The 481665-nt window shown below is 43.1% G+C and overlaps 11 protein-coding genes, 2 long non-coding RNA genes, 2 other non-coding genes and 1 pseudogene across 45 annotated transcripts; 9 read left to right on the top strand and 7 right to left on the bottom strand.

Moving 5' to 3' along the window:
- Positions 1–30844: 30844 nt before the first annotated feature.
- Positions 30845–36040, top strand: STING1 (stimulator of interferon response cGAMP interactor 1). 2 transcript variants are annotated; one of them, XM_060637841.2, is made up of 7 exons: positions 30845–31042; positions 31334–31434; positions 32296–32476; positions 32728–32836; positions 34011–34249; positions 34964–35150; positions 35728–36040. In XM_060637841.2, exons 1-7 carry the CDS (start codon positions 31025–31027, stop codon positions 35916–35918), a joined length of 1026 nt encoding a protein of 341 aa, XP_060493824.1. In that variant the 5' UTR covers positions 30845–31024; the 3' UTR covers positions 35919–36040. The 2 variants fall into 2 exon arrangements, with proteins under 2 accessions (XP_060493824.1, XP_060493823.1); XM_060637840.2 differs by lacking the exon at positions 30845–31042 and adding an exon at positions 31943–32169 and having other exon boundaries at positions 31321–31434.
- A 950-nt stretch (positions 36041–36990) lies between these two features.
- SMIM33 (small integral membrane protein 33) lies at positions 36991–41436 on the bottom strand. Its single transcript, XM_060637858.3, has 2 exons — positions 41126–41436; positions 36991–39729 (listed from the first exon to the last, which is right to left on the bottom strand). Exons 1-2 carry the CDS (start codon positions 41132–41134, stop codon positions 39340–39342), a joined length of 399 nt encoding a protein of 132 aa, XP_060493841.1. The 5' UTR covers positions 41135–41436; the 3' UTR covers positions 36991–39339.
- Positions 41437–43202: 1766 nt separating this feature from the next.
- LOC132682444 (uncharacterized) lies at positions 43203–197412 on the bottom strand. 4 transcript variants are annotated; one of them, XR_013557084.2, is made up of 5 exons: positions 197284–197412; positions 194153–194234; positions 193286–193361; positions 191866–192341; positions 184137–186469 (listed from the first exon to the last, which is right to left on the bottom strand). It is a non-coding gene; the product is annotated as an uncharacterized LOC132682444 (long non-coding RNA). The 4 variants fall into 4 exon arrangements; XR_009611663.2 differs by lacking the exons at positions 184137–186469; positions 191866–192341 and adding an exon at positions 43203–43220; XR_009611662.3 differs by lacking the exon at positions 184137–186469 and having other exon boundaries at positions 191852–192341.
- ECSCR (endothelial cell surface expressed chemotaxis and apoptosis regulator) lies at positions 44965–54017 on the top strand. 4 transcript variants are annotated; one of them, XM_060637848.2, is made up of 10 exons: positions 44966–45107; positions 48492–48536; positions 48843–48893; positions 49055–49114; positions 49840–49974; positions 51389–51502; positions 51901–51999; positions 52219–52255; positions 53405–53501; positions 53670–54017. In XM_060637848.2, the coding sequence occupies exons 1-10, from the start codon at positions 45047–45049 to the stop codon at positions 53676–53678; spliced, it is 708 nt and encodes a 235-aa protein (XP_060493831.1). In that variant the 5' UTR covers positions 44966–45046; the 3' UTR covers positions 53679–54017. The 4 variants fall into 4 exon arrangements, with proteins under 4 accessions (XP_060493832.1, XP_060493834.1, XP_060493831.1 ...); XM_060637849.1 differs by lacking the exon at positions 48492–48536 and having other exon boundaries at positions 44965–45107; XM_060637850.2 differs by lacking the exon at positions 49055–49114.
- Positions 56169–81430, top strand: DNAJC18 (DnaJ heat shock protein family (Hsp40) member C18). Of its 5 annotated transcripts, none has more exons than XM_060637843.2 (9): positions 56169–56330; positions 59134–59220; positions 61273–61459; positions 68371–68516; positions 71434–71619; positions 72780–72895; positions 73896–74005; positions 76251–76423; positions 81215–81430. In XM_060637843.2, exons 2-9 carry the CDS (start codon positions 59181–59183, stop codon positions 81337–81339), a joined length of 1083 nt encoding a protein of 360 aa, XP_060493826.1. In that variant the 5' UTR covers positions 56169–56330; positions 59134–59180; the 3' UTR covers positions 81340–81430. The 5 variants fall into 5 exon arrangements, with proteins under 5 accessions (XP_060493826.1, XP_060493830.1, XP_060493828.1 ...); XM_060637842.2 differs by having other exon boundaries at positions 56182–56242; XM_060637846.2 differs by lacking the exon at positions 56169–56330 and adding an exon at positions 59670–59838.
- Positions 88670–90628, top strand: LOC144617074 (uncharacterized). The gene is made up of 3 exons (XR_013557092.1): positions 88670–88757; positions 90204–90310; positions 90518–90628. It is a non-coding gene; the product is annotated as an uncharacterized LOC144617074 (long non-coding RNA).
- Positions 90821–96024, top strand: SPATA24 (spermatogenesis associated 24). Of its 2 annotated transcripts, none has more exons than XM_060637852.2 (6): positions 90821–90982; positions 92159–92224; positions 92452–92582; positions 92675–92745; positions 95659–95761; positions 95854–96024. In XM_060637852.2, the coding sequence occupies exons 1-6, from the start codon at positions 90866–90868 to the stop codon at positions 95996–95998; spliced, it is 633 nt and encodes a 210-aa protein (XP_060493835.1). In that variant the 5' UTR covers positions 90821–90865; the 3' UTR covers positions 95999–96024. The 2 variants fall into 2 exon arrangements, with proteins under 2 accessions (XP_060493835.1, XP_060493836.1); XM_060637853.2 differs by having other exon boundaries at positions 90823–90982; positions 95869–96024.
- On the top strand, positions 97892–102565 carry PROB1 (proline rich basic protein 1). Its single transcript, XM_060637812.2, has one exon. The coding sequence runs from the start codon at positions 97990–97992 to the stop codon at positions 101053–101055; it is 3066 nt and encodes a 1021-aa protein (XP_060493795.1). The 5' UTR covers positions 97892–97989; the 3' UTR covers positions 101056–102565.
- On the top strand, positions 102813–105661 carry MZB1 (marginal zone B and B1 cell specific protein). Its single transcript, XM_060637854.3, has 4 exons — positions 102813–103428; positions 104555–104679; positions 105049–105159; positions 105257–105661. Exons 1-4 carry the CDS (start codon positions 103225–103227, stop codon positions 105411–105413), a joined length of 597 nt encoding a protein of 198 aa, XP_060493837.1. The 5' UTR covers positions 102813–103224; the 3' UTR covers positions 105414–105661.
- Positions 106963–122411, top strand: SLC23A1 (solute carrier family 23 member 1). Of its 5 annotated transcripts, XM_060637823.3 has the most exons (16): positions 106974–107325; positions 108414–108475; positions 109116–109250; positions 109712–109869; positions 110610–110698; positions 110859–110926; positions 111113–111294; positions 111406–111526; positions 111817–111973; positions 112276–112423; positions 113208–113313; positions 113556–113685; positions 113785–113928; positions 114436–114531; positions 117021–117284; positions 122304–122404. In XM_060637823.3, exons 1-15 carry the CDS (start codon positions 107244–107246, stop codon positions 117263–117265), a joined length of 1923 nt encoding a protein of 640 aa, XP_060493806.2. In that variant the 5' UTR covers positions 106974–107243; the 3' UTR covers positions 117266–117284; positions 122304–122404. The 5 variants fall into 5 exon arrangements, with proteins under 5 accessions (XP_060493808.2, XP_060493810.2, XP_060493806.2 ...); XM_060637825.2 differs by lacking the exon at positions 114436–114531 and having other exon boundaries at positions 106963–107325; XM_060637826.2 differs by lacking the exon at positions 117021–117284 and having other exon boundaries at positions 106978–107325; positions 122304–122411.
- Positions 120759–141051, bottom strand: PAIP2 (poly(A) binding protein interacting protein 2). 3 transcript variants are annotated; one of them, XM_060637860.3, is made up of 4 exons: positions 140805–141051; positions 125678–125841; positions 124098–124277; positions 120759–121774 (listed from the first exon to the last, which is right to left on the bottom strand). In XM_060637860.3, exons 2-4 carry the CDS (start codon positions 125813–125815, stop codon positions 121718–121720), a joined length of 375 nt encoding a protein of 124 aa, XP_060493843.1. In that variant the 5' UTR covers positions 125816–125841; positions 140805–141051; the 3' UTR covers positions 120759–121717. The 3 variants fall into 3 exon arrangements, with proteins under 3 accessions (XP_060493843.1, XP_060493842.1, XP_060493844.1); XM_060637859.3 differs by lacking the exon at positions 140805–141051 and adding an exon at positions 140507–140660; XM_060637861.3 differs by lacking the exon at positions 140805–141051 and adding an exon at positions 139435–139980.
- Positions 126753–136533, bottom strand: LOC132682443 (protein BEX5-like; annotated as a pseudogene).
- On the bottom strand, positions 151324–180852 carry MATR3 (matrin 3). 8 transcript variants are annotated; one of them, XM_060637815.3, is made up of 16 exons: positions 180344–180467; positions 174505–174580; positions 168955–170041; positions 164071–164132; positions 163078–163119; positions 162632–162744; positions 162357–162409; positions 161593–161718; positions 160946–161071; positions 160586–160753; positions 158123–158254; positions 157166–157209; positions 156701–157076; positions 154963–155329; positions 154365–154486; positions 151324–152542 (listed from the first exon to the last, which is right to left on the bottom strand). In XM_060637815.3, the coding sequence occupies exons 3-16, from the start codon at positions 169864–169866 to the stop codon at positions 152492–152494; spliced, it is 2694 nt and encodes an 897-aa protein (XP_060493798.1). In that variant the 5' UTR covers positions 169867–170041; positions 174505–174580; positions 180344–180467; the 3' UTR covers positions 151324–152491. The 8 variants fall into 8 exon arrangements, with proteins under 8 accessions (XP_060493798.1, XP_060493796.1, XP_060493800.1 ...); XM_060637813.3 differs by lacking the exon at positions 174505–174580 and having other exon boundaries at positions 180344–180476; XM_060637817.3 differs by lacking the exons at positions 174505–174580; positions 180344–180467 and adding an exon at positions 180113–180304.
- Positions 180850–468592, top strand: SIL1 (SIL1 nucleotide exchange factor). 6 transcript variants are annotated; one of them, XM_060637833.3, is made up of 11 exons: positions 302735–302827; positions 308716–308851; positions 312895–312969; positions 320530–320653; positions 370588–370708; positions 376888–376987; positions 388775–388966; positions 394714–394835; positions 463752–463848; positions 464291–464455; positions 468073–468592. In XM_060637833.3, exons 2-11 carry the CDS (start codon positions 308828–308830, stop codon positions 468427–468429), a joined length of 1377 nt encoding a protein of 458 aa, XP_060493816.2. In that variant the 5' UTR covers positions 302735–302827; positions 308716–308827; the 3' UTR covers positions 468430–468592. The 6 variants fall into 6 exon arrangements, with proteins under 6 accessions (XP_060493819.2, XP_060493818.2, XP_060493817.2 ...); XM_060637836.3 differs by lacking the exons at positions 302735–302827; positions 312895–312969; positions 320530–320653 and adding exons at positions 180850–180937; positions 302016–302130; XM_060637835.3 differs by lacking the exons at positions 302735–302827; positions 312895–312969; positions 320530–320653 and adding exons at positions 249306–249436; positions 302016–302130.
- On the bottom strand, positions 193431–193630 carry LOC132682593 (small nucleolar RNA SNORA74). The gene has a single exon (XR_009611765.1). It is a non-coding gene; the product is annotated as a small nucleolar RNA SNORA74 (small nucleolar RNA).
- Positions 212636–212742, bottom strand: LOC132682492 (U6 spliceosomal RNA). Its single transcript, XR_009611681.1, has one exon. It is a non-coding gene; the product is annotated as a U6 spliceosomal RNA (small nuclear RNA).
- Positions 468593–481665: the final 13073 nt, after the last annotated feature.

The following is a 481665-nucleotide window of genomic DNA, read 5'->3' on the forward strand; positions in this document are numbered from 1 at the left end:
AGAAAGGGATCAAAGAAATTTTCTGGGATAATGGAAATGTTCTATATATTGTTTTAGATGGAGATTACACACACACACATGCACACATATACATATACAATTATCAGAACCTATGGAACTGAACATTAAACATCTGTGCATTTTATTATATGTAAATTGTGTATATCTCTATATATACACGCTATATATATTGTAAAACAAAATTGAATTTTTTTTAGTTTATTTTGAGAGAGAGAGAGAGATTGGGTGGGGCAGAGAGAGAGGGAGAGAGAATCCCAAGCAGGCTTCGCACTATCAGCACAGAGCTGGATGTGGGGTTCGAACCCATAAATCACGAGATCATGACCCAAGCCAAAACCAAGAGTCTGATACTTAACCGACTGAACCACTCAGGCGCCCCTAGATCTTTTTTTTTAAGTTTACTTATTTATTTTGAGAGAGAGAGAGAGAGAAAGAGAGATAAAAGGGGAGGGGCAGAGAGTGAGGGAAAGAGAGAATCCCAAGTAGGCTCCACACTATCAGCACAGAACCTGACCCAGGGTCTCACAAACCAGGAGATCATGGCCTGAGCCAAGATCAAGAGTCAGACACTCAACCGACTGAACCACCCAGGCGTCCCTAGATCTTCTTAATGAATACATTTCTCCTTGGAGTGATTTTTCCTCCCTGTCAACCCACATGGATCTTAGAGCCCTCAGTTTACCTTCCATTATCCTACTGAAATTGTGAGCACACTGCATTTGATCTCCCCTCTTGGCTGTGAACCCAGTAGTGCAAGCATTTTTGTATTTAAAGTTTTCTCTTGGCAGAGAGAAGATGATTGCTGTGCTCTGAGTAAAGAGTACAGCCCAAACAATTTGGGAACTCCTTATTTTTAGATATCAGCCTCTATAGGCAAGTTCATTGTGTCTTATTAGAATGACGAGGAAGGAGTACTCGGTAAACAGGAGTTGATTTTATAGCTGCATCGGTATGATCCCTTTTGGTGATATTTTCTAAGGTGTACTTTTAAAACATAAAAATGTCTCCCACACATTCCAAACTCTGAGAGAGCACCACCATTTGAGGCTATTAGAGATTATCTATTAGATATCAATCTATTTCCTTGGAAAGCTAGTCTTTGTGCATCTGTGTGTGTGTTTTTTTTTTAATGTTTATTTATTTTTGAGACAGAGAGAGACAGAGCATGAATGAGGGAGGGTCAGAGAGAGAGGGAGACACAGAATCTGAAGCAGGCTCCAGTCTCTGAGCTGTCAGCACAGAGCCCGACATGGGGCTCGAACCCACGGACTGTGAGATCATGACCTGAGCCGAAGTCGGTCGGCCGCTTAACCGACTGAGCCACCCAGGCACCCCTAGGCTTTGTGCATTTGAAATGGCTCATTTTTTAAAGGTCAAAAATCAGAATAGTGGTAGCAAAGGAATTGTACCAGATTTTACATTCTTTTTGTACAGCCACTCTCTTTTGTTACATATGTTTTGGGGTGTGCTGCTACCAGCATTTATTCTGTTGTTGAGGTCTGGCCCTATATCCATTGCCTACTTCATGGGAACTGCTAACCAAAGAAATGACACTAGCTTTGCCACCTGCCTCCTATAACACTTTCTTATGTTTGCTGGCAGCCTAGTTTTAGCCTAAAAGTCATCTTTCAGGAAGCCTTCCTGACCAGTCACTCCAGACTAGGTTAGGTGCCCCTAGATTAGAGTCCTACCATCAGAGATTGATCACATTTTATTGTAATTGTTGGACAACTGTCTCATTCAATAGACTGTCAGTTTCTGGAGAGCAGAGATATTGTCTCTTTTGTTCCTCTTTTAATCCCCAGTGCCTGGCATATCAAAGACACTTGTTGAGTGAATTCATGAATGACTGGCTGAATAATGAGCAGCTCAAGAAAACAACATTTATACTCACATGTTGTTGGGCAAGACGGCCGCTTCTTTAACCAGACAAGCAAACAAACAGAAGCATTCCATGGTATTCCAAGACTTTATGTCATAGAACCACAGTCTAAATCACATATAGAGGGGTTCAAAATCTCTAGTAGGAAAGAGAAATACTGTCCCTATTCTGTCCTTGGAGAAGATACCATTATGCAAATGTGGGCTTCCTCCTGGTGAAATAGTCTGAAAAAAGAAGTTGGTTATGCACACTTGTGCTTCTTCCTTTACTGAGGTCAATGGTGCTGAGAGGTAGTGTCGTACAGTGACATGGTGATTTAGAGCCAGGGCTCTGCTGTCAGTGGGTTTGAGACCTAATCTGTTATTTATTCATAGTGTGCAGTTTGCACGCGTTACTTGACCTCTTGAAACTTGGCTTTTCTCATCAGTAAAATAGGGGTCATATTCACACCTTCATGGGACTATGAGATTAAATAATGAAATGTATATATCAAGTTCCTGGCCTGAAGGAAGTGTTCATCAAGTAGCCCATGATGATGATGATGATGATACAATGTTCCTGAGAAGAGCAGCATCATAAAAGACTCATCTCTGCCCACCTTTTTCCTTGAGGGAAGTGTACAAGCTCAGTCCCTGTGAAACTGGGATTGGTGTCCTGCTTTGGGTTCCAAGAGCCCTCAACCACTGCTCTTTCCTGTGGACCAACAACAAAGGGATGAGCGTGCATCCATAGAGTGGATGCTAACTGCAGGCTCAGCCCACACTCTAATCAGGGGCATTCTTGGAGGCTTTCAGCCTGGAAAACAGTCTGGCCATTCAATCTAAAGACAGTCTCCCAAACTCCCTCTGTGTCCTGGAGAGGAGGTGGGAAGATAAGGAACACGTGAATGGAAGGCTGTGCATATACAAGTTGTCCACCGAATCTCTTAGTATTCATTGGTGGATAACTTGTATATTCTACTAGTATTATTGGCATTATTCAAAGGGAAAGATGAAACAACTTTAAAATGTGACTCTGTTAGTTTTTAAGCCTACTTTGTAAATAAAGAATATATGTATCTGTAAAAGTGGCTTACATAGCAAAGGATGTGGATAAGTCATATATTTATCATGTATGTGTGTTGGGGGGTGAGGGAGAGATTTGTAAAGATAAGAACAGAAATGGACTCAGAGTTCCAGAGAAGTACAGGACCCTTGGGGAGAAAGGTTGTCCTGGAGGAGGAATGGGAAGGTCTAAGAACAATGAGGCAGAACAGGTGGCAATTGAAGTCCCGATTTCTGAGAACCTGATTCTCAGAGTCTATAGCTTAAAAGGGCCTGGCATCTTCCCTGCTGGGAAGCAGACAAGGACCCAGAATTCAAAATCCAATGGCTTTAGCCGCAAAAAAAAAAAAAAAGTATAACCCTATTTATGTTTTCAATAGCGTACAGAGATAACACAATATAAATGATATATGTGGTATATGCCGAAAATAACTTCTGTATTCGGTGGTTATCTGAGAGGGGATTATGAAGGACTTTTGCTTTCTTTTTTTAAAATTCTTTTAAATATTTATTTTTGAGAGAGAGAGAGAGAAACAGAGCACAAGCAGGGGAGGGGCACAGAGAGGGAGACACAGAATTCAAAGCAGGCTTCAGGCTCTGAGCTGTCAGCACAGAGCCCGATGTGGGGCTTGAACTCATGAACCAGAAGATCATGACCTGAGCCAAAGTCAGACGTTTAACCAACTGGACCACCCAGGTGCCCTAAGGACTTTTGCTTTCTAAGCCATACATTTTTGAAATATCCAGTGTTTTATACTGAGCATGTATTATTCTTACATGAAGTAAAAAAGTTAGAGTTTTAAAATCTAATAACATATAAAAGCAAAAACTTGGATAGAACCTAACTAGTCATCAATTGGGAGAGGCTAATTAGAGCACTGATTACAGATTCATACTATGGAATACTATGCCACCATGAAAAGCATGAGTTAGATCCATATGTCCCACTATGGAATAAATGTCACAATATTGTTGAGTTAAAAAAAAAACAAACTGCAGTGAAATGTGCAATGACGTATACATATATAAAAGTTATGGAGCTGTACATTTGAGATTTGCACAATTTTTTTACAAGTTCATTTATTTATTCTGAGACAGAGAGAGAGAGAGAGAGCACGACCTGGGGAGGGCCAGAGAGAGAGGGAGAGAGAGGATCCCAAGCAGGTTCTTCACTGTCAGCACAGAGCCTGCCCAACGTGGGACCTGAACCCATGAACCGTGAGATCAAGACCTGAGCCGGAATCAAGAGTTAGAACCTCAATCAACTGAGCCTCCCAGGTGCCCCAAGATTTGCACAGTTTGTTATACCTCAATTAAAGTTTTTTTTTTTTTTTTAATCTTCATGAAATTCTGATTGTGTGTGTCTGTGTGTACATGTGTTGGAATATGCATAGAAAAAGACCTAGACAGTAGTGTCTTTTATAGTTCAAAGAGCGTGTGACTCTTGACCTAGGGGTCCTGAGTTACAGCCCCACGTTGGGTGTAGAGATTACTTAAGTAAATAAATAAACTTAAAAAAGAAAAAGATCTAGACAGATGAAAATGGAAATTTTAACAATGATTACTTAGTTATTCCTGGGGAATTGCATGGGGAGAGTGAGGGAAAGTTCTTTTACTTTTTGCTTTACATTTTTTACATTTAAAATAATAAGCATGATTTGTTTTGTTATTGAAAGCAACAACAAAAAAAGGTGGGGCCCCTGGGTGGTTCAATTGGCTAAGCATCTTACTTTGGCTCAGGTCATAGTCTCATGGTTCATGAGTTTGAGTTCCATGTCAAGTAATAACAACAAAGGAAACAGAAAAAAAATTATTTGTCCTCTGTGGGATTTCCTAAATAACCCCATTGATTTCAGGGGCATTCTGTGGCCTTCCCTTCCTCTCCTCTGGTAAAGAACATGAAATGAGAACATGCAAAAGGTTTCAGGCCAATTGGGCTCACTCTAGATGATGGTGGTGCTGATTTCCCTCCAGTTTACATTAAGGAAATTGAACTTTGGTTGAAATCCATCTTGTTTAAACAAGAAAGCAGACAAAACTTTAATGCTATAGTCTTGCGACCTTGTAACATTAGCACTCCTCGGGGGGGCGGGGGGGGGGGGAAATTGGCATTTGGCGGTGAAGCTCCGCGTGAACGTTACCGCTTTTTAAACGTCTATTTTACCGATGCCCTAGAAGAATTCCTTTGGAAAGATTCTTGTTTCAATAAAAGTAAGCCATTGGCCACCAAGCACGGGGGGACCTGACAGGCGAGAAAGGTTTTGAGAAGCGTCAGTCGCAAGAGAAAGCACCCGCTAGAGCCAAGCTCCTCCCTGCAGCCTTTGGCTTTGTGCGTCCCCGGGGTTGCGGCGGCGTGGGCAGCCTCAGCCCTCCGGAGGGGTGGGGCGGGGAACAAAACCAAACAGCGTCCTTTCCCTACAGTCAGCCCAATGTGCAATCCAAGAGCCACACGGATTTAGAGGGATGGTTGGGCCCAAAGGAAGCTGGAAAGCCAAAGGGATGAACACAAAACAGGGCAGGGAAAGGGACCTCATCCTGCCAAGTTTTATCTTTCAGAATAATGGTGGTGACTGTTGGATAATCCACGTCCATTATTAGGGTGCCAAAGAGGGGGTGCCTCACTAGCTTTTCCTTTTTTTCCCCTCCAAATGAAAATATATCTTATATTTTTATTATAAAAGTAACATATGTTTGCTGTAAATGAGTCAAACAATACAGAAACCTATGAACTGAAAATTAAACCCTCTTCCCCAATTCTACCTTCCCAGGAATACCCACTGCGACAAATGCTGTGTGTCTGTCCCAACTTTTTAATGTAGTATTGTATGGCTAAGCGTACACAAGGCAGGACGTAGTGCTTAAGAATACAGGCTGACTTTGACAATCAACTCTTACCTGGGCATCAGTTTTCTCAAATATAAGATGAGGGTAATAATAAATAACAACTGCTACTTAAAATGTTTTTACATAAGTGAACTCATACACATAAGATTCTATAAATTTACTGTTTTCAACTTTATTTTTGAAATATTTATAGATTCATAGGAAGTAGCAAAAATAGTATAGAAAGTTCCAACATGCCCTTCATCCAGTTTCCCCCAATGGTTACATCTTACCTAAAGTACCGTATCAAAACCAGGAAATTGGTGTTGCTACAATGTGTAAAGTTTGATGTCATTTTATCCCATGTGCAGATTCCTGTAACCATCAATGCAATCAAGGTTCAGAGCTTTTCCATTATAGCAGAGATTTTCTTCACAGCACCTCTTCATAGTCACAACCACCACCCTTTCACCCCAACGTCTCTAACCCCTGGCAATTACTAACCTATTTCCCAACCCTATAATTTTGCCACTTTAAGAATTTTATATAAATGGAATCACATAATATGTGACCTTTGAGATGAACTTTTCTCACTCAGCATAATGTCCTTGAGATCCATCCAACTTTATGTATCAACATTTGTTCCTTTTTATGTCTGGGTAGTATTCCATTCTGTAATGGACTTAAAATTTTTCTTTTGTTAGAATTTCAACATTTTGAAATCTCTAATGAATTAACTGATTGAGGTATGGAGTGTAAATGGATGCTAACATGTTAGGAAGAGACGACCAGGCAATATGTGCCTTCTGATAGAAGTATACCACAACCAACTATGAAGTAGTCTTTTCTGTAAGATTTTATTTTTTTTTAATTTTATTTTGTTTTACACCCAATGTGGAGCTCAAACCCACAACCCGAGATCAAGAGTTGCATGCTCTACCGATTGAGCCAGCCAGGCACCCCAGTCTTGCCATCAAATCTCTACATTTAACTATAAAGTATCAGGAAATGCAAAGGAAAAGAGGTCAAGACATTTACCCCTTGTAAATGCAACCAGGAAAATCCAGATTGTGAGAAACTGCATGCAAACATCACAATATCTTCAGCAAATAAATTGTAAGTGAACACAATCTCACACACACGCACATACACACATGGAGGAAACTTATAAACCAGGGGATATTTAAGAATCACCACACACACACGTAACAGTCCCCACCAAAAGCTTGTACATCCTCAAAGAGCATAATTAATAACAGTAAAAAAAAAAAAAAAATGGAAACAACCCTAATGTTTATCAGCTAATGAATGGGTAAACAAAATGTGGTATATCCATACAATGGAATATTATTTGGCAAGAAGAAGTTATGAAGTCCTGATGTGTGCTACAACATAGATGAATCTTAAAGACATGCTCAAAGTGGGGGTGCCTGGGTGGCTCAGTCGGTTGAGTGTCCAGCTTCAGCTTGGGTCATGGTCTTGTGGTTTGTGAGTTTGAGCCCCATCTCAGGCATGGAGCCTGCTTTGCATCCTTTGTCCTCCTCTCTCTCTGCCCCTCCCCGCTCACACTCTCTCTCTCAAAAATAAATAAATGTTAAAAAATGTTTTTAATTTAAAAAAGAAAAGAAGACATGCTCAAAGAGAGAATCCAGCCACAATGGACCACATATTGTGATTCTATTTGCATGAAATATCCGAATAGGCAATTCCATAGAGATATAAAGCGGATATGGGGAGATGAGAGAATTGGGGAGTGATGGCCAAAGGGAGGGCATTACTTTCAGGGGGATGAAAGTGTAAAATTGATTGTGCTGATGGATGTACAGTTCTGCAGATATATTATAATCTATTATGTTGTATTCCTTAAACGGGTGAATTGTACGGCATGTGATTACTTGTTAATAAAACTTAAAAATATTTTTAAAAATATTTTTTGAAGTTTATTTATTTTGAGAGAGCGAGAGATATGGAGGGGCAGAAAGAGGGAGAGAGAGAAATCCCAAGCAGGCCCTGGCTGACAGAACCAGATATGGGGCTCAAACCCACGAACCGTGAAATCATGACCTGAGCCAAAACCAAGAGTGGGACACTTAACCGACTGGGAGACCCAGGCACCCCAAAACTTAAAAATATTTAAGAAGTGTTAAGAAGCATATCAATCAATCATAATGTGTGGCACTTATTTATATTTAGATTTAAACAAACTATTAAAAAAGATATCTAAGGGCACCTGGGTGGCTCAGTTGGTTAAGTGTCTGACTCTTGATTTTGGCTCAGGCCCGTAGATTTATTACTATTTTTTGAAGTGTGATAATATTGTGATGTTTGTTTAAAATTTTATTTTTAAGTAATCTCTACACCCAATGTGGGGCTTGAACTCACAACCCCAAGATCAAGAGTCATATGCTCTGCCAACTGAGCCAGCCAAGTGCTCCTGTAGTGATTTTTTAATTAGTCTTTTATTTTTTCAGAGATACATACTGAAATACTTACAGATGAAACCATGTCTGGGATTTGCTTCAAAATAATACAAGAAAGAAGCAAGTGGGGGTACAAATGAAATGAGACTTCATAATAACTGTAGAAGCTGGGGGATGGCTGCATGAGGGCTCCTTATAATCTTTTTTCTACCTTTGCCTATGTTGAAAATTTTCCATAATAATAAAAATGCATATCAATAAACATATTTCCATAAAGACTTACCCAGCTCTCTTTAAGAGCTGCATAGCCTTCCATATTTATTTGATCAATTACCTGATAGAGGACATTTGTGTCATCTCCAAATATTCAGTATACTAAACAATACCACAGGAAATATCCTCATACAAATGTCTCTGCCCAAGTAACTGTCCATTTCCTTAGAATAAATTCCGAGAGGGGCGCCTGGGTGGCGCAGTCGGTTAAGCGTCCGACTTCAGCCAGGTCACGATCTCGCGGTCCGTGAGTTCGAGCCCCGCGTCAGGCTCTGGGCTGATGGCCCGGAGCCTGGAGCCTGTTTCCGATTCTGTGTCTCCCTCTCTCTCTGCCCCTCCCCCGTTCATGCTGTGTCTCTCTCTGTCCCAAAAATAAATAAAAAACGTTGAAAAAAAAAAATTAAAAAAAAAAAAAAAAAAAAAAAGAATAAATTCCGAGAAGTGAAAGTGCTAGGTCAAAAGATGTGCATGTTTTAAAATTTTGTATATATGGAGAGATTGTTCTCTAGAAAAGCCTTGAGGTTACCTATTTCCCAACACTTCCAATAATATGTTGGTCATTAAATGCAATCCTTTTCTTTTCTTTTTTTTTTTTAAAGTTTATTTATTTATTTTTAGAGAGCGCAAGCAGGAGAAGGGCGAAGAGAGAGGGAGAATCCCAAACAGGCTCTGTGCTAACAGATGCAGGGCTCAACTGATGAAACTGTGAGATCATGACCTGATCCAAAATCAAGAGTCAGAGGTTTAACTGACTGAACCACCCAGGCCCCCTCCACTTTTTCTTTTTTAAAGATTTTTTGCAATATAACTTATACACCATCAAATTCATTCATTTCAAGTGTACAAGTCAATGATTTTTAGTATATTTCTAGAATTTTGCAAACATCACCACAAACTAATTTTAGAATATTTCTATCATTCCATTTCCAGTCACTCCTTAATCCCACTCCCAGCCCTAGGTAACCAAGAATCTACTTCCTGTCTCTATAGATTTGTCTTTTCTGGATGTTTCATATGGATAGAATCACAACATGTGTTCTTTTGTGTCTGGTTTCTTTCACTGAGCATAGTATTTTTGAAGTTCATCTATGTTATAGCATGTACAGTATTTTGTTCCTTTTTATTGCTAGATAGTATTCCATTGTGTGCATATACCACATTGTGTTTGTGCATTCATCAGTTGATTAATAAACGACACAAATGCTGTTTCCACTTTTTGGCTATTGTGAATAACATTGCTGTGAACATTCATATGCCAGGACTGTGTGGACTTAGGTTTTCATTTCTCCTGGGTAGATTGCTAGAGGTCGAATTGCTGCATCCTATGAAAATTCAGTTTTGTTTTGTTTTTGTTTTTTTTAAATTTTTAACGTTTATTTATTTTTGAGACAGAGAGACAGTATGAACAGGGGAGGGTCAGAGAGAGGGAGACACAGAATCTGAAACGGGCTCCAGGCTCTGAGCTGTCAGCACAGAGCCCGACGCGGGGCTCGAACTCACGGACCTGAGATCATGACCTGAGCCGAAGTCAGACGCCCAACCGACTGAGCCACCCAGGTGCCCCGAAAATTCAGTTTTTAACATTTTAACAAACTGACCAACTGTTTCCAGAGCAGTTGTACCATTTTACATTCCTACTCGCAGTGTATGAGGATTCTAGTTTCTCCATATTGAAACCAATACTTATTGTTATCTGTTTTTTTTAAATTATTATTATTATTATTATTATTATTATTATTATTATTACTATTACAGGGATGCCTGGCTGGCTCAGTCAGTAGAGCATGTTCCCCTTTTAGTTTTATTTTTATATATTTTTATTTTTATTTTTTATTTTATTTCTTTTTTGAGACATCCAGACAGCTTTTATTGAAAAGATTTACTGCAGCCAATGTTGAAAAAGTTTACTGCAGCTTTTTTTTTTTATAAACGTTTATTTATTTTTGAGACAGAGAGAAACAGACCATGAACAGGGAGGGTCAGAGAGAGAGGGAGACACAGAATCTGAAACAGGCTCCAGGCTCTGAGCTGTCAGTACAGAGCCTGACACGGGGCTTGAACCCACTGATGGTGAGATCATGACCTGAGCCGAAGTCGGATGTTTAAACGGACTGAGCCACCAGGTGCCCCTTACTGCAGCTTTTGACTTCTTTTTTTCCCCCTCTTCTTAAGTTTGCTTATTTATTTATTTTGAGAGAGAGCATGAGCATGTATGTGGGGGAGGGATAAAGAGGGGGGGGGGAGAGAATCCCAAGGAGGCTCTGAGCTGCAGTGCAGAGCCAGACACGGGGCTTGATCCCACCAACCGTGAGATCATGACCTGAGCTGAGATCAAGAATTGGATGCTTAACTGACTGAGCCACCCAAGCACCCTGAGCATGCTACTCTTTTAAAAAACAATTTTTTAATGTTTATTTATTTTACAGAGAGAGAGAGAGACAGCATGAGCTGGGAAGGGGCAGAGAGAGACACACACACACACACAGCAGAACCCAAAGCAGGCTCCAGGCTCTGAGCCGTCAGCACAGAGCCCGACCCGGGGCTTGAACTCACAAACAGTGAGATCATGACCTGAGCCAAAGTTGAACTCTCTACCAGCTGAGACACCCAGGCGCCCCCTGAGCATGCTACTCTTAATCTCAGGGTCGTGAGTTCAAAGCTCTACATTGGGTGTGGAGCCTACTTAAAAAATAATAATAATAATAAATAATATTTATGATGGTTGATAATGTTGAACATCTTTTCATGTGCTTATTGGCTATTTGTATAGCTTCTTTGGAGAAATATCTATTCAAGTTCTTCACTTAGTTTTAAAATCGTATATTTGACCTTAATCTGTTTATTTTTTGCTAGTCTGTAAGATGAAAACTTGTTTTCATTTACATTTACTTAATTAGTAATAAATAAACGGTAATTTATTTTCACATTTTTTTAAGTAGACTTCACGCCCAGCACAGACCCCAAAGCAGGGCTTGAACTGACAACCCTGAGTTCGCAACCTGAGCTGAGATCCACTCAGATGCTTAACCAACTGAACCACCCAAACGCCCCAACTTTTCACATATTTATTGGCCAATTGTAATTTTTTATTTGTGAAGTTTTAGAAGAGCCCCTTCTACACGAAACATATTTTTTTTTTACACATTAAAAATATTTCCCCAAATTTTTCACTTGATCACAGCAACTATGCATGCCATGGTCATACACATAACCCAAATAGCTGAGGGTAATTAGGTTATAGACAGACACTTGATCCTGCCCAAAAGCACACAGTATTTGGTCCTAAAGCTTAGCTGGTCTCCTTCCCCATGACTTTCACCATCCTCTATCCTCTGGCCATGCTGAAGCAACCCATTGTAGCAACTCTCCCTTAATGATGGCATCCAATCCCACTCCTGAATAATCCCCTGAAAAGAGACCCAAAGATAATAAAACTTCTACTCCCAACTCATCCTCCTTCTTTTCTAACAATGAGAACCTGGATAATCTTATTTATTGAACACTCACTCACCAAGTATGCCAGACACTTTGTTTCAGCACCTTATGCAGATCATTATCTCTGTACTGTTATGTTCCTCATGTTACAGATGAGGAAATGACGCTAGGGGAGTTTTAGTAACATGCCCAAGGCCACAGAGCTAGGGATTTGTGTGGCTGGGATCAGACCTGGGTCTATCTGACTCCAGACACTGTGCTTTTGCCCACTGACCTACATTTCTGCGTTTTTGTAGCCAGAGCTTTCTGTTGGCTTCAGGTGTGCTTTATTTTTTTATTTTTTATTTATTTTTTAAGTTTTTGTGTTTTGTGTTTTTTTTTAACGTTTATTTATTTTTGAGACAGAGAGAGACAGAGCATGAACAGGGGAGGAGCAGAGAGAGAGGGAGACACAGAATCTGAAACAGGCTCCAGGCTCCGAGCTGTCAGCACAGAGCCCGACGCGGGGCTCGAACCCACGGACCGTGAGATCATGACTTGAGCCGAAGTCGGACGCTTAACCGACCAAGCCACCCAGGCGCCCCACTTCAGGTGTGCTTTATAAAAAAAAATTTTTTTTAACATTTATTTATTTTTGAGACAGAGAGAGACAGAGCATGAACGGGGGAGGGTCAGAGAGAGAGGGAGACACAGAATCGGAAGCAGGCTCCAGGCTCTGAGCCATCAGCCCAGAGCCTGATGCGGGGCTTGAACTCACGGACCGCGAGATCGTGACCTGAGCCGAAGTCGGCCGCTCAACCGACTGAGCCACCCAGGCACCCCATCAGGTGTGCTTTAGAAGGAAGGCCAAAGTACAAAGGCTGGGAAAATCCACCCACTGAACATTTAACATTAGGAAATAGAGTGGAGATTCTGAATCCTACTACCCCACTGAAATTGAGGGTGATCTTTTCAAGAGTGCCTCAGTTTTCTGTCATCCTTTTAACAAATAGTTCCTGGGCACTTAGCAACCCCTAAACTATGCCTGGCACATATCAGGTGATGGATCAATAAATATTTGTTCCATGGATGAATAAACAATTGAGTAAATGAATGAATGGGTGTCTACTGTGTTCCAAGCCTCCTGCCTGAATCTTGGGATACAATGAATAAGACTGACCTGAAGATGCTCATGGTTAAGTGAGACCATGATACATGGGGAATTATAATCCTGGGACATATACATAAGAAATTTTAATCCTAGGGGTGCCTAGGTGGCTTAGTCGGTTGGGCGTCGGACTTGGGCTCAGCTCATGATCTCACGACTGGTGAATTTGAGCCCCGCTTCAGGCTCTGTGCTGACAGCTCAGAACCTGGAGCCTGTTTCGAATTCTCTCTCTCCCTCCCTCTCTGCCCCCCCCCCCCCACACTCTGTCTCTCTTTCTCTCTCAAAAATAAGTAAACATTAAAAAAAAGAAATTATAATCCTGGGGCGCCGGATGACTCGGTGAAGCGTCTGACTCTTAACTTCAGCTCAGGTCACAATTTCACGGTTTGTGAGATTGAGACATGCATAGGGCTCTGCGTTATCAGCAAATTTGGGGGATTTTCTGTCTCCCTCTCCCTCTGCTCCTCCCTCTCTCTTTCTCTCTCTCTCTCAAAATAAATAAATAAACAAACAAACAAATTATAATCCTGTGGCATAAACTCTATAGCAACAACAAAAATAGCAATCATTTTTGCTGAACCCTGACTCTAAGCTTTGCCTCATTTAAATCCTCTCAGCGATCCTACAAAGTGAATATCATTTTTATTTTACAGTTGAATAATCAGTTTCCAGGTGAAGGAACAAAGGTTTTAGTAGGGATAGGCACAGGGAGCACAGTGGAGGGATCCTAATCCAGCTGGTGGGTTTCAGAGGAGTCTTGGGAAGGAGTTGTCTCATTTGAAACCTAAATTAGAGGTGGTAGGTAACCTGGCCTGGGTGAAGTGAGGCTGCCTTTGCAGGCAGAGCAAAAGCATACACAAAGGCCTGTGAGCCAGGGGGAAACAGGTGTGGCCTCTCCTTCTGCCACACTAGCTTTTGTGGTTCAAAAGTCCCAGGGCCAGCATTTGTTCTGTGCCAGTTCTTCCTGTCTTCCCCCAAAGACATCTTTGTCATCTTGTAGACCACAGCTTGCAAACAAATTGCCCTTTGAGAGTACCAGGCCTGTCCAAATACTGCTAGGCTCCTGGGAATGGGTGGCTGAACTGAGGCCTGTCACACTCACAGGGTGACCAAAGCAAGATCAGTGTGGCCAGCTGCTGACACTAAAGCCAGACAGCAAGTCAAGCATGTGTGTATGTGTGTGGGGTCCCCTTGGTGAGCCACACCCTCCTCCAACAGCATCACTTAACATTGCTGTTGGGAGAGAAGCAAAATCTCTCTTGTAGTCTATCTAATCTCAACCCGTTCTATAGCCAGTTCAGCTCATTCACTTGAGTTCTGTAGCGGGAGAGGTCATTTTTAAGCCCCTCCATAGCTTTTGCTTTTTCTCCCTGATTCCAGGCACAGTCTGTCAAACTGTGTGGGGGAGAGAAGGAGGCATGAGGGGTGGGAGTGCAGGCACCTGCCACTCCTTCTGGGCCCTGCATCTATCTGTGGAGACCCGGCTGCTCTCTGCTGGCATCCTGAGGTGGGGGGTTAGATGGGGTATTCTCACCTGGTCCAGCTTCTGAATGTGGTTTTCTCACCTATTTCCACCCAGATCTTTATACTTCTCTTGCAAAGTCCCCAGGGGGACTATTGACCCCTCCCAGAGAAGGGGCCAGTAGGGTAATTGGCTAAGTTTGGGATTGGGCCTCTAGGGTTTAGTAATCATCATAAAGGTCTTCCTGGCTACTGTACAGGAGCCTCCTAAGGCAATTTCACATTCAGGACCCTCAGGCCTCCTTTGATCCCCCACCCCTGAGGGAATGTCTGGGCTGGGCCTTCTGAAGTGACCAAGCAATGCATAACAATGACTTCTTACCACACACAGTACCAGATCTTCAACACTTGGTAATAAAAATAGCTTAGCATTTATTGAGTGTTTATTAGGCACCAAACTCCTCACAACTGTCTTGGGCAGAAGATACTGTTACAGATAAGGTAAAGAAGGCTTAAGGTCCCCAACTGCTAAGAGTGACAAGGCAACAAAAGGGCTGGGCTAGCATTGAAAGCCCAAGCTGGGACTCTGAAACCAGGGCTCTCTATTTCCAAGCAGGCTGCACTTCCAAACCTGTCCATCTTTCCCCTCCTGCTGATAGTTCAGCTTCCCTTGACCTCCTTGTATCAGCAGATTTTCCCAGGCCCCTCTCTCATCTCTGGTCCACCCACTGGGATTTTCAATACCTCCCATCATCAATCATTGTCTGGCCAATTATTCAAGACCCTCCTAGGGTTACAAAGGGATTAATTCCCCAATCCCTCCCAACCCAGCTATTCCTCCATCCTTTCTAGAGCTAGCCAATCCACCTAAAGGTCAAAGGTCAACAGTGCCAGATGGGGTTCTGTGTAAGTCTCCCTTATCCCAGGGTCAACTCCTGGAGAAGGTTGGGAGGTAGCCTAGGTGGAAGCTTCAAGCCCTCTTTTGCCAAGCTCCTCCTTCCCAGGGTGACCAAGTCCGGATCCATTCCAGGCAGTCCATGGAGCAGGGCTGAGTGTGAGAGAAACGTTGTACCTTCAGAGCTCTTCCTCTACTATCTGCTGGCTCTATGGCCTTAGCCAAATCACTTAGTTCCTTTGTGCCTCAGTGTCCTTATCCATAAATTGGGAATAAAGATAATAATACCTCCTCAGGCTTTGGTGAGAATTAAATCACATAATGGCTGTAAATCATTTAGCACAACGCCTAAAATCAAATGCTGAGAGAAAGCAGAATGGTTTAGGTCATCAGTTTAGCATCGCTGGCCCTAATCCCCCACTCCTCAGGGACCTATCCATCTCCTCCTAAAGACCCCCGGGGAGGCCCTGGTTGGTAGGGAACTGGGACAGCATACAGGGAAGACAGAGTAGAGAAACTAACTGATTCCATGTTATTTTCTAGTTTCACAACCCAGGGCTCCCTAGGAATAGCTGCAAACCCAGGCTGGCTTCCTCTCCTCCTGACCACCCCTCTCCACCTCCTAGCAGTGTTATCTCCTAACTTGACCACTAAAATCTGACACTAAATAGGCCCATCTGTATTTTGGCAATATAGTAAAAAATGGGCTCCCTTTGATCCAGCAAGTCTACACCCAGAAATGTGTCTTGAAATAACTAAGAAGCCTAGCAAGGATTTTGTGATAAGGATGGTCCTCTCAGCGTTATTTATAAGCAGAAACTCAGAGCGCCTGGGTGGCTCAGTCAGTTAAGCGTCCAACTCTAGGTTTCAGCTCAGGTCATGATCCCACATTTTGTGGGTCTGAGCCTCGCATCGGGCTCAGCACTGACAGCACGGAGCCTGTTTAGGATTCTCTCTCTCCCTTTCTCTGTGCTGCTCCCCCATCCACTATCTCTCTCTCTCTCTCAAAAATATTAAAAAAAAAAAAAAAAAAAAAGAGCGAGAGAAGCAGAAACAAGCTCTGAGTCTAATGCTTAGGTGATTGGCGCCACACACACACACACACACACACACACACACACACACACACACACGTCTCTCAAACACAACAGTCCAGCCATTACAAACTGTGCAGCAGAAGAAGGTTTTAGTGATAGGAGCAAATGTCCAGAATATGTTTTGTTAAAGTTTTAATATTTTTAAGGAAAATGATAAAATTTATTTGAAAAATTTCTTTTTGTTACTTATCTATGGTTTCTAATTTATTTGTGAATGAGCATACATTTATCCTGTAATGAGAAGCAAAAGCCCACATTTGGCAAAACTTAGTTAGAGATGGGAGTTGATGGACTGGCTTTATATTTAGCCTCTGGATGAGTTCTTGTCTCCCTGTGGCCCAATGAACTCCAGAATAAAAAACCCTAGCAGATCTAAAAGTTTGGGTCAAAAGAAAAGCAGTAGCAAGAAAGAAGACCCAAGCACTTCTGTGGTCCCTATTTTGATACTCTTTGGTATCAGCGGTTGTGTGTTTGATAAACTTGAGAGTTGGGGACACAACCTGACAGTGCCAAGGAGGGCTGGTAGCCCCTTCTCTTTCTCTGATTTGGATAACTGATGCTTTCTCATTCTCATGCAAACAGACCCCCAAGACAGGTCCTCAAGGAGCCCTTTTCCACCTGCTGGGCCCTTTGGTGTTCTCTGGCATCCTAAAGGTCTGGGCTACTTCCTCGAGAGGTGCATTCCACCATGTCTTTCTCCCATTGTTCACCCTTCCCTTTCCATTGTCCTCTGTTCAGGTGATGCACCCAGGCTACCTGTGAGGGGGAGGGAAGGATGCTTATCTCTACTCTGGGGTACTATGAATGATAATTACATAGATTTTAAATTTTTTTTTTTTAACGTTTATTTATTTTTGAGACAGAGAGAGACAGAGCATGAACGGGGGAGGGGCAGAGAGAGAGGGAGACACAGAATCCGAAGCAGGCTCCAGGCTCCAAGCCATCAGCCCAGAGCCCGATGCGGGGCTCGAACTCACGGACCGCGAGATCGTGACCTGAGCTGAAGTCGGACGCTTAACCGACTGAGCCACCCAGGCGCCCCGATAATTACATAGATTTAATGAGGGTAGCTCATATTTGTTGGGAAGCTTGCAGAAGGCTTAGAGGATAAGCTGGACACTAGACATCTGCATCTTCAACAGCCTCTTGGGTAAAAAAATTTTTTAAGATTTTATTTTTTAAATAATCTCTACACCCAACATGGGGCTCGAACTCACAACCCCAAGATCAAGAGTCATGTCATGTTTAGCACTAAGCACTCTCACAGTAGCATCTGCTGCCCATCTGGGCCTCTAAGCACTGCACCACACTGCCTGTCCCCAGTTCACATAATCCTCCCACAGCACTTGTCACATCTTGTCTTCATGGCTTACTCATCTCTGCCATTAGACTATGAGTCCCAAGAGGGCAAAAATGACACTATTCTATCTGTCCCATCTATTGACCATTACCCAGACCAAGGTCTGGAACACATATTAGTAAGTACTGGCGAAATACTCAGATGATTCAGAAGAGGTTTAACACTCTGTGTCCCTCACCTCTATGAGATTGGCGCCATTCAGAGGAGGCTTTGGGTGACCTGGTTTAGGAGGGGGGAGTGCTGAAGGACATTGGGTGTAAGCATTGGCTTATCAGGTTATTTACAGGGGTCTGCTGGGGTCCAGATTACCCACAGAGATTGCGGGTTCAGACCTCCATCAGTTTGCCTTGTCCCAGATCTGGTTGGTCTCCTCACATGTGCTAGCCTCTGGTTTTCAGGGTACTAGATGCCAATAGGCAGGTGACTCGGGGGCATCCATTCCCACATCTGGAAAAGCCGCTTAAATAGATGTGTAGCAATAGCCTCCAAGAAGCTATAAACCTGTTCTGTCTAGAGACCTGATTTGGTTCCTGGGGAGGTGGCCTCCTCAGGGCCTGGGCACCTGTTGGCCTAAAGGGTGGGGGAAACTTCTTTTCTTTGTTCCTTCTTCCTCCTCTTCGCTTTTAATATTCCAGCTCAATCATTTCCGCAGCTATTTTTGTCCCTATAAGCACAGAGGGCTCAAACATATTTATAATTGTGACATATTGTTCCTTAGTCTTTCCATTTTGTTTCTGATAATGCCAGTTCTGGGCATCTTAAAACTTTGGGACCATTGGGAAGTATTTGACAGGAAGGCTTTTGAGATGGGTTTCAAAAGTGAGGAGAGAAAATGGGAAAAGTGTATTCAGGTCAAGGCACAGAGAATTCTATGATAAAACCAACAAAGGATGTGGGGGAGGAAGAGATGGGAAATGACAGGAAATGAGACTGAAAGGGCCTTGTAGGCCAAGCTAAAAGTTTGGACTGGATCCTGAGGGCAGTCAGAAGCCATTGAAGAGTTTGGGTCAGTGAGTGTATTCCAGCAACACAAAGAAATATTCAAATAGCTGATGTGTATCGACCACTTGATTTATAATGAGAAAGATGATTCTTTAGGGCTCCCAACAATCTTATGAGATGGTATTACTATTTCCATCTAATCTTTTTTTTTTTTTTTTTTTAAATTTTTTTTTCAACGTTTTTTATTTATTTTTGGGACAGAGAGAGACAGAGCATGAACGGGGAAGGGGCAGAGAGAGAGGGAGACACAGAATCGGAAACAGGCTCCAGGCTCCGAGCCATCAGCCCAGAGCCTGACGCGGGGCTCGAACTCACGGACCGCGAGATCGTGACCTGGCTGAAGTCGGACGCTCAACCGACTGCGCCACCCAGGCGCCCCTATTTCCATCTAATCTTAAGGGAATCTGGAGCGAAGGAAGATTGTTTGCTCAAGGTCAGAACTAGGAGTTGATTCTGGAGTCTCTTTACTTATGCTGGCAGATCTGAGAGAGGGCAGAGTTCAGCGAAGGGTTCTGGAGAAGGCAGAAAGGCCAACCACACTCCACAACTGCCTGGATGTGGGTGTGAGGATGGCAGGGATCTCTAGAATGGTGCCCAGGTTTCGGACCTGCGCACCCTGAGAAACGTGCAAAAACCCAATCTCTGGGCAAAAGCCCGGAGGGTGGTCCAGAGCCAGCCAGCCAATGGCCCTGGCTCCGAGGCTGACCGTTCCAGCAGGACAGGGCCAGACCTGTCGCCCAAGCTGTGCCGGAGCGGGAGGCGGAGGCGGAGCGGTAGGCGGAGGCGGAGGCGGAGCCGGGCGGGTCCTCCCGATCCTCCCGGAGAACAGAGCGCGGCAGGCGGGGCCGAGAACTGACGGGAGCAGTGCCACCTAGCGGAGGCCGGGGCCTTGGCACCCGCGCCCCATGAAGTCACCGCCCCCGAGGCATGCCGGGAATGGTAGAAGCCGGAGGAGGAGACCAAATGGATAGAGGAAGGGTATGAACCCAGCTGAAGTCTGGGCCCGTCTGACCTCTGTCCAACTGGGGACTCAGCGCGCACCCGAGTGTGGGGCGCTGGGGGTCCCCGATGTGCCGTACCTTCCCCACCCCTATCCTGTACGTCCTCAGGAAGCAGGCACGCCCACCGTGGCCTGCCCCTCTCAGACCCCTCAGATTCCACATTGGATCCCTTCCTCCCTTCCTCACATTCCTCCAACTTGCCTTACCTAATTTTGGGTTCTCTCACCCATTCCCTTGTCCTCTGGCTGCTTACCTTCCCTTAGCTCACAGCCAAAGCATCATCGGGTCCTGTGGATGCTCCGGTTCCACCTCCTCTCCCAAATCCAGCCTCTTCTCTGTCCCCACTGCCTCTTTCTTGATTCAGGCCAACATCCACTCCAGGCTGGAAGGCCATCTCAGCCAGCAGTCCAGCTCTCTTGCACCCATTTTCCACATTGCAGACGGATCTTTGTAAAGATTCTCTAGTTCCCAGGATGAACGCTCTTCAGTGGCCTTCCTGTTCCTTTAGTATAAAGATGAAACTCGATTTGACCTACCAGCTTTTCACAGCATGGCTATGTGACCTCCAGCCCATCTTTCATAATGCCTTTCTCACATGTTGAGCCACAGTCCCACCTTTATCGAAATCACTAGTGGAGCTTGTTGACCAGGCGGACTCTGGCCCACCAAATCAGACTTCCTGGAAGTGTCACCCATGTTTAACAAGTCTCCGTTGGTTGACCCACTTCTTGCAGCTTCTGAAAAATGCCAGGTCTCTGCCCCCTGGCCTGTACACGGGTTCCCCCTGCCTAGAGAGTATACCTCCCCCATGTCCTTCTGATTGAGTTTAAAGGTCACATCTCTCCTGCCCTCTACAAGCCCTGGGCTTACTCCTAAAACAGCAGGGTTTTTTAAAGTTTATTTATTTATTTTTGAGAGCTGGGGGGTGGGTGGGGGGAGGACGAGTGGGAGAGGGACCGAGAGAGGGAGAGAAAGAATCCTAAGCAGGCTCTGCACTGTCAGTGCAGAGCCCAAAGTGGGGCTCAATCTCATGAAGTCTGAGATCATGACCTGAGCTGAAATCAAGAATCAGACACTTAACCGATTGAGCCACACAAGCGTCCCATAAAAAGTAGCACTTATGAAGTGGACTTTTGTTTGTCTGCTCCTTTGTCTGTTCCTCCAGCCAGAACATAAGCTCCAATAGCAAGGTGCCTGACACAGAGAAGGGACTCAATAAATACTGGTTGAATATTGAATGAATGAATATCTGGGAATACTCCTGTTCAAGACAACCCTAGGACCTGGCATTATGGTGTGAGAAAGAAAAACCCAGAATAAACCAGCCCTGAGGATGCAGAAGAGAGGGTGATTGGGGAGTGGGCCCTTCCATTTCCCCTCACACTACTACCCACAGGGGTCTCATTTAGGGGCACACACACGCCCCAAGGAAGCCAAGGAGAACCTGTGCCTGTATATCAGCTTTCTTCTCTGTGGCCCCATGGACCTATCCTTCCTCATCTGCTGGGGGTTTTGAGTCCCCCCGCTTTACTGTCCAGAACATCTGGGGATGGCATCTTTGTACCCCTGGCAGCACTTTGTCTTTTGTTTTTTGGCCCATCAGTGAAATCCCAAGCCCACTCCATACCAATAATTCACTACAGCCTCAGGAATGAAAGCCAGAGAGGCAGCCTCAGACAGTAGGGTCAGCCCCTGCCCAGCCTGTAGGGAAGGCACTGAGGGAAACCAGCCATCAGGTGCCATCTAGAGCCAACACAGACCACTGCTGGGTCCTGGGTCTTCTCTGGGTACAGAGTCAAGGTACTCTAACTGCTGTCCTCAAAGATGTCTCCATCTAGTTGGGGGTTGTGGGAAGGACTGGAATTGGTTCTTAATTACAACGGCAACGGTAATAGCAGCTATGATTCTTATGGAATGCTTACCACATGCCAAACATTTGACATGCAGTGTCTCTCACACCTTAAACAATCCCTTTGCAGATTAGGAAACTGAGGCTCAGGGAGGTTAAGCCCATCCATACAGTTGAAGGGATGGGTATAAAGCAGAGCAGTTGAGAGGAGGGCTCTGAATGAGTCAGAAGGGGATACACTCTGGTTTGGGGGGGGACAGTGGTGGCAGAGATCCTCCCTTGGAAGGGGAGGCGCGTGTGAGAGTCAGCAACGGCAGATAAGCCCTGCTTGCCAGGCTAAGGAACTTGTACTTGTTCCTCTAGGCTCCACACCAACTGTTCCTTTCTTCTCTGTTTCTATCTTAGGTGGTCAAATGCCATGATTTGACCTAAGGAACTGAAGCTGGGGGTCCTGGCCCTGCTATAGTCCAGTTGCAGGGCCTCAGGCTGGTTCCTGCCCTCTCTGGGCCTCAATGTCCTCTCTCTGAAAGGAGCCTGACTCAGGCACGTCTAACCCAGCCCAGAGGTCTCTATTCATAGCTCTAGAGCAAAATTAAGCTCAGATGCAGGAGCAGCTTTGGGTTAACTTTAGTCTTTTAGCCTTTTCTCCCAAATAGCCTTTTCCCCCACTTCACATGTGCCCCCAGGACACAGGACAGGCACAGAGGAGGGAGGAAGGAGATAGAGCAAAGGCCTTTCTGTCTGTGTATCTCTGAGTGGATCAATTGTCCAGATTTCTGCTGTTTTGGGTGGTCCTCCTGGTTAGGTCTCCAGACCCATACAGGCAATCTCTTCCTCCTCTTTACCATCTATATTCATTCATTCATTCATTCATTCATTCATTCATTCCTCAAACGTGAGGGTCTTGTCTGTACCAAGCATTGTAGAAGACCCTGAGATATAGCCATGAACCAGATGGACATGTAGGTGGTAGGACTGCCTCTCTCCTAGTCCAAATGGCCACCAGGTGTCACCAGTGCCAGCCACACAGCCTTTCATGGGTCTGAGAAAAGACGGGTTGAGATGAGAAAATGTGGATGGGTGAACCAGACCAGCTGTACTCAGTCTCCATCACAAGCAAGTTCTTCGAGTGGAAAAAACAAATTTACCTCCTTGCCCCTTCCCCACCAAAAGACACCCTCATGACTTCCTCAATAGCCCAGCTTGTCTGGGATCGTAGGAACTCACACATTCTGTCCAGTATTCTCTCTGTAGCCTATCCCTCACAGAGAGCCCACCAGGCTTCTTATAAACCCTTTTGGTGATCACAGCTCACCACCTCCTAGGCAGCCTATATTATTAGAAGATTCCTCCTGATTTGGAACCAAAATTAGGGGCACCTGGGTGGCTCAGTCGGTTAAGCGGCTGACTTCAGTTCAGGTCATGATCTCGCAGTTCGTGAGTTCAAGCCCTGCGTTGGGCTCTGTGCTGACAGCTCAGAACCTGGAGCCTGCTTCAGATTCTGTGTCTCCCTCTCTCCTCTGCCCCTCCCCCACTCATGCTCTGTCTCTCTCTGTCTCTCAAAACTGAACAAATGTTAAAAAAAATAAAAAAAGAACCAAAATTTGATACTCACTTGGATTTGTCCTAGTTCTGCCTTCTGTGGTTACAAAGAGGAAGGCTTTTCTGTCTTCTACAGCCCTTCAGACAGTTGAAGAGATTGCTCAGGTGTCCTGAGTTCATTTGTTTGTTCATCATTCATGACTGCATGCAGAGCATTTACCTTACGTCAGGCCTTGGGGCCACAGCAGAGAATAAGCAAGGTTGATGCTGCCCTCCAAGGCTTACAGACTGTACAAGAAACCAGCAACCGAACCAGCAGTAACAATAAAACATGCACAAGGCCAAATAGGAAAGATCTGGACTGACACAGAGCAGAAGGCAAGGTCCTCACCTGGCATGGGGTCTGGGAAGTCTTCCTGGGGAGATCTCTCTGTGGTCAGGCAAAGGAGAACAGCTTCAAGGCTGTTCAGATGTCAAAGTTTTAAAGAAAATTCGGGGGAAACAATTGGGAGGGTTTTGCTCATGTCCTGAGCTTAGTCTGCTTGCCGGGAAATGCAGCATCATGCAGTGTCAGGGGGAAGGCTTGGTGCACAGCGCAGGGGACAGGAAGAGACATCTAGGCAGGGAGGGAGAGCATGGAGTGTCTGGGACACTGACAAGGCCCAGTCTTGTTGGAGTGCACAACTGAGGAAGGTGCTAGGAGACAAGGGCCCCCCAAAAGAAGGATGAGACAACTTCCAGCCCTTCAACAGCTTCTAGAAACCGGTGTCTAATGCCCAGCTCTGATCTGATGTGGGGTCTGGGAGATCCACAAGGTCACCTTCCTTGATGCAGATACTACATTCCCATGAACACAGGCCAGGGAGGCAGCAGCATTTTGATGGCAAGTCGAAGTGCACCTGAGGTCCTTTAAAGCCCTTAGGATGCTTCACTCAAACTGCTAGAAGGCCAGAGTGTGCCCATGTAAGGATCATGCAGCTGAGTTAATGAACTTCAGACTGAGCTGTTTTTCTTCCTTCCTTCCTTCCTTCCTTTCTTTCTTTTTTCTTTCTTTCTTCTTTCTCTTTCTCCCTTTCTTTTTCTTTTTTTCTTTCTTTCTTTCTTAGCTGTTTTTCCATTGTTCTCTGGCTCATTTCTTTCTCAGTTTTGATTACTCAAACAATATGTGTTCATTTCAGTCAACATTTCTAAATACAATAAACAAAATGAAAATCGAAAATTACCTTGTATTATTGTATTTATTGTTGTGTAACAAATTACCTCCAAACTTAGTAGCTTCAAACAACAAACACTGATTATCTCACAGTTTCTCAGATTCAGGAATTTTGGAGTGAGTGGATTAATTGGGTGGTTCTGGCTCAGGATTTCTCATGAGATTGCAATCAGGATATCAGCCAGAGCTGCCATGATCTAAAGGCTTGACCAGGGCTGGGGGTTTCACTGACAAGGTTGCCTATTTGTGCGCCTGACAAGATGTTGCTGGTTGTTGGTAGGAGGCCTTGAAGCTCACAACTCAGACGTCTCCATAGCTGCGTGAGTATCTTATGACATGGTGGCTGACTGTCCCCAGAACAAGTGATCCAAGAAAGAGAATAAAGAAGAAGCCACATTGACTTATGGTCTAGTTAGTCCCATGCTTGGGAGGGGATTAGTCTCCACCTTTTGAAGGGAGGAATATCAAAGATTTGTGGATATCTCTTCAAACCTCCAGGTACCCCAAATCTCCTTCCAAAGTAACCATTATGAACATTATGTTGTATTTACAACCAGAGTTTTTCTCATGCAAATATCCATATCTACTTTAAAAAATAAAAATGGGATCATAATACAAATATTGTGGTTTACTGCTATTTTATTTAATGTCTGAATAGGTAATAATGCACACAATATAAAATTTAAAAGGTACAAAAGCACATAATGATATGCAGCTGCAAGTGAGTCTCCCTCTTTCACTTGTGCCCACTCAGTGGCCCTCCTTGAAGTTTACTACCTTCACCATCTTCTTACAAATGTATATGCACAGCTACCGTGTTGTTTCCACATTCACTGTTCTGCAGTGTGCTCTTTCACCTCACTATAATCTCTCAGATATTTCCATATCAGTTCATAAGGAGAGGCCTCAATTTTTTTTTTTTTTAGTGTTTCTTTATTTTTGAGAGAGAAAGAGAGAGAGAGAGAGAGAGCTGGGGAGGTGCAGAGAGGGAGATACAGAATCCGAAGCAGGCTCCAGGCTGCGAGCTGTCAGCACAGAGCCCGACGCGGGGCTCAAACTCACACACAAACTGTGGGATCATGACCTGAGCTGAAGTCAGATGCTTAACAGACTGAGCCCCTCAGGGAGCTGCTTCAATTTTTAAAGAGCCATAGAGTATTTATTGAGTGGAGGCACCAGAGTTTACTTAATATGAACTATTTGTAACCATTTCTGTGACTTCAAAGTATCCTCTAAGTGTCCCTCAGTGTCAGCAAATGTACATTATTTGTTGCAGCTGCTTACCCTGCCGCTCTATGCATGTACCACTGTTATTTTAACTGATCCCGTGGTGTTGAAAGTTTGGGTTGCTACCTATTTGCTCATTTTTCTCTATTTTGCTTCTAAAGCAAACAGCTTACATGTAGTGAGCCTTTTGGTACTGTCCATCAGAAGCTCGAAAAATACACATAATCTTTGACCCCTCAATCCCACTTCTGAGAATCGCTCCTAATAATCAGAAAAGAAAGCACACAAAGATGCACCTCATTATGTTCATTGCAAAGTTTCTTAGAGAAAAATTTTAAAGAATCTAAGGGCCCAATAACAAGTGGCTGCTTCAATCATGATTCATGATTCTATACTAAAGAATACTGGGCACACACCAAAAATTATGATGTGACTTTATTTTTATTGACCCACAAATATGCCTATGATATGTTCCTTAGTGAAAAAGCAGAATAGAGGGGTGCCTGGGGGGCCCAGCTGGTTAAGTTTTCAATGCTTGATTTCGGCTCAAGTCCTGATCTCATGGTTCAGAGACTGAGGTCTGCATCAGACTCTGCGCTGACAGTCTGGAGCCTGCTTGGGATTCTCTCTCCCCCTCTCTCTCTGCCCCTACTCCAACACTGCATGCTGTCTCTCTAAATAAATAAACACAAACATTAAGAAAAAAAAAAGAGATGGTAATACTCCTCAAATTGACCTATAGATTCAGTGCAATCCTTGTCAAAATTTCAGCTGGCATCCTTGCAGAAGTTGACAAGGTGATCCTAAAATTCGTATGGAAACTTATGGGTCCCAGAATAGCCAAAATAACCTTGAAAAAGAAGATCAAAGTTGGAGGATTCATACTTCCTGATTTCAAAACTTACTACAAAGCTATAGTAATCACGATGGTATGAACTGGCATAAGGATAGACCTTCCAGATCGATGGAAAAGAACTGAGAATTCACAAAAAAAATCTCACATTCCTGGTCGATTGATTTTTGCCAGTGGTGCCAAAACAATTCAATGGAGAAAGATAGTCTTATCAACAGATGGTGCTGGGACAACTGGATATCTACATGCAAAAGAATGACTGTGACCCCCTCACTCAAACCACATCCAAAAAATTCAAAATGGACCAAAGACCTAAATGTAAGAGCCAAAACTATTAAATTCTTAGAAGGAAACATAGGTTCGAATCTTTGTTGTTGTTTTTAAAAATTTTTTCTTAATGTTTATTTATTTTTGACAGAGAGAGAAAGAGAGGCAGGGCAAGGGGCAGAGAGAGAAGGGAACAGAGGATCCAAAGTGGGCTCTGTGCTGACAGCCCAAATCAGGGCTTGAACTCACAAACCATGAGATCATGACCTGAGCTGAAGCCATATGCTTAGCCAACTGAGCTACCCAGGTGCTCATAAGTTTGAACCTTGGTGACCTTGATGAGGCAATGGCTTCTTAGATATAGTACCAAAGGGACAAGTGACAAAAGAAAAGATAGATATTTAGATTTCATCAAAGTTAATAACTTTGTGATATAAGGACACCGCAAAGAAAGTGAAAAGACAACCCATAGAATAGGGGAAAATTTCTGCAAAGCACATATCTGAAAAGGGACTTGCATCTAGAATATATATATAACTCTTATGATAATTACAATAATACATTATTATTATAATAAAAAGACCAACAACCTAATTTTGAAAATGGGCAAAGGATATGAATAGACATTTTTTGCAAAAGATATACGATGGCAATAAACACATAAAAGGATGCTCAACATCATTAGCCATCAGGGAAATGTAAATCAAAACCATAACGAGATACTACTTCACACCTACTAGGATGGCTATAATCAAAAAGATAGATAAGAAACAAGTATAGGCTAGAATGTAGAGAAATTAGAACCCTCATGCATTGCTGGTGGGAATGCAAAATAGCCCAGCCGCTTTGGAAACTCGTCTGCTGGTTCTTAAAAAGTTAAACATAGAGTTACCATATGACCCCATGTCGTCCTTATCCTAGCAGGATTCCGGGACCTTTCCACATGAAAGGGATTGTGTGGGCAACCTCAGAAGCCAGAGGCCTTCCAATCCCACTCACACTCTGTCCCAGGCTCAGGGTCCCCTGAATGAGTGTTTAGGGGTTTATTTCTCTCCCGGGAACACTGATGACAAGGTCCATGGGAACTGTAACGGGGCTAGAAATAGAAACACATAGTGCCGGCCCAGACAAGCACTTGTGGAGTGTCTGGAGGGAAGCAGCAACTACCAGGAAGTGAGGAGGAGGCCCTAAGAGAAGGGCGACTGTGGAGCAGAATGCTATGCTCTGAAACACTGGCCTGAGGGCAGCAAACTGTGAGCCAGGCAGCCAGCAACTTGGGCCTAACTTCCCTGCTTTGACCCTTGGCTTCCGCCTTGGATGCCAGATGGTCAGCCCAGAAGAGCTTCGAGGTCTCTGTCAGAACAGAGGAAGTGGTGAGGAAGATCCCATGCATACAGCTGTTGTGACACGCCATAGGCCCCGAGGCCCCGGTCACAGACCCATTCTCCCATCCCCTTCTTACACCACTGACCCTGTTATGGGTTGAATTGTGTCCTCCAAAAAGATATGTTGAAGTCTTAACCTCCCAGTACCTGGAAGATAGTGTCCTTGCAGATGTAATCAAGTTAGAATGAAGTCATCAGGGTGGGCCCCATCCAACAGGACTGGTGTCCTTATAAGAGGAGATGCAAGGTGAAGACAGAGGCACACGGGTGAAGAACACCCTGTGACAGAGGCAGAGACTGAACGGTTGCAGCTGCAAACCGAGGAATGCCCGGACGGCAGGTGGGTGGGTGGGGCACCAGAAGGGGGCAGAGGCAAGAAAAGATCCTTATCTAGAGACTTCAGAGGAAGCATGGCCCTGCCATTGCACACTTCCAGCTTCTAGAACTGTGAATAAATTTCTGTTTAACAAATTTCTGTTTTTTGGGGGTGCCTGGGTGGCTCAGCTGACTAAACATCCAACTCTTGATTTCAGCTCAGTTCAAGATCTCACGGTTTGGGTGATGGAGCCCTGCATCGGGCTCTGTGCTGACAGTGTAAAGCCTGCTTAGGATTCTCTCTCTCCCTCTCTCTCTCTCTGTCCCTCCCCTGCTCAGACCCTCTCTTTCTCTCTCTCAATAAATAAAAAAATAAATAAATAAAATTTAAAAAACTTTTGTTGTTGTTCTAAGCCACCACATTTATAGTGCTTCGATACAGTAGCCCTAGGAAACTAATTCAGAACCCCAACATGATCTCGTGCTCCAGCTACACCAGCCATCTCTCTGTTCTTCCATGGACCAAAGTCTTGCCCACCCCAGGGCTTTCGCACCAGCTGCTCTATCAGAATGCTTTTCACCGGCACTCCTCTCCACCACTCTTCCCTTGCTCCTTCCAAGCTCAGCTGAAATGGCATTTCTTCCTGGAAGTCTAGATTTGGGTATTCCAGGTTCCCTTCAGAAAAAGAACAGAAGCCCACCCTCCCCCTCTGCAGCTGTAGTTAATCGCTGGTGCAGTTGCATAAGACCCACTGCCTTGCCCTGCTGTGCATGTCACAACAACAGGACCGGGCCTGACATATTCTCCAGCAATCCTATCCCATAGGCCCTGAGGCAATGCTGGGATTTTTTTCCTTTTAAAGCATACTCGAAGCAGGAAACAACCAATACATGTTCCACATTGGGAAAAGAAACCCAAGTAAACATAATGAGCAAACAGGGAAAAATACACTAAAAATCACCTACATTCCTACTGTATAGAGTAATCATTGTTAGCATTTTGAACTATGTGCTTCCACACCTTTTGTCATGCAAAGTAAGTTTCTTAAAATGCGATTAACTGTCCTGTATGCTGCTTTTTTCCAGTAAGAAATATATAATAAGCCTGTTTCAGGGTCAATAAATACAAAATTACATCATTTTTAGAGGCTGCCCAACCTTCTACTGTAAGGTGAATCACAATTTAGTTAACAAGTCCTCAACTGTTGGGCATTTAGATAACTTTCAGTTTTTCTCCATGTAAACAACACTGCTATGAACATATGAAAAAAATGGGCATTTTTGTGCACTTGTCTGATTATTCCTTGACAAAGGGTTCCTGGAAGTGGATTGCTACGTCCACAATCACACGTGTTTTTTAAGGCTTATGATGCATAGTGCCAACCTGGCCTATCAAATGGAGGAACTTCCTCCAGCAGAAGGGGTGGGATGAAGAACAGGTGCGGGGGAAGCGATGACCGGTGTGGAGGCGCAGAGCTGGCGGCGGGTGACCCCTGGGAGGGGTGGGTCTTGGGCAGCCTGGGGGAACAGGTTGCTGGGCACAGCTGACTCTTGGGACAGGTGTGAAGCTGTGCTCTGGGAGGGCTCTGCTCAGGCCTTCTTCTGGGCACCCTTCATTTTCTCTGGTTTTGAAGCAGCTGAGTCCTTGCTCACCTCACGGGGCCCCTTTGTGAGCCACTTACAGGGAAGAGAAGGTTTAAGGAATTCCTCCATTTGTAGGAAGTGATTTTCACAAACAAGAATTTTTAGGAAACCTCCTTGTTCCTGGGAGGCCAGTGTCATGTATGAATGTGGGGTGTCATCTTGTTTCCGGTTGCGATGTGGGGAAGGGTCCAGGCGCAGACTCTCTGACCTGGGCAGGAATACACTGCTGCCCCTCTGTGGGTGCCCCCCAATCCCACTCCTGAGGTCTGCGCCATCCTCAAATCAAATCAGCTTATCAGTTTGCGAGAGAGCAGCCCTGAGACACTCCCTCTCCACCCCAGGGGAAATCTTAAGCATGAAACTTGGTCCTGGTCAATCTTCTATCCCTTCTCATGAAATCAAGGCACAGAGCAAGCAATTCACCACACTGAGCCTCAGATTACCCGTCTGCAAAATGGGGAATAGTATTATACCTACCTGACAGGGTTGCTCAGTGGATTAAGTAAATAATATATGTAACACTTAGCATAATATCTGGTGCATGGTGAATACCTTATGATGATGATGATGATGTCGATGAGATTCCACTTGACTGCTTTTTTGGCTGGAACTGCAGGGTTCTCTCTGAGAAGTCATAGGCGTGGCTGCTTCCTGTGGAGAGCCAAAACTCCACTCCCCTGTGGGCTTTCTGCTGCCATAAAGCCCTTTACTAGAAAGGCTGTCATTACGGGAAATAACTGTTCATTCTCCCCACCTCCTTCCTGATATCACAGTCTTCAGAAAAAGAGGATCTGCATCTGGAAATCAGAATAAAAATAATCAGGCAGGGCAGCATGGTGTAGTGTGTCTGGGAGTGTCAGTCTGGTCGCATGGAGTCCTGCCTGGGTGTTGGTAGAGGGTGTTTGATCATGAGGGCTCGAGGTGGTCAGGGTTGTGGCCACGGGGGACTGTAACGGGTTTGTGCACACCTTCGGTTCGGGGGTAGCAAAGGGCAATGGAACAAGGGCCTTTGCAAGCTTGCCTCCCCATGTCAAGACTGGGGCATGGCTTATTGGGGCCCTTCCTCCTTCCCTGGGGAGCCGGAAATACCCTCCTCCCCTAAGCTGTGGTCTGGCAAGACGCCAGGGCTGGAGCGCTGTGGAAAAAGTTATGATTGGTTTTTAATGTTTCGTTTTCAGGCTGTACCCAGAAAGGCTGGCCTTTATCGCTGGGAGCCATTTCACCAGGCTTTCTTTCCCTGTCATCTTCCAGAAACAGCCCGGGGTTTCGGAGGTAGAAGGTAGGTAGGATCAGGAACAGTGGAGCAAGGGCTCTGAGGCTGAGGCCCCCGAGAGCCAGAGCTGGGTGGAAGTCTTCTGGCTGCCCTGCCTGCACCCCTTGAACTGCGGTGTCACCTTTGCTGACTAAAGTCTCCCCTGGGGTGGATTTTGGAAAGAGGGAAGTCCAGGTCCCCAACAGTCTCTAGGTGGGTGGCACCTCACAGGACACTTTCAGGTCTGGGTCTGGGACGGTTGCTGCTTTCTTTCTTCACTACTCCTGTCGTGTCACAGGGTTGGGTATGGTGTGTGTGTTGCTGGGGGCGGGGGGGCACATGCACTTGTCTCCCTGCTCCGTTTTCAATAAGTCTCTCCTAGACTGGAGCTCTGGGATGCTGTATGTCCGGCCTGTCCTAGAGGCTTCTCAAAGAGCAGCCTCTGGCTCTGGCTGGGCACCAGGGAGAAAGGAAGCTATCCCAAAGTGGTAGGGGAGTGAGAGGGTAACAACAGTGGGTTTCTTGGTGCCCACAGATGCCCCGCACTAGCCTGCACCCATCCATCCCGAGGCCCAGGGGCATGAGGGCCCAGAAGGCGGCTTTGGTCCTGTTGGCAGTCTGCCTGGCAGCCCTTTGGAGGCTGGGGGAGTCCCCGGACCATACTCTCCGATGGCTGGTGCTCCACCTGGCCTCCCTGCAGCTGGGACTGCTGTTCACGGGGGTCTGCCATCTGACTGAGGAGCTGTGTCACCTCCACTCCAGGTGACTCTATTACCCATGGTGACTGGGCACCCAATGTGTCTCACTCCCTTGACCCCCGACCCTGCCCCTCCTTGAATCTCTCTGGCTGAGCTGGGCTGGAGCCTGGGGCTTGACTGTCACCTGCAGGTACCAGGGCAGCTACTGGAGAGCTATGAAGGCTTGCCTGGGCAGCCCCGTTCGCAGTGGGGCCCTGCTGCTGCTGTCCTGTTATTTCTACAGCACCCTCCCCAGCACAGACCTGCCCTTCACTTGGATGCTTGCCCTCCTGGGCCTCTCACAGGCATTGAACATCCTCCTGGACCTCCAGGTAAGACCCAGAGAGAGGTGGAGGGTGTAGCCGAATGGAGGCTGCAGCTAGTATGACTTACTCTGACCTCAGCACTGGGAGTGGGATTAGTTTAGAGGTTGGTCCTTAGAGTAGAGCCTATAATGTCTGCAACAGTGGGTCCGGCAATGGCAGAGAAGGAAGTAAGTTGACAGCAGATTGGGAAATCTTCTTGAGGAGGAGGGCTCCAGTTACCCTTCATGGAGGCCTCCTTGCCCTGTACTGCTGTCTAGGGCCTAGCCCCAGCTGAGGTCTCTGCAGTCTGTGAAAAAAAGAATTTCAACGTGGCCCATGGGCTGGCATGGTCATATTACATTGGGTACCTGCGGCTGATCCTGCCAGGTGAGTCATTCTCTATGCCCCTCTCTCTAGGTCTCTAAGACATACAATTAGACATAAAACCTCTTGTGTTTGTAGAACTTGCTGTATTTTTCAAAGACTTTTTATTCCTAACAAATCATTTGATTCCCAGAGCAATTCTGTAGGTATGAAGGATGTTATTATGTCTGATTTACAGGAAGGAGTATGGCACTTAGAGCCATACTCCTTCTCCCTTGTTAACCATGGGAAAAGTGACTTCTCCCTCATTAACCATGAATTCTTCCAGTGAATATTTACTGCATGCTTTGTGTCCTTCATGTACATTTTGCCTTTTAATTCATACCCTGTGGGCAACGAATAACCAACATCCCTGTTTTATTTTATCTTATTTTTTTAATGTTTATTTATTTTTGAGAGACACAGTGACAGAGTGAGATCAGGGGAGGAGCAGAGAGAGAGGGAGACACAGAATCCGAAGCAGGCTCCAGGCTCCGAGCTGTCAGCATAGAGCCTGATATGGGGCTCAAACCCACAAACTGTGAGATCATGACCTGAGCCGAAGTCGGACACTTAACCGACTGAGCCACCCAGGCGCCTGCAACATTCCTGTTTTAGAGATAAGAAAATTGTGGTTCTGCGAGGTGAAGAGACTTCTCCAAAGTCACATGGCTTAGTGAGAGGAGGAGACAGGATTTGAACCCAGGTCTGTCCAGAGCCTGGACGCTTGACCTCTCCACTGTGAGCCCATGTGTCAGGTCTTATTTCTTCTGACTTGCTGGCCCAGACCATGGTTCTCCCGTATCTCACTGCTATCTGCCCTTGTCACCAGGGCTTCTGCTAGGAAACACGTCTGGAGATAGGGCCAGACTCTGTGCAGCTGGAAATGCTGGCAATGTAACCTCCCAGGGCTCTTCCTGCCTCTCAAAGCCCTAAAAGCTGTGGTGGGAAGGAGTGGGGCAGGCCCAGAAATCTGGACAAAGGACAAGTGAGGCGAGAGAGAGGTGGTGGGGGTGGAGGGAGAGAAGGAAAGGGTTCCTGAATGCTCCGCCCCTCCTGGTTCCTGCACAATGCAAGTGGACTGGACCCTTCGTTCTCTTGAACCCGCACATTGAGGGGACCAATGACCTGGTCTCTATCCCGGGTCAGGTGGCAGACAGGGTTAGTAGGAATGACCTCTCGGGCCTTTCCACCCCAGGGCTCCCGGCCCGGGTACTCACTTGCAATCAGCTGCACAACAACATACTACGGGGCACAGGGAGCCATCGGCTGCACATCCTTTTCCCACTGGACTGTGGAGTGCCTGATGACATGAGTGTGGCTGACCCCAACATTCGCTTCCTGTATGAGCTGCCCCAGCAAAGTGCTGACCGTGCTGGCACCAAGGGCCGGGTTTACACCAACAGCGTCTATGCGCTTCTGGAAAACGGGCAACAGGTGAGTGTGCAGTGAGGTGGGTGCTGCTAAAGAGGAGTCAGGCCCAGAGCACCAGAATTCTGACCGCTGGCCAAGCACTGATAAAAATTCACTGCCTTTCTCTGAGCCTCAATTTCTCCAGTTGGTGCCAAGATTCAGCTCTGAATGATGACAATGATAAGTAACCCTTATTTAGCACTTACTGCATACCAGATGCTATTCATGTGACCGCCTCATTTAACCCTCACTGCCACCTTGTGAGGTAAGGATGGTTATGACCCCTACTTTACAGATAAGGAAACTGAGACTCAGAGAGCCAGCAAGACAGTGGATGATTTCAACCTGAGTATACCATGCACTTGACCATAAAGCTGTCCTAGATGAGGTTCTGAGAATGTCTGAAAGATTTCACATAGATTGAGGGAAACCAAGAACAGGTTGAACCCCAGGGCCCAGCTCCCAAATTCATTTCCAGCTGGAGCAGTTGACAGCAGGTGACTTGATGGGCCTTGCCCTGGGGTCTGAGGGGGAGGATCTGTGAAGGAAAAATTTAGCAAAGTCCTGATCCTGATTTTAGGAGCAAAGACCACCAGACAGCATAGATCCTATCAGGAACCTCCTCCCAGTGCTCCATCTCTACAGGCTGAGGGAGGGGGGCCCCAGTAGTGGCACTAGGGTCCAGAGTCTGTCTGCCTGGGCCCTGGTTGAGTCTTGTATTCCTCTCACCTCCTCCAGGCAGGCATCTGTGTTCTGGAGTACGCCACCCCCTTGCAGACCCTTTTTGCCATGTCACAGGATGGCCGAGCTGGCTTTAGCCGGGAGGATCGGCTTGAGCAGGCCAAACTCTTCTGCCGAATACTTGAAGACATCCTGGCAGACACCCCTGAGTGTCAGAACAACTGCCGCCTCATTGTCTACCAGGGTGAGGGGTTGACAGGCTATAGGGCAGGAAGAGTCAGGTGTCCTGAGGGGTTAGAAATAGATACGACAGCACCAGGTCCTGGGCCTTCCCAAGTGGTCAAGGCATTCAAGCCCTGCATTCTTCCTCCCTGGGAGAGGTCCTACCTCTCCACCTAGGGCACTCAACTGCTTTCTGAGGTGTTCAGCTATTTGTCCTGGGTGGAGTGTAAAGAGATGGGTTCTAGGGGCGCCTCACTTCATCTAGGGATGCCAGAAGAAGCAAAAGAGCCCCAGGTCGGGAGCAAAGACATCGGGGCTGCAGCCTCAGCTCTGCTAATGCATCACTGTGTGACTTTGACAGGTCCCTGCCCCTCTCTGTGCATCATCTTGAAAACCGGGAAGGTGGAATTCTGTTATCTCTAAAACCACTTCTAGCTCTAGAATTCCATGAAACTCTAGCCCCAGAGTCTAGTGAAGGGGAGGGGGTGCCGGGATGTGCGGGAGAAGAAGGTTTGGAGGATCTGCCCAGCAGTCCTCAGGGTATGTTAAAATGAGAACATATGAGGTCTTCATCCACACCTTCTCCATCCCTGTTCCAGAACCCGCAGAGGGAAGCAACTTCTCCCTGTCACAGGAGATTCTCCGGCACCTTCGGCAGGAGGAAAGGGAGGTCACTGTGGGCAGTGTGGGGACCTCAATGGTACGCAATCCCTCTGTGCTGTCCCAAGAGCCCAATCTCCTCATCAGTGACATGGAACAGCCTCTCCCACTCCGTACAGATGTCTTCTGAAGCCCAGGGTTACCTGGTCTGCACTCCCAATGCTCCCCAAGATTCTGGATTCCCAAGACTCTGGATTGAGGAGCTTTCTTCAGCAGCTGAATGGCCAGAAGAATCATTTCTTCCCACAAGGACCCTCTCAGAGATGGTCCCTGAACTTAACATCTCAAGATGAATCCTATGACCTTGGGCAAGTTATTTTGCCTCTCTGAACCTCAGTGTGCTCATCTGTGAAATAGGATTATAATCATTGCCCTACCTACCTCACAGGGTTGTTGTGAGGACTATGTCTGGAACTTTTTTGTAAACTCTAAATGCCAGGTAAACTTAAGGGACACATCAGGTGTCTTCCACTGGACCTTCTAGACTGTCTCTCTATCCCTCTCTGCCTCCTCTTCCCTGGGATGGCATCACCAGGGTCCCTTGCTCTCTGGATTCTGTTCATGCTCAATCCATGAGGAGCCCCACTAGGAGAACAGAGGGAAGGAGGAGGGTGATATAGGGGTAGTTACTCTCCCAGATCCCTCCCTGCAGTATCAAGATCACTATGGGCTCTCTGCATCTTTGACCTAAAGTCACGGCTCTGCCATGCTCTCAGTAGCCCTGTCTATCCCCAGGTTCCATTACCTGCCCCTTCCCCATGCTGCTCAGGCCTACCAGGTCCTGGTAATGTCCACTTGTGGCTTCCTTATACCTGCCCTTTCTAAACAGCTCCCCTTTGGGGCACCTGGGTGGCTTAGTCAGTTGAGCATCCGACTTTGGCTCAGGTCATGATCTCATGGCTCGTAAGTTCGAGCCCCTGTCTGGCTCTGTGCTAACAGCTCAGAGCCTGGAGCCTGCTTCAGATTCTGTATCCCTCTCTCACTCTGCCTGTCCCCTGCTCACGCTCTGTCTCTCTCATGCTCAAGAAAAAATAAACATTAAAAAAAATAAAACTATGTCTAACAGCTACCCTTTTAAACACTCCTCAGATTATCAATTTGAGCATGCCATTTTTCTCTGGCTGGACTCTGATACAAGCGATTGGCATTTACTGTCTGAAATGTCCAAATCCACTTGCACAGGCATACTTCCTTATATCCCTCCTTATTCTAGGACAGGACAGAGTGGTGGTGAGTATCATTTCACCGAGAACAGAGCCCAGCAGTCAGGCTGAGGGTGTAGAAGGTAGCGCACCCCATGGCATCTGCCTGCCCTTTCATGGCCCTTGTCCCTAGTGGGAAGCTTGGGGAATACAGAGCGTCCTGAGCAGGTGTGCAGATGCCATGAGGGGTACACAGCTGGATCCCAGGCAAGGGGCTGCTCAAAGGAGCTGGGGGCACTGAATGAATGTCCCCAGATGATAGAGCCTGCAAAGGGATAAAGGGTGGGGGGAGAAGAGCGTTTGTGTGTGGACTGGGATACACTCTGGGGGACCTTGGACAACACAGCCAAGCACCTGCTGTATCTTATGCCATCACTGTTAAAACTGAGCCATTGTAACAACGCTGTAGTGGCAAAATTGCCCCTATCTGGGAAGACAGGCAGCCCATTTCTACCAGTTCCATCTGTTCTACCCAGGACTTGTTCCCTACCTCTCACTTCTGTTGTTGTTGTTAATTTTTTAAATTAATCTCTACACCCAATGTGGGGCTTGCACTCACAACCCTGAGATCAAGAATCAGATGCTTTACTGACTTAGCCAGCCAGGTGCCCCTCACTTCTGTTTTTATCACAAACACTCGATATGAATTTCTGTGTACGTCGTCTCTGTGGAGAAAGACTCCACACATAGACACACATTTGCCAGAAGGAACCAACTGCCCCCAAGGATGACACAGCCAAGGGAGTAAAGGGGGAGGCAATCTCCTCTTCCTCACAGCTGTCCTAGCCATTCTGTCCCCAAGATGTGAGGATCCTCCAGCATTACATCAGTCACTCCTGTACCTAGAAACCAGGGCAGAATCAAGGGCCTTTCCAAAATGACCTTCCCCCACCCATCCAGCCCCCAACTTGTTGCTTAGGCTGTGGAGTCTGACAGCTCAGGTTCAAACCTGCCTTCACTGGTTAGTACCTGTGTCCCCCTGGGTATCTTGATATCCCCAACTATACAATGGGGATAACAATGGCTCTTCCTCCCAAGGTGAGGAGGGAACAATATAATATCCACAGGTCCACAGATGGGCCGGGTGCTCAGCACAGAGCTGGACTACAAGAAGGAGCAGCTATTAACATTATAGTTGCCTCTCACCAGTCCCAAAGGAGGCAAGCCAGTCCTCTGTATACATTACAATCTCCACCTCTGTTCCTCTTCGTCTTCTGTTATTTCCTACCCTTCCTGACTGTGCTAGGGTTTCACCAAGGGCAGTGCCCAGTGTTGGTGTGTTGTCCTCAAGCGTTCTCCAGGGTAAAGTACCCAGAGGTCTCTCCATAAACGCCTGTCTGCATGTTCTTGACAGCACACGAGTGAGATTCAGAGGTGTCAGGGCAAGGATCCCTTTCCAGAGAGCCACCAGGAGGCTCAGCTCTGTCTTCCTGCATCTTAACAACTCCTATGCCCACCCCACCCCCTATAAATCCTCTCCTCACTCCTTCCTTCCTTTAAACAAACTCCACAAAGCTCCTCTTCCTTTCCTGTTTTCCCACTGACTGGAAGGTTCCAGATTTGGGAAATGTCCAGGGATAAGTTTTAGGCCTGTTCCAATAGGCCTATACACACAGAACAGGGGAGGTAATGGGAACCTCCCAAATCCCCCCATCCCATATTGGGAAGGCGAGACAGGGTCTTGCCCCCCAACACAGTGGAGGGCATTCAAAAGCATTTTGAGGAGCTAGAATTGGTGCTTGGGGCTTTGCAAGGGCCTCGGAAGTTGCTGACAAGGCCTAGACACCAAAAGCCAAAGGGATGTCTTTCAATCAGTGAAAGGCAGCAAATTTTCCTTCTCTTCCTGAGTCCCGGAGAAGGCAGACCCCTGGGTTCTTTGCCTTCCCTCTCCTTGGCTGGCCCTCACAGGACCTGGGGGCTTTGGGGACGGGACCTCCACAGGGAGACTCTGATATCCCTGCACAGGGGTGGAGTGGGTGGTGGAATCTTTCAAGCTGGACTCACATTAACAACAAAAGCAAAGGAGATTAGGGATGAGAGGAGAGAGTGAGGACTTGGTCAGGGATCTGATGGTCCTTGAAAAGGAGAGGGTAGCTTTGTAAAGGTGGCCTTTGGCACTGGGAATGCTCACAGCAGCATGTTTCTGGGCAAAGCCCTCAAGTTTCTTTTATTTCTCCTGTCCACATCAGGGCTTTCTCTATAAATATTCTGCAGGGAGAGCAGCTCCAGCTGAGTCCATGTGTGCCCTTCCAAAGCTCTGATGCCCAAGACCCAATTTTCTTTTGCCCTAATTCTCTGTCCAGTTGCTTGTTCTGAGCCAGGTCAGTCCAGCTTTTCAAAGTCTTCCTCCTATAGATATGTGACTTCTTCAATGCTGAGCATAGGCCCATCTGGCACAGGGTAGGAGCCAGGGACAGGAGGTTCCTGCTGGGCATCTTCATGACTGTCCCAGGGGTCCAACACTCGCCAGTGGATGAGGTAGATGCCACCCTCTGGCTTCGGGGCTGGTGGCTCTGTGGGGAGAGTGGCATGGCCCTGATGTAGTCTTGGCCCAAAGTGGACTGCCACCACAATACAGACTGCCAGCAGGACAAAGGCAGTGACGATGACAGTGAGCAGGGGCAGCCCATCTCCTCGAGGTGGTTCCCAAGCCCCACTCAGCATATCCGGGAGCTGCCTCTGGGGCTCCTGCCCCGCTGACCCGTTCACAGCTGGAGAAGGCCAGGGATGGCGGCCAGCCTGGTAGGGGAGTGGCAGAGGGAGAGGGTGACATGGGCATGTACACACAGAAAAAAAGCAAGTTAGAGAGAGATAGACACCTGGAGGGAACTGAGAGAGACAGACAGAGAGCCTTAGGCAGACAAAGAGGAACAGAGACAAAAAAAGTGAGAGACAGAGTAAAGACATGCAGACAAAGAGAAACATACAGATAAACACACAGGTAGCAAGAGAGAGAATTAAAGAAAAAGACGGGTGGGGGGGCAGGATACAGAGAGAAAGAGAAAAACACAAAGAGAAGAAGAGAAAGAAAGAGAGAGATAAATAAAAGGATAAGAGTGAAATAGATACAAAGAGATAGACACAGAGAAAAAAGAAACAGAGATAGGGAGACAAAGTTGTTCAGAAAGGGATGGAGAGGGTCTTCATTACAGTCTGGCATATAGAGTTCAGCCCACCAAGTCCGTCACCTCCCAATGCTCTCTCTTCCCAGGCCTCCAGTAAAATTCCTAAATAGATAATATGTCCTAGGTCAGGAATCTGAGCACACTAGGGGCTGCTATCCCACATCCCGGCCAGTGGGCAGTGAGCAGCTCTTTCTTCAAGCCCTGGGAAAAGGGAGTCAATATGTCAAGCATCTCAGGTTCCCATCACCCTCAACTCACACAGAAGGCAGAGGGGTGGTACCCTGGGGGAGGGTGAAAGGAAAATGAGTCAGGAACCCCCAAAGCTTGGGATGAAGCAAAGGGGATACCTCAGCCCATAATGTATGATCCTGTTGGGGGTCTCAGGATCTGGACCTACAGGGGAGGGGGTGCCCCGTGTGGATTCCTGACTCTGTCCAGGATGGATTGAGGAGAATCCATGCCAGCCTCTACCTCTTCCAGGATCCCAGCCAGAAGTTGGGGGTCATGTCTGTCTGTCTCCACTCTGCTAACTGTTGAGTAGGGGTGGGATGGATTGCCATGAAGGTAGCAAACCTCCAAACTATAAACACCAGAGCTGCCTGATTAGGTCACCATAGGCTCAAGAAATCTTTTCTCCCTAGCCTCCTATTCCCCAGCTGGACCATCAGGGGCAGACCCTCTGGAGTGGAGCCTCTCCTCTAAACCTGAGTCATCAGCCTGGCCCTCCCCAAGGAAAGGCAATTTCCATCCAGGAAAGGCTATCCAGAACACTCTCCCTTTAGTTTCTCAGTCACACTGTTTACCCCATCCCACCCAAACACTGTCCCTTTGCATGTAGAAAGCTCAATACCCACCCCCAGTTAAAAGTCTAAGGCTCTCTGGGCTCCCTGAGGTTCTGGAGCTCTCAGGGCAGGGGTGGAGAAAAAAGAGAAGCTCAAGTTGGTGAAAGGCTTGGGGCCCCTGCAGGGAGTCAGACAGCCTAGAAGGAGGGGGGTGAGCCAAGAGTCTACCTGGTGCATTGTCCGCCTGGTGCAAGGCTCCCTGGGGACTGGCAGCCAGCAGGGCAAGGAAGAACCTGCCACTCCAGCTTGGTTGGCCCCTACCCGGAGCTGCCACGTCTATGGGGTTTACCAGGCACACACCCTCTGCACACACACCCTCAACGTCTCTCCCGTGCTTTCACTTTCGTGAATATTAGGACTCCCCTGTCCCAACCCTGAACTGTGATAGGACCTTGATCTTGGCACTTCCCTCCATGCTCCCTGCCAGCTTCAGGAGCCTGGGTCTGCCTGCCTACTCCTCCTCCACTAGATCCCAGACACCTTGCCAGCACCCCCACTACGCCCCACCCTCCACCATGACATGCCGACTCCCCACCCCAACTGATTTCCTGAAGTCACTGTTTCTTTGATTTAAGAAAAAAAACTGTATATCAAACACACTGGAAATTGTAGACTATAATGTACTCAATCTCTTTGTTCCAACCACCAGCTCTGTCCAGCTCAAGAGTCTGTCACATTTATTTCAAAAAAGTTGTTTTAAATTTTTTTATTAAAAAAATGTTGTTTTAACGTTTATTTATTCTGGAGAGAGAGAGAGAGAGAGTGCAAGTGGGGGAGGGGTGGAGAGAGAGACAGAATCCAAAGCAGGCTCGAGGTTCTGAGCTGTCAGAGCAGAGCCCAACAAGGGGCTCAAACCCACGAGCTGTGAGATCATGACCTGAGCTGAAGTTGGATGCTTAACCGACTGGACCACCCAGATGCCCCTCAAAGGTTTTTAAAAACTAAAATATTACAAATAACATAGAAGCCCTACTCCTTGACTACACCCCTCCTTCTTACCCCATGGATAACCATCTTGTTGAATGTGATGTTTATCATTCCCATGCAAGGCTGTTTTTTTTTCTCTTTGGATTTTTTCTTCTTTGGTTTTTACAAATATGAATTCTGTATGCCTCTTTGCATTTGCCTGAAATGTAATTTAATTTAAGAATGTGTGTGCTTCAATGTGTTCAAGTCACAAAAAGTGCCCACCAGGGAAAGGGGAGGTTAGCCATCGGCAGGATCAGGAACCGGGCTTTTGGACTCAGGGACTTGGAGCCCCAGTGGTGGTGTCTGTGAGAGCATTGGGACATGTGTCTTGAGGAGGCAGGAAGCAAAGAGCAGTGGTTGAAGCACTGGACTGTGGCAAAATCCACGTTCCCTCTGGCTGAGGTCTTGGATGGCATTGGGAAGTGTCAGTCTCCTAGTTGGATTCAAGGTGAGCCAGCCACTTGTCTCACTCAGTTGGCAGGTAAGGTCCACAGCCCAGTGACCTGGGCTTAAGTGAGCTCGGAGATCTGAGTGGGATCCCTGAATGTCAGAGTGTGGAACAGCTTGGCTGAGAGACAGGGAATCAAGAGGCTACATCTTGCCTCTTGAGATCAAGCCATCGGGTGAGGAGAGTTCCCAGGGGTGATCTGGTCTCCAGACTGGAACGGAAGGTGGTGCATGCACAACAAGGGAAAGAATGATGGATGACTGGTTTTGGCTCAGGTCACAATCTTGCAGGTCATGAGTTCAAGCCCCACTGACAGTGCAGAGCCTGTTTGGCATTCTCTCTCTCTCCCTCTCTCTCTGCCCACCTCCCTGCTCCTGCTCTCTCTCTCTCTCAAAATTAATAAATAAACTTTAAAAATTATTTTTTTTAAATTTTATTTCTAAGTAATCTCTACATCGAACATGGGGCTTCAACTTATAACCCCAAGATCGAGAGTTCACATGCTCTACCAACTGAGCCAGTCAGCTGGACACTCAACTGACTGAGCCACCAAGGCGCCTCTATTTATTATTTTTTAAGTAAGCTCCAGGCCCAACATGGGGCTTGAACTTATGACTCTGACATCAAGCATCACATGCTCTACTGACTGAGCCAAACAGTCTCCCCGAAATAAAATATTTAGGGGTACCTAGGTGGCTCAGTCAGGTGGGCATCCAACTTTGGCTCAGGTCATGATCTCATGGTTGGTGGGTTCAAGACCGGCATCGGGCTCTGTGCTGACAGCTCAGAGCCTGGAGCCCATGTCTCCCTCTCTCTCTGACCCTCCCTTGCTTGCACTCTCTTTCTCTCTCTCAAAAAATAAACAAACATTAAAAAATAAAAAAATAAAATAAAATAAAATATTTATTAAAAAATTGAGGTGCCTGTGCTGCCAACTCAGAGCCTAGAGCCTGTCTCTGTGACTTGCTGTCTCTCTGCCCTTTCCCCACTCACGCGCACATGCACACGCACACACAAACACATGCACACTCTCTCTCAAAAATAAATAAACATTAAAAAAAATTAAAACTAAGGGAGAAAAGGACACCAATCAATGCAATATATGATTGCATATATATGTGCATATTTTCACCACTGGGAATGCATAGAGTGGAAGGAAATCCACAATATGATAAAATTCTATTAAAGAAGTACGATTGTGTGTAACATTTCTCTGCTCTTAAATCTTTTGAGTTTAGTTCAGTAAATATGTTCTGAGGACCTGCTATATCACAGGCATTGTGCCAGGTCCTAGGGACACTGCTGGCCTGCATCTGCACAAGAGAGTGCCACGGGATGGATGCTAAAGACAGGGTCCTGCTGGGACACAGGGAACACCTGACTCCAGGAGAGGGGAGGTGAGGGGAGAGCTGAGGACGGGGGAGGCTTGAAATGTAGTCCCCTTGGGGCGCCGGGGTGGCTCACTTGGTTGAGTGTCTGACTTCAGCACAGGTCATGATTTCGTGGTTTGTGAGTTCAAGCTCCGTGTTGGGCTCTGAGCTGACAGCTCAGAGCCTGGAGCCGCCTTTGGATTGATTGTCTCCTTTTCTCTCTGCCACTCCCCCATTCATGCTCGTGCGCGCTCTCTCTCTCTCAATCTAAGATAAAAAAACATTAAAAAAATATTTTATTTTTAAAAGAAATGTAGTCCCCTTGTTTTTCTATTAAGAATAACAAATGGGGGGGGGGGGGGGCGGTGCCTGCCTGGCTCAGGCTCAGTTGGTTGAGCAGTTGAGCATCTGAATCTTGATTTCAGCTCAGGTCATGATCTCACAGTTTGTGAGGTTGAGCCCTGCGTTGGGCTCTGCACTGACAGTGCAGACTCTGCTTGGGATTTTCTCTCTCTCTCTTTGCCTCTCCCCTGATCTCTTTCTCAAAATAAATAAATAAACTTAAAAAAAAAAAAAAAAGAATAACAATAGGAGCGCCTGCCTGGCTCAGTCGGTGGAGCATGTGACTCTTGATCGCAGGGTTGTATGTTCAAGCCACATGTGGGTTGTAGAGATTATTTAAAAAAATAATAATAATAAAATAATAATAATAATAATAATAATAATAATAATGTTTGTAAGGCCTCCCTGAAAGATGTTGGGAGTCCCATCTGCATTGGGAGCCCTGAGGAGGAAGGAGAGTGTGACATATTCAGAGTCTACAAAGCTTGGGCAGCTGGTGGGCCCAGCTTTAGGGCTCAGTCATGGGAGAGACCAGGAGGACCTGGTCTGAAACAGACTGGGGAGGGATTGGAGTTAGACTCCAGGAAAACATCCAAAAGCCTCTAGGTGATAAGTGGAGGGACCTGATGGACCCCTCAGAGGGAAAGAGAGGGGTCACAGACCCACTTTGTCATCACTGATCTTTGTATAAAGGCCCTAGAGGACACCATAGTGGCTCTAGCTCAGCCCACAGAGCCCCAGGCACAGTGCCTGCCGCTTCAGCCTTACATCCTCCATCTGGGCTGCAGGCTAATCAGGGCCCCTGGAGCCAGTCCCAATCTGTTTCCTTCTATTCTTTGACAGGAAGCTGCTAGAGAGCCAGCCCCCACCCCCCACCCCGCCCCAGCACTCCCTTTCTCTTTTCCACTATGGACAGAGCCACCGTGGAGCGGCTGCCTGCCCGCCACAGACCCAGCTGACATGGGGACCGTTGGAGCAATGCAGCTGTGCTGGGTGATCCTCGGCTTCCTCCTACTCCAAGGTAAGAGGCATTTGCCACTCCGCTTCAGCAGTTCCCCTCCAGCGGTTGGCAGTCCCGGGTGACTGTCCCTCCTTCACAATGTATACCTCACATGCTCTCCATTCAGGTCTGTGCCCAAGGGAAATTCCAGACGCTTCTCATGAAGGGAACGAAGGAGTTGAATTGGGGGGGGGGGAGGGGGTCATTACCAGGCAAAGGTAAAGTAGACATGTGGTTAAATCCTTTTGTGGGAAAATTTCCAGGGTGAACTGGGGCCCCCATAGAGGCTGGCCTCCTGAAATGTGGGAATTGACTGTCTTGATGTGAGACTGAGGCCGGAAAGCTCCTTCCAGAGTGTTCTAGCACAAAACTGTCTGCACCTTGGGCTTTACAGGGAATCCTTTTTCTTCTTTCACATGAGGAGTAACAACCTGGGAATTCCAAATGTTGACTTTAAGCTCAAATCACAGCAAGAGGGATGCAGGATAGATACAAAGAACTATCTGCCAAAGAGGATGTATACAACATCCTCGGCCAGGGGGCTGGATGAGATGACCTCCAGAGGAGATGAATGGAAATACCTCTGAGACTGGATTCTGCTAGCTGACAAATGGTAAAGCAGCTCATAAGGGGTGTTCTAGTTAAGGAGCAGTTGCTGGGAACCATGAGAAATCCAGGAGATTCTGACTCACAGGGCAGCAACTTCCCTTTGGTCATCCCTTCCCCACCCCCACCTCACTCTCCATGAGGCCTCTGTTGAAGACTTAGGAGTCTGCCCTCAGAGTAGCAGAAAAGAGTGCAAAGTGCTTGGATGGGGAGAGAGGATGGCCCTTTCTTGGTGGGGGGTGAGGGGGGACTGAGTTCTGGTACTCTGTCTCCTGGAAAGGTCAGACCTTTCTCTGGAAGCCCATGGGCTGGGGGTAAAACTCTGATTGCCCCCCACCCCACCCTGGGGGTGGGCAGAGTCCCACGCTTGATCTGGGGCAGGGGCACCAGGCTTATTGTAGCAACTGCAGAAATGGCAGAGGAGGAGATTAAAAGGCAAGATTCATGAGGGGGCACTGTCCCAGGCAAATGGCAGGTGGCAGGGCTGAGAATGCCCTGTGTAAACTCTACATAAACCACACTTGCCTCCTGAGTTTCCTTATCTCTCATCCCAAGATCACAGCATACCTACTGCCTCCCTTGAAGAATCCTTTTGAGGATATTCAGGCCCACAAGGTGACCTGACTTGGATCCACAGAGACTTGGAGGGTTGGAAAGAATGGGGCAAAAATTTAAAAAGTCTAGCATTTGAGTTTTCTTGTCCTAACAACCACTTTTGAGGTATGAAATTCATTTGCACGTTAAAGAAGAGAAGACTGAGAACCTGGTCAGACAGTATGTGGTAGAATCAGGACTTGAACTCAAACCTGTCAGACTCAAAAGCTGTGATTTTCAACTATTACATTATGCTGCTGAGGAAAACAGGGGAGGAGGATGGTGGAGGGGGAGGAAGAAGAGGCTAGAAGGTCGTGAAGCAGGTAGGGATTAGGGAGGGGATACGGGAAAATAAGAAATTTATGAGGCCGGGGTTATTCTGCCCAGTGGTCAGAGGCACCATGGCCTGTAGAAACAGATGTGCCTGAAGTTCCTCTTCACACAGAGGAATCTATTGGTGATGGAAAGTTCTGGTAGGGGGTCAGGGCCAGAAGACAGAGAACACAGGCTACTAGAACTTGGAGCTTGTCACTTTGGAACTCCTTCCAAGATGCTAGTTTTGCTTCCAGCTATGCGGGAAGGCACTGCACAGTGCCCACCCACTAAAAGCTAATGTTAAAGGGGCGCCTGGGTGGCGCAGTCGGTTAAGCGTCCGACTTCAGCCAGGTCACGATCTCACGGTCCGTGAGTTCGAGCCCCGCGTCAGGCTCTGGGCTGATGGCTCAGAGCCTGGAGCCTGTTTCCGATTCTGTGTCTCCCTCTCTCTCTGTCCCTCCCCCGTTCATGCTCTGTCTCTCTCTGTCCCAAAAATAAATAAACGTTGAAAAAAAAAAAAAATTTTAAAAGCTAATGTTATAACTTTATAGGACTTAGATGGTACCTTAGATATGCTTGATCAGTAACTGATAGGTGTTTTTAAGATGTGACTTGAAAGGGTTCTTCCAGGGTCATTTTCAGCTGGGAAGAGTTGTCTCTAGCCTCGGACACCTACGAGTTTTAATACCCCTCTGACACCCCACCCAGTGAGCAGGTGGGGCTACCAGAGACTGGTGCCCTGGAAAAATACAGTCAGGGTTTGGGCAAGCTTGGGCTTGGAAATGATTAATTCCACACTGTCCGAGTGATAGCCCCATGGAGGGAGGCAGTGGCTAAGGAAAATAAACAGTTCAGCAAGCCGCCACAGGCTGTACGGGCCCTGGCCCCCAGCTGCATCTGTTCACCCAGGCCCAGGCATGGAGCTTCCCTGTGGATGAGGGGCCTGGGAGCCTGAGGGCCAGGCCAGAGGCTACAGTCCCAGCAGAAGCAGAGGGACGGGAACCCAGCTGGGCGGCTCCACTTCCCCACGTTGTTTTCCTTTCACATTGTTCACAGGTTTCAAGAATGATTTCACTGTGGAAAATGAGCAAACACAACTTGACCTCTCAGGTCCCACACACAAAGGGGATGCACATATGGGCACACAAGCACACATACACATCTACACGGAGGCCCATAGACATACACATGTACATTAAAAAAAAAAAAGCCGATGATGGCTTCCGACAGGGGCCTCCTGGTAACTAGCTTCTTCCTGGGTTTGGCCAACAATGGCCATTTCTGAAGTAGCCTCTGCCTGTGAGGGTAAAATTGGCTGCTTGTTCAGAGCTTCCCTGGCTCCTATCTATACCTCAGAACTTACTTGCTGTGTGGACCCCTACCTCCAGCTGGAGATACCTACCCCAGTCCCTAGCCTCATTTTATTCACCCCATCTTTCCATCCCTTTCCCTTGGGGCAGGACCAGGATGACAGTATGCACGGGGAAAATGTTTGGCTAAATGGTAGCGTAGCAGGAACGTCAGCCTACAGAACTGGAGTTCTAGGTCCTTTTCTAGATGTAGCAGGCCACTGGCCCTCTGTCCTTGGACAAATCACTAGTTTGAAATAACCTTCACCTGACCTCATGTCAGGTTGGTATAAAACCCACACGGGATTAAAGAGATGGAAAGGACTCTGGGACACTGAACCACAAGGTGGTGGTGATGGTGCTATTGAGTCGTGGTTAGAGGAAGCCAGCACTGTGAGCCAGAGCCACATTCTTCAGCCCTCTGCCAAGTGTGTCTGCCTTCCAGCATGGGAGGCTTGGAAAGCCTGGGTTCTTCTGTGGGCTCTGCACTGGGCAAGAGACTCACCAAGCTAGTCAAAGTGTTTTTTGCTTTCTCTTGCAGGCCACCATTCCCAACCCATGACAATACAGACATCTAGCCTTCAGGGTAAGACCAAGCACAAAGGGCCTGCTCTGGCATTTAGGCCTGGCAGCTTAGGAAGGGCGAGAGGAGCACAGATCTCAGGTGATTAGAGCTGGGGCCAGGGCTCTCGGGACATCCAAGGCTGAGTTCATCTCTGGATGTATTTGAGCATGGCCTAGTCACATGTGCCTTGAAAGAGGAGGGAAATGAATGGATGGGGGTCAGGGGTGCGGCAAGGAGAAAGACTAGAAAACTCCAGTTACAGGGAAGAAGAGAGGGAGACAGAGCAATAGGAGGCAGCGACCCTCAGCCTCAGATGATTTGTTTCAGGAGGCTTCAGCAGTCAAAGTCTGACCACAGAGCCACTTTCTTCCAACACAGGTGAGTAAGTGTGGCTGCCGAGGGGCCAGTCCTTCCCCCCTGCCTGACCCCCTGCCCAGCCCTTCAGACCTGCTTGGAACTCAAGGGTTCTTAAATAGGTGAGGGAGTGTGGTGTCACCAAACCTGCCCCCCTCCACCTCCCACTGCCTCTGTCCTTTCAGGAGACAGCCCTTCCTCAGAGCCCAGCAGCCCAAGCCCTCTGGCCAGCACTGAGACCTCAGGTACTCTGCCGCTCAGATCCAGATGCCCTCCAGGGAGGGCCCAGTGAGGGATCAGACTAGTAGAGGAGCAGACAAGTAAACAGGATCTCATGTTGACAACCACAAAGCAGGGTAGGAAGGGCTGTGATGAGCAGAAGGAGAAGGTGCTGCAAGAAAGGCACCTGAATGGCTCAGTCGGTTAAGAGTCAGACTTCAGCTCAGGTCATAGTCTCACAGTTCATGAGTTCCAGCCCTTCATCAGGCTCTGTGCTGACAGCTCAGAGCCCAGAGCCTGCTTCAGATTCTGTGTCTCCCTCTCTCTCTGCCCCTCCCCCACTCACACTCTGTCTCTCTCTCCTTCAAAAATAAATAAAACATTAAAAAAAAAAAAAAAAAGGTGCTGCAAGAGCCCAGACAAATATCAACCTTGGAAGCCTTTCCTTGGGAGCCAGGTTTGGAGCCTTTCCCAACCATTCCTTGGGAGCCAGGAAAGACATGCTACAGTGTCCTCAGAAGCTAACACCCAAGAGAGAGTTAACCAGAGGAAGACTGTGAGGTAGACAGTGCTAAGGTATATTCCAGGCAGTGGGAATTTTACAGGTAAAGGCCAAGGTAGAAGAGAGGATGGCTTCTTCTGGAATTGAAAGCAGTAAAGAAAATGAGAATTTTGGACTAAAGAGGGCCCCCTGTGTACACGCTGGCCAAGGCCCTGAGCAGGTCCACAAATGCTTCCTTATCTACGGCAGCTCTGGAGAAGGCCTCACAGGTCCTCGATGCAGCCAGTAAACCCAGGACACAGAGCACGAGCACCGTGGATGGTCACTCCCAGTCCCTGTTGGGCCTGACTCAGTCCCAGCCACAGAAGTACACATCAGGACTTGGTGAGTACTTGGGGCTGGGGGTGCAAAGCACTGGGTCATGACTGGTTGGGGTCCTTCTCCCCCTCTTCAGGAGGCCCAGGTTCTGTCCCTCGAGGAGGCATCTCTGGGCCAGGGTCCACATCAGTGGCAGCCTGGTTTGGGAATGAGAGAGGTTTGGTGGGAAGTAGAGACAGAGCCTTGGACCTGATCACAATGAAGATAAAAGGAGCCTGGACTCAGGACTGATAAAGCCATGGAGGGGAAAGAGATGGGTAGAACTCAAAATGATGGAAAGGGAGGCAGAAGAGATTGGACAAGGGCTACATGCTTCTGGGTTCACACCGCAGTGTGGAGGAAGAGCTGGGAGAGAGTGGACGCCTCCATCCTGGCCCTGCTGTGTCATGGCACGGACCCAGGTGTCCCAAGCAGTAGCAGTATGTCCTGTCCACGCTCTCAGTGAAGAGCATTCTGACCCTTTCTGTCATCCTAACCCTTGGCTCTGGGATTGTTTTACACTCATAAATTTATTTGGCAGTCAGGGTGTGGATAAGGAAATGGAATAGCTATCAGACCTGCAGTACAATGAGTGGAAGACAGGGGGCACCTGGCTGGCTCCACTGGTGGAGCTTCTGACTCTTGATGTCAGGGTTATGAGTTTAAACCCCACATTAGGTACAGAGATTATTTAAAAATAAAATCTTTCAGAGGCGCCTGGGTGGCTCAGTCAGTTGGGAGTCCGACTTCAGCTCAGGTCATGATCTCATGGTTTATGAGTTTGAGCCCTGCATTGGGCTAACTGCTGTTAGCGCAGAGCCGCCTTTGGATCCTCTGTCCACCTCTCTCTCTCTGCCCCTCCCCCACTCATGTGCATGCACACTCTCTCTCTCTCTCTCTCTCTCTCTCTCTCTCAAAAATAAAACATTAAAAATAAAAATAAAATAAAATCTTTAAAAAAAGGAGTTGACAAGGGGGAAGATATGGGTGATCATACTACCTTTTAAGAGGGCCAGAAACTTGTGCCCTTTGCCCGATTTGTTACATTAGTGCGTAGGGATAAATATCTAGTGTGCTTTTTCCTCCCACTTCAACCTTTGGCAAAACACAGATGGCTCTACCTTGCCCATTTTGGCTTCCTGTCTCTGGAACATAAATGGGTCCTGAGGGTATGGTGGGAAAAGAATAACAGGGGAAGCCTAGAGTCCCCTGGAACTAGTAACATGAGCAACCAGCAGTGCAATTCACCCGAACCCACATCACCCAGTTCTGACCTCCATCCTCCTGAGAACTAGTCTGAGTAGCAAGGAGGAAGTCTTTTTGGGAAGGCATGACCTGTTTCTGCAATTCTTTACCTGGGGAAGTGGGAGGGGAGCTAACTCTCTCTCTGGTAGGCTATGCCAGTCCCTTCGCTGATACACCCATCCCCACTCCATTTTAGACACTTCTCAAGATGTTATTCCCACATCAACCACCATGAGCCTGAGGACAAGAGATGACTCGACCATCTTACCCACCCCCACATCAGAGACGGTGCTCACTGTGGCCGCATTTGGTAAGAGGGAGGAGAAGGTGCGGAGAGTGGCAGTCCATGTACTGACTTGGACTCTGGATCTAGATACACAAATTTAAATCTCACCTATTTGTTCTAGGAGGGTTTGGCTGATGAAGAAGGCCCTGGTGGGAAAGAGCCTCCCCTGGCCCTCCCTCCAGGCAGCTCTTTGGGGCTCTGTTGAGTTCCATGTTCTTATGGGAGACTGAGGCCAGGCTGTGGGGCTCACTCTGGCCAGGATCAGCTGGCTGAGAGCTCATTCGTTAGGCAGAGAAGGGGAATTCACTTTTTTCTCAGAGCCTACCTACACAGCACTTAGCCGGGAAGGGGATTTGTACTCCTATCACCCCCTTCTGACCCCTCCTCTGACTCTCCTTTACCCTGTCCTTTTCCCTGTTCAGGTGTCATCAGCTTCATTGTCATCCTGGTGGTTGTGGTGATCATCCTAGTGAGTGTGGTCAGTCTAAGGTTTAAGTGTCGGAAGAACAAGGAGTCTGAAGGTACATGCCCTGCCACTCAGGGCCCCACTTTCCCCTCAGCTGAGGGACCCAGAGGTACATTTTGGGATGGACACTGAGCCTGTAGTAGAGGAAAAGAATGGCACATAGGCATCCCTAATGAAATGGGAGGGTAATCCACTTGGGTGGGCTTTGAAGGATAGGCTGGTCTTCTGGGTTGCAGCATGTGACTCCCAATCTGTGCCTTCGGATTTTTTACAGATCCCCAGAAACCTGGGAGTTCAGGATTATCTGAAAGGTAAGACTGTCAGAGGTGGAAGGGAGGAATCATTCATTTGACCTCTCAGTCCCCCATTCTGAGAGAGAACTGATACTTCCTGACTTCTTATTACACACACGCATAAGCACGCATGGAATCTTGACAGCTTGCACTGAGGCCAGGGCTAGGGGCGGGCAGGACAGGGGCAACCCTAAAATAAAACAATCAGGTGACAAGAGATGAACTGGAACTCTTCAGCCCCAGGGCTATGTCTCTATAACCCCCTCAGGAAAAGTATAGGAATTCAGATTCTAATAAACCTATTCAAATAAGAAAGCACTTAGGGGGTGCCTGAGTGGCTCAGTCGGTTAAGCATGCAACTTCAGCTCACATCATAATCTCACGATTCATGGGTTTGGGCCCTGAGTTGGGCTCTCTGCTGACAGCTCAGAGCCTGGAGCCTACTTTAGATTATGTGTCTTCCTCTCTCTCTCTCTCTCTTTCTGCCCCTCCCCTGCTTGTGCTTTCTCTCTCTCTCTCAAAAGTAAATAAACATCTAAAAATAAATAAATAAATTAGAAAACACTTTATTTAAGGAGCCACTTACTGAACACCTTATATGGGCCAGGCACTCTGGTAGATATTTTATAATATTATCTCAAATCCTTACAGCGATTCTTCAAAGAGGATATACTGTGTTTTGTATGTTTAAAAATGTTGAGACTTGAAGAATTTGTAACTTGGTCAAGATCATACAAGTTGCAAGTAGTAAAACTAAGATTTTGCTTAAGTTTATTTATTTATTTTGAGAGAGAGAAAGAAAGAGAGAAAGAGAGAGCAGAGCAGGGGAGGGGCAGAGAGAGAGGGAGACAATCCCAGGCAGGCTCCGTGCTGTCAGCGAGGAGCCCGATGTGGGGCTTGAACTCACAAACTGTGAGATCATGACATGAGCTGAAATCAAAAGCCAGATGCTTAACTGACTGAGCCACCCAGGCACCCCCAAAACTAAGATTTATATACAGGTGTTTTGGGCTTCAAAGCACACTCCCATTTCATCATGTTCCACCACCAAAATAGAGGTTTATAGAAACAATGTTCAAAGTTCCAATGCTTGACCCCACAGTTCTTTGACCACCACATTGCCCTCCTGTTCCTCCACTTACAACCCATGTTCTTTCTTACCCCTAGCTGCTCTACAGCCAATGGGGAGAAAGACAGCATCACCCTGATCTCCATGAAGAATATCAACATGAATAACAGCAAAGGATGCCCCACAGCAGAGAAGGTACATTTTTCCTGGTTCTTTCCTCCCTTCTCCTCCTTCTCTTACCCTCAGGCTCTAGTTCCTTAGCCAGAAAGGAGATACTTTCAAAGACCCAGGCTCCTCTCTCCTCTTCCCTAGGCTGCCACTCCCGACAAGGTCCCCCTTTTTCATATTCTATTTATTTTGCAGGTTCTATAGAAGCAACGTTGGGTCCTCATGGGTCCAAAGATGACGCAGCTGCCCTGTGACCGTAAAGAGGAAGGCGATGGGATTGGTAGAGGCAATGAATCACACATAAATTATTTTATTATTTCACACTTCAAGATCTAAAGGATGCTAGCATTCCTCCAGATCTAGGAGCAAGCTACCAATAGGAGAGACTCCCATATGGGCAGCCATTCTAGAAACATAGCCTGCTCCTCCCACCTGCTCGCAGTCACAGGAAGGAGGAGTCTGTATAGCAAGAGCAAGGAAAATGACGAAGTGGAGTGGTCCTTGCTACTTTGCATTAAAGTTATTTTCTGGCCTGCAGTCTAATTTCTTTGAAGGTCTATGCTCTCATGTGTGTTTGTTAACAGGGTTCTAGCAGATTTGGGGCCTCTTTTCCTAGGCAAGGCATGTATCCAAGTTTCTGCCCCTGTAAGAAGCTCTTTGAGAAACCTGGGCGGTGGACAGGACATTTTCTAAGGTCCACCTCCATTTATCTGGATTATTATTATTATTATTACTATTATTTTTATTTTTATTTTTATTTTAAGTAGACCCCACACTCAACGTGGGGCTCAGACTCATGACCCTGAGATTAAGAGTCATGTACTCTATCCACTGAGCCCACCAGCTGTCCCTCACAGTTCACCTGGATTATTAAGTAGGAATGAGGTGACTAACTAATCACTTCAATACAGGGGAGAGAAAGGGAGCTGTAAGCAGTGACCAATCATTACCAGGAAAGAAGTTTTGAACCTGGAGGGCGAGAACATGAGAGGCACAGTGCATTCTGACTCGGAAACTCCAGTAGTGAGAGCTGAATAATATGAGGGCAAATGTCCTCTGCCTGCCCCAGGGTAGACACGCCTTACATCGGTCCTAAGCTGTGGGAATAACATGGGTGAGGTTTGCAACTAGGATAGGTCTGTGACTTCATAAGCCAAAATGCACCCACTTTACCCTATTATCTTTGTGTCCTAGAAATAAAATAAAGGGTAACAAACACTGTAAAGTCTTTTAAAGGGAAGGAGGAAGAGGAAGCAGTTACTTATTTCCTTAGTAACCTCTACCATGTCCTGGTTTGGAAATGTATCTTGGCTAGGGAAATTCAATGGAAGACTCATCTGTGTATGTCTGAACAGAGTGGTTAACTTTCTTTTCAAGTTTATTTATTTATTTTGAGAGAAAGAGAGAGAGCATGTGCATGCACAGGGGAGGCAAAGAGAAAGTGGGAGAAAGAGAAGCCCAAGCAGGCTCTGCTCAGCACAGAGCCCGGTGTGGGGCTCGATTGTGAGATCACAACCTGAGCAGTTATCAAGAGCTGGACACTTACCCTCTTACCTGACTGAGTCACCCAGGTGCCTCTGAGTGGTTAACTTTCTAAATATCTGCTAGCTGGCAATTCACAAAACAAAGAGAAGCAACAATATGCTATTTTCTTCTGGATTTAGACTCTGCAAACTGATATGAGAGAGAAAGCCTAGAAGAAAACGTTTCACTCTGTTTCATTGCAACAATTCAAGTGGACTGAAAAATCTATTGGACTCTAAAATCTTCTAGGGCAAGGCTTGAAATCTACTCACGTCTATAGTTTCTGTTTGGCACACCGGGCCCAACACATTGGAGGTCATAAAAACTGGCTCTTGAGTGCAGGAAATCCAGGCTGGGCTGTGCAAACACACTTGCAACTTGACTTGGCACAATCACTCCCCATTTCCCAGCCTGTTTTCTTACTTTTAAAACAAGGTGGCTGGACTATTTGGCCTTCACTATCTTTTCTGCTCCTCATATTATACAGTCTAGATGTAAGAAAAAATGAACACAATCTTTTGAGTAGAGATCATTCTGGGTGAAAACCAGAGACAAGTCTTAGGGGAGTCTGATCAAGTCTTCTACATTCTCCGAACTTAGATTTTCCTGTGTATTAAGGGAAGAACGATCCCTACCTGGCCCTTGGTAGCTACTTGGTAGGTAAATTGGAAGAGTAAATGTGGAGATACTTGGGAAGTAAAAATACTCGGCAACTGCAGCAGACAATGTGGAATAACACCATCCCAGTCCCATTTCAAGATCAGGGCACTTTTTTTCCAGCTGTTAGGAGTGTTGGCTGCCAGGGGCTCATAGCTGGTTGATGACTGGTTGGTGGGGGTGGCAGGAGGATGTGAACCTCTTCCCTCAATTTTCTCCTTTGCCCAACCCTGCTTCCCTCACTCCTCACAGCTCTTCTTCCCAAGAGCAATCACCAGTAAACCTTCAGCATTCAAATCTCAGAGTCTTAGAGTCTATTTCCAACCTATAACAGCAATACTACAGCATTAAAAATATAGCTCAGATATATTTATTTAAGCCACACTGCAAAAAGCACATGACTTCCTAGTCGGATCCAGTACAAAAAAAACTCCATCATTGAGACAGAACGCTCCTGATGACATAACAATGTCTAGAAGTACTGGATTCTGTTGGAACAGTTATTGTTATTCTGGCTGCCATGGACACTTAATTCAGCTGCTTATCATACTGGACTAATTAGGTCAAGAACATGAGTTTCACTCTAGGTAACTCAGTTGATGTCTCCATTCTAAGGCCACAAACTTCCCCCTGACTCTGGACAATGTCCTGCAAATATGAGCTGTTAGTCATAAGGTATTTATATCTGGGGGAGAGGAGGTGAACTGGTATTAATATGAGATTGCATGGCTTTTATCCTGAAACCGACATTGCCGTAATACATTAGCCATGTTGATTTTCCTGTTGCTAAATAGCTATCTTTTGAGAAGGTGTCAAGGATGAATTCACTTAATGCTGAATCCTGTTCTCTAGCAAACTATATTAGAGGGAGTTCTGCTGGAGGATCCTACTATTTATGCAAATACAAGACCCCACCTCTGACAGGAAATCTGAGCGCAGCCTCCTGCAGCCCCTGCAGCTTCCCTGAGACAGTATCTCTTCCTTGATGTCTAGACAACAGGATGGTGGCCATTTACAAGATAGCTTCCTCCCTATTCTAACATAGGATTAGACGGGCTCAAAGCAGAAACAGGTGGTGGGATGGGTGTCTTTCTTTTGCTTCTTCCCCCATCTTATGGGAGGGCAACTGACAAATCAACTCAGGCACACAGGCCCAGTTGGACAGAGGGATCATTTACTCAGTATCTTTCTTCCAGGGCTAGATGGGGCAGCATCTCAATCATATAGGGCACAAGGCAAACCTCCAAAAATCACCACCAAAAATTCACTACAGTTCAACAAATATTTCTAAAAGTAAGTAGAGAAAATTGATAGATGTCTGAGGCCAGCCCTAAGTAAAATAGTTTAGCAGATAAAGGATCATCGCAGGCCTCTTGGTCTACTTCATGCACACAATTCCCCCAAGCCAGGTTACTGCTACTCAGTTCTACTTGAATCTGTTGGAAATCATTGTGTGGCTCTGCTCAGCAGTCTCCCTCTGGATTTGTGGGTGTCTGTTATCACTTCTTTGAATTTCTTTCTACACTTACGTTGTCCTCCTTGAGAACTGCCTTAGAGATCCCAATTTCTCTTCTCTTATTTCCTTCCCAGTTGCTTCCTCACTCTTCCTGCTGGTTACTTTCCCCAAGCACCACCATCCTGAACCTTCTGAGCCCATAGCTTCCTTTTTTACCAGAGACTGAATTTGATAATGGGAATTATTTTGTTGAGTGGTTGGTGTGCTTCAGCCAAAGTTGGCACAGAAGTATTCTAAATATTGAGGTTTGGAGTTCTAAGTTAGTCCTAGTGCTACAGTCATAGAAAGATTCATCCAGAAGTGTTGAGGTGTAAATGAGATAATGGGTACATCTGCATAGCAATATCTGAGAAGGTTGCCATGCTGAGTCATTTTTTACTGATCTAGGACTAAGTAAGTTGTCTAGAAAAGGAGTGGGGAGTGAGGTTTTAGAGAATAATGAGAAAGGTTGTTGAGGTATCAAACACTTCCAAAAAACTGCAGCTTTCCAAATCTTGTCCAGCATTCTTGATCCTGGACTCTAGACCTAAGTAGGCCCATAATTCTCAATCCAATTACTCCCTACAGTGCTCTAGCACCCCCACTCCCAACCAGATACCTCTAACTTCATAGTACTCTGACATCTCTCAGTACCACCAGACCTTAGCCCTGTGCCCCCGGACTCAGAGGCATACCCTACCTTCCCCTGTCCATATTTTAGAGCAGTTTGTTTAATTTACCAAAACCAAATAAATAACCTTTTTACATTCAACCACCTAATGTATATCCCTGATCAGGTCCCTTGTCTGCAGAACACAAGTGGCTTCTTTAGGACCCACCCTTCTGTGAGCACACTGATCTCAAACACCCCAGGGCCACAGCTGACTGCACGGAATGCAGAGAACTCCATAGGACTGGAGCCTTTTACCTTTTCAGTTTGTGTCTCAAGGCTGTTCATCTCCCTGTCCCGCCCCAACCTCCTAAATAGCTGCTGGTTGAAATCATAGTTGGCACACTGTTTTGGTCTTCCTGGTAAGATCTCAATGAATTCTAAGTAATATTTTGTTTGTGGATGTATATGATCACATTTCATTTTTGAAACCTGATCTTTAGCCATCCCAACTCGGCTGCAGGCATTCAGTCTGTAATAACACTGAGAACTGCTTTTATTCTTTGCTGGTCCCCATGCAGACCTGGGTGGGAAAAGGCAGGAATATTTCACTTGTCTTTTACTAATTTCCAAGGTCTTCTGAAAAGAAAGGAATGGCCAAGGAAATGACTGGGGTGGAACAGAGGAGAAAATCTCAGGGGTGCCCTGGAGTAGGATGGGATGGATGAAGGATAAGGAAGAGCAAAGATAGGGGATTTAACGCCGGCTCCAGTGCCTGCCCTTTTCTTCTTTCTCTGTCCCTGCCCCTAGAGGGACCTAGAGGTCCCTCTAATGATGCTGTGCTAGAGCAGATGGACGAAAAGGGGTGTATCCAGACTGCTCTCTAACTACGTAAATCGACCTCACTTTTCTATTTTCTTGGCTCTTAAATTATCAGGATTGGATTAGCATCCCCAAAACTTGTCTCTCAATCTCCAGGACCTAACACACTTTGCAGAGAACAGGCATTAGCGTATATTTTTAAAAGACATCCCCGAGATGAATAGTCATACTATCAACCCCTAGACTAGTTTGCAGCATCTTTCCCAGGCAGGATCTCAACGCGCCTCCTTGAACGTCCCCAGTGTTAGGCGAGGCCGAAGCCATTATCCCCACTCCACAGAAGCAAGTGTGGTCCGAGTAGCCCATCAGCCAACCAGCAGCAACAAACCACCACAAACCTCACTTCCAAAGACCAAGCCGCTCGTACAGCTACAATTCGGCTGGCCCCTCGCGTGGAGCCTGCCGGGAGTTGTAGTCCAATGTACCGCAGCTCCTATGAGTTGGACTACAATGACCAGAATGCCCCGCGCTTCTTGCCCCGTCCCTTTCAGCCTCGGGCGCCGGGGAGGCTCGGCCGACCTGCTGATTGGGGACGGATATGGCTGCGACTCTGGGCAGCGGGGAGCGGTGGACAGAAGGTACCAGGTCCTTGCCGGAGGGTGGGACAAGGCAAAGTTCAGGACAGGGATGAGGCTCCTTAAGGTGCCTGAGGGCTAAGTTCTTGGGCCTGAGGTAAGGGATGGAGGCCTATGATAAGATGCTGAGCCTGAGTAGTATTCCGAATTAGGTGGGGGACCGCCAGGGCAGGAGCTGAGATCTGGAAATCAGGAGCGCTGACTCAAGCAAAGGCACCGTCCAGGAGCCCAGAGTCACCCGTGATGACATTTTTGCCTCCGGCCCCCAGCCCCACCTCCGCTAGTGCCCAACCTAGGGCCCACGGTGGTCGGGCCCCGTCCGTGCTTAGGTGTCCAGAAGGTTAGCAGAGTGATGAGGACCCCCTCCGCCCGGACTTGCTTTTCAGGCCCTTATCCTCGCCGCCAAACTAGGCCGCCTGACTCTACCTCTCCGTTTGGTCCTGTCCCTGCAGCCCGCATCAGGACCCGTAGGCTGACCTTTTCCATCCTGCAGTCAAGCAAAGAGTGTTGATTCAATACCTATTATGGGCCCAGCATTATGCTGATTGTGCATCAGGGATTTGACATCGATTTGGGCTCCTGAGATCACAGAACTCTGAGTCCACTGAGGGAGTATGATAGGTAAACAGACAATTATAAAACAGAGCCACTAAGTCCTGGGCTATACAGCAAGATCGTAGGTTTGAGAAGCACACTGACAGCTTGGGTGTCAGCGGAGGCCTTATGGAGAAAGTGTTATATATGATGGCACGAAGGATGTGTTGGAGTTAGGCTGACTTAGACGAAGAATGTTGCAGGCAGAGGGAACAGTATGTACAAGGCACAGAGGAAAGAGAAAGCATTGCTGATCTGAAAGGTGTTTGATCTGGCTAGAGCATAGACTGTAAAGGAGCAAGCATGTTGTGAAGGAGGAGGCTGGAAAGGTAGGCTGGGACTATGATATGAAATTTGGGGGAAGGGCAGTCCCTTGGGTAGTCACTAAGGGATTTTTGGCAGGAGAGATGTTTTAAAGCCTTTCCCAGATCTGCCTTCTTTGACTGGATTGCTATGGCCTTTTTTTTACATCCTCTCAGGTGTTAATTGAAACGTTTCCCTTCAAACTATAACCTCTTTGTGGTCAGAAGTAAGTCTTATCTGTACATCTCCTTGATCTACCTAGCCAAGTGTCTTATTCTATAGATGTTAGTTTAAAAGAACTGAGGAGGGCCTGGCTGACTCAGTCGAAGAATGTGTGACTGTATTTTTTTTTTTTTAATGTTTATTTATTTTTTGAGAGGGAGAGAGAGACAAAGCGTGAGCAGGTGAGGGGCAGAGAGAGAGGGAGACACAGAATCCAAAGCAGGCTCCAGGCTCTGAGCTGTCAGCACAGAGCCCCACACAGGGCTCAAACTCATGAACCATGAGATTATGACCTGAGCTGAAGTCAAACACTTAACTGTCTGAGCCACCCAGGTGCCCCTGTGTGTGACTCTTGATCTCAGGTTCTGAGTTCAAGCCCCATGTGGGCTGTAGAGGTTGCTGAAATAAATAAAACTTAAATAATAATAATAATAATAATAATAATAATAATAATAATAAAAGGACTGAACTCACCCTACTTTAAATCTTACTGGTAGGAGGCATTGCAACAACAAAAAACTATTTTATGAGCAGTGTCACTTCTGACCGTGGATCACAGAAAAATAGGCTTCTCCTGCACTGCACTAAAGGCAGAGTATTGGGCAGACACCTCCTGAAAGGCAAGCTATTGAGCACACGCCTCTTATGCTCCTTTTCTGGCTCAGATTCAAAATATTTGCTGAATATTTGCTGTGGACGTTATTATGCTTCATGTTTCTGGCATTGTATGTTTTTCACGGTTGCTTTCATATTTACTACATTGTCTTCTCAAGGAAGATGTTTGTTCAGTTTTATATGGATGCTTAAAAGTCACTATGATTCAGAGGTTTGGCCCTCACACTCATGCCTACAGGCAGCCTCCCTGATAGTTAGGGCAGGTAGCAAAGTTGATTGCAGATCAGAATGAGACCTAATGGAGGGGCTATTGCTTTGCAGCTTACATTGACGCAGTTAGAAGAAACAAATACCCAGAAGATAGACCTCCTGAAAGTCATGACCCCTGTGGTTGCTGTAACTGCATGAAAATGCAAAAGGAAAAGAAGTCTGAGAATGAGTGGAACCAAACCCGGCAGGGTGAGGGGAGTGCCACTTACACTGAGGAGCAGCTGCTTGGGGTACAAAGGTGAGTCTGTGATGGGACAAAATGAGTGATTTTAATGTAGAGTTCCTGACAAAATGTGTTATCTATTTCTTCTCAAGTATGCATGAAGCATTCTCCAGGATAGATCAGATGTTGGGCCACAAAGCAAGTGACAATAAAAGGATTAAAATCATACAGTGTATGTTTCTGAAATCGACAACAGAAGCAAATTTAGGAAATTCACAAATATGTGAAAATTAAGTAGTATGTTCGTAAATAACAAATAGGTCACAGAAGAAATCATAAGAAAAATTAGGAAATAACTTTGAGATGAATGAAAATGAAAATACAACATACCAAAATGTATAGGATACAGCTACAGCAATACTTAGAAGGACATTTATAGCTCTAAATGTTAATATATATATATATATGTATATATGTATATATTTATTTACATTTATATTTACATTTATATTTAAAAATCTCAAATCAATAAGCTAATCTTCTACCTTAACAAACCAGAAAAAGAGTAAAAAGAATAAACTAAATCCAGGCAAGCAGAATGAAGGAAATAAAACAGAGTGGAAATAAATGAAATAGAGGTTAGAACAACAGAAAATCAATAAAACCAAAAGTTTTTTTTCCTAATGTTTATTTATTTATTTTGAGAGAGAGAGAGAGTGAGCTGCAGGAGGGGCAGAGGGAGAGGAGAGAGAAAATACAAGCAGGCTCCCCGCTGAAAGCATAGAGCCCAACTCAGAGCTTGATCCCATGAACCCTGAGATCATGACCTGAGCTGAAATCAGGAGTTGGACGCCCAACTGACTGAACCACCCAGGCACCCCTGAAAGTTGTTTTTTTTAAACATCAACAAAATTGACAAATCTTTAGCTAGGCTAACCAAGAAAAAGAAGACTCAAATAACTAAAATCAGAAATGAAAGAGGGGACATCACTACCAGTCTTACAATAGTAATAAAGATTTTAAAAGAATACTATGAACAAACGTATGTCAACAAATTAGATAACCTGGATGAAACAGACAAATTTGTAGAAAGGGACAAACTACTGAACTTATTCAAGAAGAAAAAGAAGATAGGGTGCCTGGGTGGCTCAGTCCTTAAGCATCAGCCTTCACCTCAGGTCATGATCCATGGTTCATGAATTAAAGTCCTACATTGGGTGAGCTCGAGCCCTGCTTTGGGTGAACACAAGCCCCACTTCAACTGAGCCCCACTTCTCTCTCTTTCTCTCTTTCTACCCCTCGTGGGGTTCTCTGTCTGTCTGCCCCTTGCTCACTTACTACCCCCGCTCAAAAAAAAAGAAGAAGACTGATGTCTGGGTGGCTCAGTTGGTTCTGCATGTGAACACTCTCTCTCTCAAAATAAACAAATATTAAAAAAAAAGAAAAAAGCATATGGACCTACTACAAATACAGAGACTGAATTAACATCAAAAAATTTCCCACAGAGGGGAGCCTGGGTGGCTCAATTGGTTAAGCATCCAACTCTTGGTTTCAGCTCAGGTCATGATCTCATGGTTTTGTGAGTTCCAGCCCCATAGTCGGGCTCTGCACTGGCAGCACAGAACCTGCTTGGGATTCTTTCTCTCTTCCTCTCTCTCTGCCCCTTCCCCACTCATGCTGTCTCTCAAAATAAATAAATAAACTTAAAAAAATTTTTTCCTACAAAGAAAAACCTACGTCCAGAAGCCTTCACTGGTGAATTCAACCAAATGTTTGAAGAAGAATTAATTAATCCTTTATAAACTATTACAAAAAATACAAAGAGAGAGGAATACATCCCAAATCATTCTAGGGGGCCAGTATTACCCTATAACTAAAAACAGACAAAAGACATCATAAGAAAACTAAACTATCAATCAATATCCCTTATGGGTATAGATTCTAGCGACATATAAAAACGTATGAAACGTATGAAGAGGATTATATACCTTGATCAAATGGTATTTATCCCAGGAGGTTAACACATGAAAATCAGTGTGATGCACCATATTAATAGGATAAGGGACAAAAGCCACATGATCATTTTAATAGGCGCAGAAAAAGCATTTGACAAAATTCAACATTTTCTTTCTTTTTTCGAGCACTCTTTCATGATAACAGTGCTTAACACCATAGGAATAGAAGCTTCTCAGCTGATAAAAACCATCTACCAAAAACCCACAGCTAACATCATCATACTTAATGGTAAACAACTGCATGATCTCCAAATCAAGAAAAAGACAAGTATGTTCACTCTAGTCACTTCTATTCAACCTTGTAGTAGAGGTTCGAGCCAGGGCACTTAAGTAAGAAAAAGAAATATAGAAATCATCCATGCAGATTGGAAAGAAATAAAACTGTATTCACAGATGAATGATATAATATAGAAAATCCTAAGGGATACACATGCACACACTCTTAGAACTAATAAATGAGTTCAACAAAGTTGCAAAATACAAGATCAGTATACAAAAATCATTGTTTTTCTATACCCTACAATGAACAATCCAAAAATAGAAAACAATTTCATTTACAACACCATCAAAAAAGTATAAAATGCTTAGGAATAAATTTAATGAAAGAAGTGTAAGATGTACATTGAAAACTACAAAACTTCATTTAAGGAAATTAAAGATCTAAATAAATGGGAAGATAGCCTGTGTTCATGGATTGTAAGAGTTAATATTGGAAATATGGTAATACTACTCAAATTGATCAGTAGATTCAACATATCAAATTCCTCACTGCCTTTTTTTTAATGTGAAATTTATTATCAAATTGGTTTCCATACAACACCCAGTGCTCATCCCAACAGGTGCCCTCCTCAATACCCATCACTTACCCTCCCATCACCTCACTGCCTTTTTTACAGAAATTGACAAGCTCATCCTAAAATTCATATGGTAATGCAAGGGACCCAGAATAGCCAAAACAGTCTTAAAAAAGAACAAAGTTGGAGAAGTCACACGTCCCAATTCAATTCAAAAACTTATTTCAAAGCTATAATAATGAAGATAGCGTAGACTAGCATAGGATAGACATGTAGATCAATTGAATAGACTTGAGAGTCTAGAAGTAAGTCTTTATATGTAGGGTCATTTGATTTTTTGACAAGAGTGCCAAGGCAGGGACGCCTCGCTTGCTCAGTCAGTAGAGCATGTGACTCTTGATCTCGGGGTCCTGAGTTTGAGCCCCACACTGGTTGTAGAAATAACTTTAAAAAAAACAAGGCAAAAAAAAAAACAAAAACAAGGCAAGGCAATTTAACAGAAGAAAGAATTGTCTTTAATAAATGTGTTGAGACGCCTGGGTGGCTCAGATGTCTGGTTAAGTGTCTGACTCCTGATTTCGGCTCAGGTTATGATCTCACAGCTGGCGAGTTCCAGCCTCTCCCAGGGCTGCGTGGGAGTCTCTCTCTGCCCCTCTTGTGCCCCCTTCGGAACAGTCTCTCCCTCTCTCTTTATGCTTCTCCCCCACTCATGCATGCACCCTCTCTAAACAAAAAAAAAAAAAAAGATAAAAATGGGCAAAGGATCTAAATAGGCATTCCTCCAAAGAATATATACAAATGGCTCTAAAAAAAAAAAAAGAAGAAGATATACAAATGGCCAATAAGCATGTGAAAAGTTGCTCAGTATCATTATCATTAGTCATTAGGGAAATACAAACGAAACCCACAATGAGATACCACACCACCTCATACCCACTAGGATGGCAATAATCAAAAAGATGGACAATAGCAAGTGTTGATAGGAATGTGGAGAAATTGGAACCCTTGTATATCGCTTGTAGGAATGTAAAATTGTACATCCAGTTTGGAAAATAGAATGCCAGATCCTCAGAAAGTTTAAACATAGCACATGACCTAGCCACTTCCAGGTGTGTACCAAGAGAAATCAAAACATACTTCCACATAAAACATGAATGTTCAAACAGCATTATCCATAATACCCCCAGATGGAAACAACCTGCAAGCTGATTAATTGATGAATGGATAACAAAATTGGGAATATCCATACAATGAATACTGAATACTTTTTGGTAATAAAAGGAACCAAGTACTGATACATTCTACAACATTAATGAACCTTGAACATCATGCTAGTCAAAGAAGCCAGACACAAAAGTCCACGTATTGTATCATTCCTTTTATATGAAATGTCCAGAATGGCAGATTTATAGAGACAGTGGTTGCTAGAGGTTGGGAAGTAGAAAGAGGCCTGACTAATAATGAGTACGAGGTTTCTTTTGGAGTAATGAAAATTTCTGGAATTAGATAGTGTTGATGGGTGCACAACTCTGTGAATATACTTAAAAATCAATAAATTGTATATTTTAAAAGAATGAATTTTATGATATATGAATTATAGCTCAATAAAGCTGTTTTAAGACAAATAAAAGTTTATACAAAAGAGAGAAAGAGGCAGAGGAGTATCTGCCACGGAAGCAGGGATTGGAAACTGGGCTGGGAACCCAAAGGATCCCTATGGGCAGCTCTTGGAGAAGGACCATGACTGACATTCCAGACTCTGCTTTACAGTCCAGCCTGCGATGCTGACTTACTTTGAACTCTTCAGCAAGGCTCTGCCTAAACGGACTGTGTAGTTGCAAAAGACTGGAGACATCCTAAGTGCCCGTGATTAGGGGATATATATAATCCATAAAATACAATAATATGCAGCTTTTGAAAAGAATGACATAGATATACAATGGCCAATATTTATGTGTTACATGCTACCAAGCATTTTGATGAATACTTCATTTAAATCATAACAGCTCATGATACACAGTTGAAATTACTAGCCCATTTCAGAAGATAACACCAAGGCACAGAGGTTAAGTACACAGCAAGATAAGATCCCAACCAAGGCATCCTGACTCCAGAATTATGCTCTAATACAACATTTCTCTAAGTATGGCTTGGAAACCCCAAAACCATCAGGGGGTCTGCAAGTTTACAACAACTTTAATAATAATATAAACACATTATTTGCCTTTTTCACTCTCATTCTCTCGTGATTGTACTGTGGAATTTTTGAGAGGCTACCTGATATGCAGTTATATCATCACCATGTTTTAAAATTTCTTGTTTTCATTTCTAATTTGATAAATATTGATAGATACAACTCATATAAACAAAAGCTCTTTGGGGAACTTCAATAATTTTTAGGAGTATAAAAACTTCAGAGATTGGGGTACCTGGGTGGTGTGCGACTTGATTTTGGCCCTGACAGTGCAAAGCCTGCTTGGGATTCTCTCTCTCCCTTTCTCTCTACCCCTCCTCAAGTCATGCTTTCTCTCTCTTTCAAAATAAGTAAATAAACTTAAACAAACAAACAAAACTTCAAAGATCAAAAAGTCCAAGACTTTGGGTGCCTGGGTGGCTCGGTTGGTTAAGTGTCCAACTTTGGCACAGGTCACGATCTCTCAGTTCATGAGTTTGAGCCCTGAGTCGGGCTCTGCGGACAGCTCAGAGCCTGGAGCCTGCTTCAGATTCTGTCTCCCCCTCTCTTTGCCCCTTCCCCACTCACGCTCTATCTCTTTCTCTCAAAAATAAATAAACTTAAAAAAAAAAAAGTCCGGGACTGCCACTCTGGTCTACATTATTATCCTGTACTCGTTTCTGTATGTTATGGATCAATCTCTAAGATAAACTGTTGGTTTTTAAAATTTTTTTAATGTTTATTTATTTTTGAGTGAGAGAGTGTGTGAGAAAGGGGCAGAGAGAGAAGAGGAGAGAGAATCGCAAGCAGGCTCCATGCTATCAGTGTGGAGCCAGATGACCCAGGGCTCAATCTCAGGAACCATGAGATCTTGACCCGAGCTGAAATCAAGAGTTGGTAGCTTAACTGACTGAGCCACCCAGGTGCCCCAAACTGTTGGTTTTTTAAAAAACGATGTATAGGGGTGCCTGGGTGGCTCAGTCGGTTGGGTGTCTGACTTCGGCTCAGGTCATGATCTCACGGTCTGTGAGTTCGAGCCCCGTGTCGGGCTCTGTGCTGACAGCTCAGAGCCTGGAGCCTGTTTCAGACTCTGTGTCTCCCTGTCTCTCTGACCTTCCCCCATTCATGCTCTGTCTCTCTCTGTCTCAAAAAATGAATAAACGTTAAAAAAAATAAAAAATTAAAAAAATAAAAAATAAATAAAAAATGATGTATAAAAGTAATTACAATATGCTCCTATTTAGGTTTAGAAAAATGTGGAGACATGTCTATACACATACTCATGCTATACACAGCATTCACAGAAAACTTCTAATAGTGGTTGTCCTTAGGGTGGGAGCTTGAGGGGTAGGGAACGGGGAAGCAGTAAGTTTTTTAAGTTTGTTTGTGTTTGAGAGAGCACGAGCTGGGGAGGGGCAGAGAAAGAGCAAGGAGGAGAGAGAATCCCAAGCAAGCTCCACGCTGTGTGGTGCCCCACGCAGGGCTGGAACCCACAAACCATGAGATCATGACCCTAGCCAAAACCAAGAGTTGGATGCTGCACCGAGTGAGCCACCCAGGTGCCCCTATATATTAACTTTTTAAAACAAAGTTTTAAAAGGTAGCCATAAGGAAAATGAGAGAGAGAGAGAGAGAGAGAGAGAGAGAGGGAAATAACTAGGGTGATTAGATGTTTCTTCTGGCTTTGCTATCCTGTGACTCAACTCTCAGGGGCTTAGCCTGCACCTTGATTTAAGGATGAGCATGTTTATTCTACCCACTTGCAGGGATTTAGGAAGAATAAAATATTAGATGTAAAAATACTTGGAAAGACATTACGCTCTTGGTGGGAGGACGACATTGTTAATCAATTTGAATGTTTCATTAATGTATTCACCAATTTTCTTTTAGGTTTGTTTTGGGTTTGTTTTGGGCTCACATACCGGAGGATCAAGGTACTATTTTACAGTGAATTGCACAAAAGGGGACTGTGTAGACATACATGTTTCTGATGTGTCTTTTTAGGATCAAGAAATGCAGAAATTACTATGAAATTTTAGGCGTGTCTCGAAATGCCAGTGATGAAGAGCTTAAGAAAGCTTACCGAAAACTTGCCCTGAAATTTCACCCTGACAAGAATTGTGCTCCTGGAGCGACAGATGCTTTCAAAGGTCTGATCCTGAATTAATGTTTAATTCTGCCCTTCTTATGATATTTGGTCACAAGTCATTTTCAGCCTCCCCTGTAATTGTTTTATAATGCTACAAACAGGGCCTTTTTTCCTTTCACCTCTTAAATAGTAATAATCAGCATGGCTCCCTCCTGTTTTCATTCACTTATCTTAATTTCTTTCGGAAAAAAATATTTGGTTTCTCTGTAACAGTATGTTTTTATACTTAATACATAAATAAAAATCTTACTTAACAGCTTCACCCCCAGTGAAGCCATTGATTCAGTCAAGGATTATCAATGGTTGTTAAAACTGCTTGTGATGGGTTTTTGTTGAATAGGACCCATGATGTCAGAGTATCATCCTCCAGAATACTTACTGATGACAAAGCAGAAAAATTCCTTTACAATGGAGATATCTAGCTGTCACCACTTTAACCAAGTGATCCAACTTATTGTCACCAATACTGGCCCCACCTAACATTATGTGGTATGGCACCTCTGTGGTATTCTTGCCAAAATATTTGACCTGAATCTAATAATGAAGAAATCACTGGGGCGTGTGGGTGGCTCAGTCAGATAGGCGTCTGACTTCGGCTCAGGTCATGATCTCACGGTTTGTGAATTCAAGCCCCGCATCAGGCTCTGTGTTGACAGCTCGGAGCCTGGAGCCTGCTTTGGATTCTGTGTCTCCCTCTCCCTCTCTGTCTCTCTCTCTCTGTCTCTCTCTCTCTCTGCTCCTCCCTCACTCATGCTCTCTCTCTCGAGAATAAATAAACATTAAAAAAATAATAATAATGAGGAAACAATCAAAATATGGGCCATTCTACAAAGAACACTGACCTGCTCTTCAAAAAAGTGAATATAATGAAAAGTAGAAAAGGTGGAGGGACTAATCTAGATGAAAAGAAATGAAAGGGATATAAAAGCAAATGCAATACACAGACCTTGCATGAATTGCATGAATTGATGTTAATTTTCTTAGCTATGATAACAGTACTGTGATCATATAGAAGATTGTTTTAGGAGATACGTGCTGGAATATTTAGGGATGAAGTGCATAATATCTGCAGCCTACTTTCAAATGGTTCAGCAAAAGAAATGTATACATACTATATGTATTTATGTATGTGTGTATGTGTGTATGGAAAGTTGGGGGAAGCAATGTGGCAAAATGCTAACAATTTATGAATCAAGGGAAAGGGTGTTTTTCACTATTTTTTCAATGTTTCTGTTGATTTGGAATTTTTCTTAAGAAAAACATGATAGCTCTGAGAACACTTTAAAAGTCAACATTTATGTCAAAGGACAATCTCCCTGTATTGATGTGCCATTGTGAATCTTATCCTCCCCACAGTTTCTACATGGAAACAAATAGATAACCCACATTGTCTTTACATCTTCATGTAAAGTATCTCATAGATCAATGCCATATCTATGAGAAATCTGTCAGATTTCAAGGGATGTAATGTTAAAGCAACTCTAGTTAGCCTTTTTTGGTTTTTTTTCTGCTTAGCTTTTTTATTGCTATAAACATTTAATATAATTCCCTCACTAGAAGAATCATAAAGAAATGTTCCTTCTGACTATGTTTCTGATAGTGCTGACTGAATTAAAGGTAGGGATTGGGGATGTCTTAAAGATTTGTTTTTCGGGGAGCCTGGGTGGCTCAGTCGGTTGAGCATCCGACTTCAGCTCAGGTCATGATCTCACAGTTCATGGGTTCAAGCCCCATATCAGGCTCTGTGCTGACAGCTTGCTCAGAGCCTGCAGCCTGCTTCAGATTCCGTGTCTCCTTCTCTCTCTCTGCCCCTCCCCCACTCATGCTCTGTCCCTGTCTCTCAAAAATAAATAAATGTTAAAAAAAAAAAAGATTTGTTTTTCAAGGTTTCTTTGATTAGTGGTATTGATTTTATGTTTAAGTGAAATTAGACAAAATTTGTATGTTTGTGCATAGGGAGATGATGGTCAGCATGTGTAATCTATTCAGTTTTTGACCCATCACTGAGACATTGGAGATATATTTCTTACTTTCTTTTTTTTTTTTAATTTTTTAAATATTTATTTTTGAGAGAGAGAGAGGCAGAGAGACAGTGTAAGCAGGGGAGGGGCAAAGAGAGAGGGAGACACAGAATCCAAAGCAGGCTTCAGGCTCTGAGCTGTCAGCACAGCCTGATGCGGGACTCGAACTCACAAGCTGCGAGATCATGACCTGAGCCGAAGTTGGACGCTTAACTGACCAAGCCACCCAGGTGCCCCTATATTTCTTAATTTCTAAAGACCACTTTCTAAAGTAAGCTGAAACGAGACTGTGATTAGTGAGGACTTTGCTTTTATTTATTTATTTTTAAAGTTTATTTATTTTGAGGAAGGAGGGGCAGAGAGAGAGGGAGAGAAAATACCAAGCAGGCTCCGTGCTGTGAGCGGAGAGCCTGACTCAGGCTCGATCTCATGAAGTCATGAGATCATGACCTGAGCCAAAATCAAGTTGGACACTTAACCAACTGAGTCACCCAGGTGCCCCAAGGACTCTGCTTTTAGCCAAGCTGTAATTGTACTGACTCTTTTATTCAAGAAACTGTTTATGACTTCACGCTAGAATACCACTGCTTATGTATGAACTGTTTCCAACCATAAAGTAATTGCTCTCAAGTGAAATAAGGACACATTTTTGATGAATGAAAGCAGTAGTTTTTAGCTCATTTTGAGTCCAGTATTGCTTCTGGCTTATCAAACTATATTGTGGAAAATGTCAAGGGCAAGAACTCTGGTGAACTCTCTAGGCCCAAGCACCTTTCCCTAGGCCCCTGTGAAGTCATCCAGCACCCAAAAACTCTGGGCTCTTCATTGCTGCTACAGTGATCACCCTCAGCTACAGCAAAGACTGTGTACTCAGGTATTTTTGGGTTTTGGTTGCAGCCATAGGAAATGCCTTTGCAGTTCTGAGTAATCCTGACAAGAGACTCCGCTATGATGAATATGGAGATGAACAGGTGACTTTTACTGCCCCTCGAGGCAGACCTTACAGCTATTACAGGGACTTCGAAGCAGACATCACTCCAGAAGAACTATTCAATGTCTTCTTTGGAGGACATTTTCCTACAGGTTAGTATTTCAAAATTATCACTTAAAATTTTATCTCTCTCTCTCTATCTCTATATCTCAGCAAGTTCCTGTGTAAGGATCTGAATAGAGAGACTATGGTATGGTGGGAAGAGCAAGAAATTGGAATCAGATGAGCTTGGGTTTGAGGCAGGTCTCCAGCCTCCAACTGTGCATGATTTTAACCAAATCACCTGGTCTCTCTGATCCTATTTCCTCACCTGAGAAATGGGGCAGATAACCTCTGCTTCATAGGGCTGCTGTGAGAATTAGATTTTTAAGTGCTTTATAAATAAGTAGCAAGATGCCTATTATCATTATTGTAAAATAGCAGTTATATAAAGATAAAAGTTAGAAAAATACCCCTAGAGAGTTGGAAGTTGGAATAATTAAATGTCCAGGAAGTAAATTGAATTTTATGAGTTGCTATTAAAGATACTAGTGACATAATCTAATATTGGGCAAGGAAGCAGACATGAGCATATCAGACAGGATTCATGGCCCAAATGTTCTTTCTTTACTGGCCTTTTGGGATTCTCTCATTCACTAGTTACAAAAGACTATTTATTTATTTATTATTATTTTATTTGAGAGAGAGAGAGAGAGAGAGAGCACACGTGAGTGAGTGGAGGAAAAGGTCAGAGGGAGAGAGAGAGAATCTTAAGCAGGCTCCACGCCCAGCACAAAGCCTGATGTGGGGTCACAACCGTGAGATCATGACCTGAGCCAAAATCAAGAATGAGAAGCTTAACTGACTGAGCCACCCAGGTGCCCCACAAAGGACTATGTAAATAAAGGCAGGAGAGCTAAGCACATTCCATTTCTAACTGGTTCACTTGGCTTACCTACTATTTTATTTTTCTACTGACTAAAATTGGACAATACTCTACCCTCAAAGAACCTGGGAGGGAACAAACTGGAAACAAGCTTAGAAAAAGCAAGGAAAGAGTGTTTGCCATATCCTATACTATGTCTTTCTTTTTTTTCTTTCTTTTTGAATTTTGCATGTGCAAGCATGATTTTTATTTTATTTTATTATTATTTTTTAAAAATAATCTCTACACTCAACGTGGGGCTCAAACTCATGACCCCTAGATCAAGAGTTGCCTGCTCTACCGACTGAGCCAGCCAGGCGCCCTGCTATGTTTTCCTTTCTTTTCCAGGAAACATTCATATGTTTTCAAATGTGACAGATGACAGTCACTATTATCGCCGGCGGCACCGACATGAGAGGATGCAGACAAGGAAGGAAGAAGAAGAAGAAGAAGAAAAGCCTCAGGTACCGAGGGAGAACAGCAGAACTGCTGCTCATAAACACTTGTACTGAGCTGACTTTTATGGTGCATATGATCAGGATTTAGAAGTTCAATGTGAGTTATGTTGTTAAAATGTGTTTTAGGAGAGCAGAAGCAGTGGTAGGAAGAGGTGGATAATTGGCTCAAATAGGCCCGAATGGTACCTCCTTCCCCACCCATCCTTTGGTGGCTGTTCCAGGAAATCAGTTCTCCTGTGGGGCTGTCTTCATCAAAATTTTCTTCCCTGCAGAAAATAGGAACCCCCTTCAAAATACTCAGAACTAAAGGGAATTTAAAGTAAGGGATCTAGGGGGTCTCATGAAGCTCAAGGGCAGGACGCACAGCTGGGTCTCATGACAGACAGGAACCAGAAACTAAGGTACAGTCAGGCACCTATACTGCCAGACTATTTGTGGCCAGATTGTCTCCACTTCTCCTGCCTCTCTGCATCTGTTTTATTCTCTCTAAGCAGCCTGGCTTGTTCTACTTCCTCTTGCAAACAGCAGCCTCCACTGCCTAAGAGTGTGTGTCCTTCAGGTGACTGCCTAGCAGTGAAAAGTGAATGTCAATTCCAAATTCCTAGGAGGGAAAATGTGATTATCCCTGCTGGGGTTAGATGTCCCCAGTCCATTCAGCTGTGGCCAAGGCATCAAAGCTACATAATACTAACATGGCCCTGTGAGGGTCACAGTCTGGGCAGACTCACCCAGCGTTGTCTGTTTCACTGGTCTTAGAAAACGGGGCTGCATGAGAATTACTGTGTGTCAATATAGGTTTTGGGTGGGTCTCCTTCAGCCTTCTCAGCACAGAGGACAGAGTGTTTGGTACTTCTCAGCAGAAAGTACAGACTTCCTAGAAGCCTTGGGCTTTGTGCAGTACATTGCAGTAATTTATTTGTATTTTCTTTGTGAAAACTATCCTATTTTCTGTAAGCTTTATATTAACGAAGACCACTTATACCAAATATTGTTTCCTCTTTTCCAGAATACGTATTCTGCATTTATTCAGTTACTTCCAGTTCTGGTGATTGTGATTATATCTGTTATTACTCAGCTGCTAGCTGCTAATCCCCCATATAGTCTATTCTATAAATCGTAAGTCATATATTTTTAAATCTTTCTTAACAACAATTTGGAGGGTGAAAGACTTGAACGTTTTGCTGGTACGATGCTAACATTTCATTTCCCCTTTGTAGAAAACACTGATTTTGTGTTTAAAGGAACAGCTGGATAGTAAAGAGCAGAGACTCAAAAATACTATAGGCAGTTTCCTGTGTGCTCAGGACATGGATTGTTTTGTTTTACAGCGACATCATCTGATCAGCCGCAGAACAGCAGCAACTGGTTTCTGAAAGATTAGTAGACTAACTTCAGTTTCAGATTAAATTCTTGTCATACCATGTGAGATTTAGAAAGGACCGAATTGAGCTTGTGATTGAATCGCTGGACCCCTCTGGGTCAGGAAAAGAGTATCTGAGATCTAGTGACTATTTTCTATTTAAGTAATTGCAAGAATAGGACATTTATTCATGATGAGGCTACAAAGTCAAACCATAGTATCACATTTCTTTGCTTTTACTGAAAATATAGAAATTCATTGTAATGTTTGTATTGCATGCAAATTATGAGCTCAGATAGGAATTTTTTGTTTCTTCAATTATTTCAATTAATTCAGCTTTCAAAGTTTGGTCCCCAGACCAGCATCATCAACATCAACTGCCAGCTTGTTAGAAAGGCAAACTCTTAAGCTTCACTCCATATATACTGAATCAGAAACTCTGAGGATGAGAACTAGCAATCTGAGTTTTAATAAGCCCTCCAAATAACTCTGGTCCATATTAACATTAGAGAATCACTGGATTAATTATTTTAAGTTAAATGAGAAATGAGTCATTACTCATTATTATAGTTTAGCAGACAAAAACCTTACAAAATGGGGGCACCTTGTTGAATCAGTAGAGCATTAGATTCTTGATCTCGGGGTTATGAGTTCGAGCCCCAAATTGAGTTTAGAGGTTACTTAAAATATTTTATTATTATTTTTTTAACATTTATCCATTTTTTGAGAGACAGAGACAGAGCATGGGCAGGGAAGGGACAAAGAGAGAAAGGGAGACGCAAAATCCAAAGCAGGCTCCAGGCTTCAGCACAGAGCCCAATGCGGGGCTCGAACCCACGAACCGTGAGCCAAAGTTGGACGCTTAACCGACTGAGCCACCCAGGTGTCCCTTAAAATAAAATCTCTAAAAAAAATTTTTTTAAAAACTTACAAAATGTGGAAGCCATGGGGCATAATGGGGAAAAAAAGTCTTTTCTGGTGATCACTGTAGAATGAAGACTGTATTCTAGATCAGTATCTTCATTTTACATAAAGGAAAGCTGAGAATCAGAGAGAAGTTATTACTATCAGGTCACACTGGCCTGATTCCCTCTATTTTCCGACTTCCCATGTTCCCATTTGCCATTGCTACCTCCTTTCTTGTGCAGCTACTGCGGCAGGGAGGAACTTGCCCTGCTAACACCTTCCTAGACGGAGGTGGGAGAAGTCATGGCCTAAACACTGAGACATTCAGCAAAATCCTTAAGTAGAGAGATGAAAGGAGGAAGCTGGGAAAATGTCAAATATACCTCAGTCGAGATGGAATTTGTCTAGGTTAAGTAAAACTAGCTTGGATTTTGCATATTGCTATCACATTGTTTTAACTTGAATTTGAGATCCCTTCTATACTTCCTTATGGTTAGTATTTAGTTAACCCAGACCTACTGATGTTTCTGAGCACCATATGCCATTGGACAGATCAGACCCACAGAGAGTTAGTGCAAAAGCATTACTAAAATCTTTGTCTGATATTTTTGCAGTTCTCACTTAGCAGCTATGTGTGAAGTACTTTTTACATGTCCTAAAAATTGATACTAGGTTGGTTCTAAGCTGTTTGGTTATGTGTGAATAGTTTACTGTAACAATCAGTTCATTCAACCAACATTTACCAATAGCCCACTCTGTGCCAAGTACCATGCTAGGTCCTGCACAATATACAAAATTTTTTTAAACATTCAGCATTTAACTTTTAGCACAGAAAGCAATATAAGAGAGGTAAATCCTTTAAGAGAATAAAGTAACCATACCAAAGCTGAATTCACAGTATGACATGCTCATATAATGATGACATTACAGTCATTACTTTGCCAGGGAAATTATAAATGTTAGGTGTATTAGACATTGACACTTGTGTCTGCCCTATGAAAATGTGATTATGGTTATGACATCTATGCAGCCAGTGCTAAGAGTGATATTGCCAAATATAAAAAGCTTACCCGAGACTCTCTCTCCTTGTCTCAGGACCTTGGGCTACACCATCTCTAGAGAAACACAGAACCTGCAGGTGCCTTACTTTGTGGATAAAAACTTTGAGAAGGCCTACAGAGGAGCCTCTCTACGGGACCTGGAGAAGACGATAGAGAAGGATTACATTGATTACATCCAGACAAGTTGTTGGAAGGAGAAACAACAAAGTAAGATGTTCTAGAAGGGGCTTTCACTGGTGGTCGTACTTCCAACCCAAGGCATTCCCAGCTTCTGGGTCCATTCTTTCTCCTTGTTTGAGTCATACCTGTTTATGTGGACAGAGGCCCATTCAGGATACTACAAAAAAGTGAAGTTAATTGACAGGATCCATGTGGCCAGGACTTGGAAACCTTAGGAACTTAGTCATTCAGCCCTAGTTGCCTATCTTTGTGCCTCTGAGTGTCCACCTCTCTCTGTTCATCTGCCCGCCTGTCCTCTCTGCCAGCTGCCTGCCTTTGCTTCTTCAAGCTTTCCTTCTTCACAACCTGGCTTTGCCCTGGTTGGCTTTGGTTGCTGCCCTCCTCATCACTCTCCCAGCTTCCACAGCCCCACTAGTTACTGGCCCCTTTCTACATCACAAGCTTCCTCCATAAGTTCTCAGTCCTAGCTCGATTGGTCCACTTTCCTAATTCCACCCTCCCTACAGGGAAATCTGATCGATCCAGACCAAGTTTTTGAGCCAGACCAAAAGCCAGTTCTAGTTGGCTGTGGCCACATATCAAAATTGACCCCTCCTGGGTCTGCCCCTTCAGTAAGGGTGCGTTTGAGCAGGCCTTGAACTCTTTTCCCTCTCTGGAGACAGTGGGGGTAAAAGGGTCTGCCAGGTGGCTTCCAGTTCCAACCGAGTGTTAATGGGGAGTGCTGGTAGCAGGGGTAGTCCTGCCTCTCAGCCAACAGGTTCACTTTTCATCCCGTTTGAATTCCACAGATACACGTACACAATCATGTGCACACCACACACATGCATACCTTAATACCCATATCTTATAAAAACTTGGCTTTGGTTAATTTTTAAAAAGCAAACTAACTCATTTTTGAAAACAGTATTACTGGGTATTATTAAAGGTCTAACAGTGCCTGATGAAAGTAGCTCTTCTGTCACAGTGCTGCTAAGCCCTTGCTGACCCATCATGCATCCCCACCCTACCCCCAAGTTAATCTCTCCTTCCTGTGTGTTCTTAAAACACTTTGTTCATCCTGCTAACACAGTACTGTCTTCAGTGTTAGTTTTCTGTAGGTAAATGTCCATCTCACTGTTGGACTGTGGGTTCTCTGAGGATAAGAGCCATGGCTTACCAATCTCGTGTTCCAGGCCCCTGGCATGGTCCTTGATTCAGAACAGGTGCCCAACCAATAGCTTTTGAAGAGAGGATTCTCAGGACTGGAAAAAACGAAAATGTGGATTTAGAATCACAGATGGGGGTTAATGTCCTTACCCTGGCCTTTAGGGACCTTGTCTCTGCCCTCTATTTCAGTAGGGCAGAGCCCACCTGAACCCTCACGTGCACTAGGAGCTTGATAGGCAATTACCATGGGATGAAAGGGTAAATTAAGCAGGGGGAAGTTGCTTCAAAAATTTATTGAAAAATACTGAAAAACCTGAGGGGTCAGGAATTACCCTACCTCATGTCAAACTAGGTGTTGCAAGTTTCAAAAATCAGGAAAGAATTTTGGAGCAAGAAAAGGCTTTTGACAGAAAGGCATTTAACACATGGATCTAAGTCAGGTGACGGCCACAGTGTGTGTCCTAAAAGTCCCCATTGTACTGTGCCCTGGAGGGTTTTGCATTTGTTGCTTTGCACAAGAACTGGATGAAAACCTGTATTTCACATTCGTCAAACACACGCCCACCCACGTACACTCCCCAGCTGGATCTTATGGTAAGGATTACATCCAAGGTCGTTTTTTGGCTTATCTCCCCATCTCCATGAGGCTAGCTTCAGGCGTTTGGTCCTCTCTGGGTATAAATAAGAATCCAGTGGGTAAGCATGATGCATGTACCCACAAGTTCCGAACAGGGGGTGATCAGCACACACCCTTTAAAAGTCTATTTCTGGCATTTAAGGATGGTGGCTGTCCAGAGTCTCTGCACAACCCAAATGCCATCTGAGAATGAACGGCATCTGTCCTCTGGATCCAGCAGCAAGTGCAGCCAACAAGGTTAAATTTAGCACTTGGAGGTTGTAAAAATAAACCCACTTGAGAACAAAGTTCACTCTTGGCAACATATCGAATGGAAACTGTTTTTAGCAAAGTTAGCCATTGTCTTTTTAAAACTTTTGTTCATCTCTTTTCTCTGTTTTGCCTTAGAATGCTTAATCTGAGTGAATTTCTATGAGTAATCCCTTACGATGAACGCTGATTGCCCTGTTTACTCCTTCACAGCTGCATCTAGATAATAAACCCAATGCCAGGGGAAGTGGCCATGCCACTGGGCTGATGGGACAAAAGTAACAGGCAGGATCTGCCTCCTGGCCTGACAGAGCTGAGCTGAGATCCTGGCCCTGCCTGGCAGAGGAGCATTTCTCTCCATGCCCTGGAGCAGGGTAGCACAGTGGGTAGAAGCTTAGGCTTTGAAATGGGGATAAAATGCACTTCCTCCTAGAGATGCTGTATGGGTCATAGAAGATGGTATGGGTATAATGCTTAGCATGGTATCTGGCACATATTAAATACCCGGTTCCTGATGGAGTCCAGGCCTTGCATAGTCTTGCTAGCCTGGATGTAGAACTGTCTCATGTGGCTGGATCCTGAGGATGGTTGGGATCCATTGTGGTCTTCCTGACCACATGAGAGCAGAGTGTTCTTGGGAGAGGCTCTGGGATGTGCTTCTTAAGCAATTTGCCTGAGTCAGTTTCCCTGGAAGCCTCAATACTCTGTCCTTCTATCACAGGTCAAGGGAAACATTTTGTGAAGAAGAAAAGCTGTTCTCTTGATGCCCCTCCTACAGATTTTTTTTTTTTTACTTAGAAGTTACTGAATTTTGACAAAGTATGTCAAAAGTAACATATTAGTTGAATTGACCTTTTACTCATTGAAGGACAAAAGCATTCACTGACAGTTTGGAGAGAAGTTTCTCTAAGCCTAGTAATGGGCATTTGGGACTGGTTCCTTGAAACACTGACATTGTTGCAAAGTCATTGCTCTGGAGCAGGGGTCTCAACCTCTGGAGCATTGAAACTTGGTTTTAATGAACCTTATGAAAAGCTGTGTGATAGTTTGAGAAAAGCATTCGTATATGTACAGTTCTCCTTTATCAGCCTCTTAGAGTGGGCTTCAGTGTAGAAAATAGTAAGAATCATGAGCCCTTAGTGTTTTGTAGAGTGAGATTCCAGGCAATAAGGCATTTAGGTAAGCTCAGCAAGCAAAAAACGTAAGGAAATCATTGCAAGGAAAAACAAAGCCACAGAAATCTGTTCCGTATACTGGCATAGCTGTGACTCCAGAGGACCAAAGGCATAGACTCATTTTACAGAGTCCTCCTGAACAGGTTTCCCACATGCCAGAGAAGCCAGAGAAATGGAGTTAGTGCAGTGGGCTGGCCTCAGGAGCGGAGGGCTCTCATTTGGGTGTGGCATACGTTCTCCAGGAAGCCTGCGAGCATGACTGTGCCAAGGCAAGCTCCTACTAGCAGGCAGTGCGGGCACCCTCACCAGGGGGTGAGAGCGCATTGTTCTTGGGCCCAGGAGGCACACTGCTTGCCAAGCAACTGCTGGGCTAGGGCCCAGGCTCTGAGCCTCCATTGTAGAGGGAGGGTTCTCATGCGTGGCCACCCCTCACCCTGGAGTCCTGCACTTAATCTGCACTTTGGGCCTTACTTGGTGTAAATAGAATCATTGTGAGCAGAAATGCCAGACAGTGTTTTGTGTTGATAGAAACTTATTCAGAAACCAATGCCCATTGTTCCCCCTGGCTAAGTATTAATTCCTATTTCTAGTCAGTTTGCTGATTAATCAGAGACAGGTGCCTCTCGTCCCACCAAGAAAAACAAAATCTGTTGGCAGGATGATTCAGAATGGATAGACATATTTCAAAATGGTTAAAATAGCATTTTCACAAGTATGGTCCTTTAAACACGGAGTAGCTGCCTGCTGTCGGAGGCTTTCAGAAGCCACACGGCCCATCCAAGCGTTCCATCCTGTTAATACACAACACGTCTCTGGGGGTGCTTTTCAGGCTTTCCTTCCTAAGAACGTCTCTGAAACTTGACAAAGGAATGAAAAATAGAGGCAGCCAAACCACCGTTGAGTCGGGAAAGACAGCGGAGATTATATTCTGGTTAAAAATAGAATGACCTTCTCCACCATGAAGAGAAAATGAAATTCATTTAGTCAAGGAGCCAAAGGTCACTGGATCCAGATGATTTCACTTTTAAAAGAGCCCAGCTGCCTTTGGCCTTTGAGTTAGAGACCCCACATGTGGTGAGGGAATGAAGAAAGCCGCCAGCAACTTGGCCTTCTATAGAAGGCATACCCACTGGAGGGAGGCTCTGTGTCAGTTAGCATGTATGAGTTATGATCCAGCAACGCAGGGGACAGAATGGAGCAGCTGTCTTTGTTTCAGATGACAGGAACGGGCGATTGGCCTCCATTCTCTCCCGACTGCCATCTGAATGCCATTCGTAGGAAGGCCACGAAACGGAGTCTCCTCTTACTGCACACGTGCATGTTTCCTAAGTCTGGTGCCAAATGTTCTATTGATAAGAACTAAGTCCGGCGCTTTTATAATTGAGCACGGATACTGTAGGACTCTGGGACCACAGGTGTCCTTTAATCCTTAGCACCTGGTGTAGTATAGCTGCTGGATTCAGGTTTCTTGAATAAATGAGTAAGCGTTTCCTAAATTTAATTAAAAGAAAAGCATGAAATAAAGTAAAAGGGGCTTTGACTCCAGAAATATTGAAACGAAACAAAGGAGGTTAACTCTCTTGATGAACTGTTACCTCTTTTATCTTTCAGAGTCGGAATTGACAAATTTGGCAGGATTATACAGAGATGAACGATTGAAACAGAAGGCAGAGTCACTGAAACTTGAAAACTGTGAAAAACTTTCCAAACTTATCGGCCTACGCAGAGGTGGCTGAGAGGATGATGGCCCTACACAGGGTCGGGGTTTTGCTACTTGTTACTATTTATGTTCCTAATTCCATTTTATAATACAAAATTAAGAAATGATGAACATTTTACAACTTGCTAACTTTGGTGGGCAGAGTTGAAGGCACTTGAGCATGGAGCCAGACTTGTCATCGCAGAATCTTTCCTGGGGATTGGCTCCAGGAGCCATGAACAGTTCATCTAAGTTGAATTAACGGCAGAGCGTTTGATGTAGTCCCCTTGCTCCGTGCCTACCCTGCCTCTAGGATTGGGATTCAGGCATCCCAGAGCAGATCTACATATTCTTCCTCCTTCCCTTCTTCAGTTAAATCTCAATGCCCAGCCATTCCTAGGCATAGCCAAAGCAGCTTAATATTAGTTGTTTACAGTGTGCACCAAGAATGATCCCTCTCCCCTCATGAAAGTCATCATGTCCCCTAGCATTCCGCCCTTGGAACATGGGCCCACCACGCTTGCATTTTCTAAGGGGAATGTGGAGAGATGTCAGCTATTACGGACAATAGTTTTCCCATTTGCCTATCTCTGTTCAAAGTTACTAGCATTAGCAAACTGCCTGATTTGAGTTTCTTTTACTTCCTTAACCCTTTCTCTTGTCGAGGGTCCAGAAAGTAAAAGCTATTGGGTGAAACAGTTCCATGGACAACTCAGCAGCAGAGAGCAGGGGTACGGAGATAAAGGTAAAAATGCAAGACTGAGTTTCCTCTTGCAGCATGACATTTGACCAGAGTCCCTCCACCCCAGAGAAGTCAGACCTAAGAATAGGCATTGCCAGCCAACCAGGATGGTTGCTCAAGCCTAGATCTAGAAGGGAAAGACCCGGTTTCTGTGGCTTTGGAGGTCTGGTATTGGTCCCAAGCAGTCACTGTGTTTAACCCAATGCTCTACATTTTGTTATATGAGATGCTTTTCCATGTAGTCAACATTTATTGAGTGCCTGGTGTGAAGCAGAGGCTCCCACATATAGTTTCTTACTTTAGCCTCCTCATAATGCTGTGAAGGAGACATGTTACCCTTCCCCCCCCCCCCCTTTTTTTTTTATGAAAGAGAACGTTGGCCCAGAGAGGATGAATGGTTGACCCAGTCATACAATTGGTAGTGGCAGAGCTAGGCTGATTATCAAGAAGGAAGTGTGAGATCATTCCCATTTGTCTGGTGATTCTAGTAGCCAGATTGTTAAGGCATAATCTTAGGATGCCCTGGTCCCCCCTGACACTGTAACCCTGTATCCTTTTTATGGCAGTCCTGCATTCATTCAGGACACTTCTTCCTTGGTCTTTAGAAGCAAGACCCTCTCTAAAATAATTCTGTATACAAAGCAGAATAGCCACTCAAAGGCAGGTAGCCACTCCCACTGATGACAAGGAAGAAGTAAGCTGTTTCCTTGGCCTTGTGGTTCCGGGCCCTCTTGTCCCTCTTGGGCCCTCTGGGCCCTCTTGGCCCTCCAAACCCCACTGGAACATGGGATCCCTTAGCCTGGCCAAGGTGAGCTGCCAGGATTGAACCGCCTAGATCATTATGAACCAGAACCTGGAAAATCAGTAGGTGACTGTACTCTGGACTCCAGGATGAAAGAAAAGTTCCCTTATTAAAACTGATTTCCAAAGTAGAGTTTCTCCTTTCAGATTCATAGCCATAATTTAGGCAGATGTGTCTAGTATGGTTCAACATGGACATTCCACAGGGTCAGGAGATGGGTCTAGAGGTGAAGAGTGGATCTTTGGTGGCTGGTAGGGGGCAACTGCTCAGCTGTGGGAGGGAGCAGTTCTAGAAACGCCAGATTTTTCTGCCCAACTAGATCTATCTTCCTGGTTTGGGGGACTTCCTTGATCCTTTCTGAGTAATTGAGGGGATTTATACTATACAATATGCCTGTGAGCCAAACAGGCCGATGGAAAGTTTTCCTATACACATAAAAATCAAAGCTCTTCTCTCCCCAACTCCAATCTCTGCTAGAAAATGGGCCATAATTAAATTGACTTGACATAGATTTCATGGCAGAGATGAATTATCTGTGATGATACTAAATAGAGGCAAAACTAACTCCATTAAATGTCAGGTCTCTTGTCTGTTTTTAAAGCACTGATGGTAGTGTTGTGTTTATTACCTAATAGACTACAACACTCAAATCTGGCTTTCCTCAGTAGAACGGTATTTGCCTTTGGCTGAAGAATAGTTTAATCTACTTCGTATGGTCCAAAATATGGCTAAACTATGACTTCCTGGGTTCTATTTTAGATGGGTTGTCCACATGGTGGTAAAATAAGCGTCTTCCTCTTGCCTCCATCTTCTGGAAGGTTTCCTGATCACATATAAACTCTTTAGGTAAGGCTTATTCTTGCTGTCTTGGCGTGCAGCTCTACATGTTTTTGTGAGCATTAATGCAGAATGGGGATGTGTGAGGTGGGGAAGTGGGGCAAAGCAGGGCTCGTGGCTTAAGCAGAAGGTGAAGCTCCCATTCATGAGAATGAAAGCGCTCTTCACGCTGCCTGATCAGCAGTGAGGAGGGGAGGGTGAAAACCCTTCTCACACAGAGGACACTGCAACTTCAAGGAATCCATGTCCCCAGATTAGCAACCCTGAGGTTCATCTGCTCATACCAGAAAACTTCTGAATTTCCTTGATCAGCTCCAGGCCTCACAACTTGGGACAAGTGACTGGTAAGAAAATGCCACTGCTATGCTTTGTGTTGGAAACTGTTAGAAATTATACTGAACTCCAAACCCCACTGGAACATGGGATCCCGCAGCCTGGCCAAGCCTTGCATTGTTCTCATTTTCATCCTCATGCTCAGGACTGACTTTGTGAGGAGGCATTGTTGGGATTCCGGAAGCTTTCTGTTACAACTGGCCACACCTGCAAGTTCATTGTCTCTGCATGCCCTGTTCCTCACAGAAGCTAGCTCTTAATTAGTATTTATTTTGGACTTATTTATGGTATAAGCTTAGTGCTCTAATATATTTATTTTGGGGAAGGGCCAAGTTACTCTACATCCTATGTTTGAGCCTGCATTGTTGATACCTCGTGCAGTGACCACCACGTAACTATATACCCATGTGTTCGATATTGACGACGTCACTTGCATCACACTCAGTATTGGGAATTAAAGATGTAAATGTTCTGTGACCAGAGCCAGGTTTGACAGAGGTGGAATCAGCTCCTGGTGGAATACGAATCTTGAGAACTCTGGTCACCTGATCCACTGCATCTAGATTGAGTGTATTTTAACGGAGAAAGAAATTAAACGATTTTATATAAAAAGAATGGCTCTATATTTTTCCTTTGTTCTTTTACCCTTGTGCATGGCATCCTTAGGCACCACAGAATGCTGGACTCCCTTGGAGCTAGTTAGGACTAGAGAAGGCTTAGTGTCTCTCCTCTGCTACAGTCTTCCCTCATCCATCAGTGGAATTATTGATGTTTAGAACAATAGATAACATTGGTGGCATCACCAATTCTGTATTTCTTGTCTATCAGATGCTAGCAGCTGCAGGATATTATAGCCTACATACAGAGCTAAACTACTTAGCCCCCAAATCAGGTGTTATCCCAGTTCCCTAATGGCCTTGTTCCCAACGACCCATATTTAGGAAAGTCTTGGTTTAAAAAATACAGTACAGGGGCTCCTGGGTGGCTCAGTCAGTTAAGCGTCCAACTTCGGCTCAGGTCATGATTTCACGTCTAGTGGGTTCGAGCCCTGCATTGGGCTCCGTGCTGACAGCTCAGAGCCTGGAGCCTGCTTCAGATTCTGTGTCTCCCTCTCTCTCTGCCCCTCCCCTGTTCAGACTCTGTCTCTCTCTCTCTCTCTCTCTCTCTCTCTCAAAAATAAATACTAAAAAAAAAAAATACAGTACATGGGGGTGCCTGTGTGGCTCAGTCAGAAGAGCATGTGACTTTTGATCTCAGGGTCATGCGTTCAAGCCCCACTTTGAGCGTAGAAATTACTAAACAAAAACACAAATTCAAAATATAGAGTACATGGTTCATAACAATATCTTTCATTTGAAGAAAGATAGAGATGAGATTCAATTCAGCAAAGATGGAGAACTTACTGTGTGTCCAGTGGGCTGAGCTTTGGGGATGGGGGTTGGGGAATAAGTGAGACCCAGCACCACAGCTCCAACTCCTGGAGCTCATATCTGAGGGCAAAGCTAACTTCAGACAAGTTAGCTCCCCAGTGGGATGAATGTCAAAGGGGAAATCAAGAAAACCTTCAGGTTCTTTAACAGGAATGTGATCCAGTTTGAGGCTTCAGTGAAATCAACTCTGAGGGAGAGAGACCTGAAATATAATCATCCTTCTTACAGAATGCAGTGATTTTTTTTAATGTTTATTTTTAAGAGAGAGAGAGAGTGGGGGAAGGGCAGAGAGAGAGGGACAGAGAATCCCAAGCACACTCCGCACTGTCAGCACAGAGCCTGATGCGGGGCTCGAACCCACAGATGTGAGATCATGACCTGAGCCTAAGTTGGACGCTTAACCGACTGAGCCACCCAGGCGTCCCTGCAGTGATTTCTTTTTTTAAGAGAAGACAGAAAAATACTCTGAGTGCTCCCATTTCCATGAATAACACCACCATTGATCCAGGTGTGAAAGTCAGAAAGCCAAGAAACCGTGTGGTAGACTTAATTTGAAGTCTCCCAAAGGACCATGCTTAATATTTGTGCCCTTGCATAGTCCCCTTTCTAATCTGGACTGGCCTTTGATCTTTAACCAAAAGAATGTGGCAAAACTAGCAGCTTCCATTTTTGCACTTAGGAGAAGTCAGCTGCCATGTAAGTCCAACCACCCTGAGACCACTAAGCTAACCACATGGAGAAACCAGGCAGAGGAGAGGAGAGGAGAACCAAACAAGTGAGCTGGCAGCAAGGACTAAGAACCCAGACAGAAGATCCAAGCTGCGCTGTTTGGGCCACCTTAGCTGATGGGCAGAACAGAAATAGCCTGTCCCACCAAGCCCTGTTCAAACCACCCAGTCATGAGCAAATGACAATATAGTTACTGTTTTAAGTCGTTACATTTTGGGGTAGTTTGTTTGCAGCAGTAGACAACCAAAACACCTTGGCTTCCTTTTGTCTTGTAACCCCTCCTTCGTTAAATCCTATCAGTTTGACCTCCAGAACATTCTAAATCCAACTACTCTCTTCATCTCCTCTGACACCATCTGACTCCCAAACTACCAGCCGCTTTTTCTGATAAAAACTGCAATAGCTTCTTAAGTAGTCTCTGTGCATCTACTCAGGGCCACTTCCAATCTGTACACCTTGCTGCAACCAGAGAGATCTTCCCAGAGCATAAATTATGTCATCCTCTCGCTTAAAATATTTCAGTAGCTTTCTTTTGCTCCAAGAATAAAAACCATCAAAGTTCTTTGTGGAGTCTAATGCTTAACAAGGTTCTACCAAGTTTCTGGCCACTGACCCTGCTTGCCCTGTACATCTATCTTTTTCTTTTCTGCCAAACTAGCCTTTTTTCTTTTTTTGAGGTTTTTATTTTTTTTTTTAATTTTATTTTTTGAGAGAGAAGAGAATGAGATCATGACCTGAGCTGCAATCAAGAATCAGACGCTAAACTGACTGAGCCACCCGGGTGCCCCCATACTAGCCTCTTAATTACTACACTCTGCCAATCCCTTTTGCCCCAGGGACCTTACATATACTATTCTCTCTTTCTGAAACCCTTTCCCACTCACCTGCCCCTGCCTGCTTTGTTAAGTGCCTCCTGGTTTATCTTAATAGGTTTCAGCTCAAAATCCCGATTCCACACAGAAGCCTTCCCTGACACTCCAGACGGGGCAAAATCTCCCTTTAAAATACTTTCCTTCCAGGGCACCTAGCTGGCTCATTTAAAAGAGCATATGACTTTTTTTTTGTAATGTTTATTTATTTTTGAGAGAAAGAGAGCACAAGCTGGGGAGGGGCAGAGAGAGAGGGAGACAGAGGATCCAAAGCGAGCTCTGTGCTGTCAGCAGAGTCACCCCTAGGTAGAGCATATGATTCTTATTAATAGCAGGTCGTCAGTTCAAGCCCCACGTCAGGCCTGGAGCCTACTTAAAAAAAAAAAAAAAAATACAGGGGCGCCTGGGTGGCTCAGTCAGTTAAGCGTCTGACTTCAGCTCAGGTTATGATCTTGTAGTTTGTGAGTTCAAGCCCCACAACAGGCTCTGCTGACAGCTCAGAGCCTGGAGCCTGCTTCAGATTCTGTCTGTCTCTCTCCCTGTCTTTGCCCCTCTGCAGCTTGTGCTGTCTCTCTCTTTCTCTTAAATATAAGTAAACATTAAAAAAAAATACCCATTCCTCTCAGCACCTGTCATAGCTATAATGTTATTTATTTGGATAATGACTTAATTTAGGATTTAAGTAAGTATTTATTTGATGATTGTCTCCCCCACTAGACTAAGTTTCATTCTGGGTTTATCTGAGCTGAACCTTAAAGAAATGACAAGTCATCTGCACATTGGCTGGAAGTGCAGCCCAAATTCTTTGAAACTACAGTGGGATGTGTCCCCTCTCCTTGAATCTGAACCCTGAGGCCTCCTGACAAATAGAAAATAGCAGAAATTACACTGTACTGTTTTTTAGGCCTAAGCCTTAAGGAAGTGGTCATCTTCCATTTCCTTTTTTTTTGTTGTTAGTTTTTTTTAACATTTATTTATTTTTGAGAGACAGAGAGCAAGCGGGGGAGGGGCAGAGAGAGAAGGAGACACAGAATCTGAAGCAGACTCCAGGCTCTAAGCAAGATGTCAGCACATAGCCCGAAGTGGGGCTCAAACCCACAAACTGTGAGATCATGACCTGAGCCGAAGGCGGACACTCAACCGAGTGAGCCACCCAGGTGCCCCGGCCATCTTCCATTTCCTATCACTTTGGATGCTTTCTCTTAAACCTAATCACCATGCTATGAGAAAGCCTAAATAGCCCATGGAGAGGGACAAGAAACTTGGTCCTCAGGCTCAAATGCGTTCCCTGCTGATAGCACTAAATTTGCCAGTTATATCAATGAGCCACCTTGGAAACAGAATTTCTAGCCTCTCCTTTCCCAGTCCCCCCACCAAAATCCCATCTGATACTACATCATGGAGCAGAGATGAACTTTCACTATTGAACCCCGCCTAAATGTAAGATTCCTGAGCAAAATGATTTTTTTTTTAAGCTGTAAATATTAGGTGGTTAGTTATACAGCAACAGAAAATGGGAACATCAACCAGAAGGATAACCCTGTGCAGAAAGGCAACACTTTCCGGGGCAGGATCACAGAGCTGTTTGTGATGTCCTGCCATCCTGAGTCTTACTGAGCCCTGGCCGGCCAGGAGCCTGGAGTGTTTGTTGACATACAGAGGGGGAGTCTGTGGCAGTCCTCAACCAGAGGACAATCCGTCATGTTCATGCTGGTATGCAGGGTGCAGACCTGGATCCAGGGTTCTCTCTTGCTCACAACCTTCCCTCCCCGGGGAATTGGCTGGTGGAGACTACTACACTCCAGAGTTTTGCCCTGAGGGGCAGCCTATTCCAGCTTCTGGAGGTGAATGTGAATGGCAAGGGTTATCAAATTAGCATTTCAGGGGTGCCTGGGTGGCTCTGTTGGTTAAGAGTCTGACTCTTGATTTCGGCTCAGGTCATGATCTCATGGTTTCGTGGGTTCAAGCCCTGCAGCAGGCTCTGCGCTGGGGATTCAGTCTTTTTCCCCCAACCACCGCCCCTCCCCTGCTCATGCTCTCTCTCTCCCCCAAAATAAATAAATAAACTTAAAAAAAAGAAGTAGCATCTCATTAAAGACTTGAAAGAGAAGAGACAGTTCAAGGGGGGAATCCAGGTATTCCTGCCCCAGAGGAATGTGCAGCTTTGTCCAGGGTGATTCAGATGAACACTCACATTCAATAGACAAAACTCCAAGAAGGTGCTGTGCTGAGGCACACAACCTACAAGACACCTTCTAGGCCCTTGCTGTCCAACACAGTAGCCACAAGCCACTATGGCTATTTAAATTAAAATGTTAACTAATCAAAACTTTTAATAATTTAAAACAATTCCTCAAGTCTCATGAGCCACATTTCAAGTGCTAAACAGCCAAATGTGGCTAGTGGCTGCAGTATTGGACAGTGCAGATATAGACTATATCCATAACCTACATTTTATTGGATGGTACTGCTCTAGGCCCTTTAAGATTGGTCAACAGAAAAGGCCTTGCTCTCAAGGATGTGAGAACAAAAACAAGAAACAAGGAAAGATAAAACAAGGGCTACCACTGGGAGACTCACAGGAATGGTCACATTTATCAGGCCACAAATTCCAACCCCAAAATATGTCCCTAAGGAGCTTTGGGGAGCAGCCTGAGTGGCCCACCTGAATTTTCAGCTTCCCTTCCTGGTCACTGATAACACTTTTTCCAAACTCCTTAATATAGTCATTTCCTGCCTGGGGGGTATCAAATTTCATAACTTTAGTATCCAATATGTTCAACAAAAATGTAACGCAGCATCATGGTTAAGAACATGGACTCTGAAATCAAACTTTCCGTGTTAAAACCCTGTTCCAGGGTTTCCTAGCTTGAGTGAACTTGGCAAGTTACTCATTCTCACAGAACCTGGTTAAGGGTGTTATAACCTACTTCCCAAGGTTATTGTGAAGATCACATGAAAAAGCTTAATGGTGCCACAGAATAGTGAATACTCAGTGAATATTCGCTCCGATTTTTCCTAAGCTTACTTAATCTTATTTGGGTTTTGAAGAAAGCCTTCAATGGGGATGTGATGATCCCCCTATATCCTCAATGGGTATGTGTGATCACTTTATCCTTGTCTACCTCCATTCTCCGTGTCTTTCATGCCCCTCTTCAGTTCTCCTGATCTCTCAGGGCCGTCCCCGGCACTTTGACATGGTGGCACCTGGCTCCAATGTGGCTACCAACAACCAGGTACCAGAGTATGAGGACTCTTCATCTTGGGTGAGGCCACTCTCCTTTTCTGGTCTGTGCTTCCCTTCATTGCTTGGGTTCAGATTACCTAAATACTAAATGTATTCGTACTTGTAAAAGAAATCACAGGAGCCTGGAGTCTCATACTCTGGGTGAAATCCAGAGATTAGGGTGGGAGAAAGAGAGCTGTTAACGTTAAAAATGCAGGAGTTGCCTTAGCTGGCTCTTGCTTCACAGGTCTTGCAGTTTAACAGGCCCTGGGATAAGGCTGAGGGCCTTGTCTGAGTGAGGGCTGTTCACCAAACCGTGCCCCGTCTGCTCCTCAGGTCTGCGTGACGAACACAAGATAAAACAGGTGTGCAAATAAAGTATAAACTTAAATCCCTAAAGGTTGTTAGAAGTTCCTCCACGGGGAGGCTGTGCTTTTAAGAGTGTGGCTCCTTTAAGAGGCGGGCTCCATCCCTACTAACAAAGAAAGTCCCCGCCCCCGGTTGCCAAGGTGCTCTATGGCGTCCCATTCTCATTGGTGAACGTCGGTGGGTGAGGCGCCCAGAGACATTTCCAACGAGCTGGCGGGGGGGAAAGATGGCGACGCCCCTCGGGTGGTCGCAGGGGGGGTCAGGATCAGTGTGTCTCGCTTTCGATCAACTGCGGGACGTGATCGAGTCTCAGGAGGAACTGATTCACCAGCTGAGGAATGTGGTATGCAGCCCGAAGAGCTGGGGGAGGGCCGGACCGGACACCTAAATGGCGGGGGCGGGGCCAGACCCTGTCCCGATGCCGATGGAGAGCTTAGAGCACATTGCCAATGGCGTCATCAGTAGGAGGCGGGGCCCGAGTATGTTCTGGCTGGTAGGGGTGGAGCCAAAAAGGGTCAAGGTCTTCATGATAATTTTCCAGGGAATTTAAACAAAATTAAGTTGCTTTCTACTCTCTGTCTGGTTGTGTAAGGCCTACTAGATATCTCCCCGTGTATTCACTGAGCCTCACTTTCCCCACTTCTAATTGGAGATGACTTCATTGGCTTCCCCGGGGTTCTCAGATGCAGGTATTGAAACTATAACGCGTTTTCCATTATGGACATCTCCTCCCCAGTGTCTAATGCAGCGCCATTTTGAGTGCAGTAAGCACAGGTTTGTCTCTTGCACATGTTAACTTAAGGGCCTGCGACCCTTTAATGCCCCTTTGCTTTTACCTTCTGAGTCAAATCCTAGTTCATGAGTTCAAAGCATTGGAGACACAGATTACCTGGACACCATGGTAAAGTCTTGGGCAGCTGAAGTTCATGGTTTTTCTGTTTTTATTTTCTATCTTGATAAGACAGCTGGGAGATATCTCCATCTCAGAAACAAAACTGACTTAACATTTATTTCTCACCCTGAGGGGTGCGTGCAGCTCTAGGCATTCAATTACCTGCAATTCCCTGAGGGTACCCAGCTCTTCTTTGCAGCTGGCCTTTGCATGTATGTTCTCACCATCTAGAACACTTTTCTGTTCCACCCCCTCTTCTTGCCCACCCCTGTTTACCAGTCAGAGCTCATGTCTGATGACCCCTTCTCCAGAAGCAGGTCTGACCCTTCCCCAGACCAGGGGCCTCCTCTGGGCACCACAGCCTTTTGTGCTTCTCCATCATAGTGCACACTGTGTTAGAAGTACTGGCCATGGGCTATCTCCTATATCAAACTGGTTGCTCCTTGAGGGCAGGACCTAGAGCTGAGCCTCTGTGAATCTTATGGAACCAAATTCTCCCTGTTCAGAGCCCAAGTCTCATCCTAGGTGCCCTGGGTATCATCCCATTGTCTAACCTTGGTCCTGGTCCCTAGAGAGTACCCCTTCAACACCAGCCCCAGGCCCTCCCTGAGCCAGGCTCTGTTGCAGATGGTTCTCCAGGATGAAAATTTTGTCAGTAAAGAAGAGTTCCAGGCAGTGGAAAAGAAGCTGGTGGTAAGTAAGGGCCTCTGTGGGCTCCTGATCTTCCCCCATTTCCTGGGATCCCTGTGGATGGGCACAGTTATTATTGGCCTCTGACAGCTTCCTGCCCTAGTAGTGAGGACAGAATCTTCCTGTACCCTGGCTTCTATATGCCTGTCTGAGAAATGGAGCTGTTAATGGAACCTAGGAGACCTAGGGTAGCTCAGGGGTAATGAGGTCACTGCTTTCTGTTCCTGCAGGAAGAGAAAGCTGCCCATGCCAAGACCAAGGTCCTCCTGGCCAAGGAAGAGGAGAAGTTGCAGTTTGCCCTCGGAGAGGTAGAGGTGCTATCTAAACAGCTGGAGAAAGAGAAGCTGGCTTTTGAAAAAGCGTGAGTGGGCCTTTCAAAGGGTTGTGAAGGGTTGGGGGTCCAGGCTGCCTGTCAGCCTTCCCACCCTCTCTTGTCTTATCTTCTCCACCCAGGCTCTCCAGTGTCAAGAGCAGAGCCCTGCAGGAATCCAGTAAGAAGGACCAGCTCATCACCAAGTGCAATGGTAGGCGGGAGGCCCGTGCTCCCCCCCACGCTTACATACATGGGCTCTTCCCTAACAGCGCAGTGCCTGTGTCAAGGGCAGGGTTTCACCCCAACTTCTGCCCCCGGCTGAGGATACCAGGAGGCCCAGGCGGGCCACACCATCGCAAAGGCCTTCAGGGACCAGGCAGGCCACGGAAATGAGGGAAGCAGTTGGTGTACAATATTCTTCATGGCCATAAAGGAATGGGCTCGCTCCCATTTTTCTTGAAACATACGACCTTTTAGTCCAACTTTTGTTTTCCCACTTTTGATGGGTATTAGAAATAGTGTACTTCACTCATACCTTTTACAAGAGGAACAGCAGGGCAAGCACAGTCCTATCTGGGAGCTGACTGCTTGGGACCCAGTAGGGAGGGGTAGGGACTGTGGTGACAGGAAGAGCGGTGCCCTCTCTCAAGGGCTTAGTGCCTCTGCTCTGGGGAGGAGGGGGGCAGTATTGTCAGATCCTTAAAAAAGAAACTGGAAGCCAGTTTTTCATGGAAACTTTTCTGACTTTTTAGTGTTGGCAACTGATTTAGAAATTTTAAAACTATTGTATAGGCTAAGTATAATATGCCCATAGGCCATTAGTTTTCATCTCTGCTCTGTGCAGATGTATGTGGCTCCTTGTTGGCTCACTTGGTGCCATGAGCTGTGGGGCACTTTCTGTCAGCCACCCAGTGTCTCTAGATCCCAGGAATGCCTTTCAGTTTCCCAGAACACTAAATTCCCCTTACCTGGTTTAAGGAACAGATCTGAATTCCACATGCAACATCTGCTTCATACATTGCAGCAGATTTTGAGTAGGCCAGAGACCAGAGCCCAATTCCAAAAGAGATTCAGAGTCCCTTCTGATGGATTGTCACCTGAAGTCTTGGGCACCCGTACCCACCAATCCAGCCCTCTCTCTCCCTTGGTGAGTACTCTTACTAATAAGATGCCAACAGGCCAATATCTTGATCTGACTAGGTAGGCTGACAGGCCTTGTGGCTGTTTGACCAAGGGCTCTCAGTAGGGCCTCCTGGGGCCCAGCAGGCAGTCACTGCCTCTGTACCCAAGGCCACCAGACCCCACTCCTTCCTGTCTCTCTGCCTGTCCCCATACTTCCCTAAAAGAAACCTAGAGTTCTTTTCTGGTGGTACTCGAGCATTTCCTAGAGATCAGCCAAAGCCACGGGGTTCTATATCTGCTTGTGGAAGGGGTGTGTGTGTGTGTGTGTGTGTGTGTGTGTGTGTGTGTGTGTGTGTATGCTATGGGGATGGAACTTGGCTACCCTCCCCCAGAATGTCCCAGACCCCTCCAGTGGGACACAAGCCCTCACCTGAGCAAATCTCATGACCCGAGCCTCCCCCTGGCCTGTTGGCCAGGTTGGGGAACCTCCCTTTTTGTGGTTTTAGTTTGTTTTTTATACTTACATAGTTTCTTATTTTTCTCAAAGGGATTTTCTAACCATTCTCTCTGTGGGTGCTATTTATTTTAAATTCATCTCTAATTTATTTTAAAAGATTCACATAAATTTCTGATGCCTTTTCCCAAAAGAACTTCACAATCAATCAATCTGCGTGACCTGGGGAAGAAGGTTCAATAGGCATGGTCCTATGACCGAGTGAGCTCATTTTCATTCTCTTCCTTCTCCTGTGTCTTTGTCTCCTCTTTTCTATGCTGTGCATTAACTTTTTACCAAATCTTCTCTTCTGAAACCTTAAATACTTCAGCATTTCTACATTTTTTAGACCTTGTGTTCTAGTTAATATTTGTCTAATCTTTAAACGTGGTGGGATTTTCTTCCTAGGAGGATCAGAATTTTCCAGGGCTCCCTAAGGGTCAGTTTATGTAAATGAAGCACCGCCTCCCCCCCCATCCCTACAACCTCTTTTGATTTTGATGCAAGACACAAAAATCATCCTTGCATCTAATGAGCACTTAATTTGGGGTAAGCTTTGTCACCACTGTCTCCTCTCACCTCACGCCCCTGTGCTGTCCCTGTCCCCATATTACAGATGAGAAAATGGGTCTAGAAGAGGAGGCAACTTGCCCAAAGTAGCAATACTGTCTCATCAATATTAACACTGCTAAAACATCACCCTCTGTTCTCTGATCAGTTCCTGAGTTTTAACTCTCTTTCAGGAGCTGCCTCCTTGAGGGTAGGGGCCCTGTCTTCTCTCCTTAAGCCCTAGCACAAGTCTGGGCATCCAGCTGGCCCTCAGTACGTCTGGTTGGATTGAGATGACTGAACTAAGTGATGTTTCTAAGTCCTAACTCCCCAGAGGATATCCTGGTCATTCATTCCACAAATAAATTTATTGTGCACCTTCTATGTGCCTGGTACGATTTTAGGCCTTAGGGTTAAAGCAGTAAATTTAAATAATATTTATCATTATGGATTTCATGGATGTAAATCCTAGCAGAGAAGAAAAGTGAGTAGAATATGTGGTATATTAGGTATAAGTGTTAAGAAGAAAAAGAAAGCAGGAAAAAGGGATAGGAACTATTGGGAGAGGTTGTACTTTAAACTAGGAAGTGTCTTGCCAAGGAGGTGATAGCTGTGAAGATCAGCAGGAGTTAGTGACAGGAGCCATTCATCCTCCTGCCTTTGGGCAGCACTGTCCACCACTCTGCAGAGGCCTTTTCCTGCCCTCATGTGAGTCACCTGGTCCAGAATAGAGTTGTAAAGTCACTGACACATTCAGCAGACATTGTGCCGCTCAGTCACCATCCTATCAAAACGCCATAATAAACTCATTCTTACCAAGATGTTAACAGCTACTTGTGGAGAACCCCTGGGTCAGGAGAGCCAAGTTCTAAAAAGACCCATAAGGGAATGAATGCCTTATCTCAGGAAGGAGCCCTTCGGATGGGAACCACGCCTTCTCCCTGCCTCTCTCCCCCACAGAAATTGAGTCTCACATTATAAAGCAAGAAGATATACTTAATGGCAAAGAGAATGAGATTAAGGAGTTGCAGCAAGTTATCAGCCAGCAGAAACAGATCTTCAGGTGAGGTGTCTGGGCTAGGCTGGGGGTTGTTGATGGAAGTAGGGAGCCAGCTCTCTGGTCCCTACCCTAGACTGTCCCCAGCCCATGCCCAGCCAGCTCCATTGCAGGAATCACATGTCTGACTACCGGATCCAGAAGCAACAGGAGAACTACATGGCCCAAGTGCTGGACCAGAAGCATAAGAAAGCCTCGGGGACGCGTCAGGCCCGGAGCCACCAGCATCCCAGGGAAAAATAAAATTGTCTTCACCTTCCTGTTCTGTAGCTGTAATGCTGGACCTCTGCCTTCTCTGCTGTGGGGGTCCCCATCCCTGTGGGTTTCTGCTTCTGCCACGTCAGGCCTCACGGGTGCCCTGACTCCCAGGGAAGAGGCAGAAGGCACTCTTTTTTTTTCTCCCTGCCTGCCTCCGGGGCCTTCATGACAGAAGGGAGAATCAAGTTACCAGGGACTGGGTGGGGGACAGGCCTTGGACCACTACTTTCCAGGCCACTCCTTGGCTCAGAAAAGGATGCTGCTCAAGTCTCCAGCCCCTGCCACTTCCCTCCCTCCCTTGGATAGTAGGGGGAGTGAAAGTGTGGGGGTATAGCGTAGGGGAGGACTACTTTGTTGTCTAATAGGCACTGTCCTTCCTACTCTTGGTATTTAATCCCTCCCTATGTAAACAGCTCTGGTTACCCCTGGTTACCTGTAAACACCCCACCCCACTCCCAGTGCCTTGGTAAATTTAACTCTCCCAACTTGGCTATAGAACAGGAAGGGCTCTGTGTGTGTGTGTGTGTGTGTGTGTGTGTGTGTGTGTGTGTGAAGTCCTGACCAGAGACATCAAAGATCATGGGTTCCAGGACCACGATGAATTTGGGAAATCAGTTTCCATCATATAATGTTATGTTATAACTGTGAATCACACTTGGACCTTCTTACACTTCCCCCAAACAGAAGCTCGAGTCTTCCCAAAGGGAAGGAAGGGAAAAGGACCATGCTATGTCTATTTTTAAGGTGGGGGAAGTCTGCGAAGGGTCTAGGACTCGCTAAAGTTGCATATGCAGGGCTAGATGATAGGCAGGCTTGATCCTTTCACAAGCCATCTCTGATGGCTAGGTGATCATGGAGACATACCCAGGCAGGAGACCCACTCGGAGGCTGAGTCAGATTTGTCAAGTCTAGCCTAACCTGGGTCAGTGTGAGGATGAGTACATTGGGGATCGGGGTGCTGATGTGTTTGCTCCAAGGCCACCCGGAGCCTGAATCATAGTAGGAACTCGAAGCCAGAAGTTTAAGGGTAAAGGGTGCCCATTGTCATTGTCCCAGGGCTATGACAGGTGGTGACTTCTGCCCAATCTGTTCCTGTCCCCAGGGTGAGTCCTGAGGTGGTGGGGGCTGGAGTGAGGGCCTTGCAAGTGCCTGGGAGAGCACAGAGCTCTTTCTGCCTCAGAGTCTTTATACAGGGGGCTACAGCTACCCCCAGAGGTTCCTAGGAGACCCCACATAGGCATCCAGGGCTTGTTCTAGGTGCCAAGGCAGAATGGGAATGCTAGAGCTATGCACTCCAGCCCCATCCAGGATGTTCCCACCAAAGGCAATGGGTCCAGCCAGGGACAGCACCTACCTGAGGCCCTGGCACAACTTTCTGGGTCGAGGGAGCTTACCAAGCAATGCTTTCTATCGGATCGTGGGCTGATGGGTCAAGGAAGGTGGTGGGTACACCCTTATGAACTCTAGCTAGTACAAGTGATAAGGCTGGGGAGAAGGGGTGCACTGAGGTGATGGGAAGACACTGGGGGCTAAGGAGAAGATGAAATTGCTCACAAGATCTGAGTTGCCTGGTCTCAAAGTGTGGTCCTGGCCCCCTGGCTCACATTCTAATCCATACCACCATGGTCCTTGTTAGGCAGACCCCTGCTCATCCTGTTTCCTAGCCTGTGGAGGAGTGGAGATGGGCCTAGCCCCTGGCTTCAAGTTGCACACCTGCCTTTCCCTCACCTTCATGTCAGCCAAAGCCTGGCGATGCACCCTAGGCTTCTGGCCCGCGCCAGGGGAGAAAGCTGGAAAAGTAGAGCCTAGGGCCCAAGTCTCTCCTGCTAGCGACGCCACCGCTTCGCGAGCGGACGCGACCGCTTTAAGGCGCGGTGACCCCACGACACCCGCGGGCGGGGCGGGGACAGTGCGGGCGCCCGCGGCACCGGCGGAGGCTAACGTGAGGGAGGTAGTGCGCGGCGTCCAGCCCCACCATGCTGACCGCGCTCGCACCGCCAGCCCTGCCTGGGCTCCCAGGGCGCCTGCCTGAGGTCCCCGTCCGGCGCCAGGACTCCTCCGGTTCGTCAGGTTCCTACCACACGGCTCCGGGTTCTCCAGAGCCCCCGGACGTTGGGCCGGACGCGGAGTGCCGAGCGAATTGGCCCGGGGTGGCCCCTGCGCTGGGGGCGGGCGCGCAGCCTCGCCTGTCCGTCAGCGCCCAGAATAGCCGCCAGCAGCTCGGGACCAGCTCGGGTTTCCCGCGAGGCCCGGGCTCCGGCCCGCGGCCACCCCAGCCCCAGCTGCGCATGCTGCCGTCGGGGGAGATGGAAGTCATCTTCGGCGCCGGGGCCCTGTTCAGCCGCTCCGACGCGGCGGATAGCGAGGTGCAACAGCTCACCGCTCGAGCTTTCCGCAGCCTCTCTCCGCCCGGGCCCGCGACTCCTGCTCCAGCAACACCGACGCCTCAGGCCCCGAACGGTGGCTCCCGCTGGGCCACTTACCTGGAGCTGCGGCCCCGCGGGCCAAGTCCTGGGACCCCGGCGCAGTTCGAGTGTGTGGAGGTGGCGCTGGAGGAACGTGCCGAGCCCGCCAGACCCCGGACTGTGCCCAAGCGTCAAATTGAGCTGCGCCCCCGACCCCGGAGCCCCCCGCGGGAGGCGGGCGCGCCGCGCCCCCGACTGCTTCTGCGCACTGGCTCCCTGGATGAGTCGCTGGGCCGCCTGCAGGAAGCCGCGGGTCTAGTGCAGACAGCACTGGCCAGAAAACTAAGCCCTGCGGCCCCTGCCCGGAGCAGCGCCACCTTCGGGCCCACGGGGCGGCTGGAGTGTGCGACCCGGGAAACTGCCCGCAGTACCCGAAAGGTCCTGGAGGAGGCCAGGTCTCGGCCACCCCGCGTGCATCATAGTTCAGCCCCCGCCAGGGCACCACGGCCGTGGCCTAGCCTCCGAGAGCGCGCGATTCGGCGTGACAAGCCCGCGCCGGGGACCGAGCCGCTGGGTCCGGTTAGTTCCAGCATCTTCCTGCAGTCAGGGGAGAAGATTCAGGAGGCGCACAGTCAGGAACTCAAGACTCGGTTCCCGCGAGAGACTCTGGATCGAACCATCCTGAGAGAACCGTCTCCGCCTTTTGAGTCTAGGGACCCCCGGGAGGTTCCGAGTAAGGCTGGAAAACCTAGGAGCTCGTCCCCACTGTGGCAGGCTCCAAATGGGACCGTACGGGGTCCTCACTGCCCGTCCCCCCAGAATCTGCCTCCGTGGAATCGAGCTATTCAGAGAGTAAGTAGCCCGTCGTTTCCCGAGGCATCCTCTGCCTGGGGAAATCAGGATCCTGCTATCGAGGAAACTGTCAGCAGAAGAAGCCCTTCCCCACCGATCCGTTCTCAGTGGAATCAGGGTGTTGCCAGAACAAGAAGCCCATCCCCCGAAGCCCCTTCCCTGTGGGAGGTTCCGAAACCTGCAGTTGGGAATACCGCAGGAGGCAATAGGAGCCCGTCCCCGCCGGCCTTGTCCTCACTGGAGCCTCCAGATCGTACTAATGGGACGTGGAACCCATCTCCCCAAGAGACGTGGGATCCCACACTGCAGGGCTCATCGATAGTACCTACATCGGAAGCTCTAAATGGGATAGGGCAGGAGGAGCTGGCGCTGCCTAGACCGTCCGCCCCCAGGACCCCCGAGCTCACAGACGCGCAGAGTCGGTCCACGCGGGAGATGCGGAATCTTGCCTTCCGAGGCAGTCAGCCGTCGCCAGAAGTGGCTGCACCCGAGCTGCCCCTCAGTCGCCTCGTGGGCACCTTGGATGCCGATGTGCACCGGGAAGTCTCGGGCCCTGGAGAAGCAGCCTCGGGACGACCGCGCGTGGCCATTCCACGGCCCCGCGACGTGCGCAAGATGGTGAAGACCACGTACGCGCCAAGCTTTCCTCCGGGAACACCAGGTTCGGGGCTGCCTGCGCCTCCCGCGGAACCCCGCGGAGAGGAGGGCGGCTCATCCAAGACACAAGAGTTCCAGGCGTTGGAGTCCCCAGCCCCAGCTCACTACACTTCTGTTTATCTGAAGGACTTTCTGCCAGTCGTGACGCACCCCTACGAGCCCCCAGAGCCGTCCCCCGACACAGTCCCCCGGGATGCTTCACAGCCCAACGGGGTCCTGAGGCGGAGAGCAGAGAACAGCACCGCAAAACCCTTCGCGCGCACTGAGATCCGCCTGCCTGGTGCACTGGCCTTGGGCCGCCGGCGGGAGGGACCTGGGGGAATCCTGGTGCGCGGTTCTGGCGTAGAGAACCGGGATGCGGAGGTCCAGCGCCTGGTCCCTGACGGCCAGGGGCGGACCAGCCCTCTAGGAGGCGCTCGCACCTCACCCCAGCAGTCGCCCATAGGGCCAGCTGGGCCCCAACCATCCAGACCACCCTGTCCCAGCTCCCCTCAGGCGAACCCTAGCTTGAGCCCTGGGATAGCACCCAAATTGGAGACGCCTCGTGTGGCTCCAGAGACCGCGACTTCTGTCCAGTCGTCTCTCCCGCGGGAGCCCCAGGCGTCGGCAGGCAGAACGGCCCCGCCCCAGCCCCGCGCCGCGTCAGCGCCACCGATGGACCGGTCCCCAGAAGGCCCTTTCCAGGGGGCGCGGAAGCCACCTGGGACCGCGTATCCGGGGAAGGTCCTGGTGGACCCCGAGAGCGGCCGATACTACTTTGTGGAGGCGCCGCGACAGCCTCGGCTACGGCTGCTCTTCGACCCAGAGAGCGGGCAATATGTAGAGGTGCTGCTGCCGCCATCGCCCCCAGGGCCACCCCGCCGCGTCTACACCCCGCTGGCCCTGGGCTCCAGCCTCTACCCGCCCACCTATGGGCCTATCCCCAGCCTGTCGATGCCGCCATCCCCGGGCCCGCCGGCCTTCAGCGGCCCCCCACTACCTTGGGCCTCTGAGGCGGGGCACCTGGACGGGATGTATTATCTGCCAGTGAGTGGAACCCCCAGCCCCGCACCCCCTCTGCTCCTCTGTGCTCCACCCAACAGCTCAGGTTCAGCCCAGCCCGGCAAAGGGTCCTTGTTCCCAGTGTGAGGTCTGATCCCCCATGGTGTTGGGGCCTGTTGGTAGCCCTGGAGGTTCTGGCATCCAGTCCCCTGCCCTTCTTTCCTTCTATCACCTCTTTCTTTTACTCATCGCATCCAATCTTCAGACCGGAAGTTACCTTCAGAGAATGTATCTGAAACTTTGGGACTGATGGAGCTGGAATTCAGAAAGTGGCTGCCTACTTCCTCCCCCAACAAAATTGTATACTCCTTTCCCAAGCATTCCCAGAGTGTAGTGTGTTTGTGTGTGTGTAAAAGTGAGGGGTCTCAAGAGTTGTCCCCAGGAGCCAATTTGAGGGGCTGTTGGGGTTTGCTAGGGGCAACAAGAAATAGGAGCAGCAGAGGTCTGGGCTGCTCCCAGAGGTAGTGAGCTGTCTGTCCCTCCCTGAATGGTGGACCCAGCTGAGATGGAGCAGGCTAGTGAGCACTGGTGGGATGGAAGGAGAAGGACTCTGGCTAGCAACTTTGTTATTCTTTGGAAGAGGGTGTGAGCCTTGGCCTGGGAGGCTGTGTGGGAAAGTGGCCAGTGCAGCCCCTAGGCCAGGCAGGGTCTGAGAAGGAGAGCTGTTGAGACAGCAGGTGGAGGCAGAGCAGGGAAGTAATATGGAAGTGGTTATGGTTATGGACAGTCAGCCTGGGGATGGGGTTGGGTGGGGAGGCAGCTGTAGTCTGCAACTGGGAGCCCCAACTCTCATCCTCCCCTTAACCTCAGCATCTGACTTGGCTTCTCTAAGCCCTCAGAGCTGAGCTGGCTCATCCTAGGGCCAGGAGTGGGGGGCTTAAGCCATCCCCACCCAGAGTGGAAAGCAGATGAAGTGAATCATCAGGAAGGACTTACAAGCAGAACCTCTTGACCATTCTGGGTTCTGGGTGTAATGGAGGATGAGTTAAGGCTGGCAGTAAAAGGGATGCCCCTGGGGTCGGGATGAGGGCGGGGACAGAGACATGGAGCCTCAACTGGTTCAACTGCCTCAGTAACAGTTGTGGCAACCATGCCCAGAGAGGGGGTGGCTCTGCAGGCTGGGCACAGCAAGGAAGGGCCTGTGTTCTAATTGCCCTGAGATTATAGGAGCCTCTGAGGAGGCCTGAGAGAGATGAATGGGGTAGGAGATGCTCTACATGGGGGTCTGTGTGGAGTTCTGAGCTTGAATTGGCAGAAGCTTGTTGAACTGATAAGTGATGATGTGATGAGTTTGTGGAAGAAGAGTTCCCATTAGAAGCAGTTGTTGGGGACAGAGATGGATGCCTTACTTAGGTTCCAGGCCTCTGGGGGGTCTGGGTCCCTTGAAGTCTATCTGTCTGCCTCTCTGCCTTGGACTGGAAGCTGACCAGGAGAACTATGAGTCAGAATAACCTGAACATCTTCTTATGGCCACAGATGCTGGTTCTGATGACATGAAGGGCCCTGGGCTGCTCCTGGTCCCCTCACCTCAACCTGGTGTGCAATAAATCACTTTTGATTACCCAATGAGCTATGATGGTCGGAATGACTGGTGTAACTTGTCTGATTTCTGATTTCTGATTTCCTATCACAACCCCTAACACCCCCCATAATGCTCTTCCATGCCTTGGTATGGCCCTCAGGCTCAGGGAAGGAGCCCATGTGTGTCTTTCATGTGCCGTGGCATCCTTGCCTCAGCAAACTTGCCTCCCAGGGAGGGAGCCCTAGGCTGGCAGCCATGCCTGTGACCTAATTCCTCCTGGTGGCTGAGTGGCCAGTGGCTTTGGGGTCAATCAGGTTTGGATTCCAGTTTCAGTATGGCCCTTGTAGCTGTATGGTCTTGGATTTGTCACTTCTCTCTGAGCCTTCATGTGCTCATAAAAATGACACTAACCAAGTACCTCTTCCCCCAAGGTACTCAGGACAGTGCCCACTGAGTTGCCAGATCCCAGGACATGGGAGGTATCAGCTCCCATGTGTTCTTGCCCATGCTCAGCCCCCCTCCTTACATCATTGTTCCCTATCTGTGAAATGGAGTTGAGTTGGCTGAAGCAAGGATCCCACTAGAGGAGGTGCACACGTGGCATCTTCAGGGCCCTGGGGGAAGGGAGAGAGTGGGAGGGGTGAGGTGTTGGTTCCCCATTGGTTGGGTCAGGAGTTCCGGGGCGGCCCCCACTGCACACATACACATGCACACCTGCACCCCAACCACAGCCCATGCTCACTGAGCCAGCTCCACAGACCATGAGGCTGTCACTGACACTGACACTGCTGCTGCTGGGAGCCTGGGGCATCCCAGGGGGCCTTGGAGACAGGGCTCCACTCACAGCCACTGCCCCGCAGCTGGACGATGAGGAGAAGTACTCAGCTCATATGCCTGCTCACCTGCGCTGTGATGCCTGCAGGGCGGTGGCCTACCAGGTGAGTACCTCCCCCCAGCAGTTCCCCTGACCCTATCCAGGCCCCTCTTGAAGACAGTCCCCTCCTTCTACCTCAGATTCTACTATTGGCTTTTGATTTCTTTTTCTTTTTTTTTTTTAAATATTTATTTATATATGTGAGATCATGACCTGAGCCGAAATAAAAAGTGGGACGCTTAACTGACTGAACCACCCAGGCGCCCCTGGCCTTTGATTTCTAAACTCTCAATCCCAGGGTATCGAGTTAGATTCAGCCTTCCATGATATTTCCACCTTCACCTCACCTAAACCTCCATGCCTCAGTTTACCCATCTCTCTGCCCAACAGCAAGCAGATTATCTGGGACACCCATTCCACAATATCTTGAGACCCTAGGTAGTCACGAGCTTGTCCTCTTGGACTCTTTCTTTTCCAGGCTTATCCTCGGGTTGGGGCTCCTTCCCAAAATATGACCAGGGAGCACTGGTGTATATGTGCATGTGTGCATGTGGGTTGAGTACATGAATATATGAGTATGTGTGTATCTCGCGTTCATGCACAAGCCTGTCAAGCATGCCTGAATATCTCTATGGGGGGAGGGGAGCCTATGAGCACACGTGTCATTGAAGACTGGGCTCTGTTTTTTTTTGTTTTTTTTTTTTCTTTCTTCTTTCCTTCTTGTGGTTTAAGAAGAAGAATGGCTCTGTCAGCTAAGCATCGACTTTTGGTTTCAGTTCAGGTCATGATCTTGCATTTTCTGGGCTTGAGCCCCATGTCGGGCTCTGCACTGACAGTGCAGGAGTCTGCTTGGGATTCTTTCTCTCTCTTAAAAATAAATAAACTTAAAAAAATAAAATAAAATATCATGTGCTGATGGGCAGGTGTGCCCTGGGGAAGGAGGCCCAGTGCTCAGGCCTAACTTTCCACTTCAGAGTTTCCCACCCACCCCATTCCAGGGAAGTGGATCCTATCTCAGCAGACCCAGTCTCAGCTTTCCGAGCCTGTGGGAGGGCCATGAAGCCTGTTCACAGGAGTTTCCTGCTCAAAAGGCTTACCTCACTTTCTCCCGGAGACCCAGGCTCCTGTCTGCCCCTCTCTCACCATTGAGCAGTCCAAAAGTCCTGGCTCTCAGCCCCTCCTTGTTCTAGATGTGGCAACATTTGGCAAAGGCAGAGGCCAAGCTTCACACCCGGGACTCAGGAGGGCAGCAGGAGCTGAGTGAATCAGTATACACAGACATCCTGGACCAGAGCTGCTCCCAGACCTGGCAGGGGTGAGTCAAAAGTCTGGTCCCTACCACCCTCCCCCAGGGGAAGGGATGATGGGTAGAGGTTCTCATTCTCCCACTCACGCCAGACACACAATCCACTAGGGCTCTGGTCTAAGGTAGGGGGCTGGCTGTGAGGCAGTCTGAGCTCTGGAGCTAGGAGCAAGTAGAATGGTAGGTGGCCAGGATATATGGTTGCTGTGTGACCTTGGGCCAGGGGCTTTCCCTCTCTGGTCCTCAGTTTTCCATCAGGGAAGATCAGAATCTGGGCTCTGGCTTCAGCAAATGCCCAGTGTGCTCAGCTTCATGTGGGGATGGATCCCTTGCTGGCAGGGCTCCCACTAATGCTGTATCTCTCCTCCCCACTGCTTCCAGCTACGGGGTCCGAGAAGTGAACCAGGTGAAACGTCTCACGGGCCCAGGACTCAGCAAGGGGCCAGAGCCAAACATCAGCGTGATGATCACAGGGGGCCCCTGGCCCACCAGGTGATGGCAGGAATGGGGGGTGGAATGGAGACTTTGGAGCCTTGATCAGCCCCCTGTGGGGCAGGCAAAGTCTGAGGCTCTTGCTGGGCTCCCGTAGGCTCTCCATGACATGTTTGCACTACCTGGGGGAGTTTGGAGAAGACCAGATCTACGAAGCCCACCAACAAGGCCGAGAGGCTCTGGAGGCGTTGCTGTGTGGAGGCCCCCAGGGGGCCTGCTCAGAGGAGGCACCTGTCACGAAGACAGAGCTCTAGTCCAACTGCTCCTTCCCCTTCCTGGTCAGCCCCTGAAGGGAGCTGGGCTTCCTCTGGATCTGTCCTACTCCTTTGTGCAGGCTGCCTGGAGGGCAGGGAGGCCATGCTTTTCTGTGCTGCCATGGCCACCACCCCCCTCCTCAGGCTTTAGAACACTGGGGCGTGGTGTGTGTGAGGCGAGGCCTTCCCTTCTGGACTCAAATAAAACCCAGTGACCTCCATTTCTTGATTTCTTCCCTCTGCAAAAGGTGCTCATGGGGCTGGAAAGTCAGACTTTGGTATTTCTGCTGAGGTTGTACCTAGAGAGGGCCAAATACACTTCCATACAGTTTTCCAGAGGTAGGTGAAACCTGTCATGGCTAGAAATGTGAGCAAGCTATCAAAGGCATATGGAATCAGTTATATGAATGATAAAACCCAGATCCATCATGAGAGAAAAGGAAAACTCCATGAGCAGACTACCTGTGGACACGCCTACTTAGCACTCTGCTATCTGTGCCCCTCCCTGAACACTGGTCTAACTGGGTCTATGCCCAGCAGCTGTTCAGTTTCCGGACTCTACCTCTGACCCTAGCTGGCATGATTGAGCCCTAGGTGTCTGCCTGGGACTGGGGAGGGAAGGGTTCCTGGAACGTGCTGGATTCAGTATCTTGATTCTAAGTCCTGCTCTCCCCAGAAATTCTTCTGGCCTGAGACCTTTCCTTAGCAATGGAGGAAATGGTTCCACCTGGGCCCCACCTAAGTCTGGGAACCTGTGGACAGGCAGTGCTATACCTTGTAGTTTCTTTTGTGGGTGTCTCTCTGATCTGCTGAAGCCCTGGGAGGTGGACAGAACAGACACTCTAATCCCCAGTTGACAGACACCGAAACCAAGGCTTAGAAAATAAAGGAGGCTCAAACCAAGTCCGAGTTTGAGTAGTGACAGGGCTGGGAGGGGATTCAGATTTGGGGAATTCGGGGGGAAGTCATTGCTGGAGGAATAGGGGTGCCCCAGGCAGGACCTGACCCCTCCAGATTTTATGAGCTATACTGCAGCCTGGTCCCCTACATTCCATTACCTGGTCCCTATCTGCCTGAGGCCCCTCCTCCCTGGCCTTCACCCCAGGAGAGAACCCCTAGTCACCAGGAAGAGAGCCAGGGCCCAAGGAACCAGCTGAGCTGCCAGTGTATTGGGTGTGGAGATGGGATCCTATGACATGGATCTGTGTGGCCCTGTGATAACATGGAGTGATTTATTTATTTTTTTAAGTTTTTTTTTTTTCTACTGTTTATTTATTCTTGAGACAGAGACAGAGTGCAAACAGGGGAGGGGCAGAGAGAGAGGGAGACACAGAATCTGAAACAGGCTCCAGGCTCTGAGCTGTCAGCACAGAGCCCGACGAGGGGCTAGAAACCACTGACTGTGAGATCATGACCTGAGCCGACGCTCAACTGACTGAGCCACCCAGGCGCCCCTACATGGAGTGATTTAGATACACTGCAGCACAGTCTGAGTGCAGTGGATCCATTTGTTTGTGTATCTGAAACCATGTACAACATATCTGCCTTGTTTCTGTGTGTGTGGCATGTGGCTGGGTTGAACTGAATGTCTGTGGGACTTGTGCACCTAAGTGTAAGGGGTGGAGCTCTGTCTCCATAGCCCCCTGGGGAGTACTGGGGTGGAGAGAGGCAGGTGGGGAGGAAAATGCTAAGAAGTTTGGAAGCTTCGAACTGGTCAGACAACTTTGGGAAACCTGGGAGCAAGAGCCAAGAAGGGAGAGGAGAAGATAGGCAGACAGAGGAACAGCTGGGGACTGGAGAAGCTGACGACGACGGATTCACGGCTGTGGGATGAAGCTGCTGCCCAGGTGGAGAGCACTGCTGCCTGTGGGTCCTTGGAACAGGGCCTGGCCGTGGGCACAGCAACCCAGAAGTAGGTGGGCCCTGGGGGGGCTGGGGCTGGGGCAGCCCAGAGGGAAGCAGAACCAGGAACTTTAGGTCCATCCCCACCAGCTGAAGAGCCTTAGCTCCTCAGACCCTCCCAACCACCTTTAGCCCCCAGGTCCCATGATCAGGCTGGTAGGCCTGCCAGGAGGAGAAGACAGGCTGAGTCGAGGGCAGGTTTCAGTGACATGCACTCACACAGAGCCCAGTGCTTAGAAAGGCCTTGTATTTGGTTTAATATTCTACTACTGCTGTGTTAAAATTCATAATGCTTTTGGAACGGGGGTCCCAAATTTTCATTTTGCACAGCGTCCTGTGAATTATGTAGCCAGTCCTGCCCGGGAGGGGAAGGGAATCATTGTCTTGACATAGGGAACAGGCAAGGCTGGCCCATCTGTTTTGGGCCTCTGAGAAACTGAGGGATTAGTGGCTGTATGGGGAGGGCAGGCCTTTATCAAATTTAATGGCTGATTTATAGCATGAGCTCCGGAGTTCAGGCCAACCTGAGTTTTTGGAATGTTTTTCTAAAATCATGCACCTATGTGGCTTTGGTCAGATCACATCTCCTAGATCTGTTTCTTCAGCTGTAAAAGAGGTTAATACCGCCTAGTGCCTGGGGTTAAACACGGCAGTACATAGCAATTGCTTGGCATACAGTCATTCCTCATTAAAGACAGTGATCATGGTAATGATAATTATTAACTTGTTATTAATAAGTGGGGAGGAAGAGTCTTGTTCAGAGTGTGACCTAGTAAATGCCCCCCGCTACTACCACCTCACCCTGGGGTTGGTAAACTTCCCAGACTGCCCACCCCTCACCAGCACTCTGACCCTCTCTTGGAAACAAGAACAGGTCCCATGCCCAGGCTCAGGTGCAGTCAGGGAAGGGCGTGCTCAGACGGCAGAGGCTTGGGTGGCCTTTACCACCATGGCCAGAGTTAATACGTTATCTCCGCCCAGGTCCTCCTTTCGCAATCAGAGCTGGGGATCTGGTTACAGATTTACTTCAAACAATGTCTGATGTGTGGACTAAAGTCCTTCTTGGCCTTTGTAAAGCCAATCCCCTCTTTTCCTCAGGAACCGCTCACACCTGTGCCCCAAAGATGAGGGCCCAGGAGGACCCCGAGGGCCAGACACAGGTGCTGGGGAACGGGTGGGACCTGGGTGGGGGGCAGGGTTGGGTGGGAGCTAGAGAGCCTTCTTAGGCCTTCTCCCCGGGAAGCAAGAGACAAAAGTTCTGATGAACTTGATTAAGAGTGACTATCCCAAGCTGAACGTAGCAATTGGGGGATGGTGTGTGGGTGGCAGTGGGTGCAGGGGTCATCAGCTTTAGGACTGGCGGACTCCAGCTTGAGGGCCAGCAGGGACCCAACCTCTCCCACTGCCAGGGAAACCCCGAGGACCTCCAAGGGGGCAAGAGTGAAACCACAGTGTGCCCAAGAGGGCCTGTCCACAGACTTCAGCCTTCTTGGTCCCCTCCTCTGTTGCTCCCCAAGGCATTCTGACTTAGGGGCCCATCCCCTTGGTTGGAATGCCCTGGTCCCAAGCCCTCCAGGAGCCAGCAGAGTGGACTCATCCCTGCACAAAGGAATGTGAGGAGCGAGCAGGGAGTAGCCAGGCCAAGTGGCAGTTGGGTGGCTGAACCGAGAGGGAGGGTGTGGTTTGGACCTCTTTCTGAGGATCTGACAGCCACTTGGGCTATCTGATTGATTCTGGAGCAGAATGGACTTAGCTGGTCCTCATCACTCCACCCTGAGTTCCTTCTCTCTGCTGCCCCAGCATGAGTCCCTGGGCTCAGCAGGGACCTCCACGAGGGATCCCACGATGTCCCTGCCTACAGAACCCAAGTTTGACATGTTGTACAAGATTGAGGATGTGCCACCCTGGTACCTGTGCATTCTGCTGGGCTTCCAGGTGGGCTTCTCGGGAGGGCTTCCCCGCCCCCACTCTGCATGCTCCCCAGAATCCCCACCCCTTTCTGGGCCAACAAGTTTATCTTGGGTAATAGGAAGAGAAACCTAAGGTCAGCAACAGTGACGGTCGCCAAGCAGGGGTGGGGAGGAGGTCTGATGGAGCCTGAGAGATTATCCCCAGGAACATGTCACCTGCCAGGCAGAGTGGCAGTCACAGGGAAGAGGACTCACTCCACTGAAGCCACAGGAATAACTTGGAGGCAGATTACTAACCCAGAGAGAGGTGAGGAGTAGGTCTCTGGGAATCCCTTGCAGGAGTATCAGCCCTGGGTGAGCTGCCAGGGGCAGCATGGGTTCAGGCCCATGGAGGCAGGCATAAGGATGGTTAGGACGCCCCTGTTTCCCTTTGAGCCCTATGGGCTCCACCTCATACACTCTCCCCCCACCCCCACCATCCCCCAGCATTACTTGACATGCTTCAGTGGCACCATTGCTGTGCCCTTCCTCCTGGCTGAGGCACTGTGTGTGGGCCGCGACCAGTACATGGTCAGCCAACTCATCGGTACTATCTTCACCTGCGTGGGCATCACCACCCTCATCCAGACCACACTGGGCATCCGGTGAGCTGTCCTGCCTCTGCCTCCCCACCCTCAACACACACAGTGATCCACACAGTGGGAGCAGGTGTTTTCTCTGAGGGCTGTTTCTTTGGGGGGAAAAGCTGCTATCTGTCACCACCTGCTACTCCTACTCCCAAGCCAGCCTTAGAGCCCGGAAGCTGGGATCCCACATTAGGCCCCTGACGTTCCTCAAAGGCAAGAAGTCTGCGGGTTTAAGGAATATACCCTAGCTGGGCTCTCCTCCTGTTAAGCCCTACTCTGGGTAATCAGGACCACCCACTCCTCCCTTTTAGGGCCTGTGTGGTCTTCTTCAGTGGCCTGTTGTCCAGGGGCCCCTGCCCCTGTGTGCACAGCTCTAGGCTTGGGTGGCCACAAGATGGTTGTTTTTGTGATGGGGGGATGGAGGAAGGTTGTGAGTGGGGCTTGGATGCAATAGCTGAGCTGTTTGCTTCCCTGTACATGGCCCCTCACAGTGCAGGAAGTGGGGTTGGGAAGGAAAGGGAGCATGTTGTAGGCCAGAGACTGCATTTGTTTTCTCCCTTGGGCCCCCAAAACGTTAGAGGCCTGCCTGGGGCCACAGCGACTTCTCTCAGCTTTGCCCTGCCCTTGTCCCTGTGTCTCTGTCCCTGGATGTGATTCTCTCTGTCCTTCTCTCTGTGCCCCTCTCTCCCCATCTCTGCTGTCTCTGTGTCCCTGCCCTCCCCTGGCCCTGCCCTGTTGCTCTTTGCCTCTCCTTCCAGGCTGCCGCTGTTCCAGGCCAGCGCCTTTGCATTTCTGGTCCCAGCAAAAGCCATCCTGAGCCTGGAGAGATGGAAATGCCCCCCAGAAGGTGGGCACACTTCTGGGGTCTGTGCTGGAGAGGGGAGGCCCGGGAGCCTGGAAGTCTGGGCCACTGTCCTGAGTCCAGACACCAGACTGCATTCATGGCAGCACCTTCTCTTCTTCTCTGTGTTCCCTGGCTATGTGTGTGTCCCTGTTTCTGATCCCAGAGGAGATCTACGGTAACTGGAGTCTTCCCCTGAACACTTCTCATATCTGGCACCCACGGATACGTGAGGTGGGTTTGTATCTGGGTAGAAGAGACCTGGACCTGAGTAGGGGGCTAGTTGGGAGTGAGGGCCGATAATGAGTTGGAGGATTCAAGGAGGTGGTCCAGGACCTTTTTTCTTTCTTTTTTTTTTTTTTAATGTAGAGGTCATAGCCTCTAAATAGTGACTTATAGTACCATTATTTGCTTTTCCAGGTCCAGGGTGCAATCATGGTATCCAGCATGGTGGAGGTGGTGATCGGGCTGATGGGGCTACCTGGGGCCCTGCTCAGCTACATAGGGCCTCTCACGGTCACCCCCACGGTCTCCCTCATTGGCCTCTCTGTCTTCCAAGCTGCTGGCGACCGAGCTGGCTCCCACTGGGGCATCTCAGCTTGGTGAGCAGGCATTAAGCCTGATCCTTTCCCAGCCCCACCCCTTTCACCCCTTTCGTGTCCTGGCCCCAGTCCAGCCTACCAGCCATCTTTCCTTTGTGCCTCTGCCCCCAGTTCCATTCTCCTGATCGTCCTCTTCTCCCAGTACCTGCGTAACCTCACCTTCCTGCTGCCTGTCTACCGTTGGGGCAAAGGCCTCACTCTCTTCCGCATCCAGATCTTCAAGATGTTTCCTGTGAGGAGCTGACAGACACCTGGGGCTGGGACTAGGGCAGGGGCTGGACCTGGGGCCAGGGCAAAGGTCGGGGGGCGGTCAGGTCCAGGACAGCAGAGGAGCTAGAGCCAGAGCACAGGTGAGGTCCTAGTCAGCGGCTAGAGTAGGTATTGGGGTCCAGGTCTGAGCTGGTGTGGGGGTGAAGGCTAGGGCTGGGGCTGGAGCTGGAGCTAGGGCTGAGGTAGGGGCTGCTTAGCCTGGACCAAGACTTCCAGGGCCCTCAGTGCTCCCCTCACCCCACCCCACTTCAGATTGTGCTGGCCATCATGACCGTGTGGCTGCTCTGCTATATCCTGACCCTGACAAATGTGCTGCCCTCAGACTCCACAGCTTATGGATTCCAGGCACGAACGGACGCCCGAGGGGACATCATGGCTATTGCGCCCTGGATCCGCATCCCCTACCCCTGTGAGACACCCCACCTGGGCCCTTCTGCTTCTAGCTAAGACCATCCATGATGGTCCCTGATGATCCCAACGCAGCCAGTGATACACTTGGCATTAGCTGTACATTTATAGTGTGGCAGGCAGAGTGGTATTTTCCTCAAAGCCTCACTCCAGCTTCATGACTCTGAGTGATCCCAAATAAGCTCTGACAACTGTATAGCTCCCACCCCAGGGTGAGACATCTTAACCCCCACATACTGCCTTGTCCACTCCCTGCATCCCAGAGGTTACTGCACCCATCCTCCCTTCTCCCTCCCTATCCAGGTCAGTGGGGCCTGCCCACAGTGACTGCGGCTGCTGTCCTGGGAATGTTCAGTGCCACACTGGCCGGCATCATTGAGTCCATCGGAGATTACTATGCTTGTGCCCGCCTGGCTGGTGCACCACCCCCTCCAGTACATGCTATCAACAGGTATGGCCACCTGCCCTCTCCAATATCTGATCCCTCAGGGGCCATTCAGGAAGCAAATGTAGGGACAAGGTTGAGTCTCAAAGGTGTGGACTTGGTCAAGTCACTAATACTTTCCAGACCTCATTCTCCTTACTTATGAAATGGAATACTCATTGGGGCGCCTGGGTGGCTCAGTCGGTTGAGCGTCCGACTTCGCGGGTCATGATCTCACGGTCCGTGAGTTCAAGCCCCACGTCAGGCTCTGGGCTGATGGCTCAGAGCCTGGAGCCTGCTTCCGATTCTGTGTCTCCTTCTCTCTCTGCCCCTCCCCCCTTCATGCTCTGTCTCTCTCTGTCTCAAAAATAAATAAATGTTAAAAAAAAAAAAAAAGAAATGGAATACTCACATCACTCACTCTGAGTGTCACCAGTAGTTGAGATAAAGACGCCTAAGGGAAACTGCGGTCATTGACAATCTTTCGTGTGCATAGCCCTCCATGTGTATTCTCTTATACAATCTACTAACGACTCTGTGAGACAAGGTACCCTTATTATGCCCATTTTACAGATGAGGAAATTGAAGCCCAGAGTCGCCTAAGGGAGTAAGTTCCAGGGCCCTGGGACTAGCGCTCGGACCTGGGCTCTTGGCTCCCAGACCCACCTCTGGCCTGGAGTGGGGAGTACTACAGACAGATAGTTGCAGCTTGCCCAGTCCCCAAGAAGGCGAGCAGCCCGCCCAGGGTGATGGAAGGACATAAGCCAGGGCAGAGGCTGGACTGAGGCCCAAACTCACCCTTTCCTTATAGGGGCATCTTCACGGAAGGCATCTGCTGCATTATCGCAGGTCTGCTGGGCACAGGCAACGGGTCCACCTCGTCTAGCCCCAACATTGGCGTTCTAGGGATTACCAAGGTGCCAAGACAAGCCGGAGCGGCACAAAGCCCCACCCCCACTCCCTGTGCCACAGACTTGCCCCAAGCTTCCCCCCACTTTGGCCTAGCCGCGTCCTGGCTTCGAGAGGTCCCGCCCCGCATCAAGCCCCGGCCCTTTTGTGCTCACTTTTATAACAGGCCCCGCCCACCTTCCTGTCCTCTCGACTCATCCCGTCAGGCTTCGCGCCTGGAGTCTAACCCTGCCCCCCGACTCCCTTGCAGGTGGGCAGCCGGCGCGTGGTGCAATATGGTGCGGGCATCATGCTAGTCCTGGGCACTGTTGGCAAATTCACCGCCCTTTTTGCCTCGCTCCCTGACCCCATCCTGGGGGGCATGTTCTGCACCCTTTTCGGTGAGTGCCGCGTGTGCGCCGTGGGTCTCTGCACGGTCGCGGAGTGGTGGAGCCCATCGGGCCTGCGGGACGCCTTCAGCCGTTCTCCTGCGCCCTCAGGCATGATTACGGCTGTGGGGCTGTCCAACTTGCAGTTCGTGGACATGAACTCCTCTCGCAACCTGTTCGTGCTCGGATTTTCCATGTTCTTCGGGCTCACGCTGCCCAATTACCTGGAGTCCAACCCCGGCGTCATCAACACAGGTGCCTCCGCTAGTCTGAGTATCTCGGTCGATAGGCGAGGTATGGTGGGCTCGACTCTGGGCACAGCTCCCTCGGTCAAAGGCACCATACGAGAGAACCACAAATCCTGCCCAACTCTAGATGTGAACCAGAAGCTGAGAAGTGATTAGCAACTGTCCTTTACTAAGACACTTTCTATGGACAGCTATGGAGCTTTACATGTGCTCATTTAATATTCACAACAGCTCCAGGAGACAGATAGTATTATCATTTCCACCTTACAGAAGAGGAAAGTGAGGCTCAGAGAAGTTAAATGATTTGTCCCAAGATAAGTAGCAATTGGCAAAACTGGGATTTGAATCCAAGGGTGGGACAGGGTACAGATAGGTTAGAAAGTTGGGGTTTGTACCACTTCATCTCCCTGCCCACTCAAGGAAGTCAGTAAACTCCACAAGTGGGGAGAAAGCCCCTGAGCTCTGGTCTTCAGGTGAGGCCAAGATGTCCACTGGCCCTTGACCTATTCCACAGGCATTCCTGAAGTGGACCAGATTCTGACTGTGCTGCTGACCACAGAGATGTTTGTGGGTGGGTGCCTCGCTTTCATACTGGACAACACAGTGCCAGGTATGGGTCACCTCTGGGAGGGAAACAGAACTAGGCTGGCCTCACATGCACTCTAACAAATGGCCCCTCGATCAGAAGTGTGGCCAGGACCCATGCAATGCAGGACGTGCAAGGAGAAACAGGAAGTTTGGGCTAGTGGAGTGCCCACTGGCTGGAGTGAGAGACTAGTGGCTAGACAGTGGTACAGTCATGCCTCATAGGTCTTGAAGAGGATGGGTCTAGAGAAGTCATTCGGGGCCCTGTGAGTTGTTTCCTTCCAATTCGTGATAGCCAGGTTGAGGGGTGCCTTTGGTAGCCTTTGCTTTCTTAGATTAGGGCAGATACAAATGAAGCATCAGTTTGTTGGCAACACCCACTACCAAATAATACTAGCTACTAGAAGAGCCCCTAACATTTATTTCTCTTTGATGTTAGGGCTTTTTGCAGGGATTGTGGAAGATAACTTAGTGAGTCCCTGAGAACCCTCCTGGCTCATGTTTATGTTCCCTGTAAGATATAAAAACTGTCACCAGTTACTTAATGAGTAACAAGCACAGTTAACGTTTACCAAACGTCTACTATGGGTCAGGCATGAAACTATGTGTCTCATTTCATTCTCAAAGACTATCCTGGTAGATGCTATCAACACCATTTCACAAGGAAACAGAATCAGAGAGGTTAAGTGACTTACCGAAGTTCACAGCATTTGAAGATTTAACAGGTTGCAAATCTGGGATTTTTACCAAGTCTATTTGATGCAGTCTAGGACTTGTGTCCCAACAATTGCACCATACTGCCTCTGTAGAGGGTTTCGGGGGATCTGGTGAATCAGGGAAAGCCCCATGGAGGCAGAGGTTAAAGGCTGCATCATTCCAGGAAGATGAGGGATGGGAGTAGAAGGATGATGGCCCTCCATCGCCCACCACTTCCCAGCCTGAACACAGCTGCAGGGTTGGAGGGCAGGCAAGGCCTAAGTGCCATGGCACTTTTAGAAATTCCAGACAGCATCAGATGATGAGAGAACTCTTGGTAGCAGTTACCCCATGGACTAACAGGTGGTACCCGCTCCTCCCCATTTAGAAGGCTGGCTGTGGACATGAGAAAGAGAAGTGGCAGCCTCTATGCTCATGGAATCTGAGGAGGTAGAGGGCATCAGCTGGACTGTATACTGACGGACTTTGTGGTTTGGGTAGCTGGATTAAGCTACCTCAGATTTTAATAGCCTCAGACTGCCTTGCTGAGATTCTCACATTCCCATCCTTCAACCCAACTCCCTATCAGCAACCATCACTACCAGGGATCATTATACATGTTATGCCCCATAATCCTTTTTTGTTTTAATGTTTGTTTTGAGAGAGAGAATGCAAGCACACAAGCAGGAGAGGGGCAGAGAAGGAGAGAGAATCCCAAGCAGGTTCTGCGCTGTCAGCACAGAGCCTGACAAGGGGCTCAGCTGCACAACCGTGAGATTGTGACTTGAGTCAAAACCAAAGAGTTAGACACAACCGACTGAGCCACCCAGGAGCTCCATAATCGTCAATAGTCCTTCAGTGTGCATTGTTGAGGAATCTGAAGCTGAGTGGTCAAATCATTTACCTAATTCAAGTTGCCTAATTGCCAACCTGAATTCAAACCCAGGTCTGGTTAAACCAGAAGCCGGTCCTTAATCATGGAATTACCTGTATACAACTTTCTTCTGTGTGATGCACATTTTGCTGATGGGCTGCCTTGCATTTTCTTTCTTTCCCCATCCACAGCAGAAACTTAAGAGGGGTAATTTAGTTCAAGAAATGCTAGTGGGGCTAGTGGAAATCTTTCTACTCACACTGTATCAGTCTTCTCTAACCTCAGCCCTCTTGTAAAAACCTCAGAGATCTCACGCACTGCTTTCCTGCCTCTTGACGAAATACTCCCCTAGATGTAAATAATCTTTCATGTATCCATACTACCAACAAAGATTTTACTTAGTAGCTTGACTTTCTGAGGTTTGTATTATAAAAGCAAGTGTATTTTCTAAATATGGAATCATAATATTGAATATTAATAATGATTATAGCCTTTGTGAATATCCCTGCTTGGCCCCAAAGCGGGTCTGGGCACTATCTGGTCCCCATCAGCTTAGCACACACTAGCTCCACACTAGAGATGTAAACTGACCATTACTTAACCTTTCTGCCTGTTTCTTCATCATATAAATTTGTATAATAGTACCTGTATACTTCCCACAGGAATGTTTTGGAGAAATGAGATAAAGAAATGAAAGCACTTAGCACAGAGCCTGGTACACTATAGATACACAATAAATACAAAGTATAACCAGTACCTTTTAGGGTTTCCTCGAGCTCTTGCCAACTTAGGAGCTGAGAATTGTGGATTCAGTAACTTTTCAGTCCCAGAAAATAATTGAGAATGAAGACCATGGATTCCAGAAGTCTGCCTTAGGACTAGGTTATGGGAAGGGGAGGTAGTGGAGGGTTGCTGGCCCTGGTAATTTCTCTGTCCTCTTCCAGGGAGCCCACAGGAACGAGGTCTAATACAGTGGAAAGCTGGGGCCCATGCCAACAGTGAGATGTCTACCAGCCTCAAGAGCTATGACTTCCCCATTGGGATGAGCATGGTAAAGAGGATTGCCTTTCTGAAATACATTCCTATCTGCCCAGTCTTCAGAGGATTTTCAAGGTCAAAAGCCCAGCATCCAGTTCCAGAAGACACTCCAGATAATATACATACTGGGTCTGCATGCACCAAAGTCTGAAAAATTATTCCTAGGAAAGGTAGGATGTGTTAGATGGTCTTTTGTGGGAGGGTTGAAAAATCATATTCTTATGCTTTAACCAAAGAAAAACAAAACTACTCAATTTCCACTTTTGTGACCTATTTCACAGTCTTTAAGGGGAAAGTAGATGGGTACAAAGTGAAAATATGGATTCTGAATGGAATTCCTTAGTTATTTCATAATGAGAGTAGAACTTCCCAACTGATGTGGGTCACTAAGAAGTTACAAATATGCTGACATACTGACCCCTTCAGCAGTCTGAGTATCTAGGCAGGAAATGGGTCAACTGCAGCCCATGAACCATAAACTCTAGCCACAGATAGCCCCATCCTTGCACTCCAGTATGCTAAAAAAAAAATAATACTTTATGACATGGAATAGGTTGAGAAATACTGACAATGTACAAGAACACGAAAAATCCTCTCAGGGGCACCGGGATGGTTCAGTGGTTAAGCGTCTGACTCTTGATCTCAGCTCAGGTCATGATCCCAGGGTTGCAAGTTCAAGCCCTGCATTGGGCTCCTCTCATATATGCTGCCTTGTTTCAATAATGATCATAAAATAAGAACCCCAAAATCAAAACAGGATGACTTCAATTACCTTGAAACTATGACACACAGGCCCTAATGGGGTGATCTGTCCAAAGGGCTTCAAAATGGAATAGCTGATGCTCTGAAACTTTCCATCTCTACCTGTAATGCAGATGTCTGATTCCAGTTAAACAGCTAAGTAGTTGTTTTTTTTTTTAATTTTTTTTTTCAACGTTTTTTATTTATTTTTGGGACAGAGAGAGACAGAGCATGAACGGGGGAGGGGCAGAGAGAGAGGGAGACAGAATCGGAAACAGGCTCCAGGCTCCGAGCCATCAGCCCAGAGCTTGACACGGGGCTCGACCTCACGGACCGCGAGATCGTGACCTGGCTGAAGTCGGACGCTTAACCGACTGCGCCACCCAGGCGCCCCATCAGCTAAGTAGTTTTAATGTGCAGTTTCCCTGACAAGAAAAGTTCCAAAAGGAGCTAGAGTGTATTATGCTAAGTAAGTCAGAGAAAGACAAATACCATACGATTTCACTTATATGTGGGAGAAACAAAACATAAACATATGGGAGGAGGAGAGAAAGACAGAGGGAAACAAACCATAAGAGACTCTTAACAATAGAGAATAAACTGAGGATTGATAGAGGGAGGTGGGTAATGTGTGTTAAGGAGGGTACTTATTAGGATGGGCACTGGGTGTTGTATATTAGTGATGAATCACTGAATTCTACTCCTGAAACCAATATTGCACTGTATGTTAACTAGCATTTAATTAAAATTTGAAAAAAAAAAATTTCCAACAAAATTAGAATACTCTAGGGATGCCTGGGTGGCTATTTGGTTAAGTATCTGACTTTGGCTCAGGTCATGATCTCAAGGCTGGTGGGGTCGAGCCCCACCTCAGGCTCTGTGCTGATAGCTCAGAGCCTGGAGCCTGCTTTGGATTCCGTGTCTCCCTCTCTCTGTCTCTCAAAAATAAACATTTTAAAAAATTAGAATACTCTTTTAATAGTAATAATAATAACAATCACTTAAACAGAACTTTCTATGTGCTGAGGACTATCTTAAGGGCTTGATGTGTATTAACGAATCACACAATCCTAAGATAGATACTGTTATTACTACCGTTTTATTTAAGAAATTTTTTTGTACTCCTTTACACCCCTTGTGGGGCTCAAACTCACAACCCTGAGATCAAGAGTCACATGCTTTTCTGACTGAGCCAGCCATATGCCCCATTATTTCTACCATTTTAAAGATGTGGAAACTAAGGCATAGAAAAGTGACTTGTCCATGATCAATGGATTCACATCTAGGAAGTCTGGCTAGTCTTTGCTTTTTTTTTTTTTTTTTTTTTTTTTTTTTTTTTAGTAATTTTAGTAACTGTGGGGTGCCTGGGTGGCTCAGTCAGTTAAGCATCCGACTTCGGCTCAGGTCATGATCTCACAGTTCATGGGTTCGAGCCCCACGTCGGGCTCTGTGTACTGACAGCTCAGAGCCTGGAGCCTGCTTCAGATTCTGTGTCTCCTTCTCTCTCTGTTTCTCTCTCTTCTCTCTCGCTCACGCTCTGTCTCTCTCTCAAAAATAAAGATTAAAAAAATTTTTTTTTTTAATTTTAATAACTGAACTTCTATTTTTTTTTAAGGTTATTTATTTTTGAGAAAGAGAGAGAAAGAGAAGAGCGTGAGCAGGGGAAGAAGGGTGCCCCATAGTCTTTACTCTTAATCATCAGCTTACATCATTACTGGAGTTTATAATCTCCAGTTATACTGCACTATGATAATTTGGCATTATGTAGAAATGAACTCATCTGACCGTCTAAGCTTAGAGAAAAAAGGATCTGTAAGCTTCATACATTTGGCAGCCAGCTGTGCCACTTGTGGTACTTAGCTATTAAGAGACATAGGGGACTGGCTGTATCAAAGCTCCAAAAAGAAAGAGAGCCAAGTAGAATCATTTCTGCTTCAGAGTTTCTTAAAAATCCACTTGTTTTGGGGTGCCTTGCTGGCTCAGTCAGTAGAGCATCCGACTCTTGGGGGTCATGAGTTCAAGCCCCATGTTGGGTGTAGAGATTATTTTTTGTTTTTAAAGTAAGTTCTGCACCCAATGTGGAGCCTGAACTCATAACCCTGAGATCAAGAGTTGTATGCTCTACCAACTGAGCCAGCCAGGTGCTTGAGATTACAAAAAAACCACAAACCACAAAAAAACAACAACCTACTTGTTTATTGTCTTTTAAGGTAGCTATTAAAAAACACTGGGGCATTTGGGCACACCAAAGGATCCCCCACAAAGAATGTGAACCAGACTGACTATATGGCCTTCTCAATTCTGAGCCCAACAAACTCAAGAAAAGCATAACTGAGTAGGGCCATAAGGTAGAATTGTATGTAGAACCAGGGAATTGCTAGTTGGCTGACAGCCTGTCCCAAGATAACGATTATCCCAAAATAAAGTACTTCACCCCAGGAACAAACTCCTTTAATACTTCACCTCAGGAACAAACATATAAATAAGCTTGTGAGGGGAAAACAGGGATGGTCCAGGTGAACCAAAATAGCAAACCAGTCCAATCAGACCAGCAACGGCTTGTGAAGGGCAGAAGCCAATGGAGATTATACTAGAGTAAGGTTACCATTACACTGGTTAGCCAAAAACCTTCTTAAGGTGGACATCCATAACTGCCCTGACACTGACTGCAGCCTGAGGTAATCACAGTGGCTTACAGAAGGGGAGATCAGGTTTGTTTTACTGCTACATTTTGGACAGATACATGCGTAATGACACACTTGACACTATGGAATTTAATAAAGCCTGCTCTCTTAGCAATTCTTGCCAGTAGGGTTGTCCTGAAGTACTGAAACCACAATACAGTGAGTATCAATCACCACAGGAGAGTCTGCACTCAAGCACCAATAAACACAACCATCAGCTCGGTTCTACTATTATTTATTTTTTTAAATATTTTTGAAAAAATATAATTTTTTTACAATATTTTCAACTTAAACACTATTCACACTGAACACGTATGGCAGCTTAACCTACCCAAGTATGAAGTTTAAGAAGCCAAAACTGTTCTAGCTTTGTTAAAAGAAAAGTTGTGCTGCAGACCATTGTAGTGATGGTTAACAAAGCAAGGAAAAGCACCACTCAAATCATGTTACAATTTCTTTGTTCAATTGGATTATGGTGGGTCAAATGTTGCACTTCACATAGGCATGGCTATGATGCAGTGACACCTGAGAAGATGCAATACTTCCTCAGATCTAACACTAGGAGGATTCACATTTCTTATGTGATAACATACCATAAAAGTCAGGGCTAGTTCTCATCATGAGCATTACCTTATAACCTCAGTAACCAAAGACTTACTTGTCTATAATGAATTGTTTCAAATTAATTAACAAGGCCTTCTTCAGAAAACGGAAATTCTTCTTGATAGTGACAAATGCAAATTTAGTAAGTCTGAACTGAGAAATTTGCCTAACAACTTGAACTTAAATTTACTCGTTAAAAAAAAAAAAAAGTTTGGACATTAACAACGGTTAGCTAACGCTAAGGGACCAGTTTAGCCTCAAAAAAGGCAATTCACGAAGATTTAGAGGTCATTTTAATTTGGCGCTTTGTTACATCTTGACTGGTGCTTCTTTCCTTGCTGTCTTCACATCAAGCCATGGGGCCAATTCTATTTTCAGTAAATGTTTGACAGCTTATTACTTAATAACAGTCTCAGCACTTTTATTAAGCATGCAAGACTAACAAAACTTTGGCAATGCATAAGTGTAACACAGTGACAAGAGAGAGCTTTTACAATTAAGTCTTCTAATACTGCCTTCACAGTGTGGAAATTGTGCTACATCCACCAAAAGAGGGCCCCGTCTACTCAAATATTTTAGTACTTCACCCCAGGAACAAACTCCTTTGCATTTGGATTCAGATTGCTCTTGACCTGGAAAATAAGTACATAAAAAATCAAGTTCATTAACAGATGGCTTCAGATACTCAAAAGCATTCAACCCAGATCCACATGCAAAAATATCTTCCAAAAAACGTAAGACAAAAGAAATCAGATTGTACGGTTAAACTTAACCCAAAAAATCTTATCTATAAGAAGGGAAAGAAGGAACCAGAAGTAAACTATATATATTATGTATGTGTATATACATATACACATACATAATATATGAAAACTTATAGCCTTCTAAAGAGAAAGAAAAAATTGAAATTAAATTTGCTTAAGTGTAATCAGAAACCCACTATCTACACACAAACTAAAAAGGTGTCACTGAATAAGGAATTCTGTTCATTTAACTATAATATTTGATTTTAACAGTTTCATACTGTGCAAAAATATTAAACAAGTATTGAAATGATGATTAAAGTGGATTGGGGAATTGTTTATGGATTAATTTTGCTTATGATCCTCATTGAAAATATACAGTTGTCTTTCTAAAACTGCTGTATTCTAATTACTACAGGAAGCAAAGTTTGTAAAAGGAAAAGAAAACTACATGGGGAATGAGAAGACCCTAAGATGGAATTCCAGCTCTGCTCTAAACTAACTTCCTATGAAAGCCTGGATAAGTCACTCTCTTTGGAACCCTATTTCTGCATCAGTTAGAGGAAGAATGGGCCAAAGTCTCTAAGAGCCAGTATTCTAGATCTCTAAATCTTGACTTTCCTAAGCAGACATGTCAGACATTCCACAATGTGGAAATCTGCCTCCACCATAGTTGATAAAGATGAAAAGAAATCGGGATGTATTACAGGGCCTGAAATGTCAGAATACTGGTAGGCTTTTAGACTGAATATGATCCCCCTATGCCACTTACTTCATGACCAAAGTATATTAAATAACATCTTGAAGCAACAATTTAATTTTAATTTTATAATTTATACACAGCCATTTCCTTGGACAGGACATACTCTCACTTCTCTCAAAGGAAATCTATCTAAACTTTAAAAGTGTGAAGTTTAAATTAAAAAAAGCATTGTTCTTGAATGTGCAATCTTTTGGCAGCTACAAAAGAATGATAAGGAATTAACATAATCTCAAATAGACCAAAAGAACAAGCCAGTTTCTAGACAATGAAATTGTATTGGGTCCAGATTAAAGTTATACATTATGACCAGCAAAGGACTTCACTCATCAGAGCAACCAGGATTATTTGTGGAATGACTAATGTAGTCATAAGCAAGCATATCACAACAGACTATTGAGATCACACATCTGCTCAACTGGGTTGTCATTTACTACAACAAATCTGTACTACAATGTAAATTTCAGTGTTCTCCATACAGCCCTTTAGAAGAATGGTTCCCAAATGCCTGATGGGGCAGGCTGGCAGTATGCCCTAGGAGTGCTTTTTATGCCTAGACAACTGGTTTGCAAGTCTGGGATCTAGCTAAGGGACTTATTTTTGGTTTTAATCCTTCACAGGTAATTATGATATATCGCCAGGTTAAGAAATCAATGCACAGTGAACAAAAAATAACTGCAAAAAATATTTGTGAGTCTAGGAGTAAATCCCAGAGAACTATATTGTAAAAGCAAGTAGAGACTGTCAATATGGACAGAAAGGTCACCATTATGACTTTAGATCATTTTATCTTAATTTTAGCAAACGATTCATCACGTTCTATTCTAGCACTGATGCCTATTTATCTTAATTCCTGAAAAAATTTACTGCAAATGTACCTACCATCCCCAGCAATGAGACATAGAGAGTAGGTAAAAATGCAAATAGGTTTTTGTTCCTCTTCTGCCAAGAGCTTGTAAAAGTCCATATTAAATCCCAGTTCCAAATGGAGTTAGGGTAACTCAATGAAAATCTTGGGGCAGGAAAAAAAAAAATCTCCAAATTTTCACCTTTCAGATAAAAATGTGCAAATTTTGCCAAATGTTTAAGAAAAAAATTAATGAGCAAAACTTCTTCATCAAGCTACTTTTGTATAGGCAAGTTACATGGACATACAATATACTTCTTTTGGATTAAAGCTTTAAGATATTTACATATCCTAGGGTAATATAGTTATCAAAACTAAAAGCAGTGGCAAGAAGTCTGTTAGCAGCCTCAGACTAGCTCCAGAGTGTTGCCAGAAGTCACTCTAAGTCATAAGTGAGACTGAGAGGCCCCTGCTTCCATAGAAAGAAGCAGTACAATTTCTGAAGGGGAAGAAATGTAGAACTCTTGTTAAACAGATACTGCTGGCTTTTCCACTTATGGGAAAGATGAGCTAGTTTTTTAAAAAGATGAAAAATAACTTTTTACCACAAGATCTTCCAGAGAAGAGCCATCACTGATAACAAGGTCATTAAATTGGTCTTGGATTTGGTCCATAGTTTGTGGGAGATCTCGAGCTGGAATAAACCACTCATGTTCCTCTTCTTCTTCCAGCATTTCTTGGAAACAGCGTTCAATAAATTCTTCTTCCCATAACTCCTCTTCTATCTGGATTTATAATAAATAAAGGATCACTGATAGCACACTTGGTAATGTGTCACTAGGAATGTGTCACTAGGAATGATTTAAAATATCCTGAATTAAGGCATTTAAGGTGTGCCTGGGTGGCTCAGTTGGCTGAGCATCCAACTCTTGATTTCGGCTCAGGTCATGATCCCAGGGTTGTAGGATCGAGCTCTGCACTGGGCTCCGTGCTGGACGTGGAGCCTGCTTAGGTTAGGATTCTCTCTCTTCCTCTGCCCCTCACCAGCTCATGTGCATGCTCCCTCTCTCAAAAAAACAAACAAACAAACAAAAACAAAAAACAAAACAAAAAAACAGAAACAAAAAAACAAAAAAAGCAATTTAAAGCATTTAAAAACACACTATTTTAACCTTCTCTGCTTCTGTGCCAAGAAAAAAAACGTTTACTGTAAGACTAGGGAGGATCTGTTTAAGGTTTTGCTGTCTTTATGTGTCCTAGCAGAAAGTGGGGAAGTATTAAATAAAGGAGTGCTTTCATTGAGGAATGCCTATTGGAATTACCTGTGATACTTTACAACTACGAAAACCCTAAACCCAACCAAAAATGACTAAAATTCTGTACAGGGTAGGGTCAAGGCATGGGTAATTAAAAACAAATCCAAACCAACAAAAACAGCCCAAATGATTCTCACTGAATTTACACTGTTTTACTCTAGAATATCCATTACTGGATATGGTGAAATCCAGATGACTACTGATTACCAAAGCCATGATCAGGGAGGAACTAGACAAAAGATGGGAACAGACGCCAGAAATATGGAAATAAAAGACAACATTCATCAATGTCTGAGCATTCTCTAAAGAGAACAGTAGTGGCAGATTTTCAGGCTCATCAGATTGAGAACCTCAGGTGAAACACAACACAATTCTGTACCCTAGTACCTAGGACTATCTGCTCCTGCTTTCTACTCTTTTAACAGCAATCTGATTGGTGCATGGCAATGGATTCCAAACCTAACTGTACACTGGAACCAACTTTATTTTTTTAAGTTTTATTTTCAAGTAATCTCTACACCCAATATGGGGCTCGAACTCACAACCCTGAGATCAAGAGTCACATGATACACCAAATAAACCATCTAGTTGCACCCTATCTTGGAGCTTTTAAAAAACAAGTTTCCTAGGCTCTACCCTAGTCCTCCTGAATAAGAATATCTGGGGTGGAATGCTGAAAAAAACCTCCCTATATTATTTCAGTGAGCAGATAAACCTGGTAGTAATCAGCATCCAAATAAAAGAGGAGTACTGGCACATTAATCCATATATTTCATATATAAGGGACGAAATAAAACACGCTTCAGGGTCAAGTACTGAGAGCTGTTATGGGCTACAAAAGAGAGAGTATGTTTGTACATAAAACTAACTTGTCTGTTGAATTCCTCTTCATTTTCCATCCACATGTACTCTGCAAATGGATTGTCATCTTCATGAGAATGACCATTAATAATCACATCTTCATTGATGATGCTTGGGCTAGTACTGCTGCGACTTGGATCTTTCATGGTTGGCGTTAGTTGTCGTTTTTAACCTTAAAAGAAAAACAATAGTTAATTGTGTTAGTCATTCTTTCGGTTCTTAGTGAGCAGCTATTATCTCCAGGAATCGTGGTTAGGTATTACATGCACATGATGTATTAAGGCACATGATAAACCAAGCAAGTGGAAAGTTTCATTTTTTTTTTTTTTTTTTCTCAAATGATCTCAATATTCAAGAAATTGCTGAGAATAGCCTAGATTCATCTAGTGCTTTCTGGTAACAGCAAATGACGGTAATCGACAGCTTGAACGTAATTCCCAAATCAACCAATTTTTTAAATACTGGATATCTCTTGCTTTATAAAACAAGGTCTGGAAGATCTAAATCAAGTGACTTTATGAAAAGCAAATTCTACTTTTAACAGGTGATATTAAAAAGCTCAGAGAGGGGCGCCTGGGTGGCGCAGTCGGTTAAGCGTCCGACTTCAGCCAGGTCACGATCTCGCGGTCCGTGAGTTCGAGCCCCGCGTCAGGCTCTGGGCTGATGGCTCGGAGCCTGGAGCCTGTTTCCGGTTCTGTGTCTCCCTCTCTCTCTGCCCCTCCCCCGTTCATGCTCTGTCTCTCTCTGTCCCAAAAATAAATAAAAAAAAAAAAAAAAAAAAAAAAAAAAAAAGCTCAGAGATTGCAAATGAAAACAGACTTTTAATAACCTCTTAGTTCCTCAGTCCCAAGGTAAAGAATGCTGTGGATCTCTAGACTTCATAGCACACTCTCTATTTGCTTTGTATCTCTGGGTCCATGTCGAATTTCTCCATGTCTGGATCTGTCCACTGTACAATGATTTGCAAGCCAAGTAATCTCATATATATATGTGTGTGTGTGTGTGTAGTGTATATATATATACATATATATATATATACACACACATATATATATATATATATAAATATGCGTGCTATTCTTTTTTTTTTTTTTTTTTTTTTAAGAAAGAGAGCACAAGCTGGGGAGAGGGGCAGAGAGAGAGGAAGAGAGAGAATCTTAAGCAAGGGGCTCAATCCCATGACCTGGGACCATGACCTGAGCTGAAACCAAGAGATGAACTCAACTGAGAGAGCCACCCAGGTGCATCTATTTTTAAAGTTTGTTGAGAGAGAGAGAGAGAGAGGAAATGAATGAATCCCAAGCAGGTTCCACACCCCGTGCTGAGCCCAACTTTGGGTTCAATCTCACAACTGTCAACAGTTGGATGGTTAAGTGACTGAGCCACCCAGGTGCCCCAATATGCATGCTTTTAAATGAGAGAGTTTATCTACAGACTGCTTTTTAAACTGCTTTACTACCTTCACAGTATGTAATAAACTTTTCCATGCAAGTTTCTGAAACTCCCCTGACAGAAAAACTTCCAGACTAACTCAAAATGAAATATCCAAACAGAAAAATGACAGCCCACTTCGGATCCTCTGTTCCCCCTCTCTCTGCCCTCCCGTTTTCTCTTTCCAAAACAAAACAAAAACAAAAAACTTTATTAAAAAAAAAGAGAAAGAAAGAAATATGACAGAACACCAGATTCACAGCAAAGGGTACATCAAGAAAACGTTACTTTGGGAAGCAGGATGTTTTATTATTAATATTAACCTCAGCATTCAAGGCATAAGATAAAACTCATCACGATAGGATGAGGGGGATGTCCTATAAGAATGTGCAAACTGCACCTCAAATGAAGCTCCCTAATTTTCCTCCTTATCTCTCTCATCTCCTCCATGAACCGTTCCATATCATCAGCAACTCCATCTATCATACCAAGGTTACTGACAAGCCTATTGGGCATATCCTGTCTAACATCATGGGCAGGTGAGGCCCAACCTGTTCTAATACTTCCTCCAGGCTCCTGGCCTTCACCACCTCCCAAAGAATGGGCTTCTTCTGCATTCTGCACTGCAGCCTGCTTTTCTCCTATGCTTTCCTGGGAGACCTTTTCCATGTTGAGATTTCTTTTCCTGCTTCCTCTTCCTACAGGGATCAGAAGCAGTCTTCCTCTCTTAGCTTTGAAATTTGCTGCACCAATGGACCTAAAGACCTGTTATGGATAAGTCAGCTTCTATGACTTCTTCCTTCCCGGGGCTACAGACTCACCCACCTTCAAAGCAACAGCAAGCAGGTGCACAGCCACAAAGGACTACCAGACTCCAACTAGTTCAAGCATCTAATCTCTTTCTATGTGAGTAAAAACACAACAATATCTAATACAGTAGACTGGGTTTCTTATATACTATTCATTAAATGATAACATGATCTAAACCAGTTGATACACTGCTGGCTAAAAGTGTGAAACTTAAGGGTCAGATTCTACAATATTCTACCAATTCATTAAGTATGAAATTGCTAAAAATGAGTTTACATGAGTCACTTGTACATAAATTCAAACAGCAGTGTGACCTGTGCCAAACGAAGAAATCAGCATACCTAATATGAGAAGAGTGTTTAAAAAACTTCAGGTGTTCTTACTCCCGTTATAATCAAGAAAAACACTAAAAACTAAAATGTCCCACCACAAATAGTTTTTTCCTTCGGTAAGGTTCAGGGAGCACTTGCTCTATATGTATTGCCAGTCCTAATTCATTATTTTTTTAAAACTTTTTTATCAAAGATATTCATTCTCTGTTTTCTGTCCTGTCTGCTTTTATAGTGCCTTCTATTATTTTCATTGTACCCACACCTTAGCACATAAATCTCAGTCTGTCTCTGCTTCTCTTTCACATGTATACATACAATAATAAATAACTAGGGCAGCAGTTCTTAGTAACTTATATTTGAGGACCTCTTAACAAATACAGATGTCACTACCATGATGCTACTGTCAGTAGTATTCAGTATTTCAGAAAATACCTGTGTGTTTCAGGATATAAACATCCCAGCCCTAGCCTAAGAGACTAAATTCACATTATATGAATAGTATGAGTTTTCATTATACATACGTACTCTTAAGGTTAAGTCCATAAAAGGAATCTAAGAAAGGGGCACCTGGCTAGTTTAGTCAGTAAAGCATGTGACTCTAGATCTCGGGGTTGTGAGTTTAAGCCCCACACTGGGCTGTCTGTTGTCAGCGCAGAGCCTGCTTTGGATCTTCTGTCACCCCCTCTATTGACCTCTCCTCGACTTGCATGCATGTGCTCTCAAAAAAATAGCAAAACAGGGGCACCTGGGTGGCACAGTCGGTTAAGCGTCCAACTTCGGCTCAGGTCATGATCTCACAATCTTGTGAGATCAAGCCCCGCACTGGGCTCTGTGCTGACAGCTCAGAGCCTCAAGCCTGCTTCTGATTCTAGGTCTTCCTCTCTTTCTGCCCCTCTCCTGCTTGTGCTCTCTCTCTCTCTCTCAAAAATAAACATTAAAAAAATAAAATAAAATGTCTTAAAAAAAATTTAAATATGCCTCTGTAATCAAATTATATCTACATGTAAAGGCAATCTATTTTTTTTTTTTAAGTCCATTCAATTTATGAGCACAAGCTTATGTAAACCATGAAAAATGTGCCTCAGGAAATTCTATAGTCTGAGAATCCCAAAGGACTCCCCTCTCTCTTTGATGCCTACCAGTAAACAAAGAAAATATCAACAGTGCTTAGCAAAAAAGGGCCCAATCCCTGTATTTGACAAGGCTCTAGGTCAGCTTTTTTGCTCATTATCACTTCATCAAACAAGCTGTGGCTTTGGCATAAATCCTAGAGAAAGAGTCCATAAAGGACTAAATAAAATTATTTTATTAGGCAATATTTGGGAAAAAAATCATAACTGAAACCAAAAAGAACAAACTGGAGCCCAAACACTAATCTTGTATCTTAGACAGCTGAGGGAAGGAACAATTGCTGACCAAATTTCTGGCTACAGCCAGCCAGGTGAAAGCCAGAGGGGTAAGGATCATTTCTTTCAGAATGTTGACGACTTACAATTATTGAACATAAGGTATTCTAATATAACGTGATGTATCAAATTTTAAATTTTTTTCTATGACTTGTTCTTGACCCTTCTTGGACCACATTCTTTATACTGGATCCTCTGCATGTTCTGCTGTTTTTAAAAACTGGGTATAGGATGGGGTGCTTGGGTGGCTGAGTCAGTTGAGTGTCCAACTCCAGCTCAGGTCATGATCTCATGATTCGTGGGTTCGAGCCCCATGTTGGGTTCTGTGCTTACAACTTGGAGCCTGGAGTCTGTTTCAGATTCTGTGTCTCCCTCTCTCTCTCTGCCCCTCCCCAACTCACACTCTGTCTCTCAAAAAGTAAACATTTAAAAAAAAAACTGCGTATAGGATCACCTAGTTGGCTCAGTTCATATAGCATGTGACTCTTAATCTTGGGGTCCTGAGTTCAAGCCCCATGCTAGGTATAGAGCTTATTAAAAAAAATTGGGGGGGGGGGCGCGCCTGGGTGGCACAGTCAGTTATACGTCTGACTTTGGCTCAGGTCATGATCCATAGTTTGTGAGTTCAAGCTCTGCATTGGGCTCTGTGCTGACAGCTCAGAGCCTGGAGTCTACTTCTGATTGTGTCTCCCTCTCTCTCTCTGGCCCTCCCCTGCTCATGCTCTCTCTTTCTCTCAAAAATAAATATTTTTTTTAAAATTGGGTATATAAGGGGCGCCTGGGTGGCTCAGTCGGTTAAGCGGCAGACTTCGGCTCAGGTCATGATCTCACGGTCCGTGAGTTCGAGCCCCGCGTCGGGCTCTGTGCTGACAGCTCAGAGCCTGGAGCTTGTTTCAGATTCTGTGTCTCCCTCTCTCTGACCCTCCCCCATTCATGCTCTGTTTCTCTCTGTCTCAAAAATAAATAAACGTTAAAAAAAAAATTAAAAAAAAATTGGGTATATAGTTCAAATACCATAAAATTTATGGTTTTATTTTTTTTAATATGAAATTTATTGTCAAACTGGTTTCCATACAACACCCAGTGCTCATCCCAACAAGTGCCCTCCTCAATACCCATCACCCACCCGTCATCAACCCTCGGTTTGTTCTCAGTCTTTAAGAGTCTCTTAAGGTTTGCCTCCCTCCCTAACTTTTTTTTCTCCTGTTCCCTCCCCCATGGTCTTCTGTTAAGTTTCTCAGGATCCACATAAGAGTGAAAACAAATGGTATCTGTCTTTCTCTGTATGACTTATTTCACTTAGCATAACACTCTCCAGTTCCATCCATGTTACTACAAAAGGCCATATTTCATTCTTTCTCATTGCCACGTATTCCATTGTGTATATAAATTTATGATTCTAAAGTGTCGGATTGGCATTTGTTAAAAACAGTTAAAGGCAAATATAGCAGCCAAAGCCACCTAGGGCAAGGAAGAAGAGATGTGGCAAACAAAACACCAAGAAAAAAGCATGGGAAGAAAGATGGGTGAAGTAAATACTTTGGGCATAAGGGCTTTGAAAAGCTCCTGCATATTCTAGGGAACCAAGGCCCTGGGCAAGTCCAGTGCTGGGAGCATGCTCAGAAAAGACCTGAGGGGTGCCTGGATGGCTCAGTCAGTTAAGCGTCTGACTCTTGATTTCAGCTCAGGTCATGATCTCATGGTTCATGACATAGAGCCCTATGTCAGGCTCTGTAGTGACAGCATAGAGTCTGCTCGGAATTATCTCTCTCCTCCTCTCTCTCTGCCCCTCCCGAAAGTACTCTCTCTCTCAAAATAAATAAATAAACATTAAAAAAAAAAACAAAAGACCTGTGAAGGCCCTATACTCTGGCTGACCTTCAGTATATGCACATAAAGTGAGGGCTAAGAAAGCTGTAAACTGCTTGAGTGTTGAAGGTATGCCTCAACATAAACAAGAATCTACCTACAAAGACTGAGAGAATTTTTTTGTTCATAGGTATTTAAGAAACATATGTATTTAAAAAAAATTTTTTTAACGTTTATTTATTTTTGAGAGAGAGAGGGAGGGAATGGGAGAGGGGCAGAGAGAAAGAGGGAGACACAGAATCCAAAGCAGGGTCCAGGCTCCGAGCTGTCAGCAAAGAGCCCGACGCAGGGCTCGAACTCACAAACCACAAGATCATGACCTGAGCCACAGTCAGACACTTAACCGACTGTGCCACCCGGGCACCCAAAGAAAAATCTTTTAAAGATTTTTATTTTATTCTATTTTAAGCAATCTCTACACCCAACGTGGGGCTTGAATTCACAACTCCAAGATGAAGAGTTGCATGCTGTACAGACAGAACCAGCCAGGGACCTCAGAAAATCTCTTTTTAAATAACTATCTGACCACTAAGCTAAAAGGCTTCAACGGCCATACACATACAAAAAGAACTCAAACTTTTATAAAATTAGTTCAGAAAAATCACTAAACAGATCAATAACAAGCAGAACAAAAACCCTGCAGAAAGGAGGATCTGATTTTTAATGGCACTACATTATAATATTAATGTCCAGTTTTCAACAAAAATGAGGAGTCATGAAAAGAAGTAAGAAATATGGCCTATACACAGGAAAAAACAAACTTCCTTGAGGAAGCCTAGACATTGGACTTACAAGACTTTACATCAAGTACAAAATAATTAAAGGAAACCATAATAATGAGGTCTCATCAAATAGAGAGTATCAGGAGTGATGGGATGGCTCAGTCAGTTAAGTGTCTGTTGGTTTTGGCTCAGGTCATGATCTCATAGTTTGTGGGTTCAAGCCCTATATCCGGCTCTGTGAAGACAGTGCAGCATCTGCTTGGGATTCTCCCTGTCTCTCTGCCAGTCCCCTGCTAGTGCTGTCTCTCTCAAAATAAATAAACAAACATTAAATAAAAGTGGGGGGTCACCTGGGTGGCTCAGTTGGTTAAATGTCTGACTCTTGATTTCAGCTTGAGTCGTGATCCTGCGGCCGTGGTATCAAGCCCTGCACTGGGCTCTGCGCTGAGCAAAGAGCCTGCTTGGGAGTCTCTCTCTCTGTCCCTCTCTGCCCCTCCCCTGCTCATGTGCTCTCTCTCAAAATAAATAAACATGAAAAAAATAGAGAATATCAATATGGAAAAACTAAAAAGAAACCAAACGGAATTTCTGGAGTTGAAAAGTACAATAACTGAAATGAAAAATTTACCAAAGGATTACAACAGATTTGATCAAGGAGAAAAAAAAATCAGCAAATTTAAAGATAAATCAATTGAGATTAAAGAGCTTTGGGAGGGAAGTAAAACAATGAAGAATAATGAACAGAACCTTAAGACCAGTGGGCAACTATCATACAAATAATGGGAATCTCAGAAGAAGACAAGGGGCCAGAAAAAATATTTTAAGAAAATAACGGCCTCTTGGGATGCCTGTCTGGCTCAGTCAGTGAAGCCTGGGACTCTTGGTCTCAGGGTTGTGGGTTTGAGCCTGCATTAAGTGTAGAGATTGATTAAAAATATATACATATATATTTTTTAAAGAGAGAATAAGTAAGCAGGGGAAGAAGGATAGAGGGAGAGAGAAAGAATCCCAAGCAGGCTCCATGCTCAGCACAGAGCCCGACGTGGGGCTTGATCCCATGACCCTGGGACCACAACCTGAGCTGAAATCAAGAGACAGACGACTGACTGAGCCACCCAGGTGCCCCTAAAAATAAAACCTTTAAAAAAAGAAAATAGTGACCCCAAACTCCTCACACTTGATAACAAATCTGTATGTATTACTCTACATATCCAAAAGCTCAACAAATTCCATGCAGTATAAACTCAAAATGATCCACAATTAAGACACATTATAATCAAATTACTGAAAGACAAAGAGAAGAGATTATCTGCAATACAAGTGTCTCTTTACATACAAGGAATCCTCAAAACAAGATTAACAGTTGATTTCACATTAGAAACTACAGAGGCCAGGGGTGCCTGGGTGGCTCAGTCAGTTAAGCATCTGACTCTTGATTTTGGCTCCGGTCAAGATCTCATGGTTCGTGAGTTTGAGCCTGTGTCAGGCTCCGCATTGGCAGTGAGGAGCCTGCCTGGGATTCTCTCTCTCAAAAATAAAATTAAAAAAAAAAAGAAAAAAAAAAAAAAAAAAGAAAAGATAAGTATTTACAAACCAAGATACAAGAGTCAAAGTGCAGAATATCAAAGGGAATTTTTAAAAGACAAAAAACATTATTTTCAAAAAAGTGACAAGAAAAATCATATTCTCAGTAATAAAAAGCAAAAAACTAAACTGAAAGAAAACTGCTAGAATGCCAGACCCTGGCAGAAAACAGCTTACAAACATAAATGAACTAGAATATTTCCATTGTTATTATTCAGGAATAGTTTGAATAATAAGAATGATGGGATCCTGACATACGAATCTAAAGTTACATGGGCTCAGTGCTCTTAAAATATCTTTAACAACCTTTAATTTTGTTTTTCTTGTTATGATTAGTATATTCAGGTTTTTTACCTCTTTGGTTAATTACAGTAATTTATATTTCATTAAAATTTCATTTTCTCCGCAATTTTAATTTTGTTATAAAATTGCAAAGAATGTAACTATTCTAACTTGTTTCATTACATATAATTTGATTATATGTTCCTTTTCCTCATTTAGAGATTTATCTTAGAAAAAAAACTCCAGGTTTGCAATGTGCATACCCGTGAGTCTAATAAACTCTTCCTATATATGTATTAAGAGGAAGATCTGTGCATTTCAAATGCACAGAATCTCTGAGAACATATAAAACAGAGAAGCAAATCATATCTGATAAGGAACTTGTATTTAGAATATATAAAGAACTATTACAACTCAATAAAAATGACACAATTTAAAAATGGGCAAACAACAGTTTTCCAAAGAACATACAAATATCAATAAATACATGAAAAAATACTCAAAATCATTAATCGTGGGGGAAATGCAAATCAAAATCACAATGGGATGCCACTTTACACTAGAATGGCTGTAATAAAAAAGATAATAAGTATTGGTGAAAACGTGGAGAAATTGGAACCTTCGTTTACTGCTGATGGGCATGTTAAAATGATGCAGCTGATTTGAAAAAGTCTAGCAGTTCCTCAAAAGATTAAACATGGAACCCGATATTTATACTAAGTATACATCTAAGAGAAATGAAAATATATGCCCTACACAAAACTTGTACACAAATTTCCGTATCAGTATTATTCATAATAGCCAAAAAGTGAATAAAACCCAGTGGTCCACCAATTGATAAATACTATGTGGTATCTCCATACAACAGAATATTATTTGACAATAAAAAGAAATGAAATACTTGATACGTGCTGTTTCATGGATGAACACTGAAAACATTATGCTAAGTGAAAGAAGCCAGTCACAAAGCATTACATACTGTATGACAGCTAAGGAGTATGGGGTTTCTTTCTGGGGTAACAAAAATGTTCTAAAATTGTGGTAATGGATGCACAACTCTCTGAATATCCTAAAAACAACTCTACCGTATACTTTAAATGAGTTACAGGCAGTGAATTATAGCTCAGTAAGAACTGTTAAGGGGTGCCTGGGTGGCTCAGTTGGTTAAGCATCCGACTTCAGCTCAGGTCCATGAGTTCCAGCCCCATGTCAGGCTCTGTACTGACAACTCAGAGCCTGGAGCCTGTTTCAGATTCTGTCTCCCTCTTTCTGCCCCTCCCCCATTTGCACTCTGTCTCTGTCTCTCAAAAATAAACAAACATTAAAGAAGAAAAAAAAAGAACTGTCAAAAAACAACACTCAATGCCTACAGAGATAACTGGGTGGGGAGAGACACTGTTACATTCATCCATTGAATTTTGAATGGATACCTATTAAAAATTCAATTTTAATAAACAAAGCCCCTACTTTAATTCATTTTTTCTACATATTTTTATCAATTTGTTTTTTCACTTTATTTTCCCTTCACTAAATTTCTACCAATTTGTTACCCTGATTTTTAAGTCGACAAACATTTTCAACCTTCCATTTAATAAATGATTTGTATCTATAAATTTTCCATGTATTTTGAATTTAGTTCTCATCAAGTTTAGGTATCTACAAATTATTTAATTTATAATGAGCCAGAGATTATTTCGAAGAATATTTTTACATTTCCAAATGGTTCTTTTGTTTACCCTTTGATGCCCTGATTTCTAGTTTGACTTCATTATGTTATAAAATGTACCCAGTGAAGCACCTAGGTGGTTCAGTCAGTTAAGTCTGACTTAGCTCATGAGATCATGGTTAGTGGGTTCAAACCACAAATCAGGCTCTGTGCTGACAGTTCAGTCTGGAGCCTGCTTCAGATTCTGTGCCTCCGTCTCTCTGCTCCTCCCCTGCTTGTGTTCTCTCTCAAAAATAAACATTTTAAAATGCAGCTAGAAAAACCTTCACTTTTGGGGCTTATTATTGTTTTGTTTAAAGACAACTATGGTTTTTGCAAACCCCTTGGGTCTAAAGAGAGAAATGTGTGACTTCTATTTCTAAGGTACAAAAAAATATATATTTACATATCTACGTTTATATCTAAATCTAAATATAGATACATAAATGGTCTTTTTTTTTTTTTTACTTGATCTGTTAAATTCTGAAAGTGGTCTATTCAAGTCCTATACTCTAAGAGTTAGACTATTTGAACCAGTCTCAGAGATTTATCATTTTTGATAACTGATGGTTGGTTTTATGTCTTCCATCATAATTTTTAAATTTTTCTTATAGTTTCTCATATTGTATTCCTGTAGTGTTTATTTTCCTATTTTTAGGAACTCTGCATACCGGTGAGTGTAATAAACTCATATTTTAAAAAATATCAGATTTATTTTCTGTGACTTACAAACTACTAAGGAATCTCAGTTGGTTTTCTCTCCCGTGTCTGAAATATAATTGAGATCAGTACTGTAAGTTTAAGGTGTAGAGCATGATAATGTGACTTACATCTACTGTGAAATTAAAATAGATTTACACAGATTCCTATTCATTAAAAACGTGCTCTATACATCTCCAAACAATTCAAGACATTTAGAATGCTTTTCCTTGTTCAGGGTCTCCAACCCATCCCTGCTCCCAGACAACGAAAGAACCTTTAGAATGATTTTACTTATCCCATTTCCTTCCTCCCACTCCATCTCCTTTGTTTTGTGGAAATAATTTAAGCAGTGTTAGTTCCATACTGTTTGGTTTTCCTTTAGGTATAGATCTTTTAGAATTTTTTAACCAAACACAATTAACATTATTGTCTATATTTTTACTAGATTGTTATCATTGTTTCTTTTATTCACAATCTTCCCCTAACTTGACATCTTTAATATTTCTTCACAAGGTCATGCAAAAGTATTAATTTCTCAGCTGTTGCATGTCTCAAATTGTCTTTTGCTTTTCTATTTAAATAATATTAAGTGGGACAGACTTAGACTTGTGTCTTTTCTATTATCTGCAAATATTCCAGCTTTCATTGTGTTAGTTTTTCTTTCGTAAAGATCCTGCTCATGGAGAGTGTGCTGGCTTAGTTGGTTAAGCATCTGACTCTTGATTTCAGCTGAGCTCATGATTTCAGGGTTGTAGGACCAAGCCCTGCATCCAGCTCTGTGCTGAGGGTGGAGCCTGCTTGGGATTCTCTCCCTTTCTCTCTCCGCTCCTCCCCTGCTGTCACCCTCTCTCTCTAAAGAAATAAAAATTAAAGTAAACAAATAAATATGGTTTCCAGCAATGTCCATTCTTTTATATTCTTTATGAAATTTTAAATTATAGAAATCTTTTAAGCTTTAGAAACTTCTCCCTAGTTTCATCTCTAAAGTATTCACATTAAAATTCAAATACAGTTCTCTCTTCTTTCCTTAATCTGACTCCACAGACACCTTTTCTTATTCCATTGGACTCTATTTTGAACAATTGTGACTCCTTAACCTTACTTGCATACACACATTACTATAATTAGTTGTCTCTCCAGCAGTGAAAGAGGATAAAGAAACCTCTGTTTCTGCTTGTTTTCCACTCAAGTTTGTAAGCAGCTTTGAATTTTTTGTTTTAATGTTTGGCAGTATACATTAATGATTAAAAGCAATGGCTCTGGAACCCAAGGGCAAGTTATTTAACCTTTCTGCGTCTCAGATTTCCCATCTATTAAATGGTAATAATAATAGTATCTATGCATAGAGCCTAGCACATAACAGTATTATCTATTTTGGGGCTTATTAAACATTTATAGCAATTAAAGGTTGTTAGAGCAAGGTATAAGGTAAAAAAATCACATGTCCAAAAACCTGTAGGAGTGAAACAATGTGACAGAAGGAAGACTATAATCGTAATCTTAACAAGGTATAACAAAGGTGATCTGGTGAGAGTAAGGATGGGTCAGCACTGCCTATCATCACTACTGGATAAAAGCTCAAAGAACATCAGAAACACCAGCCTTACTTATAAAAACTGACACAAAAAATAAGCAGAAGGAATTCAAACCTCTATATCCACACTATCCAATGTGGTGGGGCCAACAGCTATGCATGGCTAAATAAAAATAAATTAATTCAAACTCAATAAAATAAAAAATTTAGTTCTTTCGCTGCACTTGCCACATTTCAAATGCTCAACAGACATGTGCTATTAGTACTTATTGGACAGCACTGCTCTAAACAGTAAGGAAATCTAGAACAACAAAAAAGACTGTTACTGGAACTGAAACTTAGGCTGTATCACATGCAAATTACTAATGTACCTATGCAAGAGGGTGGTCCAGATCACAAGGGGTATAGCCTGGGCAACTTTAATCTTGCACTGGGTCCGAAACTAAGATACGCCACTAACAACCTACCAGATCCTGAGTATGTCACTAAACAGTAAAATGGTTAAGAGCACATAATTCCTGGACTACGTGGGTTTGAATTCCAGCTCTTACTAGCTGTGTACACTGGACAAGTTAATTCACATCTCTCACTTGTTAGCTTTATTTTACAGTTGTACTTACCACCTAGGGAGGGTGAAGATTAAATACTTGTAAAAACACTTAGAACAATGCTTGGCATTACTAAGTGCTGTGGAAATATATGCCTAATAAAATAATTTCTCAAACTTCTATTTCCTCAATTTCAAAATGGGCAAGATAAAACTTGCTCTGCCTTTTTCACAGGTTATAATAAAGTCTGTAAATCACAAAAATGTAAAATCACAAAAGAAAGGGGGCTGAAGCCTTATTTTCTACCTTCTTTCACCTCCCACATTATCAATGAAATTGCTATGCTAACATTTTATAAATGTTTACATTTTCTATTAAAAGTGGAGCATCACTCTCTACAGTCAGAAAGGGGGAAACCTGAATAAGGTGTACAGTGCCTACTGAAGGAAAAGCCTACGATAAACTTACTCTGTTCCAAAGAGGGTAGAGATCATCTACCCTAAGCAGTAATATACATTATAATAAAACCCTCTAAGCTCCCAGGACTTTAAACATTACTTCCATTGCTTAACAACCATCCTTTAAAGAAAGAGATAAATAGGCAGTAATTTTTGTAGAGTTACCTATCTTTATTTATCGTAGACACTTATTTGTGAGAAAGAATTAAGTTTTGTACAAGTTCACAATTAACAAGCAGCATAAACAAGCTAATTTGCCCCAAATATCCTTTCACAAATTGGAATCAGAAGCACAAACCAGCAAACACTGGGAATCAAATTTAAATCCTTACAGAAACCTTTTTCTTATTTATAAACGTAAATTGAAAATGCAAACCAACACCTGCTCAACTGCAATTTGTGAAAAACCATGCCACGAGACTACAAGATTAGCCAGCGCACGAAAATGGGAATTTGTCTTCTGTTGTAACGTCAAAAGCTGTCAGCTGTTAGACTTTTTCCCACGGCAAACTGAAAGCCAAATTCTTTCTAGAGTTTGTGGTTTCCATGAGGTGATGGGGCTGCAAAATCAGGGAGTGCAAGACAACAAAAGGAAGCAGAAAAGGCCTCTTTTTGAGTCACCAGAAAATACCACTGCCGGCTGCTTCAACAAATGTTTTGAAAAAACAAACTTCACCGCAAGCCATATAATTTTAGTGGCAGTGGGGAGTAAGCATATAGTGGAAGAGAAATTAAAAAGGAGGATCGGAATGTGATTAGATGGGCCGTTAAAGTTCATCTGGTTTCCAATACTCCCGGAGCACGGATTCCAGCCCTTCTATCAGGAGCATGGGAAACAATATAACTAACAATAAGGAGTAAGGAAAGGTGAAGAAACGGGAGAAAGCGGATCCGAAAGGTACTGGCCAGTGGACGGTTGTAGAAAGCTCCCCTCGGACGCTCGCCAGCCCGCCAGTCCCTCCGCCCCTCTCTTCCCCAACCCCGGCGACGGGAGGAGCGCGCACGCGCAGCAAGTATGGGCTGCGCGTGGCGACGCGCAGGCGTAAACTGGGGAGAAACAATGAGCTTTGTTGCCGAAGCGGCAGTGGGGGGCAGGGGAAAAGGGTACCCGAGGGGAGGTGAAAAAAGTGGAGGGAGGAAGGGGGGCCACGAGAAAGTGCTATCCCGGCAACCCTCGCGCGCTACCGAGGACCCGGATAGAGTGCTGCGAGATCCAAATCATAAATAATAATGACAATGAGAAAAAAAGCGACGGCCATTTCTCAAAGAAGAAAGAGTCTGAGTCGGTCCCAGCTCATCCCTCAGATCCGACTGAAAGACGCAAGGAGTAAAGAAGCCATACAAGGCTTGGTGGCCAACAACCCAGGGGACCCTCAACCATCGCCAAGGTGCTGTCCCTCGACCGCCGGGGACGCCGCACCCTTCTGGCCGCTCCGCCCGAGGGAACCCCTCACCCAGTGCACGGCAGCGGGGACGGCAGCCAACGAATCCGGTCGGCCTCCGCGGATCTCCACAGGCAGCGCCGCTCCCCCGCTCGACGCGCGCTTCGCCCGCCGCCTCCCTTCTCCAGTCCAAACAAACACCCCAGCCCGGAAGTGACTTCACTTCCGCCGCCGTCGGCTCCGCCCCCTCGTTCTGTCAACGCTGCTCTCTGAAGCCACTAGAGAGCGCGCGAGAGAACGAGCGACCCCAACGTTCCCTTCGTATCCCAGGCTGCACACTTGTGCATGCGCAACGACCTCTTCTGCATACCTGGCACACGGGTATACTGGAAGTCGGGAAATCGTGTCGCATTCTTTCTGGGAGACTGGAGCTGGGCCGAGCCTGTGCCGGACACCCGTCTTTCAAGAATGTTGGCATGCAGTGAGTGGGGGAGCTGAGGACTGAAGAATACACCTTACAGACTACGTTACCTCCAATCCATTGACACGAAACAGGAATATCTAATCTAGATAACAACAGCCTATTTGTTGGGTGTATGTATGTGATACACAGTGTCACACTAACAGTGACACCCACCCAATGACATCCAGAGATCCTGAAACAGAAACAACAGGGGCGCCTGGGTGGCTCAGTTGGTAGGGCTCCTCACTGACTGAGAAGAACCTGCTTGGGATTCTGTCCCCCTTCCTCTGTGCCCCTACCCCACTTTCTCTCGAAATAAATAAGCTTAAAAAATATATATATGAAACAATAAGCTAAGACAAACTAACAGAAGGATACCAACTCATCTACAAGCACCTGCATTTAGACAGGTTCAGGCACACACATACACACACTCTGAAGCTAGATCTTTGCGCACAGTTGCAAATTATGTATATATGATCCCCAGGCAATATATGAAATCTTCTTTGTAGCTAAGGAAGGAAATAATTCTGTCCAGAGATAATATAGAAGAGTGGGACCTCAAGGTCCAAGAGTTTCCTCTTCCATTATCCTGGTTGCACTGCCTTCCATACATTAATCCTTGCAATCATCATTGGCAAGCCTCAACATACATATTTTTACTGATACTAATCAATGTATAGTGTATAGTATGTGTGAAAAAAATTGGATGTTTGAATAGGTATACACTGTATTAGAAAGGCACAAAAAGTGATTTCTTACCTTTGGGGAAGGGAGATAAGGGACTGAGATTTACTTTTTTACTTTTGTAAAATTTGAATATTAAAAGCACAGACCGGGGGCACCTGCGTGGCTCAGTGGGTTAAGTGTCCACCTTCACTCAGGTCATGATCTCATGGTTCGTGGGTTTGTGGGTTTGAGCCCCGCGTTGGGCTCTGTGCGGAACGCTTGCTCCGAGCCTGGAGCTTGCTTCAGATTCTGTCTCCTCTCTCCGTCCCTCCCTGCTCATGCTCTGTCTCACTCTGTCTCTCAAAAATAAATAAATGTAAAGAAAAAAAATTTTTAAAGCACAGACGGGCGCCTGGGCTAGCTTAGTTGGTAGAGCTTTCGACTCTTGATCCTGGGGGTCTGGGGTCATAAGTTTGGCCCCATGTTGGCATAGAGCTTACTTAACAAAACAAAACAAACAAAAAAACCTCAACATGCTTTTAGTATCTACTAAAAGTAAGAAAAAAAGCTCCCTCCACGGGAAGGAATCTAGAAGAGGGCTACTCACGTTTAGGGCCATTTCACTCATTGAAGATCTGCTTAAGAAAAAAAAGGTGGGGGGCACCTGGGTGGCTCAGTTGGTTGAGCGACTGATTTTGGCTCAGGTCATGATCTCAGGGTTCGTGAGTTTGAGCCCCATGTCGGGCTCACTCCCATCAGTGTGGAGCCTGCTTTGGATCATCTGTCCCCCTTTCTCTGCCCCTCCCCTGCTCATATTCTCTCAAACATAAATAAACCTTAAAAAAAATTCTGTTTTTGGTCAATCCAAAACCCCAAAGAAGTGAACACAGTTGTTCTGCCACAGCCTCTGGGTGAACGTCTTTGGCTCTACATTTTCAGAGCTATAGTCTAAACTGGGAGGAAAGGTTTGGCTTTGTTGCTTGCTGGGCAAACATCTCTGGGAAGAAGGAGATGGTGTGGTTTTACAGGTCTGTGGAATATGATTCATCCGAGGAACCTGAAAGATAAACTATCAACCTGAGACTGGAAGAGGCATGAACAGGTGAAGAGAACAAAACCAAAATAGATGTTTATATAATCTGTAGTTGAACCAGACACTTAGAAGCCAATCACAAAATATTATAATTTGTGACTTTGTATAAACTACTTGATTATACTGGCAACATTGAAAAGTATCTTTGAGGGGCGCCTGGGTGGCTCAGTCGGTTAAGCGGCCGACTTCGGCTCAGGTCATGATCTTGCGGTCTGTGAGTTCGAGCCCCGCGTCGGGCTCTATGCTGACAGCTCAGAGCCTGGAGCCTGTTTCAGATTCTGTGTCTCCCTCTCTCTCTGACCCTCCCCCGTTCATGCTCTGTCTCTCCCTGTCTCAAAAATAAATAATCGTTAAAAAAAAAACTTAAAAAAAAAAGTATCTTTGATAAATTCCCATTTATTTTAAAAGTTTGAGAGAGACAGCATGACAGTGGTGGAGGGGCAGAAAGAGAGAGAGAGAGAGAGAGAGAGAGAGAATCCCAAGCAGGCTCCATACTGTTAGTGCAGAGCCCGATGTGGGGCTCAAACCCACAAAACATGAAATCTTGGCGTGAGCCAAAATCAAGAGTTGGATGCTTAACCGACTGAGCCACCCAGGGACTCCAGTAAATCCTGGTTTATTTTAATCTGAACCATTTAAAGGCTTGCACTGTCTTTCTCACACAAAGGGGTTAAGATTTCAATTCCTGGGGCACTTGGCTGCCTCAGTAGATAAAAGCATGTGACTCTTGACTGTGATTTGGGAGTTTGAGCCCCATTTTGGGGATAGAGCTTACTTAAAGACAAAAAAATTGGGAATATAGTTCAAATACTATTCCCAGCTCACAGTGAGCGTTCACCATTGTGGCTGAGGAAGCTTGACGGGCCCAGAGTACTTCCTTGGTATATTCTGGATATCCTTCAAAGGACCCTCTGCTCATTTGCAAAAATGCTCATGCTATGTCTGGATAGTGGTGGTGATGGTCTGTCTATGAATGCAAAGTGCTGTTAGTAGAGCAGACACTATCAACATTTTGCCAATTATAAGGACAGACACTTCAATGAGACTATTTAGAGGTCCAGTTCAAATACAGTGCAGAAACCTATTTGGTTTAGTTAGTAAAATGAATACTAACTTGAGATGGAGATCTAAGTAGGAATCAGAAGAGAGTATAGTAATGAAGTCCCAGGATGGCTGTAAATAAGCTCCCACTCTAAACTTCAAATGAATTATGGTGTAACAATAAAACATTAGTTATTAAAAAGATGCACATATCCCTTGGTAGGGTTTGATACTTGATTTTAAAAAAAGGCTGCAAAATAGCACACATAAGCTTCTAAAATTATATATTTAAGAATAAGCATATGTGGGTATAAATGCAAATATCTGATGGCATAGCAGTATCTGTAATAGTCTCTCTAGATTTCAAAACCTTAGAATAAAAAGTACCTTAGATTTCCAAAGATTTACTGTCTTCTGAATTAAAAAAAAATTTTTTTTTAACATTTATTTATTTTTGAGACAGAGCATGAACGGGGGAGGGTCAGAGAGAGGGAGACACAGAATCCGAAACAGGCTCCAGGCTCTGAGCTGTCAGCACAGAGCCAGACGTGGGGCTCGAACTCACACACCGCGAGATCATGACCTGAGCCAAAGTCAGACGCTTAACCGACTGAGCCACCCAGGCGCCCCATGTCTTCTGAATATTTTTAAAGATTTTTTATTTTAATCTCTATACCCAACGTGGGGCTCAAACTCACAACATGAGATCAAGTTGCAAGCTCTACTGACTGAGCCAGCCACGTGTCCTTATTTTTTATAGTCTGAATTATTTTTTTCTATTTAAAAAAATTTTTTTTAACCTTTATTTTTGAGACAGAGAGAGATAGAGCATGAACGGGGGAGGGTCAGAGAGAGGGAGACAGAGAATCTGAAACAGGCTCCAGGCTCTGAGCTGTCAGCACAGAGCCCAACGCGGGGCTCGAACTCACGGACTGCGAGATCACTACCTGAGCTGAAGTCGGACGCTTAACCGACTGAGCCACCCAGGCGCCCCTTTTTTCTATTTTTAAATGTTTTTATGTATTTTTGAGACAGAGAGAGGGAACGAGTGGGGGAGGGGCAGAGAGAGACAGAGAGAGGAGACACACAGAATCCAAACCAGGCTCTAGGCTCTGAGCTGTTAGCACAGAGCCTGACACGAGGCTCGAACTTACAAACTGAGAGATCATGACCTGAGCCAAAGTCGGGCGCTTAACCCACTGAGCTACCCAGGTGCCCCATATAGTCTGAATTCTCAATTGCATTTATAAACAGAAAAAAAAAATCACACCTTAAATAAAATCTATCTTATGTTCCTTTAGCAGTTTGGTAATGGTCTTGTCCCTATGCTCATTTGTATCGTGTGGAAGCTGGGAAAAGTATGTACCCCAGCATCACCGAGTCTTTAGAAAGGACCTAGCACTGTACTGTGGTGGTTAGCAATGGCCCCTGCTCTAAATATTTATAATTCAGATGAGGACACAAGAGCATCAGGCAACAAATTATGAATACCTACCATGTGCCAGAAGCGTCCTAGACATAGACATCACATGGCAGTAACTGGCATGATCTTTTCCTAGAAAAGTTGTTGATACCACCTCACACCCATTAGGACAGCTACTATCAAATAGGCAAAACGTAGTAAGGCAAGAATGTAGAGAAACTGGAGCCCTTGTGCAGTTGGTGGAAATGTAATATGGTACAGCTGCTGCGGAAGACAGTATGGAGGTTCCTCAAAAATTTAAAAATAACATTACCATATGATCCAGCAATACCACTCCAGAGTATATATCCAAAACAATTGAAAGCCAGCTCTCAGAGACATATTTGTACACCTATGTTCATAGCATTACTAACAGTTAAAATGTGGAAAGAACCCATGCCTATTAACAGATTAGTGGATAAGCAAAATATGGCATATAAATACAATGAAGTATTAGTCTCTGAGGAGGGAATTCTGCAATATGCTACATCATGGATGAAACTTATGTACATTAAGTGAAATAAGTCACAATAAGACAGATACTGTAGGATACCACTTAAACAAGATAGTCAAAATCCTAAAAACAAGGTAACAATGGTTGTGAGGGGCCCGGAGAAGGGGTGGAGAGTTATTGCTTAATAGATAGCTTCAGTTTTACAAGATGGAAGAGTTATGGGGATGGAGGACGATTGCAGAACAAAGTGAATGTAACACCACTGAACTGTATACTTAAAAATGGCTAAGATGATAAATTGTTATATAGATTTTACCCCTCCCCCCCAAAAAAAAACCTATCCTTAGTTAAAAGGAGGATCAAATTTGTATAGGTTGAATAGGCAGGATGAACGGGAGTTAGAAAGTAAGGTGAAGATGCAGAGTAGGTAAATGTTTTTGCAGAAGGTGGATGTGTGTCTACATAACTACAGAATACTGGAAGTTGGAAGGGCAGAGGCAATTTCCCTAAGACTGGCCAAACCCATTGTGCTTGCTTTACACAGCTCAAAGCTGCTGCTTAAAATGACAGGTCGTGGGGTGCCTGCATGGCTCATTTAAACAACTGACTCTTGGTTGTGGCTCAGGTCATGATCTCATGGTTTGTAAGTTTGAGCCCCGTGTCAGGCTCCATGCTGGCAGTGTGGAACCTACTTGGGATTTTCTCTCCCTCTTTCTCAATGCCCCTCCCCCCTGGTTGTGCGCTTTCTCAAAAAAAAAAAAAAAAAAAAAAAAAAAAAAGCCAGGCCAGAGATACACCTGCTGCTTGTGAGAAGTAGCCACAATTAGAAAAATGAATTAAGAGGTATCACTACAGCTTCACCATCCATCACACTAATGAACTGCCATACCTTCCCACCCACAGGCTCTCATGACACTGCAAAATAAACTACAGAAAGCACATAAAGAAAGGATAAACTGGGGATTATCCTGATACAACTGGAGCAATAAAAATAGAAAACGAAAGTCCATATAGATTTGTAGTTGCCAAGAAAGTAGCTGTAATCCAATTGCTAAAGCCTTTTGATGTTTATAGCCAACTTAAAATATTTATTGTTTTATTTTTGTGAGAGAGAAACAGAGCACAAGTGGGGGGAGAGGGGGCAGAGAGAGAGGGAGACAGAATCAGAAAACAGACTCTAGGCTCTGAGCTTTCAGCACAAAGCCCTAAGTGGGGCTTGAACTCGTGAACTGCGAAATCATGACCTGAGCCGAAGTCCAATGCTTAACCAACTGAGTCATCCAGGTGCCCCAAGAGATTTTATTTTTAAATGATCTCTACACCCTTGGGGCACCTGGTGGCTCAGTCGTTTAAGCGTCCAACTTCAGCTCAGGTCCTGAACTCACGGTTCACGAGCTCCAGTCCCACATTGGGCTTTGTGCTGACAGCTCAGAGCCTGACTCTGCTTCAGATTCTGTCTCCGTCACTGCCCCTCCCCTGCTCGTGCTCTCTCTCAAAAACTAGATTAAAAAAATTTTTAAATGATCTCTACACCCAACGTGAGGCTCAACTTTAACAACCCTGAGGCTAAGCCTTGTATACTCTACCGACTGAGCCAGACAGGCACTGCTATAGCCAACTTTTAGAAATGGAACAAAAGTCATTTAAATCTGGAGTCAAATAGCCAATGAGAAACTACTGCTTTTTAAAAATATTTTTTAATGTTTATTTTTATCTATTTAGTATTTATTTTTGAAAGAGAGTTTGAGGCAGGGGTGGAGCAGGGAGAGGGAGACAGAGGAAGCGGGCTCTGTGCTGACAGCAGAGACCGTTGTGGGACTGGAACTCACAAACTGTGAGATCACGAGCTGGGCTGAAGTTGGACGCTTAACCAAATAAGCCACCCAAGGCACCCCGAGAAACCGCTACTTCTGATTGAAAGCTAGCAAAGTTGAGCAAATAGGAATTGGTCCTGCTTTAACACTGAATATACAAGTGCAAAGACTGCAACCTGAGTACTCTCCTGTATCAAAGGTAGGACATTCCTGGTGCTCTCAGCACATCGCACTTTGCATCAGGTCTTTGGGACCTATACTTCATTATCAATGCTACCACGTATGGAGCAAAAGGACATCATGGCTCAGAGGTCTTCAAAGCTGTACTTAATGCCATCCCACTCCAAGTTTACATACGCTACTGGGGTGGGCATTAATGTCCATTTTTTTGTCTACCACATCCAATATAGACTGCCTTTCCTTTTCATTAATTTTCACATTCCTTATTGTACATTTGGCTTTACGGAGTTCTTAAATTATGTTGAAATTATAAACTAAGGCTAGAATTTTATGTTCATAGAAAGGCCAGTGCTAAAAATCAAGATAAATCCTGTACTACATTAACATAATCTTAAAAATTAGTATTACATTCCAACAGTCCTCACCCATAATTTTTTCATTTTAATCTGTAATCTGATACCTGTTTTTACCTTCAGACTTTTACCTAATAATGAGCACTTTGAGCCTCACCCAGTATCAAAGACAGTTAATCAATCAGCAAGTTATACATACTTGAGGGACTGAGGTAGCTATGTTCATTTTGCTATTCACTTGAAACTTCAACAAACTAGTTGTTATTAAGCTTTTTCACTAGTTACTATGTTGTAATTCACAGTGGAAAAAGAGAAAAAAGGAAAAGAAACATCCAGTTAGGCAAAATAGTGAATTCCCAAGACTTTATGTTTCTGCCGTACTAGCTTTCCTTGAAATGTGATTGTACCAAGTCCTCAGAAAATTACGACTCGAATGTTCTGAGCAAAAGATAAAAGACACACTTGGGAAAGCAGTATCTAGGGTTCTGAAATGGAGTATCTCCCATTAGTTTTTATAAAAATGCTTTGCACAGGCTTCCAAATGGTGATTATTTCCCACCATTTCCTGTAGTTGTTTGCAACAGTAGCAAAAGCAGCACTTCCAAAGGAGTTCCTAAAGCAGGCTCGATTACAACTGCTTAACCAAAAAACTTCTGTTCAGCTACAGGTAAGACAATCATTCTCAAAGTGTGGCCTCTTTATGTGACATCACCATCACCTGGTAACTTGTTAAAAATGCAAATTATCAAGACTACCCCTAAGCTAGCAAATTAGAAATTTAACCCAGCTAGTGCCTAGTGACCCAGCCACATTTTATTTTCAGACAGAGTACACGACAGCACTTGAGTGGGGAAAGGGTAGAGTGAGAATCCCAAGCAGGCTCCAAGCTGTGAGCACAGAGCCTGATCTCATGAATCCTGAGATGACCTGAGACAAAATCAAGATTCAGATGCTTAACCAACTGAGCCATCCAGGTGCTCCACAGCCATGTCTTAACAAAATTTCGAGGTAATTCTGATGCATGCTAACATTTGAGAACCAAACTAAAGGAAAATAATTCACACTATCATTTTGTTACTAGTATTGACTCTAAGCATCTTTTTTAAAAATTTGAGAGAGAATCCCAAGGAAGCTCTGCACTGCTAGCGTGGAACCTGACACGGGGCTTGTTCTGATGAACTGAGACCATGACCTGAGCTGAAATCAAGTCGGATGCTCAACTGACTGAGCCACTGAAGTGCCCCTACTCTTAAAAAATCTTGACCTCACGCCTAACAGTCACAGGACTTGCATCAAAGTGAAGGGCATTCTGCTTTTAAAAAGGTTTTAAGTAACGTCTATACCCAATGTGGAGCTCGAACTTAAAATCCCAAGATCAAGAGTCACATGCTCAGGGGCACCTGGGTGGCTCAGTCAGTTGAGCTTCCACCTTTGGCTCAGGTCACATCTCATAATCCGTGAGCTCAAGCCCCACATCAGGCTCTGTGTTGGCAGCTGAGTGTGGAGCCCGCATCGGATTGTCTCCTTCTCTCTTGCAAATAAACATGGGGAGCGGGGGGGAGGGGAGTCACAAGATCCACCCACTGAGCCAGCCAGGTGTCCCTGGAAAGGCATTTTAACCCCAGCTAACAAACAGCTCAGGGTTGCCAGAGAATACAATCCCAAACTCATTAACATTCAATACTTGAGCTTTCAGCTATACTAAGCTATATTCTATAATGGAGACCAATAGAAGAGACCACACAGAGCTGCTCCCAGCCCAAGTACAAGCGATCTTAAATAACCCACACTGACTGGACCTAACATTTCATGATTCAAAATTTTTAATGTTTATTATTTTTGAGAGACAGAGCATGAGTAGAAGGGCAGAGAGAAAGGGAGACAGAATCAGAAGCAGGCTCCAGGCTGTCAGCACAGAGCCCAACGCGATCACTTGAACTCACCGAGAGATCGTGACCTGAGTTGAAGTTGGATGCGCCCCCACCCCTTTTTAAGATTTTAAAGGAATCTCTCCACCCAAAGTGGGATCTGAACTCACAACCCCAAGATCAAGAGTCGCATGCTCCACTGAGTCAACTGAGGCACCCCGCGGTTTTTAAATAATGTTCTGCAGTGTTCCAGCAGGTTTCCACTACACATCATTCTCTTTACTCTCAGTAATGTTACATTCTACTGTTCAAACCCACTGAAAATCCATCATGAACAAAGCGAGGCAAAAAATAAAGTCTATTCCTCTTTGATAACTCTAATACCTGCCATTAACACTTAACAGGCTGTATTTTGTGTTCCCCATCACCCTAAAAGAGGGGCATGAGGAAACCTCTAAGAAGGAATTCAGGGAATAGGGTACCTTAAATTTTTCCTTAGAACCTTATTTAGACTATAGGAGATGGTGTAGGTGGTGGCCAGAAATTCACTCTGCTCATTAATAAAATTTCAAGTGAAACTTTTAGGGTACCCTAATCAGTTTTACAGCTAGTCAATGAAAGCCTTATCAGAGTCACTCTGAGATCCCACATTTATGAGCTATAGAGGCTTAAAAATACTACTACTACAAATTCAAGGGTTTCTAAAATTTTCCTTCACAGAGGATTTACCTGAAGGCTTAAAATGGTGTCAGGCAAAATGTTCTTAAACTTGACAGCAGGTTTACGTGGAAACATTCCCATGAAAAAAGGTTTGCCATAATCTGGTAAATAGCTGTTACAGATTTATCTATCACTGGTAATTTATGTAGGAGAATTTCTACTTCCTAAATGTTATCAAATGAAGACATTAAACTTTTTTTTTTTTTGTACAGCCTGGTACAGCCAACAAAGTAGGACCTACGGAAAAAAGCTATCACTGACAGGAAACAATTAGGGATTCTAATGCACATAAAATACTTTGGGTTGCTTGCTGTTAGTTAAGTTGGAATTAAAAGCTGGTAATTAGTAAAGGCCAAAATTAAACTATAGAAGTAAACTGGCAAGGATTTTTTGTGCATGTCACATTAGAAAAACATTAACTGCCTCTGAGAAGTATACCATAAAATTTTCATTCATCTTTTAATACACCTGGATCTAAGAGTTTCAAAGAATTCCTAGAAGTTCTTGTATTTTTTAAAATTAAAAATTTATTTTTTAACAATAGGTAATAAATCCCTTATACCAAGAATCCCAACAGATTTTGAAAAGCTAGTAGAACTAATTCTTGATATTCCATGTTATTCCCAACTTTACTGTTTTATACTTAGGCCTAAACACAAGCTTTTACCATTTCTTCACCCTTAGCATTTTAATGTCCAAAGGTTTTTAAAAGCCCCATTCCACACACCATTTTTTGTCATGTAACAGGAACAAGAAATCCACCAGCACCAAAAACTTTAAAACTCAGTTCTTTAGTAGCAGTCTTTAGAACACTCTAGATTAAAAATGTAATAATTTGTTAAAGCATGCAAAAGAGTGTAACAGTGAATAAAAACCACAACTGACAAAAATATTGGTTAACATTCCAAATATGTATAACCAATGAACTTGGCCTAGGTTTTTTTTTTTTTATTGGTATTCACTTCAGAAACTTGAATCCACAGATATAAGCAGTATATTACCAGAAAGTTACAAGTAAACACAGATTATACATGCAAATTTCTGTTCACAAAGGTCACATGTGCAGGTATATGAATTAGAAGCGTGCGTCTAGTTTATGGCCAAACTTTTTAAAATGCAGAAATGTAAAATTACATCTTGAAATATGAAGAGATGGTCTACACACTTCAAAAATCAAATGTTGCTTATACCAGATGTATGACAGCTACAGGATTCAAGTGACAAGCAATAAGATCTCAAGAAATTAATACTGCTCAAAGGGAACGGGAATATTTTTACATTTCACTGAAAATACATTGACTACTAGAATACGAAATCTAGCAGGAACTTAGGGGAAAAAAATTACAAAAATCTAAAGCCAATTACTTAGTATTTCTTATTACCTAAACAACAGCATGACATTAAAAGAAAACTGCACCTGCATTATAATTGCCAATCTCGTATTAATGAAGATATCCAAATAAAAAGCAACCAAAAACCTTCAAACTCCAAATGATGAGAAGTCTGCAAAAGGCTCAGATTAAAATGCGGAATGTTTCAGATGAAAGTAATAAAAATACCATTGGTTTTGTTCTTTATTGAATGGAATCAAAAGTTTTGACATTTCTTTGAAGCGTGGAACTAAATTTCATTTCTCTGAATGATTCTAGGTATCTTTTTTCTTAGTGGTGCAAGTTGTCTTAAGTAACTTACAAGTCAGTCTCTACAAAGTACTTCTGTCTGTTACCATTTTGATAAAACAAAAACAATTCTTCATTAACTTAACCGTATATGTATTTTTGCTGTAACACTTAACACATGAACAGACATCTAATATTTTTCCACTAAAACAAAAGAGTACAATAGTTTTCTTCTAACTACCAGTATTGTATTTAAAAAAGGTTAACATTAAAAACAAAGAACCATTATTTTCTTTGAAATTGTTAAGCTTCTTGCACATCTTAAGCTTCCTTCTTCTGCCTGCGTTCTTCTGCCAATTTATTCAGAAATTTCTGAAAAGGAAAAAAAAAATTACAGGGATTAAATCACATAAGAAACACCTAAGTGAATTCCAAAATGAAATATTCTATCCAAGTTTATTCAGAATTTGAGTGTAATTTAACTACAACCTTACCAATATTTTACAAATTCAATTATTCTTGTTAAGTCAGTGTACAAAACTAAACTAGTTCACAGTACACAAGATATGGGGGAGAATGATAAAATGTGAAAAAAAGATTATTTCAACTTGCAATTAGTATTAACTCACACAGTTAAGAAAACAAAGACCATACTTGTATAGAAGAACTGCCACTGCTCCAAAAACAGATTAGTTAAAATAACATGCATTTATTCAGTGTGCCTTCCATTAAACATTTTCTTAAAGGGCCAGCCAGCAGTATTTATTTTAAGTCTGTGGGCTGTTCTTTATTTCATCTACTCAATTCCGCTGTTACAGCAATAAAACCAGCCATAAACAGTACTTAACTGAATGACTTTGACTGTGTTCCCCCAGAACACCTCATTTACAAAAGCAGTGGCCCCTGTATTACACACCTGTAACTTCTAGGGTTCTTGGACATACTAAAACATTAATAAGTAAACTTCCCTCAACAAATCTAAAAGATCAAAAGTTTTTTTGACTTTTGGGTAGAATTTCTCAACTCTATCACAGTTTCTCCAAATTGCTGAGAGGGTTAAAAGCCACTATATCCTTAAGGGAAAAAAAACTCAGCAAAGTATCAAGTCATTATCATAATTAGCAAAAATGTAGTGCATGGTAAATTTTAATGAAGTTGACAAAGTTCCTTTAGAATAAAGAGAGCCACCTCTCTTTAGAACACCTCCAATAGAACAAATGTCTAGAAAATTATAATAGCTAGAAAATATTTACAAGTCTATCATTTATAAAGTATCAAATACCAGGATACAACTTGTGTCTTAATACTCTTCTATGTAACAGTTTCTGCCTCCATACAGCTAAATACCAAAACAAGTATTTTTGTTTGCTGCTACTAATGGGATTAACCACCATTCTTTTTTCATTGGCATAATGGGAAGATACATACAGGTAGCAAAGAACATTTACATTTAAAACTAGTGACACAGCCAAGAACTGGATTTCCTAAATTCAAGCCTATCTTTATCCATCTAAATCAACATACAGAGCACATTTGATGACTGAGTATACAATGAGCTCTGTATTAGAAAGCAGTGTAAAAAACCAGGTTATCTGTAATTCAGTTCTTTAACTTCTTTCAAGTTTTATACCATTATCTGTTTCAATGGTCCTTAAAAAAAGTCACTAAGAGCAACACCGAATTTCAAAATCTAGTTAAGAGAAATTTGTTATGCTTATTATTTATTCATTTATCCTTTTACCTTTATCTCTCATTGGTCATATAACTCACAAAATATCATTATTAATAAACAACTTAAAGGTGATATAAACATCATTAAGTATAAAGAGACATGGCACTTTATAGAAGTTGAAAAAGCTTTTCATTATTCCACTTGGGATTTCAGGCCTCCAGGATCTTCCCAATTAGCGAAATTACACTCTCACAACACTTAGTCAAGAATATTTAGGTAACTTTAATTACATGAGAATTTTGGAACATGGCTAGAAAATTATTCAATTGAATGTACCACAGAAAAAGGCTCAAGAGATGTTTCTAGAATCCATTAAACTGTTTAAGGCCCATCAATAAAGAAGTAAATGTATCGTCTCTAGGATGGGTCTACAGAAAGTACCACACACATTTTACTTTACACAAATTTACATTATTTGTTAGTTTTCATAAAAGAACTCTTCTCCTTTAGGTTCAGCCTTACCTTTAATTTCTGATAATGAGGAAGGCTGCTGCAATGAGTATTCTTTGCAACTTCTTCATTTGTATAAAAGAGTGAACACAGCTTACAGTAAAACCCTGTTTTAGGTATCACATAGTCTATACCTAGAACACAAACATACATTCTTACAAATTTAGTAAACTGAAGATTTAATTAGTGTTGTCAAATCTCTTTTTCCGGTCAATGTAATTTGAACGAGATAATATTGGTGAGAAGTCCAATATAACCTAAGCTAAAACAAAACAAAAGCCATGATATCAGTAGTTAATTGTACTCAATTGACAGTTAAGGTCCCACCTAACTGCATTCTTAAAAAGGCAGAAATACAAAAGATAAAGAAAAAGCAATGTGAAGTTCTCAGAAACCTTTACGCGGAGAAAGAATATATTATGAAATGGTAACAAAAGAGAATACAAAATGAGAGTTGGTTAAGTGGAAAAGAATGTATTAAGATTTACAAAATGTTCTGCAGAGAAATAGATTTAAAATGGTATCAGAGTTATGTAAGACCAATTTAAAAATCTTATTTAATAAGAACTTGGGGAGGGTGAGAGGGGAAGAACAAAGCCTTAAATCTCACCAACAGGAACATTGGGCTGGTATGGTCCAATTCTATACTCATCTGGGATTGTATAGTCCTCCTTGTTTTCATCACTTTGGCCATCCGCATTTTCACTTGTATCTTTGTTGGGATCATCAGCATTCTCAGCAGATTCCGCACCTGGTTCTGTATTTTCCTCATTTTTAATTCCATTTTCCAACGCTGCTTCGTTTTCTTGATCAAGTTCCTCGATCTTGTCCACCTTAATTTCAACCAAACCATCATCATTTTTGTCACCAGATTTAAATGTCATGCCCGATTTACGAAGTTTCTGACGTTCCGAATCTTCCTCATCACCAACCTCATCTAGAGTGACAAAACCTTCCATACTCCCTGGGAAACGACGCTGTTAAGAAAGACAAATTTACTCTGCAACAATTATCCTGCAGCATCCCTTCCATTTGCTTTACTTGAAGGGAAAGGGATAGCGTCTTTGTCTTTATTTATTCTCTCAAAATACTGTCTTTCTCCCCCAAAATCACTGATTTTTTAAACAAAAAAACTTAGTTTTAAAACTAAATAAAGGCTTGCCTCACAAAAAGAGCAGAAAATAAATGAAATAAGGACATTATATTCTACACTTGCTGTAACTATTATGCTACAAGGGATTATGTATCAAAAATGTGATTTGATAAAAGTAGTTCAATGGTATCCTTTGGAAGACAGTATCTTAGGATACAACTGTTGTTTAGAGAATATGCAGTCTAAAAGAGTGTAGTGGTTAAAAAAAAAAAAAAAAAAAGCAAGCTCTAGAGCATGACCTATGTTTAAAGTTTAGATTCTGCCACTTACAAGCAGGATGACTGTAGACAATTTATTAAACTTCTCTATGCCGAATTTATTCATTCATGAAATGGAGTCAACAAAGGTATCTACTACTTACAGTTACTTTGAGGACTAAATTAATTAGCATATAAAAAGAGCTTACAAAATTTATAGCATATAATAAATGCTCAATAATTATCAGCTCTTAAGACTGCAAATGGATTCTGCAACAATCCACTTCAAGGAAAATAACTTTATCTGACCTAGCCATCAACATCTGGAGATAAAAATTCGTTTTCTAATAGCTGGAACGTTGCTTACAAAAACCAATGGACCAAGATTACTGAGATCTCATTGTAACAGCCATTTAATGCAAGGGCATTTTAATACTCTAATCCTCATCATAGGTAATTCAGTACACCAGTCTCTTGTTTTACTCCTCTTTATGCTATGCATATGTTTGTCTATTTGAGTTCACTTTAAATGCTTTTATGTGTTCTCAAAAAAGGTCTTCAAATATTGAGTATCTTCAGATATTGAATTATCTGATCAAGCTTTTCGTTCTCAAATAGGAAAATTCTTCAAGTCTAACACTTTTTAAATGAGTGGCTGAATGTTTTAAGTATCTTGGGTCAGTTAACTTAAACTCATATCCCATCTTTTTAAAAGTTCGACTACCAGGCTGCCTACCAGTACTACACACTACCACCACAGTACACAAATAAAAGTCAATTTCCTTCCTTGCTAAAAATTTCCCTGTGAGTTGACACTTTTTTATATCTATTTTAAAAGTTACTTAACCTACTTATTGCAGAGTTTACTTTTAAAAATTTACCTGATTTTTTCGAATATGTGACTAATTCTCTTTAATCTGATCCTGCTAATGTAAATACGAAACATTTATCTGATCTAGTTTTCTGTTCAAACGGGTCAATATACAATCTCCCTTTACCTTTTTAAGCTTTTTCTTTGCAGCTGCTGAAGCACTGGCATTTCCATCTTTTTTCACAGCTTTGTCTGAAGGTTCCTTTTTCCCATCAGAAGCCACATCACCTAAATTAGCAAGATCTGTCTCATCTCCCACTGAACTGCCACTTTCTAGCAGTGCTGCTGCTTCTTCCTCATCGACAAGAAGCTCATCTTCAGATTCAAGAAGCATGTTAGGTTCTTGCTCTGCTTGGTCATCCTTTGTATCTTTTTCACCATCTTCACCTGACTTCTCCTCTTGTTCTTTACCTTCAGTTGTACTTTCAGTCTTCTGGGAACCATCAATTTTGGATTTCTTATCACTTGGAGATTCTTTGCCATCTGGAGAATAAGATCTTTTCCTAAAATCAAAAGGATACCCCTCAATTAATTCTGAGTTGGAAAACAAAAGTTTAAAATACTAGCGTATATACACACAAAACAGAATTACCGAGATTTATCTTTTTTCAGTAAGTCAATGCCTCTGTTGGGAATCTACAAGACAAAATTTTGTAGAAGTTAAATAAATGTATTAGAATATGTTCATTTGCAGATTATATGATTATCCAATTAACTAATAGTTGGTAACCATCCTTTATATCATCAACTAAGCTTATTCAAGCTCTGTAACCGTACCTTAGAATTTAAGCTGCTTAGGGTCAGCAGTTCATTATAATCAACATTTCAACAAACCAGCAGAGCAGTGGATAATAAATATTTTGGTAGCAGAGCTCTGTTCAAATAAAATCTTTAAATAGAATAAAGCAATAAAGGCATTTCTTACACAATACCATTAAAAAAACAAAACAACACTTCTGAAGAACACCAGGGGGGAAAAAGGTTGTTGGTATCTTTAAAAAACCAAATCCTGGGGCGCCTGGGTGGCTCAGTCAGGTTAAGCGGCCGACTTCAGCTCAGGTCATGATCTCACGGTCTGTGAGTTCGAGCCCTGCGTCCAGCTCTGTGCTGAAGCTCAGAGCCTGGAGCCTGTTTCGGATTCTGTGTCTCCCTCTCTCTGACCCTCCCCCGTTCATGCTCTGTCTCTCTCTGTCTCAAAAATAAATAAACGTTAAAAAAAAATTTTTTTTTAAAAAACCAAATCCTTTATTCTTAGCAAACAAAAATGTTTATAAGAATGTCATGGCGTGGGGCGCCCAGCTCAGTTGATTAGGCATCTGACCCTTGATTTTGGCTTAGGTCATGATCTCACAGTTTATGGAATCGAACCCTGAGTCAGGTTCTTCCCCGACAGCATGGCGCCTGCTTGGGATTCTCTCTCCCCCTTTCTCTCAACCCCTCGCCCTCAGCTTGGTGTTGTTCTGTATCTTAAAAAAAAAAAAAAAAAAATGCTGTGGCTTAAAATATGTGAGATAGATTTTATAATGATGACAAATCCAGTACTACATACCCTCAGTACCAATTTTTTATATTTTTCTGACAAGTCAACTTTAACACATCTCCCCTGAAACCAAAGGGCCTTTTTCAAACAGTGGTCAACCATTGCCATTGCATCTTCTCTGGTCTCCATCTCAATAAAAGCCTTAAAAAAAAAAAAAAAGAAAGAAAGAAAGAAAGAAAGAAAAGAACATTAGTTTTCAAAGAACTGCATATCACTCTGGTGCTTATTATTTTTTTTTAATCCATCTGTTAGGAAAATTTAGTTTTTTTTTTTTTTTTTTTAGTTTTTTTTTTAACGTTTATTTTTTATTTTTGGGACAGAGAGAGACAGAGCATGAACGGGGGAGGGGCAGAGAGAGAGGGAGACACAGAATCGGAAACAGGCTCCAGGCTCTGAGCCATCAGCCCAGAGCCCAACGCGGGGCTCGAACTCACGGACTGCGAGATCGTGACCTGAGCTGAAGTCAGACGTTTAACTGACTGAGCCACCCAGGCGCCCCGAAAATTTAGTCTTTTAATAGAGACCCCAGTAAAAGTTAAAAATCACCCAATTACAAAGTAGCACTAAATATTAAAACATCTAAATGTTTTCTGTATGCTTTCTGTAATATAAATAAAAACATAAAGTAATTAGCTTAGAAGCTATTACTCAAAATACTGTAAGAAAAATTAATTAAAAAAGTATGGGGGCACCTGGGTAGCTTAGTAGGTTCGGTGTCCGACTCTTGATTTCAGCTCAGGTCGTGATCCCAGGGTCATGGAATCAAGCCCCGCCTCAGGCTCTGTGCTGACAGTGTGGAACCTACTTGGGATTCTCTCTCCCTTTCTCTGACCCTTCTGTCACACTCTCAAAATAAAAAGTCTGGAAAGGGGCACCTGGGTAGCTCTGTCAGTTAATCACCCAACTCTTGCTTTCTGCCCCTCCCCTGCTTGTGCTCTCTCAAAAATAAACAAACATTAAAACAATAAAAAAAATAGTCTGGAAAGATACAAACTCAGAATGCCCTTAAAAAAGACTTAACAACAGGGGAACCTGAGTTGCTCAGTGGGTTGGGTGTCAGACTTTGGCTCAGGTCATGATCTCATGGTTGGGGAATTCAAGCACCATGTCTGGCTCTGTGCTGACAGTTCAGAGCCTGGAGCTTGCTTCAGATTCTGTGTCTCCCACTACTCTCCGGCTCGTGCGTACTCCCTCGCTCAGAAACAATACACATTAAGGGGAGGTGTGGGTGGCTGGCTTGGTTGAGCGTCCTACTTTGGCTCAGGTCATGATCTCATGGTTCGTGGGTTCAAGCCCCATGTCAGGCTCTGTGCTGACGGCCTGGAGCCTGGAACCTGCTTCAGATTCTCTGTCTCCCTCTCTCTGCCCCTCTCCTGCTCCCACTCTGTCTCTCCCACCCTCTCTCTCAAAAATAAACATTAAAAATAAATGTTTAAAAAATAAACATTAAAAAATATTAAAAAAAAAAAAAAAGAGTTAACAAAATAAACATTCTCCTTACTCTGGATTTTTAAAATGAAAAATAAAAGTTAACAACTTAATTCACCCATTCAATTCACTTACTTTGAAGTCTAAAACATCTACAGAGTTAATCAAAGCACTCTTGGATAATGCTGGTGTGATTATAAATTGGTACTATTTTTTTAAGACCAATTTGGCAATATCAAAGTAAAAAAGACATCAGGCTCCAAAAGTCTAATTCTGAAATTTTATCCTTCAATTATATGATCTGAATATGCAAAAATTCACATGCTGCCAAGTCCAAAGCAACACCAATGGTACAGTCCAAAAAACTAGCAACTCTAAATATCCACCAACTCAAGAAGTTAAATTTGTTATAGTTTTTACTCAATGTAATCACACACAAGGAATGATATAATACCACTTGACGGAAGAAAAAACAGCATGACTATATACAAACTAATATTTTTGAAAGCAAACTTTAAAAACAAATAGCGTTACTAGTCTAGGCAAGAGAAGGAAATCTTTACTTCCCACTTTATAATTTTCAGTATTTATCTTTATACATTAAGAAAATCTAGTAGGACTTAAAGAAATCACCATTTATCAGTTAGGCTAAGAATATTTATCTAGGAAGGGAGACTGGGTGGCTCAGTCAGTTGAGCTTCCAATTTCAGCTCAGGTCATGAACTCATGGTTCCTGAGTTTGAGCCCTGTGTCAGGCTCTGTGCTGACAGCTCAGAGCCTGGAACCTGCTTCGTATTCTATCTCTCCCTCTTTCTCAAAAATAAACAAACATTAAAAAAAAAAAATTTTTTTTTGAATTTTTAAAAAGAAAATTTATCTATGAGAAGATGAATTTAATTACCTCCCCCTTCACTAAAAATATATACCAAAAAAAAAACCCGAAAACAAAACAAAAAAACCAAACAAGAAACAACCAAACAAAAAACCCCTAAAAGTGAGATTTACTGAAAAGTAATCTTAAAAACCTTTTATCTGTGGTATTACCTGACTTTTCATCCTCATCAGTATATAATTTTTAATTTTTCCGTAAGGTTCAGCAAGCTTGAGAACTGCACTATCCGAATAGCCAGAATGAGGTAAATTGCTGAGATGTATCACACGCCCAAGTTCTTGCTTCTGATCAAATTTCTGGTCTGGTTTCCCTTCAGGTTTCTAAATAATAAACAGAAAATAACAATAGGTAAACAAACAAAAGGCAAGTCAAATGTTGGTAGGTATGCCATACTTACTTACTGATAGTTAAGATAATCCTATTTATTAGTAGCAACTTAAAATAGCTAGTTAATAAACATTAAAATCATGTACAAATGTTGGTGGTACAAATGGGAAAAAAATTGTTATTACCTTTATTCTTTTATACTTCTGGGATAAGTGAACTCTCACTGGCTTGCCAAATACTAATGCTGGTGTGGTTGTGTAATAATCCACTGCAGCCTGAGCATCCTCTGTGGTTGCCATTTCAATAAATGCCTAAAATTGCACAAAATTAGTATTTCTAAAACAAAACAGAAACACCGCCCAAGTCTTTCTAGATATATTTAATCATTAGGAAGCATTTTTAAGAGTCTGAAAGCAGAACAAAAATCCCAAAATTGCTATTTGCTCTTTTATTAAAGGTCATCTCAGATTTTATTACCTTCATGCTATTCAACTGTGATTTATTATGTCTACTGGATTTGAAATAATAACTTGGCACTATTTTGATAAAAGTGTGGAATGACATCCCAAAGAATTACCATCCTTTTATAGCTGGTATAGTAATGTAATGACAATTTAACTGCTTAAGGATCACAATTAATAAAGTTACTCAATAATCCATTAGGACTAGAATTTAATATTATTGACATACATCAACTATTTGCTTTTTTCTCTATCACATTCCATGTTAATGATTTAAGAATACATGGAGCTCTTTTTCAAATAAAAAAATCATAAAAAAAACCTTCAAGAAGTATATTAGTAATGAATACGGCACTGATTTCAACTCATACCTCATTAATTTTATTTAGAATCAGATGATTTGAAATGACTCCAAATGGTTCTACCAACTGTAATAGTTGATATCTCAAGTTTTTCCCTCGCTGAAAATCCATGATATGAACAACGCGGCTGGTTTCCTATCCATTAGGAAAAAAAATCAAGTCAAGAGGTCTCTTTAGAACCAAGACAAAAGGACTTTCATAGTCTAACCAGAATAGATTTAAAACAACTCATAACATTCTAGAGAATTTTGTAACTACACAGGAAATCAGATTCACTGGAGTATATCTTGAAGATTCAGAAAACAGACTCTGGACTGGTTTTAAAAAAGAATACTATGTGCTTAACTGGATAGCAAAATTTGTTACACTCAAGGTGTAATCTCTATAGTATGGGTATATGAAAATGAAAACGTTTATCAAAGTCATATAAAAGGCTGATTATTTTCAAATTATAGCAGTCTCCCTATAATAAAGGATTACAACACAGATTCAATTCACAAGGATTTGAAAATTAAGTAAAAAAAAAAAGGGGGGGGGGGGAGGAGTGCCTGGTGGCTGGGTTGTCCAATTCTTGATTTTCGGCTCAGATCATGATCTCACAGTTGTGAGATGGAGCCTCTGCACTGATTGTGGAGCCTGCTTAAGGATTCTCTCTCCCTCTGCCCCTCCCCCATGTGTACACTCAGGCTCTCTCTCTCTCAAGGGGGGGAAAAAAGTTAAATCACATTTCCCCAAACAGCAAATAAAGTAAAATCAAAAGCTGTATTACTGACCACTCTGCCTTTCTGCATGTGTCTTGGTCCTTGCAGGTTTCCATTCCCAGCACCTTTATGGAGAAAAAGTTACTTTTTTTAGTCTTATAATAAATATGAAAACTGGCCATCTTTCAACACAAACCAGAGTTTATCAAAAATACCAGGAGAACCATGTCTTTTAATGTGATGCTATTTTCTAGTAACAATTCAATGAGCCTTCTTTTGCCTCTAATCACTACATTTAATTTTTATGGTCAAAGTTCTTAGGGAAAGGTAACAAATTTTATAATCACCCAGATTTCCTCTTGGTCCAACTGCTGGTCCCCCAAGATGAAATGAGGGGGGTGGAGGTCCCAGAATTCCTGGTGCTGGGTTTGTTGATTGCTGCAACATGAATGGATCACCCCTAGTAATGTGAGACATAAAATATAAAAAATGACAAAGAGGTCCATCAGAAGTAATTAAGATTTATTGTTAAAACACCCCTTTTATGATTGTAATTCCAATCTTTGTAGGCATTTTTATGTGAAGTAACTGGGGAAAAAGCTACAAAAATAACAATAAAAATTACTAGCATAATATAGTTTCTAAAGAATCTTTTACCCAGTGACTTTTACCGAACTCTCATATTCGATAGAGATATTCATGAAATATTTTTTGTTTATAAATTTTGAAAGTTTAACCTGAATTCCTTATAATGATCTCCTTTACAAACAACAGCTTAAAAATTTTAACTTACATTGTGTGTCCTGTATCATTGTCAGGATTCCATTCGGGGTAGCTTTAAAGAGACCAGAAAATTAACTTTAAAATAAAACTGTTCTTTTCACAAATAGCCTTGTTTGGCCTTTAAAACAAGAGATTATTTATTAGTAGAGTTAATGAGAGTCTAAGTGTTAGAAATATCACAGTTTACAACATCATAGATATTTCCAAAAATATCAAATTAATCCAAATGAACAAGAATAAACTTGTTCAGTATTGCAAAAGTAGGTAATATATGTTGAAGTTTAATTTTTTAATCTATTTGGTAAGTCGTAAGTAGGGAAAACGCTGCATGGAGAATTGGAAATGTGCATTTACAGGGAAATGAGAACCGACCACAGATTTTCCTTCTCCAATATTAAATACCAGTATCCACTATAGAGGTGAGCTGTGGCACTACAAAAGAAAAGAAAACCCAACAGAGCTAACATGTGAAAACTGGCACTCTAGTGAAGAATGGCTATGTGTGCTGTTTAGGCAGGGAGATTCTTTAGGAATCCAATTCCATTCCAGCAGCTTAAATCATAACCAAAGGTAAGTCAAAGCAAAAAATACATCTTGAAGGATTTTGTTTGACAACTAACTTGTGATTTCTAATGACTTTTCCCCTTTTATACTCTGTATTTTTAGAGCATGTATCATGGTTATTGAAAATGTTTAAGTCTATTGTACAAATCCAAGCCCATCTTTAAGTCTATTTTAAATTCTTTCAATTTGTAGAAAAGAACCAATGTTTATTTGCCCTACAAGTAGTATTAAATAATAAAATACCACTATCACTGCACCTAATATTTCAAATGAGATTCCAGATCTAAACATTTTGTTTTTAATTAGTAATGCCTGGTCAGTATCAACTATGCAGTGATAACAATGTGGATATTACAAGCAAATGATGAATTCCCAAAACCAATCAATGGCTGTTTCTGATTCACGGTACGGATGCTTTAAAGGTATTTCAAACTCCTACATTTCAAGAAGAAGCTGGCATCGACGACTGTGACTTGCTCCATTGATATGTTGACTCCACTCCTGCAGTAAAGTAAATTAGTAGAATTAACAAAAATAAAGCTAAAATATTTTCATTTGAACCATTCAAATTCTAGAAAGTTAATCTATTTGCAGTATCATAGGCTGTAGAAACATGTGACCATTCATTAGTCACAGTTAATTAATTTAAAACCATTTCTCTTAATCCTTGCAGCTTGATCCTGCCCTCAAATACGCCATGCACATTCTTGGAAAAACTGGATAACTTAGTTAACATACTAACAGACCTGACAGGGAAAAGACAGAGTTAATAAAGATCAAGAATAACTGACCTTGACATCAGCTAGACAGTCTAATCTTTGCTGTGGATCAAACTGGATTATATATATAACTGCCTTTATAAAACTCTAAATATGATAAAATATCCATGCTTCTACTTTTCTAGAAATGGTATGTGAACAATTAGTTAAAAATAGAATATTTCATTTAATCCAGACTTGAGGCATTTTCCAAGTGTATTATAGCCATAAAAAGGTAAGATTCAACAGGAATGGCTTTTCCAAAAAAACAAAACAAAAAAACCCCGTTTATAAAAAAAACTAAGCTGCTATTTTATTTCCCAAAAGTAAAGAAGCAAATTTCAGGAATGTCTGTTTCCAAATTTTAGAGAGGGAGACATTATGTTCTTTAGTATTTGTACGCCTCTGTGGTAATTTTGAATTTAAGGGATTAACTTTTTTCCTATTTTAAGCAAATAAACTTTCTTTAGTTATAAATCCACATATAAATGATCAACATTTTAGACAAGGAGAGTTAAGAGAAGTAGACTCTGACGCCAGACTGCCTAGGGTCCATTATCAAGGTGTCACTTAGTAGATCTGAATCCTTGGTACATGTTATTGAAATTTGCTAGGATTCAATATTCTTTTAGAATTTTGTGAAAAATGAGTAAATTAATAAAAGTAAACTGCTTATCAGAACATTGCCAGGCACATAAGAAGTGCTCAAAAAAGAAAAAAGTGTACTAAAACCTATCTTATTTTAGAATTCCTGCTTTATAAGTATTGTTTCATAAATTCCCACAAAGTGAGGCAATTTTTGTAATATCCACACTACCTAACACATTACATTTGGAACATAAAAACACAGGCAATGTTTTTAAAAGGGGGTATCACTTAGAGCTGAACTAAAACAAGAAACAAAATTACAAGACCTACGATCTTGGAAAGCTTCAGAATGGTATTTCTTAAAAAAAAAAAAAAAGTCTATTACAACTGTCTACATACTTCCTCTTCCCTAATAGCATTAACTAAAATCCCATGAAACAAGTATGGACACTATCTCTACAAGCTAGATTGTTTCTTAAAAATCATGTCTAATAGCTAAGGAACTTGAAGAAATCTCTCCAGCTGGCTCCACCACCAGTTATTTGGGATATAAAAAATTTGTACTTGCAAAACAACAGACTACTGACTTATTGGAGGACACTTTAAAAATGGCTGGAAGCAAGAGACACCGTAAGTAAAGTTCACCCAATTCAGAAGAGGGATTAAACAAATAACTTAGAATTTTCTGGACTAAAAATATTCAGATTTTATTTAAAATGTCCTTGAGAAATAGTGTACTGGGAGAGGAGTAATAGTTACCATATTAGGCACACTTCTAATTCTCAGGAGATGGAAAGGGTATGCAGTTGAACAGAAAACTATTTATATCGAATCGTCTATGCTCTTTAAAGGTTCAAATTTATGGTAAATTGTGGTTGGTCTTTCAAAGTACTAGAAGGCAGGCCAAGATCAAAGAAGCCTTAGGTACCTCCCAAACCCACCCATTCCTAACCTGCACTATGCCACCCCATCTTTGGTTTAAGGTGAGGGTTAAGAGGCGAAATTGTTTTTAAAAAAACCTGTATCCTTGGATTCTACATTGAGGTAATTTTCACATCAGATTAATAAAGAAAAAGGATTCCCTTTTTGAATGCAGAAGTTCTGTAGGAAAACTATACTTGCCTTGATGTCTTTGAGATAACTAAATTATACAAAGAAAGGATAATTTGGAGAAGCACTTCTGGAATGGCAGAATAAAGAATAATTTAAGGGCTTCTAGAATAATACTAAAAGGAAAAATGTGAACTCAAGTGACAAGACAGTGAAAAGGCTGTAATGGGTACTTTTCTTTAAGTGAAAGGAATATGAGGGAACTTTGAGGTTGTGTAGAAAAGCTACTTGACATTCTAAACTGACCTAGAAAGAAATAAAAGCAACACCATCACTGAAAGTCATTTAAAATATCAAATGATGACAAATTAGATCAAGTTTTAAACCTAAAAGTTTATTTCACACAGTAAGATGAAGTTTTGATCATGTAAGCTATTTACTATTACCACTAAGTGAAAAGAACAGATTTTCCAAGTTATGCAGCAATACCAGAGAGCAGGATGAAATGTTAAAAAATTTTCATTATCTACTTTCACCACAGGAATTTTCTCTCAAGTCATCGAAATGAGAAAGGACCACAACTAAAGGCAAGTAATTTTTTCAATAATGCAGATACCCAGAAAACATCAGCTATGTTAAGGAAACTAGAATACATTAAGAGAACCCAAATGCTTAAAATTCTTAAAATTGGTTCAATTTACAAATACAAATTTTGTAAATCAATCAATCAATCAAAGAGCCTCAAGTAATTCTTAAATGTTCCCAATATTGTGACAGAATACCAAAACTAGCTAGGGCCTAAGCATTTTTACAAATTAAAAATACCTCTTGCACTAGTTAGGGTATCTTACTCTTGAATCCAAAGTTTCATCAGATATTTTCAAGATGTTCTTTTGTTAATTTAGATCCATTTAACTATAGTTATTTGTTAATAATATTGTTCAGTAACTAAAAAGCAGCAAAATTTGGAGAAAAGAATAATCACATATAGTAACAGAAACTTTTCTCTCATTAAAGCCCTCTTGTAGTTTCTTGTAGTGCATTTGTGTCGCTTTACTGTTTTTTCTATGTGCAAGCAACAAAGGCAAATTACTGCTCAAAGTCAGAATAAGGAGATCTCCAGAAACAGCTCTTGATGTATGATGACTCCATTAGCTAAGATTTTAAGTCCTTTATAATCACTGTCATTTGAGACACTGTAACTAGCTATTTTCCTTGGAATTTAGAGATCCTATCTGAGAACAATGATCATATTGCTATTTCTGCAAAAGGCAACAAGTAACAGAAAAAACGGAGTCACCAAAGTTTTGTGGACCATTTCATTAAATCAACTCCCACCAGGGTGAAAACTTTATTCAACGTATTTGAAACAAGACAACACTAAAGACACCTATCAAATAAATTTCCTAACTTTTTTTGAAGGGGTTCTAGGTCTTCAATGAAAATTAATCTATGAATTTAAATTTAGCATTCGATGTTAATTTATTTGCAGACTAAAATGTTCTTTGTGTTGTACTTTATACATTAATAGGAAAGACTTCTGTATTATAGAAATACATACATTTACCTAAGAATTAACTTCTTAAAGATATTTTTTAAAGTACTCTGTAAATTCAAATATAGTAAGTCTCTTAATTATCTGAGGCAAAAATACTGAGATCCAAATACAGAAAAGGGAATGACTGGTAACACTTTTAAATAGAATATTAAAAACAAAATCACTCATGATCTGTGATTTAGTTTACTCAAAAATCAAGTCACTAAAAAATGCATTTTAAAGGGATACATATGAGAAGGAAATGACCCTTCCAGATGTTACTGTAAAGAAAAAACCCTGTCATCGTAATCATCAAATCAATTTCATGGTAGCAACATGTGAAGCAGAGTAACTATACAGCACATCAGGAAATATGGACGGTCAGAGATCATAGATCAAGCTAGTGGAGTGCTAAATTGTTGACTTTTAAGTCAACTGCACTGTATATCGAAAAAAAAAAACCTCGGTGAGAATGAGGAATATTGAAAACATTCAAAGAGAAAGGACAACATATTTAAAAGGGCATTTTGAAAAAGCTCCCATTTTGCTGGATGTGATAATTAAAGCAAAGGAGAATTAGATATATATATATATATATACATATATATATTTTTTTATTGCTCAAATGACTAAACCAGAAGTCTAAGCCTAGTCAGAAAAAGAATATGCTTATGAGGAACATAGAGCAGGATACTGCAGTAGTTGATTTTTCCAAGTCTCTAAAGGGACAGATGCAACATGGGATAATAAAAAGTGAGTTTTGAAGCATGTTTAAGAAAGTTGTGGAAAAGGAGAAAAAAAATGATGAAAAATTTCAGTCATAGTATGAGAGTTTGGGTTAAAGGGAAATTAAAAAAGAAGAATGAACTAATCTAAAATATGAAACATACTGAAACAAACACCAGGGCTCTACATTAACTCTTTCCCTGTAGCCACAGATAAGGAAAAAAAGAGAATTGTTCAAGAATACATCTTTACTACATACAAATCAGCAATCAAGACAGATGGAGAGCTGAAATCTAGCATCCTGAATGGCAGAGCACATTGACTGCAAAAAAAATAAAAATACTTAAAACAATTCAACAAAGCAGACAAAAAACCTGCTTAAATATATGATTAAGAAGAACATATTGATGCCAAAAACCAACAAGATAATTCCAGTGGATGACAGCTTTGTGGCCAGAAGTTATCTAGGCAGATTGTATTAATGTAAAGCCCTGGTTTAATGCTCAAAAACAATTACTTTCCAAATAAAGTGTTCTCAAAAGTATAAAAATTCTCGATCAACTCAGTGTCACCAGACTACAGAATTAGAGTAAAAGATATAGGTAAATACAGAATAGGCACTACAATGTAAAAGAAATTAGAAGTATCTGTTGCATTAACTCACCTTATTAGAATGAACTGGCAAATCACATATAGAGCACAGATGGGGATAACCCTTCGGTAAGAGTCCATGGAAGTCTTCAATATTGCTACTTGGAGGAGCGCCCCTCTTTTTCTCAAAGAGAGATCTCTCTTGTAAGGGGCCAGGACCACGTCCCATTCTCTCATACTCACTGTCAAATTTATGATAGTTATGCGAGGTCTCACCAAAAAAAGAATCATCCCTACACCTTTCTCCATCTCTTAATCTGTCATCTTCATAATCCATTCTGTCATAATAACCAGATTCTTGAGAACGACTTCCATGGTCATAATCAAGCACTGGGTTGAGACTAGGACCACGATCATCAAAACTATCTCTTCTAAAGTGCCTTTTTTCTTCCCAATCATCCCTAGGTACTCTGTACGGTGGTTCCCGTGTAGCAGATCTGCCATCTCTACCATAACTCAATGTAGGGCCTTCTTCAGTTCTCCTCCTTTTAAGCTGTAGAAGGATTTGGGGCAAATTCTCAGGAGTAATCTTGTCCTCTGGATAACGACTCAGTTCATCTAAGTCTCTAGCAGACAGACCAAAGCTGGCCAAAATGTTACTGGCCTGGTCTGCATCTCCACGGTGTTGAGAAGACAAAGGGAGTGGACCTCTACTTCCAATGTTAAATATAGACTGCAAATTATGGGAAGAAGTACTAGCAGAAGACAGTGCACTATGAGCTCCTTGTTGATTCAATGAAGAACTCATTCCAAGATTCATTAAACTAGCAAGGCGTGCAGTACCCTGGTTCATCCTTCCAAGAGATGCTGGCATACTTAAAGACTGGGTAGCAGCAGCAAGAAGGCCTATTCCTGCTGCAGACAGGTCACGCCCATGACCCTGTGAGTCCCTACCGAGAGATGACTGCTGGAATGACTTGGACATTGTAGAACTATCTCTTGTCTAGTTTATAGACTTAAAAATTTTTTTTTAAAGATGGCCAAAAAGAAAGCTCAAACTAGCAAACTAGGTTAACTTTGCTTCAAAAAATGGTAACGCCAAGAAAAAGGATCAATAAGGACTGTAGAATCTTCTTCAAGCTGAGAACCAGCAGACAACTCTGTAGAAAAATAAGCAGTTTTAGTCATAAATCCCTTTAAGTAGATGCTGTTTTTTTTAGAAAAAAAACTTATGCATCATGTTGATTAAAAAAAAAACATTTAAGATCTCAAACTTACAAGGAATTTATTACATATCTTAAACAGATTCCAGATGTATGCAGAGCCTGCATATAGATATTTAAAAAGTAGTCTTTCATGCTAAAGTTTATTAAAGGGAATTTCATACTGAATTTAAAAACATTTCAATTGAAGGATTAGATGTCTGAGCACATCAAAATTTCAAATAAAAATATAGATGGGTCTCTTCTTTTGGAAGAATAAAAATACACCCTATAGTATGATGTTTTAAGTTTCAGGAAAAGACTAAAAAACAAAAAACCAAGGTCCGCAAGTCAAAGATGAATCAGTTGTATTCTGCTTTAGAAAATGAGACCTATTTATTACTATCAGAAAGAACCAAGTAAAATCACAAGTAAATGAAGCTTAGGTGTCAAGTACCTAGTATAAGATCTAAGACCAAACATAATAGTTGAGACTTTTATGCAGCAAAATCAATCTGAGGTAAAGACAGATGTGAAGGAAAATAAGTGACTTCCTACTTTAAGGATTTCTGCACAAATTTAAGCCATATAACTAACTGCCTTCCTTAATGTCCATCCTATATCAGGCAGTGCATATTTCATTTCTAATCTTAAAAAAGTAAGGAGAACTAAGTATGGTCAATGTAGAAATAGGAGAACTCCCAAGAAAAAACCCAGGTACAGGAAGTACAGGTGATTTAAAGAAGTGAAATTCCCCCCTAAGTTAGCATCCATCAAAGCTCATTTAATATTCAGGGCTACAGAACCTCCAGAGCTCAAAACAGATAAAAACGAAAATGATATTGTGCTTATATAGATTTGTTAACTTTTCACAAGAACAGCTCAATCACCTGGAAATTTTAAATTCTGAATACAATCCCCCAAGACATGTTTCTGGATGAAATTACTTTCATTATCTTCCTTAAATCATTATTTTATCTCAGAAATTGTTGCAGAGGAATTTGCAAAGCATTTACAAATGATTCTCATTAAATATCAAACAATGTACGTAACAATTGTTCTTGATGAAACAATTATCTCTAATCACAACTATATACAGAGATTAACTCTTAAGTTGTTTGCCACATAATTCTATTAAGAAGCATTGCTCTGTTAAGTTTCACACATTTGATCACCCATACACCTAAGCAATGGTGGTTTAATATTATTAAACTTTATTACATTAAAAACTGGGCAATATTCAATAGTTACAAGTCTATTATGGGACCAATTCCACCAATGACCCAATAAAGCAAGGAAACACTGGACATAACAGTGGTAGAGGAAGTATAAAAAAAAAGTTGCAGGCAAGACTTAGATTTTACAAAAAGATGTAACAAAGTTAAAAAGACACAAATGCTATCAGAGGTGACTGGAATTACAGAAGATGTTTTTGCACACCAAGAAAGATGAAATTGAGAAAAGATACTAAAGAAACTAGTTCTTGATGAGATCTACAATGTAAACTACTTCTGCTTTAAGAATAATAAAATAAAGACAAGAGTAAGTAGACTTTTTTGGATGAGTTTCTTTGGTATGTCTGATAAACGCCACACAGGATGGCAGTTGAAATACCGTGTAAACATTTAGGACCCTCTAAATTTTCACGTATACTTTCTCTTAAAAGGTCAAAACCATTAGAGGGTTTTTCAAAATCAGTATTTCAAAGCATCAACATTACTATTAATTTGCTGTACACGTTACAGCCAAAGCTGCATAATAAAGAAAAACCAGTTGTTTTTTTTGTTTGTTTGTTTTAAAGAACTATTCCTTTCCCTTAGGGAAATTATACAATAGTATTAGTGAATGTGTAAAAATTTAATTGATCACACTTTAAAGAAATGGTTGTTAGATTACAAATATCTCAATTACTTTTCTTTGTAGCATGTATGAAAGGGGTAGATCTGCAAAAAGGAAACAAGAGAAGGTAAAAGATAACCTTAAGACAAAACAGAAAATGATGTCAGAAAAACTCAGAAAGAGCAAGACAAACAATGTAAATCCCATGACAACTTGTAATCTCATAAGAATAACCTTAATATTTTTGAGATTCAGAGTATGAACTTAAATGTAGCCCCACACAAGGACATGAGACATTATAAGTGAAAAGTGACTTAAGTCAGACTTTTGAGTGAAATTCTTATTTTTTTAAAATTAGAACAAAGAAACTGAGAGAAATCAGACATGACAGCACTGTTCAAAGAGCACTTATGAAAAAAGTTCCTTTACTATCTTTGTGGTCAGTGGTAATAAAAAGACAATTCATTTTAAAAGGCTAATTTAAATTTAAGCAAGACCTACTGCCTACTAAAGTCAGCACAACACTGAGATGTTTACTAAATTAAGTTTTTTTTAAAAGGTTAGCTTATTGTACTGTTATGTCTTTTCCCCATAATTACAAAATGACCTTTTCATAGTATGCTACAGTAAAGGTTAATAAAGTTCAAAGTAGTTTGAGATAACTAATCTAGAATGTGATGTCAAAATCCAGTATGTCCATTTAAAATCTCAATGCCCATCAATGCAAAAAACCTTTCACTCCCAAAAAAGGGCAGTACCTCTACCCTAAAATCAGGAAACCTGATTTAAATAAAATAATCAATAGTTTAAATAATTAAGCTAGAATGTTTAAACCTAGTTCATGATCTAAGTGTAAATGTTACTAAAAATGTTAACTTCATGTTCAACATCTGAACAAAGAGCTGTATGTATGGTTAAGAAGTTTCAGTTAGTAACATTCAACTGTCCCCCTTCAATGAATAACCATCTTCATTAGATTTACTTTAGTTCAGGGTGAAGGGAAGCAAATGGTTGTTCCACATCTAGATTTCCTAAGTAAAATAACAATTTCTTATTAGTCCTATTATTCATTCAGAGGGTTATTTTGCAGGGTTACTAAAATGAGCATAAGGGGTCTTCAGTTCTTTAAAACATAGAAAAAAGCCTTCAGCTTCTAAATTCAAAAATTTTAAATGCTCTTTTAAAGATATCTAACTACTACCATATGGAAGTTTAGCTATATTCTCAATTCTGTGCAATAATCACTTCTTAAAAACAACTAATTTTAACACATGTATAATCCTAAAAGTTTGTAGAAATACTCAGGAAAAGAAAACCTTTATATTGGCATTATTTTAAACCTTTAATCCTATAAAAACTTATAAGCAACAGCTAGAAAACTGTACCTTCTTGTAGTATTTTTCCCCTTCTGAATTAAAAACACGAAAGGGATGTAAGAAATTTTCTTCTATGGAAGGAAACACCCTTGTGATTTGTTAAATTATTCATGTGAAATACACCAAATAACGTTTAAGCTAGCAACCAACACCACCAACACAGCAAAAATATCCTAATCATGTCACCAATAGATAGATGGCAGGGATAGTTCACTATTAGTAATTTCAAAGAAGCATTATTTGGAAAGACAGCTGCTTAATTTTTGTCATCAATCACACAGAAGCATGGATTCCTGTGGTCAGAATTTTTAAACCAAGCACCTGACTCATTTCCAATTATAGTATAGAGTTAGGTTAATGATTCCATATTTAGAAGTTTCTCACGTTATTAATTTTATAATGGCCTTATAATTCACTAACAGTTTCCATTTCAAAGTTAGTAAATTTTCATTTTAATGTTAGTTCACATCTCTATATACTTTCTTAATAAATTTTCTAACTTGTATTTCATTTAAGGGTTTGATTTTTAAAAAATGGGGGCACCTGGGTGGCTCAGTCAGTTAAGTGTCTGATTTTGGCTCAGGTCATGATCTCATGGTTCATGAGTTCCAGCCTCATATCAAGCTCCAAGCTGACAGCGGGGAGCCTGTTTGAGATTCTCTTCCTGTCCTTGTCTCTGCCCCTACCTGACTCATGTTTTTCCCCCCTCTCTCAAAATAAACAAACCATAAAAATAAATAAATGGATTTTAGGGGCACCCGGCCGCCCCAGTCAGTAGTGCATGGAATTCTTGATGGCACAGTCATGAGTTCAAACCTGACACTGGGTGTAGAACATACTTAAAATTAATATATATATAGTAATATATTTTAGTATCTGAGGAACCATTCAATCTTTTATATAGAGAGCTTAAAACCACTTAAAACCTTATACTTTAATCTGTGGCTCTTCAGTGCCACAATCTCACTTTAGTATGGCTTACCTTTGAGTAACTTTTTACAGGTTTTTAAAAAATAAAATGAATAGTAAAATTCTTAGGAAATAAAGTAATAGCTCTATTCATTTCATTCTGGGTAAAGCAGCATGTGCCTCATGCAACAGGGGAAAAACAAAACATTATAAAATGTAGTGCTGAGAAGGTTGGAAAACCAGTATTAACCTTTTAAAGATCCTTTATGATTATCATTCTTAATCCATTTTACAGACCTGGATTCAACTTCTAGCCCACTTCTTGATCCTTAGGCTAATGATAAAAGTGTTTGTTGCAAAGTGCCTTCAGCTGCTAAAATAGAAAACATGTTAATCAGGAGGGATTCCTAATCAGGGTTAGAATATTTTTCTTCTTCCTAGACTTAAAATTTTTTCTTAGCAACTTTCAATCACACACTAAACATTTTCAGATTAAAGCAATACAGGATAGAAAGTTATTCCATTTACCTACCATTTTGGATTCAATTTGATTTTGACACTAGCTGAGATTACTTCTCTACTTAAATGCAAAATGAGGGGCCCCTGGGTGGTTCAGTTGGTTAAGCATCAACTCTTGATTTCAGCACAGGTCATATCTTACAGTTCCCGAGACCGACCTACCACGTAAGGCTCAGTACTGACATCGAAGGGCCTGCTTGGGACTCTCTCTCTGTGCCCCTTCCTGGCTTGTACTCTCAAAATAAACAAACTTAAAGAAAAAGAGAAAGCAAAATGAGTGGTTTTTTTCAAGCTGCCATTGCGCACTCTTAAGATTTTTCCTTCCACTCTTTATGTTCTATTTTCTTGGTTTCCACCAACATTTGTTCAACTCTTTGATTTGGTATATACTGAGATTTTTGGAGCCCAAATACCTTGATTTGAATGCAAGTCCTACTACAAAATAGTTGACTTTGAACAAGTCACTTAACATTTGTTTTGCTTTCATTCGTAATATGGGAATGAAAACAATACCCATTTCACAAGGCTGTAAACATTTAATAAATTAGTCCACATAAAACACTTAGAATGGTTTCTGACACATGGTTAGCACCATAATAATCATCTACTTTGATGTAACATCATCTGATCCTAACAACCAATGAGAAAAACTTCAGATGCAAAAGGACTGACCCAAAGACAATAAAGAGCTTATAAACCTTTCACATACACTGCACTCCCCATTTCATACATCAACTTTAGTGTCTCATTCATTCCTACTCAAAGCTGGATTTGAATTAATGTTTGAATTTTGCTACCGAATCAGATGTTAACTTTAAATGACACCAGATTTAAAGACTGGTAGTCACCTAAACAACACTGAAGAAAAGAACCAGATGCTAGAGGAAGTGAACAAATTAAACCTCCTCTTCCTCCTTCATTCTCCAATGCCAATCTACCTTTAAATTATCCTGTCATCCTTCAAAACGAAGGCCTTACACCTCTCCTGCCATAACCTTACTGAAAAGCCTCAGTCCTCCTCTTTAAATTAAAACAATTTTAATTTTTTTTAATGTTTACTTTTGAGGGGCATAGAGAGAGAGGGAGACAGGATCTAAAGCGGGCTGCCACGTTGACAGCAGAGAGCCCGATGTTGCACTCGAACCCACGTACTAGGAGATCATGACCTGAGAAGTTGGACGCTTAAGGGACACTCAGGTGCCCCTAAAACAAAAAATTTAATTAAATTAAAAAAAATTAAACTTAAGATTTCATTGCTACTTCATATAAATTTTAATTTCCAAGTCTTGAGCCTTATATATGCACAGAACATCAAAGATAGACAGCTGCAAATAAGGAAGCTGCATCACATCAAAGGCACTCCATCTACTCAGATCTGCCACAGTAATTATATTTAAGCCAGGAAAGATAACATAGCAGTTTATCATACAACTCCTATTGTACTATAAGTTTATATTTATGCTTATAATAGATACATGCTACAGTGAGTCAAAAACTAGAGAACTTTAAAAACCACTTATAAATATCTTTTAAAGGCCACATCCCTACAATTCTCTCAAACCATTGGCTTTTCTCTCTGTTCTAGTTTTAATGATCCACTAAGATTTTCTACGTGTAAACTTTTATTTTTAAATCACAAATTTCAGAACTCTTAATTTTAATGATCCAACAAGAAGGCCCGATATATAGGTAAGAATTATAAATTACAGAGCTTTGTTTCTTTGCAGTGTTATCCGTGGAATAACCATGTGTGTATGTGTGTGTGTATATATATATGTATGAAGAAACTTGCAAACCTGTACTGTCTACAACCCTTCCACTCCACCCTCAACAAACTCAGTACTGTCCATCCCAAAGTCAAGTCCACTCAGAACCTGTTGCCCCAAGTGCAGGACAGTTTTAATGCAACTCTAAAAAAAAGTATGCATTTAAAAAAAAGTATATACGTATTTTTAAAAAGTATCTTTAACTGAAAGATGTACTAAGAGTAATATCTAAGAAACCATTACCCAATTCTTTGGTTTTGATCATTCTTAAAATAGTTTAATGGCTGCACTTCACATTGTAACCTAATTACCATTAGTTTCTATAGAGGGAAATTCAATATTCTTACATAAGGATGCCTTAAGATTCCTCCATTTGTCTACACATAATAACCAGAGTATGTTACAGAATAAACACTACTTTTTGTCACTTTTGAATACTCTGCACTTCAGACTTCAAGAAGCTGGCTCACTTTTATCTTAATTCCCCTCAAAAATACACGAGGTCCTAAAAAAACAAAACACAAAGTACTGGTCTTTTAAGCAGTCTACCATGTACAAAAAAAAAGTTTCACCACCCTCCCCATATAAAAATATGTGTAATTTCTTGTGGAAATTTCAGAAAAACAAATTGAAGGAAATATAAATCACCCATAAAGCTAACACCAACATCCAGAACTCACACATTTTGGTACGTCTCTATTTTTATGTTTATTCCTAAATTCCTTTAAGAAACAACCAAAAAAAAGTATTTTTGGGACCACCAAAAATTTTATTTTCTTTCCAAGTAATATTATATTCATTTTCCCATGATTACTCTTGCTAAAACATTCTTTTAAAAAACTATATAGATTTCCATCTGATGGCCACATTGTAATTAGCAGATCTCGAAGTGTTGAATCTTTCAGAGTTTTAGTAAGCTTAATAGCGTAGATTAACATTTATGTGCACAAATCTTTAAAAAATTTTTTTGTTTATTTTTGAGAAAGAGAGTGAGCAAGGGGAGGAGGGTCAGATAAGAGAGGGAGACACAGAATCTCAAGCAGGTCAGCATAGAGCCCAATACGGGGCTCGAACTCACGAACCACAAGACCACGACCTGAGCCGAAGTAAAACGCTTAACCGACAGTCACTGAGGCGATCTTTATGTGCACAAATCTTTTACATACTATTCTCTTAGAATAAATTCCTGTAAGTATAGCCCTTCCACTTTTTTAAGTTTATTTTTAATTATTTTTAGTTTTTCTTAATTTTTTAAATTTACATCCAAGTTAGCATGTAGTGCAACAATGATTTCAGGAGTAGATTCTTTAATGCCCCTTACCAATTTAGCCCCCCTCCTATCCCCTCCAGTAACCCTCTGTTTGTTCTCCATATTTAGGAGTCTTTATGTTTTTGTCCCCTTCCCTGTTTTTATATTATTTTTGCTTCCCTTCCCTTATGTTCATCTGTTTTGTATCTTACCTGTTTTGTATCTTAAAGTCCTCATACGAGTGAAGTCATGTATTTGTCTAATTTCGCTTAGCCTAATACCCTCTAGTTTCATTCACATAGATGCGAATGGCAAGATTTCATTCTTTTTGATTGCTAAGTAATACTCCATTGTGTATATGTGTGTGTGTGTGTGTATTTTTATACACACACACACACACATATACACATCTTTATCCATTCATCCATCAATGGACATTTGTAGCCCTTCCATTTTCAAGCCTATTTATTATAAGGTGAGTCTGAATCACGTATCCAATCAAGATGCAAGTGTTCTAGAATAAACCTACAGCACTGCCCATTTGACTATTATTATTACCACCACCTCCTTGAGCTTTAATCTTCTCTCATAAAATTAAAGATTTGAATTACATTTTATTTCTGAAGTCATGTAAGACGATTTACTTACATTCCTCAGTTGTTAAAATTTGTTTGCCTATCATTAGCAGACTTGTATTATTACTTAGCCTTTATGCTTCCCTAAAAGTGTTAATAAAATGAGTATGTTTAAAGACTCCTTTAACGTACATAGTCATCAGGTCAAGAGTGGTTAAATCCCTTCCAATTAGTTGAAAAGGCTATGTAAAGGCAACTTCACTTACATATAGCTGAGAAGGGAGTTATGTGAAGATAAAGGGAAAATTTCCTCTCTGGGTAAAACACACGTTAATGTTATAACCACATAAATGTTTTCAAGGGCAGAAATGTAAATTTAAAGCACTTCACCACAAACAGCATCTGGCTAAAGAGCTCTTCCTAATCTTACATAACCAAGCACAACAATCATTTAGTACTTCAATTGTGTTCAATTTCAACTTTGCAAAAAGATTCAGGTTAAGTGCAGAAGGAATACAGAGTTTATGTAACAACAACAACAACAAAATCTAGCTCTACTTTCATTTCTGACAGTATTACCGTTGAAAAATTATGACGACAGACCGCGCATATGACTGAGCCATTGACTTTTCCAAAGGATATTTTCAACCTTTATTTAAATAGTCTAAAATAGAAATTTTCCCGCCGAGTACAACTGTTTCAATTTAACTGGAAGAAAACTGTCTTTTATCGACTTCTTAAAAATTTTAAACCAAGCTCTAGTCACCACACAGAACGCATCATCAAGACAAAATCTCATGACTAAGACCTGGGAATCAACGATTCTCACATTATTCCAGCGCGCTTGAAGACTAGAAATTTCGGAATCGCCATAAACGTTCTAGAAATATCTGGCTAGAAAACTGTAACTGATCCAATAGGAATATTCCACAGAATAGGGCCACAGAGCAGGAAAAACATTTAGAATTATTCCATGGCACATGGGAAAAGTCCCTGTAAAACACCGAACAAGGCACAAAGCTAGCAATGAAAAGAACAACGATGCGCCTACACCACGGTACTCCAAACCCTTTGTCTGGAAACCGGAAGGTCCCACAACATACGATCCTCTCTAGAAGAACGCAGACTGATAATATTTTAATAAAGAGGAAAGAAATATTAGGTGACTCTCTAAACAAGAACAAGTATCTTGGCTCGCAGCCTACTGCAGGAGGCTTTCTCCACGACGCAATAGGAAAAACAAGCGTTAACGTTTCATTTTTCGGCCATTTTTACGCGATGGGGGTGGGGAGGAATTGTTTCTGAGGTCCAGCTAAAATCCCGCGCGCATGTGTGTGGGCGGGGGACAGGGGAGTCTTAGAGGGCGCTATGAAGCGATGGGCGAAGAGCACAGGGAAGGCCGTGAACCAAGAGAATAAAGAAACGCTCCTCAAACGACTAAGCTGTTCAGAGTCTGCGAAATCCTCCATTTTGCGGCACATTTTTAAGGGCAAACAGGAAAAACAAAACAAAACAAACACCTATCTGGGGCTGGCCCTATTCCAAGACTTCTCTGCTTTAACTATTCTCCCCAAACGGCAGGCCCCCAGTGGACAGTCAGTCCCTCAGGCCTCGAGCGCTCCTCCCTTCGCCTTAGCGCTGCAGTCCGCGTGTAACGGGCTCGTCGTCCCGCCCCCGCCCACAGCAAGCCTAGGACGCGGGAAGCTCGGTCGATCTGCTGCCCTTCGCGCCCCCCGACTCTCCTGCCGCACCCCGGGCCCTTGGCTGGCCGCGTGTCTCCCCCCGAGACCGCTCACCTCCGCCGCCCGAGGAGGCTGGTTGCGCCGCCACTGCGCTCCTAACATGGCGGCCGCCGATCAGGCGGCTCACATACGCAGCGAGGAGGGAGGCAGAGCGGGCGAGCGGGAGCGAGCAAGAAAGGCGCGCCGCCGGCTCCCCACGGCCCCTGTCGCCGTCGCTGCCTCCTCCCGGCGGACGCGGAGAGCCCCCGGCCACCCCACCCCGATTCTTACCCGCTTCACGCCTACCTTAAGGAAAGGGAGAGGGAAAAGGAGAGATACCTCTCTCCTAGCGAGCGGGACGCGGAGGCTCCCACAATCCCCCGCAGCAACGGCGAGGGTAAGAGGTGGCAGGAGCGGCTGCAAGAACAAACCCGCTCTCGCGAGAGAGTTCTCCCCCACCCCACCCCCTCTCAGGTCCCGTTTCTGCGCGCGCCAGGCCCCTCCTCCTACTCAGTGAGCGTATACTGCTCGCGCCGATGGCGGTCGTTGTTCTCTAATCCTGTAGCCCGCCTGTGGCGGGAAATGGATAGAGAACCTGTTTACAGGTTCGAGTCCCATTTCCCAAAAAGGCTTTCCCCCAACCCTTGAACTGCATGATGCAAAATTTAAATAAGGGTATGCGTTAGAAGCGAGTCACAGGAGTCACTAGTTAGACCTGATTACTATTCTGATTATTTTCCTCCGTATTTGCCGACAAGTGGCAGCAAGCGCCAGGCGAGGGTACCCATACCATTTTCGTTGTTTTTAATCTCAGTAATTCCGTGGAGAGTCATCGAGGCGGAAGATAGCGAACCCAGCCCATCGAAAATACCGCCGCCGCCACTTCGAATTTGACTGAAGGTAAAACAATCCTGAGGCTGATGGAGGTTCCCGAATTGCATATGTGAAAATCCTGAGCTAAGACTGAGAAATTGCAGGTAAAGCTGGAGTTAAGGGCCATTTCCCTGGATTTTCAAAATTAAATGCAGAGGAACAGGCAGTCACCAGATGGCTGAGTTAAATGAGTGAACATAAATACTAATTAACAGCACTCGAATTTTTAAAATCTTCAGTATGCTGAATCAGATTCGCATCTTTGAAAAATCATTCAGGGTACTCTGTGAAGATAGTGGAGAGGGCAAAGATGAAGACCAGAGACCAGTAGAAATTTGAAGAGTAGTTTAGGCCAGAACTCAACTCTTGTCAATTTGACTGAATATGGAAGTTGAGGGACGTGGATGAATGACAACTGTATGGTTAGCAGTGCAATTAACTGGCTCTGGAAGAGTACCAGGAGGGGAGGCTTAAGATGTTTGGCATCAATTTTAAAGGAGTGGCATTGGGTCTTGAGCTCATGGAGGAAAAAGTGTGGGTTACTGGCACACTTGAGTAAATGGTATAAATGAAGCAATGATATTTGAAAGATAAGCTGGAGATAGCCTAGTGAAAAAAGAGGCCTTAGGACCTTGAGAAACTAACCAGGTAGAGCTGCATGGCAAAGGAGACCCAAGTGAACGCAGAGGTGGGGGGGGGAAAGCAGAAAGGTTTGGGAAGAGTAGGAAGGCACACAAATTTTACTGCCTTAACAGCCAAAATACTTAAAGGACCAAGTCATCAACAGGGTGAAATGCTATCAATAGGGAAGACTAGGACTAAAAGCATCCAACAAAAAATTTAGCAACATGAACATCATTCTTAACTTTATGGACTTGCTTCCAGTGAGAGGAAGTCAGACTGTAGGTACTTAATGTGTTGAAACAGGAAGCTGGAAATTACCCAGTGCAGAAAAGGTTTGGCTATGAAGAGAGTGGAGAAAGCAGGGTTGAATTTTTTGTTTTCCTATGAGAGTTTTGAGCACAATTAAAATGATTGCAGAACAGAGCCGCCTGCGTGGCTGAATCAATTAAGTGTCCGACTCCTGATTTCCACTCAGATCATGATCTAACAGTTTGTGAAATCAGGCTCCGCCCCCTCCCACTCACACTTGCTTTCTCAAAATAAACAAAGTTAACCATTTAAGAAATGTTGACAGAAAGGGTTGTTAGGAAAGGTTTGGTTGAAAAAAGAGGTTAGACAAGGGACAGTTCATAATGGACACTCCTAAAAGAAAAGGATCCAGGTAAAAGGAGGTATGTCTTTAACAAGAGGCAGAGAAGATGGTGTGGAGTTTTCATTAGATTTGGTTGAAGACTTGGGAATTATAGTTAGGTGACTTCAATTTTGTGACTAAGTTATGTCTGAGGGCTAGAGTCAAACAAGAGAAACTTTTAAATAGCCATGAACAGTGGAACTATAATCCCACATCTCCATGTATGTTGTATAAATAAACAACTGAGTAAGTAATGTTTAAGCCTACTAGTTAGCTCTGGAATGAAATTTTGGGGGATCCAAATTCTTCAGTGAATATTGTATCTTCCTTCCATTCAAAACCACATCTGCTTTCTAATTGGTGAGCCTTTGATTCCAACAAAGGCTAAGACTCCCCTTTGTTGTTTCCAGCTCTTAGATGGAACAAGAGGCTCTGCTCCTCATGGAGAAACATGAATGCATGTTAGCACTAAGATACACACTTACCCATGCTTTTGTATAAGGCTGTAATGCCATCTGGTGATCATACAAAGAAAAATCAAACTTTTTCATTGAGTAATTATTTATTGAGGGTCTGCTTAATGGCTCACCAGCAAAAACACATTGGAAACCAAAGTTAATACAAGGTTTCAGCTTATCATATGCCTGTTTCATGAAGGACATAGTACAAGGATGTGGATTCAATGACAAATTGCCTACCTTTTGAGGATCGTAGTCTGATGGAGATTGGACAAGGAATCTGGCCTCAAGGTAGGCCTGGCTGTGAGTAGAGATGGACCAAGAGCTCTATATTGGTTTGGATAACTTGGGAGTGGGTGAGGTGTGCACCAGGTGTGGTAAATAATGAGGCAAAAGCAAGAATTTCTGCTAAGACCTTGAAAGGTCTAAATGACAAGCTTGGTACAACTATGTTACATGACTTTAATACCAGGAAAGAGCCTGGATTTGAGCTGATAATGAAGACCTTTCAGTTTTGACTAGGAGACATACTGAGGACATACATTTTGATGCCACATAATCACTAAGCAGCTTATTAATACCTTATAATTACCATAATTTTGAGAGTAAGGGACCATTATTCTTGTTTTACTAAGATTAAAAAACTTGCACATGATGCAGCTAAATAGCAACAAAAAGCAGGATTTGAACCCAGTTCTATATAAGTCCAAACCCAGAGCTTCTGAGCATTATATGGTACTGCCTTCAGCAGAGCTGTAGTCTACTTGGAGGGGCAGCAAGAGGGGGTTTAAGAAGGAATTTTTGAATAGGTATACATGTAATAAGTTTCAGAGAACAGTTTTCCCCAACTTGTTCCCCTAACATAAAGGCAATCCACCTATCAACCATTTCTTGTGTATTCTAAGGATTTTCTATTAAGAAACATTTTTTATGTGTATGCACATACTCATATATATACACATATGTGAATATGAATGTGTGTACATTCATATATACACACACGCATATATATATAAATGTGTGTGTGTGTATATATATGCTTGCTATCAAAGATGGCCACAAATTCTTTGCCACTCTTCTTATAATAATGAAATCAATTTCACCTCTATCTGAATTTGGAAGGGCACTGTAAATAGAAACAGCTTTGACCAATAGAATACAGAAGTGACTTTTTAAAAAAATTTTAATGCTTGTTTATATTTGAGGAAGAGAGACAGAGACAGTGTATGAGTGGGGGAGGGACAGAGAGATCAAGACAGAGACCAAATCTGAAGCAGGCTCCACCTCAAAAACAGTGAGATCATAACCTGAGCCAAAAGTCAATTAACTGGACTGAGCCATCCAGGTGCCCCTTTACTTTTTATAAAAGCAATCTCTTTGCCAACCCGGCACTTGAACTCATGACCCTGAGATCAAGAGTCACCTGCTCTACTAAATAAGTCAGCAAATTGCCCGTATATATAGAATTTTATTTTATTTAAAAAAAAATTTTTTTTTAACGTTTATTTATTTTTGAGACAGAGAGAGACAGAGAGAGACAGAGCATGAACGGGGGAGGGGCAGAGAGAGAGGGAGACACAGAATCGGAAGCAGGCTCCAGGCTCTGAGCCATCAGCCCAGAGCCCGACGTGGGGCTCGAACTCATGGACCGCGAGATCATGACCTGAGCTGAAGTCGGACGCTTAACCTACTAAGCCACCCAGGTGCCCCTAGAATTTTAAAAATAGTCACATCGTTCCTTTTAAGTACTCCTCATGGTTTTTAATTTAGAAGGCAAAGTCACTACACTTTTCAATTATATAAAGGAAAAATTGTGCTTTCTTATTGTACTTTCTAAATTTAATTTGTTTCAGAGTCTATTTCTGGACTTCCTTTTATCTGGTTCTATTCATTGAGTAATCCAAGTGCCAGTATCACTGTTTTACTCTTTTTGTAACATTTTAACATCTGATAGGGCTAGTTAAACTTTATTACTAAGTTTTAACAATAGTTATGGTTATTCTTACTTTTCCATCCTGTTACAGTGGAATTTTTATAAACTTAGTTTTCTTTAGGAGATTTATCTTTATGTTGAACTTTCTTGAACACAGGATTTACATTTAAAGTCTTGTCAGTATTACGTGTAACTGACTGAGCCACCCATGCGCCCCTCATATACAAGTGATTTTTTTTTATTTTACTTCTTTCCCCATTCATAATTTTTTTCTCATGCTAGTTACTTCTGATAGTAATTTTGAACAAAGCTGGTTTCTTTTTTTAATAAGATCACTTCTAGAGTTCCTCATTAAGCATCGCACAGCCATTTAGAGTAAGATACTTTTAACAGGTTAGGAATGTTGACCCTCAGCAATTTTAGCAAATGGGGTTTTAGCATGTAGGGAGATTCTTCTTTTTTTTTTTTTTTAATTTTTTAAAAACGTTTATTCATTATTGAGAGACAGAGAGACACAGAGCATGAGCAGGGGAGGGTTAGAGAGAGGGAAGACACAGAATCTGAAGCAGGCTCCAGGCTCCGAGCTGTCAGCACAGAGCCCGACGTGGGGCTTGAACCCACGAACTGTGAGATCATGACCTGAGCCGAAGTCAGTGGCCCAACAGACAGAGCCACCCAGGTGCCCCGGGAGATTATTCTTGAAATAATCTAGGAATGACTTTCCTGCATGTAATAATTTGTTTATATTTATCTATAAAGTCTTTATGCAAGTATTTAGCAAGTATACTACTATATATGCATAACTAAAATGAGAACCCAACTTCAATCCCATCCTTTAAAAAAGTCAATCTTTAGGGTGCCTGCGTGGCTGAGTCCATTAAGTGTCCAACTTGGGTTTGGCTTAGGTCATGATCTCACGGTTCAGGAGTTCCAGCTCCACAGCGGGCTCTGCACTGACAGTGCGGAGTCTGCCTGGGATTCTTTCTCTCACTTTAAATAAATAAACTTAAATAAAAAAGTAAACCTTTGAGGAATTTTTAAAGGTCTTGACATTCTTATTTTGACCCTCACTGAACCTACAGTTTAGTAGTGCTAGCACTGAATAATTTTAATAAAAATGTAAGAAATTCTATCAAAGGGCAAACCTGTGTGTGGGAATGTGTGACCTATTAAGGCCTTCCAAAGGAACGTTTTAAGTTTATTTATTTTGAGAGAGAGAGAGAGTAGGGCAGGGGCAGAGAGAGACTCCTAGGCAGGCTCTGCACTGTCAGCGCAGAGCTCAATGAAGGGCTCAAACCCAGCAACCATGAGATCATGACCTGGGCCAAAGTTGGATGCTTAACCGACTGAGCCATCCAGCCACCCAGAGAGGGACATTTTAAAAAATCTAGGAGACTCACAGGTGATATGACAGAATGAAATAGATGGGGGCTGAAAACAGGCTAACGGGTTTGGCTGTATTTGTTCTTTAAGTGTCAGGAGCAAAAGGAAGCTCAAGCTTCAGTAACAGTGGCCAAGATGCTGATAGCCTGAAAGAAGGTATTTGGCACTTGAAATAGTTTTAAGAAACCAGATGGAAACAGCCATTTCAGTAGTCCCTGCAAGACATTATTCGTTAGTCTGAGTGAGGTTGATGACTGAAGAAAGCAAGCAATTATTAGAATTAGTTGGGAAGACCTGGGGGCACCATACTTGAAAGTTCCAAATCAAACACGAGTTTCTGAGCCAGATTAATTGAACACAGTAGTTCCTGGACCCACTGTGTGACCTTGGGCAAGTAACAGCACTACCTTGTAGGGCTGTTGAGAGGATTCAGCTATGTAGAACGGGTTTAGCAATTCTGGCACATGATCAACACACAATGTTGTCGTTGTAGAGCACCACATGTGCCGCAGTATATTTACATGAATATCCTAAAATGACAAAACCATAGATTCAAAGGTTATTTATTTTTATAAAACCCCAGAGTACACTTGTTAAAATTATCCATTTAAGTCTGGTCATAACATAAGTTTTAAGCTGGCACCTACTTGTTAGTGTAAGGATTGCTAGTAAGAGAAGTTCTTCTAGTTATAATTTACACACAAAGCTGTTTCACACACTTTAATTATGAAGACATTTATAGATTACCAAAAAAAGTAACAAAAGGCGACACATATATTTCAGTTAACGCATGTTTCAAATTGGAACAAATCCTCTGCAAATCCATTATTTTCATTCAATACTTTTTGAAATTTAATTTAGTTAAAAATTTTTTTTAATATTTTATTTTTGAGACAGAGCATGAACGGGGGAGGGTCAGAGAGAGGGAGACAAAATCTGAAGCAGGCTCCAGGCTCCGAGCTGTCAGCACAGAGCCTGACGCGGGGCTCAAACTCACAGACCGTGAGATCATGACCTGAGCCGAGGTAGGATGCTCAACCGACTGAGCCACCCAGGTGCCCCTGAAATTTAATTTAGTTTTAAATAGTTGTGCAGTAGGTTACATCTTCAGAGTCCACTAGAAAATGCTTTGGAAATTGGACATCTTTGTTTTCATGGTATTTTTGTTTCAAACTATTAAAGAATAAAACCAATGCTGTCCATACTCTCAATTACTGGCAAATTATTGAAAAGCAGGATAGATAGGCCTATAGCATTACTATATTTTAGATACATTTTGACGCAAAGGTAGTATTTATCAGCTAGCTGAAGGTCCTTAGTTGTCAGTACAATTGAGGCTGCTTGGCTCTATGGGAATTATGTAAACCCACAGAAGCTGGTGTGAATAATACCTTTCCAAGGACACATGGCATCTGACTGTCTAGCTCTGTGGTAGGCCAGGTGCAATGACACATGTAATGGTTACTCAGATACCCAGGGAAGGTGGCTTCTCTACTGACGTGATATGAGCTGAGATCTCAAAGGAGACAAAGTGGAAAAAAAGATGGAACCAGAAGGGGAAATACCAAGCGCAGAGACCTAGTAGCAAAAGGCTTATCAAGGACTGAAAGAAATCAGTGTGGCCTGAAGGGAATCTGAGGGTGGTAAAGATGAAGATAAGAGGGGTAAGGGCTAGACTGTGTATGGCCTGATAGGCCATGTTAAGGTAAGCAGGGACTATGTCTTGTTCATCGGTTATCCCCAGTGTCTAGGAGTTCAGTTAATAAAGGCTCTAAACTCATAAAAAGGGTGGGTTAAATAGTCTTCTGACAAGATGTGTGATTAGCATATGTCATTCTCTTCCTCTAACTCAGCCCTGGAGATTACAGAAGAAAGAAGTTAGGGATCTGAGAAACTAAATATAAAGATTCCTTGGAGGAATAGATCATGATTAGGTCCTATTATACAGAGGCAAGAAATGGAACCCTAGTGTAGAAAAGGACACAGTGCCAGGAGTGTAGAGGTAATAGAAGGTAGGACTTAAGTTTTCCAGATTATAACTCAGAGGTTTTATGCCTTGAGGGCATCTCCACACTCCAACCCATTATGATTCTAGGGCCTGTCTGGGCTTGGCTACTCCCTAGTACAGGCAGCTGATAAAAATTCCCATCCTTTGCTGTGAGCTCATAGGGTAATCAAATCATCTGAGAACTAGAGCATTCCCTTCCCTGCTCATGCTCTCTCTCAAAAATAAACATTAAAATATTAAAAATAAAAATAAAATGAGCCTAAGGAGATATAAGAACTAAATGTAATATCCTCAATGGGATTCTAGAACAGACAAAAGACATTTAAGTAAAACCTAAGGAAATCTGCAAGTATGGACTTTAGTTAATAACATATTCATATTAGCCCATTAATTGTAACAAATGTCTATACTAATGTAAAATGTTCTTATGAAAGGAAACTGGGTTGTGGAGTACATGGGAATTCTTTGTACTATGTTTACAACTTTCCTGTAAATCTACAACTATTCTATAATCTATTTTAAGGTCCATTTTATCAGCCTTTTTTGAGGTAGTAGTAAAGTCACCCTTAACAAGGAGTACAGAATGTTCTCATATTCTAAAGGCCCTTTATTGGAGTACAGGAGGGCCAAAGTAACAGGCCTTCTAAATAGCAGTAAAGAGAATTGCTAAGCAGACATTCTAAGTATTACCGTTGATTTGTTAATTCAGTGAAATTGTTTTCCAAGAGAATATTGACAGGTCCATTAACTGGAGCTGTTCATAAAACCCTAATTAAGCAACAAGATTCAAGAAGTCATTGTCATTCTTTTAAGTACTTAATTAGTTGCTCTTCCCCAATTGTTTTCTTTTGTGTGAATTCCTAGGCACTGATCCACATTTTTATGTTCCTTTGGGGCCTGCAGAATTTATTTCTCCAGGGTTTTATTTTCCTGATTAAAATTTTGAGAGGTGATCCAAAATTTTAATTCAAAAGTCTGTTGACAGCAATTTCAACCCTGAAGGAAAGGAAGTAAATTATTGATAGGCACCAGGAATGGCACTCAATACTTTCAGCCCCCTACCCATCCTGCTTTAGTTTTTCCTCTTGATATGGTACAGGTCTGAGGCTTGAAACTGAAGCAGAGCAATGAAGAGGGACACTGTGTCTACTAACTGCTTCCTATGACAAGAGGTGGCAGCTCAGGGTTAAAAAGGTCCTTTGAAATGTTTTACTTCATCTTTTCTTTCCTTACCAGGAAATTAAAAAAAAAAAATCAACTCAACAGGGAGTAGTAGGTGACTAATTAACTTCACTCATCAACTAGGAAATCCCATTATATTACTTTAATGGGCATGATTAAGCCACTGAAACCTCCTGGGGTATTGAATACAGTCACTGACTTCAATGATTTATCCTTCAAGTAGCAACAAAGGGGCCCCCTCTCTGCACCTGGGTAGACTTACAGTGGTCAGGAAGGCAATCTGTATGCTCACAGGAGCTTGTGATCCCAGATTTTTAAAATTAATTAACCTATTTATCTATTTACTTAATGTTCTATATTTTAATTTTTTTGTATTTAAAAATTTTTTTTTAAATCTTTATTTTATTTTTTAGAGAGACAGAGCTTGAGCAAGAGAGGAGTGGAGAGAGGAGACACAGAATCCAAAGAGGCTCCAGGCTGTCAGCACAGAGTGAGATGCAGGGCTAGAACCATGAAGCATGAGATCATGACCTGAGCCAAAGTCAGATGCTTAACCGACTGAGCCACCCAGGTGCCCTGATTTTTTTTTTTTTGTATTTTTGAGGGGGGGGGGGGGAATTTTTTTTAAAGTTTATTTGAGAGGGAGATAATCCCAAGCAGGGCTTGATCCCATGAACTGTGAGATCATGACCTGAGCCCAAATCAAGAGTCAGACACTTAACTGAGACACCCAGGTGCCCCAAAAAAGAGAAAATCTTAAGCAGGATCCACACTCAGTGTGGATCCCAACACCGGGCTTGATCTCACAATCCTGGGATCATAACCTGAGCCTAAATCAAGAGTCAGAAGTTCAATCGACTGAGCTACCTAAGAACCCAGTGATCCCAGATTTTAAACTCTGACTTCATGACATAAAGTTTTCCTCTTTTCTTCGGGACCATTTGTTTCACTACCGAGGGCTGAAACTGTGATCAGGCTCTGCTGCAAACTGAAGACTGGTGTTCTTTCTTAGGACCTTTCCTTTAGGTGTACATTAAAAATGAAGAGAACTGCTATGACAAAAGTAAGCCATGTAAAAAGTATACACAACGAATTCCAAATACAAAAAATGAGAACCATTCTATTTGGATAATTTACTAAAGTCATTTTACTCCTCTAAAGTGCCTGATTGCTGATTTTGGCTCAGGTCATGATCTCATTGTTCATGGGATGGAGCCTCTGGTCAGGCTGCATGCTGACAAGGAGGAGTCTGCTTGGGATTCTCTCTCCCTCTCTCTGCCCCTCCTCCACTCATGCTTGTGCTCTTGCTGTCTTTCTCAAAATAAACATTTAAAAATAATAAAAGGTATTTAATACCATATGATAAAGGCTTGCTATAAGGCAAAGGTATTGGTAACAGGGAATTTCTCAGAGACATGTTGGTACTAGCTTCAGCCTGTTACTAATGAGCTATCAATTCCCAAGGCCTGAATTTCATTTTCTAGACCAGGGGTTGGCAAACTCCAGTTCACAGGCCAGTTTTGGCCTGCCAATCTGTTTTCGAAAGGCTCTCAAGCTTAGAATGATTGGTGGAAAATTTTTTGTTGTAACACCGAAAATTTTACAAAATTCCAATTTCATTGTCTATTAATAAAGTTTTATTGGGGGCACCTGGGTGGCTCAGTTAAGCATCCAACTCTTGATTTCAGCTCAGGGTCATGATCTCATGGCTCCTGAGATTGAGCCCCACTTAAAGCTCTGGGGCTGACAGCGCAGAGCTTGCTTGGAATTCTCTCTCCCCATCTCTCTGCCCTTCCCCTGCTTGTTTGCTCTCAAAATAAATAAAATCTAAAAAATATAAAGTTTTACTGGGGCACAGTAATGCTCATTTGTTGACACTTTCTATGACTATGGCTGCTTTCATACTGCAACTGCAGAATTGAGAGTAGTTATAAGAGAGACTACATGGTACACAAGTCTAAAATATTATTTGGCCTTTTACAAGTTTACCAACCCCTGCCCTAGAACAGCAGTGTATAATAAAACTTTCCACACAGGTAGAAATGTTCTCTGAGCTGTCCGATACGGCATTCACTAAATACTGAGATGGAAAAACAGATTCAATTTTTGTCAGTTGAAATAGCCTCATGTATTGTACTGCAGAGCTCTAGAAAATAAGAGCTTAGTTTAAGCCTTGGACTTTTGATTTAGTATTCTTCTCTAATGTTCTCATATTTCCTGTAATTTTTTAGAACTTGTAAATTTTTCCACCTGTAAAGAAAACCTCACTTTTTAGAAGATTTTTCTCTGTGTAAATTAAGCTCTATACCCAACATGGGGCTTAAACTCATGACCCTGAGATCAAGAGTTACATGCCCTACCTAGTGACCCAGCCAGGTGCCCCAAGAAAACCTCACTTTGTATTTTTCCTTTACTCTCACACTACTACCACTCTCTCAACATTTTTGACACCAGATGTGTGTGGATTTTCTCCCACACCAAGCAAATTTGTGTCACCAGCTGGGTGTCGTACATTTTAGCCCAATTCTGACTCTCCATATACCTCGAGTATCATCAGATCCCTCAGGTTAAGAGCCCAGTCCAACAAGACTGTTCCTCCCTCACTTCAGATGCCAACCGTAAGTCCAGGTTGTTACCTGTACTTCTGACCAATATAAATCACAGATTCCCCAAATCCCTCCTCAGGTTTGATAAATTTGCAAAAGCTCTCAGAACTCAGGAAAACCGTTTCCTTACAATTTACCAATTTATTTTAAAAGGATATGGTAGGGGCGCTGGAGTGGCTCAGTCGGTTAAGCGTCTGACTTCAGCTCAGGTCATGATCTCGCAGTTCATGAGTTCAAGCCCCGCGCTGAGCTCTCTGCTGTCCGTGCAGAGCCCACTTTGGATCATCTGTCCTTCCCCTGCTTGCACTCTTGTTATGCCCGAAGTTCTGAAACCTCCCACAAAAGACCACCAGAGTCGTAAGTCAAAGCCAAGCGGCAAGGGTCGTTTATTGCAGGTTCGAACCTGGACCTCCGCGCACTCGTTGCCCGTGTCGCTAAGAGGCCCCGATCAGGGTTGGTACAGCGTTTTTATAGACAGAGACAAATAGTACGGGGGAGGTTTCAAATTATGAGGGGCCTGATTAGTTGGTTTTAAAGTAAGGACATTTGTTGTTCTCTGATTGGGCGTCCTTTGTCTGTCCTTTGGCGGGAAGGCTTTGTCCGTTACTTGTGGCGGGAGGAAAAGGGGGAAGGGGGAAGGGGGGTAGGGGAGGAATGTGTTAAGCAAGCAGGTTTACAGAAGCGAGAAATGCCGGTTAGTTTATGTACAATCACTTATTCTATTACATATCAGACTACATTTAGGAAGTTTCACAACTTATTCTATTACCTAGCGGGTTACATTCAGGAAAGGTTTCACAATGCTCGTAGCGAACAGCAAGCAAAACAGACTTCTCAGCAATTGTATTTTTTATCAAAGATCCATAATAAGCAGATAAGAGAACTTAGCTTTAAACTAAGGCAGGGCTGTCATTTGGATTTAAAGCTGTTCTTTTCACTCTCTTTCTCTAAAATAAATAAATATTTAAAAATATATTAAAAAAAATTTTTTTAAAGGATATGGGAAAGGATATAAACATCCAGATGGGACATGTATAGGGCAAGGCTATGTGGAAAGGGTTGCTGAGCTTCCATAACCTCTCTGGATGTGCTACTCTCCCAGCACCTCCCCTCCATGTGTTCACCAACATGAAAGTTCTCTAAACCCAATACTACTGGGATTTTTATGGAGGCTTCATCATGTGGGAATAATCAATTATTTCCATTTCCAGCCCCTTTCCCCTTTCTGAAGAATGGAAGTGGGGTTGAAAATTCCAAGTTTCTAATCAGTGCTTGGTCTTTCTAGTTACCACCTCATTAGAACAAGACATTTAGATCACCCAGGAAATTCTTAGATTTAAGAGCTCAGTCAGGGATCAACATGAAAAACCAAATATTAGAACAAAAGATGCTCCTAGTGTTCTTACCACTTAGGGAATTTCACAAGTTTTAGCAGCTCTGTGCCAAGAATGGGAGCAGAGGCCAATATATATATTTTCTATTATTTCACACCACCCATCTGAGGCTGAAAGTTAATTAGAACCTACATGACAAAGGACTGTATATATTACCTATCCTGGTGTCACACAGGGCTGTCAGACATCTGAGATTCTGATGGAGGCAGATTTCTCATTCAGATAAAGGCATCTAGGATTCAAAGAGGAAAGGAATGATAAAGTATCCTTAAGACAGGGTCCTTTCCTCAAAGAAAAAAAAATTGTTTGCACCCAGACTAGGACCAACTCCACAGGAGGAGTTACTCCACTCTCAGAGGTGCAAAACACTGCCCAAGAGTATCAGCCACAACACCAAAACAGTGCTTGAAGCCAGACCTCAAGAAGGTCAGCGTTTGCTCTTCCAACAGTGTAACACCATCCAAGGCATCATGCTGGCCTGGATAGCTGACAACCGCTGGATGATTCCTGAAACAGCTTTCTTTGTTTCAGATACCCAGGCACCCCAAGTAGAAGTTATGGATACAGGTATCCCAATGAATTCAATGTTGACTGCAAAACAGAAGCCTGGAAGCACTGATAGCAGACCTTGTTGCCAAGCCCTTTAGACAAATAGGAAACAGGAACCCCTTTCCCATGCTTTTAGTCATTTTGTCCAACATTCAAGGAGTTCCTGCTATGTGCCAGGTGCCATGATTGGGATCTAGCTGCGAACAGGCAAGATACACCATCCTTCCTATCCTGGGCTTTATAATCTGCTTGTACATTCCTCAGATGGAATGATACAGATCATCTCAAAGATCCTATACACCTTCAGACTAGAACCACCAAAATCCCACTTAGCCTTTCACTGCTAAGAGGCCGAATTTGTCAGGGGCAAATACAGGTGATTTTGCCTCCCAGTTGTTTCCTAATGGATACCAACTAGCAAATAGGCCTGCCACATAGGCAGTAGTCAGTGTTGGAATTAATAGGGACATTTACCTGAGAACGCCATACAGACCGTCCACGTGCCGTGAATTTACTCTCTTCTGGAAGGCCAAGGATGCCCTACTTTCAAGTCATCCTAAAAAGAAAAAGATTTCACTGTTCAACACTAAACATGTTGACTAAAACAGCAGCTCCTAAAACCTCTTTTCTGTAGAAATGGAAGCATTGCTGCCTGCCATTTACGATTTACCCTATTTTCAATACTTCCAGAATTATTTTATTTCCTATTGTCTTTTTCTTGCCTATAATTACCATTAAAGCTAACCATTCCCCCAAACCCTCTAGGTATCACTAGTATTCTTAAAACCCCATATGTAAAAGGCTGTTCACAATGAACATCTGAGGTATTCACACAAGGAACTCAACATTTAACTAAGAGAACTCTTTTTAGGGAAAGCCAATTGTTGGAACAAAACTAGTTTTTATAAATAACTCCCCCACCTCCCAACATCCTCAGGAGTTCTTCCTATGGAAACTAGGATGTCACTTTTCACAGAAGTAGCAACTAAGTCAGCCCTATTGGACAGTCTCCAGCACCACCATGAGTGCTATGTGTTTGCCTAGAACTGAGAAGCATCTCTTCTCAGAGAATTAGCAATCCAAAACAAAATCACTACAAAAGGGACTCGTTATTTTACTGCCCCGAAGGGGCAACAACTCTGTGGGAAACCAACACAAATATACTGTCACCCTAAAGCAGAAATTAGTACGGTTATAGCTAGGCCTACTATGTAGAGCCTCTCAATCAATTGGTATTTTTATATTTTATTAAAGAGCTAGAGAAGAATGCCTAGAATTTTAAAGCAAATTCACATAACATTTCCCTAATAAAGCATCCCTATAGATCACTGCAGCTATAGAACTCCCTACAGAGAGACTAGCTTTGTATGGTGGAGTGGGGGACATGCACTTTGATTTCTGTGAAAATTGCAAAAATCCCATGCACTTTTTCCCTGTATAAGCCTGATTCAGAGCACTTGGTAGACACTCAAAAAATAAAAAGTTGCCCCCCCCTGTACTTCTACATCCCTTCATGGCTTGATTACCTTTGTTCTGTTTCCAGCAAGTTCAACTAGACAAACCTGTTGAACCAGAACCACTCAGAAAGACTTGGATTTTTAGGTTTCTCCCTGCAAAGTCATGCCCTTACAGATTTCACCTTAATGAATGAACAATTATGCTGGCATCCTGGTATAGTTAACAACAGAGTTGGAATGAACCAGGCCCAGAATGCCAACCAGCTATCATGGCTGCTATTCTCCCAGCAGCGTAACACTTGCCTAGGTACACAGCAACCTAGGCAGCTGCCTACAGCTGGGGCCAAAGGCAGGCTAATGAAATTGCACTCACCTGGGGCTGCATCTATCCAAAGCCCATGGCTGGCCCCTCTGCAATCCAAGTACTCCGGGTTAGGCAGCCAACAGTAGTGAACACTTGTGTAAAGTTCAAGACCTCTACCCTCAAAACCCCATAACTTATTTCAGAGCCAGAGAAATAGACAATAAAACAAAAAGCTTTTCCTTGGTTAGCTTTATTTTCACATGTTTTTTACCTATGTACCACAGCAGTTCAACAGGAGCATTTTTTTAAAAGATTTTTTTAAGTTTTATTTCTTTATTTTGAGAGAGACACCACAAATTGGGGAGGGGCAAAAATAATCCCAAGCAGGCTCCACACTGTCTGCCCGGAGCCCAGTGCAGGGCCGAACTCATGAACCGTGAGATCATGACCTGAGCAGAAACCAAGAGTCAGATTCTTAGCTGACTGAGCCACCCAGGTGACCCTAGAAAAGATTTAAGTTTTATATAATCTGAACCTAATGGGGGGCGGGGGGGCTCAAATTTACAACCCTGAGATCAAGAACTGTATGCTCTAACAACCGAGCCAGCCAGGAACCCCTCAACAGGAGCATATTAATGGTCTAGTCAACAAGTATAAGCTATCACCTAACAACTATGTAACAGTGAACAGACAAGTGGGGTGCATGGGTGGCTCAGTTGGTTAAGCATCTGACTTCTCCTCAGGTCATGATCTCACAACTGTGAGTTTAAGCCCCGGCACGCGTCTGTGCTGACAGCTCAGAGCCTGGACCCTGCTTCAGATTCTGTGTCTCCCTCTCTCTCAAAAATAAACATTAAAAAATTTAAAAAAACAAAACAGTGAACAAGTAACTTAACCTCTCTATACCTCTCAGTCTCCTCATCTGTCAAATAGGAATGTTATCAATGGTACTCTGTACAAAAGATGGTTGTTAGGCTTAAGAAGACTGTAAATTAAGCCTATATAATATGTTTTAGAGTGTGTGGTCAATAAATACTTGCTGTTATAAAAAGCTACATTCCAGACAAGGATATGATAAATAGGGTGAGTAAAAGGGGAAATGTTACCTTGGTAGAGCAATGGGCAGTGCAAATCAGAAAGGCTAGTTAAAACTAGATTGGAGAAAACGTGGTTAGGAGACCTTTTGAAGCACAATAAAAGCGGTACTCCAGAAAAATAACAAGATGCAATAATGGGTATGAAAAGAAACGAAGACATGCTGCCATTCCTACCAACCACCTCAACTGTTGTTGAAAGCAGTAACTCAAGTGTTTGCAAGAATGTTAGTAAACATTCCTACCCATTCACAATTATAATTTACCTTATTTACATAATAAGAGTAGGGTATCTAAGACCTTATGTTTTTCCAGCCATCCTTTAATTTCACTTTTAACCACCCCCAAACAATTGGGAGAAAAGGTAAAATAGGCTCATTGTCCCGGTCTAAAAACTAATCTAAACACAGCCTGCCCCTTTTAGGGGACTGGGTTGCAGGACTTGACCGAGCTCCACCCGGACACGTGCTCATCACAAATCTTCCCAAGCTCCGGGCTCTGGCGCCAGGGAAGCGAGTATCTCGGAGACCAGCTGTAGGAGACTCTCCAGGGACAAGAGGGCTGGCAGAAAACAGGGGCGACTCTAGGGCTACCATCTCCCAGCGACTCTTCAAGATGCCCTCCAAACACGGGGTTATGATGGAACGAACCCCAATTTCGTCCTGTGCCTCGGAAGAAGCCTCCCCACAGCTGCCTCTCGCCCCAAACTAGTAAACGTCCAAGGCTTCTGCCCACTTGGCCTTTACTTACCCGCACGTGTCTGGAGCTCGGCCCTCGTACTGCCGCCAGAGCAGAGGCCGCAGGGGAAAGGACAGCACCAACCCGAGGGGAGCCCCGCCTCGGGGCTGACGCTAAGCAGGTCCTCAGTGGGCGGGGCCCGGAAGCCCCGCCCAGGAAAGGCCGAGTTAGAAAAATGCTGGAGCGGTGGCCGAGGTGAGCATACTCTTGACAGAAGCTAGAGCCCCAGCGTAGAAAGTGTAGGAATCCTAACGAGGACTGTATTTGACTACCATCCCGTTTGTTATTTATGTATGGAAGGGGGCGCTGGGTTTGGACGTGCTAAAGACAAAACCTGGAGTGTCCCGGGGAGGCCGTGCTTCCTGCCTGCCCACACCGAGTGCCGGTTCACCGTACAAGTGTGGCACCTTTCGGTTTCTGCAAGTGCAGCGTAAGCTTTTTTCATCTCCCACGCAGATCTTTTTTCCGGCTTTCTCTAGTAGGGTCGTCCCTCGGCTGATGGCTTGCCCATCAGGTCGCCTTGTTTTTCGGTTCTTTTCAGGAGATTTTCGGGTAGATTATGCCTGGCACTCCTACAGCCTAACCCTGTGGGACAGCATCTCTGGTGCCCTGAAATAGAATCCTTCGCTGACTTGCAGTATTTAAAGAATACTCGCTTCCTCTGCCGGAGTTACTTGGCACCGTGGCACAATCAGCCCAAGAAGCCACATTTTCAAGGTGGACAGATTGCCGGTTACCAGCATTTCTTTTGAACACTAAAACTTCCTCTCCTTATTAGCTGGAGTCAATACTATTATGTCCTGCCGAACGGTGGGGAAAGCTGGAGTCCCTCCCTTTATTTGCCCCCACGGCATCCTACCAGGCCTGCTCATCTACTGCACCTGACACCTTTGCCAGGCAAACCTCTAGGAATCAGCCACTGCCCCTGGCATCTGCCAACATGTTTTCTTATCTTCTCCCAGCGATCATAATGGGGAAAAAAATGTGCTTCCTATGCACCCCAGTCCTCACAGACCTCTGCTGAGAAAGGCTAGAGTGAGTGCTAAATTGATTGCAGCTAGAGACACTAGACTCTAAGGCCAGAGAGAGACTGGAGAAGTGGCAAGCTCAAATCCTCGAGTTTGATGGAGTTGGACATAGGCTCTGGTTGGAAAAAGACTTACATAAATACAATAATTTAAAAAAAGGCACATGAACACTGTTGAGCTGGTAGGCAGGAGCTCTGCTTTGTTAAATAGGAATGTGGCTGAAGACTGCTGCCTTAATCAGTGCCCGCATCCGGCTGTCACAATGTATTCATAAACGATGGTTATGAGAGCTATAAAACCCTGCAGATTGGGTGGGTAATTGTCCTGTGAAGCTCTGCTAAAGGAGAAATTGCATTGGCATCTCATATATTTTGCTTTCTTTTCTTCCAAACACATGGAGAAGGACACCTACCCTGAGGATTCATGAAAAGGAAAGATGAGGTTTGTGTGAATATATGCATGCGTCTGTGCTTTCAGAGAAGAGATAGGAAGTGATTCAGGCTATACAGATACAGGACCTAAGGAGAGAGAGGGACCCAATGACCTGGTGACTACTGGACACAGATTAGTCAGGTAAGAGGCAGGATTTGTGTGGAAAGAAGGCCAGCCATCATGGATAAGGCTGAGTGGTGGGTCATGTTGTTATGTCACTGAAAATACAGTCACCTCTGTTAGATATAGGGCTTTCAGTGTGATAAGGAGGAAAACCTAGATTATGGTGTCTGCATTTCTTAGTTAAAAAAAATCCTTCATAGTCAACCTTGTTAACCTCCATTCTTTAAAATTCTGAATTTGTTTTGGTGAGTTGATTTATGTGGTCTTTTACCTGTAATAGCAACTACCTTTCCACTTTCTTATCCTTGCAAAGACAAAATTGTTAGAAATAATAACAAAAAAGAAAAAGGAAAATTTCTAGAAAAAAAATGCAGCCAGATGAAAGGCAAAAAAGGATTAGGGTAGGTCCATTAGCTCCGAGTTTGACCTCATAATAATCAGAAGGTTGGCCCTAAGGGACACTAGGTCTCTAAATTTCTTGTGTGACTTTACCTTTCTCCTCCATCTATTCTTTCCTTGCTTCCCTTCTTGAAGGCTTTTGCCCCTGAGGTTGATCCATTCCTCTCCTCCCTGGACAAGAATCACAGGTAAAGAAATGTTTAATCGTTTACTCAGTCAGTCAGCCAATCAGCACTTACTGAACATCTGCCATTTGCCAGTTCCTGTTCAGGTGCTGCAGATAAAGTCAGAGCACTAGAGATCACTGCCTGCCCAAAGCTTACAATCTAGTGGGGAAAAGAGACAGTGGTATAGGTATCCTTTGGCAGATGTCAGAAGACAGCTAACCTAGCCCGGGGAGTCACAGAGAGTACTACAGATGGCAGTATTCCCTCTGGATGATCCTAAGAGCTTACAGGAGAAGAGGGATCCCTCTTCCATCCCTGGACTCTACTCCTCTTGCTGTTTCTCTGTAATAGCTATCTAGATCAGAGTGGATCCCTGCAGTTGTCCTTGTTATTTCTCAAAAGCATAGTTGGATTGGCAAGGATATAGAGAAATTGGAATCATCATACGCTGCTGGTGGGAATGTAAAATGGTGCAGCTGCTTTGAAAAACTGTCTGGCAGTTCCTCAAATGATTGAACATAGAGTTAGTTTATGATTCACCAATTCTACTCTTAGAGGTATATACCCAAGAAAATGAAACTGTGTGTCCATACAAAAACAAATTTTTGTAGCAGCATTATTCATAGGGGCTAAAACACAACTCAAATGTCTAACTGACAAATGGATAAGCAAAATGTGGAATATCTATATAGCGGAATATTATTTGGTCAAAAAAAGGAATGAAGTACTAATTCATGCTACAACATGAGTGAACCTTGAAAATGTTACATTAAGTTAAAGAAGTGGAACTACATATTGTTTGATTCCATTCATATGAAACTCCAGAACAGGAAAATCTGTAGAGACAGAAAATAAATAAAGGGGAGGAGGGTTGGGGTACCTGGTGGCTCAATAGGTTGAGCATCTGACTCTTGATTTCAGCTCAGGTCATGATCTCATGGTTTGTGAGGTGGAACTCAGAATGCAGAGCCTGCTTGGGATTCTCTCTACCCCTCCCTCTGCTCCTCCCCTGCTAATGTGCGCACTCATGTGCGCGCGTGTGTTCTCTCTCTCTCTCTCTCTCAAACAAATAAACATTAAAAAAAAGAGGAGGGTGGTGATAGCTAAAGATTATAGGTTTCTTTTTGAGGTGGTGAAATATTCTCAAATTGTGATGGTTACACTTATCTGTGAGTGTAATAAGAAACCATTAATTCTATACTTGAAATGGGTGACTTGTATGATATATGACTTATATACCAATAAAGCTATTAAAACAACAATGAAAAAGCATACTTGGGGAGCTGAAAGACACGTATTCTGATTAAAATTGTGGTCTGCATGGTCATTTACAATTTTAAGGACTAGAAAAAACTTTTTATTCTGGGTCCTGTGGCCCCTCAGAGCTCCTTCCTTAGTATACAGAGAAAGTTAATGCATCCGGGTGGGCAGCCTGAACAGATTCAGAGGAGTAGACTATGCATTCCTGTCCTACTTCCTAACTTCACTCCCTCATAATGATTTGGTTGAACATTTATGGTATGCCTACTGTGTACAATATTTATGGACATGAAAAAGACAGTTTCTTTATTCCCTCCAATGGCTAAAATTAAATCATTAATATAATGCTCTCTATATAAACAAATAAAGCTCTTTAGAAGATAGGCAGTGTGACACAAAGAATCGTTTCAAGGCCATCTTGGGATTCTGGACTCCTTCTGTAGCATGTAGGGAAACATCACAATGACATCAGCTAGAGCAAGACCAATTCTTAGTCCTTCTTGATGTTGAGCAAGTTCCAAGACTTGACTCCCTCCTCACATGCCTCCAATCACCTCTTTATTTGGTTTCTAGACTCAATTAGTCTATTTCCATACCCTTCATTTTCTCACCAACTCCACCCCCATGATGTCCAAATTGGCCCTCCGATGCTGAAACCATTTGCCAGAAATTCATTAAGCTGAACACATGGGAAATTACAGAGGAGATTTCACTTGTCACTTAGGCTCAAATATAGAAAGTAATTTTAAAAGGACAGTGGCAAGAGGCTATTTTTATCTTGCTTGTTTGTGCTGAGTTTTCTTATCTTGCTGTCTCTCACCCTCTTCCTAGCTACCTCTTTTCTCCTTCTTTAAATTGAATGTTGGCCTTTTAAATGTTTGTCTCACATTCTCTTACCTTGTTTTATGGAGTCTTCTCTTTCTGTCATCATTCATTCAGTCAACACATATTGAGTATCTACCAAGTAGCAGGCCGTGTGGTAGGCACTAGGGAGGGATAGTATGATGAATAAGATAGACATGATCCTTACCATTATGGAGATTACGATCTGGTGAAGCAGGTGGACATCAGGTAGAGTGACTACAGATTTGGTCACAGCAAAGACTTGAGAGTTACTTGTGCTTTTTAAAAAAATTTTTTTTAATGTTTATTTTTAGAGAGAGAGAGGCAGACTGCAAGTGGGGGAGGGGCAGAGAGAGAGAGAGGGAGAGACAGAATTAGAAGCAGGCTCCAGGCTCTGAGCTGTCAGCACAGAGCCCTAAGCGGGTCTCCAGGGACCATGATATCATGACCTGAGCCTAAGTAGGATGCTTAACTGACTGAGCCACCCAGGTGCCCCTGCACTTTTCTGATGTTAAGTGTACCCTGCATGTTTGTAGGGCTAGGGGATAAACCTAATATTCACAAGGAATGCAAAGAAACCAAAGACCCAGGTTTCTGTGTGATCTAGTCAAGCCCCTTGGGTAGAGAGAACATGGATTTGGGAGTGAGATGTCGAGAGATTCTGGCTCCACCACCTACCTGTCAGCTGTTTGACTTTAAGTGACCTCTGGACTTCAGTACCTTCACCTATAAAATGGGAATTAGAGTCTCTACATTTTAGGTTGTTGTGAAGATGAAATGAGATGTCATAAATAAGGGACCAGGCAGGTGCTCAACCTATGTCACTTCCTTTCTCATGACTCCCTAGCCCACTATGAATCACACAATAAAAAAAAAAAAAAAAAAGAGGGGCACCTGGTGGCTCATTCAGTTATAAATGTCTGACTCTTGATTTCGGTTCAGGTCATGATCTCACGGTTTGTGAGTTTGAGCCTCACATCACGCAGAGCCTGCATAGGATTCTCTGTCTCCCTCTCTCTCTGCCCCTCCCCTGCTCACTCTATCTCTCTCTCTGTCAAAATAAAGAAATAAACATTAAGAAAAAAAAAAAAAAAAGAGCCCGGTTTCTGAGTTGGTGGGAAATGAAGTTCCTTGAATAGTATTCACCAATCATATGCCCAAAGATATGGGTTATAACTATACTGGTTATACTGTAAGTTGTTCTATACATGCAACTTATGACAGTCAAATCACTCCCTTCTTCTGGGGTAAGGGAAAAGCAGTAAAAAATGAAGTTACAGGGAAAAGACTGAAATGAGATATAACAAAGGACTTCCTAGCCATGAGGGCTGAAAGTGTGAGTGGATGCCAGAGGGAGCTGCAGAATCTCCTTTTCTATTAGTGTCTGGACTAGGCTAGGGCAGGCCTACTTGGAGGTCAAGAATAAACCTGCCCGCCTCTTCCTCTCCCACTCAGCCTAGGGAATCTTTGCGGGAGGAATTGCAGTTCCTCTTCCTTTTGCAAGTCAGGCGTGCTCTGGGGAGATGGATGCTGCCAAGAAAGCTTATTGCTTGTGAGGAAAGGAAAAATGGCAGCTGCCATTTCAGGCACTTAGTGAGTACACTAAATCGAGAAGCTGCTGTTTTGGTTTACCTGGTTCCTCCTCTCTGATAAAGAAGAAATCGCTTCAGAGGTTCCTTGGAGCCAAAAAGGAAGCCCGAGCTCCACCTGTGGAAATTGGCAGAAGCAACACTCAAAGGAATAAACTGGGTTCCGTGGGCAGCATCAGAATTCGTAGATGGCTCCCTCCGATCCCTTCCTGCCATCCACTCCTGGGAAATTTCAGGTTGCCTTTGTTCTGCAGAACTCTTTTCGTTTCAAAGGGGATGAGTTTAGTTGTCCTTTTTTTCCTTCACTATTTTTTTTCCTCTTCCTTCCCCTTTCCTTGTTCTTGATTTCCCTCCCCTCTCTCTCTTCCCTCCTTTGCCTTTTTCTTCTTCTCCTCCCTCCTCCCAGTCTCCATTTCACCTGTTGGATCTCATTGCCCACCTCACTGGGATTTGTTTTAGGAACTTTAGAATTCCTTCTTGCTCTAAAGGAGCAATGTTATCCTGATGACAAAGGTGGTATATTATGTATTACAAAGCTCAAGACCAAGTATAGTCAGGTGCATTGGGAAAGACCTTACATGCAGGATTTTCAGACCCTTTCATATGCTAATGGTTGTGAATGTTCAAGAAGAGTCATTAGAGTATTGGAACCCAATGGGGCGCTTGGGTGGCTCAGTTGGTGAGGCGTTTGACTTCAGCTCAGGTCATGATCTCACGGGTTGGTGAGTTTGGGCCTTGCATCAGGCTCTGTGCTGACAGCTCAGAGCCTGAAGCCTGCTTCAGATTCTCTCTCTCTCTTTCTCTCTCTGCCCCTCCCCTGCTTGTGCTCCCCCCTTTCAAAAATAAATAAACATTAAAAAAAAAAGAATATTGGAACCAAATTTCCCAAACCTCTTTGACCTTTTTATCTCCCCCCATCCCCAAGAGCATATCCTGAGACACATGACATGGCCTTTAGAAAACATTTCAGAAACTATATTATGTGTTAGATTTTTAAAAAATACTGTAACATTCATTATTTGATTTCTATATCTACATTATAGGTAGGACAGGGAGGTTATAATAACTTCACTTTACAAATGAGTAAAACTGAGCTCAGAGAGGTTACAAGCCTCGCTCATAGTAATGTAGCTAGCCAGCAAGCAACAAAGCTAGGTCTCCTTATATGTGGCTCTATTCTCTCTGCACTGCCTTACACTGCATTTAAGGTAATATATATGTGACATCATAACATGACATGTGATATGAGGCATCTAGAGGATATACATACTACAATTGATGAATTGTAACATTTTGTCCCTATTCAACTGAATATGTACACATCTGTTATGTGTATCACTAATCACTAGTCCAAGTGTTGGGGCTAGAGCAGTGACCAAAATAGACAAAAACACAAATTATTGCCTTCATGGAGCATATATTCAAGGGGAGAGATAGAAATGAGAAGATAAATATGTAAAATATATTTTATTATATATGTTATATAATCATAAGGGCTAAGGATAAAAATAAATTAGGGAAAAGAATAGGCACACATGGGAGCTGTAGTTCAGGTGTGCAGAGGGTCAAGGAAAGCTACTTTGAAAAGGCTATATGTGGGGGGACTTGGGCGGCTCAATCGGTTAAGTGTCTGTCTCTTGATTTGGCTCAGGTCCCGATCTCAAGATTCGTGGGATTGAAACCTGCATGGGGTTCTGTGCTGACAGTGTGGAGCCTGCTTGGGAATCTCTGTCTCCCTCTTTGCCCCCCACCCCCACACTCTCTCTCTTTCTCAAAACAAATAGATAAACATTTATTAAAAGAAAAAAAAAAATAAAAGGCTACATGTGAATACAAGACCTCAACAAGATAAGGGAGCAATCGTGCAGAGATTTAGGGGTAGCTGGGAGGGGGCTCCAGCAGACAGAAAAGCAAATTCAAAGGGCTTGAGTGAAGCAGGAGTGAGCCTTGGGTGAGGCTGAGCTGGGGAGAGGGTGGGGTAAGTAAAGGATGAGGTTAAAGAGGTTGAGGGGGTGGGGTCCACATATTAGATGTTATAAGGAAATGGAGTGATATAATGCAGATGATACGCCATGATATAATAATAATAATAATACCATATGACAGATTTATTGTGTTGCTGCATAACAAATTACCCCAAACTTTGAACATTTATCTGAGTTTCTGAGGGTAAGGAAATAGGAATAACTCAGCTGAACTGACTCAGGGTTGCTCATGAGTTTGCAGTCAGGCCGTTTGCCAGGGCTGCAGTCATCTGAAGGCTTCCTAAGAGGATCTGCTTCCAATCTCAATCATGTGGCTGTTGACAGAAGGCCTTAGTTCTTTACTGCATGAACCTCTCCATAGGGCTGTTAGCAACAAGGCAACTGGCTTCCTTCAGAACAAGTGATGAGGGAAAGAGGCAGAGAGAGGGAGAGGGAGAGAGGAACAGCCGCAGAGAAGGGAGCCACAGTGTCTTTTTTAATCTAATCTTGGAAATTACTCACCATTACTTCTGTCCTATTCTGTTGGTCATAGATTAATGCTTGTACTTTGTGGAAGGGGGATTATAAGTGGGTGATTCTCAGGACATGGAGATCATTGGGGATCACCTCCGAGGTTGGCTACCTCAACTGATTTGCGGGAAATCTCAAGCTAACCATTACTTCAAGAAATATCAAAAATAGGTGCCAGGCATTATAGGTGGCCCCTATAACACTGGAGCTCACAACCCTATCTGGTTGAGGCCTGAAAAGGTACCACACGGCAGGAACTTCAGAAACCCGTTGAGAGTCTGAAGGCCTTATTTCGATTCTGCATGAGCAAGCTCATTTCTTCAAAGCCCCACTTCCTCTAGGCCTGGCCTCATTATTTCATTCACCCAATTAATATAACTTGGAATAATCTTACTTAAACCTGCAAAGAAAACAAAATGTTTTGAGGAAAGCTATAGAACTTCAAAGGCAGGCTGAGACCCCTCTGGGCAATTTAACCTTGAGACAACACTGGACTTTGATGAAGGGCAGAGCCAACCTCCTTGTCTCTCCAGAAGCCTTAGGTACCTTCCTGTGAAAGAGAGGCATCCTGCCTTGTCTAAGGAGAATGGTGACAGTGAACAGAGCATTGCTCTGTCACTGAGGCCTGTTACTGGGTCCGTCCAGAGACAAAGACATGGCTCTTCTGAGACCTAGGTGTGCCCTGCTCTCCCTTGGTTGTGCAGACAGAGTCATCCAGTTTCCTAAATTGAGCAGCAGATGGCATCACAGCCTCAGGAGCGAGCAGCTGAAGCTGCTGGCAAAAGCAGGGCACTATTAGCAACTCAGGCTCGTGCTTGGCATCTGGGGGCTCCTGGGGGTGGGGGCTGCTTCCCCAGCTCTCAGCTCAGAGGAGTTTCTGTGCTGTGCCTGCAGATTGAGATATTGTCAGGCCTGCATCTCAGGGAGCAAAGCCTGGAGCCCCCAGTTAGGAAACAGATGGTGAACACAGGGTCTTTTCTATGATCTTTACTGAAAAAGATGAAAATAAGGGACTGCTGTTCCCAAAGCAACTGTATTTTTCCATCACTGCCTGTCCCTACTCCTGAGGGTCGCATGGAGTATATTCTGGTTTGAGGGCTGGTAGGTCCCTGGCAGAAGCCTCCTAGGCCAGATGGGGCCAGAGATAACTTGAGGGATCATTCAGGGAATCCCAAGAGCTCAAAATTGAATCCTCTTTATTCCCCCCAGTGACCCAAATGAGACAGGCAGGGCTCAATCCTGCAGGCTTTTTTATCTCTGCCTTCATCTCCTTCCCTGTCCACGTGTTTGACTCCTCTTCCTCCTCATGTCTCTGTTTGACTTTTTCTCTCCTTACTTTTCCTCTGTCATTTCTATCCATTTATGTCTTTCCTTCTGTGGATCTCTTTATTTCTCTGTTCCAGGGTAGAGAAAAAAGCCAGTTGCCTGGATGAAGTGGTTGTAGGCACTGGGCTGCAAGACCATCTTCCATCTTCCTCTCTCCCCCCCACTTCCTGCTGCTGCTTGATGGCTAGTCTCGTGGAGACCTAAACAAAGGGAGGTCCAGATGTCACCAAGAAAATATATTCTCTTTCCCCTGAGGCTGTGCTCCTTGCTTTGCAGTTGCAGACACAAAAGCCCTCAGGGGCTTCCCAGTAGGACTGAGATCCACTGAACCCCCTGTTCACTAGGCACCCATATATGCCACTAGAATGTGAGCCTAAGGGCAGGGTGTTGGCTACCTTGTTCACTGCTGTATCCAAAGTATCTAGTATGTAGTAGTTACTCAATAAAAACTTGTTAAAAATAAGAATAAAAAATAGAGGAAGACGATGGAAGGTGAGTGCTGACCTCTGTTTTAGGCCTTGGAGTACATTCAAGGTGCCATCCCCATCCATAAAGAGAGAGGAACACCCAGAGAAACAATCACCCATAATCCAGAATAGTATGTACGATGTGGTGGTAGCAGAAACTGCAGTGGGTACCTGAGTCTGCACTGTGAAGACAGGGAAGGCTTTGTTCACTCACCAATTCAACAATTGTTCTGGAAAGTCCACCGGCACTAGACTCTGGGTTGTAACTGGGAATAAGGTCGGGCCCAGTTGAGTATGGGAAACACATGAGCAAACAAATATGTAGTAAAGGACCAGATAAATGCTGTCGTAGGGGAAATAATGGGCAGTGAGGGCAAGAAAGCAGAGGCAGCTTGATTCATCAGGGGGGTTCTGGAAGGCTCTGTGGTGAAGTGAGTCCAGGCCAAGATCTGCCTGAAGGGTGAGTAGAAATCAGCTGGGGGAAAAGGAGGAAAAGGGAGTTCCAGCCAAGGGAACATTATGTAGTCAAGAGAGAACAGGCAAGTTTCAAGGACCTGAGTAAAAGTGTCAGGAAATCTGGCTGGATTACCAGTAGGGTGGTGGGTAGGGCTGGAGGATGTGAAGCAAGAGAAGTGGGTGGGAGTGGGGTGCAAGAAGCAGCCAAACCAGGTTGAGTTATGACTTTACCTTCAGCGCATGGGAAACCATTTGAAAATTTTAAGAAGGGAAGTGATAAGATCATGTTTGCATTTTATAAAGGTTACTGTGGGTGCAGTGTGGGCACTGGATGGTGTAGGGCCAGGGAGACATCCTAGAGACTAGTGAGGGAGCAGTCCAGGCAGGAAATGATGGCCTGAGTGATGATGAAATCAGTGGGGCTGGAGATCATGTTTGAGCAAAGCTTGAGGATAATTAGGAGTTTTCCTGAAGAAAAACTTGGAGTAGAGAAGATGCTGGCATTCCAAAGAGAGAAAATACACATGCAAAGATTTCAAGAATTTGCCATATTTGGGGAAGTGCATGGGGTTATATATATGTAGCCTGTGACAGGGCACAGGCGTAGGTAGTGGGAGATGAGGTAGAGAGGAGCTAACCTTTGCTGAAGAGCCTGGGAAACCCAGGGTCAGTCCACACCCATTTTGTTAGAGTTGGGGGAAGACAGGGTAGGTAAAGCCATACTCTCCAGACATCTGAATTATCTGCAGAGGTTCCAGAGGGTCCTAGTCCCTCTAGGCATTTTCAGAACAAATGTGTCACCTAGAAACTGAAAGACAAGGGCAAACTGTATGTCAGGAGGTGAAAAAGGATGTGGGAACTGGAGTAAGCAAGTGGGTCAAGTCAGGAAATGGGGACAATGGGAGACACTTCCTGCCAAGCAGAGAGGTGAGCAAGGATGGGTGAGATAGGTCCCATCAGAACCCAGAGATCCCACTTCCAGCATTGTCTGGTTCCTGTACTCGCGCTTCCCAGTTCTGCCTCCAGGCCTCAAAGACCTTCTTACAGACATCTCCCCCAAAGAAGAGATTAGAAAAAAGGTAGAGAGCAGGGACCAATCAGTGTAATGGTTGAGCAGTTGGGCTCTGCTTCTTCCTTAGTTTGCAATAGGGCAAACCACTTACTGGGGTCATTTTCCTTACTTGTGAAGTGGGGATGATAATGCCTACTTCCTCAGTACTGAACGATGGATATGAGGTAATGTGAACAGGAAACTTACACAGTGAGAGTTCTCGGTAAATCTCGGGTGTTATTAACATTTTGGTATGAGACAAATGCGACAGGGGTTGGGGGCAGAGAGAGATAGGAAGGGATGTAAGTAAGGAGGGCTGAATGGAAGAGCAGTGAGTTCCAGTCTATGCAGAATTCCTCAGAATTCCATGGCCTATGGGACAAAATCCTCTACCAAGGCTTATTCCTGCCTACCTGTCCTGCCTCATCCCACTGTTCCCAACCTCACTTTACAGCCTAAACATAATCCCACCACCTATGATTCTCAGAACATATCAAGTTCTCGAAGCCTTTCCATGAGCTGTTAGGGAGAAAAAATGCCCCTCAAACCTGTCTTCATACTAAATATCAGGAAGCTGTCAGATACCTGGAACAGATGTAAGAAGGGACTCAGGGTATGTTTATTATGGGGAAAGGGTGGGGGGCTAAGGGAGGGAAGAGCAGGGGAAAGTTAATACGGTTCAAATAAATGGCATTTGACCTAGTACTTAGGTGAGGCAAAGGGGTGGGCAGGCTGATGTGCATGCTTCTCTTGGTGGTGAGGCCAAGACTGGAGGAGAGGAGAGAAAAGGCAGAGGTTTAAGGGGTTTCAGACCTGCATATCCCTGCTCTTCTGCCTCCTCCCCTGTTATCTCTTTCCTTCCTTCCTTTAGGATCTAAGTTCCCAAGGCAGGAATTGCAAGCCGTGTGTTGCCCACGGGCTTACTTACTCCTGTTAGGAGCTGACACCCCCGGATACAAAGGTCAAGTTATAATACAGTGTGGGGAACGTGTTATGAAGACTTGTGCTAATGGATTATTGGCAGCCTGTGGGCTTTGCAGAGGTAGGGAGCTGGGCCTTGGCAAAGGAATAGATTATCACATGGGAAAAGGTTTCCAGGAGGTGAGCTCCAGGAAGGAGCTCATCCTTCTCCATTTCTCCATCTCCAGAACTGAGCTCCTGTACCTCCTCCCAACCCACCCTGGGACAGTCCATAGAATCTTTGACTATTAGAGCTAAAAGATATCTTAGTGATCTTTCAGGTCATCCCAGTCTTTCGAATTTTATGTTTGGAGAAACAGAGCCCCAGAGGGAAGAAGAGGCTTGTCTAAGGTCTCTCAATAGATGAAGAACTCAGTCAGATCTTAGAGTTTCAGACTTGTCTCTGCTCACATTTCCTAGTTCTACTTTGCCTCAACCTCAACCACTTTGGCCCCCATCCTCCAGCCCCACCCACAGGGGCTGGATTTGTTTTTGTTTTTGCTTTTGTCTTTTCTGGGTGAGGATCGAGAAGGATTTTTACCTAACCCCTAGTTATCCAAAAATAATAACTGCAAGTATTCCTTATCGAACATTTACTATGTGTCAGGCACAGTTCTAGGTGCAGGGGATATAAACTAAACAAAGTTTCCCCTTGCATGCAGCTCACATTCTAGGGTAGAGACAAAAGTTAAATAAACATGTAATGTGGTGTCACCTGCTAAGTAAGTGCTATAAAGCAAATTGAGGTTGGAAAGGAGGGTTGAGTGTGACTAGAAGGAGGCTATTTTAGATAGTTACCTATCTAAATGTATACTATCAGGATGTATTTTTTTTTTAATTTTTTAAGATTTACTTATTTGTTTTTGAGAGAGAGAGAGAGAGAGAACGAGCTGGGGAGGGGCCGAGAGAGAGAAGACACAGAATCTGAATCAAGCTCCAGGCTGTGAGCTGTCAACACAGAGCTCGGTGTGAAGCTTGAACCCATGAACCATGAGATCATGACCTAAGCCAAAGTCGGACACTCAACCGACTGAGACACCCAGGCGCCCCTATCTAGATGTATTAGTTACCTATTGTTGTGTAACAAATTACTCTAAAGCTCAGAAGCCTAAAACAGCAATAAATTATTGTCTCACAGTTTCTGAGGGTCAAGAATTCAGAAGTGGCCTAGATGGGTCATTCTAGCTCAGGGACTTTCTTGATGCTGCGGTCAAAATGTCAGATGGGACTGCAGTTACCTGAAACCTCAATAGGGGGCTGGAGGACTCTGTTCCAGGATGGTTCACTCCAATGGCTCTTCACTGGACACTTCAGGTGCTCACCCTCCTCCTGGGGCTGTTTGAGTATCCTGGTGACATGGCAGCATGTGCGTTCCTAAGACGGAAAACAAGGGGAAGACACAATGTCTTTTTAAAAAAAACTTAATATTTAGGAATAACTTTAGATTTACAGACAAGCTACAAAGATAGTACAGAGAGTTCCCGTACATACTTCGCCCAGCTTCTTCTAATGTTAATATCTTATATAACCATGCTACATTTCTCAAAATCAAGAGATTAATGTTGGTACACTACTATTAACTAAACTACATACTTTATTCAGATTCTACCTGTTTTTCCATTAATGTCTTTTGTGTTCCAGTACCCAGTCCAGGAGATTATGTTGTGTTCAGTCAGTATGTTTCTTTAGTCTTCTTTGATCAACAATAAGAGTTTCCTACTCTTTCTTTTTCATCATCTTTTCTTTTTAAAAAAATTTTTTTAATGTTTATTTATTTTTGAGAGAGAGAAAGAAAGACAGAGCACGAGCAGGGGAGGGACAGAAAGAGAGAGGGAGACACGGAATCCGAAGCAGGCTCCAGGCTTGGAGCTGTCAGCTCAGAGCCCAATGCGGGGCTCAGACTCATGAACTGTGAGATCATGACCTGACCTGAAGTTGGACGCTTAACCGACTGAGCCACCCAAGTGCCCCTCATCGTCTTTTCTTTCAAGTTTTTATTTTAATTCCAGTTGGTTAACATACAGTGTAATATTAGTATCAGGTGTGCAGTATAATGGCTCAACACTTCCATACATGACCTGGTGCTCATCACAAGTGCACACCTAATCCCCATCATTTATTTCACCCATTTCCCCCATCCACCTCCCCCCTAGTAACCATCAGTTTGCTCTCTATAGTTAAGAGTTTGTCTCTTGGTTTGTCTGTCTTTTCTCCCCTTTTCTCATTTGTTTTGTTTCTTAAGTTCCACATATAAGTGAAATCATACAGTATTTGTCTTTCTCTGACTTTTTTGCTTAGCATAATACTCTTTACCTCCCTCCACAATGTTGCAAATGGCAAGATTTCATTCTTTTTTGTGGCTGAATAATATTCCATTGCATATATACGCACCACATCTTCTTTATCCATTCATCAATCGATGGGCAGTTAGGCTGCTTCCATAATTTGGCTATTGTAAATAATACTGCTATAAACCTAGGAGTGCATGTATCCCTTTGAATTAGTGTTTTTGTTTTCTTTGGGTAAATAAATACCAAGTCATGAGGTTGCCAGATTGTAGGGTAGATCTATTTTTAACTTTCTGAGGAACTTCCACACTGTTTTCCACAGTGGCTGCCCTGTTTGCATTCTCATTAACAGTGCAGGAGTGTTCCTTTTTTTCCACATCCTTGCCAACACTGGTTGTTTCTTGTATTGTTGATTTTAGCCGTTTTGACAGGGGTGAGGTGATATCTCATTGTAGTTTTGATTTGCATTTCTCTGATGGCAAAAACATGGAACACCTCATGAATTTGCGTGTCATCCTTGTGCAGGGGCCGTGCTAATCTTCTCTGAATCGTTCCAATTTTAGTATATGTGCTGCCAAAGCAAGCACTGTTTTTCATAATCTTGACAATTTTGAAGAGTACTGATCGGGTATTATGTAGAATGTCCCCACATTTGAGTTTGCCTGATGGTTTTTCATTGCCAGACTAGGGTAATCCCAATGCCTTTTATGACCTTGTCTTACAAGTCACATGCCGTTACTTTTACCGTATTCTATTATTTAGAAAGTAGACACTAAATCAAGCCAATACTCAAGGGGATGGGGGGGGGATGAAGTTCTGTCTCTTGAAGGGAGGAGTCTCAGAGGTTTTGTGGACATATTTTAAAATCACCACAGGGGAGTCATGGAAGACCTCCCTTATACAGTGACATTTGAACAAAACTTGAAATAAGCAGGGGTCCAAACCATGGAGAGATCAGGGTAAAGCTTTGTAGGCACAGGGGACAGCCAGGAGGGCCTGAGGCAAGAGTGTACACAGCAATGTTTAAGAATATGTCAGGCAGCAAGGGGAAGAATGGTAGGGCGTGAGGTCATTAAGCTTGTGCACTGGGGATTAAGGAGGTAATGTAAGGTTTTGTAGGGCATAGTTAGGATTTGGATTTTATGCTGATGAAATGGGAAGCTATTGAAGGGTTCTGAGCAGAACAGTGACATGATTTTAAAAGGATCACTCTGGCTGCTGTATGCATATACCGCAGATGGGAAGGATAGAAGTTGGGTATCAAACGAAGAAGAACTCAGTGTTCTTCCAGAAGGAGCCTCTTTCCATAGTCGAGGGGAGAGATAATGCATATGCTCTCAGTCCCTAACTCAAGGACCATTATGAGGATAAAAGAAGATAACATAGTTAGGGTATGTAGCACACAGTAGGTGTTAAGCATATCAAAGTCTCAATGAATAGTGTCCTTGAGGAAGAAAATAAGTACCTTCCATTTTCTGGAAGAAAAGGAAAGTCTGGACATTGTCCTTCTTTTATGTCCAGCATGTGGCCTGGCTCTAGGGATACAGAGAAAAAACTGAGTTCTTGACTTTGAGGAGCACATACTCTGTTGGGTTGAACTTTCCTGCAAGAAATAATCCCACCTCGACTGGCCAAGTGCTACAAGGATTTGGTACAGGAGGCTCTGGTAGGCCTAGCAAGAATGCCTGATTTGGGGAAAATACCATAGGACTCATCTGACACTCAACTTCCACCGTTGCCACCTGTAGTGTATTCATAGAGAAGCCAGACTTCAAACTCGAAGCTGTCTGAATCTTGGGACCCATATTCCTAGCCACTTTGATACACTGCAAGCCCTGTGGTGACATGGTCCTCCTACACTTATCCATTGGCCTTGCCATTTATGCCCTCAGCAGACGCTGTTACTCAATGGATTGAGGAACTTTCAACATCCTAAAGAGAGAGGGAAAGCGAGGCTTGTTATCTCCCGATTCATATTTACTGTAAATAACATTAAATAGCACATACACTGGGACAGGAAATAGCTCTCTGTTGGGTAATAGCTTCCTGTGGCCTCAAGGCTTTGGTGAGGCTTCTCTGGATAAGGATGTAGGAAGGTCAGTGCTGTGGTTCTGGTACCCTTCCCTCACAGGCCCACCAGCACTGGTTCAAAAACCCTGTAAAAAAACTCTGTCCATTTTATAGATTGAGAAAAATGCCCTTTGCAGGGAGAAGGCTTTGGGACAAGACTGGACATGCAACAGTAGAAGTTGACCTCTGAAATTACCAATTTCAATTCATTTGGACGAACTCTTCTCAAGAGAAGCATGGGAAAGAGAAGCAAGAGGGAAGAAAAAAAGAAAAGAATAAGAGACAGAAAGTGAGGAGGATACAATTAGTGGATGCCGAATTAATTGTGGGACAGAAAGGGGCGGAACATCTGAGGGAACTTAAAAAAGAAAAAAAGAAAACAGCTGGAAAGGATGGAGGAGAAAATGCATTTCTTCTTCACTAAATACACAGCAGCTGATAACAGTTCCCTCCGTGTGTATGGCAAGAGAGAGCACCTCCAGTACCTGCCCTCAGTCCACTGTTGCCATCACATCACCCTGTGTGGGAGGCAGGGTGGTGCTCACTCCCCAGGAGCTTCTTATCCCTTCATTCCTATGACAAGTATTCTTATTAAGAATCTACTTGGAGTGCACCTGGGTGGCTTGGTTGGTTGAGCATCCAAATCTTGATTTCGGCTCAGTTCATGGTCTCATGGGTCGTGAGATAGAGCCCTATGTTGGGCTCTGTGCTGGCAGTGCAGAGTCTGCTTGGGATTCTGTCTCCGTCTCTCTCTGCCCTGTTCCTGCTTGTGCTCTATCTCTCTGAAAATAAATAAATAAACATTAAACAAAAAAATAGAGAATCTTCTTTGGGTCAGAAACTGCTCAAGGTACTGGGGATAGAGCTGTGAACACGGCAATAAGGACTTAGGTGAGTTAATAACCCCATTGGAGATAGTGGCAAATACTATGAAGAAAATGAAATGGGGGTAACAGAATGGGGTGTCGGGAGACTGCCCCCAACTAGGGTGTTGTCATCTGTGCAATGGAGATAATAACAGACTGTTCTCACTGGGTTGCTGTGAGGATTAGTGGAGTTAATCCATGGAAGCGATTAGCACAGTGCCTAGTACAGAGTGAGCTCTCATTGCTATTATCCTTCCTTCCCTCCTTCCTTCCTTCCTTCCATCTTGCCTAAAGCTCTCCCTTTCTCCCTGTGTCTTCCCTCTCATTCATCTGTCTTTTCAGATCTCTCCTCTTCCTCCCTCCCTTTCTCCTTTCCCTCCTTTCCACCCTCCCTTCATAGGGCAATAGCCTTGCTCTTTCCTCCCTAAATTGAAGGGCAGTAGTGTAGTAAAACAAATCGCTGTCAACAAAGTACATTTCCACTGTATTCATCCCCGTGCAGAGAAGATTTATCAGGGTCTCTCACCCTGCACTGTTATGTAAATGTGGTAATCCAGTGGAAATATGATATCTGAGGAGTCTGAGGATAAAGACACCATAAAAACTATCAATTACCCAGTGGAGCTTGGGTTTGGTTAACTCACTCACTGCCTTGTGTGTCTCCTGCCTCTCCCTCTCTAGGGGGGAAACTTGATAGGTGGTGACAGCTTATAAAAGATGCTTTTTTTCCTCCTTGGGTCCTAGGAGGTCATCTCGAGGACCAAATTTTGTAAAGTGCCTGAGAAATGTTAAAGCACTACATAATTCAAGGGTATTATTATTCTCTTGTCATGTGGGCCATCTCCATGCCTCTTTGGTGTGACAGATGTCTGCTCTGTCTGCAAGCCTGGACTGACCCCACGCTTGGGTATCTGTAACCTCCTTCTGCTGCCTGAACCTATAAGCAATGCTCCTTTTTTTCCCTCTTTCTAGGTAACCCCTGGGAACCCAAGAATCTCATTGATGTTTGTCCTAGGAGTTTAATAGGAAGTTAACCTCTTGAGAGGGATGAGAATCCTGAGTAGCCCACCACATTTTCACCACTCAGGAGTAAAAAGTGGGGCAAGAGCCATGGGGAACTAGGAGCGAGGCCGGGGTCAAGGCCCTCTGCCCCTCTGGACCTCAGGGCAGCTGTACAGAGAGTTTCAGGGATGCATGTGCTGCCCTAGAAGACTCAGAGGCTCTGCTCAAAGAGGCCTACACTGTCCTCCATCCCAAAACAGGCAGAGGAGCCTGGTGGTTCAGAGCCCAATATCTGAGTCCTGGGGTTCGATCCCCCTTCTGCTACTTTCTAAATTATTTCTCCCTTACTTTTTTCATTTGCCAAATGACAGTAATAATAGTATCTTCTCATCTAGTTGTTGTGAGGAATAAATGAAACAAAACTTGTGAAGCACTTAACATGTCATAAAATGATTTTTGTTGTGGTTCCAAGTGTTGCTTGGAAGATTTTCTACAGCATAGGCCCTGTTCCTCAACGGCCTGGCCATGGGGATATAAACCTTGCCTGACCACCTCCACCAGAAAAGGGTCCCTAGGTCTGGGTTGTGCCTGCTTCTCTTGGGAACCCAGCAGCCCCATAGAGGCTGGAGTTGAGGGACTAGAAGAGGCAATGGAAAGGAAAGAAGAGTTTTGGGGGGAGGTGGGTGTTTCTTACCCAGAAATGTCAAGAGTCAGAGCTTCTAGCTCTGGGAAGGGAGGTGGCGGGGGAGTGGGGAGGAGGGGAAAAAGATAGGATGTCTCTAAGCTGCCAGAATCCGGATGGGGCTGTAGCTCTGGGGCTCTGGCACTTCCTGCCACCCCCAGTCTTAGGAATGAGTCACTAGAGGGAGGAATGATGGAGGTGTCATGCTCTGCCCACAGATCACTGGGCTGTTCCCCAAAAGAGGGCTGTTGGGAGGGAAAAGGAGATCTCGAGGCTTAGGGGTGGAGAGGTGCTAGGAACAAGGGGAAAGAGGAGGAGCTCCTAAGGTTCAGCTCACCTATTGGAAGGCCAGGGAGGCAGGCCCTAGCCTCAACCTCCTGTGCCAGCTTCACTGCCCATCCTGGCCACTGCTCTTTTGACTTTTGCCTTTGTCTGTGTTGGGTTGGCTCTATCCAGTTTCCCCACAAAGGGGTACTTCACATCCTTTTGGTCACCAATGGTGGGGAAAGGGACAAGGATCCTCTTGTCCCTTTGCTGTCTGGACAACCCTTGAAGTCTCATTTCCCTTAAAAGCCTTTGCCTCTGACCCTGAGCAAATTGTCTATAACTGTATCATAGCGCCTGGCTCATTTTGTTGGGATTATTTTTCTTCAGGAATGCCTGATTCCTTAGACTTCCAGCTCCTCAAAGTCAGGGACTTCTTTATGTCCCAAGAGCCCAGCCAAACATTAGACATAAATGTATGGATGTGGCCTTGGCCCACAAAAACTATTTTTTCTCCTTTCTTCGCTCTCTAGTTACTGCTATTCCCTGACTCTTTATGTTTTCCATTTACTGAGTACTTATTATATGGCAGATCCCTTTACATCTTAATTTATGTAATCCTCACAGTGATCTGCCCTAGATGAGAAAGCTTTACAGATGGGAAAGCTGAGCTGAGTGAAATTCAGTAACTTGTTCAAGGTCACAGAGTCAACAGGTGCCAGAACTAAAATGTGCTAGCAAAGCTCTCAGATTTTTTTGTTTTGAGAGTCTTTTTTTTATTATTAAAAAAAAAAATACAACCATGAGAGGCATCTGGGTGACTCAGTCAGTTAAACATCCAACTTCAGCTCAGGTCATGATCTCACAATTCATGGGTTTGAGCCCCGCATCAGGTTCTCTGCTGTCGGCACAAAGCCTGCTTGGAGCCTCTGTCTCCCTCTCTCTCTGCCTCTGTCTCTATCTGTCTCTCTCTCAAAAATAAATAAACATTGAAAAAATACAACAATGAGATCACTTAGTTGTAACAATTTGATACAGCATTTTTAGTTGATTTTTGAGTTTCTTGTTGTTTTTCTTATATATGTAAATACATATAAATATACATCTTTATTGAGATGTAATTTGCATGCTATACAATTCACCCATTGAAAGTGCACAATTCAGTGGTTTTTGTTATATTTACAGAATTGTGCAACCATCACCACAATCAATCCTGGAATATTTTTGTCACTGCAAAAAGAAACCCTGTACTCATTTGGAGTTATTATCCATTTCCTCTCGATATCCTCAGCCCTAGGCAACCATTAGTGTACTTTCTGTCTCTTTAGATTTACTTTCTCTGGACATTTCATATAAATGGAATCATACAATATGTGGTCTTTGTGACTAACTTCTTTCACTTAGCATAAAATTGTTAAGGTTCATCCATGTTGTAGTGTTTATCAATACTTCATTTTTTTCATTGCCAAATAATATTCCATTAACACTAGTGAAATGAAATCATAGTATTCCATTGTGTGGATATGCATGGAAATACCATGCAATACTATGGTACATTATCCATTTATCAATTTATGGAAATTTGGATTGCTTCCACTTTATGGCTGTTATGAATAATGTTGCTATGAACATTCATGTACAAATTTCTGTATGAACACCTGTTTTTGGTTCCCTTGGGTATATATCTAGGAGTGGAATTGCTGGCCCATATGGTAAGTCTCTGTTCAGTCTTTTGAGGAAATGCCAGACTATTTTCCAAAGCAGCTGTAGCATATTACAATCCCACCAGAGGTGCATCAGGGTTCCAATTTCTCCATCCATCCAACATTTGTTGTTATCAATCTTTTTTATTATAGCCATCGTAGTGGTGTGAAGTAGTATCTCATTTCTCTGATGACTAATGATGTTGAACATCTTTTTATGTGCTTGTTGCCTACCTCCTTTAGTGAAATATCTATTTAGATCCTTTGCCCATTTAAAAAATTGGGTTGTCTTTTGTTATTGAGATGTGGAGTTCTTCATATATTCTAGATTCAAGTTCCTTATCAGATATGTAATTCTGAGATATATATTCTCTCCCATTTTGTGTTTTCCCCCCCACTTTCTTGATGGTATCCTTTGAAACACACAAAAAAATTTTAATTTTGATTAAGTCACATCCAGCTTAGCTTTTTCCTTTACCCTTGTCACTTGTGCTTTTGTTACCATACCGAAGAAGGCTTTCCCTAACCCAAAGTCAGAAAGACTTGCTCATAATTTCTTCTGGGAGTTTTATTGTTTTAGCTGTGTAAGTCAATGGTCCATTTTGCGTTAATTTTTGTGTATGGTATGAAGAAAGGCATCCAAGTTCATTCTTGTGCATATGGATATCTAGTAGTCCCAGAACCATTTGTTGAAAAGACTATTCTTTCACCATAGAATTGTCTTGACATAAAATCAAGTGACTCTAAATGTGAAAATCATTTGAAAATCAACTGACTATAAATATGAGGGTTTACTCTGACATTTCAGGTCTATTCCATTTATCTACTTGTCTATCCTTATACCAGTACCACACTGTCTTGATTAATATAGATTTGTGTAAGTTTTGAAATCAGAAAGTGTGAGTCTTCCAACTTTGTTCTTTTTTTTTTTTTTTTTTTTTTGAGATTGCTGCGGGTATTCTGGGTCCCTTGCATTTCTATGTGTTTTTAGGATTAGCTTTTAAATTTCTATAAAGAAGCCAGCTCGGATTTTGATAGGGATTGTGTTGAATCTGTAAATAAATTTGGAGAGAAAGCCCTCACTCTTAATGAGGATACCATCTATCATTTACAATGCAAAAGGAGACAGAAAAATCATACAAGAGGAGAAAGAGAGAGAAAGAGAAAGAGAAAGAGAAAGAGAAAGAGAAAGGGAGGGAGAGGAGAGATGGGGGGAGAGAGAGAGAGAGAAGAGGAGAGGAAGAGGAGGAGGAGGAAGAGGAGGAAGAGAATTAAGGAAGAGCAGTGGTCATCCATATGGGATAAGCAGAAATGAATCCAGATGTGGGGAGGCCCCAGGTCAATCAAGAAACAGAATCTTGGGAACACTGAATTCTCCATCACCAGATGCATCTTCCATTAACCCAATTTCAGTTCATATGTTAGTAAATGGTACAGCTTCTTCCTCCCCAAAACATTTCTTTCTTTTCCCTAAGATCTCTTCCAAATAACTAGAAGATATGAGGATGCTTTATATGCTTGATTTGTGGAATTTAATGGAAGTTCCTGTTAAAAAAGCCCCAAATCTCAGTAATGAAAATAAATGAATGTCGTGCCCCCCCCCCCCCCACACACACACACTTTTCTACAGTAAGAAGTGCTATAGTCCTTTCTTGGTGAGTATTAGGGAAATTAGCCTGCCCTGAGATCTCCTTTCTGGAGAGACTGGCATATGATGGGTGTGCATGGGTCTTAATGGATACTTTGGGGCATGCAGGGTGGGGAATGGGGCTGCAGATCTCTTATAGCCTCATGATCTGGTGAATTTAGGTGGGCCCAAAGTGTCTTGCTATAATCTGTACCTTCTGTATCTCAACCAGACCATCCTTCTTACTAAGCTGTGAGGGAGTAAGGGTATGGGAGGTGGGGATACAGGCTGGAGAAATGAGCTTAATTCCCTCCTAGTGGATGGAGAAGGGATGATTGAAATTGCTCATTTAGCAAACGATTTAGCCTGCTGTAGAAAATCCTATTAAATGACAATTCTTATCTCAGTCCCTGGCTCCTGGGAAGAGCAGCTCTGGGCTTTGTGAAGACCAGGGCAGAGTCTTCTCTGAATCCAGCCAAATAGTCACCATCAATAAGAAGCTAAAATCCGCAGGCAGGGAAACTTTACCAGGTTTCCCTGTCTCTTCCCACCCCTTCACCCTAGTCGCTCATATCATCCGTCAATTATCTGGTTACCTGAGCCTTTTCTCTGCCCTTTGTAATATAAATAGCAAGCATTTTATGGGTCCCCATTAAGCAATGTGATCAGCATCAATTACCTAATGAGACTCTGGAAAGTTGTGATTTAAAATCCTGTCCTCAATTGTGACTTGGCTTTGTCTGCAGTCAACGTGATAATTGCAGTGACATCCAAACTAATGGTGCTCCAGATATGGGGCCTCTGCTGTCAGCCTGGGTTTGGCCCTGGGGAAAATTCACCCTCTGCCAAGGGGGCTGATCTCTTTACTTTTTCTGAAAAGGAGAGTTTTACGTGTCCTTTCAGGGCTCAGGGGGGTGATGGCACAGACCAGGGCACAGTTGTGTCCTATAGCTTCAGGGCCTCTGGTTGTGGAAGGCTAGAGGAAAGTGAAAGGACACAGGAGACTATCAGCTCCAGAGGGTGGACAGTTTTGTCTGTTTTATTCTCTGCTGTTTCCATAGAGCCTAGACTACCTGACACCTAACATAGTAGGGGCTCCATATATACTTGATGAATGAAGGAATAAAATCCTGGGATGGTCCCTTAGCCAGCAAGCCCTTCTCTTTGCATATTTAGGTGTAGTTCCCTGGAAGATGTGGAGAGATTTTTGTGCTTAGCGATGATCTTTCCAGTCTGAAGATAGTAATTGCCCATTTGGACTGGTGGCCTAAGATACAAATATTTGATGTTGACAGTCTGAAGGTTTTCATTTTTCTCTCTAAACATTCCCTTCCCCATTCCAATTAACGATTATATTCTGGCTTCCCCTGCCCCGTCCCTGCCCCCCACCCCCCAGCAACACAGCAACACAGCAACCACAGATAAGGTGGTGCTTATCTTCCTCACTTTTCCTTCTTCCATCCTTCCTTCCTTCCTTCCTTCCTTCCTTCCTTCCTTCCTTCCTTCCAAGATTTATTTTTATTTATTTTTAAGTAATCTCTACACCCAACTTGGGGCTTGAATTTACAACTGCAAAGTCAAGAGTCACATGCCCTACTGACTGAGCCAGCTAGGCACCCCTTCTTCCTCACCTTTCTTACCTTCTCCCTTGGAACCATTGCTATATCAATTTGTCAGTTTTCAGTAGTCATTTATTCTGTGTCTTAGTAGCATTTGACTTAGTTGGTCCCACCCTTCCTGTTTTTCTTTTTAAGTTTATTTTTATTTATTTTTTGAGAGAGAGAGAGAGAGAGAGAGAGAGAGAGAGAGAGAGAGAGAAAGAGAGAACTAGTAGGGGAGGGGCAGACAGAGAGGGAGAGAGAGAATCTCAAGCAGGCTTTGCACTGTCAGCACAGAGTCCCACTGAATCCATGAACCATGAGATCATGACCTAAGCTGAAATCAAGAGTTGGAAGCCCAACCAACTGAACCACCCAAATGCCTCCCCACTCTTGTTTTTGAAACACTAACCACTTGGGGCACCTGGGTGTCTCAGTCAGTTAAGTGTCCGAATTCAGCTCAGGTCATGATCTTGCGATCTGTGAGTTAGAGCCCCAAGTCAGACTCTGTATTGACAGTTCAGAGCCTGGAGCCTGCTGCAGATTCTGTGTCTCCCTCTCTCTCTGCTCCTCCCCCGCTCATGCTCTGTCTCTCTCACTCTCAAAAATGAATAAATGTTAAAACTAAATAAATAAATAAATAAATACATACATGCATACATACATAAATGAAACACTGTCTACTTGACTTCCTGGGCACTAACACTTTCATGGATTTCTTCCTGCTTTTCTGGCAGCTCCTTCTCCTGTCTTCATGCCCTCTACCTGTTCAAGGTCCCAGGGATCTATTTTCTACCACTCTCATTTCTAAGTGATTTTCTCTAGCATCAAGCTTTAAATACTCCTTATTCTGAAGACATTTAGTTTATATCTCTAGTTTGGACCTCTCTTCTGAGCTCCCAATTTAGTCATCTAATGCTTACCTGACATTTCCCCTTGTTTGTCTAATAGGAATCTCAAACTTGATATGTCCAAAACAGAATTCTTGATTCTTTGACTCTCCTTGCCCACCATTCCCTGTACAATCCTAGAACCCAGTTCTTTCCAGGTAGCATCTCCATTTATCTGCTTGCTCAACTCAGATACCTAGAGGCCTGCCTCTTGACTCCTCTCTTTCCCTTAGTCTTTACATTCAGTCTATCAGCTCTCTGTAAGCTAGGTCTTCTAAATATGATCTGCATCTGACTACTTCATACCAACTTTATCATCACTGTCCTGATCCAAGCCATCATTCTCCTTCCCTGAGGTTACAGTAGTAACTTCATAACTGGTCTCCCTAATTCCACCTTTGCTCCTTACTTTATATTCTGTTTTCAATGCAGAAGTCAGAGTAATCTTTTAAGAATATTAAGTCAAATCATATTTCCTTTCTCCTTAAAGTTGTCCAATGAAAAGGTGCTCAACGTAATTGTTTATTCATCAGGAAAGTGCAAATTAAAACACTTTGAATAACAATTATATACTCATCTGAATGTTAAAATTCTGACAATACCAAGTATAGACGAGGATGTGGAACAACTGTAACTCCCATTCACTGCTGTTGGAAATATAAACTGGTAAAAGCACTTATGCAAACTCTCAATTTCTACTAAAGCAAAACATAAACCTTCCCTATTATCCAACAATTCTACTCCCAGGTATATACCCAAGATAAATGAACACATATGTCCACAAAAAGGACATGTGCAAGAATGTTCATAACAACCTTATTTATAATAGCCCAACTGAGAAACAACTCAAATGTGTACTAACAGGAGAATGGCTAAATAAGTTGTATATTCATTTAATGGAATACTACACAAGAATGAAAAACAATGACCTATGAATATATATAAACTGATGTTGAACATCTGGTCTACTGAACTGTGAGAAAATACATTTCTGTTGTTTTAAGTCACCAGGGTGCAGTAATTTTGTTATGGCAGTCATGGGAAACTAATGTACTTACTGTGGTTTAAAAGTCTCTATATGATAGGTATAAAGTTTCAGGTTTGCAAAATGAAAAGAGTTCTGGAGATTGTTTGCACAATAATGTGAATGTACTTAACAATAATGAACAGTACATTTAAAAATGGCTAAGCTGGAAAATTTTATGTTATGTGTATTTTACTACAACTAGAAAATAAAATAAAATTTAATTTAAAAGGATCTACATGATCTCACCCCTTTACCCCAAGTAGCTTTGCAACTTTGCTGCAAGCTCACTTTCCTTGAGCATATCAAATATACCCTAATCTCAAGATCTTTGCGTTTAATGGTCTGCCTGCATGGTAACTCTTTACATTAATATCTGCACTGCTCATCCCTCACTTCATTCAGGCTTTTCTAATATCACTTTAGAGAGGCCTTCCTTGACTATCATATCTAAAATAGGCATCAGGGGTGCCTGGCTGGCTGAGTCGGAAGAGCATGGGACTCGATCTCAAGGTCGTGAGTTCTAAAGATTGGGTTTAAAGATTACCAAAAAAATAAAAATTAAAAAAAAAAACCCTTTAAAACAGGCATCATTCCATCACTTGCTATTTTATACCCTGTTTTATTTTTCTTCAAAGCACTTTTTAAAAACTAAAATTTTTACCTTAGAATAATTTTAGATTTGTAGAAAATTTGCAAAGCCCGTACAGAATTCCCATATACTGTATACCCAGTATGCCTCCCATCCTGCCATTATCAACATCTTTTAGTATAGTACATTTGTCACAACTGTTGAGCCAAATTCTAATATACTATTATTAACTAAAGTCTGTATTTTATTCAGGTTTTCATCTAATGTCTTCTTTTTGTTCAGGATGCCACATTTCATTTAGTTGTCACGTCTTCTTAGGCTCCTTTTGACTATGACATAGTTTTTCAGACTTTCCTTGTTTTTTTTTTTTCCTCCACCCCTCAAGACTTTCCTTGTTTTAGATGACCTTGACACTTAAAAAAATTTTTTTATGTTTACTTATTTTTGAGAGAGAGAGAGAGAGAGAGAGAGAGAGAGAGAGAGAGAGTGTGAGCTGGGGAAGGGGCAGAGAGAGGGAGACACAGAATCAGAAGCAGGCTCTAGGCTCTGAGCTGTCAGCACAGAGCCCAATGCAGGGTTCAAACTCATGAGCTGTGAGATATTGACCTGAGCTGAAGATGGACGTTTAACCAACTGAGCCACCCAGGCTCACTTGACACTTTTGAAGATTAGTGGTCAGGTATTTTGTAGACTGTCCTTCAATTGGGATTTGTCTGAGTTTTCCCTATGATTAGATTAGGGTTTCGTGTTTTCGGGAGGAAGGCTATAGACATGACATTCTCACCACATCGTATCAGTTGACATGATTTATTAATGTTCAGGTTAACCCTGATTACCTGGTTGAGTTTAAGTTTGCCAGGTTTCTCCACTATGAAATCACTCTCCCATCATCCCTGCCCTCCTTTCATTCTGTACTCTTTGGAATGAAGTCACTATGTACAGCCCACATTTAAGGAATGAGGAGTTGTGCTCCACGGCCTTGAAGGTGGGGTATCTATATACATTATTTGGAATTATGTAAAGGGTATTTGTCTCTTCTCCATTTATTTATTTAGTCAATTAATTTATTTTTAATTTTTTTAATGTTTATTTATTTTTGAGACAGAGAGAGAGCATGAACAGGGGAGGGTCAGAGAGAGAGGGAGACACAGAATCTGAAACAGGCTCCAGGCTCCGAGCTGTCAGCACAGAGCCCGATGCGGGGCTCGAACCCAGAGACCGCGAGATCATGACCTGGGCCAAAGTCGGACGCTCAACCGACTGAGCCACCCAGGCGCCCCTAGTCAATTAATTTATATCAGTATGAGCTCATAATTACTTATTTTGCCCTTCAGGTTATAATCAATAATACTTCATTTGGTTGCTCAAATTTTTCCAATTTTGGTTACTGGGAATGCTTTCAGTTAGCTATGTCCCTTTGATATACTTCCATCACTGGATTTTTCACTGGATTTCCTGCCCCAGCCCTAGAATCAGCCATTTCTCCAAGGAGCTCTGGGGTCTTTTATTAGAAAGGAGTTTCACTACCTGAAATTATATTACTGTATTTCTTTGCATTCTATCTGTATGTCTCACTAGAACATTAGGTCCTTAAACAGGACCTTTTCTGCTTATTCACTGCTAAATCCCCATTACCTAGAATAGTATCTGGCACACAGGAGGATATCAATAAAACTTTAGTGAATGAATGAATAAATGAATAAGTCTAAAGTATTATTCCTTTTATGTACATACATTCTTTTTTTTTTTTCTTCAATATATGAAGTTTATCGTCAAATTGGTTTCCATACAACACCCAGTGCTCATCCCAAAAGGTGCCCTCCTCAATACCCATCACCCACCCCCCATCAACCCTCAGTTTGTTCTCAGTTTTTAAGAGTCTCTTATGCTTTGGCTCTCTTCCTCTCTTCCTCTCTAACCTCTTTTTTTTTTTCCTTCCCCTCTCCCATGGGTTTCTGTTAAGTTTCTCAGGATCCACATAAGAGTGAAAACATATGGTATCTGTCTTTCTCTGTATGGCTTATTTCACTTAGCATCACACTCTCCAGTTCCATCCATGTTGCTACAAAGGGCCATATTTCATTCTTTCTCATTGCCACGTAGTACTCCATTGTGTATATAAACCACAGTTTCTTTATCTGTTCATCCGTTGATGGACATTTAGGCTCTTTCCATAATTTGGCTATTGTTGAGAGTGCTGCTATAAACATTGGGGTACAAGTGCCCCTATGCATCAGTAGTCCTTATCCCTTGGGTAAATTCCTAGCAGTGCTATTGCTGGGTCATAGGGTAGGTCTATTTTTAATTTTTTGAGGAACCTCCACACTGTTTTCCAGAGCGGCTGCACCAATTTGCATTCCCACCAACAGTGCAAGAGGGTTCCCGTTTCTCCACATCCTCTCCAGCATCTATAGTCTCCTGATTTGTTCATTTTGGCCACTCTGACTGGCGTGAGGTGATATCTGAGTGTGGTTTTGATTTGTATTTTCCTGATGAGGAGCGACATTGAGCATCTTTTCATGTGCCTGTTGGCCATCCGGATGTCTTCTTTAGAGAAGTGTCTATTCATGTTTTCTGCCCATTTCTTCACTGGGTTATTTGTTTTTTGGGTGTGGAGTTTGGTGAGCTCTTTATAGATTTTGGATACTAGCCCTTTGTCCGATATGTCATTTGCAAATATCTTTTCCCATTCTGTTGGTTGCCTTTTAGTTTTGTTGGTTGTTTCCTTTGCTGTGCAGAAGCTTTTTATCTTCATAAGGTCCCAGTCGTTCATTTTTGCTTTTAATTCCCTTGCCTTTGGGGATGTGTCAAGTAAGAAATTGCTACGGCTGAGGTCAGAGAGGTCTTTTCCTGCTTTCTCCTCTAGGGTTTTGATGGTTTCCTGCCTCACATTCAGGTCCTTTATCCATTTTGAATTTATTTTTGTGAATGGTGTGAGAAAGTGGCCTAGTTTCAATCTTCTGCATGCTGCTGTCCAGTTCTCCCAGCACCATTTGTTAAAGAGACTGTCTTTTTTCCATTGGATATTCTTTCCTGCTTTGTCAATGATTAGTTGGCCATACGTTTGTGGGTCTAGTTCTGGGGTTTCTATTCTATTCCATTGGTCTATGTGTCTGTTTTTATGCCACATACATTCTTTTTAAAATTCAAGTTTAATTAATGCACAGTTATAGGTTAGTTTTGAGTGTACAATGTAATGATTTAACAATTCGATTTTTTAAAAAATTTAATGTTTATTTATTTTGAGAGAGAGAGAGAGAGAGATAGAGTGTGAGCAGGGGAGGGGCAGAAATAGAGGGAAAGAGAGAGAATCCCAAGCAGGCTCTGCACAGTCAGTGCAGAGCCTGATGTGGAGCTCAAACTCACCAACTGTGAGGTCTTGACCTGAGCAGAAATCAAGAGTCAGATGCTTAACCAACTGAGACACCATGGCGCCCCTTAACAATTCTATACATTGCTCAGTGTTCATCATGATAAATGTACTCTTAATCCTGTTAAGCTGTTTCGCCCACCTCCTCCCCCCACCTTCCCTCTGGCACCCATTAGTTTGTTCTTTGTGTTTAAGAGTCTGATTTTTTTGTTGTTGTTGCTTGTCTCTGTCTTTTTTTTTTTTTTTTAACGTTTATTCACTTTTGAGAGACAAAGAGAGACAGAGCTTGAGCAGGGAAGGGGCAGAGAGAGAGGGAGACACAGAATCTGAAGCAGGTTCCAGGCTCTGATGTGTCAGCACAGAGCCTGATGCAGGGCTCAAACTCACAAACTGTGAGATCATGACCTGAGCCAAAGTCAGACTCTCAACCAACTGAGCCACCCAAGTGCCCCCCCACCTTTTTTTTTAACTGTGAGGCCCTTAATGTTTACTATTCATAGATTCCATATATATATATATATATTTTTTTTTTTAAAAATAATGATTTTCTTTCTTAAAACATTGTTTTAAATGTTTATTTGTTTTTGAAAGAGAGAAAGACAGACAGACGGAGTGTGAGCAGGGGAGGGGAGGAGAGAGAGGGAGACACAGAATCTGAAGCAGGCTCCAGGCTCTGAGCTGTGAGCACAGAGTCTGACTCAGGGTTCGAACTCAGAAGCCATGAGATCATGACCTGAGCCGAAGTGGGATGCTTACCCGACTGAGCCACCCAGGTGCCCCAGATTCCATATATTTTTTACATGTTTATTTATTTTTGAGGGAGAAGGGGAGTAGGGGCAGAGAGATGGGGACAGAGTATCTGAAGCAGGTTTTATGCTGACTGCAGTGACCCTAATATGGTCCTCGAACTCACGAACCGTAAAATCATAACCTGAGCTGAAGTCAAACGCTCAGTCAACTCAACCACCCAGGTGCCCCTGTTTATCTCTTTTTTTCCTTGTTCATTTGTTTTGTTTCTTAAATTCCTCATATGAGTGAAATCATATGGTATTTGTCTTTCCCTGACTGACTTATTTCACTCAGCATTCTATCCTCTAAATCTATCCATGTTGTTGCAAATGGCAAGATCTCATTCTTTTTTTTTTTTTTTTTTTATGGCTATTGTATATATATACTACATTTTCTTTATCTTCATCTATGGATGGACCTTTGAGTTGCTTTCATATGTTGGGTATTATAAATCATGTTATAATAAGCAGAGGGGTGCATATATTTTTTCAAATTAGTGTTTTCATTTTCTTTGGGTAAATACTCAGTAGTGGAATTACTGGATCATATATATACATGCATTCTTCAAGGTACTTTGACACGAGAATTTGATCAAAGGATAGATATAGAGATGGGTGGACATATGGATATATAATAAAAAAATGAATGAATGAATGAATGAATGACTAAACACATGGATAGATTATTAGATGTATGAATGAACTGAGACATGGATGGAAGTTGGTGTTACCACTTGCCCTCCGGTTATTCATGATAGAAAGTGAGTGGTAAGGGACCTCATTCTTGATTCTTTCCACACTTTCCTCTTCCACATTCAATCAGCTGCTAAGTCCTGCCAATTTTACTTCTCAAATACTTCATAAATCCATTTCCTGTTCTTCACTTCAACCGCTCATTATCCTAGTTCAAGCTTTCTTCATGTCTTGCCTGGATGCTGTTACAGCCTCCTAACTCATCTCTTTGCCTTCAACCTTGTTCTCACCCCCACTCCCATCCGAAATCCTGCTGGAGGGCTCATTCTAAAATACAACTATGCCTGTGACACTCCTCTGCTTAAGCCCTTAGGGTAAAGTCTAAACTCCTTCGCATTATATAAAGTACCTTTGATGACCTGGATCTTGGCCATCTCTCTAGCCTCTCTTCTGCCATTCTCCACCTTGCATTGATTTGTATGCCTCAGAAATACCAGACTGCTTATAGTTCCCACCAGGGATCATTCTGTTTCCTTGCTCTGTCCTTTGCTCATAGTAGTCCCTCTGCCTGGAATGCCCTTTCCTCACATCCATGGTTTAGAATTCTTACCTGTTTTAAGTTGAGAAACAGTTTACAAAGCATGTAACTTTGTATTTGTGATTATGCTTATTAACAGGGCCAGGACTAGGGTGCCATGTTTTTCTTTCTACCCCACGTAGCGCTTGAACTCAGGACCCTGAGATCAAGACCTGAACTGAGATCAAGAGTCAGATACTTAACCGGCTGAAGCTAGGGTGCCAAGTTTAAGGTTTATTTATTTTTGAGAGAGAGAGAGAAAGAGAGAGAATGCACAGGGTAGGGGCAGAGAGAGAAGGAGACACAGAATCTGAAGCAGGCTCCGGGCTCTGAGATATCAGCACAGAACCCAATCTGAGGCTCGAACTCATGAACCGTGAGGTCATGACCTGAGTCGAAGAGAGACGCTCAACCGACTGAGCCACCCAGGCGACCCTAAGGTGCCAAGTTAAAGAGAGCTGTGCAGGTGAAAGTAAATATACCCCTCATTTTTGTGCCCTTCACTTGACTCACCTTAGTTTTGGTCTTAGCCTCTTCTATATTGGGAGCTTCCTGAGGTCAAGAACTTTGTCTCTTAGTCCTGTAATCCCTGGCTCAAGGACTGGTGCCAGGCAGGTGCACAGTAAGTGTAGGAGGGAGGGAGAAAGCATGAATTGGAGGTTCACTGACTACGCCTTCAATTCTGACTCTATGTATTATTGGCTATGGGAATCTGAACAAGTTTCTCTTTGTTCCTCAGTTTCCTCATTTGTGGAAAAGGAATAATAATAATGAATATCTCAGTTATAGGATTGCCTTTCCATTTTGAGGGTAATTATCTACTTTGCCAAAAATTTGAGATTTATTAACCTAAAATATTCTTTACAGTATTCCCTCATGACTAAATTTTCTGCTTTATCTTCAGGTATGTCTCCTTTAAACATTTTTTGATATTCTTTACTTATATCTTTTCTTTTTCTTGATTGAACTTATCAAAAAGTTTTCTAGATCCTCTATAGTATCTCTATTTTCTAATTAATTTTTGTTTTTGTCTTATGATTTTAACTCCTACTCTCATTTGGATTAATCTGTTCTTTCTTAACTTCTTAAGTTGGATACTTTGTTTCAACGTTTGATTTTCTTATATAAGCATTTAAATCCACACATTTCCCTCTAAGTATCACTTTATCTGCCTTCCACAGCTAACTTGCTAACTTTCATTTCTAAATAACTCCATTTTGATTTATTTTTTTGTCCCATGAGTTTAGAAGTGTATCCAAATGCATGGGTGCCTTGTTATCTTCCTGTTGCTAACTTCTATTTTGATTAGAGAAAGTAGTCTATTGATTTTTTTTTTTATGTTTGATGAGATGAGCTCTCTGGTCTAGTATGTGATCAGTATTTTAGATGTTCCACGGGTGCATGAAAGGATAATTGTTGGCTGCCTTGTGGGATTATTGTGAAGATAAATATTAGATAATACATATACTGCACTTAAAATAGTGCTTGGCACTTAGTAACATCTCAAGAGGTAGTGGCTCTCATTGTTGTTTTGTTATTATTATTGGTGGATGATAATCTTACTCATCACTCTGTGTGTCCCTAGGTGCCCTGGGAATTAGGGAAATTGAGCCCTCTCCTGCAAGTCAGTGCCTACGCTTTAGCATCTATACTGGCTACAGGATCAATTAATCTTTGACACTCACAGAAAGTACCACTCAGCTCATTACGTGGAAAACAGCTCAGAATTTGACTCAGACTGACCTGTGCTGGGGTCCTAATGTGGCCTCTCTCTAGTCGTGTGAGACTTCTTCCCCCAAACTCTACTTGCCTTACTTGGGTTTGATCTTGGACTTGTAGCATTGTTAAGAAGATTAAGGTAAAAGCCTTCACCATAGGACTGGACAGAAAATAGACCTTTGATAGTGTTGGTTTGTTTTCCTTTCCTCCCACTGGGCCTGCAGGAACAAAGAGGAAGGGAAATTAGAGTTATAATACTGTAGCCATCTCTACTCTCCCTTCCTGGCCTCTCCTTAGAAAGTCTCTTTTTCATCCCTCCTGCAAGGCTGCATTTCTCTGATGCTCCTCCTCAGGGAGCGGCTTGAAACTAGCCCTGATTGAGGAGGGGGGGGAGGGGGAAGAGGATGTTGACATATGCAAATCAGTACCCAGCCTCTTGCCAAATTAGTGTGACACCTGCTTGGACAGAATTTCCCTTTTATCTCCTGTGTGGAGCAGCCCATCTTTTTTTCAGGCCACCGGTTACCATATCTAGATGACAACCCCGTAGACCTGCATGAAAACAGCAGCAGCATCCTTCTTGGAGGCCACACAAAGTTGGATTTGTCTCTGCTCATTCTGGGGTCCCCCAGGTGGACTGAATATCTTGGGCACCTCTGCCTTGCCCTGGGGCTGATGCTGAGCTTCCCTCAACACTGACTTCAACCTCTCTTATTTTCTCTCCTCTGTTTATTTGTTTGTTTGTTTGTTTATTCTTTATTTTTGAGAGAGAGCGAGACAGAGTGCGAGTGGAGTAGGAACAGAAAGAGAGGGAGACACAGAATCTGAAGCGTGATCCAAGCTCTGAGCTGTCAGCACAGAGCCTGATGTGGGGCTTGAACTCACTAACGGCAAGTTCTTGACCTGAGTGGAAGTCAGACACTTCACTGATTAAGCCACCCAGATGCCCCAAGAGAAAGAGAATCTTAGGCAGACTCATGGAGCCCATCTCGAGGCTTGATCTCATGACCCTGGCATCATGACCTTAGCTGAAATCAAGTGTTGGACACTCAATCCACTGAGCCACACAGGTGCCCTTGGAAGTTCTATTAAAAAAATTTTTTTTAATGTTTATTTTTGAGAGAGAGAGAGAGAGAGAGAGAGAGAGAGAGAGAGCGAGAGCACACACGAGCAGGGAAGGGGCAGAGAGAGAGCAAGACACACAATCCAAAGCAGGCTCCAGGCTCTGAGCTATCAGCACAGAGCCCGATGTGGGGCACCAACCCAGGAGCTGTGAGATCATGACCTGAGCTGAAGTCAGATACTTAACCAACTGAGACACCCAGGCGCTCTGGGAAGTTCCATTTTTAAAGAAATCTCCCCATGTAATTTTAATGCAGCTAGTTCATTAATTGGCATGTGGAAACCACTGGAGAACAGAATATTTGCTTTTAGGTTTTACATTCCCTCCTGAATAAATGCAATTCTGGCTTCCATGTCCACCACATATCATGATTGTAAATAATGAATAGTTGACTAACAGTGATTTAAGGAGTAAGGGCATTTATTTATCTCACATAATAAGAAATCCACAGGTTAGTAGTTTCATGTTTGGTTAATTTAGCCACTTAATAGTGTCATCAAGGATCCAGGTTTTCTCATTTGCCATCCTTAGGGTATTTGTTCCATTCTCGGGTTTGTTCCCTTATAGTCATAAGTTGGGTGTTGCAGCTTGTACAGCATGAGCCTCTATGATAACTTCCAAGGTGGGGAAGAAAAGGATTGAAGATACCTATTGAAATGAGTAGGAAAATCTTTTCCAGAAGCTTCCAGACTTGCTCCCAAGTCTCTTTGTCCAGAACTAGGTCACTTGTCTACCCTTAGGTTTAAAGAGTTGCGAAAAGGGATATTGAGAAAGCATCTGGCATTTCTGAGTGTCTGTAGTGGGAGATAATTCTTATTAGTAAGGAAAAAGAGTGGGAAAAAGGCTTTTGGATAAGTAACCAACAGTGTTTCCCAGAAGACTTCTCTAAAACTACTCTTGAAAAGTCACTTTAGGGGCGCCTGGGTGGCTCAGTCGGTTAAGCGTCCGACTTCGGCTCAGGCCACGATCTCGCGATCTCGCGGTCCATGAGTTCGAGCCCCGCGTCGGGCTCTGGGTTGATGGCTCGGAGCCTGGAGCCTGCTTCTGATTCTGTGTCTCCCTCTCTCTCTGCTCCTCCCCCGTTCATGCTCTGTCTCTCTCTCTGTCTCAAAAATAAATAAACATTAAAAAAAATTAAAAAAAAAATTTTTTTTTTTAAAAAGAAAAGTCACTTTAACTGCTAGGTCCAATGACTTCCCTCCAGTTGTCCTTGTACTTGACCTCTTTGTGATTTGTTGTTGTTGTTGTTTTGTTTATGTTTATTTATTTTTGAGAGAGAGAGAGAGACAGAGTGCGAGTGGGGTAGGGGCAGAGATAGAGGGAGGCACAGAATCTGAAGCAGGCTCCAGGCTCTGAGCTGTCAGCACAGAGTGTGACTTGGATCTCAAACCCATGAATTGTGAGATGATGACCTGAGCTGAAGTCAGACGCTTAACCGACTGAGCCACGCAGGTGCCTCTGTGATTTTTTTTAAGTTTATTTATTTTGAGAGAGAGAGAGAGAACACAAGAGAGAGAAATCCAAGCAAGATATGAGCTGTCAGCACAGAGCCCCACATGGGGCTCAAACTCATCAACCGTGATATCATGCCCTGAGTGGAAACCAAGAGTTGGACGCTTAACTGACTGAGCCACCCAGGTGACCATCTCTGTAATGTTTTATGTTGCCAGCTCTTTCATTCTTGAAACTCTTTTCTTTTCTATTTTTTTAAAGCTTTTTTCTTTATTTTGAGGGAAAGAGAGAGAGCGCATGCATTCTTGAGCTGGGGAGGGTCAGAGAGAGAGGGAGAGAGAATCCCGAACGGGTTCTGCACTGTCAGCACAGAGTTCCACTTGGGGCTCGATCTCACAAACCATGAGATCATGACATTAGCTGAAACCTTGGGTTGGACGCTTAACCGACTGAGCCACCCAGGCTTGAAATTCTTTTCTTGTTTGTTGCTGTATAGTCTCTGATCACTTCTTCACTACCCTTCTTTTCTTTATAGGTTAGTGTTAACATGGGTTTTTAACCAGACCCTGTCTGAGCACCTCTGAACATCTGAACCAAACAATGCATCCTAACCACGTGACCAAGACCTAATGATAGCTCTTTGTGGTCTACCTCCTTGAGACTTTATATTTGGAAATGGGCTTCCTTTCCCCTCTACAGTCCTGATTCACTCTCAGCCATGACTCTTTCTCTTCTCTGCATTACAGAGGTATTGCTCTTGATAAGGTCCTTGACAGCTTTCTCTTAAGGACAGACTTTTGGTGCTCCTGGGTGGCTCAGTCGGTTAAGCGTCTGACTTCCGCTCAGGTCATGATCTCTCAGTCCGTGGGTTCGAGCCCCGTGTCGGGCTCTGTGCTGACAGCTCAGAGCTTGGAGCCTGTTTTGGATTCTGTGTCTCCCTCTTTCTCTGACCCTCCCCTGTTCATGCTCTCTCTCTCTCTGTCTCAAAAATAAATAAATGTTAAAAATAATAAAAAAAAAAGGACGGACTTTTAAAAAATGTTATTTATAACCTCTTACAGGATAGATGCTGGAACTGAAGAGCCCTTTGTTTTTCCACATTCCCTGGGATTTCAGAGTGGAAGCTGAATTGCTCTACAAAATAAAGAGGTGATGAGTTTGGAGTCCCAGAGTTTAAAAGATCAAGAAGAGAGAGAATAGAGTCAGTTGAGGGCTGGTTGATAGAAAGTTGAGAAGCACCTACCACTTACAGCTATATGAGAGAATCTGAATAGACATGTTTAGAGCTGAGTTTTCAAGTGAAACAAGGTGTGATATGCCCCCTCTCCGTAGTATACAAATTTTTATTGAAAGCTTCTGAAGCCACCATGTATGTGGTTTGGCTCGATTTCTGACTGACAGCAGTGAGGGGGCCATAGGTTTAGGAAGCGGGCAGTGTGGACAGTCCCACATATGAGTCACACCCAGACTATCAAAGCCTCTCTTGGATCTCTGGTCCTGAGCAGCTTCCATTCTACCCTCCATGTAGCTGCCAGAGTGATCTTTCCAAGACACAAACTCAGGTCATTTCCCTGCTTAAATCTTTTGCTGGCTCCCCAGTTGGTTCTTCTTCCTCTTTAAGTATTTATTTTTGAGGGGGCTGGATAGCAGAGAGAGAGGGAGACAGAGGACCCTTAGCGAGCTCTGTGCTGTTAGTGAAGAGCCCGATGTGGGGCTCAAACTCATGAACCAGGAGATTATGACCTGAGCTGAAACCAAGAGTGAGATGCTTTACCGAGTGAGCCACCCAGGTGCCCCTCCCCACTTGGTTCTTCTTAAACCTGGGGTTCTTCATGGATCTTCATTCTCAGGGATCTTCAGTACCCATTAGAATGTTTGTTATATAATCTAGGATCAGTTTTTTAAAAAATGTAAGCATAGTCTATAATACCCAGATTACCACCTTATAACAATGTACTTTGAAGAGATTTTATTTTATTTTGTTTTATTTTTAATGTTTATTTTTGAGGGGGGAAGGGGCAGAGAGAGAGAAAGAGAGAGAGAATCTCAAGGAGGCTCTACACTGTTAGTGCAGAGCCCAATGAGGGGCTTGAACCCACAAACTGTGAGATCATGACCTGACCTGAAATCCAGAGTCAGACCCTTAACTGACTGAGCCACCCAGGCACCCCTTGATGAGATTTTACTATTAGTTTGCACTCATATTTATTGATCAGGGTGGTGCCAGGTAATCTTTTGAAACGACTGAATTTAACTTTTAATGTTGTAAATTATTTTTAATCTCATTGTTCACAGATATATCCTCAGCACCTGAAACAGTGCCTGGCACATTGTAGGTGTTCAATAAAGATCTGTTGAATAAATGAATGAATGAATAAAATATCTTAAACTGAGTTCTGATATCGCTTGAGGTCTCCTCAGCGTGGCATGTGAGGTTCTTCACAATCAAGCTAGGAATACTCAACTAGTAATTTTATCAGACAGTCTGGGCAGGATGTGGAGGCGTAGTCCTTTTTAGAAAATAAAAAAATGAAAGTAGAAAGGATTTATGTACATTTTGACAGGGAAGACGTGATATGCAAATGGTTGCAAATATAATGCAAATGACATGCAACTTCTCATGCAAATGAGCATCCTGTCTTTGGAATCAACTGCCAGAGTATTCACTAATTTGTCTGTGGTACTGGCAGTAAATCTTTCAAGAGCTTAGGATGCAAGTTTCCTTGGTGGGAATGTGTATATATTGGGAGGAGGAGATGGTAGGAAGGGGTCTCTCAAGGAGGAGTCAGTGTGATGCTGTAAGCCTGCTTTTTAATATGAAGCTGGTACAATATACAGCTTCATATGAAGTTATTCTGCCATGACATTCGAAAGGCTAGTGTTTTGGAATTGGCAGAGAGTGTGGGGCAACAAAATGCAAGTCCCTATACTCCTTCAACTCTTTGGCAACGTCACATCTCTGTCCTACCTGTTTCACACCATCCAGGCTGTGGACTACCAGAGTACTGAGTGGGGAGATCCCTGGCCCTAGGTCCTCACCATAAGAACCACAGACGAGCCTGAGATAAGGACTCTTGTAAATCATATCTGAAGGAGGCTAAGAGCCTGATGTAGAGTTCTGTATTTCCTAATCTCATGACAAGAAGAATTTAGCTGAATTTCTGCAAGACCTATTAGAAAAACATCAGTGGTTACAAGAAGCATGGGGGCTTTCTGAGAAATATATCTACTGAATTTCAATGCCAATGATGTGGTCTGACAAAATTGGAAGCTTACTTGGAAATCTAAAGGAAAAAAGTCAACTGATTTTTTTCATTATAAAAACCTGTTCTTCCCTGTCCATGATGTGAAAGGAAATTTTTGGTTACACAGACTCCTCTCCAATGATTATAAAAATATTGGGAATACAAAATACAAGAGCCTCTAGCAGATATATTTTAACATACCTCAGAATCTGTTTTTTTCCCTGATGCTTTGCTTTGCAATTAGACTCCCAGCTATACAGACTTGGGCAACTTATTCAACTTTTCTAAGACTTAGTTTCCTCACCTGTAAAATAGGAATAACAGAATCCTCAGGAGATTGTTGTGAAGGGTAAAAGAGATAATGCATATACTTAGCACAGTGTCTGGCTCACAGTAAGCATTCCATAAATGTAGCTCTTTGCAGTGGTCATCTGTGGATTTGCTGCTTGGGGTGCATTCACTTTCCATCTGGTAATGGTACCTCATTTCCTTCTGGTGAACGATCATTGTCTCCTCAATCCATGTGGTTCTAGTGAGACTGACTCCACCCTCAGCACTAGGAATGGAGCATGTGACTTAGGTTTAAAACAATTAGACCAGGGGCGCCTGGGTGGCTCAGTTGGTTGAGCGTCCGACTTCACCTCAGGTCATGATCTCACGGTCTGTGAGTTCGAGCCCCGCGTCGGGCTCTGTGCTGACAGCTCAGAGCCTGGATCCTGCTTCGGATTCTGTGTCTCCCTCTCTCTCTGCCCCTCTCCCGCTCATGCTCTGTCTCTCTCTCTCTCTGTCAAAAATAAACATTAAAAAAAATTAAAAAAATAAATAAATAAAACAATTAGACCATTCCATCCTCTAAGCCACAGTTCTTGATTGAAAATGGGGGCATACATAGAGTTACCACATGACCCTGAAACTCCACTCCTAGATACATACAGGGGAATTGAAAACAGGTGTGCAAACAACAACTTGAATATGAATGTTCATAGCAGCATTATTCCTGTCAGTCAAAAAATGGAAATGACCAAAATGCCCATTATCTGATAAACAGATAAAGAAAATGTTATTATATTCATACAGTAGCAATGTTATTCAGTCATAAAAAGGAATGATGTACTGATGTATGCTACAACATAGATGAACTTTGAAAATATTATGCCAAGTGAAAGAAAAAATTCACAAAAGGACACATATGATTTCATTTATATGAAATATCCAGAGTAGATAAAGGGGAGTGGGGAGTGACTGCCAATGGATACAGGGTTTCTCCTTGAGGTGATGAAAATATTTTGGAATTAGCTAGTAGTGATCATTGTGCAACACTGTAAATATACTAAAAAAAACACTGAATTGCATACCTTAATGTTTATTTATTTTTACTGAATTGGATACTTTACTATTTTATTTTATTATTTAATGGCTATTTATATTTGAGAGAGAGAGACAGAGACAGAGCACAAGCAGGGAGTGGGGGGCAGACAGAGGGGGAGACAGAATCTAAGCAGGCTCCAGGCTCTGAGCTGTCAGCATAGAGCCTGGCGTGGGGCTTGAACCCAAGAGGTGTGAGATTATGACCAGAGCCGAAGTTGGTCGCTTAACCAAGTGAGCCACTCAGGTGCCCCTGAATTGCATACTTTAAAAGGGTGAATTTTATAGTATGTGAATTATGTCTCAATTAAAAAAAAAAAAAACTAAGCTAGAAATAAAGTGTATGGGCACATGGCTCAAGAAGGCTGATGAAAGCCAGTACAAATGAATCCAACCATCTAGAGCTATGAGGGGACTAAACTAGTTCCCTTCTTGTAGGATTCCAACTTGAGAGAATATAGGGTCTGGAGCTGCTTACCTGTAGAGTCTGAGACTGAATCATCCAACCTAGCTGCAAGCAGAGTCAAGAAATGAAGAGACATCATGACCTGGTTACACGTTGGAGCAAGACTAGCTAATCATCCCTGTGTGCCTGGGATTTTCCTGGTTTTAGCACTGAAATCCCCGTGTCCATGTTAGTCACCCTTGTTGGAGCTCTGAATCAAGTTCTGCTTGAAACCCAGGACTCCACCTGGGGACTTTCTAATTACAAAGGTAAATAAATTCCCTTTTTGTTTTAGCAAGTGTCCCAGGTTCAGTTCTCCAGAGGCAGGCACTAAAACAGACTTTAGGGTTCAAGATGTTTATTAGGGAGCAACACCTATGCAAGGAAGAAAGCAGAAGAAGAATTAGGTAGAGGAAGAAGTGAAAGTGTGATGTGGGCTCTTGGCCACTCCAGCAGAAATCTCTGGAACTAGAATTGCTGGTCAGAAGCTCCCACACTGAAGCAAAATGGCTCGCCCATTATACTCTTTCTGCTCCTTTCACCTCCAAACTTCTAGTGAACCTTCAAATCTCAGCCTAAATGTTGCCACTTGAGGGATGCCTTTCCTAAAAACCTCAGTGGCATTAAGTCCCATTGTGCCTGGCTCATCTCCTTTATGTGGTTATTTGATTAATTATATATTTTTTGTTTTATGTTTTACTTGCATTTTTTTAGTATCATGGAGAAAAGGACTGTCCTGGTTAGCTGTCTAGGTAACAAAAAACCTCAAATCTTAGTGGTTTAGGGGCACCTGGGTGGCTTAGTTGTTTAAGCATCCTACTTTGGGTCAGGTCATGATCTCACGGTTTGTAAGTTTGAGCCCCACTTCAGGCTCTCTGATGCCAGTGCACAGCCTTCTTTGGATCCTCTGTCTTCCTCTTTCCCTATCTCTCCCCCATCCCTCTCCCCTGCTTGTGGGCGTGCAGCAGGTGCAAGCGCTTTCTCTCTCAAAAATAAACATTAAAAAAAAAAATCTTAGTGGTTTAAAACAGAGTTTGGCAAAGTAGGGCCCATGTATCACTTCTAGCTCATAGCCTGTGTTTGTATAACTAGAAAACTAAGTATGTTTTTTTAAACTTTTTTTAATTAATTTTTTTTAACATTTGTTTATTTTCAAGAGACAGAGAGAGACACAGTGTGAGGGGGGAGGTGCAGAGAGAGGAAGACACGGAATCTGAAGGAGGCTCTAGGCTCTGAGCTGTCAGTGCAGAGCCCGACGCAGGGCTCAAACCCACCAACAGTGAGATCATGACCTGAGTTGAAGTCAGACACCAACCAACTGAACCACCCAGGCGCCCCCTTTTCACATTTTTTAAGTTTGTTTGTTTGTTTGTTTGTTTACGAGAGAGAGCTCATGCACAGGGGAGAGGCAGAGAGAAAGGAAGAGAGAGAATCCGAAGCAGGTTCCGTGCTGTCAGCAAAGAGCCCAATGTGGGACTCAGTCCCATGAACCTGAGATCATGACCTGAGCTGAAATCAAGGAGTCAAATGCTCAACAGACTGAGCCACCCAGGCGCCCCTAGTTTTACATTTTTAAGGGGTTATTAAAAACAAAATAAAATAAGACAAAACAATGACAGCGCGTGACAGAGATAGTACATGGTCTGCAAGGCCTAAAATATTTACTATCTGGCCCTTTATAGGAAAATTTTGCCAACTCATGGATTAAAACAACAGTCAGTTTGTTATAGCTCATGATATTACATGCCAGGAATTCTGGAATGGTTTGGTTAGATGATTCTTCTGCTCTATGTGATGGTGACCGGGACCTCTCAGTGGCACTTGACTGGATGCTGGTCTGGTCTGAAAGGTCCAAGAAGGCTTCACTCAAATGTCTGGTATCTTCCCTAGGTGGCTGGAAGTCAGGGCTTAGCTGAGCCCCTCTCCCTATCCATGCTGTTTCTATTTCAGGGTGGTTGGACTTATGGCAGAACTGCTCAGGGCTCTAAGAGACCAAAGTGGAAGCTTTCAGAGTAGGCTTAAAACTGAATAGCATCACTTCTGTACTTTATTGGTCAGAGCAATCTCGAGTCAAAGGGAGCCAGCCTAGATTCAAAGGGATGGGATATATACTATACCTCTCAATGATGGGAGTGCAAAGAATTTGAGACCACTTTAATCTACTTCCAGACTAAGTCTGCTCACTTATCGTTAAATCCCTAGCTCTTAGCATAGCACCTATCACATGAATGCAATAAATTTGTTAACTAATGGACATACTGTAATAGGCGGAATCTGACCTATTTGTGATATGAAAGTATTAGATTTGGAGCTAGAATAAAGGGTCTAATTGGACCCTTAGCATCATTCTATTCCACATGTTTCATTTAGGGACATGTATGGTCCCAGCACTGTGCTACATCTCTCAGAGTATTTGAACTTCAGGTTATATCTGTATGTCAAAGGATTTCTGTGAGAATTAAAAGGCGTACATGAGAAAGCTTTATAAACTGTAAAGTTCTGTTTAATGTTGTTATTATTCTCATTGTTGCCCAGGGTGGGCAGTGGACAAGGCCAGAACCCCTAAATACTCTGCCCTGGAGGAAGGCTCCTCAACTTTTCTCCACTCTCCATCTCTTACCCCTGCCAGTTACTGAGGAGCAGACATTAGGAGACTGGAATAGGGTTCCTGTGGCTATGCAATCCATTTCTAGCCAGGGCAGATTTATTTCCCTAGAGTGGCTCTCATGATGGTTCAATCAGTCTCATAATTCCATAATGATCTTGGTGCCAATGCCTCCCACTCTGGGTGTCTCTGTAGAGGCCATGGGGAGATGGGAAGCCACACTAGCTAAACAAATAAGAATGATTAGTTGTGTGTGGCCGGCCCCTTGTCGCCTGAGCTGGCCCATTGTGTGCTCCAACATATGGAGCAATAAAGATGCTGCTGAGAAAAACCACATTCAGCTTGTCATCTTCATCCAGCTCAGATAATACAGTATGCCTTCTCCAGAAGATCTCCCAAGACCCTCTGTTCCAGAGATACTCCCATACCTTTCATTTCATGTGTGTCTTATTTGTTTAAAAATTTTTTTAAATGTTTATTTATTTTTGAGATTGAGAGAGACAGAGCACAAGTCGGGGAAGGGCAGAGAGAGAGGGAGACACAGAATCCCAAGCAGGCTTCAGGCTCTGAGCTTCAGCACAGAGCCCGATGCGGGGCTCGAACCCACAGACTGCAAGATCATGACCTGAGCTGAAGCTGGACTCTTCACTGACTGAGCCACCCAGACACCCCTCATGTGTGTCTTATTTGTGACAAGAGGAAGGGTTTGTCTGCCTGAGTAATACCTCTTCTTCCACCCTTTCCGCAAAAGCTCATATATAGCCTGGGCATGATGTATAAGATGTGTGTAGGTCTGGGAGTGGAATAATTAGAATACTAAGTGGGGATATAAAGCAGGATCCACATGTGTATTTGTGTGTGATTTAACTTTACCCAGCTTCTAGCACCATGTATGTGTAACCAACAGGCATGGAGAAGAATAGAGAAGAGAGAAGAAGATCAATTCAGCACTTACTGTGTCAGGCACTGTGCTGAATGCTTTACATATGTTATCTCATTTAATCTCCATAACAATTGTTGAAGGAAATACTAATATTACCTCCATGTTACAGATAAGGAAACACCACTGTAAGGTAGGTTAGGGTTAAAGCAACTTGCTTAGCTAGTGAGGAGCAGTCAAAATTTGAGCTGTCCCGGGGCGCCTGGGTGGCGCAGTCGGTTAAGCGTCCGACTTCAGCCAGGTCACGGTCTCGCGGTCCGTGAGTTCGAGCCCCGCGTCAGGCTCTGGGCTGATGGCTCGGAGCCTGGAGCCTGTTGCCTGTTTCCGAATCTGTGTCTCCCTCTCTCTCTGCCCCTCCCCCGTTCATGCTCTGTCTCTCTCTGTCCCAAAAAAAAAAAAAAAAAAAAAAAAAAGTTAAAAATTTGAGCTGTCCGATTCTGAAGCCGGTTCTTAAACTGTTCCACAGTCCTGAATCCAGGCTCTCTGCTGACAGTGATATTGAATTTTTTTTTAAGTTTATTTATTTTGAGAGAAACAGAGGCAGCACGAGAGAGGGAGAGGCAGAGAGGGAGACAGAGAATCCCAAGCAGGCTCTGTGCTGCCAGTGCAGGGCCTGATGCAGAGCTTGGACCCACAAAGCTGCAAGATCATGACCTGAGCCAAAATCAAGAGTCAGATGCTCAACCTACTGAGCCACCCAGGTGCCCCAGTGGTATTGGATTTGATGATCTAATGTTCTGAGTCATGCCACACAGCAAGCCTTATTGTCCACACATGATCTCCCAAAGCTCTGGTGCTTGGGAACCTTTTTAGGGACAGCGTCAGAGGAGTTGTTCTCCCCTTATTGACTTGCTGACCCAGGACTGTGCTAGCATGTGCAGGCATGGCCAGTCACTGTACCCGTTATGCCCAGGATCCTGTAGCAGACAACATCCCTTCTGCATCTCTCTGCTTGAAGAAGCAGCCCTGGCCCTTATGTAGGGGTCGGCACAGATTGGACCAGGAGAGGACCCATAGGCTGCCCTACAACAGCCCTGCAGTAGCCTTGTTCTTAGGGGTCTTCCAGGTGTGTACGTGGGGGTGGGCAGAGACTGAAGTGAACTATTCCAGTCAACTTAACTCAGCCCAAATTTAGAATGTAAAGTTAAACTGTATTGGCCAGTCAGATATCTTGATGTGATGCAGACAAGAGCAAGAGGACTGGTGGTCTATGAGAAGGAGAGATGACAGTATAGCCTGTCTTCAGACCACCTTGGTTCCAGCTCCTGTCCCTGCCTGTCTTTCTTTACATCAGCCTTTTATCATGGATCTGGGCAAACCTGAACTGCTCTGTATGACCAAAGGGTGAGGAAGGCTTGAGGGAAAATCCTGGAGAAGGATATGTGAACTGGCTGACTGGGTACCATGCAAGGGAAAGAAAAGATAAAAAATGATTCATGGAGGGACAGAGGTAAGACAGGGACTTGGGAGGAAAGAAGTGCTCAAGAGGGGTTTCAGGTTATCTGCTGTGGGGTGTGTGGGATTAATGTTCTCCTCTATCATCTCTATGATACCTGCAGCCAGCCATGTGTTCTTGGTGGGGAAATGGAACAGGGTGAGGGACAGCTCACACCTAGGTTATACTCCATCTGCTCCCAGTCTGGTTTCCTGATGGTCTCTGATTGATTTTCAATATACTCTATATGGTATGTTTTCATGTTTCACTAGACACATTTAATTGTGTAATTATGTAAGAAATATATTTGTGGTAAAGTCCATACCATTGTGTGACAGTGTTCATGTGTATAAATGCAGAATGTTTTAATTTATGTACATGTGTAAACTTGTCTGTGTCCTGTGTTTGACTTTGGATGTGTAAGATGTGTGTACGACTGTGGGTGTTTGTGCCAGGGTGTGGGGCTTGTGGCTCTTTTCCAGAGGTGGCTGCAACGATATATCCCAACCCATGTGTTCTCTTTACAATATGTCAACTTTTCCCATAGACAGATGGTCTCTCTTTCCTTCTCCTTAAATGTGGACAGACCTCTCTGAGTCTCTCAACCAACAGAATATGGCATAAATGATGCTATGTCCCTTCTGAAGGTAGATCATTAAAGTACCAGGCACTTTTATGTTTTGTTCTCTTGGGATGCTCGTTGTTGGAAACCAGCTACCAAACTGTGAGGAGGCCAAGCAGCTACTAAAAGAGGCCGCTTGTCAGTGTCCTGGCTGACAGCACCAGTTGAGGTCCCAACTGACAGCCAGGATCAACTTCCAGCCATGTGAGTGAGCATCTTGCCTTTACTGAACCACACCAGCTGACAGTACACAGAGCAGGGTTGATTCTTCCCTGCCAAGCCCTGCCCAACCTGCTAAATAAATGATTATTGTTTTGGGATGCTTTGTTGTGCAGCAGTGGATAGCAGGAACAGGGCTGTACCTTTGCCCTGTGTGTATATGTGTTCCTGTGGTTTGCTGCCTTTGTGGGTGCCTGCAGGCAGTGCATTTGTGTCACATGTTTGTGTACCTGAGTAGGTGTGTGGTTGAAGGTGTTTCTGGAGACAGAATCATGGTTCTGGGGTTTTGCTTTGGCCTCAGTGGGAGTTTTTTGGTGAGAACCCTTTGAAATCTTGCCTGTCTTCTAGGTCTCTTCTTTTGAGTGCTTTTCCTTTGAACCAGAGACGCCTGTTTAGCTGAGAGCAATTGCAGCTTAAATTTACTGACCTTTTCCGGCTGAAGCCCCGCGGAGCTGCCAAGGCCTTCTAGCAGGTGAGAGGCTGCCATACAGAGGCCTCATATCCCTTTTGCAGGGGGCATTTTGTTATTTTTCTTTTTCTGCTAATGAGGCCTTCAGAAATGAACCAGAGACAGAGCAAAGTATAGTCACTGGGGTCCTTGAGGTCTCTTGGGGTAGAGATACCTAGAATTCTGGAGTTCCACCAAGGAAGCTGCTTATATGGGCTGAGATGTGCCCAGGTTTCAGTGTAGAGATCATCTGGTTTCCATTCTGCCTTGGTTGCTGCTACCCACTCCATCTGTGTGCAGCCCAGAAGTGGAGGACCCTGCTTCAGATGGCCAGTTCCTCTTGGTCTCCTTGGCAGTGCCCCTCAGTTTCTTGCTTAATCCATGTTGGCAGCTCTATTCAGCTTGTCTGGGAACACTGAGAGCTCTGGCTTCATTCACATCCCTGCCCTTGACTGACTTTCAGGACGTCTAAAGTGCTGTTGTCCAAAAGAGCTTTCTGTGATGACAGAAATGTTCTATAATCCATGCTGTCTGATACAGTTGACATTATTCACATGTGGTTCTTGAGCACTTGAAAAGAGGCTAGTGTGATTCAGGAACTGAGTTTTAAATTTTATTTCACTTTAATTAATTTAAACCTAAATACTGCATGTGACTGTTGGCTATCATATTGGGCAGCACAGATCTGATGAGTTCAAAGAGTTTTGCTGTATCTGTAAAATGGGAATAAAATTTGCCCTGTCTCACAGGGCTGTCTGGAGCAAACAAGATGATGAATGGGGAAGAGTTTTACTCACATAAGGGATTTGGAAACAAAGACAGCCGTGTGAAGTGAGTGGGCCTATTCTTTTTTTTTAAATGTTTATTTACCTTTGAGAGAGAGAGTGAGAGCAGGGGAGGGGCAGAGAGAGAGAGGGAGACACAGAACCGAAGCAGGCTCCAGGCCCGGCACGAATTGCGAGATCATGACCTTAGCCAAAGTGGGACACTCAATGGACTGAGCCACCCAGGTGCCCCTAAGTGGGCCAATTCTTATAGTTCTGTTAATATTTCTGTTTTATAGTCCTTGTTTGACTGTGTTGATTTGATCTGTTTACATTTCTGTATCTCTCATCTAACCCTGGGCTCTTTAAGGGTAAGAACCCAGTGGTACTATTTCACAGCTGTATCCCCATAGCCAACAGCTGGCATGTAGTTTGGTACTCATGTTCAAGTGAATAAAATGTCTGGAGTTCAGGAAGGATTTCTGGCAGAAGGATTTAAAGTGTATGGTGAAAGCTGAGGGGGAGGGGTGCAGAGAGGAAGAGGAAGCAGGACAGGACAATTTGATGATGAGACAGAGCTGGGGCTCTTGCTCCCCATACTCAATATTGTAGGCCAATCCAGAGGGAGCAGGGAGCCAATTCCTGCTGCCAGAAATGCTTTCACACACTGGGTATCAGGTTTGTGGGAGCTTAATTGAGAAAGGCTGATGAGAGGAGAAATGATCTACTCAACACATTTTCCTCATTGAGGAAGGCTAATTGATCATCTAAATCTCTTGCCTAGCAGGGCTCTGGGTATGGGTGCTGTGGTTTCCTTTGATTGGTGGTGGTCAGGTTGAAGGTAATTTCTCAGGCTCTGTACTCTTGCAAACTTTTGCACTTCTGGGGAGTGGAAGAGGGATCTTGGAAGCTCTCCAATAGAGCTGCAAGAAGAGGTGGCTTTTTGTTTGTCATTTACTTATTTAAAAGAAAAATTTAAACTTATTTCTGCTCAATTCCAAGAGTAATACATGGAAACAGAGAAGAGATTTCTGTGATCCCACCACCCACCATCCCACCATCCCTGGACCTCAAACTTCCCACCTTTACAGTGGTTCTTCTTGTTTGGGGGCCATGAAAGTAGGGGCTGTTTAGGCCCAGTCCTGCACATTGATTTTAGCAGCTGAGAAGGCTTGAGATCAGAGCTAATGCTCCTGGGAAGGAGGTTCTCAGGTCTTTTCGTTTTGAGGCCTGGGGAGATTCAGAATTTCTCTTTCCCCTACACATCAACTGATTAGAGCTGTCCCAAGAAGGCAGCCAGGTTCCTATGAATGTTGGCAGCTCTGTGTCCAGCTGGACTCTTTTCTTGGCCCATGCATTTATTTATTCATTCTATTATAAGATTTGAGCTTATTCTATTTATAAGCATAATACTCTCGTAGCACTTTATTAGTATCTTTTTATAACATGTGTCAGGCTTGATTGTACTTTATATGTTCATTCTGTAATTTATCACTGACGTAATAGATATTTGTTGAACGTTTATTATTTATCCTCATGCTACTAGGAAGTGACACAAGCTAGAATTATTGCTGGGCTACTCTTGCTAGCCTCTTGGGTGTTCCATGGAAAAAGTGAACTGTTCTCTGTCCTTTCCCACTCAGTCCTAGGGAAGTGTCCTATGTAGACCTTTTTTTTTTTTTTTTATTTTTTTTAACGTTTATTTATTTTTGAGACAGAGAGAGAGACAGAGCATGAACGGGGGAGGAGCAGAGAGAGAGGGAGACACAGAATCAGAAGCAGGCTCCAGGCTCTTGGCCATCAGCCCAGAGCCCGACGCGGGGCTTGAACTCACGGACCATGAGATCGTGACCTGAGCTGAAGTCAGAGGCTCAACCGACTGAGCCACTCAGGCGCCCCTCTAGACCTTTCTTAAAAACTGACACTACCCACTCCACTATTGCCCAGAGGCTTGTTCTCCTTCCCCAGGCAAACCGAAGTTTGCTCATGGGTGCGATTTCCCATCTGTTTGAAGTAAACATAATCAAGAAAGTATATTAACTACTAGAAGCCTACATCATACCTCAAAAATGGAAGAAAAAAAACACAAACAAACTTGAGACAGGTGGATTGCTCTTGGGGAATACCTGTTCGGGGAAAGTCACTGCTTGTTTGGATTGTACTTTTCTCCACTCATGATTGACCAGGAATCACTGTCTGGACTCTCAGGGCCTGAGGGAGCACTCCATTTTACTAAGCAGGTTAAACTACTCTGGTCAAGGGGAAGGTCTTATAGAAAAAGAACAGGACTTTGGGAGGCACTCAAATCTGGCTTACATTCCCAGTTCTACCACTTCCTGACTATATGACTTTGTACAAGTTCTTCAACTTCTTTGAGCCTTAGCTTCCCCACCTATAAAAAACGGATGGCTGTTCTGATCTCAGGAAGTTTTGAGAAATATATATATATATATATATATATATATATATATATATATATGCAACACCTGGCACATATAAGATATTCAGTGCTCTAGCAGCATTTGAGCTGTAGGGTACTTTGAAAATAATTGGTCGTTTTTAATTCACACAATACATAAGCACATAAAGTAGACGACTTATAGGTGACCTCTCTGCAGGAATTTTCAAAGGACTATTTACAGTTTAAGAGTCTCGGATTTATCTATTCCACACTGAGTGGCAACAGCTTAATTTATTTCTACTTCTCATGTCCGCTGGTTTCCTTCTGATGTTCCTTCCGCTAGAAAGAAATTACAGTATTGGAAAATCAGAAATGAAACTTCGAAGTCCCATTTTGGTCTAGCTTGGAAGCAAAATCAGCCCCGCGGCGATCTCCTTCAGACGTCTCACGCTGGCGGAGGGTTACAGCTGAAAACCAGCCTCATCACGTGTGCGTTAGTGGGCGGGACTTAACAGAAGCCGGGGAGAGAGAGGCGGGGCTTAAGAGCTAAGAGAGCAGGAAAGAAAGGGAGGCGGCCGCTCGTCATTCTGGAAGGCAGCAATTGGGTGAGGTGGGAAGTGACGTAATAAGTGCGCGCTCACAGATTCAGAAGGTCGCCGCGGCGTCTGCGCATGGGGAGCTGGTTGCCGCTGCAGCCGCCTGGAATTGTGGGGGTTGTGTCTGCCCCTCGGCTGCCGGGCGGGAAGCCGAAGGTAGGGGCGGTGAGGGCTACTCGGCCCTGGAGCTGCGCGGGGGGCTCAGGGCGCTGTCCGAGCCTCCTCCCACCAGCGGCCCCGGCGCCTTCCCAGCACTGTTGCGGGGTCCCTACACATCCCCTCCCTGTCCCCGTCACACGCACATCTCGTCCCTCCCAAACGGGACGTCCAAGTGGGCCCTGGCCTCAGCCCAGGAGTCGCCTTCCCTACCTTTTGTGCTCAAAGAGTTTCCAGTAATTCTTATTAAGTGCCAGATGAGGCGGTGGGGATTCCGAGATTAGCTCTTGATTCTGCATCTGTTCCCTTTCTCCCACCCTCAGTTTCTGCATTTAACTGCTCCTTTGTTGAAATTCTGGTTCTTGGCAGAGGCCAAGAATTCACCATATGGAATTGCCCTCTACTCGCGTCGTGTTTCCATTCCTATCTTGTGTTTTCCTTTTTCCTGGTAGGTCGAAGACTTGCCTTTGAAGTACAGGTTACAGACTTTGTTGTTTTTCAAATCAACTAAGAAGTTGTGTACATCCCTGGGCTTTAGTAACTGATTTCGTTTAAAGTGGAGCACGGGCACCTTCAGTGCTTCCCCGGCGTTTCTGATTCACGTGGTCCTTAAATCCTTGCCTTGAGAGTCTACGCTTTAGAAGACTGGAGGGAATCCACTGACATTTGAGCCCCTGAAATGGGGTTCTGGCGGGGAAAGAACAGGAGTCAGGAAATGCCTGGCACCAGAGAGGCCAGTGTGGGGTTTCTTTTCACAGTAGAAGCTAGAGGACCGGTTGATGCCACACACGCACACACACACACACACACACACACACACCCACACCCACACACACCCACCCACACACCCCACCCCACCGGTATGTGGTCAGTTGGATTCAAGCTCATCTGGCTTTCTGACCTCAATAAAACAAAACCACAAACTGCTTTGGAGGATTAACCCAGAGTGGGTAGGCAGAAGAACGAATCCTCCAGGTTTGCTAACAAAAGAAAGTGATGTGTTTGTAAACACTAAGAGTGTTTGTTTGGACAGTGTAAAAGATGTTTTGGTATATATTGGTGTGTCTTTTTACCTCTCACAGCACCCAAACTTACTTTATTTTCTGATGAAAATATAGCCACATTTGGGGATTGGATAGGATTTTGATAGGAGCTGGGGTAGGAGGATATTAGGTTTGATGTTTGTGTAACATGGATCAGTTGAGAACATGGCCCTTAGGTTTTTAAGAGGGTGTTGCCACGTCGGGTTTATTTTGGCTTTTCTTTGGGTTATTTAATGAACTTAATATGCTAATTGATACATGTGTTGTTATGATGAAATTGGCTACAGAAAAGGCTTATTGCCCCCATTTTACAGATGGTGGGAATGGGGGATGTATTAGTACAGCTGTGGTAACCCAGAATGAAAAGTTGTCTTGTTCTTGGATTCCTGCTTTCTTTGCCTTCCCTGATGTCTTTGAAGGCTATTTATTACTCAGTTCTCTACAGAGGACAACTTTGAGCCCTGGTGTGTTTCACTGACACACAAAAACTAATTAAGCAAAACTGAAAAGCAACAAAATGGGTTTTGTAACAAACATGGTAGTGCTTCTTGAGTGTTGTTTTCCTTTAGAGTGGTATATGTAGGTGTGACTGGTGAAGTGTGGATTTACTTAAGTGATGTCGCTGTCCAAAGCAGTTTTGAAAATCCACATCTGAAATAGTCTTCAGAGACATTTTTGAACTATGTTAGCGATCAACTTCATTAATACATAATACTATACTTTTTTTTTTTTTTTAACCCCAAATGGTATGGTTAAGCAACCTTGTTAGCTAGCTTGTCTTCAGATGAGTAAACAGTTCTTTTGAAGTGGACATAATACATTTTTGGTGTGTGGTGAACATTAGTTTTGAATCTGAGTCTATCACTTATTAGCCATATGACCTTGGACAAGTCACCTCTTAGGCTCAGTTTTCCACTGCCTAAAAATGGGAATCTTGGAGCACTTGGCTGGCTCAGTTGGTGGAGCATCCGACTCATCTTGGGGCTGTGAGTTCAAGCCCCATGTTGTGTGTAGAGATTACTGTACTTAAACGTAAAATCCTTTAAAAAAATGCAGATACTTACTTGGAAGAGTGATTAAATGAATGGAACACATTAAAGACCTAGAAATACAATAAATATTTATGCCATCAAAGATTGAAGATTTGCTATTAATGAGAATATTTTTTGAAAAATGAGTCTCTAAAGGCATGTTGTACCTTTTTCCAAATAGGTATATGCCTTCCAGTTTTCTGTTCATTATCTTTGTGGATTCATGCTCTGACCTCATCCTACTTCTGTCTTCTTTTTCATTCATTTTCTGTCCTTTCCTAAGTGAGTCAAGTTGTGCTGCAGAGGCTGTCTGCCAGTCTCTTGGAGTAAGCCTCTTTTCAGGAGAGCTAATCTGACCATTCTTACAATGCTAGCCCCTTGGTCATGTGTTCCTGGGGATTTTTCTCTGGGGCCTCAGCTGGCTCTTAGACCACGCTCTGTAGCACAGGCATCTCTAACTCCTGGATTTGGTGTCAATTTGGAGACCTGTCCTTGTGAGGCTAATCTTTTCTCTTTCTGAACAAAGATGAATACTTTATTCTTCTCTGAGTTAGCCTTAAGCTGGAGGCCTTAGTTTTTCACAACATAGAGCTTCTTGTTTTAGTTACATGTGGTGTAAAGGGGCAATATCCTACCATTTTCTTCATTTTCTTTCACCAAGGGCTTCACTGCTGGGTAGAGGAGGAGGGGAATAGCCCTTGCCATTCACGTGGGCTTTGGGTAATCCCTGATTCCTAGCATCAACAGTAATTGAGTTTGAGATAAAAACCTTGTAAAAGATAGAAGCTGCTCAGGACACATGTGAAGAATCTCCAGAATTTTACTGACTTAGGAAGGGCTTACACCTGGCATCCATTCTTGTGCTATTTTCCACCTTGGAGACAGAATCCAGGAGCAAAAGAATTATGTTCAGCTCAAACTTGTAGTTCCTTTGGGTTCCACCAGGCAGCACATGGAGAATGGTGTGATTGTGTTGGTTGGCTAAGTCTGTCCTCGTTCTGCTTACAGTGCCCTTGATTTTGGTGTTTTAGGCATGGAGAAGCTTCTTAGTTACGGGCTGCTGTAACAGAACACCATAGACTGGGTGCTTAAGCAGCAAACATTTATTTCTGGAGATTGGACCTGTGAGATCATGGTGCCAGCATGGTCAGGTTCTTAAAGGAACTGGGTCAGCTCTTCAGACATCTAATGAAGTGATTGTCAACCTTTTGTTCATTATCACCTTTTGAGACACCCCCCCCCCCATTTGTCCCATTTGTCCCCCCTGTCCCTGCCGCCCCCTGTGAAATTTTAATACCACCGATACTCTATGTATCTGTTTATGTACTGTGGCCCTTTGGAGGACCATAAACTTAAAATATCTAAGATTTTTCTAACCCAAGAATCAATCCCCCCCACCTTGCAGTGGGGTGATACTGTCTTCATTGAAAATACATCGTCTAAAACAGCCACCAAGGCATGTTTTATATCTAGAAGACCAGCTATTACCACACCAACACCAGACTAGTGAAAGGGGTAAAACTTTATTTTTACTTGTTAAAAAAAAATTTTTTTTTAAATATTTATTTTTGAGAGAGAGAGATAGAGTGCTAGCAGGGGAGGGGCAGAGAGAGAGGGAAACACAGAATCTGAAACAGGCTCCAGGTTCTGAGTTGTCAGCACAGAGCCTGACGTGGGGCTCGAACTTAGGAACCATGAGATCATGACCTGAGCCAAAGTCGGATGCTCAACTGACTGAGCCACCCAGGCGCCCCAGGGGAGAACTTTATCTCATGCATACTTGATATCAGCCTTATAAAATCGTTGGTGTTACCCCATTTTACAGATGAAGAAATAAGCTCAGTGAGGTTAAGTAATGTGACCAAGGTCAAAAAGTTTGTTGACCTTAAAACCCAGTTTGACTCCAAAGTGATTTCTGTTGTTGAGTGCTATCCTCCTCTCACCAGGAGTCTGTTGTCATCAGCAGGACATTTGACCATTCACCTTCTTTTCACAAGGGCCTCCTAGGTGCCAGGCCCAATTCAAGATGTTGAGGACACTAAAGTGGGAAAGAGATCCTGCTATTGAAGAGCTCGCTGAGTTTTCCAGCATGGGATGCTTTAGGGCTAGTGTCCCTGTCACCTAGTCTGATTTTACTTCTTGTGAGATGGCTGGCAATAGCTAAGGGCTTTCATGGAAAGATTTGAGCTGGTTGGCCTTTAGGAGGGTCTAAGCTGTGAATATGTCCTTCCTAGTTCCATCTGCCAACCAGGTGAGCTGTTTCTAATTGCTGAGCCTGTTGCATAAAGTCTGTAGCAGGCTCAGGAAACTTGGCCATTAGATGCTTGTAAACATGAGGATTAGTAAGAATCTCATTTCTATTTTTCTTACTGCTATTCCTAGTAATTCAGAGCAGAAGTTGTTTTGTCCCTTTCTGAAATTATTCCATATTGTCTGGTTCAAAACCTAATGCTGTTGAGAGAATTGGAGAAGAAATGGAATATGTGTGGAGGTGGAAGGAGGAATAATTTTTCCTGGACTTCTTTTTTTTTTTTTTTTTTTAATTTTTTAAATGTTTTTTATTTATTTTTGAGACAGAGAGAGACAGAGCATGAATGGGGGAGGGGCAGAGAGAGAGGGAGACACAGAATCGGAAGCAGGCTCCAGGCTCTGAGCCATCAGCCCAGAGCCCGACGCGGGGCTCGAACTCACGGACCGCGAGATCGTGACCTGAGCCGAAGTCGGACGCTTAACCAACTGAGCCACCCAGGCGCCCCTTCCTGGACTTCTTTAAAGGGGCTGGAATTACTCTTTACTGTTATTCTTTTCCTCCAAATCTTGGGACTTTTGAGGTGTTCCATTTACCATCTGTTTCTCTGATGCCTCCTTGGCCTTCTTTTTTCACAGCTGTGTCTGCTGTGTTGGCTCACGTGTTCCTGTACCAGAAGTTGGAGCCTTTGGGTAGTGTCTGATGTTTAGCCCATGTCACAGTCCTATCCACAGAAAAATGGGAAGGGGTACGTTTCTGAGGTCTGCTTGTTGGCTGTGTCTTGACTGAGGGTGTGGGTGTGCCTTTTCATTACCTGTTATCATTCCGGGTAGAGGAATATCACATCAGTGAACTGATCCATGTCCTGCTACTTGCCTTTTTGCAAGTAGTGTGCCTCTTCTGTCTTATGACAGGAAGGAGTTATAGGAACTGAAAGAAGAATCACAGATGCCTCTCTTAAGTCATGTGAGGAAGGCTCATACCAGTGGACTTTTAAATGGGCATGTCTTTATGTCTGTATATAGTTTCATGCTTTTGCCTCTCTCTTTTCTGTGAGGGTCCCAAGGGGAGTCAGCAGCCATCTGACCAAAGGGGTCAGCAGCCATCTGACCATACTCAAGAAAACTAGCAGGCTTCAGTTCAATGGAAGTAACATAAAGTAGGACAGTCGATACAGACAACATTGATTGGCCACACTTTGAATCCAGTGGGTAGTAGACATTGGAAACTTAAGGGGCAAGCTCCTAAGCAAGGTATTTAACGTTGATTTTTTTGACTCTCCCCATCCCTAGTCATGGGGAAGTGGGTTTGATTGTATTCCTGAAGCACAGTCTCTGTCCTTGGGCCCAGCTGCTCAAGTCTGAAATCATGGTATTTATGGGTTGCAAGAGATCATTCTAGGGGTCTTTATATCAATTTTATTGGAAACATCAGGGCTGGGTCTGTTTCAGATCCAAGGAATGACTGTTTGTGGTTAGGTGAGTGAAGAGTCAGTAGATAGCCTTCAGGTTCTGTCATCTTCCAGTGGTTGAGTTTTGGATTTGGTGACTTCTTGCTTTACTGATGACAAAATTGAACTCCAGCGAAGTGAAATGGGCTATATACCTTTTTTAGAACCATCAGGATATTACTGGTAGAGCTGAGACTCAAGCCAGAGGGTTCACAGAGGGTGGCCATAGAAGTTGTTAACATTATTTAAAGCCTTATAAAGATGCAAGATGCTGTTGCAGTTAAAAAATCTCCAGGGAGGGGAAAAAAGTCTCCAAGGAAAGAGAAGGCCCCACCTCTACTGACTGCCTTATTCCTTATCTTAGAACCCTCACTGGTGAGGTTTTTGGCTGTCATGCTGATTTCTTTCCCATTCATGTTCAAGTGAGTTTCCTGTTGATCTTACCCCAGAGGAAATAGATATGAAGTTTCCCCCTATTTTAGAAACAAAGAAAAAGTGCTCAGGCCAGGCTGTTCTGAGTGTGTTCTGTAAAGAATGGGGCCAATGCACCAGTGGACCTTATCTGGTGATCCAAGAAAATCTGTAATACGTCACTAAAAAAGAGTGAGGGAATGAATGGTATGTCAGAGAGGTTTAAAAAATTCTGGAATCCGCTCACTTAGTTTCATACTCTGCTGTTTACTTACTAGCTGTCAGATCATGGACAAGTTACTTATTTTCTCTAAACCTTAATTTCATGATCTGTAGAATGGGAATAGTAATAGCTACTCTTGAAGCTGTCTTGAGAATTGAGAGAATACAAATGGAAAGTGCTTCCTCTCTGTATTTTCAGTCATGTCGACAACTGTAGTTTCTATTTCTTGACCCAAGAGTTGGTTATAGGATAAGTTGGGTTGACCAAGCGAGTATTATCTTAACCATCACATCATTGTCTGTCTCCTTTGTTGGTTGATTATTAATATCAGTAGTCACAGCTAGCTCATGCTGAATAACTAAAAGTCATGAATAGCAGGGAACTTTGAAGCGTCTCTGCCATCTTCTTTCTTACTTGGCTTAGTTCTCACCTTTCTGGTGCTGTCTTTAATTGGCTGCCCTGGCTAGTGGGCCTTGTTTCCTGGCCATTGTCTGACATGGGGATGTAATGGAGCAGGGCTGGCTGTCCAGAGTCTGCCTGGGGCCCTCTGACAGTATGTTTTCCTCGTCTCTTGCCTTCTCTTCAGCCAGACATGAAGCAATTAGCTTGTTAGGGGAATTTTGACTTCTGTCACAGCTTTTTTTCTGATTTGTATGCCCATTTCTGGTCCTTGTGCAAGGTCAGGCAGGCACAGTCAAATACACTCACCTGGATTTTGTGTTCAAGTTGACTCTCTTTGAGATTGACAACTAGTTCAGTGTAGCAGTGGGGGTGCGAGTGGGGAAAAAGCCCTTGAAGCTACTACTCGTTTTTATATTGATCTCAAGCTGATGTTTAAACAAAACCTGAGTACCATAATTGTAGATTGTGCCTTACATCTCTGAATGAAACAAATAGGGTAAAACCTTATTATTTGTGGGGAAGACTGGTCTGAATTGGTAAAAAAAAAAAAAAAAAAAAAAAGAAAAAGAAAAAGAAAAAACAACTGAGGAGTCTTTTCAGAGAAATGCTATTGTCTTAGATTTTTTGGCAAGCCTCTGCAGTATCTTTCTGATGTAGTCTTATTGCTTCCCTTGTTTTCCTGCTTCTGAGTTCTTATGGGAGCCTCCTTCTATACCCTATATGCAATGTTCCTCTAGGACATTGTGTACCACTCCCCTTTGCAGTCTTCCTAAATGTAGTCCTGATTGGAGAAGAGTCTTTCTAAAAAGCCATCAGTGGCACCCCCTAGCTGCTGCTGAATAAATTCCAAATATGTTAGTTGTCCTGATGTTCTGTGCCTATCACAGTGTATCCTTGTCCTACCACTTTAATTATGTTCTCCATTGTTACCCACATGTACCCTTTGCTCTTGATAAACTGGCCCACGTGATCCTCTAAACATGACTCCTGTTAGTGTCTCAGCCAGTGCTTTTGCTCAGAGTCCCCTCTCCTTAGTTTCCTAGTTAAGCTTCACAGCTGCCTTCTTCAGTGAGTCTTGTGTCATACCTCCTCATCTGTATCCCCATAGCAACACTTTGATTATAGAATTTAGCATACTTTATCCTGGTTAGTTATTTTGTCTCTTATTTAATATGAGCTTCTCAAGGACATGGCCTGTGCTTATTTTATATCTCCAGCATAATGCTGAGTATAACATGGACACCAATAAATGCTAGTTGAATGAAGGGATATGTGAAAGCTGAGAAATGGTAACAGTTATGTTCAGTTCCCAACTCTTTGCTGAGGCATTCCTTGAACACTAGGCACAGTGAGTCTGGCATGCTCAACTCCCAGAGCCTTTTGTGTAAGTCTTACCTTCCCACCAGGGTTAGAAATTCCCAGAGCTGGGGGTGGGGGGGTGGGGGCAGAAAACGCATTCCTCCTTCCTCTTTGTGTACCAGCCCCCAGCACAGTTCCTGGCATGTAGAGCGTGTTTCATAAGTACTTGTGAATGAGAGAGTCCTGCTGTTTGTCAGCTGATGTGCCTACCAATTTAACAGCCTCCCGTGTTGGTCACTGGCCAGGGGTCTCCAACTCAAAGGTGTTTTCAGGGCCAGGTAGGGAACAGTCAGTGTGAGCAACATGGAACGGTGTGCCTGTGTCAAACTGGAGTGTTCATGTGTTCATGGGGAGCAGCTGCTACTCAGCCTGTTGTCATGAGTGAGTGTGGCTCTAGTGTCATCATCTCCTATTACAAGAGAAGCCAAAAGTCCACATTTTTATGTGAAATCCCCAGGGAATACCAGAGTACATATCTGGTCCAGATTTGACATCGAGGCTACGCATTTGTGACATATTTAAATTCCTTACAGAAGAAGAAAGGGAGCAGAAGATAGAACCTGAAAGCTTTTGAGGGAGTTTTGTTGTAAGCCTAGCTTTGGTTAAGGGTGTCTTGTAATTTTCTGTGGGTAGTCACTTAGTCTTTTGAGTCAAGTCTTTCAGAGACCACCTGTGTTTTGCTTCATCCTCCCTTGGGTCTTTTGTTTTTTTTTTTTTAACGTTTATTTATTTTTGAGACAGAGAGAGACAGAGCATGAACGGGGGAGGGTCAGAGAGAGGGAGACACAGAATCCGAAACAGGCTCCAGGCCCTGGGCTGTCAGCACAGAGCCCGATGCGGGGCTTGAACTCACGGACCGCGAGATCATGACCTGAGCCGAAGTCAGCCGCTTAACCGACTGAGCCACCCAGGCGCCCCTCTTGCATACTGTCCCTAGAAAGATGATGACCTAGAGACTTGTATGATTTTTGCCCTATTGCCCGGCCTCTGCTGAGGCAAGTTTGATGGTTGTTCTTGTTTTTGTCTCCTGCTAAGGGCCTGGTGGTCAGCCTGATATAACGTCCCAGGGATCATTCCTGTTAATGGCTTCTCTGAGGAGGAGTTCTGGGTGAACTGGCATACGTGAAAGGGAAGTATATTGTACAGAATTATTGCCTAGATGTGGTTGGCCAAGGGGCAAAGTAGCATAAGAGCCAGGAGGAAATCTGTACCTTCGTGGAGGCTTTTGCAAGGCAATATCTTACCCTCTGGCTGCCCTGTTCTTTTCATAGTCCCTAAGGGCCTCTGGCATAGCTTAGTTGCTTGGCAAACTTACGTTTTAGTCCTGAAAGTGTTGCCACCAGTGGTATCTCCATCTGAGACTGAAGCAAGCTGATTGATTACCTCTGGAAGAATACATGAGGAACTGAAGAGTGGTTGTCTTTGGTGAGGGGCCCTGGGTGGCTGGGGAGTGGGGAAGGAGGGAGACTTATTTTTCACTGTATACAAGCTTTGTGCATATATTGTTAGTTTTTTGTTTTTTGTTTTCGTTTTGGTTTTTTTTTGAGAGAGCAAGAAAGCGCGTGCGTGTGAGAAGGGCAGAGGGAGAGAGAGAGGGAGAGAATCATAAGCAGGCTTCATGCTCAGTGAGGAGCCCTATGTGGGGCTTGATCTCATGACCATGAAATCATGACCTGAGCTGAAATCAAGAGTCTGGATGCTTAGCTAACTGAGCCTCCCAGAAGTCTCTGTTAGTATTTTTTTCAAATATCACTGGATAGACCCAGGTATGGCCTCCTCTTAACGTTTCACTCTGCCCTCACTGTGTGCTCTCTGTAAACACCTAGAACCAGTTACTGTAGACTGTCCCTTGGAGGTGACAGCCTTGTTTCTTTGTTTCACAGAAGTGTCTTAGGCTTTCTCTACCAGAAGTCTTGGGAATAACAGTCAGGCTTCACATATGTTCATGTTTTTAAAGGGCTTTCAAATATGTTTTTTTTTTTTAAAGTTTATTATTTCTTTGAGAGAGAGCATGTGTGCACATGCAAACGGGGGAGGGGTAGAGAGAGACGGGGAGACGCCAAATTTGAAGCAGGCTCCAGGCTCTGAGCTGTCAGCACAGAGCCTGAGGTGGGGCTCAAACTCCTGAACTTCAAGTTGATGACCTGAGGGGAAGTCAGATGCTTAACTGACTGAGACACCTAGGCGCCCCAGGACTTTCAAATATCTTATCTGATTCTTACAACATCCCCATTTTATAGAGGTGAAAAATTGAGGTTTGGAGAGTCTAAATTACTTACTGAGGGTCATACAGCTTGTCAAGGTAGGGCTGTGACTAATCCAGGTAGCCTTACTTCATGTTCCTGCCCCTTGCATTTAGATCTTAATGTCAGTGAGGTAGTCTTCCTTTTTGGAATTCTCTTAGAGGTTTCCAGAGCTGTTTCATTTGGGGCCTTCCCCCTTAGGACTCTCTGGAAAAAAGTGGTTAGTAGTAGGTTTCTCCATTTTCCTAGTTAGGGTAAACTAAGGCTCCACTGGGGCCATATCTTTTAGGGAAGCTTGAATTAACAGTTTTGTTTCCTTTTCTTTGCTGAGTATTATTGCTGCTATTAAGCAGAGGGCTTTGTTTCCAGGTTACAAATCTTTTTAGCAAAGAAGTAAGGGTGGAGTAGAACTAGAAGGACTCAGGTTGTTCTTGGATATAATTTAATGCTGCACATCCCAGAGAGAGTAAAATAAACATTGTAAAGTGTGCAAGATGGGTTTGGATTAATATCCTGACAACATATGGCTTGGCATGTAGGGCACTCCTGGGAGACCCTTCTCACCATACAAAGCCTGCCTTTGCCGGGTGGCCCCTTCCCACAGGTCTTCCCAGCAGCTGTTGTGCACCTGGGTGAATCATCAGCTTTCCTAAGCTTCTGGGGAGAAAACCCAATGTTAACTGTTAAAAGTCCTCATATAAGAGGTGAAATAAACAGGCAGTCCTGAGAGACCAGTGTGTTTCAGTACTACTTAGCTTCCCCTGCATTTGTCCAGGGTAATCACTTCCGTTAGAGACACTGGCTATTTGTCACCGCTGGTCTCTTCAGAATACAGCACTGAAAATCATCTTGCCCTTTCTACTCTGCTGCCCCCGAAGTCATGGGTGTAAAAGGTCTCTGAAAGCTCTAGAGAGGCAGTGGGCAACATGGAGGGAAGGCTTAGTTGCTTCTAATGACCAAGCAGAAATTTTTTACTTTTTACTTTTTCTATTTCTACTTAAATCAGACTTAGTTTACCTGCAAAGAGGATTCTGTATATTACAGACAGAGCTCAGAGTGGAAGAGGATCTTGGTACCTCTTCTGCAGTCTCTCAGGGGAACTTAACTGCGGACACATAAAGATCATGCTTGGATTGTCTTTTCCTCCCCCAGCTCTGAGGTGCAGTATGCCAACAGTGTTGCCCCAGAGATAGGTACCAGCTGATGGCTTAGTCAGGGTGTCGCTGGCTGGCAGCTTTGTGGGTTTGGAACCCTAGCCAGTTCACCTAGGTTTAAGTTCCAGTGGGCTCTCTGAAGCACATGAAATTGATGAGACCATCAAGTTGTAGTTCCAGTTAGCTAATTAACTCTAAGAAACATGCCTAGCAAGTTGATTTGTGTGGACAGGTAGGAACCTTGTTTCCTCTATAGTTTGCTGGAAAGCCACCTCACCTCTTCGAGGAAGTCAAGGTGAAATATGGTGGAAACTTTTAGCCATAGCCATCAGATAGAACCAGATTTAACCATGTATTAGCTATGAGACTTCAGATGAGTTATTTAATCTCTGTCCTCCTATGTCTTCACCTGTAAAACTCCTTGGGGTTTTCAGATATGTACACAGTATGCATTCAGTGTATGTTTTATACCATTTAATCACATTTTTCCTCTACTCACAGCCTTGTACTTTTAGGACTATATGTGTATTCTGGCCAAAACACACTGGTTACTCTCTTAGGGCACTAGAAATGTGTATTTGAGAGAGACTCCATTTAATTCTGGGTACCTTTTTGTGTATTCTTTGCAGACCACAGTAGGAACAGTTAGATTCTAGCTGTCATCATTTGGCTCCAACCTATGGAGTCTGTGGTTATCATTCAATCTACAGTTCTTTCTTAAGACCTGCTGTGTGTCAGTTACTGCTTGGCCATGGAAATTTAGTGGTGAGTGAGACCGATCTGGTCACTGACCTTAGTAATACCTCTCCAAACCCCTCCTTAGATGGGTTCCTTCTTTGGGTGATTAGTCTTGTTCATTCTTTGTTGATTCATACTAATTTGCTTCTGAGAGAGTAATCTTCTCCCGAGACCTAGGGGACAGTGCTCCTTTGTGCTGCCTGGGCCTTGCCTGCTGGCTTGCCGGCTCTCAAACAATGAGAGTAGCGTGCTGAAGCTGAAGGAGAAAACCCCGCAGGCTACTACTGCCTCGGCCACACATGTCCCAAGAGCCTGTACTTGGCACTCTTGAATGTTCCTTTTCTCCTTGCACATAGATTATAGTGTTCACTGGTAATTTAAATTCAAAAACCTTCCGCCCCCTCTCTGCCTTTAAAAAAAAAAAAAAAAAAAAAAAAAGGCTCTGTGTATTACAGGGTAGAGAACAAAGCAGGCCAGCCCTGGTTTCCCCGTGGGGTTTGTTTTATCACGTGTATGTTTTATGTAGCCTCACCATGGGTTACCTTTAGTTTAATAAGGCTAATGTGTAATTCAGGCCTATTGATGATCTGCAGTCATAGAATGTCACATCTTTCTCTACCTTGTTTGTCATAGTGTGATGGGTAGATTTAGGGGTTGCTGACAGGAAGTTGGACTTGCTTCTTCACTTTGGACTCCAGACTGTATTCTAGCCCCTAGTGGGCTCTGCATAAAGAAGGGCCAGCAGCCAGGTTGATGGATTTCTCGGCTTCGAAATAGGAGCCTGAAGATAGTCCTCTGTTTCCTCTTTCTTTCTCTCATGCGAGTTTTACCAGCAGTTGCCAAGAAGTGTGTGTGGGGAAGCAGGCAGAATTGCTCTCTGAGAACCATTTATTTGAGAACTCCCAGTGGAGAATTGCATTTGCCTCTGCTTCTCATGCTGTGGTGTGTGGCCTTGTGATTTGGTACTGCTTGTCCCTGTGTAATACAGAGGCCTGTGTATGACTCCTCTAGCCCTGTTGGGGTTTTCAACAATAAATTACTTGCTGGCTGGTCTTTCCCCTAAATTCTATCACTTTCTCAGAAGCAGGGGCGTGTGCCAGCATTTAGGGACCTGTTTGAGCCTATCTGGCATGGTGGTTGAGCCTAGATGAGTCATGTTTCCCACTGCTGCTTGGGTTGGACATTTGCTGTAGTTGGATTTAGTTTAACAGTCACGCTAGAAGCTTGGTTGGAAAGAAGAGAGCACTACATAATTATTGCTTATGTACCAGTTAAACCTATCAGCCAACAGATGTCAAGTGCAGGAAAAAAGTGCAATAATGTTATTATAATGACATAATAGTTATCATTATAATAATCACCTGGCATACTTTTGATAAGAGGCAGATCCTGAAATGAGTGCAGGGTTAACCTTAAACTATAGCACAATGAAGGGGTGCTTAACCTTGTAGGAAATGCTGTGTGGATGTGTATGGTTCAGGTATGGGGTTGCTACCCTTTCTGCCTAGCTTGAACGAGGTATGAAGACTTCATCTGGGCTTCTCTGTCCTGCAGTTACTTGATGCTTTCTCATGGTGCCATGGAGCACATGCCATCCTTTGGTATAAGGTGCTCTGGGTTGCAGGATTACTATCCCAAGCACCCAGTGCCACTGGGTTCTCAAAAAGGCAGAGATTAAATCCCTGTGGGCTCATTTGGAATTTTCAGAAAATCCAGCCTCATCCCTGTAGCTACAGATGATGAACTCCCCTCCATGCAGCAAACTGTGTTCTGTACTTAGGGCATGGTGGTGGACCTCAGTTATGTACTTGCCTATTGTGGTAGGAGTGCTCATGGTAGACAGCCTTTCCTTACCCAGGGAGCTCTTTGGAACTATATTTCCCATTCTGGTTAGGAAGGTGGTGGCGAAGGGGTGAGGAACAGAGCTGGGCTCATGGGTGACCCACAAAGGCAGCTCTGGGGTAGGAGAAGAGCCTTTGGATTCAGGCAGACTTGAGTTGTTGGCTCCTGATCTTGCCATTCACCAGCTGTTGGTCAGCCTTGCTCAAGCCTCAGCTGCCTCTCTGTGTATGTGCTTATTTATTTCTCCTTGTTTTTCACTACCAGCCCTGTCTCTGAAGTACCTATCTCTAAGCAGTTATCAGTAAATGCTTCTACTTCTCCTACCCAACCCTGCCCACTTACCCTAAAGAATAGAAGGGTGAGGACAAGGCCCTCCTGCTTCCATAGGGAATTTGGGCTTTAAGTTGAGCTTCATGTGAGCTTTTTCAGGCTCTGGTGATGTTTTTTGGAGCCATACTAGACTTCCTCTGATGCTGCCTCATCAGGGAGACTTTGATATTTAATGTTTGGGCAGCTTTCCACCTTATCCAAGGAGTGAAAGGTGATGTTTAAAATCCTATTCAGGGATTTTCTGCTTTAGCCCCCTGCGGCCTTTTCCCCCTCTCCTTTTTCCTTTGGGTGGGTCACTTGGGGACACTGCCTGCCCCAAGGAACATTTGTTCTTGAAGGAGCTGTTAGTTGTTTGGGTTAGTCTCTTTACTCATTAAAGGTTTTTGTGTTTCTGTCTGGGCCTTTGCTGTGGACTTTTATTTTGGAAGTCTGGAGCACTCAGACAAGGTGATAGCTTTTTAGACTATTTTTGGCTGTAGGCCAGCTTATCACTATGGCTACCACCTGCCTGAAGGATGGCAGGACATAGACAGTAACTTCTATCAGGAATTTGGGAAAGAGGAGGGCAAAGGGGAAAGAATAGTTTAGCTTAAGGTCACAAGGGGAGAACAGCTTTTCTAAGCAGAACCATTTGATTTGGACACAATCTCATTTCCCTTCTCTGTAGAATTTTTTTTTTCAGTCAACAAACATACGTAGAACACCTTTTACATTCCAGACACTATGGTAAGCCCTGAGATATAGCCATGACCAAGTCATACACACTTCCTGCTTAGAGTGTATTGATGAATATAGACATTAATAAGATTATAATCACATACATAAATGTAAAATTACAGTTGTAAGAAGTACATTGAAAGAAAGGAATGTGATACCATGAGAAATAGGACTTGTTCCTGGGGTTGAGAGGCTATCAGGGAAGGCTTCCTTGAGGAAGTAATGTTTGGTTTCAATTGTGAAGAACAAACAGGTGTATACTGAAGAACTGGACATGAAGTTGAGTGTTTCAGGCTGAGGGCCCATCTTTTCCAAGGGCTCCGGAGTAGGGTTGAGTGACAAAGAAGTGACTTCTGTCAGGTACTGAAATAGTGTGGTCAGAGCACAGAAAGTGAGGGGAGATGGATACAAGATGAACCTGGAGGGATTGGCGAGGGCAGTCCTGATCAGCTGTGACAAGGCATTTTGTATTTACCTGGAGAGCAGGGAAACCTTTGGAGGGTTGTTAGTCATGGTGGTAAGATGATTGGACTTGCAGTGTGAAAGATCATTTGGTCAGTACATTGGATGGATTTTGATGAGGGAGTGAGAATGAAGATCAGAAAAGGAGGATTACTGTGATAGGTGACTTGTTTTCCTTCAGTCAGCTAGATGGTAATTTTCAGACCCATCCCCTGAAGTGCTGCCTTATTCCTCCTGAGTCAGATCCTCTCTCACTGCCTTAGTCAGTGTGTTGTTGGGGCTACCTCGCCACTCAGCAGACTTGGTAGCTCAGGGTGTTGGCATTTGGCATCTTTCCACCTTCACAGAAAAAGGCCTGGAGGTTTCAATCCTGTCACTTGTTAACATCTGACAGCTACAGAGCCCTTTGTTAACCTGTTGTCTTGTTGTCCCTCTGTTGGCTGTCACTACTGGCCAAGAGCTACGCCTTTCACCTTGGACCACTTAAGCCACTGACATGGGCAACCACCTGCAGTATGATGTGGCAGGTTAGCAAAGCCAGCACCTGCAGTTTATGCAACATTCAGTTTGGTTGATGTAGGTGTGCACATATTCTCTCTTGGCAGCAGCCAATGTCTGGAGGGCTGGAAATGGGCTGTAGTTGCCCTTTCTACTGTGTAGCCTGGAAGACTGAGGTAAAGGAGAGAACTGTGGTGTAAAGAAGCCTGAGTCAGAGTCACATGCTGCCAGACAAAGTGTTCATTGCATGGTGGGGTAGTTTGAGACCCTAGACCAGAGCCCCTTCTCAATGGTACTGTAGCCTTGCCCACCATTCCTTCATTTAATCAGTTGGAAGGTTCTGCTGCACAGCGGTTAGGAGCATGGCCCTTGAACTTGGGCAGACTTAAGTTAGAATCTTAGCCTTCCCACTTACAAGATGTGTAACCTTAGACAAGTTACTTCACTTCCCTGATTGATAGTTTTCTTAGCTCTCACTGTGGATTAATAATAAATTTACCTCACAGGGTTAACCATGAAGTATTAATGAAGATATATGAAAGGTGCTTAGGTTCATTCACAGGATAAATACTGAATAAAATGTGTTAATGATTGTTGTTATGGTTTATTTGGCTAACCTTTGTTTGTTTTCTTACATGTCTGCTATGTACCGGGCTCCATGCCAGTGATGGTATAAAGATGTGGTCCTGGCCTTGATGTGCTCAGTGTTAAGGTCATCTTTGTTGCTTTTTGTTTTGTTCTGTGTGGTAATGCTTCAGCAAAACAAGATCTTCTAGGGAGTCTCCTAAAGGAGATCCAAATAAGATGTCCACTTGGTTACCCTTTCTTCTTCTTTGGGCTTTCTCTTCTGTGACCCTGATTCTAATTTGTTGGCTGCTTGAGGGTAGAGGGTGCTTAGCTCCTGGTGGCATAGCCCTACTTCCTGCTAGCACTGCACCATCTGGAACAGTGTTCTGTTGCTACTGCCTTTTGGGTGTCCATTTCTGGTAGTGAACATCCCTGGATTCTCTTGTTTGTTTCTTTTTTTTTTTCTTTTTTTTTTTATTTAAAAAAAAATTTTTTTTTTTTTTAACGTTTATTTATTTTTTGAGATAGAGAGAGAGACAGAGCATGAACGGGGGAGGGGCAGAGAGAGAGGGAGACACAGAATCGGAAGCAGGCTCCAGGCTCTGAGCCATCAGCCCAGAGCCCGACGCGGGGCTCGAACTCACGGACTGCGAGATCGTGACCTGAGCTGAAGTCGGACGCTTAGCCGACTGCGCCACCCAGGCGCCCCTCTTGTTTGTTTCTTAAAACACTCAACTGTTGCTGTTTCTTTTCTTTTGTAGAATACTGTGTAAGATGGTTGACCTACAAGAGACCATGAAAAATAAGCTGGGTTGTATTTTTGTAAAGGTTTGTTTAGTACGAGTCATTGAAATAAAATACTCTCCAGTGGTCTCAGGGGGGAAATGACCTTTGTAATGGGATTGTATTTGGTGGAGGTGTTGGGGAAGGTTAATTTGATTCATTTGATTTCTTTGGTGGGGGTAGGTCAGGGTTGGTGGATGGGAAAGAAAGGACAAAGCCTTTAGCAGTCTTCTAATTGGAGCCTGTATTGACTGAGAAGGTGAGAGGATCTGTTTATCTAGAGTGCCTAGAGCTGGGTGTGTAGGCCCTGACTTGTGCCCATGCGTTCTTCCTCATTCATGGTGTTTGTGTCCCTTCATTCACTTACCATTTAGTAAGCTGTGTGTGCTGCATACTGTAGAAAGGAATGGAATTCTGCTTCTGCTGATTGTTGGCTTTTTGACCTTTTCTGGTACTTACATGACTCAGTTTTCTCATCTGAATAAAGGTTTACTGATACCCATTTGCGGGGCAGTTAGGATGAAATGAGATAATTCATGGCATATGCTTGGCACATGGTAGGTACCTCAGATGCCTTCAAAGAATTCAAACCCTATCTGAAAGAGAAGCCACAGATGGGACCATAGGTGCTGACAAAGGCTGGCCAAAGACATGCAACAGTGAGATTGGATTTGGCTTGCTTGGGAAGGTTCATAGGCAGGGTATTTGGAGTCAGGCCACAATCTGAGTCCCTCATTGGGGAAGATGAGTTACTGCTTGAGTGGTAGAGTAGAAAGCAATAGGCAGAAGGCTTGAGTGGGTAAACCAAAAATAATCTCTTTATTCCTCCTGTCAGGGAGGAGGGTAGAGTCATTAGAGCAAAATGGTCAGAAACCCGGGCTTACTGTCTTGGTAAAGTCCCAACTCCCTGTCCTGATTACACGCCATTCATAAAAAAAGGCAGTTCTCTGCCTGCCTTTACAGCCACATGTCCTACATTCTGCCCCTTCCCTTGTATGTTTTTAACAGAGTGACCTTGCATAGAGGACCAAAATTTTTATTTAATTAATTTTTTAAATTTACATCCAAGTTAGCATATAATAAAACAATGATTTCAGGAGTAGATTCCTTAATGCCCCTTACCCATTTAGCCCATCCCCCCTCCCACAACCCCTCCAGTAACCCTCTGTTCTCCATATTTAAGAGTCTCTTATGTTTTGTCCTCGTGCCTGTTTTTATATTATTTTTGCTTTCCTTCCCTTATGTTCATCTGTTTTGTATCTTAAAGTCCTTATATGAGTAAAGTCATCTGATATTTGTCTTTCTATGACTAATTTTGCTTAGCATAATACCCTCTAGTTTCATCCACATAGTTGCAAATGGCAAGATTTCATTCTTTTTGATTGCTGAGTCATACTCCATTGTATATATATACCACATTTTCTTTATCCTTTCATCCATCGATGGACATTTGGGCTCTTTCCATACTTTGGCTGTTGTTGATAGTGCTGCTATAAACATTGGGGTGCATGTGCCCCTTTGAAACAGCATTCCTGCATCCCTTGGATAAATACCCTAGTAGTGCAATTGCTGGGTCATAGGGTAGTTCTATTTTTAATTTTTTGAGGGACCTCCATACTGTTTTCCAGAGTGGCTGCACAAGTTTGCATTCCCACCAGCAGTGCAAAAGAGATCCTCTTTCTCCACATCCTTGCCAACATCCGTTGTTACCTGAGTTGTTAATGTTAGCTATTCTGACAGGTGTGAGGTGGTATCTCTTTGTGGTTTTGATTTGTATTTCCATGATGATGAGTGATGTTGAGCATTTTTTCATGTGTTGTTTGGCAGTCTGGATGTCTTCTTTGGAGAAGTGTCTATTCATGTCTTTTTCCCATTTCTTCACTGGATTATTTGGGGTTTTTTGGGGTGTTGAGTGTGAGAAGTTTCTTATACATTTTGGCTACTAATCCTTTATCTGATAAGTCATTTGCAAATATCTTCTCCCATTCTGTCGGGTTGCATTTTAATTTTGCTGATTGTTTCCTTAACTGTGCAGAAGGTTTTTATTTTGATGAGGCCCCCAATAGTTCATTTTTCCTTTTGTTTCCCTTGCCTCCAGAGACGTGTTGAGTAAGAAGTTGCTGCGGCCAAGGTCAAAGAGGTTTTTGCCTGCTTTCTCTTCGAGGATTTTGATGTCTTACATCATTACAGATGTCTTACATGTAGGTCTTTCATCCATTTTGAGTTTATTTTTGTGTATGGTGTAAGAAAGTGGTCCAGGTTCATTTTTCTGCATGTTGCTGTCCAGTTTTCCCAGCACCACTTGCTGAAGAGTCTGTCTTTATTCCATTGGATATTCTTTCCTGCTTTGTCAAAGATTAGTTGGCCATATGTTTGTGGGTCCATTTCTGGGTTCTCTATTCTGTTCCATTGATCTGAGTGTCTGTTCTTGTGCCAATACCATGCTGTCTTGATGATTACAGCTTTGTGATACATCTTGAAGTCCGGGATTGTGATGCCTCCTGCTTTGGTTTTCTTTTTCAAGATTGCTTTGGCCATTTGAGGTCTTTTCTGGTTCCATACAAATTTTAAGATTGTTTGTTCTAGCTGTGTGAAGAATGCTGGTGTTATTTTGATAGGTATTGCAATGAATATGTAGATTGCTTTGGGCAGTATTGACATTTTAACAATATTTGTTCTTCCTATCCAGGAGCATGGAATATTTTCCCATTTTCTGTGTCTTCTTCAAATTCTTTCATAAACTTTCTATAGTTTTCAGTGTATAGATACATTTTTCATCTCTTTGGTTAGATTAATTCCTAGGTATTTTATGGTTTTTGGTGCAATTGTAAATGGGATTGATACCTTGATTTCTCTTTCTGTTGCTTCATTGTTGGTGTATAGGAATGCAGCCAATTTCTGTGCTTTGATTTTATATTCTGCCACTTTGCTGAACTTGTGGATCAGTTCTATAAGTTTTTTGGTGGAATCTTTTGGGTTTTCCATATAGAGTATCATGTCATCTGCGAAGAGTGAAAGTTTGACCTCCTTCTGGCCGATTTGGATGCCTTTTATATCTTTGTGTTGTCTGATTGCTGAGGCTAAGACTTCCAATACTATGTTGAACAATAGTGGCAAGAGTGGACATCTCTGTCTCCTTCCTGACTTTAGGGAGAAAGCTCTCAGTTTTTCTCCAATTGAGGATGATATTAGTGTTGGGTCTTTGATATATGGCTTTTATGATCTCGAGGTATGATCCTTCTGTCCCTACTTTGTTAAGGGTTTTTATCAAGAAAGTATGCTGTATTTTGTCACATGCGTTGTCTGCATCTATTGAAAGGATCATGTGGTTCTTGTCCTTTGTTTTATTGAGACACATTGAGACAATCACATTGATTGTTTTGCGGATATTGTGGATATTGAACTAGCCCTGCATCCCAGGTATCAATCCCATTTGGTTGTGGTGAATAATTTTTTAATGTATTGTTGGATCTGGTTGGCTAATGACTTGTTGAGGATTTTTGCATCCATGTTCTTGACTTTTTTTTTTGAGAGAGAGAGCATGAGCCAGGGGAGAGGGACAGAAGGAGAGAGAGAGAATCTTGAGCAGGCTCAGTATTGAGCCTGATGTGGGGCTCGATCCCACAACCCTGGGATCATGACCTGAGCCGTCCAGAGTCAGACACTAAACCTACTGAGCCCCCCAGGTGCCCCGTAGACATGTGATATTTTTCTTGTTTTCTTGTGGATTCTCTGTTTTCCCTCCACCAGAATGTAAGTTGCATAAGAATAGGGATCAGGTGTGTCATGTTCACAGCTGTATTCACAGTGCTAGGAACAGTGCATGGTACTCAGTACATGACCACACATTTGTTGAATGAATGAGCTTGTAAATGAGAATGGATTCTGTTGGGGGTGCCTGGGTGGCTCAGTCAGTAAAGCATCTGACTTCTGCCCAGGTCAAGATTTCGTGGTTTGTGGGTTTTAAGCCTTGCGTCGGGTTCTGTGCTGACAGCGCAGAGCCTGGAGCCTGCTTCAGATTCTGTGTCTACCTCTCTCTCTGCCCGTCCCTTGTCTATGCTGTCTCTCTGTTTCTCTCAAAATAAACAAACATTAAAAAAATAAGACTAGATTCTTTTATTACTCAGAACCTGGGTACAGAGTTGTCATATTCATATTCCTTTGTTTCATAAATAACTGTAACTGGGGCACCTGGGTGGCTCATTAAGTTGAGCGTCCGACTTCAGCTCAGGTCATGATCTCACGGCTCGTGCATTCAAACCCTGCGTCGGACTCTGTGCTGACAGTTCAGAGCCTGGAGCCTGCTTTGGATTCTGTGTCTGCCTCTCTCTGCCCCTCCCCCACTCATGCTCTGTCTGTCTCTCTCCCTGTCAAAAATAAACTTTGAAAAAAAAATCATAAATAACTGTAACTAAGGTGATTTTCTTTCTTGTTCATTACTAATTAAGTGACTTGTCCCCCCCCCCCCCCGCCATTATTTGGAATCTTCTGAGGAGAGGCAGTTTGTCCTGGCTTCATTTTATATGGCTCTCTTTTTCTTGGCATTTTGTTATTGGCAAGGGGAGTTTGTGGTTGCTGGACTTGAGGCATTGATTTTTTTAGGTGTTCTCAGGAACAAGCTTTAGTGCATTTGCTTGGAATAAAACAAACATGAAAGCTCACCAGGACGTGGAAAATTTATCTTACTCTGATTTTCTACCGACACTTTTTGCAATACTGTGTAAGTTCTTAGACAAGGGCATTAGACAAGAATTGACAAATTGACACTGTCCAGATAGAAACAAATTCACAGAATGTGAGTGAGTATAGCAGGGTGAAACATGGAGAGGTCAGAGGGGATATTGCTGTTTTCTGGCAGTGGCCTGGTTTTTCATGGGTAATATTAATGGTATGAGTGAGACGCTGGACCAGTTAACTGTTCTCTTGGCAGAGGGCTTGTAACCCAGGGAGCTGCAGGAACTGTAATGGGTGTGCTCAGGAGGAAGTGGAACTAAGTTATCTCCAGCTACCTTTGTAAATGTTTGGGTCCTAAATGTTAGGAGTCCTCAAAGACCTGGTCTTGAATTTAGAGAATAAAGTCCCAGGCATGTATATGAGGAGAAGAGGGTGTTTGGAGCAAGCGAGTGAGCAGGGATGGTTTTCTATTGCTTAAAAGGTTTTGTGTGTATTGAAAACGTAGCCCTGCAGGTACTAGTCTCCACTCATTTCCAAGGCTCTCTTTCTGTCACCCAAAGCTACCTTCTCTTTCCCTTTCTCTAAGCCCATGATTATCTTAACCTGCCTTAGGTTTTGTTGATTTTTCCCTATTGATAAAGCTCTCAAAGGAAAGGCATTGGACAGCCTCCATGCCAGCTGTCTCCTTTGCTTATTTTCCTCCTTTGGAGGACTCAGCCTTGTGACTAGCTCAGGGTATTTGGTCACTCTGGCAACTACTTTAAAGTCAGTGTTGGGGCACCTGGCTGGCTCAGTCAGTAGAGCATGTGACTCTTGATCTTGAGGTTGTGAGTTCTAGCCAGCCTCATGTCAGATGATGTAAAAATAAAATAATCTTAATAAAGTCAGTGTCTTAACGTTCTATAATTACTGACCATCCTCTATCCAACTGGGGTAATCTTTAACTTATGTTTAAACTTACTTAGAAGTCTACTTTTAGTGAAGCTCCCAATCCCCCTTCAAGAAAGAATTTCAGTTATAAGCCTGCAAGACAGGTTTTTGAAGATTCTGGTACCAGAAGGTGGCTTAGTGGTAAAAACAGTGGCTCTCTCAACCAACTTCCTCTGGACTCAAAAATTATAAAGCCTTTTCTTAATTCTTTCACCTCCCCTCTTCAGTCCTTTCTAGGCTAATTGATAATCTCTTTCATCTTTCATCATGTGCTTTATTTTCTTGCCTTTGTGTTGTTTCTGCAGTTCTTATTCAGAAGTGTTTTTCAGAATCTTTGACAGCTTTCTTCTGGCTAGAGTTGTAGGTAACATGCTAGCTTTCATCTCTTCTACCTTCTAGGCTAGAACACGTCTTTTTTTTTTTATTGTAGAATTGTGGTTAGGGTGAGTAAAATGCCTGTTACACTCTCCCACCCCATTTTGGTTGTTACCCATAATTCTGTAAACTTTAAAGGTAGATGAGCCAGCAAGTCCCCAAACTGAAGGTGCCCTTCACCTTCAGGGGTCGTGATGGCCTAAGTTTCTGTGATGCCTAATCAGGCTATTTAAGTAATTAACGAACTTACTTTTGGTTAAAAGGTAAATAAATTGCAGCTGTTTTGCTGATTTCATTTGCACTGATTTTTCTCTTTCCTTTTTTTAAAAAATGTTTGTTTGTTTGTTTATTTATTTATTTATTTATTTATTAGAGAGAGAGAGAGAGATAGAGCACGAACAGGGGAGGGACAGAGAGAGAGAGGTAGACACAAAATCTGAAGCAGGCTCCAGGCTGTCAGCACAGAGCCCGACACAGGGCTCGAACCCACAAACTGCAAGATCATGTCCTGAGCAGAAGTCGGGCGCGCAATTGACTGAGCCACCCAGGCCTCCCTCTCTTCCTTTCTTAAATCCTGAGTGTGAACCTCTTCAAAACCAGTTGCCAATCTGTGTGTTCATAGGATTTGGAGGATCAGGCCTTGCAGCCCTGTCTCCATATTCTTTACCTGGGCATCTGATAGAATAATAGACTGCTGTAGACCTGTAAATATAGAAAACAAACTGATGGTTGCCAGAAGGAAGGGGGCTGGGGGGATGGGCAAAATGCGTGAAGAGGAATGGGAAATAGAGGCTTCCGGCACAGCACAGCATAGGGAATATAGTCGTGGATACTGTAATAGCAATGTGTGGTGACAGATGGTAGCTGCACTTGTTGAATCACTGTATTGTACATCTGAAACTAATGTAACATGGTGTGTTAGCTATACTCAAACAACAGTAAAAAAAAAAAAAGAATAGACTGCTATGAAAAAAGTTCTCAAATGTTTCTCTTCTCAAACACGAGTGTACACACATGGAACACGTTGATTTTCTGAGGGATAGATGCTCCTCTAACGGCAATTCATCCTGTTTCATGTAAATGCCCCCCATTGCAGTGAAACTCTGGAGACTTTGTGAAAGGTAGAATTAGTGAGTTTTTTTTTTTTCCAAAAGGCTTCAAAGCTCTTAAAATAAACTTTAAAAAAACTTGCTACGCAGAGCTTTAGCTCTGAAAGCAGACAAATTGCAAACCTGCTGCAGTAAGACTCCTTCTCTGATCTTTTTCCTTTTTCTCTCTCAACTTATTTTAAAATCCCCTTTCATGATCTTACCTTTCTAGAAAGTTGATTCAGTCTTTCCTTGCTAGCTCTTAGCAGGAGAAGCATCAGGACTTTTAGCCCAATTTATGGTTTACATTTCTTCTCCCTCCCTTCTCTTTGCCACCCCCGAACCTAATGTCCCAGCATCCTGCTGAACCTTCTGCATGGACATTGTTCCCTCCAGTGACGGGTAGCTTCAGAACTTGATGTCAGTACTAGCTTGGTGGTTTGGGCAGAATTTGGGAGCCTGTTTGGTGCATGTGCTGCTAGATGAGGAAATCGGGCCTTTTTTTCTCTTTTCGTTCCATCTTTCTTTTCCCTTGCCTGCCTAACCCCAATGAGTCCTGTTGCCAGGAGAAATGGAGAACTCTTTACCATGATTAATTCTGGGGTTTTATCCTATGAAATAACAAATAGCATTTCAGAGCAATACATCAGGGTGTCTCCCTGCAGTTCCCATGGGACAAGTCGACCTTTCCGTTACATTTTTCATCATCTTTGGGGGCCCATTTGAAGGGAGTTAAAGCAATAATTAGGACTAGGCAAAGAAAACTAATTTGGAGTCAGAAGATTGTAATAAGAAGCTTAAAAAACCAGAACCTGCTGATACATGATAAATAGGAATTGGAGCTTTGTTCTCTTCTTGCTTATTCCTTCCTTTTTTGCATGATTATTATTGTGCTTTTTGGTTTTCTTCTCAAAATGTGAGGACCCTCCATTATTTCCCTGGTGGTCGAATGAAGGTATAGTTGGTGACAGCCTGCTGAGACTCAAACCAGTAGAGCAGAGGTGGGCACTTTCAGGTACTGCTAAATCTTGAGGTTTCATTTCACCTGGGAAGGGGTAAGCTTGCTTTCATCTCTAAATCCATTTGTATTCCCCCAAGGATTCCTTGGGACTGACTGTATTTTCCAGATGATTCTCTGAGAAATGAGCAAGGAAAGAAATTTTGTGGATGGTTTTAAGAGCATTTTTGCCAACCTTTCTGAGCAGTCAGCTTAGTCAAAAGATATGCAGATTTGTCTCCTTAAGGTCTTCTCTAGGTGACAGTAGTAAGGCCACCAGTTTATCTGATGAATTGATGTCATATGACTCTAATGTTATTAAGAGCTTGGGCTTTGGAGTTAGATATGCTTTGTAATTCTGGCTCTGCCAATGATTAGCTCTCTGACCTTGAAAAATGATTTAACACCTCTGAGTCTGAGCTTCCTTATCAGTAATAGGGGGAAAATGATGGTACCTGTGGCATAGGATTGTTATGAACCCAATATATAGTGAGTAAATGCTTCCTGAATGTTAGCTGTAACTGTTAGTTGGAGATAATGATGGAAGATCAGATGGAACCTTTTTGGCAAGAGAAAAGAAGGTAGGAAGTTTCTTGAAGAACTTTGAAGGAAGACAGGGCTTGAGGGAGATGGGGTGAAAGCATCTAGCAAAAACAAAAGTGGGAGAACTCTGGGGCCTTTAATGAGTTACCCATTGTTTCACTACATGGTAAGTCCCAGGTTGTATTCTCTGCTAATCCCCCAGTTGATTGTTCTCCCAGAAACCCTGAGCTGAGTGATGGCTCCTCAGCAAAGGTTGAATAGCCACAGCAGCCACAAAAGTCCTCTATCACCAAGACATCATTATTTTTTTTTCAATATATGAAATTTATTGTCAAATTGGTTTCCATACAACACCCAGTGCTCATCCCAAAAGGTGCCCTCCTCAATACCTATCACCCACCCTCCCCTCCCTCCCACCTCCCATCAACCCTCAGTTTGTTCTCAGTTTTTAACAGTCTCCTATGCTTTGGCTCTCTCCCACTCTAACCTCTTTTTTTTTTTTTTTTTTCCCCTTCCCCTCCCCCATGGGTTTCTGTTAAGTTTCTCAGGATACACATAAGAGTGAAAACATATGGTATCTTTCTCTGTATGACTTATTTCACTTAGCATAACACTCTCCAGTTCCATCCACGTTGCTACAAAAGGCCATATTTCATTCTTTATCATTGCCACGTAGTATTCCATTGTGTATATAAACCACAATTTCTTTATCCGTTCAACCGTTGATGGACATTTAGGCTCTTTCCATAATTTGGCTATTGTCGAGAGTGCTGCTATAAACATTGGGGTACAAGTGCCCCTATGCATCAGTACTCCTGTATCCCTTGGGTAAATTCCTAGCAGTGCTATTGCTGGGTCAAAGGGTAGGTCTATTTTTAATTTTCTGAGGAACCTCCACACTGCTTTCCAGAGCGGCTGCACCAATTTGCATTCCCACCAACAGTGCAAGAGGGTTCCCGTTTCTCCACATCCTCTCCAGCATCTATAGTCTCCTGATTTGTTCATTTTGGCCACTCTGACTGGCGTGAGGTGTTATCTGAGTGTGGTTTTAAGACATCATTATTTTTACAAAGCACACTACTGTGTTTTACCACCTGCACTTTGAAGTGTTATAAATAATTAAAGCTGAACCATACTTGTCAGAATAGGTTCAAAAAGTGCATTTTGGGATGCTATATCTTTGCCCTGACAATGTGTTTATTAGCTTGCTTGTTAATGCCAACATTGGTTAACTTGAGGAACCTCTGGGCCAGCCTGCTCATACCAGTACTTACCCAAAAGGCTTAGAGAGAGGAGTTTAGTGTAACTCGATCCTTTTCTCTGTGTTCCTGGGAAGTCATCAGGTGGTGAACAGGGGATGGTGGGTGGTGGGTGGTGGTGAACTACTTGCAGCTCATACTCCTTCCCAAATGTGTCTGTGTGGGGAAGGATTTGTGGGAGGGATGGAGCAGAGCAACAGAGGTTATGAGCTTCTCCGTGTTTGGGGAAACAGTCAAGTGCAAACAAATAGGTTAGGTGAAAACCTTTGTTAAACAGTTTGGTTTGCTTTCTCACCACAATGTTGTACTGTGGGCTATTTCACTCCTTATTTGATAATTAAAACACTAAGATACTGGTTTGGGCTCTGATAAGCCTTTGCTGTGATATGGGGGAAGGAGAGACACATGTTTGGGGACACTGCAGCAGAGGAGCTGCCGTGCTAATTGCTTCAATTCTTGGCAGGGTTACCCATCTAACAGAGCATAGGTCTGTCTTGATGAGGCTGTGTGTGGAAAAGGAGTAAAGCACAGGGTTTGAGGGTGCAGGCCTGGAGTCACTGAGGTCCCAGAGCCTGGCTTTGTCTCTACTAGCTGGGTTTGTTAGTTTCCTGTGGCTGCTGTAACAAATTAACACAAATTTGGTGGCTTAAAACAGCAGAGATTTATTCTCTCCTAGTTCTGGAGGCCAGAAGTCTGAAGTCAGTATCCCTGGGCTGAAATCAAGGTGTTGGGAGGCCCACGCTCTCTCCAGAGGCTTTAGGGCAGAGTCTGGTCCTTGCTTCTTCCAGCTTCTGGTGGCTGCTGGCATTCCTTGGCTTGTGTTCATATCACTGTAAACTTCAAGTTCAGCATCTTCAAATCTCTGTTCTGTCTTCACATTGCCTTCTCTTCTGTGCCTGTGTCAAATCTTCCTCTATTTCTTACAAGGACATTGTGATTGTACATAGAGCCTTTCCCATAATCCAGGATAATCATTTGAAGATCCTAAATCACATCTGCAAATATCTTTTTTCCTTAAAAGGTAAAATTTATGGGTTCCAGGTATTAGGACCTGATCTCTTTGGAGGGCTATTATTCTGCCTACCATACTGGGTGACCTTGGCAAATGACTTTGACCAATGTAAGTTTGTTTACTTATCTCTAAAATAAAAATGATATTAGTATCTTCAGTACCTCATTTTCATGAAGCTTAAATGAAACCTTGCATGCCAAATACTTGGCACCTAGTACCTAGTATTATTATTTATATTTGTATGTGTTATAAATTACTATTATATGTTACTATTGTTTTTTGCTATCTTCTGTGAAAGAGTTTATTTGACTTGGGACCATTCCCCTTGCCTCCGCCACCCACCAATCTTTGGCAATCACTCCCCATAGTCAGCAGGTGTGTTCCCATGGCCAGTTTCTTACCCAGTCCTCTGTTACTCCTCAAAGCCACTCTCTTAGCTACTCCTCCATTTTCCTTTTTCAGTGAATGTGTGTGGGAACAGGCCTCATGCTTCAGGAGGTGTTATGGAATGAATGTTTGTGTACCCTCAAAATTCCTATGTTGAGTTGTAACTCATAGCGTGGCAGTATTTGGAGTAAGGAAGTAATTAACATTAAATGAGGTCATAACAGTGGAGCCCTGATTTGATAGAATTAATGTCCCTAGAAAAAGAAACACAGGGAGTTCTCTCTCCTCAGTACATGGGTAGAGAGGGAAAAAAGAAAGGCCATGTGAGGACTTAGGGAGAAGGTGGCTGTGTATAAGCCAGGAAGGGAACTCTGAATAGAAACCAGGTCGGCCAGTACCTTGACCTTGGATTTCTAGCCTCTAGAACTGTGAGAAGATAAATTTCTGTTGTTTAAGCTACCCAGTCTATGGTGTTTTGTTATGGTAGGCCTGGCAGACTTAGAGAGGGGAGTATAGCCCGGTTCTTAAACCCACTTGTGCCAGACACTTTGGGAGAAGCTTGGACTCTGGAATTATTCCAGGTACCATTCAGTATAGTTTGTTGTGTTGCTGCTTTCCCATGGATAATTGTAACTCCATAATGAAGCATGGAAGAATATTATTTTTACAGTGGTATTTAGTATCTGATACCTATTTGCCAAAAGGTACATGTCCCCAGCGAGGTACTGTAAATATATTTTATCTGTTCTATTACCTGCTGTTTCACGAACACATCCCTGAAGCACTTTAATCTTGTTTTTCATACTTGTCTTCAAGTGAGGAATTGTTCTGATTTGCAACTTCAGGGGATAATTACTATGTTCATTAATTTCTCTTCTTTTCTTCCCTTCCATTTATTACTGGTTTCTTGAGAAAATTTTTCCCTAAATCTACACTAACTGGAGACAAGTCACTTGATTAAAAGGGTGTTTTACAGCACTGGTTTCTCTGGCTCTCTTTGCACACTGATAGGAGGGCTGTGTCAACATCTTCTTAGCTGGGGTGAAGGTCTCCATGGTCTGGGCTCACATGAATAAGAAGATTTTTTTGCTGAGGGAGGGCGGAGGTCTTTGACTTCAGGCTGCATAGCAGAATATTTTTTGCACTGGAGTATTTCTGGGCAAGGGGCATGGGAGGCTCACCTGGTTTTCTTATTAGAAATTCACTTATAGACGTTAACTGAGCATGTGTTATGTACGGGACATTGTGCTTAGCACTATGAGGAATGTGATTCTTGGCTCACAGGGATGCTTACTACATGTTAAGTAAATATGCAGCTAGATAGAGTGACTGTAACATGCAAAGAGGCTGAAGGGGCAGGCCAGGGGGTCAGTGCCTGGGGGCTTGTTGATGAAGGGTGCTGTGACCTCCCTGGAAATGTAACACAATCAGATGCATCCTCTTGAGGGCCATGATGGTCTAGCACTTGGATCTGCAAGAGGAAGCATTAGAAGAGAAAGGCTGTATTAAGGAAGGTTTATTTTGCGTTCAGTTTTTTTTTCTGGTGATTTGGCCTTGTGAGTCCCCTCTTCTTTTCATTATAGACGGGGACTGTGAAGTATGTTTGTGTTAAGTGCAGATGTTTCATAAATGTGAAGTGATCACTCAAGACCATTGAGGGAGGAGATGGAAAAATAGTAGTTTCAACAAGTTGGTTCAGGATAGGGCAGAGGCAGGGATATATGTGAGTGAGCTGCCTGGGAACAGAACTCAAGAAGGTGATAAAGCAGAAGCCAGAAAGGATTTGAATTAATCTGGAGCTGATTGGGAGCCCAGCTTTGACAAGACTGATCTGGGCTAGGTGTTCAGGTAAAGAGTGCTGGAGAGATTTCTTTGAGAATGAGGAGAGGTAGAGAGCAGTTTGTCTGGGATACAGGGTGGGGAGGGGAGGGAACACTGGGAAGAATGCATGAAATCTTTTCTGCACTGCTTCCACCCCATGTTTCTCTGCATTATGATACTTATCTTACCATGTGGCGATTATTTATTTATATGCCTTTTCTTTTCCTAGAAGGTAGGAGAGGTGACTTGGTCATCTCTCTATCTTGGTTACTTGACACTGTGTCCATCACATAGCATGTGCTGCCCAGATGATTGATGAGCATGTGTGAGGTTAAGGCCTGGGTGAGCCATCCATTAAGGACTGAAATGTGAGAGGTTGTGGTTGGGGCATAGGGGAGATGAACACATAACTGGCATGGGAGAGGAGGGGAGGTGAATCAGGACACAACTGAGAAGTGAGCCTGACACAGAATCTAAATCACCCTTTAAGAATTTACTAAACATTTCTTCTGTGTCAAGCATCGAGCTAGCTGGGCAGAATGGACATGGTCCCTGTCGTTATGATGCTTAGGATAAGTATATTATAAAATGTAGTAAGTGCTGTGATCAGGGGAGTGTGGGTGCTGTCACAGCACGCAGTCTGGTCCAGTGGAGAGGGTTAATCACAGCCTCCTAGAGGAAGTATCTTTGAGGGTGAGGAGGAAACCTTTTATAATGGTAGGAATTTGCCAAATAAAGAGCAGGGGAAACACAGTTTCCAGCAGAGGGAGTGGCATGTGCAAAGGCCTGGAGGTGGGATTCAAGATGTCTTAGAGCACTGGAAAAAAAGTTCCGTAGAGCGAACTGTAGACAAGGAGAGCAAAGAGATAAAGCTGGAGGTGTTGATCCTGGCCCAGTGGTGGACAGCCTGCGTACGGAATTTGGCCTTTATCCTGAGGACCCTGGAAAGCTGTTGAATGGTTTCAAGCAGATGAGGGTAAGATGACGTTCATGCTCTAGCTATGGAATAGTCCCTCTAACGTTTAATCAAGGTGTGCTTATGATTTGCTGACCTTTCACCCCATGATTCTTTGACACTGCAGCAAAGTCTGCCCATTTGCTTTAAATCACTGAGTTCAGGAACCTGAAGTATGGAGAGTTCGTTCAGCCTGCTGCTTGCCTGAGTCCCTGGTGTTTGATCTCAGGCTCCGAGCCCACGGCTATGTTGCTGAGCGTGTGCTGTGGAGGACTGCAGCTCCCATCTCTTCTGCAGCTGTTGCTGCTCTCACCTCAGCCCCTTCACAGCAGCTTGCAGTGCCTCAGCCATTGCACATACCTCTGCTCTGAGCTCTCAACAAATTGAAAATTTTTATGACAATGTCAAGTAATGGGATAAGTTTTGAAAAGTAGGAGTGAGAAATAAAGACCTCTTTGCCTTTTTTCCCTGCAAGGGAATTTGAAAAATGTAGAAATTTTAAGTCGTATGTGAAATATCCTTGGGGTTTCCTTTCCTTTCCTTTTGAAAGTTTTCATATTAACCAAAAATCTGGTTGAGATGCTTGTGGGAAGATAATTTCTTTTGGCTGGAGCTTAAGCTCCACGTTGTGAGCTTTTTAATTGTCTTTCATCGGAGGTGGGTTGGGACCCAACTGTGCAGTCGCCAGAGCTCATCACAGCCCTGTTGCTGGGTGAATTATCTCTGTGAATCTGTGTTTTCCCCTTGTACCTACCTGATGAAAGCCAAATTAAATCAATTTTTAATCAAGGAGATGAATGACAGTTTTTCCTCGGAAAAGAAACCACAAGGCCCCAAAGTACTGGATACAATAAAAAGTGAAGTTTTTATTTGCGTATGTGCCATTAGGCATGGCTTTAGTGTCAGGAAAACAGGAGGTACTGTTAAAATAGTATTCGGAAATAAGCCGTCCCAGGAAGATGAAGGAGAGTGCTTTTCTCCCTGCCTCCTTTGTCTTTCATAGGTTATGCATGCCTGTGTGTTCCTAGCATCTTGCGCAGGTTACAGAGTATATGATGGGTGCTCGGAGACAGAATGAACGCTTGGTTTTGAGCAGGTCCTTCTTTCATGCTGCCCCTTTCCTATAGCTCCTTAGCCTGCTATTTGTTCATTTTTGTCATCCATTTGTTCATTCATTCAACATACATTTTTCCTTCCTGACTGATGTGAGGGCCATTGGTAGGGAATGCAGTGAAGGGAAGTTACCATTGAGTTGAGGCTCCAGAGGCATGGCCAGATAGAGCTCTTTTTATTTAATACATGTTTTGTCCTTGATTTTGGGAAATTGATTTCTGGGCTGCTATGGGCACCCACATCATCCTCCAGAAAATTACTGACTTCCACTTGCTTGCTTTGGCGGAAGGAAATGGCTTCTCTTCTGGTGAGGGAGGGTGGCAGAGGGAGTAGGAATTAAGACTCTTCAGTTCACTGGCTCAGTTCCCATAGGAAGTCTCCCATGTGCCTTGAGGGGTGGGGTTGTGGGGAGCCAAGCTTGCCTCCCCTGGGATTTGATTCCCATAATTATGTGTCTGACTTTGGGCTCTGGGCTCCTGAGGTTTTGGTATCTCCCGAGGACTTAGGCAAGGCACCAAACCCTCTCTGCAGCCCAAGTTCCAGCTTGTTACTGTGATTGAATAGGCTCCCTGAGTGGGACTCTTCATCCGAGGAAGAAAGTGACTTTTATTGAGAGCCTTTCAGAGGAACTCAGGAGACTGGATTTTGGGTTCTCCAGAAACCCAGGGCTGAGCGATAAGAGATTCAGTAAAGCTGTGTGCCTTCTGCTTCCTCATGGTGCTACTCAGGTTCATTCTGGCTTCTTTGAAAGTCTGCTTGGCTTGCCCTCACCTGAGAGGTGGGGGTGGCTATGGCAATTTGGGCAGGTGAGCAAGAAGGGAAATAGTAGATAAAGTTGACAGTGGTTGGTGATGGAAGTGTAGTGGACGTGGGGAGAAGGAGAGGGAGGGAGTGTTGGGGGAAGAGCTTGAGCTTAGCTGTGAACTTGCTGAGTATAAAATATTGGAGAGAAGAGTAAAGCAGGCATAGCCTTCAGGGAGAGGTAGCACAAACACTGTGCCTAGATTCTCAAGCCACTTTCCTGTTCAAGTTATCTACTGGGGTTTTAGGCCACTGTGGGGAGTAATACAGCCCAAATCCAGATTCTGTTGACTGGCTCTTTCTATTAATAGATGGTGAGAATTTGCAAGAGCTAACAAACCACTGAACTGCAAGGCAAAGGAATGAGTTGATAAGCAGAGTTCATAAACAATGGTGACTCTCTTATCTTATTTTAGCAGGCATGTAGCAGGCCTCCTTTTCTCCTTTCTAATCTCCCTTTCACTGTGGGCAGTTCTTCAGATTCCAGGGGTTTGCTAAGACACTGCGGTGAGCTGTGTCTTTGAAACTCATCTGACCTGTCTGGCAAAGAGAGTTCCTGGAGTCTTGATGCCACTTACCATGCCTCCAGGTCTTCAAAAAGCACTCCTGCCTCTGCTTGGGATACCTTTTTCATCACCTGTGTTTGGATGATTCCTTTTACTCTTTTAATCTTTAAAGCTCACCTCTTCCAGGAAGTCTTCTCTGACCCTTATCTCTTGATGATGGTATCTGTTCTCCCCTGCTTCAGACTCCTCCAACCATGTCTGTCGGAGTCTTTGAATGCAGTGCTTATTATAATGACTGATGGACTCCTCCATGTCATTGCCCATCTCAAAGCTCCTGGAGGACAGGACCCCTATTTTACTTAGTCTTTGTATCTCTCCACTTGGATCACGTTTGTGTTGCAGTAGATCTCAATACACATGTGTTGAAGGGTGAGTAATCTGCCAGTTGGATGTGTTGGGGTGGTGGCAACTGCATATATGTTTCCTAGTAGGCAGTAAGGGTTCCTTCATCTTTTCATAGTGCACAAAATTTTGCTCTTTTGGTAGCTTTCCTATATGGAAGAGTGAAGAAGGTCTTTGTAAAAATATTTTTCTGGATTGGTGTGGCTGTTAACTGCTCATCTGAGGTCGAAATGGCTTTGGTGTGGGTGTGAAACTGCAGGTAGTAAGTGAGCAGCATGTCTGGGCTGCGTGGGCTTCGTGCTTTTCTGTTTTTCTGGATGCTCTTCACATTTTTGTGAGCTATAACCCAAACATCTGGCTTCTCTGAACCCGGAGCTTGTACCTAGTTGTTATGGGAGTGATTGCCTTTCAGGGTAAGAATTGGTAATATTAACCAAGCTTCTTCCACAGTGTTGTCTCTTGGCACTACCAGGGGCTGCAGTGGCTGTTTTAAGGAGAGCTGCCACAAGAGGAATCTCTGGCCAGTGAGAGACAGGATGGAATCATTGGAAAGAATTGCCTCCTACTCTGTGGCAAGGCAGACCCATCAAGCTAAATGGAAGATGTAGGGAAGGTACTGAGTAACAGAGACAAAAAACTTAAGGCCAACCAGGAAGTGTGAGGTGGTAGTTTTGTAAGGAAACTAGGAAGAATTAGGGCCTCTGCTGTAAGGGGCAAGAGAAGGCTATTTGGCATCTTGTACACCTTTGATACTCTTAAAATGATCTCTTCCTATCAGTGGAATTGGGTTCAGACCATCTGCTGCCCAAAATGTGAGCTTCAAATGCTTACTGATCCTTGACTATATGTGCTCTGCCTAGAGGCCTGTTGTGAGACCGATTGTTTTTAGGATGTGTTTACCTGGGCAGGTGGCTAGCATGTCACCTCCTTTCAAGAAGTCTGGTGCTATGATAAGGGTAGCTGGCAAGTTGTCCCCATGGAGCCTACTGTGGCAGGAGAGACTTCCTGGGGTCCCGTTGGCCTCCCCATCACAAGCTCATTCACTGGAACCTAGAGTCCCTTTGTAGGCTCTAGTCTAGGATGTTGCTGTTGGCTGAGTGTACCCCTGTCAGTTGCAGGCTGATGACTCCTGGCAGGCTGGGATTTGGTTGGTGGCATCTTGCAGAGCCCCCTGACCCTACCTGCTGTCACAAATCCTGTTGTATCCCCTTTGTACACATGCTTGAATGTCTTGTGATACACCACTCTTAAGAAGAGCAGATACCAGATGGGAGAAGTGTCTCTCTTGGGTTTATGTATGTGTATAGACCTATATTTTTAAATACACTAAAAAATAAATTGTGGCCTGGTTTGGCAGTTTTCCATGCTCAGAATGTGTTTGTTATGTTCTCGATCCCCTATGGAGACCAGCAGAGCTATGAAAAGAATCCACCTCATTAGGAGATTCTAGAAGGAAACTGGGCTCTCTGGGCACTTCCTCAGGGTAAGGGCTCCTCCTCTTTTACAGACTGCCAAGGCCAGGGCCTGGGAACTGTTCCCCCAGACAGTGTGCTCTGTGCCAGTGTCCAAGGATTTTAAGCAATTTCATTAAGTAACTAATAGACTGGGGGATATTTAAAGTGTGATTTTGTTGACATTAAACACAGTTATTTAAATATCAGTTAATTAGTGCTTTTTAATATCGCTTCTTGAACTCAAGTTTGGTTACTGTAGTTGATAGAGATACTTGACAAACCCAAGTTCAGTGTGGAGGCGTGGGGCACAGTTGAGCACGGACTTGGAGGAGGAGAGGAAGAGAGAACACATAATTTACAGCTGCTGAAATAATTCAGCTGTTTTCCTTGCTGATTGCTCTCCTCCTCTGTGCTGCTGATGCAGTGAATTGTTAATGGGATGGGCTCTTGCTGTTCCAATCAGGGTTGGGATGAGGCCATTTTGATGGGAATAAACTCAGAGATTGGGAGGAACATTTTTAAGTTTGAATCTAAAGCCACATTCCCAATCAATCCCAGCACAGGATCTAACCTTTGGGGTGTGCTTTGATACGAGGGCTGCATCTGCTTTAGTGAAAGCAGGGACTCAACTTTGGAATGCTGTTGATTGGGTAATGAGGGAAAGTGGGGAGATGAGAATTTAGGGCTGGGGTTCAGCTTAGAGGGTACAGACAAACTGAGTTGCCCACAAAAAAGATAGCTCTATGGAGGGCTGGTGAGCCCTTGGAAGGATTCCCTGCCTGAAAAATCTGCTTTGTACTTGTACCTGGGTGGATGTCAATATTGTGGATTAAGGTGTTGATGTACTCACCTGTACATTACCTCCACCTACTCTTTCATTACATAGTTATTTATCAGCGCTCCTTTTATTGAGTTCTTGCTGTGGCCTTGACCTTGCACTAGCTAGGGATGGAGCAGTAGATGAGGAATGAGTTTTGCCTTCAGGGAGTTCATATTTAAAGTATAGATTGGTGGATATTAGGACAGCAGCATGGAGAATTGTGGGAGTACATGGAGGACCAACAAAATATGGCAAATGAAACCCAGCAGGATATGAACACTGATTATCTAAGTTGGGCTTATCCCAGGAATGCAAGGGTGGTTTCACATTAGAATATCTTCACATAAAATTTGCTATATTACTAGGTTAAAGGGGAAAAAAAAATTTTTGTGATCATCTTATAGATGTAAAAAACACACATAAAATTTAACATCCATTTATGATAACAGGTGTGTAGAAATAAAAGGGGACTTCTTTACCTTGACAAAAAGAATACCTATCAGAAAAACTAAAGAAAACATCATTTTTGCTGCTTAAATTTTTAGAAGAGACAACAGTGTAATGAATGTACCCATGTGCCCATTGTCCAGTTTCAGCAGTTGCCAACTTGTGGACAATCTTAAATTCTTTTTTAATGTGGTAAAATAGGTATAGCGTGAAATTTGCCATTTTAACCATTTATTTTTATTTTAGAGAGAGAGAGTGCAAGTGGGGGAGAGGGGCAGAGGGCAAACAAGAGAGAATCATGACCTGAGCTGAAATCCAGAGTCAGACGCTCAACTGACTGAGCCACCAAGGCACCCCATTTTAATCATTTTTAAGTGTATTATTCAGCGGCATTAATTACCTTCAGAGTATTGTACAGTCATCACCACTATATACTAAAACTTTTTCATCACCCCAGACAGAAGCTCTGAACCCATTAAGAAATACCTTCCCATTACCTCCCCTGTACCCCCAGCCATGGTGACCTCTAATCTACTCTCATCTCTGAATTTGCCTATTGTAGATACTTCATGTAAGTGGAATTAGACAATCTTTGTCCTTTTGTGTCTGGCTTATTTCACTTGGCATAATATTTTTAAGGTTCATCCATATTATAACCTGCATCAGAACTTTATTCCATTTTACAACTGAATAATCCATTGTATATATATGCCACATTTGAAACCTCTATTAAAGGGCACCTGGGTGGCTCAGTTGATTAAGTATCCAACTTTGGCTCAGGTTCGTGAGTTCGAGCCCTGCGTTGGGCTCTTTGCTGACAGCTTGGAGCCTGCTTTGGGTTCTGTGTTTCCCTTTCTCTCTGCCCCTTCACTGCTCACACTCTGTTTCTTTCTCTCTCAAAAATAAATAAACATTAAAAATAAATAAATAAATATCCATTAAAAAATCCATCCCTCTCTTGATAGATACTTAGGTTGTTTCCACCTTTTGGCAACATTGACATGCAAGTATCTTTTTGAGTCCCTGTTTTCAGATATTTGGGTGTATACCTAGGAGTGGAATTGCTGGGTCATATAATTCAATGTGTAGCTTTTTGAAAAACTACCAGAGTTTTCCAGAGTAGCTGTACCATTTTACATTCCCACTGGCAGTATACCATATTTCCAAATCTTTGCCAGCAGTTGTTTTCCCTTAAAATTTTTTTTTTTAATTATAGGCATCCTAATAGGTGTCAGATGGTATTTCATTGTAGCTTTGATTTGCATTTCAGTAACCACAGCTGGTAATGAGCATCATTTCATGACCTTATTGATCATTTGCATATCTTCTTTGGAGATACCTTTTTTGTTAATCTCCTTTGCCGGTTTTTATTTAAAAAAAATTTTTTTTTTTTTAACGTTTATTTATTTTTGAGACAGAGAGAGACAGAGCATGAACGGGGGAGGGGCAGAGAGAGAGGGAGACACAGAATCGGAAGCAGGCTCCAGGCTCTGAGCCCTCAGCCCTCAGCCCAGAGCCTGATGTGGGGCTCGAACTCACGGACCGCGAGATCGTGACCTGAGCTGAAGTCGGACGCCCAACCGACTGAGCCACCCAGGCGCCCCTCCTTTGCCGGTTTTTAAACTGGGGTGCTTATCTTTATGTTGTTGAGTTGTTTACATATTGTGAAAATTAAACCTTTATCAATATGTGATTTTTCCTGTTTGGTGGGTTTTCTTTTCATTCTCTTGCTAGTGTTATTTGAGACCCCAAAATTTTGATGGAATCAAAATTGTGATGGATTCTAATTTATCAGTTTTTTCTTTTATTGCCTGTGGTTTTAGTATCCTATTTAAGAATTTATGGCCCAATCATAAAATTTTTGCCCTTATGTTTTCTTGTAAGAATTTTATAGTTGCACTGTTAAATTTAGGTCTTCCATCCATTTTTAGTCAATGGCACCCTTGTTAAAAATCACTTGACTGTAGATGGGAGAGTATGTGCTTACCTTTTGTTGATACCATGCTGTTTTGATTATATTAGCTTTGTGGTAAAGTTTTGAAATCAGGATGTGTGAATCCTCCAACTTGGTTCCTTTTTTTAAAGATTGCATATGAATCTTAGAGTGAGTTTTTCCATTTCCTTGAAAAACGCTGTTGAGGTTTTGACAGAGATTGCATTGAATCTATAGACTGCTTTGGATAGTACTGTCATCTTGACAGTATTAAGTGTTCCAATCCACCCAGAAATTTTTTCCATTTATTTAGGTTGTCTTTAATTTTTTTTAGCAATGTTTTGTAATTTTCAGTGTACAAATGTTTTCCTTTGGCTAAAGACCTTCCTCCTTAGTTAAATTTATTCCTGGATACTTTTTTTTTTAAAATTCTATTTTAAATGGAATATTTTCTTAATTTCCCTTTTGGATTATTTGTTGCTAGTATAAGAAACACAACTGATCTTTGAGTATTGATGTTGTACCTGCAGCTTTGCTGATTTTATTAGCTTTAACTGTTTGTTTGTTTGTTTGTTTTGTAGATTCTCCAGGGTTTTCGACATCTAAGTTCATGCCATTCGTATATAGAGATGGTTTTGTTTCTTCCTTTCCAGTATGGTATCTTTTATTCCTTTTTCTTGCCTATAGCTCTGGCTAGATATTCTAGTATTAATGTTGAATATAAATGATACAAGCAGGCATCCTTGTATTGTTCCTGATCTTGGGGGAAAAACTTGTAACCTTTCACCATTGATGTTAGCTGTGGGTTCTTCTTATATGACTCTCATCATATATGACCTTTATTATGTTAAAGTTCTGTTCTTAGTTTATTAAGTGTTTTTAGAATGGAAGGATGTTGGATTTTGTCAAATGCTTTTTGGGTATCAATTGAGATGATTTTTTTCCCCTTTATTTTATCAATATCTGTTAACTGGATTAATTTTCATGTGTTGAACCACCCTTGTATCTCTGGGATAAATAACACTTGATCATGTTATACAGTCCTTTTAATATGCTGCTGAATTTCGTTTGCTAGTGTTCTTTTGAGGTTTTTTGCAGATATATTTATATGGGATATTGGTCTGTAGTTTTCTTATAGTGTCCTTGTCTTGCTTTGGTGTTCGGATAATTTTGGAGTCAAAGAATGAGTTAGGCAGTGCTCCCATTTCTTCTACTTTTTGAAACATTTGGAAGGATTGGTATACTGCTACGTTTCTTAACAGTCACTTGGCTGGCCAGGAGGCCCTGGGCTGTGTGGCATGATGGTACCTATTTGGAACTCTGGTCTTGAAGCTGGGCCAGGTCATCTTTTCCATACTCTTTTGTCTCAGCACCTCCATCTTGGCCACCTGTCTAGGGAACCATTCATACTGATGATGCACACTGGCAGGTGACCTGGTAAACAAGGTCTACTTGTTAAGTTGGACTCTAGGATTGCAGCTTTGCCCTTGTACTCTCTCTTTGGGCTGATGGATGGTTTGTCTGTTCTTGGGCTTGCCAAACAGGAACAAGGCTTCTGAGCCATCTCAAGGACCAGATCAAGTCAGCAGACAAGGGAGAATATTATGTTGAGAATAATACTTCTTTTAAATGTTTTCTCGTATAGCTAACATTTCAGGAAGAAAGACTCCATTGAGCATAATTTCCCATAATTCTAACTTCATAGCTGATCATAGAGGTGGTCACACTTTTTTTCAGAGTATTAATTCCTATGTGTGTGCTATTATGTTCTGCTTCTGCTCAAAAATATGTATCTGTGTTCATGTTAGCATCACTATCCATAGTTCACCTATTTAGACATTTTTTTCACCTGTTTTAATGACAACACTGTTTTCCATTGTGCTAGTCCAGGTGACCCCTTTTGAGATTGTTGATTTGTTCAATCAGCAGATATTTTTGAGTGCCAGGCACAATGCTGGGTGGTGAGGATACAGCAGTGGGTTAAGTGGACAATTGTCCCTACCCTTATGGAGCTCCCAGTCTGGTGGGTTCTAGTTGTTACAGGCCTGTGAAATGGAATTTCATTGACCATGTTACAGCCTTGGAGAAGATGACAAGGTTGTGTAGTCCCTAGCCCTGGCTCCTATCGCTGCGTTCTAAAAAGCAAGCAAGGTCTTGGCAGGACAGTGGCAGTTCTGCTTGTTAACTGGGCTCTCAGTGAAGCCCAGGATGGGGAGCCCTGGGACCATGGCAGAGTTGACTCTGAAATGGGACTGCTGCAGCAGGGAAGACTGCTGTTTCCTAGGCAATACTCTGCTTAATATTTTTAGTGCGTGGTCACGGCAGAACTAAATGTGGTTTCTGATCCCAAATTGGTAATAAATGTAGACATATTTAGAGTCAGAAACAATGCATTTAAAATCCTCTGCTCCTTAATGGTCCTGCCAAGTGCTGAGTTTAGGTTTCTTTGTTTCTTGGCTACCTACCCAGCCTCCCACCATCTCTTGGAGAAGGCGCCCGGATTTTCTTTGGGTGTTAGGTGGGATTGTGAAAGCCGTGAGTTATGGCTCCCTGAGCTGTGTTGAGAGGCATCAGATTTTTGTGTTTCTGCCCACATATGTAAATGTGTACATTTAAAAATTCATCCTCCTTTCAAGTTTTTAAGGATCTGGGATTATAAATAGTCTTGGACTCTCAGGCATGTTAAAAATAAAATATGATGTTTCAGTTGCTGATTTACCTGGAAGACATAGTCAGTGCCAATGTGATAGTAGCGAGTTCTGTGTTTGGTGACCTGTCCTTATGGTGTGCTCATTGTTTCTGTAAGTTAATGCTGTTTTCTTGGGGCTCCTGATTTAGTTTAAGGAGGAACCTAATTGTTGCTCATTTCATCCGTTAAAAGTTGTAATTTGTGTCTCAAGTTGCCTAGAGCGGTATTTATTTTCTCATGGTATATTTCTTAAGTTGGCTTTCTTTTTGATAATTGTGCTGTCTCAAATTCTGTTGTGGAAAGCCATGTTATCCACTAATTGTGAACGGGACGTCAGCTCCCTTGAGGGCAGCAGTGGTATCTTTTGTATGTTCTGTTCTGAAGTATGGTGCTCAGGGGACTGAGGCTAATGGTAAAATATCTTTGCGTAGTACCTGTTTCTAGAGTGTGAATGCTGGATGCTTGAAATCCAAAGTGCCAGAGTGCCTGGCACAGAATAAGGGTTGGTGTTCTTAGTGATTTGCACATAGTCCGTTTGGAGCTATGGACTGGAAGTCATATCTTCCTTCCTATCATAGTTTCACTAAGAGGTTCTGATCTCCTCTGGAAGCTTGGAGACAGCAGGAAAAGATGAACTCTGATTCTGCCCCAGCCCCAGGTTGTGTGTGGATGAATGTGTGAAAGTCCTTGGTATTCTTTGGAAGCAGGCTATCGAGAAAGCCCATTGTGCCTACTATCAGGAGATCCATTCATTATTTTAAAGGAGAGGGAAGAAGGAGGCCCTGGTCCCTTATTCCCTGGATGCCAGCTGACCCTGTCTAGAGTGATCCACAAAGTCTAGGTCTCTTGAATTTGTCCTGGCTATTCCTGCCTTCCCTGTTCCCCTTTTAGAGGTATTGGAGTTTGAAGACAGGCCTGAGACACCAGGAAGCTGGATTCTGAAGTGGCCATTCTCAGTCAGCTCTTCACTGGGCACTGATGCGGAGCCAGCCAGCATTGCTGAGGTTTGAGTGGAAATGCCTCTGTAGCCACCTAGAGTGTAGTGCAGGTGTGTAGGCAGGCCTGTGGCTCAGGGAAACTGGGTTCCAAGGAAAGACTTGATTGTCAGAGCACAAGACAATTCTATAAGGGAATGAAGCCCTTACTGCTTTTGTTTATCCTGTCCTTTATTCAAAATTTTCTCTCACAGTAGTTGTTAATGAGAGCTACAACCTTCTTGAGTCCTCACTTTGTTCAGGTACTGTACTATATGCTTCATAACATCTCACTTAACACCAAGAACCATCTTGCAAAGTAAAGTAGTTACTATCAAGTCCATTTGTAGATGAAGGAATTGAAACCTGGAGAGGTTAAGCAGCTTGCCTAGAGTCCCACAACTAGGTGAGGTGACCTGGCTTGACATTCGGAGCCCACATTCTTTTCATTACACTGGAGTGGAGATGGAGTAGAGTACACCTTCTAGTAACCTTGGCTGTTATCAGACATAGGCTGGTCACTTTAAGGACATTAGGCAGGATCAGAGAACAAGTAGAAGAAGTAGGTCTCCTTGCCCACTCTCTGTTGGGAGCTTGTAATCTAGGGCCGAGGGGGAAGTAAACTGACCGGGTCTGGGGTATTTCTCTAATTCACCTTGTCACTTACTGGTGTGCTTAGGAAAACCACATTCACCTTTTTGGCTTCATTTTCTTTTGCCATGTAGAGGTAATCCTGTCCTAAATGTTTTTGGGATGGGGAGTGGGGATGTGAGGATCACAGACTATTTGGAAATAAGCTTGGGTATCATCTTGGCCAATATAGTTACTCCTGCCCTCTGCTTCATTCTCACCAGACAGTTGGGTATATATGAGGGGAGTGTTTGGGGGTTGGAGAAGAAAGATACTTTCACTTCTTGTATAGCTGAGAAGTCTGCATGATGGGAGGTTAAGAGGTGAAGACACACAGGATGCCAGGGACCTGGCTGCAGTCTTAGTCAAGGATGTTCTTCTTCTTGAATATCTGTGCCTCCTGTGTGAGCTGGGCTGTGCCAAGGACATTCACCAATCAAAACATATGTGTGTGAAAACATATGTGTGTGTATGTGTGTGTGTGTGTGTAGTGTAAAAACTTGGGACATGGTAGAGGTGGGTCTCTCCACAAGAGGGCCCCAGTAGGCTCATTTAAAAATTTTTCTCCTGACACAGAATGTGTGCCTTTGTATCCATTCACACTGTTGAAGAATAAGTAAAATGAGTCCAGTTTCTGTGGCTGATTCATAGATGACTGGAAAGGCAGCGTGGTCTATGGAAAGAGGATGGATTCTGGGCCAGATTGGCTTTGAATCCTGACTATCACTCTGGCTGCATGAACTTGGGCAAAATACTTAACCTCTCTGAATTTCAGTCCCCTCCTGGGCAGAATGAGAACCTTGTCAAATGGTTGTTGCGAAGAGTAAATGAGCTTAGAACTTTGCTTGGAGCATAGCAAGTACTCTATAAATGTTGACTATAATTGCTCTTAGACAAAATTTATTTTCCTGTGGGTAGTCCAGATACTTATTTGAATCCTAGGGGATTTGGTGTCATTGGGGTATTTCTCTCCATCTTGTATTACAAAGTGCAAGAACTAAAACTTCTGAGCAGTTTGGGACATGGGAGAGCTCAGAGAATGTGGAGTTGTGTCTGGTGGGAGTTTGTTCTTAAAGACTTTGCCTCCCTGCTCCCTCCTTCTGCTGGTGTGACTGTGCCTATCTCTATCCTGAAGACATGTGTGTTGGAGGGGGTAGCTCTACACAATCATAGAAAACCATTGTATGGCATTAGAGGATCCATCTTTAGGACCTGACCACTGGAGCCAATTCTTTGTCTTCATTAAGAGACTCAATTGATAATATTGAAAAAATTGGATTTAGAGAAGTGGCCCCAAATCTCCAAACTTCAATGGACCCACTCAAGCTTTCAAAGCAGTCTACCTTTGTGCCTCTATTTCTTGTCTCATGTACCCTCTTTTGAAGGGCCCTCTGGTGGCCTCATTGCCAAACCCAGTGGATCTTCTCATCCACATTCTTTTTTATTTAAAAATTTTTTTTTGGGGCGCCTGGGTGGCGCAGTCGGTTAAGCGTCCGACTTCAGCCAGGTCACGATCTCGCGGTCCGTGAGTTCGAGCCCTGCGTCAGGCTCTGGGCTGATGGCTCGGAGCCTGGAGCCTGTTTCCGATTCTGTGTCTCTCTCTCTCTCTCTGCCCCTCCCCCGTTCATGCTCTGTCTCTCTCTGTCCCAAAAATAAATAAAAAACGTTGAAAAAAAATTTAAAAAAAAAAAAAAATTTTTTTTGCAGCAGGGGCAGGAAAGACAGAGAATCTCAAGCAGGCTTTATGCATAATGTGGAGCCCAATGTGAGGTTCGATCCCACAACCCTGGGATCATGATCTGAGCCAAAATCCAGAGACGGACGATCAACCTGCTAAGCCACTCAGGTGCCCCTCTCATCCTTATTCTGACTGATCTCTTGACATCATTGCCTGGAACTTGATTTTCTCAGGATTCTCTCCTCTGTTGACCTTTGTGATTCTGCACCATTGTTCCTTGTTTGATTGCCTTGCTTGCTTTTTTCTTTTCCTATATTCCAGCCATGACTTGAAGATTATTCTTGCTCTTTCTTTCTCTCTGAGTTTCTCCCTAAGACAGGGAGTCTATTCTTGTTGCTTTGCTTATTGCCTCTGTGCTGATGGCACCAACATTCTTACCCTGCCCTAACCTTCTCTGCCTCTTTGTATTCAATAGATGTGAAGTTACCAGAGACTTCGTGGATCCACTGAAAAGCTCCATGCCAGAAGGCATTAAACTGTGGTTATTAATGTAGCTATCAAGTGCCCTCACTGTTGTTTAGATCTTTAGCAGTCCAAATGGAGATTGGGTCTTAAAATGCTTTTCTAGCATTTAGTTTTTTGATAGCCTTGTTTGAGTAAGGATAGGTCTAGAGAGGGCCGAGCTGGGCTCGCATTTGCTTTGTCCCTTTTGCTTTTGCTCTCTTTCTGCTTGTCTTTTGATTTCTTTTAGCTGGAGCCACTATCTTTTGTCTCTGAGATTGCAGTTTTTTGCTAATATGCTTAGCCACCTTCTTAAAGATCTGTTTCCTTGCCTACTAAGGTAGGGATGGGAGTTGGTATGTCTCTCACCTTTTGGAGTGCAGAGTATCAGGAATGCCCCCTTCCTATTTCTTCCCATGTTGTCCTCCTCCCAGGGCTCCAGTCCCCAGTGGGCTCATGGAATTCTTGGCTCTATGTGCTCTCAGGTGGGGCCAGCACTGTCCTTGTATTGCTACTGGAAAAGCCTCTCTTGGGCTCTCTTTTGAAGGCATGTGCATGAGTGGATTTTGGCTTTGTAGCTGTCTGTTCAGGCAGAGGCTTAGGTTTCTTGTGAACTTTCTACCTCCAGCAGCCTCCTCGAGTTAATTTCCTTCTTGAGTCTGTTGAGAGCAGTCTGTATTTGCTCAGCCCTAGGCATGACCTCAATATTTGGGACAGATACTGTCCCCACTACACAAATGGTCAGTGGGTAAGGATGTTCCATGTCCAGCCTCCCAGCCAGTAATGGACTTAGTTATGGGATTAGAAGCCGCATTTCTTTTGTTGTTCATAGGCTCTTTGGATTTAGTTGCTGTTTTCCTCCTGACTTGCTGTGTAGATTATGGCTTAGGGGGAAAGAGACTGTTTGCCTGACTATTCCAAATTTATTTCTTTTGTCCTTTAAATTTTTCTTTAAAAATCCATTTCTTTTCCTAAGCGTTTGCACATTGTTTTCTCTTGTCAGGACTGTCCTTCCAGTGTCCTCTTTGCGTTGTTTCTTCAGCTTTGTATTTACTCAGATTAGGCGGTGAGTTTGTTTGTGTAGAGGTGAGTGACTGTGTATGTGTATATGAGTTTGTGCAGCCCATAAATAGTAATGAATGTGTGTCTGTAGGAAGAGCTCATCCTCTAACCTTCAGTCTGTAAAGCAGAAGGTTGTTTTGACAGGTGTTCCTGCAGTTGGCAGTTCTACATGATGGTGGCCTGGCTCTCTGGACACAAGTATGCTGGGAAAAGCATTGAGTGCACTGGGTCTGCCTTGGGGCTCAGCAGAAAACTGGCTTTCATCTCTCCTTTTTCAGCTGGGGGTGGGTGCTCTTCCAACATCTGTTTCCTTCACCTCTTGGGCGAAGATAGCCAAAAAAAAAAAAAAAAAAAAAAAAAAAAAGGCTTTGGTCCTAAAGTTTGAGATATAGGGCCAGCTAAAGAATGTGTAGATTCTGTAAGCGGCAGAGCTCTGGAGAGTTGTACCAGGGTGCCTGGACTGGCTCTGATTGCCTGTGTGTCCAAGGGCAGGTCATCATCCCTACTCTAATGATAAGTAGGTGCCAGGTGCTTTGTTAAGCATTTTCCATATTTTTATTTAATCCTCTCTAACACTCTTTGAAGTAGGAGCTCTTACAATGCCATTTTACAGATAAAGAAACTGAGGTCTGGTAAGTTGTATTCAAGATCACACAGCTAGGAATAGACAGAGCTAAGAAATGGCCTTCGATCATTCTGAATCTAAATTCATGTACTAGACTTTATATCCATGTTTTTATCTTTTTGCTTCAATTTCCTTCTTTTAAGATAGAAGTAGGAATTCTTGCCCTTTCACTTTTCTAGATTTGGAGAAACAAACACATGGACACAAACTGTAGGTTAAGAATGTGAGCATTTTATGAGGTGGAATTCAAAGTGCCCTCAGGCAGTTTGCTGATGTGACTCTGCCTGCCCAGGACACTTGTGACCTTTTCCTATTCTCATTCTTCTCTGGCCCTGAGACTGGAGAGCAGCCACTGTCTGTGGGGTCTGCCACCCATCTAAGAAGCTTTCAGAGATCCAGCACTCCCACTTCTCCTTTGGCTTCTTGCCATCCTCATCACATTTTTTTGTTTTCCTGCCTTGAGAGAAGATAGAAGTTACGGGAGGATGTCTTTTTTACCCAGGGCCTAGTCCTCTCCCCCAGTCCTATCTGAATTGAGTAGAGGACATGAGGCCCCAAGAGAGGCAAGGTCTAGAAAGTCGAAGGGCCTCCTCCTACCTATGCCCCAAGCATCTGCTCTGGGCTGCAGTAAGCTGATAATACAGATTGCTGGAGCATCTACCCTCAATTTAAGTAAAGGTACAGCCTACAGATGGCTAGTTTTGATGGAAAAAAATGGACATTTCATTTTTAGTCCTTATTATCTTCTTGTCCCAAAGCCCAAGGGTACTTAAGGAAAGAGTAACTGCTGAAACATTGAAATGTGTTTCCCTTTCCCGGACTGAATGATGGTGTTTGAAGTCAGAAGAAGACCGTAATGTGAAGACCTTGGTCTGTCTTCCAGTGAGAGCCAAGAATGACAGGAAGGTTTATTTTGCAAGGTGTACAGGGGCAGGTGATGAGGCAAATCCAGTGTTAGGGGTGGTAAGTAGGGTTTGGGAAGGGCACTAACATCAGCCCAAGTGTGCCAACTGTGCCTCAAAGGTATGCCATGACTTTGGCTTTACTTACGTTATTGTCTGAGGTTTTCTTTAGCTGCTGCTGCTGCCCAGATACTTGCTTGTGATGTGGGATGTCAGCTGTCCTGGTAAAACACAGCTGTGTGCCACCTCTGTTTAGTCTGTTTCCACACTCCCCCACCCTCACCTTCAGCCTAAAGCCCAGAAAACTGCGTATTTTCTACTTGTTACTTGTTGAGTAAGGACCAAGACCAGGTGACGTGGCTGCAGGCCAGACTGCTTAGCAGGACACAGGATACCATCACTCATGCTTGTGTGTGCCTGTATGTTGCAGAATTTGCACTTGCTCTTAGGGTACCCCTGCAAAGCCTGGAAAACTGACATATCTTTTTCCCAGCCTCACTCCTCCTGTCTCTCCTCAGGCACCTCCTCCCTGCAACATGTTCTGTCTCTTGGTGTTTCATGGAGAAATATATGGAGGCAGTAAATAGGTCAGGTGTGCAGTCCATGTGGAATTACTGGGGGGAGACGAAGGATCCATTTGTGAATCGATGTCTCATCCTTAGTATTGGCATAAAATGCTTTTGAGGGCATTAGTGTGTGTGCAGGAGATGGAGGCGGCTGGGAACCTTGTGGGAGCTGCCATTTCTCTCACCACCTCCCTTGCCCCCTCCCCACGCATTCCACTTCCCACTTCGGGGTTGGGGGGTGGTGGGGAAGCTGCTGTTTGTGTATCAGCTGCCCTCGACCTCTTTTTCTTCAGTCTCTTCTGGATTTCCTGCTCATTTGTCTTCTTTGCCCTTGACTAATTCATTCTCATTTATCTCTTCCTCCTCATCTTTTTCCCCAGCATCAATTCCAGTGTTTATCCCTGGCTGTGAGAAGGGAGTGTTGAAGTGTGTGTGTGTACATCCATGTACACTTGAACACTATTCATGCAGGGAAAGGAAATCTGTGACTTTGGGGATAATCTTTGTTTTCTCTTACGGTTTATTTCCTGATAATGCACCCTGCTTCCATTCTGTATTTTCCTTTCCCCCAAAGGCTGAGGATTAAGAAAGGTATGGGGCATTATAGGAAGCTCCAGGGCTGTGTTTTCTTGGGACCCATCTCCCTGGGCCTTTCCAGCCCTTTCATTCCTGATGTGGAAGTCTCTGCTTGCTCCTTATGCATGCTCACCAAGCCTGGCCACTGCCCCCTCCCCTGCCACGCACACTCAGGTATGGTCAGGCACCTGTCCAGAACCTAATGCTGTGTTGTGAACTCACTCCCAGTCTTTCCGTATGATTGGTGCCCCAGGGAAACAGGTTGCTGGGGAAAGCTCATGTGGCACTCAGCCGCTCCATTTTATCGACGAAAAAAGAGGGGAGAAGCTGGCAGAAAGCAAAGGCTTTTGCTGCTGGGTGAGTGTAGCAGCTATTTTTAGTGCCCAAGCCTTTGCTTTTCCATTTGGCTATGCTTTTTTAGCACAGTGCCGGTCCAGCAGGGCTGTTTTCCTTTATGGTTCCAGATGTCCTTAGGGAAAGTTTCCGTCTGCCTCTGAGAAGGTGTGGGCTGGGCAAGTGGGTAATAACTTCTGACAGTGGGTTCAGGTAGGACTTTGGGTCCCACTGCAGTCATGTTAAAGGACCAATTTCTTGAGGTGGAGCATGTACTGGGGCAGGAATAGGAACGAGAAAAGGTAAGCACCATAATCTTCAGAGATATTCCCCTATAACTGATACAGTTAAGCTTTTTTTGAATACATGGCCTAATGAGATATATTAGGGCTGAGTGATCAACATTCAAACCTTTTATAAGGGCTTGAAGTAATGCTGACATGTTTTGACTTTTTTTTTTTTTTTTTTTTGAGACAGAGAAAGACAGAGCATGAGCAGGGGAGGGGCAGAGAGAGAGGGAGACATAGAATCTGAAGCAGGCTCCAGGCTCTGAGCTGTCAGCACAGAGCCCGACCCGGGGCTCGAACTCAAGGAGTGTGAGATCATGACCTGAGCCGAAGTCGGACGCTTGACCGACTGAGCCACCCAGGTGCCCCTGTTCTGACTTTTTCTAAGGCTTCTTAAAATTTTTAGCTTGTTTTATTTCTCTTTCTGCCTTTCTTTCCTAGGTCATTTGCCAATTTTTTTTTTTTTTAAAGTACACGCGTTTCTCTTTAAGATTTCATTTAAATTCCCATTAGTTAACCTACAGTGTAATAATGAGTTTCAGGTATACTATATAGTGGTTCAACAATTTGGATTAAGTTCTCTTGACTGCCACTCTAGTTTACTGACCAAAATTGTTGTACCAAGAAACTCTGTACCCATTAAGTAGTAACTTCCCTGGTAATCTATAATCTACTTTCTGTCTCTGTGAGTTTGCTATTCAAGAAAATTCATTTAAATTTTTTTTTTAACGTTTATTTATTTTTGAGACAGAGAGAGACAGAGCATGAACGAGGGAGGGGCAGAGAGAGAGGGAGACACAGAATCGGAAGCAGGCTCCAGGCTCTGAGCCATCAGCCCAGAGCCTGACGCGGGGCTCGAACTCACGGACCGCGAGATCGTGACCTGAGCTGAAGTCGGACGCTTAACCGACTGAGCCACCCAGGCACCCCAAGAAAATTCATTTAAATAGAATCATACAATATCTGTTCTTTTGTGTCTTGCTTATTGCACTTGGCATAATGTTTTCAAGGCTCATTCATGTTGAAGCATGATATCAGAATTGCATTCTTTTTATGGCTGAATAATATTCCATTGTATGTATACACAACACTTTAAAAATATCCATTGATCTGTTGATGGATATTGGGGTTGTTTCCACCTTTTGGCTATTGTGAATAATGCTGCTGGGAACATTTGCATGGAAGTATCTGTTTGAATCACTATTTTCAGAACTGTTGGGTAGAATAAATACCTAGGGGTAGAATTTATGGATCTTAAGGTAATTCTGTGTTTTGCTTTTGAGGAACTGCTAAACTGTGTCTCACAGCAGCTGTACCATTTTGCATTACCACCACTAATGTATGAGGTGTTCCAGTTTGTCTACATCCTTGCTAATATTTGTTATTTTCTTTTAAAAAAAATTATAGCCGTCGTTGTTTATGTATCTGGTTATTAAACCCTATCAGTGAGAGAGGTGATTTGCAAATATTTTCTCCCATTTTGTTGGCTGTCCTTTTCAATCTCTTCATAAGGTCCTTTGAGGCACAAAAGTTTTCACATATTGATGGAGTTTAATTTAGTTATTTTTTTTTAAATCACCTGTTGTCTTGGTGTCATTTTTGAGACACTACTACCAAATACAAGGTTATGAAGATTTCCTCTATATTTTCTTGTAAAAGTTTAGCTTTTAAATTTAGGTCTTAGATACATTTTGAGTTACGTTTTGTACATGACAAAAGGGTAGATTCCATCTCATTTTCTGCATGTGGCTATTCAGTTGTCCCAGAATAGTTTGTTGAAGAGACTATTTTTTCCCCATTGAATGGTATTGGCACCCTGTTGAAAATCATTTGAGTACACATGATTATTTCTGGGTCCTCAGTTCTATTCCAATGGTCTTTACATCTGTCCTAATGCCAGTACCACACTGTTTTGATTACTATTGCTTTGTAATAAGTTTTGAATTCAGGAAGTATGAGTCTTCCAACTTGGTTCTTTTTTTCTTACATCTTTGGGTCTACTTTGGGTCCCTTGAAATTCCTTATGTATTTAAAGAAGGGTTTCTCCATTTTTGTAACAGCCTTGGTATTTTGATAGGGATTGCGTTGAATCTGCATATTGCTTTGGGTAATATTGTCATCTTAACAATATTAAGTCTCTAATCCATGAACATGGAATATTCTTTTATCCTTTTGTTTTGATTTTAACAGCTACTAGGGCCTGTACTTTGGATAGTTGGGGCATTTGAAAAGTGATGTGTAAGACTTCATGGCTTGGGAATATGGAACTTTGCTGGTTGATGGGATACTGATGGCATCTGTTTTCAGGTATAATAGTGAGCATGGTTTAGAAGTGAACGGTTATGATGACTTATGAGGATTTGGACTCATGTCTCTTGATACACAAATCAATTGGTTAGTTTATTTCTCTCCTTATCATAGCCAATACCACCCTGTACAACCTGACAATAAGTTGATAGTGAGGAAGGAAGGGACCCCAACCGTTGTATCTCACGTGAGAGTCTTGCTTGGCTCTCTGCTTCCAACCAAGGCATATCTGGTCATGAGTGGCTGGACTCCTTATGGTAGCTGGAAGCTTCCTTTAGATCTTCTCCTGTGGTAGAAGGAAGACCTTTGATATGTCTGTGCAGGAAATGTCTGATATCCATTGAACACATGACATCATTGGAATCACATTGCTGGGGGATCAGGCACCAGCTTCCTGTTTACCTTCTGTCTTCTTTGTTTACATTCCTCAGGTCTCTAACTGTGCCTCCCCAGGGCCTGCCCCCTTCTAGGATGGCTCTTCTGGGAATGCTGCTCGGGCTGCTGATGGCTTCCTGCTTCACCTTCTGGCTCAGTCATCAGAACCCGGTAAATTTCTTAACACAAATAGAAGAATCCCTGTAGGCTCCAAGAAAGCCTCCATGCCACCAAGGCTTTTGTGGGAATAGGGTGAGCTTTTATTTTTCTTACAGGAATGTGGTTAGCACTGGGTCAAGGAGTATGTGTACTCTCCTCCCCACCCCACTGAGTCCTCTGGCCTCTGTTTAAAGCTCATAGCATAGGGGCACCTGGGTGTCTCAGTTGGTTAAGTGTCCGACTCCTGGTTTTGGCTGAAATCATGATCCCCGTATCATTAATTTGAGCTCTGTGTCTGGCTCTGTGCTGACAGCGTGGAGCCTGCTTGGGATTCTCTCTGTTCCCCTTTCTCTCTGCCCCTCACCCACTCTCATGCTCATGCACACTTTGTCTCAAAAGAAAGGAAGGAAGGAAGCTCATGGCATAGTTTCCCTTTGGAGAAAATAGGATGATGATATGGTAATACTGATAATGTTGATGAGGTTATCATGTACCAATTATTTTAGTAAGTGCTTTATATGTATTCTCATTTAATCCCTCCAAAACCCCTAAGAAGTGAACAACTACAGTTATTATCCCTCATTTTCAGAAGGAGACTGAGGCTCAGAGACATTAAGTAACTTGGCCAGAATCATTCAGCCAGTTTGTGGCAGAGTTGGGAAGATCAGGATTCTCCCCAGGAGCTGGTTGCCTGTGTGGTGAGCACTAAGTAAGACTCAGCTTGTTCTTCTACTTCTGTCTTCCTTGTGCTTTTTCCATCTGTCTCTGTCTCTCCATTCTCTTTTCCTCTGTCCTTTTTCTTCCTCTTCTTTTTTAAGCCTCTCTTCATTAACCTAGACCTCACTGCTTAGGCTTTCTGCCACTGTCACAGGCAGGAGTAGAATGACCAAGAAAGCCCTGAGCTTGGCCTGGCTGCAGCATACTAAGACTCCTGGCCCCATTTGCCTGGCTGGCCCCAGCAATAAGCTGCCCTTCACCAGCTCCCAGTGCTTCCTCTTTGCTTTCCCCTGAGAAGCCTTGACTGTCAGCTTTCTGACAGTTTCCCCTTCCCCTGGCCACCTTCCTCAACCCCAGGGTCTCCTGCTAAATGTTGGGTAAGTGTTGAAGGCTTTGGAGCAGGAGGGCCTTGAAGTGCAAATGACAATTGTGATAAATTTAATAGCAATCCAGCTCAGCTGAGGTTTACCTCTGGCTCATGGCAAGCTTCCACCTTCTCTCTGAAGTCATTTGTTTTTTCTCTGCCTTTCTGCTCACTTTGTGGAGAAGAGGAAGTACAGTTAGGAGTCACGAATCCTTTTGAGCTTTTAATGTTCTCTAAGATCTTACTGGTGCTAGTTTTTTTTGGCCTTTTCCTCAAGGATAATGAGGATGAGATTCCATTGGCCCCTGAGGGTGGGACTGGCCACAGCCTGAGTTAGGGGCTGTCTTTGTCATAGCCTAGACCAGAAAAGCACCCAAGTGTCTGGAGGGATCAGGGCTGTGTACTCCCCTCCCTCTCCGCCCCCACTCAACCTGCAGCTCATGAGGATCCGGTGCTTCCCATGATGAGCTTTAGCAGATGCACAATTAACAAAAACGTGCTGATGAATTTGCTTAAGGACTGTGTGTTAGTAAGTCCCTTTTGGATAATAGTCCAACCAAATAGATGAGCTTTCAGAGCCATAATTATTCTGGCCCATTTATATTAGCTCTATTGAGTCTAGTCTCAGAAAAATGTTAATACTGACTTTCATCAACAGAAGCTACTTTTATCCTTATGTCTGTTCCTAAGCTGTATCCATTTGTCATAATCTTTCATCATGTGCTAAGCACAAGTAGGAGTTGAAGCATCTTTTCTCTCATACCGTAAAAATTGCTGCCCTGTTGGCATTTAAAATCCAAATTATGCAGTCAGCCACCTTCACAACAGTGAAAATGGGTGGTGGGATAGCTGGGAGTGTTTATGATCCTTTATTCAGAGCCTTGAGTCCAGGCAAGAGGTCCTGGTGGCCTGGAATTGTCCTCTCCAAAGGCATTTGTACAGGTTAATGGCTACCCAGGAAAGATTGTGTGTATCAGGGTACGATCTTCTGCTGTGATACCTCCCTGAGATGCCACAACTTAGCAGCAGTGTGGATACTGAAGGGATGGGGTTGTGTAGTATACTGGCCTTCAAAAAGTAGTGAGTATGAAGGAGGTAGTGGAATCCAGTGGAAGGAGCACAGACCATTGGTAAGTGGCACCCCCTACTTTGGCAATTTGGCCGTTTCTGAGCTTTGTTTTCTCATCCGTAAAATAGGGTTGATACTTCCCTCTTAAGATTTTAATGTAGATTATGCGTGATTTGTATGTATATATAAAAATATATATGAAGCACTTAGCTTTGGGACTGGCAGAGTATGGTCAATAAATGTCAGCTGTTATTTTCAGTAAAAGGGTGTCTGCTTTTATGATTTAATATAGGGCTTTGTCAGTCAGGGTCCTAGCCCAAAATATTGCCATGGCAGTCTGTCTCTGTCACAGCGTCTGTCAGCTTACCATTAGAGATTCATTCATTCTCCTGGATCTTGAAGGCTTTGGTCTTTAGGAATCTCTTACTCAGATACAAGTGCAAGGAAGTGAGACATGGTAAGCTGTTGTCAGCTAACACCTTAGCTGGAATTTCTTGCCAGTCAGTTGAGAGGAGATTGGTATTTGGAGTGATGGTGGCAGGGAAAAGAGTGCTGAGGTTTCAGTATGGAAGGGAGCCCTGAGAAGCCAGCTGAGAGGGCACCAGAACATGGGGGGTTTACTTGTTGACCAAGGGCTGGCTGGCTTCTCTCACCCCTTGGTCTTTATCTGCTGTTGACAGCCCTTCCCGGGCAGAGAGAGGCTAGTCTTGCTTGTCCTTTCTCTGGGACTGTGGTTTGTTACTTGGACCGTGAAAGCCTTCCCTTTCCCCTGAGGGGGTGGGGGTGGTGGGGGTGTGTGCTGGTAGATGTGCTAAGGTGATCTCAGTGTGCCCTTCCCCCCCTGCCCCTTCATTCCCTCAGTATGCAGGGCATAGCCATTAGGACACATAACTAAGAACAGAAACACAGAACTGAGTCAAAATTCATGCATGGGCTTTGGAGACAGGCAGGCCTGGACTTAAATTTTTGTCTGCTTTTCTCAGCAGTGTGATTTTTGCTCAGGCCCGATACCTGTCCTCATCTATAAAATGGGAATAAAATTTTTGCTCCACAGATGAAACTTGGGTGAGTTGTGAGGCATGGAAGGCACTTTAGCCCAGAGCTACAAATGGTAGTTGCTGTTACCATTACAGTCTCATCCCCATGATGCTGCTTTTCCTCAAAACCTTTCTTGGAATGCCCCTTTTGAACTGACTCCCTCAGTGCTTGTCAGATGTGATTTGGGCAAACAGTGCAAAGTTGCTCAGAGTTAGATTTGGTGAATAGGGTGAGCTGATCACAGGAGCACCAATTTTTTATCACCCCTACTAAAAACAGATTTGTACTATAAAATAATGGCAGATTGTGTGTATCTGTGTATGTGTGTGTGTCGCTTAAAATCTGGTTCAAAGGTGACACCAACCGGAAGGTCAGAAAACATTTTCAGCAATGGTGGGATTACTGTGAAAGTACTTAGCCTCCCTAGAGCCTGAGGCATGTGGCTCAGTGGTTCATCGGTCTCCATCTTGAATTTATTAATGTTGAAAGAAATGTGGAAAAAGAGAATGAACACTCCCCCAGCCTAGTGTTTGAAGGGTTTTCTGCCATGTTTTCATTATTCCCATTCCTATTGCCTCTTACTGCTTCTCTTAGTGACAAGGATTTCGTTGCTTGCTTACAGCTATACCTGCCAGCAGTTACCTGACTAATAGACAAAAGCAAGAGTTGCAATTTAAAGCTTAGAGAGGTTTAGTTTGGCCCTCTTAGTGTTCTAAAATACAAAAATTTTATGTAAAAATCATCTGTTTTTCTGTTTTCTCTTTTTCATGGCAGTGGTGGACCAGCTGAGTAGCAGCTGTGTTCCTTAGTCAAGGCAGGAGGGCTCCAGTTTTCACAGCCCCCCAACAACCTGTTGTTTTACTGCTGGCCCTACCTGGCCCCTGGAGGCATTTGACCCCCATACTTCTGAGGTAAATTCTATTAATATTCTCCTAGTCCCATGGTCTAGTGTGTGGTGCTTATGGCAGAGGCTGGCCAGCATGACTCGGCCCTGGATTACATGGGTTTTGAGTATTTGTAGACAAGGTATTCTTTGTTCTGCAATGTGGGGCTAGTGCCTGGGTTCTAGTAGACGTGGCTACTTTGGGCTTTCCTCAGTCCAAGGCCTCCAGAAGACATACCTGCCTGTGGGACAGGGTCATTTCTTCATTCCTTTGTTCTTGGATTACAAACTTAGTCCTTTGCTGGGCATTGGGGTACATTGGTGAAAGAGACTCACATAGAGCCTGCTCTTAGGAAATCTGGCTTTAGGCCAGTGTCTCTTGCCACTCTGTCTTTCCTTTAGTTTCCCAAGCATGTCTCCTCTTCTCCTAGCTTTCTTTTGAGCTCAGATCTGTGCAAGCTTCAAGTTGAAGGTAGGAGGCATTTGACAGCCAGGCTGCACAGGTGAGACCACAACCAAAACCTGACCTGCCTGAATAATGTCACAGTGTGTAGTCACTGTTGGATGTCATAGTACAGACTCATCCAACCTGGAACCTGTGATGGTCTTTACATGTAGTAAGAGTAATCGCTACCATGTATCTGGGGTCTAGTGGTTTACAAGATAGTTCCTCATCTAATGTATGAGTTAGATGTCATTAGTATTTCTGCTTTACAAATGTGGAAATAGGCTTAGAAAATTAAGTAACTTTCTGGGAGTCACAATAAACTGGGATTCAAACTTCAGATTATCTGATGTGGAGCTTAAGTTCTTAACTACTATTGCTGTAGTCTTGGCCTCTCATTACTTGGGATATGATTTGAGGGCCTCTTCTTGTCCAAGATCTCTTCCTTACTGGTCTTTAACAAGATTTGAAATCCTGTCATCTGAATTTCATGCCTTTATTTCTTGTTAAAATGTTAAAAACCCTTGGAGGGGCATTACATTGTTATCATGAATACTTTAACACCTTGCCCTTCCCTCTGACAGCTAATTAAAGATCAGACCCTGGGGGACAAGATAGGTGGGGATGCATATCTGGAGCTGGGGTGTTGCTTGCAAGAGATGCATTACTGCCTCTCATGCAAGGTTAGTATTATTGGGAAGCCAAAATGAGATGTGTGTCAAGTTCCTAGAACAGGTTTGAGTTCATAGGAATTCACGAAATGTGCTCACTGTTAGTAGGGGAAGACTTGGGAGGTGGGAAGGTTGAGATAACTTCCTGGTGTACTAGTGTGGGTTCCTTCTTGCTATTGCAGAGCTCTAGAACCCTCTGGTTCTATTTTCCAGAGGCCTTACTGCTTTTATGCAAGTAAGGTTTAAAAATTGGACACGAAGAATTGGAGGCCGGGAAGGAGCAAAATGAATAATACTTTGTATTTATCTTGCATCTCTGTCTCCTGAGCTCAAGATGCTCCACAGACACCATCTCATTAATCCTCCATGCTCTCCAGGGGGTGGAAGGAAACAGGTTTTAGGAAGAGGTTTTCAGCTGTGGCTTCTTTCTCCCTCAGCCCCACCAAACTCCCAGCTTCCCACTTGCAGCCATTTCACCATGGATTGTTATGTCCCAAGTGGTCATTTATGCCCTGTAGGCACCCTGGGGAATTGCCAGGCTCTTATTGTGTCCTGCTGGACTGCATAGGAATCAGTTGGGCCTCAGCTGGCATCTTTTGTATGTCTGGGGTGGCTATTTGAGGATTTATTCTCCCATTGATATGTGTTTTTTCATATATATATATATACACATACATGTATGTATATATATATATATACACATATATGTATGTATATATATATATATATACATATATGTATGTATATGTATGTATATATATATATTTAATGTTTATTTTGAGAGAGAGACAGCACATGTGTGCGCAGGGGAAAGGCAGAGAGAGAGAGAGAGAGAGTGAGAGAGAGCATGAGTAGGGGAGGAGCAGAGAGTGAGAGAGAGCATGAGTAGGGGAGGAGCAGAGAGAGAGCGAGGGAGAGAGCAAATCACAGGCAAGCTCTGTACTGTCAGCACAGAAGTCGACATGGGATTCTATCTCATGAACCATGAGATCATGACCTGAGTTGAAATTAAGAGTCGGATGCTCAACCGACTAAGCCACCCAGGTACCCTAATGTATCTTTTTTATTTGTAAGAGCAATAGGTAGGAGTTTTAAACATCATACAGTATAGTAGCATAGAAAATAAAAAGTAGAAGTCTCTTATTGTCTCCTTTGCCAACCCTTCTTCCCAGTATGTTCCCTTAACCTCCTTGAGATAGTATTGAACTTTGTGGAGTTTTTCCTTAGGTATGTACAAACGTGCTATGTATGTATAACACATGCTGTGTTCATTTAACTGTATCACTGTGGTCCAAACAAGGCTAGAGAGGGGAGGAGTATGGAGGAGAAGAGTATACAACCCAGGCCATGTTCTCTATGCCTCGTGCCTAGTTCTGGTGGGTCACGCCCTGTGTTTTCTTTTCTCTGAAGGAGTTTGCGCTCACGAGCCCAGAAAAGAGCAGCACCAAAGAAGCAGAGAGAAAGGAAACCACAGCGGAAGAGGAGCTGGACTCTGAGGTCCTGGAGGTGTTTCACCCAACCCATGAGTGGCAGGCCCTTCGGCCAGGTACCAAGCCCAGCTCCATGTGAAACACATTCTGGATTCTAAGTGCATATGTCCTTCGTGCCCACAGGGCTGCTTTGAAGGAGCAGAGGCTCTGGCCCACTGGAGGGGAACAGTATGGTCCTTTGGGGTGATGGCTGTTGCTGCAGGGCTCAGGGACTTTCATTTTCCAGCAGAACAGAGATTGCGGCATGTGAGTGCCGTGAAAGGAAGGCAGGTGGTGGGTGGCCGAGCTTTCTGAGCAAGTGATTGAAAACTTTCTTTCCTTGCACTCTTCTCAAACACAGGAGAGGCAGTGACATGTGCCTCACTCTGCAAATGCTATTTTAGGCTCTGCTGCTCGGCTCAATGCTGCTGAAATATTGTTCACAGGAGAGTACTGAGCACCGATGAGGGGCAGGAGTATTCTGTTGTTAAAGGAACTTGTGCTAAGAAACAGGGGCTGGTCCTGGCCTGGTTTTTAAATGGGGCATCCTCAGAAGGAACAACTTTCTAGCCCTTTTAAGAACCTGGAACCATTGCTTAGAAAGTAACCAGCATTTGTGGAGTGTTTACTATATTCAGGTATTGAGTTAGGTGCTTCATGTGCATAATCGTGTTCAGTCTTCACAGTAGTAACTGTGATGATCTTCATTGTCTTATGAAAACATTGGCTCATTGACCTAACTCATTGAGCTAACTTGTCCTATGCCATTGACTAAAGAGAGCCTAGACCCACCTTCTTACCCCTTGTCCTTCTAGTCCCAGCCATTCTTGATGGTAACCACACTATGATGCCACTTGAGTCTGTTCTCAAGAGTAGGCTTTTGTACTTTTCACTGTGACAAGGTGGATGGCAAGCCCTGGCAGCTGCCACAGTGGAGTTTCATCAGTCCATGCAAATATTCATCACCATGTCCTCACTGCCCCCATTGCTGCTGTGCTGGCAGGGGCAGCATTTACTGTGCCAGCCAACTTTGTGGTAGCACTGTTACTCCTACTGGGCTTGCATAAGGGTAGTTGGTGCCATTGAAGAGTGATAAAACACCAAGGAAGTGAAGTAGGAAGTAATGGCATAGGGGGTAGAAGGAGGTTTTAGGAATAGAGGTATTGGGTTGAACAGATGTAACTTCTGACTGTCCTCCCCCACCTTCATTGAGAACTGAGCCCGCTGGGCTTTGAGGACCAAAACAAGAAGACTCAATGGGTTCGGGTGTGGAACATATGGACTGTTTCTACTGGTTTTATGAGGTTAAAAGTGCTCGAATCACTTCTAATCAGGCAAGTGCCTAGAGCAGATGGAATTCAATGTCCTGTGGCCCCCAGTCCTACCTTATCTGTTCCTGTGGCACCCTCCAAGGCCCTCATCCACATTGCAAAACAAGCATGAAAGTTCTGACCTGGAGACCTTGCCCAGCCGTCTGGCAGTGGGGTTGCTGTATTAATGCTTAAATAGAAGAGCCTCTGTCTCTAGCCTTGGGGAGGGAGAGCCAGAGCATTTGTGACAAGGGCAGGCAGAGGGCTCTGAATGCCTCCTGGAGAATTAGAATGGAACACATTATTTTTACAGTTAACTTGATACCCCATTACATTTAACTTGATACCCCATTGACATCACCCTCTACCTTCTAGTTTCTCAAGACCCTCTTGTAAAATCTGCACCAAATTTCCTTGAGCCTGCTCCAAAGGCTGGTATGTTGTAGTTGAGCACAACACTCAGACCCCACATCTCAGTGGGCAAACAGGTCTGGTTCTAGTCATGCCTGCCCCATCCCAAGAGTATTTTTGCCTATCCTGACCATCAAAGCAAGAGGAGTGAGGGAAGGTTAGGTGAGAAGTTTATTCTGGCCTGAGTGTGTGATGTGAGGTGATTCAGAGTGTGGCAGTATGGAGTCAGACCAATGGAGGTAGAGACTTTGTTGGGCCCCAGTCCAGGATTGAGGTGTTCTGTTTGTATGTTGCAAAGGTTTTGTATGTGTGTCTATTGGCAGGATATTGACCTCTCAGTGGTCTCTGTGGATAGCTGGCACTTGGCTTTAGTCAGAGTGTAATATTTAATTCACCACATTCTGAATGCTGCCTGGGAATTTCCACCACAGCTACCTGAAGGAATGTTAAAAGGAATGTAGCCAATTCTGGGAACTTGTTTGATGGGTAGATGAATGGGAAGGTAGTATAATTTAGCAGTTAGGAGAACAGACTTTAGATTCAGCCAGTCCTGGGTTCAAATCCTAGCTTTGCTATTTAGGGGATCTTGGGCGAGTCACAGAATCCTTCTCCCCTTCAGTTTCCCCTTTGGTGACATGGGGGAAATGGCTTGCTCTGCCTGTTGTGAGGATTCTTGACATGAAGATATCACCCAGTATAGTTAGTTCTGATTTTAGATGGTAAATTTGTGCTACCCCTTCAACTTGGTTGTGGAATTGGATGCCGGTAAGGGTGCTTGAGTATGTAGGCTTCCTGTCCTCTCTGGTCTTTGATGGGGGAAGAGAACTTAAGGTGAGAAGAGAGACTTCTATGGTCCTGAAATGCTCTCCCTCTCTCCTTATACAGAGATTTTTGATGAGGGAGCGGAAAGGGTTAGCACAGCTTTTCCTGCCTGAAATTCAAGGAGCGGCCCAGGAAGATGATGGAGTATCTTTTGGGGACTTTGAAGAAAATGGCTAGTTTCTGTTGACATTACCCCCAGTTCAGTAACTTCTGACCCCTCAGGTCTCTGAAGGGAGGACCTCAGCTCTGTGGTCCTCAGGCCTCTACGGAGGGCATACTGGGATATGTGGTCTGGGCTCATATGAAGGTAGATTCCAGGTTGCCTCCTGTGGCCTGGTACACCAGGAGACCTACCCATGACTTCATGGGCCTTCCCACCAGGTCAGGTGGGTATTGGGCCCCCCATCCATGGAGCCCTAGAGTAACTGCAGGTCACCCTCCAGAAGTCTGCCTGCCTCTGTTACTACTGTCAGCATCCTCACTGTGAGCCGCTTGTTCCTGGAAGTGATTTTCCTGTCTCTCTCTCTCTCTGTCTTCTGGTTTATTTTGGGATCTGTCTCACCTTATGGAGGCACAGCAAGCGTTTGAGTGTGGATTCAGCATCAGCTGTTCAGAAGCAAGCAGAGGAAAGCTGTTAGCTGGCAGGTCCTATGGGTTCTGGGCAGGCAATTCAGAAATTTGTCCTGGGGCTGAGGACCCCTGAGTACCCCTGTGTACTTCTTATCACAGAAAGCTGGCCACAGCCAAGTGTGGTGGAGTCTGCTCCCTGGCCATTTCTGAGATCCTACTTTGTGCCAGGCACTATATTCGTAGCCAGAGATACACATAATAATTCACATTTACTGAGTGTTGATTGTACCAGACATTCTTTGAGGGCAGGTGTTAAAACTACCCTCATTTTTATAGACAAAACTGAGTCTCAGAAGTGACTTAGTCAAGGTGTACCTGGGTGGCTTAGTTGATTAAGCGTCTGACTTTGGCTCAGGTCATGGTCTTACAGTTTGTGGGTTTGAGCCCTGTGTTGGACTCTTCACTGACAGTGTAGAGCCTGCTTGGGATTCTCTCTCTACCCTTCTCTATCTTCCCCTCCCCCACTCATGCTTTCTCTCTCTCTCTCTCTCTCTCTCTCTAATATAAATAAAAATAATAAAATAATAAAAAAAAGAAGTGACTTAGTCAAACGACCAGTAAGTGGTAGAGTCAGAATTCAAAACTAGCTTTGTCTGGCCCTAAGCCTGAGCTCCTTACCCCTGTGCCATACTGTCTATCTGAATAGCTAATGAAACATGACCCCTACCTTCTAGTAGCTTACAGTCTCACAGAGAATACAGAGACAGAAAAGGGCACTAGAGTATTTGGGATGTCCTGGTACAAGTGTCCTGTGTAGGCTGAGGGCACAAAGGAGGGTAAGGGGAGGCTAGGGCCTTCTCTGTATCCCTGAGATTAGAGTGGAACAGTGGTCAAATTTTATGATGTTAAATCTCCAACCCCATGAAGTTCTCTTTTTGAGCTTTGTGTTCTTTGTCAGATTGGTTAGAATCTTTGCACTTAAGTTTCCTCATCTGTCTGCTTCCCAGAGATGGAGTGAGACTAAAACTAGATCAACATGTGTAAAACGTTACACCCAGGACCTGGCACATAGGAAATACTCAGTAAGTAACTATAGTAGTCATTAAAAAACAAACAAACAAACAAACAAACAAACAAACAAACAAACAACATTTGCTGCCTTTCTTTCCTTGGGAACCTGAAGGAGAAGTGGAGGTGACAAGGCAGGCTGAGCAAAGGCTCCCTTGTCCTCCCTATGAGCCAGTGCTGCTTTGTTGGCCTCATGTGGGCTCAGGGAAGCTCAAACTGGGGGCTCACTATTGACCCGAGCTGACTTCTAGGATGAGGCTGTTAGAACCTCAGAAATATTGGCATCAGCACAAAGAGCCCTCTTAATGGGAGCATGCAGAAAGCCTGTGCAGGAACACATTCATGTGAGGGGGTTAAAAAAAAAAAAAATCCAAATCATCAACAACTGATGAGAGCAATCCAAGAATTATAGAGCACCAGCCATCTGGTCAGATCATTTCAGATCTGCACGAGCAATAGGAGGGAATTGAATTTTAAAAACCTCATTTATAGTAGACCAACTACTCTGTTTCAAGTATTTAAGAGAGGAGTCTGATTTCCTGCAGGCCCTGGACATCTGTCTGAAGGAGCACCTGACTCTGGTCTGGGTGATTCTGTAGGGTTGTCTCTGTGAGGCCTTTGGCCCATTGCAGCTTGGAAAGGGCTGTGTGATCCTTTAGTCCTCAGACACCAGCTGCACGTCCCAACATTTCAAGTCCATTCTGACACCCATTTACCTGGAATTAATGTTAGGTCTCATAAGTTAAAGGTCTCAGTGCCATTGCATCTACTTCTAGTGCTAGTTGCCAGTTCCAGGCCACCCGTCTTTGTGACTGACCAGCTATAAATTGGAAATTCTCATAACCACCACCTCAGGTTTGATAATTTGCTAGAACTACTCATAGCTCAGGAACTTGGGAAGACACTTAGGTTTACTGGCTTTTTAATTTATCTTTATTTTTTAAAATTTACATCCAAATTAGTTAGCATATAGTGAAACAATGATTTCAGGAGTAGATTCCTTAATGCCCCTTACCCATTTAGTCCATCCCCCGTCCCACAACCCCTCTAGTAACCCTCTGTTTGTTCTCCATATTTATGAGTCTCTTCTGTTTTGTCCCTCTCCCTGTTTTTATATTATTTTTGTTTCCCTTCCCTTATGTTCATCTGTTTTGTCTCTTCAAGTCCTCATATGAATGAAGTCATATGATTTTTGTCTTCCTCTGATTTCACTTAGCATAATACCCTCCAGTTCCATCCATGTAGTTGCAAATGGCAAGATTTCATTCTTTTTGATTGCTGAGTAATAGTCCATTGTATATATGTACCACATCTTCTTAATCCATTCATCCTTCGATGGACATTTGGGCTCTTTCCATGCTTTGGCCATTGTGAATAGTGCTGCTATAAACATGGGGGTGCATGTGTCCCTTCGAAACAGCACACCTGTATCCTGTGGATAAATGTCTAGTAGTGCAATTGCTGTGTCATAGGGCCGTTCTATTTTTAGTTTTTTGAGGAATTTCCATACTGTTTTCCAGAGTGGCTGCACTAGCTTGCATTCCCAAGGTTTACTGGCTTTTTAAAAAAAGATACAACTCAGGAACAGCCAAATGGAAGGGATGCATAGGGCAAGGTAAGGTTTTGGGGGGGAATGGCACAGAGCCTCTGTGCTATCTGTGAGCGTATTACCCTCCCAGAACTTGTACGTGTTCACCAGACTGGAAGCTCTCTGACACCGTTTTTGAGAGGCTTTTATGGGGGCTGAGTTTCCTATACATGATTGATTAAGTCATTGGCCATTGGTGGTTGAACTCAGTCTCCAACCCTCCCTCCTCTCCCTGGAGGTTAGTAGATGCGGCTAAAAGTTTCAATTCTTTAATCATGACTTGGTCTTTCTGGTGACCAGCCTCCATCCTAAAGTTACCCAAAACTGCTTTCTCCTCTCCCTGCAACCCCCAATCCCAAGAGTCATCTCATTAGCATAAATTCAGGAATAACAAAACATAATCCTGTCACTCAGTAAATTACAAGCATTTTAGGAGCTCTTTGTCAGGAACCAGGGATATATATATATTTTTTACTATCCCACAACTTGAGGTGAGACTCAAGGGCAAAGCTGCCAGCTTCTGCCACCCCTCTCACCAGCTCTGGCTGGGAGGCACGTGACCCTCTCTTCCTCCCCTAGTGTGGAGAGATTTTCCTTATGGGTCATTTCATCTACTAGGGTGGTCCACAAGCATATGACTTGGCTTGTGTCCCATCCTTCACATGCAGGGAGACACACACACACTTCTAGGCCCATGAGCACTGTGTGACTGGGAGTATTAGTTAAGGGCTCTTTATACCTAAACTCCTGTGTCGCATCAGAGTGGTGCAGTAGGACTTCTTGAGAAGGGAAGTATATAGCAATGGGCCTCTGTTGATCTTTCCCTGGTTCAAGTGCAGTGCTGGAAAGGTAGAACAGGGGCTAGATAGAGGAAACAGGGTAGTGGGGTAGTCTTTATGCTTTCTTGAACACAGGTTGTTATCTCTAGCAACTTTTCAGGTTGAGATGTTCAACAGAGCTTCTTTTTGGTGCTACTTCATTCCGCACAGTGCCGTTCCCCCCCACCTCCCCACGTTAAAACTTTTCAAGGCTTCTGGGGATTCCTTGAGAAGTTTATTTGTTCTTCTACCTGTACTTCTGGCCCATCTCCCTCACTACAGCCACTCCTGAGCCCTTGTTAGTCATTCTCTGCTCTGAGTATCTCTTTTGCACCTTGGTAATAAGAATTTGTCAGGGGAATTGCTTGGGGCATAACAGGATGCCAGACCTCTTGAGGCCTGTAGGAACAATTTCTGAGTCTCCAAATTACCTTGTAGTAGGAGAGAAAAGGATGGTGGATGGTGGGCCGGAATACATGAAGGCACCAGAAGGTTGCATGAATACAGTTTAGATCTCTTCATTTCAGAGAACCCTCATTTCCCATTTGGGCAGTTTTAAGATGCCTCATCACTGCCCCTCAGCAGCCAAATCTCACACCTGAGGGAACAGGTGGAAGGCAGCACAGAAAAGCCTGTGACCTTCATGGCAGTCACTCCCAAGGCTGAGACCACTTTGAGGCTAGCTGGCTGAGCTCTGCAGGGACACCAGAGTTTCTCTGCCCAGGCTTTGGCCTTCCATTACCAGGATGGGGTAGGCCAGGGTCCAGTTTGTAATCTCTGTACTTGAGTGGTGATAGAGAGCAGCTGTTGGCCATTCGCTTTCTAATGAGCATTTGTATGCTTAATGCTCAACCTAGGTCCTTATCCTCCCCTTTCTCTGCTTCCTCCATCTACCTGTTCTCTCTGAGGTTTAATAAAGTCTACTTACCATAACAGCACAGCCTCAGCACTCAGAGATCGGGATACCCAAACTGGCTGAAATGAAAAACTTAGATGGGAGTAAGGATAATGGAAAACCAGCTGCCAAAGCCAGTCCCAGCCCTCATGCCCAGGGCTTGGCTTTAGTTCAGACAGTCCTGTGTACCTCTGACTTCCCTTATTTCTCTCATATTGGCCTCACCTTGCTGGCTAAGACTATCTAGGCTGTCTCCAAAGTTGGGACTAACCAAGGCTGGAATTAGCTCTCATGGGTTGCCTGGAGCTGGAATGAGAGGCCCTTTTCCAGAACCTGTTCCCTTCCTGTTTTTGGCATAGCACTGGAGGTAGGGATTGATTGGTAACTTCAGAGGAGGTAGAAATGAGGTAGAGAAGGGGACAGGTAGGAAGCATTAGTGGAGGGGGAGGGGATGACAGGAACAGAGACCTCAGAGTGGGAGTACATCTCCCTGGGTGGAGAGGAAGGATGTATAGGGAATAATGGGATGGTTGTGGTGGGCGTTGTCTCCTCTGTTAGAGATAGAGGGCGGTGGGAGGGAGGGTGGGAGAAGAGATGAGGAGGAGAGCTAGCAAAGCAGTAGAACTAAAGATGTAAGCAAGTGTAAACTATAAGTGTATAGTTGGGTCCAGTCAGGGGCTGTGCTATAAATGGAAGATGAGGAAATGAAGAAAGATGATAGAAATTCCTAGGTTTGAGGTGTTAGAGAATAAGTGAAAGAAGAGAACTAAAACAGTAATTTCAGAGACAATGACATCAAAAAGCTTGTCTATTTCATGTAATATTTGTTGTATGTTCCAGTGATGTTCAAGATAGAGTGCTTGATAGTGGAGATAACATGGTGGGCACTGAATGCCTGCCAGGGCTTATGGTGTAGGAGGACTCCCAGACAGGAATAGAGGTAGATAAGATCATAGAGGAAGGGACCTGAAGGAAAGACTTCTTTCCCAGAGGCATGGTCATTAAAGCTGAGTAGAGAGAGCTTTTGTGTATGTTGGAAGGCAGAAGAAAAAGGAATCAATGTTGATAGAGATTTGAAATCCCAGAGAGCAGATCAAAATTGTTTAGGTGGCAGATGGAAAGTCTTGGCCTGGTGAATATGATGAGCCTTGGAAATTAGAAGCAGAAGTTAGGAAAAAACAAGGGTAAATGGGAAAGGTGTAGAGAGAAACTGAGGTAACATTTCTTCTATGTCTTCCAAGTTTTCTGAGCCAGGCTGAGAGTGGGGCTTCTACCTTGCATGATGCAAGAGAAAGACTCATTTGGCTGCTTGAGAGAATGGAGCGATGAGGAAGAACCTCTGTGAGGATGGTGCTTAGGCAAGAAGTCAGAACCAAGCAATTTTCAGCGTCAAGAAGGGCAAGGGCCCAGTTAGCATTTGACAGCCTAGCCTGCATTTGTAGGGGCCCAGGATCAGTGGATTTGGTGACTTTCTAGAGCAGTCTGAGCCCTAAACAGTGGTTAGCTGGACTGTGAGACCTGATGGGTACATCATTAAGGGGACTATTGTATTGTTTTTGGGGTTAGTAAGGAGACCTTGTTCTGCTGGCCTTTGGGGCCAACTAGAGAGCTTTGTCAGATGCTCCTATGAACTTGCTCCAACATTCTCTGAGACAGATAATATCAAGACTTTTACAGGTCTCTGACAATGTCCAGAGTCAGTTGGAGTGGTACCGTACTAGCCACTGATTGTCTTAGGTAGGCCTGAAAAGAACCTGAATGAAGCAAAGCTAGTGTGCAGGGGGCTCTGAGCCTTTTGGTCCTGTGCTCTAATCAGGCTGATTGTATTTCTGTTCCTTTGGGGGTTTTGTTTTGTTACTGTTAATCAATTAATAGGTTGTTGGTCTTGCCTTATTTCCCATAATATTTTATTATGGGATTTTGATTTGGGCAAAGATTGAGTTGTATTTTAATTTATTTAATTACAGAATAGTCTGCTTTTGGGTTGTATAAGCAGTTATTTGAAAGGAAAGAACCATTTCTTTGGATTAAAAGTTTTCAGGTTTGATTACCTATAGACATAATTAGCTTATCTGGGCAGAGGTGAGTTTTTATGGAATAGTAATAGGGTATATTTGTTAAAATTTTTTTTTTTTTTTTTTTTTTGCCTGGGGAAGGGAACTACCTCTATCCCCCCACCGCCCCTTATCCCAGCAGCTCTCTACATGCATCTTGTTAATCTCCATTCTGTCATCCCAGTTTTGCCAAGTCAGGCTTTTGGACAGAGGGTGAGGAGGTTGTCTAGTCTATCATGGCCAAGAATGACTGAGGCAGAATCGGACCTGAGAACTCTAGTGTAGCTTTTGGAAAGGGGAAGAAAACTAACATTTTTTTGGAGAAACTCCATTGTGCCTGGTGCTTTGTATACATTATTTAAGGGAGATCTCAAGGTGATGCATAACAGAGTGGTTACCTCTTCTCTTGATCTTGTTTGGTGGCCCATGCTCCATTAGTGAAGGGTTCCAAATTCCATTGCTTTCCCCAGGATTTCAATCTGTAGGATCATTGTTTGAAAGCAATGGTATTTGAGGTCTATGTGGGAACAAAGTAATGTGAATTTTAGAGGCTGTTGACATTGAGAGGGGGAAATTATTCAAGAGAATAAAGATTTATTCAAGCTTTGTTTCTTAGATTAAATCTTATGGATTTTAGGGGTAGATCCAGATGTCCCTAAACATGGTGGATTAAATAGCCCTGTATGCAGTCTGATTTTAGATTCTCTCTGGGTTAGATTGCAGATGGAGATGCTGGAGGAATTGTTCCCTGAAGGCCATTAACATTTCAACTTCTAGTATTTGATCAGAATACCTAGCTGAAGATAGTTTGGAGTTATGTATAGAACTCAAAAGGGAGGGGCTCTTGCATAAAGCTGGCAGTAATAGGGGCAGCCAGATGAAATATCTGACTTACACAAGTCCATCTTAGTGATGATGTTGGCAGGAGCACTTTGGGAGTTGAAGGGCAGTGGGAGAAGTAAGAGATAGATAGATCAAAGGAAGGCTCTTTGCACCTATTTGCTGGCATCATCTAACCCTGCTTATGCATGTAAGTGAAAGTCTTAGCTCTGTAGTGACTCGCTTTGAACAAAATGGTCTCTCTTTTTCTCTCCCTCTCTCATTTTCAGACTCTGAGTCCTTCTCCCTTCCACCTTCCCTTGATGCCTGCTCTCTCTGCCTCCTTTCCTTCTTTACTGTAATGGCCTCTACCTGCAGCTGAGTGGCAGGTGGCAGGGATGGATAGATGTGAGGGTGTGTAGCTGGGGGAATATTTTCTGAGTTTTGCCAGCATCAAAGAAATTACTTCCAAGGCAATCCTTCCAGCCATGTATTTCGCTGATCAGTCAGAATGAGAGGAAAAACATATTAGCATTGCCAGAAAGGCTATTTGGGAAAAATCAAGTCTGTGAAACTGAGGGATCTAAAGTTATAAGCATTAAAAACAAATCCTGGATTGCAGCTGGAATTCTTCCCATCCTGTCTCCCATCATAGCCCTGTCCCTTGACAACTCCCCCAACCTGCTGTGCTACATGAATGGGTTGTGCCTCAACTTTCCGGAAGAGCCTCATTTGAAAGAGGAAGTGCCAGGTTGTATTGGACATTTCTGGGTGTGACATGGAAAAGCAATCTCAATAGTCGGGTTTTGTTTTGTTTTTAATTCTGTGACTGCAGTGTCTCCATATGCTTGGAGAGGCCCTTGGAAAGGGGAATTGAGTACACCTTCATGCGCATATATTTCCTCCCTGCCTGGTGCTATTCCACAGAGAAGTTTCAGGAGAACAGTGGCCTCTTCTTTTCCCTAGGCAGGGAGGTGCTTCTTGTCAAGAGAAAGACATTTCTGGTTGTTTGAGCAGAACTTAGAAATTAAAGTGGAGTTGTTTGTCTCCTTTGGAAAAAAGACAAAAGCTAGAGTGCCTTTTCTTCAGAGTAATTTCCTTCAGAGAGGGAATGGCCAGCGGACAGTGTCCATGGTGTATCTGGGCATCTAGTTGTTGTTGTAGTGCCTTGAGTATAGCAGGCAGTAGAGTGTTGCAGAGTCCGTCTCCCTGGGCTCACATCTCAGCTCTGCCTTTTATAGCTCGGTAATCTTGGGCAAGCTACTTAAATTTACTAAGGTTTAATGAAATATCATCTGTAAAATAGGGATAGTAATAATACCTGCTTCAGAAGGTTGTCTTAAATAGTACATAAAGTGAGCATATGAAGTGTTCATTACTTTCTCTTGTTTAAACATGAGTGGACATCAGACAAACCCAAATTGAGGTCTGATCTAAAAAATGGCCGACTCTTCAAGTATGTCCAGGTGAAGAAAGACCAAGAAAGAACTGAGGAGCTGTCACAGATTGTAGGACACATGACAGGTAGGTGCAATGTAATATTCTGGATTAGCTTCTGGAACAGAAAAAAGGACATTAGGGGAAAAATTGGTATAGCCTGAATAAAGTCTCTAGTTAGTACTATTGCACTCCTGTTAATTTCTTAGTTCTGATCATTGTTTTATGGTTATGGAAGATGGTAATATCAGGGGAAGCTGGGTGAAGGGTGTATGGGAAGTGTAATTTTTTTTGCAACTTTTCTCTAAGATTAAAATTATTTCAAAATAAAATAAAACCAAGTAAGTTAATGTCCAAGTGACCTGTTAGGTCAAAGAGAAGCTGACCAGGGTAGAGCCATGAATAGCAGATCACATGTGACTCTGTCTCCCATCCCATGTCAGAAGGAGAGCTCTTATTGAGGGGCCCCAACGCCTGCCTCTTTAGCCCCTGTGTACCTGCTGCATCCTGAGGGGAGGTCTGCTGTAGGCTGATAATTGGTCAGCAATGCAGACACACACCCTACATCTGATCCTGCATGGTGTTACAGAGGGACTGGGGAGGGGTCCAGTCATTTGGCATTAGGAGTCTCTGCAGAGCTGAATGATTAGGGCACTTGTCTCTGTTCCTTGGAATATAAATGAAGTTCTGCCTGTTTTATCTCTCTATCTAAGCACCAATCACTATGGCAATATGTTTGCAGATCGCAATGCCTACCCCTACGCTCACACTCACTGTTTGATCATCCAGAAGAAAGAAAAATAAGTTCAGACCAGCTCCGCAATAATTTTTTATTTTGTTTCCTGTTATAAGTGCCTTGCTCTTGCACAAAGCAGGTGTTTTGCTTGTTCCTCCTGGGCACAGAAGGTACATGTGCTTTTCTTATGACTGATATGGTCATCTCTGTCATGCTAATAGCAGGGGTTGTAGAAGAAAGCCATTATTATAATTGGGAAAATGCGAGTGTTGGGGTTTTTTATTTGTGCATTGAAGTCAGCTGTCGCAGCGGGGGGGTGGTCTAGAAAGTATAAAGTCTTACATTCTGGCGACAACTCATTGACAAATATTTACCCTTGGAAGTTCGCATTTTCTAAGTTAAAGTCAGTGCTAAAAAATGTTCTTTATATTTTAACTCAGTGGCTAAGGTGTACTGCTTTTTGCTATTGATTTACAAATTTTATTGTCAGACCCTTGGGATATGTGTGGATTACTCAATAGTGTGACAAATGGCTGGGCTTTGAATTATGTATTGTATTACGGGGGAGTTCATAAACCATATTTCTCTATAGGTTGTTTTAGGCATAAGACTAGTGAACTGTCATTTCTGTTTTAGTCACACGTGACTAAAAAAAAGGTGGGGGTTGGTGGTGGGAGGGAGACATGTCTGGCTCAAAATTCAACAGTAAGCCACCCCTGAAGGCTTGAAGTATAGAGGCTCGAAGTGGACAGACTGGAGGTGGATTGGGAGCACTGGGAAGCAATTGGAAGAGAAGACAGCATCTGTGTTCCAAATCAAACCTATGTTGAACCTTTGCTCAGGCTAGAACCCCTGTGGAAAGATTACTGGCATCTGCTCCCCTGGGGTCTCTGTTCAAGTCAAATAACAAGTGACCTGAGGCCAGAGAGTCCTACACCCTGAGTGGGCCTACCACACTCCTGCTCCCCTTCCCCCACACAACCACTTGTGCTGATGGATGTGCAAACCCTTTATAGAAGGTTTGGCACTGCTCGGCTTGCAGAGATCATCTGTCTCTTTTGAATGAGCAACTTTATGTTTGTGGCTCCTTTTTCCTGCAGAGAGAAATTGCTTCTGCCTTCTGATGGAAATGTTTACCTTCCCTAGGGAAAGGCACTATTCTTTGGGGGTAATGTTTGCCGGTACTCCCCACCCCTCATGGGATCATAAGCCTGTGCTCAAGGGTGGACGGGAGGAGGTGGCCACTGGAGCATGCACAATTGCCACTGGGGCAGCCATCTGCCAGTGTCGTGGCTCACAGCCTGCTTCTGAGCAGGCCGCTGGGAGGGAGTGTCTGCGCTCCGGGACCTGCATGCATTATGCACAGCCTTTTCCCTAACTGAGCTTTCTAAGTGTGTATTATTCCTGTCTACCCTTTTCTTGTATGGTCTGCCTCGGGGCACCATTCAGAATGTCCCCTAATTATTCTGGAGCTCAGCTTCTAGTATATCTCATTTAGAGTTTCTGGTAATAGCTGATTTTTTTTTGGGGGGGGGAGGGAATAGATTTCTAAAAATGCAATGAGGGATTGATTTACATTTATAGGGAGATTTGCTTTTTACAAGGAAATTGTCAACACTGCAGTGATACAGTTTCATCGAAATGGTATTTTGACTCTATCCGAAGCCAGGCTCTCTTTCCTCGTCTTTTCCAGAACAGACCTGTTATAATTTGAGGAGGCTGCTCTAGTATTAGAATGAAATCTGTGCTGCTAATTGCAGACCACCACCTTCCCCACATATTGCCCCCCCCCACCTTCCCTTCCTGAGATGGAGGAGTTTTTGCACATGCTGCTTAGAGAAAGGAGATTTATAACATGACTCAATCCTCGCCCACAGATCTAGGATTCTTGCCATCCACTAAGTTTTGGCAGGCAGGTCCTGTGTATGGAGAACATGTCCTGCCTTCCTATCCTTACACTGCTCCCCTTACTGCGTATGCGTCTTGGGTGGAGTCTGGGGTGTCTAGCTTTTCATGTCTTCCACTTTTCCTCCCAAGCAACCCCTGCTTTTCCTATATGGCAGTATCTGTGAGGTACAGGAGACAGTCTTTCACCTAGAGAGACCTATAAAGTTCAAGCCCTGAGGTGTTGTAGTGCTTATTTATCTACCATTGTGTTATGAGCATAGCAGTGTGCCCTGGCCTTCAGGACCAGAGCCCACCTGGGAATTTATTCGAATAAAAAGATTGGCAGTCCCATTCCTCTAGTCACATGACTGGATATACAGGTGTCTATGTGCCTGTGATTACAGTGTTGACCTCTTAACGTTATTGAGGCCTCCAGGTTAGTGCTGGTGAGGCCATGATGCTGTTGAGAGTGAGTTACTGGTGACACTGGGCCCTCCTTTGCCCTCTGGTGGGGGAGAGGAGTGGGGGGAAAAAGTATTTGGTTTTAGAAAATGCTTGGCTATGAAGACTTGGTAAAATCCTGTCTTCTTACCCATCCCTAGGTAAGTCAGAAGAGTCTAAGATAACAGAGTAGAGGGCAAAATAAACTTTGGGGGACCAGAGACAATGAGAAATGTGTAGGGAAGCTAGAGAGAGAGAGAGATTGCTGCTGGCTTACCTACCTGTTAGAACAGGACTTACTTGGCCCAGCAGCCCGATGACCCATGCCTGGCCCACTGTTCGCACATCTAGGAGGGAGGGGTGAGCGCCTCAGAGACTGCTCCCTGGGGATAGGATAGGGTGGCTACCTCTGAGGCTCCTGTTCCCCTCTTTACTGGAAAGCAAAGGGTCTTTGGTGGCTTGGCTCCTGCAGCAAGGAGACTGGCCACATGGGGAGAGAAGTCTGGACCACATCAGATGAGGTTTCTTCTTCTTCTTCTTTTATTTTATTTTATTTTATTTTATTTTATTTTTTTATTTATTTTTGGGACAGAGAGAGACATAGCATGAACGGGGGAGGGGCAGAGAGAGAGGGAGACACAGAATCGGAAACAGGCTCCAGGCTCCGAGCCATCAGCCCAGAGCCCGACGCGGGGCTCGAACTCACGGACCGCGAGATCGTGACCTGGCTGAAGTCGGACGCTTAACCGACTGCGCCACCCAGGCGCCCCTTTCTTCTTCTTTTAAATGCTTATTTCTTTCTGAGAGAGAGAGCGCCTGAGTGAGTACGAGGGGGGAAGGGCAGAGAGAGAGGGAGACAGAGGATCCGAAGCAGGCTCTGAGCTGATAGCCCCATGCGGGGCTTGAACTCACGAGCTGTGAGATCATGACCTGAGCCAAAGTCGGCCACTTAACTTACTGAGGCACCCAGGTTCCCCAGGTGTGGTTTCTTTTTTAGTTGAGCCGGTATGAAGTTTTTGTTGAAGGAACAACTTCCTCATCCCCTGACTCTTGGTAGATGAGCTGAACTGCTCCCTTCCAGTCTGATTTTTGTGGGCTTTCCTTTCCATTTCTGGCCTCAGAACTGACCTGATGGCAAGTTCTGGAGTCTTTCCAGGCCTACAGCCTGGGATAGGGCTTAGCAATGACAAGATGTGTTGTAGGGCTGTGCTTAGTGGATGTCCTTTGAAATTAACTTTCCCATAGTCCTTAAGTATCCCATGGAGGCCTCTTCAGGGGTCTTGATTTCCCTTGAACTTAGTGCTAGTGCTGACCCCCATCCCCCATATTCCTGTGTTTTTTCATCTTAAACATGATTGGTGATGAATTGGGGGAAGGGAGCAAGGATTTGCTTTCCTCTGCACCAGAAGTGCAGAGCTGCTAATTTCATTCTCCGTACTCTGTCTTTGAAATGAACAGGGTCCTCTGTGCCCATGTTTAGTACTGCTGTGTTGCTGGACTCTCCTGGCAAAAATTAGGCTAATGTCTCCAACTACTGCATTAGCCACTGAAATGAGGTTCTAAATTGAAGGTACTACACCAATTGTGTCTCCAAGGTATTACCTTGTTCTGCCTTTTATTATTCAAATTCATTCTCTCAATGATTCTCTGCAGACTGACTGGCATGCTGGTTCAGTGTGGAGCATTGTACTAGCTGAAAGGCAAGATCACCTTTTAAGAAAGGAAAGGGAAAAAAAATCCCACAAAAGATGAATACTGTGGTGCAAAGAGTCAGTAGTTTGTCTGTTCAAGAGCTCCTTGGGCAGCCTGAGCAATGTCTAGAGATAGCAGAGTAACGGACCAGACCTGGGATGGATGGAGTGGAGGAGGTAGCATGGGGGTAAGAGTGATGTCACTGCATTAGTGACATTTGTGCCTTGTAAGTTTACCACACTTCCTCCTTCCCTTTCATGTTTACAGAGCACCCAAATATATGTCTTACAGGGTACTGAGAACTCCAGGGTAGGAAACCAAAGATTAACCAAGCAGGATCTTTTCTTCAAGAAGCTGTTAGTCTTACAGTTTCACTGGGTTTTATCTGTCTTTGGGTATGTGGGTGGGGGGTGAGGGGGATGTGGGGAGGATTTGAGCTCTGATTCTTACATTTTAGATCAGAAGTAGGAGCCTTCCAGCAGTCATATGTTTAGAGAGTTGAGAATTTGGCTCTTACATGTTTGTTTTTAAAATAGATTTTTTTTTTCTTTTTGCCTGCTGACAAAGTAATATGTTTTCAAAGCAGAAAACTTGGAAAACACAGAAAAGCACAAAGGGAAACAACAACAATACCACCCATATTCCACTATCCAGATGTAAAGGTAACAGTATGGCTTGTGTTCTTCCAGTTGTTTTTACAAAAGTGTTGTCCTATACCTAGTTTTTGAGGCTGATACTTTCCATTTAGAAATTGGGAGATAGATTTTATGGAGTTTTGAAATGCAGAACCTCTAGCACATAATCAGGCACACAGTAAACATTATCCAGGTGCTGATCTTTATCAATCGTGTGAATATACCAGATTATGCTTAATTGATTCTTATTGTTATACATTTAGGTGGTTTACAGTTTTTCGTTGCTACAAGTAATTCTACAATGAACACCTTGTGTATATTTTTATGTGCCTTCTGTGTTCTTAGAAGAGATTCACCAAAGTCAAAGTGCTCATCTTTTCTGATTCTTTTGCCCAGCATCTCAGCTAAGATAGCCTCTTGTCTGGGCTGTTAAGATTGTACCAGGCTTTTGAGTATCTTTCATCCCTATTATGTATCACATATCAGATTCCATGGGATTTCCTCTCCCTGTGGTCCCTGGGTACTTCTCTCTTGACCAGGAAATCACTGGCTTCAGGGAAGACAGGGCAGCAAGTACAGAACACATGTTCTTACTGTTTTGTGCCAGGACTGTAGAATCCCAGGGGACGGGGACATTGTCATCAACCTCTTTGATGGTAAGCAGATACTGAATGCCTGTCCACCTGTGTCCCGCCCAGTGCCAGATGAGGCAGAGATAAAAAACAGGCCTCTGCTTCAAGGAGCTTACTGAATGAATGGATAATGGAATTGACATGAAACATCTCATACATACTTACTGAGCATTTGCTGAATGGTACGTACTTGTCCCAGGCAACTGCTGGGGAACAGAAAAGGCTGAGGTGCTGTTCTCCTTAAAGGAAGCTACGGTACATATAAATAAGAGCTTTTTATAGGTAAAGTTAACTAGCCACACAGGTCAATAAGGGATAAATATCTAGTCATGCACACAGCAAGTATTATAAAGATTGGCTGCTTTGGAGAAGAAGGTAATTCATTATGAGTCAGAGTAGTTAGATAAAGTTCAGAGAGAAGATAGGGCACTAGTTGGGGCTTGAAAAAGAGCTGGCATTTGATGAGGTAGAGTGGAAAGGATTTTCCACATGAGAAGAACAGCTTGCAAAGAGATGGTGGCAATAATGAATGATGGATACAAGTTGCACAGCAGTACAGAGCAGACTAGGGGTGGGGAATTGCAGAGAGGCAAGTGGGGATTAAGGCAGCATATTGAGAGACCTTGAGCATGTTGGGCTCCAAATCAGTATTTGGTACACAGTGGATGGAAACAATTTGGTAAAATTGTCTCTGATTAAAGGACAGGTAAGAAGGTCTTGATGGCTCTCAGTGCCAGAGGGCCCCCAGGCTCAGTCCTTGGACCTCCACTCTTCTTTATCTACACTAATGCCTTGGGTGATTGCATCTAGCCTAGTGCCTTTAAATTTCATGTGTGGGCTGATTTTTTAAATCTGCCAGATTTTTAAAAATCTCCAGCCCATACTTCTCTGAAGTCCATACTCCTTTATCCATCTGCTTGCTAGACATCTATACATGGATGTTTAATAGGCTCAACCTGAACAAGTTTAAAACTGAGCTCATATAACCTTCTCTACTTCAGTTAATGACAATTCTGTCCTTTGATTTATTCAGGCCAAAATCCTCTTAGCCATTCATGACTCCTTTCTCTCACACGTACATTCTTTTTTTTTTTTAAATTTTACTTTTAAGTAATCTCTACACCCAACTTGGGGATCGAAATCACAACCCCAAGTTCAAGAGTCACAGGCTCCACCAACTGAGCCAGCCAGGCACCCACTTATACCCACATTCTGTCTGACAGCACATCCTACAGCTCTGTCTGCAAAATGTATCCAAAATCTGACCATGTCTCATTACTCCTCCTACCACCATTATTTCTTGCCTGGATTATTGTAGTAGGCTCTGAACTGGACTTCTTCCTTCTGCCCTTATTTCCTACAGTCAGTTCTCACACAGCAGCTAGAGTGATTCTTTTGTCATGTCTTTCTGTGCTCAAAAATACCTGTTGGCCTTCCTTCTCACATAAAGTAAGAGTCAAATTCCTTCCCGTGGCCTGCATGTCCCTGTGATGTGGCTCACCATTACCTCTGTTGTTTTATCTCCTGCTACTCTCCCTTGTGTTTCCTCTCCTCTAGCCACCTTGGCCTCCCTCATGTTCCCTGAATGCATCAGGCCCATCGCACCTTAGGACATAGAATACTCTTCACCTTGACAGGTTTGTGACTAGCTTGCTTACTCTTCTTAGGTCTTTTTTCAGATATGAACTTCCCTTTCAACGGCCAAATCTAGAATGATTTAAGCAATGTAATGTACTAGATTATAGCCCGAAGTATAAAATAAATATATGTAAATCTGAACTCATACAAGTGATTGAATGAATAAATAGGAGAGGAAAGATAAGTCTTTCTTAAAGAAGAATTCCAATAATATATATAGATGCTTTCCCCTCCAGGAGGTGATGCTTAAACCTTTTGAGTGTGGTCTGAATTTAGGGACTTATTTGTAAAGAACAGATTATGGAAAGGGAAAAATAGTAACTTTACAGTGGAGAAACCTGGTCAGTATTACTTGTCATCAAAGGGATATCCCCAATGCTGTCAGGTGGATATGATGGACCCTCCTGATAAGATGTGAGAACAAGGACTCTTTAGCTGTGGTATTCTTCCTCAAAACCAATAACCCCAGTCTAATCATGAGGAAAACATCAAACAAATTTAAATTGAGGGACATTCTGTAAAGTGTCTGATCAGTACTTCCCCTCCTCAAACTGTTGTGGAAATGATAAGAAAAGACTGAGAAACTATCAGAGAAGACATGACACCTAAAAACACTGTGGTATTCTGATTTAAAATTTCTTTCTTTCTTTCTTTCTTTCTTTCTTTCTTTCTTTCTTTCTCTTTCTTTCTTTCTCTTTCTTTCTTTCTTTCTTTCTTTCTCTCTCTCTCTCTCTCTCTCTCTCTCTTTCTTTCTTTCTTTCTTGTATTCTGATTTGTATGCTGGAACAGAAAGAGGAAATTAATGGAAAACCTGGTGAAACATGAAGAGCCTCAGGTTTAGCTACTATTAACGTACCAATGTTGGTTTCTTAATATTGACACAGGTGCTACAGTAGTATAAGATGGTAATATTAGGGGAACTGAAACTGGGTTAAAGTTGTGCAGGAATTCTTGGAACTCTACTATCATTTTAAGTTTTCTGTAAATCTAATATTAATCAAGGGGTACCTTGGTGGCTAAGTCAGTTAAGCATCCAACTTCAGCTCAGGTCATGATCTTGCGGTCCGTGAGTTTGAGCCCCGCGTCAGGCTCTGTGCTGACAGCTCGGAACCCTAGAGACTGCTTTAGATTCTGTGTCTCCCTCTCTCTCTGCCACTACCCAGCTCATGCGCTCGCTCGCTGTCTCTCAAATAAACATAAAAAAATTTTTTTTTTTTTTAAAATTACTCCAAAAAAGAAGGATGGGACCTTCTCAAAAAGGCCTTCCCTGGCCACCATCTGAAAAAAGTTTTTTTCCCTCCTATATCTGTCAAATCCTTTTCCCTGCATTATTTTGCTCCTTAGTACTTACTGTCTCATAGCATATGTTTTACTCATGTTATTTTTTTCCATGCTACCATGTCTACTCTGAAAGAATAGGGATTTTGATCTCAGTCTTGCTCGCATCTGGATCTTCAAGGGTCGGCACCGTACTTAGCTCATAGCAGGCGTTCAATAAATATTTGGTAATGACTGAAAGAATGAATTCTTCTATATCACCCTTGTGTCCTTTTTTAAAAGAAGTTTATTTTGAGATGGGGAGTGGGGTGGGTAAGGGAGAGAGAGAGAGAGAGAGAGAGAGGAAGAAAGAGAATCCCAAGCAGGCTCCATGCTCAGTGCAGATCTCAGCGTGGGGCTCAATCTCATGACTGTGAGACAACAACAGTCTGAGCCCATATCAAGAGTTGTATGATTAACTGATTGAGCCACCCAGGCAGCCCGATCACCCTGTTGTCCTTAAGCAGCATGAAGATTTTGTCTTTGGGCCTTCCTTTCTCTTTTGAGAAATATAGTGGTTTGCTATTCCAGTGGGGGAAATGACCCCTTATTGTTTGCTTATTTTTTTACTTTAGCTCACATAGAAATGAGAGTCATGTCAGAAGTGGATTGTGTGTTTCCATTGTGTTTACCCACCAGCAGGAAGGACAAGTAAATGTCATCAATAACTACTTTTCTGCAGAAATTGTTCCTCCTGAAGGTGAGGGCCAGTTTATGAGAGACACCCTTCTTTGTTCACTCCTTCCTCTCATGTTTAAACTTGTGATCCAGGACTGGCTGGTTTAGCATGACAAATATGATGTGTGTCTGGATGTGAGGACTGTGAACATGGGACTCTTTGATCTAGAAAAGTAAAGTTAGTCAAGGAAAGTTAATTTAATCCTGCATTTGTAGTGAGCTGCTCTTTGCCAAGCACTGGAACTTGAAGGGTGAAGATAGTTGGAATGTGGACTGCTTCAACAAATCCTGGTCACTACAACCTGCCAACGATGCTTGGCTTCAAGGGAACTAAATCTAAGACAGACTGAAGAAAACCTCCCCCACATGGTCAGTAGTAAATACATGGTTAATATGGATTCAGAAGTACCTTAGAAAAATGTGTGGATGATAGCATTGCAGTGAGCAAGGGGTGTAAAGAGACTTTTGAGGACCTTCACTGATCACAGTGGAGAAGGATTGGTTTCTTTCACACTCAGTGCCTGTGCCAGAAGGGTCCTGCAGATTCCTCTCATGCTTTGATGGAGGTGACGTTGGATGGAGAATTATGTTGGTGGAATGTTTTCAGGCACAAGAAATGGGGAAATGTTTGAAGAGAGATGGGTCCGAATGATGGGTGGAGGATTGCAGGCAGTGTCTGTTCAATAGCATCTGTTTTTTTCCTGTGTTGGAACTTGATTTATCTCATAATATATTTTAAAGCCTCCATGGAACATACTTAGCAAAGAATGGGGTCACACTGATTTGAGGCCTGAACAAAGTTGTCAGGAACAACAAAACTATTAGATAAAAGATACTTCCCTTGTATCCAGCACTCTCCATCTCCTGTTGTTTGCAGGTTCCTTGTCCTGAGCGCAAAGATGGAGCATTTTTGCTTTGTTTTTGGTGCTATGCAGACACACCTGTGGTGCTCTCTGAACAAAGGCCTGCTCCCTCCTGGGCACAGGAATTGGACCTGGGCTTGGGGCAAGATTCCTTTTGGAGACAAATAAGCAGGGCATTTTGCAACCCCCTCCATTTTGCTCGTCTTAAGGAAGAGGCCAAGGTTCCATTCCTTGGAAGTAGAGCAGAATGTACTTTCTTAAAACTATTCAGATATCACAGTTGGGTTCAATTATCTGCAGAAATAGATTTATATAAAAGGAAAACTTACAAAGGAGAAATTTGTACCAAATAACAGTCTACATTTTTGTTAACAATTTTTTTTTCTTTTTTAAGGCCATCCAGTTGAAAGTCTGAGTGTCCAGGAAAGAAGGGTGGGGCGGGGGGGGGGGGCGGGGTGAGGAAGAAGAAACAAGGAAAGAAAAAAAGAAACCAAAGTACTTAAAGATTTTTGAGTGTAAAGCTGAAGTCTGGGCCATCGTATGCTCCTCACCAGCTGTGCTGCCTGCCTGGGGCTTCCCCTCCTTTACTTTCTTCCTCACCTATCACTGCCCCATTGTCATTGGATGGTCAGGCAAGGAAAGCTGGCCTAGAGAACCTTCACTGTTCCAAGCCCCTAGCTCTGCCTGACTGCTGCTCCAGCCAAATTGGATGGCTTAGGGTCTCCTACAACTGATTTATTCTCATCTCTGGGTCATGCTTGATGTGAACCCTTTCTCACATCTTCAGGGCCATATTACAAATGATAGCTGTGGAATAAATTACCACAAACTTAGTGGTGTGGTGGCTTAGCTCACAGTGTATGTAGGTCAGAAGTCTTTGTGCTAGTTTGCTGAGTCTTCTGCTGAGGGTCTCGTAGGTTTCTATCAGAGTGTCAGCCAGGCTGTGTCCCTTTGTGGTGGCTCTGAGGAAGAATCTGCTTCCAAGATCATTCAGGTTGTTGCTAATGTGTCTTTGGAAACAATTCCTTCAAGTCCTATTTCTGGTCAAAGGGTAAATGCAGTTATAATTTTACTAGATGTCAAATTTCTTCCGTAGGGGTTGTACCATTTTGCATTTCCATAAGCATTATATGCAACTGCCCCTTTCCCTATAGTCTCACTTGTAGATATGTATTTGCTAATCTGATAGGTGAGAAATGGTTTCCTACTGCAGTTCTGTTTGACCTTTGTTGTATTCTGAACAAAACTGAACATCTTTTTTTATATAGTTAAGTGGAATTGTATTTATTCTTGTGCGAACTGTCTGTTCACATTTGCAGTCCTTTTTTCTACAGGGTTACTGGTCTTTTTCTTTTTTCTTTTTTTTTTTTAAATTTTAACGTTTATTTATTTTTGAGACAGAGAGAGACAGAACATGAACAGGGGAGGGGCAGAGAGAGAGGGAGACACAGAATCTGAAACAGGCTCCAGGCTCTGAGCTGTCAGCACAGAGCCTGACGCGGGGCTCGAACTCACAGACCATGAAATCATGACCTGAGCTGAAGTCGGATGCTTAACCGACCAAGCCACCCAGGCGCCCTTGGTCTTTTTCTTCTTTATTTTTAAAAGCTCTTTATGGATTAGTAATATTAATACTTGGTCTAAATTGTTGCACATTTCCCCTTTTGTCATTTGTCTTTTTACTTGTAATATTTTCCATGCATCTAAAATTTTTATAAACTTACTACTATTTTTCATCATCAAATTTATTAATATTTTTGTTATTGTTTCTGGATTTTGAATCATAAATAGAAGACTTATTCTCTATTCCCAGGTTGTAGAGGAATTCATCTATATTTTCCTTTGGAATTTGTGTAGTTTCAGTTTTTACATTTAAATATAATTTGTTTGCAATTTTTCCTGATATATAGCCATAAGGAACGGAGTTAATTTTATCTTTTTTTCATATGTCTCTTAAATTATTCCAGTGGTATTTATTAAAAAGTCTTCCTTGGGGCTCCTGGGTGGCTCAGTCAGTTAAGCGTCCAACTTCAGCTCAGGTCATGATCTCACGGTTAATGGGTTCAAGCCCTGCATCAGGCTCTCTGCTGACAGCTTGGAGCCTGGGCCTGCTTCTGATTCTGTGTCTCCCTCTCTCTCTGCCCCTCCCCTGCTCATGCTGTCTCTCAAAAAGAAATAAATGTAAAAAAAATAAATTAATTAAAAAAAAAAGTCTTTCCTTTCCCCACAGATTGGAGATGCCACTCTTATTATGCACTAGATTTTCATATGCAGTTGGGTCTCTTTTAAAATTTTCTTTCCTGTACATTGCTAATTCAGTCTATTTATGTGCCAGTTACCAAACCTTTTTAATTATATAGACTTTGCAATATATTTTATTACATAGTACATCCTTCAAGTTTATTTCTTTGTGTGAGCACATGTGTGTTGTGAGAGAGAGAGAGACAGAGATAGCTCATAAGGGAGATAAGCCCTCATTCCTGAGAAATTTTAACTCTTAAAGGTAGGTAAAAGAAAGTTAGCTGGCAAAGGAACCTGGGGAAGGAGAGACTGTAGAGGTAGGAGGTAATTAGAAATTTGCTGACCCAGCAATAGCACTGCTAGGAATTTACCCAAGGATACAGGAATGCTCATGCATAGGGGCACTTGTACCCCAATGTTTATAGCAGCACTTTCAACAAGAGCCAAATTATGGAAAGAGCCTAAATGTCCATCAACTGATGAATGGATAAAGAAATTGTGGTTTATATACACAATGGAAAACTACTTGGCAATGAGAAAGAATGAAATATGGCCTTTTGTAGCAACGTGGATGGAACTGGAGAGTGTTATGCTAAGTGAAATAAGTCATACAGAGAAAGACAAATACCGTATGTTTTCATCTTATGTGGATCCTGAGAAACTTAACAGAAGACCATGGGGGAGGGGAAGGAAAAAAAAAAGTTAGGGAGGGAGCCAAACGATAAGAGACTCTTAAAAACTGAGAATAAACTGAGGGTTGATGGGGGGTGGGAGGGAGGGGAAAGTGGGTGATGGGCATTGAGGAGGGCACCTATTGGGATGAGCACTGGGTGTTGTATGGAATCCAGTTTGACAATAAATTTCATATTAAAAAAAAAAAGAAATTTGCAGTCTCAGAGAAGTCAGGGCAGAATACATTCGGACTGAGTTACTGATCTCTTGTGTTAGGTGCTGCCATAAAATCTCATGATAGGAATAAGAAGCATCAGTGGTTATCACTTGGTGGGAATAGTGTGGAGTGGGCTTTGGAGTGAATGGGAGGTGAGGAGATATATTCAAGTGTAGATAACCTTTGAAAAGTTTCTCAGTATAAGAGAAGAGAAATAAGGAAAAGTAGTACCTAGAAGGAGTGTAGGGAACTTTTTCTTTATGTCTCTTTAAAGTTCACGTAATATAAAGTTAACAATTTTAAAGTGAGCACTTTAGGGGCGCCTGGGTGGCTCAGTCGGTTAAGCGTCCGACTTCAGCTCAGGTCACGATCTCGCGGTATGTGAGTTCGAGCCCCGCGTCGGGCTCTGTGCTGACTGCTCAGAGCCTGGAGCCTGTTTCAGATTCTGTGTCTCCCTCTCTCTCTGACCCTCCCCCCTTCATTCTCTGTCTCTCTCTGTCTCAAAAATAAATAAACGTTAAAAAAAAAAATTTAAATTAAAAAAAAATATAAAGTGAGCACTTTAGTGGCATTTAGTACATTTGTAGTCACTACCTCTACCTAGTTCCAAAACATTTTCATCACCCCAAAGGGCAACCCCATTACCATTAAGAAGTTACTCTTCATTATCCCCTCTTTCTAGCTCTTGGCAGTCACAAGCCTCCTTTCTGTCTTTATGGATTTACCTATTCTGGGTATGTCTTAAAAGTATATATATATACTTATATAAACAGACTTTTGTGTCTGTTTTTCTTCCACTTAGCATAATGTTTTCAAAGTTCTTCCATGTTGAAGAAACTGGAGACTGTGTATAAAAGCTTTTGGAAAGACTCTAGTACACAGAGATAGGGTGAAGATCCAGGAGACAGGGTGGGTAAGAGGTAAGGTTCTTGAAGAGGTGAACACCATTCATTTGGAAATGGGAAGTTGGGGAGACCCCATGTGATAGCTTTTATCCATTCTATGGTGTAGAAGGCCAGGCCTTCACTGAGAGATGGGAGTCAGAGGTTCCAGGGAGGGTAGATGATCTGAACTTGTGACTGAGTGGAGGGGTAAGATGCACTAACTAGAGAAACGTTGTTATGATTGGTGGGTGGTACTAGACACTTTTAATCTTTGCCCACTATTTCAGTTCACAAAAGGCCTTTTGGGAAAGTCTTCTGAATGTTGCACAGTCACAGAGGGAATATTTACTTTTTTCTGCTACCTTCTTCCCAAGACTGTGTTCTAACCATACCGGAACTTGGGGTCCTACCACAAATAGGACCCACAATGCATACACCTTCACAAGTTTAAAAGTTTCTGGTTGGGCTCTCCTGAAGCAGACATTGAGATATAGGCCGGGGCGCAGTATGTTTATTCCAACACTTGTGAAAGAAAAGCAGGGGAAGCAGGATTGGATGGAGGAAGAAGTCAAACTATGATGCAAGCCCAGTGAAGCAATGGCCATCCCGGCAGTGAGTTATGGAGTGAGTATAGTCCTTCAGATGGTCTTATATTCGGCAAAAATGTTAGGTTTTTATAGCCATACCTGGTTCAGTCATTCGTTACAGGCTGTCTCAGAAGATCATGAACTTGACCACAGCAGCTCTTTGCAGATGAAACCTACCCTGACAGAGGTGACACTGCAGGTTTCCTTGTGAGTGAAGCAAGTTTTTCCTTGAAGAGTCGATTTTTGGCATACCTGCCATGGAATAGATGGTCTAGCTGGGCTTCCAGCTGGAACAGCTTGGAGCTGAGGCATGTGGAGAGCAAACTTTTTCAGGACAACCCTTGCAGTCATTGCCCCAGAAATTGTTCTTACATACTGAGCATATGAATAGGAGCCAGGTACACTGGTAGAGTTGGCACCAGAAGTTATACTCTGCTTCTCAGGTAGAATGAGCTGAGCCCTGCCATTTGAGAACATAGGCATTTGTTCCCATGGGGAGTGAAATCTTGCTTATTAGAAAGTCTTTGTTCTCAGTCAATCAACTGACCAGGAGTGGTTTGGATTTTGAAAATGTTTCATGATGTTTTTGACTTCACTATTCTTTGTCAGAGAAATGATAAAAAGGAAAGTGCACCTAGTCAGCAGTCAGCAAATGTTTGCTAAACGAGTTGAATGAAAGAACCATTGTGAGCAGAACAGCAGCAGGAAGGAAGCAGAGGGTCAGAATTCTGTGTCATCTTTTCAGAGGAGTCTGTGCTCCAGAGGTAGCAGCTTGACAAGCTTAATAATAGCTCAACATGGAAAGAGAGGGTGAAGAATAGAGCCTGCAGCAGAGGCAACCCTGTGGTCCAGGGTTGGGGTAGGGAGGTTTCTGAGTATGGTAGACATGGGTGCGAAGTACCTCAGCTGGATGGTGAGAAGAGAGAGTGGGTGCCTGGAAGTGGATGGGTGGCTGGATACTGGCCACATGTAGCCTTGGGACACAGAGAGGGGTTGGTCTGGCAACGTTTTCCCTGAATAGGTTTCTCCTCTCCCCATTGTTGGAGAGCTATGTGGCCCTCCCCTACTTCTCACAGCTTCCTCCTGTAGCTCACAGCCCCACCAACTCTGACTTTTCTCTCCCAGAACTTAAAACAATATGATTGCCCCCCACTCTAGTCCATTGATTGACCCCTTGTTCCCGTAAGCTGTTGTTTCACCTCAGGCCTGTGGCCCATCAGCCCCATCCTGGTTCTCAGAGTCTCTCAGTGTCCTTGTGGCTTCACTCTTTCCCACATAGCACGGACCTCATGGCACCTGTCATTTATAAGACACCGTTTATTGCCATTCCCCTTGATTCCCTCACCTTTTTGTCATATGAGGAAAGAGGTAGGACTGAGCAAGATGTTGGATTAGGAATGAAGAAAGGGCAGTGGGGTGCAAGTTAGAGTACTGGGGTACCACTGCTTTTGCAGTCAGGTTGCTAGCCCTGAGAGTGAGGTTGCAGCTGGGTGAAGGGGGAAGGAAAGAAGCCTATAAATATAATAATTTATTATTTTAGTAACTCATTTCTGTAGAAGTTAAATTTGGCAAATAGTCTCTACATCTGTTATTTCACTAGAGTCCATTCTTACCTCTTTCCTGACTCTTTGTTTCCCTCCTACTTTTCAGATGTAGCCATTTTTCAAAGCTGTTGTAAATATTGCATCTTCTCTCTTTGTTTTCTGCCTCAGAGATTTCTGGCTTCAGCCCTCATTGCCATGCACATGACTCTCAAGCCTGTGTTTCCAGCCTCAGCCTCACCCCATGGGCCTCCGTCTCATATTTTCAGCTGTCTGATACAGATCTACCTGTCTCATTGGTGCTTTGCTCTCTTTTAAACCGAACTCATGATCATTCCCTTCAAAACTCAATCTTCTTCCTATTTAATCGTGATGGCATACATCCTCCCATTTACCTTACCTTGAAACTTGGGCATCTTGTCCCTTCCGCCCGCCCCCACCCCTGTGCTGTCCCCAACAGCTCATTCTTAATAGTTGCCTTGCTCTGCCTTGTCCCATCACTTTGTTTCCATTCTCAGTGCTCCCTCCTGTTCCCCCTGCATGATTTCTTCCTAAGCTATGGCTCCTTGCACAGTTTTCCATCTCCAGTTGTGTCTGCCTCTAGGTGCATCGTCTACATATTAGCCTCTGTTCTTCTTGTAACATATTTTCCCCAAAGAAATGCTTCCCCATTGCTTAGACAGTTAAGGTCCCACTTGTCAACATGGGTTGTGAAGTGCCACAACCTCTCTCTTGCCTTGTTATCTCCTGCAATGATTCTTTCCGCACTCCCCTTATTTTCTAGCCATGGGACTACTTCCGTTTCTCTAATTGTGTTCTGGACTTTGCTTCTTTTTTGACTCTGTTTATGTTGGTTCTGGTTATGTTTATATAGCTTCTTTTCCACTTCTTTCTTTCTCTGCTCCCTTGCCCCCTTAGCCTACATAATTTCTATCTGTTAAAATCGTACTGATTTATATCCATTGCAGTGGAATACTGTGACACTGTTGAGAAATTAGGTAGATGTACATAGAATAATATTGAAAATGTACTGCTAGATGATAGAAAACATGTCATACGACAAATGTATGGTGTGATTCCATTCTTGAAAAAATTGTTAGTATTAAATGTATGTGAATGTAGATCTAGAAAAATTGAAAAATTGTGCCCTGTTAGTAATTAGTCTTAAAGAAAAGTGACAATTATAGAGATTATAGGCTGATTATATATTCCTGTAATGTTTGACTTTTAAAATACAATGGTTGTAGGGCACCTGGGGGGCTCAGTTGGTTGAGCATTTGACTTCAGCTCAGGTCATAATCTCTCATTTGTGGGTTCGAGCCCTGAATCAGGCTGTGTGCTGACAGCTTGGAGCCTGGAGCCTGCTTTGGATTCTGTGTCTCCCTCTCTCTCTGCCCGTCCCCAGCTCGTACTCACTCACTCTCTCTCTCTCTCTCTCTCTCTCTCTCTCTCTCTCTGTCTCTCAACAAAATAAAATGTTAAAAAATTATTTAAAAAATACATTAAAATTTAATGGTTGTATATTTATGTAGTAACCAGAAAACATAAAGGAAGAAAAAAGGTGGGAAAAAAGTTGTCCTTGCCCTCCCCACTTTAGGGTTCATCTGAATTTTCTCCTGTCTAGTTGCTTCCACTAGCAGATGCTCTTATTCATATTCCCACTCCCTACCACACACCCTCTCACATGAAGCTCCCATGAAGCCTCATAGTAATATATGTTACCTTATATCCCCTTCTTGTTCCTGAACTAAGACTAATTGGTATCATTTGCATCCTTGAGCCCCTGTAGGGCCTGGTCTGGTGACTGTGCTTGGTAGCTGCTCCAACAGTGTTGGCTGAGCTGGGATGCCATGCCCCCGGCATCTCTGGTATCCTGGTATCTGCTCTTGTGGTTTAGGAGGGACTGAAGGCCCTGTTTTTTCGACAGCAAGAGCTATATGCCTCATGAGGCTGATCGATTGGCCTTTAATTCATTACCAGCTTCCTGAGTAGGATTCTAATGATTATGATTGATAAAGATGTGATTGGAAATCTGATCTGTGTTCTTACTGATCCCTAGAGGAATCTATTCCCACATAGCAACCTAGGCCCTTACCTAGCACTAGATAAATTCAATTCAGCAATCCATCAAGACATAAAGTAATTGAAGTGTGGATTAGTGCCTGCCAAGAATGGCAGGAGGAAATGATGGAAGAGTTTTTGGCTAGAGGGGCTGAGCTGTCCAGCCCTTAGGGAATCCATTATTCTATCAGCCCACCATTCCCTCTATTGATGGTGTCTGCTTTGCAGGTGTTTTCAGGCCCCAGATCACAGGCTTTGGTCTTTGTATCAAAGGACTTGTAGCACATGGTGAGAGACTTTTCTATTTGATGTCAATCTGTTTTCTTGGGGGTAGACAGCAGAGGTGTTGGCAGTTAGGATTTGGTTGTTCCTGAAGTGCTGTCAGGCTCAGCACATCCTCAGAATGACTCAGAGACAGGGAGAGGCAGTGTCCAGTGGTGGACCAGGAACTACTTTTCAAGTTAGGCAGACCTGGTTTGGAGACCCAGTTCTGCTGCTAGCTTGAATGCTACTCTAGGCAGGAACCATTGTTGGTTGCAGGATCCTAGATGCCTGATAATTTGATGTTGGGTAAATATTTGTCGACTTGGGCTTTTTGTAGAACCAGAGTATTCTCATCTAGAAAATGGAAATAACTATCTCATAGGATTGTTGTGAAAATGGAATAATGTATGTATGACACCTATTCTAGTGCCTAGCACTAAGAGGTAATTGGTAACTGCTAGTTTCCTCTTGTCTGTCCCCTTTCCCCTTATACCCTTAAAGGTTAGAAACCTTAAGACTTACTGTGTACATAATTACTGGGCTGCAATGAGAATGGCTTTAGCTGATGTCATTTTTTAGCAGGTGTGGCCTTTCTCCCCATCTGTAGTTGTCTTCTGTAGTCCTTGTAGCCGTCTGCATGTATTAATGTAATAAAGACTGTATTAACAGCAGTGGCTCATGGTGCAACAGTGTCATATAGTGGAGAGAACCAAAGACTAGGACAAGTTACTGAGCTCTTTATCTCTGTTTACCTATCTGTAAAAAAAGTAATATTTTCCCTTTGTAGAATTTACATTGCAGTCCAAATCTACTTATTTTTGAGAGGGCATTCCCTTACCCCCACTGTTTCCCTGAAGGATGCTGTGTCCTATTACATGCCTCCTTTCCCACTGTTCTCCCTGGTTGTACTCGATTCACTTCTCCTGAATGCCTATCTTAGGAAAGGAACTCAACAAGTCAACTATCATTGATACCATATTGTGATAACAGTGGTTAATGCTGTGTTCATAGTGTGATACTACAAATTTTTTATTAGGCTGCTTGCTAATTAAAAGGACTTTAAGTGGCTTTTAGTAAAAGGATGTATATAGAAGACTGCTTAAATATAAATTAAAATTAATTTAAACCCTGTGATCATAAGGTTGCAGAAAACAAGTGTAATAATCACCTTGGATACTTTGGTTATAGGACCTAGACATTAAATGTAATTCTGAATGGCCTAGCAGCCAAGAGAAAAAGGTAAATATGATGAATTACATAATTATCATTTAATAAAATTGCCGATATTTATATTGATTGTCTGCTGAGAAAGAAGCTTTTTCCTGATGCTAGTAAGAACCGATCTACAAGGCTTTTTCTGATAGACATTATACCATGTACTGCGCAGTGTCTTTAACAGATTTTTTTCAGAAAATGCAGAAATGTTCTCCCCCCCCCCCCCCCCCCCGGTCTGTTCCTTCTGTAGACTTTGAACAAAATTTGAGGGCATACAAGAAGTACTGTAGGGGACAAATCTAGTGAACATTGTTCTGTTTTAACTAGGATACAATATAGAATCCCCTTAGCAGAAGGGACAAGGAACCTGTCCTTTAGATTGCCTTCCTCATATGTGTGCTCATATTAGGTTGATTTTAGCAGGGGCTTGAGCACTAGGACTTGGCACAGCTTAATGAGTCAACATTTCATCTTTAAGACAACCTTAGCCTACAGTTCTTTATCAGGAATGAACCATTTGTGATCCTACTGTATGTATTGTGGCAATGTGAAAATGAATGGACACATGTTGACTTGTTAAAAATTAAAAAAAAATTATTTATTATTGAGAGACAGAGAGAAACAGAGCGTGAGCATGGGAGGGGCAGAGATAGGAGGAGACACAGAATCCGAAGGAGGCTCCAGGCTTTGAGTAAGCTGTCAGCATGGAGCCCAATGTGGGGCCGGAACCCACAAACCACGAGATCATGACCTGAGCCAAAGTCAGATACTCAACCGACTGAGCCACCGAGGCGCCACCCCCCCCCCCCAATTTTTTTAATGTTTGTTTATTTCTGAAAGAGTGTCAGTCGGGGAGGAACAGAGAGAGGGGGACACAGAATCCAAAGCAGGCTCCAGGCTCCAGGTTCGTAGCTGTCAGCACACAGCCTGACGTGGGGCCCAAACCCACAAACTGTGAGATCATGGCCTGAGTCAAAGCTGGACACTTAACTGACTGAGCCACCCAGGTGCCCTAAAAAAAACTAATGAATTGTTTAACTCTTTTCATTAGTATGTCCAGTGGGTGGTAAAATGTGTACCCAGCAAATTTTGTGTTTACGTATAGCTTTATTTGGAGATGCAGCCATCATACACAATCTATCGCCACGTGCAATAACACACGTTAACTCCTTCTCTCCCCTAATCCCGCACTGAAGATGGTAGTCTTTAGTTACCTAAGAAATTCTTGTGTTTGAGATCATAAGTGTAATGTAGTATTTGTAGCTATGTGAGAGAAAGTAGAAATTCCACATTTTCATATCTCTTTCCTTTGGTTTTTCTCTTCTTGGGACTTTGAGGTTGGCATGTGGAAGAAGAAAGTCATTGGAAAATGTGGGTGTAGCCAGTGCCCATTTGCTAATGGAGAGAATTCACTCAGATTTCAGAAATGGAAGAAGACCACAAGGCTATAAATGAATAAAGTTATTATGACTTTGTTGAACCTTTTGATGCCAGTTAGTCTTGTGAGAAGCTATTCAGTAGAGTTTAATTTTCCATTTAGTTCTTTTTGCCACCACCTGAGCTAAAGAAATCCAGGCCAGTTCATTATACCTTTGGCGCTTGTTAGTAAGTTATTTGCCATCCCCCTTCCCTCCATCTCTGAAAGGGTTATCTGAATTGTTTGGGAAGGCAGGGTATTCTCTACTTGTTTATATCTATTATTTATGTTTGCAGTCAATTATACTCAGCCTTCCTTTCAATTACAGAGATGGCCCTTGAGCATTTTTGTTTCAGGGAATAAGTATCTGTTATAACAGTTAGCTCTGAAGAAAGGGGAATTACCCATAATTCTTGTCCTCAGAAGACATGTAGTACTAATGGATCCCTGGCCTCCTATTGACTCCTCTGGAGAGTCACTGCTCTTACTTACTCTTTGGCTCAAGGTCTCCTGAATTGGAACTGGCAGCAGGTACTCAGTGTTTAAACCAGATTTGAGTCCCTTAGAGGTGCCTCTGCTGTGAGGCCCCAGGATTCCAGCTTATGTTTATGCTGGCCATGTAGTGTTTGAATAGGCCCTCACAGTAGTCCAGGGATATGCCATTTGTGGAATAAAGACCTACTTATGTGATGTTTAATGTGATGGTCACTAGCCACTTGTGACAGTTGAAATTTAAATTGATTAATATTAAATGAAATTTAAAATTCAGTTCCTTAGTTTCATTAGTCACATTCCCATTGCTCAGTATCTGTGTATGTATGACTCTGGTATGTTGTAGTAGACAACATGGATTTAGAACATTTATATTGTCACCAAAAGTTCTATTGAATAGCCCTGATCTAGAAAGCAGATGGCTGATGCTAGTTGACCTTAATTGACTGCTGATGTGGAAAAACAACCTCCTCTCCTACTCTTTATCTTATTTTTTTTTAATTTTCTTTTTAAGTAATCTCTGTATGTAGTGTGGGGCTCGACTCACAACCCCAAGATCAAGAGTTGCATGCTGTACCGACTGAGCCAGCCAGATACTCCTCCTACACCAAATCTTAAATAGCTGCTTAATGATTATTATTTTGCTGCTTTATTATAATTTAAAGTCATCAAATGAAAAGTGCTAGATATTGCTAGCTAAAGCCATTGGCAGCAATGTGTGGTTCTCTGCCTCTTGTTGACTGGCATTTTATATATGTGTGCCATTGGGAGTGGTTTTCCGTCCACTGGGGATGATGAGGAGTTGACATGCAGGTTGTGTGGCTGAGCTTCTCACCAGAGAGGCTTCACCCGATCTTGTGGGTGGATGGCCTTACAGGTTGATTCTTGCCCTGTTCTGCTACTCTGACTTTCTTCACCAGGGGGGCCAGGAGAAAGTAGGTCTGATGAAATCTGGAGGCTAAGGTGGGAAGATGGTTGGCTTTCAGGACCTGTAATGTGAAAATCAGGTCCAAAGGCTTCCAGAAGAGTTAAGATGATCTAGAAATAAAGATGTCTTAATTCTTGAGAAACCTCAGTGAGAGATTGGGAAGTTTTTATGTCAATTGCAATGTTGTCCACTATAATTCTTTGTAATTTTTTTTCAGTCAGGATAAAGTTAGCTAAATACTAGAGATTGAGAGAATATAGTAACCAAAAATTGTTTGTTGTGTACCCAAATGTGAATGTGAAATTTTACATGGAAAAATGCAGCCATATTGCACAAGTGACCCTGGAAGGACATCTTCGCTGCACTGAGAGAGAATCCCTGGGCCCATACAAAATCTTCCTAAAGGCTAGATCTAGATCCATGCTTACTTACTCAGTGCTTTAGTTTGTTTGTGGTGTGTTAGAGGGAATGAAGACAATGGAAAGCACATTCATATACATCACTCCTCTTACCCTGACAGTCCCTCATCCTAAAGTGCATTAAAGCATATGATTTGTCCTAGGATAAGCTGAAGATACGATCTGAAGAGATGACTCTCTCACAATGGGATTTGATTACCAGGATTTGGGAGGGGGTATAGGTATTGCATTGTCTCCCTGATAGCTCTCCAGTCCTAGCATATCAGTGACTGATAGATATGGTGCCTCCGTGTGCAACTGTGCCATCCACTCTGCCCTCTCAGGCTGAGTGCAAGTTTATTCAGAGAGGAGGCTTTGGAGAAAGTTCCTCATGACATGTGGCAAAGCCTCAGTTTCTGGGTTTAGGAGATAGTGGTAGCTGTTAAGAAAAGCTAAGGGAGATTAAACAGTAAGCTCCCAGAGAGAATTAAAAAGATTGTTAGATTAGAATCACAGTGTAGGGGTGCCTGGGTGGTTCAGTCAGTTAAGCGTCCAACTTCAGCTCAGGCCATGATCTCGCAGTTCATGAGTTCAAGCCCTGCATCAGGCTCTGTGCTGACAACTCAGAGCCTGGAGCCTGCTTCAGATTCTGTGTCTCCCTCTCTCTCTGTCCCTCCCCCACTTGCATCCTCTGTTTCTCTCAAAAATTAATAAACATTAAAAAAAATTAGAATCACAGTCTAGATAAGAATAGTTTGGGGAGATGGGAGTTTTGTTGTAGCTTGGGATTCTGGCCTCCTTTTCATGCAGTAGGACTGTTAGAATTTCAGTTATGAAAGCTGATAAGAGCTGAGAGAAACACCAGTCCTATTTGATGAGTGGTCCTTCAGGTGATCTTTTTGTTTGTTTGTTTAAGCCTACGCATCTCCTATGTGTCATAGAATTCCCCCTCCATTCCACTGAGCCTGCAGTCAGCCACTGTTCTTTCTAGGGAGATGCTGCCATGCTGGGAACTGTACAGAAAGTCAAGTTAAAAAATCCCTGTCCCTGGTCATTGTGAGCTTGTAATTGAAAGTCATGGAGAACATTTAACTGATGCCTATTGTGAGCATATATGTAAACTATCTAATAATGTGAAATAATGAGGAAGTCTTGGGTATTGGACAATAGAAATTTAGTGGAAGTTGAAATATATGTCACTTCTATACTTTTTGTAATTCTGAAGTTATTTTGGAAACGAAGCATTTGTGTGTTTTGTTCATAAAGATATCATGTATTTAGCAACATAAATTCCTGAAAAACTTGTTTTTAGAATGTGGAAGAGAGGATGATTAAAGAACCAGAATTAGACCTGAGAGAGGAATAGCTTTTTGATCTCTTTCTGGAGGCTCTTTGATTGCTCACTTTGGATCACAATGGTCTTTGAATAAGAGTGACCATTAGCCATACCAGTTGAAGGGAAATTGGTTTCTTAGTCACTGTGCTGGTGAAATAATGGGGTGGTTATAATTCTGACCTTTTTGACATCATGTCCTTAGTTTTTAAAATGTCCATCCACCTGTCACAGGCCCCAGGAATAATCATTTACTCTTCCAAATGGAGATGCTTGGAGCCCAGAGACTGATCACAGGATGGGACGGTGTATAAATAACTGTACCAGTATCAAGCTTTTGCTGTTCGCAAGGTCTATACATTCAGCCATTTTAGTGGCTTTCCATGTAATGCATTTGACTTTTAGTTTCTGTTGCTAAAATAATGGTAGCATATTCTCTTTTCCATTTGTTTATTTATGGTCTTGTTTTCTACCCTTCCAAAACTTGATATAGGTACAAAGCTTCAGAAATGTACACATACCAGAGTAATAGATAACTCTGATTTGGTTACAAGGCAATAATTTAAGTTGACAGGTTTAGCTGATAACATAAAACACAAGAGAGAAATAGGATCAGTTTATAAATGTCAGCAGAACCCCTGAGAGTGAGTTGCTGCCTTGGAGCTGACTCCGGTACTGTTGTTTTGTCTAATATATTACAAAGCGAAATAAACTGATGTCTGTGAAAATCTGGCTGACCAAGATTAAAAGAATAGTGCTGTAAATTAGCTGCTTCCTTTATGTCACTTTTAACCAACTTTCAGAGAAGGCTAAATGACAGGACATTAGGGTCCTTGCAGAAACCTGGGGTTCCAGTTTCTCTGGAATGCCAAGGGGCCATGAGCATGGATGGACCTGAGTGTCGCAAGTCCTGCTGGGAATCACAACCTGCTAGTTCTCCATGCTTCACTATGCCTCTTTTCCAGGAAGATGGAACCTTAGAATAAAGGAGACTGTGAAGTCCACATGTCAGAAAACTTTACCTTGTTGAAGGTCACTATAGGTTCTGTCACTGTGACATCCATAGCCATCCAAAGTGATGATGTGAAATATTTCAGTGATTTGTAAAAACGAAAATCAATTCAGCATAATGAGGCATTGACACACAAGATCACCCTCTCTCTCACAGAAAATAAATATTCCTGCTTTACCGTGACATTTATTCCCTATAAATGCACTAGCATTTGTGTAGCGTTATCTTATGATTGTGTTTTATTCCTTGTGATGTGCTCTTTTATTGATGTCTGTAGAGCCAGGGGAAGTGGTGAGGACTGCTTAGGGCATCCAGGAGTAGTTTGTTTTTAGGAAACTAATTTCAATTCTGTATAGTTAGTAGGACTGGGCATAAAAACTAAGCACATTCATCATTTGCATGCCTCTCAGTGGCTTCCACACACTCAGAAGAGTCCTTGGAGTATTGCTTTTACTCTGTAGAGCAGTTTGGTCTGACCTTGTTTTGAGATATCTCTTGCTGCAGAGGAAAACTAAAGTTCAAGGGACAGAAATTTTTAAAAAGTCATGTTTCCATCGATCTGCCTCAAGGCAGAACTGCCCTGAACTCTGTCTAGAAACCCCTTTCAGAGATTTCTGTGGTTATTGCTCACAAACTCTGGTTGTTGATTTGTGCTTTTCAGTCATTATGGACATTAAACATTGTCTTAGTCTGTTTGGGCTTTTGTAACAAAATAACATGGAGTTGGTGGCTTATGAATGAAAGAAATTTATTTCTCACAGTTGTGGACACTGGGAAGTCTAAGATCAAGGCACCAGCAGATTCAGTGTCCGGTGAGAGCTTATATCCTCTACACAGATGGCTCTCTTCTTGCTTGTCACCTCACAAGGGAGCTCCCTGAGGTTTCTTTTATAAGGGCACTAATACCACTCATCAAGGTCCCACCTTCAAAATGACATCACCTTTGAAAGACCCTGCCTCCACATACCATTATATTGGGGATTAGGTTTCAACATATGAATTGGGGGGTGGGAGGCATGTGACACAAACATTTAATCCATTACAAACACTAAATATAACTCAGAGATGCTTAGCTCTAAAGGCAAGAGGGGATGAAGGGAAATCCTATTTTAAAAACTCTTTAATCCTCTCGACTCTTAAGTCACCCACCATGCCAGTGTGTGTGTAAATCCTTATGGAGTTCCCATCCTCTTCTTTTCTTGGGTTTCCCTACTTAAACGCCTGTGAGTGGCTCAGTCAGTTGGGCGTCCAGCTTTGGCTCAGGTCATGATCTCACTGCCTGTGGGTTTGAGCCCTGAGTTGGGCTCTGTGCTGACAGCTCAGGTCCTGGAGCCTGCTTTGGATTCTATGTCTCCCTCTCTCTCTCTGCCCTTCCCCCTCTCACGCTCTGTCTTTCTTTGTAAAAAATAAATAAACAATAAAAAAAAAAATAAAATAGAGGGCACGTAGGCTGGTTGGGTGAGGGCTCTGTTAAAGATCATTTGGGGATAAAAACACTGAGGTTGAACCCAGCGTCTTGTTAGTTTGTGTTTGAGCAATGCTCCTTCTTGTTCCCAGCCCTCTGGACCACCTTCTTGTAAAGCCATAACCCTACAAAATACCTGTCAGGTAGTTGATTGCAAATATGCAATTTACATTTGATTGATTGGATTTATCTCTGTTTAGCAGAATGTGTTAGAATGTGTCTGAGTAGTACATCTTGATTATGGCTATATGGTATTCTACATCATTACGTCTGTATTTTAGAAAGTGTGTATGTTGTAGGTGTATAATTTATAGATAGATTCCAGTTGTAACAGTGTATTTCAGGGGAACCCTAATGAACCCATTCTATAGTAAAGACATGAAATGGTTGGTTGGTTTGTTCTTTCCAGCTCCCCTCCTTTTTCCTTTTTAAAATATATCTTTATTTAATTTTATAATACATGCTCATATAAAAAAGTCATAATTACAGAAATATATAATGTACGAAGTAAAAATCCTTTTAAGTTCAATTTCTTCACCAGAGATAACATATGTTAGTGTATACTTTTTTGTTTTGAAGTTTATTTATTTATTTTGAGAGAGAGCAGTGAGGGAGGGACAGAGAGAGAATCCCAAACAGACTTTGCACTGTCAGCATGGAGTCCGACGCTGGGTTCTCACAAACCGTGAGATCATGACCTGAGCCGCAACCAAGAGTCGGACGCTTAACCAGCTGAGCCACCCAGGGACCCCTATTAGTGTACACTTCTTTAAACCCTTTTTATTGTAAAATTAAATATAGATACAGAAAACTAAAAGTGTATATAGCTTAATTATTAGAAGGTGAACCCTCTTGAAATCCTACACAATGCAAGAAATAGAACTTTACCAAGTACTTCAGAAGCCCCTCCAGTGTCCTATCCCTGTCAAGACATCTCCCTTGCATCAGATGTAACTGTTAGCCTGATATTTATAGTAATTGCTTCTTCACTTGTAAAATATTATGTTACCTAAGTGTACACCCTAGACTCTTCAGTGTTTCCCTTTTAAAAAAATAGTTATATCCTTTCAAGTTTCTTTGAATCTACAGGTTATTCCTGTGTGTCTTTCCTTTATAATTTGTCTGTTGAAGAACTCAGGCCATTTGCCAGACGGAACTTTGCTGATTTCATACTCAGGATGCTGTTTAACATGTCTCTCAGATCTCAGTATTTCTTACAAATCGTTAGCTGGATCCAGAGGCTCAATCAGACTCAGGTTCTGTCCCTATGGCAAAACTATATGTAGTTTGGGGTTCTTGTATTAGGAAGTACATAATGTCTGATTGCCTCTCGTGGGGTTACAGGATACTGATACTCAAATCTGTCATTTTGTTTTTATTTTTAGTTACATTATTTTGATAGAGACACTTCCCCTCATATATTATTTGGTTACCCAGTAGTACAGTTCATAAGGGAAAGTCAGAATAAATGCTTGGTTCTTTTTCCTTACTTACCAGTTTTCAAGATAATGAATTGGTTTCTAGTCATCCTCTGGAGGTGATTATTTTTTTTTTCTTTTTCCCTTTGTGAACTCATGGATTTAAGTGTATGTGGTATATTTTAATCCCTTACAATTATTATTTTTACTGAAACTGCAGTCATTCCATCTTTGTTCAGTTGAAGGTTTTCAAGTAAACTCTTTTGATGTTACCCTAGCAGTTATTGACAGCTTTCTTACTATCTGGTGTGACAAGATATTCTAGGCTCATCTTATTTAAGTCCTGCTCAGGACTGAGATCAGCCATTGCTCTAGGAAGCCCTGGTTTCCTTTAAAAGGAGATGGTGTCTTAAGACTACAGTTTGGCCATTTGGGTTGCTCATTGCCATCATGTTGATCATTGTTTCTAGACTTTTCTGTTGACAATAGCTAGGGAATATATATGGTAATATACCTCATGCAGTCAAATGGATATTCATATTCTTGAGAAGAGGAATTTTGTTTAACCTCTTTGATATTAAATCCATATCTCTTTCCTTCCACACTAAGAATTCTGGTTTTAGGACACAGGGGAGTGTGCAATTAAAATATCTAATAATTACTCATTTGCTCTGTGTCCTTTTATTTATATAATATATATATAATAGTTTCAGAATGGCATTATTACCACCCCTTATATGATTACTGAAAACAGCTGAAAACATTATGTGTGTGTTCTCGTTCTTTTTTTTTTTTTTTTTTTTTTATGTTTATTTTTGAGAGACCGCAGGCAAGGGAGGGGCAGAGAGAAGGGGACAGAGGATCAGAAGTGGGCTCTTTGCTGACAGAAGCTAGCCCGGTGTGGAGTTTGAACCCACGAACCATGAGATCAGGACCTGAGCCGAAGTCGGACACTTTACCCAACTGAGCCACCCAGGCGCCCCTCCTTATGGTTTTTAAATATTCCTCCTTTTACCTTCTATTTATCTTAAGGCATTTTCTGTTGTGATTATTCTTTTATTTCTAATTGTTCTTTGAGTTTTGGCACTTCATTTCTTATTTTTGTTCTTGAATATCTCCTCTCATTAAAAAAAAAAAGTATTTAGCTCATTTTGAAATAGCAAGTTTGTGTTTTGATCTATTGGTGGCCATGTCTTTCTGACTTGCTTGCATTACCTGTAGGGATGTTACTCTTAGCCCTATTCTTTTTTTTACGGTCTTCTAATGTCTTTATAGGATTTGACCTCATTATTTTTCTGTTGCTTATTCTTATGTGGGATTAGATTTGTTGGGATTTGAAAGAAGCATGGTTTTAATTACCTTTTCTAAATTCATAGTGCTCCCTCTTCTGTTGTTTTCATGTAGTGTTCACAAACATGGCAGCTTCCTCTATAAGGTTTCTCAGCTCTGTTTTCTTCCCTCACTTTTATGTGGACCTCCTCTTTCCTTTATTTCTGTTGTTTCAGTTTTGCTTAATTTTGGTTCCATTTCTGAAAGTGTCTTATTTTGGGATGCTGTGCTGATACAGAGCACTGGTTGAATAAATTGAGAGTTCACTGGGACCTGATTTCTCTAGCCCCTTTGAGAACTTAACCATGGGTTTCTTGGACTTGCCTGTTATTGGACTGGGAAAAATCCCTCCTAGGGTCAACTGCTGTTCTCCCATCAGCCCACTGTGTTTTTTAGTGAATACCTGTTGATTACTGTGGGGTTTTCCTCTGTAAAGTATGAGAGGCACCTCCTTGCTTCCTTTATCGTCCCATACAGAGAGTGGTACCATTCAGAGTTGATGTCATTTGGTGGTTTGTCTTCATCTGCTTCTGTTTTGGGATTCCTAGATATTTTTTCACTTAGTTTTGATGTAAATGTTGTTTATGGGTTTGGTTTTGCTATCTAGTCGCTGAGTCTGTTTTTGTGTGGGGATTTGGCTAGATGAAGAAACTATGCTGCTGCGACGTTAACATCATACATTCTTTAAAAAGAAAGATGAAATCATATATTTGCAATTTTTTGTTTTTGCTTAGCCTTAGTCATCTTTTTATGTCAGTACAAGTCTCCCTCTTCCTTGTCTTCCATTGAAGGAATGTGCTGTGTTATGCTGCAAGTTCCCTGTGATGGACATTTGTATTGTTTCTCGTTCAGAATTGTCAGAGTTCAGAAATTACATAGGTAAAACCAATGAACCTTCAAAGTAGTAATTAGTAAAACTTTATTGTGCACACACCAAAAAGACAGTTTGCAAACAGGAAACACTCAAACCAAATCATGGAATGAGGCTCAGGGGTGTACTGTTATAATGTAGCTTATATAGTGAGAAAGCAGCGACTATATTCTTCACACTGGTTGTAATATTAGAATTTTCCTAAATGATGGGGAACTGATCACTGGTTACCTCATCAACTTTGGGAAACAGCTTCCAGTTTTGCTATGACGTCCAGAGGCGTAAACGCGCAAGAAATGATCCAGGTGAAGTTAGTCTTGGAAAATAAGTTAAATTACACTTTGTTTTTATGACTAAACTGGTTTTGCCTGCTCAAGGAATTTTCAAGGCTAGTCTCCATTTGTTTTTGATTTTAACACAATTGATAAAATATTGTAATGAACATTCTATCCATATATCATTGTGTACTTCTGTGAATGTATCCATTGGAGACATATACAGAAGTGGAATCTGTTGGGTCAAATGAAATGAAGAGTTATAGTTTTAATAGATGTTGCCAAATGCCCAAAAGTGTTGATTTATATCCTTAACCTGTTTTAGAATGCCTTTTGCTGATTGGCCTTGCCAGTATTGGCCTAAAAGCTCTCATGATCTCATAGTTTTTGAATTCGAGCCCCATGTTGGGATGGATCTGTGCTGACAGTGTGGAGCCTCCTTGGGATTCTCTCTCTCCCTCTTGCTGCCCCTTCTCCACTCATGTACTCTCTCTCAAAAATAAACATCTGAAAACAAACAAACAAAATATTTCACATACAATTTGAGTCTTCACCGACTGGGCTCAGGTGACATTGTTCTTGCCTTCTTGACCACAAGCTCTATCTTATTTCTGTTTGGTGGACTTTGGAATACTTGAAGGGTTAAGAATAAAGAGCAGTCATAGAGCTGTCACCAACATTTCATCCACTAAAGCTTATAATTAGAGGTGATAATACTCAGAAGTCTGCAGTGAAGTCTGATGTGTGTGTTTTACTAACAGTTAAGAACTAAACCATGCTTCCCTCCCATTCTCTTTTGATCTCTTGCTCTTTGTTTCTGTCTGTGTAATTGTCTTTGTACCTCTCTTTGATTTTCTTTATGGGTTGAGGAGTGATACTGTGGAAATAAAACACATTTAAAAATATGCTTAAATTAAGTTTGATTTTCCCCTGGTTCCAAATTAGAGACTATCTTTGTAGCAATACATCCTTCTGCCCTGCATTTCAGAAAGAGGAAATTGTTTGCTTTTCTTCCCATAAAGCTCACTCATTTTTGTTTTGGGACATACAGTGGACATTAACTGTGTACCAGACACTCTGTTTAGCAATGTAAGGAATATAAAGATGTCCTGACTTCAAGAGGAATCTAACCTACAGGAGAAAATTTGACAAGTATTACAATTTTATGGATTTGTTTCCGTCACTAGACCAGTGATTGCCTTAATTGTGGAGAGTCCATGTCTTATCCTTAATTTCCCTAAAACCTGGTCTATTGTGAGTGGCCAGTAAATGTCTGTTTAATGAGTAACAAGAACCTAAATGAATAAGAGAAAATAAAGATGTAGTGCCATTAGAAAGGAATAAGCAAGACAGTCTGGAGATTGAAAGGAAGGGAGGACAGTGCATAATACCACAGGGAGTTGGTCAAGCTAGGCTATTAAAAAGTGGATTTGAGGGGCGCCTGGGTTGCTCAGTCGGTTAAGTGTCCAGCTTCAGCTCAGGTCATGACCTCGCAGTTCTTGGGTTCGAGCCCTGCATCGGACTTTGTGCTGACAGCTCAGAGTCTGGAGCCTGCTTCGGATTCTGTCTCCCTCTCTCCCTGCCCCTCCCCTGTTCACACTCTGTCTCTATCTCTCAAATATAAATAAATATTAAAAAAAAAAAAAAGGATTTGATTTTAACAGCCTAAAAGCAATGAAGGAGGTAATATCAAGGACAAAGGAAAGCATAGAATGTGTTTGGCTAGAGTGTGAGGTACCTGTGGATGAGGGAAGATGGGGCAGAGATCAGCAGGGGCCTTACTGGATTAGGTGGGGCTTGGACCCCAGCAGGGGTATTGGTACTTTGGAGCGCAGCAAAGAACCACTAAAGATTTTTAAGAAGGAAAATGCCAGGAGAGTTGTCCTTGGGTGATTCTTTGCCTATGTGCAATAGCAGGAGGCACAGCACAAGACCATCTATCTTTTCAGTGGAGATTAGCTCTCATGATCTCCTAGGGTTGCTTCTAGCTCAGGTTACTGGCATCCCTGGAGTTTTGAAGAATTTGCCGTTTCCTTTAAAAATTTGAAATGGGAGGTAGAAAGAGGGTGTTAGAGGGTGTCTTGGAGATGGCTTTTTGGGAGGTGATTTCTGTCAAAAGGGATTCACACCAAAAGTAGTCAGTAGGGAATGAATCCACTTAAGGGTGGGAGGGGAGTACCTAGGCCAGAACTTCTTAAAAATTTTTTTTCTTTAATGTTTGTTTATTTTGGAGAGAGACAGAGAGAGAGAGAGAGAAAGAGAGAGAGAGAGAGAGAGAGAGAGAGAGAGAGAGAGAGAGAATACTAGCAGGGGAGGGGCAGAAAGAGAGAGGGAGACACAGAATTCGAAGCAGGCTCCAGGCTCCGTTCCAAGCTGTCAGCACAGAGCCCAATGCGAGGCTTGAACCCATGAACCATGAGATCATGATCTGAGCCGAAGTCAGAGGCTTAACTGAGCAACCCAGGTGCCTCAACCTAGGCCAGAACTTCTAAGCACAGTTTTTCGTGTACAGTGGGTAGAATATATGTAATCAAATGACGGTTGCAACATTCACATTAGGTGCTCAGGACTGGGAGCATTGTGAGGAGGCCCAGCCAGAGCCAGCATCAGCTGTGAGGATGGAGTGGTGGTGTGGAACAGGCTGCTTGTCTGAAGTATACACAGATTTGCTGGAGCGCCAGCCTTGTGCCCATTGGCCCAAAACATCCAGGCATCTTCGCCCATGCTTGGGTGGGCACCTGCCAGCATAGTCCCTTGAGGAACTAGAGTCAGGGCAGCTGCTTTTATAAGCTTTTATGGTACATTGTTGCAAAACAGACTGAAGCCTGTGATTGAGTTAAGTTTATCAGGAAACCGGAAACCCTTCTCCCTTGTTGCTGGTTGGCAGCTGTTCTCATTTCATTCCTCCCCATGTTTGCTAAGGTTATGCTGCTGGATGTAGCTTCTTTGCTTTCTGTTCTGATGTCTTGGGGAGTGGGATAGAGACCTCCCCGTCTTAAATGGATTTGGTTAGCCTGCTGGTGGCCCCAGTCAAGGAAAGCTATAATATGGGTGTTTTTGGTGTGGTACAGGTCTGTTTTAAGTGGCTCATTTGCTACCCTCTCAATTTGGATGTCCTCAAGCCTTTATTGTTACTTAACTTTTTGTAGCCTTAATGAGGCAATCTGACTTGAAAATTCTACAAAAATCATGGACACATCTCTACAGAACTCAATCATATATTCTAAGAGTTTGTCAACACTCAGTGTGACCATCTATCATGGCACTAGTCCCTGTCTCATAGCTGGAAAAACCGTGCACAGAGCGGGAAGAGCCAGGCAAACACCATTATTTTTTTTTAAGTTTATTTATTTGAGAGAGAGAAAGAGCATGTGCAAGTAGCTCTTGTAGAGAGAGAATGAGCATCTCAAGCAGGCTCCATATGTGCTGTCAGCGCAAAGCCCGATGTGAGGCTTAAACTCACACCGTGAGATCATGATCTGAGCTGAAATAAAGAGTTGGACCCTTAATCAACTGAGCCCCCCCCCCCCCCGGCACCCCTAGGTGCCTGGCAAACACCATTATTGAGGCAAACACCATTATTGAGGGCTCCGCCAGTAATGGCAAACACCATTATTGAGGGCTCTGTGGAATCAGCCCTAAGCATCCCACATATATTCTTTCTTACTCCTCACAGTGAACTCTCTGGAGTGACTACTCTGAGCCCCATTCTGTACATGGGCCACAGAGGTTATTTTCTCAAGTTCTAGGAGATATCATGTGGTGGAACTGGAACCTGTGTCTTCCTCTTGCTCACCCGCTCCCTTCTACCACCGCACTGGACAGCTGCCCAGGTCACCTAGATGTTAGGGGCTTGTAGCTCCTTCTGGTGAACCTAGCAGTAGAAGTGAAGAAAGCAAAGCACAGCACTACTTAGTAGGTCTTTTAATACTGATGATGTCAAATACTAAGTTAAGAGGCAACAAATTGGGATGGCTGTTATACTTAGGTGAAATAAGTCTCGGGTGACCTCATCTTGTTGTGCATGTTGGCTGCGATTAAAGGTCCTCCCACGATGGTAGGGGAGGGTCCCCGGACCAGTTGTTTCCTTGACCGCCTTCCCTGCACTCTATTTTTCCATCTGCCTCATTTCCCATTCAGGTTTGCATGCCACCTCCACTGCTCTCCCCTCCCCACCAAAAGGGAGAGATTTAAGAATTCCATCCTTTAGAACTGATCTAGAGAGAAATTCTGCCCTAGGAATTTTGTTCCATTCATACCCTTGGATTTCTTCTCTTTCCACTGGAGGGAGCATCCAAGGTGAGGGGCTTTTTCAGCAGGCCTTGGGGAAATTGTAGAGGTCAGGAGTCACCAATACTTGTTTTGAAATAATTCATAGAGCCACATTTGGCCCTAGAGGTAACAGGTGCTGTAAAAAAGAACAAATAGAGCCAATTATGATGTCAGGAACCCTGGGCATTAATGGGGTGGGAAAGAGGATTAAATATTAAAGTACAATATCTTCACACTAGGCTTTTTTAACCCCCTTATTAAATTATGACTTCTGTTTGAGGAAAATAAATGAGAACAAAGGGTATGTTTAGAATATAATCTTTGTGTTTTAAATTTGACTAATGAGTGGTTTTAGCACTTTCATTTGGTTCTCAGTCAACCTGTGTTCAAAGTGTCAATTAACCAATAAATATTATGAAAAAGTTGAGTCAGAAATGGTTGCCACTCCTGCTAATGAGCTGCTAATGAAATTGTGCCTGGGTTGGAAATGTACTCTGGAATCCCCAAGAGTCCCCTCCAGAAAATGAGCAGTAGTAGAGCCAAGGCCCCTTGCCTCTGGGAAATGGGTACGTTTAACTCCTTCATTTCCATCTTGGCATTTTCCCCCCACCTCATTATTGAGTGAAGCTCATTGCCAGTCTTTTGTGGTTAATATCAGTTACACTGAGACTTTTACAGATGCAGTTTTATTTGACTTAATAATTATTAGGTGGGTTTAGAGGACTGGAAAAAATGTTGGGATGTACTGTGATTTATTTCTGACTGCCAGGCCTTTGGCCTCTTGGTGATTCCCTTTCTCTTTGAATTTTCTTGAGCTTTCTTCACCTCCAACACATGTGTGCTCAATGGGAATAGACTGAAGTCTGAATATATTCAAGATTTTGTACAGTTGAGAAAGTAGGGGTTGGGTGGGAGTATATCTTTAAAAAGAGAGAAATGACAGGAATTAGTAGACTGTAACAGTCAACAGCGTTATTGAAAACCTGATTTCCAGCATGGATACAATATTCCAAGTGCTCTGATTAAAAGGCTGTGCTATATCTGTTAGTCTCACTTACTGGGTTTTTGTCTAAGCTAAAGAGGAATTTGGTAAAGATTGAAGGTAGAAATAGAAGGACAGAGGCAATCAGCAGCCCAGGAGACAGACATGGAAAACTCATTGTGCATCTGTGGGTAAAAGTAACTCCTCTGCCCCTCACCACTGTTCTCCTTTACTCCATCCCTGGCTTTAAATTTGAGGTCTCTGACAGGTATCCTGGGCTGGTGGGAAAGTTGCTGCGCATGATTAAAGGGCTGTTGCTTTTATGGGAGGGAAGATGGACAGCCATGATAGGATTCCTAGTTTGTGTGGTCAAAATATTACTCCTTACTACTTTCTCATGCTACCCGTTCCCCTGGTTCAGGCTTTATTAAGTGTGATTGGGACAAGTACAATTGCTTTTCAACTAGCCTCCTTGGTTCTTGTATTCCTGTTTTATATGCTGATCTCCAAATGCTTCAAATGGAGTTACTCATAGCACCCTAAATATGCTCATTTCTTTGCTTGCTTGAAAGGTCTTCTCTGGACTTGGAACTTGGAATGTTACTACCCCCGTTTCTTCATTTACTTCCTACTCCTCAATGGCAGCAGTTGGTCTTATTCATGTGGTATTCTTCCCAGTGGCCAACACAGCAAGTGGCCAACACAGCAAGTGGCCCTCAGTGGGTGTGCAATAAGATGTGGTAGAAAGGATGCTTAGAAAAGAGCAGGCTCTTGCCTAACCCTGAGTAAATGCTTGTTGAAAAGCCAGTTATGAAAAGAGACTGACTGTGTCCTCCATATGGTTACTTTGAGCCTTTGTCCTCTACTTCTCTGACTGTAACACAGGAAGTCTTCTAAGTAGCATTGCTAGTCCTTGAAGAACACTGCTCTTGTGAATTCTGTAGGTAGCGGTTGGTGACCACCTGTTGTCTGTCCTCCTTCTGGACTGGGAAGGAGACCGTGTATAGGTCCCAGCAGATGATATTTTGGAGGGTAGTGCTGGAGGGTGGTGGGAGCTGTCAGGGTAGCTGCTCCCTGAGGAAAACTGTGGAGTCTCTTGTTCTAAGGGGCTTTAATGCAGGTGAGGGATTTCCACTCTTGTGTGGAAGCCATACCAGATAACTCTTGGATTCTCTTGGATTCTGTGACTCAAGAGTGAAAATTCAGTTTGGAGAATATTTTAATTTTTTTCTCATTTTTTCATTGTTATGTACTTTTAAAAAATGCATAGATATAACTACAATCCAAACTGGTTTGCTGTATGTTTCACTGTTCATAAAAAAATAAATTTCTATTTGTGTTACCCTTAAAAAAAAAAATAACATTAAGCATTGGTTCAGGGTTCAGCACTCCAGAGAGGTTTGTGCACATTTTTTTTTTTGTTAGTGGTTCAGTTCAAGTTTGGCCTGAGAGACAGGATAGATGCTCATTTGTGTGAGGCAGGGATCTTGCCAGGACTTGTTTGGGGGTTTTGAATAAAAAAGCAGAAGGAGAGGGCTGTCGTAGTCATGGCAACTGGGCCTGTAAAGTCTCAGCTCTGACCAGCCCTGGTTAGGGGCTGGGAGGCCCTAGTGAGGTGAGTGGCACTGCTTCCTGTTCCATAGTCCTCCTATTCTTAGATTCTGGGGGTGGTCAAGGCAGGGGGCTGGCATTCAAACTGACCTTTCTGGAAGCCTACTGTGCCTGATGTTGAGCCTGAGCTGTAGACACGAGTAATTGGTTCTTGCCCCTCAGAAACTCAGCATAATCTGGTATTTTTATTCTTGTTGACACATACCCATAGGACTTGATAAATAAGATGTCTTTGTTTCATCCTGGTTGACATTTACCTTTTTGGGGCTGTTCCCTGAAGCCCTTTTAACTTCTTCAGAACACTGACACAGTATTTTCTCATTTGTTCTTCACAACAATCTAACACATTAGTGAAAGCAGACACAGTAGATTCTTTTCATTTGGCACAGAAGGGCATGAAGATTCAGAAAGAAAAAGGAATTTGGCTAAATTCACCCAGCCTTCAAAAGCAGAGCTGAGTGGGTAGCAGAATTCCAGGGCTCATGGTTGCATGGCCAGCTCTCATCTGAGCAGGCCGTGTCAGGATAACCCTTGATTATCCTGCATTGTAATTGCATCCAGGTAGGACTTGAAAGAGTCTAGAAGTCTGTGGAGGGAGAGGTTTCCAGGCACAAGCCTAGAGAGGACAGCCCATACTTTTCACCCTTCCCAAAGCCATGTACCTGCTGAGGCATCTAATGGCAAGGCAGAAACAAGAGCACCATGGCATCCATCTGCATTGGCCCTGCCTCTGCTGAAGCAGGGCAACCAGGCTGCCTGGTATCCTCACTGTGGGTACTAGCCAAGGAGGACCCTATCACTGTGAGTCCAGGTAGAGCAAGTTTCTTATCACTAGGAACTGGGATGAGTTGGGACAAACACTGACCATGCAAAATTTGTCAGGTGAAAGATCTTTTCCAGTAGTCACAAATTGGCCGTGGGCTGAATTCCACTTAGAGATAAAATTTGTTTGGCTTTTATATTTTAAAGTTTGACGCTTTTAGAGGGAGCATTTTTCTCAGCCCTCACCACTGTCTTTTGTAGATGGCCCTTCTCATTCATCTCTCATACTTGCCTGCCTCCTGTGGACATTTCTGTTGGCTCCTACCCCTTGGTCCACTGTTTGTTACCTGTGCTTCTACCAGGGTTCCTCTTGCCCAGGTGGAGGAAGAGGCCTTTATGGCCTCAGGCTTTCTTTGGTCCATTTTCTTCTTCTTCTTTTTTAAGTTTTATTTTAGAGAGAGAGTGTGAGTTGGGGAGAAGTCTGGGATCATGACCTGAACTGAAGTTAAGTGTGGGACACTCAACCGACTGAGCCACCTAGGTGCCCACATTTTCTTCTTCATACCATACTCAAGTATCCTGGGGCTGTGTAGGCTCTGTGCTTAGCTCTCTCTGTCTTGGCCCCTAGAAGTATTTGGTGTCACCTTGGACTGTACCTAATAGACTAATTGCTATTCTGGGATTCAAAAGGAGAAGGTAGTGCTTTATCCAATAAAATGAATTTTTTAAACATTTTAATTGAGATACAAATTATATGCCATAAAATAAACTAATTTAAAGTGTATAATGGGAATAATTCTCAAATGTCCTAGAGAAGGTTGGTAGAATACATGGGTAGTTTTCAGACTGTGGTGTTTGATGGATAAGAAAAAGTTTAAAAGCAAATTTTTTTTTTTTCCAACGTTTTTTATTTATTTTTGGGACAGAGAGAGACAGAGCATGAACGGGGGAGGGGCAGAGAGAGAGGGAGACACAGAATCGGAAACAGGCTCCAGGCTCCGAGCCATCAGCCCAGAGCCTGACGCGGGGCTCGAACTCACAGACCGCGAGATCGTGACCTGGCTGAAGTCGGACGCTTAACCGACTGCGCCACCCAGGCGCCCCTAAAAGCAAATTTTTGAGGAGGTGTCTGGGTGGCTCAGTTGGTTAAGTGTCTGACTTCGGCTTGGGTCATGATTTCATGGTTTGTGGATTCAAACCCCGTGTGGGGCTCTATGCTGACTGCTCGGAGCCTGGAGCCTGCTTCAGATTCTGTGTCTCCTGTCTGCCCCTCCTGCACTGTGCTCTGTGTGTGTGTGTCACTCTCTCCCTTTCTCTCCGAAATAAATAAGCATTAAAAATTTTTTTAAAAAACAAATTTTAGACATGAAGGCCAGCTTCTTTACTTTGCTAAGAGGCTTAACATGAAACAACCGACTATCATCCATCATAATCATTTGCTCATTTTATAAAGGGGCATTTAAACGCTAAAAAGGTAAAAACTATGTAATTTCAGGGGAAAAAAAAAGAACTGTTCATTGTATTGGACGCTTTTAAATTCCTTGTTTCAGGACCATTGGAATGAATTGTCACAGTAAACAAACCACCGCAAAACTTGGCTTAAAACAACAATAATTTCTTTTTGTATAGGTCTGTCTTAGAACTCTAGAAATAGTTCACATATCCTTTGGATGCCCCAAATAAACAATTAAACCATCCAGTGTGTGAATGAGTGGGAACCACAAAACAGAATACAGACACAAACAAGTGAACCAAGTATTACACGTTAATAACATAATCACATTACAGTGGGTGAGGAAGAAAGGAAATAACCTAAGTGACTTCGTGAAAAGATCTCTTGAGTAGATACTGTAAAGTCATAGGTAAAAGAACTCACATAAATACTGTAATCTAGTTGGGTAAATGTGTTTCTCATAGGGGCATGGGCTAGCAATTTTGAAAGTATATTTATGTTAGAATTGAACAGTAAATACATTGCAGATAGTAAGAGCCAAGTTTCTCTCTGTTGGAGAAAGAAGTTACAAGTAAGGAAAGGGAGAAGACAAATGAACTCTGTGGTGTTAGATTGAAATGTGAGATGTCATTATAAACTTGAAGTTTTTAATAAATATACACATAGACAAAGAAATAGGGATGTGTATATGAGCATATATATAAATGTATACACATACACAAATTTCTTAGTTCTTTCCATTGACAGGGTCTAAAAGCTATGATAACCTTAGTTGTAATGAGCATACCTATGACCCAGATCTTGGTTTCTAAATACTACTCTTCAGTAAAAGAAACAAGGGTTCCTTGAGAAGTAGTTGATTCTAGGGGAGGGGAAGGAAAAGACAAGATGAACTCGGGACATCTTCTGAAACCAGAAAGTAAGGAAATAGTTGAAAGAGAAAATGATGGGGGAAAGGAACTTGTTTAAGGAATACAAGAGCCAACCTGAAAGAATTGCTAATTGGCCAAGCTGAAATAACTGGGCAACAAAATAAATAATATAGAATTGAATTACAACTCACAGAATAAAATATCCACAAGACCATACTGGTCTAAGTAAATACTTAAATAGATGGAGGACTGACAGTTTTTCCTTGTAAGGAAGTTGCTTTTTCTTTCTTTCTTTTTCTTTTTCTTTTCCTTCTTTTTCTTTGCTTTGTTTCTTCTCCCTCTCGCTATTTTATTTGTAGCAAATTTTCTTTATATTTTTTTAGAGATGCATACTGAACATATTGTAATATTTCTTTTTTTGTGTGTGATGTTTCTGTTTGCAACATTGCATAGTACAAAAAGTTTAAGCAAATCTGGCAAAAAGAAACAGTGAAGTCTAAGTGATGTAGATATATGTATTCATTATGCCATACTTCTTACTGTACTTGAAATTTCAATTAAGGTATAAGGAAGGAGGGAAGTAGAAAATTGCCATTAGACTGTCACCAGAGTGGTAATTGTTGCAGAAGGATTCCCCTAATGGTGTGGTTTGAGGAGAAAAGGGATTTGTATAATCTCAAAGTATTTCCCTTATAATTTTTTTAAAGCAATTCAATGGGTTTTAGTATATACACAGTACTGTGCAACCATCACCACTGTCTAATTCCAGAACATTTTCATCACCCAGAAAGAAACCCCGTTTCCATTAGCAGTCATTTCCCTTTCCTTCCTCCCCCTGGCTCCTGACAACCAATAATCTGTGTTTTTTGATTGGCCTATTCTGGAATTTCATTTAAAAAGAACTGTATGATATGTGACGCTTTATATCTGTCTTCTTTAACTTAGCATAATGTGTTCTAGGTTAATCCACGTTGTATATGTCAGTATTTCATTTCTTGAGTATTCCACTATTTGTATATACCACATTTTCTTTATTCATTCATCAGTTGGTGAACATTTGTGTTGTTTCTACATTGTAGCAATTATAAATAATGCTGCAATGAGCATTCATGTACAAGTTTTTGGTGAACATATGCTTTTAAGTTTTCTTGTGTATATACCTAGATGTGGAGTTGCTGGGTTCATATAGTAACTCTTTGTTTAAGTTGTTGAAAAACTGCCAAGCTATTTTTCTCAGTTTGGTAGTTTGCTATGATTTTTGTTTACTATAGTGGAAAAGCTCAGTAGATACTACTTTTATTAGTTGATCAAGGCCAACATTAACAGTCATAAGACATATTAACACCATACACTTTGTGATATGATGTGCTAGGAAGAACATTGCATCATTTCTTTGGTGATTCTGTCAAGGATGCATGACCTCAGTTTAATCATGAGAAGACACCAGACAGTCCTGAAAAACTGATCAGTATTCCTTGATGGTGTCAGGAGCATGAAAGACACGGAAAGGTTGAACAATTGTTGCAGACGATAGGAAACTAGGGAGAAATAACAACCAAAGGCCATATAGGATCCTGGAACAAAAAAGGACATAGTGGAAACACTGGTAAGGCTTGAAGAAGGATCTTTACAGTTTGGTTAATGTTACTAATTTCCCAGTTCTGATAATTGTCTCTGACTGTGTAACATATTAATATTGAGAAAGGCCGTGTGAGCAATGTATGGAAATGATTCTTTTTGCAGCTTTTGTGTAAGTTTAAATGTAGTTGAGAGTAAAAAACTAGGAAAGAAATCCAGTTTTGTATTCTTGCTCAAGTTTCTACAGATCAGCTAGACCTGGTTGACCGTGGCTACATTGAGCTGGGCTTAGCTTTGGTCTACAATTTGGGTCCAGATTTGCTCCATGGGTCTCTCATGTTTTTCGGTTCAGAATGCTAGCGAACATTTCTCCTGATGATGGTAGAATTCCAAGAGACAGGAAAAACATATAAGCACATTTCAAATCTCTGTGGCACATTTGCTAACATCCCCTTGGCCAAAGCACGTCATAAACAGCCTTCAAAGTCACGGGGTGGGAAACTCAACCACTAGTAGGAGGGACTGCAAGGTCACATGATACAGGGTGTGGATACAGGCAAGAAGGAAGAAAATTGGTAACAATAATGCAATCTACTATAGATTTTCCACCCTTGGAAAAGCAGGAGTTGTTATCTGGGTCTTGGTTTGTGATTAAAGTCAGTGACAGATTCCCAGTGAGAGTCAAAATTCAAGTGTGATATGGCGTTACTTAATTTGGACAGAGTTTCTTCTTGATACAGTTTCTTCAGGCTGCGGTTTGTCCCCAGAGAGCCAGTGGTAGGGAAATAGACACTGTAGGCTTGGCAGGCTTGTTGGCCTTTCAGGATCCATATGGTATTTTTGGCCAGTCCCCTTGCTCTCCACATTTCAATCCCTGACTCTTTACCTGGGTGTATCTTGTAACTTTTTGCCTCTACTCTTTCTGAGTGTCCTGGTCCCTTTGTAGAGGCCCTAAAATGATGCAGGTCAGATTGCACTCTAACTTGGCCTTTTTCCCAGGGGGGTGGAAACATTTAAAATACTCTGATTTTCTGCTGCCTCTGCCACTGTTGCTGCCATTGCTGGTTTTGTGTATCTTAAATGAGCATAACCTGTATTTTAAGTTAATGCTATTGTGGTTGTTCTTGCCCCCTGTGGTGGCTTATGTGAAGGGAGTAATTTTGGAATTTTCCCCAAATAAAATAAATTGGTTCACACAAGATTCTAGTCTATTCTTTGGCCACCTTAACATAGTATATATAACCTGTTATGTTTTGAAACATTTAGTCATGTTCTTTTTTTCTTGTTCATTTCTAATTTTGATCAAAAGTCTGAAAATTGAAAATGCTACTGTTACTATTTTTATTATTATTACTAGCATTACTACTACTACTAAAAAAAAAGATTAACATGACTAATTATTAGGAATCTACTTGCCCTACTGAAAATCTTTGTTGGCCTTTCCATTCACGTCTAGATCAGCTAGGATTTTCTCTTTTTAATTTCTAATTTTAATTATTGAGGATTTAATACTAGGCCATATGATAGGCCCTGGGGATAAAATGGGGACTGTTTATATTTACCAGATGAATAAAAAAACTAAACTAAACTATAATCACTAGTTGTGGTAATTGCTATAAAGAAAAGTTTCATGGTACTGTGAAAGAATTTAGGGAGCAGCCAGATCTGGTTTGGGGAAATAGAGGATGCCTCTCAGAGGAAGTGACTGTTAGCTGAGATTGGAAAGATCAGGAGATGGAGGCTGGGGTTGGAAAGAGCAAAGCAAACAGCAAGTGGAATGGCCTCATGGTAGGAATGAACATGGTTTTTTTCATGGAATGGAAAAGGGTCAGCGTGGCCTCAAGAAGGAGGAGTGGATGAGACAGAAGAGGCAGGCAGGAGCTAGATACCAGACGGCCTCATTGAGCAGTGTGAAGACTTTCATCTTTCTTTGGAGAGTAGTAGGCCATTAAAAGGTTTGAAGCAGGGGAGTGACATAGATTTGTATTTGGGGGAAAAAATACCATTCTTTGTAAAGAACAGTTGGACTGGGAGCTAAGAGTAGATAGGGAAGGGCAGCTGGAACACTATGGCAATGTCCTGAAGAGAGATGGTGATGGTTTGGACAAGAGCAGTGGTGAGGAGGACAGCATGAAGAGACAGCAGGAGGGATGCCTGGGTGGCTCAGTTGGTTGAGCATCTGACTTTGGCTTAGGTTGTGATCTCATGGTCCATGAGTTCGAGCCTCATATTGGGCTCTGTGCTGTCAGCTCATAGCCCACTTGGGATCCTCTCTCCCCCTCTTTCTCTCTCTCTCAAAAAAAGAAACAGTCAGCAGGAAAAATCACTAGGTTTTGGAGACACAATGGGTATGGGGGATGGTGATGTAAAGGGATTATCAAGGATGATCTGCTTTAACCTTCTGCCCAGGAAGATTTTCTGTTGTTTCATCATTTTGGAATTTCTCCAGGTGAGACACCCTCTCCCCTCCAAACATTCAGAGATTAATGCTACAAAGTTATTTCATACCCCATGATCGTAGGAATAGGATAGAAGTTGCTAGTTCCTTGTTGTTCTTGCCACTAACTGGCCTCATCTTCTCTTTGGCTGCCTTCACAGCCTTTTCAATCCTCCCTGCTTCTTTTGTTCCTGGCCTCCTGAATGTAGCCTGTCAGTTTGTGTGTCTGAGTCTTTGCACACACAGCTCCATCTATTTTGGATTCCCTGTTTTCCCAGTCTGGGTCTCACTTTTTGCCTCGTTTAACCCCCGGTTTAACCTTATTCAAGAAGCCTCCCCAGAGAAAGTTTTCCCCACTCTACTTTGGATATATTTGTTTTAACCTTGAAGCATTTTGGATGGTTTTAAGGTTAGCAAGAAATCATTATGCGCATACACTCATGTACTTAAGTTCCCATTAATTTTTTTAAACAAATATACAGAAACTCCTATTGAAGTGGGGCAGCAGGAATAGAACAGAATGTCTTGGCATGGTGTTTCCCTGGCTCCTTCGTTATCTGATGGAAGCACAGTGGTTGGTGGAGTTCACTGTGGTTCTGCCAGAATGGAGAAAACTTGAATTCTTGCTATATCATTAGCCTTTTATACTTCAGGTTTACCTGATCATTCTGAAAGAACTTGTTCTATATGCTTCCCTTAAAGGAATTTTTTTAGATTGTCATCCTTTTTGGATCGTTGAATCAAATTCAGCATCAGCAAGGCCATGCCATCATCTGCCAGGAGAAAGGAGAGTCGAAGTTGAGGTGTCAGAGCACCATTTCTTCTAGGTTTCCAGTATCTTGAAGAATGCTTTCCCTAAAATTTTCTATCCCTGTGGCCATTAATATTCCTTTTTGTAATTTTAGAATCTACCATAGTGGCCTGGGAGATAGTAGCTGCTTGGTAAATGTCAGTTGTATGAATGAATGGATAAATGTAACATTCCACATGTAGTATGTGATCTTGCACACTTTATTTTTAACCAACCTTTTAAAAAATTCGTATTTCCAGCATAAATAATATACAGTGTTATATTACTCTGAGGTATACAATATAGTGATTCAGCAATTCTATATATTTACTCAGTGCTCATCATGATAAGTGTACTCTTAATCCCTTTCACATATTTTGCCCATCATCCCACCCAACCCCCTCTGGTAACCCTGAGTTTGTTGTCAGAGTCTGTTTTTTGGTCTTCTGCTTGTTTTTTTTCTTAAGTTGCACATATGAGTAAAAGCCTATGGTATTTGTCTTTCTCTGACTGCTTTATTTCACCTAGTGTTATACCCTCTAGATCCATCCATGTTGTTGCAAATCGAAAGATTTCATTCTTTTCTGTATCTTAGTAATATTCTATTGTATATATACACCACATTTTTTAAAGTTTTTTTTTTTCATGTTTATCTTTGAGGGGTGGGAGAGAAGGAGAGAGGGAGAATGAGTGGGGGAGGGGCAGAGAGAGAGGGAAAGAGGGAATCCCAAGCAGTCTCCTCGTGGTTAGCAGGGAGCCTGATGCCGGGCTCGAACTCACAAACTGTGACATCATGATCTGAACTGAAGTCAGACGCTTAACTTACTGAGCCACCCAAGTGCCTCTATACCGCATCTTTTTTATCCATTCATCTGTTGGTAGACACTCAGATTATTTTCATATTTTGGCTATTGTAAATAATGCTGCAGTAAACATAGGGATGCATATGTCTTTTCAAATTAGGGTTTTTGTATTCTTTGTGGAAATACCCAATAGTGGACTTTTTGTATTATATGGTAATTCTATTGTTAATTTTTGAGAAACTTCCGTACTGTTTTCTCTTGGTGCAGGGGTTACCGCTTTGCATTTCCACTAGTAGTGTATGAGGTGCATTTTTCTCCGTATCCTTACCAATAGTTGTTTCTTGTGTTTTTGATTTAGCCATTTTGACAGGTGTGAGGTGATCTCTCATTGTGGTTTTGATTTGCATTTTCCTGATGATGAGTGATGTTGAGCATCTTTTCATGAGTCTTTTGGCCGTCTGTATGTCTTCTTTTGTGAAATGTCTGTTCATGTCTTCTGCCCATTTTTCAATTGGATTGGTTTTTTGGTGTTGGGTTGTATAAGATCTTTATATATTTTGAATACTAACCTCTTATCAGATGTATCACTTGCAGATACCTTCTCCCATTCAGTAGGTTGTCATTTTGTTTTGTTGATGGTTTCCTTCATTGTGCAGAAGCTTTTTATTTTGATGTAATCCCAATAATTTACTTCTGTTTCCCTTGCCTCAGGAGACATATCTAGAAAAATGTTGCTATAGTTGATGTCAGAAAATTGCTGCCTGTGCTTTCTTCTAGGATTTTTATGGTTTCAGGTCTCACACTTAGGTCCTTAATTCATTTTGAATTTATTTCTGTGTATGGTGTAAGAAAGTGTCCAGTTTCATTCTCTTACTTGTAGCTGTCCAGTATTCACATCACCTTTTGTTGAAGAGGCTTTTTTTTTTTTTTTTGCCATTGCATTTTTTTTCCTCCTTTGTTGTAGATTAATTGAACATGTAATTGTAGGTTTATCTCTGAACTCACTATTCTATTCCATTAATCTATGTGTCTTATTTTGTGCTGGTACTGTACTGTTTCGATTACTACAGTTTTGTAGTAGATATTGAAATCTGGTATTATGATACATCCAGTTTTGTTCTTATTTTTCAGGATTGCCTTGGCTATTTGGAGTCTTTGTGGTTCCATACAAATTTTAGGATTATTTATTGTAGTTCTGTGAAAAATACTGTTGGTGTTTTGTTAGGGATTGTAGTAAATGTGTAAATTGCTTTGAGTAGTATGCAGTTTAATAATATTTGTTCTCACAATCCATGACCATGGAGTATCTTTGCATTTATGTATTACAGTTCTTAGAGTATAGGTCTTTCACCTCCTTGGTTAAATTTATTCCTAGATATTTTTATTATTTTTTGTATAATTGTGAATGGGAATGTTTTCTTAATTTCTCTTTCTGCTACTTCATTATTAGTATATAGTATATATACTAATATATAGTATTAGTATAGAAATACATCAGATTTCTATATATTGATTTTGTATCCTATGATTTTACTGAATTCGTTTATCATTTCTAGTCATTTTTTGGTGTAGTCTTTAGGGTTTTCTGTATATAGTATCATGTCATCTGCAAATAGAAATTTTACTTCTTCCTTACTGATTTGGATGCCTTTTTTTTCTTTTTCTTATCTAATTGCTGTGGCTCGGACTTCCAGTACAATGTTGAATAAAAGTGGCAAGAGTGGATATTCTTGTCTTGTTCCTGATCTTAGGAGAAAAGCTCTCAGGTTTTTCCCATTGAGTATGATGCTCTCTATGGGTTTTTCATAGATGGCATTTATAATGCTAAGGTATGTTCTCCTAAACCTACTTTGTTGAGTGTTTTTATCATGAATGGATGTTTTGCTTTGTCAAGGTTTTTTTGCATCTCTTAAATGAGCATATGGTTTTTATGCTTTCTTTTGTTGATGTGACATATCATGTTGATTGATTTGCAAATATGAAATCACCCTTGTATCCCAGGAATAAATCACACTTGATCATGGTGAATGATTTTTTTAATGTATTGTTGGATTTCGTGGTGCCTCGGTGGCTCAGTCATTTAAGCGTCTGACTCTTGATTTTGGCTCTGGTCATGGTCTCATGGTTCATGGGTTCTAGCCCTGCATCAGGCTCTGTGCTGACAGCTCTATCTTCTCTCTCTCTCTCTCTCTCTCTCTCTCTCTCTCTCTCTCTCTCAAAATAAATAAATAAACTTTAAAAAAATTAAAAAAAATTGTTGGATTTGGTTTGCTAATATTTTGTGAAAAATTTTTGGGGGTGCCTGGGTGGCTCAGTAGGTTGAGCATCCAACTTGATTTCAGCTCTGGTCATGATCCCAGGGTTGTGGGATTGAGCCTTGTGTCAGACTCCACACTGAGTGTGGAGCCTGCTTATGATTCTTTCTCTCTCTTCTTTTGCCCCTCTCCCCTGCTAGCGTGTTCTCACTCTCACTCTGTCTAAAAAAAATTTTTTTTGAATGTAGATTCCTGAACTCCACCTTTAAAACAAAACAAAAAATGTTTGCGTTTGTGTCCATCAGATATTGGCCTGTAGTTCTCTTTTTTGTAGTGCCTTTATCTCCTTTTCACCTATCTTTGAGTAATTTTGTACAATGTGTATGAGTAGCCCGTCCATTCATATTGTTTTTTCAGGTAGTTGATCAACTCTCCTGAGATGGGTGGGCATAGGTTTTTAGTTTCTTTTGATTCCAGTCCTTACCTCCTTGACTTGCTCTGTCTTCCTGCCTTCCAATGAAGCCTTGGCCTAGGGTCTTGGGAAATAAAATAGGAGATATAGTCCCTGTGCTCATCAAGGAGAGAGCCTTATAGAAGGAGCCTGATTATAAAGAGAGCAGGATGGTGAGGTGTAAGCTTGCTGGAACAGCAAGCTCTCTGGAGTTTTCTGGGACTGTCAGGGGAGAGGTAAGGAGGATGTCTTGGAAGATGCAGTATGTGGCCATATCCTTAAGGGTGACTAGGTATTTACCATTCACCTGCCCATAACAAAAAGGCTTATTATAGCTCAGTTTAAAGAAAACAGATTAGCTTAAAGATGTAGGTTCTAACTGGGGTTTTTGGTCTTTGCTTTGAAGTATAGAAGCCCTTGCCCATTTGCCTCATTACCTTAATTTGATATGTGTGTGGTATATGTGTGCTAGATGGATGGATTCAGGTAATGGAACACAGCAGGGTCTGGTCTTCATGAATTAATAAATCCTGTTGGCTTGTTACCCAGCCTTTCCATTGCAGTGTCCCTTCAAGGACCATATACCTTACGAGCCCTCTTTGTTCTTGGTTTTTAGGTCAGGCTGTCCCTGTAGGATCCCATGTACGGCTGAATCTCCAGACTGGGGCAAGAGAAGTGAAACTCCAAGAAGAGGACAAGTTCCAAAGTAATTTGAAAGCATTGAAAAAAGGCAAAAGGTATGGTAACAACCCTAGGGACTGGGAGGCGGACAGCACTGATTTTGTAATACTGTGAAAGTAATGACAATGTAATGTTTCTTACCCAAATTCATGTGGCTTTTAAAAAATTTTGAAATTTCGTAGCGTAGAATTTGTGATAAATCTGTCAGGGTTTTGTGGAAGTTTACTTGTAGATCTTTGGAAAGAAATAGTTTGCAAAGCAAATTGATACTTCAGAAAAGGCTGTAGGGGGAATGCTTAACCTGCTTTAAAAATGAAGCTATTTTTCCCAGTACTTTAAGAGCACCCATTTGAATCCCAACAATTAATGCGCTGATTACAGATGAGTCATCTATTCATTAAAACAGTCCTGTTAGGCCTTCTGCTTTGCAGTAATACTTCCTTGGTGAACAATAAAATTGCATTTTAAAGTCTTTAATTCAGACTAACTTTTCCTCTTGTTAGTCCGTATTAAAACAGGCTTTCTTATAGTATAAAAGTTCTCCAATGTTAAGAGTTTGCCTTACTTTTAATAACCAGATAAGATTATTTGATTTAGGACAATTTGTCCCTGTTTTTCTGTTCTTTGCCTTGAAATAACAAGTTTTATTTGCATGTTCTTTTTTACATGAGGAAGGAGGAGGAAGCATGGGGTTAACAGGGGCTGCTAGAATTGGGTAATTTCAACAGTTATAAATACCAGTTATGAGGTTTCTAAGACAGGGACAGCAAATTGTGATCTGTGGGCCATATTGGTACTGCTACATGTCTTTGTACAGCCTACAGGGTAAGTTGTTTTTATCATTTTTTAATGGATGGAAAAGTAAAAGAATGATATTTCATGACACTTAGAGATTTTAATGTCCATAAGTAAAGTTTTATTGGAACACAGCTGTGCTTATTCATTTATGTATGATCTATGGCCACTTTTCTGCTAATCCGGCAGGGTTGAGTAGTTGGGACAGTTGCTGTCAGTAAGGCCCACAAAGCCTAAAATATTATGGGGTCATAATGGAGTTTGCTGCCCCTGTTCTAATACATGTAAGTATTGATAACAAATAATGGATTGAGCAAGGCTAATGTTAATCCTTGAATTTTCATTATTTTAACAATATTTTGCAGTTAGATATAAGGTAGAAAGGGAGTTTAGAGACTGAGTATTTACCTGAGTGTTTTCCTTGATGTACTCAACAAAAGGTTATTTAGCCTGTCCATATGCACTTTCGGTTATGTGGCACCCACAATCCCACAGAGCAGCCTGTTCCAATTTAGGCAGTTTTTACTGTTAAAAAATTTGATTACATTGTAATAATATATGAAAATATTTGTCCTCAGGGGTGGCCCAGTTGTTTGAGCATTCGACTCTCGGTTTTGGCTCTGCTCATGATCTCACAGTTTATGGGATCCAGCCCCGTGTCGGGCTCCACACTGCCGATGCAGAGCCTGCTTGGGATTCTGTCTTTCTCCCCCCTCACTCAAAATAAATAAACTTAAAAAAAGAAGAAAGATATTTGACCTCTTAACTGTCACTCCAAACTGAGAAGGATCTTTATTTCCCCCCCATCTCTCTTGATAGGCCTATATCTGAAGGCCATATGATAATTCATTTCTCACAGCCATCAAATAATCAAATTTCATTGTTGTAACCCCTGCCAACCCCCCTCTCTCCCTAGCACACATATATGCACATATTTCAGTGTGTCAGAGAACTTCAGGAAGCCTTTCCTCACATCTATGCCAAGTCTCATTTTCTAAATAAAAAGCTGACTTTATTCTTGGTTTAAGGATATTGAATTAGGATCTTGACTAATTTGGAATATTTTGTTTGTTGGTTTTAATACTGTGGGAAGTTATTTTTCCAGTATCTGATCGTAGGTCTTTACTGGGAACACTTAATGCTTTATCAGTTGCTCCTGTCTTTTTAGAATAGAAAGCAGAGTCATTCATGTGGTCTGTAATAGATGCACCATAAAAGAGAGTTATTTGTCCTCTCTCTTCCCTCTTTACTTTTCTCCTTTGAAATGTTTCTGAGGGTTCTGCTCTGGAGTGGTGTCCAGGGTATATTGGACATACCCTCTTCCTTCTCAGCATTTGTTACTAGTGGCAAATCTGTCTGAACAGCAACCCAAAGGCATTGACAAGGTGGTGTAGGTTTCACTGCTTGAGCTCAGTGAGTCTCTGGCTGCCTTTGGTGGTGACTTCTTCCTGTGGTGGACCTCACCTCAGGCTCCTCCTGATTCATTTCACAGTGTCTTCCTGGCTCTTAGGTACTAGAACGGGAACAGAAGCCAAAGTGCAGGGCTAATTTCTGCAGTTGGTACAGTATTTTGCATATCTCGTTATTCTGATTTGGGGAACAAGATGGACAACACCCACAGGTTTCCATCAGATTGTCAAAGAGATTGGTGATCACAGAGTTTTAGGTATCACTGGCTAAGGAAAGATGGGGATAGTCCTTTCAGACTAATCCATGGCAATCTCTCCACTAGTCCTACTGGCTGTGTGACTAGACATCCTGCTACCTAGAGCTGTAATGCCTCTGGACTGTAAAGCCTGGGACAAGGCATTGACTCTGACTTCTTTCAGAGGCCTCTCTTGGCACTGCCAGACTTCATGGTATATTTGGTTCCTAGCAGCAGGGTGTTCTCTTGCTATTTATGTGTTAGGCATTGTTATCTCCCCTGGTTTTAGTCCATATCCCATGTCAGTATCTCAACATTGTATCTCTTTTTTTGCCCTGGAGCAACTGTCTTCTTTGTAGTGATGACCGACAGAGTATATCCAGGTTGTCCCATCTTGGGTTGAGTATCTACCATGGTACAGTATGACATTGTAGTTAAGGGTGTGGCCCAAAGACAGGGCCATTTCCTTGCTCCATTCATTCATTTCACAAAAGACTTATTGAGTGCCTATGTGCTAGGTATTGGAGATATAGTACTAAACAAAACAGGATACCAGCCTTATGGACATGGCAGGAAGATAAACTGAAAAATAAAAAGGCACATAAAGTAATTACAGATAGTGGTAAATAGTAGGGAAGAAATAAACCAGTCAGTCCCTTGGGAAGGCCAGTTTAGATAGGATGGTTTGGAAGACCTCATTAAAGTGATACTTGAGCTTAGACCTGAAGAATGATGGGGATTTAGTCATACAAAGAGTTAATTTTATACATTTAAGGTTAGAGGATCTCAGGCAGAGGCAACAAGAAGAGTCCCTAGCTTTGTCAAGGAAAGACTTTATCAAGTTGAGAAACGAGAAAGTGATTAGGGTGACTAGAGAGTAGGCGAAGGAAGAAGACTAATAGATGATTTGGGAGAGATAAGAGGAGCCAGATCATGTGGAGTTTTGAGATGCATGTTGACTAGTCTTCATTTAACTAGAATTGTGATAGGAAGCCAGTGGAGGATTTGGTGTGGGAGAGTGGTTTAATGTAATTTTGGCAAGATCACTCTACTTGCTGTGTGTATGGGGGATAGATTCAGAGTGGACAAAAGAATTACAGAGACAATTAGGATGTCATTTCTGAAGATCAGGTAGACATACTGGTGAATGAGTCTAGAGTGTCATGATGGAGAGCAGATGGGTTTGGAGATTTAATTTGAGGGTAGTGCCAATAGGACTTGCTTTAGATTTAGATTTAGGGGTTGATGGAAGGTGGTGTGGTGGAATCTGAGATAAAGCCTCATTTTGTGATTTGACACAACTAGGTGCTCAGAAGTACCGTTTATTGAAATAGAAAAGATTGGGAGAGGAACAGATTTATGGGGAGAAACATCAAGACCCATGTTTTAGCTGTAATAAGTTTGAGGTGCCTGATAAACATCCCAGATCTAAGATTTATCAGTTAGTTATACAAGAGTCTGGCTGTCACTCAGGGGAGAGGATTGGGTCAAAGATGTAAGTTTGGGCATCATTGCCTAATGGATAAAGAACTAGGGGAGAGTGCAGAGGTAGAGAAGATTGTCTAGGATTGAACTCCAAGGCATTCCAGTATATAGGGTTCAGGTAGGAGATGAGGAACCAGCACAAGAGTTAGGGAAGGAGAGAGGAAGGGGAAGAAACATAAGAATGTGGTAACAAGAAGCCAGAAAGAAGAGTGTTTCAAGGAGGGAGAGGTGAACTATGTAAATGATGCTGAGTGGTTGAGGAACATGACATTAGTGAAGAGTCCATTGGATCCAGTTGTTAATTATTAGTAATTTTGATGAGAAGTATTAGTAGGGAACGGTAAAGGGATCTGGATTAGAGCAAATGGCAGTGTAAATAGCAGTCATGAAGATGAGAAGAGTGAGTTAAGACTATTTGTTCATAAAGTTTTACTCTGAAGGAGATCAGGGGAATGGTTTGATAATTAGAGATCATAATTAGTCAGAAGAGTATTCATATACTCAAGGGAATAATCCAACCAAAGGGAGAAATTGATGATGCAGACAGGAGGGAACAGTATAATGATGGGGGTTAAAGCTTTTGCAAAGGAAAGTGGGATCTGGAACTTAGGTTTAATAGGAGCAGGTTCACTGTCATTCATGGTCTTAGAAGGGAAAGCAGAGAATCTAGATTTGGTGCAGGTTAGTGTATAGAGCTCATGAGGGGAATATGAAGGAGTTCTTGATGATAACATCTATTTTTCTCGGTGAAGAATGAAGTGAAAATACCAGCTGAAGATGGTTTTCTGTCTGTGTGTGCAGACACACATGTGCACACTTGTGTGTGTGTAGTAGGGGCTAAAATGAGTGATGGTGAGTGGCCTGGAAGAGTGGCATTTAAGGCAATAAATGGAGATATGAGACATGATGGGATTTGTCCAGACCAAGTATTAGAGGAGGGAGGTGATAATCTGTTCAAGCTGTGCCCCTAAATACTTAGCTCTCTCTTAGGGGTAAAGAGCAGGGCAGTGGCATCTACATGCTGCTGGCAGTGGGTGATGCTTTTCTGGGAGAGGGATTCTCTTCTCTACCTTGTAGGATTGTGGTAATCATTTGAATGAAATATTACTTCTAAAGGATTAAAACAGTGACTGACACATGCTTAAGTGCTCAGTAAATGGGAGTTATTAGCGATTATTAGTTTATGAGGATTGAGGTTTAGAGAAGGCAAGTGTTTTTCTCAGAGTTCTAGGGGGTTTCTAAGATGAATCAAAGATGAAATGAGAAATGAGCAAAGCCCTAAGCACATGCCTTTAATGAGAGCTGAGGTCTGTTAGGATCTTGACTGTTAGACTGATGTGCTTATCTTGCCCAGAGTAGTCCAGTAACCCCTTACTTCCTCATCTCTGTAATCTCCTGGGTTATCCTTAACCCCTCTCCCCGCAACCGTCTTGTCAAGCACAGACACTACATTCCACACTTCCCTTTGTCCATGTCACTCTTGGTCTGATCTCTCTGTTCACTGACCTAAAATCATTGTTGGTGGTAAAGTCCACCCCCCAACCCATGAATGCCTCCTCTCCAATTAAGAAGAATGGTTGTGGCTTCGATCAGCTCCAGGGGGTTTTGGGAGGATGCCACTCTAGTCTTTGCCAGGTTCCTGAGATTACATCCACATTGGTTCCTTTCCTCCCTCTCCTTAGAGGCTGACTGTGGAACACGGTTGGCTTTGCTTCTAGTCCTTGATATTTCAAATCCATTCCTTTGTCAGGTTGGCACATACCTTCTGCATCAACTCTGGGCCCAGGAGTTGGTTTTAAAGGTGTGAATTTATCTAAACTGTTTTTGTGAAGAAAGGCTGCCTTGTAAAATCAGACCAGACATGCATGGGGGGGTTCAGGTCCCCATTGATCCGTTTATTAGAAGAATATAAATTGGGTGCATGTTATTCCCCTTATCTGTGCCCACTGCCCTCCAGGAGGTCCAGCCCTGGCACATGCTGACAGAACAGCACTGCACAGACATTCCAGACTTATTTCTGCCTAAGTAGCTGGCTGAGAGTGGTCTGTCCATGGTGGGCCTTTGTCTGCCCCATGCCATTTCATCCTCTTTAATAAAATGACCCCTTCTTCAGCTTTGTATTTCTTCTTCTAGCTTTAAGGTAAGATTACCTCTTAGACTTGTGGCTGACCGAAGGCAAAGCTAGGGTAGTGCACTCTGAGTTCGAGCTGGCCATGGCTTACCTTGTTTGGGAGTACCAGCCACCTAGTGAAGTTTCTTTCTTGGGAAAAATGGTGCCTCCTTTCTAACTTTCACCTTCTTTTTGGACAGGCTGGACATAAACGCCAACACCTACACATCTCAGGACCTCAAGAGTGCACTGGCAAAATTCAAGGAGGGGACAGAAGTGGAGAGTTCAAAGGAAGACAAGGTATGTGATATTCTTCCCAGGGAGTTAGTATAAGCCTACAGGATGACCTTGAAGGGAGTCACTTCTTCCACAAGCTCTTAAAATAAACATGGGGTAATGATAATAATATTGTAAAATAATTTAAAAAAATTTTTTAAAGTTTATTCATTATTGAGAGATAGCGATTGAGCATGAGCAGGGGAGGGGCAGAGAGAGGGGGAGACACAGAATCCGAGGCAGGCTCCAGGCTCCAAGCTGTCAGCACAGAGCCTGACACAGGGTTCGAACTCACTGCGAGATCCTGACCTGAGCTGAAGTTGGACGCTCAACTGACTGAGCCACCCAGGCGCCCCATAATATTGTAAAATAAAGTGCAGTTAATGCCAAATAAGTAATCCTTATTGGACTATTTTTTAAAAATACCAATACTGGGAGCATTTCATTATTTAGGATCCAACTTCACATTACATGTTTGGGCCTCAACAAATTGAGGCACACGGCAGAGATAGTTGCACTCTTCATTATCACAGACAAGAGTGAGGAGAATAGAGATTAAAACCCAGACCTCCTTACTTACACTTGGATTAGACAAAAGCTTAAAGGATGGAGGAGCCGGGCTGGGAAGGAAGTCTTGATCCTTGTCCTTTGAACATGTAACAGATGTATTCCCTTTTTCTAGGCCTCATAGCAAATGTATTCCTTATTCCAGGCCTCAGGTTCCTTAAATGTACAATAAGGTGGTGGGGCTGGGGTGGGGGGTGTGGGAAACAAGAGGACGGCTGACATTTCCTCCAGTTTTAAATTTGTGTACAAACTAAGGGAGTGAGAAGGAGAAAGAGGCAGAATTGTAGTCCCTTGGTTATGCCCCTAGTGTCTGGGAGGGCTTGTGAGTACAGGCTTATACCAGCAAGAAATCTTACTCTTTAGATAGATTGTGAACTCATGTGATAGCCAGAGAATGTCACAAATTAGTTTTTATATTTCCATTTGAGTCCTCTCCTTCAAAGAAGCTCCTCCAGTGGCTACTTTGGAGACCTTTGCAAGTTCTCTCTTCCTTTTACCCTCATAATTCTCTTTTTCTTTGTTTGCATCTCTGCTGCTGGCCCAGAATCCTGGCGTATCTTGGAGGGGCAGCATCAGGTTATTGACAGCTTCTATCTTAAGTGGAGGAAGCCTTAGGTCCCTCAGATCCTTTTGAGTTAAGCAGTTCTGAGACAAATCAGCCTTTTTCTTTTTCTTTTTTTTTTTTTTCTTTTTTTGGTGTCAAGGAGGACCTAATTAGGATGTGTTAACATGCAGACCAAGTCTCCATGTCTTCACTCATCTTAGTGAAGTCACATCTACCAGCATGGAGAGTGTATATGGTATGAGAAGATGAGTAGCAGGATGGCAGTAGTAGCAGCAGTGGGCGTAGGAAGGGGACAGGTAAAATTTCATTCCACCACAGATATATTAACTGGGTTTGGGAGGATGAGGAAAAGCAAATCCCCTTAACTGGTGAAGCTGAGGCCAGCAGAGGTGAGCATTGTGTGCCTCGGTGCCTTGAGCAAGATTGACCTTCCTGTGGCCAGGGGTTGGGCTCATGCCCACTCACCATCCCTTCACCATGGACCCCATATGGGCCTGACAGTAACAAGCAGTCAGCCCCTGTTCCATGTCTTCTCTGTGGGTGGAAGACCCACTGTACCCCATCTCTTCTCTTGTTCTCTTTTTTTTAATTAAAAATTTTTTGTAATGTTTATTTATTTTTGAAGGACAGAGAGAGCACAATGGGGGACAGGCAGAGAGAGAATGAGACACAGAATCTGAAGCACGCTCCAGGCTCTGAGCTGTTAGCACAGAGCCCGATGTGGGGCTTTAACTCATGAGGTGTAAGATCATGACCTGAGCTGAAGTTGGGTGCTTAACTGACTCAGCCACCCAGGAGCCCCTAAATTTTTTTTTAAAATGTATTTTTGAGCAAGAGAGAGAGAGAGAGAGAGAGAGAGAGAGAGAGACAGAGTGTGAGTGGGGGAAGGGCAGAGAGGCAGGGAGACACAGAATCCTAAGCAGGCTCCAGGCTCCCAGGTCTCAGCGTGAACCCCAGAGCCTGATGTGGGGCTCGAACTCACGAGTGTCAAGATCATGATCTGAGCCAAAGTGGGCCGAAGTTGAACGCTTAACTGACCGAGCCACCCAGGCACCCCTCTTCTCTTTGTTCTCTTTTAATGGTATTCTTTCACATGATAAAGTTTGTGTAGAAAACTATGAATATTAAGAAAATATTCTTTTTTTAACTTAAAAGCAAGAGATTAAGTTTTAAGTTGCTGTTTTTGCCAACTGAAAAGAATCCTTTCCCCTAACAAGAGAAGATTCCAATACCAGTACCCAAATGTAGGATCCCTGTCCCAGCTGGTTTAAGTCAGCTGCCAGTTTGAAGATAGAATTGCCACACTCCTTTTTCACTTCTGTGGAGTGTAGGTTATTGGCTTCTTCACTGAGGTGCTGGGTCCTAGGATTTTTCTCCTGCTTTCATTTGGAGCCTGTCTAGATTGACTCAGTTTATTGTCAGTGCCCTTGGGACTGGCAAATAAATTGACTTGAAGTAGGTTGGGGAGTTTCTGACATATCTCAGGCTCCTGGCTACAGATGGCATCATCCTTTTTGTTTATCAGTCTTTAAACCCAGGTTTTATGGTGCTTTTGCTATTTATAAAAATAATACTGTCAAATATTGTGCCAATACTATCAATTGAAATATTTTTACTTGATTTTTTAGGTGGAAGGGCACCAATTCTATTATGTATATTGGTACCTTAGATTTAAATGAATCAGTCCTTCCCAGAATCCCTTGCTTTGTGGAAAAGCTCTGTCTGGCCAAACAGATTTGGGCTTTTGTTGTCGAATCTGATCCCTTTATACCTCCATTACCCTAAGTGTCTTGATGCTTTATTTTATTATGTCAGCTATTGTTCACCTGTAGCTATAAATTGCTCCACTTAAAAATGGGACCTTCTCAGACTTTTGATTCTGGACAAGATAAAGTAGACTCATTTCTTACTATTTCTCCTGCTAAGAACAACTAAAAACCTTGGGCGTAATACTGAAAGCAAATATTAGAAGACTCTACAAGGTGGGAAGAAGAAAGCAGACTGGCTAGGGACCTTAGAACTGGAAGAATGACACAACACTGAGTTCCTTGGGCTTTCTTTTCCCCCTTTGTATATCTCAGAGTGGGTATTGGAGGAGCCCACACCCAGGAAATGCTAACAGGTACAGATAGAAAAAGCCCTAAAGAAGACCTGGTCTTTCTAGAGAAATCACTAGGAAAAGGGCAGCCAAATAGAACAAAACCCTTTTTGACAGTACTTTTGGCTACTTTAGCCAAAAACAATGGAAATGTCCCATCCCACCCTTAGTACCAGTGGAAGTTGAATCAGGAACTTGAATGTCCATCTTCCACTTGGTGGTAGCAGGCTGCACTCTTACTCCTCCACCAGAATGGTGTCAGCAGAAGCCAAGCAGAGAGGCTGAACTTAGACCCCCCCTACCGATGGCAATGAGATGATGTGATGCATTGCTCTGCTATCTTGACCAAGATTGAACAGAGAGCTGGATTCAATGATTGAACAGACAGCTGGAATTTCTCCCCTCTGCCCAGTGGTAGAAGACTGTTCGCTGCTTCTCGTGCTGGTGTGTTACCTGCAGACACATGGAAGTAGCAGGCTGGTTCTCCTGTTGGGATGGTGTCTTGAGACACCAAGAAATGTACTTGAATGTCTTCCCCTGCCTGACACTACCAAGGTGGTTTTTCACTTGGAGCTGAGGTGATGCCATTGTGTGTGTTGGCAGAGGTGGGAGGGTGGGGGAGCAGAGATGGAGGGGAGGGGTGGTGTCTAAGAGATGGTGGTGAATGGAGAATCTATAGTCCTACCTTCTCCTTGGTGGCACTGACATAGTGTGAGGCATCGTTCTGCTCCCCATTCTGGGGCAGTGTCAGTGAGGGTAAGTGATAAGCCCAAACTTCCACCCTCAGACCAGCAGCAATGAAGAAGTGTTTCACTTCCCCCACCCAGGTGATATAGAAGCTAAGGAAAGACCAATGTAGAGTGTCTACTGGCAGCAGGTGACGTTGTTCTTCCTCCTAACTAGTAACCGGTGGTAGGATTTTGGAGAAAAGGGAGCTGGAGAAAGGGATTTCACAAATGAAGTTCTGGGCAAGTCTCTAGTGACCCACATGAGAAACTGACCAGAATTAACATAGCAGAAGATTTGAGAACTGAACTAAGTTGTGGAACACTGCCAGGTTTTTGGATGAGCCTCTGGGTAGCACATAAAGGAAACAGACCAAAATAACACTGTAAAGGGTCTGGAAACGAAACTGTCTTACAGTTACAGCCATACAAGAAGGACAGAATCAGCATATTAAATGTAAACATTGTAACTGCCTGCTGAAAAAGAAGATTGAATAGGCTTCATAGTTGTAAAACTTGATACCTAAATGTCCAGGATAAAAAAAAAACAAAAAAAACAAAATAAAACAACCCTCACCATACCAAGAACTAAGAACATCAAACCTTGAATTAGGAAAGACAATTAACAAATGCCAAAAGTGAGAGGACACAGAAGTTTTGAATTACAAAGATTTCAAAGCAGTTAACATAAAAGTGGTTCAACAAACAATTGTGAAAACTCTTGAAACAAATGACAACCTCAGCAAAGAACTAGATGATGTAAAAAAGAATCAAATGGAATTTTTAGAACTGGAAAAATACAACCAACATTGTTTAAAAACATTGAATGGGCTCAGTAGCAGAATAGGGAAGAGAGAGAAGAACCAATGAACTTGACAGAAATTACTAAAAAGTCTAAATAACAGAGAAAATGAATAGGAAAAACAGTGAACAGAGACTTAGGGACTTGTGTGATTATAAGAAAAGATCTAATATTTCTGCCATTGGAGTCTTAGGAAAAGAGAAAGAATACTGAAAAATAATGAAAACATAAACTAAGAAATAAAGATGGGGCGGGTGCCTACGTGGCTCGGTTGGTTAACGTCTGACTTTGGCTCAGGTCATGATCTCACGGTTCATGAGTTTGAACCCCTTGTCGGGCTCTGTGCTGACAGCTTGGTGCCTGGAGCCTGCTTCAGGTTCTGTGTCTCCCTTTCTGTCTGCCCCTTCCCAGCTCGCTCTCTCTCTCAAAAATAAATAAACATTAAAAAAAAGTTTAAAAAAAAAAAAAAGATGGAAAAATCCCCAAATATGGTCAAGAGCATAAATGAATGGATTCTTGAAACTGAATGAATTTTCAGTAGGATAAACTCAGAGAAATCAACACCATGACTCTTCACAGTCAACCTCCTGAAAATGAAATACAGAAAAAATGTTGAAAGCAGCTGGTTAGAAACAATATACTGCTGGAACAATGATTGACAGTGCATTTTTCATTTGATACCACAGAGACCAGACTATGTGACACAGTATTTTTCAAGTGCTGAAAAAAAAATTATAATCTTAGAATTTTATACCCAATGAAAGTATTCTCATGAGTGAAAAAGAAATCAAGGCATTCTTGCACAAAAGAAAATTAAAAGAATTTGTAACCAGCAGACCTACCTAAAAGAATGACTAGAGAATATTCTCCAAATAGAAAGGAAATAATAGCAGAAAGAAACTGGAAACATCAGGAAGAAGAAAAGAACAACGAAATGTATCAAAATAAGGGAAGAAAGTATAGACTTTCTCTTATGTTTTAAAAATGTTGGATAGTTGAAGCAAAAATTATGACTTATTCTGTAACTACATATATGTTCAATATGAATTTTACTATCAGAATTACCACTATTTATTTCTTTGCTACACTTTGATCTTTCTTGGCCAGTTCTTTCTTTTGATTATCCGTTTTTATGAAATGTTACATGGATTTATCATTAGAGGATGATGAAGTCCTACAACTACACACTTGACATCTGTGTATGAACTGAGTAATGAATCCACAGTGACCAGTCATACTTCGAAAGAAGTAGTGTGATCAGCCACTCATCATCATGAGCGTTTATGTTATATGTAGTGATTTGTGGACTGAAGAGCTAGCAGCAAAGTTTGTAGTTGATGCAATTGTAGTTAGCTGAAATCTGTAGTAACTGAAATTTGGGTAGTGTTGGGAGAATGGTGTTAGCTAAACTATAGTCCTTGAATTTGGCATGTTTAAGTTTGGTGCAAAGCAAAGACTGTGTCTGATTAAAGACTTGTATCTAGACTGAAAAGAACTCTAAAAGCTCAGCAGTAAAAACAACAACGTATTTAGAGAATGAGCAAAGGAAACGAACAGACATTTCACCTAAGATTTGTGGATGGCAGATAAGCACTTGAGAAGATGTTTAATGTCATTAGATTTTGGAGAAATGCAAATTAAATCCTTAATGAGGTAACACTATGCATCTATAAGAATACCTACAACAAAAATGATGATAATATTAAATACTAGTGGGGATGTGGAGAAACCGGGTCTTTCACACATTGTTGGTGAGAATGTAAAATGGTACAGTCACTGTGGAAAACAGGCAGTTTCTTATAAAACCAAACATATGCTTATCATATGACCCAGTAGTTATGCTTGTGGGCATTTATCCTGGAGGAATAAGAACTTAAATTTATATAAAAAACCTTTATACAGGGGCACCTGGTTGCCTCGGTTGGTTAAGCATCTGATTCTTGATTTCAGCTTAGGTCATGGTGTCATGGTTTGTGAGTTTGAGCCCCACATTGGGCTCTGTACTGGCAATGCCAAGCCTGCTTGGGATTCTCTCTCTCTCTCTCTCTCTCTCTCTCTCTCTCTCTCTGTCTTTTTCTCAAAATAAGTAAACATTTTTTAAAAAGCCTTTATACAAATATTCATGTGATTTTATTCATAATAGCCAATACCTGGAAACATCTCAAATGTTCAACAGGTAAATGGTTAAGCAAACTGTATACCTATAGAGTGGAATGCTACTCAGCATTAAAAATAAATGATCCAGGGGCACCTGGATGGCGCAGTCGGTTAAGCGTCCGACTTCAGCCAGGTCACGATCTCGCGGTCTGTGAGTTTGAGCCCCGCGTCAGGCTCTGGGCTGATGGCTCAGAGCCTGGAGCCTGTTTCCGATTCTGTGTCTCCCTCTCTCTCTGCCCCTCCCCCGTTCATGCTCTGTCTCTCTCTGTCCCAAAAATAAATAAAAAACGTTGAAAAAAAATTAAAAAAAAAATAAATGATCCATTGGGGCACCTGGGTGACTCAGTCTTTTAAGCATCTCACTCTTGATTTCTACTAAGGTCATGGTCTCACAATTCGTGAGTTCAAGCCCCACTTCAGGCTCCGCTCTGACAGGATAGAGCCTACTTGTGATTATCTCTCTCTGCCCCTCTCCCATGTGGGTGCTCTCTCTCTTTCACATGTTCTCTATCTCTCTCTCTCAAAAAATAAATAGACTTAAAAAAAAATAAATGAACCATTGATACGTGTGATAACTTGGATAGATCTCAAGTGCATTATGTTCAGATAAAAAAAAAACCTATCTCAAAAGATTACAGACTGTGTGAGTCCATCTTTATAATATTCCTCAAATGCCAGAATTATGGATATGTAGAAAAAATTAGTGGTTGCCAGGGCACAGGGATGGGTGGGAGGATGAGGTGCAGCTTATAAAGGGGTAGCTCAATGGAGTTGTTTGGTGGTGGTGGAATAGTTCAGTAGCCTGATTGTTCTGGTGGATACATGAATGTATACATTAGATAAAACTGTGTAGAATAATACACATGTGCGTATAAGCAAATGTGTACATGTAAAAGCTGATAAAGTCTGAATAAGGCTTATAGTCTAGTTAACAGTATTGTACCTTTGTTATTTTCTTGGTTCTGTTAGCATACTGTTGTTACGTAAGATGTTACCATTGGGGGAAGCTGAACAAAGGGTACATGGTACTCCTATATTATTTTTCTAACTTTCTGTGAGCTTATAATTATTGCAAAATAAAAAGTTATTGTTGCTTTAAAGGCCTTCCTGAGGGCCAGGTGCACATCACTTTTGTGAGGTAGAGGAGCCTTGTTTCTTACCCTGCTCACTTGCCTGACATACAACAGCTCTAGGCAGTGACTCAGCTTCCCTGGACCTCTTTGCCCTTCCTTTGGCGGCCATCCAGGGTCCTTTAGCTGGGTGTAGGGGAAGCATTTCACTCTTGTTTTAACCCAAAGAAACAGGATATGACATCCCTTAGATGTGATTGCTCTGCTAGGAGCTTGGTCTTTTTTTAAGAGAGGCTGATTCGTTTCTTTGGTTGGTGTTTCTATGGAGTACTTATAACTGGGGAAAAAACCCATAGGTAATAGATGAGCAGTTTGGAGCCGACAGCTATTCATCATTCTGCTTTTTATAAATATTCGTGCCTTTTAATTTTTCTTGGAAGATAGAGACTCAAAACCACTGTGATCTTTCAGACTCTCTTTATGAGCACTATCCTCTAAAATTGGGAAGTAAACAGGAGTGTCACATGTGTAAAGTATCTAATTGAAGTCTTTTATTCACCTCCAACATAATTTTAAAACTTTTGTATGTGTGTACAGTGGGGAGGTATTGAGAGAAAATTGAGACTTGAGTGTAGTACATACAGTAATTTAGCCACTTCAGACAGTTGAACAAATTGTACACATGTAGTTAGATTGACAGTAATGACAGTGATCTAATTTTCATCAGCAGATTGCTCCCACTCTGGTAGCTCTTTACCCACAGTTTCCTATGTCCGGTTTCTCTAAAATGTTGCTGGATTGGGCAGGGCAAAGTGAAGGTATTCAGTCATTGTAGAAGATAGAGAAGCAAGGTACAGATAATTTGACCTTAAACCTCAGCCTTTTCGTGTGAGGTTAGGGGTTGAAGGTGAGCTTTCATTGCTTCCCCTGACTTCAGTGATTGCAACAAGAAGACTTTCCATTCTTTTTGAACATTGTAAGTCAGGCTGGTATAAGTGAGCCTTGGAAAATCGTGTGTTTTGGGGCAGAGGTCTATATGGTTAGACTCTGAGGGCTGTCTTCTGTGGGCATCCTAGAAGGTATAGGTGTACCTTGGAGATACTGTGGGTTTGGTTCTAGGCCACTGCAATAAAGCAAGTCAGATTAATTTTTTGGTTTCCCAGGGCATATAAAAGTTATGTTTATTTTATACTGTACTCTGTTAAGTGTAGGATAGCATTATGTCTAAAAAAACCAATATACATACCTTAGTTCAAAAAAACTTTATTGCTGGGGCGCCTGAGTGGCTCAGTTGGTTGGGTGCCTGACTTCTGCTCGGGTCATGATCTCAAGGTTTGTGGGTTCGAGCCCTGCGTCAGGCTCTGTGCTGACAGCTCGGGGCCTGGAGCCTGCTTCGGATTCTGTGCCTCCTTTTCTTTCTCTGCCCCTCCCTTGCTTGTTCTCTCTCTCAAAAATAAAAAAATGAACTTAAAAAATTTTTTTTAAAAAGGAGCTTATTGCTGAAAAATGCCAACCACCTGAGCTTTTAGTGAGTTGTAATCCTTTTGCTTGGGGACTGTCCTGCCTCAATGCTGATGGCTGCTTGACTGATGAGGATAGTGGCCACTGAATTTTAGGGTGGCTGTGGCAGTTTCTTACAGTAAGTGAAGTTTGCCACATTGAAGGATTTCATGAACAGTTTCTTTGTAGCATGTGATGCTGTTTGATAACATTCTACCCACAGTAGAACTTGTCTCAAAAAATTGGGAGTCAGTTCTCTCAAACCGTGCTGCTGTTTTATCAACTAAGTTTACGGAGTATTCTAAATCCTTTGTTGGCATTTTTCAACTTTCTTTACAGCACATCCACCAGGAGTAGATTCCATGTCAGGCAACCACTGTCTCTGGTCATCCGTGAGAAGTGACTCCTCATTTGCTAAATTTTCATCATCCTATTGTAACAGTTTAGTCACATCTTCAGGCTCCACTTCTAATTCTGATTCTCTAGATATTTCTACCACATCTGCAGTGACTTTTTCCACTGAGGTCTTGAACTCCTCACATTCATCCATGAGAGCTGGAACCTCCTTTTTCCAAACTCCCGTGAATGTTGATTTTTTGACCTCTTCTCATAAATCAACAATGTTCTTAATGGTATCTAGAACTGTGAATCCTTTCCAACAGGTTTTCAATTTACTTGGCCCAGTTCCATTAGGAGAATCATTACCTACGGCAGCTGTAGACTTACAAAATGTATTTTCTTAATATTCTAATTGGAACTTAAAAGTTGAAGTGAATCCTTGATCCATGGGCTGCAGAATAGGTGTTATGTTAGCAGGCATGAAAACAACATTAATCTCGTTGTACGTCTCCATCAGAGCTCTTGGGTGACCAGGTGCATTGTCCATAAGCAATAATGGTTTGAAAGGAATTTTTTTTCCTGAGCAGTATGTCTCAACAGTGGTCTCAACATAATTGAGTAAACCATGTTGTAAACAGACATGCTGTCATTCAGGCTTTGTTCTATTTATAGAATACAGGCCTGATAGATTTAGCTTAATTCTTAGGGGCCTTGGATTTGTAGACGTAAATAAACACTGGTTTCAACCTAAAGTCACCAGCTACATTAGCCCCTAACAAGAAAATCAGCCTGTGCTTTGAAGCCAGGCATTGATTTCTCCTCTCTAACTATATAAGTCCTAGATGGCATCTTCTTCCAATAGAGGGCTATTTCATCTACATTGCAAATCTGTTGCTGAATATAGCCACCTTCATGAATTAGCTATATCTTCTGGAAAACTTGCTGCATCTTCTATATCAGCACTTTTGCTTCATCTTGCACTTGTATGTTATGGAGGTGGCTTGTTTTCTTAAGCCTCATGAACCAATCTCCGCTAGCCTCAAAGTTTTTCTTCTGTAGATTCCTCACCTCTCTCAGCATTCATAGAATTAAAGTGAGTTTAGGGCCTTCCTCTGGATTAGGCTTTGGCTTAAGGAAATGTTGTGACTGGTTTGATCTTTTATCCAGAGCGCTAAAACTTTCTCCATATCAGCAATAAGACTGTTTTGCTTTCTTATTGTTCCTGTGTTCACTAGAGTAGCGCTTTGAATTTCCTTCAGGAACTCTTGGCATTCCCACCTTGGCTAATTGTTTGGCACAAGAGGCTTGTCTTTTGCTATCTCTTCTTTTGATGTGCCTTCCTTACTAAGCTTGATCATTTCTAGATTTTTATTTAAAATGAGACGTGAGACTCTTGCTTTCACTCGAACACTTAAGAACCCATTGTAAGGTTATTAATTGGCCTGATTTTATTATCACTGTGTCTCAGGAAATAAGGAGGCCCGAAGAGAGGTAGAGAGATGGGGGAATTGCCTGTCGGTGGAACAGTCAGAACATACATAACATTGATCACTTAAGTTCACTGTCATATGGGTGTGGTTTGTTAACCCAAAACAGTTACAATAGTAATCTCAAAAACCACTAATCATAGAGCACAGTAACAAATATAATAATAATGAAAACATTTGATATAGTCCAAGAATTACCAAAATGTGATAGACACAAAATGAGCAAATGTTGTTGGGAAAATGGTGCTGATAGCCTTGCTAAATGCAGGTTACCACAGACTTTAAATTTGTAAAAAATGTATTATCTCTAAGTGTGGCAAAGTGAAGTGCAATAAGATGAGATATTCCTGTGGTAGGATTTTTGGATAGTACAGATGAAAGAAGGTTTTGAATTCTGGAGCAGTAGTTGTTTGAAAATGAGCGTCCATGGTAGACCACAAGAGTCTTGGGGAAATGTCTCCAATTGACCTAATTATCTCTTTGCTTCAATTATCTTCTTAGGCAAGACAGGCCAAGATTAAACAGCTCTTTCGCCCCATTGAGGAGCTGAAGAAGGACTTTGAGGAGCTGAATGTTGTCATTGAGACTGACATGCAGATCATGGTACGGCTGATCAACAAATTCAATAGTTCCAGCTCCAGCCTAGAAGAGAAGATTGCTGCACTCTTTGATCTTGAATATTATGTCCATCAGGTAATGTATTTCTTTGTCCATAAATCTGACTTTTAACTAACCTCTCTGACAACAAACCTCCTTGCCCTGAATCCTAAGGAAATAGCATCAACATCTTTACTTCTCTCTCAGGGCATATGCTTTTAACCTAGACCAATAGCTATTATAGTAAGATAAATTCTAGAAGGGAGGGCTAATCTCTTTTTCATTGGGAATGTTAACCTCCATTATTTTTTCAACAGTGATGATACAGCAGAGGCAAAATAGACAACAATTGAAGAATGAACAATTTAATAATGAGATAATTTAAATTTAAGATTGTGATAATGGCTCCAGAGTGTAATGTGGAAGTATATAATAGGGAACTTAACCTAGTTAGAGGTGTTGAAAAAGGCTTTTGTAGATAAAGTTTTATTGGGACATAGCCACACCTGTTTTTTTATGTATTCTATTGTTGGGGGCTATTTTTATGGTACAATGCAGAGTTTAATAGTTGTGTCAGAAACCCTATGGTTCACAAAAGCCACAAATAATTACTGTCAGCCCCTTTGGAAAAGTTTGCCAACCCTTGGATCAGATTACTTTAGGCAGGGGAAATAACATGTGCAAAGAGTCTAAGGTAGAGAAGAGAGAGCTTGGTGAGACTGAGGACCTGGGAAATACTAGATAGGATAGCATACCTAAAGTGAAAAAGTTAGAGATTCAGAGAGGTGGAGTTGGGAATAGCAGGCTCTTTATGATTTTATCCTTAATTTTAAGACTCGTTAGAGAGTTTGTAGCAGGGAAGGGACTGATCACACTTGTGCCATAATTATAATAGTTAATATTTATTGAGCATTACCACAGACAAGCCACTTACTCAAGTACTTTGTACACATCATTTCATTGGCTTCCACAGCTGCCTTTTGAGTGGGTGTTGTTATTAGTTCTATTTTATAACTGAGGCAAGTAAGACACAGGTCACATCTGAGATTGCCCACGTTCACCCAGTTAGTGAGTGCTAGAGCTGGGATCTGCAGTAAGGTCTGTCTGACCCAAAACTGTGCTCTTCACCTTTTGGTCACTCTGCCTCTTCCAGGATACTGGTATCATTTGAATGAAGCTCAGAAGGGCTTAGGTAGATCTAAGGAGAAGGAGCCAAGAGAACCTGTTTAATATTCAATAAATTAATTTATTGAATGCCAGTTAAGTACCAAGACCTATTACAGGCACTTAAAATACATATAGTGAGCAAAATTGGAGCTTACCGTATAGCAGAGACAGATAGATAATAAATGTAACTCATAAATAAATTATAGATGGTGTGTTTAAATTTGAAAAATGCTATAGGAAAATAAAGGTAGATCTTGGTAAGGACTGGCAGTGTTGGAAAGGAGCATCTCAGGCAGGAGAAACAGCAAGTACCAAACCCTTAAGGTGGGAGCATGTGTAGTGTGTTTATGGAATCAGAGCAAGTCCATGTAGTTGGAGCTGAAAGAAGAGAGGGAAGTAGATGAAGCTTAGATAATGAGAGGAAGATAATGGGGTGCCTTGTAGACCATGGAAAAGAATATGAAACTGAACATTATTAAAGGCTGTTGAGCATAAGAACAACATGCTCTGACTTGGCTTTAAAGGATCCCTCTGCCCATTTTGTTAAGAATTAGACTGGAGGCAGGGGGTGTGGGTAGAAGCACGGAAACCAGACAGGAGGCTATTGCAGTAATTCAGACTAGGGATGATGGTGGCCCAGGAAGACTGTGTAATCATAATCAAAAGCTTGTTTGAGATCCTCATCAAGATACAGATCTTCAGCATCCTCCCACGCATGACTGCGTCCTTGTTCTCTATAAACTAGGCTAAAAGACATTCTTTCTTTCTTTAGTATTTTGCCTGCCTTTGTGATGAGAGAGGATGAGTGTATACTCTATCTGCAGGAATTATGATGTGGCCTCTTCATCTTCTTTCTTTGCTCATAACTCTTTCTCAGGCCTCAAATAGCAGGTCTATGATCCTCTTAGAGAGAAAGTGGGCCTGAGTTCTCTTTCCCTTTTCCTGTCTTTCTCTCCAGGGTGAAAAACAAGAATTCCAACAGCTTTTCCATTGCAGATATTTAAAGGATTAAGGATCCTAGGGGTTAGTGGCCAACTCAGTCCTGCTCTGATCTTGGCAGCTTTTATTTTTTTCTCACTTAACATACTTGGGTGGATCTTTAGGTATCAGGTTTCTATAGGCCCTGACTTTAGTTGAGCATAAAAGGCCAAAATCACTGGAGAACTTATATCCACAGGGCAGTGAGTACCCAGGAGGCTAGCAGGGCCCAGACAAAAAAAAACTTTTTTTTAAATGTTTTATTTATTTTTGAGACAGAGAGCGTGAGCAGGGGAGGGGCAGAGAGAGCACAAGACACAGAATCTAAAACAGGCTCCAGACTCCAAGCTGTCAGCACAGAACCCGATGCAGGGCTCGAACTCAAAAACCGCTAGATCATGACCTAAGCTGAAGTTGGACACTTGACCGACTGAGGCACCCAGGCGCCCTCCAAAATTTTTTTCTCATGCAAGCCTGCCAGTTATCTGGCGGCGGGTCCTCTCTAGGGTGACGTTGTATTCTGCTTTCATGGGTTACTAGGTGGGGTAAAAAGTTTCTTCAACATCACGTAACTTAGTTTGAGGTCAGCCCTGGAACCATTTTCCTCGTGAGGCCAAACTTGGCTCTGTGGGCAGAAGAGTCATAAATGTTCTGAGTCATCGGCCTTTAGATTAGAAATACAAGGTTCTTGCTTTGGGCTGGTATGTCAGGCTATCATACCACAGTGTTGACTTGTGATTTCACAGAGGAATTAAAGAAGACACAGCTTAACCTTTAATTCTAGTTGTGATGGGGAGTTGGGTAATAAAGTGCTAGCTTTGAGGAAGATAGGACTCCCCTTGCCAGAAACTTCACCAGTCCACTCTGGTTCTAGACTCACTGTTTAGAAACTTTGAGGAGCCACAGGCTTCAAGGACCCAAACAGGATCTGCCCTAGGACTCTTCACAGCTATATTGGAATTATTAAACAAGATTTGTGAAAAGCTAAACTGTGTATTTGGAAAATAGTGAGTTATTTATGAGGTACAGCCTCTGTCTGCCTCATGTACCCTAGGGCAGTATGTTTGCCTCCCCTCACATGACTCCTCAGTTATTAACCATCATTTCTCCCTTTCTCTGTTTCCTATCCTCTCATTGCCTGTCCAGTGCTCTATTCTCTCTTTTCTGCCAGAGTGTTGGCACAGTTCCCTTCCTCATGCCTGCCCTTCCTCCCTCTGCCTTGAGTTTCTGTCCACCTGTCTCTCCCCAAACTGAAGGCAGCCTGGGGAAAGTTATGGCCCCAGATCTAGATGGGGAGCTGCAGACCTGGGCCTTGATGATGCCTTCTCCTGTGTGATACTGAGCAGGGCCCAGATTTTGAAGCTAGATCTTCTGGGTGTGCAGTGAGCAGAATGATTCTTCCTCATCTTCAGTGAAATAACAAATGAGAAAACATATTGAAGAGATTGAGGTGCTTATCTAAATGTTAGAATTTCTAACACCCTGAATTGTCTTTGTAGTAATAAAGATAAACTACATCTGCATCAGAACCTCTAGGACTCCGGGTTGTGTTGCTCTGCGGCTGTTAGACTGGCAGCTGCTCCATTAAGAACTCCTACCAGGTTTGACAAGTGGCCACCCCAGGCATGGAATGACAGGGCTCTGAGCCATGGCTTTGTTATCCAGAAAACTTGGAGGAGGGAGGATCAAAAAGAGGCAGTGCGTTCTTAGGTTTTAAAATTAGAGTATGTGAGAAAGGAAGGCTCATGAAGTATTATTAGTGCTTATGTCAGCAAACAGTCAACTCTCAGTCTCCTACTCTCTCTAGTTGGCTGGCCTATGGCCCAGTAATCACTCCTCTTCATAAGGACGGATTGGGACAGAAAAATCCCAGCCCTGGCTTAGGTCCCTTATGGCACAGCAGACTCGATGCTTGTTCAGGACCCTGGATTGGCCATGTCTTTAGGTCTCTGGTACCAGGGATCCATCCATTCTGTTGGCACAGATACCCCAGGTTGCCTTTTTTTTTTTATTCACAGTAGACTTTATTGCAGTAACATTTTTTTTTCTGATCAGATTTGTTCGTTGGTTTAACAATTATTTATTGGGGTTCCTGGGTGGCTCAGTCCGTTAAGGGCCAGACTTCGGCTCAGGTCATGATCTCACAGTTTACGAGTTCTAGCCCCATGTTAGGCTCCCTGCTATCAGCACAGAGCCTGTTTTGGATCCCCCCCCCCCCCTCCCCTGTCCTGCTCCCACACTACCTCTCTTTCTCTCACTCTCAAAAATAAACATTTTTAAAAACCCAATTATTTATTGAGTACCTAATTATATACTCAGTGCTGTTGTAATCACTGGATCTACAAGAGTGGACAGACAGAAAATAAAACTGCTGTTGTGGAGATGATACCAGAATATATAAAAATGATCTTCTAAGTGGTAAAAACAGGCTAGTTCCACTCAGAAACACAGGAAGAATCAAAGTCCTTCAAACTCAGTTTCTCTGTTAGAGCCTTTGTCTAGTTTAGAAGGACAAAGTTAGGAAGTGGCTCTGTGGCATCTGGAGGAAAAAGGTGGGTAGCAGATACATTGTTGGGCTCTAGCTTCCTGCATTATCCTGATGTTTGTAGAGTGGAATCCACTTGTGGGCAGGAGGCAGCCTTTGTATCAACAAAGGTATTTCCAGTGGAGACCATAGTTACTGCATGAAGGAAACCGGATCCAGTGACCTTTCTGAGCAAGTTGAGTGTTCTTGTTCCAGGATATTAATGAAGCCTGGGGCATGATATTCCCTTTAGAATAAAAGAGAGTCTAGGCTTGGGGCTTTGGACCTTAAAGGATAGCCTAGACCAGTGCTGTTTGATAGGATTTTATCACACTATAGCCTTGGAGAGAGACTTCTGTATACATTTTATCATGAGTGCCCTCACAGTGAGTCAGCCTTAGACTGTATGAAGTGAGGAAGAGGGAGGAGAGGAGGTATTATTGGTATTCTTCCTCTAGCACTCTGCTAGACCCCCCTTCCTCTGCAACAGGGTTCATGTTACATAGTCCCTTGACTTCTAATTAAAAAACAGCCTTTGGGGCGCCTGGGTGGCACCAGTCAGTTAAGCATCCAACTTGGGCTCAAGTCATGATATCATGGTTTGTGAGTTGGAGCCCTGCATAAGGCTCTCTCCTGTCAGCACAGAGCCCACTTCAGATCTTCTCCCCCCGCCCCCCCACTCTGCACCTCCCCTGCTCATGCTCTCTCTCTTCCTCTCAAAAATAAACATTTAAGCAATAATAATAACAAAATTTGAAAAAGCTTTTTTTTTGTGTGTGTGTCTGCTGCTTTCACTGCCTGCATTAGGACTAGACATCAATAGGAAGCATGGCACTATTTACTAGTCCTGACGATGTCAGATCTTTGTGTTAACAGCTTGTACATTTGGAGTAAGCTTTGTGATTTATTATGGTTTTAGAATTTTCCAGGACATGTTTGGCATAAACAATAACTAGGTGCCATTTCTGCCATTTCCACACAGGTGCTCGAAAATCATGTTAGATGAATTCAGAAATCTCAAATTAATGAATTTAGGTTGTTTTTACATATCTTTTTCCTGTTAGAAAGGTCTCCATTGGTTTTTACTTGATTTTTTAGGTTTTTAGAATAGTCACCAAAAGAAAGGCAGTAATCCTTGATGGCTGGACTATACTAAGCCATGCCTTTGTTACAGATGGATAATGCACAGGACCTGCTTTCCTTCGGTGGCCTTCAAGTGGTGATCAATGGGCTGAACAGCACAGAACCCCTGGTGAAGGAGTATGCTGCATTTGTGCTGGGGGCTGCCTTTTCCAGGTGAGCGGCATGACATGGATGGACATCCCATTGGCAGAATTGTCGGGGTCCTTCAGGTGAAGTATAGCTTTATTTTTGGCCTGATTGGCCTGGAAGAAGGTTACACTTTAACTCTTTCTTGCACGTGCCTATCCACATTTTAGTGTAATCCTAATGAAACGAGAGTAAGAATTTGATTCTGCCCTTACTCCGAGTAGATATTTTTACCATGTACAACTTTCTGTTCTGCCTTCTCTTAAGGACATTTAATAATGTACTATAGGTCACATTCTTTTGTATTCAAAGCAATAAAAAGTTAGAGCAACCATAGCTAGTTGGGTGGGAAGGAATGAACTCTAAGAGTTGATCCTTTTGCAGCGAAGCCATGTCTGGTGATGAATAAATGATGAACCTGACCAAGGGGGGCCTTTTGGGGGGGATTATGTCTTCTGATTGTCTGGTACCAGTCAACATGCAATCAGGTTCTTGTACTCTCTGGGTTGGGATTTGTTTTAATTTCACTTATTCTGGCTTATGCTAGAAAAGTGATAAGGCAAGAGGAGTGGGGAGGCAGCATCTCTAAAGGGTGGATGCAAAAAGGTTTTTGGGTACTACATCACTATACTAAAAAGGTCAAGATGTCTTCAAGCTGCAGTTGGTCCTTGGTAGCTGTAGTTCCTTTCATTTTTGAAAATCTGTTCCTATCTGTTCCTGTGCCTCTAAAATAACCAGTATTCTGGATCTTGCTGCATGGGCATGGGTGGTGGCTATTAGGGGTTGTTCTGCTTGAGTGCTGGGATTAAGATGTTGCAGCAGAAAGGCTATTTTGAACATTTCTACGATTGCAGGCTTTGTTTTGAAAAGATTTCCTTTGCCTTCCATCCATGTTTATTGTCGTTTAATCAGAATCTCTGATGCCTTCTCATTGTGAAAGGCTTCAGCATCTTTTTTTAGTAAATTGAGGGGCAAAGCTGGGAAGGCTAGAAGAATTGTTGCATGAGGGAAGGCTGAGCACCCTGCACGTCTTTGTGTCCCTTATGGCTAACGTGCCTTGATCTTCAAGCCCTAGTTATCCTGTGGTTGTATTGTTGACAGTCAAGGCTGTGGCTTCCAGGGCCCTCCACCTCCCTCAGTCTCGTCTACCAGGCCTAGACAGGCTCTTCGGAAGCCCAAGGAAATGTTTGCATGTGCATCCACTGGAATGGTAGAGAAACCGTGAGTTTGTCATTGGTAACATTGTGATTTCAGCCCTAGAGAGAAGTCCAGGGTCTTATCTTCAGGGCTTTAAAAGGTTGAGAACTTACTAAGGCTCACTTTTTGTTTCTCAAAAGCCATGAAATAACTAAATCAAACATTAGTAAGCTCTCTCCCCAGACTCTTTATGGAATTCTTTCCTGTAATCCCAAGTACCTTCTTTCTACTTTCAATATGAGCAAATGTCCCTTGCCATTGCTTCTGGAAACTCATTTCTTGGGGGAAACTGTGTAACATTCTTGATGTCACATCTTATTTAAAAGAAACTAACTAAATGACTTGAGAAGCATGCATTAGGTCTGGTTAGCAGGCCATAACTCACCCTGGGGGTGTGCCAGTACATGGTATTATTAAGACTTCTCTGTGATTGTATTAGCATAAGACCACGTTAACATTTATGCAGCATCACTAAAATTTAAATAGAGATAAATATAAAATATCGCAACTTAGTGTTTTGGTGGCAAGCAAACTGCTGTATTTAAAATATTCTAGCCAAGCTTTTGATGGCTCACTGGAGGGCAGTTACAGTGACGGCATGGTATGGCGCCAGAGCTTTTGGAAGCCAAAAGCAGGCTCCTAAACATCATGAAAATGTCACTGTTTTATGCAAAGAGGAACTTGATGCAAGGTAACTGTTTCCATACAGAGAGGCAGGCTTCAGTGCTCTAACCTGATATTCATGACTTAACTGTTGATGTCCTAAGTGTTGGTTTTGCAGCTCCCTACCTGCCCCCGGCATACAGGTATGCACACACATACCACGCGTGTATATGCACGTGCACACACACACAGTGTGTGATTGGTTGAGCTTGCTCTTTGTCAAGAGGGCATTCAAGGGATAGTGAGCATGTTGAAAACATAGTCTCAGTGTTATTTAGGCATCTTTTCTCCTTGTTTTCTGCTTATGGGCAAGAATGCTGCTCAGTCCAGAAGTTCCAGTATTTGGGATGACCAGTCAGACCACAGCACCAAGAGTCAGAAGATCTAGGTTCAAGTCCAGTGTCTGTTCTTTACTGATTGATTGCCCACGGTCAAGTGATTTCACCTTTCTAAGCCTCACCTTTTCTTTTTTTCTTTTTTTCTTTTTTTTTAATTTTTAATATTTTTACTCATTTTTGAGAGACAGAGTGCAAGTGGGGGAGGGGCAGAGAGAGAGAGGGAGACATGGAATCTGAAGCAGGCTTCAGGCTCTGAGCTGTCAGCACAGAGCCCAACACGGGGCTTGAACCCATGGACCGTGAGATCATGACCCAAGCCAAAGTCAGCCACCCAACCGACTGAGCCACCCAGGGACCCCAAAGCCTCACTTTTTCATTTGTTAACTAAAAACAATGATAGCTGTTCTCTGCATCGCAGAAGGTTGAGTAAATATGAAATAACACAATATACAACATGTCCTGTGAAAACGATTATAAAGCTCCTGTCAGTGATAAGGGGTATAACATCATCATGTTCACTATGTGTCCTTTTTACTATTGAGTTTTCACTGTAAGGCAATTTTTATTTCTTTTGTTTTCACAGTATAAACCTTTATCTTCCTAATTTTCTTCTCTGCTTATGTCCTACCACATATATATCTTGGTGCTAATCTTGATGCTTCATGAGGGTGTTTATTTGCCTACTTGGGTTAATTGCTTAATAAAGCCTCCACACACATTTCTGTGGATAAAGAGATATCTTGCCTTGTGTTAAACATGAGGCAATTATTACAAGATCAAGAAGAAAGAGTTGACGTAAATGTAATTGACATGGCCAGTGAATGTTACATGGCCCCTGTTCCCTTACTTAAATATTATTCACACTTACGTATGGGTCACAGACACTCATTTTTTGCTGTTTGTTGCCTTTGTATAAGACTGGTCACTCTCTTGCATAAGAAGATAGGCAGAGATAGGGAGATTGGGGTCTGATGCCTTTGGCAGCTTCATTTTTTCATGGTTTCTTTCTTCCTTCCCCATCTCACTGTCCCTTCCCCCCGCCTCCCCCCATCTCCCTCTCTTTCCTTCTGTCTCTGTTCTGCCTCCTTTTTTATTCTTCAAGTCAGTTATTTTCACTGGCCTTTCTCTGACCTGATATCATCTCATAAGGGCACTTGGGTCTGTTTGTGTACAGTCTGACTTACCAGGAATCTCTGGCATTCTGGACAAGTAATTTGTGCTTCTGTGTGTGAGAAGTCTCTGAAAGGCCTAGTGAATTTGAGAGGCCATGCAGCCTCCTGTAATCTGGTTTCAGTTTTATTTCTCAAAGTAAGAAATACTTTGGCTTCTCTGCCAAAGTGCAGGCTACCTTCTTTTGTTTCCTCTTACCTCCCTATGTGTAGCTTTTACCTTTTATCTGTCAGGAGTTAAATTATCAAGAAATTGGTGTGCTTGCCCCAGGGAACGCTGGCTTTTGCTGTTCTCGTGCCCCTTTTTCCATCGTTTTCATGTTCTGTATCCATCTTTAGTAATTCACATTCTCATCTGCATATGTATGCGTTATTATGCAATTATATGGGGTCGTAGGTTCTCACTGAAGGCAGTACTTCTGTTTGAACTCTCCACAGTTCGTAGGGGTCATGGACCAGTGCCTGGTACAAAAAGGGATGTACATGTGCCCTCAGTCATACTGCAATTAAATTCTGTTATGATGGATCCCTGGAATAGGACTCTGTTCTATCCTGTCTCTTCTGGTCATCTGCCTAGGAACCTCCTTAGCAGATTTTATGTTAGTTACATCTCCTTATAAAATGAATGTCTCCCCCGCTCCTGACCCTGTACTCCTTACGCCATGCTTTCTTGTCTTTCTGGTTTCCTCAGTTATACTCTTCCCACTAAAGTTTTACCAATTCATTTTTTTGCCATTTGGCCAGTGTCTTATCACCGAGTCCCATCTCTTCCTGTTGGCCTCCAGCTTCCAGATGTTTATCCTGCCATCCTTAGTGAATTTCAGTGCCCATCTACATCTTCTCTTCTCTTTCTTGATGGCTTTTATGAGTTTGCTGGGGATTAACATTCTCCCCTCTCTTGACCTTTATCCTTACTTCTGTTATTCACTACATACCTTGAAATTCATTTCCCATTTTTTTCACTATCTTATGTTCTCTGACTACTTCCATTATTCACATTCTCATCTCTACTGCTGAACCTGGCTTTTAGCCTTAACGTACCAGCCTCTGTACATCTATTTTCCCCTTCCATCAGTGTTCCTCACCCTCTCCCCTCTCTCCAGGCTCCTTCCTTTTAGCTCACAATGTTCTCAATTACTTATCCAGTGGATCCTTACCACTACCACTTTACTGTTGCCTCCAGCATGACAACCTATATGTTCCTTCCCTTCCAAACTCATTAAAAGAATGGGATCCAATTAAGTGCACATGAGCATTATATTCCTACCATTCCTGAAAATTTTCAAGAGTATTTTGGAATCATTAACATCTCTGTAGCAGTCAACAATGTGAATCACTGCTTTCCTTTGGAAACTACTTCTTGGGGCACTTGGCTGGCTCAGTCAGTGGAGCATGCAACTCTTGATCTTGGGGGTGTGGGTTCGAGCCCTATGTTGGGTAGACATTATTTAAAAATAACATCTTTTTTTTTTTAACGTTTATTTATTTTTGAGACAGAGAGAGACAGACCATGACGGGGGAGGGTCAGAGAGAGAGGGAGACACAGAATCTGAAGCAGGCTGCAGGCTCTGAGCTGTCAGCACAGAGCCTGACGTGGGGCTTAAACTCACAGACTATGAGATCATAAATTGAGCCGAAGTTGGACGCTCAACTGACTGAGCCACCCAGGCGCTCCTAAAAATAAAATATTGAAAAAAAAAAAAAAAAAAGAAAGAAACTTCTTGGCTGCCATGTGATTGTGGTCCTTTGATTCTTGTATTTCTGAAATTAATTATTCCCTCTCCTTTTCCTTTTATGGCAACATCATCACGTTACTATTTCCTAATTATAGCTATTCACCAAGATTTTTTTCTGACATTTTCCCTTTGCTCTCTCCCTTTTCTGTACCAATGGTTCTGTCTATCCCCATGGTTTCAAATCCTGCCTCATTGTGGATGATTCCAGTATGAATGTTGAAGTCTAGCTCTTTCCTCAAGTCTCATCCTCCATTTCTACCAGTCTAATTGCACCTCAAACTCAAGGAGAAAAAAGTGGAATTACTTTCTGTCTCTCTCACAAACTAAGTTTTTCCTCCCACATTCTCTTTTTATCTATTCTTGGCAATGTGATTGTCGTAGTTACCCAAGCTTGAAACTTTTGAGGGATGTTTGAGTCGTCTTTGTCTCTATTTAGTTACTTACTTGGTGAATGAATCTTTTGGATTTTTATTTTCACTATTGTGTCTACTAAAAAATGATTTCCCTTTTTTTAAGATCTATTTTAAGGAACTTGGATAATTGTGAGGACAGCAACATGTTCAGAGAGGGAGTGTTCACTCTCCTACTGCTAGGAAATGAATAATCTAAACCAAGCACACTAATCCCAATCTCTGTGGATGTAGATTGATTTAGAGATGTGCATGTGACCCAGCTCTGACCAAAGAGACATAAAGAGATGTTTGCTTAGAAAGCTTCTCAGAAGGATTTTGCTCTCTTATAAAAAGTCCAGGGGCACCTGGCTGGCTGTCAGTAGAGCATGCGACTCTTGCTCTTAGGGTCTTGAGTTCGAGCCCCATGTTGGGTGTAGAGATTAGTTAAAAAGAAAGCAAGGAGACTCTGGCCACCTCTTTATTCCTTGATTGCAGTTGTCTTAGAAGTATAGCAGTTTAGATTAGTGAGGTGAGAAGCCCAAGGACAAAAAGTCAACATGCTGAGGCACGGAAATAAAAGAGGGGAAAAGATAGAAGGAGACTGAGTCCTTTATGATAGAGTGTAGCCACTATACTGATTTAGGAACCGTCTACTTCCATACTTCTTTCGGGAGAGATAAATGTCTTTGTTTTTAAAAAATCAGTGGTAGTATTTATTATGTTACTTGCAACTGAACATATTCGTATTAATAAAATCTCCAAGCTCTCTCGGTCGTATCTTAAATTTCTCTTAAATTCCTTTTGCTTCTTCACAGCATTCATCTCAATTTGCGGTTATATCTTTGTTTGATTACCTGTTTATTGTTGATAACCTTAGACTGTATGAGAAGGATAGGATTTGCTTTCTATCCCAATCTGGTTGTCTCCCTAGTATATAGCACAGAACCTCGTACTGAGAGCTAGGAAATAATTACTGAAAGAATAAATGAAGAAACAAAAGAAAAAGCTTGTACCCAGGAAATGGAATGTTTTTCCACATGGGGGTGGTGTGGTGAGTGCTGTTGTTACTATTAATGGTGTAACAGTGGATGATTCAGATACCATTCTTTGACCCTTTAAAATCTAAAGTTGAGTTGTGGAAATAAGTATGTGTCACCCCCCCAACTCCCAGTCCCAGCTGATGGCCCAGAAAATAGAAGATTAGAGATTGGGATGAGGTCAGACGTTGGAGATGTCAGCGTTTGATAAAAGTCCAAATGTGACTCTAAGGAGTAGTTCTGATCTCTTGACTCCAAGAACTAATTTTTCACACTCCTCTAGTGACAGGGGAGGTGCCCAAACAATTTTATATCTGATAAATTGATTAGCATATTAGCCAAGATTGGCCCTAGGCAGTTGGATAGCTGTAGCTTTTAAGGCTGCATTCAAAGTCTGATAAATTTTTTCAAATGGCAATTAATGACAAATGGAGAATGAGCTCTAAGCCTGACTAGCCACCCTGACTACTGCAGAAACCAAGACTTCATTCTGGTAGGGAGGTACCACTTGGCTTAATTAACTTGTCCCTTGAGCATTTCTTTTGAATCTATCTCTGTGATGTGCCCCTGCCTCCTCCACATCCTCTAGCTGCCTTCAATTTTTTTCATTATTGACTACCTCCTTCTTAATTTCTTCCTTGCCTAACTCCAGTCCACAAAGTTTTTTCCTTTCAACTTTATTAGCATTTGTCTGGACTCCTAAACCAACTCTTAAATACCTGTAATTCTCTGTGTATGCCAGTTCTTTCCTGTTTCCCTAATAGAATTGAAAGCTTCTTGAGAGTGGAAACTGGTTCCCAATTCTGTGGTACCCACAGAACTTTAGAGAGAGTGTTTTAGAGTGTTTCATGGTACAAACTAAATGGTCTAACTTAAAAGCTGAAATCACCAAGAATTGGTAGGAGGAATGAAGCCACTAACAGCAGGGAAGCTTTTTATTTTCTGTTTTGTGTGACTTTTCTTCCAATGAATCTATATTATATTTGTAATTAAGATGTAAACAATAATGTAAGATGTAAACAAAATGAAATGGGGAACCTGGAGACTTCTGTATCTAGCAAGTGGTGGTTCACATTTCCTGAGAAGCATTCTTGGTTCAGAATACCCGAAGTTGCTGGATTAATAAGCATATAAACATTTCCTTAAATGCTCAAATCACCCAACAAACTATAGGGCCACTGCTTTGTATAACGGAAGGGGAAATTAATAACATCATATTCTTTATGTGGTAGCCCTGCAAGGAAGTGAGAGAAGTCCTAAAGACAAATATAATGGAAAACACAAATCCTAAGTGAATAAGGAAAACTGAAACTTAGAACAGTCCTCGGGACATTGCCATTCTGTAGTGGCCAAGAGCTTTTGGTTTCATGGCTTTGTAAACTGGGGGACAGGAGACAAAGCCTACAGCCCATGAAAAGAAGAAATAGAAAAATGAAAATCTACTCAAAAGGAGATATTAAGACAATTTGGTTTTGAATAGAAGGGAGAAAAATTCCCCAGAAAATTCCTCACCCAAGCCAGCCCTAGAGTGCATTTGGGGTGGAAATCATATTCCTTTTGTGGCCTGAAAATTGTCAAGCTGTGAATTTAGGCTAAAATGGTCTCAATAAATAACTGGAAAAAATGTTTGCAAGTTATATTACAGATATAGCATTAATACTCCTAATATTTATAAAGAACACCTAAAAATAGAGAATAAACACAACTAATAATAACCCTACCGAAAAATGGGCTAGACACACACAGTTCGCAGAATTAAAAAAAAATGTAAATGGCTTAACCATGTGAAAAAATGCTTACTCATAAGAAGAGAAAAACCGATTAAAACTATACCAAGATACTGTTTCTCACCTAAAGATTGGCAGAAATCCAAACATTGATAGCATACTTGTTTTGTGAAGTTGTCATGAAATAGGTTCTCATACGTTGTTGTTGGAACTATAAAATGGTACAGTCCTTATTGAAAGAAATTTGGCAGTACCTAGCAAAATTGCTTATTATTTTCTCCCCTTGAAATAATGATAGTTCTACTCCCAGAATTCTATCCCTAAAGTACACTGGTAAAAATATGAAATGATATGTGTGTTCACCATTATTCATGGTAGCACTCATTATAACATTATGCATTTGCTTTTTGTAATAGCAGAATGCAGGAATGTCCATCATTAGGAAACTGACCAAATGAATTATATAACTTACTACATGGAGTACTACATGGTCATAGAAAAGCTCAAAGAATATTTTTATGTAATATAGACTATTTCTATTGTGACACATTTTAGGATACGTTGTTAGAAAAAGCAGGTAAAGTATGAATAACTGTTATTAATCGTGTGCTTATGCTTCTATTTTTAAAAATGAAGGATAGATGGTTATGTTATAGGGAGTGGGACTTTCCAGTTATGCAGATATTTTATATAGTTAAAAAACTCAAAGTATAAAAATTAAGAGCTAAATGAAACAGTTGAATCTATCTATAGAATTGGTGGCATAATCACACAGGGAGAACTATTTTGTATGATTTTGAAACCCAATAATTTGTACATCTCTATTTGGATATATCCTAAAGGCAAAAAAAGCCTGCAAAACTTCAGATATCTTAGTGTTGATGGAAGTGTTGGTGTTGTTATTCTGAGACTGAATTGTGGGATGAAACAGATGAATAATTATGCTGGTTTCTCTGAGAACCAGGATTTTCAGCATGACAGAAGGGAAATACTAATGTAAAATTGGAGATTGTGTAAAATCCCCCTTAGTCCTGACTTTGAGTTGGAAGTATTAGTATGAACTCATGATGAATTTTTTTCCTTAAAAAGTGTTGGTTTTTTTTGTTTTGTTTTTTTGTTTTTTTGCTCTTTCCATTAGGTAAAAAGTTAAACCCAATAACAATGATCAATTCTCACTCTAGATTGTCTTTTCTAAATACCATTTCTGTCTAAAATTAGATTTTCCACTAAAAGGAACTGTGATTTCTTGGAGAAATTGCAGATGTCAAGTTTGGACTAAGACATGTACAAAATGATGGTGAATATCTTGTCATAATAGAAAATAAGGAACCTCTGAAACACTTAGTAGGGTCTTGTGTCAAGGACTCATTAGTCAACATGAAATAGTTTCCATTGGCTATCATAACTGCAATGAATTAAAGCAAATCAAATCTATATATATATAAATCAAATATCTATATATCTATATCTACATCTATATCTGTATCTATATCTATATCTATACATCTATATCTATATCTATATCTATCTATCTATCTATATATATATCCCCAAGTTCGTCATCATGTTTAAAAAAATTAGCCTATTTCATTAATCATCTTTGGAGGCTACTGGGTGGGAAACCAATTTCTAATGAAAAGTACCAAATAAATAGAAAAAATAAAGCATTTATCCTACCTTTCCATATGATGAGAAACTTCAGTGTACTCAAATAGTTGATGAAGGGAAGTTCATCTTGACAGAGAAATTCTAGCTAAAAAAGGAAGACTGGAGTTAGAATATCACCATTTTATAATGTTTAATGAATCATTGGATCTTGGCAATGATCATCAGTGGCTGCTAACATCCCACAAAGAAATGGAATCGAACATTATATGCCTTGCAATGGACGGTGTGATGTACTTCCAGATATCCCTTCAAAACCAACCAAGGCATTTATTTCCACAAGTCTGGGAGTATTAGCTACTCAAGGCTCATGATTCTGTTCCTCCAAGAATTAACCCAGAATGAACCTGCTTTACCCAAGGTTATGGCCTCTTTCTGGGGCTGCCCACTTGCTGCCAGAGGTTTAAAGGACTTCTACCCTTGCCTCAAAGGGGACAACTCTGAAAAACTATTCTATCTCTAGAGCTCCCTGTGGGATCAAGTGAGACCTCTTTTGGAACTGCATCACAGTCCACCTTCTCTCATTGCCTAATCTTGATTCCCTCGTCCCTCAAAGATAATGTTCCCAAGGGCACTTGGTAGTAAACCACTTGCCTACAAGTCCTAGAATCTATTTTCTAGGGAACTTGACTTGGACATGCCTTCTTATAGAAGTACACACCACCACCCATGAAGTCATCTGGATAGAAAATCAAATCTGAATCTGATCAAGATCCAACTTCTAATTTAAAGGAAATACTGGGGACAGGGGCTATATTAAGTGATGTAATGGACACATAATCAGAGAAACCTAGACTGTTTGAAACTGTAGAATTACTGAATTTTTCAACAAACAAATTATAAGAAAAAATGGAATGAAGCCTTTAAATTAAAAGATAATTAAGATAAATATCAAACAATTATACTGTATTTAGATCCTGACCAAATCAGCAATCTCTTAAAAAATTGAGATAATTGGAGTCATTTAAACAATTCCTTAGTATTTAATAATCCTGAGGAATTATTGTTAAAAGTTTTTAATGTGAAATGGTATTGTGTGTTTTTTGAAGTCATTTTAGAGAAACATACCAAAAAATTTATGAGTAGAATAATAGGATGTGTGAGTTTTGCTTTATGCTTGTATGGAGGAAATGTGTAATTGCATGGGTGGGGGTATAGATGAAACAGGACTGTCCATAACTTCATAATTTTAAAAGCTGAGTTATGGGTCTGGGCAAGATTATCATACCATTCTCTGTCTACTTCAGTCTGTATGAAAGTTTACATAAGAATAAGTTAAAAAAAAATGTTCCCAATAGGCAAAATTTGCAGGTTACTAATAGAAACATGTATATAAATCCTCTTTGGAGGAACACATCTTTTTTTTTTTTTTTTAACTCTTTAAAATGTTTTAAAATTTATTTTTGAGTGTGAGAGTGCCAGCAGGGGAGGGACAGAGAGAGAGGGGAATAGAAGATCTGAAGTGGTCTCTGTGCTGATAGCAGCAAGCCTGACGCAGGGTTCAAACTCAAAAACTGTGAGATCATGACCTGAGCCAGTGTTGGACACTGAACCAACTGAGCCAACCAGGCACCCCTGGAGGAATATGTCTTTTTTTTCTAATTTTTAAAAAATCTTTATTTATTTTTGCAGGCGGGAGGGAGGGAGAGAGAGAGAGAGAGAGCGAGCGAGCAAGCAGGGGAGGAACAGAGAGAAGAGGGAGACACAGAATCCGAAGCAGGCTCCAGGCTCTGAGCTGTCAACACAAAGCCCGATGCAGGGCTCAGATTCACGAACTGTGAGATCATGACCCGAGCGGAAGTTAGATGCTAACCAACTGAGCCCCAGGTGCCCCTGGAAGAATACATCTTAAATATAGGCCTGAAAGCATCTCCACAAAGAAAATATTCCAATGATTAGGAGCTTACAATAAAAATATCACAAAACAGTCCAAAAAATAAGGCATTATCTGTAAAAGACAACAGAAGCAACATAATCAGACCTGTGAAACTATAGGTAGTAAAATTCTGAGGGTACAAAGTATAAAATAATTCTCTTACTATATTCAAAGAAATAAAAGATTTTATCAAAAGTATGAGTAAAGAATAATGTACTGTCAAAAATGACAATGTCCAGCAAAATTTGGAAGAGATCCAAATAGGCCTTCTAGAATTGGAACATATAATAATTGCAGTTAAAAATCAATTAAAATTAATTGATAAGGCAAATAACTCGATAGACACAGCTGAGGAATAATTAAGTGAACTGGAATACAGAATTGACAATTACCCAAAGTACAGCATGGAGAGACAGAAATGGAAAAATGAAAAGGGAAAAAAGAGGTTAAGAGATAAAGAGAATAGAACGAAAAGTATAACATGAGTTCTCGAAGGATAAAGAGAATGGGAGAGAGGCTTTATTTAAAGAGGTTTGGTTGATACTTTTCCAAAATTGATCAAAGACATGAATTGTAATTCAAAAAGCCCACTGAATCTCAAGCAGGATGATTAAGAAAAAAATGTTCTAGGGGCACCTGGATGGCTCAGTTGGTTAAGCATCTGACTCTTGGTTTTCAGCTCAGGTCATGATCTCAGATTTTGAGTTTGGGCCCCACATTGGGCTCTTTGCTGACCGCGCAGAGCCTGCTTGAGGTTCTCTCTTTCCCCCTCTCTGCCCCTCCCCTGCTCTCTCTGTCTCTCTCTTTCTCAAAATAAACAAATAAACTTAAAAAAATTAAAAAAGAAATGAAAGAATGTTTTCTAGCGATGTCATGAAACTATGCAAAGATGGGGCTGTGAAAGCAGATTTTTGACAGATTTGCTATCAAGTACCAGGAGTAGCTCTTGGCAAAAAGGAGGGGACATGGATTTGACTATAGGATTCTTAGCCTACTTGCTTGGCTTGAAAACTAGGCTCTAATGTCATTTTCATCAGCTCTACACAGTAGTTGCCACCATGATTCCATTGCCTATGACATTTCTTCCTTGGTTCCGTGTGCATTTTATTAACATCTGGATTTAAGGAAGATTATACCATGCTTCCCAAAGTTGAGGGTACTTCAGGTTTGCCAGGTTTCTCATTAAGTAAGTGACTGTTCTTAGAAAGAGGTTCTTAGAGGATAATTCAAATCTTTGTGTAAAGAGAAGAGTGGAACTACAGAGTCAGAGAGGTAACCAGAATGGGATTTAAAAACCATTTCATTCCTACCTCCTACAGGCTTCAGTTTCTCTCTCTTCCTCTGTTTTTGTTTTTGTTTTTGTTTTGAGTGTTACTGGTTTTGTAGAGAATATACTTATTTAAAACATAGAAATTATATAGGAGAGATTGATTTCTACCATGAAAGTATCAGGAGGTTTGCTGACCCACTGCCCAGTGTAACTGGTGAAAAGTATTTAAAAAATTTTTTTTTTAAGTCTCTGCAAATGGTCCTAAGGGAAGACAGCAAAAAAGAAAATATCTATTCAAGCATATGTATGTAAATTCAGTAAGAAAGACGAGAGTTTTTGTTACTTGAACCAAGACAGCGCTCTTCCTCCCCACTTGTCTACTTCACACTGCTGCAGTTTAGAACACGGGCTTCCCTCTACCCCTAGTTCCCAGTTGGCCTTTCTTCTTGGAAGGAGTAGAAGTTGAGCATTTCACATCCTGTCCTGAGCTTCCTATTGCTGAGGCTGTTGTGAAAGAGTACATTTTCCTGCCCATCTCCTGCTTGTGGAATGGAAGCTCCAACCTGGTTGTGGAGCACTGAGAACACTAAGACCCTGGTCACCCTCACCCTGGCTCAGGAGGTGGTAGTACCATGCTGGGAGAAGCAAGCTGAGAGAACCTCAGGCTGCTGTCCCCCAACCCACTAAGCAATCAACTCCTAGAGTGAGGGTGTCATTCAGAAGCTTGTCATTGTCACCACTCCCAGCTCTGGAGCCCTGGCTCAGAGATTTTGCCTGGAGAAAAACAAGGGCATAAAAACAGATAGGTACTAATCTGTTCCCAGTGGCTATGACTTCATTTGCAAGAGTGTATAGACGTTCAAACCCAAGGACACTCTCATGAACATTGGAAGTAGTGGTGGAAAGCAACTCGGAGGAGGTTGATGGAATTAACAAATCTATAGCCCAGACTATAGTCTGGCTAGTTTTCAAGAGGGAATGAAACAGTTGGGATTAGTCTTCCTGGGGTCAGAGCTAAATCCTGCAGGGACCTCAGAAACTATTTCTTCAAAGGAGCTATAAATTAATTGAATTAGTTTGTAGAACAATTAATGTGGCACCTCATTGTTGAAAGAATAGAGGTCTTTACATTTTAGATACTAACCTTTTGTGTTAAAAATATTTTTTCCAAGTTTGTCATTTCTCTTTCAGCCTTATTTATGGTATTTTCTTAAAAAAATTTTTTTTAATGTTTTATCTATTTTTGAGACAGAGAGAGGCAGAGCACGAGAGAGGGAGGAGCAGAGAGAGAGGGAGACACAGAATCCCTTTCAGGCTCCAGGCTCTGAGCTCTCAGTACAGAGCCCCACATGGGGCTCGAACCCACAAAATGTGAGATCATGACCCGAGCCAAAGTTGGACACTTAACCAACTGAACCACCCAGGTGCGCCTATGGTATTTTCTATATTGAACTTAAAAATGTCTACTTAGACAAAATTGTTAATCTCTTATTTCATGGTTTCTGTTTTTTATGACATACTAAAGCCTTTTCTAGCCAGGGATACATAAATGTTTTTCTCTTGATGTTTTTTAAAAATATGAAATATTTCGAGGGCACCTTGGTGGCTCGGTAGGTTGAGCGTCTGACTTGATTTCGGCTCAAGTCATGATCCCAGTGTTGTGGAATTGGGCTCCACACTGAGGGTAGAATGTGCTTCAGACTCTCTATCTGCCTCTCCCTCTGCTCCTCTTCCCCACTTCCCCACTTTTGCATGCACTCTCTCGCCCTCTCTCTCAAATTAAAAAAATATATATTTCAGACATAAAGAGGAGTTTAGGAAATCTTAGACTCACTATTTAGATTTAATAAACTTAAGGTTACTTTATTAGCCTCAGATTAAAAAAAAAATTTTTTTTTAAACGTTTATTTACTTTTGAGACAGAGAGAGACAGAGCATGAACAGGGGAGGGTCAGAGAGAGAGGGAGACACAGAATCTGAAACAGGCTCCAGGCTCTGAGCTGTCAGCACAGAGCCCGACGTGGGGCTCGAACTCATGGACCACGAGATCATGACCTGAGCTGATGTCAGACGCTTAACCGACTGAGCCACCCAGGAGCCCCAGCCTCAGATTTTTTTTAAAGAATGAAATATTGGAAACAGTAGAAAACCTTTCATAATTTTTTTTTGCTTTATTTATTTTTATTTTTTAAGTTTATTATTTTTAATTTATGTCCTAGTTAGCATATAGTGCAATAATGATTTCAGGTGTAGATCCAGTGATTCATCCCTTATGTATAACAGCCAATGCTCATCCCAACAAGTGTCTTCCTTAATGTCCCTTACCCATTTAGCCCTTCCCTCCACCTGTAGCCCCTCCAATGACCTTCAGTTTGTTCTCTGTATTTGTCTCTTATGTTTTGTCCCCCTCTCTGTTTTTATATTATTTTTGCTTCCCTTCCCTTATGTTCATCTGTTTTGTATCTTAAATTCCACTTATGAGTGAAGTCATAATGATACTTGTCTTTCTGTGACTTACTTCGCTTAGTATAATACCATCTAGTTTCATCCATGTTGTTGTAAATGGCAAGATTTCATTCTTTGTCATTTATTTTGATTTGCCAACTAATACTCCATTGTATATATATACCACATCTTCTTTATCCATTCATCCATCAATGGACATTTGGGCTCTTTCCATACTTTGGCTATTGTTGATAGTGCTGCTATAAACATTGGGGTGCATGTGTCCCTTCGAAACAGCATCCCTGTTAACCCTTGGATAATACCGAGTAGTGCAATTGCTGGGTCGTAGGGTAGTTCTATTTTTAATTTTTTGAGGAAACTCCATACTGTTTTCCAGAGTGGCTGCACCAGTTTGCATTCTCACTAGCAGTGCAAAAGAGATCCTCTTTCTCCATATCCTCACCAACATCTGTTGTTGCTTGAGTTATTAATTTTAGCCATTCTGACTGGTGTGAGGTAGTATCTCATTGTGGTTTTAATTTATATTTCCCTGATGATGAGTGATGTTGAGCATCTTTTTCAAGTGTCTATTAGCCATCTGGATGTCTTTTCTGAAAAAGTGTCTATTCATGGCTTCTGACATTTCTTCACTGGATTGTTTTTTTGGGTATTGAGTTTGATAAGTTCTTTATATAGATTTTGGATACTAGTCCCTTATCTGATATGTCTTTTGCAGATATCTTCTCCCATTCTGTCAGTTGCCTTTTAGTTTTGCTGATTGTTTCCTTTGCTGCGCAGAAACTTTTTATTTTGATGAGGTCCCAATAGTTCATTTTTGTTTTTGTTTCCCTTGCCTTTGGAGATGTGTTGAGTAAGAAGTTGCTTCAACTGAGGTCAAAGAGGTTTTTGCCTGCTTTCTCGTCTAGGATTTTGATGGCTTCCTGTCTTACATTTAGGTCTTTCATCCATTTTGAGTTTATTTTTGTGTATGGTGTAAGGTTCATTTTTCTGCATGTCGCTGTCCAATTTTCCCAGCACCCTTTTCTGAAGAGACTGTCTTTATCCCATTGAATATTCTTTCCTGTTTTGTCAAATATTAGTTGGCCATACGTTTGTGGGTCCATTTCTGGGTTCTCTATTCTGTTCCATTGATCTGAGTGTCTGTTTTTGTGCCAATTCATAACCCTTTTTAATAGTATTTCCCTTTTTTCCCCAGAGCTAACTAGTGTTCTAAATTTTATATGTGCCATATCTATTTTTCATGCTTTATTATATACCTGTCTTCACTTTGGGGCAATCTAGTGGGTGTGAAATGCTATTTTGTTCCTCTTTTTTTTTAATGTTTATTTATTTATTTTGAGAGAGCACTCAGGTGCACGCAGGCATGAGTGGGGGAGGGGCAGAGAGTGGGAGAGAGAATCCCAAGCAGGCTCCACGATGCCAACATGAGCCCAATACAGGGCTTGATCTCACAACCCTGGGATCAAGACCCTAGCTGATATCAAGAATCAGATGCTTAACCGACTGTGCCACCCAGGCACCCCATGTGTTTTGTTTGTCTTAATTCACTTTTCCCTGACTACTATAGAGGTTGAATACTTTTTCATCCCATAATTGGAATCATACTGTATATATTGCTCAGAAATGTCCTTCTTCCTTCCTTCTCCCTTTCTTTCTTTTGGTTGAACACATTGTTTTTGTATGCTTTTGTCTTCTCAGGACTGCCACATTAAAAAAAAACTTCTTCTGTTGCCCATTTTTCCATTGAGTCTTTTGTTTATTGCTTAGTGGGTATTGAAAAACGTTTTTATATAATCCTGATACCTAAATAAAAATATTTTCGTTATATTTAAGATTAGTCCGGATACAAATCTTTTGTTATATGCGTAGCAAATATTTTCTAGTATGTGGCTTGTCATTTAACATTGCTTATGTTGCTTTTTGGTATAGATGTCTTAAAGTATTTTTGTAAAGTCAAAATTAGCACTTTTTGTTTACATTTGGTTCTGTTGATGTTTTAAGAAACTCTTCCTTACTTTGAGGCTGTAAAGATAATCCTCTTATATTAGAATCTCCAGAGTATAAAGTTGTGACACTTAGTTTTGTTTGTTTGTTTGTTTTAATGTCTCTCAAAATACATACATACATACATACAGAAAGAAAGAAAGAAAGAAAGAAAGAGACAGAGAGAGAGAGAAAGAGAGGGGTGGGGGGAGAGAGAGAGAGAGAGAGAGAATATCCCAAGCAGGCTCTGTGCTGCCAGTGCAGAGCCCGTTGCAGGGCTTGATCCCACGAATCTTGAGATCATGACCTGAGCCAAAATCAAGAGTTGCGCGCTCAACCGACTGAGCCACCCAGGTGCCCCTGTGATAGTTTTTATTCTAAAATTTATATTTTCCATCCTGTGATACATAGATTTAATTTTAGTTTTTACCTTCTGGTCATTTAGTTCTGGCACCATGTAATGAGTAGTCTATCATCTCCCCAGTGGATTATAGAGTTCCCTTACTTGTCTGAGTCTGTATTCTTTTCCATTGGTCTCTTTTTTTAATCCTTGAACCAATCTCATGTTATTTCAATTACAATAGCTTTATATGCCTCTGTTTAAGGTAAAACAAATCCTTTTTTGTTACTCTTTTTTAAAAATTTTTATAAAGTTTTATTTATTTGTACATAGCGTGAGTGAGGGAGGGGCAGAGAGCAAGAATCCCAAGGAGGCTGTGCACTGTCAGTGCCCCTGTTTGGTTTTAGATTTAATTTATTCCTGTCATTAACTATTATTTATATGTTCTCTTTGAGTTCATTCTTTTGTTATTTTTCTAAGTTTTCAAGTTATTTTTGTATTTGAAAATAGATGTAAGGGTTTAGTTTTTTGGATAACAATTTAGCTAAATATTCTATAGTTTATTTTATAATTGATTTTTTATTGGATTCATGATTTATTTAGTAATGTGGTTTGAGTTTGCCAAATACAGCATCTCTTTTCCTTTATGTATGTATAGATGTATGCATTTTGGGGCACCTGAGTGGCTCAGTCAGTTGAGTGTCTGACTTCGGTTCAGGTCATGATCTCATGGTTTGTGAGTTTGAGCCCCACATCAGGCTGTGTGCTGACAGCTCAGAGCCTGGAGCCTGTTTCAGATTCTGTGTCTCCCCCACCCCTCTGCCCCTCCCTGGTTCTGACTGTCTCTCTCTGTCAAAAATAAAAAAATAAACATTAAAAGAAAAAATATATGTGTGCATTTTGCATTGTAGGCAAAGAGTATGTATGATAAAGATTCTTTAGTATTTGTTGAGAATCCCTTTTTTGCTCGTCAGGTGGTTAGTTTTTGTAAATGCCCTGAAGAAGGAGTGTTATTTATTTGCTGGATACATGGATGGAGATGTGTGTGTGTGTGTGTGTGTGTGCGTGCGTATATGTGTATATATGTATATATACACACACACACATATATATAAATTTGTATATATATTTGCATATATATTTGTATGTATATACATGTATTATTTTATATATTTGTGTATATATGTCAATTCACTTTTTACAAGGTGTTTATAAGGCCAAGTTGTAAGGCCAACTTTCTTTCTTGAGAAATTTGTAATAAAATGCTTTGTATGATTATGTATTTCTGTTTGTTCATGTAATTGCTCAATTTTTGCTTTATTTTGCGTTAACATTGTTAAATTTATATAGATTGAGGATTCTTATAACCTCCTGGTTAATTGTACCTTTATATCATCAAGTTATGATCATCTTTACCCCTAAGAAGTCATTTTTACCTTTAAAGTGTAATTTGTCTGATATTAATAGATTTATCAGCTTTCTTTCTGATAGTGTTTTTTTGTTATATTTTTCTATTCCTTTTGATTATTCTCTCATTCTGTTTTGAATATTTCTTTACACAGCATCTAGCTAGATTTTGTTTTATTAATCCAGTTAAATATCTTTGGTTTTTATTGGGTGCATTTAACCCACTCCCTTTTAGTGTGATTTCTTAACACATTTGGATTAATTTCTGCCATCTATTTCAGTAATTACCTTGATGTGTTTTAACATGCTTGATTGGGCTGCTAAAGTGGAAAGTTTTCCACCACCTCTCAGATAATATGAGAGCTCTAAGAATGCAGTTTTTTTCAGTCTTCATTCTCTATGATATTGTTGTCTAATTTGTGTTCCCAGCTTTTTTTTTTAATGGTTATTTATTTATTTTGAGAGAGAGAGTGAGCAAGCAGAGGCGGGGAAAAGGGAGAGGGAGACAGAATCCCAAACAGGCTCCGTGCTGCCAGCGCAGGGCCCAACGCGGGGCTCAAACCCATAAACCGTGAGATCATGACCTGTGCCAAAATGAAGAGTTGGATGCTTAACTGACTGAGCCACCCAGGCACCCTTCCAGCTTGTTTTTAACCAGCTTTCTAAATTAGTCATTATTATCATAATCAGTGCTAATATTTTACAGTTCATGCTTGTTCTTATGTACCTGTAGGTTTACTGTGTTTTTTTGTTTTGTTTTGTTTTTTTGCCTAATTTTTCCTCCTGGGGTTCAACTCTTTCATCAGTTGTGTGTGGGTGGTAAACTTTTTTTTTCTAATTTTTTTTTTTTTTTTTTACATTTATTTATTTTTGAGAGACAGAGACAGCACAAGTCGGGGATGGGCAGAGAGAATGAATGAGACACAGAATCTGAAACAGGCTCCAGGCTCTGAGCTGTCAGCACAGAGGCCGACCCAGGGCTCGAACTCATAAACCATAAGATCATGACCTGAGCTGAAGTCGGATGGTTAACCGACTGAGCCACCCAGGTGCCCCTGTGGGTGGTAACCTTTCTTAGTTTTCCCTGATACTGTCATCATTGTGCCTTTGCTGTGGAATGATAGTATATCTAGTTATACTTCTGGTATCTGTTATTAATTATGAAAATATCTGTTATGAGACTAATAGTATTTTCTTCTGTAGGCAGTTTTCCCCAGATTGTTTTAATGTTTTTCAGTTGTATTTAATTATCAGCAATTGTCCCAGAAAATGTCCCGCACTTCATTTCCAGATTAACTGATTTTTTTTTTCCTCAGTAGTGTTTAATGCATTTATTACATCCATAAAGTTGGAATTTAAGGGCTATACACTTGACCCTTGAACAATATAGGGTTTCAGGGTTCTGACCCCCCACACATTCAAAAATTTACGTTTAAATATGGTGTCTCCAAAAACTTAACTACTGATAGCCTACTGTTGACTGCGAGCCTTACTGATAAACAGTTGACTAACATACATATTTTGTATGTAACACACTGTATTCTTACAATAAGCTAAAGAAAAAGTATTATTAAAAAATCATAAGGAAAGGAAAATACATTTACAGAACTGTACCATAAAAAAATCCATTGATTGCGGGGCGCCTGGGTGGCGCAGTCGGTTAAGCGTCCGACTTCAGCCAGGTCACGATCTCGCGGTCCGTGAGTTCGAGCCCCGCGTCGGGCTCTGGGCTGATGGCTCGGAGCCTGGAGCCTGTTTCCGATTCTGTGTCTCCCTCTCTCTCTGCCCCTCCCCCGTTCACGCTCTGTCTCTCTCTGTCCAAAAATAAATAAAAAACGTTGAAAAAAAAATTAAAAAAAAAAATCCATTGATTGCATGAAAAAAATGTTAGAACTGATAAATGAATTTAGTAAAGTCACAGGATGCAAAATCAATGCACAGAAATCTGTTGCATTTCTATACACCAAAAATGAAGCAGCAGAAAAAGAAATTAAGAAAACGATCTCATTGAAGGGGTGCCTGGCCAGCTCAGTCAGTAGAGCATGCAACTCTTGATCTCACGGTTCTAAGTTTGAGCCACATGTTGGGTGGAGAGACCACTCAAAAAAAAAATCTGGAAAGAAAGAAAGAAAAGAAAGAAGAGAAAGAAAGAAAGGAAAGAAGAGAAAGAAAAGAAAGAAGGAAGAAAGAAAACAATCTTATTTACAACTGCACCAAAAATAGTAACATACCTAGGAATAAACCTAAACAAAGAGGTGAAAGACCTATACTCTGGAAACTATAAAATACTGATGAAAGAAATTTTGAAGATGACCCAAAGAAATGGAAAGAAATTCTAAACTCATGGATCAGAAGAACAAATTGTTAAAACATTTATACCATCCAAAGCGATCTACGCATTGAGTGTAATCCCTACCAAAATGCCAACAGCATTTTTCACAGAACTAGAACAAACAATCCTAAAATTTGTATGGAACCACAAAAGACCTCAAATAGCCAAAGCAGTCTTGAAAAAGAAGAGCAAAACTGAAAGCATCACAATTCCAGACTTGAAGTTATACAACAAAGCTGTAGTGATCAAAAAAGTATTGTGCTGGCACAAAAATAGACACAAAGATCAATGGAACAGAATAGAAAACCCCAAAATAAACACAACTACATGGTCAAATAATCTTTGAGAAAACAGGAAAGGATATCCAATGGGAAAAGGACAGTCTCTTCAAATGGTATTGGGAAAATTGGACAGCAATTTGCAAAAGAAACAAACCAGACCACTTAATTACACCATATACAAAAATAAATTCAAAATGGATGAAAGACCTAAAACCTGTGAGACCTGAAACCATTAAAATCCTGGAAGAAAACACAGGCAGTAACCTTTTTGATATCAGCTGTAACAATTTTTTTCTAGATAAGCCTTCTGGGGCAAGGGAAACAAAAGCAAAACTACTGGGACCGCATAAAAATAAAAAGCTTCTGCAGAGTAAAGGAAACAATCAACAAAACTAAATGACAACCTATGGAATTGAGAAAATATTTGCAAGTGGCATATCCAATAAAGGGTTAGTATCGAAAATATAAAGAACTTAGAAAACTCAATACCCCAAAAGTAATAATCCAGTTAAAAACTGGGCAGAAGATAAGAATAGACATTTTTCCAAAGAAGACATCCAGATGGCCAACAGACACACGAAAAGATGTTCATTATTCCTTACCATCATGGAAATGTAAATCAAAACTATAGTGAGATACCACCTCACAGCCATCAGAATGGCTAAAAGCAACAACACGAGAAACAACAGGTGTTGGTGAGGACCTGGAGTAAAGGGAACCCTTCTGCACTTTTGGTGGGAATGTCAACTGGTACAGCCACTGTGGAAAACAGTATGGAGGTTTCTCAAAAAGGTAATCTGTAGTTCAGCAATCACATGACTAGGTATTTACCCAAAGATTAGACAAACACTAATCCAAAGGGATTCATGCACCCCTATGTTTATAGCAGCATTATTTACAATAGCCAAATTATGGAAGCACCCCCAGTGTCCATTGATTGATGAAAGGATCAAGAGGGTGTGGTGTGTATGTACACACACACACACACACACACACACACACACACACTGGACTATTGCTTGGCCCTAGAAAAGGAATGAAATCTTGACATTTGCAATGATGTGGATGGAGCTACAGAGTATAATGCTAGGTGAAATAAGTCAGTCAAGGAAAGACAGATACCATGTGATTTCACTCATATGTGGAATTTAAGAAACAAAACAAATGAGCCAAGGGAGAAAAAAGAGACAAACCAAGAACTCTTAACTATAGAGAACAAACAGATGGTTCCCAGAGGGGATGAATGTAATAGGTGATCATGATTAAGGAGAGCCCTTGTGATGAGCACAGGGTGTTGTATGGAGGTATTGAATCACTATATTGTATACTTGAAACTGTTATTACACTGTGTGTTAACTGGAATTAAAATAAAAACTTAAAAATAATTTTAAAAATACTCCAGAAAAACAAAGGAGTGAGAGGTGAAATAAGAGTGGCAAAATTTTTATAATGGGTACGTGGAAACTTGTTATATTATCTCTACTTAATGTTTGTTTGAAAGTTTCCATAATACAAAATGTTCTTTAACATATAAGATAAAATAAAACTCAATTTATAAGTGGACCCACACAGTCAAACCTAGGTTATTCAAGGGTCACTTTTGTTTTTCATTTTAGGACTTGACTTTTAATTACTGCTTCCTTCAATGGGATTCAAAAGTTTTGATATGTAGTATTTTAAGTATCCTTTCAAAAAAATTTCTAAATTTCAATCACAATTTTTTTTGGTCCATGATTTATATTTGTTTTCTTAATTTCCAAATTTGATGGAAAGCTTCTAGTTAGGTTTTTGTTATTGACATGTAGCTTGTAGTCAGAGAAACACTTTTATTATTTCAGTCATTTGGAAATAGTTGAGTCTTTGTCTTTGGTTAGTATATGATCAGTTTTTATCAATATTCCACATGTGCCTAAATAGAATGTATATTCTGTACTTAGACCATGAGATAGCCTCCTTGCTTTTCTTTTTTTCTCCCCTTTTCCTCTTCCCCCTCATCTGGATATAGAATTCTATGATGACATTTGGTTTCTTGTAGCAAATTTCATTCTGCCTTCTGTTGTTGATGTGGAGAAGATAGCTCTTGGTTACTTCTTTGAATTTTTTCCCCCCATATCTACTCTTAAGATTTTATCTCTGATTTTCTCTACTTTTTTGATGATGCTGTGTTGAGGTGTGTGTGTGTGTTTCCTGCTTGGAGGTTTTTGGATTTATTCAATCTGAATTTGTGTCTTTCATCTGTTCTGTAACATTTTCATTCATTATCCCCTCAGGTGTTGTCTGCCTTTTTTTTTCTTTGCTATATTTTTGAGATTCCAATTAAACATATGTTAGACCTTCTCATTCAGTTTTTCATGTTTCTTTACCTATTTTCCATAATTCCTACCTATATGTCACATTTGCTGATCTAGATAATTTTGTGTAATTTATCTTCCTATTTACTCCTTTTCCTTTGTGCTGTGTCTCCTCTTGAGTCCATGAAACACTCAATTATGGATTTACAGTTATTTTTAGAAGTTTTATTTGCATCTTTTTCCAAGTCTGATGTACCCCCCCCCCATTTTTTTTGGTTGACTGTGCACTGCAGATATTTTAGAGGATGTATTTTACTTATTTGAATCATTGTAAATGTAGGTGTGTGTGTGTGTTTTGAGAGAGGGAGAGAGGGAGAGAGAGAGCGAATCTCACAAGGGGCAGAAAGGGAGAGAGAGAAGCAGGGCTTACCCAAAGTAAGGCTTGAGCTCATCTGAAGCAGGCCTCAAACACATTTGATGTGGGGCTCGAACTCACAAACCATGAGATCGTGATCTGAGCTGAAGTCTGATGCTTGATCAACTGAGCCACCCAGGTGCCCCTTTAAATGTAGTTATAACTCCAGAGCTATTTCTGCTAGTTTGCCTCAACTGTGCCTTGTTTTCTTATGTGTTTGATTATTTTTTACTGTACTACTCATGGGTTTTTTAATTTGGGGGCCACAAAAGATTATAGGTTTTCAGAGAGCTTTGGGTTTTCATCTGCCAGGGGTCTGGAGATAATTAACAGTCTGGAACCATCTCAAGTCAGGTTTAGAACTTGAGGCTTTCCAGTCTGCTCAAAGGATGTGAATCCAGATTGTAAAACCATATGAAGGCCAGGTTGTAGCTTCCATCTTTGGGGGAGAGTTTTCCCTTGTTCTTTTGATTGCCGTGCAATCTTTCTTTCTTTCTTTCTTTCTTTCTTTCTTTCTTTCTTTCTTTCTTTCTTTCTTTCTTTCTAGTTTATTTTTGAGAGAGAGAGCGAACAGGGGAGGGGCAGAGAGAGAAAGAGAGAGAGAGGGAGACAGAATCCCAAGCAGGCTCAGCACCATCAGTGCAGAGCCCAGTGATGGGCTCAAAATCACAAACTATTAGATCATCTCAGCCGGAACTAAGAGTCGGATGCTTAACCGACTGAGCCACCCAAGCACCCCATGCCTGTGCAATCTGTCTGATTCACCTCTAAGCTAGGACTCCAACAAAAGACCGTACTTTCAGAATAAATGTGGGGCAGGTTTCCATTTTGGATAGTACAAGGCTTAACTTTGTCCACCTTTCACACAAGACTGCCAAAATCAAAACCCAAGTTCACCTGAATAATTGAATGCTCTAGGCCTGAGTGGCTTTAATACCGTGGTTGTTTTTCTGGGTTCCTTCTCTTCTTTAGCCTTTGATCCTTCAGTTTTTAATCACTTTGTTGCTTTTTGATGCTTTTAGGGAAAATATTTTTTATATTCATTTTTGTTTTCAAAAAGTGGGTTGGCCTGAATAGTTTAATTCATCATTATTGGAAATGAGAAGTAGCTATTGATTTAAAAAAAAAATATTATGAAGTGCGGCCCCTGGGTGGCTCAGTCAGTTAAGTGTCCAACTTCGGCTCAGGTGATGAGCTCATGATTCATGGATTTGAGCCCTGCATTGGGCTCTGTGCTGACAGCTCAGAGCCTGGAGCCTGCTTCAGATTCTGTGGCTCCCTCTCTCTCTGCCCCTTCCCCGCTCAGGCACACTTGCATGTGCTCTTTATCTCTCTCTCAAAAATAAACATTAAAAAAAATTAAAAATTTATTATGAAGTACCTTATTTAATCTGTCTTACTGTTTTCAACAGCCTTCCAGTTTATTCTGTGTCTTTTTTTTTTTTTTTTTTTTTTTTTTTTTTAGAGTAATGCATGAGCAGGGGAGAGGGGCAAAAGGGGAGAGAGAGAATATCTTAAGCAGACTTCATGCTCAGTGCGGAGCCCAAAGTGGGCCTTAATGTCATGACCATGAGATCATGACTTGAGCCTAAGTCAAGAGTCAGATGCTTAACTGACTGAGCCACCCAGGAGCCCTTCTATGTCTGTTTTTGACAGGAATCTTTTTGGTATTTTATGATTATGCATGATGCTGGCATTTGGTGTGTGTATATATGTGTGTATATGTTTTATATATTTGCAAATATATTTATCTTAGATATGTTTATGTTAAATATGTTGCATTAATGTTCAGTACATATACATAAATACCATTTTCACCAAGGTGTATCTAAGAGCAATTTATGGTGAATTGTGTGCATTTTGTCATCTAACAAGATACTATATGATAAACTTCTGTGACTTCTCTTTTTGTTAATTGTATTTATATATTACTTAGTGGTGAATCATCTTTACATATCTGTAATGAGTTTTTTTTTGGTCATTGTATTAATTATATATTGCTACATAACAAATTACCATGAACTTAGCTGCTCAAAAGCATGCACAGTTATTATATAATTTTCTGTGTATCAGAAGTCCAGCCACGACTTAGTGGGTACTTTGCATCGCTTAGCTGGAGTTTATGGAAGACTCATGTATAAACTCATGTGGTAATGGACAGAACTCACTTTTGTCCAGGTTGTTACCGGATTAGGGGCTTCACTTCTTGCTGGCTGGAACCTTCTCTCAGTTCCTTGCCACATGCACATCTCCATAAATAGCTTAAACAGCTTACAATATGGCAGGTTGCTTCTCCAAGGCCAGCAAAGGAGACAGTTCTCTGCAAAACGGGCATTTCAGTGTTTCATAGTTGATCACATACACATAATCACATATGTCCTGTCACTGTTGCTGTATTGGTTAGAACCCCTCTGACTTAAGGGGAGGGAGTTAATACAAGGATTTGTCTGGTTTTGGTCTAGACCTTCTAAATTGGCTGTACGTGACAGAAAATGGCTTAGATAAGAAAGACAGTTATTTGTCTTTTGTCTAAACATCATCTTCAGGTCAGCAGCCTAGGGCTGATGTGGCAGCCTTGCTCCAGATACACACAGGGTTCTTGAGTTTCTTTCAGTCACATTGTGACGCTATCCCTAAGCATTAACCCTTTTCCTTGTCATCCAAGATGGCCAGGTGTGCATTCTAGAGAGCAGAATGAAGGAAGGAACATAGAAGAGGAGGCAAATCACACCTAAAAGTTTGTTTAGAAGGATTCTAAAAGCTGCTAGGTGGTGCTTATGCTTGTATTCCACTGGCCAAAATGTAGTCTTATAACAAAAAGTTTGCTGTATGTAAGAATGGGAGAACAGATCATGAGGGACCACTAGCAAAACAAAACAAAAAACACTAGTTTCTCTTGGCTCTGGAATAGTTAAGCATACACTTAGGTTTTGTTTTTGTTTGAGATTTGGAAAGATAATCTGAGAAAATGCCAATGGCTCAGTTTCTGTTCTATAGAAGGCAGGACTAAAAGAGTCCATTATACCAGAAGGGGCTAGACTGACCAGGAGCAGGTGAAGTGTGGGTATGAGAAAAGTGGTTGTGGAAGAGGAGCCTTCCAGGGGAAGGACCTTTACATATATCCTCTCATTTAATCCTTGCAACAAATCTTTCTGTGAATAATAGTATTCTGGCTTTATAGAAGAAGGTACTTGCCCAAGGGCACTCAGATAATTTATTGGAGGGCTATATATTTTTTTGAAGAGTTAACAGACTCTGACAAAACATGCCATCCCTCTAAGGGTCTTCAATGGGAACCTTAGTCTTTTTATTCATCAGTCATGCAAGCTCTCGACTATTTTAAGGTTGCAGGAAATGAGATAGGGAGGAAACAGGAGGGATTTATGGAAAGTCCACCATGTTCAGGCTAGGTCCTATAGACAGTCTGAGTGGTGGTCAGGATGTGACTTGATGAAAGTCTCTTGTGTACCTTCCTTTTCTTCCATTGTCCACTTCTACATTAGGAGATTCCCAATGGACACTAACCGGATTGATTCCTATTAGGGATTTTGTGCCCATGGGCTTCTGCCTGTTGGTAACAAACCGTGACAACAGCTCTGACCAACCTTTCCAGAAATAGGCCTGCTCAGAATGGGCAAGCATGTTTTAAACTCTACCACTCTGGTTCTTTTTTGAGAACAATCAAGCCCCTTCTCAGGGGTTTCTCTATGAGATTTAAGTCACAAGGTCATCAATGGTGGACCTTCTCCTGTCGTCCTTTATCTCTTCTCTCTCTCCCATCAAGTACTTCTGAGTGTTTTGTTTATTGAATTACTGATCACTTGGAAGTTTTCTCTCCCAGCCTTTCTTCTGCTGGTAATAGTAGTCTATTACTGAAAGAGGAGAATCCAAAAGGGTAGGGGAAGGCAATAATTGAAAGATGGCAGAGATAGCAACCCTGTCCCCCACTGATGACAGTCACGCTTTGCAGCCAGTGCTGCGTGGGTAGAAGACCGGTGGGGGAGTCTCAGGGCTTTTTCAGGATGTTGGCTGCATCCCATTATCTCAGAATCTGTGTGAAGTGTTTAATGAACGGCACTGAGTAAAAAGCTGTCATGTGGCTGTGGAACAGAAGGATTTCCTTGTATTGGACAATCCATAATCCCTTTGTTTCAGGGAAATCTCTAAGATTGACTTCCCAGTCTGCTTCCCAGCCCCCACTGCATTTCATTTGCGTGCACAACCTTGAGGTTTAAAGCTAATTTATTTCTCTCTCATTTTCTTTCAGCTTTTATACTGCATTTAATCAGTTGCTTTGGTCCCACTGCCACTTTAGCCTGGCTTGCTGGGAAAGGATTATAGCTGGGCCCTCATGCCCCAGCCTCATCCGGAGCATCTGGCCAATAGGCCAGAACACAGAATGTCTCAGAGGCTTCCTGCTCTCTTTAAGTGGCAAGCACAGGGTAGTTTAGGCTGTTTGGGAGCCTTCCATATGTAGAGCACCCACAAAATGGGAAGGAGAAAAAGGACTGAAGGGTCTTTTTTAAAAGCAAGCTAGAAAAATGTGTGAAAAATAAAATGTAAGCCACCTCACCTCTTCCCAAGAGCTTTCCCCAATTTACTTTTTGCAGTTAGGTCATTTAGATTCTCATGGTGTGTAGATGAGGGTAAAGGCTGTCCCAGTAGGTTTTCTGTTTGCATTAGACTGGGAGTTCTGGGAGCATCCTGAGGGACTTTGCTCATAGCCATTGCTCTGGTACCTTCACCCTGAGCAAGTGTCTTTTCACAGTCCTCATGGTCTTAGTGCAATTCTTTTTGGGTAAAGTTGATGCTAAGATTCAAAAAGAAGCAAAGGCTGATCAGAAAGTGGGCCCAGGAGTAAACCTGCTGGACACTACTCAGCTAGGAAAAGAGAACAGGAATAAGCAATCCCTGATGCATACCTGTGGCATTTATTTTATTTTTTTTTTTTTTTTTAAATTTTTTTTTTCAACGTTTATTTATTTTTGGGACAGAGAGAGACAGAGCATGAACGGGGGAGGGACAGAGAGAGAGGGAGACACAGAATCGGAAACAGGCTCCAGGCTCTGAGCCATCAGCCCAGAGCCTGACGCGGGGCTCGAACTCACGGACCGTGAGATCGTGACCTGGCTGAAGTCGGACGCTTAACCGACTGCGCCACCCAGGCACCCCTATACCTGTGGCATTTAACATGAAATCCCTGATGCACCGATGCTCTTGCCAAAGAGCTGTGGATGTTGATCAGTGGCTGAATGGAGGACCCTCAGAACCGCCTCAGTACCTCTGTTGAAATGATTTGTGCAAGACCATGGGGCTATGTGGCAGCCAGAATGAGAAGATGAGTCAGAAGCTCTGAGTTTCCAGGCTCAGATAAGACCTTCAGGTAGCATTTCCTGCCCAGTCAGAGAACTCCTGGGATCTGGGACAATGTGTTCCTGCAAGATTCAGATAATGTTCCCACTCTCTCTAGCCCTGTAACTCAGAGAAAACTTAGCCTTGAACAAGCTGCGGTTTCCCCTTTTGCAAAGGTGAAAAATAGTTGGGGGCTTCTCAAGCTGGATCGTGCATCCTGGGCAGTTGTTCAGCCTGCCTGCCCTCCCTCCTTTATTGCTACAGCCTATCTTCAGATATTCATAGTGACCACTTGGGTCTCCACGTATGTCTGGCTGTGCTGCTGATCTTGGCCCTGTGTTCTGGAGGTCTATACCTGAAGGTTCACTGACACTGCATGGCTGAGAGATATGTAAGACTTGTTTTCTGCAAGGAATGTAATCGGATGTCTCTGTAGTGTTTTGGTAAATGTCCAGATGAGTGTCTTTGAGGTATCTTACTTAAATTTAAATTTTATATCCTCAATTCTGATTTAGTAACACATTCATATGGTTCAAAAGTCAAAGGGTACAAAAGGGCATGGTGAAAATGCTTTGTTCTATCCTGTCTTTGCCATCCAGCTTCCTTTCCTTAAGGTACCCAGTGTTGCCAGTTTCTTCTAGAGTTATTTATGCATTTTCAAGCAGATAGACCTATATAGTGTTTCTTTCCCTCTGTTTTGATATTAAAGGTAGATTGCTGTATATACATCATTTTACATTTTGCTTTTTCCATATAACAGTATATCTTGGACATGATTCTTTATCCATACATAAAATCCTTCTTAGGAGGTGGGGTTTGTTTTTAATAAATGGAGAGTGACTCAGGTGGAAGCTTTTGGGGAAATGTGTGCATTGACCCATGCTTGAAAATGACAGTACTCCAATTAACTAGACTTACTACCCTGCAAAATTCATTGTTTAAACAAAGGATGTATTTGATTGTTGTGTCTAAGAACTGATTACTGATGACTTTTTAGAGTAGTATGAGTCAGAAAGCATTTTTGATGATAAGTTTGGAATGACTGTGTCATTAGTTCTGATTGAGAGTTTGTGCAATTCAAAATTTTAGTTTAAAACCTGTTAAGGAAATAAAGCAGCCACATGCTGGATCTCCTTTGCTACATTGTGGATTTCCTCCACTGTGTTGGGACTGTTTTGTAACAGTTAGGTGTAGGGGGCTGTGCTAGGTATACCATGACCACTAGACACTTGGGACTCTGGAGATACTCTGATGCTTTATCTTAGCAATTATGAAAAATAAAAATAAAAATCTTCGCTATGTGCATTTTCCTCCACTGAAACCTGCTGACAAATTGGGCATGGTTCCAAACCCATGTGGCGGACTGGTTGGGCTGTGGCCCTTTCATGATCATGTGCTTGATAAAGAGCCGATTCCCAGCGGGATTGGTGTGGGAGGGGGATGAGTTGGGGGGTGGGTAGAAGGTCTCCATCTTGAGTATTTGCCAGGGAAGCCACTTGCATGCTTCCAGGAGAGCCAGGCTATTTACAGAAAACAAAAGCTATAGTTCTTGCCCTTTAGAAGCCCTCTAAGGGCTTAGAATTCTCATAGCTAGCTTAAGATATCAAGAGCTCCTGGGGTGCCTGGGTGGTTCAGTCAGTTAAACATCAGACTTCAGCTCAGGTCATCATCTCACGGTTCATGAGTTTGAGCCCCATATCGGGCTCTGTGCTGACACCTCAGCCTAGAGCTTGCTTCGGATTCTGTGTCTCCCCCTCTCTCTGCCCTTCCCCTGCTCACGCTGTCTCTCTCTCTTTCTCTCAAAAATAAATAAAACATTAAAAACAAATTTTTTTTAAGATATCAAGAGCTCCTAAACATTGAAAAGAACATAGTGCCTATCCTGCTCATGGCCTCTCCTCTTCTCCCTGTGACTAGGAAATTCAAAATAAAAATAATTCCAAATTTTAAATTAGACCCACTACCCCAGGATGGATGACCAGTTAGATTTTTAAAAATAATGTGTTAAATATCAAATTGATTACGTTTTCCCCTCACTGTTTTGGGTACTCATGCTTTGTAGATACCCAAGGACAAATTGAGTGTCTCTGTTGTATGATCCAACATTGAAAGTTTCTAGTTCTCCCAAGGAGCTGCCCTTTTCTGGGAGTTGGGTGGCAGGAATTATTTTACAATATTAAGAATATTGAGGTTAAAAAAAATGTTCTTTTGTTTATTTAATAATACCTTTACCCAAACCGAACATTGAAATAGCTCTGAAATTTTTCTCCAAGAAATGCATTTTCTTCTTGAGTGCTTCATGATGAAATCAGTCTTAATTTCAGTTCAACTAGTGTGTAAAAACACACAGTGAGTGATTATTAGTCCCCGAAGGAGGCAAGACAGATGGAGCCCAGAATGGAATTGGCTTTATGATTAATTGAATCCTTGAAGAGTTGAATAGAGTTAGAGCTGATTCGGCCCAATCAGTGCCTTGAGACGGCTGGTGTTGTCCTGAGCCTGAGAGAGGAAAGGGTCACAATAACCCAGATTTATCCTCTATTAAAATGGATTGGATGTATGCACCAGACGGTTCCCATTTTTAAACCATTGATGCAGGATAATTGGAATTGGAAACAAACAAGATTAGAACTAGATTACAGGTATTTGTGCAAGTTGCCTCCTAAATCAATCAGAGTCCCTGATTTATTCTGAGGGTGCGTTATCATTAGAGTGAATCATTGAAACTCTGAGACACATCTGGAGCTGTCCAGTCAGAAGGGGAAGAGGGAGGAGGGGGCCGCAGAGAGCTGCTTGGGGTTGGGAACTAGGCACAACTGTCCAGTGTTTTTCTGGCTTTTGGGGTAGACATCTTCCAGAGAGGATTTTAATTTAATTTTGCTTTTTCTTTCAGGCAGGGATGTGTAATGTATAGGTTGAAATGACTGCCTCTCCTCCACAGTGAATAGAAAGATGTGTTCTTTTGTAATGTTTGGATCAAATAGTCAACCAGGGAAGCTGCTGGCTGTGGGGAACCTGCAATTCAGGGAGCAGGAAGGGAGAAGGCCTGGTGCTGTGGGGGGACTGCAGCCACATTAACCACCACGTCCCTTAGAATAATGGTGCCCTGGTGCCTTGCCAGGGGGCCTGTTAGTGTAAGACATCATCTGTGGAGCTAGAAAGCTTGGGTTTGCTCTCATGGACAGGCTATACTTCCTGGACCAGGAGCTGAGGGAACAAGCCCAAGTTCCCTCCCAGTCCTCTGCTACCACTAAGGCTGACTGTGCGCAGAGAGCCGTGTGTGGCTTCATGATCCCGAGGGTGACCCTGTTCTAGTCCTGAACTCAGGAGTCTGGACACAGGCATCACACTCTCAGGTCTACAGCCAGCTTACTGACATTTAAGGACTCATTTTACTTAGATAAATAAGAGGACTAGATATCTGAGGTTCCTTTTGTCTGGGGAAGTGTACCACTGTCTCTTTTTTCCTGGGTTGTCTTTCAGGCGCTGGTGCCCATATCAAGTCCCTGGCAGCATGCTGGGTTAGCCCCCTAGAAGCTTCATCTGATAGGCAAGCCTCACCCTTACCTTCAAACTGTGCCTTTTTTTTTTTTTTTTTTTCTTTGCATTTTTCCATTTTGAGCTCTTGTGAGTCAGGCTGCAGGCAGCTCATTTACATGGGAGTCAGCCAGAAGGAAAGTGGCTTGAAGTCTACTTTCATTTTGCCGTGGGAGGTGTTTTCCTGTTGAATTGCTAACCAGGCAGGTCAGGGGGGAATCATAAGGGATCTCACTCATCCCTAGATGGAAACAAGTACAGCAAAATACCTCAGAAGGGGGTGAAAAAAAATCTTCCTTGATGGCATTTCTCAAGCCTGGCATTGTCCAAATTGAACATACCTAAAAGGCACTATCCCCAAGGGCAGGAGGGGGTGGTTTCTTGGTCCCACATCAGGGAAGGTAAAAACCAAGGCCCATGCCACACCCTGAGGCCCCCGAAGAGCTAAGAACTGAGCCCTGCTTCTCTTCTCCTTGTTTTCCCACTGCCATGTCCTGCTGTTACCTTGGTCCTGCTAGCTGGTCTGGCTGTAGCTTCCACTGCTGCCATTGTGTTAGGCACAAAGGACTTTAATTTGCCTATTTTGTTGGAGTCCCCTTTGTGTGGAATCGCGCCTGAAAAGTATCTAATCTGCTTGTGTCCGTTACAGCCTTTGTTCTTGTCAGAGGCATCTCATCTCTTTCCAGCTCAGCCTCAGCTGGACATTTCGCCCCACCTTACCCTAGACCCTAGAGCAAGCACTGCTCAGCAGATTCTCCTTCCTCACTTTGGTGTGGCAATGGGGTGGGGAGTGGCAGTCCTACTTAGAGGCCATGCCTGATGGCCTGGGCCTGAAAGGCCCCAAGCATGTATGAGAAAGGGGGGTGGATGATACAGTGTTAGTCTTGCTGGGATTGCTTGTCTTGCCTGCAATCCTTGGTATCTGTGGTCTGAGGAGTGTGTTCTTCTTTTTGTGATTGACTCTGGATTTTACCTCCCATTTGCCTAGAGTGATACTTGTCCTGGAGTCTTGGAAATGCAGTTGCTGTATTCAGTGACAAGAGGACAGGCTAGACGCTTAACCCTGCTGGTTATATAAGGTGGAAGAAGAACTTACCAGTGTCTTTCTTAGCCTTTGTTTCTCTAGACTTTGGTTGGAACCTGTCCTCTGGGGCAGGGGAATATTTTAGCCACCTTTACTGATTCCCCAGTGAAACCCAATGTGACACGAAGCTCATTTTAGCCTAAAGGATGACACATAGTACTTGTGCCTATCTTGTCCCATCTATCTGTCAAATGCCCAGCGCTATGGGTGGGGTACGTACATATCAGAGAGATGGCTGAGTGAGCAGCTCACAGCAGAGGAAGCTCTTGTCTGGGAGTGGTTAGGATCAACTTCCGGGGGGAGGGATGCCAACTAGGCCTGTGTCTCACAGAGGCTGTCTTTTTCGTCATGGACATCAGTGTAGTTTACATTTGCAGTTTCTGCTGTGCCTCCCTTGTCTTAGGGCCTGCATTCTCTGTTATGACTGGGTGGAGGGAAAAGCCCTAATGGGAAAAGCTGGAACATGGGAGAGCCATTCAAGTAGAATGGGTGGTGGTAGGGCAGATGTGCTCGGACACATACCTCCTGTATGTCTCATGCAGTGTGAAGGGGCCTGTCCTCATCCTGTCCCCCTCTCTGTATAGCACCCCAGCCTGTGGACTGCTAGGCAAATGTGATTCTTGATGACAAGCTGGAAGGGGAGGACTAAGCGAGGTAGCAGTCAGGGCTAAGATCTTCCCACCAAGAGGAATGCTTTTTGGAGTAGTGTGCCCAATTGCCATTTCCCCCCATTAGTGTGCTCTGTTTTTTTTTTTTTTTAAAGAATGTTAATGTTTATTTATTTTTGAGAGGGAGAGAGACAGAGTGCAGTGTGAACAGGAGAGAGGCTGAGAGGGAGGGAGACACAGAATCCAAAGCAGACTCCAAGCTCTGAGTGGTCAGCCCAGAGCCTGACACAGGGCTCCAATTCACAAATGATGAGATCATGACCTGAGCCAAAGTCGGATGCTCAATTTACAGAGCCACCCAGGCACCTCCCTCATTAGTGTGTTCTTAAAAGGTCATTTTGTTAGACATCCCCAAAGAACCATGCTGGGGAAACATTACAGGAAGTAGAGATGCCATCTAGGGGTGCAGAGGGACCCAAAGGCCAGGAGCACCAGGGTCCCACTGATTGGCACAATGACTTTGACCGAAGCCCTTGGCCTCTTTGTGCTCTTACCTAGAAGTAGGGACTGTTCTCCTGTACCTCCTGGGGCCATGGAGAGAGATGAGATTATCCCTATAAAGTGCTCTGATTGTCTTGGAAGAAAGATGCTATGTCTCTGCCAGTTGTTGTTGTTATAAATAGTGACACTTGAAAATCGATAGGGCATCACTCTGAGGAGCTGTAAATACTGCCCACGCCTGTTTGTTTTCCATTTTAATTTCACCTTTTCCTAATGAAGGGAGGGGCGATACTGTCTGCTTTGCACACCTCACTGATGGTTGTGAGGATTCACCTCAAGATAATGAGCACAGCCAGAACTGTGAGCTGGGCAAAGGCATTTGGCTGCCATGCTTGTTGATTATGGCAGACAGGCTCAGGGTCCAGCTCATTTGACAAATGTTTACTCAATTTCAACTCCCTTACATTCTAAGAGGGTGGAAAGATGCATCTGGCATATTTACTGCCTCAAAATATTTAGAGTCTAGACTAAGGCATGAAGAATGTTTAGAAATAACCAGGGTACCTACAATATTTCCAGACCCTGAGCTAAGCTGTTTATATACATTTTCACATTGAATCTAAGTAAGGACTGTTATGAATAAATACAATTACTTCCATTTTACTCATGAAGACACTATGGCCTAGAGAAGTTACATACTTCCTGAGGGTAACATAGCTGGACTGTATTAGAGCAAAGACATGAACCGAGTGACACAAAACCCAAGCTCTTAACCAGTGTTTCATGCACATGATAGTAGATGCTGAATAAGAGACTGAGAGAAACAGAGAGAAGGAGAGGGGGAGAGTGGAGAGAGAGAGCTAGGGTAGGAGGGAAAGAGGAAGGAGGGAAGTACAGAGATAGAGTTTGAAGGGGGTTGGAGAGAGAGGGAATGAGAGAGGGAGAGAGAGCTAGATATCTGGGTCCCTATTATTTTCTCTGCCTGTGAGTGATCATCAGCCTTATTCTTTGCTTTTATTTCTGACTTTTCTGAACTCTGCTTTTATTTCTATGGTATGTCATAGGTCAGATCCAACCCCAGGAGCAAAATCAGGGTCTGTGTGAGGTATGGCCATAGACAAGAAACTTGATTTTGATGGCTCACCATTCCCATAAAATGCCCTTCATCAAACACTCGCATCATGAGGTAGACTCTGATTGTTCCCAGGGGAAGGTTTTGGTGTTTCTTTCTTACTTTTTTGATAAATTGGATTCTGATGCCTCTGTAGTTGAATGGTACTTGCCCATTCACTTGCCCCCTCTTCACCAAGGGCTCCTTCTGGAATCATTGAGAGCATGAGTGCCAATCTCAGCTTGTGGTCCTGGGCCCACAATGCTTCTCAGAAGAAATCATCTCCTTTTTACTAGAGATGGGCCCCTTGGGTGAACTTCTGATACAAACGTGAGGCTGCCATGGCAGCATTGAATCCACCACACTGGGAGGAGAGTTTGCCTGTTGTCACCAAGCACTGGAGAGGGACCCTGCCATTGGGGAGAGGGTCAAGCACAGTATTTTTAGCAGGCAATCCTTGATCATTTATTCAGCCACTTTAAAAATAGGTACCACTCTTTCTTTCTAATTGGTACTATTTGTCATCCTCTGTCCTTGCTTTTCGCACACTGAATTGTTCATGAATATTTATTTACCCTCCCAGAGGCAACTCCATATATGTGTGTGTGTACATGTGCATGTGTCTCTCAAAACTCATTCTGCCCTTCTGTCTTTTCTTACTGTAAAAGGTGACATAGTGCAAGGCAGGGAATGGAAAGCTGGGCCTTTGTCTTGAACCCCTTTCTTTGATGGTGCAACTGTTGAGTCCCCACACCTCCACTTCACATTCCTGCTTGTGTGTGAAGTTACCTCTCCTTCTGCCCTGGCTTCTCAGACTGTAGCCTTTTTTTTTAAAGAACTAAGACACCCCTTCAGCTCGCCTACCACACCTCCACCCTTTTAGGTTGGCTGGTGAAATGCCTCCCCTTGGCAGTCAAGTCTAGGATCCCTGAGGTGCTTTGACTAGGTACCTGGCTTAGATATTCAGCAATGCCATTTGGTGTTGTTGGCAAAAACTATGTGAGAGGAGAAGGGAGCCAGCTTTCACCTCTTGTTTTCCCAGTTAAACCTCTGTTTGTCAGCCACACTGATAACCAAGCCATAGCAGTTCTGAACCCCAGAAGATCCTGGCTCCTACCTCAGGGATGTTGTGCTGACTTGAGGATTCTGGAGAGAGCTTCCCCCTGTGGCTGGGCCTCTCCACCTGGTATATTCCCATTCCTGAGCCAGTGTTCAGTCTTTTGGCTGCCCAGAATGGCTGAAAAGACAGGGTGACTGCCTGAGCATTTAAATGAGGGGGTTTATTATGATAATGTACATTTCTCAGGTGTGTTCCATTTAGCACCCCTAGATGCTCTTTCCCCATGCGCCTATAGAAGACTACATTCTCTCCTTCTTAATATCTTCTCTACACCAGAAATGATTCCAGATGTCATATCTTCACAGTTTGTGAAATCGAGCCCTACATCGGGCTCTGCACTGACAACTTGGGACGCTCTCTCTCCATGTCTCTCTGCCCCTCACCTGCTTGTGTGTTCTGACTTTCTCTCTCTCAAAGTAAATAAATAAACATTTAAAAGTCACTTAAGGGGCACCTGAGTGGCTCAGTCAGTTAAGCATCCAATTTCAGCTCAGGTCATGATCTTACAGTCGATGGATTCAAGCTCCACATCAGGCTCTGAGCTGTCAGTACAGAGCCTGCTTCGGATTCTGTGTCTTTGTCTCTCTCTGCCCCCCCCCCCCCGCCCCACTCTCTATCTCTCTCTTTTTCAAAAATAAACATTTAAAAAATTAAAAAAAAAAAAAAGTCTGTTAATACATCATCAAAATTAAAAACTTCTCTGCGTGAAAGGATACCATCACAAAAGTGGAAAAACAAACCAGAGAATTAGAGAAAATTTTACAAATCATATGTGTGAAAAGGGACTTGAATCTAGAATATGTGAGAACTCTTAAAATTCAGTAATAAAGACAAATAATTCAAGTAAAAAATAGGCAGAGGATCTGCATAGACAGCTGTTCATAGAAGATACACAATGGCCAATAAGCACATAAAAAGATATCCAACATCATTAGCCACCAGGAAAATGCAAATCAAAACCACAGTGAGATAAAAACTTTCTACTCAGTAGAGTGGCTATTAGCAAAAAGACAGATAATAACAAGTGTTGACAAGAATGGATAAATTGGAACCCTCATACATTACTAGTGGGAATGTGAAATGATCCAACTGTTTTGGAAAAGAGTCTCCAGTCCTCAAATAGTTAAACATGGAGTTACCATATGACCCAGCAGTTCCATCCTAGGTATATACCCAAGACAAATGAAAGCATATTTCCATATAAACACTTAGGCATGTGTGGGCATAGAAGCATTATTCATAATAGCCAATAAATGGAAACCCAAATGCCCATCAACTTATAAATTGCTAAATACAATGTGGTTTATCCGTACAATGGAATATTAATTCAACAAAGTGAAATGAAGTCCTAATACATGTTACACATGGATGGAACTTTTTTGTTTTTGTTTTTTTAATTTACATCCAACTTAGTTAGCATATAGTGCAACAATGATTTCAAGAGTAGATTCCTTAATGCCCCTTACCCATTTAGTCCATCCCCCGTCCCACAACCCCTCCAGTAACCCTCTGTTTGTTCTCCATATTTAAGAGTCTCTTATGTTTTTGTCCCCCTCCCTGTTTTTATATTATTTTTGCTTCCCTTCCCTTATGTTCACCTGTTTTGTATCTTAAAGTCCTCATATGAGTGAAGTCATATGATATTTGTCTTTCTCTGACTAATTTCGCTTAGCATAATACCCTCTAGTTCCATCCATTTAGTTGCAAATGGCAAGATGTCATTATTTTTGATTGCTGAGTAATACTCCATTGTATATATATACCACATCTTCTTTATCCATTCATCCATCAATGGACATTTGGGCTCTTTCCATATTTTGGCTGTTGTTGATAGTGCTGCTATAAACATTGGGGTGCATGTGCCCCTTCGAAACAGCATTCCTGCATCCCTTGGATAAATACCCTAGTAGTGCAATTGCTGGGCTGTAAGGTAGTTCTATTTTTAATTTTTTGAGGAACCTCCATACTGTTTTCCAGAGTGACTGTGCCAGTTTGCATTCCCACCAGCAGTGCAAAAGAGATCCTCTTTCTCCGCATCCTTGCCAGCATCCATTGTTACCTGAGTTTTTAATGTTAGCCATTCTGACAGGTGTGAGGTGCTATCTCATTGTGGTTTTGATCTGTATTTCTATGATGATGAGTGATGTTAAGCATTTTTTCATGTGTCGGTTGGCCGTCTGGATGTCTTCTTTGGAGAAGTGTCTATTCATGTCTTTTGCCCATTTCTTCACTGGATTATTTGTTTTTTGGGTGTTGAGTTTGAGAAGTTCTTTATAGATTTTGGATACTAACCCTTTATCTGATATGTCGTTTGCAAATCTCTTCTTCCATTCTGTCAGTTGCCTTTTAGTTTTGGTGATTGTTTCCTTTGCTGTGCAGAAGCTTTTTATTTTGATGAGGTCCCTATAGTTCATTGGTACTTTTGTTTCCCTTGCCTCCAGAGACGTGTCGAATAAGAACTTGCTGCGGGCAAGGTCACAGAGGTTTTTGCCTGCTTTCTCCTTGAGGATTTTGATGGCTTTCTGTCTTACATTTAGGTCTTTGATCCATTTTGAGTTTATTTTTGTGTATGGTGTAAGAAAGTGGTCCAGGTTCATTCTTTTGCATGTTGCTGTCCAGTTTTCCCAGCACCACTTGCTGAAGAGACTGTCTTTATTCCATTGGATATTCTTTCCTGCTTTGTCAAAGATTAGTTGGCCATACATTCGTGGGTCCATGGAACTTTTTTTTTTTAAGTTTTTATTTATTTATTTTGAGAGAGAGACAGAGAAAGCCAGCGAGGGGGGGGGGGGCAGAGATAGAAGGACAGAGAGAATCCCAAGCAGGCTCCATACTGTCAGCATGAAGCCTGATGGGGCCTTGAACCCATGAGCTGTGAGATCATGACCTGAGCCAATACCGAGTCAGAGGCTTAACTGACTGAGCCACCCAGGAGCCCTACATGGATGGAACTTTAAAACATGCTAAGTGAGAGAAGCCAGTCACAAAGAAGCACGTATTTTGTGATTCCATTTATATGAAATGTCCAGACTAGGCAAATTTAAAAAGCCAGAAAGGGGGCACCTGGGTGGCTTGGTCGGTTAAGCGTCCAACTTCGGCTCAGGTCATGATCTCATGGTCCATGAGTTCAAGCCCCGCGTCGGGCTCTGTGCTGACAGCTCAGAGCCTGGAGCCTGTTTCAGATTCTGTGTCTCCCTCTCTCTCTCTGCTCCTCCCCTGTTCATGTTCTGTCTCTCTCTGTCTCAAAAATAAATAAACATTAAAAAAAATTAAAAAATAAATAAAAATAAATAAATAAATAAAAAGCCAGAAAGTAGATTAGTGGTTGCCTAATCCTAGGAGGGAGGGGGTTAGACTACTAATAGGTATGGGTTTGGTCGGGGGAGGGTAGGTAATGATCACTGCACAACTTTGAAATACTAAAAGTTACTGGATTGTATGCTGTAAGTGGGTGAATTGTATGGTATACGAATTATATCTTGGATCATGGATTATGTTGGGATTTTTTTACATGGGTTAGCTAGGGAGGGCTTTTGTAATATACTTCATTCTGACCTCAACTCACATGTTAAGATGAAGTCAGCCATGCACACATTAAGCTAAGTTTTTCTAGGTAGGGGGAATAGCCAGTGCAGGGGCCCTGAGGCAGGGACAAGCTTGGCGAGTCAGTGAAGCAGCCAGAAAAGGCCAGTGTTGCTAGACAGGAATGAACCAGAGAGAGACTAAGAAGAAGTAAGATTCAGGAATTTCACAGTATACCTCGGGACCAAGGTAAGATATATTTGGATTTTTTTCCAAGGCTAATAGAAAGCCACTGGTGACTTTTAATGAAGGGAATAACAAGATCGGATTTACATTTTTTTAAACGATCCCTCTGGTTGCCTGGTGGGAAGAAACTCTCCATATTTTCATAATGTAGAGCCTCCTGTCTTGTCTCCTACCTCTCATGGTAGGAAGTTCTTCTTGGTGTTCCCTTCAAATCATCCTTTCTTGTCAGGATTCTGGAAAGTAAATCTCATGGCCATAATAGCCCTTTCTACTTGGGAAGATTGTTGCTCTCCAGATTAGAAAATGGAGTCAGAAAGCTTCCACATCTCTCCATGGATGTGGCTACTTTCATCGTAAGGTTTTTACTTTCTTTGCTCAGGACCATGGGGTCTGCTTGGTTTTCCTGTGCTGGGGTTGGCTCTGGCCCTCCTACCTTGGGCCCAAGTTGAGTAGGGCAGTCCTTGTGCCTCCACTAGCTACCAGCATATCCACTTCCTCCCCCTGAGTTTAAGGGCAGTCTGGAGGTTAGCAGTGTAGGGTGATGTGTTGAAGTTCCACAAATCAGTGCCAGGGTTGGAATGAACGTTTTTTGGCTCTAGATAGCTCTTGAGAGGCTGGCAATATGACGCATTAGAACATAAGACAGGAGTTATGTGGTCAGGATTTGAATGTAGACTCTGCTGTGCATTAGCTATTTAAACTTGGACGAATTATTTAATCTCTTCAGTTTCTTCACCTGTAAATTGGGGATAATAATTACACCTACCTCATGTTGGTTATTTTGGAGGATTAAATGTGTTCATACATGGGAAACATTAAGAAGAATGCCTAGCAAGTGCTCAGTGTGTTAACTGCTTTCATTATCTTCTCTTTGTTCCCCCAAACGTTATCTCATAGATAATGAGATGATGCTAATGTCTGCTCAAGACGGAGGTGCACTTCTCTGGGGAAGGTGGTGGATGGCACAAAGTCATTAGAGCTTTGTTTACTCTACAAATACAGTGTTTTAATTTTATATATATTATTTCTTCTGACTCTAAAAGTAATACATGCTCAGTGTAAGCTTTCCAAACACTAAAGTAGTAATATGTAATGTAGAAAGTTGAAATTCTTTCAAAAGGATGTAGATCAGTTACAGAGAAAAACTGTCTCATAGTAGTTTATTCAGTCGTGCAACACATATTTCTCGAGTGCCTATTATGTGCATCCTCTGAGAGTTATTGTGAAGAGTAAGGGTGATGAGGTAAGAAGAACACATGCCAGGCACCCAGTAAGCGCTCGTTAATGGTAGCTTTATTCCTTTTGTTACTGTTATCTTGATTAGAAGCAGAGGCATGGGCATGCATTTTCTGTAAGCTTTTTTCTTGATTGGAGAGCTGGGGTGTCTGGGCCATGAAGGTCTTTGTTCTCTCTTGTATAGTGTTCTGGACCTTAAGGGCTTAATCAGAGCTTTTGGTGGTCTGTGGCCCTCGCACCCCACCTGTTTCTTGCCCTATAACATCATTTGCAGGAAATAAAACACTGTGAAACGTCTCTCTCCTTTCCTTCTTATCATTTATTAGCTTTTTAGTGCTCCATAACAAATTACTTCCAAACCTAGTGGCTTAAAACAACAGTAATCATTTATTATTTCTCACAGTTTCTGTGAGTCAGAAATTTGGAAATACAGACAAGATGTTGGCTGGGAATGGGGTTGTGGGATCTGCTTCCAACTCACGTGCCTGACAAGTTGATGCTGGCTGTTGGTGAGAGCCCTCAGTTCCTATGTGAGCCTCTCCACTAGGCTGTTCAGCTATCCCCATGGCTCCCTTCAGAGCGAGCAATGTAAGAGAGCAAGGCAGAAAGGTCAGTGCCTTTTATGACCTAGCCTCAGAAGTCAACACCATCATCTCCTCTGTATTCTTCTGGTCACACAGATCAGCTGTGATTCACTGTGGGAGGGAACTATATAAAGGCATAATACCAGAAGGCAAGGCATTGGTGGCCATTTTGGAGACCAGCTACCACACCTTGTAGACAATGTGGGAGGGAACCTCAGGCATCCAGGGGCTGGCCCAGTCACTTTGTAGCCTGGTCTTGTGAGATGGACAGTGCTCATTGTGATTTGCAGAGCCCATATCCCTCTCCCATGCTCTGGCCTCCTAATTCTGAACTGCCTCTTGGCTGAAGTGGTGGTATGTCAGAAGGAGGACACTGGTTTCTTTTTTCACTCTTTGACCACTATGATAGATAGAGTGATAGAAGACTGTTTTCTTTTGTAAGTCTGCCAGCGGCTTGGGCATCCCTTGAAGTGGACTGACAAGATGACCAGTCTCTTCTTGTCGGCTTCTTGCTTTAAGATGAGGGGGGCAATTTTGCTACCTTGAAATCGAGTCATTTCAAGATGAGGGTGAATGGTATTATACTAAAAATGAGCTATTTTCATTCCCTATAGTTTGATGTGTTCTGTAAGGAAGAATCTCCCTTACAAGGTGGCAGAGGTAAGGGTTAGTTGGCAAAAGAGCTTCTTGGGTAAGAGGCTCAACTCTAGATAGACAGCTTGACAGACTGTATCCTTAGCAAGTTACTTAACCTATCTAAGCCTCAGTTTCCTCAACTGGGAAATGGAGAAGACAGTGCTTCACAGACTCATTGTGAGGATTAAGTGAGATAATGTATGTATAGTGTAAATAAACTCCTAGCAGAGAACACAGCACAGGGTAAAGAAATAGAATGAGCTGTGAATAAAAATATTATTAATCTTCAATTTCATCATCATCATCATCGTCATCATCATCTTCATCACTATACCCACTGACCCTAAGTGGGGTGGAGAGAGGGGCTGTGACTTACCAAGCAACACAAAGGGAATCTGGGCCCGAGAACAAGGTCTCCTTCCTTCTTGCATTCATACTTTCCATCTTGAATGTTCTTCCATGTGATGCCCGAACCACAAATAGAAGTTTGGGCAACTCCCAATTATCCCTACTGTGAATAATTCACTCTGAGATAATCTGTGTGCCTGGCTAGCTTCCCAAATCAGCTGAGTGGATTATTCTCCTCTTTCAATTATTCAACAGTACAAGTAATTGGGAGCTGGCATTAGCATATGGAGGCTGTGAGGTCATCTCCTGTTGTTCTCAGTTGCTTAGCCCTGCCAGTGGTGATGTTTCAGAAGAGCATGGAAACTGTAGAGCAGAGCCCAATGGGTAAGGACAGAGGTGGTGACAAGCATGAGGGTGAAAGACAACAGCCCTAGAATGACATGGTAGGGTAGGCGAGGCTGCCAACTTCAGGGCAGGAGGGCCAGAGAGGAACGGTTTACAAAGGCTGCCTTCTTTCTCTCCTGGGCCACAGGGAGGGGCCCTGTTGGAGGCAGGGTTGTGCTTCCCTAAGGAACTTTTGGATTTAAAGTTGACTCTGAAATGTTAGATCTTCCTAGAATCTTCTAAAAGATGATTGGCCACCCTTCTCCCTCCTTTTTGCTGCTCTGTTTGGCTTCAGAGTACTGTACAAGGAGACTCAAGAAACCTCTCCTTTCTGTGAAGCAGAGTCTCTAGGTTGAAAATAACATGCATAGTAATGATCTGTTCATATAAAGAGTGAGTGAAGATTTATGTAGAAATTTGTAGTACATATGTATTTTTTTTTATAAATTTTTTTTTTTAATGTTTATTTATTTTTGAGACAGAGAGAGACAGAGCATGAACGGGGGAGGGGCAGAGAGAAAGGGAGACACAGAATCGGAAGCAGGCTCCAGGCTCTGAGCCATCAGCCCAGAGCCCGACGCGGGGCTCGAACTCGCGGACCGCGAGATCGTGACCTGAGCTGAAGTCGGATGCTTAACCGACTGAGTCACCCAGGCGCCCCCATATGTATTTTTAAATACACAGAAAAAAGCTTTTACCTCTGAGGGTATGAGATCACAAGAATGAGGTTATGAGAAAGAGGCACTTTTCCTTTGTATCTTGCATCTTCTATACCATGTGGATTTTTTTTAACATGAGTTTATATTATTTTCTAATTAAATGCTGCAATAAAAGATATAGAAGAGAAGATACTGTTGGGTTTTGTGGCATTAGCCCTTTGTACCCTCATGTCATATAACCTTTAATTGGCTTGAGTTTTGGGGTGGACCCAGCAGTTTCTACAGGTCTCTTGAACCAGGTAGCCATTGAGGCATTATTCATGAATATTCATGGCCCAGGCTCTCTTAGGGTCTTGTTCTCCTTGTGGGAGTAAACAAGACTTGTTTACCCCTAGTCAGTGATGCCCCAAGGTTGTCATTTTCCCTCCTGGTTTTATTATCCCTTTCTCTTCTCCTTCCCTGAGGACCCAGGAACCATTTGCCCTGGATCTCCTGGACTCAGGGTTACCCTGAAGTTATCAGCATAGTCTTCCTCTTTGCCTCTGGGGAGAATTAAACTCTTGATTCACATAATATTTTGATGTTTGTGATTTGTCCAGGCTCAAAAGTTTTGAATGGGGGAAAAAGGTTAGTTGCCTTTTGAACTGTTTCTCTGGGTTTAAAAAAATACTTTGATTTAGTTTGTGGCTTAAGAAAAGTTGTTTGAGCTCAGTTTGGGGTTTATAGTTACTGAGGTTAACTCTGGGTTTTGGCTGATGTTTGGTTCCGGTGTGTGCTCAGGAAGGGCAGAGGCAAAGTGAGAGGTGGGAACTTTCTTGTCCCTAGGGCTCTCAACAGCAGCAATAAATTGTGATGTGTGTGAAGCAGGAACAGAGCCAACTCAAAGAGCTCTGGGCCAGAGGACCCATCCATGGGCAAGCTGCTTTTCAGCCTGCCTGGAGGTTCTTACATCTGGGCCCAGCATGGCTGCACTGAACCAGACCTTCAAAAGTAGCTCTGGAGTACCAGGCATAGCTAGAGCATTTAGCTACTCCACATGGGAGCTGAGCTTCATTTCCCTCCATTCCTAGACAAGGCCTCAGTGGCAGAAAGAACTTGGTAGCCACATGTTGACCAGCATCAATGATAAGAGCAGGCCCCAGGTCAATAGTGAAGGTGGCAGATTCATAAGAATGTACAGAACTTGAAGATGGAAGCCTAGAAATGCCTCTCCTGGGTCTGGCTCCTGAGGGTTCCCCATGGTCTTGGAACAAAGAGACCTCCTGAACGTGTTTCGGCTCTGTGTGGCGTGACGGAGGTCTGAGTTCCCAATGTCCTTGAGAAGGAAAGCTGCTTTAATAAGTAGCCAGAGAGACAGCTGAGGGTGTTGTCTGCAGCCTAAGGAGGGAGTGAGGGGAATGTGGAGGAGTGAGCCCTGCAGATGAGGAAAGCCAGATTAGAGGGAGAGCCCCACAATAAACCCTTTGTGTTAAGGGCTGACCAAGTAAGTGGTGGCTTTGGAGGCAGTAGGGATGTGGTAGGTTTTCTATTTCTAAATAGAAACCTAAAACACCTGCTTTCCCTCTGTAGGAGGTAGGGGGAATCTTAGAATAGAGAGCCACCCGGTGGAACCATTGTTGTAAATGGAAGTAGCTCTTGGCTGAGCTTCACCCCCATCCTTGTGTCCTTAACATATTGCTGAGCTGAGATTTCTAGGTTGGGGAGAGTTTGTTTTCCATAGTTGATGCCATGGGAAGGAGATTCAAGTTAGTGGGTGCAAACAACTTCCAAGGAGTTGGCTACCTGGGGCTTTATGCTTTAGTACCTTGTGGGTTTCCTAAATATGGGCCTGTTTCGTGTCCACATACATGGCTCTGTACTTGGTTAGGCCTTGGAGACAGTGTCAAAGGATGCATTGCTATTAAGGGACAAGCAGCAGGGCCTTTAGAGCCTTCAAATTTTGTAGGGTCAGACTGGTTCTCTGCAAGCAGAGCCCTGGTCTGACTGTTACATACCTGGCCTGACCCTTAGTCTAGCCCTATACAACTCATTATTACCGAGTGTCATGGCTTGAGGTGAAATAAAACACTGTGGTAAGCTGTGAAAGCTCTTGCTTCATGCTGTTTTTGGTTTCTCAACACATTCTTCTATCATCCATCATTTGGAAAATACTTCCTTTCTTTTGGGAATCTCTTCAGCAGAACCATGTGGTCAAGTAAGGGTGTTCGTCTTTCTTTGCCACCTCTTGCATTCCTGGTTATGGCTATATGACATAGACCAACTAGCCACTTGTAGTGAGTCTTCCATGTGTACAGTGATTGGTCCAGGGGTGGGCATGTGACACAAGCAGACCCAATAGAAGTCCTGCTGTGAAATTCTGAACCTTTTGAGGGAAGAACTCTTTTTTTTTTTTTTTTTTTAATGTTATGTATTTATTCTGAGAGAGAGAGAGAAAAAAGGAGAGAGATTGAGAATGAATCCCAAGCAGATTTCATGCTGTTAGCACAGAGCCTGACTCAGGGCTTGATCTTGGGAACCATGAGACCATGATCTGAGCCAAAATCAAGAGTCAGATGCTTAACCAACTGAGCCACCCAGGCACCCCAAGGAGGAGAACTGTTAATGCTGGGATTGATGTGTTTAGGGGCTGTCAATGGCCATGAGTCTATTGGTGCCTGGGAAAGCAGTCTCTTCTAGAGAGGGAAGCAAAGCCTAATAAATGCAGCCTGAGAGAGGACCCTTGCACATTACTTGAGCCTCTGCTCCCAGTTTGGCTTTTACTTTTGTCATCCTTCTTCATGGTGTAACCCAGCAAACTATGTTTTTCTCTTAGATAAGTCTGAATTCCATTTTAGTTCCTTAAAAACGGAATCTTATCTAATACAAAACAGCTTCCAGCTGATCAGACTATTTGCTTCCAGACAGCTAATGTCATGGCTAGGGAAGCTGCTTCCTTGGTGGAACCCTGTGCCCAACACTGTGCTTCACACATACTGGGTGCTCACTTACCATTTCTTATGTGGGTAAGTGTACCCTCATCCTCTGCCACCATCTCCTCAACCTTTGGGAAAAGAGTGGAGTCCTGAGCCTGGATTTCCCGGTTTGCCTCTTTGGTGTCTGTAAATCTTGTCATTGATGCATGCATTTTTCATTTCCTTCCTGTGCTTCTGCAGAGATAAATACAATCTGTCAGTCTTGCTTTGCAGGGGCCTTGCCAAACATGCCAGTGGTGGGGAGTTTATCAGTATACCTCAGGTGGCCATCTTCTAGATGTAGACAGGGGATCACACTCACAGGGCACAACACTGTTCACAGCCTCGGGTCTGATGATGTCCCTCCAAAGTCAGCTGTTCCCTTGTGCCCAGCTTGAGTTGGTGCTGAATTTATTGTGCCTGCAACATCAGGGCAGTGCTAGAGGTTCCTTGCCCACTGCTTCTTTCCCAGGCTGCTTGTGCCAGCTGTGGGGCCCTTGTGAGGCTGTTAGGTGTCTCTCTGTGGCAGATTCATTGTTCCATATTTTTATTTAATTACTTACTTTTACAGCTCTTAGAATAAATCTAATTATCCATCTGTTATGCTACATTATGCCACTGCATTTCATGCAATTCTTTCTCATTGTATGATATTTGTCAACTTGACCTTGCCCTCTTCCACTGTTTGTGCTGTTCTATGTGGCTCTGTGCCACCTCATCAGTGGATTCCCAGCATATCAATCTATCAGAGCCCCCAGGGCAGAGCTGACTGCAAGTGGCTTTTAGATGGAGCAAAGGTTGCTGTTGCCTGGAGCACTGCAGAGGAGGAGGAGAGTAGCCAAGGAGCCATCTTTGCTACCATGCTGACCTGACATAGGTCTGGAAAGTTGGGTTGATATTAAAGGTCCAGAAAAGAAGATGGAAATTCTAGCCTAGGGTTTTTGGTCTTTAGCCAGAGGGCTGTTGTCAAGGGGAACAGCCAGGAGAGGTCAGGCTGAAAAGAGATGACAGTGGCCACCTGTGGATATGTCTCTTACCATCCCACCATGGCTGTCAAGGAGTGCCTAACATTAGGATTGAGTTAGGACTGATCTTAAACATAGCAGAGGTGGGCGTTACGTATGGCAGGTTGATTTCAAGAAGCGTGTAGAGGATCCTGGCTCCCAAATCTTTTTTTTTTTTTTTTTTTTTTTTTTTTTTTCTTTTTTCCTCCTCCTCCTGCTGCCTAAAATTGTATTAATGCCATTGGGAATTACTTTCTAGTTTTTTCAATACATCTCTTTGTGGGCAAATGCAGATACTCCTGGGAGAGGTACCACAGGGGTCATGGAACACTTCTGCTGTATTCTTTTTCTCAAGCAGGTGGGGGATGTGTGACAGTGGAGTTGTATGAGGAAGTTGTTGAGGGAATCATACTAGAGGGGGTGGGAAAGAGAAGGCAAATTTAGAATTTGGTTGGAATGTGCCCTATTTGAGCCCTTGGAGTAGGTAAGATGCTCAGAAAGGGAGGGAAATCATATGCACTACCCATCCACACACCCAGGTACAGGACGGGGCAGTCCAAACAGGGCAGCAGCACTGAGCAAGCCTTGTCCTGTCAGGCAGTTCCTGCTTAGCTAAGTATGGTCTTAGGGCTAGACCATGGAAAATGAGGTCACTGGTGAACAGATACCAAGGCACAGTCTGTGTCCTTGAGAGAGTTGACAGTTGAGCAAGGGAAACAGACTGTCCAAATGTGTTGAGTGTGATGAAGGAGAAACAGGGCCTCTGGAATGCATAGGAGAGACCTGATGCAGGTCAGGTGGTTTCTCAGAGGAAATGTTTGGAGTGAGACTTGGAGACATAGGAACTAGCCTGACAAAGATGGGAACAGAAATGAAAAGGGCGCTCCAGGCAGAAGCTGTAGAGAGCACAAGCACATTTAAGTAGAGGAATTTATATGGGAAGGGGAGGCCCACTTTTGGTCCTGTCATAGGGTTGTTTCCAACAGATTCTTGAATGGAAGCACTGAGGCTTCTACTGTTGCTCTTTCCAAAGCATGTACCCCTGGGGATCAGGAGAGGAGGACCCATAGGCTTTCTTGAGTGAAGGCATTTGGTCAGAGGCTCCGTATTCTACATTCTCATCTACCTGGGGCAGGGTCTGCTATGCTGGGTTTGAGGACCCCTCTTCCCTCCCACCACCTCCACTTCAACCCTGCTTCTGGCTCAAGCCCACATTAAAGGCCTTCCAGCCTGGATGTGGGCCCAGGTTGGAGCTCATTACAGCCCTGTGGCCAGGCCCTCCATTTTCCCTTCCAGGTTAAGACTTGGCAGGCATCAAAGACTGCCAGGAACACCCCACAGGCCTTCTCCCTTAATGATCTCGCTTCTGCCCTCGGTCTGCATGGCCTCCCTAGCCAAGCTTTGCTCGCCAGAGCCTCTGGTGACTTTTTGCAAGCGTTTCTTCATTCCAACAAACAGAATTCAGTGACTAATTGCTGGTATATATTTTTTTTCCCTCAAGACTCTATTTATATAGGCTGTCATGTTGGGGGTGGGGAAGAGCAGGCTTTAGTCTTGGGAGGACTGCTGTTTCCTGCTACTGCCATCATTAGACAGAGGCCCGTGTGGCATTGATGTCCACACTTTGTCTTTATTCTTGTATTTTTTTGTCGTTTCGACATTTGGTTCTTTGAACATCTAACATCCCTTTTATGCTTCTCATCTCCCACAGAAGATTGTTGTATTTTGACCCCCACCGAAGCTGCGTTTTCCTTTTGTCAGATTTCTCACTTTCTTCTTTATTGTATTTTGATCAGTGTGGCCATGTAGGTCTGGGTTTTACTGGGAGCTTTTCATCTTGGCAGTGGCCCTCAGGGCTTGGGTCTTCTTGTAAAAGCCATGCTCTGCCTCAGACCCCTGAAGCAGACCTTTCCTGGCCCAGGCTACAGAGAGCCCAGCCCTGTCATCTGTCCAGAGACTAGCCTGGCAGTTCTCAAACTTAAGCATGCATGAGAAGCAACAGGATTTAACCAAGATCTGTTAAAATAGAGATTGCCAGGCCCCTCCCCTAAAGCTTCTGATTCGGTAAGTCTGGTTGGGGCCTGAGAATTTTTATTGCATGTTAGTTCCCAGCTGATGCTGGTACTGCTGGTCCAGACACCACAGTTTGAAAACCACTGTTTTGGTGTAATTCCTCCTTTACCTTGAGCCACAGTGTCAGAGGCCCTAGAGAGGGGAGAATATCCGGAGACCAAGTTCCCTTTTCTCCATACTGGGCCCAGCTCTCCCAAATTAGATGATGACAGCTGTTGGCAGTGGCATCATGATATTTAAACACTTTTGCAGTGATTTCACTGCCCTAAGTCATTTGATACAGCAGATTCTTTGGTTAAGTAGCAGAGCTTCTTAATTTAAGCTCAGATGAGTGAAGACTTCCTTCTTGACTAGTAGTTTGTGTTGTTTCCTCAGTTGAATCCAGGTCTCTTAGGTCCTGTTTTTGAGCTTTCAGGATGCTGCCACTTACTACATCACTATGTGACCTTGGGAAAAAGTACTTAATTTTCTGTGACTTAGTTTATTGATCAGTAAAATGGGGGTAAAAATGTTATCTGCCTCCTAGAGTTGTCATGAGGATTATGTGACTCAACATTTGCAAAATACTGGAGGACTATTAAATGATGGCTCTCTAGAATCCATTCTCCTTTGGACTGTGAGGGGCTGCCCTTAGTTGTGCATTTGTTACCACAGGAGGCTGAGGAGAATGTCCCACCACACACCAGACAGACTATCCCTGGCCATTAGGACAGGGTTCCATCACTTTCGAAAAGCACTTATCTCTGTTGTCTGCCCTGGTGGAACTGGTGCGTTGCAAGCCACTGGATGGAATTTGCCTCCAGGAATGGAAGATGAGGCTGTAGCTGATGGGCTGGGTCAGTGTGAGAAGCTGAAGACCAGGAGAGCAGCCCACATCACCTCAGGTCCCCCTTGGGAGCTGATGGAGTGGAGGCCCCACAGCGTCATGGCCCTGCCATGGCCATTCCCGGCTTAGTTTGGCAGAAGGAGAAGCTAAATCTGCCTTAGGAGTGTTTTCCTCTCTTCCTGCCTCTCCTCCACCGTCTGATTGGGGCGCTGATAGAAGTAGCGGAGGTTTTAAGTAGAAGGCTGGTCCTAATAATGTTAATGTTATTGAACCTATTGAACATAATGGGCCAGGAACTGTTCCATTTTATATTTCATTTAATCCTCCCAACAATCTTATGAAATAATCCTCACTTTACAGATGAAGAGGCTTGGGCAAAGACAGGTTAATTAGGTCTGTTGGTCTCCAGTACCCATGGTCTTTACCACTGTGTCTCCTTGGATCCTATCCTGATGTTTCCCTCTGGGGTGCCATTGTCCCCCTCCCATGGGTGCCTAGCCTTGGCCTGTTCCCAGGATCCTTGGCCCCTCAGCTCAGTATCCAGAGTCCAGGCCTGTGCACGTTCTTTATGTACCTCTGTGTCTTCCATAGAACTTAACACAAAGCCTTAGACAGAGGGTGGCCATATGTTGCATTCATGCCTCTTGTTCCATTGCAGTAGTTAATAGTGCCTCCTTTCACTCCAGAAAGTGTCCTAGTTTGCACAGTAAATTATGTGGTCACTCTGCTTACACATGACTGGTTCTCCCAACCAAGGGGCAGTAGCATTTTAATAGAGGACCCTGAAAGACATCTTTAAGACTCAAAGAAATAAATCCCATGTGGTAAAATTTGAAGCCCTTTATAAAATTTATAGCCCAGAGAGCAAGAGGATTTAGACAGAGGTTCTGCACAGCACCCCACACTTACCACAAAGAACTCTAAGACCAGACTTGAGGCCTGTGAAGGTCACCAGGTTGGTCGCAGATTTAGCAGAGTGGAATTCCTACTGTGGCTTCATGGAAGTGTCTGAGAAGGAAGGCCAGCAAAAGGGAAGGAGTGCCAAAAAGCTTTTGCTTTTCTACCTGTCGTAGGCAGAAGCCAGCCCTTGTCTAGAATTTAACTACCCTCAGCACCTTAGGCTTCCTGCAGGAAAGAGCCAGCTGGGGCTGGCCCTTTCCACCATGCTGAATTCAAGCCTGGTGGGAGCCTGTGGCTCCGCTCCTGGTCCCAGTGCTGGGGGTTCTCACCTCAGGCTCTACCCCAGCAAACCACCCCCCCACTACTTTAGATATGGGACCACGCCCACCCTCAGCCTTAGTGTGTGCCAGTCACATTCCAGCCTGTGTCCTTGCCCCGTTTGCAGGCAGCTGAAAACTGCTGTGCATATGTCGGTTCACACTTGAACTGGTTTAATGTTTTTTCTTTTAAGCTGCAATCTAAAATTCAGCCAGACAGGCTTTAACGAGCACTAAATCGTCAAGCCTTTTGTTTCCCTTGCTATTCAAGCCATGGAGATTGTGTATTTGATTCAGCAACAATTGCTGTATCTTAAACAAACCATTTACGTTTTGACATTAACTATTTTATGACTGTAACTTTTTGTTGGCATTAGAATGGTTCCAGCAGAAGGCCTTTTAACGATTTATTAGAAGAACAGTTTAAAGGGTCTGTGGAAGGTGATTCTTAACATTTTCTTTGAGGGAGAGTAAAGACTTTTACCTGAATGCATTTGGGTAATACATACAGACTTTTAGCCTTTTTTCTCCTGTCTTAATGACTTTTGATCTTACTAATTTCATTCTTCCAGGGCACCTTCCTGGTCAAACCCTCCATTTTTCACATTACACCTGGTATTGGCCTCTTTTGCGCAGTGACTTGTCTAATAAAGTGCCTCTCTGCATGTCTCTGTTAGCTGTTAATTTTGTTTAATAGGGGCAAGAACTATTTTCATTCTTTGCTCTGCCCCCAAGATGCATAGCTGAGGACCCTGTGCACTCTGGGCCCAATCAGGATTTGTCGACCAACTGTTGACAAAGAGCCTCACTCAGACAAATAGCATGCTCACAAAGGAAACCATCCATCATTCTGTCTCCAGAAGCTGAGAGTAACTGGAGTATTTCTCCAGTTCTTAAATTTCTTCACAAAGTGGGAAATGTTTGCTTTCCTTTTAGACCCCCATTCCAGTGCCTGGTGACTCAGGACTAAAGGCCTCTAGCAAGGTCAGGCCTCCCAGTTTTGTTCCTACATCAGGGGAAGCTCTATGCCATCCTTTTTCTGTTTGTTCTTTTTTGAAAAAAGAGAGCACAAGAAGTGAGTGGGGCAGAGAGGGAGAGAAACCTGAGCAGGCTTCACACTGCCAGCTCAGAACCTCAGGTAGGGCTCAAAACCACGAACTGTGAAATCATGACCTGAGCTGAAATCAAGAGTTGGACACTTAACCAACTGAGCCACCCAGGTGCCCCTGCTCTGTGTCCTTCTTGACCTGAAGTCCTGAGCCTGACGCCCGTGGGAGTCAGCAGACCCACCCACTCCACCCAGTTTTCTCTTCTGTGACATTGTGACAGAAGTGGCTAGGGGCAGGAAACCCATGCTCGCCGGAGCCTGGGAATGAGCCACAGGAAACGGATCTGGTCCAAGAAGCCCTCTTGATCCACCCCCATGGAAAACTTGCCTCTCAGAACTATAATTAATTGTCCATAAAAATCTTTCAAAATACCAATGATGCAAAATATTCGAATGGTTTACCATATTGTTCACCATATTTAAACTGTCAGAAACCTTAAATATCTGAGCAGAACCTCAGCAAACAAAGGATATTTTGGGGACTTGTTATGTATGTTGCACAGCAGAGAGATTTGTAGTATATATGACTTCCAAATCCTGTAAATGAAGCATTTCAGTGTTGTCATTTTCAGCTATAGACCATCCCACGATTGTTGCCTTTTCTTTTGCTATTAAGAGATGGCTCTGTATGTCAATTATTCCTCAATAAAACTGCAAAAAAAAAAAAAGAATGGCTCATTCACAAACATTTTTGCAGTTTGTGGCAAAGGCAAAATAGGCCCCGCTTGATTCCATTGGCTCTGATTAAGGAGAGGAGGAGGTTGGAGGGAAAGGTGAGTGATTACCCAGCACGTACCCCTGAGCCCTGGAGAGCAAGACCTGAGTAAGGAAGTTCCTTCCTGAGCCTCAGAGGGCCTATTGAGAAGGTGTATTGCCTGCACGAGGATTGGCTAGGCAATTTCCCTGTAGCTCTCTTACCCTGTGGATCTTGCTTGCTCTGGTTCCCCCAGCACCTCGGGGAATAGAGATAGTTATACCACCAGCTGGTATAGATGACCTCAAGTGACATACTCTCTGTGTTCTCTAATAAACTTGATAAATCTCACTGAGTAAAAAAATCTCCCATATGCTTTAGCCTAAATTTTCTTCTGCTTAACCTTGTTACTCCTACCTTGCCTCCCTCAGACTGCCTAGACAATTACTGGGAGGCATTTGTTGAATAATTATAGGCCACAGATAATTTCTCTTTAGCTCTCTCTCTTGCATGTTCCCCACCCTGTGGCCTCCCTTTAGCCAGCTCTAATTAGCTTCTTTGATCCTTCCTCCCAATCTCTTCCTCTAGCTTGTTAATTACCTTTCTCCCCCATGAATTCTTTCTGCTCTGGCTTTGTCCCTTTAGCCAGAGAAGCTGAGAATGACAGTCTGGGGCCACTCAGTGGGAGGTGGTGGGACTTTGTTTCCAACCACAGGTAACCCCTCCTACTTTTGACAAGCGTGAAAACCCAGGCACTCCTTCTTAGCAGAAAAGTACAAATAGTAATTTTCATTCAAGAGTATAATACATTATTAAAAAACAACTATTAATTGAATGCTTGGTATTTGCCAGGAATTGTGCTCATCTCCTTATATATTACCATATTTCATCTCCACAGCAATCCCCAAGGGATAAATAATACTAATCCCTATTTACAGATACAGAAACTAAAGTCTGAAGAGGTTTTAAGTAATGTGTTCGAGTCACACAACTTGAAAACACTGGAAGTAGGACTTGAACCAGTTCTCTCTGATGCCAAAGCTGCTTTTATTCAGTAGTTGGCTCACTGAGTTTGGGCTTTTGGTGAAATGAAAGTATATCATTGGCCCTTAGCTAACCAAAGAACATGCACACTAATCATGGGATAAGATATCAGCTATTACCCTCAGTGTACAAGAGGCTTTCTGAATTGAGATTATAAAACTGGTGCTGAAGCAAGCTGATGTGACACTGTGGATCTTCATGCATCTGAGTAGCTGGAAATCTCCTTGAGTGGAAACCAAGATTCTGATAAGTACTTGATGTGCTTTAATTCTTAACTCCCTTTTCTGACCATCTCATCTCTCAGAAGATAAAGGGAACCATAAGGAAAAGGACCTCACTGAAATTATTTATATATATATATATATATATATATATATATATATATATATATATATATATTTAATTTATTTATTTTGAGAGAGTATCAGTGGGAAAGGGGAAGAGAGAGAAGGAGGGAGACAGAATCCCAAGCATGGAGCTATCAGCGTGAAGCCTGACACGGGGCTCGATGTCACAAACTGTGAGATGATGATCTGAGCCAAGATCAAGAGTCAGACGCTTAACCTACTGAGTGCCTCTCATTGAAATTCTGAGCAACAAAAAGGATATGTCCAGTGAAGTGAAAGTGTTGGAGTCCTTAGCAGAAAGTGACCATGTTTGGAGAAGCCTAGGGAAATGCACAACTCTCTGGGTTTGGAGGAAAGCAGTTTGTAGAAGGCCCAGGGAAAAGTAGTTAGGATGTTAAGGCACGAGTTTCGAAAGGGAGGATGAGTCAGTCTGAGAAATGAAATGTGCTCAGTATAGTCCCAGGTGATTATTGCAGGGAACAACAGAGAAGCCGCCAACATGGTACACGAAGGAGCAGTTAGAGTAGAGCTTTTGTATAAGGGATGAAAAAGTGTGAACAAACAGTGAAGGGTGTAAAGCTCTTACCACACTGTCAGGAATACCAGGGGGGTGAGACCTGGGATGCCAAGAACAGAGGGACCTGCCCAAGCCATTAGTGTTGACAGTGAGAGTGATGGTGTCAGCCCCCTGCTTCGGCAGATAACTCAATGCAGCAGATGACATACAGGGCATTCCCAGCCTCCCTTGTAGTTCTGTTCCACCTCTGACTTCTCTTTTAAGGAGAATGGTCTTCCTGCCAGAAAGAGTCAAAAGTGGTTAAGAGGAACTTGAGCCCAAGAGTGTGAAGAAGGAGGGAAAGAGTTGCTGGCTTCTCTAAATGAGTTAGGGTCTGAAAAATCAAATGAAAACTTAGGGAGATCATTGTGAGACCTGTGTGTGTGTATGAATCTCTGTGGCATTGTAGGGGTTGAGAGAGGGACAGAGACAGGATGGGTGACTGGGCTTTCAAGATAACAGCAAGTTTTTGAGATGGGATTTATGGGCATTTCTAAAGAGAAGAGGTGATCTCTTGGAGCAAGAGTGGGTTCTGTAAAAACAGACTAGTTGAATGCTTCATCCCCACTGCCACCTGCACCTTGCTCCTTCTTTGCCTCTCTCCCTTCTTTCCTTCTGCACAAAAGCATGTGAGCCTTATGTAAACCACTTGGTGACCTATTAAGAGTGAACACGCACATGTTACCACCACCAGGTAAAGCAACAGAACTTTGCCAGCACCCAGAAGAGTCTGTCATGCTCCCTCCCAGTTCAAACTTTCTTTTTCAGAAAGATTTGCTATCCTGGGAGTTTAGACCATTGCTGTAGACACAGGGACTCTGCATTTCAGGAAAGCATTTAGCAGAATCTCATGATAACCTAATAGGTAGAGAAATGATGATAAAGATATGTGGATTTGAAGCTACTTGAACAATCACGCCTAATAAGATGTTTGCTTACAAATGGTTCTTTGTCAGCAACAGAGTCTTCATTGTATTGATGTGCCAAAGATCTCTTGTCAAATTCTGTCCTATCCAACCTGCATTGAGATTCTTATATGAGGACAGTGGGGGCAGATGACACAGATTAGGAAGGGCTAACGAACACAGGGCTAATGACAGAATGAGGATCCCAAAGTATAGTGACATGCTAGGATGAACGGCTTGGGTAGCAAAGAGACATTTTAAATCTTGTTATTGAATTTTTAGTTTTATAAAAACCCGTATTTGTTTTTTAAAAAAATCCTACCACCCAGAGACAAATATATGATGTAACTTGCTTTTTGCCTTCTCTACTAAGGTTTAGGGCCATGTTGGGGAACCCTCGGCTCCTCATGTGGACATCAGGGACTGGATCAAAGCAGGCTCACTGTGAGTCAGGTCTGTGACACTACTGCCAAAAAATTACATGTGGCCTGAGGCATTAGTTGCAGAATGATCCTGGGGCAGAGGCGGCTGAGCCCCCTGGACTCTGGAGGGGGTGGCCACGTGGGAGCCCTGTAGTGGGTTTGCCAGGTTGTGAGGGGAGCTTTCTCTGGGAAGTTGGCTGTTCTGAAGCTTCAGAAGGGGTGACCTTTCAGGACAGAGTCGGGTGACCCTTTTTATGTTGAGAGGGCAAACTTGGGACCAGACTTGCCTTGTTTGATGGGGACCCTCCCACTGCTTGTAGTCTTCAAATACCAGGCAGCCACTTACAACAGGTGCTACACCAGGTAAAAGCTTGGTGATTGGGTCTAGTTATCCCAAATGCTGGTCCTCACCTCAATGCCAGACTTACTGGTAAGGATCGGGTGGAACATTTGTGAAAAATTAGGTTTTTGAGCCCTATTTTCTGAAGTTGTGATTCAGTATGTGTAGTGTAAGGGTTAGAATCTGTTAGAAATTTTCACAAAGTGCCCCAGTGCTCCTTGGTGAAGTGGCACATTCCACAGTTGGTAGAGCAAAAGTAAAATATCTTGGGCAAGAACACCTTGGGCCAGAAAGTAAGGAAGTGCTTAGAGAATGATGGAAATAAGTCAAAAAGACACAGAACCTTTCACAGTATGAAAAGGCTCTGGTGATTAAATCACAGGTAATTTGAATATGGTTTCACTCTTATGTGGATCCTGAGAAACTTAACAGAAACCCATGGGGGAGGGGAAGAAAAAAAAAAAGAGGTTAGAGTGGGAGAGAACCAAAGCATAAGAGACTGTTAAAAACTGAGAACAAATTGAGGGTTGATGGGGGGTGGGAGGGAGGGGAGGGTGGGGGATGGGTATTGAGGAGGGCACCTTTTGGGATGAGCACTGGGTGTTGTATGGAAACCAATTTGACAATAAATTTCATATATTAAAAAAAAAATCACAGGTAATTTGAGCATCTAAATAAATAATTATAGAAATGGATTATAACCCATAGATGAATTACGAATTCATGAAGCCATACTGAGAGAAATGAATGAATAAGTGAGAAAGTAGGAAAGCCTCTTCTTTCACATAGGGTGACAACACATATGGGTAGAAGCAGTGATAGAGTTTGAATATCATCATTTGAGAAACATCATAGTAATAATAATTTTAAGGAAGGATTATCAATGAATGCCAGAACTAGTGGGTGAAAGTTTGATGAGGAACAGGCTATCTTTATGTCTCAAAATGTGTCTCCCCACAGAATATTTATTAATTTCAAAGAGACAAATAGCATCTTTATAATGGAGAAATCTGGCAGATACCACCGTGATCAGTAATCATTGTGAACACTGCCCATCATGTGGGCCTGCTTGATATCACACACCCCTGATAAGATGCACTGAGAAAGACATAACATTGCTTTTATGCATAAACTCAGTCTTTTTTTTTAATAAATTAATCACACTTAAGTTTTTATTTTTTATTTTTCTTTTTTCTAAATTTTCTTTATTTTTTTAAATTTACATCCAAATTGGGGCACCTGGGTGGCTCAGTCGGTTGAGCATCCGACTTCAGCTCAGGTTGTGATCTCACTGTTGGTGAGTTCGAGCCCCGCATCGGGCTCTGTGCTGACAGCCTGGAGCCTGCTTTAGATTCTGTGTCTTCCTCTCTCTGCTCCTCCCCTGCTTGTACTCTGTCTCTGTCTCTCTCAAAAATGAATAAATGTTAAAAAAAAAAATTAAAAAAAATTTACATCCAAATTAGTTAGCATATAGTGCAACAGTGATTTCAGGAGTAGATTCCTTAGTGCCGCTTGCCCATTTAGCCCATCTCCCCTCCCACAACCCCTCCTGTAACCCTCAGTTTGTTCTCCATATTTAAGAGTCTCTTATGTTTTTGTCCCCCTCTTTGTTTTTATATTATTTTTGCTTCCCTTTCCTTATGTTCATCTGTTTTGTCTCTTAAAGTCCTCATATGAGTGAAGTCATATGATTGTTGTCTTTCTCTAATTTCACTTAGCATAATACCCTTCAGCTCCATCCACGTAGTTGCAAGATTTCATTCCTTTTGATGGCCGAGTAATACTCCATTGTGTGTGTGTGTGTGTGTGTGTGTGTGTGTGTGTGTGTGTGTGTGTATATATATATATATATATATATATATATATATATATGACATCTTCTTTATCCATTCATCCATCAATGGACATTTGGGTTCTTTCCATACTTTGGCTATTGTGGATAGTGCTGCTATAAACATGGGGGTGCATGTGTCCCTTCAAAACAGCACACCTGTATCCTGTGGATAAATGCCTAGTAGTGCAATTGCCGGGTCGTAGGGTAGTTCTATTTTTAGTTTTTTGAGGAACTTCTGTACTTTTCCAGAGTGGCTGCACCAGCTTGCATTCCCTTTTTTTTTAAAGTTTTTTTTTTTTTTGAGAGAACATTTGCATACCCACAGACAGGGGAGAGGCGGAGAGAGAGAATCCTAAGCAGGTTCTGCACCATCAGCACTGAGTCCAAATGTGGGGCTCGATCTCATGAACCGTGAGATAATGATCTGAGCCAAAACCAAGAGTTGGACACCTAACCGACAGAGCCACCCAGGTGCCCCACATAACCTCAGTCTAACCATGGGAAAACATCAGATACATTCTGACTAAGGAATAGTCTACAAACCAACCTGTGCTGTTCAAAACTATTAGTATCATGAAAGACAAAGACATGCTAAGGAGAGCATGTCAAGAGTAGAGGAGACTTAAGACATGCTGCTAAAACTCATCATGCCAAGTCGTCAATTGGACCCTGAACCAAAATTACTCTTCTAATCAGGATATTCTGGGGACAGTGGGTAAAATCTGAGTATAGATCATATATTGACAATAATTTCCTGATTTTGATAATTGTACTATGGTTCTTAGGTGCACTTGATATATTTAAGGGTAAAGAGTCATCATATTTGCAGCTGACTCTCAAATGTTTCAGAAGGGAAAGTAATATGTATAAATACATAAAGAAAGAAAATTAAAAAGCGGATGTGATAAAATGTTAACCACTGGTGAATCTCACTGGGAGTTCTTTTGCTATTTTGCAACTTTCCTGTAGGTTAGTTTTCTCTGTAATTTTCTGTGATTTTTAAAGGCCCAGTCTGAAATGATTGAAGAGTTAAAAATAAATAAATAAATAAAATAACAAGCCACCAAAACAGTGTTTCTGGTGATTGTGATGCAGAGTTATGTATGAGAGCTAGCAGATGTCTGTTAAAATTCTTTGGGTCTACTCTCTCAGACCCTGTTTCTCTTTCCAGAGGTGGGCAGTTGATCACTGTGTGTGTGTGTGTGTGTGTGTGTGTGTGTGCGCGCGCATGTACATGCAAAAAGGGCCTCTTAGAGATACTCTTGTGAGCACCATCATTGTGGTGAATTGTGTGTGTCCTTCATTTGCTTACATGACTCCCTTCTGGTTGTTGACTGTTTATGAATATGTCCAGTGATAATCCTACCTTTCCCCAGGGTCCAGGGGCCCAGGGTAGTTTCCATCATCCCCGTTGTGGTATTAATCTCATGTTACTGGCTGGATGTTTTGATTCTCTTGAGGGGTTCACTCTCATGTGGCATTTATTTTTTTGGTGAACCTATTCTATTTTTATTCAAGTTGGTAATTGTCCCTATCTTGATTAATTGTTTAACTCCATTGATCCCTAGATGGCAGGCTAGTATAGATCCCTAGTGAACTGCCTATTTCAAGATTATACATCCTGCAAATCCTTGTGTTTCACAGATGATCAAGGCCTCACGTTAGGGCACAGACAAGGTGAGGCCAGCAGAGAAGAAATCTTTCTCTCTGGGCAAGAAGGTGAGCATGTATACCACTTCATCAGGCAGGATCACAAATGATTAAGCCTGACCACATACTCCCCTGAGATCTGCTTCCTTTCCACACTGCATAGGATCTTTTCAGGGAGTATTTCAGAACAATGGTATTTTTTTATTCTGTTATTAAGAGAATGAAAAGGGGGCACCTGGGTGGCTCAGTCGGTTGGGCGACTGACTTCGGCTCAGGTCATGATCTCCCAGTTCATGGGTTTGAGCCCCGCTTCGGGCTCTGTGCTGACAGCTCAGAGCCTGGAGTCTCCTTCCAGATTCTGGGTCTCTTCTCTCTCTGCCCCTCCCCGACTGGCATTCTGCCCCTCTCTCTCTCAAAAATAAATAAACATTAAAAAGAAGAGAAGAGAATGAAAAAAAAAATTTACCCTGCTTAGAAATTCATGAGGACTCATGAGAGAGCACATAGCCCGGTGTGTCCTGAGTGACCGGTGGTCACTGGCACTGTAGAAGACATAGCTCTGCTTTGGGGATTTCACCTTAGTGTTTACTCAGCCCCATCTAACCTGTCAACCTAACCCTCATTTCCCTTTCCGGAACTCTGCCTTTTCCAGTTTTTCTCCTTTTCCAATGATCCAGGCTCCCTTTTCAGCCCTTGTTTTTTCACTTCACCCCAAGCAGGATCTCTATGTATTTTCTGTTTCAGCGCACACACCCCTGATGTCAGCAGCACTTGCTTCATGGCTGTGTGATCCGTATCGCTGCATAGGACCCTGCAGTGAAAAGGGCCTGTGCTTGGTTTAATGTTCTGTCCTTACCATCTTCAGTTTGCAATAATTTTTAAAAAATTTTTTAATGTTTGTTTATTTTTGAGAGAGAGCAAGTAAGCATGTGGGGGAGGGGCAGAGAGAGAGAATGAATCCCAACCCCGGTGTCACACTGTCAGTGCAGAGTACGATGTGGGTCTCGAACTCATGCTTGAACTCATGAACTGTGAGATCATGACCTGAGCCGAAATCAAGAGTCAGACGCTTAACCAACTAAGCCACTCAGGCGCCCCAAGTTTCTAATAAGTTTTAAACAAGGGCCTCACATTTCCATTCTGTACCAGCCCTGAAAATTATGTAGCGAGTCCTGAGTGCCAAAGAGGGAGAAGGGCAACTCCTGGACCTGAGTTGCGCAGGACTCTCCTGGGCCCTGTGGCCGGGCTTGGTGATACACTCTGAGATCAGCTCTACCACCTTCCCCCTGACTGCTCCCACCCCCAACACTTGCTCACCTTTAGTTAACTAAAATATGATCTCTGACCCTTGGCAGATTGCCTGTATCAGTCACCTGAACCAAACTGCTTGGTTTCTGCAAAGGCAATCATTTCCATTTCTGTGATCTCCCCCCAGCCCTACCCAAGATTTACAAAGTAGCAGCTGCTGCCATCCCTCTACACACAGACAGCTGACTTGCCTGCTGATTGTGAACATCCCAGTAATCCGAGTGCTAATGGTATTTATTCAGTCCAGCCAGCTTAGCCCTGAACAAGGTTTAGTCTCATTTATCTCATCAGAGACGAGCTACGTCCTTAATATCCTTCTGTTGACTTTGAGCACACCAGCGTCACTGATGTCGCTGAGAGGCATGCCAGGCCCCTGCCCTTTTAACTCACTCAAATCTCCAACTGTCAGGACACCCACCTTCCAGCCAGCAAGAACCACCTTGTCCCCACCCCCTGCATGAGCCACAGCTCTAGTCCTGAGTCTATATGCTAGGAAGGAGATGAGGCCAGCATATGTGTGCCTCGGGCATCTGTGTTCTTGAGGAAATGGTCTTGGCTCTTTGTAGCAAACCCACTGTAATTTACTCTTACAGTCATTCTGCATTGGCTAGCATCTTGGCTTTCATTAGCATACCTTTAACACAGGTGGTTTTAGCTCTGCCTCATAGGTGAGGAAACTGAAATGAAAGGACTTGCCCAAGGTCATGAGCCATTGTGCACAGGATTCCCGCCAAGGGCTCTCCAGGCCAGCCCTTGCACATCCCCTAACCTCACCCAGCTATTTTGGGGGAAACTTCATGCCCCAAAACACACAACAATGAACATTTAGAGCCCAAGGCTGAGCCACCAGGGAGAGAGAGGTTCTGAGAGCATGCTGGTCTCTGCTCTTCCAGAGTGGATTGCTCAAGAAACACCCAGCTCTCCTGTCCCTGCCTGGATGGACTGAGTGTCTTTAGAAACACAAACTTTAGGGGTGCCTGGGTGGCTCAGTCAGTTAAGCATCCGACTTCGGCTCAGGTCATGATTTCGTGGTCCGTGAGTTCGAGCCCCGCGTCAGGCTCTGTGCCAACAGCTCAGAGCCTGGAGCCTGTTTCAGATTCTGTGTCTCCCTCTCTCTCTGATCCTCCCCCGTTCATGCTCTGTCTCTCTCTGTCTCAAAAATAAATAAAATAAACGTTAAAAAAAAAAAAAAAAAGAAACAAAAGAAACACAAACTTTATATTCTCCACCTCTCTCTTCTGTGTTCCTCAGCCCCTCTACTGGGCATTACTAAAAAGCTGTTATCTGAGGGTATTATATGGACCCCCTGAAGTGTCTACAGCACCACTGAAGTTTGGGGGAGGGCCCAGAGTTAATGTGGGCTCCTTCATTTAAGTTCGTCAGGAGAAAAGGCGCAGCCCTTTGGAGGCCATTATTAGCCCATGGTCCTGCTCTACTCACCCAGGTTCTTCAGGATTCTGCTGTAGGTGAAAACGTAGGTTTATTGCCTTATGAGAATGATTTCAGCAAGTGACAAAGCAAAGAGACATCAGTCTCTTTTTCCTTCTGGTTTACTTCTGTGTGAGCTCTATTCTCTACTCCCCTAATGGGCTTCTCTCCATGGGGATAGGGTGGGACCCGGCTGCTATCGGCATAACCATACATGCTCCTGGTTTATAGCAACCTATCTTATGGAGAAGGAAACTTCTTTTTGTCCTGACTCTAGCGTAGACTGAGTGCTCTGGTTATCCAGTCCTGGGTGGCCCACAGAAGCCATGGTGATGGCAGGCTGTGATGGACCATGGACCTGTACTCGATCCTCAAGCCTTTCTGTGGGTTCTAGGGGGTTGAGACCTGCCCCATCGGGACCATAAGGAGTGAGAGAGGCACTCTGAGGAGTGTCTCAGAGGAAGGGAGAGCGAAGAGTGACTGTACTGAGGGGTGGGAAAGAAGGGATGCTGGTCACTTTAGAGGTACACACTACATACCCAGAGCCAACTTGACCTGGGAGTGGTAAACTGCGTGGCTCAGAGTGTTCTCCCATCTGATCTCTTGTCCCCAGGGCCACTGTCCTGAGGCAGACGCTGCTCTTGGGCCCTTTCTGGTGTGTGTGTGCCTTGAAGGAGCTTGTTACAACTCTTACTTTGGGTGCGGCATTTCTCGAGGAAGAAGCAGGAGTGGGCTCTGCTTTATGGACAGGTTCTGGGTCCTGCATCGCCCCTCCTCGGTCCCAGCCAGCAGGCCTCCTTGTCACTACAAGCATCGTGACCTCCTGACCTGCACTGGTGCTGCTTGTCAGCTGCACCTCTCAGCCCCATTTTCCATGACTTTCCAGGGAAGCTTTGTACTGAATGGTGTCACCTCTCCACACACACCCCTGCTGTTCCCTGAGCACCTGCCCTTCCTCCTGTCCATAGCTATGCTTCACCTGAACTTCAGCTTCCTGCAATGCCTCTTCTCCAGTGCAGCCCTCCTGGCTCTCCCAGCCCAGACCTTCCTGTTCTTTTTCTGATCCCCCAGAGCTTTTTGGTCATTCATTCACTCTGAAACTTGTAAATAAGGTCTGGTGGTGTGGTCTCTCTCCTATGTGAATCCTGGCTTGTTTGGTGGCCGATATCAGGCTGAGCTTCCCCCCCAAATCTGCCCTGCATGTGGGGCTTCTCTGTGCAGCCACCTAGCAGTGGCTGGCCTCTGCATCTTTCCTGTGACAGAGTGTGGTCTGGCCCTCTGCATCTTATATCAGGGCTCCTGTAGATATGGAGTACCAGGGAAGCCCTATCTCTTAATGGCTTTTGGCATCTTTTCTTTACTCCTAGTCAGCTCATGTTCTATTTGGAGGATCCCAGGGATCTGCCTACATGGTTTGAGCCCTCTGCTTTTTGCCCTGGTACTTCTCTCCCCTTCTAACCATTCAGACCTGGGTGAGCACAGTTCCCCTCTCCCCCAGTACCGCCTCATGTTCGTGACAGGACTATTACTCTGGCTGGTGCCCAGGTAGGTCCCTGTACTTAGCATGCTCAAGTGGGTCTCCTAAGGTCCCCCACCCTTGTCTTCTGGAGTTGGCCGGGAGATTATCTCATCCCTGGGTCTTGTTCTCAGCAGATCTGTAAACCACGACCAAGCCCTATATGCTTTCTTTGGAGGTCCTTGTCCCTGCTGCTCTGTATGCTCTCTCTGATGCATCCTCTGAGGCTGATGTGATGCTGGGTCTCACAGCCCCCCTTTCTTAGGGAGCAGTATTTGGTGTTTGTGTGAATTTCTCAGCAGGGTCATCTTTTCCTAGAAAAAAGACCCTGCCTGTTGCGGGTGAGTGTTCCTCAGGCACATGATGGCAAAGACAGTCCTAATTAGCTCACACTTTGATGAAGCAGCTGCTTTTCTCAAGTTGGGGGAGCAGAGGGCAGGGGAAAGACTCAGCTCCCAGGCTCCCTGTGCACTGGTGCCCACCTGCCTGTCTGGAGAGGAGCTGTCAGCTTCCTTTCCCCAGAGACCCCGACCCATCTCCAGGCTGCTTCTCAAACCCACCAGTGGAGTTGCAGTGGGACAGGGTAGCACCCACTCTGCACGTCCTTTCTAGATGAGAGGATGCAGAAGCACTCAGGCACCTCCCATTTACAGCAGGAAAAATGGCTCAGCTTGCTAAGTCCTCTTTGAAACTTGAAGCTAGTGCCTGGTAGGAATGGAGGGTGGTCCATTGAGGCCTCACTTGGGCCCCATCACCATGCCATTGGGCCATCTTTGAGAGAGCACCTGCTGTGTGGCAGGCCCTCTCCTGCAAGCAGCAGTGTGAACCCTCTTGTTAGGTGCCTCCCATTTCCGCCTGGGTTTCAGACCCTGCCTTACTCTGCAAGATGCCATGAAGGCCCCTTGCCGAGGTTGGGGGTTAGGAGGAGCAGATGCTTTTGGGGTCTCCAGGGAGCTGGTGGTCATGCTAAAGTGAAGGAGCCAGAGCTAAGAAAAGACTCGGTGCCCTTTGTGGGCTGTCTGGGTGAGCGCGAGAGCCAGTCTGTGACCTCTGGCCTGGCCCCTCCCCCTCCTCCTGGTTTTGGGCTTTTTGGGAGCCTGCCACCACCTTTCTTCTCTGAGGCCTCCTAAGTGGTTGATGAGGGAGCCTTGACTACACAGGTCCCTCAAGGGCCTAACTACACAGGTCCCTGTGCTTGGCACTTATTCCCTAATTGATCACTAATTTGATCGTAGAAAGCAAGAGGTTCCCAGACATATCCCCTGCCTGGCACCCTGCCCTATGGAGGTCTCAACAGCCAGGCTCCTATCCTTTCATCTAGGAGAGTTGTGCCTGAATGTTTGAACCTATCTATCACTCTTTCTCCAGCCCAGAACAGGGAGAGGATCTCCAGAGGCAGCTCTAGGTTTTGAGTGTTTTAGTGTTGCTGTGTGTTGGTTGATATAGTTCTGGTTGTGCACATGTGTCATTCTTGCCCTGTTTTCCTGGGTCCCATGACATAGGCTCTGTGCTGAGTGCTAAGAGTACAGGGACAATCACAGTAGCTACTCTCACAGTGGGGAAGCATCTGGGTGGGCCCTGTTTTAGGATCTACTTAGGGTTAGAGTCTCCTTGGATCTCATTCATTCTCCCTGTTTTCTTCCCACAAGCGTTGACTACATGTGGTCTGTGTGTTCCATCCAGGACAGGAAAGAGGAATGGGCTCCAGCCCCGGGACTGGAGGGGCTCATGCTCAGAGGAGGACAGAGTTTTTAATAATTGCTCCCCAGTGTATGTTTGCCTGGGATCATGGAAGGAAGAAGAACCTATGCAGGCTTGGGGAGTGTGGGGGAAGGCTTTCCATGCGAGGGACACTGAGAAGCACCTTTAGCATCAGGAGATCCTAAAATGGTAGAAGTGATTTCTCTTCCCAGGTCATCCCAGCCCGTTGGCTACTAGACGGTAGGGCAATGGCATGGAAGCCGTTGGCCCTGTCATTTTGGTCATAGGCCTTCATACCCGGGTGGATGTTTAGCAATTGGCCTGTTCCCTCAGCTAAGTTCTAGCTTGTCCCAAGTGGGAACACTCCCTTGTGCACCTTTTTTTCCCTAGGGTATGGCTCTTATGTTAGCATCTCCCTAACCACCCAGATTCCTGGGGAGTACAATGGCATTCCCCCAAGTTGGTGAGTAGGTACAATGTCATGCTGTCCTGTGCTTTCCCCCCAGCAACCCAAAGGTCCAAGTAGAGGCCATTGAAGGGGGAGCCCTCCAGAAGCTGCTGGTCATCCTGGCTACGGAGCAGCCTCTCACTGCAAAGAAGAAGGTGTGTTTCTGCTCCGTTCCTTCTGCCCAGCCCCTAGCACACCTGTGGAGCCTGAAAGGCATGGGTCCCTTTTCAGACTTTACATTACCCTTGGGATCTGAGTGGTCATCCATGGGGTGGCATAGGGGAAGGGGTCCCACTCACCCAAAGCAGCATGGCAGCCTGCTGAGCCATCTGGAGGCCTAGGTTCAGCTCCCACGATTAGTTACGGGTGCCACCTTCTGGCTCCCTGTCCTCGGCCTTTGCCCACTGGGTGATGTTAAGGGCTTCCTGTCCTGGCCTTTCTTCTGGCTCTCACAGACCTGTGTTCTAGAGTGTAGCTAGAACCACCCACAGGGGTGGGTGGTGGGTGGGCCAGGGGTGGGGTAGTGGGTGTACCTCTGGTTGCCTCTGCTGAGCCTTGAGGCAGGGCCAGCTCCACATTGCTCCTCACCCTCTGCAGGTCCTGTTTGCGCTGTGCTCCCTCCTGCGACACTTCCCCTATGCCCAGCAGCAGTTCCTGAAACTGGGGGGGCTGCAGGTCCTGAGGACCCTAGTGCAGGCAAAGGGCACAGAGGTGCTGGCTGTGCGTGTGGTCACTCTGCTTTATGACCTGGTCACTGAAAAGGTGAGTGCCTGGATATGTTGTGCCTCCCCCTCACTTTACTTTGCTTCTGGCCATTTGACCCCCACCCCCTCCCACATCTTTTCTATCTAGCCTTCCATCCTCATGACAATGATCCTGAGAAAATGTGCCAGACTATGCTGGGCAGATGGGGATGCTGTGAGGGCCCTTCACCCAGAATTTCTGAGACCTCCGGGAGGGTATCCTGTGGGAAGTGACTGTTAAACTGAAAGCTGAGGGCTGGTGAGGAGGAGCAGGGGCGGGGGCACTGACAGTGGCCAGGCTAGAGTATGCAGGCGGCAGGCTCAGCATGATGGAAGGCCAGAAATGGCCAGGTCAGCCCTTCATGGAATGAAAGGTCATTCATTTGGCTAAAGCCTAGGGTGGGAGTGATGAGGAGCAGGTGGGCTGGAGCAGCTGTGTCTGGGAGCCCTTGCAGCAGCCGGAACACTAATTAGCCAGAGGCTGGAATGATGCTGAATCTTGATTTTAGAAACCTGGAGGTGGCTCCTCTGGGAGCTTTGGCTTTGGGCGAGGGCTCAGAATGGCTGCCCTCGAGGGGCCCGGGGACCCCTGTTGTTGCCACCTGGGAGGATACTTGGTGTCCAACCCACTTTGGTGTTTATGAGCCTGAAAAGTATCTTAATTAAAGCTGCATAAAACCAGCCAGGTCTGTATTCTTTATTCAGCGGCTACAGAGAGCATTAGCCGGGCTTTCTCAGCTGCCTCTCTCGGACCACACTCTCCCTAGAACAGCCGACTCTGGATTTGGGAAGCAGGGCTGGGCAGCCACTGGAACCAGTGCTGAGTGTTGGAGACTGAGAGGCCCAGCCTGCCTCCCTGCCCCTGCCTCAGACTGAGGGTCAGAGTTGTCTGTCGCTGCTTCTCGGTCAGTTAGTTGCAGTTGTGTGCTCACTCTCTGGTGCTATTTCTCTTGGCCTACCTTGTCTCTCATTCTTTTTGCCTGCCCCACCCGCTATCTCTCTCTCCCTCTTCAAGCTGCAGAAACCCATAACAGCAGGCAGTCATGTGGTGCTTACATCCAATTAATAAGGCCCGGGCACAGTTGACTTCTTGGGAAGGGGCAAGCAAGCCTGGAGAAAGACCTGCATGTTGGCTTGGCCTTTCCCAGGAGAAACTCACCTCTTTGCTCTGGTGTACTGGGTATCTCTTTGCTGTCCCAGTCCTGGGTGGTGACTCCTGTGACATTGGTGTATCCCCAGAGAGCTGCCTGAGTCACCTGGCCCCCGGAGCTTGCCTTGAGGCTTTGGGGTGCTGTGAATGCTGGGGAGGGACTGGTGTCTCTGCAGACAGTACAGAGACACCTTCTATGGGGTGGGATGAGGAGGGTGGTAGAGGAGTCGCAGCCAGCCAGAGACCTTAAGGCACACGTCAGCCACACTATGCTTGAGGTAATTCTTGTGGTTCTTTGGAAAGAATGGAGAACTAATCAGACTGGGACTTGATCGGAGCTGCCTGAGATGGAGGCATGTCAGGTTGCAATTTGAGGTGCCCCACACCTTGAGGGTGGTGTTGTGGCAAAGTAGCAGCTGAAATGCAGATTTCCCATGGAGAGTGGACCACCTCTCAGATTGCTGCTTGTGCAGAGTGAGATGCTGGCCAGTGGTCGTGAATCCACATCCATTCCATGCCTCCATGGAGCTGAGGGGATACAGGGATGACCCACTCACCGGTTCTTTCCACCACAGGTGGTGACTGGTTGTCTGCCCTGCCCAGTGCTCTCCCAGGTCCCTGGTCCCTTCTCTCTTGGTGCTTTTGGGCAGGCTTTTATCCGAGTATTACCTGGAGCATGTGGTCTGCAGAGGCTTACAAGTCAGGGGCTCTGACCTCTTCTGGGGAGTCAGGGGAGGCACTGAGATCTGAGGAATGAGTTATTATGGAGTTGGGGTTGGGTAGGAATGCACCTCCAAGCTGTACCTTAAAGGCTCTGGGGGACATTTTGTGTGACAGGTGCATGAGTGAGGGTGGATATGGGGATGAGGCCAAGTGCAGGTCAGGGTGGACCCTGCAGGGCCTTGAAGTCCTTGGGAAGGGGTTTAGTCTTTATCATCAGAAGTGCCCAGTGGTGGAGGGTTTGGGGCTGGGCAGCAGTCTGCCATCAGAGGGCTGGGGGAGGCAGGTTGGGAGTGGGAGGCACTGGACTGACGAAGTGCAGTGAGGGGCAGGGCACAGGGGCAGAGACAAAGGGCTAGAAGGACTGCGATGTTCTAGAGGCGGAGCTGTGGCACTTGAAGGTGGGTTAAGAAAGGACTACCAGGTTCCTCTCATCCTTTTCTGTTACCAGATGATGATCCCTGCCCCTGCCTGCTTCCCTCCACCAGGCCCCATGGACCCCAAGGCCTTTAGGTGGTGCACCGTGGCCCCTGGTCTCTCCGGGGCTTTCCTCTTGCCTTCCCTGTCCTCTGTATGCCTCATTCTCACCTGGAGTTAGGGCCGACATTTCTTCTTTCTTCTTGCAGGGACACTTAGTACAGCCAGGAAGGGACATCTCCCCACTGTGCACCCTCTGCCTCTGCATAGCCTTCCCCTGACATTTGAAATAAGCTGGAAACTTAGCTGTTTCAGGTGTTTCCTGCCTCTGGCAGCCTGGCAGGGTTGGCTTCCACCACTTCCTGCTAATGGGGATGGGTTTCTGTACTTTACAGCCATTGGCCAAGCATGTGACTTTCTGCCCAAATTTATCTCAGCTCCCCAGACCCTTGGCATAAAGGCCATGTTCCTTGGAGGGACAGCCAGGGTTCTGTGTGTTCTGGGCTTCAGCCTGACCCTCATGCCCCATGGACAAGAACAACCTGCCCTTCTTCAGATAGGAGGTGGGCCCAGTCCTGTTGTTGCGACCCTCCTGTATGTGGACCCTTCATCTTACCCACTTGGAGAGCTCCTCCTTGGCCTCCCACCTCAGGGAAATGCCATCTTCTCTGCCCTGTGTCCTGACTCCTCTGAGGGAGTGGATCTAGTGGTGGTGAGGACGGTGCTATACACACCACTTTACAGCTAATGCTGCTTCAGGTGTAGATGATGTGATTCTACTTGATAGCAAAGGTCATGTTTTGGGTGTGCTGTGTGCCGGATGCTGGCTGCGTGTGTGTTCACTACCCCAGTGAGTCCCCCCAACAGTCCTGAGGGGGGGTCATGTCATCGCCACGTAAGAGAGGATGCGGTGGCAGCCTAAGGCCGTTTGGCTGTCCGTATTGGAGCAGGAATTTGAACCTAGCCTATCTGCCTCCACACTACACTGCTGAACTAAATTCATCTTGCTATTTAGGAAATTTTTACTCTCCTGCTAGACACTGAGCTCCTTGAGGGCTAGGACGTTGTCTCAGTCTTGGTTTCTCTGGCACATTGCCCAGCTGTTTTTGATGAATGCATGGATGGATACAGACAGGTGGACGTAGGGATAAATGGGTGGGGGAGCTTGTGTGAAGTCATGAGTCCAGCCGACATTCTCCCATGTTGGACTTTGGAGGCACAAAAGGATGGAGGCAGAGGGGTGGACTCATGGTCAGCCACATGCCTTCCTGTCTGAAGGGCAGAGCTGACTGATGTTTGTGTGTTCTCTCCCCAACCCCATCCCTGGTGTGTGGCCACACGGATGGCAGATGTTTGCAGAGGAGGAAGCCGAGCTGACCCAGGAGACGTCCCCAGAGAAGCTGCAGCAGTATCGCCAGGTGCACCTCCTACCAGGCCTGCGGGAGCAGGGCTGGTGTGAGATCACTGCTCACCTCCTGGCCCTCCCTGAGCATGATGCCCGCGAAAAGGTGCTGCAGACCCTGGGAGCCCTCCTGGCCACTTGCCGGGACCGCTACCATCAGGACCCCCAGCTCAGCAGGACACTGGTCAGCCTTCAGGCTGATTACCAGGCTCTGGCCACCCTGGAGCTCCAAGATGGAGAGGATGAGGGATACTTTCGGGAACTGCTGGGATCTATCAACAGCTTGCTGAAGGAGCTGAGATGAGATTGCCCCTAACACCAGGACTGGACCGGGGCACTGGTGAGACTGTTGGGTACCAGCTTGGGTGGGCTCTTCAGGGGATACCAGGCAGAAGGGAGGACTTCCTTACTGGGGCCTGGGTATCATCTGGGCAGTGCTGACTTGGCCATTAAATGGAGGCATGAGAGCCATTGTCTTGTTTTGTGTCTCTGTAGGTGGGGCACAGTCCTGTGGTTGGGGGGCTGTGTCTGGGAGCCCCCTAGGGCAGTTAGGCAGGTTGTTGGGTGACAGGCCACTGAGGGGCCCCTGATGACATGCCGGATGGTAAGCCCACAGCATCTAGTAATAGGCCCCATAGGAACGGTCCGGGCTCAGGAGTTGGAAAACCCTGGCTGGTACCAGCTCTTTAACAACCAGTAGCTCTGCGACCTTGGGAAGTCATTTACCTTCCCCTGACCCTGTTTTCTCAACTGTCATAGGGGAGTGCCATTAAGTGAGAGAAAACATGCATAAAGCACTGCATCAGGATCTGGCATCCAAGCTCGTTCTTTCCCCCACCTGGCTCTGAGGGAAGGTCTGGGGGATCATCTCACGGACCCTGTACTATATTCTCAAGTATTAACCTTGAGGCCACTGGCAGTGGTGGAAGCCTGAGTGCTGTGTCAGCCCAGGCAGCTTGTGGGCTAGGGTGGAGCAATTGGTGCTGGGCCTGGGTGGTGGAAGGATTGGGGGTGGCTTGTGGCTCTCAGGAAGCCCTTGGGTGTGTAGGCCTTACTCTTGGAGAGGAGTGATCTTGCTAAAGCTAGAACTGTGGCTCACCTGACAGGGCAGAGGTGTGGCTCTGTGCCCCAGCCCCTCCCCCGTGTCAGCCGAGGTACTCTGTGGAGGAGGCCTCGAAGGCGGGGGCAGCCGAGCCTGGCAAGTCCCGGCCCCCACCCCACAGAGGCTGAGTGCCAGGCTGGGAGCCTGCTGCAGGTTGCCACGGCAACCCCGGCCCTGGGCTTTCCTGATTTGGATTCTGGTGCTTTTGTTTTTCAGCCTTTCCCACTGCATCACAGGCTCTCTCCTGCTGCTCAGGCAGCCCCTCCTGGCCTCCATGTAGAAATCTCCCCATCCTGGCCTTGCATATAGAAATCACAGCTTCACTGAGCTGAGGGGAAACTGAGGTCCTGAGAAACATGGGGTAGTGGGCAGTTTCCTTCCCTGTGGTCCCTTTGCTCAGCCTTACACCCTCTCCTGCCCACCTCATACTACAACACACAGGAAGCTTGGGAGAGAGCTCTTGCCTGCAAACAACCCTCCCAGGGGGGCAGGAGGGAAGGAGGAGCCTGTTGTGCCAGGGTAGGAAGCCTCAGGGCTTGGGCATAGTGGGGATCAGACACAAAGTCTATCATGTGTTGGGTGCTTTCTGCCTCACTGCCATTAAAACCTCTAAATCACCTTCAAAATACATTTTACAGATGAGATCATGGCTCAGAGAGGCTAAATGGTCTGCCTGAGGTCACACAGCTTGTGGCAGAAATAGAATTTGGTTTCACCGTGAAAGGCTTGATTATGTGGCTCAGAAGGTGACAGTGTTGAATTTGACCGGCAGTCATGGGAGGGAGGACCAGGCTGGATGGCAGAGCAGCTGTTCTGTGATGGAGCAGGGCAGGGTTCAGAAAGGAGGTGCTGGGCCTGGCTAAGACCAAGGTCAAGGATCCCTTTAAAGATAGTATCAGCAGACTTTGTGGGTGGATTTGAGACAGGGAGTAGGGAGGATGGGGATGCCCCAGCCTATGCTGCGAATGAGGAGGACTCAGCGTTGGGGAAAAGTCTGGTATGGGTCTCATCCTGGCAGAGGTGAGCACTGAGGTTGTGGGAGCAGGTACACCTTTGAGCAAAGGCTGGCAAGAGCATGCTAGCTGTGGAGGGAGCCCTTGGGCTGACCTGGGCTAGTAGCAGCTGGGGCTGGGGGTCCCCAGAGCTCTTGAGTCCTTTGTAACTTCCAGAGTCTGATCTGGGATATGGGAAGGGGTCCCCATGGGAGGAATAACAATAGTAGGAGCTTAATTGAGGACCCCAGTATCTCTTCATCCTCATGTATGCCGCACAAAATGACATAACTATAAAGCTGAAAGGAGACTTTGCGCCGTGAGCTCTTTGGCATTGCGAGAGTCACTGGGACTGAAGGAGCGTCTGGGGGCTCTGGTGAGGGCAGCCATACCAGAGCCACATTGCTGAGCCCACAGGCCGGGTGAGTGGATTGCTACAACTCTGTTCTCCACTCCACATACGCACAGACTAGACCTTGGGAGGGTGAAGTTTGGTCTGCACTGTTCTCTTACTGGTCTCTGATGTCCTGGGTCCTGAAGCAGACCCTCTGGGACAGAGGCAGCACTGTGACCCAGGACTTGGGCCCTGGCTGCTTGGCTGTGGGTTCTGGTTACAGCACCCAGCTTGTCATTGACTATTGTCTACAGGCCCAGAAGGAGCCTTTCTCTGCCCTCCCTTTGGGTGCCATCCTGGGAACTGTGGCCAACCAGTATGACCTGGGCTGAGTTAGGAAGTGGTAATGGGACTGTAGCTACCAGAACTCGAGGTGATGTGACCTCTTCCTGCCAGGGCCTGGAGGCTACTCTCCTCTTCTCCTGCTCCTGTCATGCACTAGGGCCTTATGGCAAGGACAGGATGGAGAGCTCTGACTGGCTGACACCCCATAGGCCCTGGGTTATTATTGCTTACCTGCTCCTCGACGTGGCTGAATCAGTGCATCTATGTTGGAGGATGACAGGGATGGGGAGTGGAGTGCTGGTCCTTGGCCCCCCCTTCCCCTTTCCTTCAGCAAAACTTGGTTTTTATTAATTCAGTTGTTCGTTAATTCTTTCATTCACACTGTTAGTTAAGCCCTTAGCCCTTGTTAGGCCCCAGGGTTCTGATGTTGGTAAGCCACAAGCCCTGCTGTCAAGGAGCTCACATTCTGGTGAGGGAGGCAGTCGCAGTGTGACATGTACTCTGACAGGGAAGGCCTGGGTCATTTCGAGCTGAGGGGGCCCCTGACTGTAGTTCAGTGGGTCAGGGGAGGCCCCCCAGAGCCAGTGATAGCCAAGCTGAGACTTGAAGGACACTTGGAGAACAAGCCAGCTGAGGTGGGGAAAGGTTTCAGGCCCAAGGAGCTAGAGGAAGATTTATGGTGAGAGAGAGAGAGATCTCCATTTGAGGAACCCACATGTTCAGTAGAGCTGGAAGAAATGATGGTGGGGAGGGGCCAAGTAGAGCCACATACACATCTTATCCAGTGCCTCATCAGTCTTAAGATCGAGGGGGAAGCAAGGAGTGGGTTGTAGGCATTCTCCTAGCTGCTGCAGCCTCATTTGTTTGCTCTTTCATTCTGACTTAGTACTACCCCATCTATAGGACAGGGTGCGAGGTGGCCAGCGGAACAGTGCAGGGAGGGGCAGACCATGACAAGTGTATAATATGATGCCGGGCAGTGAGTGCTAAGGAAAATAAAGTACAAGGGGATAGAGTATCAGGGTCTGTCAGGGAAGGCCTCTCTGAAGACATGCTGCGCGAACAGAAGGAAGCAAAGCAGTGAGCCATGGGGCATCCAGGGCAGTGCTTTGCAGATGGGAGACATAGTAGAAGCAGGAATAAGGCAGGGTGTTAGAGGGAGAGCCAGAGTCAGTGTGGTGAGAAGAGTCAACTCGGGAGGGCAGATACTACTAGCTGTGGCCAGGACTTGAGGTTTTTCTTCGCGATGGGGCCACTAGAAAGCTGTGGGCCCAGGAGGGACCTGACGGCACTGACACTTTAATCGGATCCTTCTTGTTGCGTGTGAGAATAGACAGCACGTGGCCCAGTGCGGGTCTGGTGCAGAGCCACATGGGAGTCGATATGGTATCATCCGGGGTAATGAGAGAGAAGGCGGTGCCAAGCGCTCAGACCTAGATGTGTTTTAAAGATAGAGCTTACAGGACATGCAGCCTGCCTGCCTGTGGCTGAGAGGAAAGAGGTCAGGGGTGAAGCCTCACTCAGGGGGCGCGGGGGGGCGCTGTCTGTGGGAGCCACCGGGACCTGATGGTGGATGTTGTTTGGGCTGGTCCATGCTGAGCAGTCGGCTGGACATGCAAGCCAGGGATGCTGACCTGCATGCAGTCTGCAGCCTGGGCGAGAGCTGGCCCAAGAGGACAGAGCCAACAGCAGTGCATGCCGTGTGGGCATCAGAAACGTTGAGAGCTGCTTGTTCAACACATCCACTGTCAGAAATCAAGTTATATAAACAAAATTAAATGACATATTAAAAAAAAAAAAGCAAAGGTAGTTTTTGAAAACCAGCGAAAGAAGAGCAGAAGAGCTACATTTAAACCCAAAGAAAGCAGAAGAAAAGGCAGTAATATAGATAAGGGCAGAAACCAATAAAAATGAAGATAGAAAGCTAGAGAAAATTAAGGAAATGAAAGGCAGTTCTTTGAAAAAAGAAGACACAAATTATCCATCTCAGGAATTAAAGAGAGGATATCACTATAGACCCTACAAGTATTAAAAGGATAATGAGTGAACACTATAGTCAACACTAGGTCCATGAATTTGACAACTTCAAAGAAATGGTGGACTAGTTCCTTGAAAATACTATCTTTCATTGCATTACTTTTCTTGTGCTTGTCTAACAGATTACCATGAACTTCATACCCAAAAACAACCGAAATTTGCTCTACCATGGTTCTGTAGGTCAGAAATCAGACCCCGTTCTTGCGGGGCAAAACCCAAAGTCATCAGCAGGCCTGCATTCCTTCCAGTAGGCACTGAGTAGGATCCATTTCCTTGCCTTTTCCAGCTACTGGAGGCTACCTTCATCCTTGGCTTGTGGCCCTATCCTCCAGCTTCAAAACTAGCAATGCCAGTCAGCCTCTCCTGTGACACACACAATCTCCTGCCTTCCTTTTGTACTTTAAGGCCTGTGTGATTATACTAGGCCCACCTGGATAATGCAGGATCATCTCCCTGTTTAAAATCAGTTGATTAGCAACCCTAATTCCCTTTTGCCATGTAATATATTTATAGATTACAAGGAGTAGGATGAGAAGATCTTTGGGGAGCCATTATTCTTTCTCCCACAAACACAAATTACCAAAACTCAATCAAGAAAAAACAGATAATCATTTAGTCTTATATCTATTAAATTGAATTCGTCGTTTAAAACCTTCCCACAAAGAAATCTCCAGACTCAGATAGTTTCATCTACAAATTCTATCAAATAATAACAATTCTACAGTCTGTTCCTGAATATAGGAGAATCCACTCCCAAACTCATTTCACGAGGCCAGCATCACTCTGATTCCAATACTGGACAAGGATAGGATAAGAAACACCTCAGGAGACCAGTTTTCTTTGTAAGTAATGAGGTCAAGGGGCATTGGAGAGGGGAGATCTTGGAGGCAGCATTAAGGACTTGAGATTTTCCTAAGGTGCCTACCAAAATCCTCAGTGCAGAACTCCTCAACAGGATATTAACAAGTCGAACATATTGCAGGGGTTTATCTTGGGAATACAAGGCTAGTTCAACACAACCCCCCATGTTAACAGACTAAAGAAGAAAAAGCCTCACATTCATCTCAGTAGATGCAGATAAAACATTGGACAAAATTAAATATCTATTCATAATAAAAACTCTCAGCAAATTAGGGATGGAAGGAGAACTTTGTTAACCTGATGAAGGGAAGCCACATAAAAACCTATCACAAATAGCAGACATCATGGTCAAAGACTGATTTGTTTCTCCCTCACGTTACAAATAAGGCAAGAATGCCAGTGCCCTCTGCTCTCTTTTTCTCTCCTTTTTAATATTGTACCAGAAGTCCTGGGCACTGTATTAAGGCAAGAAAATGAAAAGACATACAGAATGAAAAAGAAGAAATAAAACTGTCTCTATTTACGAAGACACGTGATGTAGAAAATCCCATGCGATGTACAAAAATCTCATAGAACTGACGGTGAGTTTAGCAAGAATACAAGATATAAGGTAATGTACAAAAATCAATTATATTTCTGTATACTAGCAAGGAACAATTGAGAACAAGATTTAAAATTTTTTTTTAATGTTTGTATTTATTTTTGAGACAGAGCGAGACAGAGCATTGAGCAGGGGAGGGGAAGAGAGAGAGGGAGACACAGAATCCGAAGCAGACACAGCTCGAAACAGAATCCGAGCTGTCAGCACAGAGCCCGACATGAGGCTTGAACTCTAAACCACAAGATCATGACCTGAGCCGAAGTCAGATGCTCATCCGACTGAACCACCACCCAGGCGCCCCTGAAAGCAAGATTTTAAAAACAGTACCATTTACAGTAGCACCAAGGGGCGCCTGGGTTACTCAGTCGGTTGAGCATCTGACTCTTGATTTTGGTTCATGCCGTGATCCTTGGGTTGTGGGATTGAGCCTTGCGTATAGCCCTGTGCTGAGTGTGGAGCCTGCTTAAGATTCTCTCTCTCCCTCTGCCCTATTCCCTCTTCCCTGCTTGTGCTCTAAAAAAAAAAAATTAAGAAAAAAATGTGTCTCCCACTCACATGCATTCACTCCCTCTCTCTCAAAAATTTTTTAAAAAATACAGTAGCACCGAAACAAATAGTCATAAATCTGGCAATATATGTGCAGGATTTTTATGCTGAAAACTAAAACACTAATGAAAGAAATAAGATCTAAATACAGTTGACCCTTGAACAGTGTGGAGGTTGGTGTTCTGACCCCCGGTGCAATTGAAAATCCGTGTATAAAGTTTGACTTCTCATAAACTTAACTACTAACAGCCTACTATTGACCAGAAGCCTTACCAGTAACATAGCCAATTTACACATATTTTGTATGTTATCTGTATTATATATTACAATAAACTAGAGAAAAGAAAATGTTATTAAGGAAAAACATAAGGAAAACGCATTTACAGTGCTCTTCATATTTATTGAAAAAAATCCACCTATAAGTGGATGTGTGCGGTTCAAACCTGTGTTGTTCAAGCCCCAACTATAAATGGATTCATGGGTTGGAAGACTTTCCTCTACCCCCCGAATTAATCTATAGATTCAATTCAATCCCAGCAGGAATTTTTTAGATCTCAAGAGTAGGATTTGAACATTTACATGGAAATGCAAAGGAATGGGAATAGCTAACAGTTTTGAAAAAGAGGAAAATGTTGGAGGACTCACACCGGCTGGTGTTAAGTCTGACCACAAAGATAGGGTAATCAAGAACAGACCCGTGAATCACAGTAAATAGAAATACACCCACACCAATATAGTTACTGGATTTTTGACAAAGGTACAAAGACATTTCAGTGGAGAAACGTTTGTCTTTTTGATAAACAGTGCTGAGACAACTGGACAGTCATGTCTTTTACAATGAACCTTGACCTCTACCTGTCTTCTTATTTCACTCAAAAGTTAGTTCCAATCATAGACCCAAATGGAAAATTACAGAACTTTTAGAAGAAAACAGGAAAGAAGTCTTTGTGACCTTGAGTGAGGCTAAGATTTCTTAAATACAACCCCAAATGTACAATTCAGAAAGTGAAAAATGAAAACATGAGATTACATCAAAGTTAAAAGCTTCTTCTGTGGGGGCGCCTGGGTGGCGCAGTCGGTTAAGCGTCCGACTTCAGCCAGGTCACGATCTCGCGGTCCGTGAGTTCGAGCCCCGTGTCAGTCTCTGGGCTGATGGCTCGGAGCCTGGAGCCTGTTTCCGATTCTGTGTCTCCCTCTCTCTCTGCCCCTCCCCCGTTCATGCTCTGTCTCTCTCTGTCCCAAAAATAAATAAAAAACGTTGAAAAAAAAATTAAAAAAAAAAAAAAAAAAAAAGCTTCTTCTGTGAAGGAAATGAAGAAAATAAAAAGATAAGCCATAAACAGGGGGAAAATAAGTGCAAATCACATACCTGAAAAGGCCTCTTATCCATAATTTATAATCCTCAAAACTCATCAATAAAAAAAGTCAACCCAATTAAAAAAAAAAAAAGGCAAGAGATTTGAAAAGACATTTCTCCAAAGAAGATACACAAGTGACAGACAAGCATGTCAAGAGGCACTCACCATCATTAGTTGTTAGGGAAATGCAAATTAAAGCCACAAGATACTATGACATATCTATGAAAATGGCTTAAAATGAAAATTAAAAACCTAAATAAAAAACTTGACACCACCACATTCTGGTGAGGATGCAGCATGATTGGAATAAACACATTCCCCTCGGGAATGCAAAATGATGTAGCGAATATGGAAAATAGTCTGGTAGTTTCTTTTCTTTTTTTTTTTTTTTTAATGTTTATTTTTTGAGAGAGAGAGAGAGAGAGAGAGAGAGACAGATCATGAATGGGGGCACGGGAGGGGGGCAGAGAGGGAGACAGAATCCAAAGCAGGCTCCAGGCTCTGAGCCTCAGCACAGAGCCTGACGTAGTCTCACAAACCGTGAGATCATGACCTGAGCTGAAGTTAGATGCTTAACCAACTGAGCCATCCAGGCGCCCCTGTTTGGTAGTTTCTTATAAAGTTGTGTACTTTACCGTATAAGATACCAGTCTCACTCCTAGGTATTTACCCAAAATAAACATCTAGGTTCATACAAAAGCTTTACACAAATGTTTATATCACCTTTATTTGTTAAACAAACGGACAAACCTACAAACAATTCAAATGTCCCTCATCTGGTAACTGGATAGACAAACTGGGCCATGCAGGCAGTGCTCTGCAGCAGGAAGCAGTGAGCTGGTGATTGACGTACATTGGAAACACATGATGCTGAGTGAAAGAAGCCAGACTCAAAAGGCTACATGCCACACAATTCCATTAATATGACATTCGAGAAAAGATAAAACTCCAAGGAAATGGTTTGGCTAGGACTTACGGGGCGTTTCTACTACATTGGGCTAGCTCAGGGAATCTGCAGGGGGATGGAACTCTTCTGTACCTTGACTGTGGTGGTTATGCAACTCTGTGCATTTGTCCAAATCCGTACAATTGTACGCCAGAAGTGAGTTTTACTGTATGTAAAATTAAAACTTTAAGCAATAAACATTCAAAACTCATCCTTTACTAATTATCATCTATACTCTTAAGATTACAGCTGACCCTTGAACAACATGGGTTTGAACTGAGCGGGTCTGTTTATGTGCTGATTTTTTCTTTACAAATACAGTACGGTACTTAACATGTATTTTCTCTTAAGCTTTGCTTGCTAACGTTTTCTGTAGTTGATTGTAACATATGTGTTTGTCAACTGTTTAAGGTATGGGTAAAGCTTCCAAGTAGGCTATTAATAGTTAAGTTTTGGGGGAATCAAGGGTTACAGGGGGATATTTGATACACGGGGTGGGGGCATTCAGGAGTCAGCTGTACTCACATCTGTCTGTCCTATCCGGGTGGTGGAAATACTACATAACGGTGCCCTCCAGTGCTTACCTTCCCAACTCCACCTTCAGGACATCATGCTGGTGGCTGAAAATCTCATGTGGGTGTGTTTACACCGTGGAATGTAGGAAATACTACAAATCCAGACTTGATTTATTGTTGTGTTGATTATCTAGACTTAAAGTGATCAAGAAAATGTTCATACTGCCTATTAAACCTAAAAGTGGGGCATCTATAGATAGCACAAAAAATTGATGATGTTGTCTTACAGTATTTGACAGCTATTATCTGATTGAGCAGAGAAGTCATTCATGAACAAGTGTGATTCCATCATATGTTATTGTTGCTTCGCCTTCTTCTTGCTCCTTAAGGAAAACAGAATAGCAACCAACTTTCATGGCAGAACTAGAATCATTTGTCTGTGGCAACCATAGGTTGGGTATGGATGCAATTTCAGCAAAAGTCACTGAAAGCCTTTCATGAGAATGAAGTTGGCCATATGAATTTATAGTAAAGAGTATTGCATATTTGGTTAGTTGTGAATTGGGTACTACAATCCCTTTGTAGGAGTAAAACGTATAATAAACAAATGTGTGTATGCAGCCCCTTCCCTCCCCGTCCTGGAAAGCTGGTGGTTAAGCATTTCCCAGCAGCCCATGACATAGGAACCATCACACAAGGAGGTCAAGAGGACCAAGGTTTGAGGCCTGGTCACCTCAACATTAGAGGTCAAGAGGAGAAGGAGCCGGGAGACAAGATCAGGGCCAGGGATGGGGGACGGGTGTGGGACACACAGGGACCGAGTGTCCCCCAGCATCACATGCTACTAAAGAGGAGGCTGGCCAGGATGGTGTCCACTGGGGAGAAGGGTGAGAAGTGGGCCTGAAGTGTGCATGGGGCAGGAAACGGGACTCAAAGGAAGCTCTTTGTATTGTCCTTGCCTTTTTTTTTTTTTTTTTTTTTTTTTTAATTTTATATTTGAGAGAGAGACAGAATGCGAGCAGGGGAAGGGCAGAGAGACAGACAACCTGAAGCAGGCTCCAGGCTTCAAGCTGTCAGCACAGAGCCCAACATGCGGCTCAAACTCACGAGCCATGAGATCATAAGTATCTAACTGAAGTTAGATACTTAACCAAACTGAGCCACCCAGGCACCCCTGTCCTTGTATTAATAACTGTGGGGTCTATCAGATTTTGTCTGCTGATGAGAAAGATGGAGGAGGAAGGAAATCCTGGGAGGCAGGAACTGGAAGGGAGAGTTGGACACAACCCTGGAGTCGGCCAGGGGCCCTAAGAGCCCCAAGGACCGGGTGCAGGGATGTGGGGGCTTGAGGCAGCCTCCTGGGAGAAAAGCTGGGGGGGGGGGGTGCATCATGCCCCTGCCCTATCTTGTGTGTGGCCCAGAAGGGATGGTCGTCTGAGGCTTTAGGAGTATTAGATCTTGAAGCTCAGAGGCAGACTTTTGTGGATTCGGGGGACGGGCTTCACAACTCTGTGACCCAGTCCCCTCAGCTGTAAAGTCAGAGGGTTGGTAACAGCACCAACCCTTACAGGTTGTTAGGATGAGGCGGGTTGGGGTGGGGGTACTCAGCACATGGCAGCTTCTATCTTCCCTCAGCGGGGTTGAGTGATCCTTCAGTGGTAAGAATTAGGTGAGACCTTTGAAGTGCCTGTCGGGGCCATGAGGGGCACCGCAGGGCGATCACCAGGCTCTGCGGCCCTATGTGCAGGCAGTGGCCAGGCTGGTGAGGTGCCGTCAGGCCTTACCTGAGGGAGGTAACCCAGGGTTATGTCTGCCCTGACTGAGAAGCAAGCCTCAGGATGGTGAGGGGAAACAGTTTTTGTGGCAAAGGTGGAGTGAATACCCCCAAGGAGGCGGTGGGGCAAGTCTCCCTCTGCCTCAGCCTGGGCCATGCAGCTTTAGATCGTGGCCTGTGAGGATTTCCTGGCAGGAAATTTCCTGTGAGGATTTCTGCTGTCTCCTCACTTGCCTGTTTTGTGCCTTCCATTTATCTTCTGCTAGAAGGTTTAAATCAGCGAATGGGTCAGCAGCTCTTTCTCAAGCATGTGCCAGGTGCTTTGCTGGACAGTAGGCTGAACAAGACTGACACTGTGTTCTCCAGCGGAATGCAGGGTGGTCCCATGAGCGCCTGTACCGATGTAACAAGGGCTGTGGTGGAGAGGGCCGGGTCAGGGCCTGGGGGAGCGGGGAAAGCTGTGGGCTGGTGTTCACCACTGCGGTACAAGAAGTTTTTAGGTGATACATGAACATTTATTAAAATGTTATCTGAATGTATGCTAGAAAAAAAAATAGCACATCAACATGATTCCAGATACTGCTTATGAGGAGGAGAAGTTCATCTTTTAAAGCAAGTAATGGTATTAAGCCTGGGATGACCATATGGCAAAGGTGATGACCAGGACATGCTTGTGACAGGGGAGCACAGAGGTGTCCCAGGAACCATCTCCAGGAGGCAGTTTGGGTACTTAGGGCAGGGTCACAGTGCCACAGTCTGCCAGGTTCTGCAGAGAGACCTGCTTGTTGACTCTTGAGATATTTCCAGAAGATTCCTTTGCTATTAGGTGAGAATGGATAATGGATGTTGGGGGCTGAGGTAGGCTGATTTAAGAAGCTTTGCAGCAGCTCAGATGATGAGTGGGGAGTTGGACTCTGCTGGAGAGCAGTGGATGGGTTGAGGGGGAAGCTGGGATGGGAAGGGGGTGAGGCTGTAGGGCAGCCAGCAGGTCGGGTGATGAAATAACAGGGGACAGACTTAGATCTGAGCTCAGGGTGGAAGAGTTGTGGACTGAAACCAAATGATGGCAACAAAAGCTTTGGGAACGGCCCAAGTGTGGGTCCCGACTCAGCCCAGGGAGGGACTGAGCAAAAGGAGGCCAGTGCCTTGTGGGCTCAGCCCTGCTGGACGTCCCAGGGCAGCTGCTCACTCTGTGACTAGGGCCTTGGAAAGTCAGTGAGGAACAAAATGGATTCCCACCCAAACAGATACACAAACTGTGAAGAGAGGACAGGGTATGGCATTATCAGAGGAGGTGTTGCAGGTCAGAGAACTTTCAACAAGATGCCTGAAAGAGGCCCTAAGGAAGCACAGGGAACTCTCTGGGGGAAGTGCCCTTCAGGCGGCTGGAACACAAGTGCAAAGGGTGAATGCCAAGAGTTAAAGGCCAGACAGGCAAGAGACCATGCCCATCATTTAGGACTTCAGCTTTTACTGGAAATGAAGCCTGTGGAACGTTTGAGCTAAGAGAATGACACTATGGGACCCATTTATAGGGGTTACTGTGCACTCCCATGGGGAGTGCAGTGAGGAAACAGCATGATAAGGAAAGCTTGGGGGTGGGGGAAGGGTACTGCAGTGGTCCTGGTACAGAGGACTGTGGGAGCCCAGCTCCTGGCATTTGCCCCGGCGTGCTGTCCCCTGTCACAGTGCATCTGGGTGGGGGGCGGTCTGTGTGACCAACAAAATACAGTGGAAGTGATGATTTATCACCTTTTTTGAGATCAAGTTTAAGAAAAAAAAACACTGCAGCTTCCATCTGGTTGCCATTATCTTTTCTGGCTGCCAATTTCTCTGGATCATTCCCTCTGGGGGAAGCCAGCTACCATGTTGTGAGCTGTTGTATGGGAAGGCCCACGTGGCGTGGGGTGAGTGAGGCCTTTTGCCAACTGCTACGTGAAGGAGTCCAGAAGCAGAGCCCCCAGTCTGTCAAGCCCTCAGACATTGCAGCTTCATGAGACCCCAAGTCAGACCCTCCCACTAAGCTACTCCTGGATTCTTGACAGAAACTGAAATGAGTGTTGCTTTAGCTACTAAGTTTTGGTGAAATTTTTACACAATAATTCACACAGTGACGACAGCTTAGACCA

Source organism: Panthera onca, chromosome A1 (genome assembly GCF_046562875.1).
Source record: "Panthera onca isolate mPanOnc1 chromosome A1, mPanOnc1 haplotype 2, whole genome shotgun sequence".
Taxonomy (NCBI): Eukaryota; Metazoa; Chordata; class Mammalia; order Carnivora; family Felidae; genus Panthera; species Panthera onca.

What these genes read in the sequence shown, in the direction of transcription:
- SPATA24 (XM_060637852.2), top strand. Translation starts at nt 90,866, where the DNA reads ATGGCGACGCCCCTCGGGTGGTCGCAGGGGGGGTCAGGATCAGTGTGT. An exon ending in TTCACCAGCTGAGGAATGTG is followed by an intron (nt 90,983 to 92,158) that starts GTATGCAGCCCG and finishes GCTCTGTTGCAG; the next exon opens with ATGGTTCTCCAGGATGAAAA. An exon ending in GCTCATCACCAAGTGCAATG is followed by an intron (nt 92,746 to 95,658) that starts GTAGGCGGGAGG and finishes TCTCCCCCACAG; the next exon opens with AAATTGAGTCTCACATTATA.
- PAIP2 (XM_060637860.3), bottom strand. Translation starts at nt 125,815, where the DNA reads ATGAAAGATCCAAGTCGCAGCAGTACTAGCCCAAGCATCATCAATGAA. An exon ending in AAGAGGAATTCAACAGACAA is followed by an intron (nt 124,278 to 125,677) that starts GTTAGTTTTATG and finishes TTATAAATCCAG; the next exon opens with ATAGAAGAGGAGTTATGGGA. An exon ending in CTTCTCTGGAAGATCTTGTG is followed by an intron (nt 121,775 to 124,097) that starts GTAAAAAGTTAT and finishes CTTATTTTCCAG; the next exon opens with GTCAAGAGCAATCTGAATCC.
- MATR3 (XM_060637813.3), bottom strand. Translation starts at nt 169,866, where the DNA reads ATGTCCAAGTCATTCCAGCAGTCATCTCTCGGTAGGGACTCACAGGGT. An exon ending in TGCCAGTTCATTCTAATAAG is followed by an intron (nt 164,133 to 168,954) that starts GTGAGTTAATGC and finishes ACTTTACTGCAG; the next exon opens with GAGTGGAGTCAACATATCAA. An exon ending in TTCTAAATAAAATTAATGAG is followed by an intron (nt 161,072 to 161,592) that starts GTATGAGTTGAA and finishes GTGCAATTTTAG; the next exon opens with GCATTTATTGAAATGGCAAC.
- STING1 (XM_060637840.2), top strand. Translation starts at nt 31,943, where the DNA reads ATGCCCCGCACTAGCCTGCACCCATCCATCCCGAGGCCCAGGGGCATG. An exon ending in CTGTGTCACCTCCACTCCAG is followed by an intron (nt 32,170 to 32,295) that starts GTGACTCTATTA and finishes TGTCACCTGCAG; the next exon opens with GTACCAGGGCAGCTACTGGA. An exon ending in TTCTGGAAAACGGGCAACAG is followed by an intron (nt 34,250 to 34,963) that starts GTGAGTGTGCAG and finishes CACCTCCTCCAG; the next exon opens with GCAGGCATCTGTGTTCTGGA.
- SIL1 (XM_060637829.2), top strand. Translation starts at nt 299,261, where the DNA reads ATGTACTGGGGCAGGAATAGGAACGAGAAAAG. An exon ending in AGGAATAGGAACGAGAAAAG is followed by an intron (nt 299,293 to 302,015) that starts GTAAGCACCATA and finishes TACATTCCTCAG; the next exon opens with GTCTCTAACTGTGCCTCCCC. An exon ending in GTGGCAGGCCCTTCGGCCAG is followed by an intron (nt 308,852 to 370,587) that starts GTACCAAGCCCA and finishes CTTGGTTTTTAG; the next exon opens with GTCAGGCTGTCCCTGTAGGA.
- ECSCR (XM_060637848.2), top strand. Translation starts at nt 45,047, where the DNA reads ATGGGGACCGTTGGAGCAATGCAGCTGTGCTGGGTGATCCTCGGCTTC. An exon ending in CGGCTTCCTCCTACTCCAAG is followed by an intron (nt 45,108 to 48,491) that starts GTAAGAGGCATT and finishes TTTCTCTTGCAG; the next exon opens with GCCACCATTCCCAACCCATG. An exon ending in GCCACTTTCTTCCAACACAG is followed by an intron (nt 48,894 to 49,054) that starts GTGAGTAAGTGT and finishes CTGTCCTTTCAG; the next exon opens with GAGACAGCCCTTCCTCAGAG.
- DNAJC18 (XM_060637843.2), top strand. Translation starts at nt 59,181, where the DNA reads ATGGCTGCGACTCTGGGCAGCGGGGAGCGGTGGACAGAAG. An exon ending in AGCGACAGATGCTTTCAAAG is followed by an intron (nt 68,517 to 71,433) that starts GTCTGATCCTGA and finishes TTTTGGTTGCAG; the next exon opens with CCATAGGAAATGCCTTTGCA. An exon ending in TTGGAAGGAGAAACAACAAA is followed by an intron (nt 76,424 to 81,214) that starts GTAAGATGTTCT and finishes TTTATCTTTCAG; the next exon opens with AGTCGGAATTGACAAATTTG.
- PROB1 (XM_060637812.2), top strand. Translation starts at nt 97,990, where the DNA reads ATGCTGACCGCGCTCGCACCGCCAGCCCTGCCTGGGCTCCCAGGGCGC.
- MZB1 (XM_060637854.3), top strand. Translation starts at nt 103,225, where the DNA reads ATGCTCACTGAGCCAGCTCCACAGACCATGAGGCTGTCACTGACACTG. An exon ending in GCAGGGCGGTGGCCTACCAG is followed by an intron (nt 103,429 to 104,554) that starts GTGAGTACCTCC and finishes TCCTTGTTCTAG; the next exon opens with ATGTGGCAACATTTGGCAAA. An exon ending in TGCTCCCAGACCTGGCAGGG is followed by an intron (nt 104,680 to 105,048) that starts GTGAGTCAAAAG and finishes CACTGCTTCCAG; the next exon opens with CTACGGGGTCCGAGAAGTGA.
- SLC23A1 (XM_060637823.3), top strand. Translation starts at nt 107,244, where the DNA reads ATGAAGCTGCTGCCCAGGTGGAGAGCACTGCTGCCTGTGGGTCCTTGG. An exon ending in ATGGAAATGCCCCCCAGAAG is followed by an intron (nt 110,699 to 110,858) that starts GTGGGCACACTT and finishes TTCTGATCCCAG; the next exon opens with AGGAGATCTACGGTAACTGG. An exon ending in GGCACCCACGGATACGTGAG is followed by an intron (nt 110,927 to 111,112) that starts GTGGGTTTGTAT and finishes TTGCTTTTCCAG; the next exon opens with GTCCAGGGTGCAATCATGGT.